Source organism: Urocitellus parryii, chromosome 13 (genome assembly GCF_045843805.1).
Source record: "Urocitellus parryii isolate mUroPar1 chromosome 13, mUroPar1.hap1, whole genome shotgun sequence".
NCBI classification, from domain to species: domain Eukaryota; kingdom Metazoa; phylum Chordata; class Mammalia; order Rodentia; family Sciuridae; genus Urocitellus; species Urocitellus parryii.
In genome coordinates, this window is record NC_135543.1 from 29,621,919 (window position 1) to 30,198,634 (window position 576,716).

General features: G+C 35.6%; 1 protein-coding gene across 1 annotated transcript; it reads left to right on the plus strand.

Annotated features, from left to right (window-relative positions):
• The first annotated feature begins 40,819 nt into the window (after positions 1–40,819).
• Positions 40,820–381,188, plus strand: Rit2 (Ras like without CAAX 2). The gene is made up of 5 exons (XM_077792200.1): positions 40,820–40,922; positions 121,131–121,187; positions 176,041–176,114; positions 220,721–220,912; positions 380,961–381,188. The coding sequence occupies exons 1-5, from the start codon at positions 40,820–40,822 to the stop codon at positions 381,186–381,188; spliced, it is 654 nt and encodes a 217-aa protein (XP_077648326.1).
• Positions 381,189–576,716: the final 195,528 nt, after the last annotated feature.

The window sequence follows — 576,716 nt, forward strand, 5'->3', positions numbered from 1 at the left end:
GTTGAAATACATCCACAGCCGATGCAGTGCTGGGTGAGAGCTTATGCTCTGAGGCTTCTTTTCCAAATAAGAGAAGGGCACTTTCTCAATCTGTAATACTGTTTCCTGCACAGCTTGACCTTCCCCTACCACGTTTTTCTAACACTTGAAGAAGAAGAAATTCTAAAAAATTGTCCCAGAATGTTTTTGAAGTCTTGGGATCAAGTCAGTGGAAAGTAAAAATCGTATCTGGTAGTCACTGCTTTGGAAATTGTGTGGTATTTAAATTAGATATAATAGTCACTCGTTCTAACAATGATGTCCTGACATGTGGTATTCCTAATGCCAGATACACTGATATTCTTTCTTTATTGCACTTTATGTTATGTTATTTTCTTTTGTGAAATAGTTGCATTATTCTTTATGTATTAAGTTCACATGAGCCCCATATTTCAAGCCTTATCATTCTGAAGCAGCTATCGTTAGTGTATTTTAGATGATATTAAGACACCAGACTGAAATGATTCTGATTTCAGTTATGCTGAATTTCCTGAGATAACCTATCGTACTGCTGTTGAAAAATAAAATTTGAATTCTGATTAGTCTTCGATGCAGTCACTGACTGCATGGTTAAGGGTGTGACATTGCTGTCAGCTGCTCAGAATACCTCATTGTTCTCTGTTAACAGACTCACAGCTGTGAACATGACTGCTTGAATAAGCTAAATGAATGAGGAAGAAAAAAAATGTAGGTTTGTTTGATTTACAGAGTATTTGGATACCAAAAATATAATGCTGTTAGATTCCCGCTCTTTATAGGTGAATATGTGACAAAGTAAAGGAAATCTCCCCATTCTTCATGCAAGACCAGTAATGGTGTCAAATAAAAACAAATCCTGACCGAGGTTAAGCAGCAATTTTATGTTAAAAGGTGGTTGCAATTGGAGGGACACTCGGAACTCAGGATTTGTAAGCCTGTCAAAATCAAATGGAGAAAGGCTTTTTCTTTACAGAAAGGAGCAGTGAGCAGAGTTAGCAGGAACCTTTGACAGGAAATTGGGAAAGTGATGGAGGCCAACAGATAGCATGGTCAGAGTGGGCTGACACAAAATATTTTTAGCAATGCTCAGCTAATCCTTCAAATGAGATCTTAATAGGGGCTGTTCTGTATTTTATTGCTTGCTCAGGCTGGGGGAAAAGCCGAAGTTCAGGGACCCGTAGGGAATGAAGAAGGCTGACTAAAGTTTGGCCAAGCCAAACCAGTGGGTCACTAATTAATGGGCAATTGTGAGCACTTAGTCAATAGAGTGCTACAAATTCTATTTTTAAATCAAATTTAAACTAAGTCAACAGGTATATTTGAGTGCCTACCAGGTACAGGACATGATACACTGTAAAAAATGACCCATTCTGACATAATCAACCATGACACTCTCTCATCAGAATTGACCACGGGGAACATGTCACCACTGTACCTTGACCACCCTTGTTTCCTGCACTTGGAAGTTGTAGTGGGTGAATGGTGACAAGGCAATGCGAATAAAACAGAGTAAAGATAGATGTGTTCACAAAAATGCCTAAGGGTATTGGTAAGTGTTTGGTTACAGTGAGTTCATTTTCTTTGGTTAAATTTATAAATGTTAATTATTGGCAATAAGATGTTATGGTGCAGGTGGGTGTGGGTGCTCACTCACGCATGTGCGTGCTTTGGGTATGCATGCTTGAAATAATGAGATGGGCTTGAAAGAGGCAAAGAAGCAAAACTTTGGGGCAAGGACAAATGGTTTTGGGTTGAGTATTATCCCTAAAGTTACATTCTGTTCAGAACATAACGTGAGGACTCAATAAGTAGAACTAATTGCCATGCTCACATATATTCAGCCACAGAAATGACAGGAAAGAACACAAATCAAGAAGCTGGATACCCACTTCCTTCTTAGAACAGCAGGAAATAATGGGAATGATGTTATTTCTCTCATGTTGAACATCATTGTAATATGGGGGTGTTTAATAATTTTTAGGGTTGTTTTTCCATGAAGTGTAACAAAGTAAACTATACTTCTCTTTGTAGAGATATGGAAAAATTTAAAGAATATTTTATTTGGTTAGAGACAAGATCACACGTCAAATAGTAATTACATGTAATTAATTATCAAAGGAATGCTAAATATATTTGTGTAATAGCAATTCATAGAAGAATGAGAACACTTCCAAAACACATGGAAAAAAATGCAAAGCTATTCAAATTTGTTATTTAGTCAAGTTTTTTTTTAAGGTAATTCAATTGTTCTGTGTTTCCAAAGCTAGTATATGAGCTAAAAGGCATAAAACTAGTGAAAATTTAAATGAACCATTTGTGAAATATCATTTCAGGTTAATCCATGTGTTTATTTATTTGAATTGAGTCTTAAACAATTGCATGGATGTATAGATGCAGTTTTAATGATTATTTATATTATTTATATAAGTTAAAATTACAGAAAGGTGATGAGATTTTTTTGACTATAAAACATGGAGTTTGGGTAATAATAATACCAACTTTCAAAACCTAAGAAAATGAAAAATGAAACTTGATAGTTTTCTGATGTTATCAACCTAGAGATAAAATGTTGATTAATAGTTTTGGTTTAGCTTTCCTGTTGAGCTAAATTTCTTTACACTTTTAATAGAATCTGCTAAATATGTCAGTAAAGCACAAGTTTTCCAACCCAAATAAATAAGCTGTAAATATAACTCATTTGGATATACTTAAGTCTAATACACGGTAGTCTTCTTAAAGTGGCCTTCAAATATAACATATTCAAAACAGGATGTAGTTATGTAGCTACATCCTATATTGAATATGTTATATTTGAATATGTTATATTTATATATGTTATATTATAGAATGAGAGTACTCGAGTAGCCATGGATGGTGAAAGAGTATTAATCTATATTTTATAGAGAAAGTCTGACATGTGCAGGCTAATATTTGGTGTAGGAAAAGATGGGCATTACATGATATGAACCAGCAAACAGAATTAATCTCTGCCCATCTATCAGGAAGACTGATGGCCCCCATTTGCTGGTTAATTCAGGGTCTTTTTTCAAGTATCAGATGTCTTTGTGATGTGTGCTTTATGGCTCAACAACTTTCCAAGGTTACTCTATAGTAAAGAGTAATTTGCCAACTCAACCACTGTTGCTTGGAATAACATTCATCCTGATCTCCAACTATAAGTTTATATTTATTGTGAAATGTGATGGATTATCTGTCACTGTTGAGTGAAGACCAGAAAGTTTACTATGGTGACTGAAAAGCCGTCAGAGCTCAGTTCATATCATTCTTTGGAGTTAAAATACAAAAGAGCTTATGTTCACATGAGTAGCCATCTAATTCTCACCCTGTATTAGTCAGCTTTCTGTCATTATAACAAAATACCTGACATAATCAACTTATAAAGGGAAAAAGTTTATTTAGACTCACAATTTGGGAGGTTTCAGTCCATGATTTATTGAACCCCTGGCTTGTGGGCCAGTGGCAAGGAAGCATATCACTTTGGAGCATTTGGCAGAGTAGTACAACTTATTTGAAGGAAAGCTGGTGCTGTACCCTGGAACCCTAGCCACATGTGAAGTTGAGGCAGGAGGATTGCAAGTTCAAGGGCAACCTCTGCTACTTGGAGATACCCCTGTCTTGAAATTTACAAAGTACTGGGGACATAACTCAGTGGTATACTTACCCTGAATTTAATCCTCATTACCACAAACAGACAATAAAACAGTTCAATTCATGACTTAAAAATGAAGGAGAACAAAGAGACAGGGACAGGGACCTACAACGTCCTTCAAGCTCACACCCCTGATGACCAAAATACCTCCCCACTAGACCTCATATATTAAAGGCTCAATAAACTCCCAAGAGCACCACTCTGGGGGTCAACCCTTTGACACATAGGCTTTGGGGGACATGCAACATTCAAACTATAACATATACTTCTTACCTTTTTACACTACAGAATTTCTAAAAGAAACTCTGTTTTGCTCTTTGTTATAATTGGTGAAATTAGAGATACTATTTTCCAGAAATTCCCTTGGAAATTTATATTATAATACAGTAAGTTTCAATTATGGTTTATAAAATACACTTGATCTAGAAGGGGAGTGAAAGATAAGCATCCAGCTTAACATCTATTGAGAGCTTCCCAGGTCCTGAGCAGCGTGTCATATATTTTGTTTCATTTAAATAAAACTGTGGTATTGATATGAATATTTTATGAGTAGTTCTTAGACACAAAGGTGAATTTTGTTTTCTTTCTTTTTGCAGAAAGTGAAATAAATGCATCCGTGCCTCAAACACAAGGCATTTCCACAGCTAAACTGCAAAGAGGCTTGGGTTTAATTATGAGCAGTAGTACCAGCAAATTCAGAAAACTGAAGTCATCGAGAGGGGTTTTTAATTCAGCCATTATTTACAAAATGTTGCTGAGTGGGCAGAAGCATCAAAGCGTGAAAGATCAAAGAGATGATCTAAGAACCAAGGGAAGTGAGAGTTCATGGCACCATGGCATGAAGTGGTTTAAGAACATGAATGAGCAGAGTGTCTGGGAAGAGTAGAAGGGACATGGTTCTTAGATCAAGACAGAGAGATTGATCTGGGTAAATATATTCTTTTCTACTGGATCCTACTAGATTGGTAACTTTTTCTGTGAATCTTCTGTTTTCCAATAAAATATTTGTGCAACGCCAGTACATAATTATGTCTCTTTATTTGACACACTGTAAAAGCTAAGGTAATGTGATGGTTTGGATGTGAGATATCTTCCAAAAGCTAATGCATGAGACAATGGAAGAAGATTTAGAGGAGCAATGATTGGATTATAAAAGCCTTAATCCAATCAGTGAATTAATCCCGTGATGGCAATTAATTTTTTAGTGGTAACTGAAAACAGGTAACTGTAGGAGGTATATTGATGGGGACATGGCCTTGAGGTGTAAATTTTGTATCTGACAAGTGATTTCTCACTCTGCTTACTGATCATCCTGTGAGCTGCTTCCCTCTGCCATACTCTTCTGCCATGATCTTCCGCCTCACCTTGGGCCATGAGGAAGGGAGTCTGCTGTCTATCCTTTGAGATCTCTGAAATTGTGAGCCTCCAAAGAAATTTTTCCTTCTCTACAATTGTTCTACTTGGGTCTTTTAGTCACAGTGATGAAAAATCTGACTAAAACACGTAGATTTCCTTGGGAAAAAAGAGGTGGACAGTGATTTTCCTAGTCAACATTGTTCACTACATTGATATCCAGGATTTCACAATTTCTTCACAGAGAAAGTCTAGTTATCTTCAGTACTTTTCTGTTACAATCAAGAAGTGCAAGGCTTTATGTGAGACTAGAAACTGTAAAAAAATTACACAATACAAAAGCATTCAGTGATGAAATTGTTTGAATTGGAGATGATTTAAAATGCAACAGATTTCATTTCATACAGGAAGTGCAAGTTACATTGGCCTATTTTTTGGGGGCGGGGGAGTGAGTTTCTTGATTTTCTGTTCTATGGCATATATATTGTATATTCATAAATAAAATTAACTCAGCAAAGAAAATAACCACAGAGGAAGTAAAAGTCACCTAAAACTCATCACACAAAGTTAATCACTATTTGCTGAATTATTTTTCAGGTAGCAATTTCTCTCTCTCACGTGCATGAATTTGTGAACACATGTGAGCAGGTAAAATTATGTAAATAGAATTAGAAATGTTCTGTTTTGTTGTACCTATTTTTTTTTCTAATGCATGTCTTGTAGATGTTGCTTTCAATGTCAATAAAAGGATATAGAAAAAATTTTTAAATTATTTGTTCTTCACTATTAGAGATACCAATCTCTCATTTAAAAGAAGGGTATATTATAAACAACAACTATATCAATATCTGTACTTGTAAAGTTATATTATTCTCTGGTAATACATACTTGAAATGGCACTTTTCTGGATAAAATATTATGTATAATTTTAAACATAGGCTTTTTTTCCCCAAGTGTTTATTGTACAAATACAATTGCCAGGCATCTTCTACTCAAGGATAGCAATAAACACAATAGAGTCAAACTTCCAGCACTTCTGACATTTACATCACAATGCGGGTAAGACGATGGACAAATAAATCCTAAGCCCAACAAGGAAATATGCCATGAAAATAAACAGGCTATGGAAATAGAAGGTGATAAGGGAGGGCTCTGCTTTAGGTGAGCTTTGAGCAATGGCCCGAGTCGTGGGAGGACTGAACTATCTGGTGGCTTAGGAAGATCAGCTCTGGCAGAGGTACCTGTAAGTGCAAATGCTGAGACTCAGAGCACATGGCTCATCAGAGTTGGACTATGTGAGGTGGAGACCACACAAAGTTAGCAGAAGAGTAACATTATGAATTAGTAATATTAGTAATAGTATAAACAAAATATAAACACCACTTATTTCCAAGATCCTTCTCATCCATGAAGGTTTTTAATTTTGATATAATCCAACCTTTTTTCCAATGCATTATACTCACCAATGATGTGTGAACTGCACCCTTTTCAGAGAATTACCCTTGACTGAGAGGAGTATCTGACTAGAAGTTTAAGCATCCCCTCAAATCCACTTTATGTTTCTGGAAGCCCATTCTTATTCTGCTCCTTTTCCTTTTCTATGCTGCCTTCCTCCCTCCTTTGTGGGTTTCCCTTGCACCCAAATACCTGACTCAGGCTCAGCTTCAAGAAAATCAAATTTAAGACAAGAAAATCTTCTAGCACTGGGTTAGCAAACTGAGGGTGGGTAACAAAGACTCTTGACAAAAAAAAAAAAAAAAAAAAAAAAAGAAAAAGAAAAATCTTACTGACTCAATGTTCTAGAACAACCTCCTGGGGGATTTTATTTTTTGCTGTAGTTCATCTATATATTGAGGAACCTGTGCTTAGTTAAGTCTATAAATTTGGTGACAATTCGATCCCTTAGCTGATATATAATATAGAAATGTTACGCTTCCCCCTCAACAGTTGTGCTCAGGTTTAGCCATTACTTGTCATGCTAAGTAACTGTATGCTTGTATTAATTAATATGAAGTAGTAAATTTAAAAACCCTCTTCTGTTAAACATTAAATTATTTTTAAGTGTGAGAAATTCTCATGAAGAAGCCAATTTTGATCTGAATTTTGAAGAGAAAGGAAGATTTTAAAATCAGAATGGTGGGGATGAAAGATGAGAATAAAAAATAAATTAGCTAAAATACAAAAGTGACAATGCGTATAGCAGGTTTGGACACCATGCATTAGCAATATTCTAATTCTTTGTTTTAAATCCTTTTCTTCCCTTCATCTTTTTCTTTTTTTCTCCTCCTCCTTCTTCCTTACTATAAATTAATAAACTAAAATTATAAATGAATGGAAATTGTGTTTAGTTTAAGGATAATCCCAGGATAGGCTGGGATTATTATAAATTAAATATGATCTAGTTTATTCTGTAGACATTTTGGGGGTAGTTAATTGACTACTTACAAGATATTAGTAAGTCTATAACAAAACAGACTCTCAAAGTAAACTTTATAAGCATAAGACGAGCATATTTTCAAAAGGAATTCTTGATAAAATCAAACAAGGAATACCATTGAACTTGCTCTTCTAATTAGATATGCCCTGAGAAATCCATACAATTATTGAAGCTAATATCCATGAAATGTTTGGTTAAACTAGCAACCATTTCATAGTATTTTAACATGCCTTAAAACATAAATGTTACTGATTTTCTTCCTTCTTAAAATGTGTGAACATAAGAATTTTCAAACTCTTCATCTTTAAAATATAAATCTCTTTGGATATTTTCATGGGCATTTGGTAAGTTCTTAGCCTTATACATCTCCTTTTTCAGTCATTCTACCTCATTATTCCTCTTTGCAGAGCCTGGCCATGAAATTATTCCAAAACTTGTTTAGTGAAAATGTAAAGCTTACCCCTGTAGTCACATTCATCATTTAAATGATGGTTAAAATTTCAATGTAAGGGATTTTTAAAAGCAAGAGTCCTTTAAAAATGAGCAAGAGAAGTGTCAAGGATGGATATTAATAAAAAATGAATCTCCAAATTTCAGTACATCTAGGTTTTTTTGTTTGTTTGTTTCCAGTGAGGCACAGTCATTATAATCTTGTCTGGCTATATTTTCTGGTGAGATGCAGAACTTATTCTTTTGAAAAGCCAGATATGATGTAATAGTTAATAAAGCATAGCACGTGTTAGATTGATTATGGATAGGTAATCTGGAAAGGACTAGAAAATGGAAAGATCACGTGGATTGTAGATAAACAGGAAGCTGGTCATTTGGTGGGGACACTCAGTCAAAAAGCTCATGTGAAAACCCAATAGTTCATGATTATGGTTGTCTCTATCTGAATTGAAGACAAAGTTCCTCAAAAGTTAGATCACAGTCATACCCAGATAAGTTCAAATTAACAAACTTTTCTATACCACCATAAAATGACAGCTACTCTAAGTTGAAAAGCTTATCATGATCACAGAGTTGAGAAGGGGTCACATCAAAGATACAAGACACTGATAAATACCAAGAGGTTATTTTAGTTTGGATAAAAAAAATCCACAAATGCAGAACTTGAGGGAAAGATGGTTTACCAGAAAGAGGGTACTTGTAATGTACAGCTATGAGGTTTCAGTAGGTAGGTCTGAGTTTTCCACTTCAGGCACCAAGAAACTATTTGTAAGCTGGACTGGAATATTGGAAGAGCAGTCAGTTGGAAAGTTGTATTCACTCTTCTCCTCTTGCTACCCAAGAAATAGCAATGGTTATTGAGAAAAGCTCTCAGATATTAAAAACCTCTCCTGGATTTTAAGATCCTTCATGGTAGAAATTTTTAGATGTTTTATTTTCATATACCAAATAATTTAGAACTTTATACACAGTAGCAGGTGAACAGTGTTTTTAAACAATACATAATATGTTAATTTTTAAGTGAATTTTTAGTGGTGTCAAGGAAGTTTTCAGGGAGGGAAATGGTGAAAACATTCCTCATTAAAACAACAGCAATAAGTCTTACATCCAAATCAACTTGACTCTATTGAGCTCTAAATTTGGTCACTCTCTTTCAGGGGAAATCTGATGGTTCATATGTCTCTCGCAACGTGGCTACAAATGATTTAGTTCTCTTGGCTGGCTTAGACAAAGGGAATCTAATGTTTTGGACATCTTAGAATATTTTATGCCTTTCCCCTCTAGTGGTCATAACTCTTACAGATCACTTATTTCTAATGCTATAAGCCAGAGGCAAAATTGAAATAGTAAAAAGTAATTTGTGAAAGTCAGGCCTGTTTCACAGGGGCCCTGGGTTAATGTGAACCATTAAGAACAAGCATGTTAATATATTCACTTGCATTTTCCCCTGTATTTTATGGTTTCCTTTTTTTTTGTTTCATTTTCTACTTTATCTTAAAAATCCTTCAGTACATGGTATGAAATGATGATAACTTGATCATTTTCACTGAGTAATGTGTTAGATATTAAGTAATGTTTCTCTTACTTTGCATGTATTTGATAATCTCAAGCCTATATAAAACAAGATTACCTCATTTGTTTCTTCTATAAATGAATTTTTCTATCAATTCTTACCAGAGGACTATTGGATGAAAAATATCACCTTTTATTAATTTTTATTATTTTCAAAATATTTTAGCTTCTCATTCTTCTAGACAAATGCTTACTCTTTATTTTAGTCTAAATATAATATTTACTGAAGATACACAAGTACTAGGCACAGCAAACAACACATACTTGGTCTTTGTTCTCATCAAGCTTGGAGTGAAGTACAGTATATTTCCTGGATAAGGCTTCTGTCCAAATTCTCATTTGTGTGTCTCCTGAGGTGCACTAGACAAGACCTTGAAGAACTCTCATAAATATTATTTTATCCTCTTCCCTTCAAGCCTTAATCAGAGTTAGAACTTACCTACTTCATCTTTTCACCTTGTTCACTCATCAATTACTTTCAGCTACGTGGAATTGAGACCTTTGCAAAACAAGTTGTGTCTATACAGTACCATATCCATGAGGGCAGGAGTTTTATATTTCTTGTTCAGACATCAACCTTAGCTCATGAAACTTCCTAGCAGACAGAAAGTATTTGTTTAATATAGGAGACTTGCTATTGCTGTCTTGACAACTCTTATGAATATAAAACACTGTTACCAGGTTGGTATTCTTTTTAGGTCTCCTCAATTCAGAATCTATTTAGTCACCAGGCAAAAGGTGGATCACCTGCCTATAATGTGCAAGTATTTTTGCACCTCCATCAAAATTCCTATCCTTATGGCAGGTAAAAGGAAGCTGTTATTCTGTAATAGTCTCACTCTGTATATCCCTCTGCTCCATTCATTTACTTCCTGATACAGCCTACAGAACTTGCACCAGAGGCTTTGAATGGGATAGGAAGAAGTAGGTGAATACAACTATTAATGTCTTTTTCCTCTATACCAACTTCTATTTCCACTAAATAACCATGTGTCCTGTGTCCATCCAATGCACTCTCCTTTATTTCTTGCTGGTGACAACATTCTGGATCAGGTGGATCTCTAACATGTGCCTCCCTCCCTATCCCCTGCAGCCAAGTGGTCTCCATCCTAATATCTTATCTACTTTATTTAATCTAAAACATTACTAACAGCTTGTTATTCTAAATCATTACCCTGATCTTGCTCCTAATTAAAATCATAAGACAAAAAGACGTTCTTATGTTAAGCTGATTTACTTATAAAATGACATCAAAATTTCGTCAAATTTCTAATTTTCCAGAGTGCTTTGAACTAAGATCCGTGTCCAATTTCAACAAGTATTCTGAGCTGGTATTTTCTGTGGCAATTATCACACCCACTTCAGTTTTGGCTTTTGTCATCTGTCCTTTTTGCAACTAGATGCTATTGTTAAATCTAAAATCCTGTGGGTGACTTGGTGGGTTACAATAACATCAACAACAATGAAACAAAAAAAGCCTTGAAATTACAATGGACAAAAGTGTCTTCTTCAGCAAATTAAATTTAAATGTCTAATGGAGTTGATTTTTAGGGTAAGCTATTGCTTTTTTTTTTTTTTCCCCCTCAGAAAGCCTCTTAGCAGAGTCTTGCTTCTGTGGTCCTTACCCCTGTGTGGGAACAAGAAGCCACATGTGCTAAGATCTGCTGTGCCTTTTTTATGATAAGGTGGCTATATTTTTTTTTTTAAATTAAAAAATTTAACCTTTATTTTATTTAATTGTTTTTATGTGGTGCTGGGGATCAAATCTTTGCCTCACCCATGCTACCTCAAGTGCTCTACCACTGAGCTACAACCGTAGCCCTTGGCTTATATCTTTTTTTTTTTTATTGGACGTTCATAACATTACATAGTTCTTAATACATCATATTACACGGTTGATTCACGTGGATTATGAACTCCCGCTTTTACCCCGTATACAAATTGCTGTATCACATCAGTTTCCCTTCCATTGATTGACATATTGCCTTTCTAGTTTCTGATGTATTCTGCTGTCTGTCCAATTCTCTACTATCCCCCCTCCCTTCCCCTCCCCTCCCCTCCCCTCTCTCTCTACCCCTTCTACTGTAAATCATTTCTTCCATTTGTATTATCTTGTCTTGCCCCTCCTTTCCTCTTATATGACATTTTGTATAACCCTGAGGATCGCCTTCCATTTCCATGCAATTTCCCTTCTCACTCCCTTTCCCTCCCACCTCTCATCCCTATTTAATGTAAATCTTATTCTCAAGCTCTTCGTCCCTGCCCTGTCCTTGTTTACTCCCCTTATATCAAAGGAGTCATTTGGTATTTGTTTTTTAAAGATTGACTAGCTTCACTTAGCATAATCTGCTCTAATGCCATCCATTTCCCTCCAAATTCTATGATTTTGTCGTTTCTTAATGCAGAGTAATACTCCATAGTATATAAATGCCACATTTTTTTTATCCATTCATCTATTTAAGGGCATCTAGGCTGGTTCCACAGTCTTGCTATCGTGAATTGAGCTGCTATGAACATCGATGTAGCAGTGTCCCTGTAGCATGCTCTTGTTAGGGCTTTAGGGAATAGACCGAGAAGGGGAATAGCTGGGTCAAATGGTGGTTCCATTCCCAGCTTTCCAAGAAATCTCCATACTGCTTTCCAAATTGGCTGCACCAATTTGCAGTCCCACCAGCAATGAACAAGAGTGCCCTTTTCCCCGCATCCTCTCCAGCACTTATTGTTGTTTGACTTCCTAATGGCTGCCAGTCTTACTGGAGTGAGATGGTATCTTAGGGTAGTTTTGATTTGCATTTCTCTGACTGCTAGTGATGGTGAGCATTTTTTCATGTACTTATTGATTGATTGTATGTCCTCCTCTGAGAAGTGTCTGTTCAGGTCCTTTGCCCATTTATTGATTGGGTTATTTGTTATCTTATTGTCTAATTTTTTGAGTTCTTTGTATATTCTGGTTATTAGGGCTCTATCTGAAGTGTGTGGAGTAAAGATTTGTTCCCAGGATGTAGGCTCCCTGTTTATCTCTCTTATTGTTTCTTTTGCTGAGAAAAAACTTTTTAGTTTGAGTAAGTCCCATTTGTTGATTCTATTTGTTAACTCTAGCGCTATGGGTGTCCTATTGAGGAATTTGGAGCCCGATCCCACAGCATGTAGATCATAACCAACTTTTTCTTCTATCAGATGCCATGTCTCTGATTTAATATCAAGCTCCTTGATCCATTTTGAGTTAACTTTTGTGCACGGCGAGAGATAGGGATTCAGATTCATTTTGGTGCAAATGGATTTCCAGTTTTCCCAGCACCATTTGTTGAAGATGCTATCCTTCCTCCATTGCATGCTTTTAGCCCCTTTATCAAAAATAAGATAGTTGTAGTTTTGTGGATTGGTTATTGTGTCCTCTGTTCTGTACCATTGGTCCACCCGCCTGTTTTGGTACCAGTACCATGCTGTTTTTGTTACTATTGCTCTGTAGTATAGTTTGAAGTCTGGTATCGCTATACCGCCTGATTCACACTTCCTGCTTAGTATTGTTTTTGCTATTCTGGGTCTTTTATTATTCCATATGAATTTCATGATTCTTTTATCGATTTCTACAAGATATGCTGTTGGGATTTTGATTGGCATTGCATTGAACTTATATAGGACTTTTGGTAATATCGCCATTTTGATGATGTTGGTTCTGCCTATCCATGAGCAGGGTATATTTTTCCATCTTCTAAGGTCTTCTTCTATGTCTTTCTTTAGGGTTCTGTAATTTTCATTGTATAAATCTTTCACCTCTTTTGTTAGGTTGATTCCCAAGTATTTTATTTTTTGGGGGGATATTGTGAATGGAGTAGTTGTCCTCATTTCCGTTTCAGAGGATTTGTCGCTGATATACAGGAATGCCTTTGATTTATGCGTGTTGATCTTATATCCTGCCACTTTGCTGAATTCATTTATTAGCTCTAATAGCTTCTTTGTAGACCCTTTTGGGTCTGCTAGGTATAGAATCATATCATCTGCAAATAGTGATAATTTAAGTTCTTCTTTTCCTATTTTTATGCCTTTAATTTCTTTCGTCTGCCTAATTGCTCTGGCCAGTGTTTCGAGGACTATGTTGAACAGAAGTGGTGAGAGAGGGCATCCCTGTCTTGTACCAGATCTTAGAGGGAATGCCTTCAATTTTTCTCCATTCAGAATGATGCTGGCCTGTGGCTTATCATAGATTGCTTTTACAATGTTGAGGTATGATCCAGTTATCCCTAATTTTTCTAGAGTTTTGAACATAAAGGGATGCTGTACTTTGTCGAAAGCTTTTTCTGCATCTATCGAGATGATCATATGGTTCTTATTTTTAAGTCTATTGATGTGGTGGATAACATTTATTGATTTCCGTATATTGAACCAACCTTGCATACCAGGGATGAATCCGAGTTTTGTACCATGGTGGACACTGTCTGTTCCTGTTCTAGATCCACAGTCCTGCCTTCCTTTAATACTGACCATGACACACTTAACCAATTTTGTCCTCTTACCCTTTGCTTGTTAATGAGTTCAACCAAGGGGACACATCAGCAAGAGCTCAGTAGGGAGGTGAGAGAATCTGGAATATTTGTTCCCTCAGCTCTCTCCATGCTGATGGATGGTGGTATACCTGTGGCTGAGTTTCTGTCCTCTGATAGTTGAGCACCTCACTGGGTTCAGAACTGCAGTCTCTAATTACAGTGTCTCCCTTGCTATTCTCCAGTCTTGCTATTCCCTCCTGAACTTCTTTAATCTTGTTTAACTTTTTTTTTTTTTTTTTTTTTTTTTTTTTTTTTTTTTTTTTTTTTTTTTTTTGCAGGATAGGATAACTGGGGATTGAACCCAGGAAATTTTAACACTAAGCTACATGCATCACAATCATTTTTTTTTTTTTTCATTTTGAGATAGGGTCTCCCAAAGTTTCTGATACTGAGCTCAAACTTGTGATCCTCCTGCCTCAGCCTTCCAGGAGACTGGGATTACAGACATGCACTAGCTAATCTTGTCTAACTTTGAAAATGGTTTCTCTATTAAATCCTTTTTCATTATATTCTATAAGTTTGCCACCTGTTTCTTGGCTGTGACTGGCCAATACATGTGAGCTTGTGTTTGTTTCAGCATGAAAAATAGAGTTGACATTGTTGTCCTTCTGCTTCCAATCCTTCTTGGGCAGCAAAAACCATGAGCTTTACCTCATATAGGAAAAGAGTCAGAAAAAGTAGCTGGCTTGGACAAAAAATGTGCTACATTATAAAACTGATTAATCTTTAAGTACTGAAGATAATATATTATTATATTCTGTTGTAATGAAAATGTCTTAATGAATGTTATAGGTGGGTGAGATAACACTGTGAGAGTAGAATTTTCTACTGTTTATCAATAGCAGGAAGAATACATTCTATAAAAGCAATTGAGAACATGGGGTACATTCTTTTATAAGGATGAGGAAGAAACATTATCTTTGCACTGAGACATTAAATCTTTGGGCCTGGATCATTGGGTGTGCTAGATCCTGAGCATTTTAAGTGAAGGTTTCAAGTGAGCTTATATGGAATGGAGTATTAATTAGGAAGGCAGATGTGGAAAGTTCAAATCCCATCATTTCATTCAACAGTAGTTCTCTGTTTCATACCTGCTTTGGTTAGCAAGGTTTTACCATAACTTGAGGTGGATTCAGGTGTTGGGATTTCAGTGGTGATAACCGAATGATAGCTGTGTCCAGGAAATAGTAATTTTAAGAAGTTCACCATCTAAACAGGAAACAATGAAATATCATAAGACGCCAGGAGTCCGGCACTCTGGGAAGCTTAGGAAATATTAAAGGTAAGCTAATGTCAGCTGATTAGGCTAAAGAGCTCAGGCAGTTTGCTCCTGGAAGAATCTTTAACACTATTTTATAATCAGTTATTGATAAAGCCAAATCATTTAAAGTCTTACTATATAATTTTTTTTTATTATTCACTATTGGCTGCTGTCTCATACTTGTTCAACTCTTTCTTGCTATTGGACTATGAAGAAGAATAAATTATTATGTAATTCTTAATAAATGTTTCCAAAAGCAGAAAATATTGGTGGAGGTCGTATTGTGTAGTGGGTCAGGGTCATGAGTTTGAATATTTGTACGACTACAGACAAGTTGCCTACTCCTTCTCTGACTCAATTTCCTCCTTGAATTGGGCCTAATCAAAGTTTGTAGTACATGAAGTTGCTATGAAGAATTAAATAGTAATATGAGGAAAACCCTTACCGTTTGCAAGTCACATAAAATTCTACAAACGGGGGGCTGAGGCTGTGGCTCAGTGGTACAGCACCTGCCAGGCACGTGTAAGGCCCTGGGTTCGGTCCTCAGCACCACATATAAATAAATAAATAAATAAAAATAAAAGGTCCATCAACAATTAAAAAAAAAGTTTAAAAAAAAGCTCCAAACACATCTCTGTTAATATTACAGCTGTAATTATTTCCATTGCTATAATTTTAAGGGAAATAATTATTTAAAAGTTAGATAAAAATTAGATAGTAGTGACAGCTGAATGCTTGTCTTGTGAGTACTTTGAATCAATTCTAAATATTTTAGTTCATAATCATCTCTTCTATGTTGGAGCTATTCTGGTTTTCTGTACACTTACACAATAGATATGCACACATATAATATACCCAGAAAGCATGTATAAAATGATCTGCTACCTTGGTTTTAAGTGTGTCTCATGTATTTTAATTATAAAAGAAATGTTCCCATATTTGTGATTTCCTTAAAGATTAGATATTTTATCATGCTTCCTTTGTATTTCCTCTTATTTCTCTTACATCATGGAATATGGCTTAGGCACAAATGATACTTGTGAATTCACAGGAAGATATTAGACAGGAAATTATTGTGAACATTTAAAAAATTAATATGTATCTATAGATCCTTAATTTAGGTTTAGTAATAAGAAAGCATACCACTGCATTGATATTATTTAAGGGACACATAGAGAATTTGATTATTTTTCTCTTTATGTATGGGAATTTCTCTTTCATTCTATTATTCTTGGTAAAGCCAAACTGCAGGGGCTAGAAATCCAGAAAGTACCTAATGGCTTTGAGAGAAAGAATGGTAATCATGGTTTGTATGTTTGACACTTTTTGTCCAAGTGTGCATGCTCCAAGTGCAGAGAAACCCAGTTTGCTTCGGCAGCATTATTGTCATCTTGCACAATACCTGCCTTTACACTGGCACAGTAGCAGTTAATTGTATTTTTATACAACTTACAATATTTCAGAGAGAAAGATGCTATTCGAACAAAGCACCTCCTCAATAATTATAAAACCTAAAATTCTATTGATATTTTTTCCAGGAGATGATGAATTCCTTTCCTCCCTGTTAAAGTGCAAAGAATAAGGAAGATGGAAAAATTGATGAATGATATAGGTTAAGGAGTTCTTGTGTCCTTCTCCAAATTGACCTGGAAGTGAGATGTGATGAAGGGAGGACATGAAGAAAAAGGAATCGAAAAGAGAAGGCATTTGGACTCATGAGTGAGGTGACATGGTTTCTAATTCTGCACCTCCTTTATCTTTTCACACATTTCTTCACTATTCTTAGTGTCATTTGTTCACTCACAGACCACCTCTGTATATAAAACTGCACAGGGTCAGCATGGCTTCCAGTCTTAAGAATATAATTGTGCCTTCAAGGAGACAGGGTGGGCCCATGTCAAAAGTCAAAACACCTGAGTGATGTGTTATACCATCTTCAAATGGCTGATACAGATATATGATAGTTAAAAGGCTAGGGGATCATTATGGTCTGAGGGGTAAGAGAAGTAGGCTTTGAGAAGCCTGTTCAGGATGAGATACCCCGAGGACTGGCAAGTATGCAGGGTAAGCTTGTGAAATATATTACATTAGTTAAGACTTCGGGTATGAACTTTGGATGCAAACTTTTTACAACCCATTCGAAATAATAATAAGGAGAGTATTTAGTTTTATGATCTCATTAAAATTCCTGATAGCTTAAATAGAATCTACGCTTCTATCTTCATTCAGTTTGTTAGCCAAGAATTAGCATTCCCTGTGTAACTCAGAATTTATGTGAGAAGGAACAATTGGGAGACCAGGTTGCTTCTCCCTGGTTTAATAAAATAAATAAATAAATAAATACAAGTTTTTTATTTTTTAAAACAATGCCTAAAGGAGACATTGATTTTTATTTCAAACTAAGCAACTATAGTCTATTCTCTGATAAAAATGAAGAATTTCCTTTTCAGCTGATAAGGCCTAGAGTATTTATCTTTGGCTGATCATGGAAAGAAGTTGGCCTGGGCTATCCATCTGCTTTTATGAGGCTTTGTTAACACAAAGGGACAATGAGGCTGAAATTGGCTTTTGACTTAGTGGATCCTTATCATATCTGGCACCTCTTCATGAAAGAAAATAAAAGTCAGGTGGCAGTTAAATTAGATGAACATTTCTGAAACAAAAAACAGTTTGGAAAAAGGTAGGTTTCTCCTCTTGTTCTCAAGAGCTCTATGAGAATAAAGATGCTTGTGATTTCAAAGGATAAAGTTTATCTCCTTGGCCTTGATGGCATGGGTTTAGCACAGCCTGTGAACAAGGAAAGAAACATGGGCATTAATCCCACAGTGATCCATTTTTAAAATCTCCTTAACGATTATCTCAGTAGTTCAGGTTGTCATCTGTAGCCGAAGATTGTGATATAGTTATTGCATGGTGAGGTCAAACACACCACGGGAAGAGAATATTATTTCTGTTCTGATAGTTTGTTCTATGTTGTGCATGAACCCAACAAAGAATTTTCTATATATTGAAAAATCAAAATATTTCAAGAGCAGTAACTAAAGCTAATTTGGGGCTTCATTTTGGAAGCAAAACCCACATTCTCATTCTCTCATTGGTGCATCTAGCTCTCAGAAACAATCGCAATGGCTACTTTATCTATAGTATAAGAATCCCTTCTAAGGATCCTAACAAATATTTTTCCAACATGCATTTTAAGAGCTCTACTAAGGGGGCTCCTGCCTCCAGAATCATCTGATCCCATTGTGCATAGCTCTCTTTGTTAAGCTAACTCACTTAGGCCGAATCTTCTCTTCTTATATATAGATTGGCAATAGCTTTCACAGCACAAACAGTGTTCTGTCCGTATATTAGTGGTTCAAATACTTGAAGAACTCCTCTTTATTTTATTTTTCTTGCTCTGTTTTTTATTGACATTCTTACCTGCCACAACTCTCAGTCATACGACTTAGTTTCTGGACTTCGTATTATCAGAGTCATTGCTCTGTGGGTTTACCTTGATATAACAATATCCCTTTTAAAATTTTGTTTATTTGTTTTAATTAACTATACATGACAGTATAATACATTTATGCACTTTGGTATATCATACATAAATGGGTTTCTCATTTTTCTGATTGTGCATGTTGTAGAATCACATTGGTCATGTAGTCATATATGTACATAAGGTAATAGTGTGGTTTCATTCGACTATCCTTTCTATCCCTATATCCCCTCACCTCCCTTCACTCTCCTCTACCTAATCTACAGTAACTCCATTCTTCTCTAGCACCCACTCCCCTTATTGTGAATTAGCATGCACATATCAGAGAAAATATTTGGCCTTTGGTTTTTTGGGATTGGCATATTTCACTTAGCATGATATTCTCCAACTCTATCGTTTACCAACAAATGCCATATTTTTGTTCTTTTTAATGCTGAGAAATATTCCATCAAATATATATACCACATTTCATTTATCTATTCCTCTGTTGAAGGACACCTAGGTTAGTTCCATAGTTTAGCTATTGTGAATTGAACTGCAATGAACACCGATGTTCCCACATCACTGTAGTATGCTGATTTTAAGTCCCTGCACGAAACTCAACTCAAAATCGATCAAAGAGTTGGGCACTAGAACAGAGACCTTGTGCCTACCAGAAAGAAAAAATAGGCCCATATCTTCACCATGTCAACTTAGGATCTGACTTCCTTAATAGAACTCTTAAAGTATAAGAAGTAAAATCAAGAATCAATAAATGGGATGGATTCAAATTAAAAAAAAATTCTTCTCAGCAAAAGAAACAACCAGTAATGTGAAGAGAGAACCTATAGATTGAGAGAAAATTTTTACCACATGCACATGAGATAAAGCATTAATCTCTAGGATATATAAAGAACTCAAAAAACTTAACACCAAAAAAACAAATAACCCAATCAATAAATGGGCTAAAGAACTAAACAGGCATTTCACAGAAGAAATAACATCGATCAACAAATACATGGAAAACTGTTCAACATTTCTAGCAATTAGAGAAATGCAAATAAAAACTAAGATTTCATCTCACTCCAGTCAGAATATCAATCATCAAGAATATAGGTAACAATAAATGTTGGTGAGAATGTGGGGGGAAATGTACATTCATACATTGATGGTGGGACTGAAAATTGGTAAAACCCCCATGGAAAACAGTATGGAGATTCCTCAGAAAATTCAGAATGGAACCACCATTTGGCCCAGCTATTCCACTTCTTGTTTTATGCTCAGTATCCTCTATTTCCACATGTTTATTGGTGCATCATAGTTGTATATATTGATGGGCTCTTTTATATAGGCATATAATGTAACAATATAATTTAGCCAACATTGCTCCCTAGCATTTTCCCTTTCCTCCCTACCTCCTACCTCCTGGTCACTTTTTTTTTTAAGTTTTAATTTGTTAATATATGACAGCAGAATGCATTACAATTCATATTACACTTATAGAACACAATTTTTCATATATCTGTTTGTACACAAATTAAAATCACACCATTTGTGTCCATCTCATTCCATCATCTTTCCTACCCTTATTTCCCCCTCCTTTTCCCTCCCTCCCTTTGCCCTATCTAGAGTTCATCTAATTCTCCCATGCACCCCCCACCACCACATTATGAATCAGATCAGCATCCTTAAATCAGAGAAAAGATTCGGCACTTGTTTTTTTGGGATTGGCTAATTTCACTTAGCATTCCTTTTTCTTTTTATGAGGCACATCTCCACCTCTTTTTTCATTTTTCCTCTCTAGATTTCATATATGAGAGAAAACATAAGACCCTTTACCTGAGTTTGACTAATTTATCTTATCATAATGCTCTTAAGTTCCATCTCTTTTCCTGAAAATGACATAATTTCATTTTTCTTCACGGCAGAATAAAATTCCATTGTATATATATACTACATTTTCTTTATCCATTCATCCGTTGAGGTTTAGGTAGGCTGGTTCTATAGTTTGGCTATTGTGAATTGTGCTGCTATACACATGGGTATGCATGAATCACTGTAGTAAGGTGACTTTATTCCTTCAGGATAAATACTGAGGAATTGCTGTGTTATATGGTAGGTTTCATGCCTAGGGTTTTGAGGAAACTCCATTCTTATTTACATAGTGTTTGCACTAATTTACAATTCCATCAATATTGTTTCTTTTTTTCCACATCCTTTTCAGCATTTAGCATTATTTGTATTCAGCATTTATTATCATTTTATTCTTGATGACTGCCATTCTAACTGGTGTGAAATGAAATCTCAATACAGTTTTGATTTACATTTAGGACTGACTACTGGACTCCAGGAACGAGCAAGATGAGTGCAGAATACAGAAAAGTGTGACTTAGGCCACGTTTTTTATTATTGTAAACTAATGCTTACTTTTATAACAGTCAGAGTGTGCCACTTGTAGTCAACCAAAATCTTGAGATTTGTTTTCATTCTGTTCTATGGACAGATGCTTTCTGATGGATACTTCTAAATTTCTTAAGGTCCAACTATAAGAATGACCATTGTTTCTGAAAAATTTCAATTTGACTTCTGGACCTTATATTTGCTATTCGCAGGAGTTGTATACTTATGACCCTGTATTCTAGAGCTTTAATTAAAATATTGATTATACTATCACAGGCAATGGTCATGGATAGAATTTTCAAATCAAGCTGGGTGTGGTGATGCACACTTGTAATCACAGCCACTAAGGAGCCTCAGGCAGGAGTTCAAGGCCAGCCACAACAACTTAGTGAGGCACTGTCTCAAAATTTAAAATAAATAAATTAATTAAAAGGCCTCCGAATGAAGCTCAGTAGTAAAGTGCCCCTGAGTTCATTCCTTAGTACTGAAAATAAATAAGTAAATTCAAATCAAATGAGGCCCTCCAGTACTTCCTTATCAATAGTCATCGCAATGTGCTGTCCTCGCTCATGGACTTATTCTGCTGTTCCTTAAACTCCTTGGAAGATTTCAGGCCTCGTCAGTCATGCTTCAGTTCAAATCCTGGACATACTAAAGGGAAAGTTCAGAAACAAAGGTCTGTCCCATACTTCCAAACCCAGAGACTGGGACAAGTATCCTAAGAGTCCAAATAGAAACCAAGGATATGAATAAAAATATAGTACTTTTAGAAAGGGGATTTTTATAACTGTGAGATAAGTAAATCCATGTAAGGAATTCCCACCAAAATAATCAAAGATTACCTAACTCTTAAGCCTGCTGGTGACCTAGGACGTCTAAAGGGGTGCTGCACAAGAGTTACACTTGGAATGCACATTCTAATCTGAGGCCTCAAGGAGGAAGGATGAACAAGTGAGGAAACTATGCACATTCAGGCTTTTCAATATTTCAGGACTAAGGAATGAACTCAGAGGCACTTTACTACTGAAGAAGCAGAAGTTATCAATAAGGGGATGAATTGTTGTGAAATGAGTGTCACAGAAAATGACTGAGGTGTCACTGTAGTGTGTTGTTTTTAAGTCCTTTGGGTATAGACAAAGGAGTGGGATAGCTGGGTCAAATGGTAGTTCCATTTCCAGTTTTCCAAGGAATCTCCATACTGCTTTCCATATTGGCTGCACCAACTTGCAGTCCCACCAGCAATGTATGAGTGTGCCTTTTCCCCGACATCCTAGCCAACACTTATTGTTCTCTGTCTTCATAATAGCGCCCATTCTGACTGAAATGAGATCTGCCACATCAATATTTATAGCAGCACAATTCACAATAGCAAAACTGTGCAACCAACCTAGATGCCCTTCAGTAGATGAATGGATAAAAAAAAATGTAGCATTATATACAGAATGGACTATTACTCAGCAATAAAAGACAAAAAAATCATGGCATTTGCAGGTAAACGGATGGCTCTGGAGAAGATAATGCTAAATGAAGTTAGCCAAACCCTAAAAAACAAAGGCTGAATGTTTTCTCTGAAATAAGGTGACTGATACATAGTAGGGTAGGGAGGGGGAGGAAGAAAAGATAAACTCTAGATAAGACAGAGGAGTGATAGGGAAAGGGAGGGAGCAGGAGGTTAACAAGGATGGTGGAATGTGATGGACATCATTATCCAAAGTACATATATGAACACATGAACTGTTGTGAACATACTTTATGTATAATCAGAGATATGAAAAAGTGTGTTCTCTATGTGTAGTAAGAAATGTAATACATTCTGCTGTCATTTATTTTTAAAATATCAATAAAACAATTTTTTTAAAAAAAGAAAAAAAAAATGACTGAGGTAGTTGCGGGTAGCATGGTCCTGGGTTTTTAAGATGAGGACGGAGGATGGCTTCTGAACAGAAGGGCATCATGAACTGTCTTCCTTGATGCCTTCTTGGTTCATATTCTGACGTATTTGGCCATGCTGTTCACATGGTCAGGATCATATTTATTTGGGAGAATTGAGTATAATTCCACCACGTCTCTTGAGAAAGAGAATTATTAGTGACTGGAAGTAAGGTGCTTGCATTTTAAACAAATATTGGAATTATGTAGCTCAAATGAAATTATTGGATCTTTTTTCAGAAGGAGGAAGGCTGCCTATCACTTCTGAAGTGGTGGGAGGGACACCAGAAGAGCAATAGGCTAGAGCAGCATCTGCACAAGTGGCACAGGTTGTATGCAACCACAGGGGCCCAATCTGAGAAGGGTGAGGAGCTGCCGTGATATTTGAGCACCTGACAAATAGCCATAATAACTGCAACCGTGTCCTAAGGGGACTACTTTAAAGAATAATATTCACCTGAGTGAGTGAGTTTTAATCTACCTCTAAAAATGTCAATCCAATTAATTTATAATCATATTGGATATTGTGATTATCAGCCTATAAAATCGAAAGGCAGGTAATTATATTTAAAAATCTAATAATCACTCTTTCCATTTTTAATTTAAAAATCATTTCCCACCGCACCCATCTCCAAAGGCTAATGTTGTATTGATGGATTTCTTTTAACTAAGGCAATCACAATTTTAAAACACCTAAACGTGTCGAATTTAGCTGCAACATCCAAATGCCAAAGTTCAGACAGGTCAAAATAGTTCTCTGGAAAATTTCTACAAGGTGCTATGCTTACAAAACTCTCCTGGGACTGAGAAGAATTGGGGGAGGTCAGGAGATAGAGAAATTGTGGGGTTCACTTTTTAGGTATTCTCGCCCTGATCTCTAAGCATCTTCTAATTTTAGTGATTTACACTTCCATCAACAGTGTGGAGAAGAATGGAATTTGGAAGAATGGAGTGGGCTTTGACCATTCTGGGGCTCTGCTCTTGGTGACTGCATGGATATTTTCCCTTTGCATGGCTCCTCAGCATCAGCACTGACATTTTTGACTAACTCAGACTGAAAGTAATTATTCTAATTTTTGAGCTTTTCATCCCTCATAAACTTTATATTGAGCACCTCTTTTTCTTAGTACAATGACATGATATATACTTTGTGAATTTACTTGCATTTAAATGAGGAGCAAAGTGAGTGATAGCATGAAAAATAGGCTGTGACAGAAGAATAGATGTACTAATGTGCTCAAAAATAAACTCTCTATTGGTTGAGGAAATGGGAGCTGTTCTCAGCTACCTGAATGAGTGTCAGTCTCATGAGAGAGAATTATGTCCTTGTGAATGGAAAGATCTAAGCAGTGGGGTAATTTTGGCTTCCCTTCTAAGTGCTGGGCAAAGGCACTCAAAGAACATATCCTGTAATCTTGTCACTCCTCTGTTACCATGCCTCAGCCCAGAGCGGAGCACTTTGGAGTACATAATGTCTCTGTTTTGTTTTGTTTTGATGCTGTGCCTCTATAGAAAGGGGTAAGGATTCTAAGGCATAATTATACTGTACACCAAGATTTGAATCCTATCTCAGGCACTGCGGCCTTGGTATGTTGCTAAGCATCTGTGGATCTCCAATTCCTTATTGTCAAATGGTGATGTGAATCCATCAGTGTAGTTTAAATGAGACAAGAGATTCAGTATTTGGATATTCTTGTTTGAGAGGTGCATGGTTTTAGTAGAGGAAAAAGCTAGCTCTCAAGCATCCTATGCATCCCAAAACCATGTTTTTCAAGTTCTTTACCTGAATTAACTTTCCTTTAGTTTTTCTCTAAATGTGCATGTCCCCAATCAATTATATGTTCCTCTCATAGCATTGCTAAAATTTATTTGACTTTGTTATTTATTTTTATAGATATCTTCCTTTCTAGGCTGTTAATTCCCTGGCAATAGGACCCATGCACACTACCTACACTCACAGGCAGCTTCTCTTCCTAATCACACTCTTAGCCAATCCCCAGTCATTTCTCCATTAGCTGAATTTCTACCTTGGTAAAATGTAGAAATATTGGAGAGGTGGGAATTTTTAGTAGAGGCCAAGCTAATTCATAAAGAAAATTTATTTAAATTCCCATTTTTTTCTTTTTCTATTTTCTCCCTTAGTTCCTCAATAATCTTGTCCTCCTCCTCCTCCTCCTCCTCCTCCTCCTCCTCCTCCTCCTCCTCCTCCTTCTCCTCCTCCTCCTCCTTTTCCTCCTCCCCTTCCTCCTCCCCTTCCTCCTCTTCCTCCTCTTCCTCCTTCTCCTCCTCCTCTTCCTCTTTCTTTTTCTGAATTTTGCCCCCTGGACATATCCAGTGCATTTGTCAGCCAAGTCAATTTTCTGTCTCTAATCCATCAACTTAATTTTGGGTCTGTGAAATGAACTGAGCCACTATCCTGTTTATATTGGTCAGGCATATGTTTTATATTAAATACCAAAAGGAGAATCACAATTATCCTGCACTTAATAAAATTAAGGGGAGAATCTCTTCATTATCAAAGCCTGGAAAACACATCTGATAGGACTCTGTTAGCACCTCTACCATCTCCCTCTGGATTACCCTTCAGTTTGCAGGAAACTCATTTCCACTAGAATAGGCCTGTGAATGGAATAAGATTTTGCAACTTGACATTCCTGTTCATTATAACACTTTTTCTAGCAACTGGGAAGGCAGTAACAGCAGGGGGTTAATCAACAGGAAATGACATTATTTGATAGAACACGATGTTGAGAGAGCTACAGTGGCTTCAGTAGTTGGTTTGATATTTTCTCATTAGCTGTTGCAATCTTTCAGTTTGGTTAGATGGCAGGATTCAACAGGCTTCAGTGTCTTTCCCATTCATATTCCGTTTTCTGGTTGTGCCATCTTTCAATTTCCAAGCCACGTCTGGCTCCTTTTGGATCCCAACAGCAAATTAGGAAAACAGCAAAAGGAAAATAAAGTCTGACCCTGTGTTAGAACCTAACTTGTTTCTGGAGGGCTCAGATTTTAAAAACAGAGCTTCAAGAAAAAGGGCAAAGCGACGTAGTCATTATGGTGGGAATTAAGGTGCCTGGAGTCTGGATCTCTCACCAGCTACTACCAAGATGGGTCATGAGCCTGACTGGTCACTTCTTTCTCTGGATTTTTCTTCCTTAATGTTTAAAATGAGAAGGTAGAAATAAGCCACTTCCAAAAATTACTCTGGCTTAATCTTGTTTTGAGTTATGAGACACTTAACCATATGAAGTAGAGTTATGTTGATGCCATATGAAGTAGACATCTGAAGGTAAGTGTCTCCCTAAAGCTTTCATAAATCCATCAAAAAGATGAGGTTGGTGTAAGCAGTTTATACAGGATTCCCACACAGTGCCAGCTAATGGTCCTGAGCAATCACACACACTAATGCACAAGTTTATCTGAATGTATAAGTGACCACAGGTTGATGGCTTCAGTGTTATCACTGAAAAAAAAATATGTTCTTCATGAAGTGTTTGAGAAATATTTTAAGAATGATAATTTTTTAAAAGTCAGAAAATCAGACATAGTACTTGAATTATTTTAATTTGCAAATTGGTTATCAAAACTTGGCATACTTTATACAGCTCAGTAAAATATTCTTATTTTCCATTCAAAATTTCCTGTTTTCCATTCAAATTAAAATGCATTTTTCATCAACATGTTATTTGGGAACTATAATGATGTTTTTTTTTTTTAATTGAAAACAGATCATTCACTTGTGGCCTGTGCATCCATGAAGTGAGAGGTGGACTTCTAGTGTGTTTTTCTGTCTGCTTCAAACACTGCTTTGCCATTCAGTGCTACTGATTCACAAAGTCTTCTTCAAAATCTACATTTTTGTTTTGCTTGAGTTTTTGCTTTATTTCAGCCTTTCTGGACTTATTAGAGTCTGTAATTGGGTACCGAACAATTTTGATTTTTTTTTAAGAAAGCCAATATTTTTTTTGAGAGAAAAAAAAATACAGAGATGGAGTTTGCACATAGGATTGATTTCTTTTCTCTTTCTCTCTCTCTCTCTCTTTCTTTCTTTCTTTCTCTCTCTCTTTCTTTCTTCCTTCTCCTTCTCCTTCTTTCTTTTAAACTACAGGACCAGAGAGAGAATAATATGCAATGTTTTCATTTCATGAAAGTCAAATGTTCTTGACTAAAAATATGAACACTTTCATTGCTTTGTCTTTCCCCAAAGCATCCTGTTCTCCACTGGAAACTGCAGGCTGGTTTCTGTTACAGTGACAGGCAGGCCCATAGACAGCTATGCTTTCAGAAGTCCTCTTTCCTGATATGAAGAATATTTTCCTATCTCCAAAATCATCTCCAGTAGAGCACCCTAGGAGTGGGGGGCTATTAATTTCAAAATCACAATACCAAGAATCCAGCCTGATCTTTTGCCTCAGAAGGATACTGGCTCCTTCAACTGCCATGGCAGCCCGGTTCTCCACTGGGGCTGAAATCCCAACTGTTCTCTTGGTCACAGCCCATATACTAGGGCAGCCGGGTGAAGTCTTAGACATCTTATGGCTGAGCTCCACCATCTCACTTTCTAGACCTTTCTCAGTTGAAAAATATATAACTGTTTAAAAACAATCCCTTGATCAGACAGAAATGTCAAAAATTCTGCTCCAGAGGTTTGCACATGTTCCTAAAATATTTAAAGAAGAAAAGAAAATCATGGTGATTTATAATACATTCATCTAAAATTGTTGAGAAGAAAATAAACCAAGGAAGGAAAGAGAAAATGTGAGAATTAAGTCATGTGATACGTATTTGATACAGAGGATAGTGCAAAAGAAATATTATCTGTGGAAAGAATGGATGAGATGTATGGGGAATGAGCACCTCTAAACTGTTCCTGTTGCTGGGATAGCTTCTCTTACATCCCCATCCCGGCAACAGGAACAGCTTGACAAGTCACACTTTTTCTTGCCCCTGACTTAGGTTTTCATTTCTTGATGCTGAGAGTTGTTCCGATTGAACTTCAATTAATACTGATTCTAAATCCTGTAGCTTTACTTGATCTTTCTCCCCATTCCCCTTAGTCTCTCAATCAAATGGCTAATGATCTGGAAACTGGAAGACTGAATGGAAAGGCGCCCTTTGCAATGTGGATCTTTTAAAGGAAATAGTTATTTGCCAACAGATTAAATTTGAATCAAGGTGGATCAGTTTTCTTCATCAGAGACTAACCTGCCCTAAGCCCTCACCTGGCACAATGGGAATGCTGTTCTGTGTTTTACGTGGAAACTATGAACATTCACAATGTAGCCTCATACTGAACTGAAGTGAGTTGCACTAGAGGGGGGGTGATCTTTCTCCTCTCCAACTCCTGCTTTTCTGTCCATGGTTTTAATTTTCTTATGTGGAAAAAAAATTTTCACATAATACATTTAGGAGACTGCTGGGACATTAGCTAGTTTTGTCTGTTGGAGTTTCAAGTACAGTTTAATTAGGATGAAATTAACACATAATCTCTTTGAGCACCAAATTCAGCCCAGTACTAGCAAAGTATTCTTAAGGGCTCCAAGGAATTAGCTCTACTCATCCATTTAGAAAAATAAGGCTGTCACAAAATAAATAATAGAAGGGGGATTTGAACAGACATCTAAAGCATAAAACAAATGGAAAATGATTTATTTTAATGAATGCATAGCTGAGCATGCTAAAGGTATGTAAATAAAAGCATAGCACCCTTGCTCCTAGAAGAATCTCCACATACACATGATTGCTCAGTGATTCCAGAAGTGTCATGCTCACTTCCTACCCACCATCCCAAGGGTATCACTGACAACCTGGAGTTGGGATTCACAGAGAGTTAGGTAAGCAGTGTAGCAGGGAGGGTGTCTTGCAAGAGGAATTCTTAGGGTACTTGACCACCAAGAGAAAAAACAAAGCTGGAGGAAAATAACTGTCTCCGATGATTGAACATTTTTTTGTTTGAGAACAAAGATTTTATTTGTTCTCCATTGCTGTGCACAGCAAAATAAATAAAATGTGAAGAAATGACAGAAAAAAGCAATTTTACTTCAATATATTATAATCTTTTCAAAAAGCTATAATTAATATATATGTGTTTGTTTTGGAATGAATAAAGTTCAGCAATGTTTTTATTGTCTGCAGTGGGTGTTAATCATATATATATATATATCTGTATATACATATATATCATATACATATATATCATATACATATCACATATATATTATATATATATGTGTGTGTGTATATATATATGTATATATATAGTTCTAAAACACAGTGTTTTATCCTTGTAGTAAATGACCAGCTAAGAATTAATGCATGTCTTCTGGTGCTAAGTCCTTAATGGAGATATCGCTAGTGCTTTGGATGCAGGCTGAAGACTAAGTTTGCTGTCTGTCAAGGAAGCAATGTCAGCAGACACCGCAGGACTATCCATGGGGGGCCCTCATTAGAAAGGAAATTTTTCTGGGACAAACTTTCAAAACTCCTGCAGCTCTAGGACTTTATTAGTTAAAGAATTTTCAAAGTGTTTCCTAAGACAATTTCTATTATAGTTGTTCATGTCTGAGAACTTAGATAAGTTACTTTCAACTGATTCTTTTCCCTTTTGAAACTTCAAATTTTTCAATGTTGCCGTCTATAATAGGTTGGATTCTCTATTTTAAGTGTCTAGCAGGTACTTAATGATATTTCTGCCTCAGCCTTAGCCAATCTCATTTCTTTCAGAGACTGGAAAGAACTGAAGGCTGTAATTCTTAGGGAATAGTAATTTTTTCCCTCTGGTATTCTAATCTTTCTTCTGCAAACCTGATAATACCTCAGCTGCATTTTTGATGCTTTAAAAGGCTTAACGTGTGTACTTAGACTCACAATGAATCAATACCTACCAATCTCAATAAGGACTTTGTCTTAACTTTTTAATTTGTCTAACATTTAACCCACATTATTTTCTTAGAGTTGCCCATGTTTTCTCCCATTGGAGACTGAGATTAACCACCAAAATCCACTACACTTTACATTCCTGGTCTATTTTGGGGGGTTTATGGAATGCACTAAGTGCAGCAGAGAGCAAGAAGAAATGTGCAGCTACTGAATATTTCATGGCTTTTGCTGTCTAGGAAGTTGGTGAGAGGCATTTCTGCATCCAAGTCCAAACCTACATTTGGAAAAAAAAAAGTAGGCTATGATCATACATATGTAAAGCAACAGTTCAACCCAGGAAGCACTGCAGTTGAGATTGGAGCCACATAGGATATCAGGCTGTTCATTCTCTATTGATTACAGGTGAACCCGATTCTTTAGTCTGACTGCTAGATGGGTCAGGCTTAGATTAGTTATCAGGGTTTTTTAAGCAATAACACCCAATGAATATAAAATACTTATGTGAGTGTAATTTAGATACTGAAACTTTTTAATCCATGCAACAAAAATGACAGAAATTGGTATTTGTCTATCTAGAAAGAAGTTTGAAAGAAGATGTAGTAACTGTGACAAATGATGCAAAGGTCTTTCTCAACCGAGTGAGGCTGAATTCTTTCCATCTCACTTCAGAAGCTGGACTCAAGAGAAGAGGATGAAAAGAGAAAAGATTTCATCTCAAAATAAATCGATTTTTAAAATAATTATCACAGTGGTAAAACACAATTAGTTCACCCTGGGCTCCCATTCTCTGAAGACACAAGCCAAAGCTGGATGCAAGTAAATTTGGGATATAGAAGGAGATATGGTGAAGATGGAAATACTGAGATGACTATCAAAGCCTCTTTGTTCCCAAGCCAAAGATGCACATTATCTTCCTGAAAGGTAAATGTATAAAGAAGGCGATTTGAGGGCTCAGAATTAACATCATTCATTTGCTAAAAGTAATAACAGGCTCTGATTGTTTGTAGACTGTTCCTCAGAAGAGAAGACTGTTCAAATCAATGACAGAAACTCCTGATTTGACATTTGAGGTATCTTGTCGGAATCCTGGAAATTCTTTCTCCAAAGACTCTCTTTAAATTTTCAAGTTCATTGCTGACTGGCCATTTTTCTTTAGATTAACATACTCTTTATTAAGCATCTCAATATCTATACTCAGTAACAAAATAAGACCTCATGTGTGGACTTAAACCCTAACTGACACATAAATTAATTATTTGGACTGAGATAAATAACATTTTCTGGAAATCAGATCCTTTCCAGCCAAGGTTGGCTCTTTGAAGGAGTGCCTCTGGATATAACACTTGAAGGCACCTAATTAAACATGAGCATTTCCCAATTCAGGAAATTTCTTCTGGATTAATCATCCTAATGTCTGATTCGTGGTCTTATATTTTTGCTAGGATTCCTTTGTTTCCATATTTTTGGTGTCTTGAGATTTCATGAACATACAAGCCCCTTTGAGCTGCTATTCTAATTTCTTTCCAAGATGCTGTTCCCTGTGCTTATTTCTTAATGAACACATAAAGTAGGTAAATGTAGGAAAAAATAATAATATCCCAGTTTCCCTTGAGACCTGATCCTGTGTCAATAGGCTTCTGACCTGCTGATTTTTGCTGGTACTCTGCATCAATTCCAGCATAATGCCCAATGCACCTGTCTCTTCTTTAAGGGTAACAGGGAAAGGAGGGCAATTTTTGTTAGTCATTTAGGAAGCAGTCCAATGTCCAACTCTGTCACTGTTTTCATCATTGTCACTGACTTACCTTTTCCTCTGCATTCTGGGAAAGTTTTTAATCCACACCACTGATTTAGTTTTCAACAAGGTCAAATCTGATTTTGACATTTTGGTTTAAACTTCATTATTATTATTATTAAAAGTTGGGTGAAAGCTTTGCTTGCATCACTGTTTATTCTAAATAGGTAATGTTATAATTTCCAAAGATTGAATTTAGAAAGATTCAGCCCACGTGAAGTAATGGAAAGATGTAAATAATGAGTAATTCTCTACATTTTCCCATTATAATCCTTATTTATTTTTGTTAGTTCATTGTGATTACATAAAGTAGCTGATAATTCACTGATAATCTGCTCTTGTGCCCTTCATGGTACCCAATATTAAAATGAAGCATGCACTATTTTATGATTGTTTCACTGTATCCAAACACTCTAATTGTATGTGCTATCCTTTTATATATAATTTTCTACTTTTTTTATAGAGACATTTCTTTTTTACGAGTTTACACTCTTTTATTTTGGCATACTATTTAGTATGCATGTATAACTTTTGCAGAAAAAAATATTACTTAATTTATAAGAGATTTATAAGAGACCTGTGTCTCCTTTTTCTCATCATGAGGGTGTTTCTCTTTAAACAAATATCATTGATTTTTTTCCCCTTAGGATAGTTTTTATTTCCCTTGGCTTTGTCCTCAGTGTAACTGTGTTTCTCTTTTCTCTAACTTCATATGTATTGTGGTTAGAAAGCTGTCTTCACTCTTTGCAGGATATCATTTCAAGCCATATTCTTTTCACTCTAATTTCATTATACAGTACAGACAAGCTGTAGAAGTAAGTTGAGAAAAATATATCAGAAGGTCAACAAAATATATCCCTGGATTAGAGAATGAGACATAAGAGATAAAATTTATACAGTCTACAAAAGAGAGGTCTCCAAGGTAGACACTCCATGACATGATCTATAAATATTATCAAGGTAACAAAATAAACAAAGAAAACTATTTACAGTCACAAAAGATAATAGGACAAGAATGATTGTCTGGAGCTAGGTGAAGGAAAGTTTACAATAATATATAAAAGAGAAAGTTTTTGAGCTGAAAGCAAAACCAAGCAATAAAACAAAGAAACAAAAGTTAAGATCAATCAAAATCCTGTAATAAAACACAATTTCAGAAAACTTACAGGAAGAGGCAAGAAATGTATATGTATATTTTAAAAGTGAATGATTATTTAATATTTATGGTAAAAATTAAGATTCAATGTTGGTATTTTGATAATCTATAACTTAAATAACATTAATTATTTCACGTGAATTCTGTGCCTACCATATTTTAAAAATGATATCTCATTGACTCTGTGTCATTGAACTCATCCTCAACAAGGACAGCATGTGATCTCATCATCCTCTTTTCTGTGATGACCAAATCTCACAATGAAAAATATATTTGTCTGACCTTAATACCTAGGCTCTTCCTCCTCCATCTCCTTTTTTTTTTTTATAATTTCCATTTTCGTTTTTCTACCAATATTGCTCTGAGCTCAGCAATGAGTTCTAGCCTTTCAAATAAAAGGACACATGGTCACTGGTATTCTGACATGACCAATCTGATGCATTCCATTGAACCGACCAACACTTGCTTCTTCAGGGATCTTCTTGCTTATGTTCTCTCTCTTAATGGCTTTCTGAAGTCTTCATATTTCTTCTTTTGCCTTTTAATAACATGGATATAGGCTTCAAAATTTTATTGTGTGAATTCATTAAACATGCACAAACATTCACATGCAGTGCCCTGCATAGAGAATTTAATAAATATTACTTCGTCATTTTATAGTTCATTCATAAAGATGTACTTTGCTCTCTCCTCTTTCTAACAAACACTCCATAGAGAATCTCATCTCTTGCTGTGTTTTCATTTACCATTGATACACTGGAGATTTCCTAATCCATAATCCTTATCTCTTAAGTTTCAACCTCTCCTCTGAGCTCCAAATATATAATTTGAAATTGCTTTTTTTGCATATATAACTAGATATTCCAAAAGTACCTCAATCTTCATGCAATAAAAATCTAACTCATTATTTACATCTTCCCGTTACTTCACACGGGCTGAATCTTTCTAAATTCAATATCTTTGGAAATTATAACATTACCTATTTAGAATAAACAAGCAAAGCTTTCACCCAACTTTTATTTTTATTCTTCTTATTTCCATGCATCCATGGAGCCCCAACACCAGCCAATTTTTCCCCACCAATATGGCATGTGTCATGGTCTCCTTTCCTGGTTTCTCAGTCACACGCCTAATTTGCATAGCTGAGGTTATTGTTGTCTTTGCAGGATGACTAACAGAAGCACCCAACCATTTTATTGGCCCTAGTTTCTCTAGATTTTAATCCACTCTCCATATTACCTCTAGAGAGAGTTTGGTAAGGTTTGTAAATCAAACACCTGTTTATATTGCACCTCTGATTTAAAATAATTCCTGACTTCACATCACCAACTAGTAAGTTCAAACTTTTCAAAGCAACAAGGGGAAAAAAAAAGCCATTGTAGTTTCAAGCTATTTTTCCCTGACCTACATCATTGTTCCCAAATGTTACATGTTTTGGAGAAAAATTGTGCCCCTTTCACACTGACCTGTCCCTGACTCAATTTAGTATTCTGATCATATGGAGCTGGAATGATGGAGAGCCCCTGACTCATTTTTCTCTTTCATGGAAGGAGTTGATGAATGAATACATTTTTTAATATCTAATTTTTTACTCTTAATGAGTATTCTCAGGTACTAAGAGTATTGTTTTGCAGATGAGAGCACTGAAGTCTGAGAGGTGAAAATATTTGTACATTATCACACAGTAAGTTGCTAAGAGATGGGATTCTCAATAAGTCCTCTCTGACTCTAAAATCTGAGTGTTCCTCAACTATTTCATGGGGTCATAGTGGCCATTTTTTTGAAGTAGTGAACTCTCCGATACTCAGTATTCAAAGAGATCAATAACCATTAAGTATGGGACATCTTTCTCAGATAATATTTTATACTAACTATATAAAGAATTTGCTAATTCTAATTTTCTCCCCAAGGAAAACTCAAAACTAACTTAGATAAAAATATAATATCACCTCAATTTTTAAGCTAAAAAACTATAATTTTAATGCTATTATCAAGGCTGTGTGGTTGTGTTTGCAACAGTATATAAAATTATTCAAGCTCAATATTCAAAAGCTTGATTATATATTCAGTGAGATGTAGTGCCATTTTGTGCACTGAAGTAGTTATAATAGCTTTTTAGTCATTCACAGTTTGAACATAATAATATAATCTGAATAGTCAACAATTTGAATTAATAATTAACTGATGACATCTGGTGTAATATAAAATTTTGTGTAAATTATATACATTTATGGTTAATAAAATTAAATTTCTTATGTGTTCTTTTAGAGAATCTACCATGTCAAAGTCACCATTACATACCTTAATTATAATTATATACTAATCATATTAAAGTAAAATATGATTGAAATCTGTGGTAAATTAAAAAAATCATATAATATGCTGAAATTTACCACTATGAAAAATTTTATTTTCATGTGGTTTAAATGCCCATGCTAATATCTCATCCATGTCTTTTAATAATTTTAGCCTAGAATAATTCCTTTATGAAGTAAAAGTCCACTTTGATTAAACAGAAGAACATGAAATCAGTAGTAACCACATCAAATTTTGCTATGAAGCATATGGATCAAAAAAAGTCTAAATAATTTTTTTTTAAATTGGAATTTGTATTATGCCAGAATCTTGGCCTAGACCTATAAAGAAAATGAAATGGAAGTTTCTTTCTCAATAAGCTACAGTTTAGTAAATTGTAGAATGCTAAGAGTCAAATTAGTGAATTCATAAGGTAATAAATATAGAAAATTAGCTAAGTTATTAACCACTAGAAATTGAGAAAGTAAAAAAAAAAAAGATTAATATTAAAGGAAAGCAGCTTGAGCTATATATTTGCTTTCCTCTAGTCAGAATCCTGTCCTGTTTCAAAGGGGGCACTGCATTTTGAATACATAAAAAGGTAAGCAAAAAAAAAAAAAAATGGGCTGGGTGCAGTGATGCACACCCACAGACCCAGTGACTCAAGAGGTTGAAGTAGAAGGGGCAGTGGAGCCCAGACTGAAGGATCAAATGAGACCAGCCTGAATATCACAGAGAGAAAATAAAATAAGAACTCTGAGGCCTATATGCTCTAATTTAAATATTTTTGTGATTTTTATCTACAAACCAACTTTTGAACTCTGTTCCTATTTTCTTAGGGACTGACAATGTTACATCTTGCAATCCATTAAATGCATCCCATTCTCTGAATTCTAAATGCCTGTCCTTCCTTATTGTAGTCTGTTTGAAGTCCTACTTTAAGTACTAGGGCCAAAGCAATCTTTTCCCTTACCACCTTATTTTGCCCACCTTTTTGGAGTCATTCTCCTCACTTGCAATCTACTCATATATTTCTCATTATCTATTTAATTACTTGCCACATTCTGGCTTTTCCCAGATCCTGGTATGTAGGTGACCAAGACTGACAACCTTTAACTTGTGGACTATATAGTGTTTATCCATATTTTTCCTGAAAGCTTAAAACAGTTGTAGAATAAATTTTGAGTATCAGTATCATGATGAATGAATGAACCAATGATGAATGAATAAATGTGTGAATGTAAGTTATTTAGATCAGCTGTAAGATCTATCCAGGTTTTTCAACCTTAAAAAGACTTCAGGGTAAAAATCTAACAGTCCCACAACTAGAAGTACTCATACTTACTTTGAATTTTACTGCATGAGCTTGTGAGTTTGTCAGTGTGAGGTAGGAGTCTGTACTCCACAGATCAATCTTTGCCTGTTATTTGCAAAATTAACTTTTCCTCTTCATTCTCTGGCTTCCACATATCCAATTTTTTTTTGGGGGGGTGGGGGCAGGCACAGGCAGTAGTGATATTTTCTGGTTTACAATATTCTTAAACTTCAGGCAGAGAATACACATGATGTGCATTCATTTATCCATAGGTTATCAATTCAGTGGCTAAATCTCTTTTCTCTTCATGATTTATTTTTTCATCAAGGTTTAAGTAGTAAATGATATGCTTTGAAAGGGTAATTTCATTAAGAGTGTACAATCTATCACTTGGTACAATTAATTCTTTAACAAAAAAATGTCTTAGTGATCTAGCATATGCCAGGCAATATACTCTGCTGTTGAATAAAATGTTTGGGAAGCTATTGATTTGGATTGAGGACGTACATTAGGCCCAATAGGTCAACATCAAATGGAGTCACTTATACAAAGTTTCCATGTTCTTAAACCAAAACCTAAACTGTTTACTTATAAGAGTTGAACTTCTGAGAAATCATAAAGGGAAAGGATAATCAAATCCCCATGCAGTCCGGTTTTCTCAAAATAGCAGATTCACAGCAACCTATCACAAGAGGCCCTATCAACCTGAGCAGCAGGGTAAGGAAGTCCTCTTTGCTTTAACCTAAATAAGGAAAATAATCTTAAGGAACATGATTTCAACCAGTCTGCTTTTTGCACTATACTACTTTCTTGTTCCTGTTTAAGAACCAATGGTACTGCCACCCCCAGTAAAGCACCTGTCTATTTTTGTTTGTTGTTTGTTTGTTTTGTTTTGTTTACGCTTGATACTCCCCAGATCACGAATTACTAGTAAAAGCCAACTGTATCTTTAAAGCTCAACTTGTTGAAATTGTGTCCTTTGACAGTGCTAAACCCTAGAGAGATACAAATGAATACAGAAGAGGTCACAATATTTTAATAAGGTGAATTTAAATGTAAATACATCTTTGCAATAAATATAACAAATTCGCTAACAAAGAGAAGAAGGGAATTGCCGACCAGGGCATGTGTAATTCTACTTACTCATCAATGACTAGAGAGGTGAAAAAGAATTATCAGCATTCCAACTTCTCTCCTCCAGACCTATCACAGCAACTGGATGTCTTGGCAGCTCCTAAAGGAGTTAAGGATGATATCTATATAAATAGAGCTAATGCATTCCTTTTGAGTAAATTGCTTGTCAAATTAGTTTCCCCTTTTGTACTTCAAGAAAGATTGCAGCGATGAGCAGCAGCTCGCAGAGATGCTTGGAGTGTACTTGGACCCTGCTCAGAATCAAGTGGTTCTGAAGGAACACAGAGCACCTAGGTAAAATTAAAATTAGTAATTAGAGAGAATGGTGTGCCACCCCAAGAAGATGGTAACTGCCAGGGTAAGTCTAGGGAGCAAATGCAAACTCCAAATAGTTTCCCCAAGTCCAAGGGAAATATTGTGTAATTATTTTGTTTACTTAACACTTCCATCTCAATCATCAGCATTCACACATTTGGGAGATACTTCCCTGACACTATTCAACTACACACATACGCACACACACTCATAAAAATCCAACTCAGGCTTTTGAATGTTCTAAGATGCAAACTCCCAAAAGCCACTAACAAAAGCTGAAAGTCAGGAGCATTGGAATATTGCAAAATTTAATCATTTTTAATCAGATTTTATGGAATTTAGGATTTCAGGGAAAGGATCTTGGGTAGAGGGCCTTAGAATTTCAAAAATGCGATAGACTAAGAGAGCTATAGCTAGGAAAGTCTCCCTACTTTTCACGCGTGCGGGCGTGTGTGTGAGTGTGTGAGTGTGTGTGTGTGTGTGTGTGTGTGAGTGTGTGAGTGTGTGTGTGTGTGTGTGTGTGTGTGTTGGGGGAGTTCCTTTCATATTAATAGAAAAAAAATTCTATTGACTTCCAGAGAGGAATATAAATAGATAACATTAACAATTGAAAAGCAGGTCAATTCACTAGCTATAACTCCCTCTCACTTTACCCACTTACATTGGGCAATCCATTAATGTATGTACTGTGAAGACATTTCCACGTATTGTTTTCTCTTAACCAATATCAAATTAAGTGTGCCAGTGAAACAACAGGAACAAGGACACAGCTGGCATGACAATTCCTGTGCTTTACCACCAAATCAGAATGGCTGACATGGAAAACAGAGTAACAGATGGTGGGACCAATAGCTAGAGAAGCATGCAATTTGCTCAAGGTCATAAGAATTTTAGCAGAATTAGAAACAAAACCTAGGAAGACCTTGAAGCCAAATGCTATTGTTCATATGTATTCTTTCATAGAACACCAAAGTTTCAATTAAAAATCAGGGAGTAATTACAATATAGCTATAGGTTCTTTTAGATGCAATGATGGAAATGATAGTTTTGTTACAGGGAAGATGAACAGCTCATATTGCCTGCCTCTGCTCTGTGGAGCATAAAGGCCACACTGGAACCTGAGACTGGAACAAATGCTTGGTATCTCTATATGACAGTTAAGCTATTGACTTGTGTTATTTAGGCATTTGATATATGAATGTGTGTACATCAAGTTCAGGTAGGTTGACATTTTAGGTGAATTTCCCTGACATCAGTGTGTAGGATAAATTGGGCTGTCTGAAAGGAGGAAAGGGCAGGAGCTTGTGATCAGGGTGGATAAGTTATGGAACTGTTTCAGTCATTGACGTCAAATATAAGAGGAAGAACTGAAACCAGGACATGGAGGTGGTGACTCTCCCGCAGATTGAGAGCCATGCTGACTTTCTTTCTTGAGAATGAGGGTGGTATCTTTAGAAATACCCCAGGTTGAGACCCAAGCAAGATTATGTTGGAAACATCCAGGAGGCAGTGAGATTCATTTCTATAGCTCAGAGGGAAAATTAAGTCCAGATTCATAAACTGGACGGTCACCTATATAAAGGTGACAGAAAGATCCATAGTCCTGAGCGAATTTGCAATGAAAGGGTCAAGAAAATTTGTAATAGAATCACTGGGAAAAGTTTCATTTAAAGTCAGATAGTAGGGTCACAAAATCTTAAAATATTATAAACTAGACTCCAGTACAATGTGAAACTCCTGCTTTTTAAAAGATTATTAAGAAAGGCCACAGACTAGGGGAAAACATTTGCAAACTATTTATATGATCCTAAGACTTATGTATTTTAGAAGCTGTTTCAGAGAAATGTGAAGATCTTAAAGTTTTAGAAGAATTCAAACAGAAGCAGGACTTTGGGCATCTGAAAAATATTATTTCATGATCCTTTATGCTACCATAATTGTCAGCAAAAATATTTATCTTGTATCTCTTTCATGCTTGACAGGGTCCTTATGTTCTAGCTTGTTTCTAATAACTGAGTGTAAACAAGGATGATCCATGTTCAAACATGACAATGACCTAATTCAATTACCTCCCAATGTTGGAACTACAACTGTCAAGTGAGCCGAAAGAATCCCTGTTAGCTAGGTATTATTTCAACAACACTGAAGACTCATCCTTAAGTGCCCTGAATTACTGGGTTTTTTTTTTTTGTTGTTGTTGTTGTTTCTTTGTCTTGCCTTACAAAACAGTGGCATCCCTTCTGACGAATGACAACTGTGCAGAAGAACTGTGATAAACAGCAAGGATACACATAGCGGAAATTCTTCCTAATTAATTGGCTGGTTAAAAAAGAAAATAGTGTCTTTGTGGCTGTAGCGACTGAAGCCTGCCTGTGAGACAGCATCTTCCATTAACTCGCGGATTCACTTCTTTTCTAGCAGCGCAGCCAGGAAGGTACTTATATACGTGTGCATCTGACACGTGCGTCTGTGCAGGGGCGGGCAGGAACAAGAAAGGAGAGAGTGAGGACGGAAGAGGGAGAAAAATAAGAGGAAGGGGGGGGGGGATACAGAGAGAGCGCCCCAGAGAGATCGAGGGAGACGTGAAAGAGTGAAGGATCAGAAGGAGGGGGGATGTAAAAGCCAGGTTTTTATTGGAAGCAATTGAAGTGGTTGCTATGAGACCCGCTCCAGCAGAGGACCAGCAGCCAGACTGATGCTGATGGTTCTTAGCTCGCACTAAACCTTTCCTCTGACACAGTTTTAGAGTTGTTTAATATCTGAGCAAGCACCTGACACGGGTGACTATTTTCCTTCCTTTTTTTTCTTTTCCTCCTCCAGTCCCTCGGGTAAGATGGAGGTAGAAAATGAAGCCAGCTGCTCCCAGGGCAGTGCGACAGGCGGGTCCAGAGAGTACAAGGTGGTAATGCTGGGAGCAGGGGGAGTTGGTAAAAGCGGTAAGTTTTAACACCAAATGCTGGGGAAGGAGGGACTTCTGTGCAGGAAACTCTAGAGTGGAAAATAATGATAATAATGCTGGTGCTGTTAGGGTCTGGCTGCGGCAGGGAGCATCTGGCAGGATGTTTAGAAGTGTAAAGATTGTTAACGGGATGCTGATGAGTCAGGAGACTGGAGAGACAGTCATGATATGTAGAACTTTAAGATGATGATTTTCTCCTTCTATCTCATGCGGGTGATATTTGCTCTTAATTTACATGGTTTTTAAAAATTAATAGTGATACTTAATAAATGTTCATGGTCTGGGAAAAAAAATGTGCTCCTATTCTAAAAAAAAAAAAAAAAAGAAAGAAAAGAAAAAGTAGGAAAAAAAGAAAAGATATTCACATCAGGAAAGGAATGCTGTAAATATTCAACTAATCACACAGATAGATACAGACACAGGCTCAGGATTCTCATGGAAGATTGTGGTATTTCTTTCACTAGGCGCTTCCCAGTGTCCTTTTCCTAGTTTGTGTCTGACATAGCATGTGTGGGTTGTGAACCAAGAGGGAAGTTGGTGTTTTGAAAGTAACTGTGGTTTAAAGAAGAGTGGGACACATACAGGGTGAGTCAACCAGGCATTTTAGTCAATGGAACTAAAAGGACAAGCTACAAAAATTAAAGGATGTGGGATGGTAATGAGGTGATGACAAGACTGGGTAATTTATTTTTGGTACATAAAGATCAGGAGTCATCTGGGCTTTGGTTTCATGAGGAGCTTAAAAGGCCAAGTATTACAAATTAAAGAAATAGATATTCAATAATGTTTGAGGATGAATATATGTTAGATAGTTTGGGCCTATGGATATCATTAGAACATAAAGATATATAGTTATTTATATAAACATAAGATTCCCTACTGAGAATACATGTTTGGGCATGTCAAAGGGCAAAAGAAAAGTGAGGTTAGCATGGAAAAACTTTATCAAAACTATTCAATACTTAACTGCTTGATGAAAAGATTCAAAGTTAAGGAAAATACTCTTGCAGAAGAAATCCCAAAGCTAATAATTTTGATGGTGGTTCCAGAAGGAGTAAGAAAGTTTAGCAATGAGGAAATGAGGGAAAGACAGTAATTTTAGTGGACAGAAAAGGCAGAGAAAAAATTATCAAGAGACAAGAAATTGAGCCACCCCAATGCTCCCCTGCTGCACCCAAAGGAATTATCATATAAAGGAAAAGAAAAGAAAAAAAAGGCAGATTTGGATGTGATAGTAGCTAGGAGGTTGCCTAAGTGAGAAAAATTATTTATCTCTTCTAGGAAAGAAATGTGAAACGTGAAAGGTTTTGTAACAATATATGAACAAGAAATGAAAAAAAAACTTTCTTTGTTAATATAATGGCTTGGGAGGGAATAAATCAAAATAGATGATGATGGGGGGAGGAAGTAAGCAGGAAGGATAAGGGAAAATAATCTATGGAAATGAAGTTATGCTTTAAAAACATGTCATCAGATACAATGAGAAAGAATTTATGTGGGGGGGCTGGGGCTGGGGCTCAGTGGTAGGGCACCTGATCTGGCATGTGTAAGTCAGTGGGTTCCATCCTCAGCACCACATATAAATAAACAAAATAAAATAAAAGTATTGTGTCCATCTACAATTAAAGATATATATTTTAAAAAGGAAGTTATGTGGGAATAAAATCTGAGAAAACAAACAGATTAAGGAAAAATTTAAAAAGTCTAGACGCCATGAACATAACTTATGGCCGGAGCTGGTGAGGTGGGAGAGTCTACAATAGTTCACGTGCCAATGAGTCCCCTTTGCCGGCTAACAGGGTGTTTTCTTATTTTACCAGGAGGTGGGGGATGTGGATCTGAGTGATTGGTTTTTACACACCTCATTTTATTCCACGGATGCAGATTTGGAAAGTGGAGGTGTTGCCTAGGAGCACCCTCCAGCAAGACCCTTATGTTGTGATATTAGGAAGTTAGAATACTGATATCATGTCTTCTGTTTTGACCTCACCCAATATTATTTGTAATGACTACTCATTCTTACCATTGAAATATCTAGATATTTTCAAGATAACACAATGGTTGGAGGAGTGGCTTGGGTTACTTTCACCTTCACTTTATATAAAAGAAACCAGTTCCTAATTAAATACTTGAATAAAACTTTTCCTCTGGGAGAAGGACAACAGTAACGAGCTCACCCTCAGAAAAGGTTAAGAATAAAAGATGGTAAATAGTTTGGTTGTACTGATTATATAAATGGCATCCTTGGATATTTCTCCAGAGAATTTTATTCATATTACAATTTCACTCCTGGAAAATACTGTCCTTAGGGCCAAGTGTTTCACTGTGATAGAATCACTTCTTGCCCTTGGACATTATTCTTATGATTTATATGGTGTTATCAGTATGTAAATATTCAGGCACTGACCTCAATACTAACCTTTTCTTGAAGGTTAAAGTATTTGATTTCAAGTGAACTAAAATATTTTTTAAAAAATCACTTTTCTATGAAGAATGTCATTGGGATTTTAATAGGAATTGCATTAAATTTGTATAATGCTTTTGGTATTATGGCCATTTTGACAATATCAATTCTGCCTATTCAGGAGCACGGGAGATTTTTCCATTTTCTAAGGTTTTCTTCAATTTATTTCTTAGTGTTCTGTAGTTTTCATTGTAAAGGTCTTTCACCTTTTTTTGTTATATTGATTCCCAGGTATTTTATTTCACTTGAGGCTATTGTAAATGGAGTAGTTTTTCTAATTTCTCTTTCAGTGGATTCATTGATGATGTTTAGGAATGCGTTTGATTTATGGGTGTTGATTTTTTATCTTGCTACTTTGCTGAATTAATTTATTAGTTCTAAAAGTTTTCTGATGGAATTGTTTGGATCTTTTAGACATAGAATCATGTCATTGGCAAATGGTGATGGTTTGAGTTCTTCTTTACCTATTCGTATCCCTTAAATTTCTTTCTTCTGTCTAATTACTCTGGCTAGAGTTTCAAGGATGTTGAATAGAAGTGGTAAAAGAGAAGATGCTTGCCTTGTTCCGGGTCATAGAGGGAATACTTTTAATCTTTCTCTATTTAAATGATGATGGCCTTGGGTTTAGCATATATAACTTTTACAATGTTGAGGTATATTCATACTATCTCTAGTTTTTCTAGTGTTTTAAACATGAAGGTGTGCTGTATTTTTTCAAATCCTATTTCTGCATCTATTGAGATGATCATATGTTTCTTTTTTTAAGTCTATTAATATGACAAAATTATGTTTATTGATTTCTATATGTTGAACCAACTCTGCATCCCTGGGATGAACCCCTCTTAGAAATAGAAAAAAACAATCATGAAATTTATTTGGAAAAGTAAGAGACCCACAATAGCCAAAGCAATCCTTAGCAAGAAAGGTGAAGCAGGAGGTGTAACAATACCAGATCTTAAACTATACTACAGAGCTATAGTCACAAAAAAACAGCATGGTATTGGCACCAAAATAGTCTTGTAGACCAATTGTACAGAATAGAGGACACAGAGACAAACCCATATAAATATGGTTATCTCATACTAGACAAAGGTGTCAAAAACATCATTGAATAAAAGATAGCCTATAGAACAAATTATACTGGTAAAACTGGAAATGTATATGTAGCAAAATGAAATTAAACCTCTCCCTCTCACCCTGCCCCAAAATCAACTCAAAATGTATCAAAGACTTAGGCACTAGAATAGCAATTCTGTACCTAATAGAAGAAAAAGTAGACCCAAATCTTCACCATGTCAGCCTACGATCTGACTTCCTTAACAAGACCCCTAAAGCACAAGAAGTAAAATCAAGAATCAAGAAATTGGATGGATTCAAATTAAAAAGCTACTTCTCAGCAAAGGAAACAATCAATAATGTAAGAAGAGAGCTGACAGATTGGGAGAAAATCTTTACCATGTGCACCTCTGAGAAAGCATCAATCTCTAGAATATATAAAGAACTCAAAACACTTAACACCAAAAAAAGTAAATAAAAATAAAAAGCAAAAGTAAAAAAAAACAAATAATCAAATTAATATATGGGTTAAGGAACTGAACAGATACTTCACAGAAGAAGAAATACAATTGATCAACAAAAGCATGAAAAAATCTCAGAAATGTAAATCAAAAGTACACTAAGATTTCATCTCACTCCAGACAGAATGACAATCATCAAGAATACAGGCAACAATAAATGTTGGCAAGGATGTGAGGGAAAAGGCACATTCATACATTGCTGGTAGGACTGCACATTGGTACAACCACTATGGAAAGCAGTATGTTTATTCCTCAGAAAACTTGGAATGGAACAACCATTTGACCCAGCTATTCCTTGGTTTATACCCAGGAGGATTGCTGTGTTCAAAGCCAGCCTGAGCAAAAATGAGGCACTAAGCAACTCAGTGAAACCCTGTCTGTAAACAAAATACAAAATAGGACTGGGAATGTGGCTCAGTGGTCGACTGCCCCTCAATTCAATCCCTGGTACACACCCCCTGCCAAAAATACACACATATATACACATACATACTACTATAGCAATTGACTTCTCCCCCCAATATGTGTATGTATATGCAAATATACATGTATGTATGTCTCTTCAAGAAATAATTGAAAGCATTATTCTGGCAAAAGGTGCTGACAAGATTATAGTCACTATAATACGAAATTGTTGAAACAGTACAGGTCTACATTGTTCTGAGAGAAAGGGGCAGGAGATGAAGGAGCATGTGTTTATGCCTAAACTACCCACGTCTTCTATTCACATGTTCACCATTATCTGCCTCATTTACTCTTCACCTTGATCCTGTGAAGATATATTACATTCTGCATTTTATGGATGAGAAAGCTGAGTCTCACAGGGGAGAAAATCCTACAGCCCAGAGACATAGAAATATTAAATGGTAAATCTAAGCTACAAATACATATATGTCTAATTTCAAGGTTTACAGTATTTTCATTTTCCCCACCTGAGAGCTTTAACTTTGTTTTCTTGGAGGAGATTGTACTATGAACCTGAGTTCCAGCTTCAGCTCCATCTTCACAGATGTAGTTTAGATATTAAAAATTAATCATGTATATCAATCAAAATTCTTGAAAACCTTAATCTTCTGCCCAAACAACACGGAGTGTTAACTTTATGGGATGGAGCAGGGAGAGGTGTGGTGATTCTGACCAAAATTGCAACATGGAGGCAACAAAAGAAATATTCTTACACATTGGGAGACCCCTGGGGCCTTCACCACATAGAGAAAGGACAATAATCCCCTTGACTTTAGGAGAGCAATTAAAATAATTTATTGAAAACTTAAACTATGCAAGTCGACAAAATAAACCGTTTGCTGAATATATCAGGTAGACTTTCAAATTCTATTAGGTGCCAGTCTGTCTAAGGAAGTGTGTTTTCTCTATATGCGTCATAGAATAATTGATAGAAACCATGTGTCATAAATGGAAAGAACCTACCTTATCCATTTATTTAATAGGAACCAAAGGTTATGTGTTTATGTGCGTGTGACCCTACACCTGTGCAAAACCCTAAATTATGAGAAAAAAAAATTAGCCACAAACTGGACTCTCTACTCAGCCCTGTCTACTGGGATTTAAAAAATGCATAAACAAAATAGAGATGCTATGTTGTAGGTACAGTGATAGAGCAGTACTCGTGGTATTTTGAAAGCAATGGGAGCAATAGGAAGTTAGAGTGATATATTTCGCCGATTGTTTAGCTGCTCAGCTGTAGCCTTGGGACTATTTTTTCAATAGGCCATGTAACCTTCCATCAACCAGCATGAAATATCCCTCTCCTTACTGGAGAGCAGATTACTGCCCATGAAGGATTGTGTGTGTGTGTGTGTGTGTGTGTGTGTTATATCCTTGTCATGTGGAGGGATTGTGATAGTGTGCAACAACATGACAGTCTTCTGAACTGCTTAAACATGTGGAGGGGGTTCTTATCACTGAATCTGGCTGTTGTTTGTAAAGCCTGACAATGAATTCAATTTAAGCTCTTGGGATTTGCTTGTAAATACTAGGTGTCCAATGACTGTGACCAAGCAGTGCCATCTGTTCTTCTGGACCTTCAGTAGGCATCAGCTGAGTGCTCTAGCTGGCTACTGTACCAAATCATCCTTTCTGCCTTTTCTGTCTGCCATCACCACATTCCAGCTGACAGCATAGCATCATCAGGGGGATGTTGACCTTGTTCTAGTCTCTACACACACACAGGAACTTCAGCGCCTGCCAATGCCAAGTGTATTGCAGCAATAGAAGTGGGTGCCTGATTCTCCCTGCTGTATGAATGAAGGATGGGAAGCTGACAGGTAGGGTGGGCCTTCTTGGGATGTTGTCCTGAGAGGGCAGCCAAAGGAAACAAAATGTTTACATCCCAAGCGAATGTCTTTTAGTTGAACTATAATGATATGGTGCAGAATATTTGTGATCTCATAATGGAACCTCCCATAAAGAATTTTAACAAGTTAGAAAAGTTGTAACGGTAGTGGTCAGGAAGTCCTTGTCATAAAACTGCTTTTATAGAAAATTCGTATTTGTGTCGACACTTAATAAATGGATAAGAAATCATCAGTTTTCCAGCCCATGGTTCCTCGTAATCTGCTTTAAAATGAATAAGAAAATTATGAGTTATATGTCCATAAATGTGCATGCCCTCACAAAAGAGGAATGATTGACATTTTGTCCAAACTCCTATTTTCTCTCTTGCTTCCCTCAATGAGAAGCATGAGTTCCTACCCTTCAAGTCTCATGTGGGTCCTGTTCAAATTGCACTCTCTGCATTAGTCCATAAAACCTCAACAACCCTGGAGTATAGATGGAGAAATTATCCTCAATTTTCAGATGAAAGTAGTGAGGTTTGAAAAGTTTGAGTAATTCCCTCAGGAACCCAGAGCCTGGAAGGCAGTGGAGGACAACCCCTACCAGAGCCCAGGCCCTTAACCACTGTCTGATCCACCAAGTAGCAGACTTGTTCTTAGTCTGGTCATGGTGGCAGAATGAGGTTTCAAAATCAAAGTGAAAACAGAGTCATCTGAAGTAGAGAGTTTGGCATCCTACAGAATCCACAGCCATGGTTTCTCATCTGTAGAATGGGACAGCAACTACTGCAATGACCCTCACAGAATTTTAAGAGCAAAACCTGACAATACAGTGTTAAGTAATGCTTGTAAAATAAATGGAAAGTTCCTTTTAATTATTTACCACTAAACAGCATGTGATCTTGCATCAGTCACTTAAGCACTTGGGAGTCTTCATTTTCAAAATTAATGGCAGTAAATTAAATTATCCCAAGAGAGTTGCTTGGGTGGACAGTATTGGAAAATACTAAATATTTTTGATAAAAATAAAATGAAAATTTTTGATAAAAATTAAAACTAGTCACCAAAATATCACATCTTTACTAAAACTCTTCCCTCCTTTTCTCTTTACCTTTCTCCCTTTTTTTCCTTTTACATCTTCACCTAAGATGTTTTATCTCTGTAGAGATAGAGACCAGAGAGGAGTGGGGGAGGAGGACAGATCTTTCAGATAGGTTTTAGGAAAATGAGGCAATTTGGTTGAATATTGTACACCTGCTTTGTGTATCCAGATTTTCTACGTCTTCTCTTACTCTCTATATCCTTATATTGATTACTAACAGCATTATCCTCTTGAGTGGTAATTTCGGTGACAATAATAATGGGGATTTGCTAGTTACCTTAATAAACAATTCCTTTATCCAACTTAATAGACCCGTAAAACACACACACACACACACACACACACACACACACACACACACACCATTGCCTGTTAGAGAAAGGATTTGGGGACAATCTCTTAATACCATGGGCACAAAGGGCCTGTTTAGAGGGACTATGATTTTTATGGAGTGTTCTTGTGCTTGAATCTGGACAGAAATGAATCTTTCCAATATGTATATTTTTAATACAATTTGTGCAATAAGACTTTGCCTTATTCTTTATATTATCATCACTGCTACATTTGAGTAAAAAGTCACATTTAATGATGGAAGAAAGAAGTGATAATAAATTACAGTCACACTTACAGGTTTTTTTTTTCAATGAATAAATCTGACCCTATCTAGAGCCACAGGGAATGTCTTTTATTTGAAATTGTAGAAACTTTAACTAATTGCTCTCCACTACCATCATTTAACACTCCCCTGTATCCCACTCCTCTCTGGTCTCTGCCATTCTCAATCTGATGGTCCTGAAAACCTATTTTGCTTACTTCTTCTGCTCAAAACCCACCCATTGCCACTAGGCAGACATCGAAAGCCTGCAGAACTCCTGATGCCTGAGCAAGGTCAGACTATCTGGCAACCATCCATGAAGAAGGGCATTCCCATGCCAGTCAAATGGGGAGGGCTGCCTTGTTGGAAGGCATGAAGCAGGAATCAAGCCAGAGAGGGCTGAAAATTGGAAACAAGGAAACAGAGACATGTCAGGAGCCAGAATAGTCAGTGAGGGGCTGGAATGAAGAGTGAACAGCACCCTGGCATGGGAACGACAAATGAGGAGATTCAGAATTGAAGTTATTAAAGCTCTGCTGCTGCGGAAATATCATCTGAGGTGGGCTTTGGTATAATATAATTTGTTAGATTGTATTTCTCCTTTTTCTGTTTCTCTCTCTCTCTCTCTCTCTCTCTCTCTCTCTCTCTCTCTCTCTGTGTGTGTGTGTTTCTTTATACCTCTTTCAGTGTGAACTCTATACAGATCTAGAAAGACTCTATAAAAGACCCCAAACCATCCTCCCAGCTCTGAATCTTCCTTGCAGACATATTTGTTCATTTTTGTTTCCCCAAATCTTGAAACTTCTCCCTTGTATTATTCACTGTCATTTCAACATAAGCTTTTTCCTGCTCATCCTCAATGTGTCTAGTCCGTCTGACTATCCAGATTCTGCACAAGTATTTCCTCCTTCTTCCCACCATGGTCGATGACATATTTCTGCCCTTTGTAACGCTTACATTTCTTTCAGATCATTATTTGTTTCATCACTATCGACAATTGCACAGGTTCTTCTAGCATGTGTTACATGGTCTTGAAATGTAATTTAAAGCTTGATTTTTAAAAATTTAACTTACCATCTCCTTATATTTTATTTTTCCATCTTGATTGCACATTCCTGTTGTGTAGGAAATAGATTTCATATTGTCTTTCTTTTCTCATGATACCCATGGTAGTGAATCCTCAAAAATTTCATTTCATTTCCCATTTCTGTCATTCAGGAAACACAGAGTGTAAGATGTCAGGCATACATACTAAAATAAAACTAAGTGATACTCTCACACTTTATGATATAAAGAACCAATGGATATAAAGAAAAAAGCTGTCACAGAGAGAAAAGAGTCAGGTCTGTGAGCATAGGAAAGGGCTGTGGCTTGGGAAGTACCTAGGTTCAGGCCGCATGATTAGTCTTGGTGACAATAAATTCAAAGGTACACAAGCCCATCCTATATTTAGAAAGTGTATTCATAGATCAGAGTAATTCTGGTAATCTCCCTCTTTTAAGGAGGTTTGAACCACATTTCATTCCTTTAACATGCAACTTAGCTGTGTCTAGCTGTAGCTATGTTCTGGGCACTAGAAAGAGAAAACTGGATTAGCCCCAGGCCCCACCTTCAAAACTGTGACATAGTTGCAAAGAGAGGCCAGTAACCAGGAAAGTAGAATCAGTAACACTCATAGATGAAAGTAGTTCTGTGGACAAATTCTAGAAGTAAGATACAACTGCCACCTTGTAAAAAGTGATTCCATGCCATCAGGTGCTCCAGATTCAGGAGCAGCAGCATACACCTTTCTTGAAAGTCAAAAGCTGAGACAGCTGGTGGCCAAATACATGAAACACTGGAAATAACTCATGTTTTAGTTCCCAAACCATTTCTCACTATAGAACTACCTGGGGGGAAGAGAGGAACAGAAGAGTGTTTTATGAAATATTCTTGGAAAACCTTAGTGAATGAATCTGCAGAACAGCATTTACCTCCTTGATTTTGAGTTAAAAACACTTGTTATCGCTTGCTCATCTCTGATCGCCACTGAGGTAGACTGTGACGATGACGGTGAACCCTTAATCAGCCACAAGAGTTTATGTTTCCTATTATGGTAAAAAAAAAAAATACCACACTACACACACACACACACACACACACACACACACACACAACTCAGTTGACCAAGAGTTAATTTTAATTTTGATAACCTCTGTTCTAGAAAAAGAAAGAAGTCTTGAGAAATGCAAATACTCATAGAATAAGAATTCATCACTTCTTCCTGAGTCCAGAAAGCTCTAAAATCAGGAAAGTAAAATCTATTATATGGGTTACAGTTGTGACTTATGTTTAAAAAACAACAACAACAAAACATCATAGAGACAACATTTTTCTTTAGGTTTAAGAGATTTTTTTTATGTTCCCCCTTTTTTTAGTTACTCATTTATTGCCACTTGCTTGCTTATAATGAATGAGTTTAAATAATCTAATGTCATCAGTTTTGCCGTTAATTTGGACTCATCCTCCAGAAGTTTCATATTTTTCTGCCATTATAAACTGTGTCTCCCACTTACTTCATCACAGAAAAGCAAATTGAAAACATTTTTTTTGCATAAAGTACTCTGCTCTGACAAGTACACATGTTGTCTGCATCTCTAAACTTATTTGCATTTTTCTTGAGTTTCATCCTGAGACAGCCCAGTATGTTTGAAACAGCTTGGACTTTGAAGATGGATAGACATGTATTGAAATTCAGTTCTGCCCCTTCTCAGGCAAGTGACTTTGCTGGCTCTTCCTCTTCTTCCTGATCTCTTACTGCTGATGAACCAGGGCTCATTCTTCTGACTTCTTCTCATCTTTAATTTGGAAGAATAGTTTACTCTGTCCCTTGGCTTGAATATGATTTATATACCTTCATCTCTTTATATTAAGTGACATTTATATCTAGATTAAAATTAAAATGAGACATCACTAAAATAACCAAAATTTCAAGGAGTAACAATACTTACTAAATATAGACTAGAATGTTGATGAGAGAGTAAATTCTTATGACCACCCTTGCAAAAGGGTCTGGTACTATGTATGAAGATGAAGAAATTCATAAGTTCACCATATGATCTAGCAATTCTACTCCTAGCTATATATATATTTAATCTACAGAAATTCACATATGTGTGAACAAAGACACATGGCCAGAATGTATGCAGCAGCATTATTTCCAATAGCTCCAAGTTAAAACTCTCAGTGTCCATCAATAGGAGTGAATAAATCAAATTTACATTTACATTTTCTAACTGGAAGGAGAGTGAGGAAAGCATATTCATAGATCAGAGTAATTCTGGAAGTCTCCCTCTTTTAAGGAGGTTTGAACCACATTTCATTCCTTTAACAAGCAATTCAGATGTGCCTAGCTCTAGCTTTCCACTGTTGTTCTGGGCACTAGAAACACAACACTGGATTAGCCCCCAGGCCCCACCTTCAAAAATGTGACATAGTTGCAAAGAGAGGCAAGTAACCAGGAAAGTAGAATCATCTTAGCCTTAGAGTTGAGCTTGGTGGTGCGAATTTCCGTGATTATTTTTCCTTAGATGATTTATCTAGAACCAACATAGAAAATGTAAAAACTTCATTCCGTCCTTCATCATTCAAGACATTCTTGCAGTGGTCACATGCCAGTGACATGGAAGATTTCCCTGTGTGCACAGCCCAGATGTTGTCTTCCTGCTTCTCTATTTCATCCCCAATAATGATACTGCCAATCAGTCCTCAAGGCTGAGTTTGTTAAGCATGGTGTGTGTGTGTAAGAGCAAAGATGTGGGATCCTGCAGCCAGCATTCAGACCTTGCCTCATTTGCTTAGTAGTAGTGTGAACTTGGCTCAGTACTCAGCATTTCTGAATGTGGTTCCTCCTCTGGCGAATGGGGATGATATGAGGGTGACGTTTCATTGTGTGCATGTAGAGGCTTCCAATGAACTATTGAGAATAAACTGCTGTGAGTAGAACCTGGAAATTCTATATAAACACTAGTTATTATTGTTGCTATTGTTACTATTAAACATTTTCCAAAAAAAAAAAAAGAAAAAAAAAACACACTAGTCAGTCCTCAGGCAGAAGATTACATTTTCTCCATTTTGTCCAAGGCTTAAATGACTTCATTTCTCCTCACAGGAAAGCATTTATATTTTGCTTCCCTGCCTATAATAACTACTACTTCTGTGTACATGGTAAAAGGCCAAACAAAACAAAACATTCATACAATCCTGAGAAAATGACCTCGCAGGATTCAGACTAAAGGCAACAGCTACTAACATGTTTTCTGGGAAAGAAGGTGGCTTCTGATTCATAAGCCTAGAGTTTTTCCCAGAAAGGAGAAGACACATTTGTGCTCTGTTTTTTTTTTTTTTAATTGTATGTTTGCCTATACAGTGTCACTACCATGAGATAGTCTCAACACTCAGGAAAGGACTTTCTAGTACATCTTCCACCAGTGTGAGTTTCTGTCTCATTTCTTATGTGGAAAACTTCTTGTACAATGAGATTTTACTATCAGAAGACTTCAGAGGAGAAATGGGGAACCCAGGATGGCTTCACAGTTTTGTTTGATGTGAACTTATCATGGAAGGTCATGCATTTCAAATGTCTCTGGGCTGTTCCCATCGCTCCAGTCATGTGCCATCATTTTTAATTTTCAAAGTTTATAGCTAGCACTTGAGCTACACCAGCTAATCTCTATCTAACTAATAAGGTCTTCTGCTTCCACCTTTATTGATTAATCATCTGTAGGAGTTTTTAATATCCATTTGTGTTTAATTTGCTGATATTAAAAATGTCTCATTCTTGAAAGTGATAAATGGTTTTTCCAAGAGACAGGATTTCAGTTTTGATTTATGTAATGGTGAGTTCACTGGAGCCTGGCTGGATACCCACCCTTGTAGAATGCTATAATAAAGAGCCTGCAACACACTTTATGTCCTTGAAAGTTTCTTCACTGTCTGGTGGATAAACTTTGTGTATTTAGTCTTCTTTGTAGACCCTCCAGCACTGGTTCCCAAGAAGAGCCCCCCAAAGTGAATACTGTTTTCTTGTGAAAACCCCTTGCTCCAACCAGAAGGGCCTTCTTATTTTCTCCCTTATACTTTATTCATCCCAACCTAACTTTCCCATAACTCATCCCACTCATTTTCAATAACCTTCTAGAATTTTCTCCATTTAATTACATTTTATTTATCCTTTAAGTAATTGGAGGTAAACATTCATGTTCAATATTTTGATCTTCTTCTCAATATTTCTAGTTTTTGTTGTCTGTATTATTTGCATAACACTTAACAGATTTGTATTTGTAGACTGTATCATGCTTTCTCTATGTCCTTTCTATTCACCATAGTATAAACTCCTTTAAATGAAAGTCTAGTTTTACGTATTCTATAATCCTTGCCAACAGCTCTCAAAGTGTGTGGTTCCCTGGTCCTTAGCAAGTGTAGTATCTGGGAAATTGTCAGAAATGCAAGTCTTCATGTGCCTTTCCAGAGCATCAGAATTAGAAACTCTGAGGATGAGACCCCCAAATTTGTATGTTAACAAGCTCTTTTCGTGTTATAGACATAAGCTCAAGCTTGAGCATCAAACTGTTCCTCAAACATCGTTTTGCATTAGAATCACCTGTAGTACTTTTTCAGTACTTAAGCCTTGTCACTTAGGTTTGATTTAGTCTGGGCTGCAACCTGGGCACTGAGATGTTTTCATGATTCCCCTGTGGTAATACTGTACAGCAATATTTAGTAACCTTACTCTATACTATCACTGATTTATCTCTCAAACTAAAGTACACTAAACACATATATGTTAAAGTGATTTTTTTTCTGACTCTAATAGTACAATCTATTCATAGCAAAAAGGCACATCTCTTTCTTAGCATGAAGCTCACTTCTCCATTCTTCTATTACATGCTTCTATTATTCCATTAGATTTCATCTTTATCATCACACATTCCAAGAGAAATCAAAATTCAAATAACAGTGACACATGACTTTATCAAATATATTAAGTAATTTTCCTGGGATTTAATTCTTTTATGTATTTTTTTTTAGTTTGAAACACTTGATACATACAAAATAATGTATGTTACCTAGAAGTTATGAATAAAAATACAAGAAACATCTCTGAATGGGCCACTCAGCATAGTAGGTAATTCTAGTTAAAATATCTTTTATCTTCAAAATAATATGATTTTCTGAAATCAGGTCACATATCATGGTACAAAGAGAGATGTGAAAGCAAGGATGTCTTTCCAGCAGTCACTAAAACATAATGTGTACATGACCTCCTCCTATGTGTCTGCTGACATGTATCTTTGAAGGGTGAGGAGAGTATAAATGTATATTGTCAGCTGAACAGGAGTATGACATGTTATGAAATAATGTTCACAATACTTCTGTGGTTACTGGAAAATGCTTTTTTCGTCTTGAAAATGTGGAATCCTATTTTTAAAATTTAGGAGGTCTGGTCCCTTCTAAATCTCAAGCGATTGTGCTAATAACCTTACAAGAGAGAACATGGTCCCTGGCTGGATTCCATGAATTACTAATATACAGACCATGAAAATTCAAATAGGTCACTTTTTACTGTTCCATTCAATTTATGTGTGTCTGTTTTGCTGGTGCTGACTCGACTTCTAGCAAATGTTCTTCCCTAGACCTTGTATCAGACCTTAAGTAAACACTTGTTGATAAATGAGTATTTATATCCAGCCCTCCATTTTCGTGTTTCCATTTTCCTCTTCAATGTGAAATATTCTCCCTGCTCTAGCTGTGCTGCCTCTTAAAATTTTGCATTAACTTTAAATTTTAAAATATTTCATTAAAAGTTTTTCTTGATAGTGGGAGTTTTTTGTTTGTTTGTTTTTTGTCAATTTTCCTCTCGATATTGTGCCTGCTTTGACTCAGTATTTAAAATGCTTCCAGAACACCCTCAGTTAATCTCAAGACTGTAGTTGGGTCTTGCAAACTCAAACACACCTTCTGTCTTTTGGGGATAATTTTATCTGCCCTAAACATGCACCCCATGAGAGATTTTTTTTTTTCTGATTGTAAATGCCTCTATGAAGCTTTAATTCTTGTAAATGTAGACATTGATGTGTTTAAATATTCACTGTTACTTGGGAATCCAGAATCTTCTAACAGAGAGCTAAGGGAGCAAATCTCTCCTGTTCTCACATGCCTCACCTTTAATATTAGAGGAAGGAAAAGATATATAGTAAATAGCATCCAAATACTGTACTTTCTTTTCAGAAAATGTTAAAAGTTTGGACCAATCAAATTATCATGGCAATTGAGTTAAATACTTAGAATCTGCATCTTTAAAATATCGCTCCATTTATCAAATCAGGTAGTGAACGAAGTTATACACAGATAGATATTACATATATAATCTTCCTTATACTGTTTAGGCTTAGATAACATGATTGCATTGAATTTAAAATGAAGTTTACATTTATCTTTTAACATTTGAGCCAGCAATTTAAGCAAATTTACTCCTAAATACTAAGTTTTACATTTATTTATGTACTTTTCTAAGCAAATTTACTCCTAAATACTAAGTTTTACATTTATTTATGTACTTTTCTATGTTTTTAAACTGAATTTGCCACTTTGGTTTTTCTAATTGATGTGAACAACAATTTGCTAATTTATGTCTGACATTTAAAATTTTTATTTCCCATTCCTTGATAGTATCTCTCCATATGTCATCCCACAATATTTATGTTTATTCATTGATTAATTGGGAAGCTTTTATACAATCAAGGAAGTTGTAGTCTCAACACAATTTTCTTAAATGTATTTCCATATGAAGTTCAATGCCACTTTTTCAGTATTATAGACCTCTGGTTGTCCTCAAGGTTATTGTTAGTCATTCTAATTCCAATTGACTCAATAAAAGGTAATTAAAATTCCATGATATTATCAAAAACCAGATAAAGAGGAAATACAGAACACAATATATAACCAGAGCACCACACACTAAATGATGATTAAAGCAGAAGGGAGATGAATTTGAAGTCGATGTATATACAGGTGTTTCACTTCCTGCTCCAACACAAATCCTGTAAATTCTCATCCTCTATAATCCCACTCCTATAATATGCAGTTCTGTGACTATACATAATTACTCAAATTTCCTCGGACTTCATTGTTCTTTCATCAGAGTCATGCTGAGGCAAATTGGAACCTGAGGCAAAATGAACTATAACAACAACAATGGCACTAATACCAATTTTGATATAAAATTTTCATGAAAAATTTGCATTAACTTTAAATTTTAAAACATTTCATTAAAAATTTTTCTTGATAGTGGGATTTTTTTTTTTTTTTGGTCAATTTTCCTCTCGATGCTGTGCCTGCTTTGCCCCAGTATTTAAAATGCTTCCAGAACACCCTTAGTTAATCTCAAAACTATAGTTGGGTCTTGCAAACTCGAACATACCCTCTGTCTTTAGGGAGAATTTAATCTGCCACTTTTACATGGTGAGAAGACCAACTTGATTTTGGTTAAACAGATTTTGGGGAATAAGAATATATTAACACAAAATATCTTGAGGTATCTCATTCAAAGCCTACGTTGGTGGATTGGTCAGGGAGAGGTCATTACTTCATTTTGAACATGGAGAAATAAATCTTAGATTTTTGTTTTGTGCAAATAATCTGGATGCTAAATCTTACTCTAAGAACCTCATCTTGGGGCATCAAGGAGTTAGATATCTATGGAGCTTTCACTAAAACACTTATTTGTTGTGGGGTGGGGTAAATGCATGAACATCTCAATTCAAAGAGTCTCTTTCTTTGTTCTCTAGCAATATCATTCAGGTGGGGGACATGCTAGTACTTTGGAGATTCCAGTATCTTAGAGAGTAGGGACATTTCTAATACTGCGACTGTAGATGATTCTGCAGGTAGAAGAGTTCTGTGCCTATTCTGACCACTGGTACCATTAATCTCACTCAGAAGTAAGTCATATGGACTGACAAATCACTTGAAATATCTATATTGTAGTGAGTTGAAGGCTTGGATTTGTTTTACTTATAACATGTTGCTTATGCTTAAAAACCTAGATGTAGCTTAGATCCAAAATTGAACTCATCACGTTTGTTAAGCATTACTAAAGAAGAAAAGGTTAAACAACAAAGATGAAATCTTGATTCAATTATCAAGGGCAAGGATAGGTTTCAGTAGCTTTCAGAATCCTAAATAAAAATAATCCAAAGGTCATCTTTGTCTTTGGAGCATATAATGTAATTTTTTTCTATAGTGTATCTTCTTTCTTCTGAGGCTCTGAGGCACATGTGGCTCCCAGAAAATCACGTTCTCAGTCCCAGTAGCAGGAAAGGGTCCAAATGAAGATTATGACCTATGCTGATAGCTACATTTACCAGAGGTTAATGGAACCATGATAAAAATTGCATTATTCAACACTTTGTTTTCTCCATGGGTTAAATATGCTCATATTTTATACCACCCAAAACAAATCCACAGTCAAAGTGCCAAGAGAGATAATCAAATTTCTAGTTAAGAATTTAATAAAGTTTAATGGTCTTGGTGAGAGGAAAAAAAAATTAAAAAAGCATGCCATTGTCTCAAGATTTGCATGTGTGGTGCAGTGTCCCCCAGGAAGGAGTGTGCAAACCCTTGAGAGTAAGGACTGCATCTATGTCTTATTTCTCAGCACAGGTCGATGACTTGAACAGAATAAATATTTAATTTAAATATGAGAATGCATGGAAATAGATTCTCTTCATTTACCATTCAATTCAGAAGGATGGATTTGGAAACTTCATTTAAAAATACATACAAAATACACTGTGCAGGAGAAGTGCTGATCAATTTTTAGTTGATTATATTTTCAGTGTACTCTCATTTGTATTTTCCCAAAATAATCAAAGATAAAATCTTTGCCACTTACATTTTCCACAGTTAACACATCACATACACTATTCACATAAAGCTCCTTAGACTGCACTGTTAGAGATGAATACTTCATAAAGAAAAACAATGGATATGGATAAGACCCATGTTTCTGTTGGTTGATTACTGGGTATTCAGTTAATTCAGTGTGACTGTTTGATAATAATCCAGGCAAAGTGGAATGGAAACTCTGGAAATGATAATAAATATATCTGACTAAATGCACTGTGCTCAACAAAGTTCAATTCAAGTTCAAGAAAACATCCATGGACAAATTACATAAGAAATTCATTACGAATATTGCTATTAGCTTATAATGAAAATCTTGAAATGATCTATGATCAAATAATTTGCTTCAACTTTGTATACTTTGTTTCTATTCCTGTTTCTATTCCTGTCCTAAATTTTATCAGTTCTTTTGTGGTGGGGACAATTTTATATAATAAAGTTGTCCCTTTAGGGTTTGTCTTCTATATTCATGCATGGAAGGGATGAGGTAAATTTGCATTTTTATCTGTTTTTTGACTACATTTCTCTTATACTATTGCCTATAAAAATTCAATTTATTTAAAATATTTAAACATTAAAGAACTTGTAACTAGGCATCATTATTTTACCCAACACCTCAGAGGGTAAATCAAAATAGACATTATTAACATTTTGAAAGTCTTCATAATTTTTATCCTGCTTTTGTTAAATTCCTCTAAGAACTATAAGAAGTAATATGCCTATTTCAGAGATGCAGAATCTGAGACAGTTTAGCTCAAGATAAAATGGCTATTATATGGCAGATATTGAACTAGAACTCAGCTCTTCTGATTTTTTACCTTTGGGTTTCATACTTTTTTTTTCCTAGTACTGGAATCAGCCCAGGGATTTGCACATGCTAGACAAGAGCTTTACCACTGAGCTACATCCCCAGCCCTAAGGCTTTTATACTTTACAGCATGACTTTTAAAGGTAGTGCCAGTATCATTTTCATTGGTTATGATTCCAGAAACACTCAGTGGCTGGCTGCTAAACTGAAGGGGGCAAATGACCTCTAGCACAACTACTTTAAGAATCATCAAGTGATTGCAGCAACTTTCTTGCAGGGTTGTTAAAAAAGAAAAAGTAAAAAGAAAAAAAATATCCTTCAATAAAACTATGAGTATTATCTGTACTATTGGAGCAGTGAGACAGACTCTCCCATATTCTTGTCTGAAACTAAGGGGATGGAGATGATATCAGAAAGAGGTCTGATGAAGGATGCTTGTGACCTCTCTTTAGTTACAGTGTGATTGAATACAGGTACCCTTGAATCAAAGAAAAGAAATAACCACACTCCTACTTCGGGTAGCACCAAGCAAGGTAAACTCACAAGTAATTAAAGCTAATAAAAATAAAATACTTGAGTTGTGCCAAAGGAAGAGGCAGGTGCTGAGGGAAGTCATAGGATTATGTTGACAATTATTAACACTAATATATGTACAATACTCAAAATAGTGTGTGTTAATAAGCAAATACTGAAACACATCCAAGTGTTACCATAATCATTATGAAGATAAATGATTTATTTTCACCTGTTTGATGAACACCTACTCAGGGCCAGCTGTTGGACCACCTGCTAGGAAATAATGAGGAGCTCAGGAAAGTCCCTGACCTGAAGGAAGACTGGGGCTCTCATTGAACTTGTTTAATTGTATTCTTTCTCAGAATCATCTTTGAGAAGCCACTGAGTGTGCCTTTTCCTTCTTCCTTCTCCTCAGCTATGTGTAGGCACAAGGTCATCATCTCATCTCAGGCTTCTCATTCTGTGCCCCCAGCTCTCCCTGGGGCTCCCTTTGCATGTCAATTAAATGGTCAGTGTAGTGCCTAGACCTGTGCTGAGTAGCTCTAAAATACCTTTAGTGGAGAGAGAAATGGTCTCCAACTCCAGCTTTCATGTTAAAATGTGAATCCTACGTGGGACATACAGACTGTCAATATCTGTTGCCACTGTCCTCTCCAGTGGCATCCAAGCTTTGCCCTTTGGTCATGTGTGAACACTGCCACAGCCCCCCACCCCAGAAATTCCCTTTACAAGCCTTCTGTTGGAAGCTATTATATTTATTCCTGATTCCATCTTGGTAAGTTGCATGTGTCTAGGAATTCTTCCGTTTCTTCTAAGTTATCCAATTTGCTGGTACAGAGTTGGTCATAGTAGTCTCTTAGGATCCTTTGCATTTGGTGGTATATGTTATAATATCTATACTGTAAAGACTCTTTTAAAAAAGAGAATTCTGTCATTTGTGAGAACATGAATAAAACTGGAGGATGTTAGGCTGGGCAAAATATGTCAGGCACACAAAGACAAATACTACATGATGTCACTTGTTTCTAGAATCTAAAATCTCAAAGAGATCAAGTGGAGCAGTTACCAGGGAATGGGGAGGGTAGATAGGGATGAGGAAGGGACAAATATTGATCCAAGGATTCTAAGTTTCTATTATAACAAAGGAATAAGTTTTAATGATCTAGTCCACAACATGGTGACCACGGTTAATGATAATGTTTTACACATTTCAAAGTTATTAAAATAATAGATTCTTAACATCCTTATTTATTATTGATTATAATAATAATAAATCCTATAATATTATTTATTATAGTAATAATAAATATTATTATCAAAAAATAATAAATTGGCGAGGTGATTAATATATTGATTTTCTTGATTATATCACATAACCCCATGAATATACACTAATTGTTCTTTATCATAAAAGAATAAGTAAATAGATAGATGATAGATAGATAGATACATACATACATACATACCCTGTTCTTTCATTCTTCATGGCTTCAATAAAACCTCTGCCTTCCTTCTTCCTCACTCCTCCTTCCTGGCCCCTCTCCCTTCATTCCATCCTCATTGGTAGAGCCAGAAGATGCTTCCTGTTCTCTGCACACATAATCATGGTGAAGTTAACAGTCACTGTGACTCAGCTCTGCATGCTCCATGGACTACCAGTTTCTTAAACAGTACTGTGCTTAGTCTAGGACTCAGAATAGCCACCCAGTGCATGTTGGCTGTGGAAGTCAGAAAGCAATAGAAAATAAATGGAAAAGATGGAGGAAGGAAAGCGAGAAGAAGAGGAAGGGGCACAAGCAGTGAGTATAGTTGTTACAGGCTTTGAGACTTCAGTTGAAGGTTTGAGGATGATTCAGTGAGCAATTGTGTTGATTAAAATGGATCTATTATTCATGGAGCACTGTGGGGTAAAAGAGAGAACAAAAAGACTGGAAATAAAAAGCACCTGGGTTTTAAATATAGCTCATCCACTTATTATTCAGGAGCCTTTTAGGAAAAATTCAGGCTCCATGGCCTCTGTTTGCTCACCTGTGAAAGAAACAGGGTGGTTGAGGTGTGACCTGTTTTTCTCAGGCAGGGGAGATAATGGTGCACAGTATTTAAGAGCACATGTGTAGGACTTCATGGCAGCATGACAATAAATTTACAAAAACTCTCTATTCCTCAGTTTCTATCTCTTTAATACAGACAATAACACTTGCTTCCTCTTTTATTGAGGGGATTGATTGAGAGAACACATTTAGACCTTTTAGGAGTTAATAGTTGCTCAACAAATATTAGTCATCATTATTATGATTATCGTGATAAGTATTATGTAGTTTCTAAGAATGAAAGACTATGTTAGCTTCTGATCAGAAAGCTAAATTATAAAATGCAATAAAATAGTTCCAAAATCATTATTTTAAGTATATATAAAATAAATAAGTCAAATCAAAATCCCAAAGTAACATATTTAAAGTTTTTTTACTCTTGTATATGTATATCTAATAATAAACCTATATATGATAACTATTATACCAATTACTGAAAAAAAGTAGTGTTTTTTTATACATAATAGAAGTGGTCATGAGTCACCTGAAGTCCTGGAAATTTGCTAATAGCAATAATTGTTTTTAAAAAAGAATTGCAAGTTCATGAAGATCAGAGCTACCATCTGCTTTTGTACAGAGTTTATATGAGGCTCTTGCTATATTCCTCTTGTCCTGAATTAATAATTAATGGAATATTTTTTCATTGTCAAAGTGTCCTGGCTTAGTCACTAAACTGTATGGCTATCATGCTTCAGCACAAAAGAACCATCTGAAAAATATACAGGACATGATAGGAGAAAGAGTCAGTCCTGAGAGCAAATAAGTAACAGCAAGTTATGTCAAACCTGTCACTGAAGTACTTACTGCCTTTGATTTCAATTTGCTCTGCTATAAATTTGGAGATGTGCAGTCTCCCTTCCCACTTGACTTTTTGAAAGTTTCAAATATAGTAAGAATAGAATGGGTTTTTTAAAAATGTAATGAATGCTTTAACTACAATGCCAATTTTTCAAATCTGATGGTAGAAAAGATAAAGCAGTAGGAAAACAGTAAAAAGGAAGCAGTGTAGGGATCTGGGTAGGGACACACCTCACTTTGCCATTTAGCTTGTTGTTGGCCCAGGCTGGATTTTTAGGTCAAGGATGTCAAATTCAGAAACAATAGACAGGGGAGTGTGAAGAACAGGAATTATTATATTCAGAAGGGCACAATGGAGCAGATCTTTAATCCCAATGACTCCGGAGGCTGAGGCAGGAAGATTGCTAGTTCGAAGTCATGATATAAGGAGATCCCAAACAGCTTAGCAAGACACTGTCTCAAATTAAAAAATAAAGAAAAGAAAAGAAAGCCTTGGATTTAAATTCAAATACTGCATCTATTACTTACCAGGTGTGTAGCCTGGGGCAAAAGACCTAGAACCAGTACCTGTCTTTGCAGAGCAGATGTGAGAGATTAGGTAATGTGCATATCTTCACTAACGGATGAAGGTGTCCTGGTACTGAATGAAGGTTGGAGGCCCGAAAGTCATTAGAATCAGAGATGTTAGTCCCTAACACATAAAAAGAAAGATAAGAACTGAAGCTTATAAATACTGAATGAAATATAAAGATTCAATGCTTTAATTCCATCTTATTGATTAGTTTTTGAAGATGAAAGTTTAGGAACACCTTTATATACCTATTGAGTAACAGCATTATTTTATCAATACTAAGGCAGTGAATGGGATTTGCAATCTTTGTGAAAGGACCCAAGTGAGGACAGAGGTGACTTTGCCAGCTAGAGTGACACACTAATGCTCAGGAGTGTCTTACATTCATTGACAAGAGCTCTGAAGCTCAAGGGGAGAGAACTCTTTGAAATGATGAGCTCACTGACCTACAAAGAGCCTGATGAAACCAGAACTGTAGACTGCAAACTTGATTTCAAACGTACAGAGTGTCTCTAGTTAGCTCAGATGTGCTGTTGGAGATGAGAATACAAAATGGAAAATTGGCACTGACTTCAGATATGTCATAGGAAAACTCCTTTTGGGCTCAACTTATAAATCAGATTACCTTCACCTGGGGTTACTTCAGGGAACTCATTTGATGGCTGTAGTTGTCATCAGAGCTTGCTTAATGATGGCCTTTGGGCCTTCTGCCAATCTTACACAAAGAACTAGAAATTCTGTACTCACAAATTATTTTATCCTAATACAGATGAAAATATCAGGACAATATATATTTTCCTGCTGGCTGATCACTTGGCCACATAAATTTTCCTAGTAAATTAAAATATTAATTTTATTGCATCCAATGTTTCTTTGTTCTTTTAATGATTATTTTATTTCCAGTTTTTTTTAATATCTATCTATCTATCCATCAACCCATCCATCCAGGGTCTAGAAACTCACTTACCACATATATATAAAACAAAAATCAAAGTACTTCTCCACCTCCAACATTCCCTAGTGGAGGAACACACTGAGTTTTATTGTCTCCATGATTTCTTTTTGGATTCTTCATTTGAGAAATTTAAAAATTCAGTTAGATTACTTACAGAACAATATTTATATGGCCACTTTAGGATATGTCTTTGCTTTTTAGTGAAACAAATCATCTTGGATGTTTTTCCAAGTCAAAAAATATATATCAGCAACAGAATGTAATTTATATGACATGACTTTGCTCTGCCACTGGAATTATATTTAATCATGATGTGGATCCTGCAGTTTGACTAGGGCACATCCTTTGAAGTGTCCCTGCTCTTTTCTCTGCCCCATGGGGCTGTACACTGCCCCCCTTCTGACTCTGAGTTGTCCTGAACAGATGATTGATTTAATCATCATGAAAGGACCATAGTAAAAAAAACAAAAAATCAGAATGTTGAAATCTAAGATGATGCCTTAGGAAATCTAAGATGATGCCTCTATCTCCTCTAGCTCCTCTGGGTACAAAAGCTCCAAATCTGAGGCCAGGAATGTCCAGAGGAGCAGGAGTCTGGGGTGCCCCTGTACCTTTCTCCTTGGTGTGCCTCACGTATGCTATGCTCCTTTCCCTTCCTCCTCCTGGAGAAGTTGGGGCATCTAGATTGTAGGAGGAGCCAGCAGGGTTAAGTGTGTGGGATGCAAGGCCCAGTGAGACATAAAGGAACTTACTGTCCTCTTTGGGATATTAGACATGGTCATAGAAACTGACTTTAGTTTTGAAAAGTCAGAGGTTATAGATCTATTTGCAGGTCAGTGGTCATGAAAGGAGACTTTATTGTCAAAGTGAGAATCTAGTTTTACTTGTAAGGAAAAGGGACAGATTAAAAGGTAAGAATGTGCCTGATACACAGAGAGGCTGGGGAGGGGACAGACTCAGCACATGGAGGGTTCAGGTTTGTGGGGAGTGAGGACATGGTTAGAGAAGTGGGTGGAGGATTTGAAATCTCAGTCATGGAAGTTAAAATTAGCAAATTAGAGGACACTCCACCGAGGCAGTCAGCGGCCACCATCCGGGAAAGCTGAAGGATACACCGCCACTCTCCCACAGATTGCAACATCAAAACAGGTTTGTGTCAATCAGCTCACCCCCCAGACATCGGGAATTCGCATAAAATCTCTCCTAGGCTTTCCGGGAGAGGGACTATCAAGCTGAGCCTCCATAAAGACTAGGGGGAAACTAGAGACACCTGACCTCCAACCCCTCCTCCCAGTAGCAGCCAAAAGGAAACCTGGCTAGCCAGCGCTGGGGGAGGGGCAAGCAGAAAAAATCAAAGTGATAGAGTGCCGGGGATCCCAGCAGCCAGCAGCAGGACCCGGAAGATCCAGGCCAACTGATTCCTGAGGCCTGCCCCGTGGCTACAGAAGGCGTGGCGCCGCAGAGAAGTGAGTAATTAGCAAGCAGGGAGATTAGGGACTGCCATTAGGTAGAATCCCGCCAGCCAAGTCCACACTGATCCTTGGGCCGAGTACGGGATTTCAGAAGGGGAAGGAAGCGGTACAGTCCCGTCCCATCCCCCACAGCGGACACTCCACCGAGGCAGTCAGCGGCCACCATCCGGGAAAGCTGAAGGATACACCGCCACTCTCCCACAGATTGCAACATCAAAACAGCCAGCAGCAGGACCCTGGTGATCCAGGCCAACTGATTCGCGCGGCCTGCCCCGTGGCTACAGAAGGCGTGGCGCTGCAGAGAAGCCATTAATTAGCAAGCAGGGAGATTAGGGACTACCATTAGGTGGAATCCCGCCAGCCAAGCCCACACTGAGCCTTGGGCTGAGTACGGGATTTCAGAAGGGGAAGGAAGCTGTACAGTCCCATCCCCCACAGCGGACACTCCACCGAGGCAGTCAGCGGCCACCATCTGGGAAAGCTGAAGTATCCACCACCACTCTCCAACAGATTGCAACAACAAAACAGGAGAAATCAAGACTAACAGGAGAAACCAGGAGACTAGAGGCAAGACCTTGGCCAGTGGGCGGCTGGAAACCGCAGGCCCGCCGGCGACAGTTCACCCACTGGCTGCGTAACTGGGCGGTAGGAGAACGCTGCCCGCAGACGACTGATCACCCGCCAGCAGCCTGTGATACTGGGCGGCTGGAGACTGCCTGCCTGCCGTGACTGGGAACCGAAATCAAACAGAGGCAGTCCAGTCACACCCCCCTTTAGGACACCTCAGCAAGGAGCCTGGGGCCCGCCATAGCAGAGCAGTGTTGTCACTGGAACTCGGACGTCAGAATTCTTTCCCAGCGGAATCCAAGTTAGCAGGCATAGTTTAACAACACAAAGGAGAGACATCAGAGTAATACAGAACCAAAACAAAGCTATAGAAGAGAGCAGAAACAGGACAATCAAAAAGAGCTGGGAAGTAACGTGGACAACATGAGAAAACAAGGGAAAAAAGGAGTACAAACAATGCAAGACAACTTAATGCTACAGGAGGACATAGAAACATCAGAAGCAGGGATAGGGAAAGAACTCAAGGCATACCTAACTCAAATGGAAAGGAATATTAGAGAAGACGTGAGACAGCAAGTCCAAGAAATAAAAATATATTTTGAAAATGAATTAAACAAACAAATTCAAATGGCAAAGAACGAGCTCTACCAGGAGATAGAGATCTTAAAAAAATCAAACGATAATCCTAGAATTGCAGGAAACTATAAACCAAATTAAAAATTCAAACGAGAATATTACAAATAGACTTGATCAAGTAGAAATCAGAACATCAGATAATGAAGACAAGGTTTATCAACTTGAAAAGAGTATAGTCAACACAGAAAAGATGCTTAAAACCCATGAGCAATCTATTCAAGAGATATGGGACGTCATAAAAAAACCAAATTTGAGAGTCATTGGAATAGAAGAAGGAACAGAGATTCAAACCAAAGGAATGGACAGCATATTAAATGAAATAATTGTAGAAAACTTCCCAGAGATGAAAGATAGAATGGATTGCCAAATCCTGGAAGCCTACAGGACCCCAAGCATTCAAAATCATAATAGACCAACTCCAAGACACATAATAATGAAGACAGCCAACATACAGAACAAGGAGAGAATATTAAAAGCTACGAGACATAAGAGGCAGATCACATTCAGGGGTAAACCAATTAGGTTAACGACTGATTTCTCATCACAGACTTTGAAAGCGAGAAGATCCTGGAACAATGTATTTCAAACACTGAAAAATAATGGATTCCAACCAAGAATACTGTATCCAGCAAAATTGAGCTTCAGATTTGACAACGAAATTAAAATCTTTCATGATAAACAAAAGCTAAAAGAATTTGCAGCAAGAAAACCAGCACTGCAAAGTATTTTGAGCAGAATACTACAAGAAGAGGAGTTGAAAAATAGTGCACAAAACCAATAGCAGGAAGTAGCTCAGTAAAGGGGGAGGAAAATAACCAAAAAGTAAAATTAGCCAAACTAAAATAAATAAATAAAGAAGCATGACTGGAAGTACAAATCATATCTCAATTGTAACCTTAAATGTTAATGGCCTAAACTCACCAATCAAGAGACATAGGCTAGTAACCTGGATCAAAAAAATAAATCCAACAATATGCTGCCTTCAGGAGACTCATATGATAGGAAAAGACATTCACAGGCTGAAGGTAAAAGGTTGGGATAAATCATACCACTCACATGGCCCTCGGAAACAAGCAGGAGTGGCCATACTCATATCGAATAAAATCAACTTCAAACCTAAGTTAATCATGAAAGATAAAGAAGGGCACTATATACTGTTAAAAGGAACCATCCACCAACAAGACATAACAATTATCAATGTGTATGCACCAAACAATGGAGCTGCAACGTTCATAAAACAAACCCTCCTCAAGTTCAAGAGTCAAATAGACCACAACACAATAATTATGGGTGATTTCAACACACCGCTCTCGCCATTAGACAGATCCTCTAGACAAAAATTGAATAAAGAAACTATAGAACTCAACAGCACAATCAACAACCTAGACTTAACCGACATATATAGAATATATCAACCATCATCAAGTGGATACACGTTCTTCTCAGCAGCACATGGATCCTACTCAAAGATAGACCATATATTATGCCATAAGGCAACTCTTAGTAAATATAAAGGTGTGGAGATTATACCATGCACCATATCTGACCATAATGGAATGAAATTGGAAATCAATGATAAAAGAAGGAAGGAAAAACCTTACACCACATGGAAAATGAACAATATGTTATTGAATGATCAATGGGTTACAGAAGACATAAAGGAGGAGATGAAAAAATTCTTAGAGTCAAATGATAATACAGACACAACATACCGGAATCTATGGGACACAATGAAAGCAGTTTTAAGAGGGAAATTCATTTCTTGGAGTTCTTTTCTCAAAAAAAGAAAAAACCAACAAATAAATGAACTCACACTACGCCTCAAAAATCTAGAAAAGGAAGAACAAAACAACAGCAAATGTAGTAGAAGACAAGAAATAATTAAAATTAGAGCAGAAATCAACGAAATTGAAACAAAAACAACCATTGAAAAAATAGATAAAACTAAAAGTTGGTTCTTTGAAAAAATAAATAAGATAGACAAGCCCTTAGCCATACTAACGAAAAGAAGAAGAGCGAGAACTCAAATTACTAACATACGGGATGAAAAAGGCAATATCACAACAGACACTACAGAAATACAGAAGATAATTAGAAAGTATTTTGAAACCCTATATTCCAATAAAATAGAAGATAGTGAAGATATTGATAAATTTCTTAAGGCATATGATTTGCCCAGATTGAGACAGGAAGACACACAAAATTTAAACAGACCAATAACAAAGGAAGAAATTGAAGAAGCCATCAAAAGACTACCAACCAAGAAAAGCCCTGGACCGGATGGGTATATAGCAGAGTTCTATAAAACCTTCAAAGAAGAATTAATACCAATTCTTTTCAAGCTATTTCAAGAAATAGAAAAAGAAGGAGCTCTTCCAAATTCATTCTATGAGGCCAACATCACTCTGATCCCAAAACCAGACAAAGATACTTCAAGGAAAGAAAACTACAGACCAATATCTCTAATGAACTTGGATGCAAAAATTCTCAATAAAATTCTGGCGAATCGAATACAAAAACATATCAGAAAACTTGTGCACAATGACCATGTAGGATTCATCCCTGGGATGCAAGGATGGTTCAATATACGGAAATCAATAAATACTATTCACCACATCAATAGACTTAAAGACAAGAACCATATGATCATCTCGATAGATGCAGAAAAAGCATTTGACAAAGTACAGCATCCCTTTATGTTCAAAACACTAGAAAAACTAGGGATAACAGGAACTTACCTCAACATTGTAAAAGCTATATATGCTAAACCTCAGGCTAGCATCATCCTGAATGGAGAAAAATTGAAGGCATTCCCCCTAAAATCTGGAACAAGACAGGGGTGCCCTCTATCACCACTTCTATTCAATTTAGTTCTCGAAGTACTAGCCAGAGCAATTAGACAGACAAAAGAAATTAAAGGCATAAAAATAGGAAAAGAAGAAGTTAAATCATCGCTATTTGCGGATGACATGATAATATACTTAACAGACCCAAAAGGGTCTACAAAGAAGCTGCTAGAGTTAATAAATGAATTCAGCAAAGTGGCAGGATATAAAATCAACACGCATAAATCAAAGGCATTCCTGTATATCAGCAACAAAACCTCTGAAATGGAAATAAGGAAAACCACTCCATTCACAATATCCCCAAAGAAAATAAGATACTTGGGAATCAACCTAACAAAAGAGGTGAAAGATTTATACAATGAAAACTACAGAACACTAAAGAGAGAAATAGAAGAAGATCTCAGAAGACGGAAAAATGTACCCTGTTCATGGATAGGCAGAACTAACATCATCAAAATGGCGATATTACCAAAAGTTCTCTACAGGTTTAATGCGATGCCAATCAAAATCCCAACAGCATTTCTTGAAGAAATAGATAAAGCAATCATGAAATTCATATGGAAAAACAAAAGACCCAGAATAGCAAAAGCAATTCTAAGCAGGAAGTGTGAATCTGGAGGTATATCGATACCAGAGTTCAAACTGTATTACAAAGCAATAGTAACAAAAACAGCATGGTACTGGTACCAAAACAGGCGGGTAGACCAATGGTACAGAATAGAGGATACAGAGACTAATCCACAAAGTTACAACTATCTTATATTTGATAAAGGGGCTAAAAACATGCAATGGAGGAAGGATAGCATCTTCAACAAATGGTGCTGGGAAAATTGGAAATCCATATGCAACAAAATGAAATTGAATCCCTTTCTCTCACCAGCCACAAAAGTTAACTCAAAATGGATCAAGGAGCTAGATATCAAACCAGAGACACTGCGTCTGATAGAAGAAAAAGTTGGCTACGATCTGCATATTGTGGGGTCGGGCTCCAAATTCCTTAATAGGACTCCCATAGCCCAAGAGTTAACAACAAGAATAAACAAATGGGACTTACTTAAACTAAAAAGTTTTTTCTCAGCAAGAGAAACAATAAAAGAGGTAAATAGAGAGCCTACATCCTGGGAACAAATTTTTACCCCCCACACATCAGATAGAGCCCTAATTTCCAGAATGTACAAAGAACTCAAAAAATTAAATAATAAGATAACAAATAATCCAATCAACAAATGGGCCAAGGACCTGAACAGACATTTCTCAGAGCAGGACATACAATCAATCAACAAGTACATGAAAAAATGCTCACCATCATTAGAAATCAGAGAAATGCAAATCAAAACCACCCTAAGATACCATCTCACTCCAGTAAGATTGGCAGCCATTAGGAAGTCAAATAACAATAAGTGTTGGCGAGGATGTGGGGAAAAGGGTACACTTGTACACTGCTGGTGGGACTGCAAAATGGTGAGGCCAATTTGGAAAGCAGTATGGAGATTCCTGGGAAAGCTGGGAATGGATCCACCATTTGACCCAGCTATAGCCCTTCTGGGACTATTCCCTGAGGACCTTAAAAGAGCGCACTATAGGGATACGGCCACATCAATGATTATAGCAGCACAATTCACAATAGCTAGACTGTGAAACCAACCTAGAAGCCCTTCAATAGATGAATGGATAAAAAAAAAAAATGTGGCATCTATATACAATGGAGTATTATGCAGCAATAAGAAATGACAAAATCATAGAATTTGCAGGGAAATGGATGGCATTAGAGCAGAGCAGATTATGCTAAGTGAAGCTAGCCAAGCCCTAAAAAACAAATGCCAAATGTCTCCTTTGATATAAAGAGAGCAACTAAGAACAAAACAGGAAGGAAGGGCATGAGGAAAAGACTAACTGTAAACAAAGACGAATGGGGGGAGAGAAAGGGAAAGAGAAGGGAAAGGATTTGCAAATGGTAGGAGACCTTCAATGATACACAAAAGTATAAGAGGTTATGATGGGCAAGGGGGAGGGGGGAAAAAAAGGGAGAGAATTGAACAACAGCTGAGGAGGCAGAGAGAGAAGGTGGGAGGGGAGGGGAGGGGGATAGTAGGGCTTAGGAAAGGTAGCAGATTAAGACAGTCACTAATATGCCATTATGTAAAAATGTGAGTATGCAACAGATGTGATTCTGCTATCTGTATTTGGGGTAGAAATGGGAGTTCAAAACCCAATAGAGTCAAATGTATGAAAGATGATTTATCAAGAGCTCTGTAATGTTTGGAACAATCAATAAAAAAATTAGCAAATTAAACATCAAAGGTATGTAGCAATTGCAGTAATAACTTAAGAAGCAGAAGGAATAAATGTTGATGTTGTGTGATATGCTTGGGTGGACTATGGAATTGGATCTACATAAGAGAAAATGCCTCTGACTTTAACATCTCTTTGGGAACAAAAGTTATCAGAAGAGGCTAGGCGTATCCATATGAAAGGTGTAAATTTGAGGATTTGATGGCATTATTACCTCATGTTAGCTGGTTGGAAGAATCAATATCTCGGTTACTTTTGCCTCATACTGAAAACAGAAATACAATAACATTTTTGAGGAAAAAAGAATTTAAATCCAGCCTCTCTTTAACTTCCACATGGGAATGAGAACCCATGGTTTCTGTGTCTGGATTATTTCCCTTTACATACCATCCTCCAGTTCAACCCACTCTGCTGCAAATGGCAGTATTTCATTCTTCTTTGTGGCTGAATAATATTCAATTGTGTAGCCCATATTTTCACCCGATCATCTGTTGATGGGCACCTGGGCTGATTCCATATTTTAGCTGTTGTGCTAAGTGCCACAAAAAGCATGGGTGTTTACTGATTTCAGTTTCTTTAAATATACACCCAGAAATTGGATAGTTAAATCATAAGGTAGATCTATTTTTAATTTGTATTGAAATATCACTCTGAAGTGTATTAATACCTGCAATATATATATATATATATATATATATATATATATATATATATATATATATATATATATGAATTTAAAAATTCCTAGAAAAAATGCTTTATACCATTTTCTCTGATCATCCAATATAATCTGGTTGAGAATACATAGGAGAATCCATATAGAGTTGGTTTGTTCTGATTAGAGAAATAGACATGTTGTCCGGGTAGTGGGCACAAGAGCTGTCCTATAAGCTACAGTCTGTCCCATATAAAAAATGAATTTTTATATTGCTCAATTAACAACTTAAATCCAAAAAATAAGACACATATCATCATGACCATAAAGCTGGTTAGTATTTAATCCTAACTACAACTTGAGTCTCCTAGCATGATAATATTCTCACTTAAGATGTAATAAAGATAAAACAGATAAGATCTCAAATTACAAAGGGCTAGCTTCAAACTAAACATTAGGAAGTATACCCTTGGACTAGAATCTCTCCTAAATCAAGAGCCACAGAGGAAAGTTTTTAAGGAAAGAATGCTTGGTTATGTGATCAGAGGCTAGAGCTATAAATTTCTTCCCCAAATGTGAATTTGAAATAGAGGTGATTAGTGAATTGATGGAAGGACACCTTTTGGACAAGGAAGGGTTGTATAATAAGCATCCACACAAGCTAAATAAAATCTTGCCTTTCCAGTAGCTCTTCTATGGAAAACACTCTTAGGCATCTTTTTTATTCCATACACTTGGGCTTGCTCTGACAGTGTCTCTGAAAAAACAAAAATTGTAGTTTATACTAAATTCAATTGAAAACTTCATGTTTGAGCCTCTTAAAAAGAAGCAACTCCATTTTTGACATCTTGGGGCAAGACAAAATCCTAGTCTCATAACAGAAAGAAGCCAGGGAAGGGGGTCAGCCACAATCATGCAGACTATAGGACACAGGATTGCTCAGTGGGTAAAGATGATTGTTCTAGAAGCAGGTGACCCTGGTTGAAAGCCAATCTCTGAGACTCATCAAGGTGTGACCGAAGCATCTTATAGAATAGCTCTCTGCCTCTATCTCTTCATCTGTGGGATCAGTTAGTATGTGTACCTACCTTGTACAATTTCTCTGAGAACTAAGTAAAGGAGATAATGAATGCAATGTAATAAATACAGAATCCTACACATATTTTGAGTTCATTAAGTATTAGATGCCATAAAAGTCACCATTACTATAATTAATATGGTAGTTTTCAAATTTTGGGGTCTGAAATAAATATCATTTCTTCTTGAGTTCCACAGTTTGTATATAAATATTATGGTTCATGACTTCAATTTTTCTACTGTTCTATGTCTATGCATCTTCATGTTTTGTTAAAAAAAAAAACCTCATAGGGACCATTTTAAGTACTGCCTTATCATACAATGAACATATTTTAAATATGAAATTTGATTATATTGATGACTCTTGACTGTACCTACTCTGACATTTTTGCCTTAAATTTAGATCTTCTAATCAGCTGCCTTTGATCATTAGACCTGAAATTTGGGGAAAATATTTCCTGTTTATGAAGCTACATTTCCTTATTTGGGAAGTAAGGACATCACTAACTTATGACTTTCATCAGGTATTTATGAGAGACAAATGAGAAATAAATGCAAATTTTTTAAGATATTGAATGTCCTGTATGTATGTTACCCATTGTGTATGTGCATAGGCATAGACCCACACATGCATCTCAGGAAGTGTGAGCATGTGTATGGCTGACAATGAGGAATTCACAATATGGAAGCTGATGTACACCCGGCTTTGAATCTGGGTCTCCTTTTGGCTTTTCCATTCACAGGCTGAGCACAAGTTTCAGTGTCCTTTCTTAGCGAATAAAATGCTCTAGTTTGTTTCAGGGATTTCAAGAGAGGATTAAAGAAACAATATTTAAAGAGCTTAAAATGTCTCACAAGCATTAAGCACTCAAATGGATATATTTTTTATTGTCACTCAGGGGGGAAAAAGTGGTGATAAAATCCGGCTGAGTCTCCTTGTGATATCTGGTAGCTCAGCAAGTTATGTAGAGTTGCCCCAAAAGGAGGGAGAATAGAACTATAAATTCTGAGCATCCCTTTGTATTTTAACTCATGCTTAGCCCACTCTTGTAACATGAATCTCCTCTGCCTTTTTCAGAACCAGGGATTAGAAAGAGATGTCCCTGCAAAATATTTGCAGTGAAGGGTTGGAAACAATTAAATAAGGGACAATAAAATAAATCTGAATACGTAGGAAGAATCCATTTCAGTGCCCAAACCTAGTAAGGTAATTATATTCTACAACATTCTATGATGTATTTCAAAAATGTCACCTTCTCATTAGACCACAATGGCAACTGTCCTAATCCCAATATATTCTGAAAGTATCTCTTTAGCATTTACTAAAATCTAAATGAGTTCAAATTGTATCCTTTAAGAGAAACAGAGGCACAAATTGGTTAAGAAACAATTTACTTGGACTGATCAGAGTTGCAACAGAGAAGACACAAATTTCAGACAGACTGAAATGTGTTCTTAAAGATTTCAAGCAAGTTTTAAAGGCACAATCTGGGGAGGGGGATCATATCAGTTGTTTGTCAAGAATTTACATTACTGTATGCAGGGTAATAAGCTGTCTTAAAAGGAAAAAGACTGGGTAATTTAAATAATATGTATACATGAATCTGTTCTTAGAAAGGGAGGAGGGAAGGACAGGAACCAACATATTCTTAGGTAGTTAGGACTGAGATGACCTTGGTAGCCCCCTGTGGGATTTCAATGTGCTGCTCTAGTGACAACTATAGCCCCAGGTATGGCAATTATAGAACACAATAGTTTGCACAGGGGTTCAAAGTTTATTTGGAGCTAGAAGAAACTGAAGCCTGGTTTTTGGTGTTGTCTATGTATAATATATTGAGATGTTTTTATCTGTCTTTATCTGATTTTAATTTTTTGTACAATAGTCTTCCCAATTGTCTACTTCATGCCCTCTCTATGTACCATGTACCCCAACACATATTTAGTTATAATTTGTGAAGACAGAATTTTTCTCTGTCCACTGCTGTTGTGTCCAAAGCTTGATATGATGTAGTAGATGCTCAGGAAATACTTATTGACTAAAAAAAATAACAGTTTCAGTGAAAGAAGGCTATAACCATGCAGCTGTAGTTCAGAAACATTTCATAAATCTTTAATAAGCTGTAGAAATTTGAGTGAACACACTTTGGGGACAGCCCTGCTTCTGCCATCATATCGTCGTACTATTTTAAGCTCTTTAGGAGAAAGAAATAATATAGAATCATAATCCAAATCATATGAAGCTTTAAGTACCACAGTAAACACTAGTGGAAATTGAATTTAACTTAGATTTTTATCACACACAAAAAAGGATCCTCCTAAGAATGCCAGCAATATTCTAATGCCAGGCCCATGCTTAATTGTCCTCCTTCCTATCTCGTTTCTATTGAATTAGCTCCCCATGTTAAACTGCTAAAAAATGATACTTGGTAATGCAGGATTTTGCAAATATCCTTTTATTCACTAAAGGCAGAAAGGAAATGAGCTTTAGATTCATACAAAATTCAATCATCTTCAAAAAGCCCATTTTTCTCCTCTTTTCCTTTTGTCTAATTCTGTATGAGAAAAGCTAGGGCATTTGTGCTGGAGACTGGCAGTTCTCAGACAAAGGCAGGGTTGGGGGGAAAGAAACTTTTTGACGAGAGGCAAAATGGTAGCAGTTATGAATGGTGGCTGCATCCAGTTCCAATTATGATTAGATTATGCTGAAAATAATGTTCATGTATATTTAGGCTGAGAGACAAGTAGCATATTTAAGCAAAGTCTACAGAAATTTCATGTTTGAAATTGTGTGTCTTAAGTAAGACAGAATTTAATTTTCTATAAAAAGTCATTCTTTAAAAAGCATAAGATATGCATGTATTGAGTATGTTCAGGACAGGCTATGTCTAAGTCTCATACAGATTCTGAAGTAATTAAGCATTAACGTTTACTAAGGTGTCAATTTTTTTAACCAAGGAATACACTTATGAACACACAAAGAGAAGTGGTAATAAATGTTCTTCACCATAACACTGTTTACATTCTTTCATTGGAGGGCAAACTTGTATTATTTCATTACTATTTATATATTTTGGTGTAAAAGATTTTTCTATTGGTAATCCTGGTTGTCTTCGAAATAAAAAAAAAAATCCAGAACTGCAGAAAATATAAGGATTCTTATTTGGTAAGCATGATACAAGAGTATGATATATTTAAAATTAACAACAATGACAACAAAACTAGAAATGATGAATAATTTAGGGCCCATCGTAGTTCTGTGTTTTAAAAAGAAATTTAAGGCACAAAATAAGGGCAAAGCAGAGAGGATAGAATTCTAGTTTGGGAAAATGAGCTATGAAAGACATTTGGGGGAAGTTTGAATGCAATCTGAATTTTAGATCATATAAACATTAAGAGAAGTGGAAGGATGGGAACTATTAGCTGAAAAAAGTACATTACAAAACATTATATGGTATGATCTCATTTGCTTAAAAATATATGCGTGTATATATATTACATATATATATACACACATATATATGAACATGTGTTTATAATATATATATATATATATATATATATATATATATATATATGAACACAATAATTCATGGATATAAGCATACAGAGAGAAAAGAAATCCAAAGGCATATATACAAAAAGAATTAAGGAGGTCTAAGTGTGTTAATTGTTGCTAGTTTCTATTTTATTTTTTTTGCTTAAATATTAAATTAACTAACTTATTATAGTTTCTCTACTTTCTAATTATTGTTGTTGTTCTTACGATGATTCTCAATAGTGAAAGATAAAAAAGATTACTATTGTAATCATGGATATAAAAAAGTCTTACTTTTGAATGTATTTATTTTTTGATAAAACTACCATCTTTTTGCCTTGCCTGACACATGTCATGTTCCCTTTGCACCAAATTACCAGACCCATCTGCTTCCCCCTCTATGCTGTGAGTGATGACCTGTCCTCTCTCTCGCTTCATCCAAATACCTTCTCCTGTTTCTAGACTCATATTAGTCGCCACCTATGGATTATTGAGGCACAAATTATTTCTATTTTTTCCTATTTGCACAAGAGCTATCAAATGCCATTGGAACACTCTTATATTTTATGTTTAGTGTGATTTTCTGTGGTTAGTGGAAGTCAGATAGTTCTCTCCACCAGCCTGTGTTCCCGTGAGTAAGGTAAGGTTCTGGATTGTGATTGCTGAATCAGGATATATATATATATATATATTCAGTGCTGGGATTGAACCCAGGACCTTGTGCATGTGAAGCAAGCATTCTACCAAATGAGCTATTTCCCCAGCCCCAGGATCCATATTTTTTCATCTTTTTATCTAACTGTAATCCTTAGCTCTGTTCACATAAGACAAGATTATTAAAGCTAATCCATATTTAAAAAGCAAACTTTCAATGTAAGCTCAGGTGAACAGCTTTGATTATTGTTAAATAAAATCTTTTAATTCCCTGTAGACAATGGGCAGAGAAAGTCAGTAATATTTTATGTGATACACTTGTTTGAAGGTAGCATCAGAAAAAAACAATAATGATATTGTGCCTTTAAGTGTTATATGAGACTCATCCAAAGGGCAAAATATCAGCAACTTTGAGCTTCTTTAGCATCTTCCTGCTGTCCTGTTGTGATAAAAAGGACGTATCCGAGCAATCAAAGTCAAAACTCTAACCTACAACAATGATTTTCTTTCAAAGGGTTGTGTGGTACATTCTAAAAACTGTCAAAAGAAAAAAAAAATAAGCCTAAACCACAAAAACAAATAAACCAAAAAAAAGTATGAAAAATATCTTCAGTGATCTATGAGAACTGACACAAAACAATGAAATAATGAGCTGTCATTCAATTGGGAAAATGGGGCCTATATTAAATTTTCTTGTTAGGCAACCCTTCTTCTTTTCAGACAGCTAGAATGTGCCTATGGAGGGGTCCTACATGCTACTTATTAAGTCCCATTTGTGGTTCTGTAAAGTGGTTTATTCTAAGGTTTTGAATACAGATACTTAAATCATGCCAAGTATATTGGTAAAAAGACTAGTTGAGAAAGAGGAGAGAGCCAGGAAATGGGGGGTAGCCTTGAGGGGAAGAAGGTGCTCTGTTCTCCTTTCTTCTCACCTGACCTTTCTTGTATCTTCAGTGTGTTCAATACACACTAAATGAAAGAGCAAGAGGACGTGCAGAGTTTCTTCTTTCTTTTTTTCCTAGTAATTTCAAGTTCATTATAAGATTAATTAATTACCACCTTGGAAGATATGGGAAGTTAACAAGAATCCTGAGGAAATGAGATTCAGAATAGGCAGATGAAATGCATAACAGATATTTAAAGAAAAAAAAATGTTTGTGGGAGAAACCTGCATGGAGGAAGTCCTAGTGCTCCCCACAGAGATGGACCTATGGTTCATTCTAGCTAGTTAGCTGGAGTGATGACTAGCTTGCAAATGCATCGTTTTGTTTTTCACTAAAACATTGGAGTTTAATTTACTGAGCATTTGAATGTTTTCTTTCCATTTATCTCCAAGAGTGATGTTTTGTTTCCTTTATTCTAATGTGTAGTCATTAAAAACTTAAAAGAACTGTTAGCCCTAAATGACTGGCTGAATTGTTAACTCAGTTGAAACAAAGATTAGAAGATAGCTTCTATTTCCTTGAAGTAAAATACCACAAATTGGAATATTTAATGAAGTGATAAATTATTCTGAAAATTGACAATTATTTTGCTCATTCTGATTCAGAGGGAAACTAAGTATGTGAACAAAAAAGGCATAAGATATCTTTATTCCACTTGTCAGGTTTTGAGCATACCTTTGAGAGTTTGGTGAAGTCTGCAGAAACCCTTCTCTTTCAGAGCAATGCTATTAAACATAAAAACATAAATGAGGAGAACTACAAAGAAAAGCAATTACATTGAAAGACTTTGTCAAAGTATTAATAAATATGACACAGGAATGTAAAAACTTCTTTAAGAATATATTACATATGATTTATCCAAAGGAAAAATAACTACTGCAATCTCGAGTTACTGGTAATCAGCAAATTGTGAGATATCTACGAAACTTTCGAATATTGCAAAGTAACTGATTTCTACTGGTGACAAAGTAACAGATAATGCTCAGAGTATTCCAGTTGGACAAGGATATTAACAATGGAAGAAGATATCAATTGCCTATTAAGATTCAATAAAAATAAAGATGATCCCCAAATTGAGAACTTATGATCTAGTTGAATTTATATTGGCATTTATATTTAAGAATAATATTGTAGATTAGAGTTGAAATAAAAAATATAAAGCTCTAGTAATTCAGAGTGATCAAAGAAATTTTACATTAAAACCAAAACAATTTTTGTACGTATGTTCTTTCTGAAATTGGTATATAATGATCATACATAAAATTATGGTGGGATTCATTATGCCATACATGCACATAACACAATTTGATGGATCTCATTCACCTGTACTTTCCTGTTTTCCTCCCCTCTTTCTTCCCCCAATCTGCCTGCTCTTCTGTAATAATTCCCTTATGTTTTTTATTATTTTAATTAGTGTATTCTAAGGATAAAATTGCTTTCATTGTGGTGTGCTTGTACATGAACACAACATTACTTAGTAGTTTTCATTTCCTAGTACTTCCCTATGCATTCTTCTCTTCACCGCTTCTTGGTCCACTTCCCTGACTTTTAAACATATTTATTACCAAATTTCAGAGGAACTGAGCTACTGGAGCAATTTTCTAGATTGGAAATCTTTGTCTTTCACAGATGCAACAAAATAAAGCCTATAAGATCTCAATAATTCAGTGGGAGGAATTCAGAAATTTATTTGGAAAAATACACATTTCACTTCGAAGTCATAAAAACCTGAAGAAAAAGCTAATATTCTTGTTTTGTTTCTACACCAAATTGCTACAGAGTCATTGTTCTGTGCAAGTGTAACAGGAAAAGGTTAATTACCAGCTTTTTTATGGGGGCTAAGGGGTGATAAAATTGGTGGTATATGGAAAATAAGCTGATAAATATGGGGCTGCCTGAAAATTACAGGAAGCATGTGGACGGTTACAGCAATACCCAAATCTATGGGCAGACATTTAACTGACTGGATTACTGCTGTATTTCTCACAGGCATTATCATTCTATAAAAAGGTTGCTCTGGTAATTTCCAACTGAATGTATTCATTGTGTTGGAGAAATTCACTACATAATAGCTGATGCACTTAATGAACACTGTAGTAAACAGGCAAATCATGTTTTCATATAAATAACAAGATCAATAAAAGCTGCTTCCTTGATCCCCTGCTGCATTCACTCTGGATAATATACACCTTGTGTGACCTGAGAAAAAACATGGTTTCATTATTTGTCTTCTTCTTTTCCTTTCTCCTACGGGGCACATTGTTGCTGGAATCTAGCACAGTCCTTGGCACTCAAGGACTCACAGGTTTTATAGAGTTTAAGTAAAATCACTACTTCTTAATTATTTTCTGCATTGACATAAATGAAGAAATTGGAGAACAAACCACCACATGTTTTGTATCCTGAGCTATTTCTAAGAAAAAGAAGTGAAGAAAAAGAAACTATGACAATACCTTTCTTTTGTATTCCTTAAACTCTCAGATTCTGGTGAGGCTATTGTTAATTTATTGATTATCAATTCCCCTATGTCATGTTGTCTATTTATCCGCCTGGCAATGTGCTTTCTTAAACAGAGTCAAGGAAAATCATTTCCTAGTTAACAAAAATTTCTAAAGGAAACGTGTTTTCTATTCCCCACCTCTGTCCTCTTCTAACAATGCTTCAACATTACCGTAAACATGCTTTCCCTACTTTGTTCATTCCCTTAGCATATTTTTTAAAAAATTTTACTTTGTGCAAGCCTCTGTTCTAGCTGTGGGTACCTACAGAATTTACATTTTAGAATACACTTACAATTTAATATACTGCCATAAAATAGAACAGAAGAGGAAAGACTAATGGGAAAGGTATTATGTTATAATCTTACTGTCTTCAAGGATGTCCTCTCTCTGGGGAGTTAACATGCATTCTGAGACCAGAAGGAAATAAAGGGACTGCTTTATGAATGTTTGGGGAAAGAATACTACAGAAAGAGGCATCATTAAGGCATAAGGTCTCAGAGGTAGTAAGGGCCAGGTCAGGTAGGGCATGAGGCCTTGGTAAGGATATTAACTTTATATTAAGCATCAGAAGAAACTATTGAAGAAGTTTGAGTGAGAATATGACATGGTTTTTGTTCTCCAAGCAGCATCTCAACTGCTCTACAAACAACAGATTGTGGGCAAGGACCAAAGCCAGAAGTTTGGCTCCATGGTGGAGAGAGGCCATGGATAGATGGAATTCAAAAGAGGTTGATAACTGGTTGTATTACAGTTAACAGAGATGACCTAACAATTACTGATGGCACCTCAAATTTAGGAAAGAAAGTTTCAAAATTGGCCTAACCAATAAGACTGGTACCAATACAAATCAGTTTCTAGTCTTTCTGTCTGTTCCTTTTCTGAATTCAGAATAGTTGCAGTCATGTTAATCAATTACTACTTTCCAGTTGTAACATCCCTTATATTCCAAAATCTACAGAAGATTCTGTCGCATTTCTTCTATAAATTGTCAAACCTGTGATACCCTTTTACTGGCATCCTCATTACACTTTTACAGTTGACCTTGCTTTCTTCTCTACTATCTTGACCACCATGATTGTATGCCTCCTGGTTTGCCATGAATCTGTCTCATCTTTCTCTTACTAATAGGCTCACTTTCTAATAAAATGATAAAAATGAAGTGCTAAAATCTGTTAGTCTCTTGAGCTCACAAATCCTCTCATACATGCTCCCAGAGAAGTCAAAGGATTCTGAGAGGGTTACACTAGTAGTTATCTATGAATTCCCTGGAGTCAGATTCCCTGAGCTTGAGTTTAAGCTCTCAAGTAACTAGCTATGAGAACATGAGCAGTTCTTCTCTTGACATTGATCCTTCATTGACTTATCTGCACTGTTTTCATAGATTTGTTGAGTCTTAAGTAAGATAATTCCTTTAAAGAATTTTGGACAGAACCCAATGTCTTGCAAGTGCTCAATAAATTGAAGCTATATTACACACCATCATGAAATAGTACAATGTTATGTTTCTAGGCAACAGCAGTGTCCTAAGTGTCATGTGTATATTTTGTCTGCCAATAAAGTCTATAATTTGGTATCTCACAAACCCTTCATTTTCAACATTTTAAAAATGAGCTCACTTTTTTTTCTTTTCAATGTTTTCTTTTCTCAGTGTATTTTTCTCTTCAATGTTTTCTTTTCTCAGTGTATTTCCATTCTCAGTGGATAGATACACACTGGAAAAACATCCATGCTTAAATTCCTCCTTTCTATCACTTTCATGTGTAATCTGTGTCCCACTGATTTAACCCCTTGAATATAACTTTCATCCTTCCATTTTCTTTCTCTATCTTCAGTGTTCTATCCAAGGGACTCATCAACACTTTGAGTAATATTCCTCAATCGTTTTATCTGCAAACTTGGTTATTCTTTTCCTTAGTTATCACACTAAAACACCAAGTCAACTGTATCATTTCTTGCTTCCCACACTCTAAGACTCATCAAGGCTTATAGTCAAAGATAGCTACCTGGCACCAATTTATTACAACCTTACAGGAACATAGTTGCTATCTACATTTCAATATTGTTTTAAAAATCCCCTCTTTCAAAATTTTTAAATTAGCTATATCAAAAGAACATTTATTTATGCTTTCTGTTATTCTTTAAATTACCTCCCCCCTTACACTTACAGATGCACATGCCCCAACACATACTCAAATGTTTCTAATCCTTTCTTCTCCCATAGCCCACTCTCTGAGGCTAGGCTTCTCATTAGTCTCACTAATCTTCTCTGACTTTCAAGGTGAGTTAAAGGATACATCTCTGTCAATTTCTTTACCATCATATCTGCATATTTTATTTTTCTTATAGGACAAGAGCATGTTTTCCCTAACTAAACTATAAGCTTCTTTATAGCAAAATCATGTATTTATCTTTGTCTAACACTTATCAGGTAGGTAGAAACTTGGACCTTAGCTGTATACTGCATGATAGGATAATTTAATGAACAAGTTATTTCAAAAGTTCTCCAGCATCCCTTAAGATAGAAGTCTCTGGATTATATCTTGTGTAAGTACCAGTTCAATTGTGCTTTCAAACTCTAATGGTTCTACATTGCCTATAAGATAGTGCTTCTTAACTTAGGGCCTATAAACCCTTGCTCTCAGGATATGTAATTGTTTTATGGATTTTCATCTTGACTTTGTGAATTAATTTAAATAGCCAGTCTTAAATCAATATAAGCATGTGCTGGATCATTCTGTAAGTCCCCTTTGTAACCCAGACTTGTCATTTGGTTAGAGTGCATGTGCTTTATTACAATGATGTTGTATCTAGTGTTCACTTAGGTAGCACTTAATTTTTGATTTAGCTAGGATCTATGGCAATAAGACTATGACCAATTTTTTTGGAGATTCGCTAAGTATTAAGTTTGAGAAATATTGTTATAAGTTGAAATTCATTGTTATCCAATTAAATTATCATATTAATCTAAACATAATTTATAGCATTAACACAATGGTAACTCAATAAAAGACCCTCACCAAGAATTTATTCTACATTAGGTTCTGTGTTTTGAGTTAAGTTATCATCTATAGAAAAGTTTTTCTACCTAGCATTTCTGCCTTTTAAACTTCTGACTATTGCTTATATCTTCACTCAGATGCTAGGTTATCTATACAACTTTTCATGATTAAAGTTAAGTGGAAGCCATCTATTTCTACTTTATTTGTCCCATTTTGGTATTTATTATATAATTCCTAAAAGCTTTTTGTCACTGTGACAGATACCTGAGAAAAACAACTTGCAGGAGGAAAGATGTACTTTGGCTTATGCTTTCAGAGATTTCAGTCATAGTTGACCAACTCTATTGCTATGGGCTGGTGGAGAGGCTGACTATCATGGTGGAAAAGTATGAAAGAGTGAAAGAGGAAAGCTACTCACCCATAAAAACCGGGAAGGGAAAGCATGCGTACTGACTAAGGACTGGGCCGGGCAATAGTCCATTAGAATTGTTAGTCTATAAAATATTCATTCACTAGTGAGATTACAGTTCTCACGATGCAAACATTCCTTAAAATCTCTACTTCTAAACATTTCTTCATTGAAGACCAAACCTTCAATACATGAGTCTTTGGAGACCCTTTATATACAAACTACAACAGCATGCAAATGTATTTGGGTAACACATTACATATTTTAAAGCCCAAGTAGATGGGTGTTATGATTTGGATGTTCCCCCCAAAGCTCATGGGCTAAACAATGTAGCAATGTTAAGAAGTGAAAAGAGTAGATTATGAGAGCTGCAACCTGATGAGTGGATTAATCCATTTGAAGGATTAATAATTTGAATGGATGGCTGAGTGGAAACTGTAGGCAGGTGGAGTGTTGCTGAAAGAAGTAGCCCTCTGGGAGTGTAAGCTTGGGTGGTATCTGTCCCTGGTCTCTTTCTCTTTCTTCCTCTCTGTTTCTCAGCTGCCATGAACAGAATAGCTTTTCTCCAGCCTACACTTCCTTACCTCAGGCTCAGAGCAATGGAATAGGCTGACCATGGACAAAGTGAAAGTGTAAGACCAGCATGAACATCTCCTATTTAAAGTTGTTCTTGTTAGGTATTTTGATTACAGCAACATAAAACTGACTAACACAACGTGACTATGGGTATTATTAATTTAAAGGAATGAAGAAGATAAACTATTTTCTTTGTTACAGTACCTGTGCATGTTCAAACGGTAGAAGATATGTCCTTGCATCTCAGAATGTTGTGCTGATTAGCATTCTCCCAAGGAAAGCATAGACAAAAAAAAAAAAAAAAAGCAAAAACAGAAAAAAAAAGTCCAGTTAAAATGGAATCGATTACTAGTTTGTGATTTACTTTGCATGTTTAGGCAAGACAGCTTATGATGAGGAATTCCAAAAGAAAATAAATCCCCAAGACCTCTCAATAAAATAAATCTATGTGAATTTTGGTGAAGGTTGCAACATTATTGGTGAAATTATAGGTACAGTGACAAGGCAAGGCCAATTATCTGGTTAATTGAGAATAAGATGTTGATGGTGTATTTTTTTTTTTTTGAGAGTCTTTTTGGAGACCATTGTTCTTTCAGAACTTAATTGTAAAAGGCATTTCTATATTCAAACACCTCATATGAACCCAGAAGAAAATTGCTCTGGATATCATATTGCTGTAGTGCTCTTTAAATGTTTTATGGGGACCTGCCTGCCATCTACAGATCCCAAGTATTGTGTTCTGTCTGAAATTGCATCTCTTTATTTAATTTCCATGTTATTCTGACTGAAATGTGCATTGCTTAGTAATAGGATGTACAAAGAGATTTGTCACTTCCAAAATGTACATTACTTAGAGCTACCGTAGTCAGGGGAATAAGCTATTCACCAATAATGAAGGCACTTAGCTCTGCTCTGAAAAGGCCATGCATTATTCTAACTTGAAACCAATGCTTTACAAACGTTTTTATTAGTTTATCACATATTCTGGTATAACTTTTCAATGAGTTGAGATTTCTGGAGTTAGGAAGATACTTAAATGTATTTCCCTTCAACAAATTTGATTGGATTCTACTTTTTTCTCTTCTAAAATTTGTGACCACCTGATGAGAGTACCCATTTATTTACTTTTCAGACTGCATGTGGAGGAAGTCATAGAATCTTATTTGTGCTTCCAGTATTGCCACTGCTGAGCTTATTAGTCCTAACCAAATCCCTTAGCCTCTCTGGACATAAGTTTTTTGTTTATTTGTTTGTTTGTTTTTTTGTTGTTGTTGTTTGTTTTCATGTGTAATATAAGTGGCAGAAAATTTAAGATGCTTTTCATTTTAAGATGTTAGCATTCGGTAATGAGGGTTTGACACTCGGAAGTAGTGTTATTCTTCCCAGTGATTTTTCCCTAATCTCAACTTCCAGCTGTTGTGGGTGTCTAGTAGGTATTTATATCATTCTCATAGCTTACTTTTGACATACTGGTATAACATGCCTGGCAACTGTTTTGTAACAAAAGAAAATAATTCTATAGTCCTTGATTTTAAGGAAAGTGTTTAGTCCTCATTATTTGTATATCTTCTAAGTTGTCAGTCAAATATCATTTCATGTTACAAGAATTCCAAAGAAAGCTATCTGCTAAACAAAATAAAAATAATGTATGACTGAAAATTGATGTCTAGTGTCATTGAATTGGATTCCTGATTGAAATATATTATTATAGGAGGCTTCATAAAATTTCTCCAACAAACAGAAAATCAATTTCAAAAATAGTTAAAATAAATTACTTTTACTAAGTGCGCCAGTGGCTCAGGGTTACCAAGATACCCAAATCATTCCTTAAACAAATGGAAAGACAATGGGCAGGTCTTGTGTTTTACTTTCTTGCATATAACCCAGATATTGGCCACTCTTTTAGGTCCAAAGGTCACCAGTGAAGCTGAGAAAATCAGTAGATGCTGGTTGACAATCTTATCAACTGAATGTGGAAAGCCCTGTAAAATATATATAACTCAAATCTATATTTACTGAAAAATGCATTTTTTAAACAAAGACCTGTTCCTGTATTATTTGACTCAATCTGTTCTGCTGTGAGTTTCAACCTCTTTCTCTGGCTAAAACTCTTATAGGGAATACATAACTGCCAGAACTATCTCATATGTCTCTATCTTGGCTATATCCCCAATCTTTCCCTTTAAACCGCAAGTTGCTTATTTTTTAATTAATAAAGCCCATTTGATTTTTAGTAGCCATGTAGGCTCTAAGTTATTTATATCATATTTGAGTTAGAATGCCTTTGTATAATCAAAGCTTTAAATGAATCTCTGAATTTCTATTGACATGTAAAATATCACTTCTGGCTTTTCATGTACCCAGTTGATACCACATCAGTAACCTGTATTTAAGCGTGTGGTCATTCCATTCTGTCACATAAGATGAATATTTTCCAGAAGTATATTCACTTTTTTTCAGCTGTTCTAAATAGTCTAGATTGATAGAGAGGAAATATAGTCTACGATCTTCGAATCCTTGCATTCATCAATTCTCTAGTTCTCATGGGGATGAAGGGTAGATTTTCAAAGTCTCTGGGGCTATGTATGTAATATTTATTTTGAATAGAGTATTATGGCTCATAATTCTCATGTACAATCTACAATAAATAAAGTTCAGCAGAATATTTTCAGTCCCCAAGGATCTGCAGAGAGATATACAGAACAGTGGTTGAAGATATACCTCAGTGGTGTATAACATATGGGAGAGGAAAAAATGCAATGATTTTATTTTTAACCAGGAAATAGCTAGCCATTTTGAGATATTTTCTTTTCTTATTTTGAAGCAAAATATATTTTTTAAAAAGTTTTTGAAGATATTGGGGATTTTCATAGTATACACATATTAAAAAGTCATAATATTTTTCTTCCCCCTCCATATTCTCAATATCTGCATAAGAACCCACATAAAACACTAAAGACAGGTGACCCTGTCTGCATGCAGAACAAAATAGTCTGACCTCTCTTACCTGTTATTTTGCTATCATGGAAAAAAGGGTCTTAGAATTTCTGTAAATAATTTTTATATATGGATCAAAATAGTTTGAGTTTAAGATGCTTAGAAATAATAGTGTACTTTTGTGAATAATGATTATACAAATCTAATAAATGTAGTTGCAAAATTATTATTATAAAAATATAATAATAGCTTTATAGTGTCTAGGCAGCCAGAAACTAAAACACCATATAAAGTGGTTGAGAGTTCTGGTTTTGAAATCCAGCCAACTTGAGATCAAATTATACATTGATCATTTTTAAGTGACACTGTTAACTTATAGTATTTTTAAGCCTCATTTTCTTAATATATAATGCAAGGATTATAATACATTAATCACAGGGATTACTGTAATATGTTAAAAGTATGTGTGGTAATATTTGCCATGGGTAGTCCATACTTAACTGTTTGGTTAGTGTTATAATGACTCAAAAATTGCTGGGCAACTGCTCTCTATTTATGGACTGATTTAGGGACCACACAGAATGGTGATTCTTTGCTTAGGTTGAAGTTTTCAGAATTCCTAGTTTTATATTAAGCTTTAGTGAGTGGGATTAGGACTGATTCTGACTACCAGTCTAACACCCATGAGTCCTTTTCCTGCCTTATACAACTTCAACAATGTGGCCACTGCATTTCAGTTCATTTACATTTTTTTTCTGAATTATCCTGGTAAGGTATGGACTTATTTTATTCTATTACATATGCTTATATTTTAAAAGTTTCACATTTTTAATCCTTTATTCAAAGGAGTCAGTATTAGCATCAACCAATGTTTGGCACTAGCTTTAGAGCTGACATTACACCCAGTACCCTCTAGAATATTCTAAAGATACTGCTACTACTCTGGGAGTAGTTTCTGAACTACTGTTAATTATTTGGGTAGTACACTACAAACATGAATTTATTCCCTAGACAAATCTGGCATCATTATTACTATATTGTGGAAAGTGGAATCTACTGGCTCATTAAGAGATCAGCATCATCCAGATTCCTGCTGAATTAGAACTTTCTATTAGTCATAACATTAAACATACTTTGCTATGGAGACAGCATTTTATGCAGGAATAGTACTGGACATGGTACCAGGAGACCTTGATTCTAGTTTCAATTTTTTCTTCTTTGGGTAACTCACTTATTCTCTGTGTATCTTGATTTCAGATTTAGAGAGTTGGAATATTATTCTCCCTAAAGTTATTTCTAGATCTAAAATACTATTGCTCTGTAAAAAAATACTTTTTGAGTACCCTTTTCATGTTAATTATTAAGTTAATAAGCTATGTTGTTATGGATAGATTTCAAATACAAAGAGAATGAAGACTGGACTTCAATCCCAATTACCCCTTCTATTCACTTGTTGAAATTTCTCTCAGCCTGCTAGCTCCTGAGCTGGGATTACCTGTAGCTTAATTCCCATCGGGGTGTGCATGTTTAAAATTGTAGATCTACTCTAGGGCATGTGTTAACACCAAGAGTTGTCCAAAACCTGCTAATCAATGATATATAAACATGTTACACAAAAGCTAATAGCATACACTTTAGAATAAAAGAACAAAATTCTAAGAAGAGTTTTCATCCCAACCAAGGGACTCATCGTGTAGCTGGAGAAATTACACTTTTTTGTGTGTAGAATAACTCATGTTAGTAAATAATCAAAGTAATTTGAGCTAATAAGTGTTTACTTAAGTTCAAAAGGGAATACATAAGCTATTCATCAGTTTAAGAAAAACTTCATGTAGGTGTTGGAACCCCAGTATGCAAGAAGATGTGCTGACCTAGATAAGCTAAGAAGATGGTGAACTATTAGTGTGATTTGCTGCCCTGTTTCTTTCTTTCTCTTTTATTTTTGGTACTGGAAATTGGACCCAAGGGTGCTTAACTACTGAGCCACATCTCCAGCCCTTCTTATTTATTTTTTATTTAGAGACAGAGCCTCACTAATTTGCTGAGGCTGGCTTTGAATTTGCAATCCTCCTGCCTCAGATTTCTGAGTCTCTGGGATTATAGTGTGCACCACCAGGCCCAACATTCGGTCCTATTTCTAAAACAACAATGCTCTCCTAGCCCATTTCTCTGATATATTTATCTATGATAATTTCTATTTACTCCTGATATTACTTGATTTTAATTAGTGTAAAATTCTTACCCTTCAAATGATTCTTTTAACACAAAAAAATAGTGTTTATGTTGTACAAACCTTGGTGTTGGCACATATTAGTTGTGTGACCTTTTAAGTTTCTGAAACTCAGAATCGACAAGTATGAATCAGGAAATTAATATTATTCATGTCATTATAAGAATAAATAAGATGATATATGTAAAATCTTTGCAAGAAAGGTTTGCACATTTTTATGTGCTCAACAAATACTAGCAATCATTCCCATTATCTTGAGAAAATTTTCTTGACATCTCTTTTTGGAAAAAATACATAGAGGGAATTTTATTCCCATATATTCCTCTACCCTCTAGCCTCTGTGTTAGTTTTTCCTTGGTGTGAGGCTAGTAGGCATGAATAGCCATGTGGAAGACTGGGGGAAGTGGCTCTGGAGGGTCTGGAGAAAGGGAAGGATGTTAGTGTGATTTTTAATCATTTATGAATGATTCTTATGAGTGTCCTGCATAGACATGTGGAAACGTGCACATGTCAAATCCTGAGAATAATAAAGCAGTGCATCTCAAACTTCAACTTGAATTTGAATCTTATGGTTAAAATGTTATTCCAATGCAGTAGTAGTCTAGAGAGTCTGGAGTGGTCTCTGTTTCCAGGGAACTCCCAGATGAAGGTAAAGCTGTACTACTCTGAGGAGCAAAGCGATATAGACTCATTATTTCTGAGGTTGATAATTCACACCTGGGATTCTTAGTCAGTTATTTACTCTTATTTCTGCATATCCGAAGGTAAATTTTTTATCATTATGCATTCAGGGAAATATTTTTACTTAAAACATCAAAAGCAGCAACAAAAAAAGAGTGCCTCACTTTAATATCAACAATGTTACTACTTTGTTTTTACTTTTTTTTTGGGGGGGGCAGGGTATACAGGGGATTGAACTCAGGGGCACTCGACCACTGAGCCACATTCCCAGCCCTATTTTGTAATTTATTTAGAGACAGGGTCTCACTGAGTTGCTTAGTGCCTTACCATGCTGAGGTTGGCTTTGAACTCACTATCTTTCTGCCTCAGCCTCCCCAGCCACTGGGATTATAAACATGCACCATCATGCCCATCTCGTTGTTATTTTTGAATGTAGCATTTAAGTTACATGAACTTTATACTAATCAAACTTAAGCAATATCAGGAATAAATAGAAACCATCAGAGACATGATATCACTACGCAAACTATGATTCCAAACCATTTAACATGACAGGGCAGTAAGTGTTTCCTAAGCAACTACTTTCTCATTCTCATTACTACTTTAATTCAGGGATAACAAACTGACCACCTATGATGCCAAAGATAAAATCTCTTTTGATGGTATTTTTGTTAATTTTACTTGTTTGTTATGAGTTACTCCTATTTTACAGAAACAGAAATCCTAATATCATAATTTGGGTTACTGAGGCAGAACAAACCAAATTTTTCCTCAAGATATTTGGCTTCTGCATTATTTTTATTGCTAATTTCTTGGACCAAGCCATTTGCTACATGTCTTTCCCTTAGAAAATATTTTACAAAAAGAAGTCTAGGCCTTTGCAATTTAGCTCCATTGCTAGGGAAGACATCAACATCTGCTGTCCCAAGGTGGTCTAGTGTCCCTGGGTGAAATGTGGAAGGAGGCAAAGTATAGGGTGCTTCCACACCAGATCTTACACCAATGCTAAATGTAGTCTGCTTTTCATGCTAGCTAAATAGTGAATGCCAGTTTTACACACACATACACACACACACACACACACACACACACACACACCCCAGCTCTTCACCTAAATAACAATTCAAAATGATCCATGCTTAATATTCCCAATTCCTTTGCATTATTGAGAATGTGTTGAAACATGAGATTCATAAATGCCTAACTTTAATAGAGGCTTGCCCTTTTTCAATACGAAGTAATAGCAAGAAAGTGTGTAGAGCTATTTGGAAAGAAAATCCTGGAGATGAGGTTGACAGGTTTATGGCACTGGCCCTTGTCTTATTTGCAGTAACTCATTTTATATATAGTGCCTCACAGTGGGAAAGCTAAGGGCTAGAGGCCTCTGTGATTTAACTCAAACAATAAGTAAGATCGAGGTATCAAAGAGGGCAGAAAATAGGTCTGCTGATTAGAACAATATATTAGGGGACAAGAGGAGGCATGGGGAAAAATACTGGCTGTAACAAATCTGAATAAGCATTTCTTACTGTTGGTCATTCTTTCTGATTTAATAAATAGATAACTCAATGTACTGTGTCCACAAATAGTCTCCACTGGCACCCCACATTTATATAATTCCCTTGGATGGTTAGAATTTCGTATGCAACCTCCATCATAAGAACAAGAGCAAGGAATATTTTTTTTCCAGAATTCAGATTAAGGAAAAGCAAAACCCCATGAATGTAATTAAATCAAAGTTTATTTTGGATGATTTTGGTGCCAGAGGGCAGAAATATAATAATGAAATAGACAGTTTCTTTATTTGGTTATGGTGACTCAAAGATTTTCACTGCTCTATTAAACTCAAAAAGCTATTGTCCTGGTCAATCTTCCTGGCAAGGCCTAGGAGACCCATCAGTGCAAGGTCTTTGCTGATGCCTGGGGCAAATTCAGATGTGTCCAGTGCCTGGAATCCATCTTCTGATTCTCCATGGGGTTTAGCTTTTTTCCCAAAGCCTAGGATTTCAAAAACTCAGATTCTTTACACCCGTCATGATTTATTTTTTCAATATGTTCAAGGTGTAATAAAATGGCTGTCAAGTGTCAACTTCTTGTTTCATAAGTGCCACCACTTATACTGTCCCCTTTCGGTCATTTCTCAGCCTAAAATATGATGGGTGGTAGAGTTTCCTTTAAGCCATGGTTCCTGTAAGTACATATTTCCCTGGGAGAAAACAGCTCCAGAAAGCTTCCCAATAATCTTTTGCAATAAATGTTTATTAGTTTTGATGACAGGTCCTACACAGTCTTGGGGGATTATTACTTTTGTTGATTTTCAGATTCAATGTGCTGTGGTGTCGATGGGTTTTACAGTTGTGGCTTTTGGATTTTCAGAGAGCTCAGGCCATTTTAGATACCGTTTGTTTTCAGCAATAATTTCTTTAACACTTAAACTATTAAATATATATACTTTGCAAAAAAAGAGACCTGGTAAGCTTATGCTTCTACATGTGTCTTAGCAGCTGGTCAGCTATGGCTTGCCCACCAAAAACAGACAGAGGCATATCATTTAGCAGACCTAATCGGATTCTCACTTTTGCAGTCAGGACATGATTCAGTCTTGATGTTAATACTCACTGTTATGTCACCCACAGGCACCATGGAAGCCAATAAAAATTAGGGAAGACTTGAGGGCTTGCTACAGAATTTACCTTTACTGGATCCTAACTTTTAGGTTGCTGTTGCTAAAGCATAACCTTAAAGTCCTTAAAATCCTGTCCAATCTGCACTCATGTCCTTGCTCAGGACAGTCTGAGTGTGCCTGTGAACTTTAAAGCTACTTTGAATCTACATCCCTCCCTTCTAGACCAACAGCATGCACTTCATAACCAGTCCTTCAGAACAATGCCTAAATGTAAATAATGGCAAATAATCCTTGATTTTCCTCTTCATGCTATATTTGAGAGTATTTTCAAACATAATGGAAGACTCTTTTTGTCTTTCTTTTCAAGGAGTTTACTAAAAAGATTTTAAAAAGTGTAGCATGCATCTTCCATTTTGATAATGGAAGATGGATAATGATTAGTCTATTTTATTTAGTAACTTTTATTCTTTTCTGAAGAATATCACGGATGCAGTCTTCTGACTTAGAAGTAGATGTGCAGAAAGTGGAAAGACCATCCTAACTAATTTGTATCTGATGCAATCTAGAATGCACAGTTGTCAATCACCCACAACTATAATATCCATTTGGTGTCCTAGTGTCATTTCATCATTGTTTTCATCACCAGACCTTCATCAAATACTCCCAGAGGACATGGTTCTGGATGAGACCCTATGGTGAGGGCAGAGAGAATTACGCTGCTTGCACAAATTTTCTTTATAAGATGAAAATGATTATCTCACTTTGTATATTCTGAGGTTGCTATTTAAATAAATAACTGAGAAGCAATGACTGATTTACCAGGCAGCTCTTCTCCCAACAATATGGCCATATAGGATTTCAGAAGGCATAGCAGCCTCAGAATCAGCTCAAAAGATTTGTAAATAAGAATGTATCAGCCCCTCGCTGCTTCCACAGATCTGGAGGAGTACCCATGAATTGATGCATTTAACAGCAACTGAGGTGCATCCAGTGCACAGCAAGTCTCGACACCTCCAGTGTAGATGAAAATGATTAACAGATTGAAAGCCACAGATATCACCATAGGGGAATCTCCACAGATTCAGGAGCTTCTTAGCATTGCAGGTACATAACCAACCTTTATGAATACCCCATGGGGGTAATAAAATCTGCCAGACTAATTCATCCGAATCAAAAAAAAAATCAAAGCATAATTTGAGAACGAGAATGACCAATTTACAAGGAAATCACATCACCAGAAACCCCTCTATATGCAAGGTGCCAAACACATGGACAAGGAAAGCAGATGGCTTTTTGGACTTGAAATAGAATGAGCTGGAAAGGGTTGTAGAAACTTTTACCCAGAGTATCTTGAGTCTCTCTTTCAGCTTAAAATGGCTATTTTCCAGCTATCATTTCTCTCTCTCTTCATACTCGCTGAATGAACTCTGGCAAGTAATTACTCTACAATTAATTTTCTTGAGTCCGTATAGACCACTTTTCTTTATCATGTCCTTTAAAAAAAAATACTTCACATCATCCAATTTAGATCCCAGGAGTCCCTTTCTGAAATTTACCAATCTTTCTAAACTTATTAGTAACACATTTATAAGCTGCCTCAAAAGGACAACTTTGGATTTCATCCTAGAAATCTCTTGAGTTCCCAATTGGATGTGATAGTCATCCTGACTACCTTCAGGTCCTTCCTTTTCTCCAGAGGAGACATTTGAATTCTGACCCAGTCACACACTCTGGACTTAGGATCTGCACACGTGGACACATGCATCCGGAGCCTGGCTGGAATTTGGACATAGGGAGAAAGTAAAACTAACTTTCAACAAAAGACGAAAACCATGATTTATCACTTCTTAATAGAGAGTTCGGTCCAAAGTCTGCCAGATGCTTTGATATCAGAATGTCACTAAGGGGATAATGATAGAAAATGATGGAGCAGAGTCCAAAATATATTTAGATCACCACATCATAGGCAAATATGATTAAAGCAAGTGTGGAGGTTATGTGGTGGATTATATTGATAATTACTGCTGTTAAATGGATGTCAAATGTGAGGAAATTTCTCCCACCATGAGCTCCTTTCTATGTGGTGACATAAAATGAGGCTGCATCATTTATCATGTTTTAAGTCCAAAATACTTTGATACTATTTAAAGGTCTGTCAGTGGTTGATAACAAGTCCCCTTTTCCTGCAAGCATGTCTCTAAATAACTCACATTAAATAATGAAATCAACACATGTTTATGATGTAAGAATTGTATTCACCAAACCACTTTTGGGGGAATAAAAATATAGAATTTCCATCCCCCAGCTTGCTAAATAGCACAGTAAAATACTGACGATAACAGGGAAAAACATTACTTAGTTATTATTTGCCGCAGTCTGGCTGCAGCAAAATAACCAGGGGGTGACGAACAATTTGTGTACGTTGATACAGCAGGAGTGGGAGCCGTTTATTGTAGGACAGGAGTGGTATATATACATTCCACACAGCTTATCTTAATTAGCATAAACTAGATACAGCAGTCAACCAATAAGGAATCTCCACACTTAATGGCTCGCTGGCGTTACTTCTCAAACCACTCCCTCTGCAAAATGCCAGGCACCATCCTGACTTGTTTACAGACTCTAACAACTATTATGGACAAGTAATGCTTACTAATCCCCTATCATCCCATTTAACCCTCAAACCAAGGCAATCCTACACCTATATATATTTTTTTCTTTTTTTGATACTGGGATTTAACTGAGAGACACTTAACCACTGAGCCACATGCCCAGCCTTTCTTATATTTTATTAGAGACAGGGTCTTACTAAGTTGTTTAGGACCTCATTAAGTGGCTGACTGCTGGTTCTGAACTTGTGATCTTCCTACCTCAGTTTCCTGAGCCTTTGGGATTACAGGCATGCACCACCACACACAGCCACTCCCCTACCCTATACACAAGGCAACTATTTATGCTTAATGGAGTCCCAGGAGTTTCCCATGAAGACATAATTATTAGTATAGTGATTTTAAATGCAAACTAAACTGCCTGGGATTGACATTCAGTTTTGTCTCTTGGTAAGTTACCTAAACTCCCTGTGCTTCAGTTTCCTTATTTATAAAGTGAGGGTAATATAAATTCTAATACTGTGGGTCTTTGCCTACAACAGTACTGTAATAAGGTAAGGAAATTGCTAAGCAATAATTTAATGTCTAATAAATCAGTCCACGCAGCTTCTGAGGTGCAGCATTGTGATTTAAATGCAAGGCCTCTGCCTTAAGCTCATGACCACTACAACTTGGGCCACAGAGAAGAAGAGGACAAACACCGGACAGTACTGGTTTTGTGTCCAGCTCCCCATTAAAAGCAAATAGGGCTTTGGCAAGTTATTTGAAACTCTCTGAATTTAATAATTCTCAAATAATAGTATCTCTCTGAAAGTAGAATCGGAACTGGAGAAAACATTAAGTGTGCCTCCACTGATGGGAAGCTACAACTGTTATCCCCTGCTCATTCCTGGCGACTCTTCTCACCTCATGGTCAAAGGGCACTTGAGGACACAGTGCATGTATACGATGAGTGACGAGGGAAACCAGAGAACTAACTGTTGAATTAAGTACAAGTGATTGAAGATGGGAAGGAAGGAGAAAGGAATAGGGAAGAAGAAAAACTGACTTAAATGTCATCTTAGGTAAGGAAGAAAAAATATGTGCCGATAAGAGATGTTGGGGCAAAGTCCCCAGTGTGGAAAGGAGCAGGCTGAGAAGGACACCATTCCTGGGACTAAACAGTTTGATATTTGGTTTCAGGCTAACAGATTAGAAAGACTTTCTGAGTGTCAAATTAGTGAATTTGAAATTGATCCTATACATAATGAGGACTAGAGAATCTTATGTGGAAGGCCCTATGAGAAGTCCCATAGAAAACTGTGAGTTAGGAAATACTTATCATCTGATTCCAAAATAGATTTTATATCATAAAAATTGCCATATATACCATGATAGAAACAAAAAAGCTTAATTAATAAATCATTCCTACAAATAACTTCATTCTTCACATAATTATAATTAAAATTTTCAGAGCATCCATATATCTGTAATGAATTAGTTTCAGGTCTTTTACTCATACATCAAGGCTATATTTAACATTTTAATTATATACGTAATAAAAGTTAATGCAATAATTAAAGGTGGGTGTCACGAGAAGGAAAAAAAAATCGATTATTATTTATTAGCCATTGTTGAATTGAAGGGCAATGGCAGCAAAAAAAGAAAAAGTTTAAGATAAATTCATAACAAAAGTCATATTTAGGAAGCTCTTGACTGGCTGTATTGCCGTGTAAAACTGGTAGTATCCTGGGTATCCTGTCTCTCTTTGTGTCATACAGGGTATGCACAAGCTTGTGGTGATCTGTTTTAGTCAGCGTTTTCACAGCTGTGACTAAAAGACTGAGCAGAACAATTAGAGGAGGACAAGTTTAATTTGGGGCTCACAGTTTTAGAGGTCTGAACCCATAGATAGCTGGCTCCCTTCAAGATGAGGTAGAACTTCATGACAGAAGACTATGGTAGAGGAAGGCAGCTCAGGACATGATCAGGAAACAGAGACAGACTTCATTGGCCAGATATAAAACATGTACCTCAAGGCACACCCGCAATGGCCATCTCCTCCAGCCACACCCTTAAAGCTCCCATAACTCAATCATTTCATCCCTTAATGTTCTTGTATTGCCTCACACATGAGCTTTTGGGGGCCACCTAGTATCTAAACCATAGCATGATCCAAAAAGCCACACACAAAAAATAAATGGAGTCCATAAGGGGGTTCATCTGGAAAGAGGTGGCTGAAGAGTGTCCTTGAGCCTGTTAAAAAGTTAAAAGTTAAACATATATTTTAGCACCTCTGATTTCCTATTTTGTATGTTAATTGTTAGGCAACTTGGTTTATATTCTTTCAGAGTTAATGAGCTAACTCAAGGAAGCAATAGCAAAACACAGCAAACACTTAATATTCATTTAGACAGTTAATTTGGATTTAGACTGAAGGCTAGCACTTAGTTAACACTAAAAAAGATATTCTTCATTTTTTTCTTTTTTTTGTAAATTGTTATAATATTATTTGAAAAGTTTTAAGGAACCCATTTCTGATCTCTAGACATCAAGTTCAATTTCTTCTTAATGGTTCTCTTCCATTTTAAACTCACAACACATTAAATTGAACTTTCCCTATGTTGAAATTCACCTCCTTTCCAAATGTATTCCCATTCATGGGTTCTTTCAGCAAAGGTCACCATTTCATCCACCCAGAAAAATAACCCTTCCTCACCTCTACATTTAGTCTCCAATTTGTGCAAATTCTCTTCCTTTAGTATTTGTCAGTTCCATCTCCTTTTCCCACCTGTCCTGGTGGAATCTTATGTCAAACCTTCATCATGTCTCACCTCCCTGTCCCTGAGAAGTTTCCTAACAGGTTTCCCTGTGGTTAGTAATGCACTTCACACCTGTTTCTTCATTTTTGCTAGTGAATTTTATTTTCAAAATATAAGTCTGATTTTCTCACTTCTATCTAATAACACCCCTTCTCAATTACCTGTGGCTGTCAGGAGAAATATTAAATGTTTAATCTAACACAGGGGTGCTCAAAAGTAATACTTTGGATTCTTCTTTCCTGTCTTCATCTGGCCCCTTCACATCTTAGGCGGACCCTGGCTTCCCCTATATTGAATGGCCAGAAATACCTGAATGTGGCAAGTTGTCCAAGCCTTGGAACCTCTGATCATTCATTCCTTTTGCTTAGAAGACTTCTCTAAACTGTACCCCATATGTATTATAAACGATTCAAACAAATAAACTACTCAGTATTCATAATTACCCTGCCATCTCAGGGAGGTAATTACTCACCTCTGAGATTAGCGTCCACTGTCCTATTCCTTGAAAAAGGGAAAAAGAAAACGATTAACTATTATAACTTTAATGCATCAAAATAGAATTATTTATTTCATTTCTATCCTTCAGTGAGCTTCTTGAAAACAAAGTTTATTTCTTTTAATCCCATGTCCCTAAACATAACAGAATACCTAGCTCTTGTGTAATTATTATTTGGATAAAAATAAAGGAAAAAAAATATATATATATATATACACACATATATATGTAAATATTTACATATATATGTGTGTGTATACATATTAACCCTTATGGTTTAGAGTTGAGGAAATTGAGCTAGAGCTGTCATTGTGATTTTCTAAATTAATTGAATATGTCAGTATTGCCAATTGTGAGAACTCACCCCTCCTACACTATTGCTCAATGATCTTTCTATCAAGCTCTGGACAACTTCTAGTAAATTCTTATTATCTCACTGTTTATGAAACTGTGGTTGTCTTTGGGATTTCATAGGCCTGGACTGGCCTATGAAACATCATATCTGCCAGTGCCAGTTGGTCAGCTATTCTTCATAATTCACTCAACTTTTGACCCAGAGAGCTAGAGAGCCATAGCATTAGTGCTTCAATTCAGAACAGCAAAATGAGAAAACAACTCTAATTAAGTAAACTGAGTGTGTATTCCAGGTTCAACCTGTTTTTCAGTTCAGAGTAACGTGGTTGAAATGTTTTAGAAATAAGTACATTGATTATATTCATTTTCATACTAACTCATTAATTCAGCAACAATAAAAAAATAACAACTGGCATTCCCATGATGATACAAGGACTATCAAACAAAGTGTCCTCATGAAAGCCAAACACCAGTAAATAGAAATGTAACATTCAAACAGATGGGATAGCATCATATGAACATATGTGAGTTGTGGTTTAAAATTTCATATTCTAGTTAATTTGACCTGAGATCCCAGTGCAATATTGGAAAAGAGAGAATACTTGAATCATTCTAAATTTAAAAAAAAAATGATTTAAAACAAGCCTTGATAAAAAGTTTCATCAAGAGTTTACAATTGTCCAATCACTGGTTTGAATTTCTTTATGTGTAAAGAACTTAGCTTTTGTAACACTTATTTTAATATCAACCCAATAGTGCATATTATTATTAACCTTACTTTCCAAATGAGGCAACTGAAAAACAGGACAAGATACTGATTAACTCTCTTAAGGCACACAACTTTTAAATGTCCGGAAAAAATTCATAATCTTCTAACACTGGTCATTCCATTGGAATGACACTGAGGTGAAAACTCACAACCAAATATCTAATTATTTGAAATATTAATTTCCCAAATTTTGACGCATTTATTTATATTAGTGGCTAGAAATTTACCAGTCTTTATTAAGTATATGCTATGTTTAATGTCATGTTTAATAATGATATTATCAATATAGATGCACAAAATAAACACAAGCCACAGTGCCTGGACTCAGGTTTTAATTCAGTAAATGATAAAACTAACAAACAAACATATTAGAGGATAATTAAAGCAGTGGATTAGATATCAGAGAATCCATCAGTGGAATGGCTCAGACCCAGCTCAGTACACCATGTGGCAGTCAGTTCTCCTTCCATTTTACAATGGTGATTCCAAAGGTGAATTAACTTTCCATGGTCAGTCCATACCAATGCTGTCAGTTGATCACACCGGTTTTAAGTTATGAAGTGCTTTTAGCTACTGGCAATGAATATCTACTTGAAGAAAGTGGCAGTTTCTATACCATGTTAAGTTTAAACATTAGACCCCACAATAATTTTTTGGTACTATAGATAAAATTCAGGGACACTTTACCACTGGGCTATATCCAGTCTTTTAAAATTTATTTTATTTTTATTTTGACACAGAGTCTTAGTAAGTTACTAAAGTTGGCCTCAAAATTGAGATCCTTCTGCTTCAGCCTCCACAATAGCTGGGATTATAGGCATGCAAAGAATAGAGACAATATAATTTCTATATGAAACTAAGAACTAACCTCAAATTTGACATTCATTCATAAATTGTCCAAATTTTTTGGCCATGCCCCATTCCAGAGAGATTCTGTGTGGCTTAGCCCTTCTTTCTGGGTTCTTGACTTCAGAATTTATCATAGAAACTTATTTCTTTCATATTTTTCTTACTTTCCTCACTCATTTGAAGACTTTTGATCACCCAGTCTATAAATAAAGCAATTTTATTTTATTTTTACTTTAATTTCTCTTAGTGTTTCTCTAAAAATTAAAAAAAAATGTTTATAGAAAAAATGCAAACATTGCATTGGTGTATAATTTAGGATTTTTTTCAGATTATTTTTAAATTCACCAAAATATTAAATTCAACTGTCTTACAATGAGTAACTAGAGGAAGAGGTACAACAAAATTTACTAAGACTTTATTTATTAAGCAAATAATTAATTTGAATTCCATAAATTGGTATTGTATACAATTAACATATGATGAAAAAATATAAGAGCAATTTTTGGAAAGGAAGAAAAAAAAATAAGAGGAATAAATAAATGGATCATATGACAAGAAAGATAGAGTGGGAAAAGGAAAGATAAAAGGATAGAGAAAAATACTTCAGTACAATACCCGTGAAAATATGGCACAGAGAAAAAAAGAGAAAATGAAATGATCTGCAAAACTTATATTTAGATAACTTGTTCAAATAGCTTTTCATTTTCTGTAATATTCAATTCTAGACTTTTGGAATATTTGTTAATTTAAGAATAATCATAGATCTTTCCACCTGCTTTAATTAACCAAGCTTAAATTTTGCTTAGATCAGTGGTAGGTACTAAAACTTTTGGTCCATTGATGACCTTATATGCTTGAATATTATCCAGAAAGTGTTCGGTTTTGTAGGTTATTTCTATTGATATACACCATAATATAAGTTAAAACTGAAGGTTTATAGAACTAGATTAATTTATTAATAAGTTAAAGTGAATATTAATTTATTAAAATATATTATAACAAGCCATAGGTGGTGGCACACACCCATAATCCTAGTGGCTGAGGAGGTTGAGGCAGGAGGGTTGTGAGTTCAAAGCCAAACTTGCATTAGGGAGGCACTAAGGAATTCAGTGAGACCTTGTTTCTAAATACAATACAAAAAAGGGCTGGGGATGTGTCTCAGTGGTTGAGTGCCCCTGAGTTCAATCCCTGCTAACCTATCCCTCTGCAAAAAAATATTATAACAAGATTTTATAAAGTCTACACTTTCCGAAACTAAGCAAAGAAAATTACATGAGAAAAATGGCATTGTTTCACTTCTTTTAAAATACTCAAAGACATCTAACATAAAAGGCAATTAGGTTCTTCTGTTTTTGTATTAAGTAGATTCAAGTGTGTTGTGTTGACTGCGTATTTGAAGAAAATCCAGTTGTATAAAAATATGAATTTGAAAGAGAGAGAACCTCATTTAACCTGTGAAAGGGTATCTCAAATTCCTAGGGTTATTTGGCCATGTTTTAAGAACCACTGTCATAGCCAGTTGCAGTGACACACACCTGTAATCCCAGTGGCTCCGGAGGCTGAGGCAGGACGATCGCGAGTTCCAAGCCAGACTCAGCAAAAGTTAGGTGCTAAGCAACTCAGCAAGATCCTGTCTCTAAATAAAAAAAATACAAAAAGGACTGGGGATGTGGCTTAGTGGTTGAGTGCAAAAAGATATGATCTGAAGAAGACCATGGAAAAGTGTGCTTGTTATCCAGGGTATGACACATCCCTGTTTTCAACATTTTCCTCCCTGAATGAAGTAGCTATTGAATCGTGAAAGACTGTGTGAGCTAAAAGAAGATAATGTTTTAAAAAGAAGTCCAAGAACTTAGAAGCAATGAAGGAATAGAATGGAAAATTTTAGATAGATAGGAAAGAGCAATAATAGGGGCAGAGGAAAGTTTTATATGTCCTCCAGTGTCCTTCCAATAAAAGAAGCTTATAAAACAACTGACTAGTTTATGCCTAATTCCACAAAGTTCTTAACAAAATTCTTAGAAATGAGATGGAGAATAATCAAATAAAGAAAAATTATTAGGGATCATGCAAATATTATAGCAACACATAAATCATAGATATCACACTTAATAATCTTTTTCCAAACCTCTGAAAGAAAAACCTTCAACTGGAGGTATATGTTGGTATCCTTTAGTTACAAACACAATTCTCTGAAATGCCTGTTTTTTCACCGTGGGTTCAGGATCTCAAGAAGAAATAAACTCTCCTTTGGCAAATAAGAAGAAACCACAATTCACATAGTGTTGATATTAATGTCTGTGATAACTCCTATCATATGCTGTACATGTTCTAAAACCTAAGAATTTTGGAATAGTGTGCAGTTCCATCACCATTTATGAAAATGAGGGTCCAATAATTGTCTCCATTAATTATTCTCTAAAAATGGAGGTAGAGGGAGAGATGTATTTACATATGTTGGTACAAGTAGGCAGAGCATCAGCAGTATTTCATTTACCTAAGGAGATATGGTTTATTGTCAATGATAAAAGACTTGAAGAAAGATTGGTGAAAATGTCTATTTGTCTTCTTTGTTTCATTGAGTACAAAATAAACTGTCAGCATAAAGCAAATAAGTAATGACTGGTAATATTGAGTTTTAATATCCATTCCCTTTTTTGGTATCTCATCAATCATCCTTGAAAATCAGTCAGTGAAGATGAATAGAGTTTTTAAAGTCCTGAAAAGCACAATTTCTTTCTATCAGCAGTGGGTTTATGGGACAGGAAGAGAAAATACCAGAGCAAGAGAGAGGATGCACAGAACTAGAGACACTCGGGCAAAACACCAGTCAACTCCTTCGTTGAACCTTGTTCCCCCAACCAAATGGTTCCATTTTCTATTTTATCCCACATTCCCCAACCAATCCCTCCTCTACATCCATCCTCATCCCATGTCCACAAACATGTAAGAAGATGAAAACATACCAGGGCTTTACTACTTGTTACATTCCCAGATTGCCAGAATGTCTTTCCACTGTGATGATTTTTTTCTAAGATTATAATAATTGATTCTGAAAATTTAACTCTTGGATAATTTGGGCATATGCCTGACTCAAGTAATTTTGTGAATCCTGATGTAAATATGTTGAAGTACGCTTCAGATTTACAAGGCACCAGACTCCAGACTACCAGAGCTAAATGCCCTTCTAAATGTCAGTTTCATAGATGGTTAGAACCTGTAATAACCTAGAGAAAACACAAGAGAACTCTTTTCCTGTTAGAAGTGCATTAATAAGGAGAAAGAAAGATGGCATTAAAGTGGGATTAGGATATCTGTCTCGCCATTTTTTAATTCAGCATTCTTTTCAGTCTAACATAGGTTCAACAATTTCCAGTACTAAAAATTGTGAAAATAATTAAAACATCTTTAACAAGTTCCATGAAACTCTTATTTTATCACCACTCTTAAACTCTCCCTATTGCCTTGACTTTAGAAAGAACATCCAACACCTGCTTGGGGGCAATCCTTGTGGATGGCCATCTCAGTCTCACTCAAGGGGCTCATCAAGTGATTACAAACCATCACACTGTCATTTCCTTGGGGCATATTCTCCTTGGGAAGGATTCCATGTTATGGATTCTTTTGATGCTATTTCTGACCTTCTTTCAATGCATTTCAGAAAAAGTTTGTAAGTGTAGTGCTGATTGATAGAAAAATAAAAGATCAGTCATAATTTGTTCCTTTGCGTCAAAAGATAATTTTAGACTTATTCATTTAAAAAAAACACACTGATTGTATATACAGGAAATGTTTTTGGTATGCTCATGATTGAGCATGAGTTTTCAATTAAGAGAAAGAATGAATGAGAACCAATTAGCACAATAGAAAGAGTCTTATTTTGGGGTCCTATGACCCATCTACTTTTGGTGGCTCCCTAACCCTGATCAAGATTATATACAGATTTATTCTAAAATATTTTTGTTAAGTTGCTCCACCAATGAAATTTTTAAAGATATGTGACCTAATTTTCATTTTTTAGACTGATACATAAAAATTTCATTCTAAATTTAAAAAGTTTTAAAGAGTATAATTTCCAGCTTATGTTAAATAATGAAGTCTCAAAAAATAATCAGAAGTATACCCATTAGTATATAAAAAACATAGTAATTTAAAATCCACTATTATCCCTTTTTAAAATATACATTAAAAGATCTGTAATAGTGAAAATACTACATTTTTTTTCCTGTACTATTTGGAAGTTTTATGTCCATTTGATTCCTGCCACAGAATTTCATCTTACTGTATTTTATATTTTAATAATGATCCTGTAATACTTGACTTTTTGTATAGCTTTGTCACCCCTTCACATACTATTAATGTGTACATGAATGTGGTTTTTTTCCTCCAAATTCCCATATCCTAGAATGTAAGTTCTAGAAGGCATAGGCTTTACATGTGTTGTTCCTTGATTTGCCCCAAGCATCTAAGCAGTGTCTGGTACATAATAAATACTTAGTATTAAATGAATGAATGCATGAGTGAACATCAACAAGGGACGTGGGAATTCCAGGAAGAAGAAATGGGTTCTGACTTAAATTCAGTGCTGAGGGTATGTATCCCAAAGAAGGCCCTGTGTGAGTAGTTACCTGAAAGTGTAAGAGAGCAAAACATGCAGGTGTATCTGAGGGAAGAGCTGTCCAGGCAGAGGTAACAGTACCAGCTGAGACTCTTCCTTGGGCAAAAACATGGCTGAGACTTATGGAAAACTCCCAGGAGGCCTGTGTGACTGGATCCCAATGATTGAAGTGGTGGAGAGACAAAACAACCACATCCTATATAGATGAGGAATGGATAATGATGGCGATAATGACAATGAGAAGAAGAAAGAGTCTTAGTGTTTAATCTTGAGGTAACTTCGAGTCACTGTTCCTCATCCTTCTTATTTTCCAGACAAGAAAATAAACACATAGAGTTTAGGTCATTTTTTCCCAAGATCCCACAAATATAATCATAAGAGGGAAATAGTATTAAACCTTAGTGACCAGTCTCAGTCTCATCATTCCTATTTCATGGACAGGCCATCAATCCTACAGGGAAAGCTATGATTTGCCATCCTTTGTCACTGTGATATGAGATTGTATTATTATCCTAAATGCTTCTGTTTAGTACTTTCCATAAATATCATATTCCTTTTGGAGGAGTGGGAGTGGGTAGGAGAAATAATAACCAGTAGTGTGATTTTATGTAGTACTTTAACTGTTTTGTTTTTGAGTTCATAAAAAATAACTCCTTCTTTTTACAATTTATCTTTTTCATAACTGACAGTCTCTGCCTCTGGCCAAATATTACTGAAACTCTAAGTAGGATGATATATAATATTGTCAGATTTTTCAGAGTGGTAAATTTGATGGTTTAATACTGAATTATGCAAAACAAGAAGTAGTTGGTTTAAATTTAACTTTAAAATGAAATAGTAAATTATGAAAATATCTGAATATTAAAATGAAAATTTAAATTAAAAAAACATGCCCATGGAAAAAGAAAGTCTAAACAAAGCATGTTTGCTTTTAAAAAAATGATTGTTGTTAATCTCTTACCACTACTATTGCATGGACATTTAAGATTCTTTGAACATTATCTATTATACGTACTTAATGAATATTTTATAAAGTCTTGGGAAACATTACATTTACATACCATGTGTAAACCGTATGGCCAACTAATAAAGGGAAAGGGTTTTTGATATGAAATACATCAGATACTTCATAATGGACTTTCAGTTACTTTCTGGCAAATGTTCCTTTCTATGGTGGGGAAAGTATTCTTGCCTCCTATACAGCAGTTACCACTAACGATAATAATTCTACAAATCAAATGACCAGGGCTATTTGAGTCCACCAAATATTTTCAGCCCTAATTACTTTCACTAAGATTAAATTGGGTGACTGAATTTTCTGGTCAAATGTCCTCTCTAAACATAAATGTTTTGTACTTTCTTTGTATCCATAAAGGCAGTAAAATACAACTGTCATAAAAAGAAGCATTTACGAACATGGAATGGTTCAAACATCCTGTCACTATTTCTTTTTTGAACTTTTTTGTGATGGTAGTTGACTTGAAAAAAATATATATTCATCATTTCAGATATGCTCCCGTCTGGAGAACTGATTTTTAAAAATTTCCAAATGGTACATAGATTTTTCACCATGTAGAATGCAGCAACCCTGGAAATCTAAATAAGTATTGTTTCTTATAATAATTTTTGAGCTATTCAGCAAAACTTAAAAATGTGTTATATTTAAAAAATTCAGAAGGATTCTGCATGGACTGTAGTGAGAAACAGAACACTAAGACTAAGTTAATGTTTCAGGAGATGATTCTTCTTTGGGGGAGGAAGAGTGTGAAATTTTATTTTACTTCACTGGAAATGTTCACATTTTCTTTGAGCCTTCTTTTCCCCATATGTGAGTGTCTACTATGCATTTACCAAACCCATTTTCTTTTTCCTCCTGACATACATCCATGGCTCATGGCAGTTGGGAGAAGCCAAGTAACTGAATTCTGTTAACTGTGTATGGAAAAAGTAATGTACAATATTTATATAACTTTCCCTAAAAATCCTCCCATATAATCCTCCATGCATTATCTCTCACACTTATGCCAATTGTTGTAAAGAATTCTGTGGAGACCTTGAATTCTGAGTGGTGGGAGACCCACTTGATGAAAGAATCCTAGACCCCAGGAAGATTCCATGGGACAGTGCTACTACGTATCCATGCCTCTTCCATGCTGCATTTGACATGAGTGCAAAATAAAGAATAGTAGTAAAGACATATAAATTTGGTTTCAGCCTTTGCATCTGTATTAATAAATTCTCTTTCAAACTTGGAAAATAAATTTCTGATACTTTCTATTTGTGTTAGGCACCTATTTCCATGAATCTCTTCCCACCTCATGTTTACACTCGAGTACAACCTGATTTTCTAATGTAAGAGGATTGAAATGCATCTTGGACTCAATACATTTGAAATATTCCACCTATTAATTTGTTGTGCCCAATTTCAAGCACACTGACATGCTCACTGAATGTCTTATGGATGGACTTGTAAACACAATTTTCTTTGTTCAAAGCAGTCTTGGCCAGATTATGATTAAGTCATGACCTTTTGTACACTTTGCCTTCTTACACAAATGAATTTCTAATCATCTAGTAGAAGTAATTCAATGCACAACTATCATTTGGAAGATAAACTAAATATACTATGTTTAGGTCATTTTTAACCTAAATTATCCATGAGAAAAATTACCTGCTCTTTTATAGCATTTAGTTTCAAAGACCTACACATCACAAATTTTATTGACTTATTCTTCCATATTGAAATTTAATGATCAATGATATATGACTAGGAGAATATTGTTGGCCTCCTAAATCATGTTTCGCATATATCTTGCCACAAAGCCAAAATATCAACAAGGAGTATAAATAAAATCACATATGATCCACACTGTGAATATAGGTCACCTCTAAGGAAAGAAATAAAACTGAATTCCATGTGGAATTCTGCTGCCCTTACAAGTTTATAGCTGTGGAGTATGAGAAGAAAGATTGAAGACTCAGAAAAAGAGATAGGAACATGAGGTACACAAATAAACTACAGATATAAGCATCCCCAGGAATGGAAATCCAATGCAAACAGACAACAATACGGACAATCATCCAGGAACTTTCTGTTTCACAGCAGTCACAAGATATCAAGGGCTGGGGTGTGGCTCAGTGATAGAGCTCTTGACTAACATGTATGAGGCACTGGATTCAATTCTCATCACCTCATAAAATAAACAAAATAAAGATCCATTGACAACTAAAAAAATAAAGACAATAAAAATATATCACCATTGAACAGGACCAGAAATGAAATGACCATCTGTTTCAGAGAGTCAGAAAATAGAGTAGAAAAGGGTAGTTCATCTCAAAGTTGGAGCAGTGAAGGGGAAGATGGGATGGCAGAGAAAATTAAAGATCTTATTGAAAAGAAAGAAGATTTAAAGAAAGAAAGAAACAAGAAATGCAATGCCTGTCACCACTAGTATCTGCCAATATTATGCAATTTAAGAAAATGCACATTAGTCATCTAACAGAAGAAGACATTCTTGATCTAGTAACTCTGGACTTCCAATATATAGGAACAGAGAGGGAATTAAACAAATATGAAAAAAAATTACTATAAGGAGAAAACCAAAAGTTATAAATCAGTATTTTGAAAAATTTTTCTTCAAATACAACAACCAGTGAAATATAACACAAGAATATTAACTGAATCCACTATCTTCGAATAATCATGTAAAGATCAAAAACGTAGAATCAAAAATTTAAAATCTGAGAACAGTAAATAATTTTAAAAAATGTATTAAGAAGATGAGAATTGAAGGAAAGGCCAAAACCATCTCAAAAATAAATACTAAATTGTATCTATAGTAAAATAGTTTGGGATGAAAAATCAAGAGATGTTAAAGAAGGCAGAAAAACACCCACAAGAGTGATTATGTGATCAATAATGTTTTAAAACAAGTAAAATATGATCACTGAAAGTATATTAAAAATGGTACCCAAGATTCAGAATTAGAATCTTAAAATAAAAAGCAAAAAAATACTACCAGTTAAGAATTGAAAAGGGATTTCTATTTGTCAACCAATAGATAAAACGGAAAATATAAATAGAAATTAGAAAACCATCTGAAAATAAACTTAAAATATATAGGACACATGCACAGCAGATATCAGAGGACAATTCATATTGATATAAGCTTTATCAGTCAGAATTAAAATATGCAACTGAGTTAACAAAAAAAAAAAACAAACCTAAGGAAATCAACATAGAAAAAAAAAAGACAAAAGCAGGTAGACAGTGAAAAGAAAACAATTGAGTAAAAAAACAATAATTACAGAAAAATCAAAGAAATACACAAATCCTTAGTTAATTTATACAAATAATATAGGAAAATAGTAAACAGAAAATTATAAATAGGAAATTACTATTGACACTATGGAAACAAATTCTTATACAGTTCCATAAATCCTTAAAAATGTGATTTAAAACCTAGATGCATAAGTTTTTTAGTAATACTACTGCCTAAAGTTCTGCTTAGTAAAGTTAGATGGCTTAACAGACCAAATAAGCACAGACTAGATAGAAAAGTTATAAAGGAACTACCACTATACAAAAGGAACCTACCTGGTCCATATGGTTTCATAGGAGATTCTATTAAAATGAAGTATTAATGAATGAATGAATGAAGCCATGACTATGGATAAGATAAATTGAGAGTGAAGATAAGAATCAGAAACTATTTCTATTTCAGAGGTTATGATACTAAGGAACTCCTAAAAATTACGAAAAAAAATTGCTTAAAATACTAATTAGCAAGGGAAAGGAGTTTGAAATGAACCTATAAAAATCAGCATCCTTTATATAAGAAAATGATGACAACTCTAATGGTTCATTTTGATATGAAGATTCAGTGGCTAATCCCAGTTACTCACCTGATTCACACACATAATTATATTTGGTCAAGACTGTATAAAATACTTCATAGGTCCCCCAAAATGCTTGTAATGATCTCCTATCATCCCATTTCTTCATTAGCATTCTTATTCCTAGCTAATATCCAGGGCCTCCTGCTGAGTTTGAGGACACAGTCTCTGAGATGTCAACTGCACAATATAGACTGGCAATGATTTTGACTGTGGGGGAAGGGTATCTGATAGAAAAGCCTGTTTGCCTCCCCTGCTTATCTCCCATGAAAATGTTCTTTATAAATACATTTTCAACCACAGGGCAGCCTCTCAGAGTCATTCCTATACTCTGCTGAAGTTTCTTTAAATAATCAACTTGAAATATGCTGAAGAATTATATTTTGGGTGAGTTATATTACAGTCCCACATAAGTGTTTAAGAGAGCTTCTTCAAAAATTGTTTTATATATTATCTCCCTAAAAGAAAATGGCTCTTAAGTGTCCCAGAGGGCAACCATTTTGTGAAACACAAAGAAACTTTTACAAATAAACCTTCCTAAAATTACCTTTTGAAAATTTGGAACAAAGCTCAGCTGGCTCCCTTTTCTTTGGTTCTGTCTCAGTGGTAGGTCAGAGAATTTGAGAATTGAAGGGCTTTTTCAATTATCTAATAAACAGCAGGTTTCCATTAAAGCACAAACTCAAATCATCTAAATAATATGCTACTTGTTCTTCTAAATAACTATATGTTGGTTTTTCCATTCTCAACTTTAATATGCAAGAGTATTGATCAGTCCTTAAAATACTTATATGTATATCTTTTCCTTAATTTTGTTCTAAATTTCTTCTGTCTCCACAATTCCTTCCCAAATATACAGTATTAAAATTGAGCCACAATTAAAACAATGTTTGCTATTGCTTCTTGGTAGCTTCCATAAAGATTATTTACCAATGGCTGGTAGACAACAGGTTAAATGAGTGAATTGAGTTGTGTGATGCTCAAGCGGAGCTATTGGCCATTATTATTACTGCTTAAACAAAAACGGAGCTGTACAGCAATTAAAGAAGTAAAAACACACTTTAAACAGGAACTATTACAATAGAGAAAGGAAGAACTAAGTATAGAACTGGACTCAATTCCAAATACAACAAGAACTGCTTAGGGACTTATAGCCAATGAGCAGGATGGGGGTCAGTGGATGAAAAATTAGCAAGAAGAAGCATTTGAGATAACTAGGGAGGATTCTGGTTAAACTGATTTAATGAGATTCTTGCTGAAGGCAAGATGTTACGTGGAATTTGGTAAGGTAGAATAATTTGATCAGATATGGAGGGTGGTGAATAGATGTAAAGGTTGGGGATTGCTCTCTAAACTGGTTAAGCAGTTCTTGCTTAAACTGTGTTATCCAAAAGATAAATACAGAAGATCAAAATTTTAAAGTTAGGTGAGAAGAGGGTTCAGAGGAAGTTGAGGAAATGCTGGTCAAGGAGTGAGGTTTGTTAAGTATATCAGCAGAAGCCAGAACATGAATGTTGTTCTCAGTTATAGGATTAAGTTTTGCTTGTGGATGAAAAGCACTTCAGAAAGTCTGTACTTTAGACTTCAGTCTGTGATTCCAGACTGAAGAGTAAGGCAAGCATGGTTTATGAAAGACCACATATGCCAGCATGTCATATTAGACATGTCTTTAAATAGCTGTTGACATGTAAGTGACAAGATTTTTTTATGATGATTCTGGTATGATTATAAAAAATATAATGGGAGAAAAAACATATTTACAAAGAAAACAGTGTTGAGTTTAATACAACAGAGGCTTTGAGAAGAAATGCAAGATTCTGAATTAGGTAATAAGGAAAGAATCAAGACATATTTGAAAGATATTTTGGAGTGAGGTATAGTAAAAAATTGACATGTTTGCATGAAGAATATGAAAGTTAAAGGATCCAAAGATATCTTTAAGATTTTAGTCTAAATAATTGATTATCATAAGATGAATACAGACTCTTAATCATATTAGTGAATGGGTATATTTCTCTTTATTTTGAGTGAGATGTAGTGAGAACATCCTCATCTTAGTTTTAACTTTATGAAATCTAAGCTATTGTTGGAATTGAGATGACTAAGCTAACTGGTGAAGATGAGGCCAGGCTTCTGACCTCTGTGTTATAATTGGGAACAAAACAAAAAACAACAGGTGACAGAGAGATAGTGACAACTGCAATTTTAAAGCTCAGGAAATACATACACACATACACATATGGAAAGATCCCAGTGAAACCCATTAGTTTTCATAATTAGAAATTGTTAAAATTATTAATTCTACCAAAGATGAAAGAAAAAGCTAAGGAGAAAAAAATCCAAATGATTTTATTTTTATTGGTTTTATTTTTTAAATACATGACAGTGGAATGCATCATAATTCTTATTACACATATAGAACAATTTTTCATACCTATGTTTGTATATAGTATGTTCACATCAATTCATGTCTTTATACATGTACTTTGGATAATGATGCCTATCACATTCCACCATCCTTGCTAATCCCCTGCCCTCTCCCTTTCCCTCCCACCCCTCTTCTCTATCTAGAATTCATCTATTCCTATCATGCTCTCCCTCCCTACCCCACAATGAGTCAGCCTCCTTATATCAGAGAAAACATATCAGCATTTGTTTTGGGGGATTGGCTAACTTCACTTAGCATTATCTTCTCCAGCGCCATCCATTTACCTGCAAATGCCATTATTTTATTCTCTTTTATTGAGGAGTAAAATTCCATTGTGTATATATGCCACATTTTTTTATACATTTATCCACTGAAGGGCATCTAGGTTGGCTCCTCAGTTTAGCTACTGTGAATTGTGCTGCTATAAACATTGATGTGGCTATGTCCCTGTAGTATGCTGTTTTTAAGTCCTTTGGGTATAGACCGAGGAGAGGGATAGCTGGGTCAAATGGTGGTTCCATTCCCAGATTTCCAAGGAATCTCCATACTGCTTTCCATATTGGTTGCACCAATTTGCAGTCCCACCAGCAATGTATGAGTGTGGCTTTTTCCCCACATCCTCACCAACACTTACTGTTGTTTATCTTCATAGCTGCCATTCTGACTGATGTGAGATGGTATATTTGAGTTGTTTTGATGTGCATTTCTCCAATTGCTAGAGATGATGAACGTTTTTTCATATATTTGTTGATTGATTGAATATCCTCTTCTGAGAAGTGTCTGTTCATGTCCTTGGCCCATTTATTGATTGGGTTTTTTTTTGTGTGTTTAGTTTTTTGAGTTCTTTATATACACTAGAGATTAGTGCTCTATCTGATGTGGGGGGCCGGGTAAAAATTTGTTCACAAGATGTAAGCTCTCTATTCACCTCACAGATTGTTTCTTTTGCTGAGAAGAAACTTTTTAGTCTGATTCCATCCCATTTATTGATTCTTGGTTTTAATTCTTGCAATATAGGAGTCCCATTAGGGAAGTTGGGACCTAATCCCACATTATGAAGATTAGGGCTTACTTTTTCTTCTATTAGACGTAGGGTCTCTGGTTTAATTTCTAAATCTTTGATCCATTTTGAATTGAGTTTTGTGCATGGTGAGAGACAGGGATTTAATTTCATTTTGTTGCTTATGGAAATCCAGTTTTCCCAGCACCATTTGTTGAAGAGACTATCTTTTCTCCAATGCATGTTTTTGGCACCTTTGTCTAATATAAGATAATTGTAATTTTGTTGGTTATTCTCTGTGTCCTCTATTCTGTATCATTGGTCTACCAGTCTGTTTTGGTGCCAATACCATGCTGTTTTTGTTACTATTGCTCTGTAGTATAGTTTAAGTTCTGGTATAGTGATGCCACCTGCTTCACTCTTCCTGTTAAGAATTGCTTTAGCTATTCTGGGTCTCTTATTTTTCCAGATGAATTTCATGATTGCTTTCTCTATTTCTATGAGGAATGCCATTAGGATTTTGATTGGAATTGCATTAAATCTGAATAGTGCTTTTGAAAGTATGGCCATTTTGATAATATTAATTTTGCCTATCCAAGGGCAAGGTAGATCTTTCCATCTTCTAAGGTCTTCTTTGATTTCTTTCTTTAGGGTTCTGTAGTTTTTATTGTTTAGATCTTTCACCTCTTTTGTTGATTCCCAAGTTTTGTTTTTTATTTTTTTGAGACTATTGTAAATGGATACTTTTCCTCATTTCTATCTCAGAGGATTTGTCACTGATATACAGAAAAGCCTTTGATTTATGGGTGTTGATTTTATAACCTGCTACTTTGCTGAATTCATTTACTAGTTCTAGAATTTTTCTGGTGGAGCTTTTTGGGTCTTCTAGGTATAGAATCATATGGTCAGCAATAGTGCTAATTTAAGTTCTTCTTTTCCTATACATATCCCTTTAATTTCTTTCATCTGTCTAGTTGCTCTGGCCAGTATTTCAAGGACTATGTTAAATAGAAGTGGTGAAAGAGGGCATCCCTGTCTTGTTCCAGTTTTTAGAAGGAATGCCTTCAATTTTTCTCCATGTAGAATGATGTTGGCCTGGGGCTTAGGGTAGATAGTCTTTATGATGTTAAGATATGTTCCTGTTATCCCTAGTTTTTCTAGTGTTTTGAACATGAAGGGGTGCTGTATTTTGTCAAATGCTTTTTCTGCAACTATTGAGATGATCACATGATTCTTTGAGTCTAATGATGTGATGAATTACATTTATTGATTTTCTTATGTTGAACCAACCTTGCATACCTGGGATGAATCCCACTTGATCATGGTGCACGATCTTTTTGATATGTTTTTTTGTATTCAATTTGCCAAAATTTTATTGAGAATTTTTGCACTATGTTCATAAGAGATATTGGGCTAAAGTTTTCTTTCTTTGATATGTCTTTGCCTGATTTTGGAATCAGGGTGATATTGGCCTCATAGAATGAGTTTGGAAGTGCTGCTTATTTTTCTATTTCCCAAAATAAATTGAAGAGTATGGTACTAGTTCTTCTTTAAAGGTCTTGTAGAACTCAGCTGTGTAACTGTACAGTCCTTTTCTTGGTTGGTAGGCTTCTGATGGTGTCTTCTATTTCATCACTTGATATTGGTCTGTTTAAATTATGTATATCTTCCTGATTCAGTCTGGCAAGTCGTATGACTTAAGAAATTTGCCAATGCCTTCACTATCTTATACTTTATTAGAGTATAAGTTTTCAAAATAATTTCTAATTATCCTCTGTATTTATGTAGTGTCTGTTGTGATATTACCTTTTTCAACGAGTACACTGATAATTTGAATTCTCTCTCACTTCTTCATTAGCATAGCTAAAGGTCTGTCAATGTTATTTATTTTTTCAAAGAACCAACTCTTTGTTTTCTCAATTTTTCAATTGTTTCTTTTGTTTCAATTTCATTGGTTTCATCTTTAATTTTAATTATTTCTTGCCTTCTACTGCTTTTGCTGTTGATTTGTTCTACTTTTTCTAGGGCTTTGAGATATAAAGTAAGGTCATTTATTTGTTTATCATTTATTTATTATTTCTTCTTTTAAGGAATGAACTCCATGCAATGAACTTTTCTCTTAGAACTGTTTTCATAGTGTCCCAGAGATTTCTATATGTTGTGTCTATGTTCTCATTTATCTCTAAGAATTTTTTAATCTCCTCTTTGATGTCTTCTGCAACCCATTGTTCATTCAGTAGCATATTGTTTAGTCTCCAGGTGTTGGAGTAATTTTTATTTTTTAATTTGTCATTGGTTTCCAGTTTCATTCCATTATGATCTGATAAAATACATGGTGGTATCTCTACATTTTTGTATTTGCTAAGAGTTTCTTTAAGGAATAGTATATGGTCTATTTTAGAGAAGGATCCATATGCTGCTGAGAAGAAAGTATATCTGCTTGATGCAGGTTGAAATATTCTATGCATGTGAGTTAAACCTAAGTTATTGATTATATTATTGAGTTTTTATTCAACTTTTTTTTTGAAGATTTATCCAGTGGTGAGAGAGGTGTGTTGAAGTCACCCAAGATTATTGTGTTGTAATCAATTTGACTCTTGAACTTGAGAATAATTTGTTTGATAAACATAGCTGTACCATTGTTTGGGGCATATATATTTATGATTCTTATTACCAGGTTAATCCATATCAGTAGATTAATTATTAATTAAAGCTTTAACCTAATCAATACATGCTTATAACTTGAATGTCTTAAATTGGTGTCTTCATTTGTTGGGGCACTTTCTTCCCTTGTCTTTTCATGTTGTTCGTGTGTCATCCTTTCCAGCTCTGTGGGTCTAGATTGTTATTGATTTTACCCTATACGTTTGTAGTGCTCTTGTAGAGTTCCAAGATATCTCCTTTGCAGGGAAGACAATGCTAACAGATTCCAATATCAACAATTTGTTGTTATTAAGATGTTTACACTTTAGTCTCAATGTACAAAAATGTTGGATTACATTATTATCTAAAATAAAATCAGTCATTTTGTAAAAAGGTTTATAGTTTCTGACAGTGGACAATAACCTGGGGGTAGAGTTTAGGATGATATGCTGAGAAGGTAGGATGTGAGGATATAGAGTCAATATATCTTAGGAAGTATGAAGGAGAAATCTAGTAAAGAGGGTTAGTAGCGAGAGAATAGATAGGAAGTAATTTAGGGTAGGCAAGTACGTGGGAAGACAGTAGAGTACATAAAACAAACACACATATGTATTTAGAAAAACACAGATGTTAAGACAGTAAAATTTGGAGGAGGAAAGAAAAATGAAAGAATAAAAAGAAAAAGAAAAAAAAGGGCATATACAATACCTCTATATTATATTACTGAGATGACTCAGTACTCAAAGTCCTCTTTCATGTAAAGGTTTCACATATGTTGGGGATGTGAGGGCCGGAGGATGAAGCAGTAGAAGGGAAAAAAGAAACAAGCCAATAAACCAACGAACCAACCAACAATGGAAGAAACCAGGGTTGTAGCTAGCTGTAGAGATCTGTATCTTTCCTGCTTCTCTTCTCATCCTGTAGGTGGCATTGTCTATTGCAAGCTGGTGTCTCTGCCCTTAGGATGGTGAAGGTAACCAGGGTGGGAAGACTGGTCCTAGCACAGGGTGCCTGGATGCAGGGAGTGGAATACACCAGTCCCCTGCAGAAAGACTGCACCTTCTGCACCGCTAGAGCCACATCCCCAGCCCCTTCTGGGTCTCTTTTTGGGACCACTCACTCAAGTGATGTTAGCGTGCCCGGTACTATCTCCCTCTCTTGCCTGGAGATTTCCCAGTTCCTGGTCTCTCCCTCTCCCCCAGCAGTTCCCAATTGAGGATACTCTCACCCCAGGGCTCCCGTGGGCAGCTTCCTGGTAGCACTGCACACCTGTGTAGGGCAGCTACTGTGTTGGTTTCGGCTGCTGGGGAGGAGGAATGTTGGAAACCTGGTACCTGGCTGCTGGAGATCTGATCTGGGAACTACCCCAGCTAAATGGCAAGAATGTTGAGTCAAGATGGTGGCAGTCTGCTTTCAGCACCAGGGTGTCTGGTGAGGTGGAGAGAGTCTGGTGAGGTGGGGGGAGCCAGGAAATGGTGTTGTACTGTGGGTAGATAGCAGCTGAATGTCCTGCGTGGGAGTGGATCGAGTCTTGGCTATCTGCAGGTGTGTTGATTGGTGATTCTGCTAAGGCACTCCATGAGTCTTGCATGGATTGGAACTTTGAGGCTTTGAGTCCTGCTCCAACGCCAGGCAACCTACTCTAATGCTGAGGCCCAGAGCCCCACATGAGTTCACAGTGCTGGTGATTTCTGCAGAGAGCAGCTGGATAGGGGATCTCTAACACTCTCGGAGATATAGTATTCCTACTAGGCGAGATCTGAGGGTCTGGCTGCGCAGGTACAGGGTGGCTCACTCCCTTCCTTCCGCCATCTTGGATTGGATCCAAGAAATTCCCAAATGATTTTTAAAATATGTATCTAATATCTGAAACCAACAAAGATGTAGCTTTCAGTTTATATTCCTGAAATTCTCAAAATTCCTAAGGTTGTCTGTAAGGAAAGTTGATTTGCATTTCAAAATTTTTTCCAAAGCTGCCAAATTAACACATTCATATAGAGACACCCTTTGAGGATTCAAAAACAGGAGGAAAACAACCATTGAAGTGTACACAGAAATTTTCTTCCACTGAGTCAGGTTCCATTTCTTTACATTTCTCAACAAGCAAGTGCCTTTTACATGTTTGTTGAATTTAACTGAGTGTTCCCTGCTCTGAACATTTGCTAAAGTGTGAACATACTGTTAAAGAGAACCAGAGCTAGACAATACAGTAGTGATGGCAGTAAAGATAGATTATATTCAGGAACTATTGCTATAGAGAAAAAAAGGGATTTAAGTATAGAACTGGGCTGAATTCTGAATATAATAGGACTAACAGGGATTCACAGGCAAGGAACAGAGTGGGAAAGAAGGAGGAGGAGGAGAGGTTGCATCCATAGATAGAAAATTACCAAGAAGAGACATCAAGGGTAGGAGGATTTTTGCTAAGCTGATTTAACAGGGATTCTTGCTAGGCCAGGGTGATCAGAAATGATTCCCTGTGACTGATTTAGTAGGGTTCTTGCTACAACTAAGCTATGCATACCCTGCAGGGTAGAAGCAAGCACAGGGCCAAAGTTGAGGTCAAGTTAAAAAAGAATTCAGCAAATCTCTACTCAAGATTGGTTAAAGAGTCTTTGTCAACATACATATTGCTTTTTTTTTTATATAGTTTGTTTTTTAATTCAAAGGTCCCTTGTCTCCTAACAATGAAAAATCACAAGGAAATTCTTGAAAACAGAAACACTAAAAGTATTTTACATTTTTAAGTTTGTAAAAACCATGGAGAATTTAAGAACGACAGAATAAGTAGTGAAAAGGCATAGTAATTAACATGAATTAGACAAGATAAAAGTGACTGAAAAAAAAATTTAACTAAAAAAATTATTATGAATAAAATAATATCATCAAGAATATAATCAAAGGATGATAACTATAATGTATTATAGCTTAAAGGAACACTAGAGATTATCTTCTTATTTTACAATGAGATACTTGAGTCCCCCAAAACATACAGATCTTTTAGTGGAAACATCACTCTGGTTATTATCAATTGTTTAAAGAGAACAAGCCAAGAGGGACTGTCTACAGTTAGCTTATAGTCTCACTATATCAAGAGCTTCCTAATTTTCACTCCGATTCAATTCTAGTGGAAATACACTCAAAATTCAAATATATTTATACTAGAGAAATATCTGTCATTATTTGCCTTCTTTTCCCCCTTAAGAACTTTGTCTAATTATCATTTTGTGGCTCATATAATATAATCAGTCACTCACATAAATGTGTTTTTCACCAGAACCTATTAAAAAAGATTGGTGAACCAAAGTGAATGAGTTATTAGTGAATTGATGATTTTTTTTATTAAATTTAAACTTATTTTTATTTTCAGCAATGACAATGCAGTTTATCAGTCATCAGTTTCCTGATTATCATGACCCCACTATAGGTGAGTAAAAATCTCTTTTCCCCTCAGTCCAAATAAAGACACTCTAAATAAGTAGCCTGTTGATGTTGATAATGACGTTGAAGAATAAATAATTGAATTTATTGTATTATGAACACACACACATTGTGTAAGTTTTCATAATATTTGTCTTTATATCTTGTAACACACTCTAATAATTTTATTATTATTATTCTGTTAAATGATGGTTAGAATCCATTAAGTTGACCTTAGGATCCACTAATGGATATTTACTATTAGAGAAACTGACTTGAAAAACTGTTGTCTAGTTAATATAGGTGACATAATTATATAGGGACTTGGTAATTTGCTTCCTGTTTACCAGTCTCTGAATTTTCTGTTGTAGAATTAATTAACTATGTTAATGGCACATTTGGAGAAGTCATTAGATGACATAATTTTATCCAGCATCCTCATTTCACAGATGAGGAAACTAAGACTTAAAGAGTCAAAATATTGTAAAAGCTCCCAATTCAGCCAAGATTTATTCCCTTATGTAGTTGTCTCTCATAATGCAGTACAGAAGCATTGCACTGGGAAAGATTTCTCATTCGTTCAAAGTAGGAAAAATGTCTTTAAAATTGCTTTATTCATAAAGCTATTTTAAAGAATAGATTGAAATTTTTCTAGCACAGTTCAAGAAAGTCATCTTTGCCTAGAAACACACCAAGTGTTATTTCCCAGAGAGGGAAGCCTAGATCTCCAGGGCCCTTCACGGTTAATTCCTTGACTCTTGGAGGGTGAGCTCCAGTAATGACTCCCCATTATGTACCTCATTTATTTTCTCAATTTTCATATGTCTTGTCCTTGCCCCCTGCCTGTGGATAATATCCTCTAGTTTCCACCTGCTAATCAAGGAATTTCGATTTAAAATACATAAAATATTATCCTATATATAATGCTCCTGTATTTCTTCCTGTAGGTCTTAGAGAATATTTGCTTGAATACTATACTGAAATGAAGAAAATGCATGAATTTTTAAATGTATTATAATTCATTAAGATCTCTTCATTAGGTAAACAGAATCAATAAGATTTAAATACAATTGATTGGTACTATTGGACACTACTCTCTGGATAGTGTCCTATCCAGAGAAATAATTGTTCTTATTTCTTGGCAAGCATTTTGGTGAGAGACCAATGATACAGTGAGAGACCAATGGTACATTGTTGACCAAGAAGGCCTTCCCCAAGGAGTTTTTGTGTCTCTGAGAATAATCACTTAATAAACTTTTAGAAATGTTTGATTAACCCTTATTTGATTAATTTCTAAGTCTGTTTTCTAAATATCTAGATTACCAGTAGCTTTGTACCACTTAAATATGAGTTACAGAAAGAAGGAAATCTCTGGCCGTAAGTTCTGAATCTTGTACCTGTTGGAAAATTGCATAATATAATTTATGAAATCACAAGCTCAAGCTCGCTCTGCTCTTTGTTGTTTTCTATGATTATTTAAATTGTATATGTATCACTGTCTCAAAAACTGGCCTCTTGCTCATCGTGTCTAATAGCTTACGTAGGACAGTGATTGTGAATAAACCATAAACGGCTCCTTCAAGAGAAAGAAATAAGGATGTGATGATTTCTTTAGATATTCACATGGCCCATCCATCACTTGAGATTAAACTAACTTGGACAGCCACTACTAACAAGTGGCTAACATCATACTTTTATCTACTATGAATAAAGTAGCTAGCTTTAAAAGAAGAAGTTTGAAAATAGAAAGACTATTTTATTACTTTCTGTTCGATTTTCCCATCATCTCATTTCTTATCTTCTCTAATGGACACATTAGTTAATAATTTCCCATTGGTATCCTGCTTGAAGGAGGTCAAAGTCCCAAGTTATTTTCTCTTCACCAGCTCTGACTACATAACTGTAACTCAGTCTGGCTGCCTTAATCATCCCTCAGGAGAGAATTCATGTTAGTACATTTTGAAAAATCTTACAAATTGAAGAAGAATAAGCATAGTTATTTCATGACTGAAATAGTAAATGAATGTTCTTCAATCCCTGTTTGGATCTGTTTATCATCCTGATTTTTTTAAATTTTATTTATTTATTTTTTACATACATGACAATAGTGGAATGCCTTACACTCATTATTACCCATTTACAACACAATTTTTTGTAACTCTGTATATAAAGTATGTTCACGCCAATCCCTGAAATATTTGAGTTATTTGTAGGCTTTTATTTTCTCAAATTAGAATCATCCTTTTTTGAAACTTTATAAACTCTGAAAATTTATATTTTATTCATAATAAGAATCAGGGATATTATTGGGTAGTGTCCTATCCAGAGAAATAATTGTTCTTATTTCTTGGCAAGCATTTTGGTGAGAGACCAATGATTTTGGTTTCTGAAAATCCACAGAGTATGCCTAATAAAGGGATATATTTAAGTGTATTGATTCAATTCTTCTAATGGGAGAAGAATTTATGTAAAATTTAAACTATGTTCCTTTAATAGACTTACATATGGGTAAATTCAAGTTTTAATTTAATCTTTAAAATGGAACTTCTCTGAGCATTAGACATGGCACCAATTACAGCTGATTTTTCCATAATAAAGTTATTATAGAAATAATAAGAAACAACATTTTGACCAATGGACTGGTTCTAACCTTTCATGTTAATAAACCCACATGCCATATTTAAGTAATGACTCATTAAAAATGACCATTGTATGCCATTCACTTGGCAAAAAATAAATACCTACTCTTTGGAAAGCAATCTGTTTGTCCTCCAAAAATAAAATATTGAAATAGTACATTTCAAGCCCCGAATGAATTCAGTCATAGGAGTTAATGCAAATACACAGATATTTGTAAAATTTTTGAAGTTAGCTATTAATATAAGAAATAAGTCAACACTGTTTAGAAAGGGTTTTGAAAAGACTGGGCGGCTGTTAAGCAGCCCTCTCCTCAACTATGTTCACTGTGAACTAGGATCAAGCTCTCCACATTTTTCAAAAGCCAAGAAACTCCTGCCATCTTTTCTAGAATACAGAAATCCTCCTTCAAGGAAACCTTTCAGGAAATACCAGACTTCTTAAATACTTTTGAAGAAAATGACATGTGAATGCTTGTCATGGTATGCCATTTTAGTTTCATTATAACTTGCTTGAGGTTGAAAGCCTGAATGTATAGAATTCTAATGGAATATAAATTAAAAATCAGATTATTGATTTTTCCTACAACAGATGAGCTCCCTTTCTTTGAAACCAAGAATGTAATAAAAGATATCAGGTTCTGCATTTTACTCCAAAATTATTGTTTAATGAAAACTGTGTATGTTGAGAATTGTTTCTGCTGATGTTTACTGTCAGTCACAGGAAGGCAAACACATAAGCACAGAAAGTAGGTTCACCTCATTTGCAGAAGGAAACATAGTGTTCACAACAACCAGTGTACCCTGAAAAAGATGCCTAGTCCTGGATGGGCAGTTCTGAAGTCTGGAGGATTTGTGTTTCCCTGCAGTCACACAGTTCCTTAACTTTGATTAAGTCACATATGTAACTAGTGATTATCTCCTACTCTCCTTAAAGATGGTAAACACAGCACATGCAGAGATCAAATGGAGTCAGTGCTGTCCAAGCACCGCAAGACAAATGGAAAAGAATTAAATGAGACCATACAGTGAATAGAAAAGCACAAGGCATGGCAGGAGTGTAGCAAGGTAAAATCCACTTGCCTTGAAGACAGGGAAGCTTTTTGTCAAAAAACAAAATTACAACCATTCAGTTGTAGACCTAATCGACTTTTGTTCACCAACAATTTATGAATCTGGGCACCCTTATTCTTCCAAATAGAATGAGAGCTCCCTCTGGACAATGGCAGAACAGCATGCTTTTTATGATGAGGACAAAGAAACAGAATGTTTTAGTCAGCTTTTGTGGAATTGTGACCAAAAGACCTGGCAAGAACAACACAGAGAAGGGAAATTTTATTTGTGGCTCATGGTTTTAGAGTCTCAGGCTATAGCTGACTCCATAGGTCTGGGCCTGAGATGATATAGTATATCAGAATGGCGTGGTGAAGGAAAGCAGCTCAGAGAACCCATCTCATCAGGGACAAAAGATAAACCCAAAGGCATGCATAGGTGACCCACCTCTTTACTTGCCTAGTGTTACCACCAGGTTAATCCGTCCCAGTAGATTAATTAATTATTAATTAAAGCTTTAACCTAATCAATACATGCTTATAACTTGAATGTCTTAAATGAGGTTTTCTTTTCTTTTAATATATTTTTTTAGTTGTAGATGTATCATTATTTATTTATTTTTATATGGTGCTGAGGATCGAACCCAGTGCCTCACACATGCAAGGAAAGCACTCTACCACTGAGCTCCAGCTCTAGCCCAAATGAGGTTTTCATCAGAGCATTTATTGAAACATGCCTTTGGTACTTTTTTTTTCACTCTTTTGTTTTTCCTCCTCCTAATCTAGCATATAATCTGTGTCCCATCCACTCAGGATCCTGAGTTATTGATTTCTGCCTGCTCTTCACTTTGCAGGTTAGCTTCCAGTTTTGTTAATCAGGAATGTTGTGCAATTTCATTGTGGAAATGACAGTCTTAACCTTGGAAAGTAACCTACTGGTAAAACATTTATGAGCTTCGCCATCCAACAGAAGTGATTTTTGAATCCCTCTTGCTAGCATTGAAGCAAAATTGCTAAACATGTCTACGCCACAGCTGACACACTTGGAAAGTATATCTACTTCAGAATACTGTGAGAGTTAAAAGCAACGTATGTCAAACTCTTACAGTAATTCTTGGAATATTGTAAGTAGGGTTGCCAGAATTAGCTAATAAAAATACAGAATGCACAGTTAAGTTTAAATTTCAGACAGATATTATTTGTGTGTGTGTGTGTGTGTTTGAGTTACCTAATTTGCTGCTCCAAACAAAAGACCTGACAAGGACAATTAGAGAAGGAAAAGTTTATTTAGGGGATCACATTTTCAGAGATGTTAGTCCATAGATTGTTGACTCCATTCTGTGGAGCCTGAGGCAAAGCAGAACATCACAGCAGAAGAGTGTGGTGGAGGAAAGCAGCTTCAGGCATTTCTACCAAGAAGCAGAGAGAGATCTGCTCAACACAGACAAAATATATATCTTCAAGGCACACCCCGATGACCCACCTCCTCCAGCTACACCCTACCTTCTGTCAGTTACAACTCAGTAAAATCTCTATCAGGCGATTAATTCTCTGATTGAGGTAAGGCTCTCATAACCCAATCATTTCACCTCTACATCTTCTTGCATGGTTTCACATATGACCATTTGGAGGATACCTCATATCTACATCATAACAATAGAAACACAATACAAAGTTGGCTCATGCTACCAGTTTTGTGGAATTAAAGCAGGTAGGACTTCCTTATTAATCCTGCTTTGGTTGACTATATATGTTGATGGCTATTTCATGCCATGAAGAATAACCAGAAAAAATTCCTTGAAAATTTTAAAACTTATGCTAATGCCAATTTATTATTTCTTCTGCTTTCTTTTCTTTTTCTACTCCTCTGTTTCTTCTTTTATCTATTGGTACACCAAAATAGACAAGGATTCTTTCTTCATTGAACTTTCTTACCTAGTTTTATCTCATCATTTTAAAGAGCTGTTTGTATCTTTTCATCTGGGATATGTTCTTCTTTTCTTCCTCATTGTATTATATTAATGCAGCACACAGTTTAGTTAATCTAGTCTTATTGACTTCTTCAACTGCTTCCTTGGGCTGATTTTCCTACAGAAAGAAAAAAAAAATTAACAACCCAGAAATAAATTATAATATTATGATCCCACCTGCCCATATATTTGTTTGGTTCTTGCAGTGCCCAGAAATTCATGAAATCATCTTTCCAGCTTTACTTGCATATTCCATTTTCAAGGAACACATATTCTTGTAATTGACTCAACTGTAAATGCTTTTCCTCTTTTACTGTTTTAGACCTCAGTTTCACTTACAAGCCATGAATGTTGTATAATATGCACACCCAGAAGATTTATATTCTTTCTGAGCAATTGTTAAGGACTGTAACAAGCTCTACAGGAAAAAAAAAAATACCATTTTATAGTGCAGTCTTCCTGAATGATTTGGGAAGTTTGAAAAAACAAGGAGCTCCTATAAGTGGCAACGTACATCAAGGATATAAACAGGTCTTCGGCAGAGAGCCACATGCCCAATGATTGCTCATGCAGCATGGTGCTTGAGTATGAAAAATATCAATGCAGTTAGACCAGCATGGGCTGAACCTACCATGTGAAGTATATTTTGCTCAGGATTTCCTGTGGAACACAAACTTCTTAAGTATGGAATTTAAGGACTTGAATTACATGAAAATGGCCTGCTTGTCATCTAAAGTGTCCACTGATAGTGTCACGTCTTTGCGTCAATAGAAAATCTCTGTTAAAATGTAAATACTCAGAGGTGGAGGAGGTAATGCCTAGGGCCATTAAGAGCCATTTATTTAATAACATAGATTAATGTGCTCAATTATTCTGGAAAGAAAACCACAGAACCATGGTCTACAGAGTAGTGCTGAAGGAATAGTTACAAGGTCTGGATATTACTACTAGTAGAAAAAGTGCTGTAGCATAATTCTTGAAGGAAATAAGGCTGAGAAGTTGAACTAGAAGAATTATAGTTATTAATGATTCATGTCTGAACATGATAAAATAGAAAGGTAGTTAGTTGTAGAAATTGAATTTTGTCTTCATATTGGCCCAATTCTCTTCCCAGACTTATCTTCTAACAGCCTGTTGCCATTATGCTCTGGCTAAAAGTTCTTCAGTTTCTTAAATAAGCAAAACAGGCTCTTCTCTGCCTTTGGGTTTTATCAGTATTCTTTCCCATTCCTTGAATATCTTCCCTGTGCTTTTAACATAGCAAGTTACTTTTCATTCTTCATTTGCAAGGTCTCAGTTTGCATATTACCTCCTTAGAGTGGTCTTTGCCTACCTTACCTAAGTGAACTATACAAAATATGAAAACGCACACAAACCATGTAAAATACATAAATTTAGTCCCTATATTGGTACAGAGCTTATTTCCTTAATACTATTTATCAAATTCTGAATAAGAGGTAATGGGGCATTTTGTTGTTTATTTTTCCATCTCAGATGCAGCCTCTATTGTGTCCAGGAACATATTTGCTTTTTTACACAGGACCTAGTGCAATGCATGGTTTATAAGGGATGATCAAAACATTTATTGAATAAAAGAATGCATGAACAACTTTCAGTGTCATCTTCCCTTTTACCTAAGTTAAACTTCTGTGAGCAGAATTTTAGACCTTTTGACTGTGTCATTCGATGTAGTAATCTCAACACCATCAGGATTGAATGCAAACCTTTGATTTTTATGAAACTTCAGTGGGGCAGCTGAGCATGACCATGCAATCTGGGTTCACTTTAAATGTATTATGCTGGATCTCCAATGGGATTTTACTGGTGCTTGGAAAATATGTTCAGGTCAAAAACTACTCACTTTCTCATTCTACTAAAACCAGTAGCTTCTACCATTTCCACACTTTCACTGATGACCTTGCTTTCTACTTTATTTAGAAAATAGAAATAGCTAGAAGACTAATTTCTAAACACTCTCATCCATAAAATACTCCCAAAGTTACCAACCACTATGCACCTACAATGGGCTTTCCCACTTATATCCATGTTCCTATGTAAGGCAGTTCTGTACCACTATTTTCATTCATCAGAATCAATTCCATGGTCCCACTCAAGAATCTTGCACCATATGCTTTTCTTTTTTAATTTATCATTCTCCATCATCATAAAAACATGATGTTACTGTGTGGCTCCAAAACATTAAAATATCATAGTATTAATTTTTTATGACATTGCTTCCTCTGTGAGTACCTTTTACATTTCTCCACTGCTTTTGCTGTAAAATTCCTGAAAGTGTTGATTTTACCACAAGACTCTCATTCCCCTTCTACTGATAGCTAGGTTTTGAAGCCCATTTCTGAAATTGCTGTGACTTTTTAGTGGCTAGCCAATATCAATTTTCATTCTCTTCATTTTGATATACCAGTAGCTGTAGCATTAGATATGAACTACCATTCTTGAATTTCATCTACTTTTTTTCAAGTGGCATTCAGGATTCCATACTCTCTTACCGCTAACCTCTGTGATAACTTTTTGACTCAGCTTGGCTCTTCTTCTGGAATTTTAAGTATCCCTAAGACTCAGTGCTTGGTCTTCTTACTGTCTTTATCCACATTCCCTTTCTTGGTTATTGCCTTTGTTATCATGACTTTAGTTGACACTGATAATCTACAACTTCAAAATTTATTTCTCCTTCTCCTATTTATCTCCTAAATTTCATGTTTATATAATTTCTAACTCAATTTCTAAAAAAAAAAATCACTAAATTACTCAAAAAACTAAAACTGGCTTCCAGTGCTTCTCTCTCTCTCTCTCTCTCTCTCTCTCTCTCTCTCTCTCTCTCTCTCTCTCTCTCTGTCTCTCTCTCTCTCTCTCTCTCTTTCTCTCTCTCATACACACCACACACACACACACACACACACACACACACACACCACACTCTTTTCTGAGTATTGCATTCTTATCTTTGTGACAACCCCATCTTTCTGGGTATTTATGCCAGAAACCTCAATTCTTCTTTCTCTTCACATAAGATACCTGCAAGAAATCCTATTGACTCCATACTCAAATTTGGTATCCAGAAACTATTCCTAACTACCTCAGATCTTGATATGAGCCAGCAGAAGCTCCAGCTGGGGCTAGGACTGCAGCTCTTCAGAATTCTCCCCGATTCTACCCTTTCCCTGCCTAATCTACTTTCATCACAGTGGACAGAATGATCACTTTCAAAAACAAGTTAGATAATGCCACTCTGGTCACAAATCCACATAGATTTCCATTTTATTCATGTCAAAGTTACTGACAAAGGCCCATAAAATCCTCAAAAAGGGCTCAAGGGTATATATTAGTGGGAGAGTTTTGCCTAATATGTGCAAGGCCCTGAGTTTGGTCCCCAGCGAAATAAAACAAATACATAAAATTCTCAAGAATGACACACCTTGCCCATTTGACTTTATTATTTGCCATTCTCCCTCATTGATTTGGTTTCAATCTCACCAGCCCCCATGTTGCTCCTGGAGTATGTCAGATAGTTTCTTAGCATCTTGCACTTGACCCACCGTTCCCTGGAACACTCTTTTCTCAGGTGTTCACAGAGCTCCCTTCATGACTCTTCTAAGGCTTTGCTTCAGAGTTCATATGACTCTTAATTAGGCTTCCATTAACCATCACCAGAACTCCTTATAGGTGTCTTTCTATTTGTCTTTCCATAGCACATGTTACCTTCTTAGTCAGCACACAGTTGTGTCTGTCTTCTTTAACTAGAATATAAATACTGTGTGATTAACTGAAGTCTAAAAACCTACATCAATGTCTGGTTCACAGGAGATGATCAATAAATTGGAAGAGTGAATGGCTAAATACCTCCTAAAGTACCTTCAACTTTGAGCAAATTAACAGATATTGCTGGCCCTTTCTCCATCTATAAAAATGAGATGAGAATATTATTTCTCATGATGGTTATGTGAAATAATATAGATGTAACGGCTTCACACTTTACTCAAGACAAAATGAGAATCATGATTTCCTCAGTAGGAATCAATTGAACTAGACGAAAAAAAAAAAAGTAAAAATGAAGGTTGTCAAGAAGAAATCACCTATACTTTGTGTTCTTATTTTGAACCACCATAAAAATTTATTCATAAAAGAGGTTAAAGTAACCAAAATGTCAATTTATTAACTTACCATGAGATATTACTGTCATTGCTATTGGGATTATTTAAAACTCATGATTACTATAATTTTCCTGTGGCCAAACTATATAAGGGAGAAAAATCATAATGAAAAATTCCTGAATCAATTTACTCTGTGAAATCTCTATCAGAAAGCTGGATATGAGCTCCACATCATCTTTATGACAGGTGTCTTATATAGGATATGAAATTTGCCTGTTAGGTATTGAATCAGTCCAGGGAAGTTAAGAAAATTGAAAGTTTAATAATGCCAGTCTAAGAATATGTGACACGTCCTTCAAAACTGCACTGGTCTTGCACTAAATGCAAAACATCCTTCTTAGCTCCAAAATAGATCAAAATTTAGATGAATCCTAGAAATAATCAAAAGAACAGATTCTTGATTGTCAGCATTCATAAAAAACCGATTGTTCTAAAGGAAACATTCATTATTTAGAGATGCTCATGTTTTCTTACTTCTCTTGAGTTGTGAAGATTATGGCAATTCTGACTGTTTTAAGTTCTTTACCTCTCAATGTTCTGATTCGTATCCACTCATACTTCAATAATTCCTAGGCACCTAATATGTGCCAAGCACTCTTCTTGGAGCTGGGCTATCATCAAAAACAAAATAAAGTTCTTGTCCTCAGTAAATTACATTTTACTGAGGGAGACAGGTAATACAAACCTATTTTACATACACACACACACACACTCACATATATACATATATGTATAATATATACTAATAATTTGGGTTTAATCATATATATTTATTTAATATGCAATCACTTTTATGTATAGTTAAGTTTTGCTTGGTCACTTGATATGACTTCCAGAAATACACCCACCTCTTTAGTAAAAACAATACAAAACTTTGCATGGAGAGTTAGGGATAGGGCCTTGGAAGGCACCTCTGTTATTAAGAAGCCTCAGCTATATTAGAGTCATGCCCTATTGGCCTTGGAGATGCCATCTTTTTGTTTCCCAGAACTGCCTGCTTCTTTTTTATATATAAGAAATTAATGCATAACAATTATACATAATAGGAGTTTCATTAAGCATATTCATATATTCACATAATATAATTTAATCAATTTCATTCCCTAGTATCCCCTATCCCTTCTTTACTGATCTTTCATTTTCATGGAATTTCTTTTTTGTCCTTTAGCTTCTGTATATGAGATAAAACATATGACCCTTGACTTTCTGAATCTGATTTATTTCATTTAACATAATAATCTCCAGTTCCAATTATTTTCCTGCAAATGACATAATTTATTCTTCTTTATGAATGGATAAAATTTCATTGTTTACATACATTACATTTTCTTGATTCATTCATCTATTCATGAACACCTAGACTGGTTCAATGCTGTGGCTAATTGTAATTTGTGCTGTTATAAACATGTGTATTCACAAAGCACTATAGTATGCTGACTTTAATTTTTTTTGTATAAATATTATGGAGTGGCATTATTGGGACTTTGGGTGGATCCACTCATAGTCTTTTGAGAAAGCTTCCTACTGATTTCAATAGTGGTATTATTAGTTGACATTGCCTCCAAAGTATTTAAGAGTTTGTTTCCTCACATTCTCACCAGAATTTGTTATTGTATTTTGATTATTGCCATTCTAACTGGAATGGTATGAAATTTCAGTGTAGTTTTGATTTGTAGCTCCCTAATAATTAAGGATATTGATGATTTTTTCTTATAATTGTTGCCCATCTTTATTTCTTTTGAAAGTGTCTGTTTAGTTCATTCACCCATTTATTGATTTGATTATTTGTGTTCTTTTTTATAAGTTCTTTATGTATTCTGGATATAAAACCTCTATTAGAAGAGTAACTGGAAAAAGTATCCCCTATTTGGTAGGCCCTGTCTTTATGTTCTATACTTGTCCTTTGCTGTGCAGAAACTCTGATTTTTAATTTTTCTTGGTACTGAGAATTAAACCCAGTGGCATTCTACCACTGACCTACATCCCCAGAACTTTTTATTTTGAGATATGGTTTTGTGAGTATGCTTAGGCTTCTTTCAAACTTGTGAGCCTCAACCTCCCAGGTTGCTATGATTATAGGCATGGGCCATCACATCAGGCAGATGATTTTTAGTTTGATGGCACTCCATTTATTGATTCAAGGATGTCTGCTCTCATAATTCTTATTCATTGTAGGACTTGAAATTTTAGCCTGAGCAATTAGGCAAGTGAAAGAAAGAAAAGAGATACAAACAGGAAAGGAAGAAGTAAAAGTAGCCCTATTTGAAAATGATGTTAGTCTATACTTACAAAACTCTAAGAGCTCTTCCATAATATTTTTAGATATGATAAAAAATTCAGAAAATTAATAGGATAAAGTCAATATACCAAATCAGTAGATTTTCTATACATAATGAACCCACGAAGGCAGATATCAAAAAACAATTCCATTTGTAATAGCCTTAAGAATTATGTATAATTTGAACCAATGAGCTGAAAACACTTTGTAAGAAAAATTACAGAGCACTGAAAAAAAATAAATAGAAGATACTAAAAGATAAATGACCTGACCCCATGTTCTATGGATAGACAGAATTGGTATTTTTAAATGGTCATATTAACAAAAGTATTGTGCAGATTGAAAGCAATCCCTATCAAAATACCAGTGACATTCTTCACAGATCTAGAAAGATAAGTCCTAAAATTCTCATGGGAACAATGTTATTTGTCTCTTAACATGAAATACTATCTGGGTTCAGCCTTATAGAGTTGGTGTGCTGTGATTTTATCTAGGAGATTAAAAATAATCTTTGCAACTTTATGTTACAATACGTCTTATAGGCATATAACCTGTGTGACGAAGAGGGACAGGATGGAATGAATGTCCAAAGATTGAATGTCCAAACAGCAGAGTCCAGATAAATCATGGCATTTTCTGCAAGTCAGTAATCCAATCTGGTCTTCATTTTCTTATCTGTAAAATTATGTCAGCCATGCTTTTCCTAAGCATAAAACAAAACTGATTTGAAGCTAAAATTAGCTACATGGAAAAATCAATTGAAAAACTATCAAGCACCAGGCCAACATGAGCAACTATTTTTATATAATAGAAGTCATCATTAAATTTCTTATATTCTTGCCTTTACTAATCATGTGGGATTATAGAAATTAAGTCTTCCAAAGGGATATTTTATCTGTGAGGACAATAGATGACTGCCAAATTACTTGGGATTACCTTATGCACTTTTGTTATGACTGGATGTGGAATTTTCCCAAAGGCTCCTCTGTGGTGCAGTTGGTCCCCAGTGTAGCAATGTTCAGAGATGGAACGCTAGAGAAGTAATTGGATCATGATGGATTAATGATCTGGTGGCATTATTTGGATGTGGTAAAAATTCTAGAAAGCGGGGCCTAGTTGGAGGAAATAGGTCCCTGGGGAAAGACCTGAAAGGTGAATCTTATCCCAGGCCCTTTCTTTACTTTCTCTACTTGTTTATGTGAAGTAAGCGGCTTTAATCTGTTATACACTAACCAGCATGTTGCTCTGCCACACCTTGGCCCACAACAATGGACCCAACTCAACTTGGACTGAAACCAATGAAACTGTGAACCATAATACATCTTTCTTCCTTTGGGATGTTTTGCTCAGCTATTTTGTCACAGTAACAAAGAGGTGAATAACACAGCTATAGAAGGAAAGCTAAGGCATCTTCTTGCTTACTTACCTATGTGAATATTTTATGTACTTAAAGAATACCCTATCTCTTTGTATTAAGAAGTTTAATAATACCACTTTCAAGAATTAATTTCCTTTTTAAAATGTTCTTATGAATATATGTGTTTAGGAATAGTGGAACTTCTAATCAAAATCAAATTGACTACCTGAAATCTTCTCAGTAGTTCAATTTGTAGGGCCAGAGTAGTCTGCGTACAAAAGGCAGAGGCTGCTGATATCAACTTAGTGATTGGAGCTTTTACTTTAAACTTCCATATATGGCCATATTCCATGCATGTTCACCTTCTCCCATTTATGTTAATTTTCAGCTTGTTTATTTCCATTGAAATACACATTTCTCTCAATTCTTCTCTTTGCTCTCATTCTCTTTAAGAGTTGTCTGAACTCTAAACTCCCACTCAGTTTTCAAGTGGTGCTTATTGAACTTCCATTGCCAATACTCAACTGAGAAACCATCACTGTGTTCCAACCCAAAGGACATGCCAGTCTCATTTTACTGAGAAAGGGGTAAGAAATATTAATGATTATGTCCCTTTGGTAGGAAACATTATCTTTTTTTCATCTCGTGTACCATCACTGTCTCCTGGTTCATTGCTTGTTTTTAGTCATTGCTCTATTGCTCTACACAGCTCATGGGACTCTTCTGGCAAATAAACATAAGCATTTTTCATGGCTTTATCTTAGACTCTTTTTCTCAGCCCTGGTTCTCTCTCCAAAAATCTCAACTACCATCATGCTATTAATTGCCATGCATAAGCCAAGGACCCCCAGGTTCATATGTCTTGTTACATAATCATAACTTTCAGAACAGTTTTGGATTTTTAGACTTACACATTCCACCACTTACTAGACTAATTTGCATGTCCTAAACATATCTTAAATTTTACCATTTCAGATTAAATTCATATCTGTCACCTCTCAAAATTGTCTCTCTTGTAGTGTTCCTTTTGTCAGCACAGGATGCTGTTATCCCTCTAGGAATTCAAGCTCCAGAACTGGGAATCACCCTTTACACCTCTTCTCCTCTATAGCCATGCCATCACTGACCTGAAGATTTCATCTCCTAAACATCTTTCAAGGTCATGACTGCTACATGTCAATAGTGTGCCACACAGTGACGATCCATAACTACTACACAGCTGAAGCAATATGCACTACCAACTCCACAGAAACATCTCATGATGCCCACCCAACATGGAACTCCATAAGTTTAATTTCCTCGTACTTTTTTAACAGCGAAGGGATGCTAAACATACATCCTCAAATATTGTTTGCTTGATTTTGTAGTAGAAAAATAGAATTTTACCATCTATATTATTCTGTATCTGGCTCTTCTATATTCCTTATAATATTTGTGAAGTTCATCCATATAATGCTATGTAGTTTTAAAACATTTGTATTACTACTTCTTTATGATACGGTATTGTGTAGATTATTAAACTGATACTTTATATATAGTTCAATAAGAATTTTTTCAATTTAATCACATAATTTTTCTTTCTAAATAGATAAACCTATTCACACTTTGTTGGGAGGAGTGGGTATTAAACTATTTGGACTCATTCCTGTGCCTTTGTCTTGTGTTTTCTATTTATCATGGTTTTCTATTTTTTCATATTTTCTCTTTTCCTTTGGGTATTGCTGAAAGTTTCTTATCCACTTAGAGTAGGTTATTCCTGGTGATTATTTATTTATGATATTACAAATGTTTTGTTTACTTGGAAATATTTCTAAATGTTGGGGCAAGAAGTAAAGGCACCATCTTCAAAAGAACATCTTCAAAGTGATCTTTAAAGAGTTTCAGATATGGTTCTATCTTCTCATATATTCACCCCAAAATACACACACATACACACTTGTCTTTCTGCTTAAACTTGCTCAGTGACTTTCCTGGTATTTACATGAACAAATCTAATTTGTCCTACTAACTGGTACTTGGACTGATGTTTATCAATACTTTAAGTCCCTTCAGAACCCACTCTGTCTTCTCTCTCGGCAATTAAGGAACACTGTCCTTTTTCCACTGAGTTTCAGTGACTTGCCTCCCTCCACAGTGCCCCTCCTCATAGTGAAGCCTAAAGTATGCTCTTATTCCTGCTCCACTTCTACTGTGTTTAATTACTGCCTATTTTTGCTTCAGCTACTCCACTCTCTCTCTCCAAGGACCATCTCACTGAGATTCTGTTTCCCCAGATCCTGAGCAGCCATACCTTCATAAATAGATTACTGATTCCTTGATCATGTTTTCCTTTGAAATTTCAGTAACAGATCCTTGGGGAAACTTCATTTATATTTATTGAATAAATTTAGATGTTATATTTTCATCCCTCAAAGGATGCTTAACAACTTTATTATAGCAAAATTTATCATACCTAGACTAGAGCTGGTAGATCATGAAGAAAACAACAATTCTGTTTATGACAGGTATTCCCAGGAGAGATTCTTCACTCATTATGACAGATTACTTGTTTCCTATTCACCCACAATTTCAATACATTTATGTATCAAGTTTTCAAAGCTATATAATTAGATAACCAAAATTTCAGTGGGACAATAAATTATATAACTGGTCACTCTGATAGAACGATAAGCGATTGCTTCAAAATGAAAAAAAAAAAAAAGAATCAAATAAGTCCAAAACTTTGGGGCCATAATGGAGAACAAGCCAGTTAAGAACAGGAATTTTTAACCAAAAAGTTGAACATCTTCTCTTCAAGAGCTGAAACATAGTCCTGGCCCCTGGACACTATGATATCACTAGGAAAGAAAAAACAACTGATACAGATTCACATTCATCACACATATGCATACTATGCAGCTTGTAATATATCATATTCAATTTGCTTAATAAGAAATCACTGTGGAGCAGGGCATGGTGGCAAACTGCTATAATCCCAGCAGCTCAAGGAGGCTGAGGCAGAAGGATCTCCAGTTCAAAGCCCGCCCCAGCTACTTAGCGAGGCTTTAAGCAATTCAGAGAGACCCTGTCTCTAAATAATGTGGCAGTGTGGTTGAGTACTCTTGGGTTCAATCCCTGGTACAAAAAAATTACATTATTTAACAGTAAGTAAATAAAAGTAAGAAAATTATAGGCTTACGTAAGATTGTCTTCTTCAAGTCAACACTTTGAGTACTTGTATCAGTGATATTGTGACCACTTGAAACATGACTTTACTGTGCATTTTATACACATGTATGTATATAGAAAATATCCAATTTTGGGAGGTTTTGACTTTTGGAAAAAATGAAATAAATGAGGTGACAGCAGTGGAGAACAGTGCTCCTGGGAAACAAATAATGGATTCTAACAATATTTTCTTTGTATATATGACTTCCTATAAGCTGACATTGGAGTCTAAATAGATCTTCTAAAATATTTGTGATATAAATCATATTGGAATAGATATGAAGCCTTTTTATGGGACCTTTATTTTTTCTTTTCAGAAATATCTACTTTTTAGCAAGTCACTTGAATTTGTTAGTACCAAAATTTCATCATTTATAAAATGTGCGTAATACTACCTGTCTTTAAAAAAATGTGGTATTGTGATAAACACTGATTTAAATAGTGCATTTGACAGGCTTTATAAACTTTTGACTGATAAAGCTGGGTTTTAAAAAAATTTTCTCTATAATCATACCATGTAAATATATATCTTTTATTTATAGGTAGACTAACATGATGCATATATTTAGATACATTGAATGATAGAGGCAAAAATGCCAAAAAACTAGTGTAGATAAAAAGGTAGACAAAAAATAAAATAAAAAATAGATATAAATGAGTGTAGATAAAACTCAAAAAGCCAGTAATGATAGGGATACATATGCTACCATGTGTATTTACATAAATTAGACTGAAATATGGAAAATTATTATTTTCCCTTAGATACTCAGTTGTGTAATATACAAGTCTCCCATAATAAATGATCTCTACTATATTTTAAACAAGACAGCCCCACTGTATATCACTTCAGGTTTAGAATGCAGCTCTGAAGAGTTCACATATAGAAATTACTTTTCCCATTTGAAAAATACTGTGGTTTTGATTTATAGAAGCAAAGGAAAAAAGAAAAGCAGAATCTGAAAGAACTAAAGTATTTTTCCAGGGCTTTGTAATCCAGTAAATTTAAAACAAATAGACTTGACCTTTGCACAATAATGCTTAGTCCACAGTAATTCATACGTCTAGGTCACACCATCCAAAGAAGACAAATGAGATGCGTGTTGAAGAACATTGAATTTTAATATTAACCCCTTCGCAATTGTATTGCTCATAGCTCAGCCCTTTTCCATACTGGCCTGGGTTTCTGAACAAATTTAATGCAGACACAGTAGAAACTGGATAGACACCCACCGGAGTAATTTCAGGAATACACAAAAGCTCTTCCTACATTATATTTCATATCACTTGCAATCTATTTATAATATTTTGATGCCAAAGTGTTGATGATCTTATTATTAAAAAATATGAGTCAAAGGTATATGAAATTATTACTTTATGAAATTTTGCAAGGAAATAACATTTATGTTTGTTTTTGAAATTTAAAAAGTAAATGATTCCCTTGGGGGTAAATATCTTCAAAAGCACAAACAATACATAAAACTGAAGTTGACCCTGAGACACACCTAAAAGAAAAGGAATATTTATGAGAGTAGGGGTGGTGGTGGTGAAAAGAGATAAGACTAAAATCCACATCAGTAGAGTTGAATGAATATTTCTTCTATTCAGCCTAGGGATAGTTTATTTTCAGGATAAACAACAACAAAACAAAACAAAACAAAAAAACTTCCTATGTGCTCAACTTAAATTTCTCTGTTTTTCCTTTCTATTAAAATCTTCATTAATCTTAATCACTTGAGATACAATAAAATAAGAGGTGGACTAAGTGTCTATGCTAGAGATCATACTCACATATATATGCCATTTCTTTCTCTTGTCCCACACTGGTTTCACTCAGGAGCCAGAGGGCTGTCCCTGTCCAGTGTTCTGTATTGCACATAGAGTAATGCTGCTGGCTGACAACTTTGGAGGTATGATGTGGCAGTGGTATATCGCTCTGATCTCAGCATACATCATTCCGCTCACTCTCCCCACTGCCAGTTATTCTCTATCTAGCATCACCCTCATGCATTCATTAATCACTATGCTTGATTCTGTGTCTGACATTCTGTTCCATCTTCTTCATATGACTGACTCCTTTTTGTCATTCTTGTAACATCTCCTTTTTAGTGGGGAGTAGGGGACCAGTGATTGAACTCAGGGTCACTTGACCACTGAGCCACATCCCCAGTCCTATTTTGTATTTTATTTAGAGAAAGGGTCTCACTGAGTTGCTTAGCACCTGGCTCTTGCTGAAGCTGGCTTTGAACTTGCAATCCTTCTACCTCAGCCTCCTGAGTCACTGGGAATTTTCATATCATCTTAAATGTTTACTCTTTATAACTTTTCACTCTATTATCATTTTTATAAAATTTTCCCTATGGCATTTATCAAGATTCAATATTTCTCTTGGACATGTATTTATTGTTTCATTGTCTATCATAAGAATGAGGACCTTTGTGTCTACTTCAGTGATGTGTTTCCCAGCATCCAGAATTATATCTTAGGGACAGCTCTTGATATAAATGTGAATCTTCTCCTATATTTCTCAATAGATTATGAATATCAATCGTATGGATACTTTGCAACAATAGCACAATTACCTCTCTGCAATTATTTTCTATTTTATTCCTATAAAATTAATCATGCCTAGATTTATGATATATATGCATGCCAGTACATTTTCAAATAAAAGATCTACAGTTCTTTGATTAAACAGATAGCTTATTCATAAATAATTTTGACCTAGGATACTCAATGTTTATTCTTTGTTAAACAAAAATGTGACCTGGGATCTTCATTAGATATGTAACTATTTAATACAAAATAATTTTATTGTATTTTTAATGGTTTGTAATTATAAATAACTCAAGCCTGAACAAAATTGTTGCCAGAAAACACAATAGTTTTCTTTGTATTGTGCCTTATTCTGAAAAATATCAATTAATGTAGATGATGTATAAAGTAGAAAAATATAGAACTTAATTTTTATATTATAACTAGAGGCTCAAGGGGTAAAACTGCAAAATTCAATTTGAGCTGCAAAAAAGAGAAAAATAATTAAATGCAATGGTGAGAGAACAATAATGTAAGTCTTTGGTTTCTTCATTATAAAGCAAGTTTTACATTTATTTGCTGTGATAAAGGACTGTAGATTAATTCAAGTTTTACAACTACAGCTTATTATAAGAATTTCCTTACAAATTTACAATGTTTCTTCAGGGACTTGGGATGAAAATTGTAGAGTACAAGTTTGTCATGTAATAAATATTGAATATTGAACAGTCGTAAGGCTTGGTTTGCGTAGTGAAGGAAAACTCTTGCTGATACACATTTTAACAATTAATTATGCTTACCAATGGAAAACAATTTTCAAATTGCAATGGATGTGATTGTTTTCTGGAACAAATGAACAAGCATAATTTATACTGTGTGCACCACTTGGCAATAGCTGGGAGAGTTAATTGAGTCTGGTGGCGAGAGTAAGGGAAACATGACAAGAGTGGATAAAACTGGACACTCTCCAAGATGCTCATTAATCATGTGACTAATCTGAAAATGAATGCATCATGCAAATTAGAGGTGAAAGAGGCTTCCTGGTTTGGAGAGATACCAGCACGTGAATTGTGTGCATTCTCAACACTGAATCAGGCGGGGCCATGGGATGTGTCACTGTCATGCTCTAATTGGAATATGATGGTGGGTGGAACACGTTTTAGAATTAAACATAAATTTCCATAAGATTTAGCCTGGTTAAAATGGCATTCAATGATGCAGAAAAGCGCTTCTGAAATTGTCTTCAATAAGACCATGGAAATATTCAGATTGTTCCAAGAAGTGAAGATGAGTGTGAGAATATTACAGCAGCCTGATTTCTGTAAACTCTACCAAAGACCAATGTTACCTAACATTTCCCTTTTTCTCCTTAAGTTCTATTGAAACTGGAAGCGCTTTAACCCTATAAGGGAGATCTGCTCCTTTCTAGTCCCAGAAGGAGAGAATGAGAGTGCAGGAGAATATGTACCAATACCATTTTGTCTTTGGTGATCTCTTCATTTTCAGTCAGATCTATTAATGAAAACTGTAGCTGTCATTTTCTTGTATTTGTTTCCTTCTTTGAAAACAACATTACATTAAAATTTTGAAAGTATTTACAACTGGCTTGTGTATATTTTACTAAAATTTGCTTCCAGTGTTGACATGGGAATTGGAATAACTTGGGCAATATTTACATAATTTCTAGATTTCTTACTGGCATGTTTGTTGATTGGTTTGTAACTCATATTTTGGACTAAATACAAGTATTTAAAATTTTTATGATTTGAACATTATTGAGAGTAGTAGTAGTAGTAGCTGGCCACATTTTTTTTCATGTTTCGATTGAGAACCTTTTAAAATCTCCAGCACAATCTTAATAAGACAGCATAAATCCATATATTTGTAATCAATTAGAAAGTAGCTCCACAGAGACTATGGATTCTCCAGTTTATACAACTAGAAAAGAAGATTATTCAAATCCTTTGTTTTGTGTGCTCATAATATAAATAAATATTATTTGTTTAAAAAGAGAAAAAGAGTACATTACCATAGGTAATAGCAGGCTACTACTACTGTTCTAGTCAACTTTTTCTTTTTTTTTAATACAGTGACCAGAACACACAATGAGAGCAACATGGATGAGGGAAATTTTACCTGGGTCTTAAGGTTTCAGAGATCTCAGTCCGTTATACCAACAACTCCATGGCTCTGGGCCCAAAGTGAGGCAGGGCATTATGGAGGAAGGAAGGGCCCAGCAGAGGAAATCTGCTCAGCTCATGGCAGGGTAGGAAACAGAAGAAAAAGTAGGGAAGGGGCCACAAGAAGGCATGACCCCAGGGACCCCTCCAGCTGTGCCCCACCTGCCCACAGTTACCACCCACTCAGTCCATTCAAAATAGGATGAACTGATGAGGTCCTAGGTCTCATAATCCAATCACTTTACCTGTGAACATCCCTGCACTAACACAGGAGCATTATGGGAGACAATTCATGTTCAAGCCACAACAATGTTTAAAATCAAAATATTTTTCCCTTGAACAAAAAAAAAAATTATACAAACCTATCCTAACTTTGTTTCTCACAGCTCATGGACATATAATGTATACTCAGAGGTTTAGTGCTGAATGCTATGGTAGTTTATTTCACAATGAAATAAATGGTATCAATAAATGGAATAATCATCTCTATTTTTTCTTTTACTTTTTATTGCTCTAGTAATTAATGAATTACTAGGAAATATATTCTTGTAAAATGCATAGCCTTCTCTTTCACCTGAAAATCTCTCTCTACCCCTCTCTAGTACAAGTAATCCCCAGTCTAGAACTTACGAAATAACTTTCTTGCTTTCCTTTGTAATATCCTCCAGTTCACTATGATTTACCCTTGCCTTTCCTCACACAAACACACACACACACACACACACACACACACACACATATGCACAAGCTTTCTACATATTATTATATATGTAGATGTGTAGTCTTACATGGATGTGTGTCTATACTTATCTATACATTTATCTAATACTGCATGTATAATATAAAATCTTTGAATTGCTTTGTTTTGGTGCTCTAGTATTACCCATTGTGTAGTTTAATACATTAGTTTGCTCTTAGAATTTCCTACAAATGTGTAGTTGGATTTTGATATTTAGTCAGATTCAGTTTTGATATTTTCTAGTAAGACAATTTCATATATGGCATTGGATATAAATGCCATGTTGGATTTAAAGTGTTTGATGTAAAGACATAATATCTGGTTGTTTCTCTTTTATGTGGTTAACAGTCATTAAGGGTTGGAAAATGGTGATATCACTACCCTATCATTTCACATGCTCTTAATTTTTGGAATGTTTTTTATAAAGTAAAATGTTCTGTCAAACTCTATTTACTCAGTGATTCCGTTTGTATAAGAATTGCATAAATCTTTTCCATTATGTATTACTTTTCAAAATAATGAGTTGATTCTCTAGGTTTTCCAAGGATGACCAATGAGATTTTTACATCATTATGAGTTTGTTGACCTAAGCATGTTTGGAGGGTTATCTTCATTGCGGACCATTTTCTTATTGTTTATATTACCCACCTTTTGCCAGTAGCAGGCATTTAAAATACACTAAGTTCTTTGAACCCAACTCTAGCAAACAATGATTGTTTTCTTCTTGTCTGATGTAATAGCATCTTCTCAGCCTCTCTTGTTCACGTTCCACTACAAACCTGGATTTCTTTAAAAGCCATTACTTTAAAAGTTCTGGTTTTTCTTAATGCATAGAGATGTTTTATGACCACTTAATGCAATGCACTAAATATGAATGCTGCTGTTGCCTTGAATTTGTTCCCAGATGTTTTTCATGGATGGAAGGGGAGCAGAATACTGCTACAAGTTAAAAAAAAAAAGCCTGTGTGCACATGCTGGCCCTATTTCCTTTACTTAAAAAAATAATAATACAATTATCTTGCATTACTTGTCAGAGAATATAGCCATTATGAATTCTCCCTTACATAGTCTAAAGTTGACATATAAATATAGATTTAATGCTTATCACCATTTTTGTCAATCTCCCACTTGTTCTGTCATTTGATATTCCTTCAGTATACTTTTAATAAAGAGCTTATCAAAACAACATTTCTATATTTAGCATCTTGATGGTACTTGTCTTTATATTTGAAAGTTAGATTGCATTATACAAAATCATTAGTTCACACTTTTCCCCCTTCAATTCCCTTAAAATTATTATTCTGTTTTCTTCTAGTGATGAGTATGATGATGATACAATTGTTTTTGTTTGTTTTTGCTTTTTACTAAATACCATAAAAATTCTTTGTTTTCTTATAAATCCAATGATTTTGAGATGTATTACCTTCATAGTGGTGGTTCTATGTTGATTTTCTCAAATACACAATATATTTTCTTGATATGTAATTTCAAAACCCTTTTATTAATTCCAAGAAATCATCTTGAGTTATAGTTTTTAATATTTGTTCTCTTACTTTGCTCTTCTTCTTTGGAGTATGTTATTATTAATATCTTGGAACTTTTGTCTTGTATTTATACTTCTCAAATATTTTTAATTTTTAAATATCTTTGGCCTTTTACAATTTTTTTCCGTTTTACCTTCTGCAACTCCTAAGGCAGCAACTACTATATTTATTCACTCTTGTCCTTCTTTCTATTTAAGCCTTTGTTTCTGACATGATTTGTTTTTTTAGAACAAATTACTTAAGTTCTAATTCTGATTTCTTTTATATAGTAATTGTGTTAGGTTTTTGTCACTGTGAGCAAAATTTCCCACAAAAACAACTTTTGGCTCATGATTTTAGAGCTTCACAGTCCACGGTTGGCAGACTCCATTGCTCTGGGCCCCAGGTAAGGCAGAACATCATAGCAGAATGTGGAGGAAGCTGCTCAGCTCATGGTAGTCATGAAGGGTTATGGGAAGGAAGAGGGGAAAGGAGTGACAGAGAAGGAGGCAGGGGGATAAGATATAATCCCCCAGAGCTTTCCCCAGAGACTGCTTCCTCCAGCCACACCCCTCCTGCATACATTTACCACTCAATGCACTAGCTCTTTCAAATTATTAAGCCATCAAATTGACTAATCCACTTATTAGGTTACAGCTCTCATAATCAAATCCTTTCACCTCTGAACATTCCTGCATTGTCTATCACATGAGCTTACTGGACGACACCTCATATCCAAACCATAACAAATATCATGTATTAAGTTCTTAATGTGTTTTAACTCATTGAAAAATACCCTGTAACATTTCCAGATATTTGGTGAACTCTCTTTCCAGAGTGCCTTTCTTATCTACAGGGATGTTATTTTGCTCTATATTCTTATATGTTATTTTGCTCTATATTCTTGCTTTTTTCCACTTAATTTTGCATAGAAGTTGGTTTTAATCCTGCTCTACACTTTTATATGGAATCAGCTTTCCTGATCTTTTAGACAAACACACCTTTGCACCTTTTCTAGTCCTACAACTATACAGCACAATTTTCTGTTGGAAGCTTATTTTTGTCGGAGCTTCTTTGTTTTCTTTCCCCACTCTTACTTAAAGCTTCTTTTTCCTTTTGTATCTGTTAAGACTGTCATTTTCAATTTTTTCCCAAAAGTTTCTTCTCAGTGTGAACCTGTTTTAAGGAAAAAAAAATAGCTAAATAGTGTTGGAATAATTTGGAGAGCAGTGAATCCCAGTTCTCACTGTAGATTTTTTGCCCTCACTAGCTATTGAAGTTCAGGAATGGTCTCCAGTTGTAGCTGCTATATGTACTTGACTTTCTGAACTTTTCAGTGAGTACTAGGTCTCAGATTCATCAGACCTCATGTTGATTACTTTCATTTTCTCTGGCATAGATGCTAATGCCATGTGATTTGCAGCTTTCATAATATGTCTCTAGTCCACTCATGTTTGGAGTTTGTGGAACATTTTGTCATTTACATGATGGTTTTGCCCTAGGGGACAAAATCTATGCCACCACCACGTTTGACTTCTACTTCTACTAACTGGTTTTTACTTTGTATTATTGCCATGAATTTGGACAACATCACCCCTGCCAACAAACAATTTACAAACTTACATTAGACTAATGGAGATAATTTCTCCTAATGGAGAGTGGATATGCACTTATTATTGGTAGCATTTCTTCACTTTCATTCACTCAAATTCATTAGCTCATAATCTCAAATTAGAGAACTCTTATCTCAGAGACGTCATACATACTTGTAGGTATTTAAATTGTTCACAAACAATTGTTTGCATATGTAGAAATGGAAAGAAATGATACTGTCTATTTTTCAATAACAGCCAGTGTTCACTCATTTTATTGGTCAGTTTTGACTATGAGATTTACAAATATTTCTTTTTTATAATCCTATTTCATGTTCCCAAGGTTTGATTCGTTAGGGTCATTCACAGGCTTTGAAATTTGATTGAAAAAAAAAAAAGTGAGACACAAGTTTCTTCAACACTGGAGAAAAAGAATTGAGCAATGCTGATACTTTATAATTTGTAATTCCATGTCAGAGTCTCTATGACTCTATTTCCTCTGCTTTCTCTTACTCAGAAGCCCTACAGATTACTCCTTCCCTCCTATGGAAGGAATGTACAATATTTGGTTAAAAGAAGCCATTTTTATTTCTCTACGGCCTTGGAAGCTACACAAGGGAAGTCAACGTATATTTTCTGTACTATTTCAATTGAATTGTGGTGAGAAGATGGCTTCTGGTAGGAATATATCTGAGTACTGGGGCAGAAAGAAGCTACCCTTGATTATATAACGAGTTATATTTTATTTAGCTATGAGTACAGACACCCATAAAATAGGGTTTAATCAGGAATGGGGGATTGTTCTCATATATCAAGAAATCTGGAGACATGAAATCCAGAAATTATATGACAACTAAAAGAGATCTTTGGGTGAATACGAATTCTATTCTACTTTCTCTGCTTATGGTATTTAAACATGTAGATGAAAAGTGAATCTAGAAAATGGAGACATTGCATCAACATTGAAGACAAGCAAAAGAAAGGTGAACAATGAAGGATGAGACAGATACAGGAAACGCTTCCACTTTTACAACACTTTCCTATCTTCATGTGGGAAATTGACACAATGAGTTATATCTTAATTCCCATACAAACGGGATTAGAAGAGGAGTCATCCATATTGTTTCACTGCTACTCTGAAGAAAATTCAATTTACACCATGATATGAAGAATATGGGGAATGGTGCAGATTTTATATAATCTCTGCTCTTGAATATTGGCAGGACCTATAACTGGCTTTTAATCAATAGAATATGCCAAAGATGATGTGCTGTCACTATCATGAAATGCAATATTATAGGGCAAAGGTGAAGGGATTCTGCAGATGGAATTATGGTTATTTGACTTTACAATCATTTGAATTTATGTTGACCAAAACAGAGATTAACATGGTTTTGGCTGAGATTGACACTGCATTTGAACCATCAAAAAGAAGATCTAGAGAGCAGTCTCTAAGGAAGTCACAGTTTTTGCTGTTGCCTTTGAAATAGTGTTACGTTATAAGAGAGTCATGTGGCTAGATTCTGAGAACAGTCTAGAAGCCTAGAGGAACACCTAGCTAATAGCCAGCAAAAAAATGACAATATCATTTCTACATTTGCAAGGAAATTGAACATAAAACTATAAAAACAGAAGTGGATAATGAGGCTCATAATATATGGTAAATTAAAGTCACTAGATGCTTGAGAGTTGTGCATATGTGTGTGTGTGTGTGTGTGTGTGTGTGAGAGAGAGAGAGAGAGAGAGAGAGAGAGAGAGAGAGAGAGAGAGAGAATGTGTGCATTTGTATTCCTTTGCAGTTCATCTCATCTGGATGCAGTTTCCTGAATCCATCTAGTTTTCCTCAACAACCAAAATGTGCCAAAGAAACATGAGATTTACTTATGTTCAAATTGTTCCCTAATATATCAATTGCTTTGGGACTCACTTGCATTTGTAAAATAAAGTTTATAGCAGAAATTATTCTATACTGAAATCAAGTCTCAATATACTGCAGTGATCTGTTTAAGGACTCATAGATAAAAAGTGTTTGGGTTTACACATGTAAATGGCTCTAGATTCTGGCACAATACCTTTTCCTCTGCCTGACACCTTTATTTGGTAGTTTGTTTCATATTCTGTCAGTGAGGTGTGTGTGTGCAATGCTATGAAGATGAGTGGGGCATACTCAATGAGCCTACAGATATAGCAATCTAAGAGGGAAATAATAGCCAACATATTATGATGAAAGTATAATGCAAAATATCTTTTTATAATAGGACAATCAGTGAGTGAAAGTAGCCAAGAGCAATTATTGGTTCATTCTCCTGAAAGATCTTCTGGAAGAAGAGGGAGTATTGAGCTGAGTCCCAGAGTTTGAGTGTGAAACAGAGGTGAGACAAAGCCATCCTTCTCAGAATGGAGATCAATATAGAAGTAAAACATAGACCCAGCACCATGGACTAATTGTACTTCCCAGGAAAAACAGGGCACACTGGAAGCATTTGTGTTCTTCCAGGAGATTTGAATATCCTTACTGGGAAGTCTTGTTTTGTGGTACATGCTAACAAAAACAGAAAGTCAAAATTGTTTTTAAATGTTTATAGCACTTCTTAAGATGATTAGAGATTCTCATATGTGCTTTAGGATAAGATTGTAATAATAATGCATCTCTAACTATAGTTATTAATGAGTTAAGTCCACTCAAATAAACAAAACAGAGAAAACAGACCTGCAACAGTGGGTCTCTCTAATCAGCGTGTTGGTTCTGGCCTCCAGAACAGTAGCACCTTTTAATAAGTGGATATTTTTATCACAGACCCCATTCCAGAAAGGCTCCCCATCCTCAAAGATAGATTTATAAAGAGTAGAATGCAATGAAATCTCTTTTATAGAGACATGGTTTACCAAGAAGGAAATATCTCAAACCTAACCAAAACAGTCACCATTGCTGATTATGAAGACAACTGTACTGCTCTTGGCAGTTGAAGAAGTCACCCTGGAAAAAAAAATAAAACCTGATAGCAATCATACTAGGCTTATCCTGATGTGTTGAATGGGGCACAGAAGCAGAGGTGCCATGTAAGGACGACATGGTGAATATGTTGAGATGATGACTCCCTTTCAAAGTGAGCAGTGAGACATTATTCTAGATCACAATGACTATTCTCTAGAATCTGGGTAGGTCCTCCCATTGATGACTTTCATGAAGAGAATTCTGTGTGTTTACACTTTCAGTTTTGTTCCTTCCTTGCCCCTCCCCACAAAAACAAACAAACAAACAAACAAAAAACTAAGTTGTGAATGGATGCTGTATTGGTTTTCTATTGCAGTCACAAAAATGACAGTACACATGGTGATATGGAACAACTTAAAACTCACTTTCATTCAGTTCCTACATGAACTCTGACACTAGTCTCACTGGACTATGCCAAGATATCAGAGGTCTATGTTCCTCTCTGAAGGCTTCTGGAGAGAATCTGTTTCCTTGCTGTGTCCAGTGCCCAGTGGTTACCTGCATTTCTGATCTTAAGCTCTCCCCGCCAACCCACTCCATCCTCAGCAGCAGCTTCGAATCTCTCTAGACTTGATTCCCTAGTCACATCTTTCTCTGATTTTCCTCTTCCACCTTTCACTTTCACTTTATAGGTCCAAGTGATTACATTGGGCACACCTGGATAATCCCAGTTACTCTCTATATTCTGAGGTCATCTTTATATTAAGGTCAGAAACTTAAAATTCATTTGCAACCTGAAGATTAAGGCATGGACACTTTTAGGGGGAAGCAGGCAGCATTATTCTTCCTATCAGAGATGACAGAGTGGATCATAATTTTCACTCCAAGAAAAGAAATGAAATATCTCAGAACACTCCCTCTTCATCTGGCTCAGGGATGTCTTGGTGGCTACAAGGGCTCATCTGGGAGCTTCAGCCAATTTCTTCTGTCATCCGTCTCTTAAAGAGGCCCAACCTCAGGCAGAGGGTAAAAATTGTGTCACCAATATTTAGGTATTTTTTTAAGAGCATTTTCAATATGGAGGAATACTCTGAGTGTTTTCTGTCCCTGAAGGTTCTGCAATATCAGTCTTATTGCACATCTAGACTGGCCCACACATACACACCCACAAAGAGGCAGGCATCCTTGATTTTTTAAATGTGACAGACCAAAACCAGAACTTTTTACAAATATTCAATCCTATGTTAACTGATGAATGGCTCTTTGATACAAGATTTTTAAAACTATAATCAGAATGTGTTGTATACAACCAAAAGAAGGAAAAATGCTGAAAAGCAGTGAAATTAAAGTTTTAAGTCTCCTGATAAAACCCCCAAATGCCCTTATGGAAAAAAAATATATATATATGTATATTTATTTTTTTCTTATTCAATTTCTACTCGAAAACTCTTCATATTGATTTTTTTGTTTCTGTAAATCTTCTACAATAAAATGAAAGAAATCTTACAAGATATCCCATCTAATTACTAACCATGTGCTTGGACCTGCCTCCCCTTCAAGAAAATCCATCCATCTTTAGTAATCTCATCTGTATATGCTTATGCTTTCCTTATATTCAACTAAAATATTAATTGTGTAGTTTTAATAGTTTGCTCTTTTATTAGTTTGCTTTTTTCCTTTTTTTTAGAGTCACAGGAAAAAGTGTCTAATTCTTGTCTACAAAGAAGCCCTTAAAATATTTGCAGAAGTTAAACATCTACTGCATGATCCTTCTTTGCTCAGATTGAACTCCTTCCTTCCTCTGTAATCCCTTGTTCAGGAAAGATTCAAATCTAGATACAGCTCCTGCCTGCCCCCTGTTCATTACAGTTTATCCCTCACAGAGTTTATCCCACTACAGTAAGTGAAATATTCCACCTGTAGCCTGACCAGGAGTGAGTACAATGGGTCCCTAACTCTCCTGTGGTAAGTAGATACAGATATCTCCACCTTCGCAATCCAAGCCCCCACAGCCAAAGAAAATTACCTGGTTTTCATGAACATTTTACTTCATCAATTCATGTTAAAATTTTTAGCAATAAAAACTCCACCTATGTTTTATCATAACTGTTATTTTGAATTTACATTTCATCTTGTCAATAGACAAAGCACCCTCAGGCAATTGTGTCAATCACTATCAAGCATTATCTTTTTACAAACAGACCATTGTTTAACCTTGTCAAGAACCATTTGAAAACCAGTTATATCTCATTTTTTAGCCACACTCCCATATGAGCATATATTATTCTGTATTTCCCTTAAAATCACTAACAAAAATGGCAAATGGAATAATACTTCATAAACTACTAGCTTACATTTTACATGCTGACAGAAATCTACAATTTATCATGTGGATAGAATAATTCACATATTTACTAAACTCAATCCTCTTCAGTGTCAAGTTATACTTCCCATTTTATCTACCAAGATTGAAGTGAAACACCCATTTGAAGTCCATCTTCCTGCACGGTGATGATTCAAATATCATTCATACATTCTCTTGGAATCCTAAAACATCATTAATCAGAAAAAAAAGATATTTTCACTCCATTGGAGTAGCCACATGCTCCCTTCACATCTAATCACACATCTTGGGATTTCATTCTCTCTTGACAAATGTTGGTTTTATCGTTTGATTTTCAATGCAATTCTAAAAGAGGAAATAAGAAGTAAAGGAGCTGTGATATCTTAGCCTTTCATCAGCATCCTACTCCTCCTTTTCTCACCTTCTTTCCAGATACATTGTGTTTTGTATCTTTTGTGAATCTTAACTTCTCTAAAGTTTGAAAGAAAAGAAATTAAAAGTTCAGGTGTTCCGATAAAATCCTTCATACCCTTGTGAGGCAAGTACTGAATTTTGTCTAATTTCTATACTCTGATTTTTTTAATGATTATCTGGGCCATCTCTGTTTTTTGGAACTGACTTAATTTGTCAAGTTGGACTCTTGGTTTCTGACCCTCCAGTGGAAACATCCTCTCCTGCCCAGTGAATATCCAAATATTTCCATGCACACTGGTAACTGACTAAATTACTTCTCTCCTTTTCTCATAGACAGTCTTTGCTTTTCTCATTTCCAGATAGTTTCTTTTACATTGGAGTTTAAGGTAAAGGTACCCTCTGGGGTTGTAGTCCATACAACCTATACAGTCATAAGTGTTGGTATTTTAAAAAATGTAAACCTGCACTTTGAATGTCAGATTAATATGTATTTATCAAATTTGTGAAGAATATAATTTTATTACTGGTCAGTACATATGGAAAAATAATAGCATAAACAAATATCTCTTAGTTCTAAAAGAACTAAGTTAAAAATAAAGAACCTTCTGAATTTAGCAAGTAACAGTAAATTTTTTGTTATAAGGACATTGTAAATTATCTTTTGAGAGTTGGGAACGGGGTAAGGAGAGAAATTGAGTTAGATACTTGTTCTCTTCTTTTGTTATAAAAAATATTTTCAACTATAGAAGTTGGTCAAGAAACTTAGATTTGGTATGTAGTAGAACTAGACTTCAAGCTAGATGTGCCCATCAGCAAATTCCCTCCAGAAGAGTAGTTTACTATAATATAACACCTACAATCTGTTGCTTTGTAAATGTTCTATAAATTTTAGGTTTTATTGTAGGATATATGAAATTATTTCTTCCCAAAATAATGAAGAAAAGTTAACTATACATACCATTATAGACTTGCAGAAAGTCTTCTAAGCTTTAGTACATTTGATTTGCAAAATTGCAACTCAGTCTGATACTTACCACACTCTGGATACTTAGCAGTTAGTACCGACTAACTACTAACTTTTTTCCATATCTTCTTAAATTCTTGAAACATTGAATATTATCTGTTTGATACAGCCTATGTGATTACTCTTCTAGTTCAGTGATTTATATATATATATATCTTTGGTTGAACATTAGAATCTCTAATGAGGGTTATTTAAAAAAAATAAAAATCCAGGACCTAATTTCAGAATTATCAGATTAAACTCATTACCAAAGAGCATTTGCTTAGTTAGAGCAATATACCCTGCCCTGGCTTGTGGGGCAGAGATAATACTATGCTCTTGAGTAGAGAGGAGAAATGAGGTTTGTGTTTTTGTGTTTAAGAAACAGAGGAGTCAAAATTACCAAGGGGGTAAGGACAAGAAGAATTCATAGGCATCTCTAAGTTTGAGCCAAGTATTGATATAGAAATAAAATAACTTTATTTGGAATTATTAAGAAGAAATATTTTAATTATTCAGAGACAGATAAGTTAAACCTTCATGAAGGAGATAATATTTGGGCTGGACTTTAAGGATGAAAGACAATATATATTTCTGGTAGAGACATCAAAAATCTTATTCCTTGGGGAAAAAATGTCATGGGAGCTTATGTTGTTTATTAAAAGAATACAAAACAGACCAGGGTTCTTAGAAGGTAGGATGAATCCTGGTGAGTATTTGGAAGGAAGTTTAGAAAATTTACTGTGTTGAAACTGTTGTTCCAAGAATACATTGTATTCTACCTCAGAGGATTGGAAGCAGGTTTCAGTTGGTTTTCACTGAGATTCTTTCCGCTTATCTGTCTCTATCTTCCTCTGTCTCTCCTTCTCAATTAGCAGGTGGAGGGTATGGAAAAAAGAGTTCTATGTGAGGAGCCTTACAGATGGCCTCATCTTTATTAGTTGAATGTCTCTTGGAGTCTGCCCAGTTTCCAAGAGTTGATGAGAACACCTTGGATTAATCAAATTGGGTTTCCATATTTATTTTCTGCTATTATTTAAGGTTCTCTTCCTTTAGTTTATAAATATGTGAGGACAGTGATGATGTCAGTTTTGCCCTCATTATGCCCCAGAGCAAACTATGAAGAAGGGGTTCAAAATAGTTTTTGAATGAGTCATTAAAATCCATGAAGCCACATATGGGATACAGTATTAACATCACTAGCTGTGTCTGCCTGGCATAATAATATGGGAAAAGGAAACAAGCAAAATCTCTAAGTCAGATTATTTATTTATGCATATATTTAGCTTTTTCAGCATTTTTAGTTTAGTTTTTTTTCTTCAAAATTCAGCCATAATATTAAGAGGGAAGGGAGGATAGAGAAAAGCAAAAACTCAAAAAGTTTCACATCTGTGAGGACCTACTGAGAGTCCCTAGTTAAGTATAAAGATCATGCAGCAAAGACACAGCCTCCAGATTTGGTGGGCATGTCCACCTGGTACTAGAGAAGGGGGCAAGAAAATAAAGAGTGAATAATGCACTATAAAAATAATCAGCAGCTGTGTTTCCTTGTCTGCCTTCTGCTCCAGTGAATAGCTGTGAAACACCAGGATGATCCCACTGATTGGCAGAAAGGTAAATGGAGACCAGATGTTTGAAGGTGACACACAGACTAAAAATGGGAACTGTTGCTGCGAGGAAGGAAGAGAAAACCAAGTGTTACAGAGAAAACTAAAGAAGGAAGAGGGCATCAGAGATGAATACGGGGAAAAAATCCTTTCCATAGGGATTACAGTTTACAGAGTGGGTGAGCTCAGTTCCCTTTAAAGTGATATGGGAGGGCAGGGAATGGTGGTACACACTTAAAATCCCAGAGATTCAGAAGACTGAAGCAGAAAGATTGCAAGTTCAAGGCCAGCCTTAGCAACTTAAGAGGACCCTGTCTCCCAATAAAAAAATACAAAGGGCTGGGGATGTAGCTTAGTGGTGGAGTGCCTCTGAGTTCAATCCCCAGTACCCATAAATAAGCAAATAAATAAAATTAAAATAGTATTTTAATTACCAAGGGGGTAAGGACATTTCTCTAGGAGATTTAAAAGTGCCCCAAAGTGGAAATCACTTAGGTATAGATTGCTTCTTCAACCTCCATTAGATACAAAGAAATAAGTTTCAAAGGCACACATTTTGAACCATATCTAAATTTTACTCTGGTTTGCTACTACTGAGCATGCAAGTTGTGTTTACCATACTTTCTCATCTTTCCAGAAACTTAAATACAATGTGCACAGGCATCCTAATATGACTAACATTTGGATCAAGGGTTTTTATGAATTTATCTAATCAGAAGAGCCTAGGTCACACACCTGTGGCCTCCATGTAAGAAAGACTGGAAAAAAGAAGTGCAGTTTCTTCCTCAATCATGGAATGTAGGGTTCAAAAGATGCCACATGGCCACAAATTTAGCAATTGTTCAGGATGCTGTTTCATTTTGTTTTGTTTTGTTTTCTCTTTTGTTAAGGATGTTTGAGGAAAGATTCAGCTTTCTCTTATTTATATCTGAGCATTGATTTAAACTTGAACCAGATTTGTAAGTTATGTATACACTCACTTTAAGAAACAGCATCAAATATTTAAAGTAAACCTCTGTACTCAGTTGACCAGTTTATAGAAAAAAATGTTATAGCAAATTAAGAGGTGCTTTTTTCTGGGGTAGGTGTTTGAACCCAGAGATGCTCTACCTCTGAGCTATGTCCCTAGCCTGTTCTATTTTTTTATTATTATTATTTTGAGGCAGTATCTCCCTAGGTTGTCAAAGATAGCCTTGAAACTTTAAACTCAGCCTTCTGAGTTATAAAGACTACAAGGGTGTACCGTCATGCTCCAGTAAGAGCATCTTTTGAGATCTATTAGACCGAGTTGAGGCTTTCAACCACATTGTGCTGGCTTTGTGAATGTAAATTTTAATATATTTGTATTTAAAAGAGACATACTATTAGATTAGTTACATTGCATTGTAAAAATTAAATAAGTATCATGTTTGAAAAAAAATAAGTAGAATATCAGACAAAGTGTAGTAGGAAAGTAAACTGAATTTGTTTATTACTTATTATGCATCTTTCATATGCTAGAAAATACATATATGTGCAAAGATAATGAGGCATATTCCATGCTTTTAAATAACTAAGACTAAGATAATTAGAACAGAATGATTAAGTGGCTTTAATAGAGCTATGCTTAGGATATTAGAGAAGTATAGGAGAGAGTGTAACAATTTCAGAGTAGGTGAATTCAGGGAGATTTCCTAGTGATATGTGATGGTTAATTTTACATGGAAATCTGAGTAGGCCACAAGGTACGTACTCAAACTTTATTCTCAAGTTTCTGGGTGAAGTTCATATTGGAATCTGTAGACCTGAGTAAGCAGATTGACCTTGCTAATGTGCATGGGCCCTGCCCAATCAATTGAGACCTATGGAGGTAAAAAGACGAGTAGGAAGGAGCCCTGCCACCTGACTGCAGGAAATGGAACTTTAGTCGTCTCCTGTCTCTGGACTGGATCTTAAATCAGTTCTGGTTCTCAGGCCTTCAGATTCAGTCTGTAACTGCACAACCAGCTCTTTCAAGTCTATCTTGGTAGCTGCAGATTTGGAGACTTCCCAGTTTCTGCTGGAGAGTGCTCCTGTAGGCAGTTGACCAGTAGCCTCTGTAGGACCTGATCACTTATTAGAAATAGAGATTCCCCACCCAAAGCCTAGATTGAAATAGGATTTGCCTTTTAACAAGATCCTTGGGATATTTGAAAGCACAGGGAAGACTGTGAAACACTGATCTAAGCCATTGTTCAAAAAATAAAAACAGAAATGAAATTTTTCCCCCTATTGCACAGAAAATTTCATTTCTACACTCATTAGAGAAACCAACAAATTAAGGATTCACAGAAGGCAAGCCTAGAATTGCATGTATCATATTTCTCTATGTTCAAATTTGGTATATACATGGTGTTCAGTTGTTATAGCTTACAGACCATGTGTGGGCAGCGTGTGTGTGTGGGGGGGTGGGTCACACAAAATCACTCCATTTGCGTCAGGTTTGAGGAGGAGACAGAGAAAAGTTCCCTTCCACATATGCATGGCTCTTCTCAATCCCTTTCAAGTCCTTGAAAGCCCAGGCACTTCCTGCACCTCCCATGTTCCCTCCCTGCTCTCCTAGTCTGTACCCAACACTCTTCTCAGCATGTCCTCTCTCCTACCATTCCTGTTTCATCACCCTGCTGATCATTCCCTGGGGACACTGCTTTCTGCTTTCTCTCCTGACAGCTAATTTTGTGCAAAAGCAATCTAGTGTAAGGTGTTTGTGGTTGATAATAGCTTAATATTTTACCTCTCCTGTAGTTTTATTGCATTTTAATAGAAAGTTCTTGGAAATTAAGCAGCTTATCTTAACCACAGGGAATGAGGCAAGAAGAGGGAGAATTGGGGGCATCATGCCGGGTCAATAAGATATTTGGGACAGGAAGATCCTTTGGCATCATTCTGTATTTGATCTCCATATCCCATATTCAACAACATTGTCAGAACTGTGTTTATTCAATACAAAGACTAAATATCTAGAAGTTATCCTTAGGTGAGATAAAACTGATAGAGAGTAGAAGAAAAAGAGAACATCTTTGGAAAAGTGAGTTGTCATGAATTGAGTTTTGGCAATGCAGTACTGCCATTAGAACTCTGAATGATTAGAAAAATGGAACTAGAGAGTTCCTTTCTTTCAGTTGAGTAATTTAAAGCATTTCCTTTTAAAAAGCTTTTCTACAAAGTGAACTGTAACACAAGTACTGAAAAATATACAAAGCTATTTAGAACAAATGTCCAAAGAAACTCCATCCTCATTTAGAAAGCATTTTCTCACATACTTAGCTTAGCTTGGGATGTTTGTTTTTAATTTTTATAAATTTAAACATAAACTATATGCCATGTATTCTCTTATGTCTGACTTGATTGGCTCAATGTTGTGTTTTCAAGATTGTACCATATGTTTGTGTTATGCATTTTAAATCTTATATTGAAAAGAATCTGCTGTATGAGTACATTAGAGTTTATTACACACCCTACTATTGATGCAATCTAGGTTTGCTTCTAGCTTAGGAACAGTATCTTGATGTTGACATAAATATTCTCATTCACACGTTTTTATGAATGTGTGGACTATACATGTACACTTATTTATTAATAAGTGAAATTATTTGTAATTCAGTACTCTAGTAGATTTCTGCTGTATAACACATTGCCACAAATTATGAGTGATAACAATAATAGCCTTAGTCCCTCACATACTTGTAAGGTGAGTTCCAATGTATTTGTTTCTTATTGGAATTGAGTTTGCTTCTGAAACCAGTGGGCTTCTCAGGACTTATCCTTCTCATGACAATAGAAGAATTGAAAGAGCCTGAGCCACATCCCACCTGCATATTTCATTCCTCTGCTCACATCACATCCATTAGCATTCCACTAGGCAAGTCACCTGGTCAACAGTAAAACCAAACTGCAGGGAAGTACACTTTACCTTCCATGGAGACCCTGACAAAGTTGTAGATAATAGCATTAGTGGTGAAAACAACTTGAACCAGTACCTCAACCTACCACGTAGGCTATGGTTGTGATCAGCACACAGTCCCAAACAGTTTTCTAAGCTGATTGCACCATTTTATGCTCCACTTATAGTATATGAAAGTTACCATTACTACAGAAGGGATATTATCAGTTTTTTTTAACATTAAGCAGTTATTTTAGGATTTTAATTTGTTATTATTTTTTTGTTCCTTCCTTAAAGGATAGAACCAGATATCATTGGTCTCTATGTCCCTAGTATTTATTATTTTTAATACATATTTTGGAAACCAAATATTATAAATTTCTCCATGATAGCATGATAATTAAGGCTTTAGGTTTAAATAAATCTAAACTCTCTACAAGTCTATTTTTAATTTTCTTTTCTTTTTTTGAAAGAAATGGATGGGTTTTATTTTATTTTTTCAAGTTTTAAGGTTACATTTCATTTTTTTATTTGTTCTTTCTAGATATTCAGGACAGTACGTGACAGTAGAGTGTATTTTGACATATTATACATACAAAGAATAAGTATAACTTGTTCCAATTAGGATCCCATAATTGTTGTTGTATATGATGTGGCATTATACTGATAGTGTATTTATATATAAGGATAAGAAAGATATGTCCAATTCATTTTACTGTGTTTTCTATTCCCATTCCTCCTCCTTTCCCTTCATTTCCCTTTGTCTAGTCCAGTGAGCTTCTAATCTTCCCCTCCCTTGTGGTGGGTTAGCATCCACAAGTTGGAGAGAACATTTGGCATTTGGTTTTGGGGGGACTGGCTTACTTCACTTAGCATGATCTTCTCCAGCTTCATCCATTTACCAGCAAATACCATAATTTCAATTCTTCTTTATGGCTGAGTAATATCCCATTATGTAAATATACCACATTTTCTTTATCCATTCATCTCTTTTAGGGCACCTACATTGGTTCCATGGTTTGGCTATTGTGGATTGAACTGCTATAAACATTGAAATGGCTGCATCACTGTAGTATGCTGATTTTAGTTCCTTTGGGTATATAATGAGGAGTACAATAAATGGTGGGATAAACTGAATCAAATAGTGGTTCCATTCCAAGTTTTCTAAAGAATCTCCAAATTGCTTTCCAGAGTGATTGAAACAATTTGCAGCCCTACTAGCAGTGTAGAAGTGAATGTTTTTCTCCACATCCTCACCGACATTTATTGTTATTCGTATTCTTGATAATTGTCATTCTGACAGGGGTGAGATGGAATCTCTGTGTAGTTTTGATTTGTATTTCTCTAATTGCTATAGGTGTTGAACATTATTTTTCACATATTTTTTTGACTATTCATATTTCTTCTTCTTTGAATTGCCAGGCTTTTAATGAGCATTAAATGTCATAGTGAATGAAAAAGAAATATTTTCACTAGGTCAGCCTAATTTCAACTATAAGTAACTTAAAACACAGGCAATCACACACCAATAATTATGTCTACTTTTTACTAGAGAAGCTTCCCCTTCCTGAAGAATTTGTAGGAACACTTGTTATCTTTCAAATATGAGCTTCTTGTTGTTATACATACTTTATCCTATGATATGACTTGCATTTTCATACAGTCAATAAAGTCTTTGATGAACCAATTATTTGATTTCCATATAGTCCAATTTTAATGAATAAATTTTGATTTGTCAATATCTGTAGATTATTGATATTTGTTGGTAAGAAGTCTTACCACTAAAGTAAGACAGATGTCCTCCTACAGTATCTTCAAGAGGCTTTTTTGTTTTGCTTTGCTTATTTATATTTGCAATCCAACTAGAATTTATTTTTTGCTTGTGTGCATCCTGTGAGGAAGCAGATTCCATTATTTTCAATATTTATGTACAATTGACACATCTCCTTATTGAAAATATATCATTTATCTCCAAATGCCAACATTATCATGTACAAAAAATATTCATTAGTGTGTGGCTTTACATTGTGTTTGTCTATCCATATGCCAATATCACAGTGTCTTAATTAAGGTAGATTGAGAATAATTCTTAATAAATTATAAAGTTTACTCTTGTTATTTTCACCATTTTCATTTCTATATACATTTAGAATCAGTAGGTGAATATCTGCCCCCACCCCTAAGTCTGTTTCTATGAATTTATAGATAAATTAGGGGAAAATGCACATTATTGCAGTGTGAAATTTTCTAATTCATAAATATGACATAATTATGACTTCATTAATATCATCTTTAGTTTTTCTCATATCAGCTTGCAGTTCCTAAGTAGAAGTCTTGCAAAACTTTTGTATGATTTGTTCTTTGTTATTTGGTGTTTTTGATGTTATGGTGAATATTACCGTTAGTTAATTTAATTTCCTATCTCTTTGCTTGCATATAGAAATAAAATAGATTTTCCATTTGACTTTGTTTCCAGAAATTTGTGAAGTTCTTGTATTTAATCTAATTTTCCTGTATTTTCTTAAATGAGTGAATTTCATGTATTTAGTCTAAATTTCTATACTTTCTTAAATTTTTAACATACTTAAACAAGAGTTTTCATGAATAGTGATATTTTCCCCATCAACCAGATTTTTGCCTCACTGAACATGCAAAAGCCACACAGTATGCATAAAATTAGGTGTTATCAATATTTTTTATTTTAGCATTCTGTGGGTATATAATGTTATCTCATTGTGTTTTTTAAGTTCCACTTATTTAAAGCTAATAATGTTGAACAAGTTTTCATGGGGTCATTTATCATCCGTGTGTAGATTTAAATATGTCCTTTTTTGCTTATTTTCTAATCAGACTATTTGTTTTTGCTGCAAAGTTTTAAGAGTGCTTTATTTTCCTACTCTAATTATTTTTTCATTCTCTTAATGAAAACTTTCATAAAACGAAACAATTTCTTTTAAATTTTGCTAAGACTCAGTTTTTAATTTTTCTTAGACTATGCTTATAAAAACTTTGTCTTCCTCCTATGATTTTTCTAAAAGTATTAGTTTTAAATTTTTATTGAAATTTGAAATCCATTATAGGTTATTTGTGTAGATGATGTTGGACTTAGCTCAAGGGTCCTCCTGCCCCAATGGATGCTTGATTTTTCTTTACAACTGATTGATTTTTTTTTCTTCCATTCTATTGCCTTTGTGACATTGTCAAAATTTAATCCACCATATTTGTACAGTTTATATCTACATTATCTGTTTGGTTTCAATAATTTATGTGTCTATATTTCTGTTACTATTATATTGTATTTATTCTATTGTTATAAATAACTTTTAAAATCAGATAAATTTATCCCTTTTATTTTATTCATTTTTTCTTTTTAAAATTGCATTAGTTATTCTATTTCATTTCCCATTTCACAAAATTTTTATAAGTCTACTTAATCTACCCAAATTAATGCTATGATTTTTGAAAGGCTTGTGTTAATTCATTACAAAAATTTAGAGATAATCATCATCTTTAATATATTGAATCTTCGAACACATAAAAATGGTATGAAACTAGTATTTATTTAACTATAATGTGATTTCTTTTATTAATATTGCATTTTAGCACATAAGTATTGCATGTGATTTGCTCAATTTACACCTTACTATTTCATTTTATGAACAACTGTGAATTGGTTATAACCTAAATGTTTCCTGTCTTGTGGAGTCAAATGGCACTTTATTATGCTGGGTCTTTTTTTCTTTGTTATCCTCCTCCTCCTTCTCCTCACCCTCTTTTCTTCTGTCCTTTATTTCTTCCACTATTTCTTTGTTTTTATTCTATTCATTGATGTTTCCAGGTTGCTAGATTCTTCAACTCCAAATTTGAAATATATAAGACAGAAAGAAAATTCAGGGAGTTTACCATGATGTTGTTCTTCAGGTCTTGAAGTTTCCAGATAGTTTTTACTCCTCTCCACATTTCAGAGTCTTCTTATATTTGTTTCATATATAAAATCCATGATTTTAAGTTGCATATACCAGGAAGAACAGAGAAAATTACATCTATTGCCCTCTTTCCAGAAAAAAGCATCTTTTTATAAGTCAGACATCTGCCACTAGAGTTTCTCATATTTTATGGATGGACTCCATAGTATTTTGCAATTGTTGAGTATGCTTCAGGTGAGGGTAAAGTATCAGTACTTTTTAACTCACAATTTCCCTACTATTTTGATTTTTATCAAAAACATTTTAAACATTTTTAAAATGTTTTCACATTTTATGTGAAAACATAGTCTGTATTGAAGCCCATTCTATCTGGTAAAACTATATATATAAGACAAAGACTGCAAAGATCATCTTTTCCACATATTTTTCCTTGATTCAAGAAGTCACTGCTTGGATTGTCATTTTTTATTGATGAGCTCTGCACAGGCAAATTTCCTGTGAAGTTCTGCAGTTCCAAAGGACATGCTCTAACTTGCACGCCCCTCATTGAATTTAATGTTCATGACAAGGCCTCCTGAAGAAAAGACCAGGAACACAGACATTGTGTCAAACATGGTATTAAATGGATCATCTGCAAGGCAAACCCTCCAAAATGTTTATGACTGGCCACTTTGTCATCAGATTTTCCTAAGCAATGACATGGGGCATCTCCATCTCCAGAAGACTACTGGTAACAAATTTCCCATTATGCCTGTTCACATGCCTAGAGAAAAGATTGAATTGCAGTGTTCCTCAGGTATTGGAGAGACCCTATTCCTCACAGACCTAAATAAACCTAAATAAACTGGACTATACTCTCAATATTACAGCATAGAAAAAAAAATCAAAGCTCAAACCCATAATTTCTGTGAATTTCGTGGGCTGATGTTCTCATGTATATTTGTCTTTAGCATTTATTGTTATGGTACAGAATAATGTTCTTGTTCTCTCTGAGTCATGCTACAAGCTCAATTCAGCCAACTTTTAGAAAAACATTTTCACAGCCAACAAACATGTATACTCTTAGAATATTTCACTGAGAGTTAGGTTTGGGGTGTTGTGGGAGTTACATCAGCACTTACACAACATTCTCTCTTCCTAGACATCCCAGTCTTGCTCTTCCAAACTGTTTTCTACCTTATACCTTGGGACTCACCTAGCTCAACATCAGTTCCTGAGTGTCCATTGTTATCTCTTAAGCACATTTCTGAGTGCATCTGATATAGCACTCATTAAAACTTGGTGCAATTCCCTGTTTGTTTTTATTCATTTACCCAAATTGTAAACTAAATGTGGTAGAAACCAATGATGACTTTTTCAGCCTTGCAGACTGCCATCAGAGTGGGTAGCTCCTATTACACACTCAGATGTGTTTTGAATTCTGATACATATATTGATAAATACATTAGATTTGTGTCAGTGCGAAGTCAGCCATAATTTAACTTTTTTGTTCAAGAGAAAATGTTCAGTACCCTATGTTGCCAGATACTTCTGCTCTATGCATAGGCAGAAACACCCATTTGAATGTATAATAGAGATGATTTGTTTAAGTGATCTTCTGAGAAACGTCTTATAAATACATTATTTGAGTCTTTGTATTATTTATTGTCTTTGAAAAAAATTGGGTCAACCGTTAATAGCTTAGTCATATATACTAGCTCAGAGTTATAGAAAAATAGCTTCACTGAAATATCAAGTAGGTATTTCAGATTATGGAATGAATCATATTAGAAGCATTCATTTATCTTAAGATTTTTAAAAGTCCTCTGCTGAAAATTCTATAATAATTATAATAACTTTCTGGTGTTTTTTCTAGGTTATATGCATCTTATGGGTTTAAACTACACCCAATTTCACATTGAAAAGTAAAATGTTTTCAAATAATTTAAAAGCATATGATTGTTTGGGAAAGAAATTAAATAAATTACTTTGGTGGAGAGTCACTCAGAACACCTTATATGTTTTAAATTAATCAAAAATGCATATATTTTATGATTATTGCATATATATCCTGTCAAGTCCTCTATGATTATTGGTTAGGGAAAATACTTATACATAGGTAAATACAAGTAGCCTAAGTGATTTACTTTTATGTATTTTGCCTAATTGGTTTGGTGCAATACTAAAAGTCAAACATACTTTGAGTGTGAACTGTGCTTTATATTTTCAAAAGAAATATCATATGTGTTACATTTGTTGTACCTTATAGAAATCCTATGTGTTCACATGTATGTGCTATTGTCTCAATCTTACAAATAAGATTAAGTGGTTGGCCAATAGCAACACACTTTTTAAGAGCATATTCAAAGATTTAATACAGGTCTTTAATATTTTCTTTTTATAAATTCTGCTGGAGAAAGAAAGTGAGGAAGACATATTCTAAGAGAATCAGTGGTCTCAAATTAAACATTAGTATTTTGAGATGAATTTTGAGGTGGTGGATGCCTCCAGTAATGCTGTCCCATTGTGTTTTTTTTTTTTTTCTGTGCAGAGAATACAGCAGGCAGCTGCTACCATTTCTGCCTGATAAAGCTTTGTGTACATTTGGCCTCTTTGTGAGGAAAGATAAATGAGCTCACTTCAGGGTTGGGTCTATGGGTAGATGATTGAAATTCAGGAAAGTGTTTATATGCATTCAACAGAGTATTTCTGACAGTACATTTCTGCATGGGTGGCCTCAAAGGGTGTGGATGAATGGAAACTGAAAGAAAGATTGTTTGTGGAAAGGAAATGAAAGGGATTAGTTTCTATGAAGGCCAGGCAGGTGACCTAGATTCCCCATACTGGGATGTATACTCTTATGGACACTTTTTAAAAGAGAGAGAGAAAAAAAACATCCTTGGATACAAGGACAGACTTTGGTTTCTAGCCAATTCACATCAAGTCTCTTTGAAGGGGTTTTCTGATCTCAAGAGAACCTTTCATTTAATATATGTTTCAGGTGCTGGGCTTATCCAAGGATCAGATAACCACACAGAGAATTCTAGCCTTGATTACTCTGCATGCCCCTGGCCTCAGGAGGCTCTTCTTTGGGGCTTTGAGTTTAAATAAACAAACCTAAAATCTGGAAGACTCATTTGTGATCCTCAGGACACAGAGCCCTTTCCAGAGTCACTCTTCTTATTTCCCTATGAAATTGAAAAACAACCCAATGCCTCTTCCAAAAAATTTGAAAGTAATTCCACAGAATTTCCCTTCAATAGGAAGATGATCAGTGGGACAGAAAATAGAAAAAGTGTATGATGGACCATATATTGAATGGATTTAGAATAGCTAGGTTGCTGAAACCACACTAGATGGATCACTGTCTAAGTCACACTTTCCATATTTCTATCTTCTCAAGTACAATTCGAGGAATGAATTTCTTTGAGTCTATGAATCTCTGCCATAGACATTTTGTAGTCTTAAAAATCCATTGTATATAAATAATTTATACATTTGTCTCTCACCATGATTGAATAAGCACTTTGAGAGTCAAGACCATGATTATCTGCAACCCCCCTTCTCTCTATGTGTGTGTTTGATAGTCTTCTTATCTCTAACAGCTAGCAAAAGACTGATTTGTGGGAGGTACTCAGCACTATGCATTGAAAAAAATGCCTCCTGTGGTTATTACCACTTTCTAAATCAAAAGATTCTTAAAATAATTCATTTGTCTAGTGGTGGCTCAAAATCAACAGTGTGAATAATTATCATTTTGTGCCCAAATCCAATGGTGTTCTGAAAGCTTTTAGCAGTGATGTCATTTGCTCTTTATTTATAATAAAAATGGTGGGTAAAGCAAAATACAAACTGTACCCAAAACCTAGGATTTTTTTGAAGTTCAGGCTAAGAAGGTTCAACTGTGCTTGATATATGATATGCATTCACTTTACATATTTAAACATGCAAAAATATGTAGGATAGATTTGGTGTGAATAAGAACATACAACTATGTAATGAAAGAACTTAAAGAGCCCTGTCCTGGGCTCAGAGCCAGGTAGCTGAGCACCCATTGTCCTCACTTAGAGGATCCATAGACAAGGCACAGTCAGTATTTCCCGAATTGAACTTGTTATCATCTGTCTACCTTCCCTGTCTCAGGAAATGTCATAACCATCTGCTCAGCTGCTAATGCCAGAAATATGAGAAAAGCTTCTCTGGTACTTTCCTTTTTTGTTGTTCCCACATATAATAAATTATTAAGTGCTTTAATTTCTTATTTCTAATATCTTGCAAATGTATTAACTTCATTCCAACACAAATACCACTATCTCAGTAAAGGTCTGTATCGTCTCTCATTTGGAGTTCTAAATATCTACTTAATCTTCTTCCTATGCCACAAGGTGCCACCTTAAAATACATTCACCACACCCCAAAGACAGAGCATTTCAAAAAGGCTCTCCTGATGATAGCATTATAATAGAATTCAAATTTTTCTAATAACAATGGCCATATTTAATCTTTATTAAACCTTACTCACAAGCACCCTGCTTGAAGAATTCCAGACCTTATGTCATTGAATCCTCTAAACAACTTCATGAATTAAATATAAATATTTTTATAACTTTTTAAAGAGAAATCAACATTATATATAGAGAAGGTGATTTTTCTAAAGAAAATCAGCTTACTATGGTGGAGCTAGAGTTTAAATGCAGGCAGTCTGACCTCACATGACTCAATCAAAAGCTGATTCCTTTTAACGTATTCAGAAGTTGGTCCAGTTTATCTCTTAATCAACATGTCTTCTTTAAAGCCGTGTGTTATGGTTTGGATGTGAGGTTTCCCCAGAAGCTCACATGTGCGACAATGCAAGATGTTTCAGAGGCGAAACGATTGGGTTGTGAGGGTCTTAATCCAATTAGTGAATTAATTCCCTGATAGGGATTCACTGAGTGGTAACTTAAGTGTGATGATGTGGCTGGAAGGGGTGGGAGTTGGGGGTGTAGCTTTGGGGTACATATTTGTACCTGGCAAGTGGAGACCTCTCTCTCTCTGCTTCCTGATCATCTTGTGAGTTGTTTCCCTATGCCACACTCTCTCACCATGATGTCCTGCCTCAGCTCAAGCCCCAAGGAATAGAGCCTGCTGTCTATGGATTGAAACCTCCAAAACTATGAGCCCTTAAATAAGCCTATCCTCCTCTAAGATTCTTTTGGGTGGGTCTTTTAGTTGCAGCAGCAAAAAAGCTGACCAAAATCCTTAGTATTTAGCAACACTGAAATCATTTAAGTTCTTGTGCCTTTAACATACCCTTCTTGCAATTTCATATTCTGGCTTTCCTTTTCCTTTTCCTGCCTTGCCTCGCCTACCTCTTCAACTCAAATGCACTTCATCCAGAAAATATGTCTTGTCCTTCCAAGTGTAAGGAGGAAGTGAGACTGAAATCATACCACCAAGTATTTTTATCAGTCTCAAAAGAATGACGTTAAAATACTACAGAAAAGGAAATCTGACAGATTTACAAATATGTGGAAATTAAAGACTATATTCTCAATCACCTATGGGTCAAGGTAGAAATCACTAGGGAAATTAGACAGTAATTAGGGATGAATGGAGATGAAAGCACAACAATCCAAAATTTGCCTGTAGATGCTTACATTTAAAAAAAAAAAAGAAAAGAAAGAAAGACAGTAAGGGGACAATCCTGTAAATATCCCCACACTGACAATAACTTGGCAGTCATCCACCGATGGTTCTTGGAATATTATTCAGAAATAAAAACGAAAAGAAACAATCTTTAATATCTATAGCTAAAACATACCAGTTTTTTGGCAAAGCAGACAATTGGGGAATCCCTGATTGAGCAGGTCCCATAATAACCATCTCATTATTAATGGCTCTTAAATCTTGTAATAATCTCCATTTACCCGATTTCTTTTTAATGACAAAAATGGGAGTATTATAGGGAGATATGGAAGGTTGTATATGCCCCTCCGCTAATTGTTGTTTGACCAGGTCATGGGCTGCTTGTATCTTTTCTTTAGTCAGGGGCCACTGAGGAACCCACACTGGTCTTTCTGATTTCCAAGTAATTTTTATTGCCTCAGTGACCCCTTCTGAAAACCCAGTCCATGTCTATTTATTCCTTGATCTATTTGAATCGGTGCTGCTATACCTTGTTCTCCTAATCTTTTTTCTTCCCTGAAACTTTGTCTAGCCCTAATAGTGGGCGCATTTGGATTGATGTTATTTGTTAATGTCAAACCTAATTGATCTAGGACATCTCGTCCCCATAAATTTATAGGAAGATGATCCAATACATATGGCTGTATAGTTCCTTCACATCCTTCAGGATCCTTCCAATCTAAGACCATTGCACTTCTATGGGGATTAGTTGCCACTCCTAGGCCTTGAAGCGTTTGAGTGGCTTGTTGTAATGGCCAATGTTTTGGCCATTCTTGACGATATATGATGCTAAGGTCTGCACCTGTATCCAGTAGCCCATTAAATTCATGTCCTTGAATATTTAGTTTTAGCATTGGGCGAGAATCTAAATTCAAAGACAGCATAGCCCAATCTACACCTGTGGAACCTAAACCCCTGGAACCTCTTTCCATAGTACTACTGGAAAATTTATCATGTAGGCTGGATATTATTAATAACTGTGCTATTCTATCTCCTGGTGAAATTACTGATATACCCTTTGGAGAACTAGCTATAATTTTTATTTCACCTTCATAATCGGGATCAATTACCCCAGGAATTATCATAAGTCCTTTTAGCGTAGAAGAACTGCGTCCTAACAAAAAGCCTACTGTTCCTTGGGGAAGAGGTCCTTTTACTCCTGTGGGAATGATTTGAACTCCCATCTCTGGAGTTAGTACTGCTCTGGCGGAGGCGCAGATGTCCAACCCTGCACTCCCTCTGGTTCGTCTGATGAGAGATCTGATGGATAATGTGTCCTGGGTACTACCCTGATGGGGTTGCTGGGTTCCTCCATGGTGTTTCTGGGTTCCTCCAGTGTCCTGTACATTTGTGGTCGTGGGCCCTGGAGCATTGGGCCCCCATGTCCGTTTTTTGGCAATGGAGCCTGATGCCTTTCTCCACGATATCGTGGGTAAACACCTGCTCCTTGTCCGTTTTTTGATAACGGAGTACCCTCTATGGTGGTTTGAGAACGGCATTCATTAGCCCAGTATCTCTCTCTATGGCATCGTGGGCAAATATCCGGTGTTCTATTCCTTTGATACCTAAATTTGTGAAACCTTCCTCCTATGGGGCAACTCCTTTTAAAATGTCCTGTTTGTTCACAATTGTAGCATGTTTTTGGCCTGGCATCTAAAGCCTGTTGTACTGCTGCCAAGACTTGTCCTTGTTCATTAATGTCTCTACATAATTTAATATATGTGTTTAAATCTTCATGTCTCCATGGTCTAATGACCTCTCTGCAGCAACGTTTTGCTTGGTCATAAGCCAGTTGTTTTATAAATGGCATTGCTTGTTCTGTATCCCCAAAAATTCTGGAAGCTGCTTGAATAAGCCTATCTACAAATTCAGCGTAAGGTTCATTAGTTCCTTGTATTACCTTAGATAATTGACCTTGTAAATCTCCATGCCCCTGTAAAGTTTTCCATGCCCTAACTGCATCTACAGCAATTTGTGCGTATACGCCAGGATCATATTCAATTTGTTGCCGTTGACCCTCATAAGGTCCTTTTCCTAACAACATATCTAGATTTCTTTGAGGGTAACCGGCTGCTGCATTTTGCCTAGCTGTCTCCCTGCAAAATTCCTCATTGGCAACCTTCCATAACAAATATTGTCCTCCATGTAGCACAGATTTACACATACTAGCCCAATCTGCTGGAGTCATGTCCAAGTTGGTAATGGATTCGACCATCGACCATACTTACAGTGAAGGGTGCTTGAGGACCATAGGTTGTTACAGCCTCCTTTAACTGCTTCACTGTTTTGAACTCTAACGCATGGTGAATTCGCTGCCCTCCTGCCTGCTCAAGTACAGGGCATGCAAATCTTTGAGGTCCTGTCTCAGGATCCCATCTATCAACTACGGAGGTTGAGGGGGTTGAGGGCCACTCAGCTATCTCCATAGGTGGAGCTGTTGGTTGAATTACGCCCTCTGGTGATAGAACGGTGTTAGTAGCAGCCTCCTGTTGTAGCTTTTTCCCTAATAGCTGTTTCTCCTCTAAACTTTCTTCCTTTAAATTTTCTTCCTCTGTCTGACTAGCTTGAGAGACCTTCTCTTTTGCTTGATCTAAAATGTCTTTCTCCATGGTTTGAACCTCTAATAATTTATTTAACAGTCTTTCAGTTTGTTTTTTACTAATTTCTAATCTGTTATAAAGATAACGCAATCCAATAAGATAACACAAAACAAAACCGAAACATAATGAAACAAAAACGGAACAAAAAATCATTGTATCAATTTTCCTATTTTCTGGACATGTACATTTATGGTCTATTTCTATCTCTTCCTCAGGGGCAAACAACTTCAAACCTTGAGCCAACCATTTTTCCCAGTCTGCCTGAGAAAATTCTAGGGATAGGCAGCTTGAAACAAAAACAAAACAAATCAAAACAAGAACATATTATTTTTTAAATGGTCACCCATTCTCTTGCCTTCCCTTAGGGGCAAGCAATTTCACTTACCCCGAAGCTTCAGACGTTCCCCGTACGGGCTGCCAAATGCCATAGTGTGGCTGGGCACAAATCACGAGCCACTGAAGCAGGAACAAACTTTATTTTTTTACTGCAATAAAAAACCTCACACAGGCTCCTGGGGAATCCTCCCGAAAAACACAAGGCTGCTGCAGGAACCCCCAGCCGGAAATATCTCCCCGGGAAATCCCTCCTCCTGCACTTCCCCAACCAATGGGAACTCCTGGGGAATCCCCACAAGAACTAAAAATAGTGCGAGAACTCAAAAATAGCGCTAGAACTCAAAAGTAGCGGCAGAGGCGGATATTAACGCCTCACCTGTCAATCAATACTGTTGGCAAAATGTCAGGGGCCATACAGACTGGCTGTGGCTCTCAGCATCTCCCCCCTTCTGTTTAATTAAACAACAAGTAATGTGGCTTAGGGACCGTGCCTGTTAGGTAGTCCAATTCAACATATGGTCGTTACCTGTCATCGGATGAACTGACCTCTAGGCGTCAGCCTCCTGTCTTAGGTTGGTACCACTGCAATCGGATCATACCCGTCACTGACTGCCGGTCCAGCATGCAGCCATACTTGTGGATAGGCCTTTGCACCAGTGGGGGAGTGAGGTTCTTTGCCTCACCTCTGTTGGCCCCCAAATTTGGCCTTGGTGCCAGTGGGGGGGTGAGGTTCTTTGCCTCACCTCTGTTGGCCCCCAAATTTTAGACCATCACTAGTAGAAGGGAGGAGGATGAAAAATGCCATGACACCAAGCCAATTGAGGGCTCCTTTGAAAAACTGTACCACCGGTGACACCATCAGCAAGAATACTCCAGCACTACCACAATTCGCTGCACCAACAGATAGTTCACAATGCATACAAGTGATACATAGTCCAGGCAAGTTCTGCAAGCAGTTCAAAGCAGAGGAATCTTTCAATATGTCCATTTCCTCCCAAAGTAAATCGACTCCTTGATTGAGCATTACTTGTTGAGTTATTATTCATTGATGCATCGGTTTATACAGTTTGTTGTGATAACTATCGAAGAAGCTGTAGTTTGGTTTTATCTTTGTCTTCACCGGCACTGGGATGAAGATAGGAATTCTGGCAATGATGCTAAGAAAAAAATTATGTAACATTCCAACAGGCACTAAGAAAAAAAAATTTTTTTTCAACAATTTACATTATCCTGAACAGAATTATTAAATATAATGAGAAGGAAAGGTGAAAGTAAACAAACAGATCTGTTAACCTCCTTATTTGTACACATATTAAAACAATTTTCAACAGCTGTTTACCCAATCTAAATTAAACCATTAAAATCACGTGAATAAAAAAAATTCGGATCCATTTATTCATGAGCGCTCCTCATATAAGATATATGGACATACACACATACAGACATACAACACAAAACAGAAGTGTGCACACATAACATACAACACATACGACAATAGTAAAGTCCTTGTAACTTTACCTAGGTGAAATCTCCATTGCAATGTTTAAAAACTCCACAGTCAAAAAGTATAACTGATAAACATTAACCTAGGTCTGTATGAGCTCACAAATAAAATAGAACTTTATGATGTCGGAAAAGGCAATAATAAAATAAATATTGAAAAAAGCATCCTGGTTAATCACTGTTGCAGATGTAAGAATAGCCAAACTGGAGCTCTGGATATCAGCTGTTATGGATTTGAGTCAAATCACCTTTTTTTGTTTTTGTTTTTGTTTTGGTCCATAGAATTCACTTTGGTTAGTTTCTCTGGAATCCAAATCGGCTGTTGTTCTCCCTGTAGAAACACACAAACAGAACCCTCCAGACAATCACTGGGTCAGGACCTTTCCATTGTCCTGTTAGAATATCCTTCCAAAGTACCTTAGGCTTATGTACATTTTTTGGACACATATGCCTTTCCGCAGCACTAAGCCCTGATGAATCCAAATTTAAAAAGTTTAGAGTAAAAAGGGTTATTTTAAGTTTATCTTTGGGGGATATATACCCCTTTCCAATTCCCTCTTTTTGCTTTAATAAGTACATTTTCATAGTTTGATGAGCTCTTTCAACTATGCCTTGTCCCTGTGGATTGTATGGGATTCCTGTTATATGAGTAATGCCAAATGATGAGCAAAATTGTTTAAAAGAGGTAGAAGTATAACCAGGACCATTATCTGTTTTTCACTGTTTTGGAACGCCCACAGTGGCAAAATTTTGTAAGCAATGAGCTATAACATCTTTAGTTTTTTCTCTGGCATGAAGGGAGCCTATCAAGAATCCAGAAGAAGTATCAACTGTAACATGTAAATATTTTAATTTTCCAAATTCTGGCAAGTGTGTGACGTCCATCTGCTAAATATGGTTAGGTATTAGTCCTCTAGGATTGACTCCAAGATTAACTTGTGGTAAAAAGGTCACACAATTTTGACATTGTTTTATTATTTGTCTAGCTTGTTCCTTAGTTATTTTAAAACGCTTTTGTAAAGATTTAGCATTGACATGGAACCTTTTATGAAAATGTGTAGCTTCTTCTAGTGTAGAGAAAATATGTATGTCATGTGTAGTTTTATCTGCTAAATCATTGCCCAAACTAAGGGCTCCAGGCAATCCTGTATGTGCTCTGATATGTCCTATAAAGAAGGGATCTTTTCTGTCCCAGATTAGACTTTGTATAGCAGAAAACAAAGAGAAAACAGTAGAAGAAGGGGAAATCCTACCAGCATCTTCAAGGGATACTATAGCATTAACTATATACTGACCATCAGAAAATAAATTAAATACAGAATCTTTAAACATCACAAAAGCTTGTAAAACTGCATTAAGCTCTACCTCTTGAGCTGATTGTTTGGGTACTAAAAATGTAAAATTTTGATCAGGGGTAACTACTGCTGCTGTACCATTATTTGACCCATCAGTGAATATATTTGGAACATTCATGATAGGGGTTTTTCTTGTCATTTTTGGAAAAACTACAGGATGCTTAGACCAAAAAGACAACAAAGGATTAGATGGTAAGTGATTATCAAATGAAACATTAGATTTACACATGATTATTGCCCAAGTATTTAACTCATTAGCTAACTCATCAATTTGATCCATAGTATATGGAGTAATCATTTTATGGGGAGAAATTCCAAACACTCCCTTTGCTGCTTTTATTCCTTTGAGTATTAATTGTCCTACAGCCTCAGGATACCTAGTAAGAATAGTGTTAGGAGAATAAGATAAATGTATCCACAATAACGGACCATCTTGCCAAAATACTCCTGTAGGAATATTTTTTGTTGGTATTACAATAAATAATAAAGGCAAACTTATATCAATTCTATACAAATGCATATTTTCCATATATGTTTCAATAATTTTTAATGCCTTTCTTGCTTCAGGAGTTAACATGCGGGGTGAATTTGTATCTGATGGACCTTTTAGGATATCAAATAAAGGTCCCAACTCTCCTGTTGGTATGCCTAGATAAGGCCTTATCCAATTTATGTCTCCTAATAACTTTTGAAAGTCATTAAGTGATTTGAGTTGATCTACTCGCATTTGAATTTTTGATGGATGGACCATGGTTGAGGATAATAGAACTCCTAAATAATTAATTAGAAAACTTAATTGTACTTTATCTATTGCTATCTCTAGATTATAATTTTTTAAATAAGTTTGTAAGTGTGGCATAACATTCTAGCAATGTGTTTTTAGCTTTGTGTGCTAATAATACATCATCCTTATAGTGAAATATTTGTAGTTCAGGATTTTGATTTCTAAGTGGCTGGATTAGTTAACATAAATTTGACACATAGTTGGGCTGTTAGCCATCCCTTGAGGGAGTACTTTCCATTCATATCTCTGATCAGGACCTTCATGATTCAGTGCAGGGATAGTAAATGCAAAATGTGGACTATCCTCAGGATGAATTAGAATTGAAAAAAAAACACTCGACCCAGCCAATCGGCCTCAAGAGCAGGAGGATTGTGGGAGGTGGTGAGGCTTGTAGTTTGGGGGAGAGGCTTGGGGAAAGCCGGTGGTGGCAGTTGGGCTCTGAGGGTTTTTCCTGAGGAGCTGTTTTGTTTGGCCTGTGTGGTTCTAAAAATAAAGTTCATTTCTTTTGACACGTGGCTCCTGAATTGTGCCCAGCCAGACTGCGGCATTTGGTGGCTCCAACTGGAACTGAGGGTAAGTGATAAGGTAAACTGCTCGCCCCTGAGGGCAGGGCGAGAGGATGGGTAGCCATTTTAAGATTCCTCTTTTGTTTTGCTTCACTTTTGTTTTAAGTTGCCTGTCCCTGGAGATGAGTGAGACGGAAGAAAAACCTCTCACATCTGAGGAACAGATAGAGAGAAAGGACGGATGGACATTTCAGGAGGATAGAAAGGCTATAATGATTTTCTGTTGTTCCAATTTTGTTTCATTCTGTTTCAGTTTTGTTTGGTGTTATCTTCTTGGGTTGTATTATAGTAGAAATATTCAAGTAAAAGAGAAGTAAAAGAGAAAAAAACACTGTGTCTTTCTCCTGATTTCCAAGGAAAAGCTTTTAGTCTTTTACCATTATGAGGTTAGGATGTGATTTTGTGGTTCATGGTTGGAAAAGAATTGATGGACTTGTCCCAGCGATTGTTCTCAAGGGAATATAAAGGTTACCTGAGGTCAAGAAATTCTCCTGATGAAGAAAAAAAATCTACCCAACTATATTCTAACTATAAACCCTTTTTCCTATACATTCTTCTCAATCTGCTTACTTTTTCTGGCTAGTGTATCTGATTCTCTTACTTAGTAATTTGTTTAGAAATTCTTTGTTATGAAATCTAAAAATTAATCATGGCTTTTCTACTGGACATATTTGAATGTAAACTTTGTCTTGTGTTTTTCAGAAGATGCTTATAAGACCCAAGTTAGGATTGACAATGAGCCAGCTTATCTGGACATCTTGGACACTGCTGGCCAGGTAGGTGATACACTTCAGCTTCTCTAGTCATTGAGACAATTGAAGGCTTCAACCTCATATATGTGAGATGAGTTTATTCAAATAGGAAAAAAATTTGTAATACAAATAAAAAAATTGAACACGAAAAGACTTGGCATGAAAATGTGATGTATCATTGATTACCACCAAGAATATTTTAATATTTTCTCAATTTTATAAATAACAAAGCATACATATAAAGTATTAATGAAATCATAAAATAGTTTATTATTTTTTCTAGATACACACAAAATTCGATTCTAGACTTCACTGTGAAAAATATTTTCATTTGATGAAAATAAAAAAGGAAGGGTTGTTTACCACAGTGTATGGAACCAAGGCTAAGGAGACATTTCAGTGATGTAAGCAATTTAGCATAACCTAATATGTTCCTGCGCAAACCTGTAGGCAGGAGGAGGAGGAGGATGGGGTAGAGGAGGAGGAGGAAGAGGAGGACAAAGAGGAAGAGAAATGATTTATGTGATATAAAAAAAGAATTAAAGCACTATAACAATTGTAAGTAAAACAAGAGGAAGAGGAAGTACATAATAATTACAATAAGTCAAAACCCTTACGGTATTTACAAGGAGGGTAGATGTCTCATTTAAACTTTAAATGTTCAAAATAAACACGTTAAAAATGTAAATCTATATGTAAAGTGCCAAATATATACCATACAACTTAAAAATGAACTGAAGGAAAAGGGAGGAACACAATAAAAATTTCAGTGCAATATAAGGCAGAAAATAAACAAAAAATAGGTGGAATATGTTGATAATATGTATATGGAAATATAAACGTATCAGATATCAAAATAAATGGAAACGGATCTCTCTTTCCTGGAGTAGACAAGTATTGTCAATATTGTATTAAAAGAATGAAAAAGACTGATTTTTATGTGGTTTAAAAGAATCACAATGGTAAAGTAAAGTGGCAAATCAAATAATGGAACAGTGCCAGGGATGTAGCTCAGTTTGTGAGCACTTTCCAAGCAAACACAAGGCCCTGGGTTTGATTCCCAGTCCTAAGTCACCTATTTTATGTAATTACTTTTGGCCCTGGGTTTTATTCCTAGTCCAAAAAACAAACAAAGAAAAATAAAAAGATGAAAAGTGGGTTTAAGAGAGCCAAACTTAAAGCAGGCATACCTGTATTAACATCAGAGAAAAGAGATATTATACAAACAGCATTATTGTACTGTAAAAGTTCTAGTTTGTAGTGAAGAAATCATCAGAAATAGTTTTTAAATTATAATCTATAATATTAATAGCAATGGAGAGGATTGTGAAGAGCAAAATTATAAATCTAAAATCAAATCCAATTGAAAGTACTAACACAGCTCTGTCAATAAGTATTAGGTTGTAGAGTAGTGCAGTGGAAGATTTGAAAATACATTTAACCCAAATAGAATATTCTATCCAATACAAGAATCAACAATCTTTTCACATTTTTTTAATTTTCTATTGATTTCTAATCTTGCAAAGCATGTAATCTGTAGGAGACTGATTATTTGATGAATTTAGAATTTTACTTTGTGGCATAGGATTTGATGCCTTTTTATAAAATGTTTAAGCTAGTGGTTATTATTTTTGGTTACCACTTTTGGGGAAAGTGAAAAAGACAGGAAACGAGAGAAATACAAAATAAACATCAACTATACCTGCAATGATTTATGTTTTATTAAGTTTCCAATTAAATATAAAAAGTTATTAATAGTTGAAAATCAGGAATACACATGTTTTCACTATATTATTTTTCTTTGTCCTTAAAGATCTTACTAATTTTAAATATATTTTATGTTTTTCATCTATTTTATGTAACTACTTAAAATATAACTGCAGTAATTGGAATATTGATAATGTATAAGTCACTAGAAATAAGTAGTCAATTTATATACTTATGAGTTATACAAAGACTATCTGAAATCAATATATTAACAAACTCATTTGTTTCTGGAGACATTTGGACAAGTAACTTAGGTGAAAAGATTGTTGAAACCATTGGGGAATATTTAGAATAGAAAAATAATATCAATTATTTGAAAGTCCTGCCTTATCCAAAGCAAAATACATGTGTTTTTCAGGGCAATTGGGGGCTCAATTGAAAGAAAATTAAGAAGGTTAAACATTAATACTTTTTTCCAATGACTGAAATTGTCCAATGAAAAAGTCTACTTTGAGAAAGAGAAAAGCCGAATTACTGGAAATATCAACTAGATTTAAACATTCTTAGAAAGCGAAATCCTTCACTTATCAAACAGACATTTGGTTTATAGTATTTATATAGACCTACTGGGTGCTAACCATGGTGCTAAGGTAATGGTGAATATTTCTCTTTCCTGTTGACAACTGGCTCAGCCATGTGATTGCTAAAGCCTGTGAAATGTAGACAGTTGAGAAAACACACTAATTTTAGACTAAAGTCTGTAGGGGTATTAAGGGTGTTTTTGCTATTCCTCAAAGTGCATGCTGAAGGTAACTCTTGGTTTCCAGAAAATGAAGAAAATTATGGAGCATACCTAGCACTATCTCAAAGAAAGAAGCAAAGCCTAGTCTACCCAAGCCTGAAGCAGGTTTGCTCCAGCACCACACAGATTGCAAAGTAGAGAAATGATAAGCACCCATTGTTGTAAGACCCTAAGTTTGAAGTGGTTGGTCACATAGCATTGTTGTGGAAATAACTGATCAATATGCATATTAGTAAAGCATTTTTTAGTTCAATATGGCTCAGAGAGTCTATCCACCTGTATGTTGGTAAATTGGTAAGTGATGAAAGATAAATTTAAGATAATATGCTCTGGTAATACTGAGAAACTTGCAAACACAATTAAAATGATAAAGTTATTAAACTTGTATACCATTAAATATTTTTCAAAATATCAATTATGGCCAAACAGTTAGGAGTACATAAACCTAAACAGATGGTGATATGCTTGTTCCAAACTGTTATTAAACCTACACAGGAAGAGGTGGTCTATACAGCTGATTTAACAGAACTTATGTCCCTACAGGTGATAGGAAAGAACACCATTGAAATTTTTTAAAATAATAACACATTTTTTTCTTTAGGTACTGTTGATTTTCATATTTATTGAAATTTAGCATCCCTACAATATAGCCAAGGATTAGGTAGAAAAGCTACTATTAAAGTCATCATCTAGAATACATATATTTTTATGCAAAACGTGAAGTGACTGTCCTCTTAGAGGCAATAAAGGAGACCAAGTACTGACCGGTTTCATGTTTATGCTTGTAGGGACGACAAAGTTTTATCTCTTACCTAGAGCAAAACAGAAGAAAGATTAAGAAAAGCATAATAAAAAATTTAAAACAAGATCTTAGATGATATAGGAGCTTCACAGAATGAAGAAACATAAAAGATCCAGTCAAAGTTCCTCCATTTTTCCCATGCCTCCTCATCCCTGTTATAAATTAACATCCACTTTTCAGAGAGAACATTTAGCGTTTGGTCTTTGGGAATTAGCTAACTTCACTTAGCATGATATTCTCCAACTCCATCCATTTACCTGAAAATGCCATAATTTTATTCTTTTTTTAATGCTGAGTAATAGTTCATTGTGTGTAGGGAAGGTGCATGTGGGCAGTAACAATGTTGGAATTAGATGACATTATTACCCTAAGTCATGTTCACATATGGTGCGATGCTAGGTCGTGTACAACCATAGAAATGTAAAGTCGGGCTGCAATTGTGTACAATAAATCAAAATGCATTCTGCTGTCATATATACATAATTAAAATAAACTAATTAATTTTAAAAAGGAAAAAATGATATTTTTATGCTTAAGTTTAATGTGGAATGGACATCTATGGTAAGCACCATTAGATTAAAAGTATGTGTAACCTACGAAACAAACTGGGCTCAATTTAGCTAAGCCAGTTCTTCAAATTCTTTTTGGCCTCTCTGTGCCACATTCCTTCTCACTTAATATAGGGCTGGATATCTGTCTCATTAGGGTCTTTAAAGCAGGGGACAAGAGAAAGTCAGAAATACCTTTCTGTTTGTATAATTTACTCAAGGCACCATATTTAGGGGGAGTGTGCCATGCACTACCTCATGCTATACATATGGACTTGCAGTGCCACCATAATTCCATGGAAGAAAGGTTGGATATCACCAAAACTCAATTTGGAAAGGAGTTTTACTCTGCCATTCATCCAGGTCTTTCAATTATCTCATTCAGTGCTTAATTCTCCATCCAAATGTTTGGTAAGCCTACCTTTGACTACTTCCATTGTTCAGGAATTCTACTGCTGAAAGTAGACATTCTCTGGAAAGCTTTAATTTTTAGAAAGTATTATTGCCATGAGCTAAAAATTTCTTCTCCATAGTTTACTCTTGACCCTTGACCAATCTCCTGAAATATTATATTACTCATTTTATAAATGGAAAAATTAAGTCTCATAGAGTGTAAGTGATTTACTTACTGCAGTACAGCAAGCTCTAGATCCAGCTGTGACTAGAAGCCATCCACATTTCCACTCAAGCTCTTTCTTTTTTTTTTTTTCATTTCTCTTATGAAATCCCTTATGTGTACCAAGGACTTCCATAGATCAAGAAAATGCAAGATAAAATAAAATATTGTGTGTAAATTCAAAATGCTTGTGGTTTGGGGCAGTGTGGACATGCTAATTAAATTTTGCAGCAAATTAGGATGAAGATTATAGAGGAAGTATGCAAATTTTGTTAAGGGATTATCTCAAACTTCGAATATAGCTAAGTTTAAAATAGAAGTTGCAAGTATTCTTAAATGAAACTCTAAGAAAATATGTATATGAAGTTCAATTTAATTATAACCATATTAAATCATACTCATCCACATAAGAAGTACTAAAAGTAATTCTTCTCCAAACACACCAGTTTCCTCTTTGTGACAATCCATGAAATCCAGCCACTGAAATTTTCTAGACTTACACATTCTCCTAAACGTGGATACTACCTGAATTAAGTCATTCTGAAACAACATAGCTGTAATTTTATTTGGTTCATCCCCTAATCAACTCTGCAGTCAAAGTAGGTCCCTTAGCCCATCTGAACCTAATTTACTCATCTGTGAAATGAAAGAATTAAACTTGATCTCTAAGGTATCTTTCAGATTTAAACTCTGTGATTTTCTGAATTACCTCTGGCCTGATTTGTACATTATTCTTTGAAAGCTTTAATCACATTTTACCCTCAAGCTTTTAATTTATTTATTTGCTTATTTTTATTTTCATGTTTGTGGTTTATCCTTGGAATTCTTTAGAACATGACACTTCAAGAATCATCCCATCTTACAAGTGGTTGTTAATATTTTAGGGTCTTAGAAGATGAAACCTGGGCTAGATTGCCCCACAATGGGCAAAACTCTAATATAATCAAGCAGTCCTATAAGAAGGGTATTTTAGACAGCTCCTTCTAATTGCATCCCAGGGCAAATGCTATGTGCCAACTCCTCAGTCAGTTTTCATTACATTTCCAGAGTTTTGATTATTTGATAGACACTATTTTACTAAAGTCAATCAAGTAATACCACATTAGAACTGAAAAATATGAGAATGTAGATCTTAATATTCTCAGTCTTGGATTTACTGAGAACTTTGTTCAGTTTGATGTTTTGTCTCAACTGGGTGCTAAGGAAGCATAGAGTTATCATCTTTCCATCTGCTTCCAACTCCAGTGTACTCACTTTACTGCTAGCTACCCAACACTGACTCTAAAACAGAACTCCTGTGACATCATCTTAACATGGATATCTGTTTCATGTTCCTCTCAAATGATATCATGTAGGTATAGTCTAGCTTCTCTGGAAATAAGACACATTTTAAGCAACTATTCTAAATCTAGAAATACATCATTATCTGAATGTCTTGCCATATAGTCATATGTGAGGAGAAGTAAAAGGCAATTTTTAAAAGATACTTCATAATATAGCTAAATATTAAAGTACAAACCATTATAAGCATTGCCATCAAAAGAATCAACATGTCTACTTTTTAAATAGGAAAAGACAAATAATATTCACAACCAGACTCATGTCCTGAATTGATACTTCGATCATCACCTTTAGTCTTGGGAAAATGGGTCAGGTCATGGTGATCCCTTGTGTTGGATAGAGAGGCCTGAAAACTATTCACTATTAACACTAATGCAAATAGAATGGCCATGAATTCTGATGTTTTTCAAGGATATTTCAGGTTGGCACTGGCACCTGCTCTACAGCAATTAAAGCTTGTTATTTCTGTTTTTGGCACTGTGTTTCACTCAAAACTGCTCTGGTTTGTATAATGACTTACATAGTCATCCAGACTACAAGCAAATTACTAGCTCTCCTTCCCTAATGAAGAGGCTCTAAAACTTCCTATGATTTAAACATGCAAACAAGGAAAGCAAACTACTATAAGGAATACAACCAGAAACCAGAAATAAAACAAAAGTGATATTTTAGTAACCAAATGCCAAAAAAACCTATAAAATAAAGTTCATATGTTATTTATAAACTCTCTCATAACAAGGGAGACGATCAGTTTTTCATTCTGAGTCTATTTTGTATTAGGGTTAGGTATAAGGTGTTGGTTACCTGTTTGTTTTGTTTTGTTTATTTTTTTTTTTTTTGGTCTATAGTTTTTAGAATAAAAACTCAAGAAGTGCACTTGTAGAAACAAGTATTTTAATAGCCAAATGATCTAACAATTTATAACAGAAGAACAAGAGAATGTGATTTTAAAATACAAGCTAAAGCACAAAGCATATTTTAGAAGCATGTAAGTATGGGTCCACCTGCTACAATGGCAAATGTTTCTAAGCTAAATGCAATAATTGCATTCGTGACTAATACTATAAAACTATCAAGAAATTATAATTATGATTTGTATTTTCTGCTAAAGAAAGCAAAAAGCATGCAATTTAAAAATTAGAAAAGTTGAACATACTTAAGGTGAATTTTTAAAGGTAAAATTTCTATTGATTCAGGGGAAACAATTAGTCACACCATCAACTGTAGATTGATTTACAGATTCCAATGACAATATTCTTAATAATTCAGTGTCTTTGATGGTCAACTATATGAGGCTGTATCTCATACATGCCTGAATGTATGTGAGTGTCTAATATTCCTAACACAAGTAATTGGGACATTTACAGGTTTGCATTGCTAGATTAATTGGTCTATATTAATACAGAAAAATTAAATAAAACCCAGGCAATCCCTGACTATGGAGAACTTACACTTCTATTTTTGCACATATTTAAAAAGAATTTAAACTTACAAAAAATAAATGTTAAATTTCATTACCATATTATTAATCACTTCACCTCTTTACTTTTCTTATAGTGAATTTCATTACAAAACCATGCTTTAAGAATCTAATTACTCTCTAGTGTGATATGCAGAGCATTATGATATATATTTATCATACATATTTTTTAGCTGAAACTTGGCAATTTTCAAGACTAAACTTGCCAAATTAAAAAATAAATTGATTTATGCTTGACATAAAAGTACTAAAATGACGACCAAGATTCTCTGAAGTATACTTTTGATAGAAATAGCTGAAAAACAGAATGTCAATGACTTCATATTTCATCTTTCAGCTTCTTTGTTGCTATTGATTCCTTCAGTATTCTACTTTTGTGGTGGACAATGCCAGATCTTTGTATCCTATAATTACTAATGGGCCATTGTGTAAACAGAGATTTCACTAAGAATAGTCCTTAGAGAAACTCCACAGTCAACTTGTAAATGTTTTCTATTGAATATCCATGATATGACTATAATTATGAATATTTTTAAAAATTTGAAGGGGGAGTAAAGGTCACAAATTACACTTTCCTCAGTTTACTAATAAAGACCCTATGGCACAAAAGAGGTAAATGGCTTATCCAATGTTTCATGGCTTCTAAATGCTGCAGATGGAGGTGTCCTAACACTAACCCCTGAGACATTCCTACAATCCTGCAGGGATGCAGCTCTATTACCTCTTCTAAAAGTTACTCTGTGAAAATGAATAGTACTGAACTATCTGTAAGTGGTGATGCTTGCTATTTGTGTATTACTTTTTTGGCAATGGCAATGATATTATGATTAAAGGAGATTTAGTTGGAAACCAGCACAGAATATTGGCAAGCACAATGGATAAAAAATTCAAGAGTAGTAAGAATTAAAAAAAAAAAGGGGGAGAAATACTAGAAGTACAAGGGCTCATTTATTTCCATCCATTTGGCTTTGTGCATTCTTTGTAATATTTTGCACAAAGGGTTTTATCTTTCCTAATTTTAAACATCAGAAGAATTTATTTGCAGTCTTTCCATGAGTCACATTGTCCATATATTTATCAATTAGGAAAGCTTTAATATCATGTTTGTGAAAAATGATGTTGCACTCTGTGAAATTTATATGAAGACTGAATGAGCCAGAACAATAGACTGAGCCCTCACATTTGCTGTAACCCCAATAATGTCATGAAGGAGGGTCGTGGCTAAGTTTGCTATAATAACAAATGAAACATACAGGTCACATGACTTATTTTTTTTCTCCTATCTGACATAAGCAAGATATGCAACATTAGACAAAATATTGTCTCTGATTTACTTTCCCTTCGTGTTCAAAAGAGCTTGCATTAAATATTCTTTAAAACATTTTGTGCTCAATTATTCTCCAAATTAGTTTATTCTGTTTGGCAATGAGCTACTCTGTACAGGATATTGATTATGTTCTCTGAAAAGTACTAAAAGTTATGACAGATGCAAACAAATTTGAATAATATTTTCTGTCCTCAAGCAATTTGAAACTTATTAGAACAGGCAAGATATAACAGTTAGTTAACAGAAAGTGTCAATTAACATACTATAAAGGTAGTTCTCAGTATAGTTTTAAGAATTATAATCAGCTATGCTTGCTTAGGTAAAATGAGAGCCACAAAAAAATAAATAAATAAATCAGGAGGGCTTCTATCAACATACTCCTCTTATTCTGCAGGAATTATATTTACATACACAACTTCCAATATCCTACTCTCTTAAAAAATGTGGAAAATAATGCCTATCATTATAGACCTTCTAGCAATAAGACATTTTCTTGATAAAATGAAATCTTTTATTTAAAAAAAAGTCCCTTTGAGATCTCTCTTTACTTCCTTCATGATGCAATATTATGGTATTAAAACTTTTGTCTGTGCTCTTTTTAGGGAGGCAGAGGTGAGGGGGAGGCAGAATGTGTTTGGAGAATCCTGGCTATCTGGGAAGCTTAAAGTGGTTAAGAAGGGTTCAGGGGAAAAGGAATGGAAAACTGGGTTTTGAGACTAATTTGAGACTACAGGAAGAAGTTTGGTACTTCCTTCTAGATAATATTTCTTCATTTTACAATCTTAGGTTCAACAGGTTGGAAAATATATGATGCTATGCTTTTAATGTGGTTTCACATACTGAAAGCTTGGTCCTCCGTGTGGTGGTGAATTCTTTAAATGGGGGCAGGGGTGTCTAGGTGATTACGTCATTGAGGCACTGACCTCAGAATGTTCTATTGCTGGTCTGAGATATTTTGTGATAGCAACAGAAAATAGACTAAGACATTGATAATATTAGGTAGAAATCTTATTCATAAAGAAGGACGTGAATTTAGCTGAAGTGAACACTGAACCCTGAGTTAGGGAGACTTGCTGCAGTAGAAAACCAGATGGAAAATACCAAAGTACTTATAGTTGTTAAAATACAAAATGTTAACAAATTTAGTGTAAAGGTCTAATGAATGGGTTTTTATTTATAATTTTAGAATTAAGCAATACCTCATTCTATCTTATAGAATGAGTATCATGATGAGTTCAGCAGAGTAGACTGGCTTTTTAGTCAGAAAAGGGCTAAAGAAAGTGGAAGTATGAAATGAAAAACAGATTGGTCATTTCAATTAGTTTCCTTACAGGATTAAAAGGTGACTTCCTTATTCTGCCATCTCAGGTAAACCAGGCTCATTCTGATTGGTTGCTAGGAATGTGTTTGTTTATCTTTTTTGTTTTTGAATACTGGCTCATTTCAGAGTTCAGTTCCATTATGTGGCACCAAGCAGAAGTGAGTCCATTGTGGTTTGGTGTGGTTTGCTGGGGTCCAGTGTAGGCAACAAAAGCCTCCCATAGCTTTGTTTCACATATTCCGTTCTTCATAGCTGATGTATCAAAGTTGAACAAGTCTGTTTCCTTTATGAAATTAGCCTGTAAGCAAAGGATTGGCTTCTCCTTTTATGGCATTGCTGTATAATAGCTGTATTATAGATACATCTGAACTACGTAACTTTTGTGGGAAGATATGATAAATCCAATTTTTGGTGGTGGTTGTTATTTAAGATTCCTGGTGAATTTGTTTTCTATTAAAACTATTCTTCTTCCTAAAAATTTTCAGCAGCCCTGGAAAATAAATGTATTGCATTTCATTTGAAATCTGGAAACAGATGGAATTTGGGAAACCAAACTTCTCCTTTAGAAATCAATTCTTCAATTAGGCAGCAGAATTACTGAAACACTCTCATTCAAGAAACTTGAGTTATTTGTTGGACCAACTACCAATAAATAGCATGCTGATTTTGACTTCAGTGAGCAACTGGAGACAAACTGTGACCAAAAGAGCTGGAAATTGTATTGCTCCAGAGCAATTAAATGTCTTTAAAGTAAGTAAGAAACTTCTTCTAATCAACAAAATTTTATGAGGAACCACTTTACATAAGACTATCCTGGAGACTGTTAATTCTGAATTCTTTTAAATGCAAATGAAAATGATAATGAATATCTCATTCAGAGACCACTCTCAGTAATAGGGGGTACATGTTAGAAGGACAGTTTGAAAATAACTGATGAGTCCACTCACAAGGCTAACAAGTGTCATTGGTATCACTAAAATATCAAAAGGCAAGTTTTTCCTGCCAAGATCCTAAGCCCAAAATTTTGCACCCTGCTTTCTACTTTGAAGCAAAGCTGTTTGACTCTGAAAGGCTTTTTCAGATAAACATGCTTTCATACTCTCTACATAATACTTCTGTGAGTGGCTCTCGCAGTTATCTGGAATCTTCCAGCTTATTATCCCAAAACTCTATCCTCTTATCCTAAACCAATTCAAGTTTAAAGTGAAAGTTAAAATAGCTAATGGAAATTTGAAATTCATTTCTTTGAGTAATATTTTTAATGGGCCCATAAACTGAGTCCCTTACAAGATGAAAATGGTTTTACAACCATTTTAAATGTGTTTCCCATTTCAATTTCTTAATTTTTAAAAATTTTCCTATAATACAGGAAAGCCCTGTATACAAAAAAGTGCAAAGTGCCATTGCTTTTCTTTGCAGGTATCCAGATTTGACTTCAAAATCAAGTTGCACTATGGGAAGCTCAAACAAATCCCTGAACAAGACTATTATTTTGTTTCAGATGAGTATAATGGCTAAGTGTGGTAGAGATCTGCTTCTATAGGTATCAATGCTTTCACTCCTCCATTCTAATATCTGAAGTTTCAGAGAAATGATTTGAGTTATGGAACTATTTAAAAAATGGGTAATGTATCAATGAGAAAGTCATTTTTATCTAAAAAACTGTAAATGAGCTAAATTAAGCAAAATATCATCTTCTTATGAAGCTACAGAAAGTCAATAGGAACAATATATTTCTGGGGACGGTGCTACGTAAAATGTACACTGGCTCTTCCCTCTGAGAAGATACCATTTAAGGAGGTTCTTCTATTGATTGATGTAAGAATGTCAGATAACTCCATTTTAGTAGTTGTGCTTATTAATGAACAATTGCTTTCTTCACTTTGTGGCTCTGGTAAGACCATAGAAAATAGCAGCACATTGGTGGCTTGAAGGACATGTTGATAAAATTTAACTGTGCAGTCAAGTCACACATAGGAGTCAAATGTCTTCACAGTAGGTCAATGGAATAATATTGTGGCTGCTCTCTTGATGGTGTTAGGTACCATGTCTGGTCCTACCTTATCTTGCACTTTAGTTATAGATAAAAGTGCAGTTGCAATTGGAAGTCAGTTAGCAGAACGTAGTATTTGAGTAAGCTTGGCTGAACCACTCTAAGTCTTGATCAGAGTTTGCACTAACATAGTAGGAAAGCAGAATTCTCTGTTGAAGTTAAAATGGTAATTACGGATAGCAGTATGTTGGTTAGCCATATTGTCTAATCATTTCCAAACCTCAATCTCTGGTAACAATCTTAAGACTTTTTCTAGCCAAATTCTTGTTGAACTTCGAGAGAAGAAAATGCAAAATTTGAGATACTTAGAAAAAACTCAAGTTCTTGAGATGTTTTCACTATAGGTTTCAGGTACATGCCTGATGAATATAGAGAACCTATAACATTTATGGTTTTCTATTTTTATCTTCTATGTATAAATTCTACTAACTAGAATGAATTTTATGGGCTTCCCCAGGCTGGGCACCGTGCTACAACATGGAGGTTGAGGCAGGAGGATTGCGAGTTCAAAGCCAGCCTCAGCAAAAATGAGGCACTAAGCAATCCAGTGAGACCCTGTCCCTAAATAAAATACAAAATAGGCCTGGGGATATGGCTCAGTAGTTGAGTGCCCCTGTGTTCAATCCTTGGTACTTCACCTCCCAAAAAAAGTTCTTCCCCAGAATTGTATCCTCTGATCATCCCAGGAATAAGATAGTTTTCAAATAGGTACCACATCCACAATCCTACAAATCAGACTCCTCAAAATTCGAAGAAACATTTAAAAACATAAATAATAAAGAAGAAAAAAGTAACAAAATAATTTTAGCATTAAAAGAAACTTTAGAAGATGATTAAAATTTGCAATTAGATTTAAGGTTTTTGAAGATTATGTTTAATAATAGGAAGTTTTGTGTGTGTGTGTGTGTGTGTGCGCGCGCGCTCACATACGTGTGTATGCATGCGCACACTGTGGAAATCATGAGCAATGACCTCTTTATGAAAAACAAACAAACGAATGTACATAATCACTGGTCACATCAAATAGTATGTAATCTTGATAGATATGTGGCCCTCCACGTTATTTTTATAGGACCTGTTAAGAAAGTGTAACATGATGTCTTTCTATGTCATTAACATTTTAAAGCTGATATGAACCTTCAGTTTGGACTCATGATTATTTATGAATAGTACTGTAAGCACTGGCAATAGCTCAAAGAATTTACCCCAATTATACATGTCTTCTAGGACTTTTGTCATGCAAATATGTTAATGATGCTAGATAATATACACATCTATGAAAAGTCTCAAAGTTCCTTCTGAGGTAATATTTAGTACAGCAGAACTTTGTGAAGTTCCTGTTTCCTTGAGAATATATCAATGAGTGAAGTTTCCAAGGGGCTTAAGATATTCTAATTAATCTATAAAAATGAACTTCCTAGTTGTTGATATAATTTGTATTTTTAAAAATATCTTCTTTTACCTCATTACCTGTTTGGTACTATATACCTTTATCTTTCCTTTGAACTTATGCTAAATTTAATTGGATTACTAGTTATTGGCTGATGGCTTCATCAAGGATTCCCCACACGTGGAAGTCTTCCTAGTCAGAGTCCCAGAAATTTCTCAAATCGGTTATTTTCCAAAAGCTATAATGTTCTCAGGTTGTTGTTGATTCCCATTGGAACAGTTAAACCCTAAGCAACAGTTTATAGTGCAAGTAAATTATGAATTTTTATTAATGCAATAGTTTCATCACATGAATAAGTCTAAATGGAGTGCAGTGACCTAAATCTGACAAATGACTGGTCCCCATAGCCTGTTAGGATAATAACAGCATTCTAGCCTGGATTTTCAATTCTGCTTTGCTATAAGATAGAATGAACATCTCTTAATATGTAAATCACAGAAAGTAGACTAATGTGTGAAAAATTTCAATAAGCCACAAAACTGTCATTTTAAAGTTAGCATCTGATTAGGATCTAGAATGAAAGCTATAACTATGTTAACTGTAAAACTCAATATTAATGGTATAATATTTGTCACACTATCATTATGTATTTTAATCCTTGAAATCAGAAAAGAAATTTTCTGTATTTTTAAGTCTTAGAAAAGTGTTTTTATTCATTATTTTAAATGGACAGTTTTAATATTGAACAAGTTCCTGTAGTTTATAGCCCCAGCATTTAAAAAGTGAGAGAATTAGCCTGCAAATTGTTTGTAAACATTAAAAATAACCAATTTACAATGAAACTGCATATAAAAATGTCTATGAGGCCAGGTATGGCCCAGTGACTCCAGAGGCTGAGACAGGAGATGGTGAGTTCAAAGCCAGTCTCAGCAACTTAAGTAAGACCCTTTTTTTTGTCTCCAAGTAAAATATAAAAAGGGCTAGCAATGGGACTCAGTGGTTATGTGCCCCTGGCTTCAATCCTTGGTTAAAAAAAAAAATACAGGCAAAAGGCAGAGATGACCTCACTACATGAAAGTTGGTATATTATACAAGAAGATGTAAAATTAAGCAAAAATAAATGAACAATTAGAACTGTGTGAAAGGAACCTGGCCTAACATGGACAGTTAAGATTACTGAAGGCTATATGTTAAGATATAAACTTGAGGTCATGAGCAGATTTGGGAGAAATCAAAATGATTTCAAGTATGTAATGTGATATGTGGGTATGTTTGTAGTTGGAGAAAAGGCGGTAACTTTGGAAACTTAGAGATACCCATCATTCCTTAGACAGGTGACATGGGATGGATCATGTGCCAAAACAGGGATAAAAAATCCATCTACTCATGAAATCAAGTTAATAATTTTGATTTTAATTCTAGGAGTAAGGATACATCATTGACTCAGTGGAAAAAAAATTGAAGTTGTATTATTAAATGCTTACCCTGGAATAATGTAGAAAAAAAACTAAGGAGATGATAACTGCAGAAAGATTATTAAAAGACTTTACAAAATTCCAGGCTAGGAATGGTGGTTTAAAAAAATGTGTCACCTTCCAGAGTGAACATAAATATAGAAATAAAGTTTGTGGATATGTCCTGGAGTTGCAATTAGCTGTAATTCATGGTATAGGTATGGCCTGAAATTTCAGTCTTCTAAGTTGTCAAAGTATATTTAATAAGATTGTTTTATACTAAAGCACTTTTCCCAGGTTTCATGGAAAACACTCCTTTTTTAGTCAGGGATCATCAGTATAGGCTGTGTTGTTATATTACATCTTGCTTGGCTGATCTTTCAGAATTGATGTTCTTATTTCATCACCAGAATATAGTTAAATGGGCATTTCTAGTTTCTGGATGCCTGTGTAGGTACCAGAAGGCTAAATAATTTTCTAGATATTTTTCAGCATAAGCAAAATCTTCAGCCCTATATAGAACAGCAGATAAGAATGGCTGGGGTGTGGTTGTGAAATTGCATTTAAAAATAGTAATTGTTATCTAGTAAGTGTTGAAATTTGGGGAATTTTCAAGATGCTGATCTTAAAATAAAGTCTTTATAATAAATTTATTTTTGTAGACTTTGTGGTTTTTTTAAATTTTTTTGTAAACTTGCAAATTGTAGGCAATCCTGGCTCCCAAAGCCTTTGATAGAAAACTTCACTCTGTTCTTGCTACCTATTACAATAGGAGCTCTTTTAGCCAGCCTGCCCTTTAACTCACTCACCAGGTTAACCAGTGACCTGTGCTCCTTCCTAAAATCATAATGATCCTTATTTCCAGTTCTACACATGCTGGCAGCAAATTACTCTGTTATGCCTGGGCTTCAGCTCTCCTTAAAATGCTTACTGAGAGCTCATTATGTTTGCCCCCTAATCAGTTTATACCAAGTACATGATTTTGTAATTATTTAAATTAAATATATTACACAAACTGACAAAATACTGTGAGAAAGGAGTGAATACTTACACAAAATTGGGTGTTTTGAAATGATATATTATCCATGAGTTTCAGCTTTCCCTCACCTTCCAAATTATTGTTGAAGTAAGGGATTTACAAGGTAATTTTAAAATTTGGCATTTGAAAATCCACAATTCTGAACTCCTATACATTCAATGTGTCTTAAATCGTTGCTCCACTTTAATGATATCAAAACTTTCAAGCATGAAGAATGCATTATGGATGCTTTATGCAAAAATATAGCTCAATTTGGCAGACTTATTTTTAAAGAGGGGGCATGTTGGCTTACCATCAAAGATTGGAAGATAAATATACATTTGTGTGTTTTAAATGAATATAAAATGTTTAATATATGTATCATTTAAAATTATTCTACTTTTTAAGTGATGTTTTTCATAAAGCTAGCTATGGTTTATCATTGTCCCTAAGTGACCCTAGTCATACAATAGCCAAGCCATGAAAGAGTTTTTCCTGAATCACCAGTAGATATTCTGCTTCTAGATCTTTACTGACTTTGCTGAACTGGACAATGGTTTTCGTGATTTTCAGCCAAACTCCCACCTAGCTTGTCCTCATCTCTCGAAGCACCCTTCAGTGACACCCAGACTCACAACTCACATCAGAGTCAAAACTTTCACTTCTGCCTTATGCTGCCTATTGCAAGTTGTGTGTGGCGAAATATTGAGTACATCTGAGAATTTTCTTCTTATTATTATTTTCCTCTGCTAGCTACCAGGAGAGTAATAATCCAGAGGGCACCAGGTGCAAGCAAAACTTAATCCAAGAGACTGCTTGCTGCCCGCTGCCCGCTGATGGTGCAGCTCCTTGGAATAATTAAAACAGGCAATTTGACTACAGATGCATTTCTCTTGTTAATCATCAGGTCATTAGCCTTAATAAGATCAATCTGTGATTAGATTTGCCATATCTCAAACTGATGAAATGGAGCAGAGAGGAAATCAAATTCCAAGTACATGTTTCATTTATTGCTAACCTTCATCTGATGCCACAAAGCCTGAGTCGTTTGTAGAGGTTACAGATGCATTCTCTCCATGCCTAAGTGATCAGAGACTCAGCAGAATGACAGCAAAGGGGGAACATATCGAGAATAAAGAGGACTAATTTAGTGATCAGCACTTGTTTATGGGACACTGAGCCGGTTGGCTGAATTATTGGTGGTGTGACCTATTTCTTTTAATCATTAGTGTACTCCAGTAGGGATATATGGGTAGAACTAACATTGCTGTTCTGGTGGAGAGATAGAGATAGAGATAGAGAGATAGAGAGAGAGAGAGAGAGAGAGAGAGAGAGAGAGAGAGAGAGAGATCCTTGGAAGTTAAGGATCAATTCAAAACCCAAAGCAAACCTGTCTTCTGATCACCCAGAGATGCAAAGATTCAGTCTTTACTAAAGTTAAAGTTTTGGGGAATGACAGAGTTCATTTGCAATAGTTCCTTAGCTCATGTTAGGACGACTTGGGGCACCTTTGAAGATTCTGAGTTGGAAAAATCGCATATTTTTACTTACATGTATTTTTCACAATAGGTAAAAAGCCTTAGAGACAGAAATTAGATCAATGGTTACCAGGAGCTGAGGAGAGAGGATATAAGGAATGGGTTTGGGGTGATGAAAACACTTTGGATTTAGTGGCAATGGTTATGCAACTTTTGAACATGCTAAAAAATACTGAATTGCATATCTTAACCTAAGTTTCATGTTGTTTAAAACTTAGGAAAAAAAAAACTTAGTTCCTCTTTGTTTAAAAACTAAGGGAAAAAAAAAAAAAAAAGCTATGTGGTAGTTGGGCCTGGTGGCACACACCAGTAATCTGAGTGGCTCTGGTGGCTGTGGCAGGAGGTTCCCAAATTCAAAGGCAGCCTCAGCAATTTAGCAAGGCCCTGACTCAAAATAAAGTATAAAAAGGGCTGGAGATAAGTAAAAGATGGCTCAAAGCCTAAAAACAGACCATCTGCTTTCTATGGACGTTTTAGAGGAGTCTGAACCCTGAATGAGGAAGAATGTGCTTCAAAAGAATCATGCACTTGATCAAGATCGGACCCTTCATCTGCCTGCTTTCTTCTGGAAGTTGGTACCCTCTATGAATTTGGTTTACTGTGTTTTAAAGTAATGTCACTTTTATTGATCTCTCTACCTTTGCATTCTTCTTCATGAAATGTTTTTCTTTTGATCTCAGGAACGGCAGAGCAGAAATTCTTGTTTGCAAGGGATTATGTTTAGCAGATTTGTGAGATTTTTTTTTTTCCCAAATCTTATTCAAGGAATAGAATCCCTTTTACAAAATTCACAAAGCTTGGGATCTCTGCTCAGTCTCGAACCTAGGAATATGTAATAAGTCTAGGTATCATCTGGTCTTTATAATTTTACCATTAGTATTTTAGTTTTAAATTCCACACTTTCTGATACCTTTATAAAACCTTTATTTATAGAAAACATCACCGATTTTTTTTTTAAGGAAAACATTGGGTATCACATCTAAATTTGGGAGAAGTTGATTGGTATATTAAAGGCAGAGACTGAAGTGTCCTGAGTTGTTTAGGAGGATTACGGAGCACTTCCATTTGTATGTCTTGATGGTTTCCTAAGAAGCAAATGGTCTCCACTAAAGGTGGGGCTGTTGGTGTCCTTTTAAGCATTCCTGCCCCTCTGAGGCTAAAACCAGTGATCAGGGGATGCCAAGTGGCTCTGACTGCTCTATAGATGCCTCCCTCACTTTAATAATGTCCTTTGGTAATATCTTCCTACTTTCTAAAAGCAAACACTGTGTTTGGTTTTATGTAGGTATCATCTACTTCTGGTGACAGAAGTATGCATGTTCTTAGCAATTTTGTTGAAAATCATTTCACCTAGAAATGTGTGGATCTACTTCTAGGATCTCTGTTGTCTTTTGTTGTTCTATGGATCTTTTTTGTGTTATTGCCACTACAATGCTGTTTTGATTACTATAGTTCTTTAGTGTATTTTGACATCAGATAATGTAATTCCTATTGCTTTGTTCTTTTTTCTCAAGATGGCATTTGCTATTCAGAGTTATGATGTTTTATACAACTCTTACGATTGCCTTTTCAAATTCTGAGAAGAATGTCGCGACCCCTTGCCCGCAAGGAAGACGCAACTCGGGAATCTTCTCTCAGCAGTTTATTCAGGTCCTTGATACTTTTTCTTCTTTCTCCCCGGATGCCCCTCCCAGCCTTAATAAAGCACCTCAAGCCCCAATGCGAAGCTGCCACGTGGACTTTTCTTATAGGGTGCCAAGTCACAGCGTGCCAACTCATTCTGATAAGGAGTTGTTTGTCACAGACTACAGGGGAAACCAGCGCCATCTTGTAATGGCGGCCACAGTTCACAGAAACGGCTCACCACAGAAGAATGACATATTTTTTTGTATTTTAGTAGGGATTTTATTGAATCTCTAGATTACCTTGAGTAGTGTGGGCATTTTAACAATATTGATTCTTCCAATCCATGAACATTACATATCTTTTCCTCTCTCTTCTTTTTCTCCTCTAATATTTTTATTCATTTTAGAAATGTTTTATTTCTTTGGCTAAATTTATTCTTAGGTGTTAACCAATGTTACTGATTTTTGTGCATAGATAGTGTTTGCATCAAGAAGAAGAATCTTTGTCAGGCATGGTGGTGTACACCTATAATCCCAGCAGCTCTGGGGGCTGAGGCAGGAGGATTGCAACTTCATGACCAGTCTTAAGAACTTTGTGGGAACCTCAACAACTTAGTGAGGCACTGTATCAAAAGAGGTAAAGGGCTGAGAGCAGTGGTGTATGCCTATAATCCCAGTGACTCAGGGAGATTGAGGTAGAGGATTATAAATTTGGGGTCAGACACAGAAATTTAGCAAGGCATTAACTATCTTTTCAAGGCCCTGCCTCTATAAATAAATTAAATATTTTTTTAAAAAAGGGCTGGGGATGTGACTCAGTGGTAAAACCTCAATATCAAATAATAATAATAACAACAACAACAACAATATTAAAATTAAAATTAAGTAGATGAAAAGGACTGGAGATGTAGCTAAGTGGTAGAGTGTTCCTGGATTCAAGTCCTAGAACAACATGAGTTTTATTTTTAGGGTTCTTAGGGAGCAATATATTGGAATCTTTAATAGTGCTAGTAACATTTTGTTTCTTAAGTTTCTTAAATTGGTGTCCTATCTATTATAGATGACACATACTTGTGTTTTGTTTTAGAGTATGTGTAATTTTGTAATTAATAGAGTTATAAGCCTATGTCTTATTGTCAAAAGATGATTAACAATTCAGAATGGAGTAATTGACATTTTTGCATGAACATGTATGCAGAAGGAAGTGTCCTGCGTTGTTTAGAAGGAAGTGTCCTGAATTGTTTAGAGGGTTGGAAAAAGAAGGACAGTTGACTGAGAGTGCTATTTTTTGTTATAAGCCTTATGATATGATTTAAATTTTTACCTCTTGTGTATGAGCTGCTTGAATGTAAAAATAACAAAAAATAATAGAGCTGCTGAGACAATCTCTCCCTCCTGTGGATGTGAGTAGCAGATTTTTATTCTTTTCTTCTTGTTTATATATGCTCCTTTCAGAAATTGAGATTCAGTAAGATTTTTTCTTTCTTATTCAACCGAAATTACTCTTTAAATGTCCTTGCCACCAGAGAGACAAGTCTCAGATCATTAAGTCCAAGGAATGATGTAGTTCTATTCCTCTGCATATCCTTCACTCAGAGTTTTCCCCAACTCTCGAAGGAATGGTTGACAATTTATGAAGCACCTGTAGCACATCACCCACAGACTTTTGGAGCAGGAAAACGTGGTACAATTTGGTTCTTTTTGGTTTGAAAGCCTTGTTCTGTGTAGCAGGGCATCTAATTAGAGTTCCTAGTTGTGAATATTACTGCAGGAATCTCTATTTTAATTTCTCCCCAGCTGTGCAGCTGGCTAAAACACAGATGGGAAGTAGAGCTGTGGGAAATCAGAAGAATTGAAAAGTGAGTTGAAAAACCAGTGAAGCTTTAACAAGAGAAGAGTTGCTTCAAGAGTTCTAAGCTCCCCGGGTGGGCGGGATTGTCTGGCTTTCTCATTTCCTTTCCCATACTTTGGGATTCAGTTTATGTGTTAAAGTATTATGGGGGAAGGGGATGATGGTCATTTGAGGGTGACCTAAGAGAAGGGTCCTTAAATTAGAATGCTTGCTTGCTTTGGGCTTGCTCTAGCAGAAAGGGCAATGCCCCATCTGAATTGTTTTACTCCTGACATTCCTCTGGTTAAAAATGAGCAGATAATTTATCATCCAGACTATTTTTCAGACTGTAAGGGATACATTAAAAATAACGAAGGCACATCAGGCATAATCCAGGATTGTTTGGGCAAACTGGAATATTCCCTAGTTTGCATTCCTCTCCTAGGACCTTTGCTAGAGTACAAGTGCCCTTTCCAAACTTACATTTGTGTCCTGACTTCTATTTTCATGCTTCCATTGTCCCTGGCTCATTCTCAGTCTGATAATTCAAAAGAAAACAAGTTCTCATCGTGATCCTCAGCAGGACCTAACACCTGGTAATTGATGCTGAGTGGCAAAGTGTCCTGTGCTCCTAGAACCTTTAGCCTATTTCACAGGAAGATCAAATATCAAAGACAAACCCCTGAGAGTAAAGGCATTAAGAGGCCAACTCCCCTTTCTCCTCTCACTACCTAAGCTTACTGGTGCCTTGGGAAATTTAATATTTAATATGCAAGAGCATTGTATTATTTAAGAAAATTATTTTCATCCCTTGTTTTGCTTCTCTCTTTAGCTTAAAGATGTCACAAATCTTTCAATATTATCTGCATAAATGTAATTTATTCCAATTTAAAACATATATATGCCACATTTAGAATAGTAGGAGGTATGGCATATCATACAAATACAGAAATAAGCCTGCTAAAAACCACATTATGTAAGTAGTTCTGCTAATCTTGTTTACTTAGGCATAATCCACCTAAAATTCATAAAAGTGCATACACGTATTATATGTATATGTGTAATATGTACATCTATATGAAACATATATAAATGAAATACCTAGAAGAGTTATTCAGTTCAGATCTTAGATATGGGATACAATATAGAGCAAAATAATTGCAGGATATGGGATATTATATGTGGTAAAATTGATAATAGCATTTATCCCTGAAATAAGAATAATTTACATTTTATTGTTCTGTTGATTTAAATAAATTTTATATATTACTATTATGAACATTGAACAGCGTGTTCTGTATCAATTCTCAGTCACTCTGCAATTCTCTGTCCTGATGCAGTTTGGACCATCCTTTGTACGTGTGCACTTTTCAGTGTCTGACTCTTTTGCCTGATTCCTGCTTGCTATGTTGGGATAGTAGCAGCACTCCTCAATTTATGACTTCATTCTTTGTAAGAAAATCCTTCATTTCTGAATCTCTATGCTTTAAAATTTCTATTAACTTTAGACTTTATCAAGTGATTTTGAAGAGGGTTTACTCCTTCTAATATACCATGCAAAATCCAAGTCATGAAATGGCACAGGAAGTAACAAAGGTTAATTCAAGAAATCCAAAACAAACCACTAAAGAAACTCAATTCCATTTTCTTAATGTGCTCAGCCATGGGCAATGAGAGACTTACTCATTGAATTGTAAATAATCAACCAGCCAGTCACAACATCCACAAACAATTTGACCTGGATTACACAAATGAATTAATCAATCCAGCTGTCAAATTTGTTTTTAAGACAAGGAATTCAGTTTAAGTCTTCTGTCCAAATGGAAGCACTGGCCATTCACCATCTCTGCATCTCAATTCCCAACATTTGCTAATACTCTTATGTGCTCTTAAAACAAATTTCCCCCAAGTGGATCAGGAGTTAACATAAATCTATATTTCCAATGAATCATTCACTGGTCTGTTCAGTTACAAGTTTTGCCATATCTCTTCATATTCAGTCCGACTTTTCATTTTGAGACAGAGAAGAATGTTGTTCATCATTAATGTTTTTCAAATTGCTGTTACTTTTTACAGTTTATCTGTGAACACTCTGCAATGATCTCACCCACTATTCTGACAAGATTTTTCTTCTCTTCCCTATCTTGCTTCTGCTCCAAAATATGTCTTGCTGGGTAAGGAAAGAAAAGTCTAGAACCAACATAAAAAAAATGGCCATCTTCTTTTGAATTTCTAAAAGCCTAAGAATTTGTTAACCCTGATGAGTGATTTTCAGAACTAATGTTGCATTTTTCTGGGGGGGGGTGGTGAGGGTATAGTGGGTAATCTTTGAATCCTGACTAATTCCACTTCCATTACATCTCTTCTCAAACAGCAGGGTACTTTATTTTAAAATGCCTGTAGCAGGAATGATATTTTTTGTGTGTGTGTGACTTGAGACCACTGCAGTTTCACCTGGTTCATAGTTTCAGAGTTCCCTTCACAAGAACAAAGTTGAGAAGAGCCAGATTGCAGAACTGCTTCCTGCTTCCTCCATATAGAAAGGATGTGCTGTTCTATCCCTAAAAATAACATTTCAACTGAAAAATAAGTAGCCTTTACCACCTGAAATTTCCCTGAATTGTACGTATCATACATATGATTAAATAGAACCTTTAAAGTTAGAGCAAGCAGTAAACTAGTTTACTTAGTGATAAGAAACATTAGATTCTCTGTAGTTTAGACAAGTGGACTACTTCCTGAACAAAACTTTTGTTTTGTGTTGTGTTTGATAGACTTCTAAAAGCTCTTCTGAAAAAGAGGCTTGTAGGAAAGTGTGACTCCTGGACCAGCAATACAAGTATCAACTGGGAACTCTTAGAAATGTGAATTCTGGGGTTCAGCAAGGTATGGGAAGGAGGCCTCCAGGTGATGCTAACATATGATAATGTTTTGGAGACAGTGGTCTTCATTGGAATGTTCTACAAGCTCAACTTGGATACCAATCCATATTAGTTTACAGTATTGTCCTCTGTAGACATAATTACTATATTTTTCATAGTATCTACAAATCATCATCAGTTTATTTAATTTAACATTTGAAGAGCTTTAATTTTGCTCTAAAGAATGTGTACAATTACACAAAATGTGCACCCAGAACATTCATAGCATTTAAAATTTGCCTTTGTATGACTTTTTAAAGGAACTATAAATTAAATGATACTAAAAAAAAATCTTTAACAAATCAGGGCTTGTTTGTCTACAACCAAGAAGGTTAATTTTTTCTTTCTTCAGTTTTCTCATGCCAATATTTCAAATGATATAACTAAATTAAAATCCATTGTGTTAGTTGCCTTTCTGTCACTGTGAAAAATGTATCTAAGATAAACAACTTATAATGAGACTCAAGGTTTAGAAGTTTCATTCCATATTTGGTCAGCTCCATTGCTTTTGAGTCTATTCCAAGGCAGTACTTCATGGTGGGAGAATATGACAGAAGTACCTACTCACCTCAGGACAATTAAGAATCAAAAAGAAGAGAAGAAGAGGGACTGGGGCTCCCTTCAAGAGCACACCTCAAATGAGCTAACTTCCTTCCAGGAGGCCCAACTCCTAAATTCTGACACCTCCCAATGGTGCCACAGGCCTATTTACATATGGGCCTTAGCATTCATCAGAAAACACATGACTATTTCTATTCTTTGTCTTTTCTGTGTTGATAGACTGATTTGATCTGACTGTTGGACTTTGGGTAGTTTTTACATCTTGTAAACACAACCCTTAAGAGACATAATAAAATGAATCATTGCACAAATATGAGACGGAAACAAAATATATGCATATTTTAAACATGATAAAAGAGCAGAAATTTTTCAATTACCACATTTATACTGAATAATTATATCTGTAATCAAATCAAATGAAACCTTCTCATTGCCTAATTGAAATAACGATTATGTTTATTTTGTAGGAAAACACTCAACAATAAAACCCATACAGCCTGCTCCTGTAGGATTCCTGTGTTCAAAAACCTGTACCCAGGGCTGGGGTTGTGGCTCAGAGGTAGAGTGCTCACCTAGCATGCATGAGGAACTGGGTTTGATCCTCAGCATCATGTAAAAATAAAATAAAGGTATTATGTCCACCTTTAACTAAAAAATAATTATTAAAAAAAAACTGTACCAAATTCACACAATATGGGTGCCCAAATTCTCCTAGACATTTCCAACCTGTGATGTTCTAACAGAATGAAACTTTTAACATCCTATCTTTTTTCTCTTCAAAGGAGAGCCGTATGCTTAAAAACATGTTAAACTAATACCTCAACATTTTCTCTCTCATAGGACAAGCAAAGAAATTTTTGAATTCAGTTATTCACCATGCATAGTTGTAAAATATAGTTACTTTTTGAAAAAAAAAACACTGCTGGAGTTGATACCAATAAGCAGTTTAGTTAAGTTAAAGTAAAATCATTAGTGGTATAAAGGCACCTGTAAGATACCTTGTAAAGTATAAGTGCCAGCATTATCAGATATAAAGGAATTACCTTTAAGAAATAAAATGAAACCTGAAGAAATCTGCCATTTTATGTAATTGAGTATTAAGGAAAATATTGAGATACACTATTCTATAACCAAAACAGAACCAAACCCCAAAGCAGATACTTTCATTTTTTTTAGTATGCAATAATTAGAACAATCACTCTCAGAACTCCTTTAATCAATTTTGCTGCTTTCTTGCATCTTCTAGATGGTTTAATGGGGAGAGACTTCCCAGAAGTAATATAATCTTTCTCCAAGGATAGTTGAAAACACTGGCTTCTATAAATTGTACATTTTCTTGGAAATAAGTATGTTCCAGTAAGCAGGCTTTAGGTGGAATCTTTTGACTATTAGATCTAAAAAGATTGTTATGATCTCAGGAGTTCAGGGAAGAACCCCAAAGTAGGGACTTGGGGAAAAATACATCTCAGTCAACATGTTTTGTTGTGTTTGAACAACTAAAAGCAAAATGATACTAGCAAGAGACTTTTTCAACCTTAAAATAAAGATATAACTCATAAAAATCTATATTTCTGGTTCTCCCTCCAATCTAAAAATAGTGCATTGAAGTTAGACAGGGCTGCCTGATGGAATTGAGCACCTGCTTTCTGAATCACAGGAACCCACCGGGCCTGTAATCCTTTTATCATGTTCAGTGGTCACCTCCCTGGGGTCAGGTATACCTGAGGGATAAGAGATATACCTGCAAATAAAAAGGATACAAACAAGTGACCTCATGAAGTTTGCATCTAGTGGGAGGAAAAAAATAAACAGCATAAATAAATAGCCTAATTCAATGATCTATTAATGGAGTAATAACTATGGAGAAAAAGGAGGCAGGAAGTGAGGGAGTTTGCCTGGTTTGTTTCAGGTTCTGAAAGAAGACCACTGTGGATGGAGCAGAATAAGAGAGGTGGTGCAACAAGAGTCAGAATCAGAAAGGGATGGAATGAGGTATAGTCTGCAGGAGACCTGTAATCCCTTCTCAGGATTTCTTATGTTTCTCTGACTGACATGGGAGCCACTAGCAGCTCCAAGCAAGGGAAAGACTTGACTGGTTACATTGAAAAGGCTCACTCTGAATACTTTGTTCTTACCAGTCCTTGGAGGAGCAAGTGTCACAGAAGGAAGAACATCTGGGAGCTACTGCAATAAAATAAGAGGGGAGATGGGGCTTGCACCATGGTGGCATTGCAGGTGAAAGAAAAGTAGATGCATTCTAGAGATAACTTGAAGGTAGAAGGGACAAAATTTACTGAATGGACTTAATGAGATCTGTGAGAAATAAAAAAATAATAATGGTTCTAATAATTTAGAACCATTACTAGGATAACAGTGAAAAGAAGGGAATGAGAAGTAACACTGAAATTCAATTTAATATTAACCGTACATGGACAAGTCAGCAGATGACTGAGCAGAGACTGGGCTCCAATTATGATAATTCTCTCCTCTTTCACTGTTCTGAGGGAAGAGACATGATTATAGGAATTGAGGCCTGGCAGCTGCAACCAGTCTATGTGGCAAGTAAAGTCATCCCATGCCAAGCTACACCATGAGGTTTGGGGATGATCAATTTTTATTTCTGACTTTTAAAGTATTATTTCTATTTTGAAATGGTAAAAGGAAATCAGAATAGAATTGATAAACTCTCTCTTTTTTAATGTGAACAATCCAGATAATGCCTATAAAACTAACTGCTATTGTGTCCATTTTATATGCAGATATTTATGCTGTAGGCAAGCCTGACCCAGGATAGGTGATAACTGAAGCTGAAAAAGGGGTGACTGACCAGGTGGATTCTTAATTTAGAAAACAGGTGCTCAACTCAACCAGGCGGCTTATTTTTACTCCAATGCACCATTTTCAGATGAAAGGGAGAACAAGAAATACAGAGTTTTATAAGTTATGTTCTAATTTTAATATTGGAATATGTAATTGATACCTCAAGAATTTGGATACCAGTGAGATAACTTCAAAGTCTTTTATAAACTAGGAAAATGGAAATGAGAAAGATAAAACAACTTTGCCTATCACAGTAATCTCAGTTCTATCTCTAAGTAGCTACACTCTTGGACAAGTTATTTAACCTTCTCATTCCCTGGGTTCTCTTCTCTTTAGTTCTTTAGTTACTTCTTAATAGAATTGTTTTAAAATTAATTAAAATGTTATGCACCAATGTCATGTGCACAGAATAATGTCTGACCAAAAACAATTGTGAAATGAATATTATTTCTTAATTCTGCTTAAATATATCATGGTATATATTTTTATTTTAAAGCTAGAGTGCTAGGAAATTTAATATATATGAGTATTTTAAAGCCAATAGTAGCTTTCTAGCACTTTAACCCATAGAAAATTTATGTTATTAATTTTATGAAAAAAGATAGTGGCTCTTACCATTATTTCTAAAAATAAAGAAACTGAGCTGTTAGTTACTCAGGTCCACATAGCCTGTCTGAGGCCCACTTTCTTTCTTTGAGGGAGAGTTTATTTCTCATGAAATGTTATGCATGTGGAAGTGTGACATCCTGAGACATTTCCTTAAGTTCTGCATATTTATCCATGATCTTTAGAGCCAACATTATAAATTGGTAAATAACAATATTGGACTAAAGGAAGGTGGCTCTTAGAAACATTTGTTTACATGCTTTATTCAGAGTGCACTTTCACAGTTTTCAGGAATTTATTATCCAATAGTTTGATCAACCACTTAACATTATACCTATACAAAGCAAACAATAATAAAAGTTCCATTCTTCCTGGTAAACAGAGTTGGCTGTGAACAGAAACTTTTGATGCTCTAACTTGGAGAAATAAGTGATGTAGGAGGTTGCAAGGGTCAGTGCAGAAAGTATTTTTAAGCAGAGGAATGACTTCTAGTGTGCCTCAAATCATTCCATCTTGACAGTTCCCTATGCTGATTCTATGTACAGCCAGTCTATTTTCTTCCATGACAGGAGCTCTTGGCTTCAGTCATGCAAATCTGCTTAAAATGATACACACCATTTGCTCACTTCTCTTTTGCTTCTATAAAACCTCAGAAAATTGATATCCCTTCCCCACATTTAATATAAAACTATTTGTTACTTCTTTTCCTTAAATGTTGTTTAAAAAACCCTTCTGCTAAATAATGTCAATAAGCCAAATAACATGCATTCGGAGCTTGAATGTTAAACTTGAAGAAATGAACACAATTTTTCCACAATATATACTTTAGGAATAAATGGGACCCTTGGTTTACTCTTTTGACAGTTAACATTTAAAGTCTTGGACCAGAAGGATCTTGTACTATAAAACAAATAGTATCCAAGAACTAGAAAAACGTACCAGCATATAGTAAGGTGAGATATACACTAGAATTAGAGTCAAGGAATGTTGAATTAATAATTTCCATCTTCTCATTCACTAAATGTTTGATTTGGGTAAAAACATTGAATGTTCCTTTAATCTGTAAAGTGGAATACTCTCTATACCTTTTAATATTGTTGGTTTACAAATGAGAGCTTATGAATAAGTGAGGTAAGTCCTTAAGGTATAAAATTTGATTCTTCATTTAGTTAATAAACATTTGTGAAAGACTTATTAAGTGCTATGTGTATTACTGTACTGTTCACCATTACTTTTTTGGTAAGATCAAAGTAATGAGGGTGGCCATGCAATGGAATAAAACCCGAGGAGACAGAAAACCTGAGATAATATTTCTCCTTTGAATAGAAATTTGAGAAAATGTGACCTGCAACATCTAAACTGACACTTAAGGAATGAAAAGAAAATTTAAGTCACGGGGAAAGAAACTGTATAAATAAATGCATAGGGCATTAAAATGTGTCTTTCCTGAACCATTGTTCTTTGGCTTTGCTTCAGGTACCTTAACTTGCACAAATGCACTAAAACACCAGTGTTGGGTTCTTCTCAGTGTTAATCTATATTATTTATTTCTGTAAGACTTGCATTCAAGTAGACAAACAATAGGAGACTGATCAGATTAATGTAAATGCCATGGAAGTGTATGAAGCTCTCTCCAGCAAGTCTTCTGTGCTCTACTCCAGTATTATTTTAAAACTACCATAGCTATAAAAATTTGAAGAAAAACTGAAGTATTTTTGTTTGCTTTCTACATAATATGATGTGCCAAGAGCTATCAAAGGTTATGTTGTCTTCCAGAATAGCGTTGTAAGGGAGAATTATGTTTGTAACCAGGCTTACAGTTCAGAGTTAGGAACTGAATACTAATGCTACAGATTTTGTAAAACACAATTTTATAAAAGTATTTTTACTTGGATGAAAGAGCAAGTGTTTGGCATTGATATGAAATAAAACAAAGCATTTAAGCTTCAAACAGATGTGTTCTTTCAGTAGTAACTCCAGATTAAGCGTTAGTAAACCATTTAAAGGATAAGTAAAAGTTTTCCTATAGTAAGTTGTCTATGGCTTTGGGCTTACTTGTAACTCTGTCAGCTTACCAACAGGTGATGAAAAGGGACAAATTCACATTTCAAATCCCATACCCTGTTCCTCACCATTTATGACAAAGAGACCTATTCATTCTATCCCCAGCTAAGGAGAAGAAATAGACTTAGTAGGATAACCAACATGAATAGTTGCTAAGGTATAGAGATCTTACTATGCCCAGGTGGTCCTGAAAGGACTTTATAAGAAGAAATGTTCTCAGAACTTTGTTGTAATATCTCCCTTGATCCCTACCACTGTCTTTTGGAGTGGATCCTCCTCCTTAATGCCATTGCACACATGAAAAGCAGAGACCTAGGAACTGTGTCCAAATCCAGTCTGACTCCAGAGCCTGATGTTTAAACTCCTCTTACTAGTGAATTCTGTGATAGTCTTAATAACTTGAAATCACCTGTTTTCTTACATACTAAACGACTGTATTGTAGAAATTTAATGTTATTTTGTGTAATGTCTTCCAAGAACATCAACAGTCTATTAAATGTTATACTCTTTTATCCAAGTATGTCAATATATCTGTTTCTTTCCTAAATATAAATAGAATATTATCTGTATCTGAACCATTCTTTAATTAATAATGTTAATTCTAATATAGGAATAATCCATTTGCTATTTGAGAAGCAAAATCACCTCTTGAATTGTTTTAAATTTGAAACTTAGAAATCTGGTTAAGTATCCCATTAGTAGATTTAGGGGTGAAGGACTTTAAGGGTGAAGGACTTTAAGGGTGAAGTACTTTAAGATTAAAGGAAGTACAAGATTTTGGAAGTACTCACCATATGTCTCAATCTCCACCAAATCCTAAATCTAGGTGGGGAGTTATTTTATACTTTCATCTTGTAACCAAACACAATGAGTTCCCCACTTGGTAAGTACAAAATCAGTAAGCACCACCAGGATGTAAAAGAATAAATAAACTTTTATTAATTGCAGCAATTGTGGTGATCACTCAGGATAACTCCCCAATTAGTGTCTTTCCAAACAAAAAAAGCAAGAGACTTTAACTAGGGAAATGTAGGGAAATTAATACTGGAAAGATGTTATCACTTTTGAAGGTGGACATACTTCTGAGCATGCTCATTCAAGGTCATGCTTCTTCATACATTGCATGATTGAAAATAATGGACAGGAACACTTCTGAAGAAATTTAACATTATAATGAGAAAAGTTTATTTCAGGTTACACGGAAGAGGAACTCCGTGCCTTTGGCTGGTTTAAACCATTCCTTGTGATTTACCTACGCCACCCAAAGGCCTTATCAGAAACAACTTAAAGAAATTTTAGTAGTCAGCATCCCCCCACTACTTGTAGCAGCTAACAATTTTGATTTCCCGTTAAAAATTTGAATTTTAGGAAATGGATGAGATAAAATTTGCTCTGTCTTATAATTGGCATTGATATCATCAGATTTCCTGTATTTGTTACTTATAAGATCCTTGTTCCCCCCACACTATTGTGTTCCCTCAGTCATAGTCAATACATTGCATCTTTTCTCATTTATAACTTTCAAATGTTGAATTTTAAACTTCTATTGAGTCAAGTGGAACCTGATGGCTTTTCCTCCACCCATTCCCTCATATTAATCATAGTTGCTTTCTATTAAATGATTGAACACTTGTAATACTTTGAGGAGTCACATGTGTACATCCTTCCATTGATCTACCCTCAGCTGCATGCTGAAGTATCCTCTACAGCTATAGGAGTCCTCAAAATCTTGATACGTGCACCCATCTTGCACTTTCCTCACAAATAACATTGGCACTGATTTGCCTTATGAAGGATATTTATTTATCTAATTAGACCCCTAAATACTTAGAATTATTATTTCCTGAGTTATTTGATCAGATAAGATTGAGTGAGTTCTAATTTTCCCTCAAAGCATTTTTATCTCTGTTGTTTGAAAATTTGTATCAACTCCCTGAAATATTCCATTTAGGTCTTATTTACTCTCTCTTCCAGTCCAATCCAGGTTTCAGCAAATTAGATCCATCCTTGAGATAATGCAGAACAAGAAGTTTGGCAGTTAGTTGGTAACTAAACAAGACTTATGAATGGATTTGATGTTCTCCAGAGGACATCTTCTGTTTACCTTTGTTCTTTTTCTACTCACTTCTCAGTCTAGGTGTGCCAGTCTACTTATGCCTGCAGAGTCGGGAACTTCATTGGCTCTTCATCAACTTCGATGATCTATTTCTGAGGTTCAAGTAGCTTAAAACTTGATTCTAGAGTCCCTCTTATAATACCGTCCTCTGTACATTGGCAGTTTACATGAACAGAAGTATTTTTATGGATTTTTGCAAATAAAAGTAGTTATCAAATTATTCAGTAATAAAAACTGTGGTTAAAGTTTTTAATTTAATGAGTTTCATAAGAAGAGGCAAAATGAGAGCAGGAAAAGAGTTGGCCATCCATGACCATAGTTTCCACATTCATAGATTCAGTCATCCTGGGATCAAAATATTCAGAAAACAGACAAGTAAAACAAAACAGCAATAGAAGAATAAACAATGCAAATAAAAACTAGTAGAGTACAACAACTATAAAAACTGCTATATAAATATTTAGCATTAATATTGTATCCAGTGTGATGTGTACTCTAGACATGGTTTGAAGGGTATAGAAGGCATATAGGATATAGGTAAAGCAATTTTGAATAATCTTAGAATCTCTTCTCTTCCCTCCTCCTCCTCCTCCTCCTCCTCCTCCTCCTCTTCTTCTTCTCTCTCTCCTCTCTCTCTCTCTCTCTCTCTCTCTCTCTCTCTCTCTCTCTCTCTCTCTTTCTCTCTTTCTCAGTGCTGACACCCTAACTGGATTGTCCAACTTTTCTAAAAGAATCCACAGGACTTTGAGCAAAAGTAGTGGCTGCTAAGTTGGGAGAAAGAAAGTTATTTGCTCCAGCATCTCCTTCTCTAATCACCCTGATCTCTGCTTTTACTTTTTTAATTTGTTACTGATGCTGTTTGAAGTTTCCAAAGACTTCATCAGGACAACCTCAGATCATCTTTTCTTTGCCCTCACCCTTACCCTTTCAGAACTTTTGAAATGTTGTTGCCATTATTTTGTTTCCCAGCGGTATTATAGATTTGAAATAAATAATTGTGTGATTTCAAGGAGCAAAGGATGGAGAATTATCCACCTCCTTGAATAGCAACTTCCAATTTTAACATATTGCTTCAATAGAAATGTTTTCAGAAAAGCATTGCTTCAAAGTCTCATATGTACTAGATACAAAAATGGCTTTTACAATATGAAGCCTTATGTTCTATGATTATTATAATCTATGCTTATATATTTAAAATTCATTATGCTATAATATATTATATATTAAGATATAATAACATGTAATATATAAAAACCTATGATTCTCTACCTTATTGGCAGTTCATAAGAATATCATCCTCTTCATGTTGAGTCATCTTGCAAACAGTAACATTTTTAAAATTTTTAAAATTTTAAAAGTTTTAAAATTCAAATTTCCTCTTATCTTATAATTCCTTATTATCCCCCATATATTTTTGATTTTAATGCTGAAAAACTATCTCTTTCAATTAAGGTTAGTATGCAATTTTAAAATTATTACATTTAAAATATCTAGATGAAAATGAATCTAAAATTACCGAAGCTATATTTCAATGTTTCCTTTTTTACTTTTAAAGCAACTCATTTCAGTCTAAAAGTAGAATGAAGCACAATTACATTTGTGAAACTAAATAACTTACAGCAATTGCTGTAGGAAGTTTAAATAATTTAGAAAGCAATGTATTTTATAAATATATATGTAGAATTTTAAAATTTGTAGTATTCAGGTATATGTGATTACAAATTTGATTTAAAAGGTAAGAAAAATGTCAGCAGAGTTAGGTCAAAGCAGCCATGTTTCACTTATTCAAACATATCTTTTGAAAATATAAATTTTAACTTTTTTCCTCCAATTTTTCTTAAAAATTTTCTGTTAAGATGAATCTTATAGGTCTTTACAAACTCTTTTAAAGTTAGAAACTTGCTTTTTTTGTTTGCTTTAGAATATATACATTTTCAGAATAAGCAAATCAGTTTCTTTATATGAAATGACATTTTCCCACTCAGATGGTAACAATTTAATTAAAGATTTTCATATGTTCAAAACATACTGGGCAATATATAAGCATTAAGCACAGTGTAAATGAAGATGTCAACTTAAAGAGTCTTTAAAGCCTTGTTTGGTGACACAAATCTAACTTCTTGAATGATGACAAAATAAGAAAGACATAATTGTTAATTTTTTAGGTTCATAAATGATAAAAATATTCACAAAAGCTAATCAATAAGGGTTGAGTTTTCTATACATATGTTCATAAAAGAAGAAAGAATATAATTGATTAGGAGGAGGTTTTGTGACTCTGATCAATGAATGGGAGGGCAGTTATCCATAGAATGTAGAAGAAATCTGAAGACTGGCTTAGCTGACCTGGCTGTGTTTTAATTAGCCATGAGAAAATGATGTCACCATTACTTTTCTGGATTTGAATTTTCTCATCTGTGAAGAAAAAAGGGTTGCATCCCATAATCACTAAATTCTCTGTTATCTAGAAAAGCTCCAGCATAGAGAACAATGATCATAAAGGCACAATGGGGGAGGTGACAACTTCGATGATCAATCCTTGAGGATGTAACCCCCTTAGGGAGTACACATACAGGATTAACTGGAGACAACACTGGGTATGGAGAATGATAACATGGTACATAGGGCCTTTAGAATCAGTCAGCTATTTTGTTGCTGTGACTAAAGGACTTGATCAGAACAATTGTAGAGGAGGAAGAGTTTATTTGAGGGCACACGATATCAGAGATCTTAGTCCATAGAAGACCAGGGCCATTCCTTGAGGCTGGACATTGTGGCAGGAGAGTGTGGCAGAGGGAAGCAGCTGACATCATCAGGAAGTAGAGAGAGAGAGATGCCACTCACCAGATACAAATATATACCCAAAAGTCCCCATTCCTACCTCCTCCAGCTACACCCTACCACTTCAGTTACCATCAGTTAATCCCTATCAGGGCAATAAATCACTGATTGGGTTAAGACAACCCAAACATTTCTCCTCTGAACCTTCTTGTATTGTCCCACATGAGCTTTTCAGGAACACCTCACATCCACACCCTAGCAAGTATTGATTGGATGTGAAAGCAAATGGGTAACAATTGGATCTTTAGGGGTAGGAAAGCTCCATAGCCAACACAATGCTTAAAGATTCATCAGACTGAGAAATGCATGATGGATTCACTGAAAACCAGAGACCCTGAGGTTTGGGTGGCCACCCACAAAGCTTCACTGGAAGCTGAAGTATATCCATTTCTTCACATGGTCAGGAAACATGTAGTCTCTTCATGATTGTGCTTCCAATATTCTGGAAGACAAACAATCACCTGCTCTGAGAATCACTTTAGTTATTTGCATCCTGAAAAAATGCCAGCTTCCCAGTACGATTAAAAAATTTTGAGATGACCTTGAGACAAATTATTATAAGTATTGCAAAACAAGATGATTTAGTTTTCACCTGGGAAAGAACCATGCAGGTGCTTTTACTTGCATCCAACTTTTAGAAATGTGGAGTACGTTGTGCACTGGTGAGGATTTTGGTGTGTGTGTGTGTGTGTGTGTGTGTGTGTGTGTGTGTGTGTGTTTGTATGTGCATGTCTCATATCATGTTATTTCTTTGTTTTATAGTAGCATAATATCACACATTCTAAATCAACTAGTGACTCCAACTTTGTCCTGTGGGTTTTCTTCTTGGTTGCATTTTTACTGGGACCATCTTTCCAGTATCACACTGAAACTGTCTAAAATGCAGTGGATGGAATCTTTCCATAAGGCAGCTACATTCCTGCAGTTTCTAACAGCAGGAAAACAGCCCCCAGAATGAGTGACCTCCAGGATAAACAGGAGACCAGCTGTGATTAGAAATATCTTTTAGTGGATTTGTACCACCCAGAGGCAGTCATGAAACTTTTAAGTTTTTGATGAACAAGTCAAACAAAAGGGGGAAAGTAAAACAGACTTCTATGATAAAGAAATTTTTGATTCATCCAAAGGCAGTAAGATTTATCTTTCCCCCCTTGTAGCATAAGACAAATGAGTAGAGCTGGAGAATTAAATAAGGAACATTAAATTGCTTTTTAATTAATGTGGATTTTACTGCAATATAACTTAACCTGAAAGTTAAACTGGACTTGACCTTAAATTTACAGGAGTGAGTAAGCAACTAAAAGCTTTTAGTTTAAAGATTTGATTTCTTTCTTCTTTTATCTTCATCCTCCTGACTCCAAATCTCCCTCTCCTTAAAGTATATATCATCCAGGGAATGATAATATACTTAAAAATATTGAGCTTAAAGTAAGTAATTAAGCAAATGATAATATAATTATCTGTTGGGCTTTGGTCCAGGCACTTGTCCCTAGTGCTTTGGAGAAGATGATACTCACGTAGTTTAGAGTCTAGTAATGGGAAGGAGAGCAAAGCACATATTTGCCATTACAGTACAAAGAAAGAGCTATCAGTGCCAAAGTCAGGAACAGTGAAGCACTGAGCGTGTTTGGCAAGAGGGAGCAAAACTAGAAGACAGCTGTCAAAATCATTTTCATAAAACCTCCTTTCAGATAGATTAAATGTAGTGAAAAAGCTCCAGCTTTCAAAAGAGGAGGGGCAACATAATCCTTGTCCCCCCAAATTGATCTGAGTTCATGTCCTATTTCTTGTCTACATAATCAATCCAAAACTCTTGTCCACTGAGTGTGATGTTCCTCCTCCTCTCCCACTCTAGTCTTTTATATTTCCAATGATGTATGGATGGTTCACTTAGATATCTTGTGTTAAATCTAACTGGACAAGAATAAACCTGTATAGGACACAATATTCTTTATTTATTTTCTCAATCCACTTATTTCTGTCATGACTACTGCCACTTCCCAGATCCAGAGTTATAAAATATGGAACCACGTTTAATTTAATTCGCTGTTTCCTTGGAAAGACGGTTTGGAATGAATGTGTCCCTAACTTCCCACTTAGTATTTCTAGGACTTTGGCTACAACATTTTGTATGTCTGTACTAGATTTTTTTTTTCATACCTGGCATGGAAGCTAATAGTATAAACATCGGACTGGAGCCTATGCAAACACCTAACTTCTTTTCTAGAACTATCAATAACAATTTTCCTTCCTTTTCTCTCTCTACCCAAAGTGGCAGCTTTCAAGTCTTTTCTTCCTTGAAATGTATGACATTTCTTTTCTCCTTGTTTTCTTTTGTTTTGATCTCTCTTTCAGACATTTCCCTTTGTTTCCCCCTCTCCATAAACTCACATTTCAAAATTCCTGCAAGAGTCTTTAAGATTTTCTCCCTGCCTTCACATTCTTTCTCTCCATTATTATTCCCACTATTGCCTCACCACTCCTCCAACACCACTGAAAGAGAACTGTCTCCTGTTCATTACTTTGCTAATAGAAAGAAAGAAAGAAAGAAAGAAAGAAAGAAAGAAAGAAAGAAAGAAAGAAAGAAAGAAAGAAAGAAAGAAAAGAGAATCTGACTCTATGCTCAGAAGGGCTCTGCAGTTATCTTATGACTCTGTGGCTCTGCTCGTCTTTAATTCCTAATAATTTTTATTAATTCTTAATAATTTTTAAGCAATGCCCCATATTTTCACTTTGTACTGGGACCCACAAATCATATCGCTTTTCCTGCATGGCAACTTCAGCCTTTATTTCAAGTTGTATTTAGGTCAGAGCTTTTTCAGGACCCATTTTTATAACAGCCCAATTTTGGTTGACCTTCAACTTTTCCAATGTTCAATGCCAATATCATAATTAAGCCTTTCTAGTTTTTCAGGCACAAAAATCAAAAGATTTTATCCATTGTTCTCCATCATAACACACTGTTTAATTTTTACAGACAAAACTTTTTTGTTACCTTACCTTGCATCAGTATCAAGTACTGATACTGTCCGTGAAAATGTTTGACCACAATGCATTGAAAATAGACCATGTCTTAGCAAACCCTCTACTGAAAATTCCATTGAGGTTTCATTGAGGGTGCCCCCTTTTGTATCAACTCCATTAAAGAATTAGCCCTCAGCTCTAAGCATTTAGGGATTTGTGACAAATTAATATGTTGTCATCGACCACTGAAGGGATACAATTGACTGTTTTCATTATAGCATTGGTTGTCTGGAAATTCAAAGTTCAACTGGAGTGAAATTGATCAAATTATATATTTATGCATATAAGAATATGCCTCAAGGAAACCCACCACTCTGTATAAATAATATGTGCAAGTTAAAAATATTTACCACAAAAATTTTAGATTGAACTTTATCTTCTCCCTGTATCCTGGTTTTTCTCTTTTACATATTATGCATGATAGTTTTGCTGAAACCATGTATTCTTTTATGCCTTTTCAAATCTTACATCCCTAAAATATGTAAGTGGTCAGTAAATACTTGATAAATGGGTTAAGCAGAGGATAAGCAATATTCCATAATACATTCCTAAAAATATGTTTTGAATATGAAAGAGATAATAGTAAACTTACAGTGGTAGAGAAGGTTATGTTCTCTGAAAAACTGGAAAATAGTATTAAAAATTGTATTTTGCCTTTTAAACACAATATTTAACCACATGCTATCATCATTTCTAATAGTTTTTTTGTTCATTACATTTCAATTGAAAATATTTAACCAATTTAAGACTTGAGATCAAGACTATTCTACTAATTTTAGCTTCTATACCTTGCATAAATTATAGAAAATTTATGATACCCAGACTTTCATTATTTAATTTTTTTTTCAAAAATTCTGCTTTCTTTAAAAAGATTCAAGTTAAAGCAGCAGCAAGCATGTTGATTTTTTGGAACTCTCCAATAACTGGACTGGACCATTGGAAATAGACCTTAGAAGTTTAATTCCCTTATTATGCAAATGCTGAATTTGGGCCAGATATATTATTTAAGGGTGACAATATATAATCATTGCCAAGATCAATTGCATGGAGGTTGAGAAATTCTGTAAAACTAATAAATTTAATAAAAAGTGCCAAGTCTCATTCCCCCACCAAGCCTTCATTCCCAACCACCTGTGTCCCCATGGTTCATTATGTATTAAATTGCTCTTCATTTATTTTATTGTATCCTAGTTGTGTATTGTAAATTTGGGCAAGGCTGTGTTTTCATTTCCTTACTTGTTTGTTTTAATTTTTGTATATCCCACCAATTAGCATGGTGTTAGGTACATGATTGGCTTTTTAAATTTTATATATTAGAAGAATAAATGTGGTATTTTGGTATTGAAAAAAAAAAGGATGATCTGACAGTAGAGCTACTGCATTTTGTAAATACTGAGTCTTTCATATCTTAGTATCACTAGTTAAATATAATGAGATGGCCCAGACAGTGTTTTCTAATACCTGCTCAAAATACACTCTGCTATTCAAGAAACTGGGATGTAAGTTTCATCAAAAAATCTTTATCATTTTCAGAATTGAAAAAATTCTCACACTATTTTAATACAAGAGGGTATATCAAAGAGAACTGATCAAACCACAGTGTTGTACTCAGAATATCTTTTTGAAGATATTTGAAATGCTTATATTTATAGCATTTTCTGGCAAGGGTCTGTTTTATAAAGATATTTTGCTACTTATGGATAGCAAATGAAATCTAGTAATGTTCCTGAATAATTAACCAACAAGTTTCATTTATAGCAGGAAGCCAATGAAAATGATATTAGTATTCAGGATACACAGAACATAAAGCACAGGGATCTTTAATTCATGGGTGAATGAAGACGGAAGCAACATGTTGAACATAACATTTCCCTATAAAGTGATTTCCGTATCATATATTATTAAGTTGATACATAGCTGCCGAGTTCTGCTCAATTTTCTGGACTTCTTCCTCCTTCAGTGCATCTGTAAGCAAAATGCACACACACATATCCTTATGCTGTGTAAAAGTTGATGTGGATAAGGTCAGCTATCCAACTAGAAAGTGCCCTCCCCAGTCATTGTGATAACTCCATTATATCAGCTTTAGAGGTGGAGAGATTCTTCTGTTTGAAAAGAAACGTTAATAATTTTCTGATGAGCATATTTTTAAAAATACCAACACATTTATATTTAATGCAGCTTAAAGAGGATTTCATGCTTATTCTCCCAGTGAAAGCTTCTGTTCTGCCGGATTTGTACCAGAGATAGTAATAGGCTTAAATTGTATTGTATTTTAAAAATTCATCAAAGTGTTTTCACATCTGCTCTTTCATTTGATTCTTTCTTCAACCCTGTAAATATGGGTTAAGTGTATATTAATCCTTCTTTGACAAAGGTGGAAATTGAGGATCTGAGATGTTAGGCAATTTGTCAGAAGATACAGTCTAATGGGTACCAGACCTAGAAATCATGTACTGCGACTCCCTTTTCTAGCTGTTGTGTCATAAAACCCACTTTTGAACATGAACACATTTGTATACTCTGGAACATAGGTGCAAAGTAAAATCAATAAAGGAACTATTACAAGTGCTGGAACCACAATCCTAGAGATCCCAACAGACAAGGTCTTGGAATATGTATTTTTTAAGATTATGTTTTAGTTAGACACAATACCTTTATTTATTTTTATGTGGTGCTGAGGATCAAACCCAGCACCTGGGACATGCTAGGCAAGTGCTGTACCGCTGAGCCACAATCCCAGCCCCAGTTATGTATTTTTAATATGACTTATATGTGGCTTTGAGCCTGGTTAATAAACTGTCCTGGATTTTGTTCTTTCATCCAATACTGTTCCCTATGAATTTTTATTTCATGTACTTTGGTTGTCTTCTTAATAGGTTGTTAGTCTTTTTCAAATTTATTAGTCTCTTCTTTATTGTGTAGTTATACTAAAGTAGTGAAATTTATTACTCTTTTTCTTAAGTTTCATGGAAAGATCTTTCTCTAGATCATTTTTTAAAAATCTACAGTTAAAAAACAGGAAACAAAAAACCCTTCATTCTTTATAACAAAATAAAATTCATAAGTAGAGGAAATACCTAAGTGTATAATCAACATGAGAGATTCTCAATATAAGTCATAGGTAACAAAAAACATAATTCCTTTTTAATCCTAAAATTTGTAAAAGTCAAAAAGTTTGCTTATAACAGCATTACTGAGAATGAGAAAAATTTGTCATTCATATGGTACTATTGATACAAAGACTTTTCAGTGAGATTGGTACCACTTCACAAAAGTAAAATTGTATATTCTCTTTGAACTAACAACTCTAGTTTTCAGGTATATATAAATCCATGCATTATGAATGTTGAAGAATATACATTATATACATTATATCTACTGTTCATAATAGATATAAAAGGAGGCCATCTAAATATCTGTTCATCATAAGGATGTGATTACATCAAATATGATACATGCATAAAAGGAATAATGATGTCTCTGAGGAAAAGAGTGAATAATATTTTATACATGCTTGTATGAAAAGATTTATAAGATATTGGAGTTATTAAATTTTAATTCAGGGTAAAATGAAAATTGTACATATTATGTTATTGTTTGAATCTAAAAAGATATAGGTTTGAGTTGTATCACACTAGTACAGTATTTAACTAGCATGAATGTGACCTCTAGCACTGAAAAAAAATTCATGTGTGTGTACACACACACATATATATACATACACACGTACATATATATATATATATATATGTCATGAATATGTTTGTATATACATAGACATTTCTCTAAGAAAAAAGAAACTAGTAACTGTGATGTATTTGAATGAAAAAAGTGGGATTTTGAAATGGGAAAAAACTAAATTAATAGTATATGTTTTTCTACCATTTGAATATTTTGTCTCAGATTTTTAAAATTATTAAAAAATAAATAAACCATTAAACAAAAACATATTAATGCATAAAATGATATGGAAAGTAGAGTGAACTTTATGTTGTAAAATAGAACTCATCCAGTATTTTGCATTTTTGCATTGTTTTTATCATAATAGATAAAAATATATTTACATTTTCCTAAAAACTAAACATGTTCCCATTATTATTTCATTTGACAAAGGAAGCATCAGTTAGCATTTTCAGTCTGTACTTTCCTACTCAATCTTTATCAAGTATGGATTTCAGATAGAGGCATGGAGTTTCAAAATCAGAAAAGGTGAGAACTATGAGGGACCTCAGACATTTCATATTCAAACTTCATTTTGTGGATGATGAAACTGAGGTCCTGTATGTTTTTTTTTTTTCTTCTATGTTTGGACATTTCAATAATGGTGAAATTTAAGACTGAGTTAAAGTGAAAGTTACTGCAAAGTAATTTGATACACTGAGAGTGAGCGAATATAAATTATTTTAACCAGCTCTGGCTTTAGTTGGCTCACTGTCCTTGATCGTCTCTTCTCTAGATCCAGTCCTTGCAACTTTGAAATGATTGAACCCAATGATACTGTTTAGAACTATTCCATATCTATTGAACATGATTTAAAAGACGATTTCTGCACTTATATTCAAGTGCCCCAATTTCCCAAAGTTCCTGAATCTATTTAAATGTTCTCATTTTTCAAATCATGTTAAGTCAAATTAACATGTGTTTAGACAATTACTATGAATTAGGGCATTTAATAATTCTTATAAATACTTTGTTACATGAAGAATCCTATCTTCTAAGTCTTCAAATATGACTGAAGTTCACCTAAAGTTTCCATCCTTTGATTTCTTTTTTGTTTTTTATAGCTAATTTTTTATTATGTAATTTTTTATTTATATATGACAGCAGAATGCATTACAGTTCTTATTACATCTATAGAGCACAATTTTTCATATCTCTGGTTGTATACATAGTATATTCACACCAATTTGTTTCTTTATACATGTACTTTGGATAATAATGATCATCACATTCCACTATCATTAATTATCCCATGGCCCTTCCCTTCCCCTTCTATCCTTCTATCCTATCTAGAGTTCATCTATTCCTCCCATGCTCCTGCTCCCTATCCTACTATCAATCAGCCTCCTTATATCAAAGAAAACATTCGGCATTTGGGTTTTGGGGATTGGCTAACTTCACTTAGCATTATCTTCTCTAACTCCATTCATTTACCTGCAAATGCCATGATTTTATTCTCTTTTATTGCTGAGTAATATTCCATTATGTATGTATGCCATATTTTTTAATCCATTCATCTATTGAAGGGCATCCAGGTTGGTTCCACAGTTTAGCTATTGTGAATCAAGAACCAATAAATGGGATGCACTTAAACTAAAAAGCTTTTTCTCAGCAAAAGAAACAATCTGTGAGGTAAATAGAGAGCCCACATCTTGGGAGCAAATCTTTACCTCTCACACATCAGGTAGAGCACTAATCACTAGGGTATATAAAGAACTCAAAAAGCTAAACACCAAAAAAAAAAAAAAAAAAAAAAAAAGAAAGAAACAAATAACCCAATCAATAAATGGGCCAAGGACCGAAGAGACACTTCTCAGAAGATGATATACAATCAATCAACAAATACATGAAAAAATATTCATCATCACTAGCAATTAGAGAAATGCAAATCAAAACCACTCTAAGATTTCATCTCACTCCAGTCAGAATGGCAGCTATTATGCATACAAACAACAATAAGTTTTGGTGAGGATGTGGGGAAAAAGATACACTCTTACACTGCTAGAGTGACTACAAATTGGTGCGCCAATACGGAAAGCAGTATGGAGATTTCTTGGAAAATTGGGAATGGAACCACCATTTGACCCAGCTGTCTCTCCTTGGTTTATAACCCAAAGAACTTACGGGGACACAGCCACGTGATAGCAGCACAATTCACAATAGCTAAACTGTGGAACCATCCGTTGATTTCTTAGAGCACTAATTGTTCATGTCACAACATTTTCTTGTGTTCTTCTATTGTTTCATGTTTTATTCCACAGCCTGAGCTGGAGTTTTATATTTCCCATTGAATTTATATAACTATCCCTTGTAGTTTTAACAGAGGATTCAAACACATATTTCAGACTTAAAGAAATATTTCAGATTGCAATTTAAAACATTGCCCTTCCAGATGCAGAGAAGTAGTAATACAGATATATGCAACATGAATGGCTTAGGGACAGTTGAGGCATTGGTACCATCTGGAAAGTAATGCTGATGAAAGAGTTAACAGAATATAGAAACTAAATTGTCCCTCGGTTATCCATGAGACAAATCTAAGAACATCCAAATATAGAACTAGGTCTGGGAAAAAGTTTCACAAGGATAATCATGGTCTTACTCTAGTTTTTCCTCATATTTTTGAGGAGAAAAGCAGTTTGCTTCCCAGGTTATGTGGAAGACCTATGGCAGATTAGCAATACAAACTAGCTTTTAATGCAAACTGAAGCCAATTTCTTTAGATCCTAGTTTTTTCTTTAATAGTTCCTAAGAGGAAAAAAATGGTTAAGGGTGGAATTTAGAAAATGCTTAAATATGCAATGTAAACAATGTCAAGTTTAGGTTCAAATCATTTTAATGAATGGGAAAATCTAATTTAGATTTTTCTTAAAGTGAGGTCATTAAAAGTATTAAAAATATATCCTCTCTATGTAGTTCCTATGAGACAATGAGTGAAATTCACCATTTACCATATGCTTCTGAGATCTCTTAAAACAACCCTTCTCTGGTTAAATATCAACACTTTCAATAGTTTAAAATACTCAAATTCCATAATAATACATCTATACTTCATATTGGTTCTCTCACAATTCATAAAGAATCTTTTTCTTTACCTGCAGGCAGAATTTACAGCCATGCGGGAGCAGTACATGCGAGGCGGAGAGGGCTTCATCATCTGTTACTCTGTTACTGACCGCCAATCATTCCAGGAGGCTGCCAAGTTTAAAGAGCTCATTTTTCAGGTCCGCCACACCTATGAAATTCCCCTGGTGCTGGTGGGTAACAAAATTGACCTGGAACAGTTCCGCCAGGTTAGTGCCAATTTTATCTGTTAGCTTCTGTCTTTTTTTCTCAGAAGATACATAGTATTCAGTGTGGCTGCTTTCCAAGGTTGACACTGAGAATTGAAAGAAATGATGCACATGATTTTTCTAGGAAGTCTAAGTGGTCCTGCGGTTGACTGTGTTGGCTACTGCAATATAATCCATCTTACATGCTATTTTACAGCAGGTCCTTATCACTCCCCTATACCTTTGGATTGGGGCTGGTTCTATTATTTGCTTTGAGCCATAGTGTGTATACTTGGAAAGTTGAAATTTAAGCTTCTTCAGGTTCTGCCTTTCTCACTTGAGATATTCATCTTTGAGACACTGTAAAGTGGGCCCAACCTAACTCTGTAGAAAGAATCGTGTGGACAAAGTGAGATGAAGGCTCACAACTGTCCCTGCCAAGATACCACACATCTGGGCAAAACCATTTTGCATGTTCTAACACTAGTCACCTTATAAGTCACTCAAACCAATTCACATGAAAAAAAAAAAAAATCTCCCGCAGAGTTCTTGTCTCAATTTCTGAAATACAGAATCCATGGCAAAGAAAATCAAAATGTTTAAGCTATTATTTTTTGGAGTAAATTTTCATGCAGTGGTAGATAAACCAGGATCTCCCTTTCTCCCAGAATCAAAACAAGCCACTACTTCTCAGGTTGATTCAGAAATTATTTTCATCTATGATAAATTTCCTTTGAGCTATCCCTGATACTTCAGCCATCCTGATTCAGGGATCAAGGAAGTTATCTTACATTTTCATTGCTCTGACTTGTTTTATCTAAAGCAACATTACTGAAAACTTGCATTCAAATCAAGTTTTGGTAAATCTAATTGTCTAAATTGAATTGCTTCATCTCTATTTGCATTGACCTTAAATTTGAAATGATTTTATAGAGTTTATGTTATTCTAATTGATGATTAATTTTAATCCACTTAAAGTAGCCTGCTAGTAAGATCCTTTGCTAAGGCAGGAATTTTTACCAAAGCAAATTCAGTTTTCTCTTATGTTAAGAGTTTTTTGAATTTGAATTTTCACATTCAATGCATATTAAGTCTTCTAGAAGTGAAAATATCTCAAAGAAAGCCAAATTTTATGATTTTATGCTTAATATAGAAATGTTCTTATGATTTGGTACAATTCATTTTCATGGTGACATTTTTGTATCATTTACTTGAGAGTCTAAGTATCTCAACTAATTTGTTTTCAAAGCTGTAATATTAATTTGTATCCTGTGCACTGTTTTGTTTTCTTTCTTTGTTATTTTCCTTTCTCCAAAGCAATGTAGGGTAACGATATGCTTTTATTTCTGTGGGTAAGAATTCAAGCTCATCTCAACAGTTAAATATGAATCTATTCTCAGATATTTGCAGAAAACAAGAAATATAGGCCTAGTACCTGGACCTTTCAGATATTCTTCTAAAGCTTAGGGATGCCTCACTTTTCTTATGGCTTTCTAGGGCAAAGTACCAGACAAGCATCCTAACAAGTGCACCATCAGTGATCCCAGGGCCATCTTTATTGCACTTCTAAGAATTTCTGGAGAATGAAAACCTCTCGTTCAGCGTCATTTGGGAAAGTCAGAAGCTAGTGAATTTGGGAACATTAGGGAAACTGTTTTCAGTTCAGGTTCTCACAGATCAATGGCTCTCTATGATTCCAAAAGCTAGTGACATTTGCTTTCCATGCACTTTCCAGGTCCTGCTTTCCTAGACTCAGAGGTGACCCTTAGGACTTCACAAAGAATGTACAACAGGAACTCAATCCCAGCTTGCATAATTAGCCACTCCTTTCTGATTAGCAGTGAAGTGAATCATAAGCATCACAAATGTCACTGAAACAAATATTTTAGAAAGGCATTAATTTTGCAGATTTGACATACTTTTCCTTTTTAGATAAAAGCCAGTAAACATGAATAGTCACTGAAAGTGCAAAAGCCACGAAAACAAAATTACAATCTTTGTTAAAATGCTCATGTACCCATGTCGCCAGTAAATGAAGTGTTGATGTGCAAATTTGGCTTCTGGCTGTGGTGCTTCTGATGGAAATAATTATTCCTAAAATCGCACAGTGGTTTTTCTTTGCAAATGATTTCAATTCACACTTTATTTTAATCTTATGACTGCCCTGTGTGGTTGTAAGGCAAGTATTTTAAGAATAAAGATATTTGAGAAGTGAATATGGATATAGAAATTGACTTTCCTAAGCTATTGGGGTTAGTTATAAAATTAAAGCTAAAACCCAGATCACACGTATTCTTTTTGTTACATGAGTATTTACAAGACTAAACCTGGTTCAATTGAAAAACAAACAAACAAAAACAACAATGCTGACATTAAGACCTTCTAAAGCTCAAAGAAGTCCTTTGAGGCTTCCTAAAGTAATAGAATTAAACCATCAAAGTTGTTGAAGGAAACCTCCAGTTGCTTTTGTTTAATAGCGAGAGACAGAGAACAGGATTCTCACTTGGCACATCTTCTCTATAGGGAAAGAGATTAAAAGGAAAGAGTCCCATTGATTAAAGCACTTTCTTTTTATATTTGATAGGGTAGGTTTTTGTATCTTTCATGCATTTTGATGAAGCTTGTGGTATTTCAAGCAAAAAATAAAAATACAAAGCAAACAAGTAATAGATTTTAATGCCTTTTTTATCATTATTTGTCTTAAGTTAAAATTTGAAAAGACTATTTAAGAGCTAATATTTTGTCAGGAAGTAGTATTCATTTTGATACTGATGATGCCTGTGATGTATCTGTAAAACTGCAACAGGCAATTTACACATATTATTTTATTTAATCTCCAACACAAGCCCATGTCATGGGTTCCTACATGGTGCCTATTCATGCATGAGAAAACTGAAGCTCTTGTACATTCAGGAACTTGCAGATCTCACAAAGAGAGCTGTGTCACCATGTTCACACAGCCAGCTAGAGTTCAGAAATGAAATGCAAGTGCTCTGTGTTTTACCATGGAGCTTCCAACCATTATTTTATCATGAATTATAGTTTTTATACCAGCTTCAGAATCTGAGCATGTTCCTCAGAGATTGGAACATAAATAATAGCAAGTTGATGGCCAGTATAGCCAGAAAGATGAGAATAAGTTCCTGTGTGTGGAGAGGGCAGCTCCAGGCCCTGGACAAGACAGGGAATTTGTAAGGAATGGTGTGAGCAAAAATAGGAGAAAAGCAATGAAAATGAGATTCAAGACTTCTAAAAGGGCCAGGAATGGTGGTGTACCCCTGTAATCCCAGCTACTTGGAAAGCTGAGGCAGGAGAGTCACAAGTTCAAGGCCCGTCTTGGCAATTTAATGAGATCCTGTCTCAAAATATAAAATAAAAAAGGATTGAGGTTGTAGCTCAGTGGTAGAGTGTCCCTTGGTTCAATCCCCAGTACCAAAAAATGAAATAAAATAAAATAAAATAAAATAAAAGAACACCTTTCTGATAGGCATTGCTTTGTAATCAGGTGAACAATTTTGTCCAGAGTCCATTTAGGGTATTCTAAAGAATTTTGAAAAATTCCCAGACAACATTAGGTTTCTAAGCTTCCATTATCTTTGTCCCTACTTATTGTGTCTTCAGACATTACATTAGAAAGCACAAGAGGATAATTCTTATTTTTGCAAAACCCTGACCACCTGTGCATACTACAAATGCTTTCGAAATGGAATGAATTTCAGCTATTTGAGAGCTAGATTAGAAAAGTTTACATCAGTAGCAGACCATAAACTGTCTTATCCTGAAGCCAGATCATGATAAAACCCTCAGCCCTGAGAGTCTAATTACAGGTTACTACACAGCTGGAGACCTGGAGACTCTAATTTCCATATCTGCTGACTAAGTGCTGAATTTGGATCATGAAAGACGCTTTATTTACTCTTTTGTGAGATAGCTAATGAAAATTATTATTTTTAACCAAGATGGGTATCTGTATTTATAAGGATTAGGAACTCCTGTATTAAGAAAAATAATACTTATGTAAAGTTGTATCAAGAGAATGACAACTTCAGAATAAAATAAAGGAATGAGTAACTCATTCCTTATTCTCAAGAACTTTCTCTTCAGGAGCTATGCACAATAAATATGCAGAAAACCCTATTAAGCAATAGAAGTAAGTGCCAAACAATATGATATCTGATACTGCCTATAAGTGCTATAGCTTTCAACAAGTTGTTCACAGATGCAAAAGATCCACGTGGACACATATATGAGAAAGACACAAGTGTCCTGACCACATAGAAGAGATCAGATAAATAGTGACTCACGGTTATTTTAAGAAAATAGGAAAGAATAAGTCTAGGGAGGAAGAAATAAATCTTGAGGCTTACAAGTATAAACAAACATGGTGAGTGGTTGGTGGGGGGTTGAGGAAATAATTCTGCTTAGTAAACAGTCAAGCATGCTCCCAACAATTTCTTTTCTTTTTTTAAAAAAAATTATTTGTTTTAATTAGTTACACATGACAGTACAATAACCTTGACATATCATACATTTGAATCAGATGGGGTATAATTTCTCATTATTCTGAGTGTACAGGTTGCAGAATCACATTGGTCATGCAGTCACATATATACATACACCAATAATAATGTCTATTTTATTCTGCTGTCCTTCCTTTCCTCCCTTCTCCTTCTCTCCCCTCCCATCACTTCTCTCTACCTAATCTAATGTGACACAACTTTTTTCTCGAATTGTCATACATGTATTTTGTATAACAATGAGGGTGTCCTTCCATCTTCTATGCAATTCCCCTTCTCCCTCCATTTCCCTCCCACCTCTCTTCCCTATCTAGAGGTAATCTTCTTCTCATGCTCTTCCTCCCTACCCCATTTTGAGTCACCCCTTATATCAGAGAAGACATTCAGCATTTATTTTTTTGGGGATTGGCTAACTTAGCATAATCTGCTCTAATGCCCTCCATTTCCCTGCAAATGCCATGATCTTGTTATTTTTAGTGCTGAGTAATATACCATTGTGTATATATGCCACATTTTTTTATCCATTCATCCATTGAAGGGCATCTAGGTTGGTTGCACAGTCTAGCTATTGTGAATTGTGCTGCTATAAACATTGATATGGCTGTGTCCCTGTGGTATGCTGTTTTTAGGTCTTTTGGGTATGGTCTGAGAAGAGGAATACCTGGGTCAAATGGTGATTCCATTCCCAGATTTCCAAGGAATCTCCATACTGCTTTCCAAATTGGCTGCACCAATTTGCAATCCCACTAGCAATGTATGAGTATACCTTTTTTCCCATATCCCTGCCAGCACTTGTTGTTTGACTTCATAATGGCTGTCATTCTTACTGGAGTGAAATGGTATCTTAGAGTAGTTTTAATTTGCATTTCTATGATTGCTAGAGATAATGAGCATTTTTTCGTGTGTTTGTTGATTGATTGTATATCCTTTTCTGATAAGAGTCTGCTCAGGTCCTTGGCCCATTTGTTGATTTGGTTATTTGTTTTTTTTGTTTGTTTTTTTTTTTTGTTTGTTTTGGCATTAACTTTTTGACTTCTTTGTATACCCTAGAGATTAGAGCTCTAACTGTTGTGTGAGGGGTAAAAATTTGTTCCCAGAATTTAGGCTCCCTATTCACCTCACATATTATTTCTATTGCTGAGAAAAAAACTTTTCAGTTTGAATTCGTCCCATTTGTTGATTCTTGGTTTTAATTCTTGTGCTATCGGTGTCTTATTAAGGAACTTGGAGCCTAACCCCATGTGATGGAAATTAGGGTCAACTTTTGCTTCTATTAAACTCAGAGTCTCTGGTTTAATTCCTAGATCCTTGATCCATTTTGAGTTACCTATTGTGCATGGTGATAGATAGGGATTCAATTTCATTTTGTTGCATATGGATTTCCAGTTCTCCCAGCACCATTTGTTGAAGATGCTATCCTTTCTCCACTGCATGCTTTTAGCACCTTTGTCTAATATAAGGTAGTTGTAATTTTATGGGTTGGTCTCTATGTCCTCTATTCATAGATAATGCCTCCCTCAAAGATACATTTCAGCAGAGACAAAACATAAATATATACCAAAGTGCATTTAATATGCTGTATGAAGTAATTAATTGCAAATCATAGTCAAACTTAAAAAATAAAAGAATACCACTTCATTATCTTTCATTATCAGTACATTAGATTATTCACATAAACACATTTTCCAAATAATGAGGGTTTATTTTTTGAAAGGAAAAGAGAGGTTTGGCAATTTACTTATTATTATTAGAATAGACACTCAAATTCAACTAGCAATTATTTTAGCTGCAGTTACCCTTTGATAGCATTTCTTTTGTATGTTACCTCATTTAATTAAGTAAATATGAATCTGTTAATTCCTATTTGATGGAAAGTAAAACTTAGAGTTTTACCCAATTTATTCAAACTAAAAGGGTTTTTAAATCTAGAGTTTTATCTTGAATGAGTTTTCTCACATACACATGCATACATAAATACACATGTATATATAATCATTGTACATGTGCGTATATATATATATATACATATATATGGTTGGCACTATATATAACCATAGGTAATAATGAATATATGTATTTTTCATTCAATTTATTTAACAAGTTTTTAACAATCACCCAGTGTGTAAGAAACAGGCACTCTTTTAGTATCTGGTTGCACAGGGATGAATATGACAGACATCTGTATCTTTAATAAACTAAATTAACAGTGGAGGAGACAGAATATGAACAATTTGAATAAGTGTGTGTTTATACTAACTGTACAACACAAAAATTCTCTGATTAATAATATTACATATATACACATGTGTGCATGAACACACAGACACACACACAAATACATTTCCAGTATTGAAAAGAGGAAGAAAACAAAGTGGGAGAAGGGAGAAGAGGGCAGTGTGGGAGAGTGAGAAAACCATCTCTGATAGAGTAGTCAGGAAGGCCCCTCTAAGGAGTCATTGGGCAGAAACCTGTGGGAAGAGCATTCCAGATAGATCCAACAGTATTTGTCAAATCTTCATGGTGCAATTTAGATCAGCATGTTTGAAAGCCAACATGGAGGATGCAGGGTCAGATATATAGCACCTTAAAAGATTTTGGGTAAGGAGCATGCACTTGTTTTTAAGTGATAAGGGCAACTATTGGTTTAAAACATTGAGCTGAGCTATGACATGAATGCATTTTCATTAAGTCATTCTAGCTGTTGAATGTGGCCACAGTGAAGCAGGAAAACCAATTAGGAGAACTGGTCAACAAGATTAGAAATGATGGCAGCTTGGGGGAAAGCCATAGCACCAAATATTTGTGAATTCCACACTCACCCAGCATGCTGACAGGATGGCAGGTGACAAAATTGCAATGATGTTTGGAGATGTATCATGTAGGACAAAAGCTGGACAATCTTCGGTGGCACCTGAGATCATCAATGCATTATTAAACAGTACATTGCATATTCCTGATGAATTGCTAAGACATGATTAAGACATAATCTCAGCATATATATTCTTGAAAGCAAGAGAGAATATGTCCCAAAGAATAAGATAACCCTGGGTTTTTATCTTTATGCAGTTAATTACCATGTCTTTATAAATATCGGCAACCAACATCCATATTCTCATAAGAGTTCTTCCTTCTCAGCACAGAGGTAGGAGAATGTAGTCAGTAGAGAGTTTCCAGCTGTCAAGAGCTTCCGGGTCAGAAGGGGCTACATCAAGACTCCTTGCCTGCAGTCACACCCTTCCTGTATTTCTAGTGAAGTTTAGTATAAATTTCCACACATTTCAGCATAACGTGGAACACTGTGACAGGCAAATCTGGTTCTACTCTTCTCATGACTGGATTGTCAACGATGGTTGGTGTCAGGGTTGGGATGTAAGGTGTCCCTCAAAAGCTCATGTGTGAGAAAATGCAAGAAGGTTCAGAGAAGAAATGATTAGGATGTAAAAGCCTTAACCCAGTCAGTGATTAATCCCTGAAAAAAGCTGACTAAAAGAGTTGGGCTGGCATTCATGTTCAACTTTCTCTTCTGTTCACTTCCTCCTCTGAGACTCTGTTCTTAGGTGGGTGCAGCTAGATAATGTCAGTGGATTACTGCCTACACACAGCAGGGACTCAATAGATATTAGGTCTCCCCATTTTCATCCCTCACTGAGTGTTATAGTTTGGGTCTGCCTTGTCTCCCCAAAGCCCACAAGTGGAAGGTTTGTTCTCTAGTCTGTGGCACTAATGTGAAACCCTTAGGGACGGGGCCTAGGGAAAGGAAGTTAGGTCATTCCATGGTCTTGAAGGGAATATTGAGAACCTGGGGACTGCCTCCTTGTTCTTTGTTTCCCAACTGCTTTCAAGAAAGTGGACCTCCTTTGCTATGAATTCCACCATGAGATATTGTACTGTCGCAGGCCCAAAGCAAAAGGGTCAACTAACCATCAATCAAAACCTTTAAAACCTCCTCATCAACAGTTGATTATATAAGGTATTTTTTCACAGTAACAGAAAATCGACTAGCACCCCTGGATTGTTGTGAAAGGTTATTGTTATGCTTCTAATTTACTCTTTTAAAAGTTAAAAACTAGCCAGCCAGAAGTGTAAGAATTGTGTAAAAAGTAAGAGTAATTAAAAGTGGGTGAAATCTCAGGGGTTTTTCGATAACCAAAGTATACAGGCTTCAGTGTATGAATTTTGCAAACCCATATTGAAATTATTTTTCAATGTTTTTTTTTTTTTTACCTTGAAACATGGAGTAGCAATTCTATAAAATTCTGTGAAACAGAGTAGCACAGTTACATTTTGTTATTGAATTCTTTCTTGTTTTCTAATATTTTAAAAGAATATTTGCTGTGTGATTTTAGTCCTTTGAAATACCTGGAGGGGTGATTTACAGTATTTCATATTTTCAGTTTTGGTAAATGTTCCATATATATTTAATAAGAAAGTATTCCTTTGGGTTCACCATTACATGGGTGTACCAATTGGCAGTTACTTTATTTTGACAATTTGAAAATCACATTCCAGTCCTTCTGGTAGTTTTTATCTTGTGTGGAAGGCCAGGTTTACATCTAATGGCATTTTGCAGGTTCTCTTTTCCACATACTTATAACTCCCCACCCTAGTGTTTTATTAAGGTTTTCTTGTCGCCTACAGTTTTTGACAAGTTTAACCTGATGTCCCTGTGTGGCTCTCTCACTCTCTCCTCTGTTAGCTCATGGGTTTAAGTAAAACTGAGAAATCTAAAGTTGACAAAGTGAACATAAAAAGGATTATTGGCCATTCCAGAAAAGCTAGGGCTCATTTTTAAATGCATGGAAACACTTATCTGGAATGAGACCCAGGGTTCTTAAAATGTGGTCTCCAAACCAGAAGAATCATTATCACCTGTGAGCTCTGTTAGAAAACACAGATTCTCAGAGACTGTCTGAGTCTTATACATAGGGATATGACACAGAAGCCTAGTTGAGTAAATTTTCTGAGTGACTCTGGGGCATGCTAAACATTAGAGAACCACAATCCTAGAATAGAAGTGGAAGGACATGAAGGGTGCTTTTTATCATATGGGCATAATCAGGGAGAGTCTAAAACCTCCAAGCACTAAATGAAATATTTGAGGCCTAAAAGGGAAAAAAATACACACACACACACACACACACACACACACACACACAGAGAGAGAGAGACAATGTATAAAAATATTTAAACATAAAGTTAGTTTATGCTTATATTAAAACACTGGTGATGAAAATATTAGACTCAATACAATTTTCTAACTAAATTTGTCATTTAAACATCTAAATTTTGCTGTGGATTTTGTGTAGCTACAGTTAAATAGCCTGTGAGTTTCCAGTTTCATTGGAACAGAGATTATGCCTGCTCAGATTGAGCTGATATAACTGTTTGCTTCCCTTCCTTATTTAAATTGTGTTACATTGGATTGTTTGGTTTGCATGGATCATTGACTACATTTGTAAAATTGACAGGACAATGCAGCTTGTGGAAATAAGCTTGTTTCTTTTTAAGGAAAAGAAGAAAGAAAAGCTACATGGGTGATCAAATTGGTTCCTTGATTTGAAGTCCAAGATTATAAAAAATATTGTTCTGAAATGATTTCTTACAGTTTTTTAAACCAACCATTATAAAATAGCCATCCAAAAGGAAATAAATTGAAATGGGTGAAAGTAATATTTTGTATCATCCTGTACCTGATTTTGCTTTTTCTTGTTCTTCCTCATGTATCCCAGCCTGGTAAAATTCTGATATTTGTAGTTTCCTCAATGCTCAACAATTGGACTTCTGGCTGTGTGTGTATGTGTGTGTGTGTGTATGTGTGTGTGTGTGTGTGTGTGTGTGTGTGTGTGTCTGTACATGTGTGGTTTTATAGGTTCATATATGATTATAAGTACATTAGAGACTGGAGCAATCCTATGAATTCAAAAGAATGATGTCTATAGGCTGAATTACAAACATTCTGAAAAGAGTCATTTGCTGTTTGCACTTTGGGAACTTTTAAAAAATCATCCAACTGCATATTTAGGAAATTACATAACTCATTTTCAAAAATTATCTGGAAATAATTTGTATAAACAAGTGGTTTTAGACAGCTATGTGGAGAAGCCACTTATGCACTTCTCTCAGTATCCCCAATGTTAACATCATGCATGACTACAGAATTTTATCAAATACAAAACATTGGCATTGGTTCAATCAAAAAATATATTCAAATTTCATCAGTTACATTTGCACACATCTTTGTGTGTGCACGTGTATAATTCAGTGAAATTCTATGTATTTAGCTCTTCCACAATCAAGATGTTCAACCATACCACTAGCACAGACTCTTATGTTTCTCTTCTAACATATCTATCCTCTCTACCCTAGTCCCTAACCCCATCAGTCATTAATCCACCAACTCATTTCCCTTTTCTAAAATTATTAATTTTTTATTGTTAAGTAAATAGAATAATTTTATATGCATTCTTTTGAGCTTGGATTTTTTTTTACTCAGTTTATTTCTTGAGGAACCCCTTCAGTTTTGTGTTTACCAGTGTGTGTTTGTGTTTACTATTGAATGCTATTCAGGCTTGAATGTGCTCCTGCTTGTTCACCTACTTATGCTTTTATTTTGACTATTTATTGTTTCTAATTTTTTGGAGTTTAATGTGCCCTTCTGGTTCTGAATTCTTAAAATAGATGCTTAGCACATTAATTTTTATCCATTCTACTTTTATCCATTCTACTTTTCCAGTTTATGCACTTGAAGATAAATTAACATGCTAAGGAAGATTTTAATTGTACATCTTTAATTCTACAGTTCTGTATATTATAATTTTATGTTTTAATTCAAAATATTTTGCAGTTTCAATTATGATTTCTTCTTTGATTCATTTATGTTTCAAAAATGTGGTTCTTAACTTCTGATCATGTGGCACATTGCTAGTTACCATTTAGTTATCAAATTCCTTATTTTCTAATATTTTAAAAGGATGTGTTGTGTACATCTTTAGTTCCGTGAACTTTATATTATGTGGATTTATAACACTTTGAAATATAATTTTGGTAAATGTTCCATACATCTTTAATAAATAATACATACATTTGGGTTCAATGATGTTGCACAAATGGACACGAAAGTTATTTCTTTAACAAATTTGAGATCACATTCCATTCCTTCTGTTGCCTATTGTTTGTGTTGAATAATTGCTATTTTGAAAGTACTCCTGCAGCGCATTTCCTGTACCATAACTTGCCACCCCATTGTTTTACAATTTTTCTGTTTTGTTTGTTTGTTTGTTTGTTTTCTTCCCAACAGACTCAATCTGGTCCTATGTGACTTTCTCTTTCTTTCTCTAGATATGTGTTACTTCCAAGTATCTATAGTGCAATTTGAATTCTTTTTCTGTTGTTCAGATTTGGAAAATTCTGTCATTATATCTTCAGAGTTTCCTTTTATCTTATTCTTTATTCTCATAGGATTAAAATTAGGACTGTGTTAATCTTTTATACCTCATTCTTGTATCCCACTTTCATTCTTTTTCTCTTTCTATCCTTTAATCTCCCTGAGCCATATTCTTGGTTTTATTCTTCTGAATTTTTTATTATTTACTTCTTCCCTTATTCTTTTTTTAATATTTATTTTTTTGTTTGTTTTAGGTGGACACAATATCTTTATTTATTTCTTGTGTGGTGCTGAGGATCAAACCCAGTGCCTTGCACATGCCAGGCCAGCGCACTACCACTTGAGCCACATCCCCAGCCCCTTCCCTTATTCTTAATCTGTCTTAAACTCACCCACTGAGTTCTTCATTTCAGTAGTTCTACTTTGTCATTCTAGAAATACTGATCTTTAGATTTCATCATCTTTTAAAAGTTGTAATCTATTTCCTTAAAATAGTATAGAATGATTGTCTCTCTTAAAAAAAAATTCTCAATTTTTTAGTACTTTACCTCTGGAAGGAGACTAAGAAGACTAAATTTTCCACATCATCTTACTCTAGTCAATAACTGGATGACAGGAAACTGAGATACAGACCTTATAGGGGCTCATCTCTTTATTTCCCACTTTTATTCTTAGCATGAGGACATTTGGCCCAACTCAAACCTGGGGAGAAAGGCTGCTTGTTAGGCCCTATGCTACTACTTTTGTTGCCACTCCTGTGGAGACCTAGTTCTACTCAGTTTTCAGTGGAGGACATTTGCCTCTCTAGGTAAAGAGACCCCTGGCTCACCTCTCTTACTTTCCTTCTCCTACTTTGTCTGTCCCTGGAGTTCTTTACTGCCTAAGGGACTCACATAGATTACCTTGGTAGTTTTTCCATATCCATTTTTTTTTTTTGTATCAGTAAGAGAGCTCTTCAACATTACTGGGTTGGCTATTGCCAGAAGTGGCCTTCACCCTCACACCTTGATGTAGATTCTTATTCTTTGGTCAACTTGCCCTGCTCAAGTGGATAGAGCTGGCAGAGTGTCTCCATACTGTACCACTAGTTCTTGCAAAATGAACATGAATTAATTTCAATGCCAATTAGTGTGACTGGAGTTTAAGTATGTTTTAAAAGATTTGTGAGCTCTTGTACCAGGGCTGGGCCCCTGAAAACTGCTCTTCTGGAAAGGTCAAAAATACATGCATCCAGCCCTACAGAGGGAATTGTACAGGCAGCTGCCACCTTCACAGATGAGGAAGAGGAGTGCTGAGTCCATCACATGCAGGTGAGCTTACCACTAGGTTCTTCCAGGTCAGGTCAAGAATCTTAGTGGGAATCTGCTTTGACTATTGTGTTTGCTTTTCTCTGGGTTCTTGTATGATTATTGATCATGCTTTCATCCCTGATGCTCAACCCCTCAAGTAATCTACACTGTACATACCAACACCTTCTTCCAACTAAACGGGGACACAGGCCACCTCTGCCATCCGATGTTATTTTACCACTTCTCATCCTTTTGAATTGTAAATGATCACCATATTAAGCCTTTTCTTTGCTCACTGAACATCATGTGTTGGTGTGCCCTCCTGCTATGACCTTCCACTGTCCGTGCTTTGGCTTTTGCACTTTTCAAAGTCCATCCATTGTTTACAGATCTGCCTACACAACTAGTTTGTGCACTTAAATCAAGGAGGAAACATGCTGTACAAAATCAGAAAAAAAGGAAGACATTTAAAAAAATAGAGAAACAGTACTTTTTTTTTTTTCCTTTTTGCCTTAAAACACAAATCAAGAGAGGAAAGAGAAAAGCTTTTAGACTAATGATGCTATAGAACATTGTCATGATGGGGGCTGGGGTTGTGGCTCAGAGGTAGAGCACTTGCCTCTCATATGTGAAGCACTGGGTTCGATCCTCTGCACCATATTAAAATAAATAAAATAAAGGTGCCGTGTCCATTGACAACTAAAAACATTTTTAAAAAATTAATGAATATCTCCTCTTAACTACCAGATTATGAGGCAATGATGGGCATGAGGAGCAATGAGAGACAGGAAGATAGACAGGAAGATTGGCCAGTCCAAGCCTTGAGGAGGGGGACTCCTAATAATTAGAAAGCTTCATTGTTTGCATTAGTGGTTTTCTTTTTGATTGTGGGGTGGGAGGGCAGTTCTGGAGATTTAGCCCAGGATCACTTTACCACTGAGCCATATCCCCAGCCCTTTTCATTTTGAGACAGGTTCTAACTAAGTTGCTTAGAGCCTCCCTAAATTGCTGAATCTGATCTAGAACTTGACATCCTCCTGAGTCGATGTGATTACAGGTGTATATAATTGTGCCTAGCTAAATGGTTTTCTTAAGGGAGAAAACAAAGCTATTTTAATACTAATCAAATAGAATCTGAGGCAGGTAAAACAGGTTTTGAAATGCAGTCTTCCTTACACATTAGTTATATATCTCATATATTTCCAGCAATACAAAATGAGAATAATCTGCAATTAAGATTGTCATTAGAAGCAGAAGCACAGAAGCTGCATAGGAGGTGGATTTTCTCTAAGAAATCAATAATTTCAAAAGCATTATTGGAGTGTCTGAAATATATCATGCCACCACTTATTAAAATTTATGCTTTCTTTTCTTCCAAAATTGGTCTTCATTAGTAAGGATAAAGAAGAGATCTTTTTTTTTGTATTCAAAGGGGACATTTAGTATAAAGTAATTCACATAATGATAAATAGCATTGAAGTAATATAATTTTGGTGGGTTTATAATTGGATTTTGCTGCATATTCAGTGTTCTATGTGTTTGTATAGTGATGAGACATTATGAGAGAGAGATTTGGTTTTTATTTTGAGAATAAAAGAAAACTCAAATTATTCAGTTCCTGCTAGTTGGCCAATAGAGCCACAGTAATGGGCAGAGCATATAACTGCATATGTAATGGCAATGCAGTTTGGTTGTGTGCCCTCAACCAAAGAACAAATCTTCCCGTGTTTATTGAAAGTTGGGAGTCAATATTGGGGAAACAAACATTCATTCTAGGAGACAACACTTAAAATGAACATAGTCCTGGAAGAAAATGTGAATAAGCTTATATATGTTTAAATTTTTATGTTTAATTTTATTGAATTAAAAAATACTTCTTATAAATATAAACTCTTTTTTCCCCTCCTAATCTTTTATTTCTAGTGCTTCTGATGGCAGGCTCCTATTTATTTTCAATTTTGTCTCATTTTTATCATCAGTGCTAGATTATAATTCTTTTAATGACATAATTAATATCATAGAGACATGTTTTTCTACATTTATAAAATATGTTTACTTAGAAATGATATGGATTGTTTTACCTATTTAATATTTAAATGTATCATATGTAATACATATGATACATTTAAATATTAAAAAGCATATGTATGTATATACACATACACACATACACATATATGTGCCTTGTTCTTGTTTCACTCAATACTTTGATTTTAGATATCTCTGGTAATAATACAAACCTAGTACATTCATTTTAATGCCTTCATAATAGTATTCAAAACAATGAGCTTGTCTATTGGTAAGATGTTTCCAACAATTTTTCACATTATTGAAAGTTCTGATATGGATATTATTGTGTGTGAGTCCTTGAACACATAGACAAGAGCTTCCCCAGTAGACATGGGTAGACATGAAGTTGAACTGAGTGAAGACACTTGTATTTTCGGTTTCATGGGGTATTGCTTTCCAAAACAATTTGCTTTCCAAAATAACTGCCAATTTGCACACCCTCTAAAGTTATAAAATTAATATTACTATGCTCTAATTATTATATATTTTTCCAGCGTAATTAGTGTGAAATTCTACCTCATTCTTTTGTTTGGATTTTCCTTTTCCTGATTACCAACAAGATGGGATTTTTTTAACTTAGGTGTCTCTGTGAATTTTGTATTCACACAATTTGCCTAATTTTTTTTTGCAATATGAATTAATAGGTGCTCTTTATAAATTCTTTTCTATTTTATATATGTGTATATCAATCTGTCACTTTTTCTTTCACTGTATTTCAAGTTTCTTTTGTGAGTTGTATTCTGCTATTTGACCAAAAACTTATTCCTTAGCAGAACAAGGCTAATGTTTTTGGTACATATTGGTAAGGCATGCCAACTCTTAAAATACAAAATATTCCCATAGTCATGGTTAATAGTCTCCTCCCAGAGCTCAGGCCTACCTGCTACTCCAGGCCCACTGCTGCCCAAGTATCTGATGCCCCTCCATGGGACACTGCTGAATTCCCTAAGCTCTAACACTCCAGGACTAATGCCTCACAGTTACACAGATAGTGGAACTTAATTCTTGCATTATCGTTGACCTCTCTTCTGACTGTTTGGTGTCCATAACCTACGTGTTGTTAGGGGGTCTAAATATCACTCCTGCTTGAAGACACAAAGATATTCTCCTATAATTTATTCTAAATCATTAAAGTTTTCAGTTCAACAATTAAGGCTTTTGTTTTGTACATAAATGCAATTAATTTAGAGCATCATACAAATCGACTTCCCATACATGCCTGGGTCAGTTTCTAGAACACTAGCAGTTCTACTGATCTCCTATATATTATTCATTAATAGTGCATTATAACTTATAACTCATCATAACATTTTGTAGGGAAGATTTGCTTTTCCAATTTTTTGTTGTTAATTGCTTTCTGTAGAGTTGTATTGCTTATTCTTGGAACTTTATTCTTCGATATGAATTTTAGAAAGTTTCATGAATAATTCTGCTTTTTTATTGAAATTGCTTTCATTTGTTTATTTTTTTCCATAGGATGCCTTAGTTCAATCTGCTTATAATTTTGTTGTTTTAAACTCCTTGTTCAGCTTTGGAATCAAGGTAAAAATGACACATAAGCCTTCCAGTTATTTTTCTTGATCTGTGCTTTTAAGAGGAATTATCTGGTTTATGAAGGCTTATTCAATCCTCTTATAAAACTTTCTGGATTTGACTTGTTTTCCCTTTTGTGAAAGATGATGGATCAGCATAGAGGTGTTCTATTTATTATAGAGGCAATTATGATAATTTATTATATCAAAGCTTCATCTGAATAGCATAAATTATTTTAGCTTCCAAAGATCCCTTTATGTTCTATCAATATGTGCAAACATTTCTTACTGAACTCTATTGAAATCAGAAACCTTAATTTCCAAGAGATCAACTCTTTAAAATGGAAGATTTGCAGCTAATGAATTATCACTTTCTGAAAACTATCTTCTTTGCCTAACGTTGTTCATATTTGAGGGCTATGGAAATAGCTGGCAGTATCCATCTACCTACTAATCCTATCAATTTTCTTATCTATCTACAAATCGATTACATGGGTATTATACTGATTTCTATATTATCTCAGATCCCGAAAGAAACATTAAAATATCATAATATTAATATTCGTCAGTTTCTTTCTTGCAGTTTTTAAAATCGTGATATATTCAAAATGATTTTGCTAAAAGCACATTGAATATGATTTTTAATACTAAAGATGGTTTATTTTTCTATTATTTTATGCCTCTATTCTTTGTTTTTACCATTCTATTTCTCAAATTATATTACTAATTTTATTAATATACTCGTTTTGTTTTTTCTAGCTCTTTGTCTTTTCTCATTTTATTTAGATTTCCTTTCTTATAAGATATATATAAATATGTATATAGTTATATATATGTATATATATATATGGATTTTGTTTTGATTTTGAATTCAATTTTATAACATCACTTAAAGAACATGTTAACTCATTTTCATATGTTATAATTTCATGTTATAACATTTGGATTTATTCACCATTTTCTATTTATTGCATTTTTATTTCTCTTTTATCTCTGTCTTTGCTTAACTATTCTGTTGCCTTTTAATCACTTTTTGTTTGAAAGTTATAGCTTATGATTTTATTACGTTACCCTCTAGTCCCCCCTTCTTCTTATTATTTATTTATTCATTTATTTATTGTTGTGGTGCTGGGGATTGAACCTATGGCTTTATGCATGTGAGGCAAGCACTCTTCCAATTGAGCTACATCCCCAGTCCATATTACCCTCTAATATTTCAGTCATATTTATCTCTATATTTTTCCTGAGAAAGCAAAAATATTGGGTGTTTTATTTTCTTGAAAAATAATTTATTAGTATACACCAATGATCCCCCAATTTCTCCCACTTCCATCTTCCAATTAACTATTTAAAATCCTTCTATTTCTAAAACTCTGAAATATTGATAAAACATAATAAATAAAAAGGATGTATGCAAATTATAAACTGCACAGTAATAACATGCACATCCATAAACATTACACCCAACTTAAGAAGCAGAACATTCTCAGTAACATTGAAGCTCCCTACCAATACTGTCCCTGATTGCAATCCCTGATGGTCCTCTTCTGAATTTATATTCCTAATAATTTACTTTACTTTAGGTTTTTATTATCTATCTATGTATGAATCATCATCATGACCATTTGTGCATATTTTATATGGAGAACATAAAGATCAGTTGTTCTCAAGAGCCCCTTAAATGCTTAGAATTATGGAGGACACCCCTCCCCAAGAGAGTCTGTTTACCACATTAAAAATTAAAGTAGAATGTTAATATTTATTGTTATTTACATTTTATTTAAATTAACAATGTGAAACTCATCGCATGATAATAAAAGTAACAGAATTTCATGGAAAATATGTATTTTTCCTCCCCAAATTAATGTTAAATGGCATTGTTTTAGACAGCTTTATTGCCCCTCTGACTCAAAAACTTGAAAAGAACAATTTTAGAGGAGGAAAAGTTCATTTGGGTCCCACAGGTTTGGAGGTCTCAGCTCATAGATGGCCAAATCTATTTCTTTGCACTCAAAATAAGGCAACATCATGGTGGAAGAGGAAAGAAGCTTAGGACATTGACAATCAGGAAGCAGAGAGAGTCTAAGCTTGGCTCACCTGGGACAAAATACATACTCCAAAGGCATGCCCCCAGGACCCATCTCTTCCAACCATATGCTATCTGCCTAGGTTATGGAGTTAATCTATATTAATGGATTAATCCACTGATTAGGTTTAAGCTCTCAGAACCCAATCATTTCACCTCCAAAGTTTCTTGTGTTTGCTCACACATGAAATTTTGGGGGACATCTCATACCTAAACATAAGAGACATTGTTTTATACTTTTTTGCATGTCTCCTTAATGTGTTACCTAGTTGAAGACAGCTGAATTCCTAGAATTGCACTTTTCTTCAATTTGTGATAAAACATCATATTAAAGTTTATGAAAAAATAATCAGAAAAGGCAGGATATTTTAACACATTTTCCAGTCTTCTTTGACAACTCAGCAAAATTCAACATGTTGTATTTTTTAAAAAATTAGTTAAAACTCAGATTATAAATCTATGTCAATGAAATATTTTCTTAAACTAAAATTTACTAATCTGTCTAGCACGAATGGACATTACTGAATCACTCATGGTTTTATAATATATATTGGCCTTTTGAAAACCATTGATTCACTGAGTTAGGCTGATGTTTAAATACTGTCACATTTGATTCTACAAAAACATCAGATTCAAAAATTAATAATCAATTTTATTTTAAAATATCTCTTAGAATTGGGAGATTGTTAAACTCTGGGTAGAGTTTTCCCAAATGCTAGTTTTTGCTTGGAACCTCAAATTTTATTGTTGACCTCTAGTATTGTCAGTTGTTCTTGGATGAAAATTTTAATTCTTTCATTGCTAAGATAATGTCTGAATAACTTTGGCTTGACTGGCAATTATTTTTCTGAGATAAAACAGGGTTTTATAAAAGTGTGAGTCATCCAGCTCTCTATAGAAGCAATTTATCAAGTGCTTCAATCCAACACAATAAGTGTACATTAGCAAAACTTTTTTATGCATTCTTCAAATTTCATTACAGATAATATTGCAATGATGTAAACACAAATGTCAATATTGAATGCATTTAACAATGCTTATTCTTCATCAAGTTTATTCTTTTATGCCATTCTTTATATTATGAGCATGTAGCAACAAATAATATGAGTTTGATTACATGGCACTACCTTTATTCATGTTAAAGCACCAGAAGTTTCATCAAACATTGCCCTTGTTCCATTAGGAAAAAATATGCTAGCTCAGTGATAGAGCCAAATAAAATTATAACATTAGTGTGACATTGTTTTGACCTCATACATCTCTTAAAGAGGCTTGGGAATGACTAGAGCTCTGTGCCTCACACTTTGAGACCCACGGTTAAACATCATCCTTTTACTGTCTTTCTGCTTTCTGATTACATCTCTCACTATTTTTTCTGTGATATAATTTCATAACTTTTCTCCTTTTACCAACAATTTTTTTCTCTCAAGCTCTTTTGCCTCAGTCTAATACTAAATCTTTGTCCCCCACATATCTTGTGAAAACACTACCATTGGTCTTAAGAAAAAGAAAGAGGGAGAAATATTTAATAAAAATATTTATCTTTTCAGGGAAGCCTATAGGAGTAGTTTGAACTGGAGATATAATGTCAAGGCCTTAGATATAACACATACTAGCAAAAGAAATGCTTTGACTAACAGGTATTTGCAGGCGTGCTCTCTAGCTTCTTGTATAATGAAAGGGTTCTTGGTGTTAACCTGGAACATGCTAGTTCTAATTACTTATATCTGGGGTATAGCTTAGTTTCAACAAGTGCCCGTCTGACATGGGCTACCAGCCTGACTTCTCATTTATATTACAGATACTAAGGTAGGTTTTATGAAAAACCCCAGAGACATCATTTCATTTTTAAAGCTCATTATGTTACTGTTCAATGTCTGTCATATGTGAGGCATTATTATGATATCGTCTACCGAAGAGAAGCAGAACTTCCTCCAAATTATACAATATTAAATTTTGTAGAATGAAAAGCACCTTATTAAAAATAAATTACCTTAATCACACATTTAATTTAGATTAATTAAGATATATAATGCTTATACTCTAGTACTAATTGATATTAAATATCACTTCCAGGATTAAGTTAATTACCATAATTAGTGTCTGGTGGTTTATTTTCATTCTTTTGATTAATTCAATTTTATTGATTGTTTTGGTATTATATAGTTTTATGTTTACCAGACTTTCAGAATTTAATTATATATGGAATATATACTAAAATGTTGAGACAATATTAAACATGGTTAGCTAAATTGAATTGAGGGTGCCTCCATACCTTCAATCCCTATATAACTGCAACCTAAGTTGGTACTTCAAGGAACTGAAAACCTAATTTTTGGAGTATATTTGGTAACAAATAGCTGGATGTCAGACAATCACAGCAGCTGAGATTGAGACAATCACAGGCTGCACACTTGTTTACTCTGGGACTTAGTGTGTAATATTTCCAGAAGGAAATGGATGTCTTGAACTTGAACTCCCAATGCACCTCAAGTTTACATTACCTCACACCATTGACCATTAAATCAGAATATGGGTTTCAAGTTTCAAGGGTAAGAACCAATGTGGTCGGTGTCTTAAGGTTTAGAGAAGCATTTCATAAAGAGGTAGATGAAGAAAAACTTTGAGTATAAGAAATATGTACAAACCAGAAACAACAAAGACATCAAGAGTATGGAGGAGATTGATGGGATAGGCAATAAGGATGCCATTGCTGTGGAAGGTTATCTCAGAGCTTTTGACCTCTCCTTCCATCCAGGATCTCATCTCACCCACTGATCTCCATCATTAAAGCATCATAATTTTTATTTATATCAAAAGTTGTCACATTTCAGAGGACACAGAATTAGCAAGAGAGAAACATTAAGTTTGAAGCTTTTTGTTCACCATCCTCAGAAATTTGGATTTATTGTGTGTGTGAGACTATACAATCTGCACATTAAAAAGTACTTAAGATGATCATAGCACAGGTGGTCTGGGAACCAGTATTTGAGAAACACTGTCATCTCAAGCTTGATTTACATCTCTCAATTACCAGCCATTAAGTCAGACATAATTCTGTGTGTTATGATACAGTGCCACAGTTGTATTGTTTTCATTTTGTGTAGCTATCAACTAATATCTTCCATTAAGTCGCTTGGTCCATTCTTATTAACCCTGTGCTCACTGAACCACTTAACCTTTGTCACCATGTGGGTATATTGGAAGAGCTCCATTTCCCTTTCGCACAACTGAGTCTGACTTCTTGGTTCTCAAATGTCATACATCTTGTAGTGTGTTGAAAAGTGTCCACCAGAAGACATGCCCATACCTTAACCCCATCCACAAATGTGGCCTTTTAGGGAAGTAGGCTCTTTGCTAATATAATTAAGGATCTCAAGTTGAGACCATTCTAGATTTACAATGGAATGATTGGTGTCCTTATAAGAAGAGAAGAGAGTACAGAGACACACAGGGAGAAGAAGTCAAGGTAAAATGGAGGTAGAGACTAAAGTCTGTTTCTACAAACCAGAGAACACCAGGAATCACTAGAAAGTGAAAGAAGCAGGGAAGGATTCTCCCGGAGACCTTTCAAAGAAAGCAATTGCCTGTACCTTAACTGCAGACTTCTGGCCTCCTCAATTGTGAATGAATTTCAGTTGTGCTAACTCATCAAATTTGTGGCAATTTGTTGTAGCAGCCCTGGGAAACTATGTTCCTCTTAAAAAATATTTTAAAAATAGGACATAAATTTTATTTGAAAAGTAAATATATTTGCAACAATCCAGAATTAACTTTTATTAGGTGACATTTTACAGTACTTTCTCTTCTTAATGATTATAACGTCTTCTACTTTGTCTAACTTACTATACGTTCCACGGAGAGATAAGAATAAATTCTTATTCTCAGGATTTGCACTACAATCGCTGTGTTTCCTGGTTTGCCCAGCACGCTTTCAAGTTATATCTGTTCCCCTGGCATCGAGAGCAGATCAGTGCCTTTTTTGAAATTATTATTACAATGGTTTCTCAAAGTATTATTTGAATAGAATTATTTTACATGTTTATTAGTTATAATAAAGTAACTTGTCCATTTGTAAGAAAATATTTCAAAATACAAAATAAATAAGAATCACTAGTAGATGTTCAAACTATTGGGTAAACGTTTAATGAAGAATAGGATGTTTACATAGTCTCAAAATAACCTTCAAAAATTTATTATACTTATTAGAAAGGGTTTAACTGTAAATTCACAGTTAGTAACTCTATTGGGCATCACCTTGACCATGTGATAAAAATGAACTTCATTAATCACATGACAAAGCACATCTTTTACTTCCACTGAGGGGCCTTTAGAAGGATACGCCATGTCATGTCAAAAGTGCAAATCTTGAAACTAATCATAAGAAAATATCAGAAGAGCCCAAATTGAGAGACTTTTACAGTATAATTGGCCACATTCTTCACAATTTATCTGTCAGAAGAGACAGTCTAAGGAGCAGGCGCATCCAGGGGGGTGGGGGAAGACATGATGTCTATATGCAATGTACAAACCAGAACTGAACCACAGATCAGGGAAAAAAAATGTTGCATGAGACATTTTGGGGACAAGTAGCAAAATTTGAATATGGTCTATATATTAAGGAGAGGACAATGAAGCAAATGTGTAAAATGCCAATATTTGAAAATTTATACTATCATTATTAAACTTTTTTAAAATTTGAAATTCTTTCAAAATATAAAAACCAGGAAAATTTATATAATTATTATGAGTTATTTTAGTGCTTCCTGCCACTCTTGGAAGTTTTCCTTCCACTTAGACAAAATTGCATTTTTTTTACAATAACTCTGTAACTCTTTGTTTTTTTATTCTTTCTTAATTTTGACTTCTCCTGTGTGTGCGGTCTGACCTCTGGGTCTTCAGTGTTTAAACTTGTAACCTTTTTGAAAGAGTGTACAGTTCTGTCCCTCTTTAGTTCTTTCCCAGGGGAATCCTTTCAAAACCAAAGCTGGTGTCTGAACCCCATTTCCTTTATCCTACAAGACTTATGAGTAGGAAATCCTGACCATTTCACCCTCTCTCATGGCTGCATCTACCGCTGGCTCAGTTATCAGTTGCTGCCCCGCATGGCAACCACACAGATGTGGGTCTCCTCCTGGGACAGCATCAGAACAAACTGATGCACGTATTTATTTACATTAGACATCTTCAGAAATCTTACTCTATCCTTGTCCAAATTGTTTATCTCCACGCTTCTTCATACTTGATATCCTATTTTTACTTCATTTTTAAAAATTGATTCTTTTTAGATATACAAAACATTAGGATTCATTTCAACATAATTATAAAAACATGGAATATGATTTACTCTAATTTAGTTCCCAATACTTCCCCTTTCCCTCCCCTTTTCCTTCCCTCTATTCTACTGATCTGTCTACTATTTTTAACTTACCAGTTTTTTTTTTAATTAATGTCTTGTGTATATACATAAAGGTGAGATTCACTGTGGTATATTCATATATGTACAAAGGAAAGTTGGATCAGATTCATTCACTGTTCTTCCCTTATCCTGTCCCTTCTCCCTTCCCTTTCAATCCCTTCTTTCTATTATAATCTCTCTTCTGTTTTAATAGAATTCCACCTCCCCATCTTCCTTTTTCTTTCTTTCATTTTTTTGTCCTTAGTTTAAACTAGCTTACACATATCACAGAAAACATTTGACATTTAACTTCCTGGTTCTGTCATATTTCACTTAGCATGATGATTTTCAGTTCTAACCATTACTAGCAGATACTAAAATTTTCTTCTTCTTTATGGCTGAGTAATACTCCATCGAGTATATGTACCACATTTTCTTTATCCATTCATCTGTTGATGGGCACCTGGGTTGATTCCTTACCTTGGCTGTTGTGAATTGTTCTGTTTTGATGACCTATTTTTAAATAATATTATACCATCATCTCTTATCCTTTCAACTTTTATTATAACATGAGAAGTCATTTTAGAATTTTCCTGATTATAATCCCTGTGAACTTTTAATACTGCAGACGTTCTTTATATCTGTTTATCTGCTACATGGATATCTGTAATTTGAACATAAAAAGTAAGATGTGTTTCAATCTCCCCAAATCAAAACTTTGCTCTCATCTGATACACACACACACACACACACACACACACACACACACACACATATATATATTTCATAGCATATGTATGTGTGTGTGTGTATGTGTGTGTGTGTATGCTACAAGAAGGCATGCACTAGACTATGCAGATATTTTCCTGCCCTATCTTGAAATCTGCAATTGCATAGTTTTAAAATATTTGAGGATAATTACCTTTACAGTTCTTCCTACTCCCTCTGGACACCAACTTAAGCCCTCTTCCTCCTTTCTCAGATTCACCTTCATCATTGACGAGCAACCAGTTCAGATGTTCCCTAATGCCATCAGATACAGATCAGACTCAGCAGGTCGATTTCCCTCAGCATTGTGGGAAGTTGAGGGAAATGTTGGGAAGTGAAGGTGTATGGCAAGTAATAAAGAGAGGAAAATAATTATGTATCCATATAAAGAAGTAAAGGAAAGAAATGAGAAATGACACATTGTCTCATTGCTTTATTCTAATGACTTAAATAACTGCAAAATCTTGTGATTGTGTAGTTGGTGGGCTGGTCTCAGAAAAGAGAATCATAATAAGCTGGAGCCGAGCAAGAAGTCACACCTGACTGAGTAGCATTGCAGAGGACGGCACAGTTAAAACTGCACAGCAAGTTAATGAAAACCTAGGTAACTGAAGTTCTAATTAGAGAGGAAAGTCACAGAGTGAAGTGATGTCCTTAGGTCTCAGAGCTGGTATCCAGGATAAGAATACCTGCCTAAGAATCTTCAGTCCACAGCTTTTCCTAATCTATAGTGATGTATTTGTGCAATAAGTAACAGTTAAGCATAGAGGAGCTTTCCATCAACAAAGGTAGCATTGGTTGTTAAAAGGCTGAGTCCACTGAATAATTCCTGAACTAATACCTGATTGTGTGGCTAACCTAGAGTTCTTGGAGCAGTCTATTCAATAAAGATGTTTGCATTCTTCTCGTTGTCAAGAGGATGAAGAAGTTTATAAGAGTAAAAAACAAATTGTAAAGAATCATCCAAATTCAATTCCAGTATTGAGACCACTTCCATATAGTGGTCATATGGAGGAACATAGCTTGAGAGAAGGGAGAAGTGAATACAATATTCACCTTAAACAATATAAATGAAGTTATTTAAAAATGTGATGAACAAATAAATTCCCTTGCTCTGAAAAATCAGTGTGAGTCAGAATGAAGTTTTGAAAAATGAACATGGAGAGAGAGACTGCAAAAGAGAAAAAATCCTGTTTGGGGATGTATAGGTTAAGTTTGAAGTAGAAGCAGAACCCAGGACTTCTCAAAGGTGATACACACAAAAAAAGTCTTCTTTTTAAACATGAAAACTGTGTAAGTACATCTTTTCTCTACCATTGATGGCCCTCTTTTGTGCCTGCCCACATCCAAAACCCTGGTTCCCATCTCAGAGCAAACCACTGGTGTGATCCCCTGCACAATGTGTGTGTGTGTGTGTGTGTGTGTGTTTGTGTGTGTGTGTGTGTGTGTGTGTGTCTTTTCATATTTCACTAAGCTCACGTTTTGAAAGCTTTTTTTCCCCCCCACTCAAATTTCGGAACTTAGAAATCTATTTATCTCTTTACAATTGTATCTCTGGCATCTCATATTTTGTACTTGATACAAGAGAACAATGAGACTTATCACAATATGAATGGCATTCCTAAGATCACAAAACTATTTGGAGAGAATCCTGGACCAGAATCTAAGTTGAATGAGTTTCCTTTTATGTCCTTTCCAACTCAGATATACTCAGTATGATGTGTCCAGTCATATTGTCATACTGTGGCTTTTATTTTTTACATGGGTGTTTTCCAAAACAACGTTACTTTAGTGTGTCTCTGTCCTCGGATATCGTTTTGTTCCCCCAAATGACTTCAATCTGAAGAATGCTCTATTAAATATAAATAAAAATGTATATATGACAAAAATTTAATCAGATCCTCTAATATTTTAATGTGAAAGATGGAAAATATTTCATTTTAAAAGATTTCTGGTTCAGTATCAAGAATCTGAACTGCATGTTCATTTTTCTCAATGTTAGAAAATAGGAAAAAAATTATTTGATCTGAAATCTTTAATTAGCAATCATTGATATGCATTGTAAACAATGCAAAGACTATAACAGAAGATCTTAATATTATGATGTAAGCCAATATAGATTTGTTTTAAAAAAATTCTCTAAAAAAAACCCACAAAGATTAGGGTGAGGTGAAAGAGTGTTGAAAGAAATTTCTCATTCGCATCCTATATTTGATTGCATGAGATTAAATGCCAAAGCTTAATTAATTCTTCATCATAAAACTGTCTGCAGATTTCCTCATTAGGGATAAGAGGGAAATCTGCTCTCTTCTTCCCTCTACTTGTACTTGAGGCTTCCCCTCCTAAACCTGGATATTCATAACTTGAGAAGAGACTGAATTAACACCTGAATTCATTTTGGTGCTAGATACCTAAAAAGGCAAAGCCAAAAGGCATTTTTTCTTCTCCTTTAACTGCTTCTCCACAGCAATTATGGTTACTGTTGAACTTTTTCAGACAAACTGACTTTTACAAATTATTCAAAAATGTACCTTGTACAGAAAAAAAAATCGATCACCTTCCAAGAAATGTGATTACCTTATGATATAATTTTTTCCACATAGGCCAGTTCAAATTTAATTGTAAGTTAATTACAACTTTAAAGTGACTTAATTTTTACTACAATAGGATGCTCATTCTCATTTTTAGAATTGATTTCATAGTCTATTATTTACTAAATTCAGAAATTCTCAAGATCTATTGCATTATTAATTATAGCTTAGTCCATGTATGATTATTCCTTGGTATACATGGAGATTTGCTTCCAGAATCCTTGTGGATCCTCAAATCCCCACACTCTCAATTTCCTGTTAGATGACAACATATTTACGTATAACTTATACACATCTTCCTGTATACTTTAATTGTCTCTAGAGTATTTATGATATCTAATGCAATGTAAATGCTATGTAAATATTTATACTGAATTGCTTAGAGGACAATAAAAATGTCTGTATATATTCAGTACCAACATATTTTTTTAAAAAATATTTTCAATCTTTAGTTGGATAAATCCATAGATGCAGAATCCACAGATACGAAGGGTCCACTGTACTGGTCAAACTACTATTTTATGAGTATTTCCTCAATCTATTTATATTAATTTTATGGCTCTTAACTTATTCCTCTAGGAAGCAGTGAGATTTCAGTGATAAATGCAATATTCCATATATTTCTTGCCTTAATTGTGTCTTCTAAAGCTTGTCTTCCTAAACATTGGATTTCCACCAGTTTTCCATTGATTCATGCTAGACTTTGGACTTCAAGAAACTCAGAATCTGTTAAATCAATGTGTTTCCATGGACAATCATTTTGTGTTTCCCAGTTACCCTACAAAGCACTCCCTACTTCTACTAGGAAACCATCTTCTCTCTCCATTTTTATGTGTCATAGACTCCACAGGATACATAGGCAGGTTAGAGGAATGATTTCCTGTTTCCACAGAATGTTTTCAAAATTCTAACATACACGTCTCTAGAACTATGAAAAATTAATTTCCATTATTTATTAGTTGCTCAGTATAAAGTATTTTGTTACAACATCATGAACAGATTATAGGTTTTAAAGAGCTTGGTGTGAATCTGAGGGCCCCGAATGCTCTGGGTTTTGGATTTTAGGGCTTATCAACTATCTACACCTAAGAAAATTGCAGTAAAGTCTACCATGCTGTGGTAATGATTGATTGATTGATTGATCAATTGATTGATTTTCATATCAAGTCATGGGGAGGTAGAGGAATAAGCATAGACAATGTGTTTTCATACTTCAACAGGACTCACAAACCATTTTGAAAATGGATCATCCAGAGAACTAACAATATTGCAAATTCAGTATTCAGACTTATCCTCAGGCAGAAAAGAATAAGTGAGATAATCTTTTTATAAGACAACAGGATCTTAGGTAATTTTATTTAGCCATTTTTATCTCAAGGAAAAGTAGATATTATTAGTTTTCTGATAAGTGTTTTGTCACCAATGCATGAACATTATTCTAAAGTCACTTTATTTCTCAAACATGTCTGGTGTTTTCTCCAACTACATTTTCAAGTGTTGTGCTTTGTTTAAATTCAAAGCAACTCCAAGTTCTGAATATTAAAAGAGCAGGCAGCACAATGGCAGATAAGATTTAATAAGGGCAAAACCCTTTAGGGATCCAGATCTCAGCTTCTTAAACAGGATTATTTCCTCTGAAGCAGTCATATATTCTGAGAAAAGAGATTTTTTTTAAAGCCACAGTTTAAGAATCTATATAATCCAATAGGCCTGAATTAAACCAGTATTAAAATACATTAATTCATGTGAATTTCTTAATCATAAGTTAGTCCAGCTCTGGGTTACATTTTACAGAAAAAGTATTCACTTGAGATGAAAAAAAGTATTCACTTGAGATGGGGCCTTACAGATATGATTTTTTTTTAAACAGTGCATAGTGGAATATCTACATAGGACTGAATTCATATTCTGGATAAGATGTGTTACAGAGTTCAAAGGTTAAAAATCAGAATGTAGTTTGGACCAGGCAAGCATGAACTATGGGAGTGGGTGACTCTAATCTGGGCCTTCTATCCTAGACAGATTGATTGTTATTAGACTTTATTTTTAGGCAGTTTTAAGTTCACAGTAAAATTGAGACAACGGCATACAGTTTCCATATCCCCTGCACCACTACATGCACAAACTTTTCCACTATCAGCAACCCTCAGAAATACATTTGTCATTATCAATGAACCTTCATCAACACAAAATTATTAGCCTAAGTTCGAGGTTAGTGTTAAGGTTGATTCTTGCTGGTATATATTCTATGGATTTGGACAATGCAAAAGGACATGAACCTATCACTATAGTATCATACAAAATAGGTGACAAACCTAAAAATCCTTTGTTATCCTCTTATCCATCCCTAAAACCCCTTCAACCCTTTGTTACTTAGGAATAAGCAGTGAAATGTGAACAAATAACATAGCAGGGTCCCAGGCTTTCTTTGGATTGCCTTTAATGAACAATCAAGTAATTTGTGGAACAACAACAGGGTTCTACAAAAATAAACAGGTAGAAACAAAGGAAAACAAGTATATGTCAAGAAAGATCAACGGAGCTTATTCCTGACAGTGTCTACTGAGGTTTTTGCAAAGTTGGGATTTATGACCGTGAGTTTCCCACAGTATTTCAGAAGGAAAAATTTCATAGTAGCACAGGCACTGAAGCTGCAGTCTGTCTAGTCACTGACCACAATACTCACCTAAACAAAGAAGGAACCTGTAGATGAAGCCCCCAAAATAGGAGGGCCATTCTGACAGTTATGGAGAAGACTAACCAGGGTCGAAATCTTCCTCACCCAATGTGAAGGAGGAGATAAACATCTGATTGGTAAAGACTGCCGATGGAACTTGGTTCTCCTGGAAAATTTCAAACTGTAATAAATTTGGAAGCAGCAATTGTTTGCTTTTGTTGTTTTCTGCTCAGACAATCCACTCTCTCCTTTGAGTGCACTTTACTTGAGCCTTACTCTACTTTTACTTATACTAACGCTGACAAGAACTCACAAGAACTGAGGTTCTGAACTTTAGCTCACCATCCTCCTGTGACACCTTGACACCTATTAAACTTTTAATTTTCTCCATAGTTTTGCATTTTATCAGAATGTACTATAGTTGAAATTGGATGCTATGTAACCCTCTCAAGTTGTATTTTTTCACAGTTTTTTTTATATTAATTCACGTTTCCTCCATATCTTTTCATGTCCTGGTATCTTATTTCTTTTTAGTACTAAATGATATTTCATTGTAGGGATGTAGTAGAATATATCCATTCACCTATGGGAAAATAACTTGGTTACTTGCAGATTTTGTTAACTATAAAATCTTGCCATTTTGTATGGACATTGGTAGTGTTTTTGTAGTCCATAAAAGTAAATACAGAGAAAAAAGTTTAATGAATTTAGTAACTTATGGATACTAATATTCATTTTACATACTTTAAATACAGAAATGAAAAACCATATAACCACTCAACAAAAGAATTAAAAATCTGGATTTCTTAATGTACATTCAAATGCTAACTTAAAAAATGTTAGCACAATATTCATTTAGGATCGAGGCTAAGTACAGAATCAGGAAAAGATGGGGAAGAAGGATTATTAAACCAGGGATAGATCTCTGCTATGTTGTTCAGCTCTGCCCCAGATACAAGTTCTGTAGTTATCCAACATTTCCACTTTTTCAGTCATCCAATGATTACCTATTTTTAGTTGAATATTTCTGCTAGAGGGTACAACCTTCTCCTTCACCTAAAAGATTTACCTAAACTTTCCTTCCAACCATAAATGGAACAGTCCATAAATATAACTTCTGCTAAATATAATTTTCTTCATGTATCTATTTCTAGTAATTTTAGATCACTCCTGAAGTTTTGTTCCAGACAGATGTCCTATTCCTTAATATAGCTCTGTGTTTACAGACAATAAAGGGAAAGGTAAGGTAATTTATTTTTATTATTATTTAATTTCACATTTATATTTCTTTCCAATTAGAAAGAATGTAGAACCAATTATATGGGTCTAAAATACCAGGTTATATTCATGACATGGGCCATTACATAGTAAATATATAAGAGAAAAAAAAATATTTGGACATTTTTCTGGCTCTTAAAAAAACAACTGTCCTTCCTTCTTCCTTTCTTCCCTCCCTCCCTCCCTTCCTCCCTTCCTTCCTTCCTTCCTCTTCTTATTTAAAAAGAGAAACTATGTTTCTTGATAAATAGGGTCCAAGCTGTTTTATAAAGAGTATTAAAAAGGAACTTTCTTATAAGATAATAGCTAAATTCAAATTCTCATTGGTCCTGTTTCTGTATGCTATTTTGTATTGAAAATTTTAAGAAAAATTTTCTGTTTTGAAGTTGTTTATGATACTATGATCATAAAAAGTCGTCCAAATAGACTAACTTTGTTTACTTTTCCATTTAGAACATTGAATGGGAAGGCCGTATAATAAAGAGGTACACTAGAACCCCTGTTTTATATACTGAGAGTATTCAAGTCATTTGAATGAGGTCACCAGGTGGTGCCCAGAAATAATGACCAAATCACTCGCTTATTGTTTTATAGCAAAATGCATAACACCATTCTACTGAACATATGAAAGCATTTAATCCTTCAAAAGAGACAGATTATTTGGAGGGGTTTTATCTCTTAAGCTTCAAATCCTTTGTGGAAAACACACAAAACAAATTCAGAGCACAAGGGCAAATCTGGTTAAGAGAGTGGTGTTTCCTGTTCTTTCCCGAGAGTATTCAATACAATAGAGTATAAATAGCAATGGAATCAATTGCTCATTCTGCATTTCTTTATCCCTTTGTTGCCACCACACATGCCTGCTTATGTTACATGAGACAGAGTGTGTGTTTATCTTCTGTAATTATATGTATAAATGTTTGATGGCAGTATACATTTTTAAAAGGAAGCTTGTCAATAATGTGTCCATCACGAATGACTTTTCTTTCTAGCTTTAAGGCACATTTGAAATTTCCCAACCTATTGTAAAAGGAATGGATCACAGATTTTCCTTGTGGGACATTGCAAAAGCGGTACTTTTTTTAGTTAACAAACCTTATGAATGAGATATTCAAGAACACAGGTCATCCACCATGAGAGGGATTTTAAGAAATATATTAGCATTGTATAGTAAGTAATGTACCTGCTTTATTTCGTCTCTTGAAAGCAACACAAATATCCAGATTGTACTACAGTTATAATGACATGAATGGTATAATCCATATAGGATGGAATGAAGTTGGAAAAGTTTAGGATATGGTAGCTCACTTTACGGCTTTGTGTTTAACTTTTAAATTCTAAATAATATTCTGCTCTCTGGAAGTACCACAGGTTGTTTATTCATTCACCTACTGAAAGACAACTTGGTTGCTTTCAACTTTTCACAGTTGTGAATAAAGACCCTATAAACATCTGTGTGCACGATTTGGAATGGGCATGAGTTTTTGTTTTTTTGGGGGGAGGGGCTAAATAACAATGTGCTGAATTATGTGGAAAGAGTATATTCAGTTTTGTGAGAAACTGCCAAACTGCCTTCCAAAATGGTTGCATCCCTTCCTTTCACAGCAATAAAGAAATCCTGATACCACTTGGTTTGTCATCATTCGGTATCACCAGTGTTTGGGATTTTGACCATTCAGATATGTGTACAATAGCATCTCATGTTTTAATTTGAAGCTGTCTCGTAACAATTTAATTTGAAGGTGTCTAATGACAATCTTCCCATGTTTTACTGATTTTGGTGATGTGTCTGTTCAAGTACATCAATCACCATTTAAAAAACAAGGTTATACATTTTCTTGTTGTGGAATTTTGAGAGTGTCTTACTAATCCTCCTTCTCAGATATATCATGAAAATATCTTCACTCCTCATCTTCTCATCTCATGCTCTTGACATTGTCTTTCATGGGGCAGTTTGTTATCATTTTAATGAAGTTCAGCTATCAACTATTTCTTTCATGAATCATGCCTTTGGTGTTATATCTAAAATGCTGTTGCCATACCCAAGGTCCATCTTGGCTTTCTCCAATCTTATTGTCTAATAAGAGTCTTATAATTTTGTATTCTATTTTTAGGTCTATGATTCATTTTGAGTTAGTTTTTGTGAAGGGTATAAGTTATGAGGCTCTAAGTCTTGGATTCTGTGTTTGTGTGTGGGGGGGGAGGGGAATCCATTTTTTTATTCAGTTCTTTTTGTTGAAAAGACTTTTTTCTCCATAACGTTGCTTTTTCTCCTTTATCTAAGATCAGTTGACTACATTTATATTTGTCTATTTCTGGACTCTCATATTCTGTTCCATTGATCATTTATTCTTTCACCAAATGGCACATAACATCACTTTTTGTAGTTCTATCATAAGTCACAATGTTGGGTAATATTGGTTCTCTGTCTTTTTATTCTCCTTCTATTAAAAAAAAAGCCAATACTTGCTTTTTTGCATTATCATGTAATCTTCTGAACAAGTTTATAGGTATTCTCAGAATAACATCCTTTATTTTTTATTGGCATTATATGAATATATGGATTGATTTATAAGTAAGTTACATTTTGACAGTCTTGCTTCTTCCTCACTGTTAACATGAAATTTCTCTCATTACTTCATTTTTTATATCTTTTCTTAAAATTGTTTGATTTTTATTATATGTATATATTTTTTCACATATTTTGTAAAATTTATACCTAAGTTTTCCATTTGGGTTCATGTTACTGTAACCCATAATGTGTTATTAATTTTGAATTTCAATAATTACACTAGCTTCATATTTCTCAAACTATGTGATTGCTTTTAGTTCTAGGAATTTTTGTTGTTTATGATTCTTTCAGGTTTCATACAAAGCCAGTTATGTTATCAGTGAACAAATAAATGTTTATTTCTTTTTTTCCCAGTTTATACAACTTTTAATATTTGTCATATAGCATTAGCTAGGACAACCAATATGATGTCAAAAACACTGGTGAGAGAGGGAAACTTTGTCTTTTATTTTTATCCTAGTGAGAAAGTTTCAGGTTTTTTCTTTTTGGGTTTTTTTTTAACCATTAATTATGATATTACCTATAGACTTTGAGAAAGATGTTTTTATTAAGTGAGGAACTTCTCCTCTATTGCTAGTTTGCTTTTTTTAAAAATCACAAACATTTGTTGGATTTTGTCAAATGCTTTCTCTTATTATTAATAAATCTATTTATTTATTTTTTCTTTAGATTGTTGGCATGATGGATTAAATTATTTGACTTCCAAATGTCAGAATCTTTGTATACATTGGCTACCCTAAGACACATAATTGGTCTAAAAATTATTAGATTCAATTTGCTATTTTATGGCTGAAAATATTTTGTCTAGATTCATTAAAAATATTCATCTTTCATTTTTTTCATTAAATTTCTTTTTTTTAATTAGGGTAATGCTGGATTCATAGGAAGTATGCCCTCTGTCTTCTGTAAGATATTATATATAATCACTAAATTTATTTCTTAATAATCTCTTAACTTTTACTAGTAAACACTTCTGGATATGGTATTTTCTGTTTGGAAAATTATTGTTAATCTGTTTCTTTAATATATATAGGTCTATCCAAATTGTATCTTCTGTAGTGAATTTGGACATTTAATGTATAGATTAGTTTATCAAATTGGTGGGCATGATATTATTCAGATTACTTTTTATTTTATTGTTTTACTGACCATGAAATCAGTAGTGAATTTTCACCTTTTATTTCTGAAATAAAACTATTCATAATTTATATGTTCTCATTTTTCTCTTAGCCAGGCCAGAGGGTTATCAATTTTATCTTCCTTTTCAAAGGCTTTGTTGAGTTTCTCTGTTGATTTCTTATTTTAAGTTTCACTGATTTCTGTTCTAATCTTATTTTTTTCTCTTTTTCTACTTACATTAAATTTAATTGACTCTTCTTTTTCTAGTTTCTTAAGATAGAAATATAGATTATTGATGTTACATCATTGTTCTTCTCTGATATGCTGTAAATCCAATGCTATAAATTTTTCTTTACAATTGAACTCCAGTAGTGCATATCTATAATTCTATCAAATCTGAGGGCTGATATAGGAAGATCACAAGTCTGAGGCAAGCCTCAGCAACTTAGCAAGACCCTGTCTCAAAAAAAAATTTATTTTTAAACTGCTGGTTATGTAATTTAGTGGTAAAGCACCCTTGGATTCAATCTTTAGTACCAAAAATGAGACAATTTTTTCTTTTTTTTATTGGTTGTTCAAAACATTACAAAGCTCTTGACATAGCATATTTCATACATTAGATTCAAGTGGGTTATGAACTCCCATTTTTACCCAAAATACAGATTGCAGAATCACATTGGTTACACATCCACATTTTCACATAATGCCCTATTAGTAACTGTTGTATTCTTCTACCTTTCCTATCCTCTACTATCCTCCCTCCCCTCCCCTCCTATCTTCTCTCTCTACCCCATCTACTGTAATTCATTTCTCTCCTTGTTTATTTTCCCATTCCCCTCACAACCTCTTATATGTAATTTTGTATAACAATGAGGTTCTCCCTCCATTTCCATGCAATTTCCCTTTTGTCTCCCTTTCCCTCCCACCTCATGTCTCTGTTTAATGTTAATCTTTTCTTCCTGCTCTTCCTCCCTACTCTGTTCTTAGTTGCTCTCATTATATCAAAGAAGACATTTGGTATTTGTTTTTTAGGGATTCGCTAGCTTCACTAAGCGTAATATGCTCTAGTGCCATCCATTTCCCTGCAAATTCCATGATTTTGTCATTTTTTAGTGCTGCGTAATACTCCATGGTGTATAAATGCCACATTTTTTTTTATCCATTCATCTATTGAAGGGCATCTGGGTTGGTTCCACAGTCTAGCAATTGTGAATTGTGCTGCTATGAACATCGATGTGGCAGTATCCCTGTAGTACACTCTTTTAAGGTCTTCAGGGAATAGTCCAAGAAGGGCAATAGCTGGGTCAAATGGTGGTTCCATTCCCAGCTTTCCCAGGAATCTCCATACTGCTTTCCAAATTGGCCGCACCAATTTGCAGTCCCACCAGCAATGTACAAGAGTACCCTTTTCTCCACATCCTCGCCAGCACTTGTTGTTGTTTGACTTCATAGTGGCTGCCAATCTTACTGGAGTGAGATGGTATCTTAGGGTGGTTTTGATTTGCATTTCTCTGACTGCTAGAGATGGTGAACATTTTTTCATGTACTTGTTGATTGGTTGTATGTCCTCCTCTGAGAAGTGTCTGTTCAGGTCCTTGGCCCATTTGTTGATGGGGTTATTTGTTGTCTTATTGTCTAATTTTTTGAGTTCTTTGTATACTCTGGATATTAGGGCTCTATCTGAAGTGTGAGGAGTAAAAATTTGTTCCCATGATGTAGGCTCCCTATTTACCTCTCTTATTGTTTCTCTTGCTGAGAAAAAACTTTTCAGTTTAAGTAAGTCCCATTTGTTGATACTTGTTATTAACTCTTGTGCTATGGGTGTCCTATTAAGGAATTTGGAGCCTGACCCCACAATATGTAGATCGGAGCCAACTTTTTCTTCTATCAGACGCAGAGTCTCTGATTTGATATCTATCTCCTTGATCCACTTTTAGTTAACTTTTGTGCATGGCGAGAGGAGGGGATTCAGTTTCATTTTGTTGCATATGGATTTCCAGTTTTCCCAACACCATTTGTTGAAGATGCTATCCTTCCTCCATTGCATGCTTTTAGCCCCTTTATCAAATATAAGGTAGTTGTAGCTTTGTGGATTAGTCTCTGTGTCCTCTATTCTGTACCATTGGTCCACCTGCCTGTTTTGGTACCAGTACCATGCTCTTTTTGTTACTATTGCTCTGTAATATAGTTTGAAATCTGGTATCGCTATACCACCTGATTCACACTTCCTGCTTAGAATTGCTTTTGCTATTCTGGGTCTTTTATTTTTCCATATGAATTTCATGATTGCTTTATCTATTTCTACAAGAAATGCTGTTGGGATTTTGATTGGCATTGCATTAAACCTATAGAGAGCTTTTGGTAATATCGCCATCTTGATGATGTTAGTTCTGCCTATCCATGAACAGGGTATATTTTTCTATTTTCTAAGATCTTCTTCTGCTTCTCTTTTTAGGGTTCTGTAGTTTTCATTGTATAAATCTTTCACCTCTTTTGTTAGGTTGATTCCCAAGTATTTTTTTTTTTTGATGATATTATGAATGGAGTGTTTTTCCTCATTTCCCTTTCAGAAGTTTTGTCGCTGATATACAGAAATGCCTTTGATTTATGTGTGTTGATTTTATATCCTGCCACTTTGCTGAATTCATTTATTAGTTCTAGTAGTTTTTTTGTAGACCCTTTTGGGTCTTCTAGGTATAGAATCATGTCATCCACAAATAGTGATAATTTAAGTTCTTCTTTTCCTATTTTTATGCCTTTAATTTCTTTTGTCTGTCTAATTGCTCTGGCCAGTGTTTTGAGAACTATATTGAATAGAAGTGGTGATAGAGGGCATCCCTGTCTTGTTCCAGATTTTAGAGGGAATGCCTTCAATTTTTCTCCATTCAGAAAGATGCTAGCCTGGGGCTTAGCGTAGATAGCTTTTACAATGTCAAGGTAAATTCCTATTATCCCTAGTTTTTCTAATGTTTTGAACATAAAGGGATGCTGTACTTTGTCAAATGCTTTTTCTGCGTCTATCGAGATGATCATATTGTTCTTATCTTTAAGTCTATTGATGTGGTGATTAACATTTATTGATTTCCGTATATTGAACCATCCTTGCATCCCAGGGATGAATCCTACTTGATCATGGTGCACAATTTTTTTTGATGTGCCTTTGTATCCGATTCGCCAGAATTTTATTGAGGATTTTTGCATCTAGGTTCATCAGAGATATTGGTCTGTAGTTTTCTTTGAGGTGTCTTTTTCTGGTTTCTGAATCAGGGTGATGTTGGCCTCATAGAATGAATTTGGCAGAGCTCCCTCTTTTTCTATTTCCTGAAATAACTTGAAAAGTATTGGTATTAATTCTTCTTTAAAGGTTTTGTAAAACTCCGCTGAATACCCATCAGGTCCTGGGCTTTTCTTGGTTGGTAGTCTTTTGATTGCTTCATCAATTTCATCCATTGATATTGGTCTGTTCAAATTGTGTGTATCCTCCTGACTCAGTCTGGGCAAATCATATGACTTAAGAAATTTATCGATGTCTTCACTATCTTCTATTTTATTGGAATATAGGTTTTCAAAATAATTTCTAATTGTCTTCTGTATTTCTGTAGCATCTGTTGTGATATTGCCTTTTTCATCCCGTATGTTAGTAATTTGAGTTCTCTCTCTTCTTCTCTTTGTTAGCATGGCTAAGGGTCTGTCGATCTTATTTATTTTTTCGAAGAACCAACTTTTAGTTTTGTTAATTTTTTCAATAGTTTCTTTTGTTTCAATTTCATTGATTTCCGCTCTGATTTTAATTATTCCTTGTCTTCTGCTACATTTGCTGTTGTTTTGTTCTTCCTTTTCTAGGGCTTTGAGATGAAGTGTGAGCTCATTTATTTGTTGGTTTTTCCTTTTTTTGAGGAATGACCTCCAGGCGATGAATTTCCCTCTTAAAACTGCTTTCATTGTGTCCCATAGATTCCTATATTTTGTGTCTGTATTTTCATTTATCTCTAAGAATTTTTTGATTTCCTCCTTTATGTCTTCTGTAACCCATTGATCATTCAGTAACATATTGTTCATTTTCCATGTGATTCAGGATTTTTCCTTCCTTCTTTTATCATTGATTTCCAGTTTCATTCCATTATGATCAGATAAAATGCATGGTATTATCTCCACCCCTTTGTATTTACTGGGGGTTGCCCTATGGCATAATATATGGTCTATTTTTGAGAAGGATCCATGTGCTGCTGAGAAAAAAAGTATATCCACTTGATGATGGTTGATATATTCTATATATGTCAGTTAAGTCTAGGTTATTGATTGTGATATTTAGTTCTATAGTTTCTTTATTTAACTTTTGTTTGGAGGATCTGTCTAATTGTGAGAGAGGTGTGTTGAAGTCACCCATAATTATTGTGTTATGGTCTATTTGATTCTTGAACTTGAGGAGAATTTGTTTTATGAACATCGCAGCACCATTATTTGGTGCATAAATATTGATAATTGTTATGTCTTGTTGGTGAATGGTTCCTTTTAACAGTATATAATGTCCTTCCTTATCCTTTTTGACTAACTTAGTCTTGAAGTCGATTTTATTCGATATGAGGATGGCCACCCCTGCTTGCTTAGGAGGACTGTGTGCAGGATTGAACCCAGGGACTTGTGCATGTGAGGCAAGCACTGTACCAACTGAGCTATATCCCCAGCTCTGATCAGATTTTCATTTTAAAAATAAAGCTTTAAATACCCCCATAATCTCCTTTGTTATGGCCAATGTGAGGTATAACTTTTTTTTTAAGCTTATCCCAAGTGCAGAAACTTTGTTTTAACTCCAAGGAAGTGGGGACATGTAAAAATGTTTAAAAACATAGTTTAGATGGACAGAGTGGTGCACTCCTGTAATCCCAGTGACTTGGGAGTATGAGGCAAAAGGAGTGCAGGTTCAAGGCCAGCCTCAGTCACTTCTTTAGGTCCTGCCTCAAAATAAGTAATTAAGTAAAATAAAATAAAAACCCTGAGAATGTAGCTCAGTGGTCAAATCACCCTTGGCTCAATTTTCAGTACCCTGACAATCCCTTAAAAAACAACAACAAAAAAACCCATAGCTTATCTGTTAGCCTGAAGCTATTATAGTGGACGTCTAAATCAAAGCAGTTACCATAAGGTCGGCATAATAAGCACTCCTGTAGATAAATATAAATATCTAAATGTATCTATTAACATAAACATAACTATAACAATAATATCAATAACCAAATGTGTGATCTTTTTTAGATTTTCAGATGAGAAAACAGGAGAAAATTCAATATCTTTCCCAAGTCATTTTTTTTTTTTTTTTTGATACTGTGGCACTTATCCACTGAGCCATAACCCCTTCCCTTTTTATTTTTTGAGACCGGGTTTCATTAAGTTGTTGAGGCTGACCTCAAAATTTCAATCTTTCTGCTGAGTTGCTGGGATTACAGGTGTGTAACCACCAGGTCTAGCTCCCAAGCCTTACGTATAAATTGGCATGCCTAATTCTAGAAAAAAATCAACCTGACTCCAAAGCCCAAGGTTTTTCTACTGCTGTTCAGTTTCTTACTCTAGTTTCTTTCGTAAGTCTCTTTCAATTCAGCCTTTTCATTTCCTACTCTTTCTAAAACCCAGTAGTTTCAACTTCTGTGTGGCAGGGGTCTTTTGTCAATGAATATTCAGAAGTTGCCCTCCAAGGTTAAAACAGTAAGAACAATACTAGGTAAAAGGTGCCTATTGAAAACCTCTTGTGGGGGTAGTTATCATCACTTTTGTTAGTAGAGTCCATGTGTTCATGTACACACCCTAATGATTTTTATGAAGTTCATTATGATTCTACTCATAATAAAATAACTGAAATGTGTTTAAAATATTCATCCGTCTGTTATCTGATGGTGCTTTCATGATGGCTTTGGTGGAAAGCAAATATTGCAACTGACAACAGTGAAAATGTGTTTGAAACTTTAGTCTTTTTAAATGTACACTTTAATCAGCAGCTTTTCATCAAAAAGCATAGGCAGAAGTAAATCAAAGATTACTGTTTTTTCTTTATTTCTCAATTCTAAAGGAAAACTTAAAAAGTTGATTTGGGAGGAAAAAAAAACACACTAAATTAATACAGTCACACATCCTGGCTACTAATGAAACATTTCCTAAGGAGAAGACAATGAGGTGTACAATCAGACCCTTCTGTCTTTCCGTTCTCATATTACAGAACTAATGTAATCAGTTTTCTTCCATCTCTGGTTCCTTGCTGATCTGTAACTTTTTTTTTTTAAGAAGCATTTGTACCATAAGGCTCTCAGATTGATTATTGAACCAGGGTCTGAGAAATTATATATGCAAATGAATGTCTCATCTCTCAAAAGCTGTTTCATTTATTCTAAGTTACTTTGCTTGTTGCACTCTAATTTCCATATGGAAATTCTTCTGTAATGAAAACTAATATGAGATTACGGCTAACCTACTAGCTCTTTCCTCTGGTAGTAAAGACCAATGAAAATATACTTGTAATGTTTCCAATATATTCTCCATTGTGGACCTTAGGTGGTTGTTTTCTAATGAGGTGCTTTCTCTATATCACTTATATTTCTGATTGGTGTTTTTTTTTTTTTTTTAAGAGGTATCGTTGAGTGCAATTTGTCATCTCTGAAAGGTATAGTATTTACAAAAGCAGAACATAAAGTTTCTTATTTATTAGCTTTTATGTCCATCTCCCATTTCAATCCTGTCATTTTATTTCCCTGACACCATACTTCTAATAATCACTTGTGATTTCAATTTAAGATGGAGTATCAAAAGAAGCAATTCAATAGCACAACTAACTTAAGACTCAGTTCAGTGGTATAATCTTATAGCTATCAAGTCAATCACTTTGGTAACCAGAGTGATAACAGTCTTAGTGGGAAGCTTTTTAGAAGTTTCTGGCATTTAGTTAAAAAGTGAACTATTGTGGAGAAGGTGAAAGTTTTAAGTGCAGGTAACCCAGATAATATTGAGAGAATCTTAACTGTAAAGCAGTGATAGAGTTTAAAGGTGTTTTAAGTATTATTCACTGATTACATTATGACAAATAGGCCTAGTTACTCTAAGTTTTGAAATTCTCTAACTTTCCTTAAGCAAAGTCTCATCTACTCTGCATTCTGTTACCTTCAGCCTGCCAGGTGGTATTTTGCTCATCTGACAAATTAACCTGTACTCTATGGATAACAGCAGGTTACCATTACTATTCCAGGTAACATAATGATACACTGACAAAACTCTTCTGCAGGATCAGGTGAACACCTCTAATAATGGAGGTCAGACTGCAGAATGAATATTAAGAACAAATAAGACATCCAGCATTTCTAAAATGACACAACCTGAGAGGTCCCCCTAACATCCACAGTCACAATGAGGAAAATACGCGATAGGAATCACTCAACCTTGGTGAAAGTTATCCCTTAAGATTCTTTGATATATTTCAAAGCTATATTTGGAGTTTTCCAAAAGGATCTTTTCTCATGTGACTAATACTGTCTTGGGTTTCTCAACAGTCATGATCTTAACAGTTGACATTAAGAAGGAGAGAGAGGGCAATTGCCTTTGAGAGACTGCAACTTCTGTGCTGAGAGAATTCAACTCACAATCCATGGGGACTAGCAACCCCACAAGATACACATAGTTCAAGAGTTGTCAGCTCCCAGGAGCGACTGCTTAGATCCTTTGTTACCCACATCTTAGAAAAACCTTTGAGATTCATGGTGGTGCTCTGTCTTTAAACTGACAGAGTTTTAAGAACATTTTTCTAAACTGTTAATTCTTAAGATATGGCACCTCTTAATGTTGTGACATTTATAATTTTGGTTTATGTAGATTATTACATAGAATAAGCTTTTTAAAGGCTGAAGAACTCTCAAATTTCCATAATGCATAGCTTTATACATGGTGGAAAGAACACAGCTCTATTAATGAGATGCATTATTTTTAGGGATGCCTTTAACACTTCCAGGTTTCTAATTAGAAAATAATAACATATGGACATAAGATCTTTAAAGGCCATCTCTTTAGAAGTTGTACTAAGGAGAAAAATCAGTTATTGGAACAGAGGAACTCTGGGAAGTCCATATTCTGGAAATTTCACATCACCCCAAATTTCAATAAAACCTTTTTCCCCTTTCTATGCCCAGAATCTTCAAGTGTTACTTCAAAGGATTATTCACATATTCACGAATTTATCTATTTCTGAAAATAGCCTTTGGTCTTCCCACTGAGAGAAAAGATTTGCTCTTCTTCTCACATGTGGGACAAAGCAAAGGGAAATCTGAGAAACCCTGAGCATTCACCTACAGTAGCCAATTTGCAAAAGTGCTATCGGGAATCTGTCTCCTGCTGAGGATCTAATGTCCAATTTCTTAGAGGATTTACACATGAAGTATGATAATGTTTGGCAAGGAAATTAACATAGTCATAGATGGAACAAATACAGAGTATCTCAAATTAACTACAGAGCAATTACAATGACATTGTGCACTGTACAATAGTCCATTAAGCAATATTAGATCATCAACTTCCTCCATTCTTGACGTTACTCTCAGGAACAAAACTAACAGCCTTAGTAGCGTTCAGAATTTTACTTAAGCTAGTATACCAGGTCGGCCTGGAGTTTTGAAATGTATTTAAGCGCGTGCACACACACACACACACACACACACACACTCAAACTTTTATGTCTCTGTTTTTACTTATAATTACTTATTTATAAAAGGTACTTTTATTTTATAACTCACAAACTTGTAACTAGGGAGACTTAGACATACAGTGAAAAACTTTTCCTTAATTTTTAGGTAATTTATTAATATAAATATATACTGGATACGATATATAATTTCATATATTATCATATTGTATGCTTATATACTGTATATAATTATTAAAATTCATAGAGAGCTCTGTCCGGGGAAGAGGATAGCATACTATCAAAGACTGATATCACACTCTTTTTTTTTAATACTATAGTTTTTAGTATGTTTTTAATTCAGGAAAGAGCATTCTTCCAAAGTTATTTGTATTCTGAATATTTTTGAGGTATTCATACAATTTTGAAATTCCATACAATTTCTAGAGAAGCTTTTTCTGTTTCTCAAAAAAAAAAATAACATTGGAAATTGGATACCTATTGCATAGCATCTCCAGATAATTTTGAATAGTACAAACATCTTTTAGTTCAAGAATCATACTCCTTCTTAATGCGGCTTTATCCAAATCCTCCTGGGTGATATCATTTTTTTGGTTTAAAACAGTTTTAGGCAAAACTAACTCATAACTACTGCTTATGTGTAATTCCAAAATAAAATTTTCCTTCACTGGAAGAAAATTCCTAAAAAACATAGTTATAATCATATTACTTTTCAATGTTTATGATTATATTTTTATTGTTTCTTTTTGTGTGGAGAAACTCAGTACTCATATGCATATATGTCCACATGTGCAATTTAAAATGCAAGCTCAGGAAAGCTGTTATACTATCATTGTCGTGTTTTTAGTGCCTAGATCAGTTTCTGGCCTACAAGAGATGTTCAATAAATGTGATTTATATTGGGAAATATGCCTACATGAAAGACCAGGGGTAAAATCTGTGCTATCAATGAAACTTAACTGCAAAATACATGGTGGTCCTACAATATTTCTTTGTTATCATCCTTTATAATCACTGTCACAAATTTTGTGTGTGATGGAGAGGCTTATCAGAAATTTTAAAATGTTCTCAATTCTCCATAGCTTCCTAAAATTACAAGTCAGCATTCCCATAAATTGTGAGAAATTTTGGGACCAGGATTAATTATCCAAATAAGGATCTGTGCTCAACATTTTTCAGGAGAAGACCATTTTCCTTTGACTACCCCATTTGCCTGAAGCAGAAGTCAAAGCTTAAAATTTCCATGTTGACCCCTAGGAAGCTTGCTAACAAGTGTCCATGGTTATGTCCAGTGACATTAACACCAACTTCTGGCCTGTGTGTTCTTGCTGACATCTTCTTGGACAGAGCTCCCTGTTCAGTTCCACCAGCCAACTAGTATCTTTAATATAAAGTGTCCATGTGAACTACCTGGATTGATGACTCCATCCATGTGAAAGCACTGGAAGGGTGTGGCCATAGTTCCAGAAATAAATACTTGATCATCACTGAATTGAACAAACACTACTGCAAGGTCACACATTTAAATGAAATATGAAAGAATGGGAGATGGTCAGTGTCATAAACAATAGCCTAACAAACCTAAGATCTAGACACCTTGCATTCTGACCTACAAACACTTACAGAAAGATGCCTGGTAAGAACAGAATAGATCATTTCTATGCTCACTTTGATACCTTTAATGCCTCAGTAGCTGGATGACTTTAATTCTTGAATTCTGGTCCACTTAACCTATTTTTTTGCTGCTCAGCCTCAAACTAGAATGTCAGAAAATAAATAGTTAAAACTAATCAAATTGAAAGCAAAACTTCAATGTGACTTCTCTCATCTGAGATATGGAGGTATCAGTGGCAATCAGAGGCTAATTCCATAAAAGCATGAAGTGCTTATTTTCTGTGCACAGAAGAAAATTGTATCTTTAAAATAATGTGAAAGAAAGGTATTTAAATTAAAATGAACAATGTGCTCTTGAATGACCCATCCCTATATCTGGAATACATTAAATATTGAAGACAGTCATTCATTAATCCAATTAACATTCCTCACCCACTACCTTAAGCGTCAGTTAATAGACATGAATAAGACACAATTCAGGGCCTCAGAAAACTCTAGATCAAATGGGCCATCATGAGTATAGCATGGAAAGTGCTGAGACAAAGTTATAAATAGGAAGTATAAGAAAGGGTCAGCGAGGCAGCCATTCCATGCTGAGAACACTACTTAGATATGAGTTGAGATTTTAAGAAAGAGCTGACATTAGTTAAGGAAAGACATAAGGGGAACAAAATATACAGAGAAGAAAATAAGGGAGATCTAACATGGCGGCGAAGGGACTGCATCACCCCAGGGCGCCGCGTCACTAAGTGGAAGAAAGACGATGCAAAACAGCTGAAGGATATCTTTGGGAAGTTCAAGTGAAATTGAGGTGCTCCAGAATCTAGTGGACAGATTTCCATCGTGCGAAGTTCGGCTCTGAGAGCTCCATTTCCCCGCACGGAGGGTCGCATAGCCTGACAGGCGATCGCCCCGCGGCTGGAGTCTGTGGCGCGCGCCGGGGAGCGGCAGGGTGCCGGAGCGGGGAACAGCGATACGGATCCGGGGGGGCTCCCGCCTGTGGTACATCGGAGCCCTTAGCGCTGAGTTCCGGCTTTGAAACAGAGGAGAGAAGAGGCCCAGTTTGGCTCCAGACACCGGTCGGACCACAGTGGAGAACAGCAGCCGCCATTTCGGAGAGATGATGTAATCATCCCCGTGTTCTACTGATCTCAGCCCATTCAACTACGAACAGGTGATAACAGGCTGGTATTTGCCTGCTTCTAGCAGACAGATTTTCTGCTCAGGCTCGGGGCGGGGGTTCTTGTGGAGAATACTCCTAGAGGCTCGTGCCTGGCAAGGCGTGCGCAGGGCACTGAGCAGCTGGATTCGGGTTCCCGGGGCTAACCTGGCCCAGGTCTGAGGAAGCTGCGGAGACTGCCGGCGGAGGCCAGCTCCAAGTGGAGCGTGCGCTGAGCTTGGGGCGACTGGGTTCTGACTCCCGGAACAGTTTTGGCCTGGGGCTGGGAAACCCGTGGGGTCGCTCCCTGGAGCCAGCTCCCAGCGGAAAGTGTATCAGATCGGAGAGGCGGGGTTCCGGCTACCTAAGCTGCTTTGGCCCAAGGCTAGGGAACCGGCGGTGACTGCTTCTCAATCAGGGTCCGGCGGGATGTTGTAGGGACAGAGTGGATCTTCCTCCTGCGCCCAGAGCAGTCCAAGTGACCCGCCGGCGTGGTGCCATGACACCCCAAACGCAGCTGGGGCTGAAGAGAGCAGCCGCCCACGCATAGAATAGGACCAGCGATTCCGAGGCGCAGCAGCCAAGTAACCTCATTTGGAGTAGGGGCTGTGCGGAGCTGCCATCCGAGCAAGCAGGGCAGGCAGACCTGCCGCCAACTGGCAAGACAGGCCAGGTAGCTTGCCAGCGGGGTGGACACGTAACACCGAGGCAGTCGCGTCACACTGGTTGGAGTGGGGGTGGAGCAGGGTCGCCGCCCGGGTCCGGAGGGGGCTCAGCGACCCGTTGGAGAGGTAGTTAGGTACCCCCATTGGGAGTGGGTCTGTGCAGAACTGCGACCCACCAGCCTAGAGGTCTGCCAGCGCGGTAGACTCGTCACACCAATTGGAGCGGGGGGGGGGGGCCCAGCTGAGCCGCCACCCACATCCAGATCAGGACCAACGATCCCAGGGCGTGGTAGTTAAGTTACCACAATTGGAGTGGGGGCAGAGCAAAGCCACCACCCGTGCCCGCAGCGGGGGCAGACCTGCGACCTATCAGCGGGGTAGACAGACCACCATAATTAGAGGAGGAGCACAGCCAATACCCGCCCTGCAAGGGAGACTTCCCAACTATACAAGAGCAACATAAATAAATAGGGGGTAAATTTCAAAAACACAACAGTGGCACCAAGCAGAAAGAAACGTCAGCAGTATGAAAAGACAAGGAAAGAAAGGACCACAAGCAATGCAGGTCAACTCAACTTTAGAAGAGGTAATAGCTGCAACAGATGGAATGTCAGATAAAGACATCAGGATTTATATGCTTCAGATGATCTGGAGTCTCAAGGAAGACATGAGACAGCAAAATCAGACAATGAAAGATCACATTGACAAACAAATCCAGGAAGTAAAAGATCAATTTCACAGGGAGATAGAGGTAATAAAAAACAAACAAATAGAAATTCTAGAAATGCAGGAAGCTATAAACCAACTTAAAAACTCAATTGAGAATACTACCAGCAGAGTAGATCACTTAGAAGAGAGAACATCAGACAATGAAGACAAAGTATTTCAACTGGAAAAGAACATAGACAGCTCAGCAAGTCTGCTAAGAAACCATGAGCAGAACATCCAAGAATTATGGGATAATATCAAAAGACCAAATTTAAGAGTCATTGGGATACAGGAAGGCACAGAGCTCCAAACCAAAGGAATAAAAAGTCTTTTCAGTGAAATAATACGAGAAAACTTCCCAGACTTGAAGAATGAGACAGAATCCCAAATCCTAGAAGCCTACAGGACGCCGAATGTGCAAAATCTTAAGAGATCCACACCTAGACACATTATAATGAAAATGTCCAACATACAGAATAAGGAGAGAATTTTAAAAGCTGCAAGAGAAAGAAAGCAGATTACATTTAGGGGTAAACCAATCAGGATAACAGCTGATCTCTCAACACAGACTCTGAAAGCTAGAAGATCCTGGAATAACATATTTCAAACACTGAAAGAAAATGGGTTCCAACCAAGAATCGTGTATCCGGCGAAATTAAGCTTCAGATTAGAAGATGAAATTAAAACCTTCCACGATAAACAAAAGTTAAAAGAATTCGCAGCTAGAAAACCAACTCTTCAAAAAATCCTTGGCAAAACATTACAGGAAGAGGAAATGGAAAATAACTTTGAAAACCAACAATGGGAGGTAGGACAGTAAAGGGGGGAAAGTAGTCAAAGAGGATAACAAATCAGGTTTAGTAACATCAATAAACAAATATGGATAGAAGAACAAACCATATCTCAATAATAACCCTAAATGTTAATGGCTTAAACTCACCAATTAAGAGACACAGGCTAGTAGAATGGATCAAAAAACAAGACCCAACAATATGCTGTCTACAGGAGACGCATTTGATAGGAAAAGATATACATAGACTGAAGGTGAAAGGTTGGGAAAAATCATATCACTCATATGGACCGCGGAAACAAGCAGGAGTGTCCATACTCATATCTAATAAAATAGATTTCAAGCCAAAGTTAATCAAAATGGATAAAGAAGGACACTTCATACTCTCAAGGGAACCATACACCAACAAGACATAACAATCATAAATATATATGCCCCAAATAATGGTGCAGCTGTGTTCATCAAGCAAACTCTTCTCAAGTTCAAGAGTCTAATAGACCAACATACAATAATCATGGGAGACTTCAACACACCTCTCTCACCACTGGACAGATCTTCCAAACAAAAGTTAAATAAGGAAACTATAGAACTCAATAACACAATTAACAACCTAGACTTAATTGACATATATAGACTATACCACCCAACATCAAGTAGCTACACTTTTTTCTCAGCAGCACATGGAACCTTCTCAAAAATAGACCATATACTATGTCACAGGGCAACTCTTAGACAATACAAAGGGGTAGAGATAATACCATGCATCTTATCTGATCATAATGGAATGAAACTGAAAATCAATGATAAAAGAAGAAAGGAAAAATCAAGCATCACCTGGAGAATGAACAATAGGTTGCTGAGTGATCAATGGGTTTTAGAAGACATCAAGGAGGAAATTAAAAAATTCCTAGAGTTAAATGAAAACACAGACACAACATATCGGAATCTATGGGACACATTGAAAGCAGTTCTAAGAGGAAAATTCATTGCTTGGAGTTCATTCCTCAAAAAAAGAAAAAACCAACAAATAAATGATCTCATACTTCATCTCAAAATCCTAGAAAAAGAAGAGCAAAACAACAGCAAAAGAAGTAGAAGGCAAGAAATAATTAAAATCAGAGCTGAAATTAATGAAATTGAAACAAAAGAAACAATTGAAAAAATTGACAAAACTAAAAGCTGGTTCTTTGAAAAAATAAATAAAATTGACAGACCCTTAGCCATGCTAACGAAGAGAAGAAGAGAGAGAACCCAAATTACTAGCATACGGGATGAAAAAGGCAATATCACAACAGACACTTCAGAAATACAGAAGATAATCAGAAATTACTTTGAATCCTTATACTCCAATAAAATAGAAGATACTGAAGGCATAGATAAATTCCTTGAGTCCTATGATCTGCCCAGATTGAGCCAGGAGGATATAGACAACCTAAACAGACCAATAACAATAGAGGAAATAGAAGAAACCATCAAAAGACTACCAACTAAGAAAAGCCCAGGACCGGATGGGTATACAGCAGAGTTTTACAAAACCTTTAAAGAGGAACTAACACCAATACTTTTCAAGCTATTTCAGGAAATAGAAAAAGAGGGAGAACTTCCAAATTCATTCTACGAGGCCAACATCACCCTGATTCCGAAACCAGACAAAGACACGTCAAAGAAGGAAAACTACAGACCAATATCTCTAATGAACCTTGACGCAAAAATCCTCAATAAAATTCTGGCGAATCGGATTCAAATACATATCAAAAAAATTATACATCATGATCAAGTAGGATTCATCCCTGGGATGCAAGGCTGGTTTAATATACGGAAATCAATAAATGTTATTCACCACATCAACAGACTTAAAAATAAGAACCATATGATCATCTCAATAGATGCAGAAAAAGCATTCGACAAAGTACAGCATCCCTTTATGTTCAAAATGCTAGAAAAATTAGGGATAACAGGATCATACCTCAACATTGTAAAAGCAATCTATGATAAGCCACAGGCCAGCATCATTCTGAATGGAGAAAAATTGAAGGCATTCCCTCTAAGATCTGGTACAAGACAGGGATGCCCTCTCTCACCACTTCTGTTCAACATAGTCCTCAAAACACTGGCTAGAGCAATTAGACAGACAAAAGAAATTAAAGGCATAAAAATACGAAAAGAAGAACTTAAATTATCACTATTTGCAGATGATATGATTCTATACCTAGCAGACCCAAAAGGGTCTACAAAGAAGCTATTAGAGCTAATAAATGAATTCAGCAAAGTGGCAGGATATAAGATCAACACGCATAAATCAAAGGCATTCCTGTATATCAGCGACAAATCCTCTGAAACGGAAATGAGGACAACTACTCCATTCACAATATCCCCCCAAAAAATAAAATACTTGGGAATCAACCTAACAAAAGAGGTGAAAGATTTATACAATGAAAATTACAGAACCCTAAAGAAAGACATAGAAGAAGACCTTAGAAGATGGAAAAATATACCCTGCTCATGGATAGGCAGAACTAACATCATCAAAATGGCGATATTACCAAAAGTTCTCTATAAGTTCAATGCAATGCCAATCAAAATCCCAACAGCATATCTTGTAGAAATAGATAAAAGAATCATGAAATTCATATGGAATAATAAAAGACCCAGAATAGCAAAAACAATACTAAGCAGGAAGTGTGAATCAGGCGGTATAGCGATACCAGACTTCAAACTATACTACAGAGCAATAGTAACAAAAACAGCATGGTACTGGTACCAAAACAGGCGGGTGGACCAATGGTACAGAATAGAGGACACAGTAACCAATCCACAAAACTACAACTATCTTATATTTGATAAAGGGGCTAAAAGCATGCAATGGAGGAAGGATAGCATCTTCAACAAATGGTGCTGGGAAAACTGGAAATCCATTTGCACCAAAATGAATCTGAATCCCTATCTCTCGCCGTGCACAAAAGTTAACTCAAAATGGATCAAGGAGCTTGATATTAAATCAGAGACACGGCATCTGATAGAAGAAAAAGTTGGTTATGATCTACACACTGTGGGATCGGGCTCCAAATTCCTCAATAGGACACCCATAGCGCTAGAGTTAACAAATAGAATCAACAAATGGGACTTACTCAAACTAAAAAGTTTTTTCTCAGCAAAAGAAACAATAAGAGAGATAAACAGGGAGCCTACATCCTGGGAACAAATCTTTACTCCACACACTTCAGATAGAGCCCTAATAACCAGAATATACAAAGAACTCAAAAAATTAGACAATAAGATAACAAATAACCCAATCAATAAATGGGCCAAGGACCTGAACAGACACTTCTCAGAGGAGGACATACAATCAATCAACAAGTACATGAAAAAATGCTCACCATCGCTAGCAGTCAGAGAAATGCAAATCAAAACTACCCTAAGATACCATCTCACTCCAGTAAGTCTGGCAGCCATTAGGAAGTCAAACAACAATAAGTGCTGGAGAGGATGCGGGGAAAAGGGCACTCTTGTGCATTGCTGGTGGGACTGCAAATTGGTGCAGCCAATTTGGAAAGCAGTATGGAGATTTCTCGGAAAGCTGGGAATGGAACCACCATTTGACCCAGCTATTCCCCTTCTCGGTCTATTCCCTAAAGCCCTAACAAGAGCATGCTACAGGGACACTGCTACATCGATGTTCATAGCAGCTCAATTCACGATAGCAAGACTGTGGAACCAGCCTAGATGCCCTTCAATAGATGAATGGATAAAAAAAATGTGGCATTTATATACAATGGAGTATTATTCTGCATTAAAAAATGACAAAATCATAGAATTTGGAGGGAAATGGATGGCATTAGAGCAGATTATGCTAAGTGAAGCTAGTCAATCTTTAAAAAACAAATACCAAATGACTCCTTTGATATAAGGGGAGTTAACAAGGACAGGGTAGGGACGAAGAGCTTGAGAAGAATATTTACATTAAACAGGGATGAGAGGTGGGAGGGAAAGGGAGTGAGAAGGGAAAGTGCATGGAAATGGAAGGCGATCCTCAGGGTTATACAAAATGTCATATAAGAGGAATGGAGGGGTAAGACAAGATAATACAAATGGAAGAAATGATTTACAGTAAAAGGGGTAGAGAGAGAAAAGGGGAGGGGGGGAGGGGAGGGAAGGGGAGGGGAGGGGGGATAGTAGAGAATAGGACAGACAGCAGAATACATCAGACACTAGAAAGGCAATATGTCAATCAATGGAAGGGTAACTGATGTGATACAGCAATTTGTATACGGGGTAAAAGGGGGAGTTCATAATCCACTTGAATCAAACCGTGTAATATGATGTATTAAGAACTATGTAATGTTATGAACGACCAATAAAAAAAAAAAAAAAAAAAAGAAAATAAGCATGACTAATTTAAAGAATTTCAAGCCATTTGCTGGGACACCGCATGCATGTAGGAGAGAGGAGGAAACTCAGTGAGCAAGCAGCAGAATCATGAAAAGCCTTAGCAGGAGATAGTTGTGTTTCAAACATATAACATTATATATAGCATTATATATACATATGTATTATATATTTATATAACATATATGTGTGTATATACATGTATATGTGCATATATAGATATATACATGCAATTGTATGCATATATACAGATATACAAACACATTGCACATATATATACACACATATCTATATTTATATTATGTTTCTACACAAACTTGCATATATCTATACATATAGGTACATATCAGTTTTGACATGCACATACACAAACAAACCAAGAAGTAAGAATTTTTGTCTAATTATTTATTCATGTATGGTCAACATGTAAAAGAGTTTATTATATAGTGACGTTTAAAAGTGCTCTTTGATGGGAAAATAACTATAGCAATAAGAAAAGCAAAGTTACCTTCATAAAGATAATCACAAAAAAATGGCACTAATATGTGCAGTTTCAATGTTATCTTAAAATTCAAAAATCTCTCAGATCTAAAATAGAATGGGAATAGAACATTAATCAACACATAATGTAGTATTAAGAAAGTCACTTTCACTTTATGGTGTTTGTTTATATGCATCTGTGTTGTATCTTGCACTTTATCTGAACTGTCTTGATTCTTTTAATAACTTGGCATTTTCTTTTGCTTCAAAAGTGTCTATCTTTATCACAGAAAGTGAAATCCTAAAAATGATACTTCCCATGGGTAGTGAAAGGTGAAGGAGAAAGAATTATTATTTACTCCTTGGGTGCCCTGGAAAAATTAGAGCCCCTAAGACAATTTGTGAAAGAAAAAGACATTGCAAACTGGAATAAATTTCCACCATGGCTAATGTTCCATGCCACTCTTTAGTATAGGGAGTAGTCAATCTAATGAAAATGAAGTTTAAGACTGTGAGGTATATATCTCAAAGGGCTTGCATTTTCCACTTCTCTTGCCAAAAATAGTAGAATTTAGAAAACCTAAATCACTAAATTTCATATGAATGACCTTCAAATATTTTAACATATGTGACAAATAGCTAATTTTCCCAAGATATTAAATTTTCTAATAAAGATTTTAATACACCTGTTAAAAAACATAATAGTACAGTCCTGCCATTTAGCAATGTATTTCCTGGACCATTGGCTGTTACTTATTAGAAAAAATTCTGTACCCAAATAAATATGGATCTTTAAATAAATGAACATGAAGGATACATTTCTCAAAATTACCTGGGAATGTGCTTTCCAGCATTATTTACTAATGTTGCCATATTCAGTAATAATGTTATTCAGGCTTTTGCTCTTTCTTTTTCCTCCCCTTGTGATTACTTTTCTCACAAATGGTGGTAACCAAGGAGAGCAAAGAGGCATGAAATTGAAAACAAAGTTAATTTAAGACCTCATTCCATTTCTGTCTCATCCTAGATACTCCCTGAAATAATAACTCGTGTGAACATAGTTTCTCACCAAATAAGTCTAGTTTTCAGAAAACAAAAACATAGACAGTTCAATTAATGTTGGATTTTAAAATGAATTATGAGTATGGTAATATGTAACAAAGAGAACCTGTAGGGCAAGACAAAAGAGCTGATACCTAATCTTGGTATTGAGAGATGTATTAGTTACTTCTCAGAGACCTAATTTCTATACTGCAAGTTAGAGCACTGAACTACCGAATGGTATCTAAAAACCTGCCCAGCTATAAAGGTTTTGACTCTAATATAATTCAGGGACTGATTTTTAAAATGTAATTTGTCGTTTGTCATCTGTTGATGCTCCAGGAAGTTCCACAGATCAAGAGACCCCCTGGCCAAGTTAGCTCCTTTTCAAGCTCCCTGACAAATGATTAAGATTGGACCATTGGTATAAAGCTTTCTTCTTTCCCTTTTATGCTCTTGTCAAATGCACAGAGCAGAGTCCAGCAAAGTTTTGTATCCCTAAATTCCCATAAATATTGTCGATAAGAACACTGTCTTCACCAAAAGGGAAATCAAGAAAAAATATGGATAATAAAATTTTGGTGGAAATGAATAAAGGAAATCAAAATGGATGGTCTCAGTGATAAGGTCTATCTATTTTCATTGTTTCCTAAACTATCTGTAATGCTATGAGTATCATGCTGTTTTCCAATTATATTCTTTTTACAAAACTCCTAAAATATCTTTTTAAACAATACTGGAGCTCCATGCAATGAATATATTGTATAAGGAGTACAGAATTGGTATCAACTAAAGATGCCATCTGCATACTGCCAAGTATCTTCATGTTTCTCCCTACACAAGGGTTTGTTATTCATGGAGAAATAAAACTATCAGCAACAACACAACACTCTTTACTCATACACTACAGTAGGTCAAGTTTATATGCTTAATTTATAAATTCTCTCAGCAAAGCCTCATAACAACCTTATGAAGCACCTCTCAAACAAAAAAAAAAGAAAGAAAATTAAAAAGTAAAAAGGAGAAAAAGGTAATTGGAGGCTTAGGAAGACTAAATTTATATTCCCAAAAATGAGAGTCAAAATTTGAAACAAAATGGAAAACAAAGACTTTCTCTATTGTCACTTTTCTCAAAAATCAAATATGACATGCTAAAAGTGCAGAGAGAAGGAAGGAAACTTTGAGAAGAGTGAGAAAGATTTAATAAGTGGAAAACAGGTGTCAGATAGGAAGACAGCTGGAACAGGAAGCAATGGGCAGAAGAGATGGGGTTTCAGGCCACAGTCTCCATGATGATTCTTGTGGTTCTAACACTTCTCTAGATTTAAACTACGTGAATATACTACTAAACCACATGCTGCCTGTGCATAGTCAGATCAACTTTGCTGGACTAGATTCCTTAATGATATGATTCTAAGGGCATCAGGCAGCCCTACCGGAGCCTTTTCTTTTCCCTTGCAAATGGGACTCCAGAGAGATTCCTGTCTTTTCTTCCAACTAAGGATTAGTGTGAAAATTTCCACCATCAAAACTTCAGTTTAATGTTTTGCCACCTAAGAAAATTTAAACCCCCAGTAAAGAGAAGTTTTCCAATTATTTTCTTGATTCATAACCTAATATAATAAAGATTCTGAAACCTGGACCTGATTAAACAGAGAAACATATTATACATTAAGCATAGGCAAAAGGTAGTTTCACAGTGCAGAGCTCGAAAACACAAGACAGGTACATGAAATAAATGAATGAAAATTTAAGCATTTAGATAAACATTTCTTTCAGTTAAAATCTAATTCTTTTCAAAACTAAGAGTTTTAACAGAACAAAAATTGTAAGTTTACTTCTATTGTAACAATTCCCATTTTAATCAGATGCAAATATTAGTTGTGTTTATGCAAAACAGTTTCAGTAAAACATGGATTCTCAACAAATCTGCAAGTATAAATATTAAAAAAGAGAGAAAACTTCTTTTACATAGGCCTCAATTAAATTACAATATTAAGCAGGCTGCAGCAGGAGTCCATTAAAGATTTAGTTACCTTCTGTAGTGAACATTAAGAAGCTATTACTCAAATTCTATTTAAACTGTTAAAAGGAATTAAAATGTATAAGAAAGACCATTACATATCACGAGCTAATTTTCTAAGGAAAGCTTAGCAGCTGATAGATTGTTTAAGCCTCTCCAAGGTTTTAGCTTCACACTCAATAATTCAGAGATGGGACCAGGGTTATGTTGATTCATAATTTGCTCCTGTCCATCTCTCAGTGGAAGGATGCTGTGATATAGAATCAGTCTTCATTTCCCATTTTGTATCTAAAGCTATGCCTTCCAAGTCAAACTCAGCAATTATCAGCAAGAAAGTGACATTGTGTTCTCCCAGGGCTCCCAGCTCATTCACCACTGCATCCTCTGATTCCCATTTTGGTCCTGGTTTGTACTATGCCATGTAGCTGCTTTGAAACCCTTGCCAAGGACAGAAAAGTTAATTTTCTTTATTAGCTTAGAAAATGTCTCCCCTCTTTCCTGAAAATAAATTACATTTAGAAATGCAGTGTTCTTTTTTTTTTAATTTCTGAAGAAAGCTTGTTTTAAAGAGTTTCTGTTATCTATTTTTATCATCTTGAATGTTCTTTCTGTTCAACAGAAAAAAAATAAAGGTTATTTTTCCACAATGTTCTCTTTTTTAATTAAAATATTACCAAGGAGCAGTTAGGAGAAGAACAAAGGAAAATAAAACTATTATAACTGTATGGTAAGCCCAAAACAAAACTATGTCAAGGAAATATGGAACATATTATTTAGGATAAAAATATTTCTTAGTTTGCTTTCTGTGTTTTCACTTACAGTAATTCTTCTTAATAATCATTTATCAAATATCATCTATTATGTGATCAGCACTTCCTACTCACAGAGGGGAATCGCAACATGAACCTAACAGGCTTTAATGCATGAAAAATAGAGGTTTTAAATGTAACCATTCCAATTATAGAAACTTTGGGAGATTTTTCATTCAGAAGTAAATAAATGGTTATATTTCAATAATAAAGAGAAACAAACTGGATATAATGGGCATCCTGTTTCTCAGAAAACACTCCCAATTTAATGGTTTTTTATTAAAAAACTCCTGGAATGCTACTTGGAAAAGCACCTATCCCCAGTGGTCAGCCTCACCCTAAGGTCAGGGGTTGAGTTAAAACCAGCTAAGGTCAAGAAGCAACTTTTATTATCCTGATAACACCCATGGCTCTCAAACTGGAAACCATGAGATACTGTCAGTTATCAAGAAAACCATGGCAATACTTAACTTTTGTAGAACACCACAAATGATGTCAGATTGTGTAATTTTCCAAATGACATCTTCTACTTGTGAAGGTTGTTTTCAGTTTGGCAGTGACTACCATGATAGAAATAACAAGAGACAAAAAATGAATATGAAGCTGGAAATACGAGCAAGTTTGTTCGATCTGATTTCAACATGTGAGAAATTGTGCAATGTCCCATGCATCTTATTAGTTATTGTGGTTACTTAAAAATAAAAATAGTTTTTCTTTTAATTTATGTGTATTATTTTTGAACACTTACTCTCTATTTGAGCCATAAATGCTCATTAAATTATTTGGACCTAAACATGCAACTGTTAAGTGTTTCCTTTGCCCTAGAGAACCAGGAAAGAACTATTAAAACACAAGTTTCTGTGTTTGGGATGCTCTGGACTATGGCAAATGATTCAGGGTTAGGCACAAGATGCAAATCCAGCCAGTGGTTCTATTCAACTGCTGTGGAGAGATCTTCCCCCTCTGGCAAAAATGTTGTGATTACGAAGTAGGATATGAATCAGCATAGGTCTGCAATGTAGATCTTGAAATAAAGCCAATGGAATGGAGCAAGAGGATGAAAGAGGGAAACTGGGGTCTTGGAGGCATCTGAACAATGAAGTAACACACATCTGAATCTAGTCCTGTCTCTAGACCTTAAGCTATGTGAGCCAATCAAACCTGGAGTGGTCTAGCCAATTAGAAAGTTTCTATCACTTGTATTTAAGGTGTTCAATTAAAAGACAAAAGATCTTTCAATTGCTGTTTTATTTTTATTTAATAAGAAAATTGAGATATGGAGGGGTCATTTTTGTTTTAAGTGCTATGATGAGAGGCAATAGGATTGTCCTGGATGCTACTTACCTTCCCCCATACTACCACCAAGCAAGGAACACAACCGAGTAAGTCTGAGACAAGGCCATTGGTCAGTGTCCACATTTCTGACATTAAGGATGTTTCCAAGGCCTCTGGATGTACTCCCTTCCAGGGCTTCTGGGTGCATAGATCATTTGGCATAGGTCCTGTTACTTATAGAAACTGTTGCTTAGACACCATAAATGTTTTATACAGTAAAGGTACAGAACTCACTCTCTCCCTGGAAGTTTCTTCTCTTGCAAATACAGCTGCTGGCCAGGGCAGAGCCTGCCCTACTATACCTTTGGCCATTATGCACATATAACACCTATACCTAATGGGCTTAGGTTGTGGAATAATGAATTTGGGAGTCTGTGATTGCTCTTTTACTTCTCTGCTTTGTAAGTTTTCCCTCAGTAGTATGCACTCTACACTTTTGGTTGTATAAAAGAATAAAAATAACACATGGATGAAATAAATTTAGTATGAATTGATTAAGTATCTAGGTGCTAGTTTATAGTTTATTTGTAATAATCAGATAATGCACTGATTCAGTTTTATTTTGCTATCATCAGATATAAAATTCGTTAAATTAATCAGCAAGAAATTATAGGAACGATTTACATCACATGTAAATGACTTTTACATGATGAAATAAATGACTACGACTTCTACAAAAAGTTGAAAATTTAGTTTAAAATAGAAACTAAATATGCAATTTGATATTTCCCAGCTAAAATATCATGTTTGCTGTTCTAGATATCATGTTTGCTGTTCTAGATATCAGGTGTTTCCCCCAAAGCTCCAGTATTAATATTTGGAGATGAAAGTATTGGATTGAGACAGCTATAACCAAATCAGTTCATTCTAGTTTGAATGATTTAGCTGGATTGTAACTGGAGGCAAGAGGGCATGACTGGAGTTGGTGGGACACTGGGGACATGCCCTGGAAAAGTTCAGCTTCCCTGCAGCCCCTTTCCCTCTCTCTGTGCTTCCCAGTCAGCCACCATGAGGTGAGCAGCTTTCTACCCCCATGACTTTTACCATGATCTTCTGTCTCATCTTGGGTCCAGAATACTGGACTTTCAGATCATGGATTAAACCTTTGAAACTGTTAATCAAAATAAACTTTTCTTTTCCTATATTATTCTTGTTGTATTTAGTCAAAGTGGAATAAAACACAATATTACATGCGGGGATATGAGTATTAAGTGCTAAAATGTACTGATTGGTACATCCAAATTAAGAGAGATTATGTGGTTACCATGAGCTGAGAAGTTACAGAAGATTGATTTTTTGATGTACTTTACAAACATCAACTTAATGATAAAGTGTAATATCTAGGACTTAAGACAAATTTTCTATCCAAATGTGCATATCAGTGAATACTTTGATTCTCTTAGCAGCATTTCCGTATTGCCGAACTTTACAGGGATCCATTCACATGGACTATCATAAAATGACCTTGCTTCTTGGTCTACCAATTGTTTGCTTTCCTGTCCAGAATTTCATCATATATGAGATCTTTCTTACATATATTATATGTAAATCTGAACCAGATACATTGTGATTTTCCTCTTATTTGATGTTGAGGGATCTATCAACAGTGGCCACAAGTCAAGATAGCCACTCTCTAGGAGGTTCCTGATCTGGAAGAAAGCTAGGTGTAGGTGTATCATTCAGGTAACACACAATGAGGGGATAAAACCAAAATAAATTAAACTGATGAAATGTATTACTTACAGATCTCAGAGAAAAAAAAAGGTTGTAGATGGGGGTCAACAGGAAGTTTGGGTGTGATAAGAAGTGAGATAGGGGCTCATGGGTGTTATTCCTCAGGCTTCCCCTCAAACTTGGGGATTGGTTAACAATACATGTACAAAGGGGAACCATCTTATTTATGTGGCTCTAATGGTCACCACTAGAATTTACTTTGGGATCAGAAATCATGGGATGTGCTGGTTTTTGAGTTTGTGGAATAAGGAAGTAAAATGGTATATCACACTCCCCAGAGATGTAAAGATTTAACTAGATCAAAGGTGACAGGGTGTAACTGGATTTCCGGCAACTGATGATCAGGCCTAAAAATATATGCCAAGGTTGAAAATGCATTAAGCAAATATATGACTAGATAATAAAATTTATATGGAGAAAAAGAAAAGAGTATTTTCTAATATTTAGTAAAGTATCGAGGCAAATACTCCCTGAACCACTATTATCTAAGAAGTCCGAATTGAAATACCACATAGAAGAAAGAATAACTATTCATTTGGGGGCTCCCTTTGGGAGAGAATTCACTGACTAAAACTTCCAGCAAAGAAATGAGTGGTTCCAGCTGGAACTTACCAGCAAAGAAGTGAGAGTCCCTTCATTCAAGGTATTCAAGACAGGACTACATTATCACCTATCATAGATGTTTATAAATGGATATACTAAACTCAGAGGAATGCTGAAAAAAATATCCATTACAATTACTGATTCTACGATAATTGTGTTATATTCCAATTTCCAATAGAATGATATAAAAAACAAATGAAATAGAGGCAACTTCATAAATACTAACATCTAATGTCATTGGTGAACCTATGCTGTCTAATACATTAGTTTGAATGCTAACAAAGTAGAGCTATGTCTTCATGAATCTTACATATATTCTACTTCCATATAGTTGAGCATTATTCAACATATATTTATTGATTTAATATCATTAAGAAATTCATATTACCTGTCTAGTTGACTAGTAGATAGCAAGTGCTTAATTTAATAATATTTTTGTAAAAGAATATATTAAATTAGAAATAATGTGTGTTGTTACATCTTTTACTTTGTATAAGACTTTCAGCAAATTATGTTTTAGGCCAGTCTTAGTTTCCTCAATTTCTTTAAAACTGGATTTTCAAAGCAGAACCTAACCTTTTTATCCTCCCCCACAGGACCAACAACATATTAGCTGTGATTTTCAATAATTTATCAAATATGGACATAGAAATTAAGAGGCAATTATGAGAGATACCATTGAGGATGGAAAGATCAGAATACACAATTGAATAGATCATCAATTTAGATAACATTTCTAAATTTGCCTGATTGGGCAGGGGAGTTGATGGACTTAGTGGTTTAAAAAAACATATAAAAATATACATGCATCTATTTTTCAGATTGGGAAATCATGTACTGTAAATTGATAAGAAAAACTCTCTCTTGCCCTTTTACTTTCAAATTTACTGATTTTCACTTACCTTGTGGGGAAAACAAAACAAAACAAAACAAAACAACAACAACAACAAAACACGCTTCTTCCCTAAGTGAAAATGTAGCAAGGCTAATTTAGCACATGTGCAAGACAGTGGTGTCTCTCAATGCCAGGAATAAATTGGAAATTCTTATGGAGGTTCACTTCTAATGCCTGAGCTCCAACCCTAGAAATTCTGATTTTATTCATCTAGGAATCCAGAAGTTTTAGAGTTCCCAGGGTAATTCTGATATATATGATAATTCTCAGCAATGGCAATTGCTGAGAACTATGGAGGTAGCAATAGCACTGTTCTAAAACTCACTTGCACTATTTAGGATGTTGATTAATTGTCTATTGAAATAAATACTTAGAGCCTAATGAGACTGCATTCTATTGATCCTGCCTTTCAGTTAAATCTGTTGGTAACATTTTAAAATACAGATTAAACATTTCTAACATGAAATTTTGTCATTTTGTCAATGCTCAAAAAGTTTTGTATCTTGGTTTGGGGATTAAGTATATTCAACTGGTAAAGTCTATGCCAATCATCTTAAATAAAAGTATCTCCAAAATCTGAAGCATTTCTGGCCCTGACCATTTTGGATAAGGGATACTCATTCTGTACAACTTTTGGGAGCAAGCCCAGCTGACTAAATCAGAGGTCTGGGGGTGGGGTCCAGAAAATTTTGCTTTGCTTAGATGATTCTAATGTGTTCTCAGCTGCGAGCTACATATGAATTTTAAAGAATCCCCACAAATCCTCTTGTCACCAGCCACATTTAATTAATGTTCTCATGATGGTAGAGCTGGCAGTGCTAAAAATAGCAAAATCAGTGGGAAATCACAAAGAAGCATCCTTCTCAATTATGACAAAGAACAGTCTTATGAACTACATTAAAGAATAATTACAGTTGAACAAATTACAGCTCAATTTTACCAAAATAAAACAGATTTTTTTTTAAGTTTAGTCAAGTTTTGAAGGTGTTAAACTTAAGGTAGTAAGAATCAGAATAAGTGCCTGTAGTATACTATAAGAGGCACAACAAGATGGCCAGAAGTCCACTGAGATATCTCATAGGGCAAACACTATGTGTAATTTGGCAATATAATGTAAATTGGACAGGGGATTACATTCATCTATGACAAGGAAACCTATGATTGCCCTGGAGACAAGGTCATTTTACCATAGATGCAACATCAATGCACCTTAAAAGCTCATTATATTGGCAAAATTGCATTGTTATGTCATGTGCATGTTCCAATACATAACAATGAATTTCACCAATGCACCAATAAAAATATTTAAAATATCTTATATAGCTGGGAACCTCTAATCTCAGTAGCTTAGGAGGATAAGACATGAGGATCACATGTTCAAGGCTAACCTCTGCAATTTAACGAGGCCTTAAGCAACTTAGTGAGACTGTCTGAAGGAAGGAAAAAAGGAGGGGGCCTAGGGCTGTAGCTCAGTGGCAAAGCGCACCTGGGTTAGTTCTTCAGTACCAAAAAAAAAAAAAAAAAAGTCTCATACATACATGAATAGCTTAAACTCTCTTCTTGAAAGAAGTACTTAGTGGCTGATCTGAACTGAATTCAAGTATAATAAAGGAGACACATCCCCTAAACTTTTAAGAATGCATCAAGTACTCATGTGAACCCTGACTGTGTCTGGCCTTATCTTGCTCTCCCTTTCATAAAAGTGCTGCAGGAGTACTGCCTGAACATCTAATGGTGTCTCAGACGTATCTTTGATGCCAATCAGACCAAAAAGGAAAAGTTTCTGCTGAAGAAGCTCGTTAACTACAACCACCCAATATCCCAAATACAAAAATACCCTTTGGTTATAGAATATTAGAATCAAATGCAATAATCAACATAAGGCAAAAGAAGGGCAAGAACAATATCAGAACTGTGACTATAGAAAGAGCATTTTGAGTTGTCTCCATATATTTAAATCTAAAAGAAAACAAATACTTTAAATAAATAAACCAACGTATTATTTAATGAGCTAAATAATACTGTGAGCAAATATTAAGAAGAAAATAATGGATATATGTTTTACAAACTGCTCCTATATTGCATTTATATATTATCTGAAAGGAGACAGTGACCCAGGTGAAGAGGGTATTCTCTTTGTCCTTCTTTTACCAGCACAAAATAAATATTGAAATAATTGAAAACTTGAATGGCACTGAGGATCAATTACCAAGACACAGGACTGTGGACATGGAGAAAAAAACATGCCAGTCTCCAGGTAGATAATGGAGGTTTCTGCCTTATTTGTAGATGAGTCAGAGCAGAGAGGCATCGAAGTCCAGTAAAGGTGGCTTAATGAAGAATTAATGAACTAAAGCAGACATCATGGTCAAAGGGCACAGAGCCTCAACTGGACAGAAGAATTAGGTTCAATTTCATATCCAGAGCCAGGCATAGCCCAGTTACAAACTCTGTATACCACTTGAGATATAAGCATTATTATCCATTCTTCCTGAAGACTCATATTAGAGTTCAGCATACCAATGGTGATTCTCATTCAATATAAGTTTTGAGGACCGACTGTACATGCCCAGAAGTTGAGTTCAACTTCTTGGGAACGAAGGCCAACAATGAATCACAAGATCAAGACTCCAGTCAGTCAGCAATTCCCAATGGTACTTAGGATTCCAGCAGTTGTGGGTTCATCTGGTAAATAAACTAGGAGTTTTGGACTTCATACTGGGCAAAATTTCTCATAGATAAGCAAAGGCTATGGTCACATAGTAACCTGTTTTATGGCAATACCACGCGTCAGTATGTATGAAGTATGGAGGCTCCTAAGAAATAACCTGTCTTGAGAAGCCTTAGTGGAAGGCTGGGAGGTGTGAGGCAGTCTGTTAAAGTCACTGGAATTTCTAGGTAGCCAGGAATGAAGACAGTGGTATGATCATAGGCTCTGTGAAAAGATTTATGCTTCTTTACAATGGATAGATACAATAGGAGATAGATTGACATGTTGTAAATAGCACAAAATTTCCCCTTATAAAGACCAAGAATTTCAATATGATTGAAATTAAGAGTGTTCAACTGGATTAAGAAAGAATCTCTGATTCCCTTCCTATGCTTCATTAATTTGGATACAAGTTCTGAATATCTGTTAGATCCTATGAACAAGTGGTATGGCTCAAACTTCCCTTCAGAGTATACCAAAGAGCAGAGCATGCATTGGAAATGTGAGTTGCTCCACTTATATGATAAAAACAGAAGAAAGGTTTGGATAATTACATGATTATTGTACACAGGGTTTTCATGTGGATTTGTAATTTATAAAACTGTTTTTCAATTATTCAGGGGCATAATGTGGAAAAATATGAAATTGAAAAGAAAATTGAAATATCTCATTATTGATGTTAAGTACTTCAAGTGTTGATACCAGGTTCAGCCTCTTCTGTGATGACTTAGGATTTCTCAGTAGAACAGAGACAGCATGGCAACCCACAGGCAGGCATAAGTGATTGATTGGAGACTCTTATTTAGTGTGTTCTGGGTCAGGAAGTTATTGAAAGGGCTGATTGATTCTATTTAACAGTGTCACCTTCGTACAGTTTTTCTCCATTTCCTCAAACAGTCTTGTTATGCCATCTGTGAATGGAGTTTCTAGTTCCCTGGAACAATTTTTTAATGATATTTCATCATTGTCTGTTCTTTTCCTACGGATCCTGTACCTGATTAATTTAGTTTTCCTTAATTTAGTTTTTCAGTTCATAAATATCAATTGTATTTTTCTGTTTGCCCAAATTTATTTAGATTTATTCTTGAAATACATACTCTTTGTTGGGAATTTGAAGGATTAAGTAGAATTTTCTATAACATGACCTGAGGTCAGGACTCAGGTATTCTGCCAACACAAAGTTTTTTTCCACTGGGGTAGTAACTCACCTAGCATGAGTGAAACAGGTTGAGAAAATGGGAAAAGTTCCACTGAATATTCTAGAAGTCAATTCCAAGGAAGAGTGCATTACTTGGAATTCTTAAGGAGCTTATTTGGCTTCCAAATTGAACATAGAAATTATTTGCCTTACTGCTATCTAAGAGGCCCCATAAAATTCTTTGTTACTGTTATTCAGACCATTTTTCTTTAGTGAACTATAGAAACCAGAAAAAAATAAAGGAAAAATTTTCTGTTTGTTAAAATATCCAAAGAAAATCAAGATGGTTAAGTATTAACATATTTAAAGAGACAGTAAGATAGAGATAAACAATGATAAATAAGTTAAGTCTCACTTAATTTTGTCAAACTTCAGTAAGAGTTGATCTGAACTGGTAGACAGCCTATATTATGGGCAACACTGGATTGATGCTTTATAGTCTTTTAAAATTTGTTTAATTCAGAGCAGTGCCATAGATGTCCAAAAACAAACAAACAAACAAACAAAACCAAACAAATAAAAAGCACACAGTTTTAATTACTAGCCTAAAAATTTCTTTTCATCCAGAAAGCACTATGAAGAATTGTTTGGTTTCTAAAAGCAAACTGGATTTCCTGGTACTCAGTTTGATTCTGGTTCAATATATTTGGGATGGAACATAATAAGTATTCCTTGGGATTATGAAGTGCATGCAGTGCATGCGTGAGAAGAAGTCTCTCTACGTATCAGGAATTCACAACAAGTATTTTTTTCAAAGTGGCCTTTTGAATGATAAGCTTAAAGTAAATACACATACATATATATTGACACATACATACTCTTGAATCCCAAATGTAGACAGGAGGAAGATTGTACCAAACAGTATACATTTGTGAAAAATTTCAGCTACAGTGGAGAGTTTATTTCACTGGTGTCTCAGCACAGTAAATTCTTTACTTCCTGCCCAAAAGATGATCACAGCCTATAGTGACTCAGATTGAGGTTCTCAATTTTTTACATGGAATACCTCATTTAAAAAAATATGCCTCTTGGGGGCTGGAGTTGTAGCTCAGTGGTAGAGCACTTCCTTTGCACATGTAAAGTACTGGGTTTGATTCTCAGCACTGCATATAAATGAATAAATAAAGTAAAGGTTTATCAACAACTGAAAAAAATGGTTCTCTTTAAAAAGAAGAAATATATACATATATATTTTTCCCAAAGCACCAGAAACATAAAATCAAGAAGTATATGACTCCAAAATGGTATCTTTATAGGGATTATAGTTTTTTTCATGAGAGAAAAGAAAAAAAGGAAGGATAATATGCTGTATGCTATTTTTTTCTTTCTTTTTTTTTCTCTTTTTGGAATGTCTAATTTTGTCCCCCATTAGGCTTAAATATCCAGCTTCTAGGTGAAAAGATGAAACCAGGATTGTGGGAGTAGGACTACAGAGAGGAAAAAGTACTTGTATTATTTAAAATGATATTACACTTTAAGGTTATAATATTAAAAGATAGCCATTTTTAAAAATATATATTTCCTCTTTCTTTTCTTTTTTTTTCTTTTTTCCTTTCCTTCTTTTTCTTCCTTTTTTGCTGTGCCATAGATTGAGCCATGACCCTGGTGTATCAGGTAATCACTCTACCATGGAGCACCATCCCACGCGCCATTCTTTCTAATTTTTCTTTTTAGGCCCTATTTATCATGGGCTTATGGAAGAGGGAGGAATGTATTTGGATAAAATGATAGAAATAGAGGATATAGAGATTCTTGGCATGCATACTTTTAGAAGCTATAGTAGAATGTTCTCTGCAAAATTATGCAAGAAAATTACACCAAATCACCCTAGGAAGAGGGTCAACTTACTAATCGGGTGGAACAGCATGGTCAGATAGACAGATTCTCCTTTGTATCTATTAGATTTAACCATGCTATTACATGAATATTGCATTGAGAATCAGCCTGTCTGCCATGGAGCATACTGTGGTCAGGTATTTGATAATTTTATCACAGAGATATAGATTAGAAGTTCTGAAATAAGTGCTTATTAAAATAGATGCCTGACTTACAGGGAGAGGGAGGCAAGGGAATCTCCTTTCACTAACTGTCACTGTGTTACTCAAACTCCTTCCCCATGCCAATAAACCATTTGACAGTGGCTAAAGGGACAGAGATGAATGTGGACTATCAAGTAAATAGTAAACCTATGTATACTGAATTATTACATCCTAACAAATTTTAAAGCAAATTGCTCAAGGATAGTTGTTTCATTTATTTCCTCACTACACATAATTATAAATTGTATTATAAATATCAGAACAGTTATGGACAAAAAAAACACTACAACTTCCCTGTACATTTGAGTATATGCATACCTATTCCTACTTAATAAAAATAAAGATTAATTTTCAGAGACAGGTCAATTTTTTTTTTAAAGAGAGAGTGAGAGAGAGAATTTTTTTTTAATATTTATTTTTTAGTTTTCAGTGGACACAACATCTTTGTTGGTATGTGGTGCTGAGTATTGAACCCGGGCCGCTCGCATGCCAGGCGAGCGCACTACTGCTTGAGCCACATCCCCAGCCCAGAGACAGGTAGTTTAAATAAAGAAACATTATTTCCTTATACAAAGTATTACCTTCACAGATGCTTTCATCCTCTGAGCAGGCTGGGTAGTGTGGGGTTATTTTTCACTTTGGTTCATCTCCTGTCTTTCAAATTCTGCCTACGGGCTTGTCTACTAGGATAAAGAACACATTAAAATCAAGGCTTATTGTGAAGCCTTGTGCAGCCTGCTGAGGACCACATAGAGGCTGGCAGAAGGTTTTCTATGCCTCAAAAGAGATAGCACTCCCTATGGGCAGGGCATTCTCACTCCATTCTCCCCATCTCTTCCCAACTAGAGATCAAAGGAACCCACATGATACTTTTTGTTCAAATTCTAATGGGACAGAAAAGCACTTCTGGAATGGTGGAAAAAAAGATGTATAAATCTCTTTCTGCACAATGTAGTGAGGATACAAACAAAAATGGTCAAAATTAACTTTCCTAAAACTCTGAAAATTAACTGATTGCAATAATTATATGAGTATTTATGAAAGAAATATATCTGAATCTCAGTAATAGCAATGAGCTTTGTAGTGTTTTAACTTTCTCTATTCCCATCACCCTCTTCCAAGTTCCAGAGTAGCACTGAATGGCAATGGCCTTGGAACCACAGAGTCCATGAAAACCTGTGGTTAGCCACCAGCATGGGAAAGAGCAGGATTAAAGTCTCCCAGGAAACTAATCTTTATAGTGTACTGCACAACTTCTCTGAGTGTTCCCTGGAAGAGTCCCAATAATAAGGTTTTTTCTATATTTGTTGTCACGTGGAACTAATCAGTGAAAGAAGAAGCATCCCTAAAACATTTGTTAAAAACAAAACAACAACAAAAACAAAAACAAAAAAAACTAGCAGCTATCTAAAGTTGCAACAACAGACAGAACAAAAAAGATGGTAGTTAAAAAATATTGAAAGGAAATTTTAGAAATAAAATATGCATAAGGGCTCTGGCAACCTCTGAGACCATTATACTAAATAAAACAAACCAATTGCAAAAACAAACAAACAAACAAAGGTTGAATGGTCTCTTTGATATGTGGATGCTATTAAAAAAGCATTTTATATGACCATAATGGAATTAAGTGAGAGATTTGAAAAAGTAGGATATTTGGGAATTCACCAATATGTGTATTTTTCAATAACAAAAGTATAAATAAATAAGAGATCAAAGAAGAAATCATAAAGAAAATTTGAAATTAACATCAAAATTTATAATATGTAGCTATAGTAGTGATTATTGAGAAATTTATAGTTATCAAAGCTCATGTTTGAAATATCTCAAATTCATAATTAAAACTTGGAATTTTAGACAGTAGGAAAAGAAGTACAAATAAAACTGAAATACATGAAAGAAGGAAACAATAAAGATTAGGGAAAGAATAACTCAAAAATGTAAAAACTCAATAGAGGAAAACATTAAAACTGAAATTTGGCTCTTTGAAAGATTAACAAAATCAATAATTACACTGACAACAAAAAGAGCAGTAAAAGCTCAAATTGATATAATGAGAAATTAATCAATAAAAGGCATCACAAATAAACTTACAGAGATAGAATGTACTATAATGAAATACTCTGCATAACTTTATTTCAGTAAATTAGATAGCCTACATGTAAGCACATATTTCTAGAAAAACATGAACTATTGGAATTAACTGAAAAAAGAAATAGAATATTAAAAAAGACTTAAAGACAGTAAAGAGTTTGAATTATCAATTTAAAATTATCCACAAGAAAATCTCATGGTTTCACCAACAAACTTTCCCAAAAGATGAAGCGAGAATAGATACAAAAAACTTACAAATTCTTTTTAAAAATACAAACAAGAAAAATCACTGTTCAAATAATTTTTTGAGGTCAGTTAGACACAACAAGAGGGAAATAACTAGCAAAGCAATTTCAGCATCTTATATGAAGGATTATAACTAATTGCCAAGTGGAATATTCCCCTAGAATCCTAGTTTGGCATAACATATGAAAATCATTCATGAGAATAAAAGACCAAAAAAATTAAAAATATGGCAATAGACATGAAATATTTTACAAAATCCAATACCCTGCTCTAGCAAAAATACTCAGCACACTAGGGATGGAAAGGAACTTGTATATTGAATTTGTATTCTGCAACCTTGCTGAACTTTATTATTATTTTAATAGTTCTGTTGTTGATGTTTTAGGGTGTTTTGTATATATGAACATGTCAGACTCAGAAGGGAAAGTGGGGGAATCAGATATTATGAAGATACAGAGATCAGTGGAACTCTTCCATAATAAAGAACATCTATAAATTATCCATAGTTAATAATGTATATAATGCTGAAAGAGAGAAAGTCTTTCTTTCAAGATCAGGAAAAAGTCCAGGCTATCTCCTCTTGCACTATCTAGAGGTGCTAGTCAGGGAAATAGGCAAGAAAAAAATTTAAAAAATAAGAAAATCATACAGTTTGTAGAGGAAGTAAAACTATATTCTTCAATGACATTTTTTGTTGTTGTTTTAGGTCATGACAGCCTTTTTAATTTTTTTTTGTCTTTTACTAGTGCACATCATTAAACATAACAGTTGAGTTCATTTTGACAAAATCATACATGCATGAAATTTGATTTACTCTATTTCAGTCCTTGTTGTCCCCCTTGCTCATTTTCTCCTTTCTCTACTCTACTGGTCTTCCTGTCACTCATTTATTTTTTTATTTTTGATTGGTGCTTTATATACATCAAAATAGACTCTACTGTCATGTATAACTAAAATGAACAAATAATCAAAACAATCCTCAATACATTTCACATGATTGAAATAATTAAAAGGGTTCTGGCAACCTCTGACACATTCAAGTGGATGAAGGAAGGACAGATCACATGACCAAGAAAAGCCTGAGTAGTCCCTAATCACTCAATATTGCTGAAATTAAGGTTTTATGCAAGCAGGAAGTGAAGGGTAAGCAGAGTTGTGAGCCACAAGAGGAGTATTGACCAAAGGTGTTGAAGCAATTCTGTCCACTCAAGGTATTTCAAGATATTTGTGCTCACTATCCTAAACAAGTATAGATTTTGGGAGACTTCATGTAACAAAGAACACAGATTTTATATACTTAATCCAGGAAAGTCATTCAACCAACAAATAGTTTCAATAAAAACAACATCCTTCCTCCATTCCCTTCATTCCCCTTTGTCTACTCCAGTGAACTTCTATTCTTCCCCCACCTTGTGTGAATATAGTGCTTAATAATAAATCAAACAAAAGAAGCTCAATATTTGCATACTGGAAACTATCAATATTTGCATACTGAAGACTGTCAAATACCATAGATAGAAACTAGAGAGGACATAAATAAATGGAGATATCTTGCTCAACAATCAGATGATTTAGTATGTTAAGATGCCAATAGTCTGTGAACTGATTTAAATATTTGACATAACCCTTCGGAACATTCCTGATACCTTTCTGGTAGAAATTGACATCCTGAAATTCATATGGAAATTCAGTGGAACCAGAATAGCCAAATTGAATATGAAGAACTCACTTTCCATTTCAAACCTTAACACAAATCCATAGCATCTGAAACTGTGTAATATTGTCATGAGGGTAGTCGTACAGATCAGTGGAATAGAAATGAGTGCATAGAAACAAATCCTTTCACCTCTGGTTAACTGTTGACAAAGGTATAGAAAAACAATGACAACAAATTGATTTTTTCCAATAAAATGTTATCTCAATTGGGTATCTATATACAAGAAAAATGATAATTTGAACTCCAGTCTCACACCATAAATGTTATGGTTTAGATATGAGGTGTCCTCCAAAAGTTCATGTGTGGAACAATACAAGAAAGTTAAGAGATGAAACGATTAAGTTATGAGAGCCTCAACCTAAATAGTCTTTTAATCCAATTGAATGATTTAACTGGGTGGTAACTGTAGGCAGGGAAGGTATGAATGGAGAAGACAGGTCACTGGGGTTATGCCCTTTGGGTTTGTATTTTGTCCCTGGTGAGTGGAGCTCCATTTCTCAGCTTCCTGGTGCCATGTTCTGAACTGCTTTCCTCTGCCTCTCCCTTCCACCTTGATGTTTTGCCTCACCTAGGGCCCAGAGCAACAGAGACAGTTGTTCATAGACTAAGATCTCTGAAACTGTGAGCCAAAACTGAATGGAGTCTTCTCCATTCATACCCTCCCAGCCTACAGTTACCACCCAGTTAAACCATTCAATTGGATTAAAAGACTAATTAGGCTCTCATAACCTAATCATGTCATCTCTTAACTTCTATGAGGCTCTCATAACCTAATCATTTCATCTCTTAACTTATCCTCCTCTATATTGTTCTTGTCAGGTCATTTGTTCACAATAGAAAACAAAATGACTTAAACAATATAAAATTGCAAATAATCATGGTTTATCTCAATATGCATCATAGATTCACATGTAGGAGATAAAACTATAAAACTCAGAGGTAGACAATGGTTTCTTAGATATGGGATATTCTGTTGAGTAATGAGCTGCTGTAACTGCTTGTTTTCTGTGAGATTCTCCTTCCCTTTTCTTATGCTGAATCATACATCATTTTGATGAAGACCCCTTATAAGCCCTCTGTTATTAGGGCCTACTCTTGAGAGTGCCAAGTGCTTCCACTCCTGAGGATTCTTTGATTCCAATGCAGGATAGGTGTCAAAGAAAAGCAGGGTGATCATCCTTTTTCTGTATCTGTCTAACATTTATCACCTGAGGTCAAAAGAAGTTCTACTTGTAACCCCCAAATTTGCAATCTCTAATGGATGTTATCACATCATCTTTTGCTCCTACTTATCTAACCATGGACTCTGCCCTGGTGCCACGGTCTCGAGTATTAAAATATACCTGACAATCTTCTCCATACATCTTTTTGCTGTGCAACCTGCCCCTAATCAAGGCCCCTACCCACAGTTGCAGAAAATATCCCATTCAAATAAAGAGATGTAAAAACATCCAGGGGCACGGTGACTTCTTTGTGCAGTCCTCATTTGTTAGGGACCAAAGTTTTTTTCCAGGAGCTGTCTGATTCCTGTGGGAAATAGTTGTAAATGACACTTACAGGTCTGAGTTCCTTCATCTAAAATGTCTTCTTCTATCTTGTTCCATTATAATGTACGCTTAATCTGGTGATTCATTTGTAGTATTATTTTTAGTTGTATTCAAATAAACATCTTGTGTCAAGAATTTCTTTAAGTAGGTCATAAAAGAGATAACACCAGGGTAATGAGAAATCTTATTTTACAACCAACAACTCAGTGCTGTTGTTTCACAAATGTGCAGCTCATAAAAATGAGATAAAGATAATCACAGGGACAAAGAAATTAGGAGAAGACCTAGAGAAGTTGAAGGAATGTTTGAGAGATGCTTGAGTCCATTGTAACTCAACCATAAGCTGACATTTTGGGATATATAATTGTTTGCTATAGAGGATGGTCCTCTGCCCTGTGGGATGTTTAGCTGCATCCCTGAGCTCTCCGATTCTCAGCTGTGACAATTTGAAAACGTCTACATGCATTGCTGCGTCTTATTCAAGAAGAGGACAAAAACCATTCCCCTTCAATCCACGTTTTCATCACAGTCCTTCATTTTCAGAAGGGAAATTTAGATTGAAATTGTAGGTGGATTGCTCTTGGTCACATGGAATTTAAAGCAGAATCTAATTAAAAATGTGATGCCACTTTTTATTTAGTATTCTTACTGGGATCATCCTCAATAAAGACAGAAAATACATGCTGGATCTTGAAGGAAGTACACGAATTTCACTGATTTTATCATTAGATTAGAATAGTGATCTACATATTGTTCAGTCTTTATCAAATGTCTGCCAATCATCTTTTTTTTTTGGTAGCCTTTGATATAACTAATAGCTTTGAAGCAAGCTAGAAAACTGTATGAAATAAAAATAACAAAACAGGACTCAACATATTTTTGTAGCTTAAACTCCATAGCTATTATCTATAACATAGCCTAGATTGTATGAATGTGTTAAGATGAAAGAAAGGTAAGTCTTGCATGTAAATGATAATAGCTAAGTAATCTAAGAAAAACCCTGAGATTACAGTGGAATGGTGACTTTAAGAAGATGTAATTCCATGGTATTTCCACTCTCTGTACTTGCATATTGGGTCAAGTGAATAGATGAATTTATTCCATTTTCTGTTCTCATTACAGGTTTTGTCAGGAAAAGTGAGTTATCACAGAATTTTATCGTGTGATACATTTGGTGAATTATAGCAGTGAGCAGAAGATGGTTAACCTCTCTTATAATTGTATATCTTGAGTGACTATTCTGCCCTTTCCAAGTGCTTCTGAAATAAAAATTTACCTCTTAATCTCTACATAAATTTCAAGGTGGTAATGTTTAAGTGAAAGTATTAGAAGGGTAGAAGAGAGTATTTTCCTGATGAAGAAAGTCTCTACACAATAATCTAGTCTCTACCAAAAGACAACTCCCATCATATATTGCTACCTAACAAATATAAAAAGTATTTAAAAATTTCATATAATAACATCCAATGGAGACATATTTTAGCTGTGCAAAATGTTTTCCTGTTTTTCAGAGATGAGGATACTTACAATTTGTGATTTTGATGGTTGACTTTATATGTATCCTAGGAGGTTGTTCACTGTTGACTCTCTCAAAATTTCTCTATAAGAACACCTTATTAATGTAAATAAAGGTAATTATGCTAACTGTAGTAAGGTGAATACCACTTTGATAGACTCACTTAGTATTTCAAAAGAAGGAAGTCAGAAGAAAGTGGCTATAGGATTTGGAACTTGGGTTGTGGGATTTTGAAGGTTGATATAGCAAGGTGAAGGTCTTAATGTCAACTTTGATAAGCAAGCTTTTAGTCATCCTATAACATTGTTTTAACTGGTCACATAGTCTTATATTCTAGGAGCAAATATTTCCTAGAGCAAGTAATTTAGTTATTTTGCTTATTCTTAGTATTACTTAACTCTATTCTTGATCCCATAGACAGAAAAAAACTATGCCTGATCCCAACAACCCAGGAAAAGAAAATTGTTTGGTTAAGTCTCAAAGGCCAGTTTGAATTTACAGTTACCACCAAGACTGAAGGAAGTTTAGTGCATTTAATTGAAGTAAATGTAGGATTACTATTAAGTAAATGTATGTTATTTCTTAGACTAAAAGAAAATTGCTACATTTACTAAAGGGAGTAACTTTGAGAATAAAACATCTTGAGTAAGACAAGAACCTTGTCAATCAGGCAAAAGTTATATAATCTTATTGTCCTAGTGATTGGAGAATCAGGACCCTTATTAATCAGAAATAAAAGTATATGCACTCAAACTGCTTGACGCTAAGGGTTGGGCTATAGAATGTGGGAAGCCAAAATAGTGACAGACATGGCCCTGGCCCTCAAATAATTCACAGCCTAAATATAAAACTGGAGAAATATTCAGAATATTAAAGAAAGAAAAGTTAAAGAATAAATTACTAATGTTATGAGGCAGTTAAAGAACTAAGCAATGCAATCAGCCACCAGTCATGTAAATTAAGAGAAGGGAGAGACTGAATAAAATGTTTCCTTTTGGTTTAGTTTAAACAATTTACAAGAGATTAACAAATTTTAAAAAAATTACAAATAAGTATTTTTGTATGAAATTAATTTAGTCCTTTGATCAGAATATAAGCCAAGAGTTTTCTCTTGCAAGCCTTTATTGCAACCTATGTTTAAACACATGGGTCAGAGATTTAGGAAGAAATAGTTGAGGTTCATTTTTGTAGAATCATAAAGAACTAGAAAGCCCCAGTTGAAATTATTGAGCATGTACACAGGGCTTTACTAGCCTCAATAGGGGATAAAGATCTATACGAGAAAATGTTCATATTCCTAGAAATTCTACAGAGGCAGAATTAAGGTTGTAACAGTAGCTTAATGTCTGAGGTGAGGAAACAAAAATATAAAGTTATAGGTCTGAAAATAGATCCCCCAACACTTGTAAACTGCACAAAAGACTGTTTCCTCACTGCAGGTTTCATGTTTTCAATATTCAAAGGTTAAATACTCGTTATAAGGAATAAAAAGTATAGAGCATAAGGTTTATAATTTTTTTTTCCAAATTATGGATCCAGTTGCTGTTTACGTACAGACTGAATTAATTGACCAGGATGTGACTCTGAATGTGGTCACAACTACATGTAGTAAAGAAGATTCAATTAGGACAACTCAACATCAACTCCTGAAATGATTCAGTGGATAAATCTATTTCTTGATCATTATTTTATAAGTATGAAAGTTTAACTAGCTAATATTAAAAATATATTCAATACAGGTATCACAGATTTATTTCAAGTCACTACAGAACTCTTAAAAGATAGTCTCAAAAGAGAACTGAGTTCACTTAGTTTTAGAGAGAAATACAAACTATAAACATTAAAGACAGAGGTAACATGGTTGCAGAAGGCATGTGATCATAAGATGGGGTAAATCTTTAGGAGAAAAAAACTGCAATGGACTTCTATTACCATAGACGTTTAACTTTACTCTGTCCCTCAACAACACTTTGAAGTAACAAACTGGAAGTGAGAATGGAGTCCAGGAGCCTAAGTATCATCAGAGATTCCCATTATTTAAACCTATCTCAAATCCCCTCTTTAGCTATATCTGTTCAACTGTTCAGGGCCTTATTAATATTTTATCATATATCCTAGTTCACTAGGACATTTAATTCTAATCCTCTTCATTGTAAATTCATTATCACCTTTTGTACTACATTCAGTTTTTATCAAAACTGACCTTTCTTAAGTTTTGGAGGCATGTTCGTAGATTTTAAGCAGCAGCTGGGACCTTAATTAACTAACTCATCTAAGTGTATTAAGCTATAAATCAGAAAGAATGGTATTATAATATGCTGTGATTTTACTGTCTTAAGGTACACTTTGTATTTTAATCGCTATCTTCAAGACTTAATGACTTAATTCATAGAATAGTATTTCATGTTGCAGAGTTGAGATTGAGATGATGACCAGCACTATTATGCCCTTTTGGTGTATTTTCCTAACTGAAGATCAGAGTCACCGCTTTGGTGTGAGAAAGCAAAGAGCGTGAATGACTTAGTAGGTATCAGTGGGATCATGCGCATCCTGCAACCATTGCATCTCTGCAGCCGCCTCATGGAACATACAGTATCCATGGGAGTTAGAGATCCTTGTTGTGAGACCTGTATGTGCCTTACAAGAGGGTAGAGGTAAAAATTCATATAAAAAACTGGCCAGCTTTCAGTTTTTCTGCCTATATAATTAGTTCTAGAAATTGATAGACACTACAAAATCTTTGCAGTGCCTAGCAATATCTTTGCTAGGATTTTTGAGAATCCCTTCTTTTCTATTATGCTGTTTTCATTAGTTTTGCTTCTATAAGACAAAACCTTCTAATGATCTATTGTGTAGAAATCAGATTCTATAACAACCCACAGACAAAAATATGACTTTTAAATATATTCCTGTTTTATCATCAAGACTAAACAATATTCTGTATTTGAAAGTACATCTTAAAATGGTAAGATAAGCAGATGGCTTTGTAGAAGTAGGAGAGAGTGCCTCAAAATTCTTGAGATATCTGAGTAACAACAGTCTAATTTGGCTGGACTTTACAACATTGAATAAAACAGGGGAATCAATTTAACAAGATTAGATAAAGTTTTATTTGCTCATTAGCATTACTAATTAATCAGTTCAATGATACATTGAATCATTCAGTTTTTCATTTCCTTGCTCATGAGAACCTTGTCCATACATATTATTGTAATAGGGAAAGGAGAGGATACAAAAGAACATAAGATCTGGTTCCTGGCTTCTGAGAACTACAGAGTAATTGGAAACAATACATGCGATGCTGACAGGACAGAGCCTTAGAGAAATGCCTACTAGGTTATCATAACAGTGACATTGGTTATCAGAGCAGGGAATTAAAGAAGCATTCAATAAAAAGTAGGTGTTGCAGCCAGTATGAAAAAATAGGTAGGGCCCTAAGCCAAGCTGTGAAGAAAACAACTTTAATTGACTTTGCATGAGAATCAAAGTAAAACCAAGTAAATATTAAATATTCTACACATTTCTTCCATGATTTTTTTGCATATTCTTTATCTTCAATTTTCCCCTAAACTTTTGATTTTCTGATTAGAATATGAGAATGTAACTATTTTTCATCTATTCTTCTTAATAATCTGCCCCAAAATCTTTGCAATCACTTCATCTTCTAGCAATACCTTGGCCAGTGAGTTCTTTTGGCGTGTAAATGGAATTCATGCATAAAAACCATTAACACAGTTATCAAATGTGTTCTGCCACCAGATTTATGTCCAGACCAACCTTACTCTTCACAATACAATCCATTAACTGTGCATAAACATGTTCAAGCAATTAGGTAATGTGGGTAATGGTGAAACTGAGTGATAGCCATGCCCCAGGGGAAAATCATTCAAAATTGGTGGCATTTTGAATTTTCTGGCCAGATGTTAAGTCATTGTTTTGATAGGAAATTAAATATAAAGAGGTAAAAGGTGGAACATTCCAAAGAATTCTCCTTGCCAGGGATCTTTCTTCCTAAATATCCTTGCGCAACTCCAAGTGGATTCATTAACAATTTACTCATTTTGGTATGTTTGTTCTCACATTTGCAAACATGTGCACACATATATACACATGTAGAAACATATGAGGTGTTTCATTCCAAACTTAAGAATCTACTTTCTAGAATATTTAAGGAATGAAAGGGAAAGAAATTTTGGATCTTAGTTTTAGAATAATTAGCCTAAGATTTATTATCTATTATAGTTTAAAGGAAACTTAGAACTCATCTAGTACAGGCCTAATTATATAAAATAATTGGGTACCAAGAGGGTTAAGTGGTTTGTCCCAGTTCAGAAAAGTCATTATTGAATGAGGTGCAAACCAGCATTCTATCTTTCCTCCTGGAGATTTACACTTCATCATGCTTCATTGGGCAGCTGGATAATTGACGGATATTATCCTGCTTAGATTTATGAGGTGGTGATAGATAATGTCCCATGATTTTCTTTATGATTTAAAGAATTGTGCATAAAGGAAGGGTTTTTTATCTTTCTTGATATTGAAGTCTACTCTCAAGCTCAAAAATAACTTGGTACTTCCACAGTACTAATATAAATATCAGTAATAACAATAAATATATTAGGTATTTACTATTTACACAAACTATGCAGAACACTTAGTTTTCACATTTATTCTTCACATTTCGCCTGAAAAAAATCCAATTTTTACTCATAGGAGAACAAAGACTAAGCATATGGTTATAAATTGTGTACGGTTTTAAAGCTCATAAGTGTGGTTACCTGGATTTGAGTCCCAGTGATGTGATTCTAAAATACACTTACATGTAATGGCACTTTGAGAACTGTTCTTTTTGGTTTCTCATAATCTACTTTCATAATTACAAGAAGAGAGGAGGCCTAGAAATAGTGATTATGGCTTATAGACCTATCATAGAAAAATAATAATAATCAATAAGTTTGTTTCTCTTAAAATCAGACAATATTAAGCACCAAAAAGTTACTTCTAACATCTGTCTTTTGTAACTATGTCAGCCTATCCCATTTGGGGTTGTGCAGCTAGAATTGCCTTTATCCTGATAAAGTCAGATGGACAGACTCTTACACTTCAGCATTGATACATTTAGGATGACGGCCTCCCTGTGAAGGAGCATGAGCAAGGAGAAGCAATGTCCAAAGGAGCTGACACCTGAAGATTATCTGCTTGCCACACTCCCAGCAGCTGGGTAATGAGTCCTCCATTACAGGGCAGCTAGGTGCCAGATCACAGTGGCTATCACAGTACTTCATAAAGTGATAAGGAACTACCTCTATAACTCTTATAGCCAGTCTGATGACAGAGTTAGTTATCTTATTTGGTCCTGTTAGTTAACCATCTAAGAAACATCACTCAAACAAATCAAATTTTAATGCTCTTACATTTGACTTATTTTAAGAATATACGTATTTTATATTTTGCTTCTTAGAACACTGGAAATCATTCTTCAGACTGTAATTATTACTCCCCCAAAGCCCAAGTAGAATATAGTTATAAATAATTCCAGCTCTCTCTCCAACAGGGAAAATATGATGCTCCAGACTTAAATCTCCTTAATATAAAATGTTTAGAATAATTATGTATTATATCTAGAAATTATGATTATGTGGACTGGAGGCCCAAATGTGACTTAGCTATCTTTATGTGCATGAGAATTTATTATAGAAACTCCCTCGAATTTCTCTGGATCCGAAAACTATCTTTAAACTGAGAGAAATTGTGTCATTTTTTTTTATAAATGAAAAATGACCTTTTGGCATCTGATTCAATGATAAAGAATATTGTTTAAGATCAGACAATGTAGCTCCACAGTGATCCCAGGGAAGGGACCTCCTCAGGAGGAGCATTAAAAAGAGCACTAGTCCTTGAGTCACAGCTGGAGACCTCAGGATATCTTTCCTAAACTTCTGTTATTTCCCATAGGATATTCAGTAAATTGCCCCTCTAAGGGAACACCCCTTAATACCAGGCTTCTCTCTTTTATCCCTAAGTTAAAATATCTACAAACCATGATTGTTGTCATATTTGTTCAAAGCACTGACCACCTTCCTCTGTCAGGAATAGTCCAATAGCCTGGTTTGTTGTCATTGTTTTGTTTTGCAGTACCAGAGACTGAGCCCAGGGCTTGCACATGCTAGGCAAGTGCTCTACCTCTGAATTATGTCCTCAATCTCTCCCCAAGATAGACATTTGAACCTGTTACTGCACAGCAAATAGTAGTAATTTATTACAGTCACTAGAGTCAGGAGAATGAGGGATGTGTAACTCACATATAGAAAAGTGAAAATATAAATGAACAACTCAATAGGTCATCCCAGAGTAAATATCAAAAGATCATTGTGCTGGGGATGTGGCTCAAGTGGTAGGGCGCTCGCCTGGCACTAGGTTCGATCCTAAGCACTACATAAAAATAAAATAAAGATGTTGTGTCCACTGATGCCGCAGTCCAGCTGCAGCAGAATAACCAGTGGGTGACGAACAGCTTGTGTTCATTGATACAGCAGGAGTGGGAGCCATTTATTGTAGGACAACAGAGGTATTTATACATTCCACACAGCTTATCTAATTAACATAAACTAAATACAGCAGTCAACCTATAAGGAATCTCCACACTTAATGGCTCACTGGCCTTACTTCACAAACCACTCCCTCTGGCATTTTGCCAGGTGCCATCCAGACTTGTTTACAGACTCTAACAGACTGAAAACTAAAAAATAAATATTAAAAAATTCTCTCTCTTTTTTTTTAAAAAAGATCATAATCCAGTTACAAACATCAAGTCTTGCAAGGAATCTGGTGAAATATTATTTTATATTCTTTCAGCGACTATTCACAACACTTTCCTAAACTCAAAGAAAAAGCTTCAACAATTAAATTTAATTATGATGTTTGCTATGGATTTTTTGTAGATACCTTTTTTAGTTGGAGAAGTTCCCTTTTATCCCTAGTTTAAGTATTTTTCACATAATAAATGATGTCTTTTATAAAATGTTTTTCTACATGTTCTTTTCTCTCTTACCTTGTTCAGTATGTACAGAGATTAATCTATGGTTTAACTTAAATTTTTAACAGCTTTTTAAAGTTTAATTTTTATTAGATTAATTTCTGCTCTTATTTTGTTATTTCCTTCCTACCACCTACTACATTTTTTTGCTCCCATTTCTGATTTGGTAATTTCCTAATATTGATATTTAATTTATTGCTATTTTACTTTGTTATATCCAAAGTTTGGATTTCTTTAGTTTTGGGAGGAGTTGTCAAATTTGATGGACTGCAAACCATTCATAAAATGCTTTCCTGCCATTTGTAAAAGTTCAATACTTGTCCTTCTTGAGAATCGTTTCACTTTGACCTTTAATTTTTACTTCCTGATTGAGTTTCATCTTCAATTCCTTTTGTTTTTCTCTTCATGTGATCCATGAGCAATCTCTTCCCCTCTCATTTTTCCAGTTGGTCTTCAAAATGCTGACCTCTACATCTATAATACCATAAGACAATTATCAACTTATAATTTTATTTGTCTAGCTCCTTAAATTTGATAAATTACATGTTTTTGAAAGTCAAGGTATTAAAATTTGACCCCATTATGGTCACTCAACTTTCTCAGGTTTCTGTGAAAAGTCAGCAATGCCAACTAAGATGCCCTATCTCAAACTTTAATGTCACCCTGATGACATCACTCATACCATTAACAATCACATATTTTTATTGTATGTCACATGTCAGATGACAGTATTGTTTTTTCGTTATGAGGAATTGAACCCAGGCATGGTTTACCACTGAGCTACATCCCCAGCCATTTTTTTTTGTATTTTATTTAGAAACAGGGTTTTTCTGAGTTGCTTAGGGCCTTACTGAGTTGCTGAGGCTCCTGTCTCTGCTTCTAGGGTTGGTGGGATTACAGGCATACACCACCAAGTCCAGCTCCCAGCTCTTTTTACTTTGGGAGAGCACCTCACTAAGTTGCTGAGATGACCTTAAAATTGTGATCCTTTCTACCTCAGCCTCTTAGGTTTTACAGGCATGTACAACTACATGTGGCTCCTGACAGTGTTCTCATTTTTGGCTAGATTCTCTTTAATATGTCTTAAGACATTTTAATCCTTCTATCCCTGCCACAAGTAACGCATTTCCTCTTGCATGTATGTTCCTATTCTTTATCTTTATTAAAGTAACTTCTAATTGTCATTTGGATTACACTTTAGACATCAGTTCATCTGGGAAACTTAATCTGTATTCTGAGACTGCTTGGATGAGAGACTGTTTCATCATTGTCTCTGCAGTCGTTGCTATAAAGCTCAATAATTTTCTGATATCTAAGTCTCAGTTATATATCTGCCAAAGTTCCATAGAAATAGGTCACAATAACTTTCTAAATTGAGAGAGCCCTGAGCTTGCTTGCTTTATTCCAATGTCACTGATGCCAATGAAATGATAAATGAAGAGAATTGTACTTGGAATCTGGATCTCTGGAGATATATATATATATATATATATATATATATATATATATATATAATATCTTACTTCAGCTCTTTTCTTTTGTGCATTATGTGCCTGAGTTCCGTGCACCAGGTTTCCAGACAGGTAGTCATGCCCTAGAAGAAATCTTGGCCAGAACCTAAAAGTTTTTAAAAATTACTTAATAATCTCCTAGTTATAATTATGAAATTAACATTCATCATTCTCTTTTGATATCTTATTATTTGGGGGATAAGAGCGGCATTTTGGAGAAACTTGTAATCAGCTAGGGATATTTTGAAAGGTGGAAATAGCAGATTTTAAAGTTCATGGGTTTTAGGTATGTACACATTAATAGAAAGAATCTTTGTGGGGTTGGGGCTATAGCTCAGTGGCAGAGCACCTGCCTAGCACATGTCAGGCATTGGGATCAATCCTTAGCACCACATAACAATAAACCAAATAAAGGCATACTGTCCATCTACAACTACATAAAAAAAGAATCTTTGTGGGAATGTTTTAAGTTCATATGTGTTGTGTTTTCTTACTTTTCCCCACAAGATGAATGTAGTTACTTAACTTGGAGTTCCCATAGACCTGGATTAACTCATCCATAACTCTTACCACACTCTGTGGAAGTGCCTATCACCAAATTGTGTTTATCTCTAGCAACAGCTATTTGATTAGAGTTTTAACATTATTTCCATTATGTCCCACATGCTTAGAATATTGAGTGCTGTTAGGTACTAAGTAAATATATTGAATTTAATTGATTTCAACAAATACAAAGGGGTAATAGAAATATCATTGGCTTAGAAGTCAATGGGAATCTGATAAAGTCATCAGACATTTTTGAGTTTTCAGTTTTCTTTTCCTTAAAATAATATCTCAAGAGCTTATTCCAACTGTTTTCCTCTTTGTCAACAGGCTATAATTGTAGAGACTCAATTGAAGTCAAGAGAAGCTGGTCCTATTTCTTGACCATATTTTCCATGGGATGACTTTATTCTCTATCTAATCACTTCTCAAGGCTGATCAGTGGTCTCTAGCAGTACATCTCAAGGATCACATTATCAGGAAAGAGATTTTCTCCTTCTTAGTAGTTTGAATAAAAGTTTTGTATCTGACTCCCATTTACCTGAAAAGTGGTCATTCTGGCTATCATCACAATTCTGAGGGGAAATGAATCCACTGATTGCCTATGGCCTGGGTCACGTATTCTTATCTGAACTGAATAGTAGCTAGGATATGGTTTGAGTGTGCTCCCCAGAGTTTCTTGTACTGCAAGTTTTGTCCCCAAATGACAGTGTTGAGATGGTAGAGGCTTTAAAATATGGAATATAGTGGAAGATGATTGGATCTTGACCACTCCTTAGAGGGATTAATGCTGGTCTCACAGAATGGAGTAGCTCTTCTAAGAATAGGTTCTTACAAAGCAAATTCAATGGTCATGACTCCATTTCTGGTATCCTATCTTTCTTTGTGATTTCTTCTGCATTCACTCATGCTGTCATAATGCCATCCACTACATGATGAGGAAATAGAAGGCCCTTGTCAGAGCTGAGCATATGTCAATGCCATGTTCTTAGACTTTATAAACTTTGATCTAAGTAAATATCTTTATAAAATGCCAAACTTCTTGTATTTTGTTATAGCAACATAAAACAAATAGCTTCTCAAACCACATAAATGGATAATAAGATAATTTTTTAAAGTTTTTTTTAAAGAGAGAGAGAGGTAAAGAGAGGTAGAGAAAGAGAGAATTTTAATATTTATTGTTTAGTTATCGGCAGGTACAACATCTTTGTTTGTATGTGGTGCTGAGGATCGGACCCAGACCGCACGCATGCCAGGCGAGCGTGCTACCGCTTGAGCCACATCCCCAGCCCAAAGATAATTTTTAATGAGAACTTTAATGTTTTTAACCTAAGAAGGGATGGACAATGTGAAGGTTGAAAAAAAATACCTCAAAAAGCTCAATACAAGGATTGTTGTCATGAACCCTTATGCTACCTATATCAAATGTATCATATGAAACTGTAACATTTGGAGAGAAATTAGGCCATCTAGTGAATGTCCTTTGGAATCTTTATGTTTAGAATCCCAACCAGTATTATAATTTGTATGTTTCAAATTGTCTCTCATTTAGGATTCATTAGTTTATATCATTTAAAAGTTTTACCTGTGTATATACCTTTGACCCCTCTTAATCTAAAAGCCATTACTGGATATTTACTAGGCATTAACTACATGTTCATTAGCTTGTTTTCTAACTAAGCTGCTTATGATTTTGGGTGGAGTTGGTTTTGCCATTGTGCAAACAATCAGAACTGAGAACTTTCTTCACAGAGTGATGATATAGTTCATCTTTCAATGAGTGATTGAAAATATATCCTAACTTGAAGTTGGAAGATTTAGTAGATCAGGGTTCTCATAAAGCCTCTGCTCTGCTTATTGTGTTTCATAAACACTCAGGTGATATATTTTAAGACTTCTAGTCACCCCATCTCCTATGATGTACAAATACATAAATTAATCTTCAACACAGAAAAATACATTGATACATTTATTATATTCAATAAAATGATGGTTTGGGGAAAATCAATTATTTTTATCAGTAATTTATACTTGCATCTTCTATGTCTGACTAGATAATTTATATGTTTCTGTTAGAGGATGACAAACTTTGATAACAGAAGACCCGAGGCTATTTTATCTCCTAGACAGTTTGATAACATCCTTGTATAATTTCCACCAGATGGAAACTAAGTTGAGTTGTGAGTGATATATATTAATGGATCAGCAAATGCAAATAAAATTAACAAATAGCAATCAGGCCTGTATCACAGCAGAAGGTGAACCTGGTAAAGATCTTGAAGAAATACTATCCTCTAGAGAGAAATTTTGTGCATAGGAAATTAGCTTCCCATTAGACCCCAGGAAATAAGAGCTTTTATCAGTCTTAATTTTGCTAGAAGTTTCCAGAAATAATGGAAAAAAAGCATAGAAATGAAACTTTATGGGGAAAATGTGAAGTCTTAAATTTATATTAAAAAAAATCTTCTAGAGAAAGACACAGCATGCATTCAGGATGTGTAACACTTAGGTGACATTAGCTTTAAAACAAAGCTGTGGAGGGTGGAGTGAGCAGATTTATAATATGATGTATAGGAAAAATCAGTTTCTTCAAAGGTTGGAATAATTGGGGTTGGGTTAATAAAAGTAAGGAGATGATTCTCTAGTACATTCATGGACACATATGTATTTCATAATATTAAAAGTTAAAATTAAAACTACAAGAAGAAAGACAAATAATATGACACAACTTAATATACTTATTCCATTGGTGTAATATAGGTATTGAATGATAGCTATTGAAATACACAGTGAAGGTCAGGTCTTGAAGTAATCTTAGGGTATACAAACTGGAAACCAGAGTTTGATGTCCTAAAGCTGACTCTGATTTCAAGTTTCTAGAATAAACTATTAAAAAATTATAGGTGGATAATTTCATTGTTAAATTAAAAAAAAACTATCAGGAACAAGAGATATTTTTTTCTGGCAATCACATTTTACCAAAATTCATCATGATAACTCCTTAAAGAAGAAGAATTAGGGCTGGGGATGTGGCTCAAGCGGTAGCGCACTCACCTGTCATGCGTGCGGCCCGGGTTCGATCCTCAGCACCACATACAAACAAAGATGTTGTGTCCGCCGAAAAGTAAAAAAATAAACATTAAAAAATTATCTTTCTAAAAAACAAAAAAGAAGGAGAATTAGAAATGGTAGGATTTTATAACTTCAATTATGCACATTTTCCTGAACAATTCTCAAGATTAATTTTGGCTTTATGTATGAGAAGATGCTATAGTGCCAATTGGAGCCTGTATTTGTACAAATTTACAGTGAACATGAGATGAGAGAGAAAGGAAAATACAATATGTATGAGCTTCTCTGAAATGTCTATCATAACGATCATGCTTATAACTTGAATGTTTTAAATGAGTTTTCATCAGAGTATTTATTGAAACATGCCTTTGGCAAAATTTCTTTACTCTCCTTTCTTTCCTCCTTCTAATCTAGCATATGATCTTGTCCCTCATGCTTAGGATCCTGAGGTATTAATTTCTGTCTGCTCTTCACTTTTGCAGGTTAGCTTCGGGTTTTGTTAATCAAGAATGTTGTGCAAGTTCATTGTAGAATTGCCAGTCTTAACTTTGGAAAGTAACCTAGTGGTAAATGTTATATGAGCTTTGCCATCCAACAGAAGTGATTTTGAATCTCTCCTGCTAGCATTCATGCAAATTTCAAAATGTCTCTAAGCCACAGCTGACCCATTCGGGAACTATATCAACTTAGAATACTATAAGAGTTAAAAGCAATATTTGTCGAACTCTTATAGTAGTTCTTGGCACGTAGTAAGTCGGGTTGCCAGAATTAGCTAATAAAAATACAGAATGCATAGTTAAGTTTGCATTAGAGACAGTTATTATTTTTTGGTGTGTTTTAGTCAGCTTTTTTGCATCATCAATCAAAAGACCTAACAAGAACAACTAGAGGAGGATAAGTTTATTTGGGTGCTCAAAATTTCAGAGGTATTGGTCCATAGACTGCTGACTTCATTCCCTAGGGCCTGAGGTGAGGCAGGACATCATGGTGAAAGACTGTGGTGGAATAAAGTATTTTCAGACAGGACCACCAAGAAGGAGAGAAGCTCTGCTCAAAAAGGAGAACATTTTTATCTCAAAGGCATGTCCCCAATGACCCACCTCATCCAGCACTACCCTACATGCTTTCAGTTACTACTCAGTTAATCTCTATCAGGGGACTAGTTCTCTGATTGAGTTAAGGCTCTCATAATGCAATCATTTCACCTTCTTGTATTGTCTCACACGTGAGTTTTTGGTGGACACCTCATATCTAAACCATAACATGGTACAAGAATATTCTATGGATATAAATAAAGACCAGGACTTTAGAATAAGTAAAGAGTTATTTATTTACAGCAAGAGAGTCAGCCACTATCACTTGCATTATGTAGGTAGAGAATCAAAATTAGGGAGTTGTTACTAGACATAGCAATTTGGCTTACTGCAAGTGTGACTTATAACACTTTGGCTGCCTGAACTAGGTATTGTAGATAATAATTTGGTTATCTGGGAAGATTTCCAAAGGTCAATTTTATTTTATGTGTGATCTGGCCACTGTGTGTTTGTATATTCAACCTCTCGACCTCAGTACAACATAGTGCTCTCAATTTTATCTACCAACACTAATAATATTCATTACTTGCTAAGTTAGATGCTGTGTAACTAATGTTACAACGATTATGACAAGACACGTATTAGCCTCACAGAAAGCACTTCTAATTTATGAGAATGTTGAAGACACAATATTTTAATGTGGCAAAGGCATTCTTTCAGGATTTACTTCCAGATCATGGAATTTCCTTAAGGAAACTTTTAAAGCCAAACAAGATCTCAAGTTATTCTGTAGTAGCAATCTGCACAGAATGTCAACTCAGTTCAGGACATAAGCTTTTTCAGCAGAAGGAAATAGCTTATATGAGTGAGAAAACACAAGGCCCTCAAGCAATTCCCATATCTATCACTTCAGAAAACTCCTGTACACTGTTCTCACTATATTCTTTTCTTTCTTCACTCTCTCTAGCCCTTCTAATGTTTATTGATTCTGCTTCCTTTATCACTTTCCATTGATTGGTGGGTGTCTATAGTTTTGCATTAAGGATATTGATCCTGAAGGAAAGCCTTCTAATGGGGGTCAGCTGAAGTCAGTCATGAGCTTGGCCCTTTCTTGATTTTTGTTAATTTGGTTTATTGGGATTTTGCTCATTTTGCAGTGTGCAAAGAATTGGTGTGGGGTGAGAGAAGATTTTTAATGTTTATTAGTTGGGCTGTTTTCTCAGGTTAGCACCTCATCTGTCATTATGGGCTGGGTGATGTGATGAACTTTTTCAGGACCCCTCTCTGGCTAAAGCACCTTGTTTCAGGAACTTTCTCTAAAAAGGTGAGATACGTTCTAGCTCTGGCAGATCCTTCTCAAATGAGAGGAAGTTGGACATGCCAATTTCTAATTCTTGTTCCTTTTGTTCATAAAAAACAACTGAAGCAAACTCTCTGGTATTTAATCAGAACTCATGGCCTTTAGGGTATTGAAGTGAAACCTTAGGTTTCCAGTATTCAAATTCTGAGACTTTTAACAACATAAACAAGATATCATGAGCATAAAAGGTTATACTTTATATAGGAAAAGCAAGGCAAATTGAAGAAAAGGAGCTTTGAGCTGAGACAAAGCTATTTTAATACTTGGTATTAACACTGCCACATAGTATCTATGTGAACAGTGAAATAGGTCTGACCTCTTTGAATTTCAGCTTTCTTATCTATAAACATAACACAAAACCCCTTAACTTCCATGAAAGATTAGAGGTAGTATTAAACAATACATAGCTCAGAGTCTTGGCATCAATATTGACATTCTAATATTAATAATAGAAGATCAAGAATTACCAGAAGTCATTTTAAATATTCATCGGGGCCCCATCAACCATGTTTTCTAATCACAAAGGATATTACAGAATAAACTTTGGAGAGAATACTTCCAAAATGTCTGACATAATAGAAGGACTATTCCCAGGAATGTTACTCTTCCTTATGGAGCAGTACTTCACACAAGAGTTGCATGGAGTCACAGAAAAAGGATGTGTTTCAGGATCCTAGCCTTTGGTGAGCTGCTAATCTACTTGAAAAAAAATAAATAAAGAGACTCAAATATGTAAAATAATGTTAATACAGTCAAGTGTATAATCAAGAAGCTGCTATGTGAGATCATCTAGGAAATCCCAGGCACCTAAGAGAAGAAATTCCTCAGCAATCAGTTAGTCAGGCTTTGATAACACCACGACATCTTCGCTCTTCTTTTCTTTATTTCCACCCAAAATTATTCAAGTGTTTTCCTTCCTGGAAATTACTTAGTAACGCTCTTCATTTATTTTTCTGTGTAATATTTTGTTGTTATTTCCCTATATGCATTCAATTTTGTGGACATTGTATAGAAATAAACCTGATCCAAATGCTTGGTTTAATATCAGTTGATTTTTTAAAAGTGCACATGTTAATAAAATCATGGCAATAAAAACAACAAAACCTGGGGAAAATTATTGAACTGCTCAAATTAGAGCTATAGAAAGAAAGACCATAATTTGCCACAAATTCCAGCATATTCTTTGTTCAACTTCTTTCATAATTTTGTGTTCTACTGTGGAGAATCTTGATATTGGGAAACTGTCTGACTAAATTAATTTGCAAGCCAAGTATTACCTTTGAGTATTATTCCTGCTCAAAATAGTCTCAAGGGGCAGGTTCTGGTCCAAGTCTAATGATATAGGACTTGAGAGTAAGTTGTTTAGAAATGTTTATAGCAGTTTAACTTTGCCACAATATTCAAAGGCCTGATCAACCAAATTGGTTTAAGACAGTCAAACTAGCTCTCAAAATTTATGGGGTTAAATGACATACCTAGAAATTCAGGGTTAAAAAGTGAATCAGTCTTCAAGGTTGTGGAATTGGGATACACACTAGGAGACAGGAGGTTGGGAAATCAGCTCAACCTTCTGAGAATATGTGGTCAGCTTTAAAAACAAGAAGCCAGAGCCAGATAGGACAAGGTCACTAGAATTCAACCTACTGAGGACAGGATGATAGTCTTTCATGTTCTGGAAATAATGTTAGGGACTGTTGCAGATTATAAGGAATGATTTCAGGTAGTAGGGAGCAAAGAGATACTTAAAATAGTCACAAAAGTAATGTGCAGGTACCTGTATCTTTGTCTTATTAGCATTGTAAAACACACACCCCTGCCCTGCAGTGGAGACGTAAGATGGTAATGAGTTCTGTGTCATGTTAGGAGGCATGAGGAAAAGGAGAGGCATGTGATAACATCACATCAAAAAATTGGTTCCCTACCTACTGTGTAGATGCCTTAACAGCTGCACATCCTTGTCCTTTACTTAATCATACAGTGATTTCTGTTTCCCACATGCTCTAGCATAAAAAATGAAGAGACTAATTTTTATCCAAGTTATACCTTTGTCAGATTATTCTGATGGAGAGCACAAGGACCCACCCTACCAGAGACAGCTTCATGGAAGAGATTGTAGATGAGTTTAGATGTAACTGAATTTGTGTGTGGCAAGTTGCCATGGCTTGAGCTAGTTGATGGACATGCATGGTACACGGACTGTATATCCATGTATGACACTTGGGAAAAAAAATAACAAAAGTAACAAACAATGGCCCTCCCCTCAGGGACTTTGAAAACCCCAAATTAGTGAATTCAGTGGGTCTAAGGTGGTCAGCACAGCTAGGATCAGCAGTCTCGAGACTCTTGATATTGAAGAAAAGTTTAATCTAATCCTTATACAATTCAGAAAGCATCTTACAAACTGTGAGTTTCTCAAATCTTTATTCTCTTCTCTTTGAGGTGTGGATGGTTTAGAGAATGATCCATCATCTCAGAATGTTTTTGTTACCTCAAAGCAAAGTGAACATTATCAGCACAATGCTATTCTTCAGTAAAGCTAAAAGGGTGGTATTTTTCTTTCTTATTTTGGTTCACATAATTTCTATGGAATTTGATTTTTCTTTTTTTGTGTGCTTATTAGCCCAATACTGGAAAAGTTATCTCCAGAATAACTTTTATTCTTATTAATTTCATTTTGAAATCTAGCTCTGAAGAAAATGAAGTGTGCTAATTTTACCTCCTTGCTTTCTTTACTCCACTCTACTTAATTTCTGTTCTTCTGAAACCAGGACTCTCACACTGCCTTCTGGTCTCCTTAACTATTCCTTAGATGCAGTTCCCAACTCAGAGTAGAGAAATTCAGCTATATTCTGCCCAACGCATCCTATGTAGTTTCCTTTAGCTTCACTCAAACATAGATGAACCTATGTCTAAATAATGGCTACATATTCCAGGGAACACTAAACCAGCTATATCCACAAAGGACAACTGAAAGAAATAATGAGAATTAAGTGTGAGAAAGAGGTTTTCTCTTTTGGTTTTGGTGTGGTTTGGTTAGTTTGTGGAGATATGTGCTTATAGATCCTTACTGTCCCAGTTTCCTTTCTGCCAATCTCAAAATGAGAATGGGAAGAAAGTAAAACAATGAGTAAGCTATTAAATAAGAAATAGAATCATGCATAGGAAAGGATTTTAAAGATCACCTAGTTTTTCAATGACATTTTACAAAGTAGAAAACAAAAGCATTAAGAAGTGAAATGATTTGAATATTTTTCCACAAATTATTGTATTACTTTTGCTAATGAGAGAAATAGTTTCATATTTGATTGAATATTAATTTTATTTGATTGAATATTAATTTATTAATTTTATTTAGATAATACTTTCTTGAGAAAATAACAAATATTCTGTCTGGGGCAATATGTTACCCATTAATTTATAATTCTTTATTAATCTCCAATAGTTCTCAGAGTATCTAGATTCTATGGTCCATAAAGTAGGTTTCTACATTTGAAGGTATTTTTTCACATTGAAGACTTGAACAATTATCATTCTGAGATATTATTATAACTTTATGTTTATTTCTCCAGACAAGTATTTATATATGTCCTGGTGTATTTCTCCAAATATTTGTACATGTCCTGCTGTCATGTCTATTTAATATTTAGTATAATCCTTTGAATAAATAAGTAAGAGCGGAAGTTTTTTTAAAAAGATTATGTGTGAGGTCAACTAATGTGTTAGAGAAAATTCTCTATTCTTCTTAGTGTGGCCAATATAGAAGATGGATTCCCAGAGATATTTTGACCTGAAATTTACTCTAATGAGAAATAGCTAAAAGCAAGAGATTGTAACTGTAAGATTCACATATTGTAATTACATGATCCTTCAAGAAGAATTATTTGACTTCTTAGGTCTGATGGTAAATAGAGGACATTTGACCAGCTGATTCAGCAAAATTAAACAGATTTTGTTTTGTGTTTAAATAGTTTAACAATCATGTCTATTATGGGATTAATTTGTGTCAATTATGTCAAGAACTTTCTAAAGGATGCAATGAATTTACTGTGGCATCAATAGCTTTTAACTTAATTGGTAAGTACATATTTAATTGGACAAAATATTGAGTATAGCTATTAGAATGTGATTTTTGGAGAAAACATTATAGTTTTATATTTCATAATTATATATTTAAATTTATTTCAGCTGTTTTAAAATTAATTCATATAATTCCATCTTTCCTTAGTTATATAGTAGAAATTCATATATAGATAATCCTATTTTATTGATAAAACACTTAAAACCCACCTAAAACCATAATATAAGTGTATGTGTTCATGTATATGCATGCTAAAGAGAAAGAAAGAAAGAATGAAAGAATAATTCTACCCTTTCATTGCACATATAGTGTAGTTGCCAGTATCTAGTGACATAATTAATTTATACAGGTCAAATTCAGTTAAAGTAATATTTTAAAAATAAAATGGACCTTTGGGTTTCTCCAATCCAACCCTTGCATTCATAGGTGGAAACAGAAAGGTCCATGCAGTATATATATGCAGTGAGCAAGTCCACATAAAGAGTTTAAAGCAAATGTAAATCTTATTGCAGATATCTTGATGCTTAATCTAGAAATCATTAAACTACACCATTAAAAACCCAGGCAGGAAACTTGCACAAAACTTGCAATCCTATTCTCTCTGCCCTGTGAACTTTCATAGTCTTTCATTTTTTATAATCCTTGGGAAAGAGCACAGCACAGTAGGGTTAAGACTTTGGACTTACGGAGTTCACCTCACTCAGCTTGGTTAGAGCAAATTATTTAACTTCTCTTTATGGTTTCTCTATTCAAAATAGAAGCAATAAATATTTAGTGATTATTGTAATTATTGAAATAGATAGTTCCATCCCTAGCCTTCACAGAACAACATAATATCTTCCCCTTTCTCATTTTCTCAAACACATGCCTTTCGCTACATGACAATGTGTCCTGAAAATAATACTATGTATTACATTCCTTCTTCTTTTTCCCTTCCTATCAATACTGTCAAAATATTTGGAAATGAGTTGATATTCAATATTTTTAAAAATTATATTGACAAACTTGAGCTGAATTAGTCAATATGAACACATTGAATAATGTACTCTACTGGTTTAATTTGACATGGAGGTAATTTAGGATTTTGACTTAAGTTAATCAGTTTCAGGCCATTTCTGATTTATAAGCTACATGATAGTTATAATTTATTTGGATTTTATAGTTACAAAAGACAGTATATGTTAATATGTGTACTGTAAAAATGCTGCATGCATTAAATTAGCTTTATTGATGAGAAAGTTTATACTGTCTTAAGAAACCATTTGCATTCAAGGCCTTTTTATAGCACCATTTACTAGGAGTGCACTTAAACAAGGTCCTGACAATGTGAATTACTTGTGGATCCATTTTTTTTTTTAGTCAAATAACCTACGAATTGCACTTGGAGGATGAGGTGCAGAAGTAAAGAGCATATAAATTTATTCCATTAACACTCCATTTTGTATGTACATTTTTTTAAAAACTTTTCATTATGCCACAATTTAGATATAGTTTAAGTGTGTCTCCAGAAGTTTCATGTGCTGCAAGTTTGGTCCCAAGAGTGGCAGTGTAGAGGTGGTGAGATCTTTAAGAGGTGGGACCTAATGCAAGGTAATTAGATCATAGACTTCATCCTCTTGAAGGGAATAATGGAGTGGGTTGGGTCTTGCAATAGTTTCCAGGGAGAATAACTTGTTCTAAAAACAGCAAGCCTGGACTTTTGCTTTCTGTCCTTCTCAACCTTCTACCATGATGCCATCTACCATGAGATGTAGCTAGAAAGTTCTCATCAGAACCAAACAGATTGCAGCACTGTGTTTTTAGACCTCCAAAATTGTGAACTAAATAAGCTTATTTTTCTGTGCATAGTTCCAAGTTCAGGCATTTTGGTATTGCCACTGAAAATAGTCTAATAAAAGTCACATATTTGTTTTGATAATGGGCTATTTTCTATTGCCTCTGAGGCAAGATTAAACCTGATTGTGGGCTTCATTCTTATTTGGACAAAATACTAAAGGATTAAGGGCCAGTCTGGCATCATACCATGAACTACCTCCTCACTAACTCCTCTGTAAACCTCATTCCTTTCCCATTTTCAGCATTTCCTGTAAAATTCTTCCCCTGATGGTTGAAAACTCTTCCCTGAAGCTTTCTCTTATGAATCTACCTCTAACCTAGAAAAAGAATGTCAAGTAAAAAAATGGAAAACATGAAACTTTGTATCTCATCGTTATCCAAGTGTTTTAGGAAAACAGGTTGGATATTAAGTCTGGTCTTTTAAGTAAATGGTTGAGAAGCCAGGAAATAAATGCAGGATCATGGCTACTGCAGTGAAGGCAGTTGGCAGTAAGGAATAGGAGCAGGTTCATCACTCAGATGGTATCCCTGACCATCAGCCATGTACGATAGTGGGTAGTGGGAAAGGAAAAATGGTTGTCCCTACTTGAAATTCCATTGCTAAGTCTAGTTTGTATTTTATACATCTGTATTCTGCATGTGCAAGAATTTGTTGAATCTAAGCCTTATTGTTCACAAATAAAACTCTGAGTAAAATTCTCTTGCTGTCTCCAGTTCTTGCTCATCTCCATCCCAGCTCTGTGGCATTTTCTGTTCTCTGGGACTCTTCTTTAAGGCCTCAAATGCACCCCATGAACATCCTACACAGAGCATACCTCTGTGTTCTTGTCAACTAGAAGAAAGGATATAATAATCCATCCCTCCCAAGGAAAAGGTGTCCCAATTACTAGTGGACTTAAATTTTGCAAAAGAGTGCAAGAGGATCATTGTTCTTAACTCCAAAGGGCAAATCTGTAAGAAAAGAAAATAACAACAACAAAGAAAGGTAGTTTCTTACCATCTTTCTCTGAAGACCTTGCTTGTCTAGATGTAAAACTAGCTTTATAAGAAAGCAAGTGTTTGAACACTGAGATTATCCTCAGCACAGATGTTTAATTCATTTTATTTGAGAAACTGTTCCTGCCTTTTATAGTATATACAAAGACAGGAATAAACTATCAGGCAGACTAATTTACATAATCTGTTCAGTTTAAAATGATAATTGGCTACTCCCAGGCTAGAATATACAACTCAGCAGGCAAAAGTAATTTTAAAATCATTAGGCTTATACATCATGGTCAGAAGGTCAGTACACTTGAATTTCATTATGCAATAAGGAAAAAGCACTTTCAGGTCCTATGTCTTTGTTCTGTGCCCTTATTTAGAAGAGTAAATTAGAAAATACTATGGGAAGAAGAATCCATTACTACCAATTATTTCTGAAAGAAAGCAAAATTGGTGACTGAATGATTCTGTTTTTAAGTTAAAATCATGACCAGCCTCAATTCATGTAATAGTAAGAAAGAAAAAACCTAACAGATTATCATCAAAAAACACTAATTATAAACCCATTTATAATAAAAGCAGAATTTGCTTATTATCTTTCCTCAAATTCCTATAATACCTTTGATTTTTACCCTCATGAGGCCATGAGACAAAATGGGCAAGTGAAGTCAAAAGACCAGAGTTCTAATCTCATTTGAGAGCCCTCTTTCCAGATCCATGTGATTAGCACATTTTAGTCTTTATTTAGTTTTCAATAGATCTTAGACTAATAAACTATATAAGTATAAAAATATTCTCCTTATTCCAATAATTTTGTATAATTTCCCCTGGGCCATTCATGGAAGCTCTTCTCTCTGGAAAATTCTTCAAAACTGGGTGAAATCATTACAGAAGTTGTCACTGGTAGCCATTGACATTGAACATGTGAAACCATTGCTGTTTGACCATCTTATCAATGAGAGGAGTTCAAACTGCTATTCCAGATTATTTAGGTTAATAGAAAACAATGGTCCAGGAATACCAAACTGTGATGTTTTCTTTTGCTTTCATAACCCAGAAATGGTATCTTTAATTATGTGATACAAAAACAGGCTCTGACCATTTCAGACAGTGGCTTTAGGAGCTTGACTCATAAAAAGTGACAGTAGAATAAGTACAGCTGCCAAGTTATGGTTCCTAAATTCTTCCCATGATGATCACATGGGAGTGAGAGTGTCTGTCAAGAAGAAAAACTGAATGGTTCTCAGAATTCTCATGCCTGCATAGTTTCTAGTAATTTTCCTTTATTCCCACCCGCCTCATTTTTCTTATCTGTCTCTCATCTTCTCCCTGTCTGAATTGTCATTTAAATCTCACAGTTTTCATTCTTCTTTATTTCATTACTTATTAATTCTTGACATCCTTAAACCCTTCTAATTTTATGTATATTTTTTAAATTTCAATTTTACCATATATTTATCTTCTAGTGTTTGAATCCTGTAGATCAAAAAATGTCTCTTAATATTTTTTTTTCCTCTTACGACTTATATTCCTATTTTAGTTACTCTTAAAATCCGTGTTATATTTTGGATATTAGATGTCCCCCCAAAAGCTTTTGTTAATGCAGAAATCTTTGAGGGTACATGATTAGATTATGAGAGCTGAAACCTAGTTAATCCATCCTAGTTTGACTAGGACTCACTGGGTAGTGACTATTGGAACATGACTGTAGGAGATGGGTCACTAGGGGTGGGACCCAAAAGGGTGCATCTTCTCTGTGGTCTCTTCTCCCCTCTTTCTGTGCTTCCTGACCCCACTATGGGCTGAGCAGTTTTCATCTGCTGTGCCCTTCCTCCATAATGTGTTCCCTCAGCTTGAGCCCAGAGCAAAGAAGGTAGCCATCTATGGACTGAGACCACTGAGACCATGAGCCTCAAATAAATTTTCCTCCTCTAAATTGCGTTTTCACATTGTGACTGAAGCAATTCATATCTCCTTACCTCAAACAAAGCTTTCATTCTCTCTATTTTATGTCATTCAATAGTTTTCCTTAAATTTCCCCAGTGTTTTGAGAAGTATTGCCAGAAAGATTATGTTGAATTCAGATTTCGATCCAAAGACAGAGAGTTGTTTTTCAAAAGGCCAAATTGAAGTAAATTGTGTGTGTGTGTGTGAGAGAGAGAGAGAGAGAGAGAGAGTTTGTGTGTGTGTGTGTGTGTGTGTGTGTGAGAGAGAGAGAGAGAGAGAGAGTGAGAGAGAGAGAGAGAGAAATGGGTTGAACTATTCCAGTTGTATCCCTGAACAATAAAACTAAACAAACAAACAAACAAACAAAAAAACAGGAAATCTTCTCAAACAGTGCCCTCTTTGCTCTCTACTACCCAACCCTGCCATGACTAATTTTTCTGAAAAAAAGATATAGAATGTGAGCTCTAGTGAGAAAAATAAGGAGAAAAATAAGGTTTCTGACATCACTCTGTCTCTAATATACTTATTTCAACCTGGCAGATGATTCCTCCAGCTTTCTCCAACCTAAGGAGAAGGGTTGTTATTTTAATTTATAGAACATGAATTTAGTTTTTAGGCAACATGATAAGGCTGAGTCTAGGTCTTATCAGTCCTCTGTCTGATTTCAATAGGGAAACAAGATGCTGTCAATCTTTACGTTCCAGACTATGATGACAATTCCATTAACTTCCCATATTTCTCCCCAGTTCAAGTTACAGCCATGGCTCAGTTTTCGTCTCATGGAAGATTTTGGCCTATCATCATCTACCCAGTTGCTCTTATAGTAACTATATAAACTTAATTTCTTTAATAGCCATCTGAACAATTAATTTCTATCACAATTAATTATTTTTACATGATTATTAATTAATTTCTGCAAACACGAAGGGATACAGATTAGCGATTCTAACTCCAAAGCATCACTTTAACTAGCAACCTTTTTAAATCAGGTTGCCAAGAGATTGGTTTCTTTATCATTTGTTTATTTGGCCTGTTGGTTGGTTGGTGTGGAAAGATGTGATCAAAAATTTTATGAAGGTTCTTTATATATTTCTTGTGATAAATAAATATTCTCTCAATACATTTCTGTATCAATTACAATCATGGATACCAAAATGTTAGGCTAGATCTAAGAATCCTGATTGCAGAAATCATCCGTACCACTTACTATCCAAGTGGCCTTATTATGATCTTTATGCTCTTTCTGGGTAAGTCAGTGCTTACTGGTTTTATATATTTATGAACTATAAATATGTGAGGTAAGACATTTAACAAGAGGAAACAAAATACCTGAGATAAGACATTCAAAAAGAGGAAAGGTTTATTCTGGCTCACAGCTTGGAGGTGTCAGGCTGTGATCTATTGGAAAGGCAATGCATCAGGCCAGTGAAGGCATGGTGGGGCCAGCTGCTCACCTCATGACCAGAAAATGAAAGAACAGAGAAAAAAAAAGGGTCCTATTCAAAGAAATGTCCCCAATAACCTTGACCTTCCACTAGGCCTTTAAAGCTTTCCACCACCTCCCAATATCACCAAGTCAGGGACTAAGCTTTTAACACATGGCCTTTTTAGGGACATTCATGATTCAAACAACAGTGTTGTGTGTGTGTGTGTGTGTGTGTGTGTGTGTAGACAAATATATACATACACAGGGATATACACACATAGCTATATGTATACACATGCGGATGCATATATGATACATATAGAATAGTACAAGTTATCAAATATAAGCTATCTTTGCTACCATTAACAATATTACTATTATTTTATACATTTATAGAATGGTCTTATGTCATATTTTTACATCTATGTACATACAAAAAAAAATGTGCTATATTTTTCGACAGAAAGCTTTCCAGCATATATTTTTGGAAATATATTCTATCTAGTGCTTGTCATAATGTATCAATAATGATTATGTTATGGACATTTTAAGGAACATTGTTCAATGCATTACTCCTTTAAGAAAAATTTTTCATTGGTTCTGATACTAGAAACATTTGGTTTTCATTGAACAATTAATTAATTTCTATTATAACAACATTGAATTACATGGCTGGCCATGTCTCCCTGTTAGCACTGCCTGTTACAAATTTAGAGCTAAATTCACAATCTGTTTCTACTGTAGGTTTAAGACATTATAGAGTAATTTTGACTTCATGTATTTTTCTTAATCTTTTCTTTGTCCCATTTTCTATATACTTATATTAACATTTATTTTGTGTTGATAAATTATGTATATTTATGGAAATCACTTTTACCAGTTATTTGAAAATCCTGAAGTGACCATTATTTTTCATTAACTAGAATAATAGAAGTTTGACTAAATCATCAAATTATTTGACTAAACAGACTAATGAATTCAGTTAAAATTGTAGAACTGATTGTATGTGCAAAATGTCAAATTCTTGCAATTAATGCAATTGATGAGACTGGTCCAATCCAATATTTTTCTTTTTAGCCTGGAAATGAAAGTTAATTCAGTTTCATGAATATGGCTGTCTGAACATGACCTTCTATCAGGCACAGATAAAACTTGTTGAAATTTCACAAGCAAACCTGGGACAGTATTTGCCTGCATTTTTCTTCTATCTTAAAATTTTTCTTCTTAATTCTTTCTCCTTATAATGAAAAGAAAAGAAAAAAAAGAAGAGGAAAACAAACAATAGGAGGATTTAAGCTTGCTATAGGTAGAGATTCACCTAGGAGAATAATTTGATATGAATATCATTACTAAAATTGCACTGCTTCAAATGGATTTTTAGATTAATATATCTGCAGAGATATAAAATTATCTGATTTATAGCCATACATTATTAGATCTGAAATGTCAGTTATCATCTCTTCTGCTTAATACTTAGATTACCATATAATTTTATGCATCTTTGAGAAAAAAGGTTGAAAAGTAGCAAGGATATGAATTTTGTATCTACTGGTGCAATTGTAAATGTACTGTCAAGCATAGCTGTGAATATTGCACTCTCGTATTGACTTAATTTCAAGAAAGAAGGGACAGCAGTAATGAAAGTGGCACACATCTTCATAAGTCATTTCTTGCTCATGACAAATCTTTGTGAAACTCTAATTGACTTACTATGTCAATGATGACCTTCCACCCATTCTTTGGCTTTTAAATTGTGAATGTGCAAAATTAAAACAAGGGAATTTATCAACTCTACTTTCTCTTCTTTCAGTGTATAATGTTCAAGGTTAAAAATATGCAACAGGTTGAAGAAGAGAGTTGAAATTTCCAGTCATTCTCACCATTCTCACCATTATCTCACGAATCTAGAAGCCATTGGTAAAGGTCAAATTACTATGTTCTCATGATTTTTTTAACATTTATTGAATAGCCATTTTATGCAAATAGGTAAGAAACTGAATGGAGACTATATCATGATGAAGCAAAATGCTCCATCTGAGGAGATTATGACTCATATGAGAATGTGCTGTGCAATCAGAATCTTTTGAGATAACAGGTTCTATCCAAGTTTCCTGTTATCAATGTGGGGAAATGAGATAGTGATGGGAAAACATGGGTTTCAGTTCCAGCTTTACCTCTTGCTCATTTTGAAAACTTGACTCCATGAATTGGTTCCCAGTTTTCTTATCCATTAAATGTGAACATCTATCTCAAACATTTTCTATGAACATTAAATAAGATAGTGACTATAAAAACTTTTGGTACAGGCCAATGCTTGATAGGTACCTAATAAAGTATAGATGTGATTACCATTATAATCCACATTCTTCTTTAACAATTAGGAAAACAGGTATTCAGAAATACCTTGCACTTCAGACACACGCTTATTAAGTAGAACCTAAATATAGAAGCTTGATCTCTTCATTCTCCTACAATGCTATTTACACCAAAGTATGCTATGTTATGTTCACAATTATTTGATCATCTGATATTTATTCCCAAGTTTATTTTATCTAGATGCCATGCACAAAATATGATTTTGATAACTGCCTGTGAAATTGCAAGGAAATAACAAGTTCATTTTCCTCTCACTGACTCTCACTGTGAAAGAAGCAACCCCAAATATTAACCAGAAATGATTATTGGCCATATTTATTTCCATAATTTTGAAGCATGTATGTGAATCATTTCCTGACAAAATGTTCTTATATTTAAATTTGGCAGACTCCTATTTCTTTGGGATAGTACTTAGAAAGAGTGTTCATGTTCATGAAATTTTTTTTTGAATAAAGATGAAAGTGGGTATATTTTGTCTTTAACTGATTTGAGACTATCATTACATCTGCCCCATCAGGACCTCAATGTCAATTTGTTATTTATTCAATGTTGATTGCTTCACTATTCTCACCATAGCCTTCAAGGGATCAGTCTTGACAGTAGGTATCGCTGAGTTGCTTTCTCCTACCAAACTGTCCAATCAAGAGTAAATGTCCACCTTGCTGATATTATTATAGTTGTTATTTTCGTTGGATTTGGCCAATGTTTTGTGTTTTGAATGTCATGTGGATACTTTTTAAGCTCTGAGTTCACAGTTCTTGTTTTCTGATTATTATGTATATTATATATATATATATTCTATTTTGCACATGTTAGAGTAGTTTCAAAGATATGGTGACATTGTTTCCTTAAAAAAAATTAGTGTAAGGATATTCTTAGTCAACCACTAGCACCAGATGAGGATTTGGGGAAGTTTCTAAATATCAAGGTGTAATTACAGCAGAATTAGAGGTAAGTTTCAGGTCTCCAGCCACTCACTTTGGTGTGCTTTCCCCATGGTGTGCCAGATTGGGGAAGTGTGTCTTTAGCAATGTATTGGAAGCAAGCATTGCAGATGAAATCGGCTCAAGTATAAACTCTAAAGAGACTTGAGTCAACTTGTTTTTAAACTGCCACCCTCAACTCTCTCCAACAACATGTGCAAATGTTCTTTAATAAAAAGCAAACTGTCAGGTAACACCAGAATCTAAATTTTGGATCTAGAGTTATGTACATGATTAGACTTGAAACATTCTCCATAGATGTGCAGGCATTGAAAGGAATAAGAAACTTGGGTTGGGGTCTGTAGCTCAGTAGTGGAGCCCTTGCCTAATGTGTATGTATGTGTGTATAGTGCTGGGGATAGCCCTTGCCTAATGTGTATGTATGTGTGTATAGTGCTGTGTATATACACACACACACACACACACACACACACACACACACACACACGGACCAGGACCAGAAAACAGTTCTTAATTTAGAACAAAATCAGTTTAAAAGGCAATCATAAAGCAAAAATACTCTAGCAAGGGAATGATATACTTTGCAATTGAATACATACTTGAATGGAGTCAGCCAGCTCCTCACACATTCAACCTCTGAAAATGTTCTCTATGTCTGTATTCCACTTCATCCCTGCCCTACTTAATTCCTACTGATCTCATTGGTGAGACCAACTTCCTCCCCACTTCACATTTTCTGTTCTTATATTTTCACTAGCTACCCTCACACAGTTTTTATTTTACTGTTATTTGAGTTTTTTATTTTATTGGTGTATTCTTTCCCAAGTTTATTCTAAGCTTAGAAACTGTGTTTCTTTTTCTATGCTATTGTACCCCATGTTTCACACTGTGCTGTGCAAATGATATATAGTCAGTATTTGCTGAGTGAATGTGAACCATTTTATGGAAGGAGAAGCAGTTCAAGATGCCCTATGATGAATATGCTCCAAAACTGACTGACTGTAGGGTTTTTGAGCCAGGGCACTGTTGACATTTTAAACTCAGTGATTCTTATTATAGGGTGCTATCTGTATACTGTAGGGTGCTTAGGAGCTTCCTGACTTCTACTCAATAAATGCCACTATAACCTTCCTGACTCTCCTGTAGTCTTAGCAACCATAAATGTCTACAGATATTGCCAAGTATCTCATGGAGGCAAAAATTACCCCTGGTTGGCAGTGGTTACTGCTTTAAAGTAATAATTAAAGACCCCCTCCCCCTCCCCCTCCCTCTCCTCCTCCTCCTCCTCCTCCTCCTCCTCCTCCTCCTCTTCCTCCTCCTCCTCCTCCTCCTCCTCCTCCTCCTCCTCCTTCTTCTTCTTCCTTTTTTTTTCATACTAGGGATTGAAAACAGAGGTTCTTTACCACTGAGCCACATCCCCACACCTTTTTATTTTTTGAGATAGGGCCTAGATAAGTTACTGAGGCTGGCTTTGAACTTGCAATTCTCCTGCCTCAGTCTCATAAGTCATGCATCAATACACCTGGATATTTTCCAAATATGAAATATCTAGTCTATCAAAACTGAACTATTTGTAGTCATGCAAATCCACCTATACCATCCTAGTGCCATGGTTTAAGGTAGTATTTTTGTTTATTTTTCCTTTGTTAGATGTCCTACTTATTCTACTTTACTTTCTCAAATTCTCTTCTTTCTACAGAGCCTGATCTCAATTCTCATCAGTTACATGAATTTTTATCTCTCAGTCAGGGACGCAACTTTATGCCATTGATGGGAGTTGAATTTGAATGTCTGAAGTAAGTTTAATTTGTCCAGAAGCATTTCCTTCTGCTTTTTATGTGAATGAGAGCAGCACTGTCTGATTTAAAATCATCAAAAATAAAATCTCAAATTAATACTATGGGCCAATAGCCCAGTTCTCTTTCTAATCATCTACCTTTAATGGTTTTTCACAGATTTATTGTAGTTTTCTCCTAAGCAGTGTTCAGATCTCTCTATTATATCTCATGCTTACTGCCATGTGCTCTCCATAATCCATCATCTTTCCTTTATCTATTGTCAGAAGTCCTTCTCATTTGAGTATTGATAAGAAGTGTTTGATGTCTATTCTTTCATTTTAAGCCATATCTTGCAAGTGGTTCTGAGAAGTCAACAGTAATAACAAGTTAGTCCAAAGCAAATGTCAAATGACTACAAGCAGAACCATAGGATAGAGCTAAAAAGTCAGTAGCTAGTGAAACAATGCAAATATCAAGTCCAAAGAGCAAAGAGCAAGAAGATAAATGAAAGAAAGAACCAAAGGCCAAGAAAAAGCTGGGGACTTGTGTAAAATGAGAGGCAGAAAGTGAGGAGGGATGACATTCAAAGGCTTTAACAATCTGTACAGTTTGGAATCCCACCTACCAGAAGTGAGAATGCCTCAGATTTAGAGAGCTTCCTCCAGTTTCCCCTCTGCATCTTCAGAAGCTCTTGGTGGGGTGTTCAAAATCTTGAAATAAAAATGGAAAACAATTGGAACAGCAAATGGAAAATGCTTGTGGGTCTCAAGGCTTTCTACCACCTGATGTGGACATGGTAATCGTCAAGTGTAGTTTAGCTGATTATCAGTCCTGAAAGAAGTGAGAGATGAATGTGTAAAATACCAATGGAGTAACTACATCTTATTACTTTGTACAATAAAAAAGCTACATGGTTGATATGGAATACACACTGCTAATTGATATCAGTCTTCCAGGGGTATCCAACTCTCAAGCATTCTCCAAACTGGCATTTATGATCTCTTAAGATAGATATGTTATCATGGCACTTTGTTTCATAACCCATCTCAGAGCTCTTTAGTTTCTTTATATATGATTTTGCTGCTACCAAGCACATCTATATAATTTCCCATTTTTGTCTTGGCTTGCACTTTACAGTTTGTTAACTGCATTGCCTTTTCATCTTCAAACACACCAAGTTTGCCGAATCTTTTGCTTATACTGTTCATGTTTTCTGAAACACTCTCCAAGTGCCTGGGTGGAAAACTCCTACTTGTCATTCAAGGCGTACATGTGTCATCTCATCCTAACAGAATGATTCCTGCATCCTTCACTCCTGAATAAATCTAGGCCCCCTTTCATACATTCCTTTTCTAATAATCCTCATTTGCCACTGTGTCTTAAAAGAGTTTGTTTCTACCAACTGCACTAAACAGTTTCTGTTCAAGGTCAGATAATGCTCAGTTGTAAATGTAGCTCATAGGATAGTGTGTGATGTTTAAAAGGTAGTGAACAAATGAATGAATATTCCTTGATCAATGCTGAACTAGCAGTAATTACCAATGGTGAAATGAAAATGTAATTTAATACTCTACTCATGTTAGAAACACAGAAGGCATCCAATTACACTAAACTCTTCAGGTAATTTGCTTAGAAAATTAGTGACCCAAACAGTCATTTGGGGTTTGTTATTTGTCATGTTTTTCTTTTGTATATATTGTTTTTTCATTTTCAATGTTTTGACTGAATTCTCTGATGACTTCAAAGAATTGAGCAGGTGGATGGGATTGAACAATGAATTCAGACATGCAGGTTGTAAGTGTTTGTAAAGTAATTGTTTTCCTCTGTAATGTAAAACGGACATCCCATCTTTTAACACCTGGGGATAGCATGAATTAGGTGAATTAATTGATATTTGTGGAGTACAATGAGTTATGCATAAAGATGTTCTTCATTTAAATGTAAAAACATACACTAAGAGCCCATTTTGCTGGAGAATACCTTAAAAAGCACAGTTTTGCTTCATGAGAAGAAAAACAACAAAACCACACCTAAAAAAAATAAGAATTCAACAAGGTATTCTTTGGGAATAAACAGTTTATGAATTGCAATATTTTCTGTGTTTGACATATTGCTTACATGGTATTTCAAATCTCCAGTGATTTTAATGAAATGGAACTAAGGGTTTTCAGCATTGAGTGTTGGAATACAAATGCAAAGATTGTGGCATTTACATTGTTTTTGCATAATCTTATTACCTGGTGAATACAAATTTGGTAACTCCCATGATTTGGATGCTACCCCTTTCTCTAATTTCATCTGTATCATCTCCACATACAAGGCAGAAAGAGAGTACTTATTTTAGATAAGAGTTTCTCCATTCTGTTCATGATCTGAATTCCTCACCACTCGGTTTTTCTTTGTATGTCATTTTTTTTTTTTAGCAAGTGACTTCTTTGATCTCTGCATTGATATAGCATTGATGTGGTTCTCTGTCCTCTCCTCAGTTATGTTCAATATTTGCATGACATTTAGTCCCTAGAATAGAGATGAGGAATTGGAATATTTTAAAGATTCAATATTTATAAACCTTTAGCCTCTCTGACATGAATTTTCCTCTACTGAAATCCTTTCTTCCAATCTTTTTGCATAGAGCTTGTTGGTACAATGTACTGACTTTATTATGTCACTGGTCTGCTTATATCACCTTGGTCTCAGTATTCTCTAGATACTCCTTAACCTGCTCTATCCTATTTACCAGCTACATTGACCATGTCTTCTAAGCATGCACTTTTAACCATATTTGTAGCATGTCTACAGTGTTCTGTGTTTACAGCCCATAGTCCAGTGTCTTTACTTCTCAGCATCCTTAGCTAAATTAATTGGCAGATTTATTGCTCCATGAAGCTACCTTTCCAAATCCAATGGATCATTCCAGGTCAAAAGCTTGATTCCATAACCACCAAAAAGACTTATGGGATAACCCTACCATATCAAGAATTCATTCTTTTCTAAACATTTATCTTTGCGAAGTGTTAACACCCTATATTATATCATTCGATAATCTAATTTATGAGCTCTTAAGATAGATATGTTATCATGGCACTTTGTTTTATATCATTTGTTTCATATACATTTCCTTGACAAAATGAATTCTATCATTCATTTTGTCAAGGAAAAGTATACATAATATCAACAGGAAAAAGCATAATAATGCAGTTTCCTAATAGGTCAACTGGTTTAGCCCTCTCTAGGAATCAGTACCTGGGAATTCATTTTGGTTGAAAAGTTAATAACTCACATTTATATCAGAATTTATATTTTCTCAAAGATGTTTCACACATAATATCTCATTTTATATAAACAATTGATCATGTTAACCCCACATTCATTGGCAGTGCTGATTATTATTTCTAATGAAAATTCAACTTGTGAAATATTAACATGATAAATATAGTACTATAATATATTTTATAAATAAGTGTAAACTCCATATTAAAATAAATTACTTAGATATTACTTAATAGAAAATGTAGCATAGAAGATAATATAAATCTTCTATCATAACATGAACATGATTATTTATTGTAAATGACAGGTCATTGATACTTATTTTGTGCATGCACTTAATTAGGAAAATTATAAATATAATTTCTTACTATCACAGCAGTACTGATATATAAATAATACTATCCCTATTTAATATACCAGGAAATTGAAGTTCAGGGAAATTAAGTGGTTTGTCTCAAGTCATAATTATAACTTGCCCAACCAACATTTTAAACCCAAATTTCAATGTTTTTAAAGTCTTCCCTCTTTTCACAGGTTAAAAGATCATTTCTCACTCCTTATTTAAAGATAAGTTAAAACTCCTCAAAAACTCCAAAGAAGATGTATTTTCAATTTTAATGCAGTTTTGCTTCCATTGCATGCAATTGCCTTCAAAAGCTATGCTAATCTGTTATTTTAAACTCCTTTAGTGCTAGTACATATCGTAATTATGACACCTAATAAATGTTAACCTTTTGATGGAAGTAATTTCAAACCTACATGAACATTATCCAATTAATTATTCAAAGACATTGTTGGATAATAATCGTGAAACTAATTATTACAGATCAGACTGGTTACAAAATGGATTTTCTTTTCTATTATGTGAACAAAACTCTTCAAATCTAATCCATTGTCTTTTATTCCACGCAACTATTTAACTAAATGGAAAGTATTCAAAGAGAACCAACCTCAGGAACACAGTGAATCCAATGATCAATTTAGCCTTACCTGAAATGAGCACATTCTACTTACCAAAGTGAGTTCAGACCTGTGAGGAAAGCAGAGGTGATTCAAATCACTTTCCTCTCCCTTCAGCTCTCCTACCTGATGCCTGTGAATGTCTAGGAATTAGTCATCCCTGAGGCAACCGAGTATATCCAGGCTGTCTCTCCAGCTGATATCAGATTGAAGAGGTTAGAAAAGGAAGCTCACTTGAGCTTTTCTTTCTTCAGAGTCAGACTATAGGGTGAGAAACAATTTAAAAATTTAAAAAATAAACTTTACTTAAATTGAGATCCCTGCTTTTGAAATCAGGGCCTCAGAGTTCATATAGCACTTTCTGGAAACCTGTTGATAATACAGATTCCGACCCCACCTCTGAAGGTCTCAGAATCTTCATTTTGACAAGATCCCCAGTTTATTTTGTGCACATTAAAGTACATGACTTTACTAAACTGCTTTAGCTGGTAATCAACTTTTTCTTGTAGCAGGGGCAGTGGAACCAATTTGGTGGATTCCCACAGACCAATTTGAACATGTAAGTGTCTCTGACTCAGTGGCATGCAGCAGTTGGCAAATATTAGCTTAAACCAATTCATGAGAGTCAATTATGTACACACTTCAGTCCCCAGCTCTGTTGAGATGTTTATGGCATGGAAACTGGCAACTCTACAAATCAGACTTTCTTTACCTGGATATCTGATTATTAATTTTTTTTACCAGCATCCCACTCTCCTATTATATTGCTATTTCCAGAAGAGGATTCAGCTGATTCAAGGATCAAAGTTCAATTGGTGGCTGGAAAGAGATTGAGCCTTCATGCTCTCTGGGTGGACTGTATTCTGGAAAGTGTCTTTCGACTGTCTGTTTCCCACTATTCAACAATTACATTAAATCTGTAGTTTATTTTGGCATTTATGTGTTTCCTCTGCTATCATAGATGTTTTTGAGGTTCTAAACATGCATTAATGTGACCAATAAAATTTAGTAACCATCATGTCCCCAATTACTAAGACTTAAACCCTCTGGAATAAATCAGTCTATGAAACCATCATGAAACATCTGAGACACTTGCTCCAATCTTTTCTTTCTTTTTTCTTTTCTTTTCCCCTCTCTCTCTCCTTCCACAGAAATGAATTTGTGATCTTGCAAAATGACAGATGTTAGGCTAGACTTTGGAGTTACAAAATAAGGAACACATATATCCTCTACTTGAGGAAGTAAAATTCTAAGGAGTAGAACTTTCACATTAAATTATTTGTTTTGTTACTGTATAACAGAAGATTAAAAAAAAGGGATGATTTAACAGATCTTCTCAGGCCATGACATGATTTTATCATTCAAGATGGTTTATCATTCAAGATGAATAGTTTATGTTGAAGATTTCTTTCAAATTTCAATGACTTAAAGCAACAAAACTTTATTTCTTGGCCACATTCTTGCCGGTCTTAAATTGGCAGAGAATTGTACTTGACATGTTTCACACTAAGAGAACCAACCTCAGGGATGCTCCAGATCTGGACTTCAGGATTGTAAAGGCAGGAAAATTAGAATATAGAGACTTGTGTACTTGTTCTTCAAATGTCTGCTTACTTCCAAAGCAAGTTACTTGATCACAAATAATTTCAAAGATGGCCATAATGTAGAACCCAGAACTATGTCCTGGAAGTGGGAAGTTCAACCTCTCTCTAAGAGGTTTTACAATGCTCTGTGACTTTACCTTAGTTTAATGTCATCTCAGATTTGAATGCCAGATTCTTTCCTCTACCTTAAAAATGTATGGGAATCTTAATCATGGCTGGAAAGTTGGAATAGATGACCTTTAATCCTTCTCCAGTTCTTGGGTATTATTATTATTATTTTCTTAGTAATCCATGAGGAATTGTCTGACATTATACTACAGACCAAACAGAAGATCTAAAAAGACATGATTAGCACAGACATGAAAAAATGTAAATGTTACCCTTGACTCTTGCATATTCTATGTAATTTCCCATTGGATATTAAATGATAACACCATGTACCCAATAAAAGAAAATATTTTTTGAAATTTCACAAACTCTTCTCCATGAAGGCATATTTATGGGAGACATGGAGTTTCAGGACATGTAAAGCAGGAATTGTTTAATGGAAACCAAGTCAAAAAACAAAGAGCTGGGCTAATATTGAATGCTTCTCTACAAATCACCCACACCTAAAGATATCACAGTTCAAAAACTTATGCACAGTTTAAAGTTGAACTTTGTGCTTAACTCCTTAATATTGAGTCTGAACATTTTTTATCACTTAAAATACAAATTTAAAAATAAGTAAAATGATATACAGAAAACAAATAATGATAAATATTTAAAATTCACACATTGTCACACTTTAATTGAAAAAAATGTAACTAGAATGGAATGATTTATTTTGCATGGCAGCTTGCATGGCAAGGTGTTAAGATTTTGGATAAATAACTGCTTAAAAGGCATCACATATCAAGATATCATGTATAATAAAGAAGAAAAATGAAAAAAAATTACAAAAACTTGCTTTTTCCAAAAAAATGCAAGAATAGAAGTTATTTCAGGCAAGCAATTAACAAATAAAGTAAATATAAGTTTCCGGTATTCTACATAAATATAGAAGCCCTGGGCCTATAAGTACGTAAAGATGCTTGGCAAGCAGAAGAAAACTCAAAGCCCTGGAAGCATGCAGGTTAGTATGGTAATTATGATAGGATCACCATTTCATGGTAAACTGTCTTGATATGGAAATCATTTTTTATAATATGTGTTCATTTTTTCCAGTCTGAAAAAATGATATTATACTAAGGTAAAGTCATGGAGCATTGTAAATCCTCTTGGAAAGGTAACATTACAGTTGATCTGAAGGTTGATATTCAAAAGAAGAAAGCAGGCAATGATGCTAGGAAATTGAAACTAGAAAAATAGTTTGGTGTTACAGTGCTTAAGGCCTTGCAAGGTAAGAAGTTCAGCTTCTATACCTTTAGGTTTCTAGGCTTCATAGTGGAGTGAGTGAAAAGATGGTATAGTTTTCATATACAGTAATTGCTCTAAATTTTATCACCTGTTCTCTTCTTAAGGCAATCCAAGGAATATTCTGAGAAGTGAAGCGATTTCACTATCATAGTTAGGGCTTTTAAAAGGGAAGCAATTATTTATAGTGAGGTCAATGGGATTCCTTGCTTGAGATTAATGTACTGGTCATTGCAGAGAATAGCCTCTCTATTTCCAGGTAGTTGCGTGCAGATGACCTCATAGTTCTTTTTCATCTTGTATTTTTATGGTACTGATTACATTAATTAGGAGAAGATACTGTATAATCAAGCTCGTCAGAAAAAAATTAATAGGTTACTTTAATAAGTTTTTTCTGTGATTTGTGTTGCTGATATGAACAGCAATTATCCAGCTAAGTAATGAGCCACTAATGAGCATGTCTTTCTTAGATTACATTGAGAGCACACTAGAGCAGTGGTACTACAAAAGCAGGCAATGATTTCTTTTCTGTGAGTTAGTAATTTTGACAGGAGTATTTGTAAAAACCCACAATAATGAACCCCATTATCTATTGAGATGGCCCCCAAACACCTCATTAAAAGTTCGCCAAAAATTCCTTAATTCTCCTCTTTCTTTCCTTAGGCAGTGATTCTCTTACATATAGATTCATGCACAACCTTTTTCAGGTCAAGTAATGATTGGTTCTACAAAGTGATCTACTGCAGGTGAGAATTGAAGGTGGAACAATTGTCCCAGTGGATGAGATCTACAGGATTTCATTTAAAACCATCTTTTAATGACTCAGTGACAATTCAAAGTGGATTTTAAATTTATTTGAAGTTTTCTAGTTTCACAGCTCAAAATGAAGCCTTGTTTGATAAAAGTCCATATGACATATGATTGGGCAGCTTAGTGTGAAAGACAGAAAATAATACTGGGATTTAGAAAATTTAAATGTAAGTCTGTCTCTAGTTACAGAACTTGGGTCAAGTCATTTAATCTCATCCCTACTTTTGTCATCTGAATAATAGATTTGGTTGATATTTTTGTTCGAGTTCTTTTTAGCACTTAAATCTTAGGACTCGGAGTCTATTTACACACAATCATAATTCTTTCTTGAAATTAATGTTTCTACAAGACAATGTAGTAAGTATATAAGACCTATACTTTTTGTTTTGTCTATCTTAAGCATTACCAAATTCTTGGAAGCAAGATCAATCTAATTCAAATCTCCTTACAATGAGAAAACCATCTAAATAAAGGTTTCTACTTATTACACTATTGCTCTAAAGCTTGGTAAATCCAGATCTTTCCTGTAAAGCTTGAGGCTAGCATTTCTGGTAGTATAAATATTATTTTAAACCTAATAAATGGTACTCATAAAGAACCTGGTTAAAGAGGACAGCAGAATTGTACTTTGGTTACTGCTAGAATTGTTAAGATTATTCATTGATCCCAGTCCTTGATGAATTTTTACACACAGTGATGATTTACAAGAACAAATTATCATTCTTTCTGGTGTTTACAAAATAGGCCGAAAGTAAAAGAGGGAACTCTATTAACAAGCCTGACCTAGTTTTCAGTTTAATCATGCTTTTAAATGATAGTTGTTAAAGTAGCTCTTTTCCTCTTACTCACCAGGTGTTTTAGTCAGATTTTTCACTGGCATGACCAAAAGATCTGACAAGAAGAATAATTGTGAGGAAGAAAATTTTATTTGGGTACTCAGTTTCAGAGGTCTAAGTCCATAGACAGCTAGCTTGAAGTGAAGTGAACATCATGGTGGAATAATGTGGTCAGGTCTTGGCTACATAAAAGGAATTGGAGGGGACACTTTTCTCACCATGACAAAATATAATCCCTAAAGGCACATCCCCCATTAACCAACCTCGTCTAGCTACACCCTACCAGCCTATGGTTACCACTCAATTAATACCTATCAGTGGATTAATTCACCCATTAGGGTTAAGGCTGTCATAATGCAAACATCTCACCACTAAACCTTGCATTATCTCACAAATGAGCTTTTAGGGCCATCACATATCTAAAGCAAAACACCAGAAAAGAAGATACTGATACAGAATTTCATTTTGAGGTTTTCTTTTTCCTTCTCCTTCTTTTTATTTCTTTCTTTTTGCCAATGTTTCAATATAAATGTTGTGCACTTATATTTGTTCAAATGTACATATTTTATCATGGCACCTAAGCTGGAATAAGATATAGAACATTTTTTCTCATTAGAGAGAGAACCATAGTTCCTTTCCTTCACCAATAGCATGGGAGAAAAATCTCCCCTAAAATTTTGATTTTATATGTCCTCTACATGTGTTATTTGCATGAATGCATAATGTCTCTTTTTTATGAAGTACAACATTTTTAAAAATCCCTTGATATGTTTTAGCAGAATGCAGACTTACAAGCACACTAAATATGCAGCATCTGTGATGTAAACCTTTGTGTTACTATTGTAGTTTTTCCCAGCAGTAATTCACTCTCTTTGGTCAGTTCAGACAACTCTGAGGCAAGAGCATAGAAGCTAAATTATTTTGCCTTTGCTCTGTTGAGCAAAACAACCTTGAGAGATGCCATGCTAAAGTCTTCCAGGAATTCATGTATCTTTTGTTCATATTTACTCCGGCATACTGAGAATTCTGACTATCGTGCCCACTGACAGCTCATTAGGGTCAGCTGAGCTCTTCCTAACACATCATCCACTTATGCAGAAAGAACCACCCTTGAGTTGCTTTTCACTTCTTTAGAGGGAAACATAATCAAAAACCTTTTCCTTAATATCTTTAGCATCGACTGTTACCGACAGTGATACATCCTCAAGCTCCTAAGCAAACTCACATCTAATTTATTTACTTTCCGATGAGGTATATATGTTCACTTTATATTAAAATAATCTTGCCTCTGGCCTTTTTGCTTCTAAGGGACCATGGTTTCCATAAATAGCAAAAGCTTAAGGACTAGAAATGCTTTGTTTTATTTTATTTTGACTCAGAATCCATGATACAGTTTTCAGAAATGTTGTTTTAAAATATCAGCTGTGTTCTCGGAACATGAACACTTTATTCAAGACTGCTTAAAATGTATGAAATGCATGATCCATTCTCAAAGAAAACAGAAGAGCCTAAGATCTGGGTCTTGTCAAGAAAATTGTAAAAAAGAGATGACTCTCAGCGTGAAATGTCTTCATTTTGAAAATTTAAGATAATATATTTATAAATCAAGAGATTCAAAGACACATGATTTGGAAGACCAATACCATAGGGATAATTAAATCCACACAGAAAAGGAAGAAAATATGAATAGTTACAACCAATATAATTCATAATTTAAAGCCACATACCTTTCATAAACACATCACAAATCATCTTTTAAAATTACCATGAAAAAAAATGATTACTTTCGAGGAAGAATAATTATTTTTATTTGCTCAGGCTAATAATTCCTATTTACTGTCAACTGTCCTGCATCTTAACAGTATTGCTTTATATTTCCTGTATCAGAAAAGTATTAACATTTTTATAAGATTGTATTTATAAATGCAGAAGTCATTTGCTTTCAAAAATCAAGTAAATTTAAGCCAACTTTTCTCTGAACTGCTCATCTACAGTGTCTGTACTCAAGATGTGGTCCATAGACTTCTGAGATCTTATTAGGTAAAAACTGTTTTCATAATAATACTTAGTTGTTCCTACTTTTTTTTTTTTTTGTACTGGGGATTGAACCTAGGGGCACTTAACCACTAAGCCACATCCCAGCCCTTTTTTTATATTTTACTTAGAGACAGCATCTCACTGAGTTATTTTGGGCCTTGCTAAATTGCTGAGGCTGCCTTTGAACTTGTGATCCTCCTGCTTCAGCCTCCCAAGCCGCTGGGATTACAGGCATGCACCACTGAGCCTGGCTTCTACTTTCTTTTACCGTGCTTAAATTCCACTGATGATGTGTATGCAAATGTGGGTAAATTTGCTGACTATTTATTTATTTATTATTAGCTTTATTTTTTAAATACATGACAGCAGAATGCATCACAATTCTTATTACACATATATAACAATTTTTCATACCTCTCTTTGTACATAAAGTATGTTCTCAACAATTCATGTCTTCATACATGTACTTTGGATAATGATGTCTATCACATTCCACCATCCTTGCTAATCCCCTGCCCCCTCCTTTTCCCTCCCACCCCTCTGCCCTATCTAGAATTCATCTATTCCTCCCAAGCTCCCCCTCCCTATTCCACTATGAGTCAGCCTCCTTATATCAGAGAAAACATTTGGCTTTTATTTTGGGGGGATTAGCTAACTTCACTTAGCATTATCTTCTCCAATGCCATCCATTTACCTGCAAATGCCATGATTTTATTCTCTTTTATTGTTGAGTATAATTCCATTTTATGTATATATGATATGCCACTTTTTTTTTTAACCCATTCATCCACTGAAGAGCATCTAGGTTGGCTCCACAGTTTAGCTATTGTGAATTGTACTACTATAAACATTGATGTGGCTGTGTCCCTGTAGTATGCTGTTTTTAAGTCCTTTGGTATAGACTGAGGAGAGGGATAGCTGGGTCAAATGGTGGTTCCATTCCCAGATTTCCAAGGAATCTCCATACTGCTTTTCATAGTGACTACACCAATGTATGAGTGTGCCTTTTCCCCCATATCCTTGCCAACATTTATTGTACTAAAAAGTTTCTTCTCAGCAAAAGAAACAATCTGTGAGGTGAATAGAGAGCCTACATCTTGAGAACAAACTTTTACCCTTCACATATCAGGTAGAGCACTAATCTCTAGGGTATATAAAGAACTCAAAAAGTTAAACACCAAAAAACCAAATAACCCAATCAATAAATGGGCCAAGGACCAGAACAGACACTTCTCAGAAGAGGATATTCAGCCAATCAACAAATATATGAAAAAATGTTCATCATCTCTAGCAATTAGAGAAATGTAAATCAAAACTACTCTAAGATACCATCTAACTACAGTCAGAATGATAGCTATGCTGACCCTTTAGCACAAATCAAAACACTGGCACTAATTGTGTCAGCTGACATGTGTTCTTTGTGGTCATGCAGGCCAAAAAAAAAAATCTCTTTTAAAGAGTAAAATTAAAATTTAAGAACTAAATAATACATAAGGATATCCTTGATTAACCAATTAAATTATTTATTTTATTAAATTTGCACCTTCAAGTACACACCCTTTTATTCATTATTCTGTGGATGTAATAGGAAGCTCACATAAGGTAATTCTGTGACAAAAAAAGAAGTACATAGTAACCTTGGGAACAAGAATTTGTGTGATTGAGTCATGAGTGGAAGAGTGATTTTCTTCATGGAATGCTATTTTACATGAAATCATGACCAACACGATCTAGGGGTATCTAGACTTGGGAAGGAGGTTGATAATTTCTCAAAAACATATAAAACAAACCTGTCCCTTCAAAGGAAAACAGCGACAGTATGTGTAGTTAATGCTAATGTTTGAGTAAGGGAAAGTTAGAAATTTTGAAAGCTTGTATCTGCTACCCAAATTTTGTAGCTTTTTTATACAAAAGCTATAAAGGTTTCTCTTTATAAGATGGGTAATGATAGCAATAAATGTAATTCTTTTGATATTTTAACAATCAATTTGTTAACATCTGTCAGATCAGCATAATCAATGAATAATATTTTTCAAATAATCAATATGTGATATTACAAAATAGACTTAAGCACAATATCCATTCACACTTCAAGATAGACAAAGGGATTAAATAGTAGCGAGTATGTGATGTTTATTCATGTCATTTCAGATTTTACACTACAGCTAACATTTTGTCAAGTTTCGTAGAAAACTAAAGAAGAAGTCCCACAACTACCTGAAAAGATTATTAAAATACTCTTTCCAGTTTCAACTTCCTGAGCACAGGTAGTTTTCATATTTGTTAACGGAATGATATATTGTAACATATTACATAAGAAAAGACATCAAACTCTAATTTACTTACATTTGGCCAGGCATCAATGAAATTATAGAAATGTAAAGCAATACATTCACAAATTTGTTTTGTTTTAGAAAATGCATTTTTCAATGAAACTTCTTTATGCTGACATGTAACAGACTTCTCATTGTTACTTTGAAATGAATAAATAGGATAAAATACTGTTTTCTAATAAGATAAAAATCAATATCTGTAACTCACATAAGCCATTGAGAACCATTGTTCTAGAAACTTGATCTACACTCTCACAGTTTTAAATTCAGAGAAAGGTAGATGTTGTATTTTCCTCTTCAAAATTTGTGTGTGCTTTTCCTGCTAGTGAACATAGCCTCAAGAATCATCAAGCCTCTCCATTAGGAAACCCCACTTTCCTTTCTGATATCTTACATTACCCAAGACCACTATATCCTCTTTCCCTTTCCTGATTCAGGCACATCTAGAAAAACAGGAAATTACCAAGTCTGACCTAACAACATCCTTATTCCTAACAGAAATGAGAAGTGATCCCCTTGATCTACTGGTGATGTCAGTGGAGACCATTATCCCAGGTCATGTTGGGCTTTGATGGTATACTTCATGTCTTCTAAGATATCATTAAAAGCTTAGGAAAACATGGAAGACATGTATTCCTAATCCATAGTGAACTGAGTATTTCTTCTTGTGCAATTTATGCTTTTTCTATGTTTTGTTATCCTGAAAATGCTGATGTAAAAACTTTCCTTGTGACATTCTGTCTTTAAAAAAAAATATTCTCATCTTTGTGTTAATGTAGTACCTCATCTGAGACTCTGTTCTTCAATTTTCTTATGAGTGGCTTGGTTCACTTGCTGACCAGAAAGCATTAAGCCCTTCTGGCTTTCGCTCTCCCTTTAGTCCTAAATGTAACAAAAATTTGTGATGTTAATTGGCTGTTTTTAAAAAAAAAATATATCACAAGAACTCAACATTACAATACTTGATGGGGTTCAGTCCCATGCTAGCTAACATCAGAGATTCTTAAAATGGAAACACCTCTTGAAAAGAAATTAAAACAAGAGTTCTTCCTGAAATTGGATTTTTAAAATTAATGTTTTTATTTTTATCAAAGTAATGCTGTTTTCAAATGCTTTAGAGGACTATTAATAAATACCTTGGGCAGAAAATAGTGCCAGGTTGAAATGTACCATAACATGTATCAATTGCCCCATAAAACATCCTCTCTTATGGCTTATTACTTAAATGAGGTGGAGTTGCCTAGGCAACCTTTGCATCCTATAATACCACAATGGCTAAAAAAAGGCTTACTCAATTCCTGCTCCACTCAATGAAAGCTAACAGAGAAGCTTCTCGGAAGAGTTCTCATTGTTTACACTTAACTGCAAATGCTGCCATGCAGTGTTCAGTAACAAATAGTATTGTTTACAGATCACTCCACACCATATATTCCAGACCAATATAAAAGTTCCAAATGATTGAAAGATCAATCTTCCACTATCAGTGAAATCTGTACGTCTCTTCAGTTTAACTTAAATAGTGCTTAATCACCTCAGAAAAAGAACAAGGTAACAAATTATACTTAAAAGCCCACTGAAAATTTAGAGATGTTTTTGTTTTTAACCAAGTCTCTATTTTTACATTTCTTGACTTGCTCTGTTTCACTTTTAAATAACATCAATTTTGTACCCTCATAATGCCATTCAATTCAATTGCCTACAGAGCTGTTTTTATACTTTTTTTTTATTCCACATATATTAATAATTTAATTTCTACCTCTGTTGCTCACCACCAATATACATAATGAAAATTACTACTATCATCCCTTTGAATATCTCTTTTAGGTTCTAGGTCTTAGGACTCATACTAGATAAATGGAATGAATTTAGATGATTTCAGGAAAAGTTTTAATGAAGTGGTATGTGGTGTAAAAAGATAACTTATTTCAAGTCCCGGCATCACAAATTTTAATATGATTCACAAGTAAATACTAAAACCTATAATTAGAATAGGACATTTGAGAAGTAGAAAAATCAGTCACCATAAATGAAGAAACACATCTGGGACTCTGGAACACCAACATAGAGAAAACTGGGGAATATGAAAACACCTACATAATCACATCTATCAGGAGAATGGCTTACTCACCATAAAAAACTTAAGAGTAAGAAGATCCTCCATGTTGGTTTGAAGAGCTGTTTTATTTCTCTTACATCTCAGAAAGTGTTTACAAATAATTATTGCCTCCATCCTTTTAGCCCTTAAACTCTTTAGCCACATTTTGGGTTTTATATTATCATTATTCAAAAATGATTCTAGGAAATAATGTTCATTGTATATTTCCACCACTATTTCCCTTAAAACACAGTGTCTAAAACTGCACACAAGACTACAAACATAATCTTACAAGCTTCAACAGCAATATGGCTTTTGACTTTCTTATTTTTAGTGTTTCCCTGTTATTCAGCCTACAAGTGCATCTACTTTTTTTGACTACACTATATAAGCATTTGATCATATTACATGTGCAATCCAATAAACTGTTCCTTTATTCTGTGTGACCTGATTTCTAAATAAGAGCTCACACATTTTTGCATTTTTCATGATTTTTTGAACCCAAGTATAAAACTTAACATTCATCCTAATTATAATCCTAATTAAAATTCATCCTTTTAGTTTTGACCCTATTTTCAACTCTGTTCATTTTTACTCTGATATTTCATGTATTCTGCATTTGACCTTCACAATTTTTTTTTGCTTTGTTTACATGCTTGTTGCAAAATCTTTTTTATAAGTCAAACAAAAATGTTTTAATAAGTAATTAAGGCTATGGAAAGAATCACAGATAAGAATTGCTAGTGAATCCTAAGGAAGAAGATGACATTGTTGAAGTAAGTGCATGCAAATTCTAATAAAGTAGAAAAGAGTACTGGGGAAATTGTCAAAAAATAGGCAATAGTCAGAGGAAAAATATCCTATATTGTAAGGGTGGGGCAAACATGAGACAGTATGTAGAGAAGTAAAAGAGCAATATTCCTGAAGACAAACAGAGGAACAATTATGTAAGAGTGGGTCAGCCCTCAAATTTATCTACTCATGCAATTTAGGCAGATCCAAGTCAATATGCGTAATGGTTTAAATGTAAGCCCTTGAAAGAACACAGATATCTAGAATCTTATGTTTGAAAACACATCCAGTGTGAAGTAGATAAGGTTCCTAATGAAGGTTAGCTTGAATAATAATGATAAATACTTGATGTGAAGGCACAGTCTCCAAATACATTCATATATAGCATAAATATAGTCATGTACAGTTCCACAGAACCCAAATAAATAGGAAGGATGGAAGTTGTCGTCTCATTAATGGGATGACCAATCCCACAAAGTAGTAGCTGGTAAAGATTTTTATAAATAAATATTGTTTGGTCAAACTCCTGATGACCAATGCTTATGGAGCCAGACCACTTTTCAAAGTTCCAGGGATGTAGGGGTTTTTAGGAAGTCACATTACCCAAATTCATGAAGTTTATAACCTAGTAAGGGGAAACATGTAAAACCTATATACAAATACTTATTTAAATTTCTATTCATGATAAACCCAATAAAAGACAAGTTCAATATCTAATAACATCTAGTAGGATAAATTAGGTTAGTCTGAGAGATTCTGGGAAGGCTACTTTGTGGAGTTGTTGTTCTAGCTGAGAAGATTGTTAGATTAAAAGATATGAAAAGACAACAGCAGTGTACTAAGTACAAGTGTTGCTCATTGCAAATAGGAACTTCTAAGAAAGTCAGTATGGATGCAAACATGAAACATGGGGAAGCACTTTCTTAAATGGAGTTGGATTTTGAAAGATCCAGGTCATTGGGTTCTGTGAGATTTCAGCCTTAACTTTAATATCAAAAAGTGATCATTGAAAAACACCACGGCATTGGCTGACAGGAAAATAAATTAATGGGACTGATAGAGAATAAGGCAGTAATAATTGAGGATATTGCAATAGTTCAATTGAGAAATATTGGAAGCATGGGATATGGTAATGTTGGTGAGGATAATAAGTGAATTCAGCATATTTTTAGACTTCTTTTAGTTTTCAAATGAATATAAAAGATAGTTACTATGAGAAATGCAGTAGTTTAGTGTGAAATTCTACTTTGGATAAAGAGTTTGCCTAGATTTTTCTATTGCTCATTCTAAGAATTTCTATGACGTTATTATTCTTTGACACAACCCACTTATTTTTCATGAAAGAATTACCTTTGAATTCATTACCCCAACCCTACTGAGGACTTCAAGGTTGGAACATAGAATTTTATTTGGTTCTCTCTGTTTTTTCTCTTTTCTACCTCTGAAGGCCTGACAGAGGTGACCTATTTATTTATTTTTCAGAATACTTAATTCCCCTCCTGATAACTGCGGAAGTTAATATGTTGACAGTGTGACAGTCGTTGAGGATAACAAGTAATTACAAACAAACACTAAAACTAAAATAAACAGTTTATGCAATGAGACTGGCTGCATCTCCTTGGGTTGAACATGATTAAAGACCTGTGAAAATCCTCCAGAATGATTCTCCAGCATGCTGTGATCCTGAGGGAAGGATTCTTTATGGTTCCATCTGCATCCAAGTTATCACCAGGCTCCCTCCAACAGAAGGACAGGAGATTTTCAATTAAGTCTTTATGAATAAAGACAAAAAAAACCTTTTTCTGAAGCAACTCTCTAGAAATCAGTGACAACAAAATATTCAACATGTAGTACATACAGCCATTAATTGGATAGGTGCCAGCAGTGGAGAGCAGGGATTGGGGGTAGTGTGCCAAAAGAGAATATAGGGTACAATTGTATGTGTCCTGACAAGTTTGCTTTCCTCTGGTCCTATCAGAATGGACAATCTGACTAAAGATCCCTCATTGTCTTCTTGGTTTAATATCTTTGGTTAGATGCTGCACTTTTACAATACTTTATTTTAGCTCAATAGACTTTAGAGAAGGAAAGACAATATTGTAATAAACAATTGGATATCAAATTAAAGTAAATTAGCTTTCATCAAAGATATGTAATTCCAATGCTTAAGAAAATAAGACAGGGACTCTTGCTGCTAGAAATACTTTCAGTTTTAAATGGGGTAAATTTTGTATATTAACTTCACAAATCTTGTCACATACTTTGTGAACTCAGCCTCGTAATGGAGAAACAAGGTTGACAACAGCCACCTCACAGGGATGCCTGTAGAGAGATGGCCAGTGAGAATCCTCACCAAAACCTGTGCACAGCATCCAGCTCACTATGATCAGAAACCAAGATAGGTGCTCTTGCTCATTCTCTCCTGACTTCTAAGCAAAGAACCTCTAAAATGTAAATGTCAAATTCTACTGATTTGGACATATTTAAAGCATTTTCGGTGGAAAAAGGAATCCCATCTGTAAACTGTGTGCCTCTCTCCATTCTCAATGTACCTGACAGTTATTCTCATCATTTTTTATTATGTACTACTTATTTTAAGGTTGAAAGAAAAACTTCATTCTCCCCAGTTAGCAAGGCAGGTATCAAAGATTTCCCACTCCTCTTTTGATAAATTACATGCTATGAATCAGTTTTTACTATACAACATGAACTGTTTCCTATAATAAAAATGCACCTCACAACAATTCCATCACCTTTATTGGATTTTGGAATTTTATTTGAGCTGCTTTCACGCAGACACCCAGGAAAAGAAGAAGAAAAAGAAGCATTAGTACAAATCAGAGATATGAACTGTCTCTAAGATTAAACTGTTCTAATCTTCTAAAAAAAAAAAATCAAGCCCATGATTTCTTGCACTTCTACCCCTTACAATTAAGAGAACAGTTAGGAGAATTTTGGAAGAAGTAATATAGAAGCAAGCATTGTTATTTATGCAAATTAGGTAGCTTATTAGTTTAAACTGTTATTTTTCACAACAAAGATTATGCAGTAATCTCTACTTTTCAGTGTAACATCTTATGAACGACTAATTTTATTTGACTTAGATATTTCTGCTTGAAAGTTGAAGAATCTAGTATTTTAAAAGATCAGATGTCTTGCCTGATGCTAAGTCACTATAAGGGCCATACTCAGGATGCCGGACAAGCTTCAGTGTCTGAGTGGTAGTGTGTGACAGGCATCCAGGGAAGAGACAAATAGGAGCACCTGAGTTCACCTTCACCAAGAATAACTGCTTCCTTGGAAAGTGCTACAACACATGCTCATGAGATTTCTGTTTCCTTTCTTACATTCCAAGTGTTTAACTTAGGAGCATTGACAATTGAAGTACATGACAGTATCGAAAAAAAAAAAAATCCCAATTATAGAGTGAAAATGAGAAATTCAAAGCAGTTTAGATATGAGAAAGGATTTTCATCAAAGTGATCAGGCTGTCCCAGAAAAATGTAAAATGAAAAAAAAAAAAAAAAGAAAGAAATCTTTTGGTTACTGTTCCTCTGTCAGCTAATAAAGAGCATAGGGGTAAAAATGAATCTTGATCCATCAGCAGTATTTGACACAACTCTTCATTCTCCTCCTTGAAATACTTTTTTTTTTTTTACTTGAATTTTTGCTTCGAACCTTCCATCTGTTCTTTGCTAGTCTTATTTCCTTGGATGTGTCCTTATGTCTCCAGTTCGTAAATTGAGAGTAACTCAGGTCTCAGATCTCTTTTCTCTCTCTTGTGTGTCCCCCACCCCGTCCTCTTCTCTGTTCTAACGTCATTCAATTAGTAGGTGATCTCATTTAGTCTCATGACTTTATTTAACATTGATATGCTGCACTTGCAAAAGTTGCTTTCCTCTCTTGAGACTTCTCCCTTAAATAAGAATGAAGATTTCAGATGAAAAAAAAAAAGATGATTGGATTTGAGAGGTAAGAATAAGCTTCATGGAGTAGCTATGGGGAATTTGAGCCGGTTTTGAATGATGGGCTAGGATTTTAAACAGAGAGGAAGGGTATGTGAAGTTAGCCAGAAATAGTTAAAAATGTCTGTGTTCCGCTCAATAGGCCAAGAAATAAAGTAGTCAAGATTAAGTGGAGAGTGAGTGATGGACATCAGAGAGAACAGACCTTAGAAAATTTTATTAGAATCATTTTATGGATAAAATTAAACTCAGGAGATGAACTTTTAGTTTAGATATAGCTGTTCCCTCTCCTAATAACCTACATATTTAAGAGAGCCACTAGTATCACTTAGTTGGTTTGATACTATAGTCAATATGACTTATTCTAAGAATTGGGAAGTAATTGAAAAAAAGGAGGCCCGAAACACACATTCTAGGTTAACAAAGAAGATGCTTGTGGGAAGCAAGCATTTCCTATACTTCAAATTTTCTTTTGGTATCTAGATAATGTTGAAAATCAGAAAACAATACCCCCAAATAAAGCCCTCAGAAGCCAAGTTTCTTTCTGACCTTCTTTTGTCCTCCTGTCTCTTATTCCCTCCTCTCCTGAAGCAAGCCACAGAAATTAGAATTCCTCTTCCCCAAGTTAGGCAATGCACACCAAAACCATACCATTTTTGTCCAATCACATTTTTATACAACTGCCCCTGCTTTACAGAACCCAAGAATAAAACTCAATAGATTTCCCTATATCTTTTTGTCTTCAATCTAAAGGTGTCTGTGTTACATAAAAATTTGATTAAGTATATCTGCTACATTTTTCTCTTGTTAATCTGTCTTTTGTTATAAGAAGTTTCAACCACAACCACATCTTATTATGGGGGGTGGGGCGGGTGGGGGGGAAATCACTTCATTTCTGTCCCTACAATAAAAATACTCATAAATCAGTTATTATTTTGGAGAAAAAAAATATAGTTAACAAGACATGAATTTTACTACAGTTTTTTACAGGAGGATATAAAGAGTAGAACTAAATCACTTAATAAAAGTCAACATTAATGAGACAGTATTCAATGTCATATTATTAATATGAAATTAATTCAGGATATGTTTGTATTTATTTTGAAAATTTATGGTGCAAAAAAGGGTAATCTTTGGCAATGTAATAAAAAGGGTCTTCAATTAGAAATTGGGATTTGTATGGATTCTTTATGGATTTGGTACTTGAACTTAATTATAGAGGGTAATCATTATCTTTTTTTTTGTTCTCATTGGTAAAATATAAATTGTAACTGCCCTGTTTTATTGAATTGTCTCTGAATTAATATAATGAATATTGAAGGCATTGATGTATATAAAACAAAAGGAAAATGGAAAATGAAAGTTTAGATATTGCTATTATTATAAGTAATATTGTGTATGAGCTGATTAGAGAAATTAGAAAATAGCAACAGAATTGAGATTTGAGCCCAGTTGTGTCAAGATGACTGATGCTATGCAGAATAAGAAGTGAATTAAGTTGACTAAATTGTGGTTTAATTTTTCTCCTTGGACTAGACTTTGATATCATTAAGCATTTATATCATAACTACCATAGATTTCTCCAGGTGTGCATTTAGTCAGCTACAAATCAAAGAATACCAAAATGAAGAAGGATTAAAGAAAAGAAAAAATAAGAGAGGTGAATTATTTGAATTAATAACTGAAGTACAAATATAGAGTGTTTTTTTGGTATAGTTTCATTCAAGTTTATATATACACCACCATGTTTATTTTCTTTATATCCATTGGGGCTATCTATGTTATGGTTCCATCTTCAGATGGATTTTCCCATCTTGATATCAAGACAACTAAAATAGATCTACAGCCGTTCTTTCAAGTTCATTGCCAGTGACAAATAGCACATCTCTCATCTACAACAATCCATCAAAATCCTAATAGTGTTTTATTAGCTATGATTGGGTCACATTCTTTTCCGTGAACAAATTACTATGTCCAGTGGAAGGCAGTATTCTGATTGGTCATACCAATGTAGGATGAACACCCCTTGAATCAGAACTGGAATCAATAGCACCATAATGACATAGGCCAAGTATAGAAGGGAAATTGGACCATTGAGGAAAATAGGGTTCTCCTACAGATAGAAACAGTAATAGATTGAAAGAACAGAAATCAGCAAATGTTTATTACAAATGTGTGTTAAAGCAATAAGAATTGACTTGTCAATAAAATGCATTTGTATTTACTATGTCTAATCCTAGCATTTTAGGATTAAGACATAACAATCTTAGAAAAACAGACTTGTTCACCATAATACAATGCAATGTACAATGTCAGGGAAATAAACAGGTCAGTGAGACACCAAAAGATGACGATAAATTCTTGTACAATGCACATATTGAATAGTTGTATTGCAGAAGCATAATATGAATTCATTAACATACAAGTAATATATTACTAAAACTATTAACAAAAGATTCACTACCCATGGTCTACATAGTAGTGTGGTACCCCAAATCACTTTCAATATTAAAATTATATGGAAAGGTAAAGAATGTACACCTAATTTGGTCAAACCAGTACCATGGGACTTATCTGGAGTTGGCATAGAGAGCTGGAAGACAAATTATATGTAGTTATAAAAAAAGAAAAAAGAGATGGGATATCTTATATTAACACAAAATCAATCAAACATGCATATTTATTAACTTGGATGATCTTATATTCCTGCTGACATTCTCCAGTTATTTTAATTAATAAAGAATATAGGATTCATGCCAGATTGGTTTGCCCATTCTGTTAACAAGAAAAGGAGTACCAGGTGTAGAGATAGATACATGTAATCCCAGTGAGTTGAGAAGCTAAAGAAGGAGAAATGCAAGTTTGAGGCCAATCTGAGACACTTAATAAAACCCTATGCTAAAATAAAAAATAAAATGGGTTGGATTGTAGCTCAGCAGTAAATATCCCTGAGTTCAATCCCCAGCACTTACCCAAAAACGGAGGGTAGGGAAGGAGCCCATCAGCCTACAAAGAGTAGAGGATGTCTCCCCTGGATTCCTGTTATGGACGGACACCCAAGAATGCAGTCACCCTATCAAGGAAGCTATTTCTGCTGTTTTCTCTGTTCTTGGGAAAGTGGAGCCAGTCCAGAGGGGCTTGAGGGAGAATCGATAGGGTCTAAGTCTGTGAGCATCAGTTCATTGGTAAAATGAGAATAGATTTCTGAACTTTTCTGCATGTAGGCACATTATTAAAATAAAATAAATTAAAATGGTTCAAAATGTAGTGACAAGAATTTGAGTTGTTTTGATGTAAGTTGCTCTTCTGATCTGATATACATTTTTTTTTCTGCATCAGAGAACCCTGAATCATTAAAATAGGCTGGGGATGCATGTGTCTAGGGGAAAGATGCAGGCTCCTGTTGGTTCATTTGTAAGTTCAGTTTTATTTGAACCAGAACACAGGAGGAAAGGTTAATGATATCTCAACATTTCTAAATTGAGGGGTTTCAAATTACAGGAAAATTATAAATGTGTAGGGTAAGGCTAAGGTGTATGAAATTGTGGATTTGTAAATATTCATAGTTGGCAAAGAGTTTCTGTATATGAAAGAATTGAATTTCAAAGCAACTTCACCCTTTTGGTCATATATTAACATTATAAGCAAAATTGTCTTTTCATCGTGAAAATAATATTGTTTAATATTATGGCTCACAAACCCAGTAAGCTTTAGGAACTATATCTGACTTTTCATTCCCTTAATGCATATGACAATGGTCTTTGAATCTAGAGAAACAGAAAAGAATTATTTAAAATAAATTAACATCTGTCATAGCAAAATTCTCACACAAAAAAGTTTAAAAGACAATGACACACCTCCCAGTAAGAATTTGAAGACTGATAGCGTTTTCCTAAATATATTTTATTTTTCAAACCATGGTTCCAACTAACTGAGAAGGATTCATCACATCATTTATGTCAAATACACCATTCAGCCTCCTAAATTAAATAATAAATTTTAACCTCCCCTCTCTGTGAAAGTATTCAGATGCCATTTTCATCTTACCTGGAAATTTCATTTTGCTCTTTAAAACTGTAATCTTTCGATCTATAAATTTCATGACCTATTGGATTCCATCCCATTTTCCTTGAAAATTCCATGATGGTCTATTACAATTAAGTTCTTCATTAGTGCTCAAGATTCAGGGAATTCTCTTAATCACCATATATTATAGAATAAAATTATATAAGAGGAAGACACCCTATTTTTAAAACAAAATCAGTCATAGCTGATATTGAAATTTTATAGACATAGAATTGGCTTAAATAGTTTTGAATGGCCAAGATATATAACAGATTTAATGATTCGTATCACACAACTCCATATACGGAGGATGATTATCAACAACACTTTGAAGATCATTTAAAAACCCTAAATTGCAAATCATTAGGATCACGGTTTAAAAAAGTATCAACTGTACCAACGTTATACAAAAAAAAATAAAATAAAATAAAATAAAAAAATAACTTGAGACTTGAAGAATAGAATTTTTCAGAAATTCAAAAAGTGTAGTATCTCACCAGTTCAGATAAAACATATTTGATGTCATTCAAAATTACTTACTTATAAGATAATGTTATCAAAGATGATTATGAATAAATATTTTTTATTAAACATGAGAAAGACTACTGTATCTAAATGAATATATTTTAACAAATGCTTCTAAATTTTAACTACATCTTAAATTAAATATTATAGGTTAATATGTGGCACAGAATTTAAAAATTCTACACTTCTTTTGTGTATCCTCATTTGAAACTTTGCAAGTTTCTCATATTGGACCAGTTATAGTTACTTGGCTAATGTCACATAGTCAGGAAGTAATAGAAGGAATTCAGACTTAAGTTTGAATTCAAGGCACGGTCTATATTCTATAAGTCATATTGTAAAAGTTTTATGTACCTCCCTGGGACTAATAGCATAATTCAAAGGAGGGTAATGGTTAGTGAGGTGTTTGAGAGAAGCTTAATGATAGATGTAATATTGGAACTGAGTATTGAGGGTGGTTAGAATTTTTATTGACAGAAAAAGCATTACACTCTGAGTGAACATCACAAATAGAGCTATTTCTCTCCTCAAAGTTTCAGTTTTGATAGACTAATAGTAATTTTAATATTTTATTACCAAAAATATCTTACATTTATTGAGAGTTTACAGGCAAGTACCATGCAAAGCATATTGAAAAATGATTTCATTCAATTCATAGAACGATTTTAAGGGTTTCTATTAATCTCATTTAAACAGAGGGGGAAAAAGGAAGAATATTCTTGAGAGCTTAAAGAATAGAGCAGAAGAGTGCTCCAAACCTGAATATGTCCACATCCACCACCTAAGTTTATAAACCATAGCATAGCTTCCAGTTTCCTTTATTTCCACTTTTAGGGTGAAACAAAATAAAAATGAAACAAAGTTTCATGCAGGGACTATATCTGAGTTTAGCTTTAAAAGATAGGCACACATTAGATGTACAAAAGGGAAATGAGAAAATATGATAATATGAATAAAATATAAATATGGAAAAACTGTATGTGGTAGGAGAATGGGAATTCCACACAACCACACTTGACCCAATTTATTAGCAAACAAGGAAAATGTGGCTTCATCATTGCTAATTCTTGGGACTTCTCTTTCATTGACAGTTTTCTTTAGACTTCTGAGTTATATATGCTGAATTATAGTGCAGTACCAGGAGTTCACCCCAAACAGATTGTTAAAGTTACAATCCAGTTCTTATATCTCTTTCTGCCACGTATTCACAAATTGTTTTGAACATGACATCAACCCCGAAAAATAAAGTATGGTATTCTAGGATACTTGCCTGAAGTTTGAGAATATTCAGGCAAAGTGAGCAAAAGTATGCTCTATTCTTTCTCACTCTTCCCAACTCACTGTTCACAGTTGCCCATCAGATATTTTACACTGAATGTACTTGTGAACACAAGCATTTCACATGCAAATATATGTGCTTTGTCTAGCCTCAGTCAATTAAAAAAAAATCAGAGCTGGGTGCAGTACTGCATGCCTGTAATTGTATTAGCTCAGAGGTTGAAGCAGGAGGTTGGAAACGTTAAGGCTAGCTTAGGCGATGCTGAGAGACCCTGTCTCAAAACAGATAATAAAAAGGACAGGGGTGCTGGGGTTGCGGCTCAGTGGTAGTGCACTTGTCTGGCATGTGTGAGGCATTGGTTTGATCCTCAGTATCACATAAAAATGAATAAATAAATAAATAATAAAGGTATTGAGTCTATCTATAATTTAAATATATATTTAAATTATATATATATATATATATATATATATATATATAGAGAGAGAGAGAGAGAGAGAGAGAGAGAGAGAGAGAAGAGAGAGAGAGAGAGAGAGAGAGAGAGAGAGAGACTGGGGATGCAGATCAATGGCATTGTGCCCTTTATTTGAAATAAGAAAAAAATTTAGTTGTTTCACTTGAACTACAAAATTATTATTACTCTTAACATTAGAATTCAGAAGCACATATAAAATTTCACAGCCCAAATATAATTTGCACCAACTTATGTAAAGGTCTTTATTTCTTTGTACTTATATTTTTCTTCTCCTGCACCTTTACTTCTGTAATTCTTGTCCTAATTATTTTTCACAGCTTTATTCTTGTCCATTTCTGCCCAAGTATCAATGACCAACTTCTGTTATATTTCTTGCATAAAAATTTCCCTGGCCATTTGAGTTTTCACTGCCTTCAATTATCTCTCAACTTCTTTACTACATGTACATTTGTCACACAATTCCATTCATAGTGTTAGCATCTGCCCAAGTATTTGTTCGGCAAGACACTAATACCTAGAACAACAACAACAACAACAACAACAAAAATAGCAACTGGGACTTGAGTATTTCAAACACAGCATTTACAAAAATTGAGTTCTTGGAATAATTTGGCTGATCATTAACTTACTACCACTTATGTGACTATACCTATCAGAAACTGCCTTTCTGTCTTACTCTGTCATTGACCCCTTACAATCATTAACTTTCCAGGATCACAAGAAATGATCTTGCTCATTCTTTGTCTGCCTCTGGTTCTTTACTCAAAATTTTCCCAGCAGATATAAGATTCCACTCCTTTTTGTCCCATGTTTATTGTTCTCTGATTTGTAATTGAGGTATTTAGATTCTCCACCATTGTGCTTGAGCCAATAAAAACTATAATTGTTAGAGTTTACCTGCTTTTCAAATCCTGAGATTCTCTTTATGAATACTGACTTCCAGAAATCTTTATTATCATTAACACATTTATGTTCTATCCTTTATAGTATGTATTGTATACTACTCTTTTATTTTGTATACTACTTTTTTGTCTGAATTGTCTTATAGTTACATAGCACTAGTGTTTTATATTCATTTTATCTATCTATCCATCCATCCATCATCCATCCAGACAACTATATATGAGATAAATAAAAAATGATATCTAAAAATGTCTATACTTTTTTTAAAAAAGTGAATAATCTTGCTGCCTATCATGCAGTATAAGAATTTACTTAAATAGAGCCAAATAACACATCACCTGCACTCGATCATAGGAACATATTGGGTACTCAATAAGTATTTTTGATCTAAAATATATAAGCAACAATTCCTAACCTTTAATGTTACTAATAATTTATAGGAGAATGGGAAACTTTGGAATAGCCCGACTTAATGCATGCTGGATGGATGGTTAAAAGCTGTCTTGCAGAGTGCTAGAGGTAATTGAATGCTTGAATCCAGATAAAATTAACAATGAATACACAAAGAAACTTTACCTGTGTTTTGAAAGCAACTGAACATGTAAAGATACTGAACATTTTCCAAAACTTGAAGCTAATATTTAGTATATTTTCAAGGTGTTATTAGGAATAATTATTTTGTGCACTAAGATGAAAGAAAAACTTGCTCATTAGTTAAAAAGTATGCCAATGATACCATAATATAAAAAGAGGGAAAAATCACCCCTTGTTATACAAACAAACATCAAATGTCAGATGCTCATCATTTCTAGTGCTGGCCTATCAGATCTTTACTTACAACTATAACTGAATGGATTCATTGAAGTTTGTATAACTCTCTTTGTTCTATCTTTTCTTGTCCTCTAGGACATGTGTTTACAAGTATAGTAGTTCCCTCTTTGCTATGGCTTTACTTTCAATGATTTCAGTTATCTGCAGTGCAAAAAAATATTAAATGAAGAATCCCATAAATAAAAAATCATAATATAACAGTTATATACATTCTGAACAGTATGGTGAAACCTCACACTATCCTCCATCCTGCTTAGGATATTAATAATCCCTTTGTTCAGTAGGTTCACACTGAGTAGACCACCCACCCATTAGTCACTTAGTAGCAGTCTTCATTATCAGATCAGCAGCACTTATGTTCAAATAATCCTATAGCCTAATTCTGCATCTAAAGGCCTGAATTATTCATTTATCTTCATCTTGTCATGCGGACACTGCATAATCTCACCTTATCACAAGAAGTGTGAGTAGAGTACCAAAAGATATTTTCAAAATGGAGAGACCACATTCACACATTTTTTATTATGATACCTTGTTATAATTGTTGGATTTTATCATTAGGTTATGGTTGCTAATCTCTCACTCTGAATAATTTATATTTTATTATGTGTATATATGTACAGGAAAAAGGATAGTATATAAACGCACATGTATACACGCACATACACACACATACACTGTCCATGGTATCAGGTAACCACTGGGAGCCTTGAAATGTATTCCTGGGAATAAGTAGAGACAACTGTATGCAAATGACTGATAAGCAATGGTCAAGAGAGTTCAGTCAAGAGAATAGAAATCCCCACACACCAGATCCAGCCAATCTGCGCTAGTATATTTTCATGCACACTATCAATATTTATCAATAATCCAGCCTGATTCTATCATCCCTTTGGGTTGTGATGCCTAAAAATCATGAGGAATATAGTGACAGATGTGTGGAGCACAGACTTGACCTTCAGAATTGTTGCTGCTGAGACTCCCAGGGAGAGATATGAGAGGCTGCTACGGGCGGGTGGCCAGGCAGAATAAACACAAGGAATGGTTCACAGGTTTTTTCCCCCTTGCTTTTCAGTGGAGAGAAGGCACAAATTTCCATCTGTCCTTCTTAGCATTGTGAAGAAAAACATTCATCAGGAGATTGTGCTTCTGATCCAAAAATTTAGATCTCTAAACAGAGTTTTCCAGTAAGAAAGAGAGACAAATCAGTAATCTTTTAAAATGTAGACTCTGGAAGGATCATGAGGATAATATAATTTACAGAATTTATGTGTATTGTTTCCCATATATCAAAATTAGGAAAACCATAAATTTCAGATGTCAACTATATTTCATTTTTTTTCAGTGAATATTCACTCCCTTTTATATTTATTTTCAGTGTATTTGATTTTTTCAATTTGAAAACACACCTTCAAATATTTTAAGGGAGTAAGCTGTAAAGCAGAGTGCTTGCATTTTCATTGGAGGTCAGACAATCATTAAGCCATAACCTTGAGCAAGTTATTCATGCTTTGTCTCAAGTTCCTCATATATACAATAGGGATGGAAGTAGTACCACAGTAAACTGGAATGACTTAATATATGTAAATTATTTAGAACTTTATAACCTCCACCTCATAATTATTAAACATCCTCAGATATATTTAGGTCATATCGCATAGTTAAATCAGGTATTCTCCCCATTTCATGGAGCAAGAATCAAGCTCAAAGTCACAAAATTGTCAAAGACCAAGTGAAAACTGCTCTTTACCATTTTTCCCATTGGGTTCATAGAGGTGTTAACTAATGGTTCATAGACTGCATCCAAATCAAATTTTCTTCTTGCACAGAACGTGCTATTCTTACTTTTTCACTAATGCTTTTGTGTATTTTTATTTCTATTTACTGAACAGATTGTGAGCTCTGTAGGATGAAAACTATATTTATAGTTATACCACATTTTTCACAGTCCCTGCTAAGATGCTGTAAAAGAAAGTTTGCACTGGGCACTTGTTAAAAATGAAAAAGAATATTTTATTCAAGACTTTTACTGTAGGGGGTCAAGGCTTGCAATAAAAGTGAGATGTTGAACTCAATTTCCCTACAACAAAGGCTGCGGGGATTTTTAAACACTTGGGTAAGCTCGTAGAAAACTATATCAAGATGCTAGGGAGAAATTTGTTCAGTGTGGTTGGTTCATGTGTGTTTGCTAATTGTCACTTAATTTTTTTTGTTAATTTTTTAAATGTGTGAGGTGATGAATTTGCTAATTACTTAAGCTTTTCACATACATTGAATAACTGTCACTTACTGAAGTTAGGTTCCTATCCTTCCACAGAGATACTGGGACTCTATCTTTCTTTTGATTGCATTTCAAAGGAATGATTCAGGAGTCCTTGAGAATGACATTTTGGGCTATGTAAAATTTATATCTCAAAGGGGTAGAGAAAGAATTTATAATTACAAGTTTTCTAATGTAAATATTCTATGAAAAGAGAAGTCAGAGGACTGTGGTAGGAAAAAAAAACAGTCAAAAGCATAGTCAAGCTCAGTGAACATTAAGGCAGTCTTGATAAACACGATAAACGTGGTGTCCTACACTAAATTCTTTCTGGAAACAAAAAGATATCAGTCAAACTTCATATTTTTACAATGTATATTGGTTCAATTAACATTTGAAAGGGAGATAGGAGATTATACAAGGAAGTAAAAAAGAGTTTACAGTAAATCACTAAGTTTGAGAAATTATAACTACTCTCTTGCCCTGGCAGGGTTGGGTTCAGTACTATGACTGACAAGCAGTCAACTGTATTTCCACTTCTTGTATGCATGACATTTCCATCTATGATTTAGTGAAAGTGCTCATGAGCATTAAGATAGCCACAAAATATCTAAGGAAACCACATAAAATAAGAAGTTGACTATTCAGACTTGGACATTAGAAGTATGTCAATCCACATGTACTCTCTTGCATCTAAGACTTAAAAAGGGAGGGAGGCATCAAGTCAGAGTAACAGAAGAGCAGGTAATGGTGATAAGAGAATCAATGGCCAACTAATGGGGAAACTAAAGATGAGAATGCTCTCTACCAGGGACAGATAACATAGGTTGCAATTTTTTCTTTCAAAGTATATTTCAAGTGCTCCTTAGGATGTCTTGATTTTAAGTGTGAGTTTTATATTCTGGATATGCTTTATACTGAGAAAAGATCCTTATATAATAAGTTTGGTGGGTATTCAGATATAATCACATGTGAAGATCATTTATAGAGTTAATAGATTCTTTTATTTAAAAAAAAAGAGGAGAAAAAAAGAGTCAACAGTAAGTTTTCCAAGGGTTAACTGAAATTTTCTGTTCACTTAAATGATGGCAAGTCACCATCTGGAGTTGCTATATTTTCTATAAAGATTTTTTTTTCTTTTGAAGACACTATAAGAGAGGAAATGAGTATATAATTCCTATTCTGACTGGAGAAGGGAGCAGCCCAGACCTAATTAGATGAAATTTTTAATGACATGATTTTAGAGAGTGTAGGTACTTTGATCTTTCTCTGTGCGTTTGCCCTAAAAGCACAGTGGTCAGCCACCAGCATTATGAGAGCTTGGAAAGAAAAATTCCTGATGAGAGTTATAGGGCAGACAAGGTTTTCCTAAAAAGATATTTGCAAGTGAGGATCCATAGTTGGTATTACAGTGGTGCCACTGTTCTCCCTTTATTAGTAATCATGTTATAAAATACATTCTTAAAAATCTATGATTACTTTTTATAGTTATATAGTTCATAAGACCTAAAATAGTTACATTGTAATGCCCATATACTACAGACTAGAGTTTGATTTTATTCCTACACTCTAGCTTATTTTTACGTGTAGTAAATCTAATCTTATAACATTTACTCTATAACTAGACTTCAGTGCTTATCTGGGACTGACTAGTTAAATTAAGAATATGATTTTAAGAGTCAGCCTCTTCAATGGAGTAAACCTTAAAAGTTCTATTTTTGTTTGGATTTTGTAGATAGAATTCTAAGATTATGGAATATGGTTTTGCTTATAAATTTTTCCAACATATCAAAGATAGTAAGTAACCTCTACCTAAATGATAATAGTGAGATTGCCAATGAATTCCATCTTATACAACTTATACAAGTAAGTACTTAACCTATCAGTGACAGTTCAAACAGCTAATCTATTTCCCGTGAAATTAGGTTTATTCCTCATTAGGTTGCCAGGATTCCACATTCTTCAGGTTGTCATTTGGATTTCTCTTCCCCTCAAAGATCTCTTTACATGTTTTTTTTTTTTTCTCAACAAGTAGTACACTATTCATCCAGTTGATCTGTCACAAACCTAGGAATATTCCTCTTCTCCACTTTTCTTCAGCCCATATGCCCTCTGTGGGAAATACCTTTCAAATAGGTCCTGAGTCTTACCTTTCTTCTCCATCCCATCTACTTCTTCTCCAAACCGCTATTATAAAATTTCTAAATAAATTCCCCTTTGCCCCCTTTTCTTCTATTCTAGGGTCCCTAAAGTCTTTTCTACTTGCATGTTGATCATTATTTTTGGAAAATGTAATTCTGACAATGTCATTTCCCTTCTCAATTTCCTCCTTGGCTGCTTATCACACTAAAAATTCTGCATCGGACTTATGTATAATTTCCCCCCAGTGTAGTCATTGAAAATGTGAGATACAGTGTTGGAAATCTTAGTTCTCTACTGGAGAACTTTCTATAAATTGCTCTTTAAGACTTATACATAAAGGGCCAGGATTCTAGTACTATCTCCTAAGGTTGTTTGTTATGAGAATTAAATAAAGTATTTAATAAAGAATATTTAAGTGCTCAGTGAGTTCATGAGCTGTAGTAAGTACTTAATGAAGGTTTAAATTATGATGATAATTATGCTAATGTTAATGTTTCCTCCTTGAGTGAGAACTCCATGAAGAGAGGGGTTGGGTTTATGTTGCATATTCTGTATCCAGAACCAGGCACAGAGGTACCATATGCAGGGTGTCATTAAGTAATTGTTTAATGAATGAATAAATGAATGAATGAATATAATAAACATTGTCATTTATTCTTACTCTCAGGTATTTCTGTCCTTTGATTTTCTCTTTTCTATCTATTTATATGTATTCATTTGTCTCAGACCTGGAAATAATTTTCTTTGGAATCCATTACTCTCCTCCATATTCATCCCCCATTCCTATACTGTTTTACTCTAAACCCAAAAGCAAGACCAGTGATACCTGTCTATTTTTGTTATGAAAAGTAGTTAAACTCACCTATGAGCTTTCAAAATATCTCTTATGTTTTCGTCACATCAATTTATTACCTTAGGTGTGATGCTTATCTTAGTTATTTTTTCCACTGAATAAAACTGGAAATCAGAAAAGTAAGTAGGAAAGGACATAGATGAGTGTGTGTGTGTGTGTGTGTGATATAGATACAGATATATCTTTACCCCTTGGTATCCACAGGGGGACTTGTGTCAGTATTAAGTTCCACCATACACCTAATATGGTGATGTTCAATTACTTTACATAAAGTAAGACTTCTCTTACTTCTTTTGCAATGAGAAAAGCATAAGTAATAATTTGTCTTGTGATCAAAAAAAAATACAACTTTGAGTATTCATCACTACTGTCACAATTTTGCATATATAGTGTCATTATTAGAAGATACATATGGTCATGGTGGTGCTTGTATTTCAGTCATTGAATATTATAGATCATGGAACTTCAAAGTCTTAATCTAATCCTCTCATTTTACTTTTGAGAAAACTATGAGTAAAACTAGTTTTCTGATATTTTTATAATAGATAAATGATATTTAAAATGGATAAATGAATTGAGTAAGGCAATCTCTCAATGGTGCCAAATTATTTTTTTGGCACCAAATACATTTGATGCTATGCAGGAAAAAAAATGTTTGGCTTCCTGTTTGACCAGATTTCTCTGTGCCAAGTAGTTACTGTCTATGGAAAAGATAATTGTAGTGTTTTTGTGTTTTATCTTCTGAGGTAAGCAGATATCGTCCACACACATTGACACTAATACTATCAATTTGTGGGGTAGGAAAACAGTAGGCTACTCAGAGAGGGGAGAGAAAAACCTCTTTCTAACCTCCGAGCAATTTTGTTCCCACAGTTAAATTACTTTGCACTATCTGAAGAAATGACACAGCTTAGTCTCCCATGTAGTTAGGAGAAGGGAAGGAAAGGAAAGTAATGAAAACAAAGAAAAGAAAAATGAAAAGAAACAGCCATTGAGTTTAAATATGTAGACACTGAAATAAAATTGAATTGAGACTCAGAAGAGAGAAAATATTTTGCAAATGATCTGAATTACTTTATTTATGTTACCTTTTATGGGTTTTGAGATTTTTTTAAGTTTGTTTAAAGAAAGATTTAACCTACTGGCTCCTAGTGACACTGATTAATTGCTTTTCACAACATTGGTAGGACTATCAATTTCAGTATTCCCATACATGCCAGAGCCAACATTTTCTCTAGATTCTTTTGTATAACTCTTAGAACTTAGAGGAAAAACCAAGTTTAAAATATTTGTTATTTTAAAGAATGAACTATAGGAACAACTGGGCTTTTGCATTAAAGAGATAGACATGGTAAATCTAGTTAATGCCAACTCTTCTGTCATCTCTCTGCTCAATTATTATATCCTCAGGCACCTTTCTTGACTTACTTGACTGGATATATTCATAGTTTTACATTCATTAATGCTTCATGCAATTATCTTTTGTAACATTTATCATAACTGCAATTTCATATTCAATTGAGTAACTAATTACTATGTTTTATTATTAAAATATAGAATCACTGAGGACAGAGATTATATTTAATTTTTCTCTTCCAGAATATAGTATAGGCCTGACAACAAATAAAACATTTAAAACAAAATTTGTTACATAAAGGTATATATCAGTCTTCCGGTCTGCACACGGACTAGCTATGAAAGTCCACTGCTGTTAATAGCTTAGTTTGCCACATTTAAGGTCTGGAAAGTAAGCCTTTTCATTTCATCATTTGTATTCCTGATATTCTTACTTTAAATTGTTTTCCAATGCTATCACTCTATTTCCATCATTTATTCAAAGCATATCCTAAGAGCTCCCTTCCATTATTTTTGGTTTGAATTGATTTCCTTTCAATCTGATTCTCTCAGTGACTCAGAAATGTCAGATCCGCATCAAACATTACAATCAGTTCATAAATATCTGGAATTTTAAAGATTTTAATTTATTTACATGTGCATAAATATTTATTAAGAAAACAGATATTAGAAAACATAGAAGGAGGTTAAAAACAATTTTATTTTTCCTTGGATAAATAGATATTTACAGGATGTAAAGAAACAGGTCTTTTTAATGCTACTGAAGGCTGTGACTCCCATTGCAGGGTATGTTGAATAAAACCCAAGGAGAATGTTAAATATACATGTCTACTTCTCATTCACGACTCTTCTCCCAGACCCATGGATAGCCGTGATCTCACTAGATCTAGTATGTGGCAGGAAAATATATAAGGAATTTTTCAAAGGTAATGAAAATCGTTTCAATTACTCCAACCCCTCTCTTCTAAAAGAATGAAGGGTGAGACTAGATGTTCTAAGCTTCCAACCATGGATTGGTCTTTTTGATGAACAGATCCTATGTAAACACCTACCAAGAATTGCCTCCTTAGAACAAAGGGCAAATCTATCACCTCCAAAATTTCTAAGATTTCAGGACCTCTGTATCAGGAACCAAGGTCAAAGACCAAATATGGCATCAAATGATGCACCAAGATTCCGTGTGGTTTGGAAAATTAAAAGGGTTTTAGGGCCTCTGTACCCTAACATTTGTTCAGTGTGACTCATGCCATAATATCACAAGCCAAACTCATACACTTCAAGAAGGCTAAGAGGTTTGTCAGATTTATGCACTAAATTATGGAGAATGCTGCTGAGAGAGTTTGTATGGTTAAAAAAAGAAGTTCAAGTTTGAAATGGAGGGTGGTAAATTTAGGAAGAAATGGCATGCCAGGTCAAAAACTCTCCATTGAGGACAAGAAGAAAATTTGTACCTGTGCCAGGTATTTTCTGCATCCAAATGAATGAACTCCAAGGAGCAATTCAGAAGAAACAGAAAGCACCATGTTAATCTAGAGTACCATCAAGTGTTAAGCATGATATTGGAAGACCTGGAGGCTCATGTCAGCTCTATCATTAGTTTACTGTGTGACCTAGAGTGAGCCACTTAGCTTCTAGACACCCCAAGTCCTATAATTGTGTAACTCACAACTTTCCTTCTGTCTGTAATGTTCTAACCAACCTCTTTTTGGCAAGTCAAGAAGCAGTATTGAATTACTCCTATCATCACAATTTAGTATTTATTTTGGTTGTTTTGTATCTTTTTAAATCTACAATAACTAAAATATCAGCACATCATTTGTGGATTGACATCCATCTAAGAGATTGCAAAGGGCAATGTGTCAGTGTTTTTTATTCCTGATTTACTTGAAAAGTTAATGCAAATATTTTTTTCTACAAGCATATTGCTAATTTTGTTTTACTAAGGATTAACACAAAAGTGCTTTACCACTGAGCAGCATACCCAGACCTTTTTTTTTTTTTTTATTCTGAGACAAGTTCTTGCTCAGTTATTCAGGTTCACCCTAAATTACTGAGACTGACTTTGAACCTGTTATATTGCTGCTGAACCTCTTGAGCTACTGGGAATACAGGCAAGCACCACCACACCTGGCAATTCATATTGCTCATATTGGAGGAAAGATTTACTTCTGGTAAATATTTAGCCAAGTTTAAGTGTTATCATTTGTCATCCATCCTCAAGAATTTGGGCTGAATTTTCACAGAAAATCAGAATGAGACTCAAGGTAATTCCCTATCCTCCCCTTCTCTCCTTTCCTATCCCATCCACCTTCTCTTACTGCAAAAGGTGTATGAGTAGATGTGTGTAGTAATGAAGGGTGCTGTGGAGAAGCAATTGCTATCTGTTTCTATTTACATAGAAGCTCTCCTTCTAGGTCATTGTAACCTCTCTGCTGGCGCTGGATGCTAATGGTACCCTGCCAGCTTATCGTTGGCATTAAGAATGCCCTGAATTATTTGTGCTACTCTAGGATGTAGTTCAGTACTTGGCTACAAAAAGATTTCTAATAATGGAAATTCCTCAAGGAGGTTTCACTCCTTCCTTTATTCACCCATTTATCTTTGGTTGACTGAAGGAATAAAGGAAGGCACTAATCCTTGACCTGCTGGGACAATTTCTGGGTGACCAGTGAGTAACTTCACCATTTTTTTTTTCTTCTCACACCTATCCTATGCAGTAAGAAAACTTAGGAATCCCATGACTGCCTTGGAGCTGTGGAAACCTATACTGGAGTTCTCCCAGATCACTGTTACTGTGTCCTTTCTCTACTGTTTGTTTCCAGAGTGCAGTGGATCTGTGACATAGCTTACACATCAGAAAGCATCCAGTCTTCATCTAGGAAATGGAATTCCCTCCTGACAGCTATGATCATATTATATAAGCACCCTCACAGATTATGGCTCACTATGTCCCAAGAGATAAGGAAGGGAGGTAATAGTATACTGCTCTCAATTTCTGGCTTGCCAAAACAAAAAAAAATTATTTTTTTCTTTTTAGCCTGTTTTAAAATATTTATGGTTTAAATGATACTTATCCAGTTCTTGAAGTACAGTGCAAAATATACAGAATTAGCATCAAGAATCAGGCTCCTGTTGAATCTAGCAATTTGAAATTTTTGTTTCCAGATGCAGGGTCTTTCTACAGCAATTCCTATAGTAGTTGACAACCTCGGGGGACTGAGAGTCTCAGGCAATGCTTTACATCATTGTATAATACTGCTGAAATAAAGACTCAACAACTGTATTAGTTAGAACCCATTTGGTTGTTAGAAAACCTCACATATGCTAGTTTAAACAAACAGAAAAATTGAAACAAACAAACAAAAAGTATTAGCTACTATTACTAGGAAACCCAATTTGGTTGGCTTCAGGAATAACTAACTAGATTTAGAGCTCCTAACAATATCATGAGAGTATTTCTGTCTCCTTGCTTTTCTTACCTTTCTATTGACTTTATTCTTAGGTAGACACTTGCATTTTTACTAACTTACTCCTGGAAGGAATAGGATTGTTTCCCAAGAGTGCTAGTGAAATTTCCAGGGAGAGTCTCATGAGTCTCTTTCGGTCATATGCTAACCTTACAACCAACATCTGGATAAAAAGAGACAGTTCCTTAAAGACCCAGGCCTGGGTTACTGTATATCATTGGAGCCAGGAATTGGATGGATCTTATCAAAATTACTGAATATTTAAGAAATGAAAAATATAAACTTTTCCAAGAAAAAATTGAAATATTTCAAAAAGGGAGAGAAAAATCTACTGGGTAGCGAAACATAACATATGCCTATCATTGAAATATCTACAGAACCCAACACATGTCACCCTCAATTTTAAAAAGTAGCTTATTCACACGCACGCACACACACACACACACACACACACAGGGGAAAAAAACAGAAATCTGGGAATTCCTCCCTTAAGCAATAGGAAACTAGTCAATATTATTAAAGAAGCAATAAAATCACATACAAATTTCAAAACTTTACTGCCATTCACAATTTCATTCCTTTATCCTTTTTATTCTTTAATTAAAGTAGCCTTTGGAAGCTATTCATATAAAAACCATTTCCCTCTGATAACTAATTAGGCTAACCTCCACTGAACCCCCAGCCATTGTGTTTGTGCAAAGAGCTTCTGAAGGGTCATCATTTCACCTGTCCCAGGATGAGGTATCCATGGAAACCTTGAACTTCTAATGTCTGGTGTTTGGCAGGCTCTGGCACCCAGAGGGCAATTTATCGCTAGGCTGCCTCGAGACCAGCACTTGGGCTTGCAGTCTGGATTTAGATGATTTTGTTAATGGTAACTCTTCACCCAAATCTATCTTGGCTGATCCCACTACTATTCTGACAAACTCATTCAGGAAGGTAAATATACCAACTCAACTAGATCAGTTAATGAGAGTAAGAAGCAGAAATCTACTGTTAGGATAAGTCAGGACATGGAATAACAACTCAATTTTTTTTATTATAATAAGGGGATATATATATATGTATACATATATATATATACATATATATATATATTACATACCATATTAGCTATACATACACATATACATATTCTTGACATATGCAACACACACACACACACACACACACACACACACATATATATGTCTATGGAAAAAGAAAATAGGCAAGTCAACATTTTTGTATTTATATACACACACATACATAAAAGAGTAGTCTTTCCCCTTAGGTTAGGGCCTGAGATCACTGATTTTGACATGCTTTGTTCTTTCAGCCTCCCTGAGCTCCCTAGACCTTGCATTTTGCTTTTGTCCTCTTGGTGTGTGAGGGCTGACCTTAGCAGAAAGTCGGCTGTCTTAAATATGGCAGGTCATCTATCAATTCCTCCCCAGACTGTCGGAGTTCCTTTTAATCTCACTTGTAATTTTCCGGGGGAGGTTTACAAAAGCCACAAACAGAATTTTAATGTTGTAAACTACCTTTGGAGACAGTAAATATTTCCTTTTTCATGAGGACAGGCTGTATGTCAAATGGTCTCAGAGAAGATGAAGACGTGTTCCAAGTGAAAGCTTATTGTCTTTAAATTGTCCATGAATTGAGTCATTTGCATTACTATTCTGAAATGATTCTCTCTACATATAGTTACAGAAGAAGCCCTGGCATACATTTCTTGTTACTGCGTGTCTGGTTCTCAAATATTTATTTTCTTCTGACAAAACCAAAATATTAATTGTTTCTGTAATTGCAGAATATTCACCCCACTAATTTACAAATGCTTTCATTATGCATTCTGAGCATCAGATACAGAAAGTAATGGCAAAATTAATGGATGTCCCCCCATTGAGAAGAAAATATAGGCTCAGGAAAGCTGACTGAAAAGGCTAGACTGAATGCCTCTAAATATTAAGGCAATAATGAATTTTCAAGATATCTAGATAAATGGACTTTCAAATTTCTTAAATCAGCTAGCAAGTAAACACTATAAACTAAATAAAACTGCATCACAAATTAGTTTAGTAAGTAAGCTTTTGTTTTAATTATTTATGCTAATACTTCATAGCTTTCTCAGAGATGGTACATCCTTAGTGAAATAAGAAGGTTAGTAGGAAATCTTTACAACAATCCTTTATTGAAGTCTGTAGAGGAAAGAACAATGCGAGTGATGTTGTGAGCTTATTTGTGAATTCAACAAATATTTGCCAAATCTTTGCTAAGGTTAAATTCTTGGAATAATAAAAAAAAAGTGAACGGGATAGTTTCTACCTTAGAGAAGTACCTCTTAAGGAGTAAAAGGAAACATCTAATGATAAAATGCCTGGAAAGATATATGGTAAGAGGTGAAAATGCTTCACTTCAAAGACAATAGAGGTGTGACTTGGAGGGGTGAGATATATTTCTGGTAGTTGAATCTAGGAAGAGGTCATGCTACATTTTGGAATGTGCATGTACTTTTAAGTAGTCAGGGTGTGAAGAGGGCTGGGTGTGGGTGGCATCTGGGTGAATGTTGGTTCTGTTCCTGGAAACAGGGCATAAGATGACTGGTTCAAGACCAGGAAATAGCAGACATGGAGACAGAATAAGAAAAACATGTTCGAGAAATCACTGAATGTTGGAGACAGAAGTCACCCCACAGACCTGTGATCACAGAAAAGACTTGTGATTTTTAACAAAATGCTTTTCTGTCTTACTCAATATATATACTCCAAGAAGAAGTTAAGAATTATACTCTAAGGAGAAGTAAAAAATTGTGAGGATAGGTATGGTAATGGAGTCAACTCCACCTGAATATCTGATGAGAAAAAGTTTCCTACCTCATCCTCTGGTGGTCATAAAGCCAAGAATCAGACATCTCACTTATATCAGGTTGCATGACATGTGTCAGAGAAGTCAGCCACATCTTTAAATGAATAAACAAAAAGTTCCAAAAAATATTATATTGACTGTGTAATAAGCAAAAGGACATTAGGGTTATCAAATAGGTCTTTTATTAATCTCAAAATGGGAATATGGAGTAGAAGGGTAAGTAAATCAATTAATGTCACTCAGTTAATAAGCATCAGATCTGGGAATAGGACCCGGGCCATTTGATTTCAAAACCCATTTTCTTAAATTGAGTACTTTTCTCTTTGTATCTCAGTGAGACCTGCTGTTTAACGAACACAGACAATGTCCTCAGCTACCTCCGCAGAGGACAGAGCACAGATAATGTCAGTGAGCTGACAAGTCATTGCAGTGATAGTGTTGTTTGCCAGGTGCTCTGACAGGACCAGAATCTGGAAGTGAAAACAGGTGTCACTGACGTGGAGATGCAGTCTCAGGCTGCTGCTTCTTAACAGACTTGTCAAGATTGCCTGCCATTGCTGGCACGCTGTGCACCCAGCCATTGAGGCAGGTCATTCCGTCCACCCAGGGATTGATCGGGCAACTGGGCTTAGGAAGCAACAAATGCAAGGAGTTTCTAAGGCCACAGAGGGGATTCCTATAAGAGTTAACAGCTGTCATCTGTGCAGCCACTTGAATCTACATATAATATCTTCCACATTCAAAGGGATGGGAACTTGTGGATGCATTTTATTATAAAATATTAAAGAATATAAATTTTAAAAATACAAACTTGAATTTCACAAAGTGAAAACCCAAGCTCCAGAAGTGTAGGGTCCTCAACTGCTCTCTGACTAAGCAGGGTAAAAGGCATCTTACTCCTGCTTTCCCCAACCAAGGCAAGCTTGATTGCCCCAGGCATTTTCTGAACATTTTTTTTCCATTTTTCTCTTTACCAAAATGCACTTGTCTCCTGCACCATCATGTTAGCACCATTTTATTTGTGTTCTTGGTGAAAAGGAAGATAAAACTGCAAGAAGAAAGGCCTGGATGTCAGTGCCAACTCTAATATATTAGCTTGGAATTTAGATATCCCCAAACTGTTTATCTACTTCATATAAGACAGATTTTGGAGTGCATGATACCCAGGAATAATCGCTAAAATTTAAATTATCTTTGAAGTATAAGAAAATTTGACAGAAATGGGCATTTTACATAAGAATGTACAATAAATATATACTTGTAGAAACAAGATAGTCATTGAGAGAGATGATGTGTAGGGTCACAGTTGATGACTTGGTAACATCAGGATGATCCTAAAGCTATCACAATTACAATCCTGAATTATTTTGTATTTAGTAATGCATGTGAATTCTCCAGAAGAACAAAACCAATGTGTGTGTATGTATGTGTATACCTACATTATTTTTATATATACATATATGGAATATATATATATATATATATATATATATATATATATATATATATATAAAGAGAGAGAGATTTTGAGAGGTTGACTCACATTTTTATAAAGACTGAGAAGTCCTACAATCTGCCATCTGAAAGCTGGAAGCCAGGAAAACCAGAGGCATAGTTCCAGTCCAAACCCAAAGGCTTTAAAATTAAGGAAACTGATGGTATAGATTGTGGTTATAGTCCAAAGCCTAAAAAAAAGAGGAGTCAATGTCTGAGAGCAGGAGAAGGTATATAATCCCAGCTCAATCTGAAGGCAAATTCATTCTTCCTCTGCCTTTTCCTTCACACCTTCAATAGATTGGATGATGCTCACACACATTGAGGAGGCAATCTTTTCCAAAGAAATAGACAAATATAACTTTGTTTATAACAATAGCCATAATAATAACATCCTTTTTAATATAATGTAATACCCACCACATGCTCAATAATGAGGGATCACAGAAATAAACTGGAGAGCAAAAGAGCTGCCTTCATTCTGTGGAACTCTTCCTCTGCTTAGCGGGAAGGATAGATTTAAGAGGAATGACTTTAAAGCTGAGAAAAATATTCCAGGGTATAAGTTAACAAGAGCTTAAATGAAGTCAGTGATCACAGATGGAGAGAGAAGATGGAAGAATAAAATAATACATGGATACACATGGAACAACTTGATTCACAATAGGATTTAGACATGTGGAAGAAAGAAGAATGTAGAATGGTCTCAAAAGATCTCACCTGTACTGCTAGAGATATTGACATGCCTGTTGGACTTTCCAAAAGAATTTTTCACTGGGGAACTATACATATGATTCTGGACTTCAACTGAGAGTGGAGATTTGAGACATTGGTCTGAGATTTGTGAGCACTCTGATGATGACTAAGTCTATGAAAATGGCTAGAAGTAGCAAAGGAGGAAATGGCAAATGAGCACAGAAATAATGAAAGTCAATGAAAGAATCCATGGACACATAATTCTGAGTGAAGAGTTGTAAATCTGAATTTCTAGACTGGATACAGGTTATCAATCCAAGGGAGAAGAATTTTATAAAAGGGAGTCACCAATTTGCAAAAGGTTAAAGATCACTGCAAACAGTTCTTGGGATTGGCAGCAAGAACAATATTTATGCCTTTGCATAACATGTTAGGAGAATGAGGTGGGGACAGAATTCAGATTGTGGATATTAATGTGCAAATCAGAAGTGATTGAGAGAAACCAGCACATAAATGTACAAAGACTTTTTTAAATTGTGCAACCTTCTCCCAATCACTTTTGTGTCTCAACTCCATCCTTTGTCTTTTTCACCTTGTACAAATATTTCACCTTGTACGAATATTTTCCACTCAAATAATTTATATTTGAGTGGAAATGGAGTGACAGAAATAAGAAAGTAACTAAAATTAGACTCTTAAAAAAGAAAATCACATATTTTTTCTGAGACAAAGGGGACTATTAGAGAAGAAGGCTGAAAATATGGAACAAAGGAAAGGCAACTAATGGTGCAGGATTGATATAGATCTAAAAGGGACCTCAGAGCCCTCCAGATATACAGGTATTAGACTTCACAGAAATCAGCAACTTCTCATTTTCTAAGGTTGGGAAGTATAAGATAAGATGTCTAATGATTCAGATGAATTTCTAGGTACTGTCCAAGATGGCAAAGTCATTCTTTTTGATGCTTTTATTTTCTCTCTGAGGTGAAATAAGAGGGCAAGGCCATCTGGTAAAAATGAGGATAAGGTCAGAGATCTGAGACAAGAAGTGCAGATTTTGAAGAACTAAATGAGGAATCGGAAAGGACTCTTGCTAATAATAAGTAAAATGATTGACAAGAGCATTGATGGCTCTGCTAAGATTGAAAACTTAATTTATGGTGGTGCCAATAAGCACAGGCACTTATATTTTCCCAAATATTCCCCGGTGTGTATATGAGGTCAGAAAATAAAGAATATGGCTTATTTTTGCAGATTCCAAGTTTAGAAGTCATATCAAACTCATCCTAAATTCATACATCTTTTTATGAAATTTCTTTTACAAATGCAATCCAATTTGATACAGAGGTTGATAGTGAGCTCAGAGGAGCCCTGATAACTGTGTGAAGTCTTATACTTTCGTTTGATCCTCATCAGAATCATCTGCCACTGTGATCCCCAAACCTGATTCAAGCAAGCATTGTAACCCTGCTTTGCTTTTTCTTCTTCTTTCTCTCTTTAGAGATTCTGTGGGACATGCATTCATACTAAAAGCATATGTAATCATGCATTTATGATGTTTGAAATTGGTTTTAGGAACATTTTAATGGAAAGAACTTAAAACCTTCAGCAAATCATTTGAAATTCCAGCTAATGAGTTCTCTAGTTAATTCATGGTGAATTTCAACCATAGTAATTGTTTGGTTCCTCCTTGGCATTGCAATGAAGACATGGGGACAGATGTTTTTGAATTGGTTCATGGATAAAGCATTTGCGTATTATGGAGAATGTGATGTCCTTTACCATCATGGTATTCTGCAGGGATTCAGATATTATACAGTTATACAATTTATTACTTAATTATAATTGTTGTATGTATTAAAATATGATACTTATATTAAATTGTTATGTGAATTACAAATATAATTTTCCTCTATTTTTACCTAATATGAATTTATTAAGGCAATAAATTATCTATTAAAATACTTTTGATATTTAAAGAATAAAATTATTAACCACTTTTAAGCTTAGCTGTTCATAATAACTAATTCCCTGAAAGTTCAAAGAACCATTGATTTAATGTTAATCGAAAACATACTTTTATTTGTTAGGGCAAATATGTAAAGATATCCTTAGGCATGTATATATATATATATATATATATATATATATATATATATATATATTTTACCCACACATATTCCTGCATATATATATTACACATACTGCCTAAGTCTATTGATTTATAATTTTAACAAGATATTTTAAAAGTAAAGTCCTTAGGAGAAAATTCAAAGAAGAAGCCAGACATAGCTGTTAGCAAAATATTTAGCATTAACCTTCTCTTTTTTTCCCTTCATAGCAACTACTGGCTACCATGGCAACACTTCCCCCAGCACACCACAGTTTCTAGGATGAAAAGCACAAGGCCTTGGAGACTTCAAATGTCTCTTGTACAAAGCAGTCTAAACCCTTTACCCTAGAGCCATTATCATCCTGTGCCTCAATGACTGGCTACACCATTTAATTTATTATGTCCTGCTTTTCTCTCTCCACTCAATCAATATTACTCCAGTACACCGGGAGAGAGAAAACCTATTACATTTCCTTGCACAAAGTAGGCTCTCAAAAATAGTTTTTGTTTTGTTTTAATTACTCAGTTGCATTCCAAACAAATTTCAGATAGTTCTAAGTAAATTAGGCAGTTAAGTGCATTAATTCCCTCTGATTGTGCTCTCATTCATTCACTCCCTTGTGTTCTGGTCTAAACCACATTAACTACTGTTGATTCCAGAAAAGCACCATTTAGGCCTTTGTTTGTGCCTTTCCCTGGCTACCTCTCCCCCCACCAGCCTGTGTAATTAGTACTTGTCACTCAGGTTAAGTCCATTCAGATTAAAGCTCCCTTCTTTAGATAGGGTAGGGTGACTGCAACCACGGTGTCCTGTGCTAGCCACTATCATTGATCTGAAATTTCCTTTAATTTTTTAATTGACTTAATTTCCCCAATTGACAACAAGCTCCTCTATTTATTGTAATCCCAGCTGTATTCCCATGGCCCTGGGTTTCAGTGGTGTTATTCTACAAACTTGGGTGCCTACTAAGTGCTAGTCAATGGTGAATGAAAAAAGTTTTCTGTAATAAATAAGCTTAATCTTAACTATAGGGAAACAAAATAAACATATAAAAATGAATAAAATGATCTCCAAGAATATTTCACTGCCCAAAAAGAAATAAGGCAGCGTAGTGAAATGGCATTACTAGGATGTTAAAAGTGCTTTGGAGAGGACAGTTATGCAAAACACCTCAGGTGAGATAAAACTTAAACTGGGGCACGAAGAAAACAACCAGGAGGAGAACTGAGGGAGCACATCTTAGACAAGAAACAGTTGATGTAGATACTTATAAGCAGGAAGATTGCCCAGGCATATGTGGAAGTGTATATGGTGGATGTATAGAATGGAAAGCAGAGTGCACAAGGTGGTATGAGGAAATAGAGACTACATAGGGTAACATTTTTATGTCATGGTGAGAAACAGCAAATTTTTAAATGGGGTCCAAATGTGATTCAAAGCAGCTGAAAATTTCCTCTGAACTTCTTTGGAAACATCAGAAAAATAAAGGTGTCATTTATTGTATATACACAATAGGGCAGGAGCCATGATAATTTCTTTTCATAAAATATCTCATTGAATCTTATTATCAATTCTATGATGTAGGATTTCATTGATGAGTAAATTGAAGCACAGAAGTAAATTGAAGCCCATGGGTAGGAAATGTATCACCAGAATACAAATCCTGAGAATCTGATTCCAGAAGATAAACTTTTAGCCAGTGTGGTAAGATTTTGTCGAGTATCTTGCTAAAGCCCACACTATAGTAAAAAATAAATTTGGAAATAATATCTTGGCCTCTAGAATTTCAGCTTAATGGACTCATTATAATGGACTCTGTGGTCATCAGTGACTGCTTATGGGCTGCCATTATCACCATCATCAAGAGTAAATATTTAATGAGCATCTTCCACCTGCAATGTTTGTGGCTGAGCACAATGAGGATTACAAGAAGGACAAAATATGGTTTCTGTTCAGCTGTATTGCATTTTGGCTGATGAGATAAAACAACTACAGTTTGTCCTTTGTCTCTATGGGGTCTGCAACACAGGATACAAACAACTTTGGATAAAAAATATTCAGGAAAAAAATTGTATTTGTGCTGAACATGCACAGACATTTTTTCTTATAACTACCCCTTAAGTGATAGATGCATCATAATAACTGGTCACATATCATTTATTATATTAGGTATTATAAGTAATCTAGAGGCGATTAAAGTATAGCAGAGGACATGCATAGGTTTTATGAGCATACTACTACACTACTTTTAAATAAGGGACTTGAGCATCCTCGAAGTTTGGTATCATGGGGATTCTACAACCAGATCCCCCCCCCCCCGCCTAGATACTGAGTGATAACTATAAAGTGTAAGACCTAGAAACTCCCCTTAGGAATAATAAATTGAACAGCAAACTGAGACCAACAAGACCACTGCAGTTCGGCTGGGTGTATGGAGATGTGAGCAGATCTGGAAAAGGTAAAAAAAGAGAAAAAGAGAAAGTTTATAGAAGAGAAAAAGCAACATGCAAAGGCATGAAAATGGAAAGATTCCTGCAGAGGAGCTGTGTTAGTCAGATTTGTGTTGCTGTAAGCAGAATATCCATCAAAACCACCTTACAGGGAGGAAAGTGTATTTGGGGCTCATGGTTTCAGAGTTCTCAGCCCATACATGCCAACTCCATAGTTCTGGGCCCAAGGTGAGGCAATACATCATGGAGGGAGGGCCCAGCAGAAGAAAGCTGCTTAGCTCATGGCCTAGTCTGGAAACAGAGAAAGTGGGGAGGGATGGCAGAAAGGCACACTCCCAGTTACCCACTTCCTCTCACCACATGGTACCTTCCTAGAGTTACCAACTCAGGGAGTTCAAACTAAGGTGGACTGATTAGGCTAGACTTCTCACAGTGTAAAGATGTCATCTCTGAATATTCCTATATTAACACAGGAACTTTTGATGGCTACCTCATATCCATACCACAAGAAGAGCTGTGATCACTAAGGTGTGAAAGGTACTCCACAGTCCAAAGAGCCACAGACAAATATGCCATGACACATGGTGCACTCCTGCTTTCATCTCTCCCTGATTCTCACCCTTCCCATTCTACAGACTCAGGCTGGAATCTGGAATCTTGATCCTAAATCAGAGTGCTTTTCCTTCTCCCTACCATGGAGAAAGTTAGGGAGTTGTTTACCCTCCTTTGTCATAGAACAAGGAAAGGAAGCTCCAAAAAGTTAGGAGGACCTACTAAAGAGGGTGACACCTCTTCTCCAGTTGAGCATCTGCTTTGGTTGCAGATTTGTTTACCCATCTAGAAAAGAAAATTGGAGTAAACAAAGACAGTGGGATGAACATCCACACACCCACTCTCTGATCCATCAAGAATGAGTTTCCCACGGGCTGAGCGCATCTGAAGGTAGGGCATCTTGCTAGTGAGTTTGAGATAACATCTGACCACTTACTTTGAATGGCAATGTCTGTCTCAGATGAAATATGTAAATAAATCAGGTTAAATAGATCAAAATCACTTTCATTGGAACAGGTCAAGGAAACCATCAAAACTACGTTAAAATTGACCCAAATCAAATAGTCTCTAAAAGTGAAAATTGAAAAAAATATATATATAAGTTTTGGGATGCTTTCCCTTCAATTTAACAAATTGGATGTTTTGGTCCCAAATAAGTCAGGAAAGTATGGTTCCTGCTATCTTGATGATGTGTGTTATATAATGAATATGAATTGCTTCATAGGCAAGAATAGAGCTCAACACAGATGATGAAATATTTTTAAAATGTAGAACAAATCCCAATGAGTTCTCTCTGTGCCCTCAACATTTTAACAATGCCCAGTAGAGTTATCCATAAAGAGATTTTTGCTGGTACAGCTTCTGCTGGAAGAGCAAGTCCCACTCTTTTTTCACTCGAGGTTAGCAATTCTAGCAGAGTGGTATCAGCAGAGTTTACTAGGCAACCATTATTTCTCTGAGTACCTTTACAATAATTTAGTTGAATTTATTGTATTTTACTTTTATAGAAGACGAAAGCATGTAAAGAGACATGAAACTCCCGAAGTCAGCAAACGGTTGGGACTGGAACTCTAATTGGACATGTGCTTGCCGCTGGGCCTGCTCTAGAAGAGGCTGTGCTTGCCTTGGGCCCCTGCAGGCACATCAGCCCCCGGTGCAGCTGTGGCTGTGTGCTAATGCCTCCTCCAGCAGATGGGTAATGGCATTTCAGGGAGTACCTGGCCTATTACACGGTGATCTTCCTTGGTGAAAAAGGTCATATATATTAAAAAGATGGCCCCCCTGGGTTATTGAAATTTTCTATTACTTGTATGAAACATTTTTCTTGATTCTCTCTTCTTCTGCCATTGCCTTGTTGGTCCTCCAGGTGGCACATTGAATCACAAACTTCCCTTCTTTGCATCTGAGGGGCACAGTCGTAATAGGGTATCTTCGACAATTGCTCCCCTCCCCTAAAACAGTCTTTCTACAACATGTGTTTCCCCTCCCATATTTCTGTACTTACTGAAAATTTAATTTTTATATAAATGTTATATAAAATATTGTGTGCCACTTATGTAGTATTTAAACATCATATTAAAACTTCATGCTGGCATCATTCTTAATAAACATGGAATGCTAGTGAGAGAAACAAGAAAGGTCCCAGGAGAAACAGTAAGAAGGATGGAGACAATAATTGATGGAAAAGAAGACAACTGGACAGATTTTCTCCTTAATTGGATGGGTGACCTTGAACCATTTCTTAACCACTGCTTAACCTTTCTGGTCTGAAACTCCTGATTCAGAAAATAAGAAAATGTAATTCCCCTTAACACTCCGCTTCGTCCTTAACAGTTAACCACATCCTGTGAATACGTATTGGTGATTTAAAATATTTAATTTTATTTAAAATTTAGAAAGACAAGATATTAGAAGAATACGTTAATTACCTTAGTTTTGTTTTTTTTTTTTAATTCTACTAGGAAAGCTGTTACTTATTATCACACACTCTGGTTCTAAAATAGTCAAAACACTATTTGTGGATGATTATATTCCTAAAAAGTATTTCCTATGATACTGTTGCAATAACTGACTGTATTTACTAACCATAAAACACAGAAATCTTTAAAAAATAATGTTTGTTAAGACTTATTTTTCCTAACATTTTTTTTCACTATAATGAATGTGGGAAAAAAAATGCTGAGTCAGTCTCAATTATATAACATGGAATTTATATCTGATAATAAATCTAAAAATGTTTGCAACTATAGATTTCACATATTGAGAGGGTTCTTACTAAGTAATGAGTGATCACAGATTTAAATATACTTCAACTTGCTAAAAATATGTGGTTATATCATGTATTAAAGGTACTGTTTTGCTGTGTATATTTCCAATAAGTATTTGGGCACAGAGTTTGCTTCCTGATTTTATTTTAGATTGAGTTTGATTGTTACATCAAAATTCTAAATGAAGTTTGATTTCTGTGATAATTTGTGATGCTTATATTTATATAATTAGGAAATATTTTATAAAATATGAGACTATATATGAAGAGATGTATATACAAATACATATTTACAATGCATACATATGTGTAATACATACATATATGCATAAACATAAGTATTTTCAAACGTGTAAAAAAAGTACAGACCTTAAAGACTTAACTCCAACCTTTCTAATTCTGTTCTCTCCTCTCAAAAATTACCTTCCTAAGGGGCTGGGGTTGTGGGTTAAGGGTAGAGCACTTGCCTTGCACATGTGAGGCACTGGGTTTGATTCTCAGCACCACATATAAATAAACAAAAATATTTTTAAAAATTACCTTCCTGTGCTGTTCAAAAATAATCAAAAGTAATAATTGAATGTCAGAGCACTCTTGAGGACATCTTCACTCCTCCAGTAATTTGAAATGCCACCCCCCAAATACATCAAACCCCCATATATATGCTAATCTTTCTAGTATTAGGCTATTTTTCTAACCCTTAACTTAGAAAAATAGCTGCCTGAATCTGGCTAGGATTCTCTGTTGAAGTTCATACCTTAATCATCAAATCTGAGTCTTCATACTTTTCTAAAACATGCATGTAATGCTACAACCATCTAAATAAAGCTTTAGGTAATCCTGCAAGTTTCGATATTTATACTTTTGTTTTCCTTACATTATTCATTTCCCAATATTTTCTAATTTTCATATAATTTCTTTGTTAACTATTTAGAAATATATTTTTCTCAAATTCTTGGGGATTTCTATTTATTTTTTTATTAATTTCTACTTTAATCTGATATGGGAATATGAGGTATTAATCATTCTTTTCAGTGTTTTGAGGCTCGGTTTAGCAGGAAATAAATTTCTTGAAGATAATGTAACTTTTTTATTAATTGGGCGTAGCATCTTAAGTATGTAAAATAAGTCATATCCATTATTTCCTTCGAATCTCATGTTCTTATTGAATTTTTACCTCTATGCTTTCAATTGCTAAATGAGACTTGTTAAAAATATTTACTATATTGGGCTGGGGATGTGGCTCAAGCAGTAGCACGCTCGCCTGGCATGTGTGCAGCCCGGGTTTGATCTTCAGCATCACGTACAAACAAAGATGTTGTGTCCGCTGAAAACTAAAAAATAAATATTAAAATTCTCTCTCTCTCTCTCTCTCTCTCTCTCTCTAAAAAAAAAATATTTACTATAGGGCTGGGGTTGTGGTTCAGCAGTATTGCGCTCATCTAGCACGTGTGAGGCGCTGGGTTCGATCCTCAGGATCACATAAAAAATAAATAAAATAAAGGCAGTGTGTCCAACTACAACTAAGAAATAAAAATAAAAAAGATAAACCTTTAAAAATTTACTATAATTTTGAATTTTAGAGATATCAATTCATTCTTGATATAAACTGAGGCTACAATTTTTAGTTCATACAAATATTTAATATCTTCCTGATTGGTATTATTACAATTATAAAATATTTTCCTTTAACTCTAGTAATGCTCATTTTTGACTTTGATATTTTTGCCACTGTATTAAATTTCTCTTTGTATATGTTTCCACTCAGATTTCATTGTTTCTAGACTAGATTCTTACAGGTAAGATGTTGCAACTACAAGTGATTTTTTTTTTCAAAAATTAGAACTGACTTATCACTGTTTTTTTGTTTTTTGTTTTTTAACTGGAGAATGCACTCTACTTATATATACTTGATTGTGCTAGAGTTTTCTACTCTGGCCATTCTTCAGTGTAAGCCTATTATATAATCAGCCTCACTGGCTTTTGGTTTTTCTGTGTCTTTTGAACACTAGGACATGTCAGCCTTTTTAACATGTCTTCCCTTTATCATGGATAAACCATATGCCAAATAATAGTTGTTCTTTTAGCCTGAGTCTCAGAAAAATAATTAGGAGACTAGAACCCAGTCAATAGCCTGAGGCTAGGTTGCCACAGTCTACTCCCAAAGAACATTTTTTTTCAAGTCACAGAGATATTAAGGCTCTTTTACTATACAACTATTAATTTACTATACAACAATTAATCTGATGAAAGCTGATTATTAAAAATAAGTTTCCAGAAATGTAGCATTTCTACAGATATGTAAAATATATGTCAGTGACTTCTAGATAGGGAAAATGCTTACAGGTGACTGAAAAATAAATAGTAACCCATGGTATGCAGTGTCAAAACAGTATGGTTATCACTTGTGACAACTTGAAAATCAGACTAGTTACTTAGTGCATTTATAACTTTGCTTAAGTATTAGCAAATCCAAATGCTAATAGCTTTAGTTGATTGTTTTCAGTTACATTTCCTAAGTTCTTACATGATAGAAATGATCTCCAAAAAGGATTGATGTGTTTGCCATCAGGAATAAAAGGAGGGAGGAAAAAAATCCAGACATTCTGGGTCTTGAGGTTAAAACATGGCAATTACTTTTCTCCATTTTATAGCCCTTGGTGAAGCCAATCTACTACAGACTCAAGGGAAAGATGTATCTTTGGAATCAAACAGACTTGGTAGATTTTTACACTTAAACTCAGCCACGTACTAGCCATATGGTGTGATGTATTGGCTAAGAAAGCTGGTTTCTGCTCTGATTAAAAACAATTACAAAATGTCAGTTGCTTAGAAGAACAATTTTTTTTTTCAGAGTTATGCCATATCTCCAACACGGGAGGGCTGGGAGTTGTACTCACTGTAGTCCTATCCCAGTACTCAGAGTCCCAGATGGATAATCTGAGAGAGCTTTATAGGAGCACTAAATTTTGAGTAAGAAAGTTAATCGCAGCTATAGCAACAAAACCTTGTGTACAAGTATATGTGCATAATTTACGTTAACATCTTAGTTAAGACTTACTAAACCTTGAGTAGTCTTACTGATTATTCTTTTAGTTCCTGTAAAACCTCTATTGGTCACTTAAGCACCAGAAGCTTTGGTAGATATTAAAGGACTGATAAATGAAGCCAACTGCCTGATCTCAGTCCTGTATATTCTCTAGAAGACCCAGTACAATAACATCAACCACAGCAGGCTTAAGTGCCACAAAGGACTCATGAAGCTTAGAGCCTGTTCTGAAGTACTCAATTAGAGACAGTCTTATTTATTATATATTTGTGGTGTTTTTCTTCTTGTTTTCTTTTTCCCCTCCACCCCTACTCCCCGCCCATCAAACCCAGAGCCTCTGCATGCTGGAGAAATGTCTTACCACTATAACCTAGCCCTGCCTGTTCTCTTTGTCAGCAAATAATTTCTTTAATTCTCACAACAACTTTACTCTGTCACTTAGTCTTAAATGAAAGCTACGGACTATAATAACAACTAACATTTTTGAAGCTTTAAATGTACACCCAGCACATCCATGTCCCTCTTACAGATTATCTCATTTAATATTAACAGGGTTTTGTTGTTGTTGTTGTTGCTGTTGTTATTTATTTTTTAAGTTTGGTGCTATTATTTTTATGTTCTAGATGAGAAAATCAAAGCCAAAGCATTAAGAAATTTACCCACGTTTGCAAAACTAATAGATATTTGGGTTGGGATTTGCAATCAAATAGAATGACTCTAAACCCTTGGTTTGGTTCATTATGCTGTTGCTTCTTTTGAAGTTTGGAGAGCTTAATTCTAGTTCTATTTTTTTTAAATTACTTTCTAGTTGTAGTTGGACACAATGCTTTATTTTTATTTATTTACTTTTATGTGGTGCTGAAGATCAAACCCAGGGCCTCGCATATGCTAGGCAAGCACTCTACCACTAAGCCACAACCCCAGCTCCAATTCTAGTTATACTCTTAAACTATTTTAATCTGTTATTTTTTTTTTCAGGAATTCTGGTTTTCTATTTGTCCTTCAAGTTCAAAAATTTTAAGATTCTTCCTCAAAACAAATTCTCATCTTTTGCTTTATTCTTTTTGTTTTTCAATGAAACAGGCCCATAGGCCCTAATAGAGAACATATTTTTGATCTTAAAGCCTTTCCCTATTTTTAATATTATTTATTTTTCTCCTAGGTCTCTACAGAAGAAGGCTTGAGTCTTGCCAGAGAATATAACTGTGCTTTTTTTGAGACCTCCGCAGCCCTTAGGTTCTGTATTGATGATGCCTTTCATGGCTTAGTGAGGGAAATTCGCAAGAAGGAGTCGATGCCATCATCCATGGAAAAGAAACTGAAGAGAAAAGGCAGCCTCTGGAAGAAGCTGAAAGGCTCCCTGAAGAAAAAGAGAGAAGCCATGGCATGATCTCCTTGCTGTTGAGTCCCTCTCTGTCTCTCTCAATTTTATCAGTCGGACAATTCTGCTTCAGTATTCTCTTTTCCTCTCTCTTTATATATCTGCCTTTAGGTAGAAGTTAGATCTGCATAACTGTACCTCTCGAGATAGTTTTGTTTTGCCTTTAACAGTTGGATGGATTTTGTCAATCAGCTGGATATGCTGTTTAGTTTTTACAATATATGACTAAATAAAATTGACATTCCAATTGCCTCATTTCCCTTTAAAGAGTCTAGCTTCATTTGGTATGCTGTCTGGTTATAAGGAAATATGCAAAATTGCAAGCAGAATGATAAAAGGCTCAAGGGATCTGCCTTTGCCTGATAACACTGGTTGTTTGCATTTCAGGAATCTCTGTAAATAATGAAGCAGCTTGGGAAATAATTTCAGAACAGGAATCTGCATCCTGGTCTTTCCTTAAGTGTAAAAGTCACCATACGACTTCTTGAATGCTTCAGAAATGAATGTCAGAGAAATTATTTATAATGGGAACTGGTAGGGGTCATTAAAAAGCCAAAATGAAAGATACCCTTATTTACAGTGTCCTGCCCCCTTTTCACTTGTGTGAAATTATCACAGTGAAGCCACAGGGCTGTGGCAAAAGAATATTGTCTATGTAATGAGAAGAGAATAGCGATTGTGAATTTGGTGATTCATATACTTATAGAAGGATCTTGTGCTCCCTTCAGGGAGTAATCTCTTAGAACTCCTTCATCTGCATATACATATATGTAGGTGATGAGTTTTGATAACCCAACTGACTCAACCTTGTCATATTGCTAAAATCTTTTCTCTCCTTTTACATGAAATGTGATGAGACGCCACCAGTTAGATGCTTTGTACTTGTTTTTGTTACAATGGGTCATCATGTAAAATGAAGTCATCTGTCGTTCATTTTTTTCCCATTGTGTGAATTGCCTTATTTAAATTCAAGGTAAGAAACTACTAAAAGGGATAGCTCTGAATGTTTAATAGAAAAGCATTTAGGGAAACTACAGTTAAGCATGAATTCATCAAAATAATCTTCATGGGTTGGGGGGACAGTTTTAGCATAAATTAGGGAATAAAGGGAGAAGGACAATGGTGTCCTTCAGTATTTCATCACTGATTCTTCCTTTTTTTACACAATGTCTCTGGCACTTGGTAAACTTTGAGAGTGTAGAAATGACTCACTCAGACATAGGCCCTGAAATCTTTACCTGTGAGATTCAGTCCGTATGCATTACTTTACATGTAATATTGATACAAATAGAATGGAATTTATAGATTATCAGTTCTTACCTGTTAATCAAGATCAATCTTTCAGCATATTACACTTGTGGGTTCTTTTACAGACTGGAGAGAGGGCCCTTTCTCAAACCCACCTAGAGCCCTCTGTTCTTACTCCTAGGCCTTCCCATCAAGGAAGCTAGAAGGTATTTATCTTTTGTTAGTAATTTCTACTACTCTGTCCTTTAGGCTTTACTGAAACCAAGTCTTTTATGCACTGATGCATGGACTTATCAGTATTCTCCATCCTGAATTTCCCCTAAAACTAAATGCATAATACTTCTTCATTGTAACTTGTGTTCAAAATTAAGATGAAAATCCAAAATAAAATAAAATAAAGTTGATATAAAATCACAAGATTTTTTAAAAATTAAATTTATTTTAAATTGACACATAAAAATTATACATATAAATAGGTTCATGTGATACAAGATAATCTTAAGCCTTCAAACTGATTTTTGACTTCTTCCTTTGTTTTGGAATGTTTAATTCTTTGCGTTTGTCCCTTTAAATTAGCTCATTCACCTTCAGTAGGTTCTTTGCTTCTTACAGTCCCTGACCCTGGAATCCTTCCAAGCCTGAGAATGTTGCACTCCAACAGTTACTCCCTGTTTGCCAGAAGAAGAAATTCAGAAAACAGTAATTGGCACTAATTTTTCTGTGTTCAATCTGCATTTTTGTAAACTTGATGATTCCCTTACCCATAAATGGCATTGTTTGGTGCATTTTCTAACACAGCCAAGTCTTTGTAAATTTTTTTTTTATCTTTAATTGATAACTCCTCTGCCTTTGGCCTTAAAGTTCTATATCTCATTTTACTCTTCTTCCATCTCTTTCATTATAATGCTTAAATAAATAATTTCTATAACTTAAAATCATTTAATAGTTATTAATAATTTATGGTAAATAATTCTTGCAACTTAAAAATTCTCTTTGAGTTTTGACTTGGGGAGCAGTTGCTACATCCAACCACTTTATGGTATTTCAGGAAGGGAGTCTGCAGATCATCACCTTCAGATTGGAAGTATCTGAGATAGTTATCCCTAATAGAGTCACAGACAAATTTCAAGCATTATTTTCAACTTATCTTTCTTATAAAAGACTGTACTAGAAGGGAAATATTCCATAAAAACCCTAGATAATTTTGCCCGAGAGATATTGAGTTGCCCCCTTTGATATAAGACCAAAATGTCAGGATCTTGTCTCTGATCATGTTCTTGAAAATTTTTATCCAGACCTGGGACATCTAAGTGATTCCAAAAGCTCAGAAATTATAATGTACATTATGCCTATATTGTCCAGTGAATATCAAGATTTTTAGCCAATATGCATAGATGTCCAGAGTAAATGAATGTCTAGTCATCCAACACAAGTTATCAAATTGTGAATAAGTGCCTAATAGGTAACAAACTTTCTCTAGTTACTACAAGAGAGTATGTATAAGTGTGAGTTTATTCCATGGGATGGTACTAAGCAATCCTGAATATGATTTATTTCCTCCTCAAATGGACCCTCCACCTATTTTAAAGTAATTTTCATTAACTTATCCTATAGTTGGCCATGATAAAATAATTTGTCAGACCAGACACAAACACAAGTCTAAAATATCACATTTTATGTTCAATAGGCATTACCTCAGCCTAGGAACTTCTGTAGAAAATACTAGTAGGGATAAATCCTGGGCAGTTGGAATAAGCATCATACATATTGTACTCAGATGTTCAAGCAAAAGATAACTACTTCATTTCTCTATAGTTTATTTTTTCTTCCTCATGAGCCTTAGACTAATGGATAGTTGGGAGGGGGCCTACTAAAATTTAGTTTATTCTAGTAATTTAGTGCTAATCTGAGGCAGTAATTTAAGAACCCTCCTAAACTATACAATATCTACTTGGTGTGCATATGTCAAAATTTTATCATTCAAAGCTATGCCCCATGTACTCTCTGATTCAAAATTATCTCTGGGTTACAAGGTAAGGTGTGGCCCAGGTCATTTCAGGGCAGTTGTTTCTTCCTTTCATCTTCTAAGCCCTGCATTACACTCTGTTTCTTCTCTGATCTGTTAAACCAAGAGGCTGGCCTGCTTCTGTTTAATGCATTGGTTGACTCCGTTTATCAAGTGTGTCATGGTAAGCAGGCACTCCCTACTAGAGTCTGTGAACTTTCCCCCTTTGCCTTGGGTCTGGAGTCCTCCCAATACTGTCTCTTTGTTCTGACCCTAGGTCTTTCTAGTCTACCTCCTCCAGAGCCCCTGTCTCCCTTTGAGATCACTTGTGTAACACAAAGAGGATGTGTGGATTCCTGAACTCTGCCTCAATGAAGTTACTCTAGTTCTCTGCCACCACTTCAGTCTAGCTCCTGTGGGACCTCCAAGAATAGAGCTGATCCAAGTCCCTTGGCAACATGACACACAAGTATAGCCCAAGCAAAAGGGAGGTTAGCTCGAAACACTAAGTGTACCAACAACCATTACTATGGAGAAGTTGATCAGTAGCCACAGAGTTCTCAAACTTCCCTATGGTTGTTGATAATCAGCCTCAGATCAATATTCAGTCTGAAAGGCTAGGGTAGGTGATGAGTAAGAATATCCTAGGTAGTAACCTTTTGCTTTCTTTAACATCTTTCTTCAAGTCACCTCCTGATAGCCTACATGCTTTTCCTTTTATGTAATCCTATAACAACATGCTGGCACCAAAACAAAAAACTGAAAATAAAAGAAAATTAGATCATGCAAGATAGTGATGACTTCCTTGATTTAGGGGCTTCTGTTCCACCATACCATCAAAACATGAAACCCATCTCAATAAAAATATCATATATTTTGTAAAAAGACTGAAATTCATGGATCAAGGAACATATGAAAATACAGAAATATATAAGGAAACATATGAAAGTGTGTGATCATTATTATACATATATCTAAGGCCAGGCTTTCTGACCACCTTTATAAAAATTAAGGCTATAGTTTTTCTGGTTTGGATCTTTACATAATAATAAAAGAAGAAGACACAAATCCTACCTAGCCTATGTTCTATTTTTAGCTTTCACTTAAATTCTTCTACCTGATCTCAAGTTTTCCCTTTAGAATTTCAACCTGGGCTTATATGGAAAAATAACAACAACAATAAAACAAAAAACAAAAAAACCACAGTCATTCTTTCTGGCCACTCAACCATCATTAAATGTAAATGTTAAGAAAGTAGGAATTTTAACTATCTCATTAAAATATAAACCATATAAATACTATATTCATCAGCTTTCCATCAATATAAGAAAATACTTGACAGACTGGTTATGAGGAATAAAAAGTTTATTTAGCTCATAGTTTTGGAGGTTCAAAGTTCAAACAGCATAGTGTAAGTTCTATAGTGGTCTTTGTTCCTTTTCTAAATCATTGCTTAATATACATAGCCATGGTGGGAGTGCACACAAGAGCAAGCAAGTGACTATATTTTGAAGGAGGAAGAGACAGGGTGCAACAGGCCAAGGCTGTTCCTTTTATAATAGCTCTCTTATGAGAACTCAAGAGGTCATGCAAGAACTACCCAAGACCTAAGGATCTCCCACTTCTCGAAGCTTCTACCATCTCCCAACAGCTTTATCCAGGAATCCATATTTCCAACACGTGGCCCTTTGAGGTAACACAAACCATATTTATGCAGTAGCATTCTGTCCCTAGGCCCCCAAAGTCCATGTCTGTCATACAGTGCAAAAATGTATCCCATCCATTGCAAGAGTCCAAACATCTTAACTGTTCTAGCGCTGCTCAGAAGTCCAACTCCAGAGTTTTTTTCCAGAAATTCAAGGCAAACTCTTAGCTGTGAGCCTATAAAAATCAAAATGCAAGCTATATACTTACAAGATACAAGGTAGGGCAGGCACAAGATAAACAAAATGAAGGAAAGCCCAGCATGAAAGACATTAAAATCTAAAGCTCCAGATCCAGCTTTCTGGGCATGCTGTCCATGGATGATAAATCTCCGAGGCTTTGGGAAACCTATCTCGATGGCTTTGCTGGTTGTAGGCCCCGTGGCTGCTCTCTGAAGCTGTTTTTGCATGCTACCTGCATTTTTTCATTGCTGCACCTCTGCCTTTCTGGCTTCACTCCCACAGCTCTCCTAGGCATTGCCCCATAATGCTCTATTTTAGCATCTGATGCATTTTCTCGTCTGTTTCGCTAAACTCTTAGAACTACTTCTTATCAACCAATTCTAAAACACTCTTATTTATCTTACAGTATCTTCCCCACTCCTCATACCAATTTTCTCTAAAATATCTATTAGAATTTCCAGAGAAACAGAACCAATAAAACACATATTTATGTGAAATTGGCTTCATTAGATTGGCTTGCACAATCATAGAGGTTGAGAAGTTTCACAGTTGACATGTGCAGGCTGGAGAGGCAAGGGTCGTCAGTAGCAGCTCAGTCCAAGAAGTTGGAAGCCTCAGAAAAAAGAAAGAGATCAATGATAAACCCCCATCTTGGCAAAGTTCTCCCCACATCAAGAAGGACACTGGTGAAAGTCCAAGTCCAAAGGCTGAAGATCTTGGACTCTCGTGTTTAATTGTGGCTGCAGTAGAAAATGTGCCCATTCAGGAAGGAAGAAAAAGACCAAAAGTTAAAGCAAGAGAAAGAATAAGTGACTTTCTCCTTTTTTTTGTTCTCTCTAGGTTCCAAGCCTATTGGGTGGTAGTACCCACATTCATGGAGAATCTTCTCCACCCAGTGTGTTGACTCTGTAATGAATATTTCAAACAACCAGCTCCTAAAGATAGTAGGTTTATTTTGACTCACAGTTTTAAAGGTTCCAGTCTATAATTAGTTGATCCTGTTGCTTCTAGGTCTGTGGTAAGGCACTTCGCTATGGGATTGCATGGCAGAGCAAAGCCACTCCCCTCAATCTGGGCTCAGAAAGGAAGAGGAAAGAGGTAGGGTCCCATTATGCCATAAGGTTGTGATCCCAGAGAACTACAGACCTAACTAAGTGCTACCTCCTATAGGTTCAATCACCTCCCAATAGTGCCGTGGATTAGGGATCAAGTCTTTAACACATAGACCTTGGAGGGACACTTATCATAGCACTACTCCACAGACCAGTCTTCTCTGGAAACACACTCACAGAGCTTTATCAATCCTCTAGTCATCCTTCAACACAGGAAATGCGGCATCCAAAATTTGCGTTCACAAATAAATGCAGATTTAGTAGCTACTTTTAAAAACTAAGCAGAGAAACCTGTGGTGAGACAAGGAGCATGTGAATTTTCAGGGTGAAAACGATGAAAGCATTACTAAAGGAAATAAGTGGATTCCAACCACCAAAGTAGGGTAAAGGTAAGGGTGGTGTTACACAAAACTCACTTGGAGATACTATGCCCAATTCTTTTCATCCCTAAGCTTCAGTCAAGCTCCATCTCTTGTTAACCTTTTTATATAACCCCTAGTGTAGCTATCTCCCTTCAAAAAGATGGGTCTAAATCATTAATTTTTATGGAGAAAAATCACATCAATAAATCAAAACATTTCAGCTTATAAAAAAAACTTGTGTAAAGTCTTAACAATAATGTCAGTATGATTTATCCTATTTACTTTTTAAATACTTTATAGTTATTAACCTGTACCTGTAAAAAAAGATGCACTGAATAATAAATAGTGAATCAGGAAACCATATACATTATAATAGCTCAGTTTCCTAGAGATGAGGACACAGGATCAGAGGCTTGCAAGTCTCCAGGCACATGAGGTCAGTCAGGCCTGACCTTCGTTCTAGCTAGCCTTTCAAGTGCCCTTGACTGCCCTGTGGGGGCTTAATAGGCCAAAAACCAAAGTGGTAGGGACCATGGTGCTACTGACCCCTTAATATTTTATTGTCTCTCATGGAAGAAGCAGAAGGAAAGAAGATGTGACAATATCAGCCCCATGAGAGGTTAGCAACTCCAGACACCCCAATTTGTTAAAAATGACTATAGGTCATTATTATATCTACCAGTTCCAGTAGAAAAGTCTTTTAAAAAATTAAAATGAAATAAAATGTTCTGATATATTCAGTATGCCCACTGAAATCACAACAATGATTTATTCTGCAGACAATCTATGTTGCAATTTGGGTATCACTCTGCTTTCTCCAGAGGTGTAATTAAAACAGGTGAATAAATAAAATGAAAAATATGGTTTCTGGGATAGATCCACAGTGACTCTTTCAAACATATGAAATATGAGAGCTGTTTGCTTCCCATCCTGGGTGAGGCAAGTAGAGTGCCGGAAGCCAGAAGTCATGCTGCTGAAAGTCACTCTCCTCAGGTAAGCGCATCAGATGTGAGGTGAAAGTGTCGAGTAAGGCGAGTTTGCCAAAAGTGTTATATTTATTGCTGGTGAGAACTGCTGGATTTATAGCAATTACACTGTATATTTTTATGTAGAAGAGATAAAGTGAGAAATAAAAGCACTGTTAGAGTTCCATGGCTGAAGAGATGTCTAGCAAGTTGAAAACAACCATGAACTATGGACATCAACACTGAATCACAGATTGTGACTTTGGGTCAGTCAAATCCTTCCTCTCTCTGATCATATTAAATGAGGATAGCTGGGCTGAGTGGTGCACGCCTGTACCATTGGCTCCACAGGCAAAGGCAGGAGGATCCCAAGTTCAAAGCCAGCCTCAGAAAAAGAAAGGCATTAAGCAACTCAGTGAGACCCTGTGTCTAAATAGAAAACAAAATAGGGCTGGGGATGTGGCTCAGTGGTCAAGTGCCCCTGAGTTCAATCTCCAGTATAAAAAAAAAAAAATGGGGATGGAATCAGGCCAACAAAAGATAGATATTCTTTATGTGGCTGAACTTTGTCTTTAGTACTTATTGTGTAGTTTATTTTATTGTATATTCTGTGTTGCTACTAATAGAAATCATTGGGTTTTGTAGATAAATAATAGAAATTACTTGTTTCAGCCATCCGTGGAAGAAAAGAGGAACTCTATCTCAGTAAATACGTGGCCCCCCAAAGTCAAACTAAAATAGTAAATGACCCATGAATTCACTAGCAGCTGACTTACAGATAACTCAACTTTCATTTATGCATGCATTCATTTACTTAATATTTTTGACCTCCTGTTGTGTGTAACACACTCTATTCAACATTATTTGTTTGCCCCTCAGAAATCAACACAACGAACCAAACCATTTGTGTACACATTAAGGAAACATTTTCTGAGCACTAACTCCCTGTCAATTACTGCACTAAGCTCTGGGGATACAATTTTACTCAAACAGCTCTGACGCTCCTCTCTGATGGTCTGTTCAGGGAGAAAGATAACAGTGAACTATATTTGTCATTTTTAAATTGGGACTATATTCAATGCTATAAAGGAGAGTTATGAGGTGTGAATATTATCTATAATAGGAGGCTTAACTTAGTTGAAGAGGTCAAGATCTCCCCTGAAGACATGAGGATTGAGTTGGCATATGAAAGACTAGCACCCTGTACTAGGCCAGGGGGAGACAGATGGTGCTAACGTGTTTCCAGCAGCAAGAGGAGCATGGGAATCAGCCCTGTGGCAAGCGGGATCATGGTGAGTAGGGGAGACCAGCATTCTGGGGTAGAAAAGAGGAAACGGGTCTGTGATGTGATGAGAAAATTAGGATAAAACCTCATTGGCCTATTTATGCAAGGGTTTCATCTCTCTTCATCCTGAAAGAAATTTAGACAATGGAATGAAATAATAATTATTTGCTTTTTTTGTAAGTGGTATGATTCTGGCTCTGGAGAATAGATTGGGAGGAGAACAGAGTAAAATACCATGACTCTATTTTATGTTATTAGCAATTATGTAACTTAATACCCATAATTTACTCAGGGCTGAATAAAAATGTAAAGAAATTGGTTTCTCCCTGGAGAAAGGGTTTGCCGTGATTTTCACAGCAATGACCACACATTTTTTTCCTCTTTTATTCAGAGAATTTATAAAATCCTTCTTCAAAGAACCAACTAGTTCATTCAGAACAAGAGCTTCTTCAGATTCTTCAATATGTACCTATGCAAGTATGGCTGCTGCCAATCACAGTTTGGGTATTGTGTAGTGTTTTCTAATATACTGGCTTTCTGAAGATCGATCCTTTGCCCTTACAGTATCTTAACTTCCATGAGCCACCCCAATTCACTAGGATCATGTTCCTGGAAAATCAAAACACAACTGTAGGAACTGACCGTTGTGAGATGATGTCATTTTATTACAGTGTTATGGGATGTTATGCTTTATTACAATTGGGAAATCAATCAAACTTGTAGAAATGAGGGAAAGAGAATAGATTAAGACATCACATCAAGCTCCATTTGTAGAAAACATGATAAACTTGCTTAGTGGCTATAAATGGTTGTTCTAGAAGCAGGGTTTGGCAGTCCATATGAAGTCGTGAATAAGGGAAATTGCTGAAGTGAGACCACATCACACCTGTGAGAAATGTGAGATTTTGGAGTTTGAGGGTGTCTGATAGTATTTGTGAGCCCCTAGTTTGACCCCATTGTTAATATCAACAAAAAGTGAATAAACTAACTTGCTGACATCTCGATCTTGGACTTCAGACCCCTAGAATGGTGATGAAATAAATATCTGTTGTTTAAGCCACCTAGTTAAATTTAAACTTGGACTAAAATAAACCCATTAAAAGACACCAGAGATTGACAGAATGAAATTTAATGAGTATAAAAATGTAAAAACTACATTCCTTATAAGAAACTCATATCAAACATTAGGACACAAGTAGGTTCAAAATAAAAAAAATAATGAGAGATTTATCAAAAAAGCAGAAATTTTCATATTAATACTAGATAAAGTAGACTTCAGACCAAAGAAAATTATTAGGAACAAACAAGGCATTATATGATGATAAACTGATGAATCTACCAGGAATAGATAGAATTCCAAATGTGTATGCACCAAGCAACTGAAATTCCAAATTTATGACATAAAAACTGACAGAAAGAAAGGAGAAATAGATAAATCCACACCTGTAATTAGGGAAATTATTATCCCACTCTTGACAACTGGTAGACAGAGAGAAAATCAGCTTGAATATAAAAGGAGGCAACTTTGCCATTACAGCAAGATCTAATGGACATTGGAGAATACTTCACCTGACAACAGTAGAATAGACATTTACTCTGAAGGGCCCAGAGAACGTTCTCTAAGATAAATCATAGATTGAGTTATAAAACAAAACTTTTCCAAAGTGACTTGAAGAAAATCAAATAATACATTGATCTGAATAAAAATTGAAATGGCATGCCAAATTGTGTGTGGCCAGCTAAAACAGTGTTGGGAGGGAAATTTACATTGACTCAAAGTATTAAATAGGTTTGAAATTCTCAAATTAATAATCTAACCTCCCACCTCAAAAGCCTAGGAAGTAAAGAGCACAGTAAACATACACCAGGCAAAAGGAAGAAAATAATAAGGATAAAAGTAGAAATCAATGGAATTGAAAATACAAAAACAGAAAACTAATGAACCAGAAAGTTGGTTGGTTATTCAAAAAAATCAATCAAGCACCTAGTATTACCAATATATTAGTAAGATATCATAACAATTCCTGCAAACATTAAAAAGATAAGGAAATATGAAAACTATACTCACATGTTTTATAAAAATCATAAACTACCAAAACTTAGCCAAGATGAAATAGGTAACTTGACTAGTCCTACAAAAATAAAAGAAATTCGGTATGCAATTTAAAATTTTGGAAAAGGAAATAACCATGCCCAGTTTCTCTTACATATTCAAAAAACTAATAATAATTTCATACAATCTCCTTGAGAAGGTAGAAAGAACATTCCCCAACCTGCATAAGAGTATTATCCTGACTTCCAAATCAGACCATTCATCATAAAAAAGAAATTACATAACAACATCTCAAATAAACTTAGGCACAAAAATATTAGGAAAGCAAACTTAGAAATGAATAAAATAGTTATACATTGTAAGCAAGTATAATTATTTTATACATTTTAACTATTTTAACATTAGATAAAGTAGGGCGCAGACCAAAGGAAATTATTAGGAACAAGCAGGGCATTATATGATGATAAACTGATCAATCCACCAGAAATAGATAGAATTCCAAATGTGTATGCACCAAGGAGACATTATTTAATAGAACAGATGTTATTTAATAGAATTTCAAGGTGTATGAAGCTATTAAAACATTTATACAAATTAGTCAGTGAATCTACCCTTTGATTAGACTAAAGAAGAAAGAAAAACCCGTGATCATACCAATTTATACAGAAAAAAAAGCCTTTCCCAAAGTATAACAGACATTTCAGCAAGGTAGAAATATAGTAACTTGATAGACTATATGAACTTGATGAAGACCCTCCACATAGAACCAACACAAATCATATTAATAATAAAAGACTTAGTGCTCTCTTTCTGCTACCAGGAACATTATAAAGTTATTTATTCTCTTCACTGATTCTAAACACGATACTAAATTTTCCAGCCACTGTAATAGGGCAACCAAAAACAAATGATAATCATAGATGTATGTAGATGATATGAAAAATAAATCCATGTCTATTTCTAGACAACATGTTCATATACATGGAAAACAGAATGAAAACTATCAAAAGCTTAAAATTTGTTCAGTAACATTACAGGATACAATATCACACATAAAACCAATCCCATACCCACACGAAAAATTGGAAATAAAAATTTAAAAACACAAAACAAATGAAAAGGCATAGATCTATGAATATATGTTTAGGATCTGTATGATGAAAATTTTAAAATAGGGTAATAAAAGAAATCAATGAAAACCTAAATTTATGATACCAAATAGTGTGTTCATCGTTTGTAAGTTTCTTATTGTAAGAATGTCAATCGCATCTAAATTGATCTATAGATTTAATATAATTTCCATAAAATCTTCAGCAATTTTTTGTGTATATATGCATAAGCATTTTGAAATTTATATGGAAACAGAAAATTCTGCAATGGGCAAAATAATTTTCAAAGAATAAAATAAGAAGTATCATTCTTATCCATGTTAGATCTTACCATATACTGATAATAATGTGTATGAACAAGTATGTCCAAATAGGTTGAATTAATTTTTGAAAAGTGCAAATGCAATTTAATAAATACAACCTTTTCAATAAACAGTCCTAGAAAAAGTTGACATCCATCAGAAAAAAAAAATTACCTTGACTTGAACCACATACCTTACACAAAACTTTATAGAGAATAATCACAGACTCAAAAGTAAAATTGAAAAATCTGAAACTATAAAACTTTTAGAAGTGCTCCCAAGATGTAGACTCTCTATTCACCTCACAGACTGTTTCTTTTGCTGAGAAGAAACTTTTTAGTTTGAGTCCTCCAATTTATTGATTCTTGATTTTTATTCCTGCACCACAGAAGTCTTAATAAGGATGTCGGGGCCTAATTCCACATGATGGAGATTAGGGCCTACTTTTTCTTCTTTGGTTTTATTCCTAAGTCCTTGATCCATTTTGAGTTGAGTTTTGTGCATAGTGAGAGATAAGGGTTTAATTTCATTTTGTTGCATATGGATTTCCAGTTTTTCTAGCACCATTTGTTGAAGAGGTTATCTTTTCTCTAATGCATGTTCTTGGCACCTTTGTCTAATATAAGATAATTGTAGTTTTGTGGGTTAAACTCTGTGTCCTCTATTCTGTACTATTGGTCTAACAGTCTGTTTTGGTGCCAATATCATGCTGTTTTTGTAACTATTGCTCTGTAGTGTAGTGTAAGTTCTGGTATAGTGATGCCACCTGTTTCACTTTTCCTGTTAAGAATTGCTTTAGCTATTCTGGGTCTCTTATTTTTCCAGATGAATTTCATAATTCCTTTTTCAACACTAATCTATAGAGTATATAAATAAATAAAAATATAAACACCAAAAAACAAATAACCCAATCAATAAATTGGCCAAAGACCTAAACAGACACTTCAGAAGATGATATACAATCAGTAAACAAATATATTAAAAAATGTTCATCATCACTAGCAATTAGAGAAATGCAAATCAAAAATGCTCTAAGATTTCATCTCACTCCAGTCAGAATAGCAGCTATTATGAAGACAAACAAAAATAAGTGTCAGTAAGGATGTGGGGGAAAAGGCACACTCATATACTGCTTGTGGGACTGCAAATTGGTGCAGCCAATATGGAAGGCAATATGGAGATTCCTTGGAAATCTGGGAATGGAACCACCATTTGACCCAACTATCCCTCTCCTTGGACTATACCCAAAGTACTTAAAAACAGCATACTACAGGGACACAGCCACATCAATGTTTATAGCAGCACAATTCACAATAGCTAAACTGTGGAACCAACCTACATGCCCTTCAATAGATGAATGGATTAAAAAGGTAGCATGTATACATATTGGAATATTACTCAGCAATAAAAGAGAATAAAATCATGGCATTTGCAGGTAAATGATGGAGTTAGAGAAGATAATGCTAAGTGAAGTCAGCCAATCCCCCCCCCCAAGAAAATGCTGAATCTTTTCTGTGATATAAGGAGGCTGATTCATAGTGGGATAGGCAGGGAGAGTGTGGGAGGAATAGGCGAACTCTAGATAGGGCAGAGGGATTGGAGGGGAAGGGAGAGTGTATGGGGTTAGAAATGATGGTGGAAAGTGATGGACATTATTATACAAAGTACGTGTATAAATACAGAAATTGGTGTGAATATACTATACAACCAGAGATATGAAAAAGTGTGCTCCATATGTGTAATAAGAATTGTAATGCATTCCATATATAAATGTTATATATAAATTTTAAAGAATTAATTAGTTAATTTAAAAAAAACAACTTCTAGGAGCTGAACATGGTGGTTCACACCTATAATCTCGGTGACTGGGAAGCCTGATGCTGGAGAATTGCAAAGTCTAGAATAGCCGTGGGTAATTTGCTGAGGTCCTCTCTCAAAATATAAAATAAAACATAGAGCTGGGGTTGTGGCTCAGAGGCACTTGCCTAGCATTCATGTGGGACTGGGTTCAATACTCAGCACCACATAGAAATTAAATGAAAGTATTGTCTCCATCGACAACTAAAATATAAATGTTTTAAAAAATAAATAAAACTAAAAATAAATAAAATTTTAAAAGACTGGAGATGTAGCTCATTTGTGAAGCACCCCTGGGTTCAGTTCAAATACCAAAACAACAAACAAACAAAAAATACAAAAAAGTAGAACAACAACAACAACAACAACAAAAAACTTCTAGGAAAGAACATAGAGGAAAATACTATCCAAGACTAGGGAAAGAGTTCTAAATCTTGACACAAAAATAATGATTAATAAGAGTAAAAATTAATAAGCTGGACTTCATCAAAATTATAAATGTTTTCTTTGCAGAAAACCAAAAATCAAATAGAAACAAAATCCTGTGAAAAGGATGGGGAAAAAAAAGATTTCAGAATAAAAGAAAATATCTGTAATCTACATAAACAAGGAAGGTCTTATATATAGAATAGAGCGAGAATTCTCAAGATTCACCTTTAAAAAGGTAATCAAATTAGAATGAGAAGAAACATGCAAATATTTTACCAAGAACTAGCTACAGTTGGAAAATGAAAGTATGAAAAGATATGTAACATCATTATCCATTACACAACTGCATATTACAGCCACAATGAGAAAACAAATGGTGCTAAGTAAGAATTAATAAATTAATATGCAAATGGTGATAATAGCAAATGCTGGAAAGGATGTAGAGAAACTTGGTCACTCACACATTGCTGGGGAGGTTATAAATGGTATAGCCAGCTTGGAAAATATTTTGGAAGTTTCTTTCAAAATTAAAAATTCATGTATCACATGGCCCTGCCATTACAGTCTTGAGTGTTTATTCCAGAGAGGGAAAATTTATTTTTATATGGGTACTTAAACATTTCTAGCAGCTTCAGTCGTTATAACTGAAACATAGGAACTCTCCAAATTTCCTTTAAAGAACAAATTGCTACATGAACTGTGATAATTTGTCCAATAGGATACTATTCAGCCACAAACAAACCTTTGATATGAACAACAACTTTATGAATTTCCAGGAAAATTATGCTGAGTGCAAATACAATTTTTTGTGGAATACATATTACATGTTTTCATTTATGTAATACTCATGAAGTTACAGCATTTTAGACAGAGAGCATGAATTTGGAGGTGAATATAACTACAAAGGAGTAGCACAGAGAAATTCTGTTATGGTACAGTTGAGTGCCTTGATTTTAATGATGTTTAGATAAGAGTTCTTATGTGATAAAGGTGCAAAGAGCTATGGGTACATATAAAAATTAGTGGGTATATGTGTACCTATATATAATGTGAATAAACCCAATTTGACCATAAAAGAATTTCTGTTTTGTTTATGAATATATATGTGAAGCTGTTTCACCATGTACTATCATGAAGCTTTCAGCACCTCACCAGGGGTCCTTTTTCCTGCTCAAGAGGTTATAAGTCACCAAAGAAAATTAAAGTCTGAAATAATTAGTGAATAAATAAGAAGCAGAGTCAAAATCATACTTTAAAGGGGCCTTGGAGCTCTTGATAGGTCCAATCCACACAGAAGCTGGAGCTAAACAATTAGAAAATGGCTCCCGTGGTTTGTAAATAAGGGGGCACATTAAAGGCAGGGATAAGGTTTCTGGGGTGGAGTCTTGCTTCATGGAGTCTTGTAGTTAACAGGATGATTGGCATCTTGGTAGGTTACACCCATCTTAGAGAGGCTGTGTTACTATAGTTGGTCACCCCATCTCTGGTGCTATGTGGGACCTTTTTGAGCAGAGCTGAAGGGGAGTTCCCATGGGTTTGGGCCATCTTAACAGCAGGAGTGCCACTGTAAGTTCCCAATATCAGACTTTCCCACTCACTGACTACACTGCTGAAAACATCCTCATGAAAAGTTCATGGATGGCTCTCAACAATGTACTAGTTATCCAATTGTCTGGATAGAGTGTGACAGAACACTCATGCACATATGTTACATTAACGAGGTTTATTACTTACAGGTAAGTAGCAAGTTTAAACAGGAGCTTAGTATTCATTAGGAGATAGTCCCCTGTGCCTCAAAAAGCTACCTAGCATGAGTAGAGTCTCATCTGTACATAAAATACTTGCAACACTGCTAACGGACCTCAAAATTCATGCCCATCCTGGGTTTCATATTATGGGTGATACAGGTTCCCTGGGATAAAGCATTGAAGGACATAATATTTCAAAGCAGGCAGATGGAACAGAACCCAGCTATTCCAGTTATTCCTTCCCTGTCTCAGGATATTGCATTCCCAGCATATTTTTACAGTTATTCTTAAGAACTGCAAGTGAGAAAAGGCAAGATTGTATTGGTCCAAGGTCACTCAGAGAACTGACTTGAAATATGATTGAGTGTTTATGCTCTGATTATGCACAAGGATATGCTGCCAACATTGGAAAGATGATAGTATGCGTATGAGCACAAACCATAACATCCATCAGACTAAAATAAATTCCAAATGAATGTGAGGCTTGCTAAATATAAATTGCAAGAAAAAGTAAAATGGTCAAGATCATAAAAATTCTTTAGAATACATCACTAAGAAATATCTTAACCATAAAATATGTCAAGCTATGTTTTTTTGATTATTTAAAAATATAATTGAGTAGAGAGTAAGGAGAGATGATTTAATACTTAAACACCCATGATTATGAGAGGAAAACAAAGATCTTGGGGAAATTCGTAGAGAAGCATGTTTTTGTTAGGTTTGCATTGCTGTGACCAAAATATTCAACATTCTTACAGGAGGAAAAGTTTATTTTTGCTCATGATTTCAGAGGCTCAGTCCATGTGCAGCCAACTCAGTTGTTCTCGGTCCAATATGAGGCAGAATATAAACAGCAAAAGAGTGCGGCAGAGAACAGCTACCCAGCTCACTGTGGCAGGGAAGAAGAGAGAAATGGGATAAAATGTATAATCTCCAAGGTGCACTCCCAGTGACCTATCTCCTCCAGCAATGTCTGACCTGCCTATAGTTACTACTCAATACATTCAAAGTTTTACTTCAAGGATGGATTAATCCACTGATTAGGTTACAGCTTTCATAACATTTCACCTCTGAATTTTCCTGCATTAACACAGAAGCTTTGAGTGGGGAGGGTTTACCTCATATTCAAGCCATGGCACAAGATTCCAAAAAGACAAAGCAATCAGACAAATAAGGACATGTGTTCAAGTGGTAATACAATATCTGGTCACAATCAAATAAAATGAAAACCCATGAGTCTAAAATAGAGTAACAGGATGTCTTACCATGGGAGCAGAACAAAGAGAATCTGGAACCAGCAACACTTGGAGGTCAAGGGAATAGAGAGCATTTCAGATGTTTGATTTGTAATCACTTTATTTGACAACTCAGTGCAAGATGAAATGAGATAGATGCATGATAAAAAAAAAAGCTAGATAATAAAAGTCCTAGCTGCAACCTGGGCACAAAGTTGGACAAATGTGATCTAAGGTCAGAGCACATAAGTGGTGAATGAAAACTGTACGCATAGAATTCCTGAGAGCACCTTTTGCTCTCAGCAGAAAACAGTACTGCCTGGAGGATAGAGGCTCTCGGAAAAGTTCCTGCATGAGCCACAGCATGGCAAGAAAATCAAATCAATTTTCCAATGGGCTTTGCTTTTGTCCCGCATTTTATCTCTTCAATTTGATTCACTATTCTTTCCATTCTGTTCTTCTAAAGCTACCACTTGATATTTACTTGTTTCAGTGTAAATGGTCTTAAATGACTAAATAAGTCATATAATTTTAGGCAAATTTCAACCTCTCTGACTCAATTTCTTAATCTTTTAAATGGAAGTAATTACTAGAGGAGTTTATTTTGTATGTGATTGTGAAAAATGAATTAGGCACTTTGAAATGTATCAAAGGATCTCTTCCATAATGAGTATAAAGTGTGCCAAACGAGTAAGTAAACGTAGCTAGTGTTGTTGAAGTAACCCAAGTGTACTTGGGGCTTTCCATAGAAAATATGGAAAATTCTTACCATCACTGTATAGGCCTTTTCTTGGGCAGAGAATATATAAATCAATTTAGAAAACATATCACAGTCTTATGCCTTCTAGATGACTTGGATAAAACAAATGGTCCTTAACACAGGGAGAGAACAGAAATCTTTTTTGAACTTTCCCACTCTAGAAAGAGAAGTTCTAAAGAAGAGTTCTCCCTCTAGGACTTCAGACATGGACACTGCTAAAAACCTATGCTCAGAAAGGGAGAATGAGGTCTCCTGAGAATAGAAGTTACTTACTGCTAAGTCCATTGGAAGGCAGGTCATTGCTTCCCATGTCTCATTTCTTAATCAAGTCACTGACCTTTAAGTAAATCAAAGTCTTAACAAAAAGGAACCTTTGTTTCCCACTGATATTACAACATTAGTAAGCTAATTAAATGTTCTATAATTAAACTGATACTCAACTTTGCCATTGCCCCAATGTAGTAGAACAGCTAACAAGTTTGAAACCGGATGCCCCTGTGATACAGACTGTTCTATTTTAATTATTGAAAGAAATGGAATCTAAAAGGTCTTTGATGAACACTGTTGTAAGTGTTTAAGCTGACATATTTCAGAGAATGTGTAATAGAACACAATGTAATTGAAAATTACAGGAAAAGGGAAAAGCAGCTCTGTTTTAAATATATTGCATGTCACCCAAACACCACATTTCACTCAACTGTGAGAGTAGCAAAGTCTTCAGAGAAGAATCTAAGAATTTTAAATTATGGAAAAAGAGAAAAATACAGCTCAAAATGGGAAACAACACATTTATTTGGAAGTTGGTCTTTCTAAAAAGCAATCCTAAGTATTAAAACCCAATTTACAGGAAAGATTATTTCAACTAATTATTTAATTGGCAAGGGGATTTTTCAGTTACATTCACAATCACTTTGGTATATGCAGACTCACCCTGCCCCATGCTTTTAAAAGACACTTATATTTGTAGAGACTAAAAGCTCTGAAAAGCATCTCCAAAGCAAAGGGCAAATGAAAAAAAAACAAGGTCAAAAGTCCAGAGCTAGATTAATAGCATTAAGCATTAATGTAAGATCATAAGACTTGTAAGAGATCAATAATAAGACAATGGCTAAGGGAAAGCTAGGAAGAATGGAAACAAATGGCTTTACAAACAAATGAAAAATTAACACAATATAGGCTAGAAAAAAAATTTGGAGGGACAACAATAGCAAAAATAATGGAAAGTAGCAGGATCAAATCACTTCAAAGCTTCAATGCACAACACATTCTAGAAAGAGAAGTTCTAAAGAAGAGTTCTCCCTCTATGACCAGTTCTTCCTGCATGCCTATCTCGCATTTTCCAGTTCTTTGTGTCTATTTATACAACATAGACCTCAAATAAAAACATCTATCTGAAGTCAGTTCAACAAACATTTTTTTCTTCTGTATAAGTTGAACAATTTCAGTTTTGAGTAATAGAAAATCCAGACCTAAAGAATTTAAACCATCAGTGGGGTTTTATTAACTCACATTAACAAGGAATACGAGACAGGGTGACTCAAGGCTGGCTCCTGTTTGGTTTAGTATATCCACCTGCTAACATTGATTAATTTGTTTTAAGATCTTGAAATCTTGATATTTCACTTTGCAACCCTTAATGTTTGAGTAGCTGCATTTTAGCTGCAAATTGGCTATGATATCAAATCTCCTCATATCTTATTCATATGAAAGAAAGGAGACTATTCTTTGGTTGATACCTTAAAAGCTAAGAATCACCCCAGAAGCAACATTGGCAGAATCACCTGCACTTCTCCTTGATCAAAATTGGGTCACCTGTCATTGTGTCATTGGTAAGGGGAACATTGTTATAATGATTGATTTAGACAAATGGTACTTTTTTCCCCTCTGGCCCAGACTTTCTAAAAGTGTACATAGCCTAGTGGAAAAGAGTGGATATTTGACAAAATTGGAGTAGTCTTAGCAGGAAGAAACTGGTATAGGAGAGGGAAATGGAGAATATGGCTTTTGAGTAAGTCACCAACAACTGCCGCTACATCCTCTGTATGCTAGTTACTTCCCTGCTAGTTTGACAGACTCCTGAAAATATAAAGATGGATGCACATTGTCCTTTGAAAAGCAAGGAATTGCAATGTTGGTTCTTCTTTGTGTGAGCCTATCCCATTCCATGTGTGAATGTCAAAGGCACATCTCTAAGGGATATCAGCTACATTGTATATTTCATATTCTGCATCTTCTTTTACCAAAAACTGAAAACAACTACTCCAACATTCAAAGAATTACTAGAAATGATCATTTGAGACTTCACTAAATATGCAAGGTGTTGCTAAAACAGAGGTAACAAATAAGTTCTATTTGTATATGTCATTCTTTTAAAATAAAAAAAAAAGATATGTTGCTCTAATATTTTTTATTCCCCACTTTTTCAATTAGCCTACCTTTTTGATAATAGACAGGGCCCAGAAGCAGCTGCATATCAGAGCAGGCATCCCAAAGAGAGTACTCTTTCAACCCCATGTCTGAAACACCTTGCATTTATCTTGGGCACCTCCACTGTTATCGTGAGTTTCCTTGCTATTGCCGCCACCATCTTTAGTTGCAGTAGCATACATTGAGGGACACCAGCAGGGTCTGGAAGCCCAACATCAATGTGAGGTACAGACAATCTGCACAGGTACTACAAGAATATAGGGTAGAAACTGTAATAGCTCAGATCCACGCTGCAAGAAAGGAAGATACATAGACAACATGAAAAAACAAGGGAAGAAAGTGCCCCAACGAAACCAAGATACTTCAATAACAGAACCCATGGACAGCAAAGTTGATGAAATGTCAGAGAAGGAGTTCAGAAGGTTCATAATTAAATGACCTGTGAATTAAAGAATGACCTAAATGAGCAAATACAGGCAGAAATTGATCACTCTAACAAAGAGATAAGAGAGCAAATACAGGTAGCAAAAGATTACTTCAAGAAACAGATAGAGACTCTGGGAAAAAAAGAAATCCTTGAAATGAAGGATACAATAAACCAAATAAAAAACTCAGTAGAAAGCATAACCAACTGACTAGATCACTTGGAAGAAAGAACATCAGATAATGATGACAAAGTATACAATTTGGAAAATAAAGTTGATCACACAGTGAAGATAGTAAAAAACCATGAACAGAACATCCAAGAAATATGGAACAGCATCAAAAGACCAAATCTAAGACTTATTGACATAGAGGAAGGCACAGAGTTTAAAAGGAAAGAAATGCACAATCTCTTCAATGAGATAATATCAGAAAATTTCCCAAGCATAAAGGATGAATTGGAAAAACAAATGTAAGAGGCTTATAGCACACCAAATGTACAAAATTGCAACAGATCCACACCAAGTCACATTATAGTGAAAATGCCTAGAATACAGAATAAGGATAGAATCTTAAAAGCTGCAAGAAAGAAGAATCAGATCACATATAGGGGTAGACCAATTCGTATCTCAGCAGATTTTTCAACCCAGACCCTCAGAGCCAGGAGATCATGGATCATATCCCAAGCTCTTAAAGAAAATGAATGCCAGCCAAGAATCTTATATCCAGCAAATTAAGCTTTAGATTATGAAATAAAAAAAACCTTCCATGATAAACAAAAGTTAAAAGCATTTACAACAAAAAGGCGGAACTATAGAACATCATCAGAAAAATATTCCATAAAGAGGAAATGAAAAACAGTGATGAAAATCAGCAGAGGGAAGTAGTGCACTAAAGGAAAATTTAATCAGAGGAGAGGAGAAACTAAGTCACTTTAAACAGCATAAATTAAAAAAAAATCTGGGAATAAAAATTATGTCTCAATAATAACCCTGAATGTTAATGGCCTAAACTCACCAATCAAAAGACATAGACTAGCAGATTGAATTTAAAAAAAATACCTAACAATATATTGCCCCCAAGAGACTCATATAATAAGAAAAGACATCCACAGACTGAAGGTGAAGGGTTGGGAAAAATCCCACCACTTATACGGACTAAGGAAGCAAGCAGGGTTTCCATCCTCATATCAAATAAAGTAGACTTCAAGCTAATCAACTAGTCTCTATGTTAAATATAATTCATATTTTGATATAGAAAAATAAGATATTTATTACCTTACAAGGAGAAACATGCATATGACAGTACTAATATAAAAACATTTTTTAAAAATATTTTCTTTTAGTTGTGTATGGACTCAATGCCTTTGTTTGTTTTTATGTTGTGCTAGGATCTAATCCAGTGCCTCAGACTTGTAAGGCAAGTGTTGTACCACTGAACTACAACTCCAGCCCTAGATACATTCTTGAAAAGTAGCATGCATAACTCCATTTTTAAAAATTTACAGTAGAAAGGATGCCCATCAAAGTATTTTCATTATATATGTCTATGAATTATTTATAGGTAACATAATGTTCTATGTACAATTTAATATCATGCCTTTTTCACTGGATTTCTTATAAACATCATTCTTAATATCTTCAGAATAGTCCATTATATGTAAGCATCATATATTATGTAATCAGCTATCAAATATGGACATTTAATTTGTTCCTCTGCTTTCAGTATTATGAATATTACAGGATGGCATATTTACATGCAATTTTTGTCTGCCTTTCGAATCATTTCCTCATCCTCAAGATTTTAAGAAAAATTACTAAATATAACAAATTATTTCCCAGAAAGTTTATATCAATTTATACTCTCCAAAAGGTGCTATGAATGATGATTTATTTTAGCTATATGGACAGCTAGAACTTGCTTCAATAAAACAACAGAAATTAACAGATTTACTTTTCTATTATTTTAGCCTCAGAACACCTGTTCACTTTTCTCTCTTGTTCAAAAGCCAATGCTCACTGAAAAGTTAACCTCACTACATTTCTAAGGCCACTTTGGTAGTAAAAGGACAGAAGTTCACACAAATACAGGTGTAGATTTGCACACACTTTTGCTTCTTCACTGAATTCTCTTCTATTCTCAAATCAAACCCCTCCTAACTCCTTATTGCCCTTGCCAGACCTTCCCTCCCTAGCAAGGTGGGTGTCATCAGACTACAATCTTAATGGAAGGCTTATCTCCATGCTACCCAGCCTGCACCACCTGCATATTCCACAGGCACATCTGAGATCTGACTTAGAGAAAAACTTTAGGTCCTCAAAATAATCTGTTGGTTGGAATTAATAATGGCAACACATACCAAAATATATAGCCAGCTAACAGGAATGATGTCAAGGTGTCTTATTAAATTTACCATGTAATTGCCAGTGTATCTGCATCACCTTTCTCCCCTGCCAGCCATATTTATTTTTGTTTTTGCATTATAACTCTTACATCTCCTGCCTTATGAGAGCCCTGAATACCTGCCCTGCAATGTATTCCCTTAATTAGAATGCAGATTAAATGTTTGCATAGGTTCTCCTGATCAGCACATGAAGGATAGGCACATAGTCAGTACTCTTTGAAATGTAAGGAAAACGTAGCTTTTTATTATAAAATTAATATGCATTTATTATGAAGAAATTACAATATGAAATAACATAGAGAAAAATAAAAATCATCTATAATCCTTGTGATCACAAATAACTACAATGAACACTCTTGCATATGAACTTTCAAAACTATATTTTTCATTTTTCTTTTATAAGTTCATTGTAGAAATGAAATAATACCAAGGAGTATCTTTTGTCAACTGCTTGTTTTCTCTAACAATATATTGTTAGTTGATTTTCTTCAGTTTTCATAATATCCATTTGAATGATGGAGGGATATCTTAAAAGCTACCAGTTATCCCATCATTTGGATGTAACATTAACTCATCAAAACCAAGTTTGTATGGTTGGAGACTTGCTTACATTTTAACATTTCACGATTACAAATCGAGTTAGGTTGAACAAGAGAGGCATTTTAACTAAGCAGCAATGTAGTCAGCTTCAGATCACCTTGGGGACTTCAGGAGACCTGACCTGTCACCATGGTTTTGTCATTCACCACACAAACAACTCTGGGAAGCCGCAAAACTTCAATGGTCTTTGGATTTTTATTTCAAGCAAAATGTGTGATTAAATTATCTCTAAGCTATCTTTAATGTAAGGATAATAATTTGGCATTATGCAAATTATCTAGACCCTTGGCAAGTCTTCGGCTGATCCCACCTACTTGATTCTGTGACCTCCTAGTTACCTAAGCTTTTTACCAAAGTGCTCGTATTGATTTCCTATGTGCTGTAGCAAAATCCAACAAATTTTGTGGCTTAAAGCAAATTTATTTTTTTACAATACTGGAGGCCATAGCAGGAAATCAAGGGGTCAACAGAGCCATGCTTCTTCTGAAGGCTGCAGGGGAGAATCCATTCTTTACCTCTTACAGCTTCTAGGTGGCTCTAGGAATTCTGTGTCTTGTGACATTACTCCAATCTCTGTATTCTGTTTGCTCTCATGATTGAAAGGGCAAGGCAGCTCTGTGATGTCTCTTTCATTACAGTGCTGGTCCCATTCATGAGGGCTTTGGCTCTGTGACAAAGTCACTTCCCACAAGCCTCTCCCTCCTAATGCCATTGTCGTGGTGGTTAGATTTAATAAGAATTTTGGGGACCACACATTCAAATTATACCAGTTGCCTTATGAGAAGAAACGTGAGCGTGTATCTTTTCTTTCTGCTCTCTACCATGTGAGGACACAATCGGAAAGCAGCTATGTGAAAACCAGGAAGAGTGTCCTCACTAGACATGATACTTGCTGGCAACATCTTAACATTTTCTAACCTCTAGAATTGTGAAAAATTAATTCCTGTTGTTTAAGGGGCCCAGTCTCAGTATTTTATTTTAGAAGCCCAAACTGACTCAGACATATTTAAAAACTCCACTCTTACAATAAGATAATATTTGTAGATTTGGGGAATTAGGCCATGAACATATATGCACATAGACCCAGATATAAATATAGATATAGGTATTCACACTCATTCAAAAATTAACCATCCTACAAATATCTAACTCAAAACTGCAAGGTTGATAATTAGTTTTATTAAAAATTTGCATTTAATTATTCATTCTAATTGCAAATTGCATATAAACTGCTGTTGTTTGCATGTTAAATGTCCCTAAAGTTACACTTGTTCAAAGCATGGTTCCCCAGGGTACCCTACTTGGAGGTGGTAGAACCTTTAGAAAAGGAGGCCTGGTAAGAAGCCCTGAGGTCATTGGAGGTATGATTTTGAAGGGGATTGTGGGACACCAGCTTCCTCCTCTTGGCTTCCTAGCTTTTGAAGGAAGCAATTTGCTCCACTACATGCTCCTGCTCTTGCCATCTGCCATGCCCATCAGAGGCCCAAGGTCTTTACAAGACCTACCTGGTCTTGTAAAGAAACCTTCGAAACTTGGAGCCAACAAAATCTTTTTTCCCTCGTTAATTAATTATCTCAGGTGCTATAACAATTGAAAGTCGACAAACACACGACCTATAGCTGATAGAATTATGCATAAGGTGAGCAATTAAGAGATAAAGGATGAAGCCAGAGCATGTAGAATGATCTATCTCAACAGAAATATTTTATATAATGCCGAGTAAATTGGATTTTATTTTGAAGGATATAGGGAACCTTTTAGAAATATGCAGCAATGTGGAAAATAAATTTAAAAGGACAAGCTCAAGAGCAAAAAAAATAAAAAAAGTCCAGTTAGGAGGCTCTTGCAACAAATGAATGGCTAAATGATGAGATGAACCAAGCAAGGCATGAGAGAGAGATTAGAAAAACCTTTGTGATGGATTAGAAGGGAGTATCCTTGGCCCCTCAATTCATCTGTTTTAAAAGCAGCTTCTAATAGTAATTTGGTGTTAATTTCCTTTCACATGGACTATTTAACATGGTGTTTTGAAAGCCTCCATAAGTAATAATAACAGTTAGTTTTGTGTTGCCACAAGGCAGGATGCTTATTTGATCGTCAATCATCCATCCCACAATCCATTTGGCACTGTTCCATAAGCAGTGGCCTGTGAAGCCCTCAGAGGGCCCTGCCAACAAGAGCAGTTGGCGATGGCACAACTGAGTGAGTGCGGAATGATTCACATGGAGAAACAGCATCAGCACTTTAGCTGGGATGGACGAAGACAGGCGTGTCAGAATCCTGCTCCCAGTCATTCGGCTCCCTTTGTTCCCTGAAAAGCTGAACACTGTTATGCATAGGGACAGAGGACCCTCAAACTAGAGTGAGAACTGGAAGCAAGTTCTGCAGGAGATTTTCCTTCTTTCCTTCAAAGAAGTACAACTGGTATACCCCAAATACCAAGGATGGGATCACTCACACATCCTGCCTGATCATTGCCACCTTCTCATCCAGCCAAGGAATAGAGTCAAAGAAAAACAGACTGTCAGATATAGAAGGGACTAAAGAAATTTAAACATTCTCTTCTCTTCCATTTTACTTTTTCAGGTGAAGAAGATGACATTCAGATAACTTTTTTTTTAATAAAGTTGCAGATCTAGTTAGCAACAATGCTAAGACTAAATCTAGGTTCTCATTACATGCACACTGTCTTCTCTAGGACTCTAGTTTTGCTTGGTTTTACTCTGTGACTAAGCTAAGTAGAGTCCTGCAGTGAGGCATGTGTGAATATTTAAGAGATGTGGTCATATTCTCAAGGTATATCAGTAACTGCATTTTTTTATCACAAATATATTTAATTTTTCTCCAAGATTTATTTTCCTCATTTAAAAAATGGCAATGGTGAACCCACCAACCTCTTTGTTAGAGAATCAAATGAAATAATGCATTTATAAAACAAAAATAAAATAATCTCATTGATGAAAAATTATAGCATGTTTAAATACAGTAAGAGGTGTGCAGTTCTGCATGAGCCTGGAGCTTTATGTAACTGTTACTAGTTTTGAATGAAGTAGGCCCCTGAAGCATTTGATAAAATGCATAGTATACAGTAAGTATTTGGTGAATATGTTAATATTAACATAATAGCAAGAACAATGATAACCTTGAATGTGAAAAAACGAAACAGGCTGGAAACAAAGATATATTACAGATATAACATAGGCAAAAAATAGTCATGGCTGTAGTCATTAGAGTTACAAACAGTAGCACAAGGCCAGCAATTGAAATAAAAGCTTTCACCTGGGCACTATGACCCATGGATAGAGGATAAGGCTCAGGCTAGAAAGAATCATCTCAGGCTCAGGCTAGTCTAGACAAGGTAGGGTAAAAATAATACAAATAGAAGTAAGAAAATGGCTTATATATGAGTCCTGACACCAACATCCTAAGTCACCTAGAGAAAATAACTAAAAGACTTTGATTGAATCTCCTTTTCTATAAAGGACATGCCAAAAAACACAAGTCAAACATCTTCTATTATTCCAAATGCTCTTGTCTGAACTTTCTATGAATTTTTTTGTGTGTATTTATATCATAGTTCTATGTATAATTTATACCAACCTTTAAAAATTTGAAAATATCCCTCCAGAAACTCTAAATTAGGAATCACTACATAAGCTAGTCCCCAAGCTCTCTTCTCCATCTCCAAAAATTTATGATTTTAATATATTTAATCAATATACCTGTGTGGCTAATAAACAACACAATTTTTCTAAGGATAAAAACATTTTTCTTTGCTTTTATTATCTATCATTTATATATATAATTTATGAATTATGTGTGTATATATAGAGAGATATATATGTAGATATAGATACATATAAAGATTTTAAGGTAATCACAGTTAGCAACATAAATGACATCAGGACATAAAATCAACCTTTATTACCTTTTAAATATCCACTTCTTGCCTTTGTTTCTCAGACTAGCATATAGCTTTCAGTATTCTCAGGAACCAGGACCCGCATAAAAGTAGTTTTTGTGTGAATACACTAGGATTTTATCTGAATCATTAAATCCACATGTCAGACTGCTTGTGTTGTAAAATCAAAGGAAGGAGACGAAATTGAGCATTTAAAAAAGTCAATTTTATTTGGCCCACAAGGAAATGATTTCTTGTAATTCAGACCAGAAAGGTATAAAATGAGTAAAGTACTAAAAAAGCCAGTCTCTTTGTCTATTTTAGCTTAACCTAAGCAAAAGATAGGTGTTACATAAGGATAGTGTGACTTTCAGAAGTCAGAACTGAAAGGGAATTTAAATGTCTTTACCTGAAATGAAAGTTGAAGAAGCTGAGTTCAAGTAGTAGAATGAGTTGACTTCTCACAAAGTCAAATAATGTTGGAGTCAAACATAGAACCTGAGTGCTCATTTATCTTGATAACAATAGAGAAATCTTTCAATAGAGATCTTAAAATATGGCAAGCACCTACTCATGTACAGTGGTGTGATAGTTAGAAAGAAGTAAAAGTAATTTAGGAGCCAATACAGCTTTCTTTTAACTCTTTTTTAATATTTATTTTTTTAGTTGTTGTTGGACACAATACCTTTATTTATTTATTTATTTATTTTTATGTGGTGCTGAGCATTGAACCCAGGGCCTCATACGCACTAGATGAGCACTCTACCACTGAGCCACAACCCAGCCGTTATTTAACTCTTTTAAAAATTTTTTTTGTTTTAATATCCACTTTTATTCAACATTATTCTTGAAACTCTAGCCAGAGCAAGTAACAAAAGAAAGAAATTAAAGGGAATCAAATAGGTAAAGAAGAATTCAAATAGTGATAACTATTTGCTGATGACACGATTCTATATCTAGAAGATCCAAAAAATTAGAAGATCCAAACCAATAAATAAATTCAGCAAAGTATCAGGATATAAAATCAACACCCATAAATCAAGCACATTCCTATACATCAGCAAAGAATCCACTGAAAGAGAAATTAGGAAAACTACTCCATTCACAATAGCCTCAAAAAAAAAAAAAAAACCTAGGAGTCAATCAAATACAGCTTTTAAAAGCTTAAGATTCAGCTCAATTCAACAAACATATATGAAGTCAGTTACCTAAAGTTACTATAGGCCAGACATTTTAAGGAATAAAGAAATAATATATTATCCCTACATAAAATTAATGAGTGATAAAAGTAATGATGATAATATAGTATGTGTCCTTAGAGTTGAACAACAACAAAAAAAAAAACATACATTTGGATTTCAAAAGGAAGGGATTGTATTTGAATTAAGTAAACACAAAAAACCTCCATGCACAATGAGAAAAAGAATAATTATATATAAGAAGAAATCATTTTTCAATGCTTGCATATGGAACACTGTTGTATGCCCTTCTGTCATGATGTTCTGTTTCACCATGAACCCAGAGCAAAGAAGATGGCCAACCATGGACTAAACCTCTAGCACTGTGAGTCCAAAATAAACTTCTCCTCCTGTAAGTTGTTCTTCTCAGGTATATAGGTTACAGTGATGAAAAACTGACTAACACAGAAATTGGTATAAGAATTGGGATTATTAATGCAACTAATCTGAGCGTGGGGTTCAGAAGCCTTTAGAACTGATTTGTGAGAAAAGTTTCAAAAATTTTGGAGACATAGGCTGAAGAAGCCTTAGATTGCTATAAGTAGAGCTAAATGGTAGATTCTGGTGGGAGTTCAGAGGATCAGATGTAGAGAGGAAAGTGAACTGGAAGTTCTGAGTTCATGTTTCAGATAAGAGCAAAGAGTCATTTGGAAGTTGAACCACAGGCCACGTGTTATATTCTGGCAAAGAACTTGTCTACATTTTGCACATGTTGTAAGACTTTGTGTGTGAGGCCAGATTTAAAAGTGAGGGACTGATTAATCTGACAGAGGAAAATCCAAGGCAGCACAGCATTCAGGCAGTGGCATGGATGGATATTGCTGGTAATTCTTAGTCAGGTTTACTGTGAAAGTCAAGGGAGTAAGCAGAGAAAAAATATTTGAAAACCTTGCAGTTTGATCAGGGAGCAAACACATGTAAAATTGGGGGCAAGTAAGAATCTATTGCTCAGATTAGTGCCATTAAGCAGAAGCTAAATACTTGGCAAAGAGAAAACAGGAAAGATGCCTTGAGGGCATCTCAGGAATCTGCAAGACTACCCATCACAGGCTCAATGATGTGAAGTAAAAACTCATTAGAGAAGATACACAGGGGCACCCTGCTCATATAGAGAGGCTTAGGAAGTCATTTTTTCATGCTCATCCCCCCAGTTACTCAGAGGCCACTGCAGTCATCATTCAAACACCCTGGTATCACCCACATGGTGCTGGTTCTTCGGGTTGGAGTTAAGGTGTCATGAAGACTTTTACTGAGTAGGGTTGGAATCTCTGCGGGTAGCACGTGAAAGGGTGATGCAAGAAGCTGTGAGAATAAAACCAAAGCTGGAATGGATAACCACCAATTTAAGAGATGCCAGTAATGTGGAATGTCTTCTGAGGAAATCTGCTCACTACAGACAGAGTCAAAATAAAGGAGAGGCCATGCAGGCTGTAACCAGGAAGGTCCTTAGAGACAGGGCTGCCCGAGCCCTTTGGAAATAACATCGTGTCCCCACATGCCCAGATGTTGGACCTGGAGCCATAGGCCCTAATGTTTGCCCAGCTGGGTTTTAGTCTTGTTTGGGTCACATCCCCTCTTTCTATGCCCCTACTTCCTCTTTTGGGACTGGAAATGTTTACATTTTGCCATTGTATATTAGATATATATATATAACTTGCTTTTAATTTTTACTGGGGCACGGAATCAAGCCTTTGTGTCCTCTGAAAACTTTGTGTAAGACAATACAGGAATGTTCACAGGTGAAATTATTGGATTACGATAGCTATAACCTAACAGTGGGGTAATCCATCTGATGGATTATAATTTGAAGTTTTAATGTACGAGATGATACCTGTAAGCAGGTAGGGTGTGACTGGAGGAAGATCATTGGGGCCATATCTTTGGGGTTTATATTTTGTCCCTGCAGTTTTGCTTTCCCTCTCTGCTTCTTGGCTGCCATGAGTTTAACAGTTTTCCTCTGCCACCCCTTCTACTATGATGTTTTACCTCACCTTGAGTCCAGAGCAATGGAGATGATTTAAACTGAAACTGTGGGCTCAAATTAAACATTTCCTTCTCTAAATTATTCGTATCTGATATTTGGTCACAAAAATGAGAAGCTGACTAACATAATTCATGTACTATATTTAAACTCATACATCGATTCTTTCATGTAAGCAAATATTATCCATATATTTTAGACTTAAGGATGTCTCTTGCCTGAGATCACAAAACATTCGATAAGCAAAGCTAAACTCTAAACTTAAATTTAAATTTAAGACAACCAGAGAAATGAAAAATTGTACAGCAGTTGTGTACAATAAATCAAAATGCATTCTGCTGTAATATATACCTAAATAAATAAATAAACGATTTTTTAAAAATACAAAACAAGTTAAATTTAAGACAGACCCATTGTGTTAGATGCTATGGATAGTGAAAATGAGATGTACTTTGAATTATGAAAAGTTTGATGGAAAGGGTTTTATATTTTGCTTTTGCTCTTAATCCCAAGAAAACCACATAAAATATCCCAGAAGTCTGAAAGCATCATTCCATCAAGTAGGTTGAAATGAAATTTGGAGGTTCGATTGGAATTATTTTACCTTTTAGGAAGTCAAAATAGCAAAGAAATGAATGAGGTTTTTGAGAGGGTCTGAGTTTCACTCCTGTATCACTTATCTACTTCTGCATAATAAATTGCTCCAATATTATATATATATGGGCTGGGATTGTAGTTCAGTGGTAGAGCACTCACCTGACATGTGCAGGACCCTGCGTTTGATCCTCAGCACCACATAAAAATAAATAAGTGAAATAAAGGCATTGTGTCAAACTACAACTAAATATATATATATATATATATATATATATATATATAAAATAAAATTTATATATAATTTATATATATATATATATATATATATATATACACATATGGAAGAACAGCAGAATAAAATAGACATTATTATTGCTGTGGGTATATATGTGACTGCATGACCAATGTAATTCTGCAACCTGTACACTCAGAAAAATGAGAAATTATATCCCATCTGATTCAAATGTAAAAAATAAATAAATAAATTTTAAAATATATATAAAATAAATAAAATTTATATATATAATTTTTATGTGTATGTGTGTATATATATATATGCATAATATTCAGGTAGTGGCATGGATATTGAGAAAAATTATTTTAAAAATTATATAAAATTTATATATATTTTATATAAATATATACATAAAATATATGCACATATAAATTATATATATAAATTTATATAAATATATATGCTATATATATATATTTTTTTTAAAGAGAGAGTGAGAGAGGAGAGAGAGAGAGAGAGAGAATTTTTAATATTTATTATTTTTTAGTTCTCGGAGGACACAACATCTTTGTTGGTATGTGGTGCTGAGGATGGAACCCGGGCCGCACGAACGCCAGGCGAGCGCGCTACCGCTGAGCCACATCCCCAGCCCCATATGCTATATATTTTTATATAAATTTCTAATATTCTGAGAGTTAGCAATCTGCAAGAGGCTTAGGTTAATGATTTGTATACAATGTTTCTCATAGGGTTTATTGTCAAGTTGTCAGCTTGGAATACAGTCCAGATGAAAGCTTGATGGGAGGGCATTCCTAGTCCATGAGTAGTCACATGGCTGCTGGTAGGTAAACTTCCATTCCTCACTGAATGTTGGCCACAGGTTCTCACTGGTTACCAGACAAAGACATCTTCAGGACCTCATCATATGTACCTATTCATAGTGTAGTTTTTGACAAAGAAGGTGGTTTCCTTTAAAATAAGTGGTGGAAGAGAGAGAGAGAGAGAGAGAGAGAGAGAGAAGGCTTAGCCTTTCTCTGACCTATTTTCAGGAAAAAAAATACCATAAATCTGCCATATCTTATTTCTAAAGGTAAGAGTGTCAAACACTTTTTTGGATATATTTTTAAAACCTCTAGAAATTCCCTGCCTTTAAATTAGATGAATAAGAACTACTTAAAAGCATTATCTATTATCTTCTTAGAAAACTCTCATAATAGTCATTTTCTTTTCTCTAAGAGTCAAGGCACTCCTGCCTCAAAATTTTAGGTCATGTTTTCCTTGTTCCATAACTCACCTGTTGAGAAAAAGAAAAAAGAAAACTGCATGTATTTTATATGAACTTCTTATCCTTAAAATATAAAGTGATTAGATGACATCTTAGCTGCCTTGTATCTAATATGAAAATATACCAGAAGATGTAAGAATTAGAGCACTGTAGCTGTGGAGAAGTTCAGGGATCAATAAGACTGCTTAATTCATACCAGAAAGATACATTTATCAGATTCTCTGATCCAACTTTTCCACTTTATAGCTGAAGACAGCTAAAACATTCCAAGAGGTAACATGCTTAACCCAACTTAAAGAATCATTAATTGACTTGATATGAGAATCTGAGCCCGTTTTATTTCCATTTCATCATATTTTTATTTCATTGTACTTCTTTGAAAATACTGATTTCTCTTAGCAGTCCTGCCCCTGTGTGAGTGAGTGTGTGTGTGTGTGTGTCTCTGTGTGTGTGTGTGTTTGTGTGTGTCTGTGTGTGTGTGTGTTATGTGTCCCTTGTGATTGAACCCAGGGTTGATCTACCACTGGCCTACATCTACAGCACTTTTTACTTTAAGACAGGGTCTCACTCAGTTTTTAAAACTGGCCTCTGAATTGTGATCTGTCTGCCCCAGTCTTTCAAGAGGCTGGGATTACAAGTGTGTGGCCAGCATATCTTTCTCAATCCTAACCTAAATTATTCTAGCTTTAACTTATTGGTCTTATTATTTCCACTATAATAGTTTCAGAGAGGGTGATGTGTGGTCTGGACACCATTTAATGGTTGATGGAAAGGGCAGCATGCCAATACTTTTGTTTGAAATATCTATTATCAAGATACCAACATGAATCTCGAAACTTATGCAACCTATACTTGGACAATGATTAGGGGAAAAATAGAAGCCAGAAATGAATGTTAGCATGTTGAAGACTTTTGTCATTACATCTCTCAGAACAAAATCTGAGAACTTACCAGAAGGTTTTTAAAGAAAAGATCAACTGCCAAAATTCTTTAGTCAACATTTCAAGATGTGGGCAAAATTTTCAGCAGCTTATAGGTATCTAAAAATGTGAAATCATTCAGATCAGATACCTTACCCATTAAGGATCAAGAAATACAAGTTATTGGGATGTGGACTGGAGAGCTTTTGGCTTATTTTACTTTAACAGATATAATTTCCTCTTTCATTTCTTGACCGTCCCTTACCCCAACATTTATGTAAATATCAAACTCTCACTCCTCCCCATGAACAACAGAGGGTGCAGACCCTTCTAGTTTGGCATTGATCAGAGTCTTAATGTTTCCATATTGGTTCATTTAATCTAGAATTTCTTGGATTTTTACTTGCCTCTTTGTTTCATTTTGTTCTGTTACTGCTCTATCCCTATTTCTTAAAACAGTGCATAGCTCATAGTAAGAGCTGAATAATGAATGTTAAATGATGGAAAGCTTAGAAGAGGCCTGCATGATGATCCAGGAGCACCGGCTATTGAAGGATTACCCTGTCTTCATTCAAAACAATTATTATTCATCCCAAATGACTATGAAAGACTTATAAAATTATACTTAAAATCAAACACAATTAACTGTGTGTCTGATGATTATTTGACTGATGTCATTGATAGCTTAAGGTATTTGTAGATAACTTGACTCATAAGAATTACTGATTTAAATATGATTAAATAGGTTTAATATGTTTAAATATGTTTGACTATGAAGGGATCCTGAAGACTCTTCTGCTTGTCATCATATTTTTGAAAAAGAAGACACTAAAGTACATAAAGTCTAAGTACTGTATCCAACATTCCTCAGATCATTAATGAAATAGTGAAAAACAGAACTTTTCTTTTAGAAAATGTGTTCATTGCTTTTGCCATTTGGTTCATTATTAACTCTGACATGTTTGTTTCTTTGTGAAACTACTGAAAGAATCTTTAAAGGTTGATATACTTATAAACAAGACAGATGAAAATAATGCAGTCAATAATTGGTGAGAGATTATGTAAATTAGGAAAAAGTACTTTATGCTCAAGACAGTTTTCTATATCAAGGTAAAGAAAAACTGCAATTTCAAGATATGTTCTATTGCTTCAAGAGTATGGTAATTAGAGTGAATTTCTCATGAATCAGTAAGCTCTCTTAAAGTGGAAGAGGATGTACAAAAAGGAAACCATATCTGATATTTTCCTACAAAGCCTCAGAAAGCTCTTTCTACCTGTTAATAGTGAAAACTCCATGAATAATTGGCATTATGCAAACAAATGCCTCTCATAAAATACCCAGTTGTCCTCTAGGTAAGAATTATTATTTGTACTGTGTATACATATGCAGGTATATATACATGTGTGTTCATATAGGTGAAGCTGATCTAATAGACTCTCAAGTGAATACTGGAAAAAGATGAGGAAAGAAAAAAATAATCATCTCCTATTTCAGGCAAAGACTCAAGAGATAGACCTAGGACCTTAGGACCTCCAGGATGGACCGGTCTTCTGAGAAATATACACTCGCCCTTCTCTATCTGATCCTTCTTCCCACCTCTGTCTGTGTATTTCTGAAAGTAATTGTCTCAGGCTTTGGGAAATGTCATGCCTTAAGGCATTGTGTCTTTTTAGGGGAGTAGCTGGACCGGGAGAGCACACCTCAAGTGAGTGCAGGAATCAAGTCAATGATAGAAGAGGGCAGGTTTCAATTTTTTCTTCTTTGCCTTGGAATTCAGGATTACCATATTCAGTATGCAGGTTGCTTCCACTCTACACCATGATCCCAGAATCTAAATCACCTCTGGTTGTTTTCCATCCTCTAGTAAAGTAAATTGTACAAGTACAGTCTTCTTTATGTGGTGTGAAGGAAAAGTCATAGATGGGCTATTGGGAAGTGTGCCTTTTCCCACATGACTCCTTTGAGGAGGTCAGCACAGTGGTGGCCTCTTTGGGTCAAGAGAGATTTGTTTGGATTTCTAGTGATTGAACTTCTGTGGAGGGAAGAGATGCATCAGGGGGCAGCAAGCATGTGCAAGAGGAAGCATCTGAAAAATGAACTTACCTAGGGACAACTGCCTGGCAAGCTGTCCTTGGCACAGCATCCTCTGCAGAAAGTGACCCTTGAAAGAGGTGATGTTAATGCAATAATGTAAAACAATGTTTACAGTTGTTAAGTGAGGGGGAAAAAACATGAAATGTAATGTCTCTCTCTATTTCTGTCTCAGTCTCTCTCTCATTTATATATACATATACACATATATGTATATATTTATATATACACATGTATAATAATTTTATACATGTAATTATATACATATACAAATCAATTTGATATATACGCTTGTTATAGCATATATATTAAGACTAGAATGGAGTACATTAAAACTTTAGTAGTGGGGTGACGTATGTGAAATTTAATATTGTGAATTATTTTAATGTCAGCCTTTTCTAAATTTTCCACAGTTGACATCTATTTCTTTGTATTTAGAAAGGAAAAAAAGTAAATTCTGAGTAATAGTCCCTATTAAAAAAGTCACCTTGGTGGTGGTGGTGTCCTTAGGGCAACCTTGATAACATCAGAAGGCATCATCCACTATAAATTCTCACTTAATTGCTTTGAAACCAGCCTGAATTCCCTGCCAAAGTCAACTGCCATTTTAATACGCTAATTAAATCTGGCCTCACACTGGGGTATCATAAAGTTTATTTGGTTAATTCTTTTTAGCCTGGTTATTTCAGTGAAAAAAAAAAGATAATTAAAGAAATATCAGTACTCTTCAGTGTCAATACTCTGCTGAGGTCTCTGCTCAGCTTTAAGAGTGTTCGCCTGGTAGCCTGTGATGCCTGCTACCTGCCTGCCAATTCGGGTCCCTAGTTATTGAAGATGGAGGGCCTTGAAGATTTCAAGATCCAATGACATGATGCCATGGCTTCTGCTGATTGTTGTTCCTTTACTTATTAATCATCTATCTCATCAATAGCCTCTTTTCCAGATGTCATCTTGTTTATGTTCAGAGGACACGTTTGTGCTGCCACCTCTACGGTGATGTCAGAGTTGGATTCCATCATTAGTACTGAAAGATCACGAGTCTTGAATGGGCAAAACCTCTGTTTCATGTCTTTGATCTTTGTTGAAATGTCATACTTTCCAAGTAATCTTTTGCTTCATTCCTCCAGGTAGTCTTTTTTTCTCCAGGTGTTTAATGAGGCAGTGTCAAATTGCATAAATTGCATTAAGGTTTGTGTTAAAGGTATTCATGGTCCTCTGCCCTGAGACAAGAAGTACTAGTATGTTGGTGCAAAAAGCCCTAGATTGACATCTAGGCTCACCACCCACTCATGGAAGGACTCTGAGGAAGTCATTTTGCCTAGATACCCTTACATTTATTTTCCGATATCCATTCAGAATTGGTTTGGGAAGTCCAGTAAGGTAATAGACACAAAACCAATTAGTGAACTACAACATGCTTAAAATTATGTGAAAAATGTGTATGCTATCTTTCATATTTGAAGCCCAAAGTAATATCCTCATGGCCTCCAACCAACACCTGAAACACAAGGCTTGGTTCCTACTCAGTGCTCCATTAGTACTGCCGCTTACTTGATAAGTAAATAATTGATTCATGAGAAAATCATGCAGTATGGACCAAGCAGAAGTTTGACAACATTTTTATCCTGGGACTCCATTGTAAAGATCCGATTATTCCAAATTTCTTAAAAGTTAATATTTTGAATTGTCTTCTGTACTTCATACCCAGCCTTCTTATTGCTGGTTTGCAGAAGCCTTCCTCTTTCATGGACAGATTGCTCCTGTCTCAGATGTCTTCCATTTACAACCAGCTCTCAGGCTGACCCATATTTCTTATGGATAGCTTGTAAAAGGCAAGTGAGCTGTCCACCCCAGCACAGCAACACAGTTTTCCTTTTGGAGCTTGTTCAACCATTTACAAGGCAACAAGATGGCCATAAACATCCTGGGCACAATTCATTGTTTGAAAAATATTATAGTAATAATTTTGGTTTTCAGGCAAGTGTGAATACTGTACCTGTGAAGTGAGAACATTAGAAATAATTACAGCACTGAGCTGCCATAGGACCTATCTCTCAAACAATGTTGACAACAACTGGGAGAAAACTGAATTTTATGATTTTAGTTGGTTTTGCAATGATGATAATAGTTAATATAAAAATAGAAATAAAAATACTCATTCTTATCAGAAAAGACTTTCAGATTCCTGTCTTACTTCTCTTAAAGATCCTTTGAGCATTAATTATTAAGCCAGGTAACAGATGAGGAAACTGAGAAAATGAAAAGCTATTATAAAACAATTTTAAGCAGGGGGAATTGTAGCAATAAATGCTGTGAAGTCAAAAAGAACTTGACACTCTGGAAGAAGAGATAGAAATCTCTCTGTCTAGAATATAGTAACAGTGAAGAGGGACAAAAATGTAGTTAAGATAGGGATTCAGGGATTGCATTATACAAAGTTGATTTGGTTAGGAATTTGTACAGTACTTTATTCTTAATAATTTTGGACCCTTGTAAAGATCATATTAAATAATGACATATATCTTAAATTGTGCCTATGGATTTTATTATCTGAAACTATGTTTTGAAGTTTTATATTTCCTTATCATTGTGTATAACTGATTGGGGATACAATTTATCCACACCTTAAAAATAACAAAATAATCATTTCTCTTTTTGTTCTGTTTTCTGGAAAATATTATGTAAGACTGAAAAATATCTACTTCCTAAAAAACTTGATTAAAGATTCTGAAAAGCTACATACATCAAATATTTTAATAATTGTACAGAGAATGGAAGTCGACATTTTTCAAAAAAATTCACTGTCATTAAAATTATTGATCTATTCAATTTTTAGTTTCTTTTTTGGCCCATTTAGCATTTTAAAATTTATGATAATTACTACTTCTCAATTTTTATTTTTCTTAGCATATTTGTTTTTATTATATTTTACATTTTACTTTAGCAGACATAGTTCTTTTTTAATTATATTTTACTTACCTCTGTCATTTGACATCTCTATCACTACTACTAGTAAGAGGCCTTTTCAAAGAAGCAGATCTCCTTCCTCTTCTCTTACTCCTCCTTTACTTTCTTCTTCTTCTCCTCCTCTGTTCTTTCCGTTGAATATATTGATATATATTCTACTGAGAAATAGTGTTATATCATTGTTTTATAAGCAGTACCATATTCAATTAAAATGATTTTATAGTTTTATCTTTTCATTAACAAGTTGTCATTTCTAATTTTTTTCTCATCACAAATTACTCTGTACACTTGTTCTATTATTTTATTAAGAAAAATTCTTAAAAGAATTTACAAGATCAAAGGTATATAAACATTTTAGCTTTTAGCATATAGTGTCAAATATTCTTCCAGAAATATTGATCAAATAATACTCTTCCCAACGTACAAGAAAGCCTATTTCTTTTCCTATTTTTTCAGGGTTCAGAGCTATTAATCATTTTAATCTTTGGATTAAAAAATCCTTATTGTTTATCTCATCCAACATAAAACACAAAATTCTTAAAATGCCTACAAGACTGAGGGGCATGGTGGTGCATGACTGTAATCCCAGCTTTTATTTGGGAGACTGAGGCAAGAGGGTCACAAGTTCAAGTTCAAGATCACAAGTTCAAGACTGAGGCAAGAGGATCACAAGTTCAAGCCAGCCTCAGCAATTTAGTGAAACCCTAAACAACTCAGTGAGACCCTATCACTAAAGCACCCCTGGGTTCAATCTCTGGTACCAAAAAAAAAAAAAAAAAACAAACAAACTTACAAGACTACATGATCTGACCACCACCTCCCTATCCTCCACAACTTCACAGAATTTTCTACTTTCTCCTTTTGCTGGATCTCCCTCCAGTCATATTTATCTCTCCTAGCCCCTCACAGTGAGCAAGTCTCTACCTTGATTTATGCTCATTGCTCCTTCTAACTATTGCACATTCCTAGTTGTTTTCTTAGCTTGTCCTCATCTTTTTCATGTCACCCTTTCTGGGTGTCCTTTCCTAAAAGCTCTATTTGAAAAGCTCCCATTCCCTATCCATTCTCATATTCCAATATTATTATTGGTCTAAAGGAATGCAATTTGATGGTGAAAGGAGACTCTCATTGTTATACAAAATATGTGTATGAAGATGTGAGAAAAAATGAGAATAGTGTTACCCTAGATTAGGTAGAGAGAAGTGATGGGAGGGGAGGGGAGGAGTTGGGGAGATAGGAAGGATAGTAGAATAAAACAGACATTATCATTCCTGTGTGTATATATGTGAAGGCATGACCAATGTGATTCTGCAACCTGTATACTCAGAAAAATGAGATATTGTATTCCATGTGATTCAAATGTATGATATGTCAAGGTCAAAAAATGCAATTCGAACTCATAACTTTAAACATCTTAATTTATCTCACAACATTGTCAAGGAACCAGCTCACATTCAAAATATGATACATACCCAAGAATCCAGAGTTTGTTTCTAATCCAATTTTCAATAAAATAATTCTGGGTTCCTTGAAAAAATATTTAATTTCTATGTATAAAGCAGAGCTAGTGGAAGTGGAGCATGGAGCTTCCTGTGCAAGAAAAGAGAAAAAAAATCAAATTTCATTCAAAAAAGCAAATGTGTTAGATTGAAGGAGGTTCCATTGACCAAACGTGATACTGTCAGGAGATGATAAATGATAAATGACAGGTGATGATCAAGATTTTGATGACAAACACAAAGAATCAAAGAAAATTTATTGGTACATAAGGACCTTAAATTGTCTATGATGTCTCTTTGATCAAAAGAAAACAAACTTGCATTTCACCAAATTTTCAGAAGTCACTTCCAAATTTTAGGAATTATTGGAATAAAGGACAATTTAATATACCACAGGAAGGAATCACAGAAATAAAAATGTGCAATATGTAGGTCAGTTGGTAGAATGATGTTGCAAGAGAAATGCTGAAAATTAAAACAAGTGTAAAGAATATAACAATCAAATGTAATATACAGTTAGAGTTGAATCATAACTGAGAAAGATAAAGAACAAAGGACATCCATGGGCAAAAGTTAACTCTTTTTTGGTATCTTTTAAGGGATTATTGCTAATGGTTCTAAGATGATTATATTTTCAGAATGTGAAATTTGTGAGTTGGTGAAATTAACGTTCATCAAATATACAGATTGTCTGAACTGTAGACTCTAAATGAGTCAACAGAGTACACCTTAAATCAAGTGTTCATATGTGTCAGTCTCTTTATAGATCTTTACTTTTGGCTTATTAAATTTTTTTTGTTTGTTCTTCTTAGTTATACATGACAGTAGAATGTATTTTGACATATTATATATATATGGAGTATATCTTCCCATTATTATTTTTGGCTTTAATGAAAATGTACCATTATGTTCAGCCATTTGGCATTTCAGCCAAAATGTGTATTCAGTGTACATTAGGTTAATTAGCATAATGGATTTTAGAAGGAGATTTGCACTATAAGATTAGTGACTTGTTAATTAGCCCAAAGAACGTGAAATTTGTGAGTTGGTGAAATTAATGTTCATCAAATACACAGATTGTCTAAACTTTAGACTCTAAATGAGTCAATAGAGTACATCTTAAATGAAGAGTTCATATGTGTCAGTATTAGGACATCAAACACTGTTGACATAGGCTCACTGACATGAACGCAAGCCATGCTTTAATGTTTAAAGCAGTGGATTGACTGCCTTTTCCTTCCTCCTTCCTCTTTCCTCTCTGTGTAAGCTGGGTTTTAGAAAGCATGCCAGAGTGGAGAGCTGCACTCCCTGTGTTGGGCCAGGCAGGTTGGCCATTTGCAGAGGGAACAGTGAATAAGCAAATGCTGCCAAGATGACTGCTGTCAGACCCTTACTGTACAAACAGAAAACTGCATACTAGCATAAAACCTGTGGTGTTGGGTTGAAATGAGAAGGTGTATGATGAACTTAAATTTCTTAAGACTGACAGGCAGATATATATAGAGAGAGGTAGTTATGTGTATGTCTGTGTATGAATTTGATTTCTTTAAAAAAAATTCTGGGCAGGGGCTGTAGCTCAGTGGCAGAGTGCTTGCCTAGCAAGTGTGAGGCACTGGGTTTGATCCTTAGCACCACATACAAAACTCTGCAAATGAAATAAAGGCATCTGTCCATTTACAACTACAAAAGAAAATTTTAAAATCCTTAGAGAAATGACTGTCTATAAAACTGAGCCATGAAAAATAGCAGAAGAGCCGAGAAATTGTGCCAGAAAGTAAGAAGGACTCAAAATGATAGGGTGTGTGCCTAAATACAAGGGAGCCAGCTTAAAGAGACTCTCATTGGTCAAGAATGGAATAATTTGAACATTCAAAGAAAAATAATTTCTTTTTATAACTTTCTACATATGATAGTTTTAGGTTGAAATCATGAGGAAAATAGAAACTTTTGATTCTATGCTGATTTAAATAAATGAATGAAAAACAAATGTAAAAAAAGGAACAGATCAACCACACAGCATATCTTAAGATAGTCTCATAAAAATGCTTATTACTTATTAATAAATAATTTAATATACTTATTCACTTCACATTGAGGAAACCAAACCAATACCACCCAACCAAGTGAAAAAAAATTAATATTCCCAGTAACAGAACACATTGGTAGCATGTACTTCCTGATATGACACATGAAAGGAACTCAACATCACATTTAATGTAATTATTTCTTTCCCAAATTATCATTTTATGTATTAATTATGCATAAATGATGAGAAAATCTTGTCAAGTCTAGACTGAAGAAAATTCTACAGGGTAACTGGCCCATAGTCTTTCAAAACATCCAAGTTGTGAAAGACAAGGAAAGACTGAGGCCACTATCCCCAACTGAAGGAAATCAAAGGACATGACCACAAAATGCAATGCATGATTCTGGATATTGTACATATTATTGAGACTGCTAATAAACTTTGGGGTTATTTCATTGAACTTTCACATTACATTGTTAATTTTCTGATTTTGATGATTGTACTCTTACTAAGAGAAGAATTATTGTATTCTCTTGGAAATATATATCGAAGCATTGAGGGTTAATAAGACATCATTTCTGCAACTGTCTCATATGGTAAAGAGAAAAAAACAGGTAAAAATACAAAGAAAACATTAAGGCAACTCTTGTAATTGTTATCAGTTGGGGAAACATGAGAACATACAGGGTTCTTTGTGTGTTGGCAGGTTTATCTTGAGTTTAAGATTATTTAAAAATAAGAGTTAAGTAATATTGCTAAAACAATTAATTTTGTAACAATTACAAAAGCAGTGGTCCTTCATCTTTCAATCTCAGAATGTGATGATCCCCAATAACACTCAAAAGATATTTAAAAAAATCTTTATGCACCAACCACAGTAATATCAATCATTGTTTATAAGGAGCTGAACATTTATTAAGACCTTAACACCCTGAATCATTACTCCAATACCATCCCACACTGTAAAAGCTCACCCACCAAAACATTCCATATAATTATACCAGATACCTTGTTCCTTTAAATCTGAACTAGAAGCATTTGAAGTTTAAGGATATTAATATAACACTTAGAAACATATTGAGAATCAAATGCATTCACTAGCTAGCTATGTTTTTTTTTCCTTGTCTGTTTCTTTAAAAGTCAATAAATCTGAAAGAACATCAGAAAAAAAAGTGCATTCATTCATTCACCTGCATTTTTTACTCCTGGAACCATCTCCAAAGGGTATATAAGAAACAAATAAAGTAGATTAAAATCTTCTCTCTAGTCATTTGTCATCAATTGTGATATCTTCTTCTCTCAAAAACTCATAGTAAACTTCTTCCCAAAGCAACACTGATAATGTCCAGATAATAAATTTTCTAAAGTTGTATAAAGTTCTTTAGGTACAAGGATGTGCCCAGAATAAAGTGTTTCAGCTCAGAATGCAGCTACCTTCAGCTTCCCATGTGCCGACTCTATGGAATCCTTCAAAACTGAGCGGACTCTATCTCCACATACAGATAAATCAAATACAGCATCTTTTTGAGGGGTAACTGTAAACTGTCGGTTCACAGTCTCAGAAGCTGTCTTTTACATTCAGGTTCATTACTCTTATGAGATTGCACAGTGTTGCTGGTGTTAAGTGGTGGGGTGTACTGGAAGGCAAAGGTTGGGAAGAGAGGTGCTTCCTTCCCCAGAATCCACAGCTATTCTTCATCCCTCATACACAGCTCTTTCTAGGATGCATTTTGTTAATGGTAAACATATCTGTCACCACAATTAGGATGGGCACTCCTTAAAAGAATGAATTACAACCTATTCATCTTCATACTTTGTACAAATCTGGGGCACATAAGTACATAATAAATATTTGGAGAGTTGAATGCAAGACATTCATTCATTCCCTTTGGAGATTCACAAAACTTGAACAATGAAATTCAAGAGAATGAAATGCCCAAGAAAAACAACAAATCATGAAAATGACTTTACAGCAAAATAAAGAGTGTTCTGTCCCTTTACTTGCATTGTTCTCTGGTGTGTTTTGTCTTTAGTAAAAATTACCTGATTAAGTTAACCAGGATATATGAGAAGGATGCTGAGAGGTTATGTGAGATGTCAAGGAAAGACAGTAAGGGAATAGGTCTGGTCTCCTTCCCTAAAAATGTTCATTAATCCTTTCTTTTTCTTAACACTAGGAGGACAAATTAGAATTTATAAGGGGGAAAGAATTCAAGACATAGCCCGTAGGAAACCTACAACTGCAGCTAACTGTGCATCTATTCTAAATTCATGGTCTATCCTTTGTTCTATTTTTCACTCCCCAAAGGCCAAGGCCTGTGAAAATATTCTTGCTTCATAGACAAATGAGTGTGCCAAGGGCCCTCTTTCCTGTTCTCTATAGATAAGAAAGCTTTTTACATTAAATAAAACCCATGCTGCTGGCAATTTCCACACTTGGGTCATTTGCCTCAATTAGCTGAAGTATAAGGAAACTGAAGTTAATGTTTCCAGAGGCTCATCAGTTTTAACTCATGCAGCCAGTGTTTTCAGAAAATTAAAACTAGTTCTAATAATTCTGGGGACAGTGATGATTCACATGTGATAGACCTATTTGACAAGGTAACGTTTTCCAGTTACATTACCCTGATGCCATATCCTCTTTTTTTTGGGGGGGGGGTGTGGTACTGAGGATTTAACTCAGGAGACTTGACCACTGAGCCACATCCCCAGCCCTATTTTGTATTTTATTTAGAAACAGGGCCTCAGTGAGTTGTTTAGGGCCTCGCTAAGTTGCTCAGGCTGGCTTTGAACTCGCAGTCCTCCTGCCTCAGCCTCCCGTGACACTGGGATTACAGATGTGTGCCACCATGCCCACCTTGTCTTCACATTCTTAACACTCTTCTAGACAAAATAAAAACCTCATGCAAATGAAAGACCACTGAAGGCCTGGATCTTGGGTTGTTCAGTCATAGACAATGGTATAAATGAGACCAAAGAAAGATATGAAGCAACTGATTTCAGAATAGCTGTGAATTCTTGAAGAACTGGTTAATTTTGAAATATTTATTTCTTTGCCTGAAAAATTTCCTATCACAAAAAAAACTATTACAAAATGCTTATAACTTGGCTCATTTAATTCAATTTCCTTGTTAATTATTCTTTAAGCCTTACATGTCAGCCACCTAGAAAACTCCTACATAGTGTTAGAAATCATTTATGAAAAGAATCAGTTGTAAAAGCATTATGAAAATAATCTGTAGCTTTGTATTTCAAAGTTTCTGGTTTGAATTTGCTAAGTCCCTAGGAATACTACTCCCTGGCACACCACTCTTCAAGTGCAGAAAAGGTGACAGTCTTACTTTAAAAGAAATCTCTAGTTCATCATTACCAGATCCAGGGTATAAATTATTTCTATTCTCTGATTTATGATTTAATATTTTTCTGAAATCCCCATTGTAATTGACAAACTAATTTTCTCTTTTGTTCTCCCATTTTGTAGCAATTCTCTGCTATCTTGACCTGCTCTATCATCACTCTTTACTTCTCTGTGAACTTGAGTCAGTCAGATGTAGCTCTGACAATGTTGCCTTTGGACACTTAGATGCAGACAGAGTCCTTTCAATTCTATCTACCGCAAAGGGCTTGTTGACACTCAGTATGGCATTTTTCCAGAACTGTGTCTGCTGACTAACCTTTACCAAATTACTAGATAAATGATATTTCTTTTACTAAATTCAGGCAATTTTTATATTTTGAATGAGAAGTTATCACCTCTGTAACCTTAATGCGGGTGGCCACGGTCAAGGGAACAAAGGAATGGCTGGAGGTCGATAATGTCTTGGTTTCTCATTTAGTGTCCTCAGTGCCTCAGGTAGATGAGTAGCCCACCCCTACACAGAGTTACACTCAGTCCTTAAGGCTTGCATCAGTAAGTCATTTAATTATGACTTTTATAAATATATAAATATTTTTATATATTTAATTAAGCCTTATATAAATATAAAGATTATGTTGGATTGGATGCCAGGTAGAAAGTCCACAGTATGTCCTGGTCTTGAGTCCACTGCTATACTTCATGGCCTGTGAATGGGTTCCTTGGTCACTGTAAATCAGCAGCAAGGACACACATGGCACTCAGGCAGATCCATCCCTTAATAGCTGGGAAAGTCTTGCATCAAGCCCGTAATTGTGTTCACATAAATCAAAGCATATTGGGCCCTTTCTGATAACAGGAGACAGCCCATGGGTCTATCTGTCTCTACTAAAGAGGAACCAAATCACTTCATCTGATAGTGTCCTTGGTGGCATCTAGCCATTACAGGTAGCACTGACAGCAGGCAAGAGAGTTCTAGCGAACAGCAACAATATCAGAGATCTTCATGGGCTGTCTCCAGCACATCACAGTTGCCTACTTAGTCTTTTGTCCTGCATGCTTAAATCTACAATGTAGCCAAGTGGCAGTTTCTTTTACTGGGGCTTCCTCCCACCATCTTACCTTTTCCAGTTGTACAACCTTGGCTCTGGGAATGGGTTCCACAGCATAGTGGCACACATTTAACATTTAACATTTTTCTGGACCCTTTCATACTAGTGACCAAAATCCATTGGAGTCTTAAGTTCCTTAATCTGTTGCCATGAACCCCATCCAAAGTAGTCTGGAAGGGCATGGATGGTAAGCTCAGCAGTATCAGGAAGTCTAGTGTCCCCAGGAGTTGTGCCTATTTTATTATTTGCAATGCCTGACTAAATGACTCGGTATGGTAGTCAATCTAGTCCCATACTGTACCCCTCCTACACAAATTATATTTAAGTGTCATAATAACTGGGGTGGTTGACATATGAAAGCTCTCCTGTAACCCAGTAGCCCCACAAATTGTTGTATTTATTTTACTGTGTTCAGAAGTAGAAAAGCCTGAACTTTTATCTATCACAACCTGACATGTATAAACTTTATCCTACCCCACCAGATAAGACCCTGTACATTGCTGGGTTATAGTCCATCCTTTCCCCCTGAAAAAGAGTCAAAAGGATGAAATATTTAGGAAAAAAAAATATGGCAAGAGAAGTAAGAATAACCCTGTTGAGTGACCCTCTTTATCAGTTGGAAGACTGTTAAGCTATCAAACCTTTACCAATTGATACATAAATTCAACAATTCCCCTTCAAATTTCTAGCATCACTTTTGGTGCAAAATGTGATAAGCTGATTCTGAAATCCATATGGAAATAAAGTATCTAGAATAGTGAAAATATCTTTGAAATAGAAAGAACAAAATGTTGGAGATCTAGCTTTGCCTGATTTCAAGACATTTAAGATGATACAATACTGGTATTCAGCTAGATCAATGCAAAAGAATAGAAAATACAGAAATTGGCCCATATATATGTATATATTTAATGCTGTACACACGCACATACACGCACACACACACACACACACACACACACACATATATATACACCTAATTTTTTAAAAATATGTAAATGAATGGATAGTCTTCTTGGCATATATATATATATATACATATACACACATACACATATACACTCATATAAGTGTTCATATATATGTACAACTAATTTTTTAAATATGTAAATAATGGGTAGTCTTCTCAAAAAATATGTTGCTGAAATAATTAAACATCCACATGTGAAAAATAAAATTGAATTCACACTTTGCAAAATATACAAAAACTAACTTAAGATAGGCCACAAAAAGTCTGGAAACCACTTTCCTAAAGCAGTGGACCATAATTATTTGGCATTGTATATATAGATTCTTCTCTATCATAGTTCTTCTGACAGAAGGAGATAGGGATAGAGAGACAGAGATGGAGAGGGAACAAAATAATCTATCCCCGGAATAAGTATAACTAGAGAAAGGAGGGTAGAGTAATTTCACCACTAGAAAATATGGTTCCCTTCATGTTCTAGAGTCTTCTGATCAACTAAATTAACATACCTGTCTCCCTCTTTTCTTTTGATGATAGAGATGACTAGGAAAAAGTTAAGTGAGAGTTTCTTATCTTTTAAGAAATCTCAGTGATTGCCTCTGTCCAGAGAAGGTTTGTTCTTTTGTAGATCTTCTCTTGAAGTTCCTATCTTCTTCCCTAAGCAGATCAACTTAATAGAACAAAAAGAAATAAATTGCATGTTCTCTGAAACTACTAGCTCTTTACTTGTTCTCCCTAGGGCCTCAGAGCTCTTACTTCTTTGAAACAAAAGTCACAAACTGTGCCCTCCCTTCGTTTTGTCCCTAAGTATGCCACAACAAAGAGCTTGAAGACATGAGGTGCAAGGCGAGTAGACATATCTCTCTCCAGAGATCGTTCCCCGTCCCCACCAGCACCACTGAATACTGGGTATCTAATATGAGGAGACTGGAGAGACTGGAGAGAAAGAAGGATTATAAAAAGCCAACCTACAATTTTAGGAAATAAAGGGGAAGTTATTAAATGAAGACAAAATTGTAACTCAGATATGCAATTCAGCTCTCCTCTTGCCAGGTGGGCTAACTCTGCAAAACTCAAACAATGCAAAAACCTTTGTTGGGAAAGCAAAGAATGCTATTCCTCTTCATTTTCTTCTTCCCCTCCACCCATCTTCATTTGGGGACTCTATCCTTCATGCTGCTTCTATGAGAGCAAACCTCTGGAAATGTATTGTTCCCCAACTTGACACATCTCCAATATAGCAAATCACTGTTCTCATCTTAGTCTAAGATTGCAGTTCATCTTTAACTAGAAAAATAAGGAAAAAGAAACATTAACAGAAGCACATTTTTAGAGCACAGATTTTTTTTTTAATCCTACCTTACCTCAGCCTGACCACAGATGGGCTGGTTGGCACAGCACAAACAGGCACCGTGCCAGCCTCTTTTTTTATTGGTCCCACACAAATCGCTTTACTCCATTTCACAGACATCTCTCTGTCTTAATTCTTTCTTTAGACACTTCTCACTTCAGTAGCAAGACTTGGTCTTGGACAATAGATTATTTCAGGAAGGGCAAATAACAGTGTCCGTTCCTTGGCATACTGAGACGTTTCTGATCCTAGAACATCCTCTTTCCATTTAAGGTAAGGAGAACTTTTCCCTGAGTACACATAGGAAGCTGTATGCATATACATGGCTGGCTGGGAAAGCCAACTGAATTTATTTGTGCAAACTGTTTTTACCTAATGTAACGGAGCACAGAGAAACTTGGAATCTATGTCGATTATGCAAATTGCTTGTGAATGCCTCTGCAGAGTGTGTGGGCAAGCTATCTTTTCTTATAAAAAGTTTGGCATTTTTTTTAATAGTTTCTTCTTTCTTTTAGCTGCAGACTACTTACGGAAACTGGAAGCAAGGAGCCACACCCATCTCATTTTTTCATTGCATACACAAAACCCTTGATTCATTTTTAAGCTGAAATTTTTCAAAACAAACAGAGCGAAAAGGCTGACTACAAGTAAAGTTGAGCAAATTTTAGGTGAAAGTAACAAATATCAAACCCCCAGCTTATTCAAAGAGAAGTTTCCCATAGGCTGTACCCTGTAAAGTCTGAACTGTCAAGTGCAGGCATTTGACTTTAAACTGTGAGAAATAGGTAACCATCACAGTTCTATAAATTGAACAAGGATATGATAACTTAAGAGCTCGAATAAGATGAATCTGGCAACAGTGAGCTCAAGGAGAAGTAGCACTGGGTTAGTGTTTCCATATTTCACAACAGGGGCCCTCTGGTCTTCCTGATTAGTAGGATTTCTTTAGTAGTACGCCAGGGCCACTTGCAAAAAGCCTATAATTATATCATGATATTGCCCTCCCTGCCCAACATCTAAGTTGTGCACACTCTGACAACACCCGTTCCCACAGTGAAGTAGGCTGAGAAAAATACACACACCCACATACACATATATATTCACATTGTATTACACTCATTCTGAAGGTGAGCATTTTATAGCATATAAAATGTATATTAAGTTACATTTCAATGACAAATAGCATCCAGGTTGTCAAATGATTTAATACAAGATGTCCTCATTAATTCAGCTCTGTGAATCTGTGCTCGTAGCGCGTCTAAACTCCGGATGTGTTTTTGGCAGCATTATTTATTTAATGCCACTTTCCCAGGTGTCGTTATTTCTCCTCCAAAATGGAGCTCCTCAAAAGTGCTCCAAAAATCCTTTACCGTTATCTCCTCTAGTCCATATTCTCATTTAATAACATCTCTTTTTTCTTAGCCATTTCCTTGAGATTTCCTCTCTTCAACCCTGCATATTGAAGAAAGATAACTTTTTCAGCGTGAGCTCTGTGTATACCTGGAAGGCTGAGTGCCTCAGGGGACTGCCTTTAAACACTGAATTAAATAGCAGCAAAACTCAGTCCCTTTCCCCCAAATATCTTTCTCTTTAGCTAGCAAAATCTATTAAAATACTCACTGAAAGAAATCATTCCTAAGCATTGGAAATTGACTCAAGTCAATGTGCTTGTTTCTAACTTGTGAACCTCTGTGGAGACAATAAGAGCCCCTGAATTATTTGGATCTCTGTGATATTTAGCTCCCCTCACAATCTTGCAATCAACATTTTACACTGAGATTCAGGCATACACCAAATTTTGCTTCATAAACAACATGTGTTTAAAAAAAATAAAGTATGTTTATTTGCAAGCAGGCACAGAATCATTGAGTCCATCTCTTCTGTAAACTTGTAGTCCCTGCCTTCCTTTGAATGCTCTGACCACTCCCTCACCTGAAAAGTCCACTCAAAGTACACCTGACCTCCTGCCAGTGGTAGGAGTCTATTATCTCCTCCTCTGAAATCAATGGCAGCACTGCATTGTCTTGAGTGCCACCTCTAACATGAGGATGGATGGGTTGCACTGGACTTGTACTCCCTCTTTTCACAAAGGTAGCAAGGAATTCAATATTTTGTCCTTATACCTGGGACATCATTCAGTTTTACCAATTCACATACATTTTTATCATTTACCAATCTAATTATCAAATACCTCATCCTAACAATAAAACTATTACTGCCATCCCCAGTCTAGGAGAATATGCGGTGTTGATCAAGATACCTTGTCGTAGCCACTCCTTGACTTTGGACTTGTTATGTGATATGACACTGGCTACCACTTTGCAGTATGGGCTCTCAAAGAGGAAAACTGCTCCTGGAGTAGAAGCTTCAGCTATTGAGCATATACATAATGTCTTTCTGCCATGTCAGAGTGCTTTAAAGTAAATTGTACAAATCATAAGCAGCTAACATACTTGAAAAATACTGGACTGGGTATAAATAGAACTGAAGACTATGGATGAATGTGTTCCAAATAATATGTCTGACCATATTGAATTTATTTATTCTAGTCATTAGTTTCCTCCCTCCCTACCGCCTCCCATTCTCCTTTCCTTCCATCCTTCTTTTCTTTCTTTTTATTACTCACTCTCCTTTGGTCATTGACTAGGTAATCTTCAACACATCTTCCAGTTCTTATATTATATATCAGGTCACATTGCAAAATATGTGACTCCTTACAGCATGATATGTGGATATTTTCATTACCTTTTTGCAGATACAAATGAAGATGGGGGCTTACTACAGCCTCAAATAAGATAAACCTGGTAGATATTTTGTGACCAAGAGCAAGAAAAATCCATTTATTTGTATGACATTCTATTGGAGGCTGATTATTAGATCTTATCAAAAACAATTTTTTTCAGATGTTTCCTCACAATCTTCTCTCCTTGCTTTTTGATTTGACTGTGAACTTCAATTCAAATCCAGGACTCATCATGTGTGTATTCTAATGACTAGCATTGTGTTTCTGGGTCAAGCTTTCCTGCTTGATTCTTCTCTGAGTCTTCTCAGCCTCTGAGAAATGTAGACTTCAGGTGAATTTGTCTTACAAATTGGTCAGACAAAGCCAGTATCCACGGATCCACCTATCATTCACTCCCGGAAAAGAATAAGTCAATAACTGATGTAAGCTACATCAAAAAATGCTTGTTAAAAAGTGAAGACATTGATACTCATGGAATCTAATCAGTCTTTAACCATTCCCAGAGACTTCAGAACTCAAAGATTTAATTGGTCCTCTTCTGGTAAAATAGCAACTATAAAAATGGATTTGGACAAAAGATAGATAGATGTTTCACCCCTTTATGCTAAAACTGTCTCCAGAAAACTTCTTGTGAGGATAGTTTTCTACTTACCAAGAACTCTTTATCCTCGATTATGACGTTTCTCGTTCCTTTTGTCCTTCATGATTTGGGAAATAAATGCCTTGTTTAAAGAAGGTAGGAGCTGCGAAGTCCCTGCACATTAAACTGAAGATTGTAAATATATTTCCCAGTCCAAAGTTTAATTGCAATTCCTTTATCTTTCCTTATCATCTATGTTTTCTAAAGAGATAAAGAAGCTACATCATGTACAGCCATAAAAAGGTGGAGTTGTGCTGCAATTGTGTACAATGAATGTATTCTGCTGTCATACATACCTAATTAAAATAAGTTAATTAATTTTTTAAAAAGAGAGAGGTAAAGAAGAACCTCCAAATCTTTTCTTCAGAGATTACTTTTTGCTGCCCCGTTGCCTTCTCCAGGGTTGAAAGTCAGCAATCCTATCAGTCTTTGTCTTTTCTACCAAAATTAAATGATCCTTCTTTACTCAGGACTAGAGTGAATTTTGTTTATACAATTAGAATGAGCTAAACATTTGAGGATCCAAGTGACAGAAACTGAAGAAAGTTTTACAACTTGTACTGTGTCTCATGCAATGTCCAGAACATATTGAGCTGTTTTCCACCCTATGCTTAATGCTGTCTGAACATCAGCCACCTCATCTCTCTGAGCAGACCCAGCTTTCCAGCATTGCTTGTTTTTTTCATTAGGGGTAAACCACCATACTGCACAAGATCATTTCACCAAACAGCTAGCATGTTCTGACCTGTTCTATACCTCCGTGGGGAAAAAGAGTCAATGAAAAAAGGAAACATTCATATTCTTCCCTTACTGTTATATTTCTACCTGTGGCCATATCCCTATACCCTTCTTTTCTCTTTTATTTGGTCACTACAATGATAAATTTCCACTCAATTAGTTTATTTCAAAACTAAATTTCTAAAGGAAGGTATTTTAAGCAAGAGATGCTTCTGTGTTATTTATTCTCCCACAGAGCATTGCAGACAATCTGGAGAAATAAAGAGCTGCTCAAATGGCCATCAACGATTGATCTCTCCATTGTAGTAAAGAATCCATGAAGGTTTGCTCAAGTGGAGCCTTCCCCAGGGAACTCTTACCACAGTGATGTCTGTGCCTCTCTTTAATTGAACTCATGTCACTTTCTACCTGAAATTTGATCTTCTCTTCCCATCATCACATATCACATATTCAGATTATTTTCCTTGGATCTTTGTGGCTTTATGCTTTTCACATATGTCTATGTTCTCAAAGATATACTTTCTAGTATTGCTTTAGAATAACAGAGTGGAGCAGAATGCTTTTCAGTGTCACCAGGTCACCAAGTGTATCTCCCCATCATGTGCACACATGTAGAATATGTAGAATGGGGCTTGTTGAGTTCCCACTGGTGGTAACTGTAGTAGGGGGTCTGTGTCATCATTCCTCCAGGACTGTAGGCAAGCACCAGCAGTTACTTTCAGGCCTCTTATTAAAAGAAACATTGAAATTTATAATGAAATTTCTGAGATGATGGATAGAGCTAAAGCATAATAGAGTAGTACTAGTTGGTGGCATATCTTTGAGCTGATTCCCTCCTTGTAGATAGCACTATCATTTCAGCTCTGACACCTGCAGGAGAAGATCCCATTTCTAGCATTCTAAGTGGCCCTTGTTCCCCCACTGGGGACCTATCTTTGGTGTTGTGTGAATATGCCCACTGAAAAGAGAAAACCTGGTGTAAAGCCCAAACATGGCATGCGCCTTACAATGACTGAAGTCAAGAAACAGCACAAACCACCACTGACCAATTTTTTTTTCTGGCTTGATACTAGTTATAAAGTAAGTTGCAGATTACTTGTTACTTCATATCTGGAAAGATATATGTCTGTTTCTGGAATTACTCACTCTAGTAACAAGAATGTAAATGTTTGATAAAACTTCTGTTGATGTAAACTATATTTTTATCAACCAGATAAGAAGCTAAAGGGGTTTCTTACATGTTAATTTTTCACTCAAATATAGTTCCAGGAGTCTGAAAAACAAACAGTATATATATGTATATATATGTATGTATATGTGTGTGTGTCACACAGTAGGATCTATAAGTATTCACCTTGACAATTGGATCCAAAAGCCCAACAGAATCTTCTATCATAACTTCATTGACTCCCCACACTGATGCCTGTTGGGTTCTAGAGGCAAGAAGGCCCTGCATCTCTGTTGTCCACACAATGTCCCATTTGAATCTATTTTCTAGCAGAATCCAAACTCAAATTTGAAATACATTGCTCCATTTTTAAGTAATGTATAATTCTTCATAAATATCACAGAGCACACATCATACTAAATGAGGTCTTTAACCCTCTTGGATTGGTGGGTGTGGTAAGTAGCCTCTGCAAAAATATGCGCAGTTCATGCTTATCTCCATCTGGGTCAATATGCTTTATATATTTCCAAGTGATTTAACATAATATGTTCCTACTTAGGGGCAGTTTCACATTAGCTTCTCAGCTGGTAATTTGGGATATGAAGAAGTTATATCTTATTTAATGTCCTGCCAATAACAATAATTTCAATCAGGGTGTATGCTAGAATCTTTTCAATTTTCAGCTATGATCTTCTGCACTGATTGTTAAGTATAGCCTGCTTCACCAATTGCTAACTGTACCTACAATTACCAAGTTTAGAAAATAAAAATGCAGGACATCCGACTGAATTTGAATTTCAGATAAGCATGCAATATTAAGACACATTAAACTAAAAAAATGATATTTATCTGAAATCCAAATAAACTGGATGCATTTTATCTGAAAACATTTCTATCATCTCTTTGAGTAAATTCCATTTTCCTCATTTCTATAATATTGCCTCCTATAAAATTCTGAACCCATTAAAGGTATGAAGATTCAGCAAGTGATTTGTAACTTATAAAGTATTAGTCATGTGATATGATTGTCATTATAACTTATTTCTCCCATCTGATTATCTGGTCTTTTTTCTATATGGCTCATGTTTAATCTACTTCAAAATGCATTATTTATCTATTTTAATATTAAGGTATACTTTTTGAAAGAGCCAACGTAGGATTCTATGCTGTTGTTTTTTACTGTCATTTTAAGGTTGTTTTGGTATCTATGTCCATAAGCACTATTTCTTCTTAATTTCTCCCAGCATTGATGAATTGTCTGCATCTGTTGTGCAAACAATCATGGTAAAACAGTAGGTTCCTACTTGACTTTACTCTCTGAAATATTCTAAGCATATGGTGAGGTGGCAAAAGTATGGTCTCAAGATGGGAATTTGGTGAAATGGAGAAGAAGCCTCCATTCTAACATTACCTAGTTGGATCTCTGGAGACTTCATTATTAGATTAATCTTAGAATAAGTGCCGAACCAACTGGCTTTCTTCCTATGCCACCAACACATAAGATGACAGAACTTGGAAATATTAAATTTTACATATCTAGAAAAGATGTTTTATTAAGAAGAAAAATTTAAAACTGTTTTTAAATCATAGCTTACCTTTTGAAAGAACTTTATGGCAAGAGAAATAATAGGAAAGATCTCTGAAATAGTAGACTTTAAGATATTAAAGCAAAGTTCCAGAGTCAGGACATTTTCCAGATTTCCAAACTGAACAAGACAAAAAGCCTTCACACAAACAATTAATGTCTAGAGGGAAATGAGAATTCAAAGCAATTGGATTATTGCCATGAGGATCCTTTGCATTTCAATAAGCCCTTAGCAGATAGAGCCTTCTTCATAAAATAACACAAAAATGTCTGTTTCAAAAAGGAGGAAGGTTGAGTATCCTGGCCAGAGACACAAATAATGACTCTATTGAGTCTACATTTCCCAGGATACACAGATAATCAACAATTTCCATGATCAGCTATAGCAATCCAATTAAAGGTAACTTGAAATGAAAGAAACTCAGGAGACCATTTCATCTGTGGTGTAACCTGGCTTCCATAAGAGCTAGAACCAGGTACTGGAACACTCTGGTGCTCTCAAATTTTTTCACCATTAATCCTTCCTGCATGTCAGCTTCATTCTTTCTGATTATAGACTTATAGCATATCATTAGACTATGGGGAAAAAACTGCTAAGAACACCAGAGTTCTATTCACGGAAAGAATGAATATTAGAACAGCAGTTTGAAAAGTCTTTTGTAAATACTCTGATTCATATCTTTTCTAATCAACCATGACTAGCAGATTATTCTAATAGACAATTGTCCTTGGGATAGGATTATGATTATGTAAGTGGGAGAAAAAAAATAAAACCTCTGGAAAAAATGTTTTAGTTACTTCTTTCACCACTGCAATCAAAAGACCTAACATGAACAATTTAAGAAGAGCCAGAGTTTGTTTGGCATTCATGGTTTCAGCGATCTCAGTCCATAGATAGTCATCCCCATTGCTCTGGGCCCTAAGTGAGGCAGAACAACATGGCGGAAGAGTGTGGTAGAGGAAAGCAGCTCAAGTCATGGCACCAGGAGGCAAAGAGAGAGAGAAAGAGCTCCAATCTCCAGAGACAAAATAAATGCCAAAAAGTTATGGCCCTGATGGCCCACCTCTTCCAGCTTCACCCTACCAGCCTGCAGTTACCACCCAGTTTACCCCTATCCAAGGATTAATGCACTGATTATTTTAAGACTTTCATAGCCCAATCCTTTCACACTTAAGATTCCTTTCATTGTCACAACACATGAGCTTTTTGGGGGGACACCTCATATTTAAATCATAACAAGAAATTACAAAGGTGGAGGAAGGGAAGGTATTTCTGCTCACAGAACAAAGGAACAATATGTAAGAAAGCCTTAAGGCAGAGAAATGTTTAACACTTTTACAAAATGACAATAAAAAGGTCAGTTTTGATACAGATGAAAATATACTACCTTGATTTACAAAGGCGTCAGCCCAATCATGCCCAAAGGAAGCCAAGATGAGAATTTTGTATATTTTTCATCAAGTGCAAAAAGCTTTGATTCAAAAATGTGATAGAATCCAGTGAATGTTTTCACAACATACCTTACAGATCAGAGTTCAGAAGAAATGGAGGACTAAGAGTAGAAGAAAGAAAAAATTGTAGTTGGGGGGAAGGTGAAAGAGGAAGATAGAAATTTTTATAACTCCATTTGCTATTTTGCCATATTAAGTTTTTTTTTCCTTCCTAGGACATTGAATATCACCACATGGAACATCTATATTCAGCTAAGCTTGTGGAGTATGACATTTCCTAATATGTGCCCACCTGTTCCAAGATCAAGAAAACAAATTTAAGTGTATTATTGAGACACTCAATTAATCTGTTATATGGGAAAAAGAAAACTAGTGAGTTTGATATCTTTGTATAATAAATTTTCCATGAAAACAATTGTATAATAGTCATAAAAGGCCAGAAATGCCTGTAAGAGTTTATTTATCCCATTGCCCAGTTTTTAGCAAAACTTACCAAATTGCTCAATAATTGAGAAGGTTCTCCATTTTAAAAGAATCAGAAATGTTGGGTCAATTATATGAATTAAATGAACTAATGCTAGAGATACTTGTCTTCTTTTTTCTCCTTTATTAATGCTTTTAGACATAGAGTTGGCTTGAAACACATTTAGGACATACCCACAAGAGGGGCATCAAAGGACTAAACATACTTCTATGCTATGCAGTGAACACACACCTGATCTGGTGCTGAGTCCCTATATTCCCTTTAAACTACAGAAGAAAGGGAAAATCCATCAAAAACTACAGTTATTCTTTCTACAATTGACCAATTTGACACAACATTTCTTTTTTAATTTATTGACTTAACAGTTAATTTTGATCTTGCAAAAGGTATTAATTTAATCATACAAATTAGTATATAATGAAAGAAATTTATTTATAGGACACCTTTTTTGTACAAAACACAAAATGTTGTAAGTTAATAAATTAACTTAAAATATGAACAGAATACAGTAATTTCACTTGTGTATAGTGAAGAGCAATTAAAAAATATTAAATGGAAAATCACAAAAATAAACAATTCATAAGCTTTGAAAATTGTGTGCTATCCTGAATTGCATGATAAAATATCACTATTTTATTCCATCCTACCAAAGATGTAAATTATTACCTTGCCCATATATCCACACTTTGTTAGATATTTGAAAGAAAGAGACAGAAAAATCACTGTACACAGTCTTATTACAGTATGTTGGTATAATTATTTATTTTATTATTGTTGTTGTTGTTCTCTTACTGCATTTAATTTATAAATTAAGACTTCGCTTAGCTACATATGTTTAAAGAAAACATAGTATACTGAAGGTTTAGTGCTATTTCTGATTTCAGGCATCCACTGAGAGTTTTGAACTCCCATATGCCCTGGTTAGGATAAACTAAGATGTTCTGCTTGAACAAGAGACATAGCAACAATTTAGGGCCTTGAGAAATAAAGAATTCTGTTTCTCACTTGTGTAATAAATAGTTCAGTGTAGGTACTCTTGGCAATGTAACATCTCCTCACACTCCACAATTAGAAACACGGGGACAGTAGCATTGTTGTCTGCTGAAAATGGTTTCTTGGGTGGCCATGCTCTAGTTATCTCAATCAGTAGGAAGAAAGAAAAGAGTGTTGGAGAACATCCAAATTTGGGAGGACCAGGTGTGAATTTACTTATGTGGCAATGTTTAGTTGCAAAAAGGGCCGACGTGGACTAGGATTGTGGCTCAGCAGTAGAGTGCTCGCCTAGCACTTGTGAGGCCCTGGGTTCAATCCTTAGCACCATATAAAAATAAATAAACAAAGTAAAGGTATATTTAAAAAAAAAAGGGCTGACATATGGGGACCCAATATCACAGCTGAATCTCAGTCCAAATCTATAATTTTGAAGGGAGAACATGGATTTTAGTGTGTATCCACCTCCATTCTGTGTTTTGAAGCATATTTTTTAAAAAGACTTAGATTCAATACCTACAGATAGCTAAAATTTAAGACCAGTCCTCAGTCTTGATGTGAATCTGTGGAATCTCTTCCAACTAGGCTAACAGATGAGAGCCACAAGGAGGTTATTCTTTGTGAGAGTTGATGTCAACTGCAGCTCTGACCCTGAGGGGCTGTGTGTTCGACTCACAGGGCTGTGATGTAAATGTAATGATGTTTTAATAAAGTAAAACAAATACCTCGGGTGACACAAAGTGAAAGCTCAACAGCTGAGATTTCATGCCACTCTTCTTTGTATCTCCTTCCCAGAGAGACTGCATTATGTTGGAACCAGGTTTAGACAGCTTCAGGCAACATAGGATTGTCCCTTCCCAGTCTACAACAGAATTTAAGGGCAAGATAGGCTTATAGATCAGGTAGGACTGAGAGTTTTACTCAAAATTTGGCTTTATCCAAAAATGCCTGTGTTCTTTTTGCCCTGTGATTCCAAGAGAGCTACACACACCAATAAAAAGATCGCTGTATTTTAGTTAGATGCCTAAAAGACTCAATGTGGGAGCTTGTGGAATTATAACTTGGGCTTCCCAACATTGGGGAAGAAATTCAGGTTTTCCCTGGTACAGTGCTCAAGGGCGAAAGATGGAATTCAGAGAAAAATAGACTTGGGTCCAAATCCCTTTTTCCATAAATCTTAAGTCTTTATTCTCAAAGGTTTTAAACTCATTATCCGATATCCATGTGCATTATTAAAAGTACTCTGCCATGTTCAAGGTTTACTGATTTAAATATCCATCAAGCCTAAAAATCATGCCATTCAACATTTAGAGTGGTCCTGGACCAAACAACTGGCACCGTGACACAGGAGCCTCATCAAGTTGTCACATTACATTTACTAGAACAACCAGGAATGACCTTCAAACACACAGGAACCTAAAACTGAGTGTTAGTAGTACTGAGCATGGACCCATCAGATTAGGCAGATATCTTTTTTTGTGAAAAAGAAGGAGATGTTAAAGAAAGTCATGGCTCACTCTCCCACCCAGGAAGAAGTAGCATTTATCCTTTGTTTTGTTTGTTTGTTTGTTTGTTTTTGTTATTTTGGTCAGAAGTAGGTAACATGGTTACAAGATAAAACTCTTTGAGAAAAGATGATAAAATCAAACAACAATGACCCTTCCATAGGCATTGCAGCAATGTATAAAAATGCTCTAAATAATTTTTAGAATAAATGTATCCTAAATAAATAGTATCTGTGTCTTTTTACTAGAAGGAGAGTTAATATTTAATATTAAACTTACTCTTGTCAAAAGAAGGCAAGAATAAACTAGGTTACCAGTTCTGGATCATGCTAAAATGTGAACAATGTGATAAATCTTTTGAAAATTGTATTTTTATAAGTTTGCTCTAAACAGACTTGCTAAATATTTTCTGATAAATTGTACCGGAAATTGGCATCCCTTAAATCTTCTGAGGAGCTAAATAGTAATGGAATATATTAGAAAGAAGCATGACTACAATTTATGCCAAGCATCAAAGACACAAAATAAATTTGTTTTAAATGAGGAAAGTTTATAAAATAATTAAGTAATTTTTCTGACTAGAAATAATAATTCTAGCATCATACTATAGAATCAGCATGTTCCTTTGCTCATGGGGTTGAAATTTTATAGAAAAGCAAAACTACAAAGGGAACTGACAACCTGTGATATGTTGTAGAGGAAAAGTTATGTCTGCACAGAACTGTTAAAAATGAAAAATTATTCACCCTTTAATATATTTAATCAATGGATATTTTTGAAAACCTGGAATACTCAGAGCTTCAACACATAGGAAAAAGTCTTAGCCCTAAAAACAATTGCACACAACTTCAGATTGTGGAAATATTATATAATAACTAATCTTTTGTGAACGAATTTTGCTCTGCTATGATGTAATGATTTCCATAAAGCATCTCATGACCATGCTTCATAGAAAAGTGGGTGTGAAGCTAAAATTAGTGTTTTGGATGCACTATATTGAAAGGGTTTTTTTCCTCCTGGAAAAAAAAAATAAGTAATAGTCAGCATTGTGAGAGCAATAAGAATATATTTCTAAAACCCAAACACAGCTGGAGAAATACAGCATTGATTATATCTCTCGTTGCTCAAGAGTAATGTCTTCTTTTTCTATTGTCACTAGCATGGTGCCTAGCCCATCTATTACACATAATATATTTCCTTAACCATGTTATCGCTATCACAGAGATAACACAACAACGGTGCATGGGCTTTGCACAATGTTAATTCCCACTTGCCGTTCCACTACAAGCAATCGCAATTTGTGCAAAAAATAAAAATAAATATTTATTCCCAATTTCAAATTGTACAATAATGGATTGCATACTCACACATACGAGGTTTCTTTTCTATGCCAGTATTACCCATGTTTTACACAGCATTTCCTCCAGTTTAAAGGATACCACCACTCCATTCTCATTGAACCACCCATGCCAGCCTCATGTGCAAATGCACACAAAAATCTTTTGTTTTTCTATAATCAAACTTAACATTTACTTTTATCTTGATTATTTTCTTTGTCCCATTTCTTTGGCATTTTCCCCTCTGTGTTCTGTGTATTATGCTGTAATGCCTAGTGTATATCAGATAATGTTTGACCACATCAGGAACTACACAGTCACTAAGGCTAAGCTCCATTCTCTATGTACTTCCAGTAAGCCACCTTACTGACAGAGCTCCTGAATAACACATATACTAGTGTTACTTGTGCCTTAAGTTAGCATCAAACCCAGTTAGAAGCAAATTGCATTGATCCTTACATCAATAAGCAAATGGATGATTTCTAGCAAGCTTTGTGGAATTTTGAAAATGAGTATCAACTTATATTTCTACTTTTATACATCCAGAACTAGAGGAGAACCCATTAACTCATTGTTGTTTAAGTCTCTTTTAACAGGACCTTTTCTGTCTTTCTCATGTTTCTATCAAGTAATGGAAACCCAGTAACACTTGCTTCACTATAAAAATACTAATAGACAATAAGGAATTTGAATTTTGGTATTTTCTTAAAGAACCATTCCCTTCTACCATGCAAAATAATTAATAAGTTTATTAAGATGAATGCAGAATAAAAGCCTGTCAAGATGGAATTTTATTATCCACTCCAGTTCTTAAAGACATGAGCTTCTTTTAAAGGCAACCTTTACATCTGGGAGAAAACAAACATTGATTTTGCTGGAAATACTTACTTTTTAACACTGTTACCCATGGGTGCTACATATATTGGTGAACACTGCTTAGTTTTAGATGGGAAAGGAATAAGTCTTTATTCCAGTCTTTATAAACTGGTTTCCACATAAGTGACATTTTCTCATGCTGTCAGCGTTCAATTTTCCACTGATGCCCTCACAAGTTTTCATGAACAGTCACATGAAAATGTGACACTCACCCTGAAGGAAGCACAGCTTCCCTCTCAGTGACTTTTGGGGCTGAAACAATGGCAAGCCCTAAACACTTACCACTAACTCATTTCCATGGTGAAGTTCTTCATTGCAAACTCACCAGCAACTGCTGACCTCCAGACTTGAAACCCATCGATTCCCCAGCCTAAAGAAGTGGTACACAGTGAACCAGCTGCAGCATTTTGCTGTCACCCAGTTAACATCTTATCATGGTTTGAAAAGCAATTTGTCCAATATTTCAACTTCCAAGGAGATTTCTTTATGAGCTTTTGGATAGGTTTGCCTTTCAATTGGATGATTTGAATAGCTTCTGTTGTGGGAGAGATGCTGCCCTGAGATAATGATTTTGCATTTCACCTCATCATTAATGCCATGGACCTCAAGGGAAGTCACCGTGCCTTTGATGAAGGTCAAAGCATTTTATAACCTTAATAATGGCTCATAGCCCCAGGAACATCAAGTGTGAGCAAAGGGAGGGACTGACTGAATAAAAATATAACCAAATTGCCACTTTAGACTCTATCAGTGTGCGGTGTGAGGATTTCAAATGCAAATAGACACTTAAAGAGTACAATGCCACCCCAAACTTCAGTGCTATTGAAAAAATATATACACATACAGAAATCATATTAGTCAAAGAAAAATGAGAGAAATTATCTTTTTCTCTCTCTGGACAAAATTTTTTTTCTGAAATTTTATATTTAATGCCAAACATTTTCCATAGATACTACACAGAGATGAGCTAATAAGGATCTTTAGATAAATAGGAATTCAAAACAATAATCGTGGTGATTCTTAGTTATGGTAATTTTGTCCCCACGTAGAGTTGAGATGGCTGTATTTGGAAGTCTGGAATGAATACAAGATAATAAGCAAAAATGATTATGAGAACTACATCATCATCTGCATTTCCCAAGGGATAAGTCACTTTGTCCTAAACATGACTAACAAATTACAGCTTTCAGTGGATTATTTCAGGGCCCACTCTAGGGAAATCATCCTAACATAAATTTAGCGAATCCTTTTCAGTTTTCCTAGGCTTCTACTTCCTTCCTTGAGGCATAGTTTACCAGCCACACTTATGCTCCCTGGTACCAAGAAAGGGAACAAAGATTGCTATGCCAAACACGGAGAGAGAATAATATTTCATCTTCTCTGACCTTCACAGAAACCTATGGAGAAAAACATTACTATTCCTATTCACAGACTGTGGATCAAAAAGGTTAATACTGCTAGGTCACACTCCCAATGAGTATCAGAGTTGAGTTATACTGAATTCATCCATGCTTTCAAGTGGGGTGTTTGTAAGCTTTTCATCATGGTGACCAAAATACCTGACATAAACAACTTTAAGGAGAAGAAAATTATTTTAGGTCATGATTTCAATGGCATTAGTCCATGTTCAGTTTGTTCCATTGTTTTGGGCCTGATGTGAGGCAGAACATCATGGTGGATAGGGTGTGGCAAGCAAGGCTACTCAGCTTCTGGCATCTGATAAGCATGGAGAGAATATGTCCTAGCCAGCCCTGTGTTCAGAATGTTTGCAATGATTTTTGAATTAGTTAACCACTTACTCAGAGGATTGATTCTCAAAGTGAGCCCTGGAGTTATTTAAATAGCAGGCTTAACTAGGTGCACATAAGGCAATGTTGTGTGTTAGCAACCTGAAGTGGAAAACCAAATAGCCTTGCATAGTGGTAACTTCTAGAAGGTCAATATATTTCGCAGGAACTATATTTCCCATATGCTATAGTAAAGTTCTAAACCTTCAAATTTACTCATAAAGAACTCAAACAAAACTTAATACCAATAATAATAATAATAATAACCCAATCGATAAATGGGCTAAAGAATTTAACAGATACTTCTCAGAAGAAAATAAACAATTGATCACCAAACATATGAAAAAATGTTCAACATCTCTAGCAATTAGAGAAATGTAAATCAAAAGCCTCTAAGATTTCATCTCACTGCAGCCAGAATGGCAACTATCAACAATACAAACAACAGTAAGTGTTGGTGAGGATGTGGAGGAAAAGGTACACTTATACATTGCTCGTGCAAATTGGTGCAACCACTATGGAAAGCCGTATGGAGATATTTCAGAAAACTTGGATTGGAACCACAATTTGACCCAATTATCCCACTCCTCAGTTTATACCCAAAGGACTTAAAATCAGCATACTACAGAAATGCAGCCACGTCAATGTTTATAGCAGCTCTCACAATAGCTAAACTATGGAACCAACCTAGAAGCCCTTCAACAGATGAATGAGTAAAGAAAATGTGATATATATATATATATATATATATATACATATATATATATATATATATATATATATATTCACACACAATGGAATATTACTTAGCCTTAAAGAAGAATGAAATTTTGAAAATTGCAAGTAACAAGAAGGAACTAGAGAATATCATGCTAAGTGAAATAAGCCAATCCCAAAAAAAACAAAAGCCAAATATTTTCTCTGATAAGCAGATGTTGATCCATGGGGTGGAGGGGTATAGAAAAATGAAGGAACATTAATTTATGTATAGGGGATGGAGGAGAGGGATGGGGCTGTGGGGATAGGCAGGACAGTAGAATGAGACAGACATTATTACCCTATTTACATATATAATTACACTACTGGAGTGACTGCACCATGTACAGCCAGAGGAATGAGAAGTTGTGCTCCATTTGTGTACAATATCTCAAAATGCATTCTTCTGTCATGTATAACTAATTAGAACAAATTTTAAAAAAGAAAAAAAATATTTACTTGTCTACTACTCTATGAGTTCAAGCTATGTGAGAGTAGGGTGTGGATCTATCTTTTGCTTTATCCTAAATATCCAGAAAAGGCTTGCTAATAAGTAGATTCTCCTCAAATGGATAAACAGTGAAGCTAAATAAAGTTCAAACTAGACAAAGACAAAATTAGGGTTAGGATATGGACCCATACCCTAAGCCCAAAGGCACAGTTTCTGAGGATAGATAACACCCAGAAACAAGAACACGTTAGGATGCCAGAAAATTCCATAATGTAAGAGTAATGCTTATTAAATTTAACGCCTTCATTACATTTTCTCAGATCATCACACTGACCCTCAGAACCAGACCTGTCCTTGTTTTGGCCAAATTTACATAACAGCAGAAAAATCATAGGATTAATTGAGGTTTATTTAATATATTTGTACTCTCTTTGCCTCTTTTAGATATAACCACTATCATAGTCTGTTCTTGGTTGTTTTAACTCAATAAAACAGATTGGATAGTTTATAAAGAAAATAAATTTATTTCTTACAGTCTGTAGGCTGGGAAGAACAAAAATGGCAGAGGGTACCACATGTGCGAAACAGAGAGAAAGTTTGCTTTTATGATAAAACAACACCTTTGACAACTATCCTCCTGCTGTGGTAACGGGCATTATTAGTGCATTGGTGCAGGTAGAGCACTCTTGATCTGATTACCTGGTATTATCAGGCCCCACCTCCCAACACTGCTGCATTGGTGATTAAATTTTCAAGAGATGAATTTGAGGGACATATTTAAACAATATCACCTGTCTTTTAATCAAACCTGGTGCTGACCTTCCTGGTCACTCACTGTAGCTTCAGTAAATGCCTTCTCACAGCCCAGATCCTAAAATGCCTTTATCTTCTTATCTTAACATTCATTCATTCATTCATTCACACTACTCATTCAAATTTACTAGGCATTGGGGACAAAATGGTTGGGTAGCCATGATGGAGCATACCAACTGGGTAAGGAAAAATGGAAAACTATGCAAGAACATACTGTGGAAAAGTTCTTTGAAAAATATTCAATGATAGGGAATCTGTACCTGGTACTTCCAGTTATTTTGCTTGAAATCATAAAGCCCTCTGGCATTTCCTCCCTTTATCCAAGTTTTCTTGTTAATACATATAGACAGGTGTATTTTCAGAAAAAATCATTAATACAGGATGTATCATTCACATCTCAGCATCAAAAACAGCCCTATGTCTTGGATCAGCTTGTTTGCTTTCATAGACACTGTGGATCTTGAGCTGTCTGTATTCCCTCTTTGCTTTTATCAGTGAAATGTAAGATGTGCAACCTTCTCCTGCAGTTATATGCACCAATTTCATCTTTTCTGATCTTGTTTTCCATTGTCTTATTTCCTTCACTACTGATTTCATTTTCTTATCCTTTCTATGTCAACTCAGTAAGTGAGATAAGAATAAATATGTAATTCCCCCAAAGACATCTGTTACCAATACACCTATTGGTATATACACCTATTGGTATATTCAAAATAACATCTGATAATTTTGTACATAGCTATTTTTTCATATTTTATATCCTTCTTGAATAATTAGTTCTTTGAAAATGGAGTTTCCTTTTTAATATCTAAGCATTTGAAGGACCAGAATGTATGACTTATATTACATTGAATATATATATATATATATATATATATATATATATATAATATATATATACATTGATACATTTATTAGTTTACACTTTGGTTCATTTACCACTGACTGATTATAGGGTCATTTTGTATCAAGCACTGTTCTAAGCACTGGGAGATTAAATAATCATAAAAAAAGACAGAAATTCTTTCATTTGTGAAAATTACCCTTTAGAAGACAAGATATATAATAAACAAATGCATATATATTTTGTCCAAAGAGATAATTATTATGAGAAAAGAGAAGGAGAATAAAGATAATAAGTAGGGTATTGATTTATACAAGAAGGTCTGAGAAAGAATCCTTTCAAATACATATAAGAAATATTTTTTAAAAAATGTCATGAAATTTTCTTGGAGAAGAATCATATAGACCAAGGAAACATTGATTGGTTGTTAGAAAATGAGGTCAGTGATATAAAGATTTTTCAGATTATCACATGTAACGGAGTGGAAACAGAGTAAGCATGTCAGAGTCTATTGAAAGAAGCCAGAGAAAGACGATGGTTGCTTACAGGTGAGAAGCAACAGTGAGAGCGTATGAAGTAGTTGATGCAACAGATACTTTGCAAGAGAGATTAGAGAGTCAACTAATGGTTTGATTTGGGGTGTGAGCATCCATATTTTTAGTCTGTGCATAGCAAACAGGAGAAGTGATCAGAATGAGTAAGTTGAATAAGTTTACACTGGACAAGAACTAGTTAGCCCAGGGTGGACCCTGAGAACAGAAATGAAGATTTGGTTGAGTGTGGAATGAAGAAGGTGCTGGTAAAGAAAGAGTTAAGGGCAGGGAGCTGGAGAAAAGCAGCCTGGGGGTCAAGTTCAGCCTATATTTTAAGCTTAGGTAGGTAATGACAATTACCATGAAATACGGACACAATTACAAGGCCAGTTCTCCCTCCTTAATCTGCATTAGATGAAGCCTCATCACCAGAAGCCTGTCCCTAACATTCTGGCCCTGTCCCTGCCTATTGCTCAGAGAAAGTTGCTTGTATCACCTGTGAGCAAATAACTGTCCCTAATGTTTTTCCCTTTAAGTGGGCTCCAAGAGTAAGCCACCCTGAGGTGAATTCTTCATGTTTCTTCATGAATGTGACTACACTTTAATTTGTTTTCTCTGACAAATCCCAAACCCCAAAGAATATTTTATCAGTGATGAAGATGAGATCTTTCTATATTTCCTAAAAGGCCATTCTCTCCACTGGCCAAAAATTGTGGCTGGCTTTTGGTATTCCACAATACAGGGAACTCATTTAAAATTGCATGCCAAACTCTCTTGCTGCCAGTGGCCACAGGCATCATCTCAGTGACAAAAGCTATCTTTTTTAAAATGAAGTATTTAGATAACAGTAACAATATTGGCTCAGGTGCAGCAGGGCTCTTATTTATGAGGCTCAATATACACCTTTTACATATAAAAACATTTTTTTTTTGTTTTATCATAATGAATGATTTAAACTCACTCTGGAACGGTACGATTTTCTCCTCCACACTCTATATATTAGATGATCCTTATTTTTAAAAGTGTGCAAGATACTTTGAGGACAGAACATCCTTTCTCTTATTTGAGGAAAATAATTCTTAAGTTGAAAATATTGTAGAAAAATAGATTTAAAATAAGATTTTTAGACTGAAGGAAAACCAAAAAAAAAAAGAAAGAAAAAAAGAGTCAACTTCTGAAAAGACTGAAAGGAAAGAGGAAAGTGCAATGAAGAAGTGAAATTATACTTACAAGAAGTAGTGCTTTTTCCTCTGGCTTGTAGAAAAAAGAGAGATGAATAAGCAAGTTTAAGATACCAAGTTGGAACTATGTTTAGTAAATATTTCTACACATTTGAACACCAATCTCCCCTTACTATATAATGAAACATCCCATGTGTTTTCTTTCAAATAAATAAATAAATAGTTGGGCATTTTCTCCTATATCTCCTATATCCAGGTAGGAAATTTTTTTTTTTGGAAGGCAAAGAAGACACACACAAAAAAAAGATAGAATCTGTGTTTAGAGATGCTACCTATTTTTTAAGAAGAAAATGATTGACCTCCAAAGTTTATGCTTAGTCAATTGGACTTATTTTGAAGATGTCAAAATAGTCATAATATTCCAAAATTTTCCTATAGTGTGTAGGTTGGGATAGGAATATATTTGGCTATAATTTTTTTCATTGCTCTCCAAAATAAATTCAACATCATAAGAAGTTTATAGAAACCTTTAAAATAATCATTGATAATACTTACTAAAGCCTAATTTTAAAAAAGTAGAAAAGCAACATAGGTCTTGATGAAACAATACGCACACAATTAATAAATCCACACAAATGTCCATTAAATATGTGAGAAAATGTTTAACTTTATAAATAATGAAAACAAACACAATGCTTTTATTTTCATCTGTCAAATTGGCAGATTTTTTAAAAGATGATATCCAACTTGATAACAAATCTTTTGAGATGGATTTTCTTATATACTAAATGGATGATAAGCTGATATTGTTAGGAAAGTTTGTCACTATACATCAAAATCACTAAAATGCTGACATATTTTGATGAAGAAATTTAAAATCTAGTAATTTACTCTGAGAAAATAAGCAGTGGGTTATAAATTGATGCAATATTTCTCAAAGTGTTAATGAAAGATGAAATATTATAAATGTAAATATTTGAGTATAATAAATTTAATAAATTGTAGTATGTTATTATGGTGCAATTAAGTAAAATTTTTAACAACATAGGAAACATTTTTAGCATACCAAAAAGGAAAAAAAATAGTATACTATTCCTATATATGACAAGATTTTAATTTTAGAAAATAAAATAAATAACAAAAAATCTATATATGCCACACTGGATTAAAAAAATGGTAAAAGGAAATTCCTCAAAATATTGACTGTGATTTATTTGAACAGAAAGAGAAAGCCGGGCATGGTGGTGCACACCTATACCCAGTGACTCAGGAGGCTGAGGCAGAAGGATTGCATGTTTGAGGACAGCCTCAGAAACTTAGCAGGATCCTCAGAAATTATCAATACCCTGTCTCAAAATTAAAAATAAAAAGGGTTGGGGATATGGCTCAAGGGTTAAGCCCCCTTGTGTTCAATTCCTCATACAAAGGAAAGGACAGAAGGAAGGAAGGAAGGAAGGAAGGAAGGAAGGAAGGAAGGAAGGAAGGAAGGGAGGGAGGGAGGGAGGGAGGGAGGGAGGGAGGGAGGGAGGGAGGGAGGGAGGGAGGGAGGAATGGATGGTTGGAGAGAGGGAGGGAAGAAAGGGAAAAGATAGAGAGAAGGGTTTCTAAGACCTTGTGTTCTTAACACAGTGGGTGCTCCATCAGCAGCAGTTATTCAACTGAAGCAGAAATATAAACAGGCAAATGTAACCATTAAATATCTGCAAATTCAGCCTTTCAGAGAAAGCCTCAGACTGACAATTCTGAGGATAATGTATGAGTGACCAAGGGAAGCAGCATGAATATTTTCTCTTATGAAAGAACCATGAGATTTTTGCATATTTAATGCAAGGCTGCAAAAATGTCTGCTTTCAAGACCTGACATGAAGGATCAGCACACATAAACACTCAGAATTCAATTTGTCTACTTTGCGGAAAGAGCAAGGCAGTCTCTGCTGAGCACCTATCTTCCTTTACAGACAGTCTGAGCATCCTCGTGAGTCAACACTTGGCCCCATCAACTCAACATTCCCTCTAGGACATATGCTTGTGCTACTTATACAGTTTTACCTGTGAAAAAGGAGACATTATTTTCTATGTGGCTATTGACAGTGTGGCCTTATGAACCATTTGCCACTCCATGCTTGGTGCATTTCTTTCTCTATACTTCTGTTCATTGGTTTATTCATTTTAATATAAAATCTTATTTCCTCCTCTACTCATGCAAATCTAAACTCTTCTCCAAGGCCCCCAATTTTTCACATTCCTTGAAAACTGCTTGACTTACAAGTCCTTTGTGCTTTTCTCCCTTAAACATGCAAGCCTCTAAACATTTAATAATTGATCACAGAATAGATTTTTTTCTACAGCTTCACAACTAGTTGGAGGATTCTAGAAAGTGGGAATCCAGAGGTACAGTTGTTGTTGATGTTGTTTTTCCCAATGCAATACCTGCCACAAAGCTAATCACGTTCAATAAAGGCTAATTGAATGTTTTTTCAAACATGTTAAAAGGAGTCCTATGTTCCTACAACAAGTTTTATCAAAACAATTCAATATACTGGATATCATGAGGATTTTAAAGAGAATATTCCAAGGAACGTATCAGAAGTTGAACCAGATGGATGTTCCTTTCAATATGGCAGGAGAACTTTTCCAATGCCGAAGCACTGCGTCTTTCCACCTCCTCCTGTGTAAACTCTGGCTTGTTACACCTTAATTATTTAACAGCCCCTGCCTGGCATGAAACCAGAAAAGGCTGGCTCATTAATGTTCTATTTCAGCACACATTCTTTCCAAAAGCCTTTAAGAAACTCATGAATATTTCATTGTCCTCATCAGTGCTAAGAAGATGGCACAATAATCTAGGAAACCAAATGTTACTTGTAGGTCTGCTTCCCCCAACTACTTATACTCCAACAGGGTGTGTTCCCTCAATGCTCATTTTTTGTAGGTCCACACGTAGCCACAAGGGATGTGGATGCAAAGTGGAATCTGAAATGGGGCCATCAATGGAGGAAAACATATGGGAGTCCTCTTCCCTTCCAGATACCTGCTTCAGAGTGGGCGTGTCCACTCAACCAATGTTCAGGAGACATTTATAAAATGTAATCTAATTTCTTGCTGGCATTTAATGAAAATTTTTTTAAAATTAGGGAGGTGAGTCTGGCTAAAGAAAATACCTTCATAAACAAAGGAAAAGACTCTTTTTTTGTTGTTTCTTTTAAAGATAATACTGAAAATCAAGAAAACCTAGGGAATTTGAATCTTTAATATAATGTTTTCCCGCCCTCTTCTTTCACACTCATCCTATATGCTCCTGAGCCATATGATTGGGGCCATAAGGAAGAGCTGCTTACTCAAATATATCCACACACTGAGCCAATTTTGAAAATAGAAACTAAAAAAAAAAAAAAGAAAAAGAAAAGAAAGGAAAAAAAGTGTACCATATTTCAAAGTACCCCTGGCCTACAATGGCCAGTGATTATGATATTGTAAAACAAAAGCATAATAATAATGAATATTACATTTTTAAATTACATTTTCTCTCTGTTTAAACAGAGAGGGGGAGATGTTGAGAGCCACAGCCAAAGGGGCCCCAGAAAACTTCCAGCTGCCAGCAAACTCCCAGCTGCCGGCTGATGATTGGCTCACAGTGGCCCCAGCAACATCTAGCTGATTGGCTCCTCTGTGGTGATGTTCATTGGGCTGTTTTCCTGCCCTTCAGACTGCCAGCTGATGATTGGCTCACAGCGGCCCCAGCAACATCTAGCTGATTGGCTCCTCTGCGGTGATATTCATTGGGCTGTTTCCCTGCCCTTCAGACTACGGAACTGCTCATTGGGGGACTTCTTTGGCTCCGCCCACGCGACCCAGCCAATCGGCCTCAAGAGCAGGAGGATTGTGGGAGGTGGTGTGGTGTGTGGGGAGAGAGGCTTCTGGAAGCCGGTGGTGGCAGTTGGGCTCTGAGGGTTTTTCCTGAGGAGCTGTTTTGTTTGGCGTTTGTAGTTTTAAAAATAAAGTTTGTTTCTTTTGATAAGTGGCTCCTGAATTGTGCCCAGTCAGACTGCGGCACTTATTCTACTGAATATACACCTTTTACACCATAGAACTTCTGCAAAATGCACAGGTATTATCCTCTCATTTTATAAGTGACAAAGCTACCATATGGAGACACTAAATGACTTGCCTCAAAAAAAAAAAAAAAAAAAAAAAAAAGCTATCGGATGGTGGCCCTAATTGCAAAATACAGTTTCTAACCAATCCGGATCTCTTTAATTTAAACTATAAACTCTATTTCTAAGGCATATTCTTCTCCTAGAAAGTTATTGATAATATTGCAACTCAGTTGAACCATTGGGTTCAATCCCCAATACTAAAAAAATATCAAAAACAAACACACAAAAAATATTCGGAAGTTAGTTTAAAAAATGGTTGGGAAAACTCTAAACGTTCACAAGCTGACGACAGATTTTCATTTTTTTTTCAAAACTTCAAAGTAATTTTTGAAAATATATGATTACTATAAGAACATACTATTTAGAGTCCAATATTAGGTGCAAACCTGCTGCTTAGTGTCACTCATTTGAATTTCTCATTAGACTACATTCCTTTCTGTTTGTTTCCAAAGGCACATTTTATTCTATCATGAGAAGGATAGGCCATTAACAGCAATTTGACAGCAGAAGAGACAACTAAAATGCATACCAAGCATTGCCAACTTCACATATAACTTCAGCTAGAAGCACCAGCTTCTTGTTCTCATTGTTCAACTAAATAGATTCTTCAGACAGTCTCTAAACACTAACATGTTCTGTGGTTTGAAATTGTCTTCCTGATCCATTACTTTTGTATTGTATTACCTTTTTACTATGAACAGATCAGCTTTGCATGAAGAAATTATAGACAACAAACAGCACTGATTGAAATCAGGGGCCCAGAGAATAGTCCTACCCACCTCATCACCACCTATCCTCTGAACAAGGTTATTCATAAGAGTCATGGTGTTTCCGTGATCCAGCAACTGCAGTGAGATTGCTGGTGGACCTGAGTTTTGACACCCAGTCGAGGCTGAAAGGGGCAGAGCAAATACCATAAGTTCCAGCTGTAAGGCAGAAAAGGTTTTAGGCAACTTGAGTGGATTTTCTGGATGGAGGCAGTCCCCAAATCCTCCCTAACTATAGCCTTCACTAACACATGTTTTTGTTTGTTTGTTTGATTTTTATTTTTTTTATTCTAATTTGTTATATATGACAGCAGAATGCATTGCAATTCATATTATGCATATACAGCACAATTTTTCATAGCTCTGGTTGTGTACAAAGTATTTTCAAACCATTTGTGTCTTCATACATGTACTTAGAATAATGATGTCCATCTCATTCCACCATCTTTTTTACTTCCTAGCCCTGTCTCTTCCCCTCCCTCCCCTTTGCCCTATCTAGAGTTCGTCTACTCTTCCCATGCTTCCCTTCTCAACCTCACTATGAATCAGCCTCCTTTTCTAAGAGAAACATTTGGCATTTGGTTTTTGGGGATTAGCTAACTTCACTTAGCATTATATTCTCTTTTTTTTTTTTTTTTTAATTGGTCGTTCATAACATTACATAGTTCTTAATACATCATATTACACGGTTTGATTCAAGTGGATTATGAACTCCCGCTTTTACCCCGTATACAAATTGCTGTATCACATCAGTTACCCTTCCATTGATTGACATATTGCCTTTCTAGTGTCTGATGTATTCTGCTGTCTGTCCTATTGTCTACTATCCCCCCTCCCCTCCCCTCCCCTCCCCTCCCCTTTTCTCTCTCTACCCCTTCTACTGTAAATCATGTCTTCCATTTGTATTCTCTTGACTTACCCCTCCTTACCTCTTATATGACATTTTGTATAACCCTGAGGATCGCCTTCCATTTCCATGCAATTTCCCTTCTCACTCCCTTTCCCTCCCACCTCTCATCCCTGTATACTGTAAATATTCTTCTCAAGCTCTTCGTCCCTACCCTGTCCTTGTTTACACCCCTTATATCAAAGGAGTCATTTGGTATTTGTTTTTTAAAGATTGACTAGCTTCACTTAGCATAATCTGCTCTAATGCCATCCATTTCCCTCCAAATTCTATAATTTTGTCATTTTTTAATGCAGAGTAATACTCCATAGTGTATAAATGCCACATTTTTTTTATCCATTCATCTATTGAAGGGCATCTAGGCTGGTTCCACAGTCTTGCTATCGTGAATTGAGCTGCTATGAACATCGATGTAGCAGTGTCCCTGTAGCATGCTCTTGTTAGGGCTTTAGGGAATAGACCGAGAAGGGGAATAGCTGGGTCAAATGGTGGTTCCATTCCCAGCTTTCCGAGAAATCTCCATACTGCTTTCCAAATTGGCTGCACCAATTTGCAGTCCCACCAGCAATGAACAAGAGTGCCCTTTTCCCCGCATCCTCTCCAGCACTTATTGTTGTTTGACTTCCTAATGGCTGCCAGTCTTACTGGAGTGAGATGGTATCTTAGGGTAGTTTTGATTTGCATTTCTCTGACTGCTAGCGATGGTGAGCATTTTTTCATGTACTTGTTGATTGATTGTATGTCCTCCTCTGAGAAGTGTCTGTTCAGGTCCTTGGCCCATTTATTGATTGGGTTATTTGTTATCTTATTGTCTAATTTTTTGAGTTCTTTGTATATTCTGGTTATTAGGGCTCTATCTGAAGTGTGTGGAGTAAAGATTTGTTCCCAGGATGTAGGCTCCCTATTTATCTCTCTTATTGTTTCTTTTGCTGAGAAAAAAACTTTTTAGTTTGAGTAAGTCCCATTTGTTGATTCTATTTGTTAACTCTAGCGCTATGGGTGTCCTATTGAGGAATTTGGAGCCCGATCCCACAGCGTGTAGATCATAACCAACTTTTTCTTCTATCAGATGCCGTGTCTCTGATTTAATATCAAGCTCCTTGATCCATTTTGAGTTAACTTTTGTGCACGGCGAGAGATAGGGATTCAGATTCATTTTGGTGCAAATGGATTTCCAGTTTTCCCAGGACCATTTGTTGAAGATGCTATCCTTCCTCCATTGCATGCTTTTAGCCCCTTTATCAAAAATAAGATAGTTGTAGTTTTGTGGATTGGTTACTGTGTCCTCTATTCTGTACCATTGGTCCACCCGCCTGTTTTGGTACCAGTACCATGCTGTTTTTGTTACTATTGCTCTGTAGTATAGTTTGAAGTCTGGTATCGCTATACCGCCTGATTCACACTTCCTGCTTAGTATTGTTTTTGCTATTCTGGGTCTTTTATTATTCCATATGAATTTCATGATTCTTTTATCTATTTCTACAAGATATGCTGTTGGGATTTTGATTGGCATTGCATTGAACTTATATAGAACTTTTGGTAATATCGCCATTTTGATGATGTTAGTTCTACCTATCCATGAGCAGGGTATGTTTTTCCATCTTCTAAGGTCTTCTTCTATGTCTTTCTTTAGGGTTCTGTAATTTTCATTGTATAAAACTTTCACCTCTTTTGTTAGGTTGATTCCCAAGTATTTTATTTTTTGGGGGGATATTGTGAATGGAGTAGTTGTCCTCATTTCCGTTTCAGAGGATTTGTCGCTGATATACAGGAATGCCTTTGATTTATGCGTGTTGATCTTATATCCTGCCACTTTGCTGAATTCATTTATTAGCTCTAATAGCTTCTTTGTAGACCCTTTTGGGTCTGCTAGGTATAGAATCATATCATCTGCAAATAGTGATAATTTAAGTTCTTCTTTTCCTATTTTTATGCCTTTAATTTCTTTTGACTGTCTAATTGCTCTGGCCAGTGTTTCGAGGACTATGTTGAACAGAAGTGGTGAGAGAGGGCATCCCTGTCTTGTACCAGATCTTAGAGGGAATGCCTTCAATTTTTCTCCATTCAGAATGATGCTGGCCTGTGGCTTATCATAGATTGCTTTTACAATGTTGAGGTATGATCCTGTTATCCCTAATTTTTCTAGCGTTTTGAACATAAAGGGATGCTGTACTTTGTCGAATGCTTTTTCTGCATCTATTGAGATGATCATATGGTTCTTATTTTTAAGTCTATTGATGTGGTGAATAACATTTATTGATTTCCGTATATTAAACCAGCCTTGCATCCCAGGGATGAATCCTACTTGATCATGATGTATAATTTTTTTGATATGTATTTGAATCCGATTCGCCAGAATTTTATTGAGGATTTTTGCGTCAAGGTTCATTAGAGATATTGGTCTGTAGTTTTCCATCTTTGAAGTGTCTTTGTCTGGTTTCGGAATCAGGGTGATGTTGGCCTCGTAGAATGAATTTGGAAGTTCTCCCTCTTTTTCTATTTCCTGAAATAGCTTGAAAAGTATTGGTGTTAGTTCCTCCTTAAAGGTTTTGTAAAACTCTGCTGTATACCCATCCGGTCCTGGGCTTTTCTTAGTTGGTAGTCTTTTGATGGTTTCTTCTATTTCCTCTATTGTTATTGGTCTGTTTAGGTTGTCTATATCCTCCTGGCTCAATCTGGGCAGATCATAGGACTCAAGGAATTTATCTATGCCTTCACTATCTTCTATTTTATTGGAGTATAAGGATTCAAAGTAATTTCTGATTATCTTCTGTATTTCTGAAGTGTCTGTTGTGATATTGCCTTTTTCATCCCGTATGCTAGTAATTTGGGTTCTCTCTCTTCTCCTCTTCGTTAGCATGGCTAAGGGTCTGTCAATTTTATTTATTTTTTCAAAGAACCAGCTTTTAGTTTTGTCAATTTTTTCAATTGTTTCTTTTGTTTCAATTTCATTAATTTCAGCTCTGATTTTAATTATTTCTTGCCTTCTACTTCTTTTGCTGTTGTTTTGCTCTTCTTTTTCTAGGATTTTGAGATGAAGTATGAGATCATTTATTTGTTGGTTTTTTCTTTTTTTGAGGAATGAACTCCAAGCAATGAATTTTCCTCTTAGAACTGCTTTCAATGTGTCCCATAGATTCCGATATGTTGTGTCTGTGTTTTCATTTAACTCTAGGAATTTTTTAATTTCCTCCTTGATGTCTTCTAAAACCCATTGATCACTCAGCAACCTATTGTTCATTCTCCAGGTGATGCTTGCTTTTTCCTTTCTTCTTTTATCATTGATTTTCAGTTTCATTCCATTATGATCAGATAAGATGCATGGTATTATCTCTACCCCTTTGTATTGTCTAAGAGTTGCCCTGTGACATAGTATATGGTCTATTTTTGAGAAGGTTCCATGTGCTGCTGAGAAAAAAGTGTAGCTACTTGATGTTGGGTGGTATAGTCTATATATGTCAATTAAGTCTAGGTTGTTAATTGTGTTATTGAGTTCTATAGTTTCCTTATTTAACTTTTGTTTGGAAGATCTGTCCAGTGGTGAGAGAGGTGTGTTGAAGTCTCCCATGATTATTGTATGTTGGTCTATTAGACTCTTGAACTTGAGAAGAGTTTGCTTGATGAATACAGCTGCACCATTATTTGGGGCATATATATTTATGATTGTTATGTCTTGTTGGTGTATGGTTCCCTTGAGCAGTATGAAGTGTCCTTCTATATCCCTTTTGATTAGCTTTGGCTTGAAATCTATTTTATTAGATATGAGTATGGACACTCCTGCTTGTTTCCGCGGTCCATATGAGTGATATGATTTTTCCCAACCTTTCACCTTCAGTCTATGTATATCTTTTCCTATCAAATGCGTCTCCTGTAGACAGCATATTGTTGGGTCTTGTTTTTTGATCCATTCTACTAGCCTGTGTCTCTTAATTGGTGAGTTTAAGCCATTAACATTTAGGGTTATTATTGAGATATGGTTTGTTCTTCTATCCATATTTGTTTATTGATGTTACTAAACCTGATTTGTTATCCTCTTTGACTACTTTCCCCCCTTTACTGTCCTACCTCCCATTGTTGGTTTTCAATGTTATTTTCCATTTCCTCTTCCTGTAATGTTTTGCCAAGGATTTTTTGAAGAGATGGTTTTCTAGCTGCGAATTCTTTTAACTTTTGTTTATCGTGGAAGGTTTTAATTTCATCTTCTAATCTGAAGCTTAATTTCGCCGGATACACGATTCTTGGTTGGAACCCATTTTCTTTCAGTGTTTGAAATATGTTATTCCAGGATCTTCTAGCTTTCAGAGTCTGTGTTGAGAGATCAGCTGTTATCCTGATTGGTTTACCCCTAAATGTAATCTGCTTTCTTTCTCTTGCAGCTTTTAAAATTCTCTCCTTATTCTGTATGTTGGACATTTTCATTATAATGTGTCTAGGTGTGGATCTCTTAAGATTTTGCACATTCGGCGTCCTGTAGGCTTCTAGGATTTGGGATTCTGTCTCATTCTTCAAGTCTGGGAAGTTTTCTCGTATTATTTCACTGAAAAGACTTTTTATTCCTTTGGTTTGGAGCTCTGTGCCTTCCTGTATCCCAATGACTCTTAAATTTGGTCTTTTGATATTATCCCATAATTCTTGGATGTTCTGCTCATGGTTTCTTAGCAGACTTGCTGAGCTGTCTATGTTCTTTTCCAGTTGAAATACTTTGTCTTCATTGTCTGATGTTCTCTCTTCTAAGTGATCTACTCTGCTGGTAGTATTCTCAATTGAGTTTTTAAGTTGGTTTATAGCTTCCTGCATTTCTAGAATTTCTATTTGTTTGTTTTTTATTACCTCTATCTCCCTGTGAAATTGATCTTTTACTTCCTGGATTTGTTTGTCAATGTGATCTTTCATTGTCTGATTTTGCTGTCTCATGTCTTCCTTGAGACTCCAGATCATCTGAAGCATATAAATCCTGATGTCTTTATCTGACATTCCATCTGTTGCAGCTATTACCTCTTCTAAAGTTGAGTTGACCTGCATTGCTTGTGGTCCTTTCTTTCCTTGTCTTTTCATACTGCTGACGTTTCTTTCTGCTTGGTCCCACTGTTGTGTTTTTGAAATTTACCCCCTATTTATTTATGTTGCTCTTGTATAGTTGGGAAGTCTCCCTTGCAGGGCGGGTATTGGCTGTGCTCCTCCTCTACTTATGGTGGTCTGTCTACCCCGCTGATTGGTCGCAGGTCTGTCCCCGCTGCAGGCACGGGTGGTGGCTTTGCTCTGCCCCCACTCCAATTGTGGTAATGTAACTACCACGCCCTGGGATCCTTGGTCCTGATCTGGATGTGGGTGGCGGCTCAGCTGGGCCCCAGCTCCAATTGGTGTGACGAGTCTACCGCGCTGGCAGACCTCTAGGCCGGTGGGTCGCAGTTCTGCACAGCCCCCACTCCCAATGGGGGTACCTAACTACCTCTCCAACGGGTCGCTGAGCCCCCTCCGGACCCGGGCGGCGACCCTGCTCCACCCCCACTCCAACCAGTGTGACGCGACTGCCTCGGTGTTACGTGTCCACCCCGCTGGCAAGCTACCTGGCCTGTCTTGCCAGTTGGCGGCAGGTCTGCCTGCCCTGCTTGCTCGGATGGCAGCTCCGCACAGCCCCTACTCCAAATGAGGTTACTTGGCTACTGCGCCGCGGAATCGCTGGTCCTATTCTAGGCGTGGGCGGCTGCTCTCTTCAGCCCCAGCTGCGTTTGGGGTGTCATGGCACCACGCCGGCGGGTCACTTGGCCTGCTCTGGGCGCAGGAGGAAGATCCACTCTGTCCCTACAACACCCCGCCGGACCCTGATTGAGAAGCAGTCACCGCCGGTTCCCTAGCCTTGGGCCAAAGCAGCTTAGGTAGCCGGAACCCCGCCTCTCCGATCTGATACACTCTCCGCTGGGAGCTGGCTCCAGGGAGCGACCCCCACGGGTTCCCCAGCCCCAGGCCAAAACTGTTCCAGGAGTTAGAACCCAGTCGCCCCAAGCTCAGCGCACGCTCCACTTGGAGCTGGCCTCCACCGGCAGTCTCCGCAGTTTCTTCAGACCTGGGCCAGGTTAGCCCCGGGAACCCGAATCCAGCTGCTCAGTGCCCGGCGCACGCCTTGCCAGGCACGAGCCTCTAGGAGTATTCTCCACAAGAACCCCCGCCCCGAGCCTGAGCAGAAAAATCTGTCTGCTAGACGCAGGCAAATACCAGCCTGATATCACCTGTTCGTAGTTGAATGGGCTGAGATCAGTAGAACACGGGGATGATTACATCATCTCTCCGAAATGGCGGCTGCTGTTCTCCACTGTGGTCCGACCGGTGTCTGGAGCCAAACTGGGCCTCTTCTCTCCTCTGTTTCAAAGCCGGAACTCAGCGCTAAGGGCTCCGATGTACCACTGGCGGGAGCCCCCCCGGATCTGTATCGCTGTTCCCCCGCTCCGGCACCCAGCCGCTCCCCGGCGCGCGCCACAGACTCCAGCCCTGTATTTAAACCCTTAAAATAAAATCAATAGGCTCCTGAAAACAAAATCAATGAAAAATAATTCAATCATATTGCAATGTTTGTCTTTCAGTAGTACAAATTTTATTCTTGACAATAATTTAGGCAATTTCTTCCTCATGTATATGTGTGGCACATGTAATCACATGCAATTTGTTCTAAATACTGAAATAAGTTCATCTAAATAGGCTTATCCAGAAAATCTAAATTCTACTTAATAAATTCATTTTTATTGGAAACAAATGATTTCTTTGTGTCAAAAACTAAACTAAAGTGGGTTATTAAAGCAATTACTGTGACTATAATTTTACTCTCAAAATTGCCTAAATAGATTTTGTTTTTACTGCAACAACACACAAGCTGGCTTTCTTTTCACTAATTTTCAAGTAAAAAAGAGGTGCTCCTCCTTTTCAACAAATGGTGCTAACAACAATGGATATCTACATGAGAATATGTTTTATATGTGTGTATTTATGTACATATATGATATTTGTATATATGTAGACACATATATGATATGTTTATGTGTATGTATATACATACACATAAATATGTAATATATATACTACATACATTAAATATATACATATATGTATAAAATCAGTGGATCAGGTTCCAAATGATGCTGAGAATTTTTATACACTTATATACTTATTGACCATTTGTCAATCATTGATAGTAAAATGCTCATTTTAAAAATTGGGTTGCACTTATTATTTTTAAGATATGTAATTTACTATTCTTTACATAAATATTTTGCCATTTATGTGTTTTACAAATTTTCTACCAAAGGAAAATAAATAGCTTTCCCTTAGATCCTCAAAAGTTCATGATTTGCTAGATATGCTGGCATCTAATGCTTGAATATTTCCTTGTTTAAGTCCAGAGATAACATGCTGTTAAAACATATTCAAATTTGTTGCCTTATGCCTTATGTTTTCATACATAATAACTTCACCTTAATTTTACAGTTATTGAAACTGCAACCAAGTTTTTCTGTATCTGGACATGTGGCCCAGGACAGTGTGTTCTTGCGCATGTTTTGGGAATTCATTCTCTTAGTCTTTTAAGGGACATGCAAGGTTATTTATTAAAGCATCCCTACTTACATTCTGATCTTCCAGTATTTTAGTTGGACACTTTCAGATATCCATGTCCTTGAAAAAGAACAATCAAAGCTAAGTGTTGCTGGTGGCTTTGTCAGGGACTTGGAGAAGGGTTTCACTTATACTCTAGGCATTTTTGGATTGGCTCAAATCTCTTCAATTGGGACTAAATCTTCTTTCTACTTCTACATATAAAGTTGAAAATGCTAATGTCCTTGAGGGAAAGAAACTAGTGGTTGATAATGACAAGTATTTGAATAACTATTGTCAGTTTCTTACAAATTTTTAGGAGAAAGAAAATAAAGATGACACAAATGGACATGAAATAAAAAGACAAAGGAATAAGGTGAAATGGAGGTCAGTATACCCAAGACAAACTGTACCAACTTTGTCATCTGAAAGCCAGTAAATCAGAAGTGTATCTACTTCTGACTCAGACTGATTCATTGTCAAGGACAGACTTCAGATCAAGTGACTCAATCCCTCAATATGCAACATGTAGTCATTTTTGACAAAAGCAGGTATACTTTGATTACCACCTTCAGATTCAGTCATAAAAGAATCCTAAGTCATTCAGTAATGACTCAAGAAAACTGGAGTCGTTCTTTGACCTAATTTTATAAAATTGTAATGCTTTGAAATGTCATGAACTTTTATTTTAATCTAAAAAAAAAGATGCTTGTTAATTTTTTTCTGTTTTCATAATCAAAGATCTCAGCAGGATGAATGAAAAGCTAAGCCAAGAGGACCACAATTCTGTTGAGCATACATGCAGACTATGCGCTTTATGATGCTTTACATTTTTGCAAAGACTTAACAAAGTAGGTGTTATTATCTCCACTTTGAAGGTAAACAACAAAACAATACTCAGAAAACTTAAGTCATCTGCAACCCAAGGTAACACAATGAGACAGTAGAGCTGTTTTTTCAATTCCGTAATGTTCAAATCTGTTGTGATAGGAAGATAGGTGGAAGCAACCTGTACTTTCAAGAAAGGGCCAAGAACAGAATAGAACTAGAGCTGGAGGTGTCTGAAAGCCCAGATAGACAAGGAGACACCCCCCTCCACACACACACACACACACAGAGCAAGGGATGGACAGATGCACAGAAACCTGAACAAGTAGAGTCCTAGTTCTACAGCCAAGACTTCAGGCCTTCTTTTATAAATTCCTGTAGAGAGGAATGAGCTAATGTGTCTGGAACAGGAAGTAAACAAAACCTCAACTCCTGTGAGAATGGTCAGGGAGACCATTTTAGAAGTTCTCACATCTTTGGAAGTACCGTAGAGATGGAGTGGAAGGAAATAAGATGTAAAAATAAGAATATTTCAAACCCTAACTCTGGCTGTCCTATTGCCTCTTAGCAGGGTAGGCTTGGAGGAAGGACTCTTAAAGTTTCCAGAAATCACAGCTGCTTCTTCATGATGTCATTACCATAATTGGGCTTTGCACAGGGAAGTTAGAAAGACCATCATAATGTCACTTGAGGAGAGAAAAACACTATCTAGTCACCTTTTGGGTCTTCTACAGTGATTTAAATTCTCATCAAGAGAGACCACAGTCTATCTCAAGAGTTCACCATGAAGATATAAATGGAGTGAATGAAACCTGGAGGATCTCTCAACACCTTAGCAAAATCTGATTTGGAATACGTTCACAAGAGGATTCCCTAAGGACATGGAAAGAGTTTTATCTTGATTTGGAAATAAAGATGGACAGGTTTGGAGTAGGGGGCCCAGTCCAAGAGGGAGCACTATGCCTAAAGCAAAAAAGTGTTCAGTTGCCAAAGCAAGGGGGTGAAAACTTTGAGAAAGGAAGACAATGGGCTCTGAAGGCACATGCAGGTGTTCTGAAGCATTAATAATGGAAGATGGTGCATAGAGACAAAATGTAATGTCTGCCATCTTTGTTGTATTTGCTTGTGTTTTTCCTCTTCAAAATATAAACTTTTTCAATTTCTCCATGGTCTGAAAAAGCAAAGGACCCACAGTCAGGTTTAGAAAATTTTTGTTGGTTTGAAATAAAATGTTTGCTATCTGCCTGCCTTCATTCATTCCTTCCTTCCTTTTCTTTCTTTCTTTTGCTCTTTTTCTCTTTTTGTAAACTTTTTAAGTTGCAGATTGACACATACCTTTATTTTATTTGTTTATTTTTACGTGGTACCAGAGATCGAACCCAGTGCCTCATGTATGCCAGGCAGGCATTCTACCACTGAGCCACAATCCCAGCCCCTTTGCTCTTTTTCTTAAATGAAATTACTTACTATAGCCCACATCTGATTTTTATAAGCAAACCTTATCAAAGTACAATCTAAGCACGAGGTAGAACTTACTCTGCTACACAACCTCAGTTCAACAAAAATTCATCTTCTCCTAAGTACATTCTCAGAAAGAAAAAGAAAAATTCACACTGCTTTTAGAATTGAGAACAAACAGCCTGGAGTCCCCAACCTAGCTAGCATTTAGAGCATTTCATTTGATCAAAAATGACATTTGAGTCAGCAGACTAGAGCTGTGAAGAGATCTCATGCTCATAACTCTCAGAACTAGGCTGATTTCAAAATAGCTAGAGTAGCAACCCCAGGTCGCCATCTACCAAGGGGAACAATCAAGCCAGAACTGCACTCTATTTTGCTGCTGCTTACAGATTGCATATCACAGCAGTTTACCCTGTAATTTTCCACCCATCAGCACTACCACGTTGCATATTGAAGAACTCTGCACTTGTACTGCAGTTTCCTCATCTATCAGGCAACTTTTCTAACATGGGTTGTGAAAGATCAAGTGGGAACTGCTGATTCACAAAAACACAATGCATTTTGGGGTCCTTTGTGAATAGGCAATTAATTACTCCTATTTTCTTCTTCTCTTCAAAAGGTTCCTGATCTTTGGAAGAGATGAGAGTGTAATTAAAGCTGTAATTAGTGCCTAGGTAATCAAGAGCAGTGATAATAAAAAGGATGAAACTGGAAAGAGCTATTACGTTAAATCAGGATCGAATCAGGGTCTAAATATAGTCTGGTGCAGTATAAAAATAAAGGAACTGCTCTGTTAATAATGGCCATGATTCCGCATGATTTTTTTTTACAGAAGAAAGCTTACTAATTTTAAGGTACATGGCATTTATTCATTTCTGAGAGAGAAAAAAAAGCACAATCATCAAAAATGTAGAAATAAAAAAAAAACTAATGTGAAAGGCAAAGGCTATTTATTCAGAGCTGCTATATCAAGGCAATCAGCCACCATCACCTGTGTTTGGCAGAGACTAAAAGGGAGCTATAGGTGTGGCAGAGTTTTACAGTGGGAAAAGTGTGCTATGGTTTGACTATGTCCAACAGAATGCATGTGTTGGAACCTCAATCCCCAATGCAACCAAGTTTAGGAGTGAGAACTATAAGAGGTAATTAGATGATGAATGGATTAAAAAAACATGTTATCTCAAGAGTGGGAGTGGGTTCCTGATAAAAGGAAGAGTTCCATTTCTTCTCTGATGTGCACGTTTTTTTTGTGCTCCTGCCTTTCACTTTGTACCACGGAATTATGTAGCAAGATAGCCCTCACCAGATGCAGACCCCTCAATCTTGGAACAACTTCAAATATGCCCTGATGGAGAACATTGGTATAAGGAAGTAGCAGACTAATTAGAAATAGAGATCCTATGTGACTGGTTAGTGATACATAATACGACTTTCTCTGGTCTTAAGTTGGAAGCAGGAATAAAAAAAATAGGGAAGCTTGCTTATTATTAATCAACTTCTGACTATTTTGGGCTAACTGTTATAAAAGCTGTTCCTAGACCCTGGGTTATAATAGCTAAAGATATCAATCTGGCTTCCTGAAAGTCTCATCTATAGCAACCGAGTTTCTTTCATTGTTTATTGTACATGAAGTGTTGGTTTTCCTAGGAGATTCCTGCAGGCAGGCTGCCAGTAAGTGTCCTACTTGTATTTATTTTTTGACCATTGTTTCAACTTCATATTCATTCTTTCACATACATTTAGATTATTAAATAAAACTCAAATCTTTTGAGATCTATAAAACTTTTAAAGAGATCATTTTATTATTATGTAATGAAACAAATGGTAACTTATTAAGATGGTATTGTGCTGAGGCTGAGGCTCAGGCCCAGGAAGCAGGATTTAGGGCTCTAGCCATTGAAAGAAAATGTGAGCCGAGTTGGGATAGTAGTCATTCTTTATTCTGAGGTGAGAATTGCCTTTAGCTAGGCCCTGCAATCCCCCACAAGCCATTTCCATAGGCCTGCTTTTCTTTTTTTTTTTTTTTTTATTTTTAAGGACATGAACTTTTATTTGGAAAAAATAAACATAAAAAATAATTAGGAAAAATATGAGAAATAGTACTATTAAGGGAGAACAAATCTTATCAAATATTAATCAGTAATAATAATTTAAAAATCACACTCCTGGAGAAGTAATAGATCAATAGAACAAAATAAAAAAAAAAAAAGGCCTGCTTTTCTTTTGCCCCCCAACCTATTTTTTTTTTATTCGTTCTAAATAGTTATACAGGACAGAAGAAAGCTCTTTAATTCATTGTACACAGTTGGAGCAGAATTTTTCACTTCTCTGGTTGTACATGAAGTAGAGTCACACCATTTGTGCAATCGTACATTTATTTCAAGCCAGACAAACAAGGCACACCACCAACAGGCTACATCAGTGACACATGCTCACAAGCAAATGGTGATGACCTTTAGTACATTTGCTGAGTCATAGTATTATGACCTTGACTACACATAAAAAACACAGTCCACCGGAATGTTCAGCAAGGGAGCCTAACTACAGCCATTTTAGGTATGCCCTTCAGATGGTCTCAGAACCTCTAATACCTTGTAGGAAGTGGACAAAATCTTTTAAGACATTCTGCAAACATTTCTCAAAAACTTAAAAAAAAAATCAAATCAGGACTCTATGATGGTAGAAACAAATATTTCTCTTCCTTTTGTAAAAGTATTCTCAATAGTCCACTAGATAATGTAGGATTCTATCTTTGAGAACATAGGCATCTCTGCTGATTACTCTTTTTCAAACAAATCTTCTTTAATACCTGTACTCAATCTTCTCAAAAACTTTATACCCTTATCTTCTGGGTGAGCTTGATTTTTATTTTATTTTATTTTAGAATGTTTTATTTTATTTCCAATAACCAAAAGCATAGAAGAACAAGATCGCCTTCTTGTAAGGCTCTGAAATGGCTCTGAGCTTCAAGACCGAATATCCCCAGAGTTTGGCCACTGTCAATATTAGCAGAAGTACGGTGTTCCATCCTGCGATGACCACACTGAAGGGGATCCCACATACCATTCACTTACTCTCTGAACCACTTATATTGAGCACATTCTATGATACTGAACCAGCTGCTGTGATTGCAGAGAAAAATGATACAGATCCTGCAGCAAAGTATATATTCCTAGTCATTCTTCTGTGAAGTCATTCCAGAAATATTTGTAGAATCAGTTTAGACCACAGAGGGCAATTGTATTTAGGACAGGTGATTTTTCAACTTGAGTCTTAAAATCTTAGGAACTTATGCCACTTGGGTAAGACCAACAAAGAATTTTAAGACAAGGGAACAGAGTAAGCAAATTATAAAAGCATGAAGTAACTTAATTCATTTGATAACATAATATTTTAAAAGGAAGGCAACGTGCTGAAGAAAAGTAGGATGATGATGATGAGACTGGTGAGCCAGGATCAGGTCATAGAATATAAGAATATTCTACCAAGGAATTTACACCTGATCTTTTAAGCAACAATGAGTCTTGGAGAATATTGGGGAAAGTTATATTTTTATGAATTTACTTTTTAGAATGATATATCCATTGTTTCTACACATATTCTTACATATTTTAAAAATAATTTGTTTTTTTGTAAATCTTGTCACATCTCAAGTGAATACTCTAAAGCTATAAAAACATTTGAAAATTTCAGAACCAAAACAAATTTGTATAGCAAAGATGAGATATCTAACATCTGACAGAATAAAAATAGAACAGGAGAGAAGAAACTGAGCCCAAATGTAGAAAACTAGTGTAAGAATAGGTTTTAGAGATTGTGTATTGTAACCTCTTCTTTTATGTGGATAGGATTCTAAGTTTGATATTTTGTTCAAAGCACCAAGATGTAGATGCAACAGTTAAGTTGCAGCAGAGTGAGCTGTGCAGACCACAGTGCAACTTTTTAAAAGTCAAAAAATATGTATTTATAGACATGCAAAGAGTAAGAGGATTCCAGCATTTCATCATTGAATTGAGAGAATGTGTAGCACACTTCTCTGAAGGTGTTTCTTTGCTATGAATCCCTCTCCTTCAAGATAAAGTTGGGGTGTGTCTGCATCTAATTTCAGAATTGGAGATGGTGTGTGACTGTAGATTGGAAATGCTAAAGTTTAGAGACCGTGTTCTCGCAGCCCAGGTAGCAGGAACAAAGTTGAAGTAGCAAAATTGGTGACCTACACTGTAGTAACTAGAGCAAAGTTTGAATGAGTGTTTTTTATTGCCCAAATATGGGCTGTGCATAGCAGAACAGCAGTGTGGGATTATCTTAGACCTTATTCAACGTGGTACTACAGGGGCCAGCAAGGTGGTATTTCTATCAGTACAGAAATGATCAACCACATAAAAGGAATTGTAGTTAAAAATTGGAAATAAAAATATTGGAGAATAATAACAGGAAGTCCCTTAAGGATATAAGTTGGCAAGCTGAGCATATAAAAATGCAAGATATCAAGTAAATTTGAATTTTAAATAAATGACAAATTATATTTTAGTATGACAATGTCGCCAGTATTGCATGAGACAAAAGAATGCTGAGTTTGACATTTATCTAAAATTCAAATTTAACTGGGCATTGTCTACTTCATCTGGAAACCTACATCAACTTTGGACACTGGACACACTGAGACAACATAAAACCTTCATGTGACTGTATCACTCAGGGAAAAGACCTATTCCACACCTTCCCAGTCCTCCTTTCCTAAGAGTCAGCCCAGGAAGGCTCATTAATTGTAAGTTTGTGAAGAGACCCAAGGTAAGACTCTGTCTCCAACAGTAACAAACTTCACTTGGAAGCTGGTAGAGCCTATAACTGTGAAAAAAATTTTACTCATCCATAGAATTGAACAATCTGAGTGCTGAGATCACTGTTGACTCTGACTCTAAGATTTTGAATAAATTAAGAAATCAGAATAGTTATGGGTCTATCTGAGTTTTTCTCAGGGAAAAAGTTAACTCCCTGCTACCTAACAAAGTAACTAAGATAATATAAAGAGAAAATAAATTTGTGTTCTGATTACAATCATGAGACTTGCTGTTCAGTATACCAGCTACAGACAAATTAGCAGACAAGTCCTAAACAGATTCAGTGACTACCAGATCATCAAAGGTGAGGAGATGCCCAGACCTTCCACATTTGTTCTCAACTCTTCCCATGGTGATTCTGTCTCATTGTTCCACTTCTAGCAGATCATCCTCTTTCCCACAAGTCACCCTAGAACCAGAGAAGCCATAATTGGAAAGTCGACCCAAAATATTTCAAATAATAATTACATTTTCCTGTCCAAGCTGAATAATCTGAGACCATATAACTGTCTATTGCTTGCCTTTGACCTGCTCTGTGCCTAGATGTGTTTACCAAAAGGAAAAAAGCGAACTGCTCATAGGTGTAAAAATTGAAGCAGCACAAGAGAGTAGTTTATTCTGAATCCATAGCTATGGGTTATTTTTTGAAGTCATGGCCCCACTCTTTAGAAAAATATGAGCCAATGAATGTTAGAACAATTATATGGAACACCTAGTAAATTAGGTAGAGTGTCATGGAAGAAGAGGGGAGGAAGAGAATTAAATGAGAATAAGTGGATGGATGTTATATTAGTTTCTTATGGTTGCTTTAATAAAATATCATGAATTCAGTGGCTGGAAATAACCAAGAATTCTTATTGCATCCATGTGTGAGCTTGGAAGTCTGAAATGTGCTTGCAGGATGTGTGTCTCTGGAGTCTCAGGGATGCATTCTCCTTCTCCAGCCCTTAGTGCACTTCTTGGCTTGGGGCCAGTTCCTTCATCTGGAAAGTCAGCAATTTCTTTCATTTCTAAGAACCCTTGTGCTTATACTGGGCTCATGCTTATGACCCAGAAAAATTTCCCCATCTCAAGATTCTTCATTGCAGCTGCAAGTTTCCTTTGCCATGTGAGGCAGAATATTCCTTTGTTTAGAGGACTTAAGACATGGATATTTTGGGGCACATTTACCCTGCCAGCCCAGGTGTGTTCTTTTACCCTCCTTTTGTTGAGAAAATTCTGAATTATAAGATGAAAAACAGGAACACCTGAACTCACTGGGATTTCCCTCCTTGCTTACTCTCCTTTTTATTCCATGGAAGTCACTCCTAATCCCCTTTTTGTTAACTCAAGTCCTCACAAACATTATGTTTAATTTCTGCCATAACAGGAACATGACATCTATTTAACATTCACCTTTTAGTAGCACTTCAAATCATTCTTCAATCTTGCTATTTTCTCTCCTCCCTATGACTTTATCTGCTCCTTCTGGGAGGTACTATTCTCTCCACTTCCCCAATTTTGTTTTACTAAAAATTCCAATATCAATTCCCTGCTACACGTGTGGACATGTGGTCCAAGACTGGAGAAATGGACTTCTTTTGGAGATTTTTATGTTGCCAAAGCCATACATGTAAAGCCACTCACGCCCATTAGCACAAAACACTGAAATGAAGTTGAAAAGAACACATGACCTGTCTTCCTGCCAAAAAAAAAAAAAAAAAAGAAAAAGAAAAAAAATCTGTCTCCAGTAGGAAAGAATGAAGCTGAGGCTTAGTGGAGCAAGATGAGAGAAAGGAAGAGGAAATCCTGTTAAGAACTGGATTTCCTGAATTATTTAGACCTGAAGTCCTGCCCACCTCCATCCTTCCCTGTTATCTAAGACCAAAAAAAAAAAATCATTTTTGTTTGTTTAAGCCAATTTAAGTTGGACTTCAATAATTTTCAGTAGGGATACTTTGTAAATATAACCCTGTCCTGAGATAAGTGCTACACTTGCAATATCCTGTTAAATTCTTAAATCAATCTTGCAATGAAATACTACTTAGTATTATTTTGTAAGTAAAGATACTGAGAGAGAGAGACTGATGGGGTAACCTGTGGAAGTTCATGCTGATAATGTTAAAAAGAGCCAGAATTTAGCCAAGGTACCTGTGTCAAAAGCCTAGAATCCCCACGGAAATGACATATTGCCTCCATTTTCCCTTGCAGAGTGACAGTGCACAGTGTCAGCCGAAATGAGTCTCTTTGGAACCCTTGGAGAATGTTGTGGGCAGCCTCATATTTTGCACATGCTGTTCCTTTAGTCTTCTTGGGTAATCACTATAGAGCTGAGGACAGAAAAATTTACTTAATAAACTCATCATTGAGGAAATATTTGGAAATCATTGCTAGTTACATTTGCCACTGTTATTAAAAAAGTCTATTAAACCATACAGGGGTGATTGCAAACTGGTGATACCCAATTTTCTCTACCTCAAATTTCCCATTGCATGTTGTAAGCTTTTTTATTTTTATTTTTTCAGTAAAACTCGAATGTGATTTGGTATATTTGAGGGCATAAAATAAATGATCAGTCCTCAAGGAATACATCAAAACTGACTCAGACATGCAGCTTTCCGATCTGTTGAGAGCCTTATATAGGCAAACATTCCCAGAAAGTTACCAGACATTGTGCCATGATGAACCAAGGAACAAGTTCCAGGTGGGGGGACAGGATGAGCAAGGGTTAAGAAAGAATGTTGGAGGATATTGCTGTGTGCTAAAAAGTTTAATTTTAGGATGATTTCAGCACGAATATCATTTCTTCAAGAGTAACTACCTTGAATCTCCAGTGCAGATTAGTTCTCCAATATACACTTTCTTAGCAAACTGCACCTTTCCTTTTGTAGCACTTGCATACTTATTATGTAGTTGTTTTCTGAGTGAACACCAGAGCCGACAAGTTCTGTGCTGGCCAGCATTGGGTGTACCTTCAGTATGAAGGACCAGGGTTTTAAATGAACTGAAGGAAAAGATAAAAGCAAACCAGGAGTGGTGGCTCACACCTATAATCCCAGCCTATCCGGAGGCTGAGGCAGGAGGATAATGAGTTCAAAGCCAGCCTCAGCAACAGGGAGGCACTAAGCAACTCAGTGAGACCCTATCTCTAAATAAAATACAAAATAGGTCTGGGAATATGATTCAGTGGTTGAGTACCCCTGAGTTCAATACCTGGTACCTCACCCCACCAAAAAAAAAAAAAAAAAAAGACAAAAGCAAGAACGTTGAGTTATTCAGGATGACATAGGGAAGTTACTGAAGACCACGCCTATTGAAGTCCAGGGAGGTCCATGGGTGACAGAATAATTTCAATTTGATTTTTTGCTCTGGATTAAACATCCTACAACCTCTCCTTTCATTTTAACTTCAGTAAAACTTCTCACACCATCTAACCAGTGAAGAATTTTTTAAACCAAATTGCCACCTGGTATCCTTCATATCCCATTACTGATTGTAACATAATTCCTGCATATGCTAGAATCAGTTTAACACACATTGTACAGAGTTGATGCTTTGTTAGAGAATTTGAAAACCTGCTGCCCTTTCTTTCTGGGTTCCAAGTTCAACTTTAAATTTTGAGACAAAATTACATTCTTTGCCATTCATAGAAATTGAACCTGGGCTCTACACTACACCATTTTGTCCGTCTTCATGTTATACTTCTATAAACTCCCTTCTTCTTGCTCCTATAATCAATATGTGCCCTCTTATGTATCTCCTGTAGTCACTCTTCATGGGGTAAGACTTCTGGAGTACTCTGCACTACATCATATTTCTTAGCAAATTACTTTTTAAATATTTGTTTTGCTTTTTTTCACTATTTATTCACAGTCTTCCTGGTTATTTTTCTCCCTAGTTCTTTCTTGCTCTTTTTCTACATATCTTTTTGTTGCTTAAACCAAAAAAAAAAAAAATCAGTATATCCAAACTGTATGTTTGCCACATGTATATAGATGCTCATTTATTTTGGTCAGGGTAAGTCAGGGAGACAGGATTTTAAATGACCAAGTGAGGAGACAGATGCAAGGAGCTCAGCACACATGAAATGAACAGGCCAGAGGCCATGTAAACAAAAAATGAAAACAATAAGGATGAGGCTGCATGGAGAAGAGAGCAAGCCAAGAGTCAATTGTCCATGAAAATGGGCACCAGCCAAGATAGCTGCAGAGAAAGATGAATGGTAAGAAGCCCAGTTAAAATATTCAGTAAAGCAGATATCTCCAGCAACTGAAAGAGAAGGGGCCAGAGATCATTCAAGGTTTCAGGAATAATTCCTCATGTTAAAATTTCTTTTGCCTCATTCTGAATTCTGTCTCCTTGAATTCTATCAGTCAACTTTGGATGAGTCTGTCCTGAAAATTGCTGTGTGGCACTCAAATAACTTTCAAGAATAGAGACAGTATTTCCAAGAATCGAGTGGGGAACATTCCAAAACATTTTTTTAATCCTATATTTTTCTAGTCTACTAAATTAGGGTATGACCTTAACAAATGCAAAAACAGATTATTAAGTGTGATATAACTGCATTTGAGATATAACTAGCATCAGATCCAATAGCCCCTCATGGTTTTCTTTTCTACAGTTTCAATTACTCATGGTCAATTTTGGTCTAAAAACACTAAACAGAAAATGCCAGAAATAAACAATTTAAAGTTTTTAAAATTGTGCACTGTTCTAAGTACCATAATGAAATCTTGCTGTTCACTTATCATGCCCAGTATGAAAATCATCCCATTACCCAGGGTATCCACGTCATGTACATGTCCATTACTTACTTAGTAGTTATCTAGGCTTTGATATCTACTTATTGTGATATGGCAGGACTTATGTTCAAGTAATACTGAATTAACTTAATAATAGCCCCAAAGTATAAGAGTAGTGATGCCAGAATTTCAGATGTGCCAAAGAGAACTTGTAAAGGAAGAGAAGTTTTTAAATGAAAAAGTAGAGTTCTTAATGAGTAATAAAAAATTTTTATTATGCTGAGGTTACTAAAATCTATGGTAAGAATGAATCTTCTCTTCATGAAATCATTAATAAGAAAAAAGAAATTCATCCTAGTTTTTGCTGTTGTACATCAGATACTGCAACAGATACTACCACATGCGGGGAGGGAAAGAGGAAGTACTAGGTATTGAAACAGCGCAAACTATCTTATGTGCATGTATGAACATGTCAAAATGAACCCATTATGTGAAACCATAATGCACTAATAAAAAAATTGGCATATCAAAAAAGTTACTGCCAAAGAACATGATAAGGGCTTAGGTAACATGGAAAAGACACTAAATTTGTACATGTATGAATGAGAAAAAAACAACAGTGTATATAGGATTTAGTATTATCTGTGATTTCAGACATCCTCTGAGGGTATTGGAACATTTTTGTCATGGATGATGGGAGACTACTCATGTTTTGAATTCCCCTTCAAAAAGACCCCCAACCTTCATCCCTTGTCCAAATCAATCTCTGTTATAGAACTTTTCCCACAAAGAGTGAGTCCCTACTCTAAAACCCAAAATCTATTTCTTCTTCATTATTTCTTCATGATGCCATAGTGATTTCTTTAAAATATTGTGGAAGAGCATGTGGATTTAACTTCATAACAGTTTCCCAAAGTAGTCTGACTACCTTTGGAGATTCAATTGTTTTGTTGTTTTGCTTTCCCCCACCCCACAATATCCCCCACTTGTTTCTAATATAAGGACTATTTATAAAATGTTGATGAATCTCTTTTAGGCCATTGAATTGTTTTAGGCCATTTTCACGATATCATAGGAAAGTGCACAAAATATGCATAGCTCCATGGATAATCACAAAGTAAACACTGGGTCAACAGCACCCTGGTAAAGAAAGAAAACCTCAGTTTCTTCTGGTCCCTGTGTTTCTTCTTTGTGAGTCCCTCATGACCTGTTAAAAAACATTGCTAACCTTTGCTGTATATTATTGCATGATTTGGTACATAATTTATCAATCTGTACTCTGATTGCTAAATATTTGTATTGTTTTAATGCTGAGTCTATTGTGAATAAAAATGCTTTGAAGATCTCAGCACCTGTCTCAGGAGGCTGTTGCCGGTATACTCAGGGTAGTATCAATACATCCAGTAAGTAATGTAAGACAGTTTCATAAGTAGTTGCTTCAATTAATACTCCCATGAGCAATGAGTGAGAGAACACCGGGTTTTCTTTTGTTCCGATGAATTTTTTTAATATTTATTTTTTAATTTTCGGTGGACATAACATCTTTATTTTATTTTTATGTGGTGCTGAGGATGGAACCCAGCGCCCCACACATGCCAGGTGAGCGCCCTACCGCTTGAGCCATATCCCCAGCCACCTGTTCCAATGAATTTTAACAAGCCTGGGACATCTAATTCTATTTTTAATTTTAGTTTTGTGCTTTTATTGCTATTGTGATATCTTATTTATGAAATGCCCATTCTAAACTCTGATCCAGTTTTTATTAGGTAGTCTTCCTGTGTTGCACTGCAGAAGTCTTTACATGTTCTCTCTTGAATTCCTTCATCAGTTACATATGTTGTAAATATCTTCCATTCTGTGGGCTTTTATTTTAAGGGAAGTAATTTATGTTAATTTTTTTATCAATCTATAATTTTTTTCTCTGTTCAATAGCCATGACACTACATAAAATAATTTCCATGATAGCTTTTTAAAACTTCAATACTTACTAAAATATAGCTGGCATTGATTTTTGTATAGTATGAGGTAGGGATCAAGATTCGTTTTTTTAAAAATGTATGAATCCAGTTTTTTTCAGTAATACTTTATTTGAAGGTTATCCTCTGCCTCATAGCTTGGCATTTCTGTCTTAATTTTAAACCAAATGTCCATATATACAAGTAGCATCCAATATTAATAGAATATGGTAAGCTAAATGCATTTATGTATTATAATCTAGAAATTGCACTCTTAGGTTTATACTCAATAAGGAAACATATATTTCTAAAAGACATGCAAAAGTATATTTCATGACAGCATTGCTTTTAATAGAACAAACTTTTAAAAAATGTAAAGTGGCCATAAACTATAGAATGTATACATATATTATATGAATTTATTTAGCATAAATATTTATAAAATGAAAATACTAAATAACAAAAATATGAACCACAGTTACACATTGTATCTCATGAATATAATATTGTACAAAACAAAAGTATAATAAAAAATACTGCATAATTCCCTTGTTTAAGACTTAAAAATCAGGCAAAATGTATTGTTTAAGTCAAATAATAGCTTCCTTTAAAACAAGGGAGTTGATTAACAATTTAACCATTTCCCAGTGAATGTATATATCAAAGCATATTATATGCCATAAATACATATTTTATGAGTCAACAAAGAAAATAAATAAATAAAAATAAAATCTTTAAATAAAAAAATAAAAGAACAGAGTAGATGTGCATGGGAAAGAGGATAACAGGAATTTGAAATTACTGATAATGATTTTTATATACTGCATCACCTTTATTGTTGAAAATTCATAAGGTAGGAAACACACGTAGGATTCCATTGCTGTGACGTGGATCAATTTTGAAGAAAATAGAAACAGCTTATAAGGCGTTGGATATACAAAGTCTGTAGGAGAGGAAACTTTAATTCTGGCCTTGTCATAACTAGTTTGCAAACTTAAAAAAAGCATGTGCATCTAATTGTTTCAGTAATGTTTGTTTGAATACCATCCTTTGTCCCACAACTCTGCATTGCTATCTTGATTTTTAAACTCAATGTCCATATATACAAGATTCTGCCAGTGTTAGAAAAATATGGTAATTTAAATGAATTGATATGTTATAATCTAGAAATTACATTCCTAAGTAAATAATTAGGACCTCTCTCTGGACTGCTGTTTTATCACTTTTATAACAAAGAACATTAGACCATCAAAAGATGCTTCCAGATTTTATATTCTAGAACTGCTTTTGCCTGAGTATCTAGAGCTGAGATACACATCTCTTTTTAAGAGAATTTGAATGTTTATTTATGTTTTTGTGTTTTCTCCGTTGATTATATCATTGACCTCTCTCCATGGACTTTTCCCATAAAAGCTTCCATCTTAGAATAAGCAAAGCCCACATTTAAAAAAATGCAAAATCAATTCAGTGTTTTGCAGTAGCATGTGTGACTGGCCATCTGGTTGCATTCACAACGATGGTGAGATGATTCTTTCTCAGTCTCATTAATTCAGTGCATGCCTTTCTTAAAGAAATTGAATGGTCATATTCAATTCAAAATTTTCTGTCGATACTCATGGGGAACATTTGGAGCTTTTAAAGTAAATGCCCATCCCTTCACTATTTCTTAATGACAGGCAGGGCTTGTTATGCTAGAGGGTGTCTTTTAAGCATTTCAAAATAAAACATGCACATCACAATCTCCTCTATTCATTATCATGATTTACAGCCTCACATCCACCCCAACACCAGATTAATATCTGTTCTCATGCCCCTAGACTTGCTTTAGAAGTGTAATAACTTTCCAACTATGTCATGGTCTCCAATTTCTCCTTGATATAATCTATCTTCTATTACACTGGCACGTTAATCTTTCCCAAATGCAACTTTCAAAACTCTTTGATGTCTTCAAATTTTTTACTGTATATTAGAACTACCTAAAATATTAGCAAGAAAAAGAATCACTATAGAGTAGGCATTGGTTTAAAAGGCAGAACCCATGTCTCATATTTGAAATACTGATTCAGCCATTCAAGAATAAGACCCAGAAATCTGCATTTGGTTGCTTGTCCAATTTAGGGAAAGATGGAAAACATGGATGGCTCTAGGCCGTTATGTCAGGTGCTTCTTTACCCCTGTGAATTGAGGAATTAGAATTTAAAAATTAACTGTGCTTTGGCCAAGCACTCTGTATCACCTAATTTGTGTGATGCCAAGAAGTCATTCCATCAGCAGTTTCCTCTAGATAACTAGAACTTTCCCTTTGCAGTTGCAGTAAAACTTGACCTAACTTGAGACATAGCAAGCAAAAAACAATTTAAAAAAAAATTAAAAAAATTAAAAAAAAAAACAGAACAAAAAGAAACCAACAAGGATTATTTCTCAGGGGTAGTGATGAAAAACTTTGTATAATTTCCCTGAAAGACACAGATGGCCAGCAGCTTCTACCTGGAGCAACTCAATATCCCCTTCAGGAGGAGTCAAGAGTTGATCTGACACTGTTGGATGTGAGAACAGACCCTCAGAGTCCCACAGGGGAAGCCACTGCAGTGCTTGGAATAAAGAATGTAAGCTCCTTTGGGGATCACCAAAAAGGTGCTTGGAAAAGGTTGTTTTAGCATTTGGAGATTTCTATTTCCTCATCCCTTCACCCAAGAAATCTCCCATCATGGAATTAATATGCTTTCATCTCACAGGGAATATGGAATTAACAGATATTTGTATTTTATTATAAGTCCCAAGTGAAGAGAGAACAAGATTTCCCATGAAGCAATGTGGTGGGAATGGAAATGATCACAACATATTATGCAATTTTCCGATCCCATCCATTCACATTTACTTTCCTTAAACCCACTTAATGCTTTTCTCCTGTAACCAAATAGTGTATAGGTCTTATTCTTTACGTGCTTCTTGTTTCATTCTTCTAGATATGTACATAGACATACATAGTGCTTACATATGACAATATACTATAATCATTTTTCCCCATCAAACTGATGCTAAAGGATTAAAGTCTGAGCCTTACAATCTGTATGTTCCCCCACATTTGAAAGAAGAGCTTTATCTATTTATTTAACTCAAGAGAATTGAAATAATTGAAAAGGGTAGCAGGTAGTCATTCTTTTGGTTTCTAAGCAAGAATAATCATAAGGGAGAGAAATATTGTATTCTCCACAATATCTAAGGCAGAAGTTTTCAAAAATGAATATTGACTAAGCTGGTGCCTAGTTAGCTTAAAAACAAATATTGACCGATTATATGATTAAGTAGTTAGCATACAAAATGACGTTGTGATTTTAAATTTTCCAGAGAATAACAAAATAAATTCAGACCATTGATGAATGTGACTACTTTGATGTACTGTGCCACTAAACTAATAGATACATTCATTAATCAGCAAGGATAAAATTGTTAAAGCTTTCATCTTATGATAATAATAGCTAACATATATTGACCACTTGGAATAGACTAAGTATCAAGCTAAATATTTTACATGCATTATTTCATTTAAAACAGTAAGTAGATGGGATGTGTGCTGTTATGTTCTTTATTTGGAGAAACTGAGGCTTTGAACAGTTATGTAATTCACACAAGGTCAAGTAGTTTAAGAGAACCCCGTTCTCCTGAGGTGTATAATCTGCAAAGGTTACTAAAAACTATTCACAAAATAATTATATCATACATATTACTACAAGATGAGGTTACTGAGAAGAATTGTAAGGTCCAATGTAAAATATGTACATTTTTTCATATCAAAAGCATTTTTATCATTAAACTATGCTTTGAAAATTCTTAGTTTAAAAGGTTGCTTTTTTCAGATATTTGAACTCATTACATTTCTGTAGTTTTTTTCTATTACATTTTTATGTTGAAAGGTTACATGGCAGAGGATACTGTTAAATGACCAACTTTAAAAGATACCTCTCCCAAAATTCTAACAACACAAATTCATTTCATCCTGTATTGAAAAACCAATAAAAAGCCCTTCTGGCTGATACATCATGAGCAGGTTCATGGAAATAAAATAACTTGTCCTGTACATACTCTCCCAAAGAAAAGAGATAAAAGTTTGCTGTTCCTATAAGCCCCTGGGCTTCAATAGATTTTTCTCAAGTTAAAGGAAATGGGAAAATGTTACCCCCCAAAAAAATCACTATGTCATTTTCTGTGGCATTACTGAGTAAGAGCCCCAAGTCGAAGATTGTAAATGAGCTGAGTTCTGTTAATAAAAACATTTATTTAGCAATGTCAAGCTTACAGCCTTGAAGTTGGATTCCAAAAACTGCACTTTCTCAGTTTGGGTAACTTGACTCTATTCCTCCCTCCATTTTCTTGAAATCAGGTTGTTACGCATTGAGTGGAATAAAAACATATTTACTTAATCCCTCAATGTGGATGACTAGGAAATTTCACAGTAGCAGAGAAGCAAGCAATGTTCCTTTATCCTTATATGATGACATAACATTGAAGCTAAAATCTTTTTATGGGGTATCACTGCTAAGGTTCAAACCCAATGCCTTGAGGGTGCGAGGTGAGCACTGTATCACTGAGCTACGCCGCCAACCCAGAAGTTAAATTCTTTCATTGGCAACACTAGCAAAATGACTAACAAATCCAGTTGAGTAAAATCTGAACCCTCTTGGTTAATCTCTATCCCATACAATTTTTTAGATTTGAAATCATTCATTAGTAATTATATTTGGTAATGTTTCTGTTGACATAATTATGGACAACATGTTCTTTTTCTGATGACATTTAAATTTAATTTTAAACTTGGAGAAAAATTACATGACTAGTACAAGGAATTCCTACATATTCTTTTTGCTGTTTTATTTTAAATGGTATTATTTGTCATTAAGACATCTTTGTACATCTTTATGGGGCATATTGTTGTCATTCAGTACATGCATATCATGTGTAATAATCATATCAGCAATTCCATCTCTTCAACTGTTATATTCTTTAGAGACAATTACCAATTGTTTGCATGAGGAAGCATTTGCTCTTCACTTGTCTAAATGTAGGTACAATATCTAGGTCTTCTAGTAAAGACAATTGCTTGTTCTTTGAGGCTCCCCCCGCCCCTTTTTCAAATCTACCTCTGATAAAGTGCATTGACTGTCTAGATTTCATTTAACTTCTTTAGGTGGAAAATCCCCATAACAAACATAGTCATGCAAAACCTCTCCCATAAGTCCATCACTTATAATAGCATTTGGTATCTGACTTTTCTTACTTGAGTCAGCTAACCACCTTATATTCATCATTTCCAAAACTGAGGCAAAACTCTCTCTCACACACATGGACTTGACTCCTCTCTCTCGTCTCAAATTCACCCTCAACCATGCTATCACAGTAATCTCTCTCAAATACAAGAAACCATCTTGTCATCGCCTCAGTTTTTAAGGTTTCAACAATGGAAGCCACTGAAATCAGGCCTGTTGCTTAAAGGAATAAATCCAAAGTCCTTGGACTGTCACATGATGGCTTTTAAAGTCTGAATTTTGTCTCCTTTCCAGAGTTATAAACTTACATTCCTTTCCCACACCTTAGACACCAGCAACTAGATAAATGAAATCATGCAGCATTATTGAATCGCACAATTACTTTGAAGTGCACACAACTTCTGGTATTCTCAAACTTGTCAGATTAACAGCTAACTGTTTCTTACAGTAATTTTCCTCCTGAAAAACTCCATTTTGTCATACAACTCAGATACCATTTTTCATACCCAGAATTTCCTTAGTATACCATATATCATTTAATAATTCTCCCATATACGTTTAGAGCCTTTTAGAGACTTTTAGTCTCTCTTGGTTCATATGATATTATAATGTTCTTATTTATTATGTAGTTCCATTAGGCTATGAGCTACTTGGTGGCACTTTGTCTTCAAATTCCAGTTTGATGCTGGTTCTTAAGAATTGCTCAGGACATATTTTGCAAATACTACTAATAAGAGGAGGTAACAGTTACTGGAATTTTAGGGTTTTTTTCCCAGAAACCATATATATTATCTCATTTTATTGCCCCCAGACCTTCCAAGAATGGGCTGTCCTATGCTGCACTTGTCCCCAATATAGTTAAGAAAAGTGAAGATAAGTCATTTTTAAGATCTTACTCAAATAATAGGCCCACTATTAGGAGTCAATCTTGCATGTATTGATCTTGAGCTTGGGCTCTTAAGCTCTTCACTAAATGAAATGAAAGATATAATTTAGTTCTCTTTGTACTTCAGGGAAAGAATTTTGTACTTGCCAAATAGCAATGTCCTTGACATTTCCCTCTACCATAAAATAAAAAAGCCTGTGTTTCAAAGAATCTCTCTTAGATTTTTAAACATGTTTTCCTAATAGCTTTCTCATTCCTTCAACTTTTTTTTCTACTCTGATCTATCCAGTCAAACCAGAACTTTCTAAAAAAAACTCATGATTATTTCCAAATGAATCATTGCCATTGGTATCCTGATTTTGAATCTGATGATTCATCCAGATCTTTAAATTATCCAACTCAAGGTTTTCAATTATTATTACAAATAATGAACTGAATGGCTCTTCAAAATATTCAGCTACTCTTTACTACACCAGGGGAGCAATTCTTTCCTCAAGAAAGTCTCAAGAGGAAAATCTGGAAAAGGCAAAGGAGTTTTGCTATTAGCATTAATTTTCAAGTCGTGGTCTGTGCACACAGAATACAGAGAAGGGGATGAATTCAGCAAGATTCACTATTTAATAGCTGAATATTCATAACCTCATCCTAAATAAGTGCTGAATTCCACTAGTTTCCCAAACCAGTTTGTATACATAGGAACAACTTAAAATCTGTTTGGTTTTTTGACTCCCTCTCCATCCTTGCAGACTTCAGTTGTGAGATAAAACCTTCCAGCTATCCACATTGAGAGCACCTGTATTAGAGGAACCAGGTAAATGCAGATAAAATTTCTGTTGTATTTCGCCCCTTACCACAGACAGACTTGTAAGTCTAAGTGACTATCGTACATGGAAGAGACACACATTCAACGTTTGTTCTGATAAATGTTGGACTTTCTGAACAAAATCCTGAGAACTAAAGGATTAACTGAAAAATGTATCCATTTCATAATGGGGTGAAGATATGATCAGCTTTCCTCATGGTCCCTTCCCTGTCTCCCAGAGGGCTGTGGTTTCTTTGACTCCTTCAGAAATGAAATCCACCTACCATGTGACACATAGAGAAACAGATGAGTACTCACTGGAGTCCCTTGAGGATACAATGAGGTTAATAAGGATTGAAATAACACAGGTTCTTTTTAGAGAGCTTTAAATCAGGTCCTAGGAGGTTAGAACTGGAAGGGACTTTGAAAATATGCTGATTCACAATTGTATGAGAAAGTGAAGCTCCAAGGAAAAGGACTTGTAAGTCACATGACCTATTAGAGACAGAGCTGGGTGCCAAGACTGTCAACTTCACTCTGTGGTTCTGGGCTGACAATCGCCATGCTCCCTGGGAGTGCTCATGTTGGCAAAGGGGACAAAGGGAACAGTGCCTCCCCCACTGTTCCCAATTCTTCTTAAGAGCAATTCATTCAGGGAAATGGAAGGGCAATAGATATGGGCTCTCACTCTACTTTTTCTTCATCATACTAGCGTCTGTTATATTTAGGGCTAAGGAAATAATACTAAATTAAATATGACTTGTAGTTTATAAATTAACCAAATGTTCACTTCAATATGGCAGAGTGCTTTTACTGTCTGCTCTAATATCATCCTTTCCTGTTTACCTTGATCAAAAGTCCATTTCTGAAAAAAGAAACACAAAATATTAATATTCGTTTCTCTGGGTAATGGAATTAAACAATAATCTTATTTTTCTTGTACATATATGTATTTGCTTTTTCCAAGATTTCTACAGCAAGAATGTGTTATTTTCATTCACACACACAAAAAAAATTAATTTCATAAAAGGAAAAGAAATATCTCCTAAAGCACGTATTTCACAAGATCCTATATTAGTTCCCTATTATTGAAGCAAAAAATTACCACAAATATAGTAGCTTAAGACAATACCAATTATCTTGTAGTTCTGGAAATCAAAGTTCAAAATGGATTGGCACATTATATTACACCTGGAAATTTTAAAAGACAAATTACTGACTTATCTACCCCAGCTTCCACAGGCCACCTGTCGTCCTTGGTTCAGAATCTCGTCCTCCATCTGCAGAGACATCAGCACAGTGTCTTCAGATCTCTCTCATCTCTGCTTCCACCACCACATCTCCTATTCGGTCTCCCCTGCCTCCTTCTTACATGGACACTTGTGATTACACTGGGCCCACCTCAATAATCCAGGATCATATTCATATCTCAATATCCTTAAGTGAATCATGTCTGAATAGTTCCCCTTACCATGGAAAGTAACATCATCAAGGGATGAAAATATGAATTTTGGGGGCGGAAGTCAGGAGGGTGGGTGGGACTTTATTGAGCCCACCACAGAACCCTTTTATCAAGCTTTTCTGATTTCTTCCAAACATTCACAATCTCTCCATCATCTACCACACCGCCATTTTGTGTTTGTGCTTGTTTTTATGTATATTTTTATGTACAAGATACATATTCTTCTGACTATTGAATCAATTGACACCCTTGATTCCTTCCCCTCTGGACTTTAAACATCACCTTTTTTTCCTCTTTCTTTCAGTCTCATCATCCCTTCTTTTATTCATGTATCAAACATTAACTGAGCTTCTACACAGCCCCAGGCACTGTCCATGTTCTACAGAGAGAGAAATGAAATACATGAGGACTATGTCTCCACGAGCCATCATAGTGGTGGGAAGACTGAAACGAACCTATAGACAAATATATAGGCAAAATCACTAATTTTTCTTAATACTGGAAAGAAAATAGTCAGGTTGCCAAAACAGAGAGTCATAGAGAGATGGATGATAAGATCACCAGTGAAGTTCCTTCTGAGGGGTGAAGTTGAGGCCCAGACCTGCAATGGAGGAACAAGAGGAAGTAAAACCATACCAGGATGAAACACTGGGGGCAAAGCCTGCCTTCAGTAATTTCCTGCAACATCTATAAGAGAAGCCCAGACAGACCAGTGTTGCTTACCAGCATGAGTATGAATTTGGGACTTGGGAGAGAAAATACCCATTGCCATCGACTTTAATTTCCTCATTTTGATTATTAAGATATTGAATTATAAAATCAGATATTCTATAAATGTTTGATGATTATGTATAAAACTTCACATAGTTTTAATTTCATTGTCCTTGGGGAAAAATATACTAGTATGTGATTCTGGTATCCTGCTTTATTTTGACTATACTGTGTGTGTGTATGTGTGTGTGCACGCACGCTCAAAATATGAAGCTAATAGATTGTTTCATTCCAGAATCATCAAATTGACCAATTGACTGAAAAATAATTATGAGTGTATTATGGCCATCTAAGTCCACATTATTACCATGTCTGAAATGAGGCTTCTGATTCTTTTGTGCTCCTAATGGAAGTGCATGCACGGGTGAAGTTTATTGCTCCATTCAGACCGGTGTCTGCAAGCAATGCTCATCCTATCACCACCTTTCAATGCTGGGAAATTGTCTAACATTGCTGACCTCAATAAGGTTCGGGTTCTATTCAATACCCAGGAAAACATTATAGATCATTCTTATTTGATCATAACAAGGAATCTCAGCCCTATTTTATAATGGTCATAAGTAAAAATAAATAACCAATTTTGCCTGAATGAAATAAAATCAATACTTCTACTTTGCAATACGCTTCTCAGGAACAAAATCCAAAAATTTGTCTCATTTATAATGGTCTTGTGCAAATCACTCTGAGGTATATAAAAATTTGTTTTCAAGGCAGCACAAAAAGACCAAAGCATACTATCTGGATTTTGCATCTGTCCAACAAACTCATAGTAGCTCATCTTAAAGTAATTTTTACAGATGATTACAATGGATATATATCCTCATGCTCCTTAGAACAACACAATCTAATTCTTCTTTTTTTTTTTTTTTTTGTGACCGGGTATAACATAAAATGAGATTTACCTGTGTGCTCGCAATATCTATTAGATGTTAGGGAGATGGAGATTGGGTGAGCTATCTGTTTATTCAGTAAGACATTATCACTGATAGAAATTCTGATACTTACTGCAAATGCAGTTATAGCAACACGACTTTAAAATCATTCCTGTAGATTATTATTATTCTTAAAACTTCTAAGTTTGTGGTCATAGTTATCAGAAGAAAGTAAGAACTTTTCTGTTACTGGTATCCATCCGTTTTTCTGTTTCCTTTGTGAATTTTTAATTAAGGTTCTTCAGTAAGATGAAGATCATAATAGAGGACCTAGTTTTGTTACACAATAGATAAGCAGAAATAAAAGTCATAAACTTTAAAATTTAAACACACACTATTTTACACAGTGATTTAGTTAAAAAATTAAAGAAAAATAAATGCAATTTCCAATATTTTCATGTTTTATAATTTATTTTTTAAGAAACTACAAAAATTGGGGAAGAGTTTGCATATTGCCAAGTAACCAAAAAGTAAATTGCTACTAAGTTGTAGTAGTTACTTTTTTCAAGTAACTTTTTGCTTATTTTGTTTGTTTCATTTTTTTTTCTGCTGGCTGATTATACAAATTAAATATTATAGAAATAATGTATAATGCCAAAATATTTTTTCTGCAAATGAGTAATGGGGTCATGAACTGCTGTTTATCTATAATTATTGAGGGTGTTCTTCCTGTCTAATTAGTCGTGACAAAAGATAAGAATTACCCATATCCCATTTCTACTACCCAGTATAATGAAATCCACTGCTCAGAATATTACTGTCATTTAAGTATTACTTAAGTGAAATTTAATTAAAATAAAGGCAAACACATCCATGAAGCTTATTTTCTCCAGTGTTGAACATCAGTGCAACTACTTATTTTGAAAATTAACTTTATGTATACATTGTGGTAAGAAATAGACAATAGAGTTTTACTGTAAAATATAAATCCCCACTTAAAATGGGGAACCCTCTCCCACCATGTCTGTTTTCTGTTCTTATGTTCATATCCATGGATATCAACATTCCTGTTTGTGAGGCTGATGTTTTTCTCCTCCTTACACATAGTCATTTATCAATTCACACTAGACTTGGGGAAGGGTAGAATATAAAATTCCCTCAGCTACAACATTAAGAAAAAGGACTTTTGAAAGGAAGTTCAGAATATTTTCCCCTGGCATATGATATTGATATAGAGATGAAAGTTGGAATCCTGAATTCTAATCCTGGCTCTCTAGTTAACTCTAGTGGTGCTAACCAATTTATTAATCTTTCTTTGCTCATTTTCTTCTATTAAAAAGGAAGGTTGGCATAAATACTCTCCAGACTTCCTTTTGGCATCCTAATCAGTTCCTGATTTCAGTGCCCTGGTCTAAGATGTTGTTTTCCTCTTCCTATCAGCGGGGAGCTAATTTCATACAAATGGCCTGGAGCTGCAAAGCCCCCATTATTTGCCAGCTGAGGATGCATAACTGACCTCCATCCTACACTACCCATGTCTGCTTAGCTGACAGGGTTGACTGTTTGCAAGGCAACACCCTAGCAATTCATCTTCTCTTTGCACATTGGCAACAGGTCAGGGGTGAGGACAACTGAAGTAACCTGCAATGTCATGGCAACTCCCTGGCTGTGCTTTGGCACCAACTTAGCCCCATGTTGCCTGACGCCTCATCCTTTCAGTATTTAGCACAGAAATTTAGCACTCTTATTTAGACTTATTTCAGAGTAGATGACAGAGTACCAGTGCTACTGAGAAGCTGCCCAGCTATTTCCTCTTCTATAGGTAGGCCCAAAGGCAGACAGAGAGCTGGGCTGAGAAAGGCTACCTGAACATTATGCCCCCATGCACATCTCCTCTCCCAGAGAGGGCAGGTGGTTGTAAGAAATGGGAAGATGACAAGTTTGTGAGCTCAAAGGAATTAAAAAAAAAAAGTGGAGGAAAATTCAATCAGATTTTTAATATCTCAGAATTTATAATAAAAGCATATATTTGTTTTGAGAAAGGGATAGAGATTAACTTAAACTTGGCCTGAAAGTCAGAGTCCAGAAATCATTAATGTGTATTTTAATACAGCCATTCATTTTTATGAAGTTGTACAGTTTTCAATGTCATTTTGTAACAAATGACTCATGATGACAGAAACAGTTGTTTTTAAGACACTGGGTATAAGGATTGCTAACCTACCATTCGGGGTGCTTCCGGACTGAAAACCATATTTTGAGAAATGCTTTCATAACTTTGACTCTTTTCACTGACAGAATAACTTTGAGATTGAATGTTAAACATATGACTTGAAGAAACTCAGCCATTTTGCCTCTTTCTGGGTCACCTTATTGAATTTCACCCACACCTTACCACAGAGTGTCATAAGCCAAAATGTTGATAGAGGATGTTTTCCATTTGTGGGTGGCATTTTTACAGGTATTAACTCATTTGAATTCTACAACAACCTTACTCAAAAGAACTGAGTAATGATGTCACAAAGCTCTTAAGAGATGACCCTAAAATCCTCATTCCAAGCCTGGTATCTTTACCACTACACACAGAAGTGAAACTCAAAAAAAAAAAAAAAAAAAAAAAAAAAAACCCACGGAGTTCTATGAGGCAATTAGATTCAATGGTAGAGTTTTAAAAACCAGGAGTCAGAAATCCCAGAAAATAGAGCCAAAGATTATGCAGAGGTAAGAGCTTCCAAATGGGAGCTAAGAGTAGCTAAGATGAGTGGATTGAGATGCAGCAGACATAGAGTTTCTATCACAAAACTAATGTTTAAGTTCTTTTTGGCCCCTAAGGAGAAGATTTCCATCAGCCCTTTTAAGTTATGTCCATTCTTTATGAAACATATAGCTTTAGAGAATAACGGGACGCCTCTAAGTTACTTTTTGCGAATCATGACAGAGGACTTCTGACACCTGTTTTATTAATAAAGGGCCAATAAAAAATGCTTACAGAGCTGATTTTTGCTCTTTGAAACTTAAATAAATTAAAAAATATATATTTTCTATAAACAATAATAAAGGTGGCCTTAAGGAAACAAAGTATTTGGACCAACTCTCCAACTCTAAAACTTGCTACTTCAAACTGAAATATTCACATAGCCTATGGTAGGCCCTTGAAAGTCAGATGGGGGAACCTGGTTCTGCTTGAAATATGCTGTCTGACTCTCCAGCGTTGTTCATTTCAGGGAAAAATAACAGCAGGCAAATGGACCCGACCAAAATAAATTGCTTGCACATTCAGTGAAGCTCCAATTTTAAAACAAAGGAAAACAAAACAGAAAACATCTATTCTCACCATGTGAATACAAACGCATGTGTAAATGGAAACATGTCACTCCTAACTTTGTTAAGATATAAATACAATTTAAAATATTGCTGAGATTTTCATTGAACACCTTGAACAGGACAGAAAATATTGGTAATGGAAGCATCTTTTGATTCACAAGGCTACTCTGGATTTTGAGAGATGGATTTATGTTTTTCATTTCTAGAGATCAGAAATAAAACTAAGAGGTGTGTGTTGTTCTAATACATGTTCAATATGATGTAGGTCACTCAGGGTCATACTTTCAAATACTTTAGACGTCTAGAGAATTCACTTGCTTCATGCATCATTTGTTTCTTGGGTTTAGCTGGATATTTTTGTCAAGAATCCCAACACTGTTATCATGATATGATGAATTGTTGCTACAAGAATAATTTTTCCCCTTAACTCACACGCACAGTTTTTTTTCCTAAGGATCTGTCCATATAATACCCACAGGGATGATAGAGAGGTTCAAACATGTCCATCAAAAGTTGCTTTTTTCATTCATGAGGCAAATATTTTGAGTGACTGCTTTGAAAATTAATGGCTAGTTGTTTTCACTTCGTAAAAATATAGTCTCCATTTTATCAAGGATTTGCTGCAAATCCTAGAAAAATGGAATTGTCAACTGACAGTGGCCTTTCCACTGTCTATGGTATGTCTCTGAGCATTAGGGAATTCATTTAGGCGGAATTGGGCAGATAATTGGATGTTAAGTTTTGATTTTTAGAATCTAGAGTTCAAAATAAATGCAGCAATCATTTTATGAATTTTTTTACTTAAATTTCTATTAAGTTCTATTTGAACATTGTATAAATGGTAACAATAGTACAAACTCACAATTTCTATTTTGTTCTCATGAAAAGTTTATTTACTTTGATTTATTACCTATTCCTCTTCAACCTTGTCCCCCCCCCCCCCCAGGAAAGAAAATATCCAAAAATTTAATCAGGTATAGAATCTTGTTCAAGGCTGGCTAGGCCCAGGCAAGCAATGTTTATGGTTAGAGTTAGCAGAACACAGATGTGTCTAAACACCTGGACAAGAGAGACAGGTAGGGAGGCAGGCAGTATTCAGCTCTGATTCTACTGTTGTGCTTACGTTTGGCCTGGCTTGTTCTTTCCTCTCCTGGGAGGAGAAAGTAAATGTATTACTGGTATAGCCCACAGGGAGGAAATTATTTCCAGGTATCATAAATTCAGACCAAAGGCTGAGCTTCTAGGAGGAGGTGTTGGAGAACTTAATTTAAAACACAAGTAATCCCATCCACCATGGGGAAGGAAAGATGGGAGTTTTCTAGAAAGGATTATGAAGTATTCTATAAATGGTGACCTTGACACCACTCATCCAAGCAGAGGCCAGAATTCTGATGAGTATGTTCAAGGAGTCAGGGTCCTCTGTAGCTAAACGTTTGAGTTAAAAAAGACAATTTTGCCTTGGAGCAAATCCAGATGGGTATATACATAACTCTTCATCTAAACTTGTGCTGTCCCTCAACTAGCCCCTGGTACCAACCGTCCTTCAAGCACCCAATTGAGGCCCCCACTTCTTCTTAGCATTGCCACTGATTTCATTTTTCCATTTAGATGGAAATGCTATAGCAAGTGGTGTAAGGGTGATACTCAAATTGGTAAACAGAGTAATTTATTTCATAATCATGGATATATGATCCTGCAATATCTCACTTCCCTATTTATTGATTTTCCCATTCGACAAAAGCATTAAGAATTTTTTTCATGTGCTAAGATCCATGTTACATGTTAAGGAACCAAAAACTCTTAAGTCACAAGAAACCCAAAGGGGAAATGGTTGCTGCTATTTATAAATATATTTTTAAAAAAAGGTTGGGAGGAAGGAGACTGCTTAAATGAGAGAAGTAAGATTTGAAGTTTCATAAAGGACCTAGGGTTAGTTATCCAGCTGACAAGAACAAAGGACTCAGGGTCCCATTTTACACACAGAGAACACTGCATAAAGTGTAATGGTGCAGTACAGTGGTAAGAGCAGTACAGAGGTGATAGATACAATAGGCAAGGACAGAGGAAGAGGGGAGGAGAATAGTGAGAAGTAGGAAATAGAAGAGGAGCAAGAAGTAAGACCAGAGGAGGGGAAAGAACCAGAAACTGGCCAGTATTCAGCATTAGATATTAGATTTTTATACTGAAGTCAGGGAGGTATATGAAGGTCTTGAAGTGATTTGTTCGAGAGGATTTGAACAGCGTTGGTTTATTTTGAAAATGTATTACTATTTTATTTCATAGGTATTGCTTTAGTCATCTTTTCCCCTACTGTAGCCAAAAGACCTGATTAGAAAAATTTTTAGAAATGAAAAATTTATTTGGGGTTCACTGTTTCAGGAGTTCTTAGTTCATACACAACCAGCTCCATTGCTTTGGGCCCCAAATGAGACAGAACATCATGGTGGTGGAGGAAAACAGCTCAGAACATGACAATCAAGAAGCAGAGTGAGACTTGGGTCATCGGGAACCAAAATCATGCTCTCAGTGAACCACCACTTCTAGCCATATCCTATCCTACAGTTACCTACCACCCAGTTAATCCCTATAAGGGAATCAGTAATACATGGATTAGGTTAAGACTCTCATAACTCAATCATTCCACTGTTTTGCATTGTCTTACACATGACTTTTGGCAGACACCTCATATCTGAACCATAACGTGTGAAATCCGAGATTCAGAATTATGGCAATGTGCCTATCATAACACATTTACAAAACAGACATGGCACTCAAACCCCAAATTTAAGCATCTAGACTCCAAACTCAGTTACCTCACTATGATAAGGAAGAATCTTTACAAAACCACACTATGGCATCATGCTTTACATACCCACAAGAGCTCACAGATGCCTCTGAATATCACAACAATCAAAAAGGAAAACAGAATCCATATGCAGTTTTTTTTTAATGTTGTTTAGTTTGGATGACATGGAGGCAATTATGTCTAATTTCCCACCTTCCTCCTGCTAACATGTGCAGAGCCAGGAGCTTCTCATGTTGGCCCATCTTTGCTTTATGTTTCTGAGCACTTTCATGAGAGCATCTGTGCCTAGCAGACCTAGCCAGGCCACCCCAGAGTACAGCATGAAAGGTCACACATGAGCTCTCACAGTCACAATAGGAGCCATAAGGAAGTCTGTCCTCATTGGTTCTTCTATCAATTTGCAAATCCAACTGCTTTAGGTCAAACAATAAAAAATGTGACCCTCCAGAACAGAACAGAAAGGAGTAAATAATTTTAAATATTGCCTAAGTATTTGATAGTTTTTTGATTGATTTCTTTTCCACTTTGGGTTGTAGAGATAAAAAGGGGTAGGACAACCTCCCTGAGATACAGCTCATCCAGTGTTCTCCTATGTCTCTCAAAAAGAAAGATACTCCACATTTTCCCCTTCTTTCTATTCTCCAACTTATTTTCTTATCAAATTCATAGTAATATACACTGAGATGTCACCTGCCTTTTCAAAATCAATTAATTATACTATTGTATTCATTCCTCCTTGACCAGACAGTCTCAGGTTTTGTACTGTGAGCTTGTTATTTAAGAAGAAAGTAGTAGATCACTAATGTTTCCAGTGTTTTGCTATTTCCTCTGTTCATGTCGTCCAGCCTTCAGATCATCCTCCAAATATCATTCAAATCCCAGCACTAATTTATTGTGAGCAACTCCAAACCCAGGTACTTCTGGATGAGAGTCTCTCAAGGTAAACAAAGCATTTACGGTGCTTATCAATCTTACTCTCTAATCATGCTTCCTTTTTGGCCCTCACGTGTTCTTCTGTTCCACATGCCTATGACCCCTTCCTTCCTCTCTCACTCCTGGCTTCTTCCTTTTATTGTACCCAGAAAAGCCAGCAAAAATGTGATCACATGCTCTCCTCCTTTTATTCCACTTGGAAAAGCAAACAACAGACTGAAAAAAAATGGCCAGGCTATCAAAATGATTGGGAATAAAATGAGGAAAACATTATTCCAGAATAAATTATTTGGGTCCCCATAGACATTCCCCTTGAGGCCATTGCCCAAGGTTCTTTCTACCAAAAGGTTTTCTTCTGGCCTTTCTCCATATTGTCCTTTATGCCATCACATTTTGTAGCATTATATGCATATATGATGAGTGTATCTGTGTGTTGGGGGAAGATTTATCTTCAAAATATGGAAACATGTTTGACTCTCTCCCTCTCTACTCTGAATACAGACCCTCAAAACTCCTTTAGTTTCAATAAAGAGGAAAATCTCTTTTTCCCCATTCTGCTTTTTTCATTCTTTTTTGAGTCATCCTACAGTTCATTCCACTGAAATGTCACTCTGCTCCAATGACAATAGCTGTTTGCATAATTGCGAAGTATATATTAGTGTCTCACTTTTTAGATTGTCTCTATTTCAGAGACAACATGAAGAATCAAAAGACCCATAAATTGTTTTGTGCAAATATGAATACAACATAATCATGTATAATTATACTGTGCCAATAAAAAAGGAAATAAATAAACGAAAAGACCCATCAAAATCAATTTTTCCAAATAAAGCCAAAGATGAATAGAGAAATATACCTACAGAAGGACTTTCAATACTATTTTGTCCCTCTGTTCCTTGGCTCACAACTTGTTTCCCGGGATACATTCTGCAAACCCATTCTTTGGAGTTTCATCTCTTCAGCCCATTTTCTGGTCTAATACTGCACTTTATCCTTGGTATTCATGGGTTAATTATATTCTGTGGGATATTTGCAATAATGACATAATTATTTTACAGATAACAATATTTGGTGTGCTTACCTGCCCAAGGAAATTCTAATGATTAAATTATATATATTTTTTCATGTATGCACACAAAGGACCACCTTAATGATTTTAGTGGATTCCTCCATAAATCATCCAGAAACATAAAATAATTCAAGACCCTTTTACCCGCTGGCATTGTAACACATCAGACACAAAGATAAATATGGCACTATCTCAGTCTTTTTTACAAGTAAAAAAAAGGTAGGCATGGAGGACAAAAATACTGTCAAGAAAACTTATTGGAAAGTATAAGAAGAGAATATGAATATGCTTAAAGTGTGGGTGCGATTTAACACTGGAGAGGACATTTTGAGTAAAGGGTGAACAGGATTCGGATGGGTAAGCCTGAGAGACACAAGACTGCAATAGAGGGAAGACAAATGGACTAGATAAATTTTGCAGTTGAGGAGAACAAAGAATGCAAGCATTTTATTTTTTAATTTCTAAGGATTGGGATTTTGGTGCCAGGGTAGCAATGAGCATATCACCTTCCCAGCCACTGCCAATTTGAAGACACATTTTCCTATCTCACCCTCCAAAAAAATGTGTACTGACTCTCAAGGGAGACTCTTACCAAAAGGGAGAGAGCCAGTTGATGATTTTATAGTCAAAATTCAGCTCTTCCAATGGCAGTAGCCAGCATTTTAGATTAACTGAGAATCAAATGTTGTACTCAATCCAAACAAAAGATGTGTCCTGTGTCATAGGTCTGGGATTGTCACTCTATAAATAATGAGGTATTTTACAAAACATGTGCCTACAATGTAATAAAAAAAGAAAAGAAAAGAAAAGAAAGAAAACCAGACCAGCAGTCACCCTAGTGTTAACTGAGCCCCTGCAGCTCTGGCTAAAATGAGAATCTGACGACCTCATTAGTTTTCTCAGGGGTGGGAAGTAGCCCAGACAGATGTCCTGGGCCATGTGACTGGGTAAAGATAAATAGCCAGAATGCAGCTGTGTAGACAGCTGTCCAAACCGATTAAAAAAAGGATCTATCCATTCCCCTCAGTATCTTGAAAGTCTCTGGGATTATCACAATTTATACACGAGTCTCAGATATGTCTCCTGCATAATAATAAAACAGCACTTCCTTGGTACAGCAATTTTTCAAAATTCACTGCAAACGTAGGTTCAATTGAATAGTCTTTAAGAAGTTAAACAGGCTTTTCCAGGTGTGCAGATATACAAGTAAATTGGAGTATTACCCCAACTTATTAATTAAATGTCTGAAACATATTTTAGGATGGGTGATCATGATTTCATAACTTCAGTGGAAGAGGTGCAGCCAGAGTTGTAGAAACTAATCATTCAACCTAGGCCACTCATTCTGTGTAATAGAGGGGAGTAGGCCACTTCAAATTCGGGGTGTAATCTCACAATCTTAAATAGCAACTCAGTAGACAAGAAACAAAGCAACCTACTTAACCTTTTGTGGGAGAATGGACAAGTTGTTAGATATTCATGCAATGAAATTCTATTCAGTAATGAAAATGAACAATTTACTCTTTTACAAGATTTCACATGAGGTCAGTGAGACTGAGATATGAAAAAAAAAAAACCACACATGATTAAATTGTACTCAGGTAGGTATATAGTACCACCTGGACCCCATCCTCAATTCTAGTGATCACATTCAGATGGGAACTCAGATCTTTGCAACAATGACTCTGAGAACTGGACTGCATGGGATTCATCTGTAAAATTTTTCTTGTTGTTTTCACTTTACTGGGTATAATAATTTGTACCATTTTTTTTTATAATTTCTTCAAATACCCTCAAAATATTGGGATATTTTGGGGAAAGGGATGTTCATGTATCAGCTATTTTACTAATCTGAATTACTTATAAATTATTTGTACACATGATTTATTTATATACTATCTAATAGTTATAATAGAGAAATATTCAACCACCAGAACTGTGAAGACTCGGTCTCATCCTTTCTAAGAAAAATAAAAACTAATATAGTCCATATTTGTACATTCATCATTCAAGATGATTGAAATAGAAGGTAACAAATAATGTAGAGTTAAAGTAACAGCAGGCTTAGAGGCAACCTTTGGACTTCGAGAAACAGTAGGATCAAATCAGTGTGATTATACAAGTTGAAGTTGAAGCCTCTTAAAAGGGAAGATGATTTGGACTTCAAGACAGGAGATTCAAGGGCCGAAAGCACATTACCAATACAGTGCTCAGTTTAAGAACGACTCAACCTAAGAATGGTTTCATGATGTTTTAAAAGCTTCAAAAGCTGACCATGCAATGTCATCAAGATGTCTACTTTGAAAACTGGCAAGCATGGCCATCCCAAGGTCTACCTGTTTGATATGGACATCTTTACTGGAAAGAAAACAGTTCTGCCCATTAACCTATACTATGAATATCTCCAGCATCAAAAGGAATGACTCCCACATGGTTAGAATATGGGACAAAGGCCTATAATTGCTTCAGGACAGTGGGCAGGTGTGAGAGCACCTTCCTCTGAAAGGAGTTGAGAAGTATACTGTGGAGAAGAGATCCAGGTCTACCACCACAGAGGATGCAGCTGTTGTAACCAAGGGCATGGCAAAATGCCAGCATCCCTGGTGGCAGAGGACCCACCCCCTAGCCTGGCCTTGCTCTGGCCCAGCTCTTGGCTGGATGACTCCTAAACAAATTATTTTATATTTTAACATTTTGATTTCATTTTCCCCATCCCCACAGTCAATCAGAAGACTTGCCCTTCATCTAGCTAACTTGGCCAGGAGCCAGGGAGTCATGGCTCTGATGAATCAACCCTTCCACTCTGCCCTGGGTGCTACAACCCTGGTGTAGGGGAGAAAGATAGGTGCCGCTTGTGGCTCAGTTTCCTTAGTTTGTTTTAAATTAAATATGGATTTAAAAAGCTGTGGGTTCTAGCAAATGGTCCATTTGTCCTTCCTTCCACCTGTCCCTGGCCTGCTTCTCTGTTTCCCTACAACCCTTTAAGCTAAGCACCAACTCCAGAGACTGGGGACCAGAGCCCTCCCCTGTCTCTCCCAAACCCTTTTTTATGAGAAAGAAAGAGGAGAGAGGATCTGTCTCTTCCTCAGTTAGCTGAACTCAACCTCTCCTGGCTCTTTCCCTGATATATTTGTTAATGTCAAACCTGAATAAAACTACAGGTTTAATATGGAAAAAAAAGAGAACAAATAAATTGACCTTTAAAAAATGATGTTCTGGTTATGAAACACATCTTCTTATAATGGCAATTCATTCAGATGAAATAACAAAGTAATTTGACTTTGAATACAAAATAATGAAAAAAAACCTTAATAACTAAGTAAATATTTAAGCACACTATTAACCAGACATTTTTAAATTTATGAACTCAGCACTAATAAAGGAATGTTCATCTGAGTATAAGAATATCAAATAAAGACGTCAGCAACACTTTTTATTTTAAGTATTATGGACTGGTAGAAGATGTACTGGAATTTCCAACTTTACCACTAACTAGTTTGTGACCATATGGATGTCTTCTTTCTCAGAAATAGCACCCACATAATATATGTGATATTTTTGTACTCAAAAATTCTATTTATTGATAAATGTAAACAAAAAAGGCTATTTTGGTTGAACTTAATAAAACATTTTCTATCCTTCTGATAACCAAATTGACTTTGATAATAATACCCTACACTATTGTCTTTCAATAATGCCTCTTCAACCATGACTTTCTTTGACACTCACTGTACTCCATAAAATGTGTGATGGGGAATTTGTAGATAATGTAATTGAAATTCAAAATGAGAAGAGCCTTATCAAAGGCCCCACAGCAATGTATTATCACAGCAGAAATTGCACATAAGTCCTAGATGTTGGTTCACAAACCCCCATGACGTCTGTATGAAGTATAATTATGGTAAATAACATTATTGCAATTCCTGGATACACACAAGAAGGAAGACAGTAGTCACTGGGAATGGCAGTATGCCACATCAGAGATGTTATGTGGGTCATCAGAAAAACATGGTCAGGTGGCATGAGCTCATGCTGTTAGAGTACTCCCAGTGACCCACAAATATTGGCTTAATAATGTATACTTTCAGTTACACCAACAACTAGGGTCTATGAGGCAAATTTGAGGCCGAACACTCACTCTATCAGTCATTCTAAATTATCTACCTCTGTTCTTCCAGTTCTAGATAAACTTCCTCACATTTTTCATATATTTCCAGCAGAGTCACTATCTGTTTTCTTCCTCCATGAATATTTTCTCCTAGAACATGAAATCATTTCAACAGAGGTGTGTGGTGGACCAAATAATGACCCACAATCATATCTCCCCGCAAACATCTTAATTTCTGGAAACTGAGGATGTTATTTACACAGCAATATGTGACTTTGGAGATGGGAAAGATATGAGATGGAGAAATTATTCTGAATTATTCAAGGGTCCTTATGAAACTCAGGGATATAGACACTAAAAAAGAAAAACCAAAATGTAACTTCTGATACATCTATTATGCTCTGAAGATGGAGAGAGTTTCCATGAGCCAAGTTATGCAAGGAATGTTACTCTAGAAGCCAGAAAAGGAAAAACAAAATTTATTTTTTCCCTGGAGCCTCCATAGAAAACAAAGCCTGTGGACACATGGATGTTGGCTCAAAGTAACTGATTTTGGATTTCTGACCTCAGAACTGTAATAGAGTAAATATGTGCTACTTTAAGTCATCAAGTTTGTGGCAATTTGTTGAAGTAGCAAATCTATATGTTTTGGAAAGTTAACTTAGTGGGAAGCAAAATGATAACAACAAAAACATCGAACACATCTCAAACCCAAACACATAAAGCTATGGGTAGTTGAGTCTTGCCAGGCTTATACATAACACTCAACCCACCATTAGGGTTAGTTAGTTTTCATTTGTGTTAGTCACCTAGATTGGGATTGTCCATCGATTCTGCCAATGTGCCTTCTACTTAAATTTCAAGAACCACTTCATCAAGTTCTCCTCCTTCAATTAAAAAAAAAAAATCAAGTCTTGGGCATTTTTGAGAAAAGAAACAATAATTTGCTTTGAGTTTGTAACTTTTAGAATGCATACTGCAGACTGCTATCCATTGGAGTGTTCAATAAATATTTTGAGGTCACTCAATGATTGATTAAGCATTCTGAATAACCATTGAACCAAATTACCTATCTCTTGGCTAACAGAAATTAATTGGTCTTTCATTTTCAGGAAAAAATAAGGCTTGCTTTAATGAGCTTGTCAGTAGAAAAATATGGTAACTAGTGCTGAAAAGGAAATTAGGCAAACAAACCTATACAGGTCTTTGAAATCCATGAGGTAGAATTAGAACCTTTTGGGAAAATGGCCTTGAGTGGGTGATTTTGAAAATGTGCTGATTACAAAGACTAGAAGCTAAATTCTGAGTAATATAACAGTAGCCCTTGGTGCCAGAGAGCCTTTCAGTGAAAGCTCTTCAATAAAACCTCTTCTAGCAAAACCAGTTACGTTTGAAGAGTTAAATTGTGCATGAACAGCAATCTAAATCAACATCAGCTTAGGAGGAAAAAAAATTAACATGAAGACTATAACAATGAATTTGGTTTAAAGAGACCAATTCTCTTAGAATCAGGAGAAATTACTGACAAAATGTGATAAAAAACAACTTATGAAATGAGCAATGCCAGTCATATTTCTACTCAATTTCACTCTGTCATAACCATAGAATCACTGCCAGCAGAATCCAACCTTCAGTCGGACTCCAAGCATATACTTTTCCATTGTTTGTTCAGTTTAGTACTTTTGAACAAGCTCGACTTTGGTGATCCTTTTCTAACATGTAAATTGCTCTTAATCTTACATAATTGTGCAAAACTGTAAGTACCAGAACCTATTCAATATTTTGCATGCTATTTAGCCTAAAGGAAACTTTCCAGCCTTAACGATTTAAGAACTATTCTCTCTAAGGAATGTGTGAGACTTAGAGGTTCCATGTCAATTGAGGAGAATTTCTTTTGGAAAAGAACAGTACCTTGACAGATGAGAAAACGCAATTAATTGTCAGACATTTTCACAAGGGCATCTCTTTCCAGTAAGACTAACCTTGGTTTTATTTTGTTGTTTTTATTTGTGTGTTTATTTGTTTTTAGAAAAAGGAAAAAGAAAGTTTATTGCTTTGCTAGCAAAGGAGAAACACAGGGGACTTCTGTTCCAAAGGCTGTGATTGTGCCTAAGAGGGCTTTTAAAGAGGTGATTCAAAGGTTACAGACCTTGTGTTATTTGTTGGAGTTGTAATTCCCTTGTTAATTAGGGAGTTAGTCATCTATGAGGTCTTCTAGTACCATCCCCAAAGTCTGGATTAGTTCTTTCCCATGGTGGGTGTGTACTCAAGGACAGATAAATCTGCCTTAGAGGTACTCCTGTTTCCCCTGAGATTATGGAGGGGGAGAGATTAGGGAGGAGCAGGGAAAGAGTAGGAAAAAGAAATATGTCCATTTTAAAAATAAGTTGCAGTGGCAGAGCAGCAAGTGCTGTATTCAAAGCATAAAGTGGACAACTGTTTCATTTCCCCACCATCAATTTCTATATTCCTTTTCTACGGAAAAATGGGCAACAATATCTCCAAGCTGTTCCTGCTGAAAGAGGGCAAAGTTGGGGGAAGTAACTGAAGGGAAAGCGAGGAACAAGAGATGGGTAAGTGAGAAATGATCCCAATATGGGATACCCTTAAGGCAGGCTGTCAAGGGAGTGGAAATAATGACCCAATGGGGTCCAATCCATTTTACAGAAAGTTGAGAGGAGGAGGGGTTAAAAAGTACCAGGTCACCAGGAGACAGAGTGGGGAGAAGGGGAAGAAGCAGAACTAGGCTTTGCCAGAACAGCATCACTGTATTGCCAAAGAAGGTTCCTAATGTATGCAAGAAGGGGCCAGAATAGATGAGGAGCAAGGGGTAGTGGAGAATCAGAGGGTGGTGAGCTGAGCAGGGAGATAGGCCGTCCATATAGAAGCTCAAAAGGGGAGATGTTGAGTGGCTCCTATGGGAGAGCACGTAACCTAAGAAGAGCCAGGGAAGGAGTTTAGTCCAATCTAAATGTAATTCAAGGAATAGTTTAGTGAGAATGTTTTTCAAGGTTTGGTTGGCACATTCCACCTTTCCAGAGGACTGGGGATGCTAGGGGACATGAAAATGTCAGGAGATGTTGAGTGCCTTATGCTGAGAGCCACAGCCGAGTCTGTATGGCCCCTGGCATTTTGCCAACAGTATTGATTGACAGGCAAGGCGTTAATATCCGCCTCTGCCGCTACTTTTGAGTTCTAGCGCTAATTTTGAGTTCTCGCGCTATTTTTAGTTCTCACGGGGATTCCCCGGGAGTTCCCATTGGTTGGCGAAGTGCAGGAGGAGGGTTTTCCCGGGGAGATATTTCCGGCTGGGGGTTCCTGGAGGAGCCTCGTGGCTTTTCGGGAGGATTCCCCAGGAGCGTGTGTGAGGTTTTTTCTTGCAGTAGAAAAAATAAAATTTGTTCCTGCTTTAGTGGCTCGTGATTTGTGCCCAGCCAGACTGCGGCATTTGGCGGCCCGGACGGGGAACGTCTGAAGCTTCGGGGTAAGTGAAATTGCTTACCCCTAAGGGAAGGCAAGAGAATGGGTGACCATTTTAAAAAACAATATGTTCTTGCTTTGATTTGTTTTGGTTTTGTTTCAAGCTGCCTATCCCTAGAATTTTCTCAGGCAGACTGGGAAAAATGGTTGGCTCAAGGTTTGAAGTTGTTTGCCCCTGAGGAAGAGATAGAAATAGACCACAAATGCACATGTCCAGAAAATAGGAAAATTGATACAACGATTTTTTGTTCCATTTTTGTTTCATTCTGTTTCGGTCTTGTTTTGTGTTATCTTTTTGGGTTGCGTTATCTTTGTAACAGATTAGAAATTAGTAAAAAACAAACTGAAAGAGTGTTAAATAAATTGTTAGAGGTTCAAACCATGGAGAAAGACAATTTAGATCAAGCAAAAGAGAAGGTCTCTCAAGCTAGTCAGACAGAGGAAGAAAATTTAAAGGAAGAAAGCTTAGAGGAGAAACAGCTATCAGGGGGGAAGCAACAACAGGAGGCTGCTACTAACACCGATCTATCACCAGAGGGCGTAATTCAGCCAACAGCTCCACCTATGGAGATAGCTGAGCGGCCCTCAACCCCCTCAACCCCCGTAGTTGATAGATGGGATCCTGAGACAGGACCTCAAAGATTAGCATGCCCTGTACTTGAGCAGGCAGGAGGGCAGCGAATTCACCGTGAGTTAGAGTTCAAAACAGTGAAGCAATTAAAGGAGGCTGTAACAACCTATGGTCCTCATGCACCCTTCACTGTAAGCATGGTCGAATCCATTACTAACTTGGACATGACTCCAGCAGATTGGGCTAGCATGTGTAGATCTGTGCTAAATGGAGGACAATATTTGTTATGGAAGGTTGCCAATGAGGAATTTTGCAGGGAGACAGCTAGACGAAATGCAGCAGCCGGTTACCCTCAAAGAAGTCTAGAGATGTTGCTAGGAAAAGGACCTTATGAGGGTCAGCGGCAACAAATTCAATATGATCCTGCTGTATATGCACAGATTGCTGCAGACGCAGTTAGGGCATGGAAGACTTTACAAGGACATGGAGATTTACAAGGTCAGCTATGTAAGGTAATACAGAGACCTAATGAACCTTACGCTGACTTTGTAGATAGGCTTATTCAAACAGCCTCCAAAATTTTTGGTGACACAGAACAAGCAATGCCATTTATAAAACAACTGGCTTATGACCAAGCAAATCGTTGCTGCAGAGAGGTCATTAGACCATGGAAACATGAAGATTTAAACACATATATTAAATTATGTAGAGACATTAATGAACAAGGACAAGTCTTGGCAGCAGTACAACAGGCTTTAGATGCCAGGCCAAAAACATGCTACAATTGTGAACAAACAGGACATTTTAAAAGGAGTTGCCCCATAGGAGGAAGGTATAACAAAGTTAGGTATCAAAGGAATAGAACACCAGATATTTGCCCACGATGCCGTAGAGGGAGACACTGGGCTAATGAATGCCGTTCTCAAACCACCATAGAGGGTACTCCATTATCAAAAAATGGACAAGGACCAGGTGGTTACCCACGATATCGTGGAGAAAGGCATCAGGCTCCATTGCCAAAAAACGGACAGGGGGGCCCAATGCTCCGGGGCCCACGACCACAAATGTACGGGGCACTGGAGGAACCCAGAAAAACCATGGAGGAACCCAGCAACCCCATCAGGGTAGTACCCAGGACACATTATCCATCCGATCTCTCATCAGACGAACCAGAGGGAGCGCAGGGTTGGACATCTGCGCCTCCGCCAGAGCAGTACTAACTCCAGAGATGGGAGTTCAAATCATTCCCACAGGAGTAAAAGGACCTCTTCCCAAAGGAACAGTAGGCTTATTGTTAGGACGTAGTTCTTCTACGCTAAAAGGACTTATGATAAGTCCCGGGGTAATTGATCCCGATTATGAAGGTGAAATAAAAATTATAGCTAGTTCTCCAAAGGGTATATCAGTAATTTCACCAGGAGATAGAATAGCACAGTTATTAATAATATCCAGCCTACATGATAAATTTTCCAGTACTACTATGGAAAGAGGTTCCAGGGGTTTAGGCTCCACAGGTGTAGATTGGGCTATGCTGTCTTTGAATTTAGATTCTCGCCCAATGCTAAAACTAAATATTCAAGGACATGAATTTAATGGGCTACTGGATACAGGTGCAGACCTTAGCATCATATCTCGTCAAGAATGGCCAAAACATTGGCCATTACAACAAGCCACTCAAACGCTTCGAGGCCTAGGAGTGGCAACTAATCCCCATAGAAGTGCAATGGTCTTAGATTGGAAGGATCCTGAAGGATGTGAAGGAACTATACAGCCATATGTATTGGATCATCTTCCCGTAAATTTATGGGGACGAGATGTCTTAGATCAATTAGGTTTGACATTAACAAATAATATCAATCAAAATGCACCCACTATTATGGCTAGACAAGGTTTTAGGAAAGGAAAAAGATTAGAAAAACAAGAACAAGGTATAGCAGCACCAATACAAATAGATCAAAGAATAAATAGACATGGACTGGGTTTTCAGAAGGGGTCACTGAGGCAATAAAAATCACTTGGAAATCAGATAGACCGGTATGGGTTTCTCAGTGGCCCCTGACTAAAGAAAAGATACAAGCAGCCCATGACCTGGTCAAACAACAATTAGCAGAGGGACATATACAACCTTCTGTATCTCCCTATAATACTCCCATTTTTGTCATTAAAAAGAAATCTGGTAAATGGAGATTATTACAAGATTTAAGAGCCATTAATAATGAGATGGTTATTATGGGACCTGCTCAATCAGGGATTCCTCAATTGTCTGCTTTACCAAAAACCTGGTATGTTTTAGCTATAGATATTAAAGATTGTTTCTTTTCAATTCCAATTCATCCTGAGGATAGTCCACATTTTGCATTTACTATCCCTGCACTGAATCATGAAGGTCCTGATCAGAGATATGAATGGAAAGTGCTCCCTCAAGGGATGGCTAACAGCCCAACTATGTGTCAAATTTATGTTAATAAAGCAATCCAGCCACTTAGAAATCAAAATCCTGAACTACAAATATTTCACTATATGGATGATGTATTGTTAGCACACAAAGATAAAAACACATTGTTGGAATGTTATGCCACACTTACAAATTTGTTAAAAAATTATAATCTAGAGATAGCAATAGATAAAGTACAATTAAATTTTCCAATTAATTATTTAGGAGTTCTATTATCCTCAACCATGGTCCGTCCACCTAAAATTCAAATACGAGTAGATCAACTCAAATCACTTAATGACTTTCAAAAGTTGTTGGGAGATATAAATTGGATAAGGCCTTATCTAGGCATACCAACAGGAGAGTTGGGACCTTTATTTGATATCCTAAAAGGTCCATCAGATCCAAATTCACCCCGCATATTAACTCCTGAAGCAAGAAAGGCATTAAAAATTATTGAAACATATATGGAAAATATGCATTTGGACAGAATTGATATAAGTTTGCCTTTATTATTCATTGTAATACCAACAAAAAATATTCCTACAGGAGTATTTTGGCAAGAAGGTCCATTATTGTGGATACATTTATCTTACTCTCCTAACACTATTCTTACTAGGTATCCTGAGGCTGTAGGACAATTAATACTGAAAGGAATAAAAGCAGCAAAGGGAGTGTTTGGAATTTCTCCCAATAAAATTATTACTCCATATACTATGGAGCAAATTGTTGAGTTAGCTAATGAGTTAAATACATGGGCAATAATCATGTGTAAATCAAATGTTTCATTTGATAATCATTTACCATCTAATCCTTTGTTGTCTTTTTGGTCTAAGCATCCTGTAGTTTTTCCTAAAATGACAAGAAAAACACCTATCGTGAATGCTCCAAATATATTCACTGATGGGTCTAATAATGGTACAGCAGCAGTAGTTACCCTGATCAAACTTTTACATTTTTAGTTCCCAAACAATCAGCTCAAAAGGTAGAGCTCAATGCAGTTTTACAAGCTTTTGTGATGTTTAAAGATTCTGTATTTAATTTATTTTCTGATAGTCAGTATATAGTTAATGCTATAATATCCCTTGAAGATGCTGGTAGGATTTCCCCTTCCTCTACTGTTTTCTCTTTGTTTTCCACTATACAAAGTCTAATCTGGGATAGAAAAGATCCATTCTTTATAGGACATATCAGGGCACATACAGGATTGCCTGGAGCCCTTAGTTTGGGCAATGATTTAGCAGATAAAACTACACATGATATACATATTTTTTCTACTGTAGAAGAAGCTACAAATTTTCACAAAAGGTTTCACGTTAATGCTAATACTTTACAAAAGCGTTTTAAAATAACTAAGGAACAAGCCAGGCATATAATAAAACAATGCCAAAATTGTGTGACCTTTTTACCACAAGTTAATCTTGGAGTCAATCCTAGAGGACTGATACCTAACCATATTTGGCAGATGGACGTCACACACTTGCCAGAATTTGGAAAATTAAAATATTTACATGTTACAGTTGATACTTCTTCCGGATTTTTGATGGGCTCCCTTCATGCCGGAGAAAAAACTAAAGATGTTATAGCTCATTGCTTACAAAATTTTGCCACTGTGGGTGTTCCTAAACAGTTAAAAACTGATAATGGTCCTGGTTACACTTCTAACTCTTTTAAACAATTTTGCTCATCTTTTGGTATTACTCATATAACAGGAATCCCATACAATCCACAGGGACAAGGCATAGTTGAAAGAGCTCATCAAACTATTAAAACGTACTTATTAAAGCAAAAAGAGGGAATTGGAAAGGGGTATATATCCCCCAAAGATAAACTTAAAATAACGCTTTTTACTCTAAACTTTCTAAATTTGGATTCATCAGGACTTAGTGCTGCGGAAAGACATATGTATCCGAAAAATGTACATAAGCCTAAGGTACTTTGGAAAGATATTCTAACAGGACAATGGAAAGGTCCCGACCCAGTTATTGTCTGGAGTCGGGGTTCCGTTTGTGTGTTCCCACAGGGAGAACAGCAGCCGATTTGGATTCCAGAGAGGTTAACCAAAACAATTTCTACAGAAAAAGAAGATGATTTGACTGAAATCCATAACAGCTGATATCCAGAGCTCCAGCTTGGCTATTCTTACATCTGCGACAGTGATTAACCACGGTGCCTTTTTTCAATATCTATTTTATTATTGCATTTTTCCCACATCATAAAGTTCTATTTTATTTTTTGAGCTCATACAAACCTAGGTTAATGTTTTTCTGATCAGTTTTGTTTTTTGACTGTGTTTTATTTTTTGACTGTGGAGTTTCTAAACATTGCAATGGAGATTTCACCTAGGTAAAGCTACAAGGCCTTTATTATTGTCTTATATGTTGTATGTTATGTACGCACACTTCTGTTTTGTGTTGTATGTCTGTATGTGTGTATGTCCATATATCTTATATGAGGAGCGCTCATGAATAAATGGATCCGAATTTTTTTTTTATTCACGTGATTTTAATGGTTTAATTTAGATTGGGTAAACAGCTGTTGAAAATTGTTTTAATATGTGAACAAATAAGGGGGTTAACAGATCTGTTTGTTTGCTTTCACCTTTCCTTCTCATTATATTTAATAATTCTGTTCAGGATAATGTAAATTGTTCAAAAAATTGTTTTCTTAATGCCTGTTGGAATGTTACATAATTTTTTTCCTAGCATCATTGCCAGAATTCCTATCTTCATCCCAGTGCCGGTGAAGACAAAGATAAAACCAAACTACAGCTTCTTCGGTAGCTATCAACAAACTGTATAAACTGATGCATCAGTGAATAATAACTCAACAAGTAATGCTCAATCAAGGAGTAGATTTACTTTGGGAAGAAATGGACATATTGACAGATTCCTCTACTTTGAACTGCTTGCAGAACTTGCCTGGACTATGTATCACTTGTATGCATTGTGAACTATCTGTTGGTGCAGCGAATTGTGGTAATGCTGGCATCTTTGCTGATGGTGTCACCGGTGGTACAATTTTTCAAAGGAGCCCTCAATTGGCTTGGTGTCATGGCATTTTTCATCCTCCTCCCTTCTACTAGTGATGGTCTAAAATTTGGGGGCCAACAGAGGTGAGGCAAAGAACCTCACCCCCCCATTGGCACCAAGGACAAGTTTGGGGGCCAACAGAGGTGAGGCAAAGAACCTCACCCCCCCCACTGGTGCAAAGGCCTATCCACAAGTATGGCTGTATGCTGGACCGGTAGTCAGTGACGGGTATGATCCGATTGCAGTGGTACCAACCTAAGACAGGAGGCTGACGCCTAGAGGTCAGTTCATCCGATGACGGGTAAGGACCATATGTTGAATTGGACTACCTAACAGGCACGGTCCCTAAGCCACATTACTTGTTGTTTATTTAAACAGAAGGGGGGAGATGCTGAGAGCCACAGCCGAGTCTGTATGGCCCCTGGCATTTTGCCAACAGTATTGATTGACAGGCAAGGCGTTAATATCCGCCTCTGCCGCTACTTTTGAGTTCTAGCGCTAATTTTGAGTTCTCGCGCTATTTTTAGTTCTCACGGGGATTCCCCGGGAGTTCCCATTGGTTGGCGAAGTGCAGGAGGAGGGTTTTCCCGGGGAGATATTTCCGGCTGGGGGTTCCTGGAGGAGCCTCGTGGCTTTTCGGGAGGATTCCCCAGGAGCGTGTGTGAGGTTTTTTCTTGCAGTAGAAAAAATAAAATTTGTTCCTGCTTTAGTGGCTCGTGATTTGTGCCCAGCCAGACTGCGGCAGCCTTAGCTACAGACTGTGAAACATTGGAAGTAAATTCAGGACCATTATCAGACTGGATTGAGGAGGGGCAGCCGAATTGGGGAAGAATGTGTTCAATGAGGATGCTGGCTACCGTGGAGGCACATTTATACATGGTAGAAAAAGCCTCCACCCATCCCAAGAAGGTGATAATGAGTACCAAGAGAAATTTGTACCACTTGACTGGGGGCATATGGGTGAAATCCAGCTGCCAATCAGAGCAAGGGTGATGTCCTCTTGCCTGGAAGCAGTTGGGTAGAGATTGGAGGTGGGATTGTTTTTTTTGACAGATTTTACAGGAGGCAGAGGGGGTAGAGAGAAATTGTAGGACCTCTGGAGAGAGTTTAAAGTAGGAAGTAGAAATTGTTTTCAGTTGAGTGGAGTTACCTGACTCAGGGGCTACCCATGTAAGAGCAAAAATTTCTTGAGTCAGAATAAAGGGGAATAGAGAAGAAGGCGTCTTTCAGGTCTACCACTGAGAAGTCAGAGGTCCCAGAAGGAATGGTGGAGAGACTGGTTACCATGGGATGGATTAGGTCTACCGCAGATTTGAGGGAAGGGAGGTCTTGGACCAAGAGGTAGGAACCATTGGGCTTTTTTACTGCCAAGATGGGGGTGTTATAAGGGGAATGAGTAGGTCTAAGAAATCTCTTTCACAAGTGGTCTTGAATGATAAGCTGTCGGGAGAGCAGGTATTATGATTGGGCCAGAAAATGGAGGGGTGTTTTGAGATGGATGTGAATGGGCTCATGGTGTAAGGCAATAGAAGGACTTGAAACGTCCCAGACTGTAGGGTCTGCCTGGAAGAGGGTAATGGGGAGGCACTGGCAGGTGGAATAGGGGATGGTCCTAAATAAAGGTAAGAATCAGGGGAGCACCAGGCAAGTCTGGATGGAAACATAAGTGAGGGGAGCAGGAAAGTGTAGCCACCAACTGTGTGACGATGTCCCTTCCCATAGGGAAACAGGGCCCTGTGGAATGACCAAAAAGAAGTGGATAAAAATTAGAGAGCCAAAAGTGCAAACAAGACTAAGTGTCTGTAAGGGTTGGTAAGGTTTAGCCTCTACCCCGACGCTAGAGGCCTTAGAATGAGTAGTAGGCCCCCAGAACTCCTTGAGGACTGAATATGCAGCCCTGGTGTCTAGGAGGAAGGAGACAGTCCTACCTGAAAAATGCAGAGTTACCCTGGATTCCGGTGGAGTGATGGAGACCTGGGCCTCGTCAGTCTTCTGCAGCCAGCCCTAAGAGTTGGAAAGGGGAACCAGAAGGGCTCTATGGCCAGGGGCCGCTATGGGCTCAGGGAGAGTCAACAGCCCAGTGTCCCTCGTGATGGCATTTAGGACAAGGGCTCAGAAGCTTGCGAGGCTTGGGACACATACAAGCCCACTGACCCATCTGATCACATTTAAAATAGGGTTCTTGCGGCCCTGAGGGACCCTTCCGAGGGCCAGTGGAACCAAGGACAGATGCTAAGGCGAATGGACACCTTGAGCGAGCATCTGATATTTCTGCTTCTGGGCCTTCTTGTCTCTCCGGTTACACACTTTAAAGGCCACACCCAGAACCTCAGCTTGGGGAGTTAAGGGTCCCTTCTCCAGGCACCTTAGTATGGCTTTAATATTAGGGGAACTCTGGAAGAAAAAGTAGGTCATTAGTAGTTTTCTCCCATCTGGAGTCTCAGGGTCCACTTTAGTATATTGTAATAAAGCCTTGGTCAGGAGGTCTAAAAATGCTGAAGGGTTTTCACTCTTATCTTGGATGATTTCCTGGAGCTTTTCATAATTGATAGGCTTATGGGCTGCCTTTCTAAGTCCTTCCATGAGACAAGTAATAAATTGGTTTCTACTATTTACTCCTCCAGGTGAATTATAATCCCAATTGGGGTCCGGATCAGGGACTGCTTTAGTGCCAATTGGATGGGCAGGGGAGGTCTGATGTACCTCATCAGCATAATTTCTAGCTTGCTCCCATACTTGCCTGCACTCTTTGGGAAGGAGGGTGTTAGACAAGATCATATGGACATTGTGAAAGGTCAAATCATATAATTGAGTCAGATACTGAAACTCTTTGATATATGTGGTGGGACTTGGAGTATAGGATCCAAGACGCTTTTCTCTGTGTGAAAGATCTGACAAAGAGAAAGGCATGTGAACCCAGATTACACCATCTACCGCAGCCACCTCACAGAGAGGACCCAGAGATGCAGGTTGGGCAGCAGCAGTGAGTATGTGTTGGGAGAAGAGGAGGGCAGAGGGGCTGAGGGGACAGTTGCTGCGGTGGCTTCACTTCATCAGAAAGAGAATTGTGGTCTGGTGGGGCTCCTCGACTGGGTTGGAGGAGGAGGAGTCCTGGGTAGGATCTTTTGTCCCTTTGGAAGCAAGTATAGGAGAGGTGAGAGCTAAGAGGACTTGTGCAAGAGAGCAAGAGTTGCGGAGAGAGGGCTTAGAACATAGAGAGGGAAAGGCCTGAACATGTGATATCTCTCTCCATTTTCCCAAATGCTCACAATAGTTGAAAAGATCCCTGATAATATTGGGATCTAGAGTGCCATTAAGCAGCCATTTAGAGTCGTTATCCAAAGGATATTGAGGCCAGATCTGATTGCACAAGCAGATAAGGTTTGGGGGGGGGGTCTGGTTTGAGAGAGAGAGAGAGAGACCCTAAGTGCCCCAGGAGGCAGGCTAATGGACTATGGGAGGGAATGGATGAGGAGCTGCCCATGGAGAGACAGGAGGTGAGTTTAGAGGTGGGGCGTCCCCAGTCTCTAGTATCACCTACTCAAGAGGACTGTTATGCTCAGGGAATCATCATCACCACTGGGAAAATGTTGGAGCAGGATCCCCAAGAGGCACTTGGGCGCCTGTCTAGGACTATGTAGTAGTAGTAAAAGCCATAGAGATAAACCTAAGGCCAAGAGGTCTCACCAGGAACAACTCCCAATCACCCTTGGTGGTTTTTAGATAGTTAACAGTAGAGATCAGCTGTAGCTGTGAAAGCTGTGGCTGGAGGTGGCCCCGACCACATGGTAACCCTGGGAATGGACATTCAATGATCATTTCCTGAGAGTCCTAGGTTGTTTAGATCAACCGGAGATAGGGGTCTTACCAGAATGTCTGGAATGGGTGTAAACAGGGCATTCTACAGAATAGAGGGCCTGGTCCCATGATGGAATTCGGACTGGGGGTCGAGGGTGCTCAGTGACCCTTGAAGAGGGGAGCAGGCACACTGGGGAACCCAATCCTGGGTTTTGGCACCAAAATGAAGGGAAAGTGAGGAACAAGAGACCTTAAACTAGAAATGAAAGATGGAGACCAGCCAAAGATACACACAAGAGTTTATTTGTCAGAGGTGACAAATAAAAGCCATCTCTCTATAGAAGAGAGAGGCAAAACAGGCTTGGGTCCCAGGACTTTTATGAGGCAGGCTCAGGAATCAGAGCAGGGAGGGTCCCAATTCAGGTGGTTAAGGGTTGGGTTGGTATGAGGGAGTGGTAAGCCTTTCTCAGAAATGCCCTTGGGCAGGAAAGTGAAACTTTTTCTTTAAAATGGTGTCTGTCACTAACATGCCATGCAGATACTAGGCACAGACCTTATAGTAACCCAAAGTCCTTATTCTCTATCAGGTGGGGTGTGGACAGTTAAGGTATTCAGCATCAGAGTAGTTCAGAGGTCCACAGATAGCCTTGTTTCTTTAAAGAATTTCTTTCTTATTTATTGACTATCAACCCAAACCTAAAGAACAAAGAAAAAAATAAGAAGTTATTGATTCTGAATAACATGTGCACACGTGTGTGCACATATGCACACTCACACACAAATTAATGAGATTTTTGCTAAATCAAACATTCCTCTCACATTATTTAGATGCTGCATTCGTTGTTTTATTGACTTCTGATTTGTTTCTGTTTGCTCTCCCACCTTCTCTGGTGTTCAAAATGTGTGGTTTTAGTTGATGCTCAAGATCCCACTCATCACCTTTGTCGGATTCTCCTTCTCCCCTCAGCATGACAGGTGTTTTCTCCAGATAATAAAATATATTTTTCCAATAATTCATTTGGACCCTTAACTGCAAACATTTAGTAGGATCAAAATTAAAAATCAAATTCATTCAAATTTTAAGCATGTAATCTTTAAGTTCAGTACTTCAACTTATCTCTCTTTTTCATCTTCACTCAGACTCAAAATTTACAATTTGTTTTATGTGGGTAATTATTTGGCCTTTCAAGATTTCCCTCATGCACTTAAGATTTGTCTATTTAGGTATGATAGAGCATGACTGTAATCCTAGCAACTTGGGAGGCTGAGACAGGACGATTGCAAGTTTGAGTCCAGTCTGAGCAATTTAGTGATGAACTAAGTAGCTAATGAGACCTGAAATGAGATGAACATCATTACCCTTAGGTACATGTATGACTGCACATGTGGTTCGACTTTACATCATGTACAATCAGAGAAGTGAAAAGTTGTGCTCCAGTTGTGTCCAATGAATCAAAATGCATTCTGCCATCATGTGTAACTAATTAGAACAAAAAATAAATAAATAAAGGAATAAAAAAAGAAAGGTAGGTAGGTCATTTGGTTGGTATGGAGCTATAGCTCTTTAGCTTGGTGGTAAAACAGCACTGGGTTCAATCCCTAGTAAGTAACATAACAACAACAACAAAAAGAATAGGGACAACTCCGGACAAGGGGAAATATTTACAACCCAGGGAGTACAGGATGGTTTCAGATGACTCACTCTCTGGAAAGGCCTTTTCTTGAATCTTTTCCAACTATAGGCACTTTCTATTCCTCACACATTCCTACAGTTGGCCTTTGACCTCTCTGCACATCTCTTCTCTCTCCTGGAGTCACCCCCCACTGACCGGAAAGGCTCTCCTTCTCTGTATGAAATGACCTCCACTTGTGAATTAGTACACTTTTGTCCTTCTTATGCATTGGCTGTGGTATCCTCAAGCTTCCAATCATTACTTCCAATCTGTCAAGTCCCAATCTTAGATTCTCAAGGGAAAGCAGGCTATTTGCCTCCAACTCTATTGTTTGATTAGGAAACCTAAGACATCTTATTTTAAATTCAAATTTAAGCAATGATCTCTATGTCTGTTCTCCCTTTCCCTGTGGCCTTAAGCCCAGAGAAAGGGCCCCAAGTGAAAAGTCCAGTTCAGCCAATGGTTCAAATGTTCCCTAAATAAATAAGCTCACCTGGTTTATAGCAGGTTCATGAATCCTACCTTTCTATGTAAAAGAACTCATGTTGTGATACCTTTTATATTTCTTATCATTTTCATTAGCTTTCTAATGAGAATGGGTCCTGGAAGTCTCTGTTTTCTGCACTTCTTTGTTCTTCATAACAAAGAAGATTGGGATGAAGTCCATTGATGATTATGTGTTGTGAAGGGAGGGAGAACATAAGCAGCAATTAAAGGATACTGGCCTGCAGGAGAGGACAACTGGCAGAAAGAACTACACAAATAGATATTTATCAGGGACTATCCTGGGGGCCCTGTGTGCAAACACTCTTCCATTTCTCCTCAATAAAATCCATGTATTTAACTCATGTTTCTGACAGGGTAGATTCTACCAGTGGAATGTGAAGAATTGTTCTGAGTTTATCATGTTGCCAGGCCAGGGCATAGTTATTTTGTTACAAATATGTTCTATCTTGAAAAATCTGTGAGCATGATATTATACCTCTTTCTTGCTTTCTATTACAAGAATACCATGGTGAGAGATATATCAAATAATTAAAAATGATTAGGGATATTAATTCATTGCATTAATTTTTTAAAATAATATTTTAAATAATATTATAATAAAATCTCACAAAAATTGAGTCATGGGGGTGTAGAAGTAAGTGTAGTATGTAAATTCTGTATAAAAATTAAAATAATTCAAATAAAAATGTTCTTTAAAATAGACCTCAAGGACCATGAGGAAAAAATGCTCAGGTCACAAACAATTGCTTCACTAACTGCCCCACTAGGCCACTCCAGCTACATAGCTTTCCATGTCACTAAGATTATTTTTTCTTCTTAGTAATTGTATTAGTTAGCTTTCTCACAGCTGTGACCAAAAAATCTAATAAGAACAGTTTTAGAGGAGGAAAAGTTTATTTGGCACTCACCATTACATAGGTCTCAGTCCATAAATACAGGGTTCCATTCCTCAGGGCTCAAGGTGAAGCAGAATATCAGTGTGGTGGAGGGAAGTGACCCAGGACATCACACCAGCAGATAGAGAGATTCCCCTCATCTAGGGCAAAATATACACCCAAAGGCATACTCCTAGTGACCCACCTCCTCCAGCCTAGCCTACCTGCCTACAGTTACCACCTTAATCCCTACCAGAAGATTAATGCACTGATTAAGATTCTTGTAGCCCAATCCTATCACATCTAAGCTTCTTTGCATTGTCTTACATGTGAGCTTTTCTATGACAACTCGTATTGTTGTCCAAAACAAACCAAAACACACAACCACCAACTATGACCTTAAGACACTAGTGTTACATAAAAACTGCTGCTGTCTGCCAATCAGCTGGCCAGCTCCTTGAAGCATTTAATGTGCCAAGGGTCTACCAAGCTGTCACACCTCTGTAATCTCAGCTACTTAAGGGGCTGAAGGCAGGAGGATGACAAGGATGAAGACCAACTTGGGCAACTTAGTGACACTGTCTCAAATAAAAAGTAAACAGGACTGAGTTTTAGCTCAGTAGCAAAGTGCCTCTAGGTTCAATCCAAGTACCAAAAAAGAACAGTACAAATGAGATTTGTTTTCTAACAACTTGCGCAGATTTCTCTGTGCTAATGTAACCCCCAACCTTTCCAAGGTTCTTCAGATTTACCAAAGGCCTGTGCATGTGTGTCTTGGTTAAAATCCTATCCTTTATTCCAAATTAAACTTCCTTTGTTGGAGATTCAACTCTACATTTTTGTTTAACATTGGCAACTCTCTGACTATTCATAGCAGGGAGTTATCAGAATGAAAAGAAAATGTTATCCTTTAAAACATAATATTTTTTCTTTTTATTGCAGAAATTGAGGAAATTTCTATATAGTGGGACCACACACAAAGTAAGAAAATCCTATACCTAGATGAGATTTACCTTCTCTCCTAATCCCTTCAGAAGCCATTTCTTCTAAATCCCTATGGTCAATGCCAAACTCTGTCTGAATTCTTAGAAAATGCTTTGTCTGACAGACAGAGTATTAAATATTTCTTTTTGGTTGGGCAACTCACTGAACAAGTCTTTAACCACCTAAGTGCACAATTTTCCAATTACCTTTTCAGAAATGATGTGCAGGAATAATCCAACTAGAAGGTGAAACCTTAGCTCTTTCACTGATGTGAAATTGATTGCTCCTTTTATTCCCAGTGTTATTTTTCTTTAAAAAAAAAAAAGAAAAGAAAAGAAAGGAAGGAAGAAAAAAAGAAAAGAAAGAAGAAAATCAATTTAAGTGCTGTATTTTTAGGCATTAGAGTACAAATAGACATTTATTTGCTAAACGATGATATAGATATAAAGATGAAGAAAACTTCTTATGGAAAAATAAACATGCCTAAAACAAGTTGGTAAATACAGCCTGTGTTCATTATTTCCAATGGTGGGTCTAATAACCTTACTTAGAAAGGTGAAAATATGGACCTGACATGAGACACTTCAGCAATTTATTCTAGATTCCTGCTTCTTTACTTATTATACTTCATATTGGCAAAATTCACATGAATATTACCATTAATGAAGTAATGCATTAATTTCAGTACAGGAACAGTATAGTCATGGAGAAGAGAGTTCAAGAATAATTCAAATCCTGGTGCTCAGTGACAGAGTGCTTGCCTACCATTCACAAGGATCCAAGTGCAATTCCCAACACTGTAACCAAAAGGAAAAGCTACCATGCCAAAAATAATTCAAATTATTTTGTTCCAGTCCTGTTTATATGGAAAACCACTTTAAATACATACTCAAAATTGTAACAAGATTATCTGTTTTTTTTCTTCTTGATCCAAGATAAATAGGTGATTATTGGATTCTATACACAATAAATTAAAATAATGGATAAAGGTGAGCAAGATAAACTTCTTTAGTAATAAATTCAAAAATTGACCTTAAGTTATCAGACAAACTAGCAAAGGGCACAAGTTTGAAGCTGGCTCACTTGAAGGTCATATGAAAAAAGACAGTAGTTTAAATTCACAGAACACTTCATATAATTTAGTGGCTGTTGAAAAAGATAATATTGGTTGAAACTTGGTAAAATTATGGTACTCAGCAGGGCCTTCCAGAGGCAATCAACTCTTATGGCCATTCATACCCCATCCAAGATGTTACGATCAGTTCTGGTTGTTATATTAGAAAGGATACTTATATTTCAAGAAACATATCAACATATGTGAGTGATAAGAATGTTTACTCTTAGAAAATGTTTAGTCTTAGAAAAAAAGACTTACACCATGGTATCTTGAGATAATAGTAAAAATAATTAACATTTATAGAATGCTAACTCTTGCTAAACGTCATCTCACTAATAGTAAATAGTAGTCAACACTCTAGACCTTATACTAATATTAATCTTCTTTTTTCCAAAGAGAAAATTGAAGGAAAAAAAAAGGCAACTTTCTCAGTGAGCATAGAATAACCATGAGAGATGAAAGTTGTTGTACTTGACTGAAAAGAATAGAGCAAAACCTATGAGTAGAAGGTGTGGGGAGGCAGAATGAAGGTACAGTAGAGGGAAATTACTGTTATTTAGATTTGTCTACAGTGTAATGTGCTATCTCAGTGAAGTTCAAGCACATTTGAATGGTGCATGAATGGAATATCTGGCTCTGGTATAGATTAATTGTTTTATAATTTTTGCCAACATGGTCATTTTCTTTGAGTCTAAGAGAACCACAAGAATTCTGACTAAAACGAATTAATCTATGCACAAAATGTGTTTTTAGCCTTCAATGCAGTAAATTTTCTAATGTTCTTTCTAAATTTGATGGAAGGATATAAAGAGATATGAATACCATACATTCTGGGTTGTGTTGCCGGCGTGATACCTCTTCCTACCCATCTTTAATTTTGGTTTACTCTCAGAACAATTCTTCTTAGCATGATGCTTCCATAAACCAGCCATTATGCATTGTCCCCTTTCTGAACAAAATGGAATGACACAAATTTCTAGCATGGCATCAGTTTCAAAGGTAGCAAACCAGCTGTGGTCCGGAGGCCAGTTACTTTTCAGACAACAATAAAAGCTTTAAAGGGAGAAGAAAAAAAAAACACAAACACAAGTTCTCTGCAAACACTTGGCATTTCTCTCAGGGTTTTAGTTGCCCAAATGCTATTATAGACGTCATTCATTTTGATTAATGATATTTTTAGCCCCACAGCCTCCAGCTACCATAGGTCAATATCATTTAATAAGATGTTCCAATTTTATCTAAGATCAGTGGTTCTAGTCAAAGCTTAAAACTTTCTTTCTGGTTAATTATTTATAAGAAGTTAAATAAAAGACCCTTTGTCTCTTTGTTGAAGGAGAAGGAAGAGCAAGGTTTCCACAAGGCTTGTCAAAGTGTCAGTATCAACTAAAGTAACCTTTTTAAGGTACAAGGATCTACCTTGTGAAAGAGAAATTGCATTACTTTCCATAGCTAAAAGAGAGAGAATAAAGACCATTGCATAGAAGTCCACAGAAAAGACAACACATAGGGTAGATGCCCATGCAGTTGGTGTACCACTTTATCCTTGGCACCTGTTCTAGATCCTCTGAATCTGATGCCCAGGAGAGAAAACTGGGGAGGATCATGCACCATCTCACTCTTCTTTTATGTAAGTTATGTCAAGCATGTGACACCACAGGAAAAGAGGTGGCCATAAAGCATGGATGGTGGTGAGAAAGGGAAATCCTTCTGTCTGCATAGCCAGTTCATCTTCCCCTTTGAACTTCTTTTTTTTCTCTCTTCATTCTTTTTACTGTGGCTTCTAGAAAATTTTAAAGTACATTATATAATATTTCTTTTGGACAATATTGCAATCAACTATGCTTCTATTTATGAGAGGAAGAAAATATAAATTTTTAAATGGATGAAGTATATCTGGAACAGCATTAACACAGGAGCTTTGAGGGGGACATGTCATACCCAAACCACAACAACATATATATGCATATGTATGTATTTTTTAAAATAATACATCATATATACATATATAAACATGTGAATATATATACATATACATAAATATATACATGCATGTATACATATACATACATACACACACACACACAGAAAGAGAGCTAAAAGCCAAGTGTTTAAGGAGTGTTAGACATTGTGAAAATAAAAATAAATGAAAACCTCCATGTTGCTTACTATCAAGTTATAGAGGACATGCATATACTCATAAACAGGTAACCTCCTCATAAGAGTTATGTAAATGTGGATGATTTGGCATTGAATGTAGAAAAAGCTTTTGGATTTAATAGAAGTCTCTGTGGGTTTGAAAAATCAAACTTCATCTGATCTCAGGCATTGCAATGCAAATAATGTTCAAGAGATATCAAAGCATGAGGACAAAATGGGTTAGAAAGCACATTAGGAGCAAAGGTATGAGGGTTGAGATGGTATATGGGTCAATATTCAGTGTCCTATGTAAAATTCCTGGACCTCAAAATACAAGCTGTTACTATTTCTAATCTGATATTCAAATCTTGGGCAACATGTAGTATGTTAGCTTCAGATTCTTAGTGAATGGACAGAATGTTTGACATGCTAATTATATATGAGTGATAAACGTAACTCTGATACACACACACACACACAAAGAGAGAGAGAGAGAGAGAGAGAGAGGAGAGAAAATCAATTCCAGAGTACCTCATGCCATCTTTCTCCCTTACTGAGCCAATGCCTTACTTCCCAAACCCACTTTTAATAACACACCATGCAGACAGCCAGTATTTCCTAAGAAACAGTATCTATGAGTCAGTCCTGACATGGAAGTAAAGACAGGTAAGATCACAGAAGACCTGTGCAGAGCAGTGAGGTGCTAAGAGGTTTGCATTTGTGTCTCAGGGAAGCTAAGCCCACTGTATTGGCAAGTTAGTTTGCATTTACTCCCTTAGTAGCCCTTGAATAAACAAAAAACTGAAATTCTCTATGGTACCTAAAGGTGAGCACTTCCTTCCATGCCTGAACTAGTTAGCAAGGTTTTATTTGCCTGCAAATAAAGAGCATCCCTTCAATTAAAACTGTTTCTCAATGAGAACACCAGTTGAGCTGGTTCTGCAGTCCCTCTTCATGAGGGTGTTTATTCCTATTTCTCAAGCAAAATTAAATAAAAATGAAAGCAGTCTTAGGACCTTCACATGAATAACTCTTTATATGTCAATGATGGATTTCTACACAATAAATAAAATGAGGAAAAAAATGAATAAATGCAAATAATTGAAAACAAAATGTGTATTTCTATTGAAATAAAAAGCATACTTAAGTATCCTGATTTAGATTCTTCCAGATGTAAGCACCAATACAAGTGCAAGTTTTATTTTGGAAAAATGAAGAAAATACTGGTATGAAAGTGGGGAATTAATACCGGGAACACAAACACAACAAAAGGAAGGTCAACTATAAAGGGCAAATGTGCAGGCCAACCACCACTATAAAAGACCGAAATTAAGCCAGAGAGGGTCACTGGGAATTAGGGTGGCACATACACCTCAAAATTGATTCACCCAGAAGATGCTGAGCTGGGGGTTCCTATGACAAGAGAAGGTTTTCAAGTAAAAAACACAGGTGCTGACAGGTGGAAGATGACTGTTGTGCGCTGAAGAGATAAGGTTTGAGGGTCAGGTTGGGGAATTGATAGCACCTGCCTCCAAACACCAACACCGCTACTGTGAGAGACCCCTGCCACAACAGGATTATCAGAAGTGCTTTCCAAATCCAAATTTTCTAGAATCCCAATAGGCTTAGATATTTTGCGACTCTCTCTCCCTCTTCATAAAATGATTTTGTATGGTGTAGATGCTAATCCAGTTTTACAGCAACAGTTAGACTCTCCTGATAGAAATTATATATTGTATGATAATCAGTGCTTAAAGACCTGTTTAGTTTTTCTAGAAGAAGAAATTTATCTGAACAACTTCTTCACTATAGTGAAATCCCCCCTCTTTCTTTTTGCAGTATTTCATTGTTTATTAACACCTACTACAGGGAAAATAATCTGTCAGCACAGAGACAAAGAACCTGAAAACATAATCACTGGTTTCTGAAGTTTCCACCAAAGAATAAAATTCCTGGCAAGCATACAAAAGTAATAATAATACACACACAAAAGACAAAATGCAAATATATGTAAACAAATGAATTAATCAAAACACATTTTTGAGTACCATGTCCTTTGATAAACACTATATAGATAACACAATGTACTATGTAACAAAGCCATTGTCCCCCACACTTACAAAGCACTTGAGAGAATAATAATGACAAAATCAGAAGATCCTATAAGAAAGTACATACATAGTTCATGATTAGATTGTGTGATTTCAGAACTGGGAGTTATGAACATGGCTATGAAGAAGATGGTTCGTGAATGAAGAACAAAATGGACATTCCTAATTAGCATTAGAAAGAGAACAGAAAAAAGCTTTGTGAAGAATGAGGAACTGTATAAACTCACCCCTTTTTTCTTTCAATTATCTATGTGTTTTAATTTTCATGAACTAGTTGAGCTAACACTATTTTGATTAAAAAGACATATTGTTAGACACTAGTTGCAATTCTTCACCGTTATAGAGTATAGTGACAAGACAGTTTATAATGAAAATAAAAAATAATTTCTCGGGGGAGCCAAGATGGCAGGCTACAGGGAGGCTGCATCTTGTGTTGCTCCAGGACCTGGGATTCAAGTGGTGGGAACATTGTTTTTCTGCAAGTGATTAGAGGACCCCCAACAGCTGCTCCAACACAGGAATCATGGCTGCCATGCCCACTCAGGTCTTAAGGCCTCAGGATCAATGCAGAACTCTTGGCCACTTACCCATGCAGGACCTCCGGGTGCCCAAGCAGGATCACTAGTATCAGCACCTGAACAGGAATCTTAGCCGCAGCTCTCACGCAGGACACACAAACGCTGCTCATGCACAGGAACTCCGGCCACCATTCCAGCATGGACACCCATCTACCAACGTGGGGCTCCCCTGGTCACCTCCATCTTGGGACACTGCAACCACTGCCATAGTCACCTATGCATGGTAGCCTGAACCTGGGACATGGCACAGGATCTGGAGATAGCCACTAGCCACAACGCGGCATTCCACAGAGCTGCATCTCTAAATGGGCAGCCCAGTGCCACCACCTGGCATCATCTGACCAGACACCCCATTGCTGAAAGCAGCCACCTCCATCTTGGAACATGTTTGTCACCATCTTTAGTTGGGGTCACCCCCAGCTTGGAATATCAGCTGAGGCTTAGAAGAAATTTCAAGGTATCATTAATCTCCAACTCCCTGCTTTCCCTGGCAGCTGCTAATTCAGCACAGCATTTGTGGCTCTGCAGCTGATCCAGTCTGTAGCTCTCAAAACCTGGTTCTAAACTGCCCAATACAAAACAGCTCTCCATGACAGGTGTACAGCCCCCAGAATGCAGCCCACAAGACCTCTGGAGAGAAAGGTTCCTGATTGGGAAGTAGAAAGGGAGAGAGTGAGTGAGACACAGTTTAGAGACTCAATTAGAGACCAGAAATTGTGAGGTTTACAGGTGATATAACAAGACCAGGTGCCCACATCACATGAGTGGGCCCCAAAGGAGATCCTCAGGATCCAGTCTCCCATCGTGGATTGGCAAGTGCTATACCCCACAACCAGGAACTCCACCTCCAAGACCAACCCTCCCACCCTAATAACCTTCACCATCCTAAGAGTGGAAATACCAGCAAACAACAGACAATCCTACCTTGGATGAGAAGGAAATGTGGAAAGATACTGATTTCCAACAAAAACAATCCTTGTATATTCCTTCAAGATTTCTCTCTCTCTCTCTCTCTCTCTCTCTCTCTCTCTCTCTCTCTCTCTCCCTTTTTCTCTCTCTCCTCTCTCTCTCTCTCTCTCTCTCTCTCTCTCCCTTTTTCTCTCTCTTCTCTCCTCTCTCTCTCTCTCTCTCTCTCTCTCTCTCTCTCTCTCTCTCTCTCTCCTGCCCTCACATCCCCAATATTTGTGAAACCAAGTACTTTTCATGAATTAGGCTACTGAGGACTGGAATGTCTGAATAGTTATTACAGTTGTGTTGTATATTCTTTTATCTCCTATTTTTACATTTCATATTTTTTAAATATTTTTGTTTGTTTTTTTGTACTCTATTGTCTTCCCACTTGTCTCCCCAAAATCGCTTTCTCTCTTTTCTCGTGCTACTAGCCAACTTCATTAGATTCTTTTTTTCACACTTTCTAAGATCTAAGAACTTTCTTTCCTCACCTCCTACCACCTCAAACTCACCATCAGAATCTGTAGACCCTTTTTCAAACCTACTGTTTATATTGTAGATAATAATTGAATTCACCATTTCTATATATTGTGACAAAACCATAAATGTCTTAATAGCAACTATTTGGTTTAAGGTTGTATACTGTTTGTATTGGGATCTGCTAATATTGTGGGGTTCCTTTAATGGAGAGGTACTGGAACCCTGCAAAAACACTATAAGCCTATAGGGTAAAAACTTTAATGCCTTGGATGTGCAGTGCTACAAGGAAAGACATACCACAGCATGCAAAAACAAGGGAAGAGAGAGCCCCAAACGAACCAAGATACTACATTATTAGAATTCATGGCCAATACAACAGAAGAAATTACAGAGAAGGAATCTAGGATGTATATAGTTAAAATGTTTCATGAATTGAAGGATGATATAAGAGACAAGTACAGACAGCAAAAGATCCTTTTGATAAGAAGCGACATAAGCAAAATACAGGGAGCAAAAGATTACTTTAATAAAACAATGAAGATAAAATATATAATGTTGACCACACAGTGAAAATGTTAAAAAAACATTAGCAGAACATTCAGGAATTATGGGATAACATAAAAAGACCAAATCTAAGCTTTATTGGGATAGAGGAAGGCATAGAGTTCCAAACCAAAGGAATGAACAATGTATTCAATGAAATAATATCAGAAAAATTTTTCAAACATAAAGAATGAATTGGAAAATAAAAGACAAGAGGCTTACAGGATACCAAATGTACAAAAATCACAACAGATCCACACCAAAGCACATTATAATGAAATTTCCTAGCATATAGAATAAGGAGAAAATTTTAAAAACCGTAAGAGAAAGGAATCATATTACATATTGGGGGAAACAAATTAAGATATCTATAGATTTTTTTAACCCACACCTTCAGAGCTAGAAGATACTGGAACAACATATACCAAGCTCTGAAGAAAATGGATACCAACCAAAAATCTTATATCCAGCAAAATTAAGCTTTAGATTTGATAATGAAATAAAAACCTTCCATGATAACAAAAGTTAAAAGAATTTACAATTAGAAAACCTGCACTACCGAACATCCTCGGAAAAACATTCCATAAGGAAGAAACAAAAAACAACAATAAAAATCAGCAAAGGGAGGTATTACACTAAAGAAAAAACAATCAAAAGAGAAACCAAGTCAAGTTAGATACCAAAAATAAATAAAAATGACCAGGAAAATAAATCATGTCTCAATAAACCCAGAATGTTAATGGCCTAAACTCACCAATCAAAAGACACAGACTTGCAGATTGGATTAAAAAAAGAAAAAGAAGAAGACCCAATAACATGCTCCCTTCAAGAGACTCATCTCATAGAAAAAGACATCCACAGACTGAAGGTGAAAGATTTCGAAAAAACACACCTTTCACATGAACTGCAGAAGCCAGCAGAGGTTTCCATCCTCATCTCAAATAAAGTAGACTTCAAGCCACAATCAAAAAGGGATAAAGAATGACATTTCATACTGCTTAAAGGAACCACTCATTAACAAGACATAACAATTATATATACCCAAACTGAAGACAGAATTAGGCAGGCAGGTAGGCAAGGGTCAGATCCAGAGAGTGGAGGGATTGAAATGTTAATGTTAATCCTTCAGAACCCTGCCTCCACCCTTATCAAGAACCTGCCCTGCTCCAACCTGTTGCAAAGGGTAACCTGTCCTAGGAATTGCTGCCAGCCACAGGGAGTTATAAAGTTGTTAATTAATGTGTCCTGGGATGCTCCATTCTGGCTTCCCCTGTTCATCTGCTTTTCACCTTTTGGCCACCCCATGGAGCATCTCCTGGGCCTAAACATTTATGCAGGAAGGAGAGAGACAAGAGGAAGAGAACAGCAGAACAAAGGAAGCCTAGGACATACAAAAAGGCAAAACACCATAGCTTCTTGGGATACTAGGATACCATTTATGGCCCCCTTCTCCCTCCCAGGAGAAGTCTATGTTACCCCTTTTAAAATAAACCCTGATTCATATGCTTGCCTCAGCATCCGTCTCTAATGTGATTCCTCAACATATGAGGAAACAGAACTCATCACCAGTAACCGGTGGTATCAAAAGATTGGAGCATCTGCATTCATCATCAAACTCTTCTGGAGTTCAAGAGTCAAATATACCACAACACAATAATTCTGGGTGACTTTAACACACCTCTTTCAACACTTGGTAGATCTTTCAAACAAAAGCTAAACAAAGAAACTATAGAACTCAATAATACAATCAATAACTTAGACTTAACACACATGTATAGAATGTTTTATCCTTCAATGAGTGAATACACTTTTTTTCTCAGCAACACATGGATCCTTCTCTAAAATAGACCATATAATATGCCACAAAGCAACACTTTGCAAATACAAAAAAGTAGAGATACTACCCTACATTCTATTAGATCATAGAAATTAGAAATCAATGATAAAATAAAAAATAGAAGTTGCTCCAACACCTGGAGACTAAATAATATGCTATTGAATAAACAATGGGTTGCAGAAGACACCAAAGAGGAGATTCAAAAATCCTTAGAGGTAAATAAGAACACTGACACAACACATCAAAATCTCTGGGACACTATGAAGGCAACAATAACAGGAAAGTTCATTGTATGGATTTCATTCCTTAAAAGAAAAAAAAGTCAACAAACAAATGACCTAACCTTACACCTCTCAAACACTAGTGAAAAAAGAAAAAATCAACACCAAATGCAGGAGAAGACAGGAAATAATTAAATCAGAGCTGAAATCAATGAAATTGAAACAAAAGAAACAATTGAAAAAATTGACAAAACAAAAAGTGGGTTCTTTGAAAAAATAAATAAAATTGATAAATCCTTAGCCATGTCAATAAAGAGAAGGAGAGAGAAAATTCAAATTACTAACACCCATGATGAAAAAGGAAATATCAGGATGACACAACAGAAATGTAGAAGATAATTAAAAATTATTTTGTAAACTTGTATTCCAATAAAATAGAAACTATTGAAGGCATAGACAAATTCCTAGAGTCATATGCTTTGCTCAACTTTAATCAGGATGATATAATAAATTATACAGATCAATTTCAAGGAATGAAATAGAAGATGCCATCAGAAGCCTAAAAACCAAGAAAACACCCAGGACCAGATGGATTTACAGCTGAATTCTACAAGACTATCAAAAAAGAATTAATACCAATACTCCTGAAATTATTTCATGAAATAGAAAAAGAGGGAACACTTCCAACTCATTCTATTTTGCCAATATTACCCTGATTCCAAAATCAGATGAAAACACATCAAAGAAAGAAAACTTCAGACCAATATGTCTAGATGCAAAAATTCTCAATAAAATTCTGTCAAATTGAATACAAAACATATCAAAAGGATTATGCACAATGATTAAGTGGGGTTTGTCCCAGCGATACAAGATTAGTTCAACATATGGAAATCAATAAATGTGATTCATCACGTCAATAAACATAAAGAATCATATGATCAAATCGATAGATGCAGAAAAAGCATTCGACAAAATACAGCACCCCTTCATGTTCAAGACACCAGAAAAACTAAGGAAAACAGGAACATATCTCAACATTGTAAAAGCTTTCTATGCTAAGCCTGAGGCTAACATTATTCTAAATGGAGAAAAATTGAAAGCGTTCCCTCTAAAAACTGGAACAAGATAGTAATGCCCTCTTTTACCACTTCTATTTATCATAGTTCTTAAAACTCAAGCAAGAGCAATTAGACAGATGAAATAAATTAAAGAGATATGGATAGAAAAACAAGAGCTTGAATTATCACTATTTGCTGATGACATGATTCTATACCCAAAAGATAAAAAAAAAAATCCACCAGAAAATTTCTAGAACTAATAAATGAATTCAGTGAAGTCTCAGGATATAAAATCAACACCCTTAAATCAAAGACATTTCTGTACATCAGTAACAAATCCTCTGAAAGAGAAAATAGGAAAACTACTCCATTGACAATAGCCTAAAAAAAACAAAAAACAAAAAACAAAAAACTTCAGAATCAACGAAAGAGGAAAAAGACCTCTACAATGAAAACTACAGAATGCTAAAGAAAAACTTAAAGAAGACCTAATAAGATGGAAAGTTCTCCCTTGTTCTTGAATAGGCAGCATTAATATGGTCAAAATGACCATATTACCAAAGAACCAGATTTAATGCAATCCCAATCAAAATCCCAATAACTTCCTCATAAAAATAAAAAAAAAATCACTCATGAAATTTATCTGGAAAAATAAGAGACCCAGAATAGCTAAAGCAATCTTTAGGTAGAAGAGTGAAGCAGATTGTATCACTATACCAGACCTTAAATTATATTACAGAACTATGGTAACAGAAATGATATGTTATTGGCACCAAAGTAGACTTACATACCAGTGATACAAAATAGAGTACAGAGAGATGAACCCACACAAATACATCCATATTAGACAAAGGTGCCAAAAACATATATTGGAGAAAAGATAGTCTCTTCAACAAATGGTCTGAGCAAACTGGAAATCTATATGTAAGAAAATGAAATTAAGCTCCTATCTCAACATACACAAAACTCAACTCAAAGTAGATCAAGAGCATACGAATTAAACCAGAGACACTGCACCTAATAGAAGAAAAAGTAGGCCCAAATCTTCACCATGTCAGATTAGGTCCCATCTTCCTTAATAAGACTCTTATAGTGCAAGAAATAAAATCAAGAATCAGCAAAGGGAATTGATTCAAACTGAAAACCTTCTTCTCAGGAAAAAAACAACAGTGAGATGAATAGAGATCCTACAGAATGGAAGCAAATTTTTGCCACATGCATATCAGATAAAGCACTAATCTCTAGGATATATAAAGAACTCAAAAAACTTGACACACACACACACACAAAAAAAAAAAAAACACAAACAAACAACCCAACCAGAAAATGGGCCAAGGAACTGAACAGATACTTCTCAGAAGATGATATACAATCAGTCAACAAATATATGAAAAAATATTCAACATCTCTAGCAATTAGGGAAATGCAAATCAAAAATACTCTAAGATTTCATCTCATTCCAGTCATAATGGCAGCTATTAGGAATACAAACAACAGTAAGTTTTGGCAAGGATGTGGGGAAAAAAGGCACACTCATACATTGCTGGTGGGACTGCAAATTGGTGCAGCCAGTATGGAAAGCAGTATGGAAATTCCTTGGAAAACTGGGAATGGAACCACCATTTGACCCAGCTATCCCACTCCTCAGTTTATACCCAAAGGACTTAAAAATAGCATACTACAGGGACACAGCCACATCAATGTTTATAGCAGCAGAATTCAGAATAGCAAAATTGTGTAACCAACCAAGGTGCCCTTCAGTAGATGTATGGATAAAGAAACACAATGGAATACTATCAGCATTAAAAGAGAATAAAATTATGACATTTGCAGGTAAACAGATGAAGTTGGAGAATATCATGCTAAGTGAAGTAATCCAATCCTAAAAAACAAAGGCCAAATATTTTCTCTCGTATGTGGATGCTGATCTATAATGGGGATGGGGGAGGGAGACCATGAGCGGAATGGAGGAACTTTAGATAGGGCATACAAAAGGAAAGGGAAGGAAGTGGGTATGGGGGTAAGAAAGAAAGTGGAATGAGATGGACATCATTACCCTAAGTACATGTATGAAGAAATGAATGGTGTGACTCTACTTTGTGTACAACCAGAGTCATGAAAAATTGTGCTCTATATGCATATGAATATATGAATTGAAATGCATTCTGTTGTCATGTATAACAAATTAGAATAAATAAGTAAATTTAAAATAATAAAAACTATAGTTCTCACGTCAAAGCACAATAATTGGAATGCATTTTTCAAACATTATGCCAAATGTCAATTCTAAGATTTCTATCAATGAAAGCAAGGATTTTATTTTGTTCCCAAGCAAAGGGGCCCGGAGTAAGAAAACAAGCCTAAAACAAGGAAAAAGTCAATATTATATGTGTGAAAGCAGAGTGCTCACTGACTCAGTACCACTTTGCGTGGAGCACCACCATGACATCTTCATATGCAGACATTAGTCTAATAAAGTAAAATATAGAGAAACAGGCAAGAAGAGATTCTAGCCAGTGACCAAATAAAACCCTTCAGCTATGGCAAAGCTACTGGAATTATTAATAAGGAGAAAAGCTTAGGAACATTTAGAAATGTATTATTTATTAAGGAACTATCAGTGGGACTCATAAAAGGCAGTCTGTGAGTGAAAAATACGCTTGTTTGGGTTGAGTATATTACTGCAGACAGGCTGGAGATATGCTGGAAACAAAGGAAACATTAATCTGACTCTCAGGAAACCATTTGTTAATGGCAGCAACTATTGCAGCAGTTTTAAGGGAATGAATCACAATATGTGGTGATAGTAAGTAGGAGTAATTAAAGTACCAGGCTTGCACACTGTCTGAACAATGGAGTTGAATTCAGTCGGTTTGACTTCAGCCCAGATTGAGGTAGACCAGCACCCCAGACTACCTGATTTGCCACTTGGGAAACAAAACAAAAGGACCAGACAACCCAAACCATGAGGATTGGTGGAAAGAACACTTGACTGGGTAAGTGAACGGCATGGCTAAGACATTATTAACAAGAAGCGTGAGCAACATCAATAGTGAGAACAGTTTACCATTCCACAAAATGTCTACAACGTGAATCTGTTGGTTTCCACCATCAGAGCAGCAGGTGGTTCTATCTCTTGATGTATAAGCTAAACTCTGTTAGCATTTGCTTATTCCATATTTTAGCAGAGAAGTAAATTTGAAGTCACACAGATGGGTGCAACAAACTCTGACCTCACAGCAAGTAGCTCCAGCTCTGCATCTGGGTTCTGCCACTTAGTAGGCATGTAACATTTTTTCTCTCTCTCACTCACCAAAACATATTGGCTGTCCCCTAAATCTTTATTAAATATCCTGCTCTTTTTCATGACTCTACTTCCAACTCCCTTCTTCCACCATCATCCCCTCTCACCTGGACTTTGCAATGGTCTCCTCACCAACCTATTCCTTCCCTACTTTCCTCCCTATAACCTACTTGACCACACAGTAGCCAAAAGGAAATTGGCCATAAACCATCCTCACTTTTCCTCATCTGCCTGTGTAGGATAATGAAGCTATCCCAAGAGCCAAAGCCCTTCAGTCTCAGCTGGGAGATCGTTCACATCTTCTATATCACACTGAGGCATGAGCTAATGCCTGCTTTACATTGAGTTGTTTTGAGATTTTTGGGGGGTGATCTGATACTTCAGAACAGCCTTAACTAAGCCAGAAATTACTATCCAGTCTAGGTACTAATGAAACAAAATACTAAACTATGTAATACTAGCTAAGCAGTTTGGTATCAGCTGCTGCTGAGATAGATTGGTTTGCTAGAGATTTATTATTATTGTTATTATTATTCAGTGAAAAAAATATTTGCCAAAACCACCAGCTCGCATAACTTGAAAACCAGTTTATGTACTTACTGAGTTCCAGAGGAAGAGGCTGGAAAATGTACCATTAATAGCTAGATGCTCATCAATCCCATATAACTTTGGAAGTACAGGTCACTGCATTTTCAAATTTCCCTTGCATCCAAGAAAATCCATTTGACAGAAAGCCTGCCAATGATGTGTGAGAAGAAAGAATATTCGTATATACAATAATCCTTGCCACACTTCACCATTTACTTGGGGTATGGAGGAATCAGATCCTCAGTTAGAGGGCAGCTACATTTGCAACCCTTTCTCCCTGCATCCCTCTGTCCAATATCCATCTATCTCTAGTTCAGCTCTGCCTGTCTGAAGTAATATTCTTCCATCCATCACCATGCCTGTTTATCTCCTTCTTTAAATGCTTGATATATCTGTAAAAAAAAAAAAAAACTACAATATCAAGTATGTTATTTAAGCAAGGCAAACTATTCATTTGTTGAGTATTTATTCATTGATTACTTTAATAATGTTGGATTACTACTCTATAAAATTATAGATATAAGGTCAAGCTGACAGACTGACAAACACGGTTTAAGGGGAATATGCTTAGATAAAAAGATTAGCACTTGCCAATGTAACAATGGTCCATTTTATGCTTTAAATATAGCCCTTGCTGCTCTGCCACTGCAACTTATTTTTTAAATGGACACTTTTCTTTCTCTTTCTCTCTCCCTGCTCCTCCCTAATCTCTCCCCCTCCCTAATCTCAGGGGACACAGGATCAAGTTATCTGTTGGTGAGTACAGATCCACCATAGGAAAGAAGTCATCCAGACTTTGGGGATGGCTCCAGCAGACCTCAGAAATGCCCATCTCCCAAATTAACAAATGAATTAGAACTCTAGATAGAGAACACATGGAATATAGCCTTTGAATCACCTCTTTAAAAGCTCCTGTTCCTGCTGATGGGCAGAATCACAGCCTTTGGGAAAGGAGTCCCCTGTGTTTCTCCTTTACTAGCAAAGCAATAGACCTTCTTTTCCCTTTTTCTCAAAATCATGTCCTCCTTATTGATTTGGCATCCGGTACAGGGACCACACTTTTGGCAACACCAACTCTGCAGTCTGTCAATACTGAACTTTTTTCCCTAAATTTATTTAAAATCTGCAGTGTTTGATTAAAAGGAACTTTTAAAAAAGGTATAATTTGTTCTAATCTCATTTTTTAAAAGTAAACAATAGAACAAACAGTTCAGTTTTCCTAAAGTTACATCTTGGACTCTCTCCTATGGGCATGAATATGAGAAAGCCAAAGTGTCCTCGTATCTTCTTTCAGATAGTCAGGGTTGTTTTGATTCTTATGAACAAGAATTGTGAATTGTGAACAAGGAGTCAATTATCTCACTCCCCAGGTGGGGGAGGTGACACCTAAAACAACAACAAATGTCCAATTGCTTGGCAGTCAACACATTTCAGGCAATAGATTGACACATTGGTCTTGGTCATTTTTGTTAGTAAACTTGTTCTTTATTTCTGTCCTTCATGTAGGTGTAGTGAAGTTTCTGTTCGGCTTTCTTTTCTTTCCATATTTTAAATACCTGCTCTTAACTGCTTCATTGATTCCAGTAACATCAACCAGAGGTGCATACAGACGCTACAGATGTAGCTTCTCAGACCCCACTGCTTTCCTGCTCCCCCATTCCCACAGATGGAATTCCTCTCGGACCTCACCACTGGACAGCCTGATAGAACCTCACCTGGACTCCATCTGCCAACAGTAAAGTCCATCTTTGACTCCCAAAGAGATCACTACTCTTAACATTTCCCTCTTTTCCAAAGAGAGCTGTACCTTCTCCATCATCCAGGCTTGAAATCTTATCACTTCTCAGCTTTTGCTCTTCCTGAGTACATTTCTAATTCAGTGTCCTTACTAAAATATGTAGAATTTTTCTGAATGCTTGGGTCTCTAGCAATGGTTATCTTCATTAAATTCACCATTATTTGTCCCTGATGCCAAATCAATAAGGAGGACGCGGTTTTGAGAAAAAGGAAAAAGAAGGTTTATTGCTTTACTAGCAAAAGAGAAACACAGGGGACTCCTGTCCCAAAGGCTGTGATTCTGCCCTTTGGCAGGAACAGGGGATTTAAAAGAGGCGATTCAGAGAAAATGAGATTAGGGAGGAGAGATTAGGAAGGAGAATAACAGGAAAAAGAAGATCAGGGAGGAGCTTAGAGAAAAGAAGATTAGGAAGGAGAAGGACAGGGAGAAGAAGGCTGGGGAAAAGGGGAAAAAAAGCATGTAAGTTTCAAAGCCACAGGGGATATAATCAAAACATCAAGTGAACCCCTATTACATTATCATGTAACATGTGTTTAATTTTCTAGATGCCCGAGAACATACTAAGAGTGTTATGTTAAATCTCCAAGACCATTCTAAGAGATGCTTATTATTCTTATTACCATTTTATAGATGAGGGAGCCTACAGGCAGGTGCATTAGATAACTTTCCCCAGGTGGTAAATCTAGGAAAATGTTAAAGGATCTTCCTCTTTGTAAAACAGTAGAAGGAAGAAACAAAATAGGCTTTGTTGTCCATTCCATCTATCCATATGCTGGTCCTACTCATTATGTTCTTTGAATGTATATTTAATTTCTCTGAGCTCTGGTCTTTCCATCTGTAAAACAAAGATAATAGCAGAGTTGTAGTAAGAATGAGAATAAGTGAAATATGTGACACAATTAAAGTAACTTTTAATAAAAAAGATTCTTTTTTTAATTAAAAATTGGCCAGTTGAGTTTTTTTTTTTTTTTTTTTTGTCAACTAATCTAGAATGTAGGAGTTTCCATGATTTCAAACCTTTATCTAAGAAGTCAGTAGAAGTGAATGCATTTGTGGACTCTTCTCTTAATATTCAGCTTTATATCTTGGCATTTAAAAATGTTAAATTAATGACTGATCAATTCCAAATAAATTATCATCTTTAGAGGTGATGCTAATCAATGGAAGACATGGCAGGGTTGGTTTGAGAAAGGCCTCATTTGACATTGACGAAGATGGGATAATAATGGCTTGGTATTTGTGATTTTTACTCATTTATCATGTCATTACCACAGCAAACTTTATAGCTTAAATTGTGCCCTTTGATGCTATGACTTCTACCCAGTTGATGATGATAATCATGTTATTATAAAGATTATGTTAATAATATGACTGGCTCTTTTAGAAATAAAGTATAGATAGCAATAGTAATTAAATAGTGTCTATATTCTCTTTGCATCATTAGAGAAGGTATAGTTTCAGGCATGTCCTATGCCAGGGGACAGGCTAGACACACTCATTGTAGAAGCAGAAGTAGTCTTTAAATATAAGGTCATTGGATAGAGTTAGAACCAAAGGGAGAGGGTGAACCCAAAAGGTCTAGAGATAGGCAGGCCTTAGTGGATAGAAATATAGAATGGGTTTGTATCAGAGATGCCACACGATGGTATCTCAAGGACATACATTTACCCAGATCTACACAAGGCATCTGCAGGATAAGATCATGACACTAGAAAAAGTAGAATAGAATTGAGACTCTTAAGATTTTATATGAATAAATGGGATTAAGGAAATAAGAAAAGATTCTAAGTAACAAGGGACAGACTCTAGATGAGAATTTGACTGAAATATACATTGACAAAAGAGAGAGAGACAGAAGAAGAGGGAATTTAACAAAAAAGACATTAATCTACAATAGCCCAAGGTTAGGTTCAGCAGTGAGCTAGATTTAAAGAGTAAGGAGACAAGCCTCTCAGCAAACATGGAGTTCCTCTCTGGCATTGTCTTTGTGATTCTGTCATCAGGGTGGGCAGAGGACATCCTAGGACAGCAAATTAATACAATAGAAATCAGAACATATATTCAAATGGTATGCAGAGGCTGGAACTTGAGCCAACATAAGTAAGCATAAATATAAAATTAAAAAATTTAAAGTTTACACTTTTAGAAAGTACAGATATTAGTATTCTCCTTCAGGATATGAATTATACCATTATAAAAATAAGAAGTACAGCTGGGCACAGTGATAAACAGCTATAATCCCAGCTGTTCAGGAGGCCAAGGCAAGAGAATTGCAAGTTAGAGGCCAGCCTGGGCAGCTTGATGAGGCCATGTATGAAAAATAAAATTTAAAGAAAGGACTGTGAATGTGGTTCAGTTGTACAGTGCTTGCCTAGCACGTGTGAGACTCTGGGCTCATTCCCCAGCATCACTCAAAATGAAAATAAATACATAAAAATTTCATAAACTTTTCAGGGCTAAGGGTCTACGGTTTCTAAAACATAGTCGATTACATAAATTATCACAATATCTAAAACCTTGATTTTTCATTGGCTAGAATTAATAGACATTATATGTTACAATGGTATATGATGAAAATTCCTGAAATGACAACATTTTATTGACATGAATACTGCGTGGCCACTAATATTCTCATTCATAAAAAGAAAGGGAAAACAGATATATGTTCTAGTGACCATGAGCATCAATTGAATGGAGAGCTTTTAAAAAATAAACAAGTTGCAGGAAATGTCATATATTAAAATTATTAAATTAAAATCTGAAAAAGTTTAATAAATTATAAACATACAACTGGGAATGACTGACTTGGTAATCTTAATGGGAAAATATGAGACTCTCTATTCCTTTGAGCTCTACACAAGTCAATTTTGAAAGTAGTGAATTCCACTAAGTCTTGCAATTCTCAGAGATCGTATCTAAATAATCATTGCCCATTTTGGCTGCCACATTTAGAGAGTGAAATTATAAAATGAACTCATGCATGAAAGGACAATCTCTTATGTGGCATTCCAAAAAGCTGAATAACAGATGTTTGAGGAATATGAGGATGCATAAAAAGCTCTGAGAAGACCAAAAATATTCAGGAACACTAAAGAAGCTTAGATTTTTACTTTGTCTCTCTAAAATTCAAAAATTGAATCTAAGGATGGATCCACAAGGTAGTTGATTTGGGATTTAATTTTTTTTTTTTTCGGTAGGGAGTGGAGGTTCCAGGGATTAAACTCAGGAGCACTCTAGCCCTATTTTGTATTTTATTTAGAGAAAGGTTCTCACTGAGTTGCTTAACACCTCACTTTTACTGAGGCTGGCTTTGACTCCTGATCCTCCTGTCTCAGCCTCTGGAGCCACTGGGATTAAAGTCATACACCATTGCACCAGGCTTAGGAGTTTTAAACTTTAAAAGGACTGCCAATCATTCAGAATTGTACATACATAGGGCTGGGGGTGTAGTTTTGGTGGTAGAGTACTTGCTTGCTTAGAGCAAGCAAGGTCCAAGTAGCATCCTCAGCACCAAACATATACCCACACAATTAGAATCATACATAAAGACTGCCCCATGTGATGTCGGATCACCACACTGGAAGTATTCAAGACCATTGCTAATGGTCCTAAGTAATGGAAAAATTTGAACTCTAAATTCCTTAATCTTTAGAAATTTATGATTCCATACATGGATGTAGGACTTATAAATTATCAATATTCTCATTTAATTTCTAAACTCTGGCACATCTTCTGAGTACTATTTGGCTATTTATAAATTTGCATATATCTCACATAAATGTCAAGATCAAGATCATAGCAAAGTAAGAATGTGGACCATGTGAACTGTTCTTTCTAAAATATCTGCTCCACCCATAATGACTTTGCTTATTTATGGAAATGAAAGCTAGTGTTTCCCATTATAAAAAACAACTTAACTAAGACATGTTTTTGTGTGTGTGCTATTATTTATCACTGTCCCCAGATCCATTTGGCCTAAATTAACTGGCCACTGAAAATAAAAAATGAGAAAAACAAGTTTACATTCTGAAGAAATGTGAACATTGTGTCCAGTTTTTGGGTCCTTCCTCTGACTCAAAATAAATATGCTCTTATGATATTCCATTTAGGAGCTGGAGCTTAGCATATTTGAGATAAAGAGATTACAAAGTTTACATATTTAACTAATTTACAACTAAATAAGAGTAAGCCCTACTTTCCTACAGAGAAGGGATAACATCAATACAGAGGGAAGATTTTCTTTTTAATCATTAGACAAGAAAAAGACTGATGGGACTATTGATTTTGTCATTTTTAAAGCTAAAGAAACTCAACCCAAAGGAGTTATATGATGTACCTAAAGTGCTAGCATTAACCAGCAAAGAGCCAGGAGTAAAATACTTGTCCTAAACTCCACAACGCTGGTTCTTTCCCCTATTAATAATACCTTAGGTTACGCTGTGTAATTTCTAATGCATGTTTCATTTGTTATCTCAATTACTTCTGGAAAAAAAAAACTCTCAAAGTCAGCTAATGAGAAAATCGGTATTGAAACGCAAAGATTTTAAACATAACCCAAGTCATGTTTAAACTATCAACATAAGCCAAGTCCCTTGGTTCCTATTTTAACTTCTGCCCTTAATCGTCACTGCCCTCATATGCCTATTCCCCTTACAACATGTCTAGCTGAAGATATGATTTGCAACTAAAACTGGACACGCCAAAAGAGGAACTTGATGTCTGGCCCATTCTCCATTATTACCTACCAGTCCTGTAGCCTTTTAAGTCTTATTCCTGTCCCCTGGCCAATATCCCAGTCATGAAACACATTCCAATGTCTACCTCCAATACACATCCTGAATCATTCAACTTCTTTTCAACTCCAAAAGCACTATACTGACTTCAGAGTATCTTCATCTCTCGTCCTAATTATCACTACTGATTTCTGTCTGTTTTCTCTGATACCACTGTTGCCCATCTTCACCTTGTACTCAACAGAGAAGTCAGATGAACATTTATTAAATGTAAAACATATTTTGGTGAACCTCTATTTCAAATTGTTTAGTGGACTTGCATCCACACAAAAAAATTTAGAAACTTATAGAGAGCATGACACAATCCCTATTTTGTTCACCAAATCAATTTCATATGATTCCTTCAAACACTACCCTTTTATCATTGGCATTTTTTTAAAAAAATAAGATTAACCTAATCCCTTGAGACATTTACTTGAATCCTTCCTTACTTGAAATTCTCTTTTCCCATTCTTTATCATCAATCCTAAATTAGCTACCTAGTGGCTTTCTATCATAGAGATCATTAACAGTCACCAAGTGCAGAACATGAAGGGGGGAAATTTAGCTTAATAAATATTAAAAGTTAAGTCAATCACTAATTCTACAGAATGGCTACCCCTATCTGGAGAATCTGCAAGATTCTGAAGATCTCAGTCTCGTATATTAAACATAAGAAAATCCTGATGAGACATACACAGAAAGCATATGTTGAAAAGAACATTTTAAAACTTGTGACTGTTCAATGCCAATTAAGATGCACATACATGTGCAAAATAAGATCTCAGGAAAGACATGTCAGTATTCACTGTGCTAATTTTATGCCAGATTCCAAGCTAGCACTTTGTATGTATAACGGATTGAATCCTTACACTAGCCCTGTGACTAAGGTAACACTTAGGAAAATAACATACAAAAGAAGTTAATAAACTATCCTGTCAAATGTTAGGTTTGGATACCTACAGATTTACCAAGAAGTGACAAATTATTTTGCAGAATCGTTGTACAAACACATACTTCTACCCCAACAGCAGTCTGTAACATTCCCCACTGACGCACAGCCTTGCCAATTCTTGACATTGTCATCAATTTTAACTTTTGCCAAAATGATAAATGTGAAGTGAAAGCTTTCACAGTCTTTGTTTGAATTTCCCTGATAAATAGTGAGCGTGAGTATCACTTCATGTTTATTGCCCATTAATGTCTCCTTTTCTATGAAATATATTTTTGTACTTTTTAAAATACTATAATTAAACCACCCATCTCAATTTTGCTAAAATTAATATTTTACTATCTTAATTACACGAAGAACCTTTATTACAAACTTACAATAAAATCCAAAAATGTTGTGTTCTGCAGTAGAACATGTGAACCAAAATGTTCACTTCAACTGTGAAATCTTCAGAAATTTTATATACATATGTGATTTTCTTCAGTTTTCTGCATAATACTTCTGTATGGTTTCTAAATTCTATAATTTTGCTTTCTTTCAATTATTATATCACCCTAAAATTTATTGACTTATGAAATTTCTTTGTTTTCTAACACTATGCCTTACACTATTTGTATGGGATTCTCATCAGAAATAAATATATTCTGTACTTCTTTTCTCAAAAAAATGCATTAGAATATTTTTGTAATTATAGTATGGATATATATTAATTTGAGGCAGTTGGAATTTTTGATAATGATTGTCCTCATCCAGGATCACAGTCTTTCTCTCCAATAATTAAAATTTCTTATGTTTCTTCAAAAAAATAAAATAAATACATAAATAAAAAACTCTAATTACTTATTTGACTCATAGGCATTCTTTCTGTGTTCTTTATGAAAATCTTTTGATTTTATGTGTGGCACATATTCTAGAAACTGCTAGTTATTACTAGAAGTGCAAAAATGATTTAGACTTGGTTCTCGAACCCTCCTGTCTTGCCTCTCATCTCTTTTGTATATCTGTATTTTTACTTTATATTATGGATCTCAATAAATTGAAACTTTAAAGTATAATTTTGCTAAATGTACCAAAAACAAATTCCTGTGGTTCATAATTTTAAAAAGTATGCTTCCCAAAATACAGTAAGTACACTTTTCTAACAATTTTAAAGTTTGTATTTCACATTTCATGCACTAATTTTAATGATTTGGATTATTATACATGATGTGAGACAAGTATCCAAATTTTTATGTTTCCTGATGAAAAACTAATTGCTTTCTCATGATTTTTTAAAGACTCCATCCTGTTTCCAGACTGATCTGAATATAGCAAAATTCTGCATGTGCCAGGGTCTTTTTGTGATCTCTGCTTTATGCTTCATTGGGTTATTTGTTTATCCAGGTGAATTTCAACCTGTCTTAATTATTATGATAGAATATAGAAACAGTACAGCATTATGCTTCAAAGAATGGGCTCTGGAACCAGTTTACTCTTGTTTGATTTACAGTTCCATCATTGCTGGCTGTGTGATCCACAGCAGGCTGCCTGACCTCTCTAGTTTTCATTGTTAAATGGCAATAATAATTTTACCATTCCAAAGGTTACTTGTGAAGACTAAATGAGTCAATACAGACTTGTATGTATTAGTGCTTAGTATAAATTAGTAGTGCCTCAAATTTATAAAAGCCATTTCTTACAGACTCTTGAGATAGCTGTGCAAAGGAAATACAATCTGTTATTAGATAAGCAAATAAAAGCCACTTTCTTGTTGTCCTCGTCCTATTTTCAAAATGTAATTAATATTATCCTCTCTTCAGGTCATACCTGCTGTCCTCAAACCTGCTGTCATTTCTCCATGAAAAACTGTCCTTGAAGAGTGGTCTGGCCCCTTGCCCTGGCCCACTGCCAGCCTTCTGCTTATTTCCTGGGACCTGCCGTGTGATGCATTGTTTCCAGACTCAGTATTGTTTAATGTTCATATACCAAACACTAATTGAGGTTTCCAGGAGATTATTCCTCCATCCCAAACCTGTGCCAGTGCTGGGTCCAATCTGTCCAAGGCCCCATGGGAAACCATCCATCCAAATGCAGGGATGCGTGAGCATGGTTGTCTGGCTGGAAAATTATATGTCCCCCATGGTCCACTTGGCCTTGGAGTCTTTGGCCTTGACAGTTAATGGAAAGATTCAGGCATTTCTGAAAACAGTCTTAAATATCTGCTTTTATTCAGTAAAAATAAGGCACAGATGTGAAGGAAGGAAGGAAGGAAGGAAGGAAGGAAGGAAGGAAGGAAGGAAGGAAAGAAGGAATGAAGAAAGAAAGAAAGAAAACATTTCCTCCAGGTTGCTATACATTACACTCACTGATGCATCATGCCCGAGACAGGATAAACAATAAATGTTTGTTGAATAAATAAATGATAATAATACTGATAGTATATTTTGTGTAAATCTCCTTTTCCAAGAGGTTTTCTTACAAGTCTCATTTAAATTGTAAAAACTTGGGTGACCACACTCATCATAGGCTCTTCATGTCAGCCTCAATTTTACCATTTAAAACTTGGAGAATTGATAAATATAGAGACTTTAACAAAATTACATAACATTTTATCAAAATTATGCAACCCATCTTCTGGGAATTAATATCCATTAGAAATTCAAAAATGAGCACAGGCTAGTGTCACATACCTCTAATCCCATTTACTTAAGGGGTTAAGGCAGGATTGCAAGTTTGAGGTCAGCCTGGGTAATTTAGTAACAATGTGTCTCAAAATAAATTGTTCTTAAAAAGAGATGGGGAATAGCTGGATGGTAGAGTACCTGACTAGCATGCGTGAGACCTTGAGTTCAGTCCCTAGTACTGCAAAGCAAACAAACAAAATGAAATGCAAAGATGATTGAAATAAGGTTCCTGATCCACTGTTGCCTTGCCCACTCACCTCCAACTTCACAGTGTAGCAGAAACAACCAGTGTGTTAACACAGAAGTATAAAGCAAACTTTAAAATGCCATCATAGAAACATGTATGAGGCATTGGTAGAACCAGTATGATAAAGATCTAAATTCTACTTAAAAGGGCAAATAAAGGTCTTAAATAATCAATAGAGATACCAAGATAAAGGAAAGAAGTGACAGTGTTAGAAAACACCATATAGGAGTTTAGACTTCTTATTAGGACTATAAAGAAAAGATTCATGCAAGGTGAATTAAAGGGAAATGAAAACTAAGGTTAGACAAAGGGAACAAATGAGTTAACTGCCCCCAATACTACCAACTTTAAAAAGTAAAAATATTTGGTAAATTTTATGTCATGATATACATGTTGGATACTGTATTTTCATATTTTGTTATATGATTATATAAATTATTTGATTTATTATGGTTCCCATCCAGTATCCAGTCTCACTTCTTTTGTACTTGTAAATCTGTTAGTCTGTTCAGATATCATTTAACTGAATCCCTGAAATCTGCCTTTTTACTGTGTTTTTTCTTATGTAAGCCAAAAACAACTTTATTAATCAATTTATTTGTGTTTTATTTTATCTTGATTATATTATGGAAAATAATGATGTCAGAGAGAAAAAAAATTTTTCTACTCCTAGAAAAAAAGCTGATGGTTCTATGGCCATGTAACTATGTAAACAGCAGGGGCAAAACAATGAATACAAAGCAGTCAATCAAGGATAGCACCTTGATTCTAAAAGTTAGGTCATCCGGAGTAAAGTCACACTTTCGAACATGCTTCTGAATGGTAGCCAATGGATGATGGTCTCAGTTGATCCTTCATGTTTCTACAGTTAACATGAACCTACTCCCTTAAAATTTACCAAACCCTAAATTCCACGCTTCCTAAAACTATTTTTTTCCACTGAATACTGTCTTATTCTTTTGAATTTTTTATTGTTGCATTACAATTATATCCAATAGTGGAGTTTATTGTTACCTGTCCATATATGCACACCATATAATAATATAATTTGGTCAATTTCATTCCCTACCCTTTTTCTCCCCCTGCCACCCACCGCCCTGGTCTCCTTCCTCTGTTCTACTGTTCTCCCTTTTATTTTCATAAAACTCCATTGTGTGTATATACCACATTTTCTTTATTCATTCATCCATTGACAGACACGTAGGTTTATTCCACAGTTTAGCTATTGTGGATTGTGTTACTATAAATAGGAATATGTCCGTATTGCTATATTATACGGATGTTAATTCTTTAGGATGGAGACTGAGTAGTGATATATCTAGGTCATAGAATAGTGTAAAAGTGTTCCTTTCCCCCTACATCCTCACAAGCATTTATTATTATTTGTATTTTTGATAATTCTCATTCTGACTGGAGAGAGATGAAATCTCCATGTAGCTTTGATCTGCATATCCCCAATGGTTAAAGTTGTTGAACATTTTTCATGTATTTGTTGACCATTTGTGTTTTTCTTTTAAGAATTATCTGTTCAGTTCATTTGCCCATTAAAGATGGGGTTATTTTTTTTAATGATCACAATTTTTTTGAGTTATTCATTTATTCTATATATTAATCTATGAAAAGAGAAGCTATTAAAGATTTTCTTCCATTATATGGGTTCTATCTTCATGTTCTTGTTTCCTTTGCTATACAGAAGATTTTTAACTTGATTCTATATCCCACTTATTAATTCTTGGTATTATTTTCTGATCTTTAAGAGTCCTATTAAGGAAGTTGTAGACTGAGTCCATACGTTGGAGTGTTGAATCTACATTTTCTTTTAACAGTGGTAGAGTGGCTTTCTAAATGTCTTATACATAAAATCTCATAAGGTAAAATTTTTCTTTATTCCAAAAGTGTACTTGACCAGTCTCTTTCACATAAATAAACAATATATATTCTTTTTTGTTTTCTGCTTTGTATTTTAGTTGGAATTCTCCTCTTTTGATAGTTACTCAAATTTTAAGATATATTGAGAGTTTACCATTTGGGGCCACATTAGTAATGCTTTGTAAACCATGTAAAGGAGTCTAGTCAATGTTTTGACATTGTCCTCTGGCTCCTCCTTCTGTATAACAGGGACTCTAGGAATCAAGCCTTTAGTCTATCCAAAGACTTAACATGAACACTTGTAGTATTGCTCATTCAGTTCTCAGAATATCTTTTGGATAAAACAAATAATCTTGTGGAACATAAGAATAAGTCTTCCAATTGAAAAAAAAAAAAGAAAGATTATAATAGGCCAATACTTAAGGGCTGTGTGAAATGAGATCAGGGGTATTTAAGTAGATTTACCACTAGGGACTTACTCTATTGAAAAGAATCCCATGAGGGATACTTTAGGATAGAATTTTCTTTCAATGCAAAAAACCACTTTCTCCCTCATTTGGCTCATAAACTAGATTGCTTGATTTGAAATCTCCTAATTTCTCATTAACTCCTAGTAAAGATATACTATTTGCACTATTCTATCTTTAAAAAGTGATAATTTCATGTCTTTCATATAAGCAGAATCTGATTGCAACCAGTGTCAGCCTTTATATTAATGAGTAGTCCTTTGTTGCCTAGACAAACAAATGATTTTTATGAATATCAAAGAATTCATTGTTCATGTAGGCAGAGATAATGCAGTAATTTATGAAATGTAATTTGGAAGTTGTTATCACTAAAAGGATCTTCCTAATCTATATCTGAATAATGCTTGGTTGGGTTTGAAATGCAAACGCCAGGAAGGATAACACATCAAGTCACTAGGATCTATAATTTTTTTAGTTAATAAAATTAATTTATCTTGTTTCCGGAGGGCCAAAGGGTTTTGTGAGAACAAGAAGTAAGTATCTGAAGGGAAAAGTTTTTGAATTGTCAAAAAAAGCAGAAGAATGATAAAGCACATTCACATGATTCTATACAGAAGGCAATCCCCAAAGGTATCACCTAGTAAATCCGCAGGCAGCCCTGTCTACCATAAACTACCTGTGGGAGTCAGGCACTAGAAAACCAGCTTCCCTCACTGTGACAGATACCTGCAACAAACAACTTAGAGGGGGAAAGATTTATTTTGGCTCATGTTTTCAAAGGTCTTATTAGTCCTAGTCAGCTGCTCCAAAGCAGAGATAGAAGAGGGTGGCAGTGGCAAGCTGCTTATCCTGTGACAGTCATGAAGCAGAAAGAGGGCCAAGGACAAGATACAGTAGCCCATTCAGCTCTGAATCCCTCAGTGGATTAATCCATTGATGAGGTTACAGCCCATGACTCAATTGCCTTCCTAAAGGTCCCACCTCTGAACACTGCTGCACTGATGACCAAGTCTTCAATCCATGAGCCTTTGGGGGACATTCCACATCCAAACCATGACACTGCTATCAATGGCAGCTTCCTTGCCTCATGTGAAAATTAGGATGCTAAAATATCAGTAAAATAAAGATCTCTGGTTTTACATCATTTAAAATATACAGCAGTTATTGGCAAATAGTACAAATTTGCTAGTTTCAATCAGGATGTTGAGCACCTTTGCTCTGTATGACCAACTTCAATCAGGGAAAACAAGGTGGAAATTATTTGGATTATACAAATAAATGTTCACAGAAGACTTGACAAATAGGGTTAAGAGACAGAATAAAAGTATTATGTCTTTAGTTTATGAAATATTTTTAATGTAAGGGGCCATGTTATTACTGGTTTGCATATATTCAAATTGATGTGCATTTGTGTCAATTCTATTCAGTTAAGCTTTTGAGATAAGGTCAGTTCTCATGCATATTCACCCAAGGTCAGACCTCAAGAACTGTTATTTTCTGAAGGTTTAGCCTACACATTGCCTGAATTTATTCTGTTTTCTCCAATGTAATCAACTTTTTGGGTGTTTGTGATAACTAATTCAGTGTTATGTCTTTGTTTTGAAGAAATAGACAGTTGTGTAGGTTTTCGGAGATTTATTTTTTCCTAGTATAGGTAGATTTTGTTTATTTGAAAATTAGTAAAAAAAATACCATTTTTCAATTATATTGATGTCTATGTAATAGAATTTGTAGGTATTTACCATTCACACAAACATCATCTGAGTGAATTTCAGTATAATTTGAATTGTTTTTTTTTTTAATTTATTTGGGGGGAAAGGGTGACAGGGATTGAAATCAGGGCCACTCAACCACTGGGCCACATCCCCTGCCCAATTTTGTATTTTATTTAGAGACAGGATCTTTCTGAGTTGCTAAGTGCCTTGTTTTGCTGAGGGGGGGGGGGCTTGAACTCATAATTCTCCTGCCTTAACCTCCCAAGCAGCTGGGATTATAGGCATGCACCACCATGCCCAGCTTTGAATTGGTTCTTGAAATTCCACTTCAATCTTTTTTTTAGTGGAAGAAGTTAGAAAGTGAAGAAAAGCTACAATTGCTAGATTTTCCTTCATCTGGTAATTTGTATGATTCAGGTTACCTTAATTTGATGCACTTTAGGTATCTGCTGAAATGTTGAGATATGGAGGATTCCAAACCTTGTGCTGTGGCATTTGGAGGAGGCATCTTTGTAGCAGCTGGCCTCTGGGTTCCATCCCAACAACCTTGCACCTGAGAGGGCTACTGTGGTGGCAGAAAAACTGTCACCGATCGTAGCTATAGTGGCTTTATATCTCTGGACTTATGCTGAGGTAGTGTGAACTCTAAACCAACAATCCAAACATGGCAATAATTTTTGGAATGTCCAGTTCCATCTCTTATACCTCTTTCTATTTGAAATGCCAGAAGTAGTGCGTATTTCTAGCACTGAAGCAAGACAGAAACGTCTTAGTAACTCAGAGTTACTTCTGTGTTTTAAGCTATTTGTGACTTTAAAGAGAAACAAAAGAAAACAAAACTGCCTACTTATAGCTCAAATTAGCTCTGTACTAAAGAAAATGAGAGCAATTAGAAGTGGAGCCTTCTCTCATCTTAACAGCCTTCCTAGTAGTACCTTTCAAATTGCATTAGAAAGAACTCATCCACATGTCTATTCTATCACTGTACTATGACTTTTGGAAAACTGTAATTTTCAATTATTTTTTAACTTTCTAAAACTTTCTTCACATGAAATCTTTAACATCTGTTCTATGTTTTTTTATGGGTATATGCAATTTCAGAGGTTTCACAGACACTTCTTGCATGCACTCAGAGCTGATGCTAGTCAGGCTGAGAATGTTTAGGAAAGAAGTCTCAGTCAGTGGCCAATTTGCCTCTCAGTGAATGTTTGGCAATTTATAAAAGCATTTTTAATTGTTGCAGTTAGGGTTGAGGTGCTATTGGCATCTAGTCCATAGAAGTGAAAAATCCTGCTAAACATCCTATGTTGCATAGAACAATAATCCACGGCAGAGAATTCTTTCACCTCTGTGCCTGGCAACAACCAATCTGATTTATGTTTCTATAGATACACATCCTCCAAAAGTTTCCTACAGTGGAATTACATATGTGCCCTTTTGTGCCTTGTTTCACTGAGCCAATTATTTTTGAGGTTTATGAATAAAATAGTACATGTGAGTAATTATTGTTTAGAGTTGAATAATATATCATTTATGTGTATACAACACTGTGCATCCATTCATTTATTGATGGACATTTGTGTTGCTTCCACATTTTGACTATTGTGAGAAATGGTACTGTAAACATATATGTATATGTATTTCTTTGTACACATGTTTAAAATTACTCAGGGTACACACCTAGAAGTAGAATTGTTATGAAGTAGGTGGTTCTGTGGTTAATACTTTGAGCAACTGCCAATCTGTTTTATCTATGGTAGCTGAAACATTTCACATTTTCACCAGCAATGTATAAAGTTTCCAATTTCTCCACATCCTTGCCAACATTTGTTATTTTCTTTTGGTAAGTTTTGTTTGTTTGTTTGTTTGTTTTTTGATAGTACTGGGGATTGAACCCAAGGATGCTCTATCACGGAGCTAAATCCCCAGCTCTTTTGATTCTGAGACAGAGTCTTACCAACTTGCCAAGATTAGCCACAAACTTGAAATTGTCCTGCAGTAGCTTCCTCAGTCACTGAGATTATAGACATGTCGTCTGGCCTATAAGAACACTTTATATTTGCTGGATATGCAATTATTGTCAGATGAATGATTCACAAATATTTTCTCCTAATTCTATAGATTATCTTTGCACGTTCCTTTTAATTTCTTTGATGCAGTAAAAAAAAGTTTTTAATTTTGATGAAGCCCTATTTACCTATTTGCTCTTGTTGTTCATGCTTTGGGTACCATAGCTAAGAACCCTAGATCAAATCCAAGGTCTTAAAGAGTTCTACCTATTTTTTTTCCCTAAGAATATTAAGATTTAAGCTTTTACACTGAAGTTGTTGATCTACTTTCAGTTAATTTCATTATATGCTGCAAAGCAAGGTCCAACTTCCTTCTTTCACATGTGAACACCTATTGTTGAAGCAGCATTTGTTAAAAAGGCAGTTCTTTATCCATCGAATGGTCTTAGAAACCTTAGAAACCTTGTCAAAATGCTTCGGCCATAGATGAATGTGTTTATTTCTGGATATTCAGTTTTATTCCATTGATCTATGTGTTTGCCAGTACCAACTATTTTCATCACGATAGTTTTGTAGTGAACTTTAAAGTTGGGGGGGGGTGTGTTATTCCATTTCAGTCTTCCTTTTCAATGTCATTTTGCCTCACTGGGACCCCTCGGAACTTAATATGAATTTTAGGATCAGTTTTTCCATTTATGTAAAAATGACTGCTAGGGTTTTTATAGGGACTGTACTGAATCTTTAGATTGCTTTGGGTAGTATTGTGTAATATTATTATTATGTCTCAATAACATTCATTCTTTCAATTTATGAATATTGTGTGTTTCCATTTATTTAGATATTTTTAATTTCTTTTAATAATGTTTTATAGTCTTCCAAGTACAAGACTTTTACTTCCTTGGTTAAATTTACTTCTAAGAATTTTATTATTTCTGATGATATTGTAGATGGAATTGACTAAAACAAAGAAATAATAAGGAAAAAAAACAGTCAAATATATTAGAAGACAAGACCACAACCATGAAATCCAACAAAAACCAAAAGAAATTAGAATTTAACCTAAGAAGCATTAGTTAACTGGAATTTTCAAATACAGAGTATAGAATAGTGCACACACACACACACACATACACACAAATATATGTATGTCTACACATATATATTATATATGTGTAGACATACATATATTTATTTATATATATATTATTTATATATATATTATATTATATATATTATATATTTATTTATATATATTATATTATATATATTATTTATATATATATATATAATTTTAGGAGATTAAAGAAAAGATTACAAATTTTAGCTCTGAAATAAAATATTTCAAGGAACATAGCATAGTTGAAAAGAACAAGGAAAAGGTCCCTATCCAAAAAACTAAACTAAAATAAAAAGCTTCAGCCATGTGTTTGGCTGACTCTTCTTTTACTATAACAAGAACAGGTGATACACCGTGAGCATTTATTAGTGCCAGATCCTTTACTAAAGGAGTTACATCTTTTAATCCTTATGGAAACTTGATGATATAAGTAGCATTATGATCTCAGTTTTTAGATGAGAAAATGGAGACAAAGAGATCATGAAGAACTTACCTAATATCACAAAGCTGGTACGTGCTAAAGTCGGGGTTTAAATCTCAATCCCAGGATCTTGAGGTGCTAGAAGCAAAAATATTCTTTTAACATTAAATATATATATCAGTTCTTTACAGAAATACATATGTTTCTTTGTCAAATTTGGAAAATCTGAGATTTAACTTTTTCTAAAAACATAATTTTACTCTGCGAATATAAAACACTAGCTATATATGAGAGCCTTGTAACATTCGTTCCAGAAAAAAAAAATGTAGAAAATATGGATTGCTTGCTAAATTTAACAGGGCAAATAATTCAAGCAGGAGAAATTCAAAGTAATTGAAACGTTACATATGACCTGGGCCTTCATGGATGGAAATATTTTTGGACTTGAAGAAAGAGAAGAAAGAAAAAAATTACAGGCAGAAGGAATGGCACTTGATGTATTCAAGAGTCATGCCTAGTCCCTTATGCCTGCAGCATAGAATGCGTAAAATACTGAGAGAAAAGTTTGGTCAGGAATAAAGGACAAAAAGGGGGGAAAATGTGCTGATAACCTGATAACATGAGGAGTGGTTTGGTTTGAACTAATCTTGTGTGGCATTTATGCTAATCTTTAAATAAAATTAAATTATCAAGGGCTTTGAATAAGGCAATGACATAATCAGGAAGTATTTTAGAAGATGGCATCAATATACAGCACAGATTGAGCAAACAGACCAGTTTGGAAGCAATTGCCATGGTTGAGAAAAGAGAAAGTTAAAGACTCTTCTAAGTCAATGGCTAAAAAAAAATAGAACAGATTTTCAAATGTAGTGTAGATGGAACTCAAGCAAAATGGATTGGAAACAATCTATTAACTTAGGACTTTAAATTGAAGAAAATGAAGCCCTTGTTACATGACTTGAATAATCTATACAGTGACTGCCAGCATCTTTTTGTAGAGTTGCCATAAATTTGAGGGCACTGACTTCAAGAACATATTTGCATTGTCTTGACTTCTTTGTGCATATTAATTCTCAGCATCCTCTTGCCTCATCACAAGTTGACTTATTACGAAATTAAAAATAGCCAGAGCCACCCTTTTAATATTCAACCCACCCCTACTGCAATTGGACTCTTTGAGTTTGGAAAACACTCACTCCTTTGGAACTTAGTTTCTCTTAAAAATTGCTGGAGATAGGTCTAACCTAGTCTCCAATTTATTCATTCCCTTTAAAATGTTATCTGTACATATTGTCAAATAAATTTCATGATTATTTATGTCCCATGAGCAAATAATTCCTTCAAGTGTTCATCATAAATAAGGCTCAAGCACTTCTTGATGTGTGCTAAGGTGACTTTTAAGAATCTCAGCAGTTCTGCAACTCTGTTCCCTGCCTGCATAAGAGGGTGGCATGTCTTTCTTGCTCCTTGCACTGTGATCTTCCACCTCTAGTGAATCAGGAAGAAGGAAGCTGAGATATTTGGACTTCTTAACAAAACCCACTCCTGAAAGAGCAGCTCAGTCTTTCACCGAGATTGGTGTCCAGCCTTTGGATAGAGGAATTGTCAGACTAGAAGACTAGTTAATAGTGCATTTTGACTGAGATTCAGGTGAGGAATCCTGATGGCACATTATCTTTAGGCTTGCAAACCTGTTGCCTGTCACCTGCAGACTTTCTGAACACCATTCAAGAGAGACAACCTGTAAAGGAAGCAGAATTTTGCAGTTTTCCTGACTGTTCCTGTAAGCCTGAGATGGCACCACAAACCAGAGAAGACAGCTACTAGCAACCATTCAACTATGTAACCCAGCTGCCCTCCAGGCTTACCAGGCCTGAGATTGACTAGTGACACAAATAAGACCATGTAGGGCTGGGGTTGTAGCTCAGTTGGTAAAGAGTTTGCCTTGCATGTGTGAGGCACTGGGTTCCATCCTCAGTACCACATAAAAACAAATAGATAAAAGTATAGGTTTTGTGTCTGTCTACAACTAAAAATAAATAAATAAGACTGTGTAGACATCTTCATCTGTCCTTTAGACTGTTAGCTGTGTGGAAGGTCAAATTTTCAGGATCACCTCTGCCTTTAGGCACAGGCCTCCAAGCCTGCTATCTCTGTCCAGGCATGAGTCACCAACCCAATTTTTGTCACACAATTACACAATCAAGAAAAAACAAAACTAAAGATTGAAACAACTTTCTTAATGAAAGCATTTAAAAATGCAGTGATTATTATTGAATAAATTGAAACAGAAAAGCAGTGGAGGAGACATTTACTGGTGTAAGCGCATGACCACTTTTCACTATCACAGAAAATGCTCCTGTTCTGAAGTGTCCTGTCGGCCTTCCTGAAAGTCTTTCCGGACTGACCATGCTCCTCCAGAAGGCCACTGCCTCTTGACATTTGGGGGGCAACAGTTAACTCCATCTGTCGACTCTCTTCCCTTCTTCGACTGAGAATCCTCTAAGTTTGTCTCATTTTTCTCAAACATCTTAGTTCTATTTGACAGATTTAACTGTTTGAGTTTTTTGCTAAGATTCATTCCCTTAAAGCCAGAGTTAAAAATTCTAAACATTTGGATTTCTTAAATAATACAATTTCTCAGCCTCACCCCCCTTTTACCTACCACGTACTGCCCCCACCCTCTGAAGTTCTGTTTGAGTTAATTGATGTAGGACTTAGGGATCTGAATTTCCAACAGTCATAGAGGGCTGACCCATGGGGACCAAGGTCACACCTTGAGAAATTGCCCAAGGGTCTCACTTTTTCCCTGAGAGGCATATCAAGGAATTAATTACTCCTTCTAAGAAGAAGAAAAAGGGAAACAGGCTCTTGACATTGGTTTAGGCAACCATATCTTTATATATGAACTTAAAGCAACAGCAAGAAAAGCAAAAGTGGGCAAAATCACATCAAACAAAATTTTTTTTCTTTTCTACAAAATCAAGGAAATAATCAATAAAGTAAAAGAAAAAAAAACTATAGAACAGGAGAATTTATTCTCCAAACATACATCTGATTAGAGGTTAATATTCAAAACTATAGAAGAAACTCAAAACAACTCAATAACAAGAAAACACATTTGCAAAATGGGCAAAGGACCTGAATAAATACTTCTCAAAAGAAGACTTACAAGTGACCAACAGGTATATTTTAAAATGTTTGAAACCTCTAGTCATCAAAGAAATTCAAATCAAAGCCATAAGGCTATAGCATTCCACACGTGTAATCTAACACCTGTCAGAATGATGGTTAATAAAAAGACAAAAGATAGCAAGCATTGGCAAGGATATAAAAGACAGCCCTTCTACACTGTTGGTAGGATTATAAATTGGTTCAGTCATTATAGAAAACAGTAGGAAGGTTCCTCAAAAAAATGAAAAATAGAGCTACAACATGGCCCAGCAATCCCATCTCTAGGTATACATCTGAAGGAAAAGAAATCAGTAGCACAAAAAGACAGCTACACTCCTGTGGTCATTGAAGAATTATTCACAATAGCCAAGATATGTTAAAGATGAAGAAAATGTGATATAATTTGATATACATTCAGCCTTTAAAAAAATCTTATCTTTTGTGACAACATGGGTGAACTTGGGGTACATTGTGCTAAGTGAAATAAGACAGGAATATAAAACAAAATACTGCATGATCTCACTTACACATGGTATCTAAAAGAAACTCATAGAAGCAGAAGAAGGGTTGCTTCCAGAGACAGTGGTAAGATAGGGAGATGTAAGTCAAAGGATACAAAGTTATACAGAATAAATAAATTCTGGAGATCCCATGTACAACATTTCAACTGTAGTTAACAGTATTATATTATAGGGTTAACATTTGCTAAGAGAGTAAATCTTAAGTGTTCTTACCAGACATACACAAAATGGTAATTATGTGAAGTGATGAATGTTTTAATTAACTTGATAATGATAATCATTTCATAATGTGTGTGTATAAAGATGAAGTTATACACTTAAAACATATAGAATTTTTATTAGTCAATTATTCCTCAATAAAGTTTACAAAAGGAGAGAACAGTTTTATCTTCAGAAATATTCCTGTTTGGGCTGGTAAAATATTTTTCCTTTTTAATTTTAATTTGGTTAATGTAAAAAATGGATCGTGATATTTAAAGCGCTCAAATGACTGTGGATACTTTAAGCTATCCAGTAAACCATGGAGAATGACTTTCTGTTTTGTTTTGTTAATTGACATAGAAGCTCACTTTAGAGTTATTGGAAACTTCTTCATGTCTTAAGAATTATCCCATTTGTTTTGTTGTGCATCTGAAATACATTGTGGCAGAGGCAGGGTACACAGCAGTAAAGAATGTAATCCTTCTAGAGCTCCAGAGAGGCACAGCCTATACAACACAAGACTATGCTCAGAAGAGGGCATCCCGTCTTGTTACTGTGTGAAATCCATTGACTGGGCAAGTATGTGGGTTCAGAAAAGAGATTTTCCTATACCTTCCTTTAGTAGAACTATTCAAAATTGTAATTAAATTGTTTGTTATGTAAATGTTTATGACTAGCTCTTTTATACAATAAAAGGATTGTGAGGAATTCTGACTGTTTTTGCCTCATTCACCAGTGTGTCTAGCATGGGGCATTACAGTAAACAACTTTAAACGTTGACTAAACGAATAAACGAAAAAGAAGGGATAGCAGCTTGTGACTGCTCAGCTAAGGATTAAAGATGTGGTGACTTTAAGATTGGGTCCACATTCCTATGTGGAGCATTAACATGCACAGAGCACACAGAAAAACCAGGATAGGAACTCTTCACAAGAGGACCTGGTCAGAGGTACTGTGTGTAGCACGTATCATTTTTATGCTTACTCTTACATAATTCTCAGCACATTATACCATGGGGTAATAAGATCTTTTTCATGAATGAAAGAAAGCACACTAATGATGTAGAAGGAAAGGTCAGTTACACTCTAGGATTCTAATTGTGTCTACAAATGCCAACTCAAAATTCTAGAAGCATTATGGAATGGTGATGTATCAGCTAGTTTTTTACATAACAAGTCACCCCAAAATTTAATGACTTGGAAAATTAGATTATTTTGCACATGTTTCTGAAAGCTAGCAGAAAGCTCTGCTGGGCAATTCTGCTCTGGACGAGGCCTGGCAGATCTTATGCAGGTTTTACTCAGCTGGGGGGCCAGTTTAGGGTTGACTGACTGTTGCCAGGTATGTTGGTTCCCACCATGTGTTGCTCTACCTCCAGCAGACTAGCCAGGGCTCATTCACTTGGTAACAGGGTTCCAAAAACAGAAAGAGAACAAATGCAATGAAAAAGTACTTGTCCACTTGCTAAGTATCACATCCCTCCCACTAGCCCCCCCCCCAAAAAAAAAAAATCAAATTATCAAGCTCAGAGTCATTGCAGGACGAGGGATGTTTAAACAAATCGGGGTCATTATTGTCCTCGATCCATTACAAGAAGTTATATCAAAAATAAAAAATGTGCCTTGTTGTTATTCACTAGGTCAGTGATAAAGCTACCATATGTCTGGATTTTTTCAGTATGTTTTAGTTTCACAAATTTTAGTTTCTCTGACTCTGCTGTATTAAATGCATTGCATTAATTTCACACATTTACTTGAAGGTGTGAACTTAAGTTCTCTGAAGAAACTGCATCAGTATTAATGATCCTACAGACTGCTTGACCCTGGCTGACTACAGCATCTTGATTATGGAAAGATAGAGAGAGCCAGAATTATCTTGATCTATGATAGGGCCTTTAATAGCCAATTACCTTAACTTTTGTATCTGATCTAACATTCTCCTCACTAATAAATTTCCCCAAATGTTTCATGAAGCCTAGCAGACTTCTAGTTTCCGCTAACTCTAAAGCTAAGAATAATGTAAGGTGACATTTGAACCTATGGTTTACATTTACATTAGTGTAAGGTCCCACTAATGTAAATGGTGAGTATATTGATTTATAAGTTTGTTTTGTTCGGTGATTATAAAAGTTCAAGTAACTTCTTTCATGGCGAAACCTGAAATTTCAGGATAACTTGAATTCATGTTCCTGAGGCTATGGTCATAGAATAAACTCTTTTCTTATTTCCTTAAAGCAGAGTTGTTATTTTACATCAAAAAAGGTAAATTTGAAAATAAAAATTAGCATTTTTTCAGTTTAATTCTTCATATTCAGTTTGAGAAATGTTACTACAGTTATTGTTCACTCTTCATAGATGTGTTTCTGACTAACCACCATCAGTATTAACAGGGTACTTCATTATGGAGGGCACGGAGGGAGGAACAGACCATGTCATTACATGACTCCTTCTCAAGCCCACATTGATAAGGAGAATGTGTTAATCCAATTAGCAACTAATACCTTTAAGACACAAAAGCCATAATCCTTTTCATCAGCTTTTGGGTTCTTATGTTCAGGGTTATAACCACTAGAGGAAAACACAGTCTTTTTCAGATATTTCTACTTTTAAAGTGTTCTACTAAATTGGAGTATATTTTTAATCTTTTCTTTTTTTCTTTATTCTTCTCTCTCTCTCTCTCTCTCTCTCTCTCTCTCTCTCTCTCTCTCTCTCTCTCTTCATTATTTTTCTTCCCAAACTTCTACTCATTCAACATTCAACCAGATGCAGCCAAAATTCACTTTTCTTGAACCCTTATACTATGTTTTAGTGAATTTTTAAGACAGTCACAAATAGACCACAAAAAGTTTTGTGTGCCTTTTTACCTGGAAGAACAGATAGCTATAGAAGCAGAGAACACCTCATTAAAAATGATTCTATCTAGGGCTTCCTACAAATTAAGAAACCATTTAGAAAAATTACAGGCCAGGTATAGTACCTGTAATTCAATGATTGGGAGGCTGAGGCAGAAGGATGGCAAGTTCGTGGCCAATCTTACCTACTGATTTTGAAACAGACACAGGAACTGAATCCCAATTCCTCATCTTGAATTTGGTCATTTATCTAACATATCTTTTGTTGTAGAAAGAGAACTTTCCCTTTATTACTATATGTTGAATGCTAGGAGTGAAAGTCTATAGATGAATGGATTTTTAGAACTAAAGGAATGCTAATAGAATGTATGCATTGTGCTGCAATAGATTTGTATTTTATTAGGCAATATATCAATAAACCAGTATTTTCTTAGTGTTTTGGCTGAAATAAAAGGAGTACTAAGGGAAAAAAGTGGTATGTAAAATTGTAATGAATGCAAAGACTTTCAAATTGTCACTGAGACCAAAAACAAAGCTAACCCAACTGATGAAATATGTAGAAGTAAAGTTATTAGCACTTAAAATTCTCTGTCTAATGATCATCTGTGCCTGTAATAGCTCCTTCTCAGTATCCTGATCACTCTACAGTATTTTTGTTTATCATTGAATCATTTGGCTTTTTTCATTTGCAGTCAATCATAGGAAAAGGGTTCTGTTTAACCTCTACTCATGCTCAGTGCCCCAGAAGAGACTTTAATAGTCTATATCTTTTGCTTCTTTGCTTTTTACTTTGTTATATAATCATTTTGTATAGCCTAAACCTCAGGACTGAGAGTTTTCCCAAAGATTATTTTAAAACACCATTTTCCATTTTAAACCAGCGCTTTAAAGAAAAAGTCCTAGTTTATGTTGATGACCTTAAAAATAACACTCCTCCAAGAAGGAAAAACAAGTAATTAAAATGCATAGCTGCCCTACTTTTTCCAGAGTTAGTGGAAGTCAGAATTCTAAATATAATTGTTTCAAATACCTACTTCTGAAAAATGGCAAATAATAAGCTCCCTGACCCCCCATAAACTGATGACAATTATTGATTTCTAGGCAATAAAAGACAAACAGAACTTCTCCCTCTGAACACACACACCAGTATTTACACAGAAGCACAGGAGTCTCCACAACACACTTAGATCTAAGTGAGAACTTTCACCTGGAGGTGAAAGGAAGTAGCAAGAAGGCAGCTGGTCTCTACATACATAGTGGAAAGCTTACAGCAGCCCCATTTGTAGAGAAGATAAATATTGAAAGTCGTGTTTGTAATATGCTATTCTGGGAGAAAAATTAGAAAGAAACATTAGCCCCACCATCCCCTTCCTTAAACCAGTGCACTCTGGGAGGGGGATGGATTTCACACACACTACTTGTTCATGTAAATGAACTGCCCACATGGGGACACTGCCTAGCAGTGAGGTCTCTGAACCCCGCCCACATCACCTTTGTCTCTGAAGCTGAAGACAAGACCTGAGGAGTGCAGAAAGCACCTGCTGCAGTGGAAATGGTGAGGGCTTCAAGAATAAAAGCTGGGACAGTGGCTCAGTGGTAGAGCACTTGCCTAGCATGTGTGAGACACTGGGTTAGATTCTCAGCACCACATATAAATAAATAAGATAAAGGTCATTGACAACGAAAACAATATTAAAAAAAAGAAGAAAGGAAGGAAGGAAGGAAGGAAGGAAGGAAGGAAGGAAGGAAGGAAGGAAGGAAGGAAGGAAGGAAGGATGGAAGGAAAGAAGGAAGAAAGAAGAAAAGAAAAGAAGGCTGGGCACCATTACTGGGATACAGAAATCCCACTGCTACATGGAATTCCCAACCACAGACTAACCCCCACAGGGTGGGGAGTCTAAATGGAAAGTCGAATTGGGAAGCCTAATGCTCCTCTCCTTCTTATGTAGACCCCTCAGGCTGATCCTGAGAAGGGAGGATGCCAGCATAGGCCTGTGATTTACCCTGATATTTCCAGCTTCAGCAGAGAGTGATGCAAAGGAAAGGGACTGATGCACAGGGGTTCAATGTTCAGGACAGAGTGTGAGGTTCCTGCAAGTTTCTTTCTGTACTACCACAGGATTCCTGGAAGGAATACGAAAGCTTTCAATATAGGAAACATTCAATCTGGGGGAAAAAAAGACCTTGTTGTAGAGTCTGAAGATTTTTTTGACAAGTATCCCAAAAGCAATATTTAAAACTAGAGTTTATTTCTATTGTTCATTAGTAAATTGGGAAAATGATATCTATGTATTATCAAATGACATTAAGGAAAAGCCCTTTGAAATGTATGTAGGTAAGATATAGCCATCCTCTTTCCCTGCCTTTACTGGTTTTGAGTACATTATTCCACTTTTTTCTCCTCTCTTACTATACCAATTATACTTACTTTTTGTTTGGTGTTTAGTATTTGCCCCATAATTTCCGGTGTGTTAAATACTATAATAATTCCTTTATATATACCACATCACAGGGAGTAATATACCTATATACCTCATATCAAAGTATTCCAGTTCCTTCCTTCTGTCCCTAAGAAATTGTAGTTACTCATTTTAGTTATTTATACCCTACCATCATCATCATTAGGTGGTTACTTTTAAAAGTATTCTTTTGGATAAATTAAGAATTAAAAATAAAATTAATCTTTCAGATAAATTAAGAATTGAAAAAATAAATAAATTAAAAGAATAAATTGAAAAATCATTTATTCTTTCTGACACTCTTCCTTTTTTAAATGTACATCTCAAGTTTCTAAACTATATCATCTTTGTCCTCCCTGAAGAACTACTCTTAACATTGCCTGCAGTAAAAGTTGACTAGTACCGGTATCTCCTCTTTTTTTTTTTTTCAATTTATGAGAAAACTTATTTTTCTTTCTCTTTTGAAGGATGACTTTATTTGAGAGAGACCTCCAGACTGATCAATTCTTTTCTTTCAGTGTTACTTCACTCCATTGTCTTCTCGCTTGCATGGTTTCTGATGAGAAGAACACTGTGATTCTCACCCTTGGTCCTCGTGTGGCATCTGTCAAGAATTTCTTGCTTCTTTTTTTTTTTCTGCTGTTTGAATGTAATATGTCTGCATCTAGTGTTTGGATATTAAATGATGCTTGATGCTCTTTAAGCTTCCTGAATCTTGTGGGTTTTGTTTCATTGAGTTTTCTTTTTCTTTTTTTATGTCTGTCTTTAATTTTGGAAAACCTAAAATGATTATTTTTTGAAATATTTTTTCTAAGTCTTTTCTTCCCATTCTGATATTCCAATTGCATGCATGCCAAAGCTCTTGGAAGAACAGATAGCTACAGAAGCAATTGTCCCATAGCTCTTGGATGCTGGTTTTGTTTGTTCTCTCTCTCTCTCTCTCTCTCTCTCTCTCTCTCCTTTCCCTCAATCCCTTCATCCCTCTCTCTTCCCCCCACCCCCTCTTTCTGTTTACAATTAAATTTAGGATGTTTCTGTAAAACTTCCTTCAAGTTTACTGATTCTTTTCTCAGTTGCCTCCCATGTAACAATTTCAACGAAGGTATCTTCCTTTATATTATTGTTTTAGCTTTTTAAATTCACACCCAAATCTATAACATTAGCTCTAAGAGAAAATATGCAGAATATTGTAGCTTTCCCCCTCTTGACTCTGGAAGGGCCATGATTGAGACAGAGTCTGAGAGCCTTTCCAACCCCAAGACCCAATTTTGTTCTTCCCTTTATATGTGCCACACTTGGTTCCATGGAGTGAGTCTAGGTTGGGCACTTTGCTAAGACACAGACATTAGACCCACAGAGACTCTGGTTAGGCCCCAGCCTTGAGTCATAACCTCTGCTCTGTCTATGTGACTTTGATCAGGATCCTGAACCCTTGGGACACTTGGGCTTCAGCATTTCTACTTAAAAATTGAGTTTCTAAACCATATTACTAACTTATGGTGCCAGCAATAAGGGTAATAAAAATATGTGTGTTTTAATATGATGAAAATAGTTTAAAGCATTCTGCAATGCCAAGAAATAACCTAAGGAGTGGAGACAAATTTCTTCTTAAGATTGAAGCCCTGAAAACACAGGGATTCATACTGCCTGATCTGTCCCTGTGTTATGAGGTTGTCCTTGATAATAGAGTCCTCTTTTAAAATTACCAGAGAACTTATCACCTCCTGATCAAGGACAAAGAATCTCATTTTGAGGGGTTTTCCTTGGAGAATAAAATTAACTGTGAATACATAAATGGGGAGATATAGAAAAAAATTACTTTTCCTAATTCCTGAGCCCCTCTTTCTCTGCCTCAGCCCTTTATGAAATGCATCACAACTGCTAGACATGGTGACTCATGCCTATAATCCCAGCGGCCCAGGAAGCTGAGGCAGGAGTATCATGAGTTCAAAGCCAGCTTCAGCAATTTAGCAAGGCCCTAAGCAGACCCTGTCTCTAAATAAAATTTTAAAAGGATTGGGGATGTGGTTCCATGAACAAGCACCCTTGGGTTCAATCCCCAGTACCAAAAAAAAAAAAAAAAAAGAAAGAAAGAAAGAAAGAAAAAAAAGAAAGAAAAAGAAAAGAAGAAAAAAGTGCATCACAACTATTTCTGTGTATATTATTCATATACTCTCTGAAGAAAGCCCATGATATCAGCACATCCTAACTCCCTAACAAAAGTCCTCCAATTCTCAAATCCCAGGATCACTATTTTGCATAACAAATGAAATTAATAGAGTTTTAATTAAGTATGTAAACTGGAAACTTGGAAGATGCTTACTTTCACAAGATACAGATCCATTAGCTAATAAAAGCTCTCTAAATGTGCACATATCCAGCATTTTCTGGAGGAGGAGGAGGTATTTAATTTTCAATTTAGTAGGGAATGTAAATGTTGAAGCACACCTTATATTATCATTACATTACAAATGTAATGCTGATCAGGCTCAGATTAGGAAATTCTTCATGGCATAGAGAAAATAAGAGCTTCAAGGATAATTTTCATTCCCCCCTGCATTTCCCAAATGATATCATAGAAACTTGGCATGATCATGGAAATAAAGACTGGTTTTCATGCTGTAAAACAAAAAGAAATCAATCAAGTGCTCCAAAAGATTTAAAATTTCATCCTTTGTTTGAAAATCACTGGAAACTGCCTTGGTATATGAATTTCAAGGTCAAGTGGACAATTATTCAGGCTATTCAGATGAATAAAATCAACATTGTGGAAAATAATAAAACCAGTCAACAGTATTGTGAGCTCTGTTTTGAACCTGAATTATCTGAATAATCGTCTCAACTCTCCACCACGTAGATACTACAATTCACACTAGTGAGAGAGCAAAAGGGGATGAAGGAAGCTACAGGAGGATGGGATGCTTCCAGAAAAAGAAAATAGACAACATCAAGTAGGTAATACCACATTCGTATCCTGGTAATTTAAAAAATTTATTATTAGGGTCATGTAAAAATCTACAAAGAACTCTCTTCTCCTTTCAGTTCATTTTTCCAGAAAATTTCATACCTGAAGGTAACATTACAATGTGGCCAGAATCCTGGATGCTCAGAATGGTAGGCAATGGCTTCCCTGTGCAACCACTATAAAAAAAAAAAAAAAATGAGATGCCAATTCATTCTACAAATAAATGGGGAAGATACAATTTACAAAGTTTATTGGGTATCCTTATATGTTTCAACTTATTTACAAATCTCAATTTTCAGATGTAAATATTTAGAACATGCAACTAGAATTTATGTGCCATGGAAATTGACTTGGGTAAAGAGTGGTTCACCAAAATTTTCCCCATTAGCTTAGTCATGGTAGAAACAATGTCTCTGGAGAAGGGTGCCAGGAAGTTCCCAAAGCTGAATTAAACTCAGAACCATCAGGGTTCTTGGGATAGATGATGGAAAAAAAAATTCAGCACAAATCATACAAGGGCATAGACAGAGGTTATAATGCAAGCTACCTGGAGAATGAAAAAGGCCTGCCTTGGGCTGAGCATCTAATATTTATAAAAGGGCTATCGTTAGGGGCCAGACTGGAGGTAGAGCCAGGGTGGAGCTGCACAATTTGCACCAGCTTCCCCTGCATTTGTGTATTTCTCTCATTCTACAAGGGCATAGGCCAAGGGCCTGCCGTTCAAGATTTACAACTGTATTTTCCGCATCTCAGTGGCTTGTGGGCATTTCCTTTTAAGACTCAGTGTCTCTCCCTCTTTATCCTAAATCCCTATCTCAGTTTTGCATATGAATTTCATGGTCAAGGATTTTAGATCTCTTTTCATGGAATATTAACATTCCAATTTTCCATGGAGGTGTTCCCTTAACAGGCCTTCCTATCTAGTCCCTTCCTTGGCCATGCTATGGAGCAATGACTTGGGATTGGAGCAAGTGCAGGAACTGCCACCTGGAGCTCCTCACTCATCTTTTATTTCATGACAATGAAAGAAAGAGGCCCAGGTGCTGGTTGCAACTTCTCTAGGAATAAGGATGCTATAGCATCTCCTTTTCTTAAGAAAATGTCAGAAATGTACTCACTGAGGATTCTTAGTCTTTCCTCATCAGCTAAAGAACCCCTAAGGTAGTTCCTATAGAAAATTCTAGGTGCTGAAACAATTGCAAGGGAAAGAGGAAATATTGTAGAATGTTTCTTTCCCAGTGATCATGAGTTTTTATATTTACTTTCACCGAGGCTAGATATTGAGGGTAGGATGAGGAGACACTTAAAACATACTGATCTCAAAGTTTTGTGTGTTCGGATTTTTTAAAAAAATTGAAACATGGCATGCATGCATGAAAAATGTCACATTGACTATTCAACAAAAATACACAAATCACACTCAGTTTTCAAAAAAATCAAGTGCAATTATGTAATTAGCATTTAGATCAAGAAACAGAATACTACCAGACTCCAAAAGATACCCTTCCTTAAGTCCCCTCTAGTCATTAATCATCTCTTGTTCCAACCAAGGAAAACCACTACTTTCTAGTGCTAGGGATTAATTTTGCCTCTTCTTGAGATTTATAAACATGGAATAATCAAACTGAGTCATCATGAAAGTCTGGTTTCCTTCACTGCATGTCTGAGTTTCATCCACACTTTTGCATGTATTTAGTGTTCATTCACTTCTAGCTGTATAGTACTCCACTATGAACATGTGGCAAAGTATTTATCCTTTCTACTTTTGATAATCATTTAGGTAGTTCCCATTTTGAGGCATCAATAATGCTTTTGGAAATAATTATCTTACATGTCTTTTGGCATACATAGTCCCTTAGCTTTATGACAATATTTCTCATGTATAATTATTGGAGCATAAGGTATGCATATGAATAGTAGACACTATAAAATGTTTTTGAAAGCAGTTTAGCACTTTAGATAACTACCAGCAATATTAGAGATTCAGTCACTCCATATTCATGCCAAGAGTTTGATATTGTCTTTGCATTTTTCATTTTAATTATGTTGTTGAGTTTTGGTGTCATGCACTATGACTTTAATTTTCATTTCCCTAAGATTAATTTTTGTATGATGTTGGCCATTTGCACATTTATTTTCCCAAAAAACCTGTTTCAGTCTTTTGTCCATTTCCCCTTTGGGTTGATTTTTCTCATTTACTGAGAGAAGTCTGTTATATATTGTGGCTAGGAACCACATTGGTACACTTGATGATTATCTTTTCTCTTATTTATCTGCCTCTTCATTGTGTTTGTTTTTTTGTTTTGTTAACCACTACTGGTAATTGAACTCAAGGGTGCTACACCCACTTCACTTTTTATTTTGAGAGAAGGTCTAAGTAGTGAAGCTGTCCTCCAACTTGTGATCCTCTTGCCTCAGGGTCCTGAGTAGTTGAAATTATAGGCGTGGACCACTGTGTCCTGCCTTTAATTCTTGATATATTTTAATCAACAGAAGTTTTTCAATTCTATTATTAGTATCTTTTGTATTCTGAGTAAGAAATTTTGCCTACTAGAAGGTCATAATGGTGTTTTTCCTATATTTTCTTCTAAAAGCTTTATCATTTTTTTTCAGATTTAAATCTGCAATCCACCATATTTTGACTCTGAAAGCATGGTTAAAACATTATCATTTGAATTATGCTAATATCGGGGATATGTTCTTGAGTATTTTCCAGAATGAACTCTGTGAAATAAATTTAATTCTGACTTTTTTTAAAAAACAGTGTAAACTCTCATTATCTTGCCATTTAAATTTATTTATCTATTTTAAATTTGGGGGAGTATCAGGGATTGAACCCAGGGCCCCTAACCACTGATCCACATTCCCAACCTGTTTTTTTATATTTTGTTTTGAGACAGTGCCTCACTAAATTGCTGAGGCTGGCTTTGTACTTGTGAGTCTCCTGCCTCAGTCTGCCGAGCCACTGGGATTAGAGGCATGAAGCACAATACCCAGCAGAATTTTGCTTTTAATCTCACACTGAGACAATCATCTACAAGACATGCACTTAAAATTGAGTTAAACCTAATATTTTTTAGATGTCTGTTTGGTGTTTAGATGTATTATTTTTTTTCTGGAAGAACATTCTCTACTGGATGGGAACTTTCCTAGTGAAGTGCACACAAATTCCTGATGAATGTACAGAATGCAATTGCAATAGCCTAAGTGAGAGATGGTTATGGCTTCTTAAATCTGATTCTAACAACTTCTCAATTAAAAGATAAAAATGGTATTTAATGTTATGTAAACAGCTTTTAGAAAGTGCTATTTCAGAGAAAACTAAAGGATCCTAAGGAATTCAGTAAATAAGGAAACAGAGTGGAAACAGAATTGATCAATAGCTAATTCAATATTTGAAGTTTCCTTCCTACTTCCTTCATGATGAGCTGGGCACTTTCTCCACCTCCTTCAGGGACAGGCTCTTTGACTCCATCTACACTGTAGCCTACAGCACAACGCAGTCAACGTTGCATTGTATTTCAGTTGTATAGCACTTATTTCATATGTGCCCATCATGCCTCTAGCATGCCTGTTCATTGAGGTCAGTGGGGTTGCCATGACAATAAAATAGCAGGGTGGCTACATTCTTTGAGTTGCTTTAGGGAATTTTGAAACTATTATTTCTTACCCTAAATATGTTGCCCTCCTTTTTTACTTAAATGCTTGTGATTGCGTTCTATGTACCAAAGCTTGTCATTGCAGTTAGAAATATAGCTTAAAATAGGCATGATCAGCTCTTTTTGAAGTATTAATAGGTAAATATTTTAATGCTTATTTAGAAAACAAGGTGAAGCAGGAAGATGGGTGAGAATTCTTGAGACAAATTCTCTATTGAAGGAATCTGAGAGTGGGATGAGTCAGACTGGATGAGAAACCAAAAAAAAAAAAGAGAGTTTGAGAATGTGGGTGATCCAGGGGAACTTTGCCTAATAAGATTTTGCTGAGATGCTGGTCCTGAGGGTCTGACTCCTACATTTATACACCCCTATCATATGGCAAAAAGTCTGATTAATGAAACAAGTTCAACTAAATTCATTTTATATCATTGAAAAAACAATAATTATATCCTACGGGTTTATAGATACAACAATAATCAGTTAAATAAATTTTGTCAGATGAGAAACATTGCCAAATTATGACTGTTAAAATTGGGTTCATACTTTCTCATTTTTGTACAATATGCCAAATGGAGTTTGTTTGTTTAAAAAATAGTATTATAAACCTTTCCTTCCTAAAAGACCATGTAGATGCTGCTTCTAATTCTGAGGGTTGCCTCTGCTCCCAAATAATGAATGTAAAAGGAAGCAATTTCATAGATTTATGATGTGATTTCATGGCATTATGGTGAATACTCATAACCATGGGACCTTGTGGAAAGCAGAACCTGATATTTAACTCCAGCAGTCTGGACCCCATTCTCTGTGGGAAAACATATATTTTCTCGTAGCTTAAGGCCATCTTAGAAGAATAGATATGCATGACATGAAAGTTGTAACATTTTGTGAGTGTGCGTGGAGAATTTATCTTTTCTAGTCATTCTTGGCAACATTTTTCACAATTGAAAAGCTCTATCCCTGTTATGTGAAGCCCTGTTTCTAGCTATAAAAATGAGAAATGCTTTTTTTTTTCTACAGAAATGTTTGATTAAAAAAAAAAAGATACAAACAACTTGCTGTCAAGTTTTGGTTTTAAGATACAAATTGTGCATTTTACAACTTCGTCCAAATAAATGTTATCTTTCCCAAGAGGTCACTGTTCAGAAATGCATAAACAAGAGTTATTGTTACCATAAAATTACTTGATGCTGTTTTAGAAAAGTAAAGGGAGAAAAAGCCCTTTAACATACCCAAATAGTCTTTTTGTCTCTGTTTTCAACCTCAGAGCTGATCACTATGAATCGTGAAAATAGCATGTAAGAAGAATCTTCAATGAAGCACTTTTTCTCAAGGTTTTCCTTCCTGCTTTTCTGGTTTATCCTTGATTGAATAAATAGCATCCAGTGACCTCATTCAATCTGGCCTGTATACTCGGTGCCTCTTGCACCCACAATACTCATTTTTTAATTGTACAAAATACAAGTAACACAAGATCTATCCTTGTAAATTTTTGTAAGTGTACTGTAAAGTGGTCCACTATAAGCACACTGTCATTCCTGAGAAGACTGTTACGAAATCCACCAATCCACGTGTGTGTGTGTGTGTGTGTGTGTGTGTGTGTGTGTTATTAGAGATTAAACTCAGGGGCACTCTATCACTGAACTACGCCCCCCAGCCCTTTTTACTTTTTATTTCTGAGAGATGGTCTCACTAAATTGCTTAAGCTAGCCTCAAACTTGCCATCCTTCTGCCTCAGGGTCCAAGTAACTGGGATTATGGGTATGCACCGCTGGACCCAGTATACTTTTAATACCTCTGTGAAGAGATTCAAGCTGAGAGAGTTTTAAAAAGTTCAAGCAAAAGATGTGTTCCATCTGTACCACATTACTTTAAAAACATAGCTATACTATCAACATTTAAAATTGGAGAGTAGACATACCCCAAAACAATGGAAGCTTTCTAAATTCTCTTGAGTAATGGAATGTTTCTCTGTGCTGGGCCCAAATTCTGGCCCCTAGGTCTCAGTCTCTGTTCTCTAATTATGTGACCTGCCTGGTCCCTGCAGAGGTTTGAATTCTTCACTCTCAAGTCACAGAAAATCTTTTGCCCTCCTCTTCATCCCATAGATGTACAACATTCACTCCCACATTCTCTGGTGCCACTAGTCCACTTGGAGGAAATTTCTTTCTTCCTGCTGTTCACCCATCTTTACCTAGGAACTTCTCTAGGCAACCATAGCTTATACTATTTTCCTTTTTCTTTGAAATCAAGTAAAGTAGCATTGTACAAATCAGTACTTGATCAGGCATTATCTTGCAGAGGTGAAGGACAGTGTCCCACCTGGACCTTTGATCAAAGTCACCACTTGTTAATTCACAGTGAAGAGTCAGGGTGAGCTACCAGTAAATCTGCCCACTTGGATTTAAAAAGAAAAAAAAAAAAACTTCACTGATTTTAGATCCTCTTTTTTATTTTCTTTTTCTCTCAAGGGAATCTTCACTCCATCCTCCATTATTCATTCCTGACGATTTAGAGGAGCAACTGCACTAAGTAAGAAATAGAGGGAACTTCTCTTTCAACTCAGAGGAGGCTACTGTTGGAAACCTTTAGTCTCCTTAGGGACAGAATTGCATCTTCCCTTCTGGTTACCAGAAGCACTGAGTCTGCGTAGTCAATAAAAGCATTTCAAGGAACAAATGAGGGACTGAAGACCAGACCACATGAATAATTGGACTAAAATTAGTGAATCACTTAAGTATAGTAGGCTTAATCAGGAAGTGGGACAGCTGTGATGTAATGAGAATGTTGTCTGGTCAAAAATAACTGGTCACTGTTGATGACTGTCTCAAGAGTTATTACTCAGAATAATTTTTAACGATCCCAATATATTGTCAATATTCTAATAAGAGGTCCTTTTTAAGTTGTTGGCAGCTTTTTTTCTTTGGGTAGGATTTCATTTTGGCAATGCTGTTCACCTCCAGCATCTAGTGTGCTATAGTCGATTCATCCCACAACGGACATGCAGGAGGATGAGGGGGAATAGGTGTTGATTTCTGGGGTGTTGGTGGAACATATAGAAATAAATTTTATGGTGCCACCTACATGCACAAAATCACACTCAAAAGAATGAAAGAGAGAGAGAGAAAAAAGAGAGAAAATGAAAACCAAAAGAAGACATTAGAGTACATTTATTGTTTTTAACTACCTGCAGGTACAGGAGCCTAATCTGACCTCCTCCCACAATAAACATCTAGACATTACCAGTTCTCTAATTAGTGACTGATTTAGGAGGCTAACTCCTCAGAGTTCTCCAGAAAATGGTCTGTCCCTCTTCACTATTAATTGATTTTTGCTTTGAAAACTGATCAATGAGAGTCAGTTTCCCAGCGTCATTATACAGAAAGCTCTTGTGTCCAGCTTCACCTGAGGAGTGAACTCTTTTATTCTTCTAAGGGGTCCACTCTCCCAGGCTCAGCTCCTATGACGGGACCTGGCACTGGGAGACAGGTGGGGCTTTTTGCAGCCCCTGAAGCCTGAGAGAGAGGCTGCCTGAGCAGGGCTGCCGGGAGGCTGAACTAATTCAAAACCTGATTATCTGGTCACTTCTCCTCTGGCATCTGCTCCTAAACTTCATTCATCACGGACTGTAGAAAACAATCTCAGGTTTTCACGCACTCACCTTAACAGTTAGAGAGATGGAGCCTGGAGGAGAATGTCTAAACATACTTAAGGGGGAAAAAAAAAAACGTGAAAGCAAGAAGGAAAAAATATATATACAGGGAGCATTGTAAATCTACTTAAAAACAAAATCTAAATGTCACACTATATATCATCCTATAATGGATCTCCCGCTGTGTCCTTCACTGTCTCCTTCCTGCTTTGGCTGTGTTCGCCCGCATTAGCCACGGGGAAATACTTGTATGTGTTTTTCTACAAGCAGCACTGAACAAAAGATTCTGGTGGTAATTTGCCAAATTACAATTTAAAACAAAGGAAAAGTAGATCTTTGGTAAAAATGTGAATTAAGCCAATATCTTCATTGGCATCAAGAGCCTCCCATCTGGAATTCCCCCACCCTTGGGCTGTAGTCTTCCTGCTTTCCTATAATAAGCAGTGTCCACAGACCCACTCCTTTTTGTTCACTAAAAGACTTGCTTTTTGCAAAGTGGTAGGAACCCATTCATATCAGGATATGGGCAAAAGAGGCTGCTCTTGCCATTGGGAGAAAATATAAGGAGGTTTGAATTAGTGAAACTCCAAGTGTCAATTACCAAGTGATGTATATGTGGAGAAAGGATGGGGGGAGGTCTCAGTAGGGTTTAAGACACTTTCCTTGCCTTTCAAAGTTGGGCCACTCATCCTGGAACCAGACAATTCCTTTTACGGGGAACGGAAAAGACACTGCAAACTAGAGACAGGCTGTCATCCAGGATCATTAAACAGTTAAATCACCATCTACATTATCTTTTCTGTGTAGTTCTACAAACAAGAACTGGATAGAAAAGTGAATAGCAAAATTCAGAAGCTATTACATGATTGCCTTGAAATTTGAAGGCAGGTCAGTGGTCCATTCAAATGATAGTGAGCCGGTACTTGCTGATTTAATAGAGGGACAGAATGACTATAGGGATTCTATTGGTTCTTTCTTTGACACAGCCTTTGCTTTTAGCTCTAGATTTTTTCTGATGAAAATATGTTAGGAGCTAGGGTGGCAAAAAAAGAAGCACTCTAACTAGAAAGAAGGTGAAAACAGGCATCAATGATAGCTAAATAGGATCTGCACAGGCCTGCCAGTTGTAGTCCCAGACCTCTAGCAGGAACTCACATAGCTGACAACCCTTTAACAAGAGGTGTCCTGTTTTCACTGTGCCTCAACACTAGAGTGGAGGTAAGAAGCGCATTACACCCTGTCTTCTCAGCTCCACACTTTCCATGGGGCCATGAGTCCCTCCCTCTAGCCTCTCAACTGTAAGTCTGTATTTAGGGATTTATAAAAGGCAAGCAACTCACAGTCTTAATATTCTTTATTAAAGATCAAATAAAAACACAAAAGGAGAGAAAGTCTGAAGAGCTTCCTCATGGCAGGGGGTCCATATCTTGGAAAAATGACTGTCCACTTGCTTTGTCTTGTGTCTTCCCTGTTACAGATGCCTAGGGCGCTCCTTGGATCATCTATAATCATACATCCTTAACAAAGCCCTGTAAGAGTCATTTTTCTTTATTGAAAAAGATTGGGAGCAAGAGAAGCTGAATGTGTGTTATGTTTGATGAACAGAAAGAATACAGGATTCTTAAACTTCATACCATCTATTCAGAAGTGGAATAACAACCCATTACAATTTAATTCTCTGCTTTCAAAGCTATTTTTGTTGGAAATACTAGTTAAATATACATCCATTTGTGGTAAGCATTCTATAAAAGAGCACATTAGTAAACAGGATTCCCAAATAGCTTATATCAGGGGATGGAGTTGCTCCCAGTGATAACATTGTGCAAGACTTTGCAAATATGTCTGTCTTCTGTCTTTATTATATTTCTATAATATCTAGCACCACAGAGCTTAGATAGCTCATCAGTGCTACACTATGGTAATGCAGGAATTCAACATAAGTGATCTTTTCTTTTCATCAATGTTTCCTTCTCACCTCCAGGCTCAGTATATTAAATGAGCTCATCTCTTTTTTCCCTGTGTTTGAGTCCTATGAATTCATTTATTCATTCATTTATTCCATGCATGTCTATGGACAAGTCCTAAGTGATCAACTGTGAACAAAACAGTACTGATTGCTAACTTATGAAGTTTATATTTTAGTTGAGGAAGCAAGCAATAAAAAAATACATAGGCATAAATGAGCATATGCATATTGTGATAGATGTGCAAGGGAAAATAACCAGCACCTTGAAAGAGACAAGTAAGGACAGACGTAAACACTCTAAATGGGTTGGATGAATCCTCTTTGGAGGATGAGAAAGGGTCAGGAGAAAAGAGCTTTATAGAAAAATCAGAGGCATTAAGACTCTAAGTCTGGCTTCTGTTTGGCTACTTCTTCTGCTATTATTTCATCCATTTCTACGTGGTTCTTGCTCCTCTGTTCCTGATGATGAGAAAGGAGTGGAATTAGCTCTGGAAACCAGCAGTCTATACTGGGCTGGCTTCTGGTCTGCAGAGCTCTCTGCTGCTCCTGTGCTTCCCGACTACCAGCCAGGTATTCTAGGGTGTCCCATACTAGCTTATTCATCCCTTTCCTATGGTCAGCCTGAAGGACCTTTCGAACTCCATTCTATCCACCTCTCAATATGCTCCTCATCCCTTGCCCAATTTGTCAGTTCAAATCTCTTTCCTAGTGTATATGGATTGTACTTTGGAGTTGAACGTGGGAAGAATTTCCTCCAACACTGACTCTCATCCTCATTCTTGGACTGTGATTCATATCCAATAGGCAGGGCTTGTTTTTTCTTTTGCTGCTGTTGTTTATGTCTCCGAGAAAGCATTCCTATTCCATTGAGGCTGAGCCTCAGAACCTAACTTAGTAGCTCTTTGGGACTGACTTTCTAACCAGTGCTACCCTGGTTCTACCAATGTGAACTAGACAGTATCCCCCGAAGCCCACTGAAGCAACATCTAGTACCATTTCTACAAACAATTATAAAACACAGAGAGGGTGTTAGAAGTATGGGATCTGAAATGAGGCTACTGGCTTTGAATTCTGGGTCTCACTGACTATGAGACTTTAGGAAACAATTAACTTCTTTCTGCCTTAATTTTCTCAACTATGAAATGAAGTCATGGTAACTACTTTAAAAAGCAATTGGAGGATCAAAGGAGAAAATATATGTAAATTACTTAGAAAAATACCTGGTACATAGTGCATGTGTCCTGAAAATATTATATAGATCTATAAAGGGAGATAACTTGGCAATTGATAATGAGATCTAGGTAACGAATTAAGAAGTTTTGATCCAGGAAGCATGGAGAATAAAATGAAAAACTAAAAATCTAAATATAAGATTAGAGTGGGCCCAGATTGAGTCTTAGTTGCCAGAATACTAAAGTCTGTGCCATGATTTCTCCAAAGTTAATTAAGAAACAGGGATGATTTTGCAGGGATCATATCTCCTCTGAATGTAAGAATGAGTGTATAACTATGGACCAATTATCCCCAACTTCTGAAAAAGAAGAAATGTGGGAGCCCCACAAACCAAGCAGATTATTTTCCTCTTTGGACTCCACTGCCAACCTGCTCTTCTCTCCTTGTTAATTCGTAGATTAAGAACTGGGTGACCCATCAGAGGTTTCCGTGATTATTTTCTCCAAGCATGGAACAATGTCAAATTTCAATGGTTACAGCTTTGAATAATTCAAATATTAAACAGTTGTTTCCCAAAAGGACCCCATTTGTCACCTAAAGATTCATGATATTGACAGATAAAAATGTAAATAGCAGCACGTGACAATACTACATAACACTATATGAATTTGCTACATCGACAACAAATGGATGATATCGGGACATAAGAAGATTCTGTGCAGGACATTTAAATTAGATCTAGGCACCAAAGCCATAAGTCTAGGTGATTTGCTTTCTCAGATACACACAGCCAGTTTGAAATGCTGCTTGAATAGGAAGATGACTCTGCCAACTCCAGCCAGCTACAGATTCCTGTCATTAGTAATAAATGACCCTGGTAGTCTTGAAAATGAATAGCATCCAGAGTTGTAAAATGGCTCTGTTCCAGATGATGTTTGTTTATGTGCAGCAATTAGAGCCCAGCTGCTGTAGGGAGACAGTCATATTCCCAGCTGGATTTTAGGAAATGTGGCCTTTCATTAAAGAGACTGCCCTCAAGAAATTGGATTTGTATGAACTAAATGAGATAGACCTTGCAAGGATGTGTTAAAAAAGGTTGGATGAAGTCATGAACCCCCACTGACACATCCTCCCACTCCAATTGTGGAGGAACTCATTCATATAACAAAAGAAGACCTGCACTGGGAGTGCCACACAGCAAAACAGAAAGCATACAAGCCTTCTAGGCCAACATGATGAACTTACATTTGGATTGTAGACCCAAACCACTATTTTGGAGTAGGTTCGATTTAAAGACCTTCAATTCCAAAACCTTCAATTCAATAAGCAATTGATGCCGTATTCAGTATGTGGCCTTAAAATAAGGGGTGATGGAAAGATGGCAAAAAAAAATAGCAAGAGGGGTCCCTAAAAAGAAGCTAACAGAAGCTCATCTTAGAAATAAAACATAATTCCAAATAGAAAAAAAGAAATGAAATGTCACACTAAAGCCACATTCCCTAATCAGAGGAGGTAGTCTTATAATTGAGAATATGACAGGATGAGCTTCTACTATCAGAATTGTTTTTATCATATTTTCCCTAAACCCTTCCTCCATACACTTGTTTTAGGATCTAGCATCTTGACCTGCAGGAGGGAGAATAGGCTTGTTGTGAAGGTGTTTGGCACTGAGTGAAGACAGTGTCTGAGTATACTGTCTTTCCCTTTCATTTCCAAAACATCAACACTTACTGAGAAGATAATCCTAAGTGTCCTGGCCATTCTAGACCTGAACCAGATGGTCTTATAAGCAAGCCAATAGAACACTTTACTTTTAGACAGGCTCGGTGGTGCATGGCTGTAATCCCAGTAGCTCAGGAGGCTGAGGCAGGAGGATCCAGAGTTCAAAGCCAGCCTCAGCAACAGCGAGGCACTGAGCAACTCAGTGAGACCCTGCCTCTAAATAAAATACAAAACAGGGCTGAGGATGTGGCCCACTGGTTGAGTTGCCCTGAGTTCAACATCTGGTACAAAAAAAAAACCAAAAAAAACACTTTACATTTAAACTCAACTTGTCAATATTAAAAAAAAAAATGGTAAGATTCAAATGAGAAACCCTGTTGTTGATATCTCTTCTAGACATCAGCAGTCTGCTAAGACTTGATAAAGATTTCCTCAAGATACTTGGTTAAGACCATGTTTCTTTCAAAGTGTCAAGGGAAGTTCTCACCTGCCCAGTTCTCTTGATGATGTATTTCTGGAACTATCTGATTTGTGATAAATAAAATTGTATTTGAGGAGTGAATGGTGACTCCTGAAGAGAATGGAGATAAAGAACCCCAGGGGCCTGGTTCCTCAGCCAAGTCCTGTGGAAAAGCAGGGAGCTAGTACGTGGAGTAAAGCAAACCCCAGAGCTCACTGAAAATATCCAAATCTATTTCAAGACACAGAAAAAGTGGTGATCCACTGTTTAAGATCTATTGGAAGCTAAGCCATCAGCCACACCCACAATCACCAGCATAAACAAAGGCCCATGACCAGATGGGCTTCCCTCTAAGAAGAATAGAAACTCGGCTCAACCTCAGGAAGATTGTGGGGCATAAACTTCAAATGCTCTGAAGTGAAATTTTCAGTCAACTTCAACAAGTCCAACTCTTGGGTTTGTAAATTGAATTGATTTAAGAAAATAAAAAAAAATCCCCATATCCTGAAAATGGAATTTATGAACTTGGAATTGTCATCAACCACAGAGAGTGATGAGGAAACTAAGAAGGAAGGGCTCCATTTTCTCTTAAGACAGAACTCAGACATTAAAGACATCCAAACAGATATATTTTCCTGACAGAACTCCATACAAATTCATTTTTAAAGGCAGCAAAACTAAATTTATTCAAACAAGCCATTGCTTTTAAAATAGCTAATTGAGAGATTCATTTTACAGCATCTGTCAATCTTTAGGACTGAGGGAAATGCCTAGTTCTGTTGATGGTATTGACTATGTCTTCTTAGTGGCAACTGGACTGGCTGCCACTGTGCTGGGGGCCTTATAATCACATAGGACCAGAAGCAGGTGAGCTCTGGGGACTCTTCAGACAGCCTGACAACTTCCCGACTATCTCACATGCTTGACAAGATCAGAAACACTATATTGGATTACACTTAGCAGGCCCCAATACAACCCTTAGAACTCCATCCTTTTTCTGATACTGTGACCTTTTAAAGTGCCCTGTCGGCCTAAGTGCATCAGCTGTGTGTATGCACCAAAGGAGATAACCTTGCAAATAAGAGGGCTTTGCTATCTGGCTTTATCACATTTAATGTGCCTTTTGAAGCTAAAAACAAGATTATCCTATAAATGCTTGGCAAGCTGCAGTTAATCCTCATCTTCATGAGGGAACATGAAAGGACACCCTTAACACCCAATATCGGCTCAGGTTCTTTGTGTTATCAATGCAGGAGGTGAACCTGGTGCCACACTGGTGAAACTCGCCCACA

What these genes read in the sequence shown, in the direction of transcription:
- Rit2 (XM_077792200.1), top strand. Translation starts at nt 40,820, where the DNA reads ATGGAGGTAGAAAATGAAGCCAGCTGCTCCCAGGGCAGTGCGACAGGC. An exon ending in AGGGGGAGTTGGTAAAAGCG is followed by an intron (nt 40,923 to 121,130) that starts GTAAGTTTTAAC and finishes TTTTATTTTCAG; the next exon opens with CAATGACAATGCAGTTTATC. An exon ending in TCTTGGACACTGCTGGCCAG is followed by an intron (nt 176,115 to 220,720) that starts GTAGGTGATACA and finishes CTTTACCTGCAG; the next exon opens with GCAGAATTTACAGCCATGCG.